Source organism: Talpa europaea, assembly GCF_964194135.1.
Source record: "Talpa europaea genome assembly, chromosome: 3".
Taxonomy (NCBI): Eukaryota; Metazoa; Chordata; class Mammalia; order Eulipotyphla; family Talpidae; genus Talpa; species Talpa europaea.
The window spans coordinates 6739523-7316238 of record NC_140069.1 but is presented as its reverse complement, the minus strand read 5'-3'; the positions used below and the strand labels follow the sequence as shown (position 1 = coordinate 7316238).

The 576716-nt window shown below is 46.0% G+C and overlaps 2 protein-coding genes across 6 annotated transcripts in view; both read right to left on the bottom strand.

The window, feature by feature from the left end:
• CYRIB (CYFIP related Rac1 interactor B) overlaps window positions 1-14710 on the bottom strand; it is a gene marked incomplete at both ends in the record, with an annotated part of 25447 nt that extends 10737 nt beyond the window's left edge. The window contains 5 exons of one of the 2 annotated variants that reach the window (XM_084229837.1): window positions 722-799; window positions 1798-1934; window positions 4171-4276; window positions 6692-6813; window positions 14638-14710. In XM_084229837.1, coding sequence (XP_084085963.1) covers window positions 722-799; window positions 1798-1934; window positions 4171-4276; window positions 6692-6813; window positions 14638-14710 — 516 coding nt within the window. Of the gene's footprint in view, window positions 1-721; window positions 800-1797; window positions 1935-4170; window positions 4277-6691; window positions 6814-13638; window positions 13712-14637 lie in introns of those variants that run through there. The other variant, XM_084229838.1, reaches the window with a different exon arrangement.
• Window positions 14711-138469: 123759 nt separating this feature from the next.
• On the bottom strand, window positions 138470-389533 carry ASAP1 (ArfGAP with SH3 domain, ankyrin repeat and PH domain 1; the record flags this gene model as incomplete). 4 transcript variants are annotated; one of them, XM_084230492.1, is made up of 29 exons in its annotated part: window positions 138470-138544; window positions 140428-140550; window positions 142179-142678; window positions 147037-147095; window positions 148349-148418; window positions 156624-156794; window positions 164180-164408; window positions 165934-166041; window positions 167320-167387; window positions 167529-167644; window positions 168702-168787; window positions 169028-169214; window positions 172636-172727; window positions 179107-179240; window positions 180715-180878; window positions 183488-183536; window positions 185587-185674; window positions 195260-195329; window positions 199819-199919; window positions 205068-205190; window positions 206764-206839; window positions 210121-210206; window positions 211409-211538; window positions 213510-213559; window positions 214786-214860; window positions 234221-234366; window positions 255551-255623; window positions 361096-361222; window positions 389475-389533. In XM_084230492.1, the coding sequence occupies 29 exons, from the start codon at window positions 389531-389533 to the stop codon at window positions 138470-138472; spliced, it is 3435 nt and encodes a 1144-aa protein (XP_084086618.1). The 4 variants fall into 4 exon arrangements, with proteins under 4 accessions (XP_084086618.1, XP_084086619.1, XP_084086620.1 ...); XM_084230493.1 differs by having other exon boundaries at window positions 205104-205190; XM_084230494.1 differs by lacking the exon at window positions 156624-156794.
• Window positions 389534-576716: the final 187183 nt, after the last annotated feature.

Genomic DNA, 576716 nt, shown 5'->3' with positions numbered 1-576716 from the left:
ATTGGTGGGTATGAAAAGATAAACTACTGCAATGACTAGGGCTGATTCTAGAAAGGTCACACCAACTCGCACAATGCAGAACCTCTCAAAATCCCCAGAGAAAATAATATTTTCTTCATATTTAAGGTTTTGCTCATGAACAGTCACCTTTGGGGTAGACAAGGGTATTTACTAAATAGCTTAAGAAGAGGGAGCCAAGAGACTAACAAACCCAAAGAGGGGAGAAGAGCTGCTATGCCAGCCCAGGTGCAGGAGTGCTCAGAGCCCACACCCACTCTCCCCTCCTGATAGTATCCCAGGTCACCTGCTCCCCAGGATTCTGCCATTCTAAGAATATGGGGGACAAAAAACTCACAAAATTTTTGCATAGTTAAAATGAGAATATCTCAGTGAGGCACACCGGACATCCGTCATAATGCACTGTTACTTGAATAAAACGTTTTTTTATGAAAACAGAGAAATTTTGTATGCATCAATTTAGACAGACAAAAATCAAATTCACTGAAGAAGCCTTGTAAATTCAAGGGAGTGGAACTAAAGGTAAACACTAGACAGTAGGCTACATTTTGCTTTCTTCCCACAGTTGTGGCTGCCATCATTCCTAACTTTTATTACTCACCTTAGTTTTACCTGAGTGAACAAATGAACACGTGAAAGAATAAACTGAGCTAGTTGAGAGCTGAGTTACTATCACCACCCCTGAATCAAAGCAGTAACTTACTGGAACATTGTTGATCCTCATACGACTCAATGTCCTTCTGTAATAGCTGAAGTCATTCTGTATGGCAGGATTTGTCATCTAAACAAGACATTAATGAAAGAAAAATGTATTGGTTACTAAATGACAAGAGTAAAAATTAAGTGAAAAATCTAAGTACAGTTTTAATCAGGTAGGTAACACTGTCTTATTTGTAATGCATTCCTAAAACTTACCACGAAGATGACCCTTTGCACTTAAATCACGTTCCACTGGGCTCATTCTCAGGGAACAAGTGAAGCGCACAGACCGGTCTCAGTCATGACCAGTATACTTTCCTGCTTTTGAATAATTTCAAGTAATATACTAAAATCTTATTTACCAAAAAAAGGGTACAATCAAGTAAACAATAAGAAAGAATGTGTAGAAATGTGTGTTATACAGTAAAAAACAGGTATATGTGGTAAACAGGATGATCCTCAAAAAAAAAAAAAAAAAATCACCGGTCCTCCAAGTCTTATAGCAGTAGCTGTCTGTGACACAATCGTAGGAGGCTGGAGCCAGGAATCCAGCTCTTCCATTTGTTAGACAAGATGCCAGAGAGGCCGGACAAGTTCAAGGACCAGCCTCAAAACAAGATACTGTGACAGAGACCAACACAGCACTCGGGGCTCCTGAGAGAAAAACGTCATGCATATTTCTTCACATTCCAAGAAAAGGAGACAGACAGACAGACAGGAAGGGAAAGAAAAAGGGCCACCAGGGTGGGGAGGAGGGAAATGTCAATACTTTTACATGAAGGAATGTTGAAATAAACTGGAGGTGAGGATAAAGGAAAAAAGTACCAAAAAAAGATCGATGATGTTATTTCAGAGATATTTTTTAAATGGAGTTAAAGAAAACTGAATATTGGGTAATTTAATTTTTATTGTCCATATGTCAAAAAGATGTGTCATAATCTTAAATCCAGTTTTCCATTTTTGCTAAGGAGCACAGACATCATTTAAAAATATTCAGGCAAGTTCTTCAGCCACTTCCTCTTAGTGGCATTGAAAGGCTCAGGGTTTTCACCATAACTGGGTGCAAGCAGAACATCCTACCTTGAGTTCATCAAACCGGAGTGTGAAATGAAGAATTTCTGCAAACTGTTTAGCAAGAGCCTGCTCTCGCTCTAGATGCTGGGTAGGAGAATATGGGGTACTTGTCAAGGCTCCCAGAAGACCTCTTAATGCTGCTTCTGAAGAAAAACAGAGTGGGCATAGTGTGTTAACATGCCTTTCAGAGGTGTGAACCCGTACCCCTAAAACAGATAGAGTGGCAGAATCCAACATTACTTCAAGAAACATAATTTTTTTTTAAAAGAGGGGAAAAATAGAAACATCTTTATCTCTCTACTATTTAATTAAAAAGTGATCAATTTATAAATGTTGTGATTTCAATTCACATGAAAATAAGTTCTTGTAGGAAAAAATCTAAATATAATCATTCAAACTGAATACTGCTTAATAGAAAAAAAAAACTTTAAAATTCAATTTTATGATTCTGTGAACCCAAATTCAAAAGATACTGAGCTTTGCCACAGGGGTTTCTGTCTCATGGGGACTACTGTTTCAGTATGGAGCCTTCCCAGTAGAGTTCGTTACTGAGGGAAGGCTGTAGGTCAGACAGTAACAAACTGCCTTCTCAGCTTCTGCCTAGGGCTTGTTATAGATGCCACCTCTGGAGGTCATAGTGAGTGAGCTAATCCAACATTTGACTCCTATTATCAAAATTTATTCAGAAATTCCCAAAATTAATTGTGCTTATGTCACTTGGCTGTCTCAGATCCACACAGTTCATATCCTTAGGGTTCTTTTCTGAGAATTCGGGATCGGGTCTTTGACAGTACATGGATCGCAGTTGACAAGAACAAGTGGCTCTTGTCACTAAAGGGGACTTTCCCCAAGAGCTTCCTGAGTTACTACTCTCTTTGCTGAAATGGAACACAGCACCCAAGACGAAACACATACCACTAGCCTGATTTAGTTCCAATAGCTAAAACAGAAGAAAACGCGTAAGCCTAAGTGGTTTAATCTGTTATTCTTTTTTTACTGGCAATGCTAAGTGACCTGAGCACCATCTAAATCAATTTAACTTCAAATGCAGCTAGAAACTGCATAAGAAAAACTCTAAATATGTAGAAGTCAAGAGAACCATGCTTAAAAGACCCAAGTTCCTGAGATTACAAAGCTAGACTGCTTAACTGAAATGTACGTAATGTCAAAGAACTGATACAGTGCTTAGGAAAATAAGTTACAGTTTTCTAATAAGACAAGGACAATTCATACAAACAGGTCCATCTCAGCTTTTCTTTGTCTTTACATTTGACAATCTGTACTGCATCTAAGGAGAAATGACAATTTACTGTTTTTAAAACACAAGCATTTTTTGTGAAAAACAGAACTTCAATTTTAAAGCAGAGGTTGTCAACATAAATGGCCAAGTAGCTCATAGAAAGGAGTAAGGAAAGCAAGGTGTAATCAAACTATGACGTGACGGGACCTACTGCAGAGCAGGCCTGACTAATGGACGGATGGCTGGTCGCTTAGCTCTAGTCAACTCAGGAGCACATCAATTGTTCAGTTGTTGCCTAAAGCAACTGTAGACTTGAAAAAACACACAAACACACACAACAAAACACAAATAGTTACCAATTTTACACAGCAACTAATTTGAATTTTTTTTAAATTATGTGATCCACACAAATCACATCTCAGGCCTAAATTTAGCTTATGAGACCCGAATTTGACCTGTATCTTACAATATGGTTTTCTGATCAAATTTTTGTACATACTAATTTAGAATATATAATCTGCTTATGATTCAAAAGCTAAAACTATTAAAAAAATGCAACAAGAACGTGTTTCAGATTTCTCACACATATCTATACTCCTCCTCCCCCGTACTCCCAATGTCACACAGTGAAGTCCTTCTGACTGACAGCTTTCAAGCTACAAAAGCAGCTGAATGGATATCTTACCTACCCTGCCTGTTCTGCTTACTCACTGTTTTGAAGGCACAATTGTGAATAATTTTCCCATGTAAGGAAAAAAGGCGGCGATTTTTAAATTCTTTTTACTATAATAACTGTAGATATCTCTGGATATATCATTAGTTTCCTATTTCTCATTTTGTACAATTTTAGACATGCAAACTGATGACAGCAAAGATTTTAATATACAAATCTAGATAACCCAGGGAAGTGATATAAGTCCCCACATATGAGAAAGAATTTATAGAGAACTAGAGAGAAATTCTACCCAGTAGCTTCCCAAGCCAGAACATTTTAGGCTGCAAAGAAATCAGAGATTTCCTTGTAGAAATTAAAATTTGTCAAGGAAATAAATTAGTAATGTGATTATGAAATACTCTACTTCGGGGTCAAAGACTCTTTTTCACTAAGGAAGTCATTAATTACAAATTTTTCAACTTACCTAACCGCTGAGAAAATTCGTAAAATTTCTTTAATTTGCCTACTAGTGGAACAACTGCACCCCATGCCTTCTCTTGCAACTTCTCATCTGTTGGATGCTGAATTGCCTTCAAAATCCAAAGAATAAAAATACTTAGATTTTTTAAAAATCACAATCAGTATTTTTTTACATTAACATAAAGATTTTAGCAAATATAGGAGACTCTAGTATAATCTACAAAATACAGAATAATGGACCTAGGCATGCTGAGAATGAGTGCCCGCAACCCCATTTTCAACCTACTATCATTGATTCTAGCTTACCTGTGCAGTGGATATGGATATAATGGAATAAAAAATGACAACCCATGTTTTTAAAGTCTTGGTACGATTTAGAACTCCCCAACCTCCGCCTCACACATACACACGAACCACTTTACAGTTTCCCTTGTCATAGACAGGCTTTCTCAGAAGTTTGTTGTCAAAGAATTATTTAGTGTGATAAAAGGAAAACAAAAAAGGTAATAAATGAAATAAGATCCCAACTTTGGAACCAAGCTAAGAAACTTTCAGCAATTCAAATGCCAGTCTCCAAACCAACTTTAAGAAACCTACCATTTAAGTCAATGTAAAAATGTGATTTAGAAATTGTCAGATATTTATTCTCTGTAACTAAAATCCAAGTTTTCCTAGGCTTTCTTGAAAAGGTAGAAAACTAGTTTTAAATCTGAAAGGGGAAAAAAATAAAACATAATCTAGAGACCCCAGTCTGAGATTGCATCTTTCTATGATCAGTCTTTCAAACTCATAGACAATTACTCCCAAAGAGGTGTGTTTTCTTGCGTCTACCTTCCTTTGGCTTACCAATGCTTTCCGTAATCCTTTATGGAGCATAATGGCTCTGCTTGTTTCCTCTAGCATCTTCAAACAAGTTAAACACACCTAGCTGCTTATAATATTCTCGGGGGGGGGGGGGGGGGGGGGGGGGAATCTGCAGGTTTAGACTGTCCCAAGGTACAAAGAAACCAGACAGATTTAGAGGAAGCTCTGAATATATGTAAGCTACAAACTAAGAGGGTTACATATTGTTTAAGCAATTGCTTAAGCAGCAATATACATCAGTTTACTGTATAAGTTTGCCGCTATGTTCAAATTTCCTTGTTATGTTTTTTTAACATAAAATGTTTCAAGTGATGCTGAAATAAAATAGAAGTCTGAAGTGAATCTCACTTATGTAATCATTGTATTATATGAATATTTCAAAAGAACTGTGATATTATTCTGATACATAAAAAAAATTATTTAAGCCTGATACTTAGTCTCAATGTTTTTTATCAAGTGGTAAGGATTCATTCATTTTATTTTTCAAGAAATAAACAAATAGATAAAATCAAGCTGGACAGAGACTATTAACCCACCAGACTGATCCTTCCCAATGTTAGTTACAGAGAAGAAAACAGAAACAAAAGGGGTTGGGGGTAGGAATAAACAAACTGTGGGCCATGCCTTCAAGAACCCTGGTAAAGTACGGAGAGAGGGAGAAAGGAGAGAGGAGAGATGGGGGGAGAGGTAAAGGGGGAGCGGGGAGGGGGAGAGAGGGAAAGTGGAAGAGGGAGCGGCCAGTCAAGGAGCCTGGAACTCCCCTGAGTAGTCCAGCACATGAGTAAGTGGCTAGGCTGAGGGGAAGACGTCAATGAATGAAAAAAGATGTTAGTCTTGGTAAGAAGCAGGCACACAGCTTCTTTCAAAAACCAAAAGAAATGGAGAAAAACAGAAACCTGGATAAACTCAGGGATTTGGGAGAAGTTGAAGGAAATCACACAGGATGTTTGCTATGTTATGACATCATCAGACAGAAGTGGGGGGTCAGACTGTAAGGATAACTTAAAGCTCTCCTAGGAAGCCTTGGAGGATTGGGAAAAGTAGACCAGCCTCACAAAAAAAGCCAGAAAGAGTTATGTTCTCAAAAAAAAAACAAAAAAAAAAAACAAAAAAAAAAACTGTAAATAGTGCCTCCCATTGTAAATTTCAGGTTACAGCCAAAGGATAATTTTTTTTTTTTTAAGATTATTTATTTATTTATACAAGCACTGGGTACAAGCAGAAGCGCGGGAGGGTGAGAGAATTCACCAGAGCCAGAGCAGGGATCAGAACAAGCAGACTGACGAAGCACACTGCTGAGGGGAGCAGCGGGCGGAAGGAGAGGTCTGCGCGCCACATGGGACCCTGCGCGCCACGTGGGACCCTGCGCGCCACGTGGGATCGAACCGGGGCTGCAGAGGCTGCGGGCAGCTTCGCAACCCAGCGCTCAATCGCTGCACCACCAGGGAGGCCCCCAAAGGATAATTTTTAAATGTATATAATTTATAATTTACAAAACACCGTTTTCCTTTTACTCCAGTATCATTGCATGTGAAATATTACCGAGATCTTCCTTTAAATATTTTATATGCAATAAAGCATTCTAAAATACAGAAAATAGATTAAAAACAGGAGGGACAGAAAATTTTATTTTATTAGAAAAATTTATAAACATGCTTTACCTCTCGTATTTCATGGCCAGCTCCTCTATATGACTGCAAGTCCTCCAAGATGCCTTCTGCATCTTTTAATACTACATTCACCTGATTATAAATTTCCTTCTCAGACTCTGTAGGCTGGGCATCTAAACAGCAGGGAAGCACAAGAAAACTTACAGTCACAAGACTTTTTTAGTGTATGTATAATTCTAAGCAGTTAATCTGAACTTCTAATAATGACTAACATTTTATTCAATGTTAACTTTGCATTTCTAAGATGGATAATTTTCCCATAATTCTAAGTTTGAATAGGTAAACTCAAGTTTGTAAATATCACAAGAAGCAACAGAAGATCAAACATTATCACTTATTTAAGTTACAAATCATGACTTGATATATTAAACAAATTTGAAAATTATAAAAAACAAAATTTGAATTTTGATAGTATTAATAGTCACTTTTTCTACTATATTCACCCTACCAGTCATGACTATAAGTGCATGGATATGATCTATTTTAATGCCAAAAAAAAAAAGAAAGGTATACTAAAGAAACAATTTTCCTATAAAGTTAATTTTATCTAAAAGATTTATTTATTTAGGCATACAAGAACTGGGGTACAGGCCAGAGGTGCAGGGGCGGGGGTGAGAAGATTCACCAGAGACAGAGTGGGGAACAGAACAGGCAGACTGACTGAAATACACTGCTGAGAGGAACAGCGGGTGAGACAGGAGAGGTCTGTTGTGCCATGTGGGTAGCTCCCTGGCCAGCCTGGGATCAAACTCTGCGACAGAGGCTGCAGATAGCTTCCCAGTGCTGTGCTTAACCCCTTGCGCCACCAGGGAGGCCCCTAAAGTTCATTTTAATGACAGAGTTGTGTTATAAAAAAATAAACTTTTTTTTTTTAAAAAGACTAGTTTTTAAATGCACTCCTTATTCTAGGGATCATTTAAATACTGGACCAATGTGATTCTCTGCTGATGCACACAAGGTCAAGACTCCTGTGCAGAGAAGATCCAATTACCAAGCTGTTCCAGCATTACAGGGCTAAAACCTCCATACCAAACACTATTGCTAAAAGCTAGAAATACTAAAGCAAAAACTGAGTTCCTTATATACTTAGGACTAAGTGAGAGAAAAATGAAGGGAGAACTGTAGCTACAAAAAGCATAATGGGAACACAAACAGATGGGCATTCCACCACCTGCGGTGTTAGCCACAAAACATATGTTAATAGATGACTAAACCTGGACTTCTCTCAGCTAGACTCAAGTTAACAGAAATCTTGTTTTTAATAACTTGGTCATGTGTTTCTCTAAAAATAAATCTCTTTATTTAATACATTAGAGGGTCGTGGTTTTTTGTTTTTGTTTTGCATTGTTTTTGGAGAAAAGGGAAATTCATGAGTTTTTCATAAATGTTTCCAGCTAAACTACAATCAGTACTATAGATTAGGCATAAAGCATGTCAAAATGATTGACATTATGATTACCATAATGTTTAAAGAGAAATTATACTAACAGAATTTCTCCATGCTGAAATTCTCTCTTATGGGAGCAGGGGAGGCAAACCAGATTTGTATGATTTAAAACATTGTTAATATATCTCCCTACCATACCTACTTCATCTCCTCACAAATACACAATGATCTATTCTTTCTCTGGGAAAATTTTCTTAGAAAATTTGAAAGAAATTAAGTTTATAAATAACACTAGGACTGGAGATGCCTAAATAACTTTATTTTGTGCTTGGGGCAAGTCAAAACTCAATTCTACCTATTACACCTGCCAACTAGTCAAAAATATACCACATTTTAAAAAAATCAACAATTATAGCACCAAATATTAAATGCAACATTAAAACAGTACTTACAACGATAATAAAATAACATTTGATGTGCAAAGTCAACTAAAGAATTTGTGCTCTCATCTGTTTTCTTGTTTTTCAAATTTCTTTTAAGAGATCATGTGATTTTTTTAAATGCAAACATTATGACAAAATAATGATACAAGAGAGGCCAACTGAAAAGTTAAAAAAATTGTCCAAAGATATAAAGGAACAAATATCAACATTATAGCTTAATGGTTTCTTAAAAGTCAGGGTTTATTATTAAGCAGTAGTATTTTTTCACATTTTGCCAGACCAAATTCTCCAAAGTAAAAGACACACACTAAAAAAAGTTTATCTCATAACTTTTATACTTACACCAGATAGAGTAGAAATAAATATTTTACATGCAAAACAGCCATTTTACACTTTTTCACATGGAATCGTGAAACTACAGACATAACATCAATAGTAGACACATATCATAGTTTGAATTCATGAAGTGGGAATTCATGACAAAGGAAAGTATTTTTTTTTTAATAAATCAAAAGGTATTTCTGAAGCTTGAAAATATTAAACTTTTATGTATTTTTCGTGTGGTGACAAGCTTGTTAACAGAAAAACGTTGACACTGAGACTATTCTACAAAAGAAATATTAAGTAGATATAAATAGACCTTGGAAGTGATTAATAATTATTAATGATTTAATAAGCACCAAGAAATTTAAAAATAAAGAAGATTCCAGTTTCCCTAAAGGTAGAAAAAAATACCCAGCACCACACTGATCAAACATTTTTTAGAATGTCACAGGAAAGTCACATTTATAATTTTGAAAGCTGCTGAAGACTGCTGTAGAAATGAAGACAAACAGAAAATAGCAGACAGGTAAGCACTACTGTACTGAGAGCAAGTCATGCAAAAGGTTGAAGTACTGGGGAGGGGGAAAGACTAAAATAAAGTACTTTATTCCCTTCAAAAAAATGTATCATAAAATGCAACCAAGACTTGTCACTTTGATTTTTCATAGCAAAAAATGAAAAATTGCATTCATTATTTGAAGAAAAATATACCACTTAGCCAGCTAATAAAAGGACACTCATTTGACTGGAAAATAATTATTAATGAGATTAGGCAGAGTGATTTCTGATGGAGGCTAGTTTTAAAAATTGTTAAAGGGAAATTAAACCGTAATTCAGTTGCTTTTATTATCTGAAGGTAAAATTAGATACTTTAATAATTTCACACCAATTTCCTATAGGAGTCACTAAAAAGAATTGTAGTTGTTAATGGTACAAACGGAGGCAAATATCACTTACAAAAGGAAATGAATAAAATGCAAGTCACAAAAAAATTATAATCGTACTAATGGTCTTTCTGTTTTAATCTTGCATACATTCATTCAGTAAATATTTACAATCTATCTTAATAAATTTCACTGAGCAGGGAGCTCAATGTATAATACATAAGCTGTATAGTATTAAACACAGCATCCCATAGATGTTCTATAATAAATGTTTATTGAGGGAATGAGAAGGTAGAGAGTTACAAAAATGCCTCCAACAGGAATTAAAGGAGGCTACTGTGCCCCTTTGTCTCCAAACAAATATAATCCTACATCATTTTAGAAAAATAAATGTAAGAAAAGACCACCAAAATAAAGACATTCCAAAGTTCAGGGCAAATGCAATTGAAAATATGCAAGAGGTAAAATGAGGTTAGACTAAAAGAGTTGGTGTCAATATTTTTAAAAGATGGGGTGGTGGGGAAAACAGGTAAACACAAAAGACACAAGAATTAGAGGAAATGTACAGCTAAATGGAAAGGCACTATTTAACAAAGGAGAGAGGAAGTAAGATTCTATTTCTCCTTGACAAATGACTATCTGTACTTACTATCCTATTTTGGTCTGCCTGGAAATGAGTCAATCACAGTTAACTAACAAATACTTAACTTCTCTCATTTACAAAGCACTGTGCTAAGGTTGGGAAGGGACATCAAAATAAAGTCCTTCTCCCAAGAACCACAATTTAATGAGCTATTATAGTAGCTGTAGTTGTTACTCAGGCTAATGGTTTGTCATTGGAATGAGTTATAAATTAACACTGTCATTATAAAATAGGAAATTATAAGAACTAGAAGACGCTATATAGGTCACAACTGTCATCTGCATATGCTATTATTAGCTTAACTGCTGCCAAATTTTATGGGGCAACCCTGGGCTTCTATCTTGACTGAGTCATTATTTTTAAAATAAAATCTTAACAAGTGGATTGAAGAAAAAGTCCCTTTTTCTTATACCTCTAGAGTAAGGAATATAGTTTCATTGAATACAGAATGTCATTTCATGCTCTCAAGGCCTTTTATACATATTGTTCTATCTATAACCCTTTACTAAATTTTTTAAGCCTCAAAAATTCTATTTCATTTCCACCACCAGAAAGTCCATGTCTAATTACTAACTGCTAAGTAAAGTTAATCCCTCTGATATACATCTTGAATGCAACATATGTAAATGAAATTACTAGTTTGCATTTCTTTCTATCCTGTAAACAGCAAGAACTCTCCAAAGGCACTGACTATCTTTGTATCCCCACCACCTATAAGTATCTTTGTATCCCCACCATCTATACAACTGGTAAGTCATGTGTGTTGAACTAAAATGAAAAACAGTAAATGCATGCACACACATGAATTAGGGGAGTAATGATTTACTTTAAAGACATAGTCTTCATTTTATAAACTGCAGGATTCCATTAAATCCTGTTTTTAAAATACTGGAATAGTTCAACTGTGTGTGTGTGTGTGTGTGTGTGTGTATATATATATATATATATATATATATATATATATATATATAGCTTGAAGCAATACACCAGTTAATCACTCTGTATGAAATTATTTCTATAGCTGTCCAATCATGGATATACACTGAGCTAGATTTAACCAGTTAGAAAAAAATGGAAGTTTTACTAAATATTCCTGTTCATACAGAAAATGAACAATGTGCTGCTAAGTTACTGAATAAAAGATTGTGGCTTTATTCTAAGTAATCATTAGGAAGTGGCAAATCAACTGTATTAGCAATTTTGATGCTGCTACAAAACAGTTTAAGAGAAGACCCATCTGAAGGGTTGCAGTCACTATGATGGGAAGTCTAATGATAACGTAAACTTTTGAACATGTCAAAAAGAAGACAAATATGCAAATCGGTAAGATAAATCTAATAAATAATAACAGGAAAACGCTGGCCTACTATAAAATATGTTTTCACTAAATTTGATTTACAGTGCACTAGTGTTAAATCAAAAGTTCTATGTTGACTGATATAGGCAACAAATACAATTTTTTAATTTATATCTGCCATTAAGAATTAGTTCTTCATTATTGGTTATTACTGTTGCTTTGTTTGCATTTTTATCCTTATCCTGCCACTAAATTAGCTATTCAAATTTTAAAGATAATGAGTCAAACCCCACATATTGGAAAACCAAGAACAAACAGAATTGTAAGTACTCCATTAAAAATGCATGCTTCTTACTTGAACTAAACATAATGCTAGACTTATAAAAAGATCAAGTGCCAAGTCTTGAACAAGATCTTGACTGTATCAAAGCCAAGATTCTGCAATGGAAGGAATTTGGGACAAAGAGTAAAAAAGAGAATAGCAGAAAAATACACAAGACCAAGTTTGAAACAGATGCAAATAAACTAAAATACAGCTCTAGTAATGTAAGTTGCCTCATCTGAAAGAATACTGTTCAAGTCAGCAATCTGCTCAACATCCCCAAGCTGATTAAAATTCATGCTAAACATGCACTTCAAATAGCACTGTTAAATTGTTGAGAAGGGTCAAGAAAATGAACATTCACTTGATAACATTTTCCCCTAAAAACCCAACAATTTAATATGGTCCTGATATTGACATTGCTACTCTTTGCTAAGATGTACACAGTACCTAAACTGTAACAGAACATCTGTAGGAATGCACAAGTAGAAAAATATCAGAGACCACAAATTACTCCACAAAATGGAGACAGGCTATAAATTGATGTGTTCATCTGAACTGTCCTGTTTTTAAGAAAAACATATATGAATTATACATAAAATAAAATGAATTCTAGAATATCACATAAACTTAAGTTGATAGAAAATTCAAAGATTCTCTCAGAATTTATTTTAAGGGATTTATTTATTTTGCTTTCAAAACCAGAAAAAAATTAAAATTTTAAATATTTAAATATCTGTTCCAATGTTTTAATCTCAGATAAAATGCAAAGGATCGAATGATTTATAATCTAAAGACTATCTCTTCACCCTTTCCTAACAATTTTCTAATGAACAGTTAAAATAGCAACATTCATACCAAAACACCAATTTAATACCATTGTTTCAATATGACAGACAAGCGAAAGCAATACTGACAGCCACGAAAGCAAAAGCTTTTCAACATGCATGGGCGTCAATGACACTTACCTGCCACTCTTAGACCATATTACAATAGGTCATGCAACATAAAACAAACAGAAGGCAAATTACTCAAAGGTCTGTGAACCCATTATTTTTCTCTTTATTTAGAATTAGAAAAAAATAATTCCTGGAATAAATACATACAATGAAGTTTTTCAACTTTTCAAATTATCTGCAAGATTAAATAATTTAGGTTCACACTTACCTTTTAATATTATGCCCAAATTACTGAGCTTTGAATGGCCTTCATGAACAGATTTGTATTTAAAATACTTTAATATTTACAGAGTAATTGAAACCTAGTGAATTTTTCTCAAGTGCATTAAATTTTCCCCAAATATGCTTCTATTAACAAATCTTGAAGTAGCATTTGTTGTTTCCACCAAAATTTTTCATAGAAATGTTTTCATTGGAGAATAGATTTCAAATTATAAAATAATGTCCAACTAGGAGATATGAATCTCTCATAAGAATTCAAATAAAAACATCTTATCACAATTCAATCTATGAAATATTATTTCCAGTTCTAGAAGGCACCAGAAATTTTACTCAAACAATTCATAGCTCAGTCATGCAAAGCAGTTAAAAAGATGGCAAAGTGGGAACATTCATTTAGAGCAAGACAAACGCAGTCTACTGCAGGCAAAGAGAAATAGATATAAAATCATCTTCTCACTTTCAAAATCAAGGAAAAAATTTGGCCCCTGCTCAAGGTCTGTGCATGTCAAAACTTTAAGAAGATTCCCCATGTTAAGGTACCTGTCAAGACAAGAATGAGAAAAGAGAAAATATCCCTTTATAAAAAAGAACATCTGAAATTTATTTTTTAAAAAATAGTAACAGGGAAAATGTTCATTAGGCCATGAATTCGTCCTTCAGGTTACCCAGACTGTGCTCTGGCAGACAGCAAACCGGGTTCTCAAGGTGTTGATATGTAGGACCTAGAGGTGAAATGTGGTTTTCCTGTACACAATGGCACAACAGTTGCTCTAATTCTTCTCAATATTCTCCCAAGACAAGTTTCATTAATGGCCTTATAATGAAAAATTCTGTAAGTATTCCAATAGTGCTAGTATTCTGAAAAAGAAATTTCTGATCAAGAATTATTCACAACTAAACTTATTTAATACAGCATTGAAACAATTTACTTTAAAGCCAAATATTAAAGCAAAATTTTGGTCACAGCTCACCTTTACATTTCATCTTAAAATGGCAGAATATTCAACTTACTTCCTGTATGCCATTAAACACAGCATTATGTTTCTAACCAAATTTGGATTATTAATTGGTGGAAGTTATTTAAATGTTGATTCTGGATACGTCGCACCATTATGATTTTTTTACAGAATTTCCATAGACTCTAAGCAGACACACCGCTGGGCTCAGCAACTAAGGCATACTGTTAGAACGTTCATCATAAGGCTGCTTGCTGCATGGACTGATGAAAGCACAGCACTGGCTACAGATGCCACATGATTTTAGCAAATGAAAAACTAAAGAATTATACATATGATGGTGATGTTTGCCTACAATTAAGAAAAAAAATCATGCAAACTTTGTTTGATCCCCGTATTTTATCAACAAATATTCTGGCTGGCCTTCACTGTGGTGTGAATATAATTGATTTTTCACCTTTACCATTATACACCAGCTGTGAAGGGCTAGAGAGACTTACTTTCAAAGTCCAAGAAAAAATGTGCTGCATTGTGGTCTATGTCCCTGGTTAGCACCTTAATGAGATTACCCATGCCAGCAAACCTAAAAATAAAAATGGCAACATCATTTAGTTCCAGTAAAAAAAATTTTAGCAGAGGCCTGGGATTCGGCAAAGGCTGGCTTGCTCATAATTACCAACAGGTGCAGTTTTATATGCTTTTGGCATTGAAAATTTGGAATAACAAAAGCACTTTTGGCTCTGAGTTTATAATTTTTGTCCTTTTCCACATAGCAAAAAAGTTACATGAAGATTAGAAAAAAGATTAGGTTTTTACATATAATTGGCAATATTTACACTTGATTAATAGCTATGCTAGTGTTACGCCTTAAAAATGTTTGAAAAATATATTCTCAATTTAACATCAAAAATAAATCTTGCAAATTTTGAGACCATTACTTTTCAATAATAGGGATATTTTCCTTCTTACAGAATCAAATCCTAATGGGAATATAAGGAAGACAGTATTGAAACCACATTTACCCATTAAAGATTAAGGGAAGTTATTAAATAATGACCATTTAAAAAATTTACCACACAAAAAAGAGTATCTGTACATGTCTATACTTCTAAGATTAATCACTTTCTTTTACTTAAATCTTTGGTTGAATATTCAACCATATCAACTACATATACAAGGAATGTAACTTACATTAACATATTAAACAAGCACAAAAGGGAGGCAGCAATTCTCACAACCTAGCAAATTTGTAGGAGCAACCAGTAAAAATCAGGCATTGGCATAAATCATGCCCAAGAATGTGCCACGACTCAGCAAGGCTGAAGGTGGAAGGTGGTGTCAGGAACATCCAGAAAACCAAAGTTAGTCCTGGAAGCTGCAGTGAGTACAAGGAAGGCAGACTACGGCAGAGATGCCCCACGCTTTCCTCTCCCCCAATCTCAATACTTGTTCTGCAAATACGGAAATGCTGGCAAATATAAATGAAACAAAACATAAAAGTAACAACATTTTTATCTTGGAAAGAAGATTCCTTATTACGCACCCCCCACTACAAGATGTTTGTAAAGAACATCTGGCCACCTGTGCTGTTCCCCTTCCTCCACCTACTTCCCTGCACAAGGGTGCGTGTTTCTAACGCAAGCTTTCCGAAGAGGAAATACATACATATGCCTCGCAGTGAATTGTTCTACAGGTCAAAACCTGATAGTGGCACAGACATTTCTTAGAAATTATTAAAAGCAATCTAATTTATTCCCAAACATGGTAAACGCTGAAGGTTCCCTCTCCTTTAAAATTATATTCCCCAATGGGAGAAGTAGGGAACTACCTTATTTTTTGATATTAAAAAATCTTTATAAAGATTTCAATGAACCGATTTTGCACAATGTTTTATGTGACTGTATTAGTGAAAACAAAATTCAAAAAATATACCCTCTTGTTTCTACATATGTAAAAATTTAATACTACCACACTTTTATTCATAAAGAAAATATAAAGATTTTCCCAAAATCACATCCAAATAATTATCTAAAAATGATTAAAGATTTTCCCAAAATCACATCTGAATAATTATCTAAAATTGATTACTAAATGAATTCAATAGATTTTTTTAAGGAACCAGCTGAAAATAAAGTATTTCAGAGCTTTAATTAAAAAAAAAAACTTTCAAATATATGTGGAATGTAATGATTCCAAACACATATAAATTCGTTAACAAGAACTGAGACCAACTATACAAAAAAATTACCTAGTGTACCAAAACTTCAACTAGAGATGGAAAATAAGCATGAGAAAGGACAGTAATTGTATTTAAGAATAAAAAGGCTGGTTTGCAAGTTTAGTCAATGAATTAAATCAGAATTCCAACTCTGGCTTACTAGCTGCCTGACCTTGCTACCTAACCTTTCTGGGACTCATTTCTTCATCAGTAAAACACACATCATAGTAATTACTGTCTTACAGGGTTATTACAAAAATTTAATGAGATTCAGCACTGACATCTTAGCACACTGTCTGGCACACAGAAGTTTTCAACAAATGTTGGCTGGTATCATCCTTTGAGCCCAAAACACACAAAATAACCTTCTAAAGGTAATAGTGGCTTCATTTCTTTTAATACAAACCAGAGTCTTCAATTCAGCAATAACTTTCAATGTTATAAATCACAGTAAACATCTTTAGTCCATTTCTGTCAAACAAACTATTGGTGAAATGCTGTCCTAAAATTAATCCTATGAGCAGAAAACCATCACTGGGTACAGGAGGGAGGGAGAGGAAGACTAGGTTTCCTTACCTTTTCACTTGTACGCCTAAGTCAATCCTCAGGGAAGACACTGAAACTGGCCAAGCTGATCTGCATCATCTTCCTACACCCCCTTCTGTAAACTTCTTCCACTATTTAGTCCTTCTTTCCAGGCACCCCACCCTAAAATGGCTCTACACCCACCTCACCCTGTATATATATTTAGCCCTGGGCTATTCACCCCGTGAGTGCCCAAGATTGACAACTTTTTACCTCTTCATCCCAAACATAAGACATTCAGTTTGCAAATGGCCCAGTTTATCTAGTGCAGGGTTTCTCAACCTCAATCTGCTGCCATTTGGGTCGAGATTTTTCTATTGTGGAGGGTGTCTTTCTCACATTATAGGACCTTTACCAGCATCCTGGACCTACATACACGAGATGCCAATAGTAACCCACCACACAAGCTGTGATAACCAGAAGTGTTTGTCAAACATCCCCTCTTCAAAATTACCCCTGGTCGAGAACCACTGATATTGCCCAATGCAGAACTCTACCATACACCGCACAGGTCAGAGAGCACCTAAACAACCACATGTGTCTTTTTTGAACAAAATCTCATGGAATTGTTCAAAGATCTAAAAACAGGCCATTATATTATTTGTTGTCATATCTTTGTGACATAAGGATATGCAGTGACAAGGATATATGAAAAACTTAAAAGCATATCCCTACCTTGCATATTTTAATGTTTTGCCCAAGACAAATACAAAACTTCTATCCCATCAGTGTAACTGATTTCAAATATATGATACAGAGCTATCAACTCTAGTAGGTACCAGTGGGTATCTGACTGCCTGGGCCTAGACCCTCAGCTCTGCCATTTCTAAGTTTTGTGACTTTAGTCAACTCTCCTAACTTCTCCATGCCTACAGCTTCTCATTCACGAAGGATGCATAATAGTAATGTCCACTGCAGAGTGTTCAGAAAGTCATTAAATGGGTCACTGAAAGCAAAATGTTTAATGCCATGCCTGCTATTACTAAGGCTGTTGTCAGAGCAACCTGACTGGCCGACATAACCTGTTCCCAGTACAGAACTCATGGAACAAGAGGCAGCCACACTATCTGTCATAAAAGCCCATCTGTCACCAAAAGAGACACAGCAAGATTTCTCTCTCTTTCTGTAGCTGCTTTTCCCTAACCTGGAAGGCTCTCTCCACAGACCTTCAAAGACAAGCACTGCACTTCATTCAGGCTGGTGCTCAAGATCTCAGAGAGGGCTTCCTGGATCAACCCATCTACACTGTCTCTTCCCCTCTTTCCTCTCTATGCCCTTCCCAAATTCCTAAATGGAATCTGACTGGTATAGAGGAAGTTCTACAGAGTAGCTTAATCCCCAACCTTACCAACACCATTGAATCTGCTATCGTCAGGAACTAGTGCAGGTACTGAACATTGGTTCTCTTTCCTGTGAAGCAGGATTCAGGAGTGACTGTTTCTATCATGGGACCAAATCTCACCATTAATCCCTGGCACATGTAAAGAGCAATATATTTTATTTAGCCTGGTAATTACATGGAATTAGGGTACTTGACTTAAATGTGTGGGGTGGAAATGGGGAGACCTGACATCTAATCTTGAATCTCATAAAATATTTGACTTAACACTAATTGGTTTTCTCATCATATTGAATCTCTCACACAGCTTCTGGCTGATTCTGCACGTTACACGGCATCTTTCCTAATGCTGACATCTAGTGGACACACTGAGATTTAGGATTTTAAAAGGAAAAAGTCTTATTTAGACTATTTTAAGTAAATAACTCTAGGATGTGTGGCCACATGCGATAAATATCATCAACTAGGAGACCAATAACATTCCTCAGGTAAAATACCTGAGGCTGTCCCAGCCCTAAAGTGTGCTCGGAGATGACCAGTACTCGTGCTGCTCCATGCCAGCCATAAAAATTTAAGCCACCAAATGCAAATGACTGCCTGAGTTGCAAATTTAGAACAAAAAAGCAAGGAAATGCTTCCTGCTACAATGTCTTTCATCAGGTTACAAAGTGTATGAAAAAAGCTAGTATAATGTTGCATAGTAAGTAATTTAGGAGTGTTTATAATGGCATATGATGGAAATAAAAACAAACCATAAAAAAACACCCAAAATCAAAGTTGCCTATAAGGTTTCTCTTGAAAAAAAAAATAATTAGACCAAAAAAAGCATTTTGATTTTCTTAAAACTTCATGCTACTTTCAAATCCATGAAAAAATGAAATACATATATGCCTATATATAAAACTGACATGTGTATATATCTAAATGGAATACTACATACAAAATTTAAGACACCAGTTACCCTGGGGAGAAAAAGAACCACAGGACCAGGAAACTTTCAAGATGTCTAAAGGAATTCTAGCGCCTCAATTACTGGCGGATCCATGGTCTTTTATTTTTAGGCTCTTAAATTTAAAAATAAGGTATATACATTCTTTTGTATGTATCAACAAGTTCTTTAAAAATCTTAGATGTAAAAGTCATTGATGCCTAGAGATCACACGTGATCCCTCAAGACGCCCAGGGACCACCACAGGAAACAGCGCTGAGGGGAGCAGCGGGGGACCCGTCCCTCCGCAGCACGCGTGAGGCTGGCAGGGCTTCACACACAGCCTCACCAGCATAGAAGGCCTGGGCAGTTCCGCATCTGGGGCTCACAGTGCCTGGCAGTGGTGGTTGTTTTAACCCCCCCAACCACCACCTTCCTTAAGCGCTGCCTCCCAGGCTGTGACAGCCACGGCAGGCTTTCACACAGAAATGTGCAAATGCCACTAGGAACACAGAAAAAGGCCATCTAACCAAAGGCTTCCCAAAGGAGCTGAATGTTTTCTAATTCTTGAAATTACAAGTGATTCAAACAAAAAAATACATCACACTCACTCTACCACCAACATTAAAGCAGTAACATTTTTGCCACATTTGCTTCAGATGTCTCCCCACTCTTGCCGTGCAGTTAACCTTCCGACATATCCAATCAACTTTTCTCTCCATCTCATAAGGAATGAAGTATCTTTAAAGTATGCTTCCTTTCCACACAGTTTAAATTTTTACTATAGATAGGTATTCATAAACAATGCCGTACAGTTCCGCTTTTCAATCTGCATAAATGATATATATATAGAGAGAGAGGGAGTGCATCAAAATTCACTTTTCTTACTCAATAGCTTTTTGAGAATTATCCACGGTTACTCAATTTTAGATGCTACAAACAATTCCCCAGTCAAAGAAGTCAATTTATTTATTCAGTCATCTACAGGAGACGTTAGTTTTCCGTTTTGCCCTCTTAACAAGTCAAGCTTTGCACATCCACGACAAAAATGCATGCCGACGTAAAATTATTCCACGGGAGAGCTAATCAGAAACTCTGTAAAAGTCTAAGCATTGACTTAGCCCAGCCGTAGCTTAACTGGACTAAGCCTAGTTTCTCTCCAAAGTATTTCTATCAACTCACTGTCCACTCCTGAAAGACTTCTTTCCCATCCTCCAGAACCTCAAACTTTAATTTTCTTTGTATGATGTTTTAACTGACATTTTCTTGATTACCAGATTTACCAGATTTTGCAGCCCATCTGTAAAACGCACATTTTATTCTTTCTCTCTCAGCTGCACACCCACCGTTCTACATACCACTCTGAACTGCTGGGGTCTAGAATCTGTAAATGACACCCTTGCGAGCTGGACTGTGCCAGTAAGTGGCCGTGGAGGGTAAGAAGATGGTTGGAGTTGAATGGAAGCTTTCTGGTTCTGGCCATAATAAACCAGAACTTTCTGTGGGCACACAGATTTGAGCGGGGGCAGCTCCAGGGTCCATCCTTAGCGGCAGCAGAAGCTCCTCTGGGTACCTCAGCCCCATCGAATCTGCCACTCTGTTCTTCCCTTTCTCCCTTTTGCTCCTACTGTCTCTTCTATTTTAACTTGCCTGTTTGAAATACCCGGGGTGATATGTTTTCCTGACTTGACTCCAACTGACTTTGGACCTTTTTTTTCCTCCCAAGGGGCTTCAAGAATTTTAAATAGGAATTCTGGGCACCAACCTTCTAATTCTTATGAACGATGACAAATACTTTCTCCTAGTCTGCAACACGTCTTAACTTATTTCTGGTGCTCTTTATCACACCACCCAATCTCTCTTTGTGGGTCTGTGCTTATTGTGTAAGTACTGACATATCTTCAGGAGTGATTTAACTATTCTCTAAACCTTTTATTCACCCATGTGATTGTCAAGTTCTACAAAAAATCCTGATGGAATTTTTACTTTATTTAGCATTAATTATCATTTTGAGGCAGAAATGGCATGTTTGTAATACCAACCATCTTTTCATTTAATCTACAAATATGGTAGGTGACATGAGTATACATTTTCTACTGCTAAATTATCTTTGCATTCCTGGGATCAACTCTTTCTGGTCATTTAAAAATACATTTATGGGGCCTCCCCGGTGGCGCAGCGGTTGAGCACTGGGTTGCGAAGCTGCCCGCGGCCTCTGCAGCCCCGGTTCGATCCCCGGCTGCTCCCCGGCCACCAGGTGAGGGTCCCACATGGCACGCAGACCTCTCCTGCTGCCCGCTGCTCCCCTCAGCAGTGTACTTCGGTCCTTCTGCCTACTCTGCTCCCCGCTCTGGCTCTGGTGAATTCTCTCACCCTCCCGCGCTTCTGACTGTACCCAGTGCATGTATAAATAAATAGATAGATAGATAGATAGATAAATAAATAAATAAGTAAATCTTTACAAAATAAATAAAAATAAAAATACATTTATGCCTATATTTGGTTTAATATTCCACTTTTGATTATTTCATAAGCAATACTAACCTACTGGCTTTCTTTGTTATTGCTTGTTTTAGCTATCAAGTCAGTTTTATATACCTGCTCTTTCTATCCTATAGAAGACAGAACATGCCAATTCCCTGAGGAGGTCTTTTCAATTATCAAGGAAGTCACATGTTCCCCCACCTCTGAAACTCAATTCTCTTGCAGACATTCTGTCATACAAAAAACATTCTGTCATATAAAAACATTTGCTGACTTAATGAATAAATTACAGTTCAAGTAAAAAAGTTTATCCCTCAAAAAAGAGAATACCTAAACTAAGGGATTCCCATGTGAGGTGAAGTTTAGGGTGAAATGAAACAAAACTAACTTTACAAAGCACAGAATACGCTTATAAAATGTCTTAACTACCAAGGGAAAATTCAAATATAAGGATCACTATATTTAAGAACCTCATTTCAAAGTTAAGGTTAACAACAAAGGTTTACTGCCAACACAACAGTTGGTCTTGACGGTAATGGTTATTTTTCCACAATAGTCTTTATCATCACTAAGCAATATTCATTGGTATTGCTCATGCTCTTGTACATTAGTGCAATGAGGGCACAAATCCTCAAAATCTTGATTCTAACACCAGCAGTCGTCCTCAGAAATAACCTTTTTCCAGTACTTTATTACACAAAAAGTAACAAGGGGACACAAAAACATTCTCATCCACTACACATAAACACTCTAACCCTTTCTCCAAGAATGCCGGCTCCTCTTTTCAGACACCAAACTACAGCAAAATGAGCAAAATACTCAGCCCCCACTCCAAGATAAGAAGGCTACCTGGTACTGAAAAGATCAAATGTGTCACTGCCACCATTCTCTCTTCCACGCACGATTTCAGAAAGGACAAGAGGAGATCTCCATTCTCAAGGAGATTAGCCATGATTTGGCATAGAGGGCTAAACACTATGTCAAGCTCCTCCAGAACGGTGAGAAATAAATTTCTATTGTTTAAGCCACTTAACTTATGGTACTTTGTTAAATCAGCCTGAACAGTAAAATAGAAGGCTATGTAAAATAGAAGGCTTAAACTTGACCACCTAACCCTAGTATGAATTTATTTTACAACATCCATACCAAGTGGTCATCCAGCTTCCACTTAAACAGTTTACTCTGCATGATTCCATCCAATGAATAAGCCATTTTATCTGCTTACTATCTGTATTTTAGACTTAGGTCAATTTTTAGAACTTTAAGAAATTTCAGTCAATGACAGGATAATGCACAATTACTCAACATAAATGTGGTGCTCAAGAATCACACAAAACTTGTATTAAGTTGAAATTCACACACTTGTTAATTTCTCCTCAATGGTCCCAGTTCTCACTGGCCTCCTCGAACCAAACCAAACCATCCCTGTGCCACTTAAAAATCCATTAGACATCTAAAGTGTCTTAAAATACATTAAAATGAAGCAAAAGTTACCCAAGAAACTATACATATATATATATACTCACATATGCAAAAAAAATTACAAACAGGTATCTCCTTTCTATCTAGTAATTATGATGATTATCTTCTAAAAGAAAATTAAGTTTAGAAGAAGTTATTTAGGAACTACTCACCATAAAGACCTTCTTAAAAGACACTATAGACTGAAAGAACTAGGGGCAACAGAATCATTTCCCCCATACTATAACTTAACTTTTATGTCCAAAATATACTGCAGAGGGTCTTGGGTGCTCTAAGTACAGAATGAAAGTAAACCTCAGTGAAAGAGATCTTTACTGTGTGCCACACACTATGCTAAGTGCTATAAATACAGTATTATAAAGCCCTCAACTATTTTATCAGATTGATTAATACTAGAATCCTCCTTTTACTTCTAAGCAACCTGTAAGTCAGAAGAATTTGCAGGTTCAAGGATTTGCAACTTCAGTTTTACTCACTCAAGGTCAACAATTAGTAAACAACAAAGTTGGAATTCTCACTCAAGCAAAACTGGTTCCCAACAGTTCTCTTACTATCATTTTGCCATATTGCTTCTTAGTCATAAATAAAGTAGACACAATTCATCCCAAAAAAATTTGAGAAAAATTTCAAGTGTTCATGAAAGAGATTAAGTCGATACGAGTACTAAAATGTCTAAACAGGAATCAAATTCTCACAGAAAAAAAAATTAAGAAAAAAATATAATGAGTAGAAAAAGGTAACAGATGGTAAGAAATATCCTTAAATATTTCTCTATCACTTGTCAGGGTCTTACTCTCTGAAGGAATTTAAATAGGATGAAATTACAAAGACACTCAAATCCCTCGTTCTTGAACATAAATCAAAATCACTCTCTTAAATATAGTTCCTCGGGCTTATCATAATCAGAGTACAAAAATAATCTATATATTTTCTTGGTAATTATGATTTTTAAGAATGTACTCAATTAATTTTTCTACATTTGTAAGCCAGTATCTTTTATAATGCTGAAAGACTTACAGAGGTCATTCATTACATTTTGATCTTACGGAGGAAGTGGCAATTATAACCACATCTATGTTTTTCATTGTTTTTTAAAAAGTTATTGTACTTCAGTTGGTGAGCAGAGACATATTTCCTAATTATAAAAGTGTATTCCACGACTACTTTCAAAATGATCTTTCCCTGAATAACAAGTAAAAGCTTGATTTACAACCCCCCCCCAAAAAAGGAGGTAATCTATTCTCAGTACAGTGGAGCATATTTTAAATGGGTTTTTGAAATTAAGTAACTCCAAATGCAGAACGTGTATATCATTTAAACATTTCTGAATTAAGTATGCTATTTAATAAAGTTTCTTATGGCATATACAAGAGCAATATTAATAAAAGCTAAAATTCAAATCACATAATTAATGTGATCTGAATATTTTCACAATATGTCTAAAGTTGCGAGGAAAGAAAAAGGTGAAGAGGAAGAAAGGAAGTAAAGGGAATGAGAAAAGACGGGCAATCTGAGCCCAGAATACAGACTTCATCAAATGACTTGAAATCACGTGGCTCAATTCTCTAATTTTAAAGAAAGGAAGTGAAGTTTAGAGAAATTTGATGATGTGGGCAAAAGCAGCAAATCAGTCTTATAAAAGTGGGGTTTAATCCATGACCAGCACAACTTCTGAGACCATCTTTAAAATATGGTGCCAGGGTCACATTGATAGAATGACGAAGTACCATAATCAAAATAACCCAAGTCAGGTATCCCACCTTATCCCCTTCAAAATAACCATGAGCTGTAAGCGCTGTTTTGCGGCCAATCAAGTTTCAATAGATCTGCCATTCCCTTTATTTGTGGTCAGCTACAAGGTGCTGCATAATCATCTAAATTCGAGACACCCTTCCAGGCTCTTCCTAGCTTAGACTGGCACATCTGTTTATTCTACTTTAGTAATTGCAAAACATCTGGTAACTTTTAAAAAATCGTGACCCCCTTTTGTGCCCCCAGAACAGGAATATAATATATATATATCCTTCCTATGGCAAGCACTTGTGGCATTTCTCCTGTAAAACTTGGCATGCCATACTGATATTTTACTTTTGCATGTTTATTTCATGTTGCATGAACTAGAATGTGAGTTCTTTAAAGGCAGGCACTCTCCAAGGGACTCTTATTTATACTCCCTTTCCCACAAAATACTCTTATTTCTGTGACTGGCAGCACACAAGCAGATTTTTCAAAGATATTTCAAGGACTTCAAGTCCACGCCATTAGGATATTTTTAAAGAAATGGATATGTAACTCTGCTTCTTTAAGGTTACACATAATATTAAAAACTATACTTCCTCAAGTAAGAGAGAAAAGTCTAACTTTTTGCTCACAAGAGTTCTTAATCTAGAGTCCACAGAGAGAATTCAGCAGTCTGTGAATCTGGATGGGAACACGTCCCCAATCTCTATGTAAAATCTTGCAATCAAGATTACAGACAACAGCAGTACTAGAAATACTTATGACTTGGTCACTAGTAGAAATTACAGGTATTTCCATATTAGAATTATTGCGAGCTTTGAAACAGAAAAAGCTCTCTTTAGGACCAGGAAGAGTACAGAAAGAGATTTTAACCTGATCATTTTCACTTAAAGAACACATGTATATTTAAAAAAAATAACGTTTTCAAATACCTATTAGTAATTAAAATGATTACAGGATTATCATTGTTTAAATACATAGGATCCTTTAACTGTATTTTCTTGATGTGTTCTTTCAAGACTTTTAAAAAAGAACCAAAACCATTAATAGGTAGAATTCATATTTAAAATAGTATGTAGGTGTTTTCCCTTCTAATTTCCAAAGAAACAGTTTCATCTACAAGAGTATGGCTTAGACCTTTCCTGATCAACTATGCTAGTGAGAGCTGAAATGGCTTTTAAAAAATTTCAAAGGAAAACACAAACCTCTCCTATTGAAAGAAAGCTGTTTTAAAAAAATTCTAATTAATTTACATTTTCCCCACTACTTCCTATGTAGGCCAGAAACTTAAAACAGGGTTTTTCCCTAAAAACATATTGAACAGTTCTATTATGTACAGCAGAAAATTTCCCTTAAATTGTGCCTAGCTAACGTGGGTTTTCATTTAAACTATAACTTTGCAGTTGTATTTGAATAATCATTTCCCCCAAAGACATATTTACCTTCAGCCAGTGCTGGTGATTCAGTCCTTGTCCCACTATCTGAAGAAAGAAAAAAGGAAAAAAGTCTGAAGCATTATCAAACTTTTAAAAGCAATTTTAATTTTATTAAAACTAATTCGGGCTATAAAGTTCTATATGCTATGCTACCACAAATCACATGCATATGCTAGATAATTCCAGGATTACCTCAACAACTACTTATAGAGGACTACTAGGAGTAAGAATTAAGTTAAAACCTGGGAAATACCACTAGGTGACAAGACCCAAGTTGTTACCCCTCAAGACATTCAAGGACTGGTAAGTGTGCCAAGAAAAGTACCCAGTTCACAATCAGAGCTTATCGAGCAGGAGGGTAAGAGAAGAAAAGTAGTAATTCCACTTTATTCTTGTAACAGGGACCTAAAATTATCAAAAGAGGCATATTGAGATCTTCTTATCACAATTTAAGTTCATTCAGTTTCAATGTATTAAATAATCAGTTTTACTACTTACATTCCATGACAGTAACTATTTTTTGTCAGAGGCACATTTGGCAAAACTCAAGGGAACCACAAAAATCCTCTCTAGGATTGGTTTTACTATTTCAAAGCCCAAAGCAATTTTAGGTTTTCAGATCTCAGTTAAATTTTCAGAATGAGTTTATTCTAGCTCTGCAACTACAATAGACTAGCCTAGTGCACTAGAGTGAGGAAACATTTGGCTAATGTAACTAATCAACTTCATGTGAAATTTCTTTAGCTGTTTAGTCTATAGCCAAGTCCTGGATCTAATAAACACGTAATTTCTCTATATAAAAGCGCCTGTGACATTTATGGGAATGAAGCACTGTCTTAGAAGACAGTAGGTGACTGGGCACACTGCCTTCCAAAAACTGCAATGAGGCACTGTATTTCAGGAACAGACTGAAATAGGAGGGGCAAACCCTAAACTCCACTGGATTAGAAACTCTGGTTATGAGAGAGGAGAGAAGGGGCTTCTGCCAGGAGACACAAGAATAATCTCTGAAGCAGTTAGTATTGCCTGGTCATTTTAGATGCCTTACTTAGGACCAACATGCTAAAGAAGGGGTTATCATGCTAGGGTTGTGGGGAACAGGTATCCTGCATACTGACCCTACCAACCTTGAGGAATCACAGCTGCTGCTCCCCAATGGGGACAGAAGGGTGTCCGCAGAGAACCTGGGACTTAAAATTGAGGCTGCTATGGTGGACTGAGTAATACCATTTTGCAGCAACTATGGTCTAACAAGGATAAAGCAACTAAGTACACTCATCCCTTTAGGAAAGTGGTCTGTGTCACCCTACTACAAAAAAAAAAAAAAAAAAAAAAAAAAAAAAACCCTCATTCTGAAAAAGTTGTTGCAGAAAATTTAGAGTAAGTGGTAGAAGATTGGAATAATAAACATACTGCAATAATCCTCCTGTTATAAAGCTAACATAGACCTTGAAAACTTTGTTAGTAGGTTGGACTAAACGGTAAGTGTTTAAAGGAAGGTACGAGAAGGTGGACTGTATAAAACCAGCTCATATTTTCACTCTAGCTGAGGCACCCTCCCTGAGTTGCATTACTGGGGCTTGCTTCCTGCTCAAGGGCTTTGCAGCAAGTCTAAAACACATAGAACCTAGAGTGAGAAAGTGTTAACACCAACACCCTTTGGGCCACCCCTGACTGATGATAGATGGGATCTGGTAGACAAATTCCCTCTTCTCACTCAGAGGCAAATTATCCACAGCTTCTCAGACACTTGCTCAGAATCAAGCCTCTGCTGCTCACAACAGTGACCAAGTCAACAATGAACCCCTGTGTTGACTTTCCTCCCTGTTTCAACTGCCCCAGTGCTCCAACTTCTCTCTCTTGTTAACATATACCCAAATACCATGTACCCAAAAACTACCGACCTCTAAAAGTCCCTGTCTCGGGCCTCCCCGGTGGCGCAGGGGTTGAGCGCTGGGCTGCAAAGCTGCCCACAGCCTCTGCAGCGCCGGTTCGATCCCCGGCCGCCAGCGAGGGTCCCACATGCGCGCAGACCTCTCCTGCCACCCACTGCTCCCCTCAGCAGTGTGCTTCAGTCCTTCTGCCTGTTCTGCTCCCCGCTCTGGCTCTGGTGAATTCTCTCACCCTCCCGCGCTTCTGACTGTACCCAGTGCTTGTATAAATAAATAAACAAATCTTTAAAAAAATAAATAAATAAAAGTCCCTGTCTCAGGCTCTGCTTTACAGACACTTGAACTTCAGGACACCCACTCCTTCCCTTTCATCTAACCTCAATGGATGCTCCTCCTTGATCTCCTTTGCTCACCCTGTCTTCTCTCAAACCCCTTGAAGCTGACATGCCCCAGGGCTCAGCCCTAGGTTGTCTGCTCCTGTGAGCTATCATTCTCTCTCATGACTTTATGCATCATCTGCAATTGGCAAATCTCTTGATTGATTCAATGTAGACATTTCTGTACAACTCCACACTAAGATAGCCACTGGGATGTTTTAACAGGTATCTCAAACTCAACAGGTCTGAAACTGAAATCATCTTCCCTCCCGAAAGCTCATCTACCTGTAGCTCCCCCCAATCTCATTTGAAAGCACCTCTATCCTTCCATTTGCTCAGGTAAAAACCGGGATTCCTCTGCAACTATTTTTCCTCTCACATCCAGTATTCCACACCCAAGCTCACTACCTGAAGTCTTCACACCTACTATTCAGTCTCCTGTTAACCCAAAGTTGAAGACGGAGCTGCATTAGAAGTATTAGATCTAACCTGTATTAAAGTGTTAAAGATCCTCTAGAAGAGGGGTGGCAAAGCTCAATGCTGGAGCCATATTTCAAGCGCTAACTGGCACAAAAACATGCATGCTTAATCTAAAGGGTGTCGCTGCTATTAACATGCCACCCTAAAGACGCAGGAGATCCCGTAGTGATGTTCATTATAATTTTCAGGTGCTATCAACTAATTTAAAATGTTTTAGAAACACCAAGTAGGCCAATAGAAACAGTTTAGGGCTAAGTTTGTTTTGGCTGATGATGAGTAGGAGCCATAACTACTACTCGAAAACTCCTCCCAGATCAGTGTTACTACCTAACAAATGAATTTCTGCTTTTCCTGCCAATGAAAAGCATCCTTCTCTAAGGTCCACTTCAGTCACCCCAGAAATAAACAAAATAAGTGGCTTCGCTGGGTGTTTTCACAAACCAAGGACAAAACTTATGCCACCTGCAAAAACTATGAAGAAAAAAATCGATTTATCCTCTCTAATGCTTAATAAGCCAAGAAACAATAAAACAATTGTAACTGTGTTTATCCTCAGAAACCAAATGTTAGATCATCAGTAGTGAATACTGAGTAATATGTAAATCAGATAATCCAAACATCTTAAAATGCACAAAGCTACAGGTTAATCAAGTAAGTGTTAAAATTTTCTTGACCTCCAGCAAAACATAAAACATAAAGAGTTGTGACTTCAGAGCATTCTATCACCCACATTTATATCTTTGCAGTATTATAAAATACTACATAAATCTAAGTGGTCACAAAACCTAGATCACATTCCTCCATTTTGGTATATGACACAATCTAATTGAATTCAATTTGTTTACGCTCCCTAGACACACAAAAATCAATCTTAAAGGTAATCTCAAAAAGACAAAAAGCACTTAAATTTAAGGGCCTATTACCATGATCCCCAATCAGACATACCAAAGTACATTATTATATAATTCCCACAAATATCCAAATAAGTTTTAAGAGCTTAAGACAGTTATTCTATAGTCATATGAGATAGAAACATCAAGTATTTAAGATTTTCTGGAAAGGAGGAGATGAGAAAGACTAATCCTACTCATTAATAATTAAAACAGTAGAACGGTATACAGTCAGGGGAAGAGAACAGAAAAATCAGAATAGATTCAATGCATATAAACGTAAAAAAAAAAAAAACCACGCAAACCATATATTTATTGGAAAGTTTATTTAATGTATACAGTACCAAAATAGATACCCTACAAGATGCTATGTGCCTCCCTCTAGAAGTATCTAGTCTTACTGCAGTGATTAAAATGTCCCAAGGTAAAAGTAAAGTATCGTGGAAATATTTACATGTAGTGCTGTGCCAACTAAGAGAAGGGTCCAGCGAGGGACAGAGCATGGAAATTAGACACTAGGAAATGTTGTATGAAGCCCTTGCAGCTGAAACAGATTATGAGAAATGATCAGGAATCAGACAAATAGGAAAAGGTAAAAGGTTCAAAGAGAATATTCCACATGAGAGATGAATAAAGTAATCACCATAGCACAATGATGAATACAAGTTTTATTTGATAAATGGTATTAAAATAATCCCATGGAAAATGGATTTACTTCTCAGTCTAACAATTCTAGATGGAAAAGACTAACTTCTCAAAACTAAAAAATGGAAAATAATACCTTACTAACAGGGATAATATGAGGCATTATAAAAATTTTAAATAGGGAAAAAACCTTGGATATTCAATAATATAAAAATTAAAAAAGAAAACCCAAAATGTTCGAATAGTTCATATAAATGTATAAAAATCAAATCAAGGGCCTCCCCGGTGGCGCAGCGGTAGAGCGCTGGGTTGCGAAGCTGCCTGCGGCCTCTGCGGCGCCGGTTCGATCCCCGGCGGCTCCCCGGCCACCGGAGGAGGGTCCCACATGGCGCGCAGACCTCTCCTGCCGCCCGCTGCTCCCCTCAGCAGTGTACTTCGGTCCTTCTGCCTGCTTTGCTCCCCGCTCTGGCTCTGGTGAATTCTCTCACCCTCCCGCGCTTCTGACTGTACCCAGTGCATGTATAAACAAAACAAACAAACAAGCAAACAAATAAATAAAGACAAACATGCCTCTATTAAAAAAAAAAAAATCTTTAAAAAAAAATCAAATCAAGGGCAGAAAGATTACCACGATAACGTATAAGAGAAAGCTAAACAGTAAATGTACATATGAAAAATATTTATATTCTCTAAAATAATAAAAAATATGAGCAAAATGACTCAGAGCACCGGTTCTGGAATTAGATCTGGGTTGAGTTTCCACTTACTTAATGGGATAAAATTATCAGTCTCTTTTCCTTGATGAATAAACAGAGGTTTCAGTAGTTTGCCAGTTTCATGAGCAGAAGGGGAGGGAGAGATGGGCAGAAGGAAGGAGGAAGGAGGGCGAGAGAATTATTTTTCAGGAAACAATCCTATTCAAGCAGTAATGATTACAGTATTCCTTTCTATAAACCATGTTCTATAACATATTTTACTTCCCCACTAACTTCCGTAAAATTAAAAATGATTCCTTAAGAAGTATCTATCCCACAACAGCAAAACTGGAAAACTTGAAGCAAAGGCAGATAAAGATGGTCCCCAAGCTGTGGGGACCTCTGCAGAAACCTCCTTTTTTCTAATTATGGTAGCCTCTGTCAACATTTTGCCCTGGTTACTGAGCTTCCTACAAAGGGACTTTTCAGATAGCACAACTCAGGTGTGTTTTGCAATATGTAGCAACAGACAGACAAGACCATGCATCTGGACAGCAGTTGCTGCAGTCACGCCAACCGAACGATTCCATGGCTTTAAGATCCAGTTTGTAAAACAAGTACATACCCCATTTGCAGTTCTATAAACTCAAATTCTGTAAAATTAAAAGCTCGTTAAAAGAAAAAATACAAGTATAGTTTGTTAGTGTTGTTCATTTAATCTACTCCGTATGTTCAAAATCCTTTATAAAATGTATACTCATGATTTAATTTTAAAGGAATGGTAAATAAGAAGAGCAGTAGTAACACAGGAAAATATAAAGCCTTATGATTCTACATATAATGAAAAAATAATTTTTCCCAGGGTCAATTTTAGGAAAGATCAAATATACCAACTAGAATTTATATACCCTGTTAAAAATACATATGCTTTAAAATTGTAAGTTACCACACTAACACTCAGATGACCATCCTTTCCAGCTTCTTGCCCTACTTCACCATCTGTCCACGCCTAGTCTACTCTTGAATTCTTTTAATGACCAAATTTAGCTTATCACAGAAATGGAAAGTTTTTTCAGAAAAATCACAAAGTTTTTCATCACATTACAGGGGAAAAACCCAAATGATCAGTTCGTGAAAACTCATAACTAAAAAGCACTTAGCAAAATAGGACTAGAAATTTTGGCTTTCTACCAAAACTATAGAATAAACATAATTCTTAGAAATCTTCCCTTTAAAATCTAAATGTGTCCATTAGCATTATTTCAGTTCAACACGGTACTGCAGCTCCTGGCCAGTGTTAAAAGTCAACAGAGAGAGTTACAGTTTAAAAAGGTTAAAAACTTTAACCTTTCAAAACAATTCATGCAAAAACTCAAAATGACTTTGGCAAGGCAGTAATATTGTTATTAATATGAAAATCTCAATTGCACTTTTATTTTCAAGTAAAAAAACCACAAAATATAATTTCTCCCACAGGCATAATATTATATAGCAATAAAAAATTACTAGGAATATATCTAACAAAAACTACAATATCAACATAGAAAACATCATAAACCCTCACAGAGAGCCAACAATATGAAGATGTCATGTTCATAAATTAAGGCGACTCACTGTTATAAATATGTCAGTTCTCTCCCAAATTCATGTAAATGTTAAATGCATTTCCAGCCAAAATTTCAAGAGAATTTTTTTTTGTGAAACTAAATAAGCTGATTTTACATCTAAACTTTTCATGAAAAGCAAAAACTTCAGAACAGTGAGAATGCTCAAGGAATCAGTGGAACAACTTCCCGATCCAATACAAAGCTACACAATAAAACTACACTGAGACAGAATGGTATTAACATAAAGACAAACGGACAAGTGAAGGACAGCATACAGTCCAGAAACAGAAGGCACAGTCCAGACACATACACGTACAGACATATAAATAGAAAGTATGTCAATGTGAAGAGCCCACATCTGCACATCACTGGGAAAAAAGAAAAGACTGCTGCATGGGGCTGGGGCAACTGGTAAATCACAGAGAAAATAAAATACCTATCCTCTATCATACATATATAAATTAATTTCCACAAGACTAAAGACTTTCATTTGAAAGGCAAAACTGCAATTTTCAGGAGAAAATAAAGGGATGACTCTTTATAATTCCAAAATAGGGAAAAGGTGCTTAATTTAAATAAAGTTCCAGAAAGTATTAACCACAAATGAAAAAATGATGAACTGAAAATTTGATGTTAATACCAAAAAGTTCTGTTTATCAAGTTTTTTTTTTAAGAAACTGAACATATAAACCATATAGAAAGACACCAGCAACACATTTACCAGCGGAAAGATTAGCACTGGCATATGAAGAATGCCAAACTCAGGAAGAACAAAAAAAACAAAATCAACAGAAAAAATAGTCATGAAAAGACATTTCAAAAAAGAGAAATACAAAAAGGCAAATAAATCCTCACCCTTGACACCAGCTACAACCACACACCCATTAGTAAAAATTAAGAAAGCTAATGATATTACGTATTGGTAAAAATGTACATCACTAGGTACCAACACGGTGGCACTACTAACTGTTACAATCACTTTAGAAAACACTGGGCACTATCTCGGCAAAGTGAACATTACATACCCTCTAATCAAACACGTCTAGACTCAGGCATATACCTAAAGAAACATGAGTACCAGGATAATGTACAAGCAAAATCAAAAAAACATTATTTGTGTCACAGAGGGAAACAAAGAAACAAATACTGGAAGCAACCTAAATGCTTATTTATAGGAGAGCGAACAATCTGTGGCTTTTTCACACAATGAAAATACAAGGGCAGGCAAATGAGCTGCAAGTCCTATAAGAACAAGAGTGAATTTTAGAAACAATGATGAATTCACCAAGTCTCAGACTACTACAAATGATATATATATATATAACTTATAAAACAGCAACACTGAAATACTTATTATTTAAGGACACAGACACGTAATTTTTTTAAGCTATAAAGTGATAAGCACAAAATATAGGAAGGTATCTTGCTCTAGAGCAAGGCAGGAAAATTATATAGGAAAGGAACAAATTAGCTTCCAAGAGTTACTGGACTTCTACTTTACGTATATTAATGCTTTATAACTTATGTATGGTTCGTACATTACCAACTACTAAAGTAATTTCAATGCCAAACCAAGCAAGCATTCAAAGGCTAACAGGAAAGCGAGGCAGTGCTTTGGTCTGGTGGGGGAGGGTGCAGTGAGCGCTGGGAACCAAGAAGGCCGGCTAGGGATGAGTTAGGGATGACAAAGGTTTAGGTATGGTTTTGTAGGGTTTGCTTTATTTTGGCTTAGTTTGCTTTGTCTTTCACTCCATGGAGATCTTTTTATTGTTGTTTCCTGAACAATTTTACATGGTAAAAAGATGAAGCACAGAAAAAGTGGTTCAGATACAATGATCCATTGAATTCCTAACTAACTGGTGATAAGAAACAACAGGTGTTCTCCTATTGCTGTTAAAAAGACTGATAAATCGAAACGCAAAGCACAGAATTTAATACTGTGACTTCCAGGGATCTGTTCCACTTATAAAACAATGCCTAAATGGGGCCTCCCCTGGTGGCGCAGCGGTTGAGCGCTGGGCTGGGAAGCTGCCCACAGTCTCTGCAGCGCTGGTTTGATCCTGCACCGCCAGCGAGGGTCCCACATAGCGCTACAGACCTCTCCTGCCGTGCCTGCTGCTCCCCTCAGTAGTGTACTTCGTCAGTCTGACTGTTCTGCTCCCTGCTCTGGCTCTGGTGAATTCTCTCACCTCCCGTGCTTCTGACTGTACCCAGTGCTTGTATAAATAAATAAATAAATCTTAAAAAAAAAAAAAAAGCCAAAATGTAGCAGCTTTTGAGGTATAAACCTTGCCTTTCCCTAAGGTGTTTAATTTCAGTAAAAGCCTTCCTTTCCATCATTATCAGGAGTAGAAGTTGTTCAATTAATCAAACTCTTAATTGAGACTACACACACACACACACATATACACACACAAACTAGTTACTAGTTGTATAAAGACCAAGGTATACTTCTTTAAATGCAGGTCATTGCTAGAATACTGAGCATTTCCTGCATAATCTACTGAGCTTCAAGCAATCTTAGTGGTGAAGGGCAATTGTTTCATTTAGAACTAACATCCACTGCAGTCCAACAGTTCTGCAAAAATAGCTAGAAAAAAAATCAGAGAACTAGAAAAATGAAGTTTAAAAAAAAAAAAAGACTTGCAAAATCCAAATTCTAATTCTTCGCAAACTGGCAACACTTTAAGAACTAGCACAGGTTTGCAAAGTGTACTAATACAAATAAATTGGGCTCTGGAGTCAGACTCTGTTCACCTATAAAGGTGACAGTAATAATCCCTACTTCATTGGGTTACTGTGAGAAGTAATTAAAAGAATAAAGTTTCCGGGCCTCCCCGGTGGCGCAGCGGTTGAGCGCTGGGTTGCGAAGCTGCCGGCGACCTCTGCGGCGCCAGTTCGATCCCCGGCTGCTCCCCGGCCGCCGGAGGAGGGTCCCGCATGGCGCGCAGACCTCTCCTGCCGCCCTCTGCTCCCCTCAGCAGTGTACTTCGGTCCTTCTGCCTGCTCTGCTCCCCGCTCTGGTGAATTCTCTCACCCTCCCGCGCTTCTGACTGTACCCAGTGCCTGTATAAACAAAAAACAAACAAACAAATAAAGAAAGAAAACATGCCTCTATAAAAAAAAAAAAAAAAAAGTTAAAAAAAAAAAAAGAATAAAGTTTCCAACACACAGTAAGTACTTTATAAATGTAAATGATATTATTTACTGTATAAATCATACCCATAGATACATTTTCTCAAAAATGTCCAGGTGTATAAAATTAAAACATAACAACAAATGAAGGATATTGAAAATACAAAAGTCTCATGATTTTCTCTGATCATTTACATTATCAGTGACTAAGCACCTCACTTCTCTCAAAGCCCATCAGTGACTGATCACTGCACGTGTTATGCAGGTCACCCACAGGCTGCAAAGCATGTAACTGTGTTTCCTCCTTTGTCTCCCAGTGACAACAGTGGATAACCAAACAAGGGAATTTGCAAAAAAGATAAACGTGCAGTAAATTAACAAACGTAGTTAACACTGGATGTCAGATTCCAATGAAACATGAGTTGTAACAGAAAAAAACAACTGTGCCAGTGCTAACACCGCTGCCGTCAGGGACTAAGAGCAGTCAGAGGAAGAGCACGTGGGTGAACGTAACTCGAAAAGGGACGTGGTTGCGATGGAAACGATGAAGACTGTCCTGGAGTGACACGAGCAGAAATGTATTAAAGGAAACTCGTGGCTATATTTCCTGACATGGACAAAGTTTTGCAGGCCGACTGAACCCCTACTTCAGCAACAACTTGGACAAGCATAAAAACGATGCTCAGCCCACATCATCAGCTATACAAAGAAAGCAGGTGATTGCTCACTTTTAATTATGGCAAATCAGAGCAAACATGTCATATACGTTTGCATAAACAGCAACAAGTCTAAACTACGTAAAACCAAAAAAAAAAAAAAGGTTTCTTTTGGAAGGAAAGAATCCACTCATATCCTTTTCTACGATTGTGGCACTTTATGGAATACCTCCAAAAACATTTGATGGTAACAGAAAACTTATTTGGAAAACACAAAATCCCAAAGCTAAGACCACATCTTAATTTGCTTTAGCCATTTTCCCTACTGATGGAAATAACATAATAGTTTTTAAATGCATAATTATATATTACACATTGTATAATCACATATAATCAGGTAATACAGACATTGTAACATATACTCTATTACAAAAAACATAACCCAGGTATGACACTGTCAAGCATTTTTGTCTGGTCTTATCTGACACAATAAGGCACAGCACCCCCCCACTGCAAAGGGCTGTTACTACCATCCTCATAGTTTTAAGGAATCAAAAGTTTAAGCAGCAGAGAGAGATGCAAAGTTTGTTTGACAATTCAAGTATTAAAAGCTTTACCATCTCTCCAGCAGCACTCAGATACAAAGTCCTAAAAGGGAGTAATGACTTCCTGTGTAAATAATACTTGCAACCATAAAAAGCCCATGACAATCTGTCCTGCTGGATTACTATAATGATAATTAAAATAGATATTCAGAGAACAGGGCAGTGGGGGAAAAAAGAACACAGTCCAAGTGTGCGTAAGTACCGCCTCATAGGGCCCGTACCACACCACAGCCCTCATTAAAGTCTTTGCTCTTCCCTGGGACTCCAAGTGGTCGTCACGGCCTGTTCACTGTCACTGTATCCCTGCACCAAGCACAAGGCCAGATACACTGCAGTGTCCAGTGAGTGTATGATGGCAGGTGAGTCAGATGAGCGAACAAGCAAAGAACAGGATAAAAGGCTAAATAAGACTGTAATAAGTACAACTCATTGGGTTAATGACCCCATAAAACAGGTAACTCTGCTAAAAGGATTTGTTTAGGAAAATCAGCAGAGAAAAACAAGGAGAGATCAATTACAGGCAGCAGATAACCAAAAACAGAAAAATCTGTAGGTTTTCCTGTTTAAAAATTAAATGAAGAGGGCCTCCCTGGTGGCACTGGGGTTAAAAGTCTCAGCAATATCAAGCTATCACTAGACACTGTAGCACGAGTTCGATGCCCGGCCAGGGAGCTGACCCACATGGCGCAGCAGACCTCTCCTGTCTTGCCCGCTGCTCCACTCAGCAGTGTATTTCAGTAGCTCTGCCTGTTCTGCTCCCCACTCTGTCTCTCTGGTGAATCCTCTCACTCCCTGCACCTCTGGCCTACATCCCAATTCTTGTATGCATAAATAAAAATAAATCTTTTAAATAAAATTAAATAAAGAGACTTCAACCCCAAGGTATCCACCCTGGTTTTACAGATAATGCCTTATCCAGATGACAAAACAGACAAAAGAGCTCCAGCTACACAAGCACAGACAACCACTTCCAAGAGAGACTCTATTCCTGATACATGATGCTCAGGCGTAGCTAACCGTCCAGTAGCAACCAAGTAACATTGTCTACACATCATCTTAAAATAACCTAAACTGCTTTCCTAATGGTAATTCAACAAGGACTGGCAGAGGACCACCAACAGGCCAGAGGGCACATGCAAGGTGGAGTACAAAGTCCGCAGTAAGGGCCTCTCCGGTGGCGCAGCGGTTGAGCGCCGGGTTGCGAAGCTGCCCGCAGCCTCTGCAGCCCCGGTTCGATCCCCAACTGCTCCCCGGCCACCAGAGGAGGGTCCTACATGGCGCGCGGACCTCTCCTGATGCCCGCTGCTCCCCTCAGCAGTGTACTTCGGTCCTTCTGCCTGCTCTGCTCCCCGCTCTGGCTCTGGTGAATTCTCTCACCCTCCCATGCTTCTGACTGTACTCAGTGCTTGTATAAATAAATAAATCTTTTTTTAAAAATGAATAAAAATAAAAAATAAAAAAAAAAAAACAAAGTCCGCAGTAAGACAAGACTTGCCCCCCAGAACCTCCCAGTCCATGACGTGATAAGTAAATGACTACATTACACTGGAAGCAAAATGTTCTACCTGAGCTCTGGTAATGAACTGCCATGGAGAAACAGATGAGGAAGTCACTGAATTATACCTCGATGACAGAATCAGAGAAAGCCAGGGAAGCAATGATGTTCGAGTTTGCCTTGTATGTTTTAAAAATGACCCAGCAACTAAGGAAGACATTTTTCACATGCTTTAAATTAAGTAAAATAACTGTTTTTTAGCATTTGTATAAGCATACCCACCATCCTGAAAAAGGAGACTATTCTCTCCTCCTGAGAAAGGCATGTTAAATGCTATCCGTATGACAAGGGGTATATGACAGATGAGCAATAAAGCCCTTAAGAAAAAGGCTCTGTTAAACTGAGCCTGATGCAACATCATGAATTCCACAGAACAACAGATAAGCTTTTTCAATCCCACCATATACAAAAACCACGCTGATTTTCCAACAATTACTGTCTTATTTGTATGCATGTTTGAACTTTAACCTGCTTGTCGCACTTACAAACCAAATGAAGGGAAAGGACTTGGGGGCGGGGGGAGGAGATATGGTATTCTAAAAATTACAATTTAATGATCAAAGAGGACATATTTATGTTTTAAAGTTTTATCTTTAAAACAACAGGTTACTATCCAGGGATGAAATCAGTTATTTTTCTGCATCTGTCTTCTTCTTTAAAAGAAAACTACATGTATTACAGGCTGTTCCCCTACGGATGAAATGTCACTGATAAGCACATGCTACCTAGTGATTCAACAGCAAAACGTGCAGTACCGGCGCACCGCATCGCACAGGTGAATATTTCAAAAGAGCCCCAAATTGTTTAATGGAACTTTGTTTTTCCTAACTTGCAAAGGTTTTGCAAAGATAACCAATATTTCCAGATTTTGGCATACGTATGTATGCTGCCTTCTACGTATCAAGAGGTTGTCGTTTCCTGAAATCCTGGCAAGGAGCATACTGTTTTATGCTACATATGCTCAAAACAAAGTACAAGTGTTTTTATCGTCAAAATATAAACAGAGAATGGAAAGAAAATCAAATTAAACCCTCTCTAAGCTATGTAGGGAAGAAACCAGTATTGTGCTATCTTTATTTGCAGACTTAAACATCTTAGTTTAAATTATTTTTAATTTATGATGTTTATCACGGCAACACTTAGCTATTATGAATACTTTCATGTCAGTAATTTTTATCTAATTTCAGAATGGAAAAAGTAACATATGATTTTAAAATAAATTCTGAAAACACTAACTGGTGCCATCCTTGATGTTCTTCCGTTTGCTGCTCTGCTCACTCACGGATACCTGAGGGAAGTCCAGGCACCTTTCGCTGCCCCCTTCTGCTTTCCACCACTTACAGGAGCACTTACATAGTCCTGCTTTCATGGGACAGCTGCTTCCATTTTACAGTCTCTAGGAATTCATTCTAACTAAAAGGACAGATTTCTTTTAAGAGAAATTTTCAGCCACTTGGGAAGTGGGCCTTGTTTCCTGGAATTAAGAGGAAAAATATTTTGAACAGTGCCAGGAAGAATAAAATAAAACCGTAGATATTGAAACTATGGGTGTGGAGAAAAATGTTCACCATCTGTGCTAAATCACAAAGAGAAAGTACTAATGGTTGATGTTAACAGATCAATATTTAATTTAGCCAGTACATCAGGACTCCTTCCGAATATACCTTCTCTCAGTCATCGTTATGACTTTGTTAAGTTCCGCTGCAGAGAGTCATCAAGCATCACCTTTAAACTCCTAATTAGCGGATGACTGTTAATGTTGACTGAATCAGTTTTTATTCAAGACTTGAACTTTGTGATAAAGAATCATTTACTTCTCTTTACTACATTAAAACCTAACACTGGAGTTTCTGTCCTATAACTTCTTGATAACGACCGATAACATTCAGTTACACATTAATAGCTATTGCTGTGTCTGCCTGCCCTTTCCTATGCTAAGACAGCAGGGGAAGATTCTGAGAGAAACAGCCATTCACATGATCTGAAAGTTTTATGTTACAGATTCTTTACTAATTAAAAGGGGAAACATGACTCTACCATAGAGATCTGGCAGACAGCACCTTAACTGAAGGATCAATCTTAATATCATCGAGAACTGTGACAGACATTATGCACGTTGTGGTCTGATACAATGGGAAATCCTGAATATTACCCAATGTAAAATACTTGTCAAATATTAACCTGAATCTATTTGCAAGGAGACAAAAATCAGACAAATCCAGATTATGGAACAATCTTTAAGACAACCTGCCTACATGGGAAGGGCCAGGTATGGGATCAGAAAGAAAGCAAAAGTACAGCTTTGGTCATGTTATACTGGTCAGGCCAAGGACCAGCAAAAGAAGATATGGAGGATCAAGAGAGTACAGTCTGGCGGGCAGGGAAGGTCAGCCCACAAATACTGCACCTCCACCCCCACAGCTGCCCATCCTGAAAGAATGGTCCAAAGACCAGCGATACTTAAGAAACCATTCAGGATGGCAGTGACGAGAGACCAACACCCCGTGTCCTAACCCAATCACTTCTGCAACAGAAGGTGGCAGAAGTTTCCTGCTGCTCACCCCCTTTTGGATACTGTTCATTTTTTGAACATCAATTCTTAATCTGTCATTAATTTGTGAGCTACTTGCTATCATTCCAATAAACTCCTTTCCCACCCAATTTACTGAACGTTCTGTAACTGCAAGGGAAACTCTTAGAAAAATACTTTGCATTCAAAGAGAAAGCTAACTATAATTTTCTTCCTAATGTAAAACAAATCCTACATGTAAGTAAAACTGAATGCTACAAATGTAACTCTGAGGTGCAGCCTATAAACCCTAAAGATACTCAGCAATTAAAACCAATGTAAATCAGCTTGTTTGAGACATTTAAGAGGTGCCTATACCATTAACATGAAAACCTGAGCTTCAAAGTACAAAATTTGAACATTAAAAAAAACCTTTCCAGAAAAAGAACAATGAAGCATCTTTTGAGACTATACGAGAACAAGAATGACACTGGCTTTATAAAGTACTCTCTCGGCAATGAGATAGATGCCTTTTTCTGTTTTATATATTCCAAATTGCTCCAAGAGCAGTAATGAAGAGATTCTCCACCTAGAGTCACCTTTACTTTAGACCTCTAATTCATGTTTCCTCACCAAAAACCAGCACATAACTTTTTCACTTGTTCTGAAATTCTTCCGTATTTCCAATCACTGAACTCCGCATTTCAAAGTGGAGTTTTTAGCTACACTACACTTACATTTCTTATATCCTTGACAGTATCCTTCTGATACAAATCCCTTAATTCAGTGAGTAATTTTAAGGATACATTTCCTTAAATTTTAAGGAATACACAATGAGACTAAAAACAATTAAAACTAAAGGAAACATTTGCCCTAAGAAGGTAAAAGGGTTATTAATATTTGTGAATACCTACACTGTACCACACATTTTACTATAACCCACAGTTTTTCCATAAAACACTGCAAAACAAGCAATGTTGCCATCTTTTTTATAAAAAGAAAATGAGGGAAATGAACCTCAAAAGTTGGTTTACTTCACATCAGCTGTTAATAAGGTAGATCTTCCTGGTCTCAAAGCGGATGCCATTTTATCTACAATGAAATAGCTCAAAGGGCACATTGGTCTTGTAAAAACTTGTTTTTGTTGATATTTTTATTTGAAAAACAACTTTAATCCTCACCCTGCACAAGCAGACCCTGTGGCATGTAATTACAGCAACTTTCTGTTTATCCCGGCCCTTTAGAGTTATTTTGTGGCAACAGCTACTGCCTCTGGGCTTTTATTTAGGAAAGCCCTTAACTTTGGTCATTTTCAAGTTACAAAAACCTGAAACTGAGTTTAGAAACTTGTTAGATCCAGTTTAAATGTGATCTTCAAATTTTTCATTCAAGGTTACAGAGTCTCCCCCCTCCCAGCTCTGCCAACAACGGACTGGCCCTAGGGAGCGCAGGAGGCCTGACTGCACCCTTCTTCCCCGACCACCCCGGGGGCCATCCCGCCCTCGCGCCAGGTTGATGTGTCACAAGCTCGTGACACATCAAAAGTGTTAACGCCACAGGCCAGGAAACGCTCTCGGGATCGGAAGCTCCCAGCCACTCCAGCCCTGGCGACCCCTGGCAGCAACCGCCCTGAGGCCAAACGCATCTCCCTGGGAATGCACTTTCATTTCTCCCCTCCGCCCTGGTCTTAGGGACTTCCCCTCACTAGTGGCTCTCACTGCGTTTATGGGAAACTCGTCCCCTTATCCCAAAGAGCTTTGGAAGGATGAGTATCCACCCGCCCGGGGAACTCTGCTTTACTGCACTGCCAGAGCAGCCGCCTCTCTCTCACCCAGGCCCGAGTGAGACAGTCGGTCATCAACACACTGTGCCCCGCAAACCGCACCTCTTAAGCGCTCCAAGTTGCCACCATAAACGTCCAGTACTTGAGGGGAAGCACTTCAAGATGGGCGTGAGAAACTCCTAGCATAACAACTTGGTTAAAAACTCTTCCAAGCTTCTAATTTCCACTTCCCAAATCTTTTTATACAGCCAGATAGGGGAGGTGTCAGAAGTTACAAAATACGTTTGCTGGCTCACTCTTTTGTAAGACCTACATGGTGTTCTTACAACTCACTTTTAAAATGTGCATCTACTGACTTAGAGCCAAACTCAGAATAAAAGAGTCCCATCTGACCATATTACTGTGTAATATATTTAACATTTTCTAAATTTTCTACAAAAAGCAAGATTAAAACCCATAATCCATGATACAGAGTTAGCCACTGCTAACACTTTACTGCTTTCCTTTCTGTAGAGTTAGTTCATCTGACATCTAAGAATGTCTTATTTCAGGTTTTAACTTTAAAATCTTACACAAAACACCATATTTATATAATTTTCATTGAGCAATTCAATTTCAAGCACCACATTCCCACTAAATGAATGTGAGGGAGGTTTGCTGAAATATCTCTCATTATGACACGCCCCAAACTCAAAATCTTTAATGCTCCTCACTGCCAGAGATTAGACTTCAATGTTTTTAATTAGGCATAATCTTCAGTGGTCCCTATTGCTGTTACCTCTCCAAAAGTGATTTTAAATGTATGCATATGTATTCATCATGTAAAGTGCGACGACACGAAAACCATCAGTGTCATGGAGTTTCTGCCAATGGAACTTGACCTATGCTCAGATACAAAGTGTTTCAGAGTTTGGTCGGAGTGCCATGACAGCTACTAAGAGTATCTTATGATACAGGTTGAATTCACAAAAAGTGCAAAAGAGCAAAGATGGCATCTATATGATAGAACCAAGCTCACAGTAGGGTCAGTTCTCAAGACTGTAACTAAAATTCTACCATACATACAAATGTTTGCTGGCTCCACTCTCATTATCACACCTGCCAGAAAGTTCATCTGATACTCAAAAGAAAATTTATGGAAACCTTAAATCTTTAAAACTGGATTTGGGGATTAATCCTGTTAAAATTTCACATGTGATCTGCCCCCCCATTCAAAGAGCGCAGCTTGTTTTAAAGTCATCTTCCTGCAGATGAAGTGAGAAACAAATTCCCTTTAACGTGCTGCCAAGAAAGCAGCATTCATAGTTTTTAATCCAAAGAATCATCAGTCTTCACATGAAAGTTTATATCAGTAAAAATTCATAGAATTATAAAAGTGCCGAAAGAAAGAAAAATAGTTTGCCCTTGAAGCTGACAATAAATGTATTCACTAAAAAGTACATAAGAACAATGAGTGTGGGCAGATACTGATGTGTTTGTATATATAACATGCATGCATATGCGGCAGTGTCTGCAGAAATGTTCACCAAAACAATCGTTACTTTTAGGTGGTAATTTCTGTCTTACTCTTTTACTTTTTATATTATTTCAACTTTTTAATAAATGAGCATATATGTTTACAAAGAAATGAAGAACACTATCTGAGTTATTAAAGTAAGGTATGTAGTAGAGCTAGAGTAATCAAGATGTGTTACTACCAGTATACACATACAGATCACTGAAACAGAAATGCTAATCTAGAAATAAGCCCATAGACATCTATGGTCAATTAATTAATTAACAAAGATGTCATGGCAATTCAATGCAGGAAAAGAAAGTCTTCAACAAAGGGTGCTCAAAAATGGAATACCTATATACAAAAAAATGAACTTAGAAACTTTCCTTACACCATATACAAAAATTAACTAAAACTGAATCAGAGACTTAGATATAAAAGCTAAAACTAAAAATCTTAGGGGGAAACATAAAAATAAATCTCATGACCTTGGATTGGGCAAAGGTTTCTTGGACATGGTACCAAAACATTGATCCTTAAAAGAAAAGGGAAAAAAAGATAAACTTGACTCCACCAAAATTCAAAAACCTTGCTCCTAAAAAGACACCATTAAGAATATAAAAGAGCAAGCCACAGACTGGGAGAAAATGTTTGCAAAGCACATATCTGACAAAGGTCTTGGATCCAGAATACGTTAAGAAGACGCGCCAATTAAAAATGGGCAAAAAGTCCAACAGACATTTCACCAAAAAATGAATACATAAAATGGCTTCAAAAGATGTTGAACATTATTAATCATTTAGGAAATGCACAATCAAATTACAATGATACACCAGTTCACACACACACACATCCTCATATACTGTTTGTGGGAAGTAAAATGATGCAGTCTGGACAAAGGTTAGCAGTTTCTTTAAATATCAAACATCAATTTACCATATGACCCGACAATTTTCATTCCAAAGCATCTAACCAAAGACATGAAAACATGGCTACACAAATATCTGCACAGCAATGTTCACAGCAATGTTCACAGCAATGTTCACAGCAATGTTCACATCAAAGCCAAAAAGTAGAGACGACTTGCAGTATGTCTATCAACAGCCCACGGATAAAGAAAATGTGGTGTGGTATAACCTTACAATAGAAAAATACTCAGCAATAACAAGGCTGAACCTCAAAAACACTGTTAAGTTGAAGAAAGCCAAACACACACAAAACTGTGTATTATTTTATATAAGAAATGTGCAGAAGAGGAAAAATCTTAGAGAATAATAACTAAGTAGCTGCCTGGGGCTGAATGTAGGAATGAAGATGAAGTATAACAGGAGACAAAATTACTGAGTTGATGGACATGTTTTTATAATGGAACAATGGTGGAGTAAATCTGCAATTTCAGTAAATTAACAATTACTGAATCATGCATTTAAAATGGGTGAATTGTATGATTGTATACTTCACTAACATTGTTTTAAGGTTAAAATAAGTTAACATATGATCATATTTATTGAAGGAGTGTTGTTTTTCTAGATACCAAGGCAAAAAATCAGTGCTAAAACTGTAATAAGATAGACAAAAATAGCATACTGAAACAGCACACACAGCACTTATCTCTATTATCAGAACTACAGGTGACTTTTACTTTCTACTTTTAATTGTGTTCTTTCAACAGTCATGGAAGCACATTTTTTTTTTTCACCATATTAGCTACTAGCCCCTCTCTTTAGTAAGGTTTAAAAAAGGTGATGAAAATAAAATTTAAAAAGTGATGACTATACTTGTTCCAAATTATGTCCCCAGCCATACAGGATTATAACAAGAATACAACAATACACAAACACACACACAAACACACACACACGCACAACTGCTTGTATTTTTTTATACCAGAAATGAAAAAAAAGAAAGCGGGACCATACAAAGCCTGCTCTACAACTCTCTTTGGACAGAAATCCCACCAGACCATTCATATCTAAACGGTAGAGGCTTGAAGGTTTAAAGGTAAATTCACATATACTTTAAGCCAAATGAATGGAACAAATTACTTCTCAGTGCTTTTTGAAAGCAACTTAGTAAATATTTTTATGAAACACATCATTTCAATATTTACACAATTCAGGAACATTTTAGTAAACTGACTGAATTGTGTAAATGTACTGAATGTACTGGACTACAGTTCACTAAATATTTAAGTATATTCCTAGCAGTGTCTCTTCCACTCTAGAGTTCCCATTTTCCAGAGGGCGAGAGAAAGGGTCTACAGCAAGTCCAGGCACTGTGCACTGACTGACAAGACTGGATGCACAGAGTAAACCTTGCTCCAAGGGGAGCCGCCTGGGATCACTGTGTCACACACCAGCCAAGCCCGAAGGTATGACCCTGTGACGGTTTCCTGTGATACCACAAACCAGCTATGCTTTAAAAGAAACTGTTCATTCATCTCTTACTAGTGAGACCCAAGTAGAAATCCTAGTGAGCAACCAGAGGCAACGAAATGACTTCACAAAAAGTTTTGCTTGCATGCCTCAACTATAAAGAATGCTGAAGAGTCTAAATATTTTTTTTAATTTAAATGCATAAGCTATCTACCCAGACAAACAGAATAGCTTGAAAGATTAAATTTCACTTTAATGGAACAATATAAATTGTTTTTAAAAGCTGCTTATGAGGAAAGAACACTGAAAAGTTGCTAAAATGAAGTTCTTCAAAGACACACATACTTTTAATGTATGCTAACAGCTACATTAAGATGGGGTCAGTGACACAAAGACAGAACACTTATTTTTACTCTGGACTGCATTTTCAAGGATGCCTGAGGAGCAGTCTTGAAAGGTCAAGACAGTGTCTCAGGCCAGTTGTCACCCTGACACACACGCTAATAGAACTCTGGCATACCCACCTCAAAGGGTTTCCAACCCCAAGCTACATATTTTGACGACTGCTTCAACATACTGTGCTATAAATAAAAACCTTTAGGTTACATATAGTTAGATTAACCACATTCACAGTTTAACACAGGAAGTCCCAATGATTTTCAAAATGTGTCCGCTTCTGAGTCTCAGGCATCAACCCACTTTTACCCACTAGCAACAAAGAACTAATGGCAGCTATCCAGAATATTTTACATGTCCCTGTCTGCAAATCCATGTAGTTTATCCTAAATGAATGGCATAAATGAAGCGCGCTTCCCTATACTTTTAAAAATGACTTGGTAACTATGTTTGTATACTACCAGAACACACAAAATATTTAAGTCAAAACAAGTTCAAAAGTAAGAATCTTCAGAAAGGTAGTTTTCAAATTAATATTTTCATTATATTTGTTTACAGAAAATAATTGGAAGAGAGGATTTACAAAATCCTAACTGACACAATGGAGTCTTGCCACCTAAAATAATGAAAAATTACAAATTCAAACCTCTCACCAACCAACTATGCTAGCCTCCTACTCCCCTAACTCTACAGTGTGTCACTGTCTTCTAAAGGAAAAGAAGCCTCACTTTAAAGTTATGTACTTAATTAACATTGCTTTGTGTTTCAGAATTTGTCAGAATTTTAAGGGCTATGGCTTGACAGAAATAAAAGTACTCTCATTCCTTGTAATGCAAGGTGGTTTTCTCCTATTTCGCTTTAATGTCCCTGAAATTCTTTAAAAACCACATACGATTTTTTTCAAATAACATGCCTGAACATGTTAGTCATTATTTTCTGAACACTTTATTAGTTATCAACTTACAATTGAAATATTTAATCTCATGTTTGTCCCCCCGGGGGGGGGGGTGGGGGGGGAAGAAAATGAACACCAACAATACATAGTGTCCTTTTAAAGCCATTATTTATTTAAGCATAATTTGCATATACTGGGTAGCAAGTCTCCAAAAGTCTGTCTTTGCTGAATGCACTGGGCTATATTTTTCAAGAGTGTGTAGCACACAGCACTGAAAGATAAAAACAGCGTCTCCCTCTGGAGCAAAAGGCAGGCTTGCTTGCTGTGCAGTGCAATAAACATAATGTATCCAGCCAGAGCAAAGGACAGACACACTTCCTGCTTGTTACAAAAGATTTGGGTATCCTCTTGGTTCAGTGCTGGTGGGAATGAAACAGTGCAGCCTCTACAGAAAGCTACAGAGCAATTCCTCAAAAAATTAAGACAGAAATACCATATAATGCGACCACCTCACTTCTCAGTATCCGGCCAAAGAATACGAAAACACATTCCAACAGATAATGCGCCCTGATGCGCTTCTCAGCATTACTCACAGTAGCAAAGACCTGGAAACTAGTGCCCATCCATGGATTAAGTGGGTCAAGAAGATGCAGTTTACACACACAAAATACTGTCAGCACACAAAGATGAAATCCTGCCATTTGCAACACGGATAGCCCTACAGGGTATTATACTTGGTGAAATTAGTCAAAGAAGGTATGTGGCAGACAAAAAAATAAATGGAACAAAGTGGATAAACAAAACAAAATGAAACAAACTTTTAGAATACAACTATAGTGGTTACCAGACGGGAAGGGGGTTTGGGTAAAAGGGGGGAGCTGCATTGGTGAGACATGGAAACTAGATTTCCACTGGGCAACATAATGTAGTATATACACACATGGGGATTTATAAGGCTGTACACCTGCAACTGACGTAATGTCATAAAGTGATCCTTAATTTTTAAAAATTGGGGTTCCCTAACCGAAGGGCTTTTCTCCAATAATGTAATGCACTGTGTGTGCAAGTACTGCCAGGCCGCCTCATATCACCTAGGGGGACTGAGGGTCAGGAAAACAGCACAAACGCTGCTACTCCAGAGATTGCCATTACTGAGAGTAATAAACCATCCTTCACCTCTGTCCTTCATGTCTTCTGCCAGCGCCCATGAAAGCATAGCAGGGTGACTTGCCTTGCAGGGAGGGTGAGAGTCCAGACTGTCATGGTTCTAGGCCATCTTGGAAACAAGGATGGGACACTGTCAGAGTGGTGACTGTCTAGAAGAGCGGATAAAGGCCCCTGAGATTGGGTCCTGGGTAATGAGAAAACACACTGGGATTCGAGAGTGATCCTAGCAGTGGGCAGAGAGAAGGGAGAACAGGGTCCCCACTCTCCTACCTGTTAATTAATGAACAGAGTTGAATTAATACTAAGAAACGGAGAAGTGAAAAGTGGGATTAAAATTAAGCCACCAAAATGGTGACCTGGTTGCTGCTCACTCTCCTCTGGGCCAGCAGAGGAAGGAATATGTCACAACAATAGGCAGCAAGCCCCAGTCTCCACGTTAAAAGCAATGTGACTGTGACTGCTGAGTGAAGGAATTCCCAAAGCTAAAAGAGATGGTGTAAATGATGACCTCGCTGCCAATATAGACCTTTAGATGGAACCAAAGCATCAAAGTTCCTGACTTTACTGGTACGGAGTTCCTCTCTGCCTCTATGCATCTTCAATCCTCCACTTCTATCCCCAAACTTTTCTGCTTTCCAGTAGAAAATGGTAAGTGATAGGGCTGAGGACTCACTGACCCCCAAGAGGCAGTGAAGGTCAAACATACCTTCCTGAGGTTGCCCAAGTAACTTTAGAGGGACTCAAAATTGAAAGGCTCTTTTGGATATTAGGCACCCAGAGCATTATCCCATCTGGTCCCATGGAGGGAAGGGACAACAGAATTAGCGAATAAGGTCTGGGCAGTGGGGAAGAGAAAGGAATGTGACTTATGGGTAGAGAGGGCTCTGTGGGCCAATTCAATGCCCTGTCATTATTGCCTCTATATCCCAATGTCGAGTAGGATTGAAGTGTTACATGGTCATATCTCCCCATCCTGCAAGTAGCAGATGGAAATTCTCCCAATCAGGAAGAGCTACATGCAGAAAAGTGCTAACATCTTGGGGTGTCACAACCCCAATGACCACCTTGAGTTATAAGCCCCTGCAACTCATGATTTTACTGATCAAAGCCTCTGACAAAGAGGAAGCCCCAACCAGGAGGTGCCCCTGGGGGCTTGGGACTCTGCCTGCCCGACACAGCTCTCAGCATAATCTTCTTGAAAAGAAGCTACATTAGCTTGCTTCTGGGCTCTGGTGCAAAGTGAAATTTCTCAATCATGGAGGCCTCTTGAGTCTCCAGTCTGACATTCCTACTTTGGGGTGGATTCACTCATATCCAATGACTAACAACATGGGGAGTCAACTGAAAATGCCCATTTGTGAATAGAAGCAACTTTCCCTTGGTCCCTACAGCATATTAACTTTCACTGAGTCCTTCTGGGGGAACTCTACTACTAGAAGCAAAGTTTCTGCCTCAGTGGAATCCAGTAAATCACCAAATCTTAAAGATTTAACATCATTCCTCCATTGTTAAAAATTGAGTACTGATCACTATCAATTCTTTCCTGTACTTTGGCAACAGCCTTTGAATTTGCCTCCCTATAGTCAAGTTTACTTCACCTTCAATTCATTTCCAAATGTCAGAATGTTTTGAAAAAAAGACAGACTTGAGAATTTCACTGTCTCCCCTTAAAATTTTGTGATGATTTCCCTATTACCTTCACTCCAAAAACTGATCTGAACTTGTTGATCTGGTCACGCAGCCAGCCTCACATTTCACTCATGAGCTGCCGCTGTCGTACATTTTCCATTCTACATCACCGTCGTACAGAGCCAGTACTGGTTTCTAAAATGTATATGAACGCTGGTTTCCAGGTTTTTGCTTCTCCCTCTTCCTGTGCCCATCGCCCATCATTCTCTGACTGACTACTGGTTCATTCTTCAAGTCTTAATTTGGATGGTATCATAACATGGGTTTTATCCTAGCTTGTGAGATAAGATTAGATACATATGGAACACACGGCACTGAATTTACACTGTTTTTCTCTATCTTCTATAAGTAGGAACATTAAGAATACAAGTCAGCAAACTACAAAACCCCACTTGAAGATCTGGTTAACTCTCAGAGTTCATTTAAATCAGTGCATTAAACTCACGATTACCCTCACTAACAACAAAGAAATAGTGTAAATAAATAATGCGAAATAATGATAGCTGGGAGCTCATCACAGTTTTTTCACAGTGTTTTCTGAAATTGCTTGACCTAAATTAGTATCTAATAATTTGAATTATGATAGAACACGCCACTTTATGATTGGAAGAAGTGTTCTGGACACAGTGAAAAGTGTCTCTATCAGTGCAGGATTTAATATATACTAGACATAATTCACCAGCCAGAATGCATCAAGTCGAGCTTATTTACAAGGCAGAAAATAAATGAACAGGGTTGAAAGCTTCAGTGTCACATACAATAGTAGCACTGAACATCATCTTTTCAAAATAAATTAAATAGCTACAAAATATATCTTTGCATTAGGTCTTCCATTTAAACAAAATCACCCAATATCTTTGAAAGCAGCCATTCTCACCCGCAGGACCACTATCATGATGTGTCACAAGAAATGCATATATTTAAAGAGTCAAAATTCTAAGAATGATTTCCTTGTTTAAAAAGTTTTACGACTGTCACGCATTTGCATTCCAGTATATGTGCATGGGTGGGAAGCGGTGAAACTACAGCCAGTAGGCAGGAAATTATCATCTTACACATGCGCACGAGAAAGTAGCCAGTAAGCGAACATTTTCCACCCTGTATAGCAAGTGAAAAAAGTTCTGAGATTCGCTGCATAAAGTATGCCTTCTAAATATAGAATATAAAATAAAGAACCTCAAATTGGTACTCTGAAGTAGAACTTAGTAAAGGCTGTAAATTTACAGAGGCCTGGATGCAAATGCCAGCCTTCCTCATCCAACGCAGGAGCACTCCTGGTCAAGTTACTCAAGCAATCTGAGGCTTATCTTTCCTCATGTTAACTGGGAATTAACCTATACCTGGTAGGGTTGTCATAAAACTAATGTATATAAAGCATTTAAGTAGTAAATATTCAGTATCACAACACAGTAATTAACAGCCAAGAACCAGCTCTTCCACTTAGCTGCTGTCACTTTAGTCACTTACCCTCGGATTCCTAGTCTGCAAGGTGAAAATACTAATACCTACCTGAGTTTTGTAAAAATTAAACATCTTCCAACATTGCTTGCAAGCAGTGAACACTATGTAAGTGTAAGCTACTATTACCATTATCATCAATACCACCACTGAAACATTAAGCAATCACTATCACTTTATTGGGTTATACTCTCTGTGGCCACTCTATGAAAAAAATCTTCCTTGAAAAATTAACCTCATGAATAAACTGATCATACTATAAAATGAACTCACACATCCAAATGTTTATGCTGACCTTTAGAAACTTTAAATGCACAAGAAATTATCTGACTTGACTACTGCTCATAAGTGCTAACAAGAAACATATCACGTACCCATTTCAAGTGAACAAATCCATTCAATGAACTAAATAAACACAAAATGATACATGTATTATATTTTCTCCTCAAAGATCTCAGAGCAGTTTAAATAATCAAGTAGAGCAATTCTCAAAATATACCAGCTACCTGAGAAAACTGTAGCATGAGAATGAAGAGCTTTTGTCAAAATTGTTGTCACAATTACAAAATATGTTATAGTTAAAACGTTCACCTTGTCATTCACTCAATTATTCAAAACATTTATTATCTACTGCCTATCACGCAGGCGCTGCGCTACATTCTGGTACAGCCAAAAAAAAAAAGAGAGAGACCAAAAATAATAGTGGGTGTGCCACTACCAATATCATTAAATATTTTCAAGTTTCATAATTTTGTTTTCCTTAAACAGTGCAAGAGAAAATTACAGGCTTTAACGACTGAGTGCATCAATACTTCATGAGTTAAGTAATCTCACATAAGCGACAGTCCAGTGTTTTCCCGAAGGAGACAGACTAAAATGAAATAATCTTCCCCCTATACTCCTCGGTCAATTACTTACTAAGTAACGATAATGGCAATTTCAAACATGAGTCAAATGATCCCAACATACATTTAACAGATAATTTTTACCCATCTGGGAGGAAAGTTCAGAGAAATTTTCATTTTGATTATGTTAAATGTCACCTATAACCTATCAAAAATAAACTACATTCCCAGTTTTACTCAGTGTCTCGATTACACTTCTGCTTGGACAACTGGAATCAACGCACTAACCATGCTTCCTTTTGATCAACGACTTTCTTAGGAGAAAAAAATTTAGCCTCTATCCAACTATCAAATAGTTAAGAGCTCCTTCAATATATCCCACAACATTTTCCAAAGCAAGGGTTTCTTTCCTCTGAGGCAGCTACTTAACTGTTAAAGTTTTAAAGAATTTCAAGAGAATGTCTAGCAAAATTGATCTGTCAAAAACAAAAAGCAGGGGTTGAGCACCGCACTAGGAACAACCCGAAGCCTCTGCAGCACGAGTTCCATCCCCCCCCCCCCCCAGCCGGGGAGCTACCCACACGGTGCAGCAGACGCTCCTGTCTCCCCGCTGCTCCCCTCAGCAGTGGATTTAAGCCAGTCTGCCTGTTGTGCTCCCCACTGTTTCTGGTGGATCCTCTCATCCCCCCCCCCCACATGTCTGGCCTGTACCCCAGCTCTTGTATGCATAAATAAATAAATCTTTTAAAAAAAAAAAAAGCAATGTTGACAGTGAGCTGAGAAGTCTTGGTGCTAGAGTGATGGTCCAAAACCTAAACAGGGACAGTCAAGTGTTGCTACACCTCAGTTCCCCCAGAAGAAGAGCGAATAAAAAATGCTGTTAAAACTGATGGCAACTCGATCCCCTGTCAGCAGCTCCCAGCAGCTCAGGCCTGAGACCCTCCCGGGGCTCTTGTCGCGGCACCGAGTGTCCCGTGGGAAGGGCGGTTCTGTCACTTCATCCCCGGGGCCGCAGGCGGCTTCGGTCACCCGCGGCCGTCCGGACACGCGGCTCCCGGTCCCGTCGGTAAAGCAACTAGAGCAAAGGACGAGCGTCTCTTCCTCGGGGTCCACCGACCCAGAGAGAAGCGCAGCGCGCCCCGAAACTCCCAAGCGCCTCGATTTCTTTTCGAGAATAAAACAGCCTCCGAACGTCTGTCCGCGGACCCGCACGACTGCGAGGCCGAACGCCCGCGGGAGACGCTTCCCCCGCGAACAGTGGGAAGACGGGGAGCCGTGGACTCCAGAAGCGAGGGGTGTCAGTGACCCCGAGAACCCGACTCGCCAGCGCGGCCCGCTGGACTCCGGAGCGGCAGGCCCTGGGGAGTCCACCAGCGCGCACCGCCCGAGGGGGGCCGGGGGAGCCCGAGCCGCCGCCCCAGGGGTGCGCAGTCACCCCGCAGACTGGGGGGGGCGGGGGTCTCCGGCCTGACCTCGAACTCGAGCGCCCGGGAAACCCTCCCGAGGGGGGAGGGAGGGAGGGGCGCGCTGAGCCCAGCGCCGCGCGCGCCCTCACACTCACACACTCACACTCTCACACACTCTCTCACTCACACTCACACACTCACTCACACACTCTCACACACTCACACTCACTCACACACTCACTCACTCTCACACACTCTCTCACTCACACTCTCTCACACTCACTCTCACACACTCACACACTCACACTCACTCTCACACACTCACTCACACTCACACACTCACACTCACACACACTCTCACTCACACTCACTCTCACACACTCACACTCACTCTCACACACACTCTCACTCACACACACACATTCACACTCACACACCCTCACACACTGGGCACACACTCACACTCACACATACTCTCATACTCACACACTCACACATCCTCTCACTCACACTCACTCACACACTCACTCACACACCCACACTCTCACACTCACACACTCTCACTCCCACACCCTCACACACACACTCACTCACACTCCCGTGCAGCCGCGCCGGGCGTGACGGCCACAGCGGGGCGGCCCCAGGGACGGGGCGCGGGGACACGCGCGCAGCCCCGGGCCGGGCAGCGGCTCCGCACGAGGCCGGGACGGGGGGCGCGCGCAGGTGGGGGCGCGGGGGGGGGGGCGCGGCGGGGCGCGAGGGGGGCGTGGACGTGGGGTGTGGGCCCGGGGTGTGGCTGTGGGGTGCGCACCTGGGGTGCGCGGCTGCGGACGGGCACCGGGGCGCAAGGGGGGCGGGGAGGTGGGCGCGGGGTGCGCGGGCGCCCCGGGTCTGGGGGCGCGGGGAGGCGCGGGGGGGCCCGGGTCTGGGGGGGCGGGGAGGTGGGCGCGGGGTGCGCGGGCGCCCCGGGTCTGGGGGCGCGCGGGGCGCGCTGGAGGCGCCGGCGGGGGGACCCGAATGAATGGGCGCGGGGCCGGGCGGGGGGGCCGCGCCGGGGGGGCCGCGCCGGGGGCGCCGGGGCGGGGGGGGGGCCCGCGGGGGGCCGGGGTCGCGGCCGGGGCGCGGGGCGCGCGGGGGACGCGGAAACGGGCGCGGACGCCACTCACCTCCGCCCGAGCCTGCGGGCTCAGCCCCGTCCTCCGCCCTCCTCGAGCGCGGCGGGGCGCCTCGGCGGCGCTGGGGGGCCCGGGCGGGCGGGCGGCGGCGGGCGGGGGCCCCTCCGCACCTGCCCTGTGGCGGGGCCGCGACGAGCCGGGCGGCAGCGGCGTCGGCGGCGGCAGCGGCGGCTCCGGGCGGGGAGGGCAAGTGACCCGGATGTACAGGGTAACGGCGCGGGGGGGGGGAGGGAATGCCAGGAAGTGAGGGCGCCGTGGACCTGTCCGGCCCTGCGCATGCGCCGCGCGCCCGCCCCGCAAGGTAAATCCTCAGCCTTCCTGCCCCGCCCCCTCCTCCCCTCCCCTCCCCCGGGGGCGGGGCGAGGCCGGAGACAGGTGGTCGGGCGGGCGCCCGGGAGAGGAAGGGGGCGTGGCCGCCTCCTCGGCGCCCCCGTCCTCCTTAAAGGGGCAGCACCTCCGCGCGAGGGGGCCGGGAGGCCGGGTGGGGCTGGCAGCCTTCTCCCCTCGAGGGCGCGGGGGGTTGCGTCGGGGGGGCCTGCACCGTGCCCTTCCCCCGAGCTGGGCGCGGAAACCCTCGCGGGACACCGACCGAGCAGATGCACCTGGCAGGTCCCGGGGGCCACAGGTGCGCCGCTATGGAGGAGACACCTGGGGAGGTGTGAAATGATCAGCCTGAGAACCGAATCAGGCGCCACTTGAGACCCGACCGCGCCGGGCTTCGCTCTTTCAAATAAATGAGAGTTTTTCTGGGATCTGATCTGGGCAAAAATGTCTGGTGGGCAGAGACCTTGGCTGTGGCAGAAGCCACAGACTCTTCATGACTGCCCTGTTCCCTTTCCATTTTTCAAATATAAATGCTCCCTATTTATAGATATAGAAACAGACTCTCTCAACTAGCTAACTCATCCCAATGCTGTTAAGAAACTCAGGTTTTTTCATTCAAGTGTACATGATTGCCATGTTACCTCTCCAGGAAGGGTATTTCGACAGCTGAGTAGAGCATCACTATGCAGATAAATGGGTCTCAACATCTGACGGGCAAGAGCCTTACTGAAAAAAATCCCAGGAAAGTAATGGTTTTCCTCTCTCGGAGAAAGGCTCGTGTGCACACAGATCTGCATATAAGTTCAGGGGATTCATGGATCTGGGGAGCCTAACTATGAAACCCTGTCCTAGTCCAATAGGTGAGATCCCAGGTACTCTCTGGGTCCCACCACATGTGGCCAAGAAATCACTCCTGTCTCAAATAAAGAAGAGCAGCCCTTACTGAGCCATTGATCTTCCTCCGGTTAGTGGAGACGCAAAGGCATTGTCACTATTTCATAGAAATGTGTTAAGAGGCATGAAGAGATGAGCTAGGTGGCTCTTTCAGGGCACACACTAAAGGCTAGAGTCCTAGGCCTAGGACTTTGACCCTAATTATAATACTTTAGGATGATCTTGGGATTCTTAACTGTAACTATTGTAATCTTCATCAATTTCAATTAAACTGATGGATCCTGACTGAACAGCCTCCCATTCCAAGAGTTGTTTGGCAACTGACACCAACTCTTGAATAGCCCTGGTCCAAAAAGACGCACTGTTCTCAATGCGAGTCACAGAAAGAGTTCCTATATCCGCGCGGTCCCTCTCTCAGACAGTATCCTCAGCACATCAGCATCCAGGTTAGTTTGAACACCTGCAATTATGGGAAGCTCCTGATTACATCTGCCGGCCTTTAACACATGAGGAACCTCTTTTTTGACACCAAGCAAAAGTCTGATGCCCAATAATTTTCATCCATTGGTGCTAATTTTATCTCGGGAGCACCATAGAGACACCATGCCAGCCTGAGGTGGCTTGCAGTTCAGCAAAGAAAGCAATCCAGGGATGAGTGAAAAATAGGATGACCATAAAATAGGAGGAGTCTTGTAAGAAGGGTGGACTATCCTTCTGGGGCCTTGAAAACACCCCAAGAACTCAGGAGTAAGCTCTACCACTGCCACACAGGGGATATTCTGAAAGAGAATTTCTGACAGAACACAAGATCCTAAGAGAACTGCCCAGTTCGTTCTTACACAATCTTTTCTTCACCATTCTGAATGTAATCACATTTCAGCTGAGGACAATGAGTTAAAAGTTTTACATTGAAAAAACAAGATTTTTTTTTTTTAATGCTTACATAAAAGCAGTAGGCTGTCCCTAGCAATTTAATCATCATGGCTAGGGCGTGGTTTTTTTGAGTCCTTACTATGTGCCCTTTACTTGCATTTTCGTTTTTGCTTTTACAGCCACCTTACTGCCAAGCCCATTTTCTAAATGAGGAAACCAAGTCTCAGTACAAGACAGATCCAGATTCAAACCCAACCGAATCCCTTTGTCTGTTTCTGCACTTACCCTACCTTGACTCTGTCTGCTTTTGTAAAATGTTAGGTCCTGTTACTTTCTTTAAATGCTGTTTTCTTTAAGATTTTTATTTATTCCTAAATCAACTTTAAACAGTACAAAGAGTCTATTGTTTCATTCTTCCATGAACTCCAACAACACATATTGTTGCCCTTTTGTAATGTCCTAGGAGCCATGCTGAGGGTGTAGGCTGAAGAGTAAAATAGGTGATACTTGCCCTGAAGAGGCTCAGAAACCAGTGAGAGGAAAAGCTGTCACCTCCTGACTCCAATACAGCTGATCTGCTGCAGTTCAGGAGGGCAGAGGAGCCAGGTCTCCTGAGGTGGCTGTGAACGCATCTGAGAAGATGGGAACTTTGAGCTTGATCTTGAAGACATGGGGGAAGGACTAAGAAGAAAAAGCACCTGGGCAGAGAAAGGGGAACTCATGACCTGCTGGGGGTGCAACTAGAGTGGTGAGATTGGAAGTGGTGAGACTCATACACTGAGCTGAGGAATTTGAACTTGCTTCTTTGAGTTAACAAGCAAGTAGAAGCTTCTAAGCAAGAGAGAGACATAATCAGATGTGTTATATAATAAGAGCACGCTGACCACAGTGTCCACTATGGATGATGTTGGGAGAAAGAATGGAGGTCAGCAGACCACTGAAGAGCTGTGGGGTCCAGGCCAGAGATAATGGGAATCTGGTCTAGGAAACTGGCCATGGAGAGGAAGACGGAGCATCAGAATAAAGATACTTACTGATAACAGAATCTGTAGGAGTTTGTCACTAGTTGAGTCTGGAGGAGAGAAGATTCACAGACTACAGCCATACAGTACAGGAGCCTCCCACACAAAGGCAGTCCCGACAGGTGACACCATACACCCTAGGTGTGTGGCACGCTAGACTAGTGTAATTACCCTCGATGGCACTGGCACAAGGAAATCGCTTTCAACACATTTCTCAAAAGTATCCCCATCATCAAGGCCTCGTGACTGTAATTGGTTGTTGACACCCTTCGATTCCAATATTTTTTCTGGTTTTCATTCCAGCTCTCTTTCAGCCTTTATCCATGTAAAAGCACATTGCTTCCACTGGTATCTTCAGTTAGATGCAACTATTAGCTAACACGTTTTCTTATTTCTACAGTCACATTTATCATTTTAATGGCTGCAGAATATTTCACCATGTTGAAATAGCTCAATTTCCTGCAGTTGTTAAGGTTTGTACCCTGCAAGCCTGGCTGACCCTAAACTCATTTGGCTCTGGGCATTTTGCAAGAGATGTGTTAAGGGAGGAAAGAGAGGATGTAGGTGAAGGGTGCTGGGAAAGTGTGGCCTGGAGGCCCGGGAAGCTGCAACTCTCCTGGGAGGGACTAAGGGAACTTTCTCGCAAGTAACAACTGCAGATCTGTAGAAAGAAACCTATCAACCACGGAATCCTGATGTCTAATCCTCTGTGAAAGCTGGTGCTCATTCATTGCCTCTAACCAAACTCGTCCTGTATTCATTTACCCACTCAGCAATACTGTAACCTCCTCAGAACCCAGGATTTAGCCAGGCCAGCGTCTGAAACCCTTTCTTACAACCCTTTCTACAAACTCTCAGAGCCTCTGATCCCCCAGAATTGTTTCTCAGGGTTAACATAGATCAAATCTGTGAAATGCCTGGGACAGAGCTAAGCATCAATTAAGTTCAACCATTGTTTTCAGCCTGAGTTTCCTCCCTGTGTTTCCTTGACTCACTATCTTCTTGAGTTGCTGTGCAAACCCTCAGAGGCATGGGCCTGACCCTGCCAGCGTGAACTGGGACCCCTTGCTTCATCTCAAACCTTCCATCTCTTGATTACAAAATGGGCTTAAGAAACCAAGTCACAGGAGTGTGGCAAAGTGCTCAAATACCATGCAGGAAAATACGCTCAAGCCCCCAAGCACTATTTACTGCTGTGACAGCCATTGTTGTCTTTGTTTCTCCATTTTTGAAAACACCCTGAGCTCTGCCTGCATTGCCTGGATGTAATTATTGGGACAAACCTTCCTGAGTCGTATTGCCCAAGAGAGGGCTGCCGACTCGAACACAGATGCCCGAAAGCACCTACAGTAACGTGCCACCTCTGGCTAGTCTCACTCCTCAATCCAGCACTCAGGGGCTTTGGCGATGGCTTCCCTCCTTTTCATAGAACAAATGAATACTGAACCCTTGAGGATAGCTTCATGGTCCCAACATTCCCAGCACAGTGAGGGTTTAGTGGCTCAGGACCAGGCTCCAGAGTCAGGCCTTATGAGGTGCGCTGGATGAATGCAGAAGAAGACAGGGAAGCCCGGGCAGGCCTGAAAGCTTGTCCAGCCTGCAAGATGGTATCTGAGCTACTCATCGAAAAGAACCAAAGTACAAAGCCAACACCTCCAGCCCAACACCACACACGTCAATTATTTAGCAAAATATTAACCTGTCTCTCAGGGGCCATAAATTGTCCTTCCCCACAGTCACAAGGTCTATCTATGAACCTCGCTCACGTTGCCAAAGGTAACATATATCTCACAGGTGGGCAGCTCCAGGTCGACTTTACCTGCCCCTGGAGGGGCCTCCAGGAAGCAAGGAGGCACTGACCACTTGCCTGTCCTTCCTTGCACCTCACAGACTGTTTCCAGCCCCTTTACCTTGGCCTTCAGGTGAAGGGGTCACCTCCTCAAAGCACACGCCCCACACATCCCACAGCCAAGCTCCCTCGGTCACTCCTACCTTATCTCTTGGTGTTTTTTCTTCACTGTATTTGCCACAACCTGCAATTATTTTTATTTGTTAGCTTAAAGATATTTTAACTAAAAATAGTATCTCACTAAAATGTCAGCTCAGTGAAGACAGAAGCCAAGGCCTCTTCCCCACCCCAATGCCTGTGACCTGGCCTGCCACCCCCAGGAGACCTTCCATGCATAGGTGGCATGATGGGGTCAAGAGTAGAAGCTTCTGGCTCCCTGTACCTTTCATAGCTCTGATTATATGAGTAGTACATGTTAGTGACAGAAGAGAGGTTGAAAATAAACAGATGAGAGAGGAAATATGAACACTCATGATTCAACCTCCCACGCCACGTGGATACACCCCCCAGGTTCTCCTACCTGGACATTTGCACAGGGGGAACCTCAATCCCTGTCAAAATGATCCTCGCACTGAACTGTCATCTGCTGTGTGGCATCTGTGTAGCATCTCACAAGGTGTACCTTTCCTCAATGCAGGTCCTTCAGCCACCTCGTTACTGAAGGCCCCAGGAGACCCCACCTTGCAGCTCTGCCACAAAGCATCCCGCAAACCTCCCTTCCGCTCCAGGGAAGGCTCCATGGTGTCATGGAAGGTAAAGTGTTTGAATACGGCACTTCCCTCTTGACAAGCTTCCCAGTTCCCCCTCTGTGTTTGTATTGCTTTAGGACAGTATTTCTGCAGCACTGTCCTCCCCACCGCCCATTCACCACCTGGAGTTATTAGAGAAGCAAAATTGTTTGCAGCCGGAAAAGCTCAAGTATGACGAAGCAGGGACGATGATGCCTGGGAGTTCAATTTGGGAATCTGCTGCTGATACAGGCGACAGAAATAAAGAGGCTGTTGGCTTGCCAAGATTGTAGTCATAAAAAGAGGAGCTTTTCTGTTAGCCTTCAGTTCCCCCCTCCCAGGCCCTGCCCAGAGGCAAAGTTTCTCCCTGAGATAGAGCAGGTCCGGGTTGACTGATGCTGTAAGCACTTTGCAGCCAGGAGCGCAGGGCCCCACTCTGCCTTGCTGGCTGCAGAAAATGCAAGAGCGCACATTCAGGGCGGCTGTCCTTTTCCACAAACAGCTCTTTCAGCCCAAAGTGTGGTTCTGTAGCACAAAGGGCCTCCTACTGGGCATTTTCAGCTCTGACAGGAGCACCCCTTCCAGGAAGGGCCTTCCACGTTCACCTGGTGAAGTGACCCCACCAGGCAGGTCCACTTAAGGTTCAAGGGTGCCCAAGCCAAGGTCATGAGAGGCACGCCTTCGTTATTCCTGTGTTTTCTTCTAGAAGTTTCAGTTCTGCGCTTGCATTTAGGCCTGTGCCTACCCATGCACCCGCTCTAGAGACCCAGGAGGGCTGGAGGCATCAATATCTGTGACTATGGGAAGGAGAGATAACCCCCTACCACCCCACTTCCCTCATCATTTCCCTCCCCTCCCTTGCGCAGGCATTGCAGGGGTCCTTTATGCAGGCATTGCAGAAGGAGGGGACAAGAAGGCATAAAATCAGAGATAACAGGGAGGGAAATGGCTGGGTGTCCTCCATTTCTGGGCCTCACCCCACTGTAACTCAGAAACCCAGACAGGTTAATCTCTGTTGTTCCACCCATCTTATATGGCACCCCATGTCATCAGAGCGAAATCTTATCTGTTAAAAAAGAGAACCCTTAATCAATCAAGGGTAACTCATTTACCCAGGCCATTTAAAAAAGACTTTGAGTTTTACAGAGATATCAGAGAGGAAAGAGGGGTTTGGCATGAAATACAAAGATGACAGAAGGAGCTGCTACCCCAGCACCTCAGATGGGTGGCCTGGTCTCTGCTGGTTTTGAACAAAATAATTTCTACCCATTTGATCATTCAATCTTTACCGCGACCATCATGAGAGAGGTTTCATAACTCCCACTTCCAGGTGAAAAAATTGAGGGATTTAAAGTGTCTTGTTGGGGGTTACAAAACCACTAAAAGACAAGCCAGAAAATCTCCCCAGGTCTTAGCAGTGCTCACTTGCACTCCCACGCATTTCTCTCTATAAGCATTCACTAAATCACCCAGTGCCTAAGCTCCACCTAAAACACCCAACTACTCATCTGTCAAATAAGCACATGGTAGGGTAAACGGTTTTCAGGCTTTTCTGCCCTCCCACGTTAGGATTGCCCTGCCTGATGGGGCACCTGCATTTGTTACAGTGTTAGAGTTGTATGATTTACTTCTGAGGGCCTCCACTGCAGTATTGAGACAGTCACCAAGAGAAGCAGAGGCAGGAGAGAGGCAGGACAGGGAAGGGGAGAAAGAGGCCAGAGAAGCCCAGAGTGAAGACTTGCCTGCCGTGTGCCTGGGTGCTGCACTACATGTAAAAGCTCAATAAAAGCCTGAGAAAGCCACCGAGGGCTCCAGGACGCTCCTTTACCCCGCCTGCACAGGATCATAGAAAACCTGCCCTGTGCCCATCCTGTCCCTACACACACAAACCACCAAACCCACTCACCGGAAAGATTTACTGAAATGACAAGTGAAACATATGAAATTGCCAATACTCGACCCCTTTTACCCTAAAAACTGCAACCACATACAGTTAAAGCTAACATGTCAATGTTCTTGGCAAACTTTTTTTTTTTTTTAGATTTATTTATTTATTCATACAAGCACTGGGTACAGTCAGAAGCGCGGTGGGAGGGTGAGAGAATTCACCAGAGCCAGAGCGGGGAGCAGAGCAGGCAGAAGGACCGAAGTACACTGCTGAGGGGAGCAGCGGGCTGCAGGAGAGGTCTGTGCACCATGTGGGACCCTCCTCCTGTGGCCGGGGATTGAACCGGCGCTGCAGAGGCTACAGGCAGCTTCACAACCCAGCGCTCAACTGCTGCGCCACCGGGGAGGCCCTCTTGGCAAACTCTTAATGTTAATAAATGTCCATTACTGATTATTTATGCTGGTTTTTGAAGTTTGCAGTTTTAGCATGCCAGCCAGGAAGGTTATAGACCACGGTCATTCTGTAGACCCAGACCTGAGTTAAAATTCCTTCATTTTCTCACCTGTAAAAAATCAGGAAGTAAGGGTATCTCTGCCAGAATTATTTTAAGTAAAGTCCCTGGCACAGTGCGGAGCAGATGGACATTCCCATAAATAGGAGTCTTTTTTTAAATTATTGCTGTTACCATTAACTTGCTACTTTCATTACAGTGGTATTTGTATGAAACTGCCCAATATAGCATTATTTATAATAAAAACTGAAAACCAAGTGATTTTTTTCCACCATGGGAGAACAACCTAGTAGGGTTTTGAAGAAACTGTCTTTAGAATTAACAAAAATCAGTTTAATTAATATTTAAGAACCTTTGCTTCCCCATGCTGGGGCTGTATGATCTGGAGCAGTTCTTTGCTTTGCATTCTTCATTTCAAAAATAAAGGATTTCTAAGCCCTCTCCAGATTTGAAATTTATAGTCCTAAATTCCTAGAGAAAGTATAATCAAGCAACATCAAAGATATTTTACAACCACTAAATACATAGGAAGAAAGTATCAGCATGAGAAAGTATTTTCTAAATAACATTCTCAACCTTCTTTAACCCTACAGTTTTCCCCCAAACAGTGAACACCTAGTAACAGAATTTGCATTATGTTTATGGTCTCTCTCCAGGAACTGGTCAGAAGCACTAAGACAGGACTATTGTCTGCTTTGTTCACAATAACTATGATCCAGCCCCTAGAACAACGCCTAGCATCTGAACCTCAGTTAGCACTTGTTGATTGAAAAACTGTGAACATTTCATTAAAAGAGCACATTATAAAAGTGAATATATAGGGCCTCCCCAGTGGCGCAGCGGTTAAGCGCTGGCTTGCAAAGCTGCCCGCAGCCTCTGCAATGCCGGTTTGATCCCCGGCCACTGGGTGAGGGTCCCACATGGCGCGCAGACCTCTCCTGCCGCCCGCTGCTCCCCTCAGCAGTGTATCGTTAGTCTGCCTGTTCTACTCTCCGCTCTGGCTCTGGGGAATTCTCTCACTCTCCCGCGCTTCTGACTGTACCCAGTGCTTATATAAATAAATAAATAAATCTTTCTTAAAAAATGAATATATAGTAGAATGCCATTAAAATGAAATATGTTCCTCACAGGCAAATGGTAGGTAGGATCAGAGAAGTTAAAATTCAATGATAACAGAATGAGTACAATTGAAATAATTTTTATTTTCTGCTCAATGCTTGGGACAAAAGGTGGCACTGGAAAAGGGAGGTATGCAGACAGGAGGAAAAGGGCAGAAGTGACCAGGAAAATGGGAGTAACCTGGAATGTCTAAAAAAGGCACAGATGGACCAAAGTAAATAAAGGCTGTTGAAATGGAAATAGAATCAGAGGAGCAGAAAGAAAACCAGGTAATATGATGCAGAAAAGAGAAGCCAATTTATGTTGAACTTTTAATTATAAGCTAATATCTATTAAACTATTCCCAAATGGATAGAATTTCTCCACTAATTGCCTCCATCAAGAAAAGCCTGTGTGGATTTGCACAGAGGGGCCCTGGGGGTTACTACCTGTTACTGCTCTCACCAATCCTGAGCCTCCTTTGGATCTGCTCCTGGGGATGCTGGAGAGACCAGCCCCACCTACTGAGGCTAACTGGTGAGCTCTTAGCCTTTTCATTAACCAGCTGAGCATCAACTCATCAGGGATCACACACTGGGGTGGGAATGGGGGCAGGAAACACTTGAGGATTGTGAAAAGCCCTTCCCTCCAGGGGGTGTAAGGTGACTTGTTACAGCACAGAGCAACATACAATTGCCAAAAGAATGGTAAGAACGGTAAGAACGCAAGGCCTGGAAAATTAAAGAATAATTCCCTTTGGCTTTTGGAGTGAGCAGGGGAGGAGGCAGGGAACATATCCAGAAAAGGCCTTGTCCTGAATTTTATCACCAGGACCCTAGTGCTGCTTATGGCCCCCCCTTGATCACCTCCCCAATGCCAGCCTGCCTTCAGGATTGCCTCTGGTTCTTAATGCCTCCAACCCCAGCTGCTCAATTAGGCTCTATCACACCCCTGTATTTGTCACTTGCACATACCAGGTCAGCTCCCTGCTGCAGGAGTTCTGGGGACCCTGTGCTTTTTGCTCACAGCACAAACATGACTATAATGCTCACAGCACAAACATGACTATAATCGTGTGGAGATCTGTGCAATTCCTTGAACACCAGGAGATCCTCAAGGGCAGAGGCCAGGCTGTTTGCAACCCACTGTGTCCCCAGGGCTCGCACAGAGCCTGGCGCCCTGCCTGGCACCAGGCAGGCACTCCAACAGTTGCAGCTGGCCAAAGAGATGGCTTCAGTCCAGCCTGCTTGTTAACCCAGGCCCTGGTCCTTCACCCTCCTGGGAACCCTCAACCTGGCAACAACCCAGGAGCCAAGCGATCAGATAAGCTGCCGGAGGAGGTAAGATTTAAACTCTACCCAGAGTAGCCAAAACGACGCTAAGGCCACTAGCTGTGTGTCCCCATAATTGAAATACAGAGCTGGAGACAGAACAATGGTCGGTAAGTCAGACATCAGCTAAGTGCACATAAAGAGTTGTAGTTCTCATAGCTTTGAGTTTTGGGGCTTCAAAAGATATTGCACAAGGCCTAAAAGAAAAAAAAGCAAACAACAACAACAAAAACTTTCCAAGAGACAACAAATATGGTCCCCAAGTTAAGAAGCAGCTAACTGGTTTGGCTGGCTTCCTCTCTCGAATCCTGGTGCTGGCTTCACGTTAGAACACTGACTCCGTGAGCAAGCTTCCCTCAAAACACAGTCTGAATGCAGAGGATGGGCCACGGGCTTAGAGAAACATCTGTGGCATCCATTACTCTATTTCTTAGCATTTTTACTGACGAGACCATGTGTACTAATGAGCGCCTGCATCAGGGTTTCTGAATGAGTCACCTAATTTTAGAAGAGGAAAGAACCCTGGAATTCACCTTCAACCCAACATTTCACACTTAAGAAAATGGTAGGCCTGGGGGAGGGGGTGGGTAGGGACATCACAGTCCCCCAGCCCGGATTCTGAGCCAGAGTGAGGACCCCAGAGGTTCCTGTTGACCTTGTCAGAGAACCACTGAGTCATATCCAAAGCTCTGGATCTTTGAGGCATCAGAGTCCTGTTAAAAAAATTTCTAGTAAGGGCCTCCCCTGGTGGCGTAGGCGGTTGAACACAGCACTGTGAAGCTGTCTGCAGCCTCTGCAGTGCCGGTTCGATCCCCGCCGGCCTTGGAACAACCCACATGGCAAGCAGACCTACCTCTCCTGTCTCGCCCACTGCTCCCCTCAGCAGTGTATTTCGTCAGTCTGCCTGTTCTGTTCCCCGCTCTGTCTCCGGTGAATCCTCTCACCCTCCTGCACATCTGGCCTGTACCCCAGTTCTTGTGTAAAAAATAATTTCTAGTAATAAATAGTATTTGGTATGGTGTCTAGTGTGATCTTCCAGGGTAAAGATGGTCATGTAAAGCATTATCCTCATCTGGCCCGTCATTACTCACACACAAATGTCCTCCAAATTAGAAAAAATTAATTTAGGAGATGTAGATGCTGAATGAGGAAGAAATAAATGGAAATGGAAGATTTCTGGGATTTCCTGATCGCCCATAAGAGTGAGGAAAGGCAGAGACATCCTGCAGGGGCGGGGGAGGGAGAGGGATGATCAGAGGGAGAGAAGGAGGAGCACAGGGGACTGAGGTGATGGTGCACAGGTGCCTTGGGGAAGGAAACTCTATGGGGACTACACCTGAGGGGGTGGGGGGAAGCAAATATTGTTTAAAAATTAACAGTGATGTAAAAAAAAATTTTAATTATTTACTAAAAAAAAAGAGTAAGGAAAAGTATCTTTCTTGATAGGAATACACAACAGCTGACAGAGTTCCCATAAACTCTATCTCCTGGTCTCGTGCCTTTGCCCATACTGTTCCCTCCACTACTAACACCCTTCCCAATGCTCTCACACTTCCCAGTCATGCACCTACCGACCCAGCAAGACTCTATCAGGTATCTCTGGACACTGGACAAGCATTTCAATGCAAAAGAGTTCCTGCTTTGCCTCGTTGTAACACACTGCCCTACTTAAGACTGACAATCCTTCTAGATGTGTCAGGAAGACTGGTAGGAGGTTTGTCTAGCATCGTGTGACCCATTGAGAAAAGCACTACAAAAACACAAGGTAATGTTTTATTAATTTATTCAACCTGATTCCTCAAAACACATAGTGATTTTGATGGATGAATCAACCAACCCAAGATTAATAGCCTGGTTTACTACACTCATTTCTCTTTCCAAGCCACAAGCCGAACTAAACTCACCCACAATTTATACCTTTGCAAAATGTGCTTTTGAATATCGACTCCTGCATCCAAAGTGCTGATTAAGAGGATGGTTGCATCCGTCAGGATGGGCTGGGTTTAGGTATAGTAACAAACAGCCCCTAAATCTCTGCCCCAATGATGACCCCAGTAGGTAAGTAAGAGCAGGGTCCATTAAGATGAGCCCAGAAACTCCACCTTTCTGAACTTTACCCCAAAACCTGTAACTGTCATCAATTTAAAAGCTATGATGCTCCTTTCCCTCTCCAGCCCCCTAGAGGGCTGTCTCATGGGGCTGCAGTGCAGAGCAGATGTTTGCTGAGCCTCCAGGACACCCCAGGACACAGCAGCAGTCCTAAAGGACAATCATGGTCAATGCCAGCGTCATTACCACTCTCCCTGCTCCTCTTCAAGTAGTCATCAAGATACTGTTATCATTTCCTCACAGACCAGTGGTTCCTGAACTTGTCTGTGCACTGGAATCACTGGGAGAGCTTCAGCGGTCCTAGCACTGCTGTTGCACCGAGCTGAGCTGGTGAATTAGCTCATCTAGTGTGGGGCCTGGGCTCTGGAATTTTAAAAGCTCCCCAGGTGATTCTAACATGCATGGCCTTGGAGGAGCAAAATTCTCATCAATACACACAAGTATCCACCTGCACCCACACACAGACACACATGTGTGCCAGCTGGCGGCTCCCAGGACCAAGTCCTGCCACAGCTGTGACAGTGTTGCCACACAGGTCAGGGGAGCCGGCCATGCTGTGGCAACAGCCTGAGTCCCTAAATATCCACCACGGTGCTCACCCTCTGGGGTCAGCACCCTGTTTCTCTGATCTTTACCTGACACGCTTACTCATGTTACCTTTGGGTTTGTTTCCTCTCCTTTGACTTTTACTTCATATCTTTTCCAGGTTCAATTTAACAAGTTTGCCGGGCCCTGCGTAAATCAGAACCAAAAATGTATACAGGTGAGGGAAGGCTGGGTCATTGTCTGGCTAGAGAAGGGCCTGCAAAGTATTAGTACTTGAGAGCATGCCCAGTTCAGCTCTCTAACCCCAGCGCCCAGAACATAATAGACAACCTGATAGAAGACTGGATAGGTCAGATAATTCTCACCAGTAAGAACCTGATAAGGAAGCAAGAAGCAGGGGGCCTCCCTGGCGGCGCAAGGGGTTATTCTCAGCACTAGGAAGCTATCAGCAGCTACTTGGCATGAGTTCGATCCCCGGCCAGGGAGCTACCCACATGGCACGGCAGACCTCTCCTGACTCACCCGCTGCTCCCCTCAGCAGTGTATTTCAGTCAATCTGCCTGTTCTGCTCCCCACTCTGTCTCTGGTGAAGCCTCTCAACCCCCCGCCACCTGCGGCCTGCACCCCAGTTCTTGTATGCATAAATAAAATAAAATAAATTTTTAAAAAAAGGAAGCAAGAAGCAGAGACAAGAATGCAAAAGGCACAGTATCTGAGCTGAAGGCCTTATGCTTCCACACGTCACGGATCACCGTGTGGATTTCCTCGCTGTGGGACACACATTTCCCATGATGAAACGACATCTGATGGGGTCTAAGTAAGTGGGTGCGCTTGCCCCTGGCTGCAGAACACACACCGTGTGCACGGGCATCTGCCGCAGCACACAAATGGTCCCCAGCAAATTCTCTCCTGCTCCATTGGGTGTTTCCTTTCTCCAGTCTGGGGAAAACCAGAAAATCCAGCTTGTTTGCCCTCATTTGGGAGTTTAATTTAGGAATGAGAATGGCTTTACATAAACTCTTTCCCAAGAAATGTATTCTGCGCAAGTGAACCCAGCCCAAGGGAACGCACCACTGTCGACATTACATAATACTTACGCTACCACTTTCAAAGCAAATGGCAGCCTCAGGCAGCAAAGTCAAAAGGCAAGAGAAAGCATTTTGTAAAATTATCTGAGTGCAACCCTCTCTTCTGATGCACTGAGAGCTGACAATGGTTGTGCCCTTCTCAAAGCTCATTCAATTATCTGTTGCTTATCTGGACTTGGGCGAGGCGTGTTCCTCCCATCCAGAGTTAGTTAAGGGGAAATGGCAGGCAAGATTCTCTAATAAAAGCTTAAAATGAAAAGCAGTAACTACTCCCAAGGCCCTGCTTATTGTAGAGGAGTCATCACAGGGTCCTTTCAAGGGTCTCTGTTAACAATCTATTTTCTTGACAAATAACATAAAAAGGAGAGAAAGGAATGTGAGATCCACAGCCAGGGGGTACCCCATTCTCCTTCCAGATGTGGGGCTGTGACAAGCAAGTGAACCCCTCTGAACGTCTCTTCTGGAAAATGGAACTAGTAACAAGTAACAAGTAACAAAGTACCTACTTGGCAAGGAATGAGACAGCACAAGAAAAGGGCCAAATGTTCAATAAACGTGCCTGTCCATCCCCGGACGAGGGCCACAGTCTCGGGAAGCTCACTAGGAGGTGATGGGAAACACCTGCCTCTATCTTTACCAGACCCTACGCGCTGCCACTTAGAGACTGGTGAGCTCCTCAGTCCACTCTGATTCTCTCCACTACGCAGCATCCTTAGTCCTTCACATCTCATCTCCAATCCAGGTGTGCCCCTCAGGGGACCCATCGTGTTATCACCTCTTCTCTGCCACCATTATCGGTTGAGAGATGGGGATGTGTCTTGAGATGATCCACCCACAGGAAGTGCAGAAGTTCTGATCAACGGCTGTGGGGAAGGTAGCTCCTTTCTCCCTAGTCTTGAACAAACAAGCTGGGGTCTGAGAGCTACCTGACGACAGGCCACCTCACTGGACTGCTCTCCTCTACAATTCTTGGAGCATAGTATTCTAGGCAGTATCTCCTGGCTTGAACAGGGCAGAACAATGCAGACCGCTAGCAGGCCTCCGAGCCGTGCAGGGAGCCAGTCTAAGGACTAAGGCAACAGGTGGAGCTACAGGACTGAGAGATTCACAGAGAATGAAGCTGGTGCCCTTGTCCAACACGTGCTGGGACCTACCCGATGCTTCCTTTTTGTTTTTGATGGGAATCACTCACCTGTAGCTATCGATGATCTAATCTGGGTTTTCTGTGCCTTGCAACTCAAAGCATCCTAACAGCGACGACCCAGTGCATGGCTGAGGAACTCACTGAGCAAAGGACTGTGCTCTTCCAGTGCCTGAACTCAGACTTCAAGTTCCTGGGAGCAAGGCCTCACTTCTCCAGGTAACCTTAGGGTCTAACAGAGTTTCCAGACATAGGTTCTCAGCAGATACTTTTTTGGGCAAATGGAATGAAACTTACCAAATCAAAGGGGTTTCAGAACCTTTTAAAGCCCTGCTCCCCAAATGTGTCCAGATCAGAAAAGCATGAAGAGAAAGCTCGTAGGATTTGAAACCATCAGACAGGCCTGAACTCGAATGACAGCTCCAATCAAGCCACAGCTTCTTCCCCTGCAAACGGAAGGTAATAACACCTGTGTCTCTGGACAACAGGAGCCAGGTGAAAGCACCTCAGTCGGCCACATGAGAGACATGGCTTTCTCTCCCTGTGGCCTATCCTGCTTCATACTACGGGTTCTGGTACGGGTTCAGAAAATAGGGTCATCCGCACCCCGATCACCCAGCAGAGTCAGCTCAGGAAGGATGAGCCCTCCGTGTGGTCTTGAGGAGAGGACATATAAAACCGGTCTCCCAGGAACCTGGCTAGAGTGCCTCCTCTTGATTTTGCTGGTTGCTTCCCGAAAGAGGGTGTGACCAGTATAACTGGCAGCAGCGCTGATCTGCACATGCCCGGGGCTGTGGATTCAACCATGTACAGAGATGTGGAGCTCAGCTAAACTGTACACCCCAAAAGGGCAGAGATTATGCCGTCTACTCCTAGCAGCCAGAAAGCACACCATGAAGCCTTTCCTGAGTACCGGAATAAAAATCATTGAGCGGGTAAACAAGTAACAAAGTCAGCATTCTCAGAATAAAACTGTAATAACACCCTCTTCAGTCGCACACAGACTGATGGTTATGCAACAGGTAAATCAGGGACCAAGGAATGAGAAAGTGCTTCTGAGGTTGACAGCTGCGGACTGAATGGTGACCCCAAAAGTCCATCCTAGGAGTGGGGATGCAACTGACCAAGCCAGTTATCAAGATTAAATAAGAAACTGAATGCATTACAAGTAGTAGGGAGAAGAGAATGAAAGAATGTATGCTAAGATTCTCATCTCTCTCTTTTTTGGGAGGGAGGGCATCTGTGGACTTTTTAATAATGAACTAATGAACATAAGTTGGTTGTCTCATAAAAATGAAATGAAAATAAGAGCAGAATGATGGCAAATGAACGTGCATAGCCCGGCACCCATGCCATAAAACAGGGACCAGCTCACGTTCCTCCCTGTGCATGCCCTTCAGACCTCGGAAACAGCTATCATATGTCTCCTATTTCTTGCTGAACAGTTCAGCTAATTCAGTGTCATCTTTACATGACTGGCTTTCAAAGCTCGCGTTTGCCCCTCCTCTCTGCAAAGGCTCCATCTGCTAAACCCCACTCGGGGGATTGTGTAACCAGCTCCCAGAATCAGCAGCACACGAGCTCCTTTGCTCATTCATCTGCTAATTCATTAGCTGAGTAAACACTGATTAAGCACCCACCATCCTGGACATCCCTGCTTTTGCCCACCCACCATTCACAAAGCGTGCCCAGGCTGTCTTGGGGCGAGGCTGCCTCCCCCAACCCTCAGCCCCTGCGCGCTGGAGCTGCAGCCCCGGCCCCAGCATCTCCAGGGGGCGGGCTTCGGGGCCGGGATGGCCAATCAGAGCCGCGTGTTTGCCTGGCCACGGGATTGGTTCAGGGAAGGGTCTGTCACCCGGAGAAGACCAATCAGAAACACCGAGGCTCATTCTGAGACTTTTGTTGAATTGTTGGGGAAAAAAGTGCCCTTTTTTCCTTCTGCTAGAAGGGCTGCCAGCCATCTTGCCACCCCGATCCAAAAAGAAATAGGCAACGCCAAGAGCTGGAGAAGAACTGTGCAATAAACCTGAGCAACGCCCTTGAAGCCTCCACGCTTTCAGTGGCATCGCTGGAGTTTTCAATTACACACATCAGCAAATCCCCCTTCTGCAGAAGCCAGTTTGACTCAGGGTTCTGTTTCGAGGTCAAAAGAATTCTGAGCAATGCAATTTCAAGTGCTACAGCAGGCTGTGGTGGGCTATGCCTGGTGATGGGGGTGACCCTGCCATCTGTGCCGGCCCCCATCCTGATGTGGACACAGCCACAGACAAAACAATGATTTAAAATCAGTAAGAGAATTGCTTTCCATACCAACACAGAGCACAGGGGCCGGGTTCAAGCCTGCCAGGAAGGGCCTCCCTGGAAATAGTATTTGAACCTGGTTTGTAGCTCCATCCAGGCCAGGAAGATAGAATTACTGCTAGAGGGAGTTAAAATAATGCTGTGGACACATATTCATCTTACAGTAAACTAAAACCACTGCATCCCACATGGCGTTGAGGGCAGTGATACTTGAGCACTTAGGCGGGCCTCCACATAAGCCCACAGATAGCATCTCAAGAGACAGCCAAGTGCCAGGGTCAAGCAGCCCTCCCTCCCTCACAGGAATTTCATCTGAATGTTACAAATGATGAGACCTTCTTAAATAACACTCAGGTCGGTTTCTGTGATTTTGATTCTAGAAACTCGAGTTTTCACTCCAGCTTTCTCAGCCATTTGGATGACTCTCGATGAAATCACATCATAACAACAGTTATTTCAAGATGAGTAACCTATTTTCGGAATTTATTACCAAATGATAAAAGGCAAAGAGATGAGAGGACGCCTCGGGTTCCATGAAATATTTCATGAAGGGTTGGAAAGGTACTGATTGCAGAAAATGACAATGACAGCAATAACATGCCCCTGGGAGTGTCTGTTGCCAAGGGCCCTCTTTTCAAGTGATCAGAGGCTAGTGTCTCATAGACTTTTGAGGATGCACACTCAACAGAAGAGTTGTGAAGATCAAATAAGTCTGAAAAGGAGACGCCGCGGGACAAGCCCACCTCGCCTTTGTTGTTTCTAAACACATCAGTGGTTCGTTTGACCCAGAAACACAGCTTCAACTTTCCAGAGCAAAGCATCCCACAGTTGGGAACATGACTCCTGGCAGAATACTGTCATGTTGTCTCAAGAGAGGAGCTGGGATCTGTGACAGGAGGAAGGCTAGAGATGCCTCCCAGATGATACGGATTTCTAAGAACCAACCGGGCCACCTCGGTTTCTAGAACACTTAGAGGATGGCTGCTGGATTCCACTGCCTCCACTTGCCGCCGCAGGGCTTGGGACCACTTGACCTCCCCTGTTCCTGAAAATGGGGTCGTCATTTAGCCCACATCACCCAGGCAGCTACCATGGCCAGGGCAAAGCCAGGGAACGGAAAGAACTACAGGGCACTGAGGACTGAGCCAGACAACACAGGGAGGGAGTGCCTGGGGCTTGGCACATGCTCAAGAAACGCCCGTTTCCGTCTGCTAGAAATGAGCAAGCCCACAGGGATAGCCCATCTCCTCTGCAAACGAGAAGGGCTCTCATGTTGAAAGCTCCCAAAGTGAAGCTTTTTGTTAATGAGTTTGTTGTTTTTAACAGAAAAAAATACTACATGCTCAGGTTGAGAAATTCAAAAATATTTAAAAGGATACAGTAAGATATCTTCCCTCCACCCTAGAGCCACATCCAAAGGGCTTTGCCCAAGAGGTAAACAGTACTCCCCCAAACCACCTTCTTTGTTGGGCTCATTCCAGCAATCGTCTACACAAAATCGTGTGTGTTTGTGTGTGTGTGTGTATAAACACTTAGTGCCCCCTCTTTTTTCCCAACACAGGGGAATATACCACATATTCTTTTCTGCGCATTGCCTTTTTTTAAAAAAAACTTAAGAATATACCCCATGGTGTCACTTATATGTGGCATCCAGACAATCCAAACAAAGGCATGGACAAAGACAAACTTAAAACCAAGCCCTGGAGGGTGACCATGGCTCTGGGGCATCCTGGGGCAGAGGGAGGGCAGAGAAAGGAAGGGGGAGCACACTGGACTGTGGGGGAGGGCTACAGGTGCTTTGGTGGTGGGAGAGCTATGGTGACCACACCTTAGGGGAAAATTCCTAGACTGTTAAAAAAATTAATAAGGATGTAAAACAATGGTACTTCATTTAAAAAAATAAAATACAATAAAAATATTTGTTATATCTAAAAAAAAAAAATGTATCCTGAAGATCGTTCCTTCTTAGTTTACATAACCTACAATGCTAAGTCACCCTGTGAACAGACCACAGTTCCTTCAATCAGTCCCCCACTGACCTACATTTCAGTTGCTTCAAGGTCTAGCTAGTACAAACAATGCCACAGCCCATCTTCACACCCATGTGTGACAATAGAAGAGATGGGCCTCCCTGGTGGTGCAGGCGGTTGAGCGCCACACTGTGAAGCTGTCTGCAGCCTCTGCAGCGTGGGTTCGATCCCTGCCAGACGGCAAGAATCCCACATGGCACAGCAGAACTCTCCTGTGGCGCCCGCTGCTCCTCTCAGCAGTGTATTTCGTCAGTCTGCCTGTTCTGTTCCCCGCTCTGTCTCTGGTGAATCCTCTCACCCTCCCACACATCTGGCCTGTACCCCAGTTCTTGTATAAATAAATAAAATGTTTAAAAAAAAACAATAGAAGAGATATTATATGATAAAATGATTGTATGATAAAATCCTTGAGCTAGAGTTGCCAAGTCAAATGGTATGTGCTCCTGCAATGTGGGTAGACAGTGCCAAACACTCTTCAAGAAACTAGTTCTCTCCCTTCTCAGCAGTAGGGTGATAAGCATTCCTATTTCTCCTCCCATATTCACAAAAAAAAAAAAAAAAGTTTTTGCTTGTTTTTTAAATGCAAAGGAAGAAAGGAGAGCAGAGCTCCACTCTTGACCCATTGTCTCTTTTCGCCCCTATGATACTATGATATCAAACATGGCGTTACTGCTTCCTGAAAACTTCAGCACAACCCAGAGACAAGAGTCTAAAACAGAATGCATGTCAGGGCGCTGGTGTGCTGAGATGGCTCATACTGGCTAAGAGAGCTGGCCATGCTCATCTTTTCCCTGTTTCATGTGCAGGGACCTCATATTGGTGGTGTGAAATGGGTCATGATGGCACTATTTATACCATAGAAATTAGCAAATGCTACAAATCAGGGCTTCTGTTTTTCCACGACAGAGACAGTTGTCAAACATACCAGCCTGCTGATCACACTACATTGGAAACCAAGGCTCTCCCACCCTCCCCCAAACTTTGAATACTCCCATATGGTGAGAAATTCTTGGAACATCAGGATTGCAGCTCTGAAAGGTTATCTGATCCTAATTTATTCTAATACCCCCTCCCCCTAGTCCCTCTGTTTGTCTAAACAGAGGACACTCTGTTTAGAGGATACCTCTGTTTAGACAAACAAGTAAATATCCTTTCATTCTCTTCTCTATGTCTCCTTACCATCCCTTGATAGTTCCATCTCTTATTCTTGATGATTTCCTACAGTGTAGGAATTGTGAACACAGAATCTAGGCTACACCAGACAGTCTGGGGTCAACTCCCAATTCCACCACTTTCCAGCTATAAGACCTTGGGCAAGTGACTCAAACTGATATTCCTTTGTTTCCTCATCTGTTAAATGTGAATAATAATACTTTCCTTATAATTTTGCTCTAAATTTTAATTGAGTTAATGCAAGTACACAGAACAGTGTCTAGCACATGACAACCACTTAACAAATGTTAACTTACTATTGTCTTCCAGCTCACTAAGTCTCTCTTGAGCTTTCTCTAATTTAGCATATACCTTTTTGTTGGATTTTCATTCCAATAACTATTCTTCATTTCAATTTGGCTGCTTATCAAATCAGCGTGTTCTTTTTTATCTTCCTTTTCATCTTTGACACTGACCTTAGTCTTCAATTATTTTAAGTATACTTTTTTATAGTCTCTTTTAGATAGCTTTATACTTCCAACTCAAAGCAGTTTATTTCCTGAGTAGTTCATAGTATTTAACTGTAGACTCCTTTTCAGAGGAGGTAGTTCTTTCTAAGAAAACCTGTTAGGGCTGGGATGTTGAAATATACCTCTGGAGTGATTTGGTGTTTTGTGCTAGGGATTTTCCATGGTACTAGGTCAGTTTTTGTGTTAATTTCTCAGCATGCAGAGTTTCACATCTCATAGACAATAAAACAAAAATTCCATGAACACATATAGAGCAGCCCCAGGTTTCTCATTTCTTGCTACTGACTTTTTTCCACACAAGGTAAGCTCCCTGTTTTTTTAGCCACTGTAGTATTCTTAGTGCCTCTTCCCAAAGAAATGTGATATTTGAGACTCCAGGGCACTCAATTCCACCCTGAGCCCAGGCTTCATTTCTAGATCCACTATGGCACTAAAACCCTAAATCCCAGGCTCTATGGCTTATACCTCATATGAAAGTCCCATGAGCAGCCCTGTCTTCAGTTCACATGACCATTTAGCTTAACTTTATCTCTTCATTTTTGACACTTATGGGCATCCTTTCCTGATGCATTCCCCTAAATGTAATTGTGATATCTCAGTCAACTCTGTGTTCAGATCATGAAGGACTCACACAAATCAGCTGAGTCTTCTCTGTCGCACAATGATCCAGATTCCCAAATCTAATATAATTATTTAACCATACTTGAGTTCTGTCAACAGTACAATTGCCTCTTCCTCAAATGCTGGCTCCTAAGTCAGCATAGAAGGTGGAAACTGAAGAAAGTCAAAAGTTTCTTGAAAAATCCCATAATAAGGCTTCACACCGGAGACAAACCATCTCCTGTTAAGTCCAGCACTGTCAATATTTCTCCAGCATTGGATTTGGTTTCTTAAGGAAAACACGAGAAGAAATAGGTAGCATGACTCAGAAGGCATGTTCTCTGATATTGAACATCTATCGAAGTGACAAACATGCTCAATGGCAAAAGTTGCTCACACTCTAAAAAGTTACAGGAACAAAGACCAACAGGAGGAAGAGCAGATCTGTATCTACCTTTCCCCTCACTCCGAGAAAGAAACCCACTGGGTGGAGTCATAGCATCAGCCATGCTATGTAAAGTGCTATTTTTTCCTCGACATTGTTGTGCTGTTGTTGAGCAAGTGCGCTTGGATCTGGACAAGTGAGGAGCACGAATCTGAATCACTTCTGTATGTCAGAATAGTGGTCAGCTCTGGGGCAATACTAACTGCAAAGGGGCACAAGGGAGCTTCCTGGAGTGCAGGAGATACTGTATACCCCAATGTGGGTGGCGGCTAGATGGGTATAACGTATTAAATATTCATCAAGCTGTACAATAACGATTTGTGCATCTCATAGTACATAAGTTATACCCCAGTTTAAATAAAAGTTAAAAGCTTGCATAGCTTCCTGCCCATTGATGGCTAAACCTCTCTAGAGGTTATCTCTCTGGAAGTTATCTCTCTAGAGGTTATCTGGTCAAGTGGAGGTGGTGAGAAGACCAGGAAGCTTAGGGAGAAGGAAGCGAAAGAAGCTATGGCAGTCAGGGGTTGAGGACACCCAGGCTCATAGAGTAGGTTTTCCATGAGGGGACTTGCAGGAGTGGCAAATTTACAGCGGTTCTGAGAGCACCAGCTCTGGGGCCAGACTGCTGGGTGTGGGTTCTGACTTCTAACCCCACAATGTACTGTTTATGCCCACCCCATCCCCTTAGAATTAATGTGTTAAAACCTAATCCCTAATGTGATGGCATGAAGGTGGGGCCTTTGGGAGGTAATTAAATCATGAGGATGGTGCCCTCAGGAATGGGATTAGTGCCCTAATTAAGGAAATGCCCAAGGAACTGCCTTGCCCCTTCTATCATCTGAGGTTATTGAAAAATGGTGACCCTCTATGAGCTAAGGACAGGCCATCACCAGATAGTGAGTCCGCCAGCGCCATGATCCTGGACTCCCAGCCTCCAGAACCAGGAGAAGTAAATTTTGGTTGTCTATATGCCACCCAATCTATGGTAAGTTATAGTGTATGGTTATAGGAAAAGACTAAGACAACCCCTCACTGGTGGATGAATTTGGACAAGTTCCTTCTCCTACCTCAGCTTTCTAGGGCTATTGTGAAACTTAAATCAGATAAATGAGCTGAAGCTGTTAGTTCTGGAACCAGATGGCCATAGTCAAATCCAGCTCTGTTACTTACCAACGTGGTAACCTTGAACGAATTATTCAAACCCCAGGTCGCAGCTTCTTCTCCTGTAAAATAGAGTTAGAGCAAGGATTAAGCAAGTTACAACACACAATAAGCTGGCCACTATTATTTTCCCCCAGATCAGACACATGGTCTAGGAGCATGTCTCCCAGACACGGGACTCCAAATCCCACTTACACAGACTATTACTTACAGAGCATATATCACCAACATTTTTTTTCATTTAATGTTCCAAATAGTCTTGTATTACAAATAAAGAAATAAAGATTCAAAAAAGAAAAAAAAAAAGAAGATTCAGCAAAGTTAAGTAACTTGCTATAGGTTGCAAAAAGATGGGAATAAAATAAAGAGGGAAGACCCAGCCCAAATCCTAAGACTTGGGGATACTTGACTGGACTATATGATGCCAGAAGCAGAGGGTGAGGCCAGGCTGTCCTTTCGGGCTCCGATGACTAAGATAAGGATACTTGGCTCTGGGCTACAGCAACAAGTCTTAGCCCCAGCAGATTCTCAGCTCAACTTGAGTTTGAACTGGTCTAGTCATTCTACCCTGAATCACTTCCTGTTTTAGGTCTCGCTACACTGCAAAGAAAGGAAAACAAACATGTACATGACACCTTCCTATCACCCTCAAAATCTCTCACAGAGATAACTTATGAATCAAAAGGCGTTTCATGAGACCAGGGTTAAATAACATCCCATCTGAACACGTTCACCGGCATCTAGCGTGAAGCTGGGAAGTGAGGTCTGCAGGCGAGACACTCGCTATTGTCAGGAAGAGAAACAGAAGGCCTTTTCTGGATTTTTTTTTTTTTTGATTAAATCTTTAGCAGCCTTAGTGCTTTCTCTTTGCTTTTCATTGGGTGCTGAACTACCGGAAGCCGCCTAACAGCCTCATTTTATTCACAAAAGGCGTGGGGGCCATGTCTAATTGTTAAGGGAGAAGGCCATCCTGATCATTTCAACCACTCCGCTGCCTTTGCCAGCTCTCCCTGTGTTGCCTAATGCAGGTTTTCTCCTCATTGTTCTTGTTGTAGCACAAATGTGGCTTAAATTTCACTTTTAAATAATAGCCATGAAACTGCTCAGTATCCAAAGAAAGATGGGATTTAATCCAAGAACCCTCTAAACATATTCACAAGTTATGTTCTCAAACATGTGCAAGATGGGTCTCCCTGGTGGCATAGGGGTTAAAGTCTCAGCACTATCAAGCTATCACCAACCACTGTAGCTGGTGATAGCCCCAGCCAGGGAGCTACCCACATGGCGCAGCAGACCTCTCCTGTCTCACCTGCTGCTCCCCTCAGCAGTGTATTTCAGTCAGTCTGCCTTTTCTGTTCCCCGCTCTGTCTCTGGTGAATCCTCTCACCCCCCCACACCTCTGGCCTAGACTCCAGTTCTTGTATGCACAAATAAATAAAAATAATAAATCTTAAAAAAAAAGTGCAAGATGCCCCATACCCTGCATAGGTGTATGTACACACTCCACAAACATATACACTCATACACACACCATACACACAACATACACACCACACAACATATACTACACACATCCCACAAATACCAAGCATACACACACCACATATATGCACACACCACAAATACACACACACTTATACACACACCACAAACATGTATACACCACACACACACCATACACACATACACACCACGCATACACACAACTGCATATACACACTACACACACAAGCACTGCACATCACACAGATCTAGACACATGATTACAGTTCTCCTGACTCCACTTGCTGCATCTTTCACTTACATAAAAGTTGTTTCTTCTTCCCACTTTTTTGACTGGCTTTACAAAATAAAAAATGGGGACAAATTGTTCACTTAGGAAAAATTTTAGGGTTATGGGCTGAAGTCCTAGAGATTAGAAAAGCATGCTAATTCACTCTCACAAAAGTCTTTTTTTGTGTTCTTTTAGAACACAGAGGGTAGTATGCTGGCGACTGCATCACTTAGAGACAAACCCAGGAGACAGAGTGTGGTCCCCAAGAAGGAAAGAAGTTGTCCCAAAGAGGGCGTGACTCTGCTTCATCTCCACTCCATGAGAGGAGAAACTCTGGACTAGAAACCACATCTGATCTTGTCTCCTCTTTCAACTCACACCACGGGTGCCAGTCCCTTTCAGCATCTCAGAGCTGTGTGACTTTGGGCAAGACACCGCACCTCTCTGAGCTCCTGCAGCCTCTGCTGGAAAGTGAGGCCACTCATTCATCAAGAACTATCACTGATTACCTCTGATCTCCATGCGCTGTGGCCATGGAGATCATTCCGTGAATTCAACGCAGCCACCCACTCAGCCATCAGTGAAGCAATTACAGGCAGAAAAGCAAGGAGCCGGAGGCATGACAGAGGCTTCCAACAGGGGTGTGTGCAGGTAATGGGTAACCACAGAGCAGGGTACGGAATGAATTCTGCAGGGAATGGAAAGTAACAGCTTTCCCCAAGGAAGTGACAGCTACTTTGAAAACTAAGAGACAAGTTGGAATTTGCCCCAAGCAGTTGGGGATGCCAGCAAAACTGACAGCACGTGCAAAGGCCCACAGGCTAACCTGACAGGTCACCGGGTCAAGCACAGGAGGCAGAAGAGACAGGCCTGAAGAAGTAGGCAGGAGAGCTTACCAGGGCAGCTGGACTGGACTCAGTGACTCCAAACCCCTCCCAGCCCAAGGGCAGGTTCTGTGGTCTGAGATCCACGTCCTCTGCGTTTCTGGACAGCCCTTTCACTAGCTTGCCCAAGCCACCCATCCACTCCAGGCCACGAGGGAGACCCTCACCTCCCCACGTGGGTCCTCCCTCTTCCTCTTTCTTTTCCCCTCAGCACTGACTGGGCAGTGACTCAAACAGGGAGCTGTCCTCTTGTCATTTGTTCCTAAAAACTCCACTGGGTCCCCGGCACAAGCAGCCTCTGACGGCTGCCTCCACTCTCAGCCCTCAGGGCAGCCTGGTGGAAGAAACGCTGGAATGATCTGTGTCCCTGCCTGCCTCCTCCAGGACACATCCTGTAAGTTGCTCATCTTGGTGTCCCCAGCCCTTGGTACCATGGCTGATGCGTGGCAGGTGCTCCAGAATGCATACAGAACCGAACTGATTTCCTCTCTCTACCCAACGCCACTCTATCCGAGGCCATGGCGGAAACCAAAGGCCCAGCGTCATGCCAACTCAACAATCCTCCCCCAGGGTCCTTTAGGTGTTCGGGGGCTCTGGAAGCCCAATCTGAAAAGGGTCAAGTGCCTCCTTAGTACACAAAGAGCCTCAGGTCCAGAAGACCGCCCTGACTTCCCACGGTCTCTCAGCAGTATGACAATTATGTCAAAGAGGCACAAAGTCCCTAAAAGGAAGGCTGTCTAGTCAGTCACCCAGACCAGAGGGGTCACTTCTCTTAGGGGTCAGTGCTTAGCACCGACAGGTTTAAGGGGTGCTTTTGTTTATCTGCCCACCAATTACACCACACTCTCAGGGCTCAGGATTTTCCAGGCCTTCTCATTGAAGCAAACCTAATTAGGACGGCCCCCGGGAATTGTTCTAGGGACCAAATCTATTTGTGTCTATGAATCATTTCTCTAAGTTAATTCTCTATGATGTGATCTAAGGCTCTAACAATTTTTAAAGAAAAGTTGACTTCCCCAAACCACTGGATTCTTTTTTGCTTTTTCAATGTTTTGTTACTAAACACCTTTTGCTATAACTTTTTTTTTTTTTTACAAATTCCTTACAAAGGCAATTTTATTTTTTTTATTTATTTATTTTTTTTTAAATAGAGGCATGTTTTATTTATTTGTTTGTTTGTTCATTTGTTTTTGTTTATACATGCACTGGGTATAGTCAGAAGCGCAGGAGGGTGAGAGAATTCACCAGAGCCAGAGCAGGGAACAGAACAGGCAGAAGGACTGAAGTACACTGCTGAGGGGAGCAGCGGGCGGCAGGAGAGGTCTGCGCGCCACGCGGGACCCTCCTCTGGTGGCCGGGGAGCAGCCGGGAATCGAACCGGCGCTGCAGAGGCTGCGGGCAGCTTCGCAACCCAGCGCTCAACCGCTGCGCCACCGGGGAGGCCCTACAAAGGCAATTTTAAAAGAAGTCATTTCAACTGCTAGCCCCTCCACCCAAAAAATTCCTCATAATTCTCTGTCCTCTTAAGTCTTTTTACTCATAGACTTGTGGCCCGTATTTCCACAAAGGAAGCACTTTTGTGTGGACATTCCTTCGCGCCTTTTTTCTTAAATAAACAGGGCACCTTTGAGACTTTGCTAAACACCGCGGAGCAAAACCCAGGTTTCACATTATCAAGTGCTTCTGGAAATTGCGGGGCCGAGACATCGAGGGCAACATTTTCTCGCCTGCCTCATTCAGTAATTATTCAGACCCTTCCCACATCCCATTTTGGTAGAAGAAACAGACAAAGGAAAATCGGTGTTTTCCTTACTCCATCTGGGGGAGCAAACCCCACGCCCCAAGTTCATCAGAGTCACTGACGGCCGAAAAGTTGAAGCCACTATTTTCCCACAAGTCAACTATTCGCTCTCAAGTTGTCCAGCATGGAGGGTCTCCTTCCTGCTTAAGCAGAGTCCATGGAAGAGGTGCGAGAAAACTTTACCACTGCTGGGCCCCAACCCTGCAGAATTGAGCAGACTCTCTCAGGATGAAACCCCAGCAGCGGTTTTGCAAGGCTCCCCAGGTGACTGCCGAGCAAGAGGGACCAGGAAGCGCCGGCAGGGTAAGTCATTAGTGGAAGGAAGCCCACGGGGAACCGTCTGTGGAAGTGAAGAACTCCCTGTAATTAAATAAAATAGCAGATGGAAAAGTACCTAGCGGTGCCTGCTACCCAGAAGACACTTAATACATGTTAATTAAACAAAAAAATATATAATTCAAATAATTACTCCTCTCCTTGGTGAATTCACCTTCTAATTGTATTGGCTTGTTTATCACTTTTTCTTTTTTCCTGGCCATGACTCATTCTATGCCTGTTCATAAAAGAATGAAGGTAGACCCACCAGCCCGGTCAATTGCTAGAGTTCTGTAGTGTGTCCAACAACGCTTAATCATTTATTTAATAAAACCTTCCCCCAGAACCGTGGCTAATACATACTAAACACTCAGTAAGTGTTAGCTATTTATAATAATTGCTACTATTATTCAGAATTCATGATACTTTTTCTAAACCAGGTTGAAACTTATTTTATACTTTTAGGATTTAGCAGTAATGTGTACAAGTAAGTATCAAGGCCCAGGCTCGTTGTAAGGCCAGATAAAAACAAGATGCAGTCTGGAAAATACTGGCATTGGGAGGAGCCCTCCTGGCTCCAGCGCCCCTCGACCTGTTTCAAGGAGTGGGTCTCCTGGCCACGGCTGCTGTGTATCCTTATTTGCCAAGTTCACAGTTAGCGCGCTGGGGGATAGGATGTCTTTTGAACCACATTCCCAGCTGCTTAATTTCCTAGTGCTCATTAGCTCTGAAAATCTTACATGACCATGGGGCCCATGATCTCAGCAGTATCACCCTGATCTGCAATTCAGGGATACATCTAATCCCTAAACTGGGGATGTAAAGAACATATGCGAAGGTTCCTCCTGCGCGCGTGCACACACGTACTCAAAATATACCTCCGCTTGCTACAATCTGATACTAGGAATATGCAGGATTCTTATGACCCTCAATGCAAACTCACCCCTGGGATGCGAATCCCATACACATTCAAATTCTTTTAAGATCGCATAACTGATTCTAGGGTCCATGCTGTTCAAAAAAATTCCCCAGTTTGGCCCGCCCCTCTCAATGTAACCAAGGTCAGTTTCAAGTGTTTTACTATAACAACACTTAAGCTTCTTTCATTCACATGCCTTCCAGGGTTGAGACCGTAGAGGGCACAGAACCAGGAGATGGCGCAGGCACCCCCACCCCACCCCCAACATCCAGGGCCAGATCTGGGAGATACTGCCAGTCTATGGGGCGTTCTCTTTCAAAGCTAACACTCAGCAATCGTCTGTTCATTATCACACCGCTTTAAATTCCTTCTCTTCTGGAACTGTGGCCCATTTTCAGGATCCGATTCTGAAGCAGGACAGAATCACACACTCTTTTCACATGTTGCTTAACCATTCTCCTCACATAGCTGATTTTGTTATAGGACAGGGAGAGGGGCAGCCCAAACCCCGCAAACCTGCCTATTCTAAATGGGTTCGGCCATCCGCCGCATCAACACAAAACACATGAGACTAATGGGAAGGATCTTTAATAAAACTAGGAAACAACACAGGTAAGGCAAAGAGTCTAGTTTCTAAATGAAGCACCCAAAGTGACCCGTCCCCTCGTGGGTAAAACTCCATCCATATGGGATCAGCCCAGAACAAGGCCCCAAGGCCTACCACAAGTCTAAAGCACCTTCCAGTGGGGACCCACAGAAAAGGGTCACAAACAACCGGACAAGCCCGGAAGGAAAAGAGCAAAATCAACATCCAGATAAAAGCTGCCATGGTCACCTCCCCACAGGTCTCACCCACATCTGTGTCACCCAGTCCACGACCAAAAGACAAGCGCAGTTTCTTCACATGTCTCTAGGCTCCATGCGCCTCCTCCAGGTCTCCTGGCTCCATCCTGCTTCCTTCCTCAGTCTCTTCTGCAGCTTCTCCTCTTCCTGCTCAGCTCCACCCTCCCTTGGGTGGGGCAGGGAACCTCCCCCTTTCCTGGGGACCACCCTGTTACAATTTCACTTAAGATACATCCAAGCCTTGCATTTCCCTTGGCCTTGGGATCTGCTCATATATAACCTGATTTAATGAAGCTGTAGCACTTGCATGCTGTGTCCCAGAGACGATTTGCCTTTGCCCTTAGGAATTCTGTCCCTGCGCTGCTCAAGATGGTGGCACCACCCACCGTGGCTACTGAGCACCAACCTCTGGTCAGTGTCACTGAATTAACTTCAATTAATTCATATTTAAATAGCCCAATGTAGCTGGTGGCTAACGTATGGGACAGCTCAGCCCTGGTTTCACAGATGTGGAACAAGGTCTGTCCCTGTGACAGGAGTGAGCTTTGGGGTCAGACCAACCTGAGGCCCGCAGCTGGAACCACAGAGTCCCATGAGAAGGTGCATGGGCGACGCGCACTGGAACTGGGAGACCTTGTGCCAGGTCACCGAAGTGTGGCCTGAGCCAGCCAGGAGGCAGGAATCCGGGTCCCTCATAGAGCAGATGGGAGGCAGCACCTTTCAAAGCCGGGGCACCCCCAGTGCCCACTGAGTGCTTCAGGCTGGCCATCCACCCAGGGGATCACCTGGGGTGGGTCCTGGGCAGCATGGGCCCGTCTGTCTGCAGAGGGCACCTTGCTTGCTCCCCGCTGTGCACGCCACATCCAAAGCAGGGAGCAGGGGAGCAGAGTGGAGCAGCTGCTCAGCCCCCTGGGACAGGTCTTCCCTGGAGCCTCTCCAGGACTTAATGAATCCACCCCACCCCCTCCGCAGGAAGGCAGGAACAGGCGGTGGGTCCCAGGAGAAGCAAGCGGCAGATCTGAATCACCAGGGGAGCTTTTTAAAAACAGTGTTCCCAGAACTGGGAACCTGGTCTCCGGTGACTGGCGCACAGCTGGGGACTGGGGAGTTTTCATCTGAAGGCTTGGGAAGGGGATTCTTGAGGAGCAGCATTATCTGGGGCTGGGGGCACCACCCTTTGTTAGCAAATCCCCCCGGCTGCAGGGCCCTGAGGCCAGCCCTGCACACTGCTGCTCCCTCCTTCCCTCCCTGCCTCCCACCCCTGAGCAGAGCCCCTTCTGCTTCACCAGAACAACCTGCCCCTGTGTCAGGTGCTGCCCACTAACCCCTGGGCACCCAAGGGCAGCTACAGCCATCCACCTCTCCTTCTGACTCTCAGGGCTGGGCCAGCACTAAGGAAGCCAGCGAGAACACTATTATTGTGGTTGTCACCTCAGTTCACTGAAAAGGAAACCAGCTCGTGGAGATGAAGTGAGTCACCAAGGCCCATGATGCCGGGGGCGGGGCTGTGACAGGAAGTCAGGGCTCCTGGGTTCCTTCTCTTCCTGACGCCCCAGGATGCTGCCCATTGCTCCCCCATCCCCCCCCAAGGCTCACACTTTTCTCTCCCTCTCACAGCTTCTCCACAGACTCTGCCGTTCAGGATGACATATCATTCTGGGCTCTCATTCCTAAGACCCCACTCTCCTCAAAGTAGTCTGTGGGGTCTTCCTAGAACACCCTTCGGGCACCACACACGGGAGTGGTTTTTCCACAGCCTCAGAGCATAACACCCAGGGGTGGCCATTTAGAAGCTGAGCAGACTTGGACATGTCCCTTAACCTCTCTGGGCTCTGCTTCCCCAGCGGTAAAATGGGGATGATGCTATTGACCAGTGAAGTTAGCGGTGAGGATTATGGGATGGCCCTGGCCAGCCAGTAGGAAGGACCAGCAGGGAGCAGCCCTGTACGCACCTCACTGGCTGTGCTCCATATTCTGGCCCCCAGAGCTTCTCCTCTGGTCTTCATCCTTCCTCTCCCCACAAGCCAGCCTGCGTCGGCTGACCTCCCCCCAATGTCCTTACACGAGGCCTCTCTTCTGGGGCCCCTGGGCCCCCCCGGAGGACCCGTGGCTAGTGAGGTGGCTGAGGCACCAACTATCACCCCCAGAAATAATAAACGAGAAGTAACTTTTTTCATTCCTCATTCCAGACTTCCTTAATTAAAATCAAGTACTTGTTTACTCTCCAAGGCCTATAAACCTGAATTGCTCACAGGGAAAAAGAAATGCTTAGGTGCAAAGAGCGTGGGTGTGGGCAGAGGTGCCCAGTGGGACCTCAGAAGAAAGGGCAATTACACTTAATAACCACACAGCTGGGGTGCACAGCTGGGGTGCACAGCTGGGGTGCACAGGCAAAGCCATGGTTTCCAGAGCTACCACCCCCTGGTCTCATCAACATCCACAGAAATCAATGGTGTATTCACTGTGACAGGCCCACTAAAGATCATTGGAGGGTGTGAGCGTGAGTAGGGGTGGGGGAGCGATAGAAGTGAGGCAGTCTCCTCCAGCCCCACCCCAAGCTTTCAAGCGAGCAGGAAGTTGTTCAGCTGCTTCAGCCGGCCTGGCTGTGCCTGCTGCAGAAACCCTGTGCTGAAGCCCTGTGCTGTGCCTGCTGCTTCCAAACAGGCTGGGGAAACGACCCCCCTCGCCCTCCCCGCCTTCTTGGGGAGGGGGCCTTCCCCTAGCACTCCCAGACTTCCTCTCTCCTTTCCCAGGACCCAGCAGGGAAAGAATTAACACCAGGTATTGTGGAGGCTTCCAGAAAGTTCTCTGATGGATGCCCAATGTTAAACATTTTGACCATCTCCCCCACCCCCAGGCCCAGGAAAGGGGCGTGGTGAATGCAAACAAAATTCTGAGGGTGTCAGAAGAGGAACAGGCCTCAGTAACAGCTTGCTGGGGTAGCAGAGGGGGAGAAGGAGGATGGAGTCACGAGGGAGCAGCACCAAGGACAGAAAGGTGGCACAAGCACTCACTGCGCCCAAGTTCAAGTCACCACGGAGGCAGAAGCCTCCCCAACCAGGTGAAGGAAGGTCTGCACTGAGCTCCCACCCTAACTGAAGCAGGCAAACGGACCCCTGGCATCACCAGGGATGGCTGACAGCTTGCCTGCACATCCTCAGGCCCTTCTGATGGCACCCAGTTCCCACAGGGCTTCCCTCCCCTCCCCTCTATGTCCTCCTGGGTCTACTATATTCCCCAGGGACGAGCAGTCAAAGCATGGACTCTTCTAGAACCAATGGGTGGGTCAAGAGCAGAACATGTGACCCTCACTAGACAACAGGAGTCCTCTACTGGTTCAAGAACAGACATGTGACCCTAACTAGCTAGTAAGTCTTTTCCTGGTTCAAAAATGAACATGTGACTCTAACTGGCCAGTAAGATGCTCCTTAGCACACTGGCTGAAGGGGTGCCTTTTCTTCCTCCTTGGGTTGTTAATAGAAGAGGGACAGAGGCCTGAATACAAGCTGTCAGCAGCCTCTTGCCATCTCAAAAGGAGACACTGCCTGGAAACCCAGGAGGCGGGAAGGGAGGGTCAAGAGAAAGGAGGGACAAAACCTGGCCACTGTGGCTTGGGCCCTGGATCAGCAGATCAGGTTGCCTGACACAACAAATCACCCTTTTTATGCCTAAGCCAGCTTGTCGTTGGTTTCCGTCACTTGCCATCCAGAGCATGGGCTGTCAGTCCTCAGCGGGCTAAAGAGTGACTGCTGGGTGCTACCGGGCCTGCTTCCTGCCCCGGCCAGCAGGCCACGAGCCCACCAATTCAAGCAAACAGAACACCCCTCTCTCACAGAGGACCCCCACACCCTACTCTCACCCTCCACCTCTCACACTGCCACTCAAGTCACCTTTTCTAATACATAACCCTCGGGGGCCGGTGCCACTGAGTGTGATGCAAGTTCCTTCAACACAGCTACGAGGCCAAGGCCACTGCCACCTGGCCCCAAGATTGGGCTCCCACACCAACCTTCTAGTTCAGTCACAAACCTCCACAGAGACTCCTCCCTGCCAGGCATATGCACACTGCACCCTGGGAGTGTTTGCATTCCTAGTTGGCACCGTAAGCTTTTTTTTCTTTATTTAAAGAACAGGTTTATTAGGGAAGGGATAAAACAGCTCAAGACACTTGCATAGACACAGGCGGGCAGGAAGAACTACCCCAGAAGGGACAGGTTTGCTAAGAGAGGCCTGCATGGTTGCAGGCAGGCAGCCTCTTGCAGTCATGGGCAGGCAGGAAGGCTGCTGCCCAGCAGAGGGAGAGAGTTGGTGAAAAGAGGCACCTGCATAGTCACAGGTGGGCAGTGGGATGGCTGCCGGCACCATAAACTTGAGGACAAGGTTGATTCCTCAGGCCATGTAACCCACATCCTATCCACTGAGGTGAAGCCCCCCACTCCTCTTCAGGATTAAGTAAAAACTGAAAGAACCTCAAGACACGCCACTACCCCTCCATGATGCTCAAGGCCCTGCCGTAAGGCTTTCAAATACCCACCTAGGAGGCTCTGGGTTAAATAAGCCTTGTTGGTCAATTAAAGCTTTTGTTTTGCCCTGTTTCCACCCCGGGGGGAAATGACCAGCTGTGTACATTTCACCCAAAGACACAGGAAATAGCCTTTATCAGAACTTCTCTGGACTCTGAATATAAACAAATAGCATTTACAATCACAATGCAGCGTTCATCTCAAAATAGATGTTAGAGCTTTGTGGGGGGCAACCCTACCATTTTACAGAAGTGGAAACTGAGGTTTCGAGAAGTGATGTGACACATCAAGGTCACACAGGCAGGAGGCGGAGGAGCCCGGGTTCTGGGGTCGCTGCGTTTTCCCTCTTAACACTGATAAATAGCTTCACTGTCTTGGAAGCACACAGACCCCTTCCCCTGAAGCTCTGGGTCTCTCCTCACGTCGTGTTTTCTTAGAACACGAGCGAATACACGCTCACTTAAAACTGCAAGCCACAGAGACATTCTGAGTGTACTTTCTGCTCTCTGTGTCCATCTCACTTGCGTGTCTAAAAAATGGGGTCTCTTCTGGCACAGCAACTGCGAGCTGCTAAGCCTCCGACTCTGTGTGGTTTCTCACCCCCCTGCTACCCGTAAACAGCACCAAACTGGCAACCCGACAGGAACAGCTGCTGGTGGCGCAATGACAGGCGGCTCTGCTTCCTGAGGTGGGTCTGGGCGGCTGCTTCTGCCCATCCCAGCCCCCCTCCACCCCGCATGAATGCTGCCCTGAGGACAGCCGGTCATCGCTCAGTGTGGGTCTGTTCTGCGGTGGCGTTGGCCTCTCATGAACCCCTAAAGGAAAAGCATCTTGCCAGTTGACCCTGATTCCAGAACCAGCCCACACTTTGAATTGCTGCTGCTTCTTTCACTCATTGTGAGGTCGTGGACAAGTCCCTTAGTGTGCAGAGCCTCAGTTTCTTCCCCAGGAAAAACCAACAGGAATGTCACCCACCGAACAGGGTCAAGTCCCTCAAGCGCGGTCTTAGGCCTCAGCTGCTGCCCCAGCCCCCATCAACTGCTTGGCCAACAGCTTCCCGTCTACACCATGCTCCAGAGCAGGGGCAAGTCCTGGGTGCTGCCTGCCCGCCTGCCGGGGACTGGCCACACTGTGGTCAGATGCCCCCCATCAGCCCCAGGGTCAGGTCGTCCAGACATGACTGTGAAGCTTGGTGTTGGAGTTTCTGCTAAAAGTCGTGAAAATCTCTAACAGTCACGGTAAAATGACTCATGTTTTTCCACATGGGATCCAATGGATTGAAAATAAGTCACTAAAACTCCTTTAGCTACAGCAGGAGAGCGGGGCAGCATTTAGAATCTTTCTTCCCCTCTTTGACCAAGTATTAGTTGTGAAAAGAGTGCAGCTCAAGTGTAGCCAGAGGAGGGGTTGCCCTTCTAGAAAAACCTGCGAGCAGCAATGGTAGCTGCTGGTTGGGCTCTAAGGAAACAGCGGAGAGATGCCTCCTGTTTGTGTGCCAGTTGGAGCAGTGTCTCCCAGAACATGGAGGCGCCAAAGTAACTCTAGACAAGATTCTCTCATTTACAAGAACGGGTGGTGACAGTCTTGGAAGCACACAGACCCCTTCCACTGAAGTTCTGAATCTCTCCTCACATAAATAATTTGCATGTCCACACAACGACATCCAGAGTCTCTGAGGTTTAGTTTCACTGTCCCGCCATAAACATTTCCAAATAAAAACATACAAATGAACAAAAAACCCAAACGAAGGCCCTGGTGGCGCACCCTGCAGGCTGCGTAAGCGGCATGTGACTTCCTTGGCCAGTCTCTGTCCAAAATGAAGCTTGTGTTCTGTTTACTGCTTCGCTATGGCGGAACAGGGGCACCCACCTGCCACCAGGCCACCTTCACATCTGGGTCTCAGCCCCTCTGCACAAGTCCCACCTTCCAGGAAGAGACCAATCTACAGGTGTCTGCTTGCCACCATGGGGCTGAGTGAAAGAAGCCAACATAAGGAAGCTCGCAGCATATGATTCTATTTATATACAATGGCCCAAAGGCAACTTTATCGAAAAATCTATATATACAAAAGACTAGCGGGTACCAGGGGCTGGGGGGTGGGTTGGGGGGTGGTGGGCAGGCCCTAACCGTATATGGACATGAGGGATCTTACTGGGAGGATGAAAAGGTTCTAAAATTATAGTGTGGTCAGGGCGGCACCACCTGGGAAAGTGACCAAGAGTCACTAAATTGTATATTTGAAAGGGGTGGATTTCACGATATGTAAAACACACCTTGCATTAGTTTCCTCTGGCTGCTGTAGCAAATTACCACACAGTCAGGGACTCAAGATGATACAAATTTATTATTTTATGATTCTGGAGATCAGGAATCCAGCATGGGCTTCAATGGGCTGACATGAAGGTCCACAGAACCTTGTTCCCTCCAGACACCCCGGGGAGAACCTGTTCCCATCCTTCTCCAGGGTCCTCTCTCCCCCTTCAAAGCTAGTGGTGTGGCGGCTCAAAACCTCTGAGTGGCCCTGTTTCCATCTCGCTCCACCTTCTCTGACTGCCGTGTCCAGGTTACAAGGATTCCTGTGCACTGGATAATCTGGGATAATAGTCTCGACACCTCCAGAGCCTTAACTTAGTCACAGCTACAAAGTCTCCTTTGTCATAAGGTTGTCACAGTTCTGGGGATTAGGATGTGGACAGCTCTGGGAGGTCATTATCCACCCACACTGCACCTCAAGAAAGCAGTGAGCCAGTGAAGTGTGGTCAGCAGAGAGGGCTCAGCAGGTGACCTGTCTAGAACTTCCCCAACGAAGAGTCAGGCCCTCGGGAGCCCTGACTGCGTGCCCCGCAGCAGAAATGGATTCAAAACATAGCGGGGAATGGGGTATGAGAAACTAGATCCTGGCAAGACACCCTGGATAACCAGTCAAGTTCTAGATGCAGAAGGGGATGTGGGGAGCGAGAGAGAAATGTCTTTAGTTCTCACCGGCTTAACCCCCAGCCCACGCCCCCCCCCCAACCCATTGTCAATTCTAAGGGAAAAGAAGTTTCCTATCTGCAAAACTGAGGTCTTTTGGAGTTGTGAAATTTCCCTCCAGCGATTATTTAAAGGAACCTACATGAAGTTAGGCCCCAGACAATGTCTGCTTTTGGCTGGTGCCTACACGCACTCATGTGGTGACACCCCCTCAGCAGGCACCAGGGCCAGCCTGTGCTCAGGGTGGAAAAACAGTGACCCCTGTACACTCTGGTGGCCACAGGTGATGCCCTCTCCCCGGCCCCAGCTGGTAATGCTGCCCCGGGACACTACCCGCCCAGACCCCCTCAGGCCTGCCCCGCACATGCACGCGGTGCTTTCTTCTCCGTCTCTTCCAAGAACTGTATTCACTCTAGGGCTAGCATGGTGCTGGCACAAAGACCGTATCCAGTAACATTTGCATCGACACGTGTTGTATATACCGCATGTTTTATATATATGTTTTTAATTGCAGCACACAGTATTTGAAAAATGCTTCTTTCCACATACATGCACACATAGATGCAAGTTCTACGTACACAGTCAACAACCCCATTTTGAACTGCAGGGGTCCACTTATATGTGCTTTTCTCCCTATCAGTGCGTTCTGTGTTCACAGACTTGACTAATCACTCATGTTGATTGGTTGCATCCATGAACGTGGAAGCTGCCGATCCAACTTTGAGTTACACCCTGATTTCCAACTGCACTGGGTTCAGCATCTGCAGGACAGGTGCCAGCCTAGTTCCACGCCCCGAGTGCTCACTGAGCACGTGATTACCAAGTGCCAGACATTGTGCCAGGCTGTGGAGGTGAAATAATGAGCAGAGAGATGTGGTCTCTGCCTCCGGGGAGTGGGGGAGACCCAATAAATAGGTGATAAACCACGCAGGTGACAAACAAATCGAGAGGAGGACCTTGAGGGGAAGGAAGTGTTGCGATGAGGGGGGAAGACCTGCAAGAAAGACCATCTGGGGAGGAGAGACTGAAACTGAGCAAGGAGGCATCTGCTTGGCTAGGACCCTGGGACACACTCCCAGGCAGAGGGAAGAGTATCTGTCAAGGGTTAAGAGCCCTGCTCTGCAGGAACAGAGAAGCAGGTGGGCCGCAGCTGATGAGGATGAGCAGAGGCAGCAGGGAGTTCAGAGGAAGGCAGGGGTTAGGCCTTCACCACCTTGGTTTTGTTTCTTCTGAACTGATAACAGAAAGCCCTTGAGGTTCTACACAAAGAGGTGTTGTTGTGATCTGATTTAATTTTAGGCAAAATGAGAAGACTGAATTGGGGGTGGGGGGTAGATAATGTCCCCCAGCACCTTGACCACCTGTCAAAAGTGAGAAAGGACTCAGCCAGCATGACTTTACTCCATTTTTCAAATATCTGATGAGCACCTAGTATGTACCAGGCAGGGTGAGATGAAGGAGACACAGGCCCTGTCCTCCTCGAGTCTAAAATCTCTACCATCCAAGGTCAGCCAGTTTGCGCAGATGAGAAGAATTTTACTCAGAACAGTACTTCTAAAAGGGTACAGAGATGCAGAGCTCTGGAGCAAAACACTGTCCTTATTGTCTCCTCTATCATTTATTAGCTTACTCTTACCCTATTTCCAAACTCTTCCTATTCCCAAAAGAGGTCTGACTGCTGTCCACAAAGAAGGATCTGAGAAGATAACAGAAAATGACAGTTTCAAAGGAAATAGACTGAACCTGAGGGCTCTGATAGCTGCTATGATTGAGCATAAATTTGGTTTTGAGCTTCCTGGCAGCCAGGGCAAAAAGGTATAAGGAATAAGGCAAAAGAGAAACCTTTCCTCTCTGGAACACAGCTCTTCCTGGCTGTCCCTAAACTCCAAAATCAAAGTTGGGGTCTAGCCTGGGAAGGGCAAAGAGTGGTGCTTTGGGTAAAGGCACCGTCTAATTCATCTTGTGCATTACAAAACTCAACATCTTCCTTATAAAATGGGTTCTTAGTTCTGCTAGTTACAAAGCTAGGAATTTCCATTTCTTGATAATTTTATCTTTCACAGTCCCCCTTCCTCATTATCAACTTTCCACACACTCAATTAGTCCCAAGGTTTATCAAGTCCACCTCCCAAAACAGCTCTCAAATCCATTCTTTCCTTTTAATGTCCAGCACCACTGCCTTTCAGCTGGGAACCTAGTCTCAGCCTCCTCCTAACAGCGCTCGTGCCTCTAGCTTGGCTCTTTCCTACAACGTGACCACAGTGATTTTCGACCTCAGCCTCTGGCGGCAGAACCCTTCTGTTTTCAGTCCTCTCATGACTGGACTCATTCCACACTCTCCTGCCAGCTGGCAGCCATGTGAGGTGGGCAGGACTGCCCATGGTTCTCTCAGGGGCAGAGTCTGGCTGATGCAAGGCCAGCAGTCCCAGAGGTTCTAATCCCTACGTCACAGTGAGTGGTTCTAGGGAGCAGGAACCCACAGCTAAGCCCATCAGCACACAGGCTTCCCCAGGTCACAAGGATTGGCTCCAGGGAATCATCAGCTAAGCTGGCCCAGGAAGAACGGGGAAAGAGAAGTAGATGTGAAGGCTGGAACTGCGGCAGCCAATTTATCACCACGAGGGAGGTAGCCTGAGGCCAACACTCACAGGGAAGGAAAAGCTGAGAGAAAAGCAGAGCCAGGAGCAAAATCAGGCCCACTCCATTTTATCAATAAAGTTTTATCAGAACGCAATCAAGTTCACTCACTTATGGATTGTGCTGCTGGGCCCACGACAGCAGCAGGGCAGAGCAAGTGGGACAGAGACCACGTGCATGGTCCAGAGCCTAAGAATTTACCGTGTGATTCTTTACAGAAAGAGGTTGCCAACCCCAAGCATACAGGTCATCTCCTGGCTTCTGCCTCCCCTTCCAGACTGCCCATCCACCACCCTCCGCCTCCCTGCCAAGCTGACACCTGTCACCTTCCTGGTGTGGTTATGCTAGAAAACCTCCTCTCTGCCCATCAGGCCTGGCTGACTCCTTGCATCCTGCTAACCCAGCTCAGGTGTCGTCTCCTCCTTGCAGGTCTCATCGGGCACCTGTGCCCGCCTCTATCCTCCCAGCATGCTGGGCACAATCACCCAATTGTGTGCGGTCTCTATCTCCGGACAGTAAGCTCCTTACCGGTGGGGCTGTGGCTTAGCTCTGTATCCGGTGCTTAGCACAGTGCCTGACACAGCATAGGCGGCCGGCGTCCACTGGCCAGAACTGCAGGAAGCCTGGGCAGGGAGGTGGGCGTGGGATCAGCCTGGATGGGGCCTCCACCAGCCAAAGGGAACACACAAAGTAAGCTCCCCTCTCCCACCGTGTCCCCAAGGTCCACAGCGGAGCCTGGGTGGAGGCCTCTGTGGAAGGTGTCCATTAGGGTTGATCAGCTGGGCTATCCTATGGGAAGAGGGCATTTCCCAGGAGACTGGGAAGCTCTCGGAAGCCACAGGCAGGCAGGAGAACCAGAAGGAGCTGGGCAGAGGTGGGAGACGGCCCCGACCCAGCCTTGGGGTATCTGCTGGGGAGACTCGACTCTGAATCACCGCTAACTGGGCCCAAGACTCTAAGCTATGTGGCCAACAGGTAGCAGCTTCAAGCCATAATTCACACGGGGGCCCAACAAGGAAGATGAGTAGGATGTTGAGCACCCCAAAATGCAGAAAGTACCCAAGATCCATGTGGTCACCAAACCATAGAATTAAGTAAATGAGGTGCAAGAGCCCATCTCGCCCTAACAGGGTCTCACAGGATCAACTCCGGAGCTCCCAGGGTAGTGAAAATGAGGGAGAGGCCTCTGCAAGTCTACACAGCCCCAGAGCCAAGTGTGAACAAAGGAAGTGTTTCTTCATCTCTCGCCACAGAGAGCAAGTGTCAAGCAGAATTTCAAGCAGCTGCAATTGCAAAACATCTGAAGTAGCAGCAAAAGGTCATTGTCAGGAACATCCCTCTCTTCCTACCTCATGAAGTCAGTGACAGCTACATTCTGATGAACTTAAATTGCCATGAGCTGAAGTTCATTCATTTGTTCATCTGTTCATCGACTCATTCCTTCTGCAAAGGGAGCCAAGGCCCAGATGTGCCAGGCCCTGTGCTGGGCACAGGGGTGACAAAGATGAATCAGTTGCCTTTCCTGACTTCCAGACATTCGGCTGGAGGAGAGGACAAAAAAAGTGCATTTGCACCAGGGATGACAACTGTAACGAGGGTTAGAATCAGGGTGTGAATATGGGCTTCAGAACTTTTTCAGCATCTGCAGGGCATCACTCGATCACACACACACAAACACACACACGTCACCAGCCCTGGGTCTGCAGTTCAGCAACAAGGCTGTGCATCCCAGCTGGCTAGTATTAGGAAGGCTGCTGGCTGCGGTTCTGCTTCCCAGGGTGGCGGGCACCAGGGCACAGGCTGACACTGGGCAGCCACGCTCCAGAGGACTAGCTCTTTGTGACATCTAGTCCTCAGGACACTGAAAGCGGAAGTCAATGTCCCCTCCACAAATCATCACACCCACACCTGCCATTCGACTTTTCTGGTTGGACACCTTTGCTCACCTTTGCTGGGCTCATTCACTGAGCACCTGCTATACATGCAGCACTTTTCTTAGAGCTAGGAATCTAAGCCCTGTCCTGTTTGGGTGTCACTTCCTCTGGGAAGCCCCCTTTGATCTCTGAGGCTGGGTTTCTTGTCAAACCTTCTGTCCACCCTCCCCTCAAGCAGTTCCCATGGGCCTGTACCATAGCTGTCTGTCTTCCCACCCTGGTTGAGATGGAAAAGGGACTCATGTGCCTCTGGCGCACAGCCAGGAAGAACGAATGCCCTCAGTAAGAACCCATGAGAACACCTGAGGGCACGGGGAAATGAAACCAAGGGAGCTGGGCAGGTAAGTCTCTAAAGTAAGAACCTGGCATAGTCATCCTTGCCTTGGGTTCTGGATCAGGAAATTTGTCTCAGAAAGCTCCAGGGAGCTGCTCAGGTCATTCTTGCTAGAAGGAGCTGTGCCTCCAGCCCCATGCTCGTGATACCCATTTCCATACCTACTCCCCACTCCAGACAGCCTTTACCCCTCCCTCTCTGCACACCTTAGAGTTCTAGCTGTCTTTCTGAGGTCAACTTAATGTCAGGACCTCCTGAGCCACCCCCTCCCCCTGGGGTATTTCTGTAAATACCCTGCAGATAGCAGACTGCGATTAAAGGAGTAGATTCCCAAGAATGGACTGTCAGGTACTCCTTTATTCCTTACGCACACAGTGAGCACCTGTGGGGGGTGCTATTCTACGGGCAGAGAAACAGTGGGGAGTACCAGCAAAAAGCACTGCCTTTTAAGGTCTGAGGGTGAAATGGTGCCAGGAAAAGGCAATGTCCCTTTGGTGAGCCAATGAACAAATGAATGAGTGAATGAATGCACTGCAAGGAATGTCAAAATGGCACTTTCGCTAACTCAGGGCACCTGGTCCATTGACGTGAGGGGGAGAACACACAATTCTTTACCCCCCAACTCACTGTTAGCTACTAGGGGACCCCTGCCTTCACTCTTTGCTGTAAATCTGATGTACAAGGAAAGCACATCAGATATCAGAGCCCTGTTTTGGCCACTGCTGGCTTCCCAGTTAATGTAAGGGTTTGGGCCTCCCTGGTGGCACAAGGGGTTAAGCACAGCACTATGAAGCAATCTGCAGCCTCTGCAGCACAAGTTCGATCCCAGGCCAGCCAGGGAGCAACTCACATGGCGCAGCAGACCTCTCCCGTCTCGCCCACTGCTCCCCTCAGCAGTGTATTTCAGTTCATCTGCCTGTTCTGCTTCCCGCTCTGTCTCTGGTGAATCCCCTCACACCCCGCACCTCTGGCCTGTACCCCAGCTCTTACATATAAGCACAGATCCAAAAAATGTGTTTATGAGAAAGCAGATGAGATGTGGGTAAGGTAAGGCCTTGCTAATAAAATCAGGGAGAATTGCTATTTCAACCACAACTGTGATTAAGCAAAACTCACAGAGAAGATGCTCCAGGGGCCCAGTCGCCTGCATGCGTACAGAGCCCGAGCTTCCGGGGTAAAATGGAGACCGTTCAGCAGAAAGAACTGTCTTGCCAAGAGATCATGCAAAGTTCTTCCTGCCCGGCTAGAGCATGGCCACACAGCTGATGTTTTCCCTTCCCCTATGGGACAAGCTATCACGTGGCTTGTCAAGACCGCATTTGAAAATCCTGGGGACTTTCAGGTTAGCTGGGGACAACCTTCAGAGGAACACTCTGCTGGGATTCAAGAGGCACCTAATGGAGCGTCCAAAGGCGAAGCCGCCTCCTTCCAGAACACACACTGTCCTCTGGACTCTTGGGGCCTCCGTCTCCTCATGTGGCCAAGGGCGAAGGTCCCTCCAATGACAGCTTCCGGCAGCCTTGTTCCTCTGCCCCAGGAGGAACCAGCATAGGGAAGAACTTCTCTTCTGAAACAGGGGTGAGAGTCTGGCCTGAACTGGAAGGTGAGTGGCAAAGATGGAGAGAAGCCCCCAGACCCTTCCCAGGAAAAGACCAAAGGGGGTGCACAGAGCTAGCCCTGAAACAGCTGATGAATAAGTTTCCACAACTAAAGACCCAGCAGGTGGGGAGCCAGAGAGCCAGGACAGCAGCCAGGGTCTTCAGGAAGCGCTGATGGAATTGCTCCCCTGGGAGGCTCACCAGCTGGGCCATGTTTCAGAGCAAATCATCTTGAATGACCTCGCCACCGAGCAGAGAGGTGGGCCTCCTGCTTCTTCCTGCTTCGGAGCAGGCAGTGGTTTCCCATGTCTGATAAGGCAACCTTGCTTTTTCCCAGGTTTCACTCTTTCTCGCCAGTGTCTGCACTCTGCAGGTGCAACTCCTTCATCAGAGTCTGCGCTGACCCACAGCTTTCTGCACTGGAAGCTGCGGTCAGTCTCCTAGGGCTGGGGCCAATGGTCCCAATGCTGAGCCTTCCGCCACCAAAAATAAAAACATAGAAACACTCTCTAGAAACCAACTTAATTTCAGAGTGAGGTCTAGGCCAAGCCAACTCCAAACCAACTCAGGCTCTCAACTATTCTGAGTACCAAGGATCAAGAGAACATGTGGAAAGGCGCCTCCAAAGGCAGCAGGCCTCTAGCTCCTAATGGCAGCCAGTCTGCCTGCTTTTGCACATGCTGTTGTTCCCTCTGCCTGAAATGCTATTCCCAGTGTTGCCTTCAAAATTCAGTTCAAACTGTCACCTTCTCTATAAAGCCTTCCCCAGTCCCTCCATGCAGAAGTTTAATTCACCTTTCTTGCGTACACGAGTCTGGTAGAGCCAGGCACTTGGCAAAATTGAAAGACGAGAAATATCCCTCATGGCTGGACACCCTCCCAGGGCAGGGTCTCCAAAGAACCTCTTACTTGCAACTCTACTTTAACTTTGTTAGTGTGCAAGACTTGAGATGCAAAAACATAAACAGTAACAAAGTCACCTCTTGCCCCCACCACCCAAGTTCAGGAATAAAATTAAGGTAATACAAAGGCAGTCCCCTGGTGCCCACAAAACTGCGTCTCTCTCAAGCCCAGAGGTGAGCTCTATCTTAAATGTGGAATTTGTCACTGTTGCACGTTTCTTCAGACTTTCACAGCCTAGAACAGCACCCCCTGAGCAACATACAATAGGTCAGTGTTCTGAAGTTTAAAATTTTCTATAACTTTAACACTTTGCCTACTAATGGGCAACGATGTGCCCACCCCTTCACATTGTCCAGACCCTCTGTCAGCAGCGCCTGCCTCCTGTTCATCCACCGAACCCACGTCCTGGTTCACAGTCATGTTTAATGCATGCCTGTTGAAAATGGAAGAGGAAGAGAAGACAGGGGTGAGGCAGAGGAAGTAGGAAGTAGAGGAGAAAGCAGAAAGGAGGAAGAAAACACGAAGAACAGGGTTTTCAACTGCTGGACCCAAGATGGGAATTGGGAGTGGGAGGCAGAAGGATCCCCAGAGTCTCTGTATAGTGCAGCATCCTGAACCACCCCCCATAGTGATTAGCATCTGAAGATGCACAAGACCCGAGTAAGAGATCACCCAGAGCTGGTGCAGGGACACAGCACACAGCAAGGACACCAGACGTGTTTGCTAAAAATGACCATTTCTACAGGTAAGAAAATGGAGAGGCTGGATTATCCCCAACAGCCAAGACATGGAATCAACATAAATGCCCACCAAGAGAGGAGAGGGTAAAGCAGTCATGGTATACATCCACGGTGGAATACTACTCAGCTATTAAAAAGGATGGTGCTATGCCTTTTGCGACAGAATGGGTGCATTGACAGCTAAGTGAAATAAGTCAGAAAGACAACTACCAGATGGTTTCACTCATCAGTGGAACATAAATAACCAAAGCAACAAATTGGCAAAACACAACAAAACAACTCTTAAACTGTGAAAAATAGGGTGTTCATCAGAGGCAAAGAGGGAGACAGTTTATGTGCAACCCCAATCAGGCTCATTTTGAGAGTACAGGGAACGCCAGTCTTCAGAATAAAGGAGGGCAGAGGCCTCGGGAAACGTCTTTCCGTCCAGCAGGTGTGTCTTTGAGTGTCCTGCTGGCCTGGGGCGCCCAGTAAAGTCCAGAAGAGCCGGGCTGGTGTGGATGCAGGGTGGTGATAGCCATCTGAAGGGGTGTATGTCTAACTCACTCACAGTGCTGCAAACCACATGACCTCAATAAAGATCATGCAATGAGAAAATTAAATTTTAAAAATTTTTTGAAAAAACACCAGCACTAAGAAAAGCGCCAACTCCGGTCCTGAGCAGCCGTGCCACCTTGGGCAAATCTCCCAGGCTCTCTGAGATTCCATTTCTACCCCCAAAATGGTGAACCCATCCTCCAGACACTCCTCCCGGAGCAAGGCCTCCTCGGAGCCTGACCTGTGCACCTAAATCCCAGGGAGCAGCAGGGGCCGAAGACCAAGACCACAGCACAGACACTCCCCAGGTCTAAGGGATCATTACGCCTTATTTCCTGTCATATAAGCTCCTTTCTGGCTGCTTCTTTTCCTTCCTTCTCCTCCTTTTTTTTTTTTTAAAGATTCAGGGCATAGCGTTTGGTCCACGCTCAGCAGACACAGCCAGGAAGCTCATCTCTCATTCTGCTCCGACCATGCTCAGCTTGCCGCTAACTTGGCAAAACACTTCCCCCCAGTGCAGCTACTCTGAGACCTCTGCTCCCTGTCAGCCCAGTGATTCGCTCCAGCAGAGGAGCTGTCCCTTGCTGTCTTCCCAAAAGGCATGGAGGAGAAGGCCAGGGCACAGAGGAAGCAGAGGGGTGGCGAGCAGGGGCTGAGCTAGAAAAGGCTCCTAGGGAGCCCAGGGGAGACACCCCGTGGGAGGGGAAGGGGACATTACCCTCAGGCCCTGGTCCCTGAGGCGGGAGCAGATGGAAAGACACACAGGGTCACAGCCTGCAGGGGCCACACCCCAGGCGATGAAAGTCAAGGAGCTGCCCCTGGCTTGAGCTTTAGGACTGAACCCTTCATCAGGCATCCCCAATGAACCCTGAACCCTGGCATCCCCAATGGGGCTGCCAGCAAAGATCTGATGAGCTGAACCCCCTTTTTTTTCCAGCTGTTGGTGAGGATGAAATGAGAGGATGACCATGGGCTGGAACCTCCCCCAGTAGCTGTGTGCGCACCGGGGGCCCTGGTCCTTCATTTTCTTCCTGTCACCCTGGAAACTTCAAGGGTGAGGAAGCAGGATGATTCAGCTTGGTCAGCCAGGACCCAGCTGCCCGGCAGCAGCTCCGTGTCTTCATTCACCCAAAGCAGCAACACTGTTTGATTTACATACCACTTCCTTGAGAAGAGGCCTGGGGAGCAGAGCACCCAGATGCCCAGCAGGAGACAAAAATGGGGGAAACAAGGGATTTTCTGGCCACTCAACAGATGCCAATTTGAGATGATAAAATGTCTTCCCCCTTGCTAGCTAATTATAGAAACACATAGAAACTTGCTCCACAATTACGAAACTTGGGGCTGGAAATGCATATTTTAAAAACACTCCAATTTCAGTGTTCCGCCCAAAGCAGAACATTAATTCATTCACACTCTTATTCATCAAACACAGACTTGGCGCCTCTGTCCTGGGCACCTCTTGATGTTCTGAGTCTTCCTTTAAAAAATGGCTGAGGAATTTAGGATTGGATGAGAGCCCCCAGGCCCCAGCCAAGACAAGCATCCGCGTGACAGACGCAGATCCAAGACGGCGCTTTAAGTGCCACAGAGACTGCCTGGAAATCTACAACCTCATGAGCAGTTACAGCTCAGTCACCACTGAGGCGGCCCTGGCTGCTCCTTACTGTTTCCCAGAAAGCAGAACATGTGCTTCTCTGTGTCCCCTGCACCCAAGGGCACAGGCAGAGGGCTCCAAAAGGCAGCCCCTCTGCTCCACAGACGTCAGTGCACGCCCGCTGTAGGTGCAGCTGGAGGACACAGGTGACCTGTCCTCCAAGGCCTGTTTGGGGGCCTCCCTGGTGGCGCAAGGGGCTAAGACGCAGCACTATGAAGTTATGGGCAGCCTCCACAGCACGAGTTCGATTCCTCACCAGGGAGCTACCCACATGGCGCAGCAGACCTCTCCTGCCTCACCCGCTGCTCCCCTCAGGGCATCCGCCTGTTCTGTTCCCCACTCTGTCTCTGGTGAATCCTCTCACCCCCCACACACCTCTGGCCTGCACCCCAGCTCTTGTATGCATAAATAAATAAATCTTTAAAAAAAAAAAACCCAGGCAGCACCCCTCTGTCAGCACCCACGCTCACTTTCGCCTCGGTGCTTACAAAGTCACCCAAACCCAAACCACCTGTTATTATTCACCAGTAGCTGTCACTAATCATACCTTTCTCTGCAAATAATTTCTGCCTTGAAGAGTCATTGAATTCAAGGTGTCTTTAAAAGCCCTTAGCCCCATCAACTGACACCCAAGAGTGTTGTGATTCTAGGGCCATCTCGTGACCTCTCTCTGACACCCAGAGGATCACACCTGCGCAACAGTCACAGTCACATCCTCCACACAGACCTAGAAGAGGCTGATTCATGGTGGCCGTTAGATTCAAGCATTGCCGGGTGGGTGATGTGGGTCCGGGGCGCACATTCTGAAGGCTAGTTTTGTTGGTAACAGAGGGTGTCTGGGTTGACTGTGCTACCTCACCCTGCATCGTCTCATCACTCGCGGGCCATGATGTTGAGCACCTGAAACGAACATGATCGCCTCTGTACACTGTTTTCTCAATAAAAAAATTCCTTCATTGCCTGCTCGCCTTCTCTCATCATCTTAGATGCCCACCGTCAGGCCTGTTAGTGTTTCAGCCTGAGGAGTGCTGGGGCCTGAGCTCAGTAATTGGATGAAATGATTTAAAGTTTAGTTTTCTTTCTTTCCTGAGAAACAGAGTTCTCCGTTTCTTAGGCAAAAAGAGCAGAGTAATGAGGAGAGAAGACCGGAGGGGAATAAACCACCACGTGACAGAAACTGGGTGCGACAGAGGAAATGAAAGGAACCCACATTCTTACAGTGTCCCCCCCATCCCGCCAGCCTCTCCCACCACTTCGGGGTGTATCTCCTCCTCTTCCTTTCCCCCATCCATGACTCCTTCTCCCGGCCTCCGGGGCCTTCCCGTGGAGTGGCCCCCGACACGTAAGATACACCCAGAGACTCTGTGATCATGGAGATCTTTGGGAAGTGCTCTCTCTGTATTTTTGATAGTTTCCTAAGGAGAGGGCCCCGGAGCAGGCCCACCGGGTCCTAGGTCACCAGTATCCTCGTGGCCCTTGGCATAACTGCTGCGGCACAACCACAGGTGTGCTGCCCAGAAGGGCCTCTGCGGGACCCGGCCGGCCGGCAGCAAGAGGATACTGGTATCTTCCTCAGAGTGATACCTGCCGCAGGCATCAGAGGGTGAGACAGGGGCACCTGCTGGCTTTTCTCTGGAGAGAGCTCTTCTGGAACATTCCGGTCTCTGCACAAAGGCATGAGCAATCTCAGGTGCTTTTCATATCTCCCTGGTGCGTGGGAGCTCCACGATGCAAATGAGGATAAGCTCCCAAGTGGAATCAAATCCTCCTCCCTCCTGCCACAACTGCTGTTGGATGTGACCCCAAGCATCGGGTTCCTGTTCTTTCATTACAGAGTCCAAGGACTGGAAACAGAGGCCAGTGTGTAAGGAGAGGCATTTCCCAGCCACACCCCCATCATGACTGTGGGGAGGAAGGTGCTGGGGGACACTGAAGAGGTCACACCTGGTTTACTCATTTCCTTCTGAGGAGGGGCAGGGTCAGGTCAGAAGTCTGCAAAGGCCTTTATCTACACTTCCTCCGCATTGCACCACTGAAACTCTGAGAAATACTGCTTGGGAAAGGCACAGTTCCACTAGGAGGAGGGCCTCAGGGGAGTGGGGCCCCCCAAAGCCTGGAGTCCCCCATGGGCCTAGGAGGCCCTTTCAGACCAACTCCAGGATGGCACCTCCAATCACAGATGTGATGACCAATGACAGCCGTCGGGTCCTCATTCCAGGAGCCGTCGTAACCAAAGAGACTTTGCTTTTATTTGAGAAAACTGACAGGCCTCCCTCAGCTAGGGGGAGGCCTCATTCCTGGGTCAGCTGGACCCCCCAATCCTCTCCAGAGGAAATCACCCTAAGCAGGAATAGATACCTTGTATCTTGGTACCTACTTCCACTGTTGTTTGTACTTCATGTCCAAGTTACAGCCTCACAGACTTGGAACTGTGTGGAAGCAAACTTCCTTCAGGGGCAATTCGGGAGGTGGTCCGGCATCCTTTGCACCATGAAATGGGCCTGCCCTGCTGCCTCCCTCTCTCTGCAAGGCTTTCCCTCCTGGGGTCTTGAGGATGTGTCCCTTGGTTGGGTACCAGACTCAGATCAGAATGGGAAATGGAAACTCTCAGCCTGGTGAACACCGGCAGGGATGAGGGAGGGGGTGGGGGTCGATGGCTATAGAACCCACACCCCCAAAGACAGACTGTCTGCTCAAAAGAACTTGTCCTCCTCGCTGGGCCACGAGCAGGCCCTGCAGCTGAGCAGGGGCTTCACCTTCCTGGCCTCATCCTTCCAGTGAGTGGCCCACATGATTTTCCACCTCCTATGTGACTCTGGGCAATTCTCATCACCTCACTGGCTGTCTGAAGATTCCCACCTCGGGCGAGAACCAGAGCCTCCCAGGTTGGATTCTAAGCCAAGGTCACACGACAGTGGATGCCAGCTCCTAGCACCCTGGGCCAGGCCGGGGCCCTGGGCAGTCCCCTCCGTACCACCTATCCCCCAACCCAGGCCTCACAAATCCCGTTTCCTGAGTGGGACATGGCCCCCAGAAAAGGCTGGGAAGGACGGGACTAGGGGACCGTCAATGTTCGTTCCTCTTACGCCCCAGCCCAGCACCCCCAGATTCAGAGATGGTCACCGGCAAATGATGACGCTATGTCGGGGTCGCCCTGACAGGGTGGCAGGGTCTGCTGCCTGGAAATCACTCGAGAGTTCTTGTTCAAAGTGTAGATTCTTGACACTCCCACCCAGGAAGCTGAAGCATACTCAAGCTATGAAAGAAACACTGACAAAAGGGAACACCTGCATAGAATATTCTGGAAAAGCCACATACTGAACTTTGATGGTGTTAAGTCATAAATCCAGAGGTAATTAAGCAGAGGTAATCCTGTGTCCGCCTCAAGTGTACAGTGACCAGTATCCAAACACTGACATTCTCCTTTCAATTCCCCCAAAGCATGAACTCACAGGACCCTTCTTTGTCCCCTTATCTTTCTCTTGGGGGGTGCAGGCCATACACGCAGGCAGAGCACTGTGGAGAATGACACCAAAACCATAGCAGGAGTCAGTTTTACTCTGAATTCACCCAAAACCTCAGCATTCAACTTAACCCAAGAGATCCTTGCAAAAGCACTTATAAATCCTGCACCTTCTGGGCAGACAAGCTCACAGTAGGAGGCTCTTGGCATTTGGCACGGGTGGGAGCCAGAGGCCTATCCTACCTAAGAAGTCCTCGCACTCCCGGGCAGCATTCGGGGCATGAGCCCTGCTAGTGCCCACTCCATGATGGACAACTCCCTTGGGAGATGTTTCGAGGTATGTTCGAGGTTCACTGGAATGAGGGACTGAAGGCAGGAGGCCATCGCGGGACCTGGCAAGGTACGTTTGAATCCCAGCTCTGCCTTTTAGGAGCCTCTGAGTTTTCTCAGTATCCTGTAACACGGGGAGAGGATTCCCTGCCTCCCAGAGGAGTTGCAAAGGGGAGAGGTGAAACAGGCCAGAAACACACGTCCATGCTCAAAAAGGGAAAGTTGCTAAAAAGGAGACCTAAAGAATAAAATAAACCCCAAATCCTAGAAACCCATAGTGGGACGCTCAGGGAACCTCATTTGTAGGGAGGCTCCTGCCAGAGCCATGAATGCCAGTGCCGGAGATGCTCCCTGCTCCCCATCTCCTGCTCCCCGCTCCCCACCTCCTCGTCCCCTTCAGTCTGTCTGCTGTGTCCAGCCCTCTCCTGTCCAGCGACTGTCCCTCCATCCTAGCTCCAACCCTGCTTGGAGCACTTTTCTAATTCCCTGAGCCACCAGGCTGGGCCTCGGGTGGTGGGCTGGGGTGAGCCCCAAGGAAACAAACCCACAAGTTGCCCCTCTCCACACTGCTCGGGCCCTTAGGGACTCACGTGGGCCGGCAGTGAGACCCACATGCCCCAGTGGGCCCGTCGTGGGGTCCGGCACACAGGAGGTACTCGCTTGATTGCTGGCATTGTGTTGCCCTGCAATGACTGGAGTTCCGGACAGAAGTGAGTGGGAAATGCACACTGCTCTCCTGCACGAGTCGTCTGACCCGCAGGGTCCGGGCTGGTCACACCCAGACTGGTCGCTGTTGCCTCGAGCTCAGCGCTGTGCACCCAAACCAGAGGTCAGGCGAGCAGAGCAGACAATTGAGGATGTCAGGGTCCGAGTTTCACTTCCCCCTTCTTTTCTATATTCTACTTCAACTCTGGTTTTGAGCAAAGCTGAGGCCGGCACCCAGGCAGGCAAGAAAGGCCTCCCCAGACCTTCAGGCTCCTCCCAGAGCCCTGCTGCTGGAGGCTGTGCGCACATGAGGCCCAAGCCAGGCACCTTCTGACATCTTCAGACAAAGAGCCATACTGAGCCACAAAACGAGGACTAGATGCTGGGGGCTGAGGCAATTCACAAAGGACTTCACAGATAAGGGGTCAGGGCCAGCCAAGATGGCGGGGATCCCAGATCCCTGGTTCTCATGCCACCAGGCCCCTCTTAAAGCAGAACCCCAGAAAATTATCTTCAAGAAATACCCTCGTATTCCAGTAAATTCCAACCCCATCTCTGCCCGGAGAGAGCCTGGCCTAAAATGGGCACTGCTCAAACTGGTTCTTCCCCACCTAGAACCATCCTTGCGAAAGGGGTTTGTACAAAGGTTTCCGTGATGGGTTAAGCTAGGAGTTTGCACACACCATGCACACACCATGCCCATTCAGTTCTCCAAACAACCTGAGAGGCAGGGGTCACGAGTCAGGCTTCACCCATGACAGTTCTGGCTCAGGAAGGTGACTTGAGGTGCCAAGGTCGCACAGCTACTGTGGTTAGGCCAGGGCTCCTGCAGTTCCCAGTGCAACAGTGTTTGCTGAGTGAGCACTGGGTTTCGATTCCAAAGAACTTCAACTAACAACACAGACAGAGCCGGTCAAGGGACATTGGTAAACACGTGAATAAAGGAGAGAGCTTTTCTTCCCTTGCTACCCCAGACTCTTGCATTCTCAACACCTCTGCACCCACTGTCCTTTCCCTGCTGAGCAGAGGCTGCGGGGGGGGGGGGGCAGACAGTCTTTGACATGTCATGAGTCCCAAGCTGTGCTTTTCCCATGTTGGACCTTCTTTCACACCATGGACTCAGGGCTAGTCAAGGGCAGACCTGCCTTTTGAGCTAGGGAAGAACAGGACCCCCCAGGACTTGCAGGGCCTCAGAACCTTGCTGCTAAGACATATCCAGAGGACGCTGTGGGGAAAGGAGGGCCTGGGAGCCAGAAGCCTGGCCTAACCCTGCCTCTTGGGCAAGATGCTTCCCCCTTGGTGTCCCAGTTCCTTCATTTGCTTCAAGTGAGGACTGGGCGTCTGGGGCCTGAAACCCTTAGTAGGAGCTTCCTGTTCAGTCCTGCCAGGCCACAGTCACGTGTCACATGCCTGCCACACGCTGCTTCCCTTTCCTCTCCCCTCCCCCTCCCGTGGCCATCCCCACTCAACAGTTCAGAGGACCAGGTCCTCCTGGGCTTTATCTCCCACAGATAAAGAGGGCTCTCTTCTCTGCCACCCCAGAGTTCTCATGCCCTTGCCACAGGCTGCTGAAGGCCTGCGTGGTTTCACTACTCATATTTTTGACATATCTGCCTCCAGGGCTAACCAAGCTCTTGGCTGCCTCAGGAGTTTGATTCCACCCTCACTGTCGGTTCAGCCGAGTGAATGAAGGGGACGGGCACCTCCAAGTGCTTCCTACTCAAAGCGTGGTCCCCAAACCAGAGCATCCCCTGGGAAAGTGTTAGAGAGGCAGAATCTCCACCCACCTCAGACCTGACTCAGAATCCCTGAGTGATTTGGGGGCACGCTCCAATTTGGGAGGATGCCTCCATCTCTGATACACCTCCACCTCACATCCTTGGCTTTGACCACCTAGGAGCCCCCCAACCAGCAGGCCTTTGCAGGACTCACCAAAGTGCACCCCACCATTAATCAAAGGAGACTGGCCTTCAGAACCTTCCAGAAGCCTGCCACTGATTCTCATAGGCAGCATCTGAAATGTGCAACCTCAGGGTGATTCCTAGTACATATCACCCACTGCCCTCTCAGAGCCAGGGCAGGTTCAAAAACATCTAGGCCTGTCCTCCGTGGCCCTGGCCACGGAGTCCTCTGTGGCTCCCCTCTTCATCCCCGCCCATCAGCCCCCAAAATGAGCAACTGCACAGCTACCAACATCCAACGGCAGAGACAGACTGGCTACCCAGCCGCCCCCTTGTGGGCCTGGAGTCCGTGCACACAAAATGCTCCTCCCTCCCTCTCTCTACTCTCGACAGTCAACTTGGAAAGACAAGGAACCCTTCCAAAACACATTTTCAGGTTTTTAATAAACCCTGCCATCCCTCTAATGGTTTCAGATTATCTTAAATATTTATAAAAATCATTCGCAGCAACACTTCTTTAAACAAATCTCCTCATGGGCTTCGATTATTTATAAATTTATGAACATGATGTCTCCTTCCCTGGGAGCAGATGGCAGCTTTGGAAAGGAGGGAAAAATCAATAGGACAGAACGTAAACTCAGTGACTCCCCAATTCACTCCGCACCGCAAGCTCTGGGACAGAGAGCGTTGCCTTCATCGGCAGCACATGCAACAGGCGGCAGTGGGCCTGGGAAGCGTGCAGGCCTGGGCGTGAGGGAGCACCCTTGGACCTGGGACGGCCTGGAGGCTCCGACCTGCACCTCAGAAGAAGCTGCCAGCGCAGGGCTCGGTGCCCAAGGGGAAATGGAGCTGTCAGTGGAGTGTCAGGGCACTCCAGGCACTGGGGTGGCGACAGAAAGGGTCCTGCAGGTAGGGGGGAAGCAACTGGACACTGGCTGAGCACCTACTGCATGTCTGTGCCACAAGAACCCTCCTGGGTAGCGATTATGATTCCGCATTCGAAAGGTGAAGGAGGCCCAGAGGACGAGGAAGCATCTTGCCCCGGGTCTCTGAGCTGATAAGCAGCAGAACCACCAGGAAAACCAGGGCCGTGGGGCCCTCAAACCTGGGCTCAAGCTCGCTCTGGAAGCAGAAATGGACTCACTCTCCACCTTCTCCATCCTTGGCAGCGAAGTTATTATCTTTCAACTTGGTGAGGCCAATCACCCTTTCGAAGTCCATTAAAGATTGACCTCCCAAAGCACCCCCAAGCCACGGGCACGCTGTTCACTCGAGAATCTGGGGAAGCGGAGTCTCAGCTGCAAGAAGAGGAGTGGATGGAAGGTTCTGAGAAGACAGGAAATGAGTGTCACGGGCACAAAAGAGCTGACTTCGTGAGAGAGAAGGAAGGTGGGCGGAAAGTGGGATCGCGAGGACGCTGCTTCCTTGGACAGGTGTCTTCTGCCCCGGAAAGGGAAGGAGAATGACAAGAAATCAGCCCGCCCTGCCCTCCCCCTATATTTACTTCCCTCAAGAAGCTTCGATTGTCAAACGAGAGAAGGTGCAGACCTTTGAGGAGCTGTCCTTGGAAGAAGACATGGGAAGAGGGCCATGACTGATGATGGCCGCCGTTTGTGGGGTCTGTGCTGAGGGCGTCACTCACTCTGTCGCACCGAGCAAGACAACGCCACAATATACTCATCCCATTTGGCAGAGGGCAGCACCGAGGCTCCACGGGGGAAGAAACTTGGTTTCCTCTCTGCCCTGAGCATGGGCAGAGAGAGGGGAAAGTGGCATGAACTTGGGAACCCCGAGAGAGGTAGGAAAGGGTGGGGGTTGGGGGTGATTTTGTCTGATTATAACTAAGGGAAAGAGGATTCCGAGTGGGTGGTCCCTTCTAAGGCCTCACGGTCAGTGTGCGGCCAAAGTCCAACAGCTTTATATCTGGTTTTGCCACTGACAAGACACTGTCTCTACAGTGCTCGCTGGGAGATGGCTTCACTCAAGACTGGCGGAGTCCGAGACGGCCGGAGCCACAAGACAGTGCTCTCCTCAGTCAAAGAGTCGGCGTGTCGGCGGCCATGCTGACGTGAGGCCACAGCCTCCTGGCACACACGTCCTCAGGAGCCCTCCTGTTGTTGACCGGCAGCCTGAGGGGAGAGCTGGCCCAGAATGGAATTCCACCGTGGGGAATCCTTGGAAGGAATCACCCATTTCAAGGTCGCCTACAGGACAGGGTGCTGACCTTGAGGTGCAGACAGGAAGCACATGCAGACACAGCAACGGGGGAACCACTCACTCTTTTGTTCCTTCTGTCAAAAAGCCTGGACCACGTATCCAGAGCTTTGCAGATGGAAAGTTGGGGTAAGGAGGCTGCATCTGACCCTTCCTGGCGGAGGGGCTGAGACCCAACGTTGTCCGCTGAGCCTCATAAAAAGAGAATCCAATCTCTACTGCACAGGCGATCGTGGCCGCTCCGCAACTTAAAAATCCTCTCCAGGGGCTCCGGCTGCAGCTGGCTGTGCAGAGAGGTGCGTGCTACCACCTCTGAAAACAACAGGAGCTCAGGCTGCCCTGTCTTCCAAATGGGAAAAAGCCCCATAGCTAAGCATCTTAAGAGAGACACCCAGGGGCCTCTGGGAGCTGAGGAAGAAGGGATGTCTGTCAGGCCAAGCAAGATTACTTGAAAATCTCCCAAGTGCAGCTGGGAGTACGGCCTTCACGTCAAGGCATTTCCAAGCACCCCAGGGGCCGGCGCCCACCCCGGCCTCCTCCAGCACACTCTCTGCCCCTGCCTGTGCCGAAAGTCGACCAAGATCTAGAAAATGCAAATTACAATGTGCCTCCCCAGGAAAAAATCCTCAGGCCAGCTGACCACAGCAGGCCCTGCCAAGGGAGAAACCCACCTCACCCAGCTCCCTCCACGGCCACAGGAACCCCCAGGCCCGGGAAGTGGGCCCAGCTGTGGGTCTGGCAGCCGCCTCCACCAGGCATCTGGCAGTGGCAATCAAAACGATGCTTCCTTTTTATTTCCACCCAGAGCAATCTTCCAAGAATGGGAGAGGCTCAAAGTCAGAGTTTAAGCTCCTTTTTTACCAGAAGTCAATATTTTCACCAGATCATCCCCCTCAGGGAGGGGGTGGCTCACTAGAATCCAGGTGGCAAAGGGAGGCTCTCTGGGGATGGTGGGACGGGTGTGCCAGGAGGACGAAGCCAAAATGTGGAACCACACCCGCTCACTTCTCAAAATCCACCTTCCACGCCACACACATCTGTGCACGGCCCTCGCGGGCCCCTGGCAGCCGTCTAGGCCCGGCTCTCGTGCAGAAATTCAAGGTGCCTGTCAATGACACTTTCCACTACTGCGCCCCCTCCAGGGCAGGAAACCCGCCTTCCCCTTCTGCAGGCCCAACACATGGCGGCCCATTTCACAGACCGGCACCAGGAGTCACACGGGGCAGAACACCTGCCCGGGACCCCACGGAATTGGCAGGCGACAGGGCCGGGAATTACAGGTAGGCGCAAAATCCACTCCAACCCCTCCCCCAGCGGCCTCTCAGGCAGCAGGGTGGGGAGCAGAGCGGCACCCCCGCCCCCCACCACCACCTTCCAGCAAGGGAAGTTCGGGGTTCCGCTTTCCTCCCAGGCCCGGGCCGGGACCCGCGGGCGTGAGCCCCCGCGAGCGCGCACAGCCCGGGCAGGCGCTGCAGGTCGGGGACCCACCCGCGGCCACCGAACTCCCATTTTTGAAGGAGACGCTGCGCGCACACGGGGTGCGGGGAGGTGCGCCTCCAGCTCGGGCGGGCGGCCGCCCCGGGGGAGTCTCCGGGCCGGGCAGCTTTGGTTCGGCCCCTCCAGGTCCTCAGGGCTCCGCGCCCCCGTGGAAGTTGGGCGAAGGGCTGCCCTGCGCCCGGGTCACCCCCGCGCCCTCACCTGGCGCCCCAGCGGCCGGCGGGCGCAGCCCCCCGAGCGCCCCCTCGCCCGGGCGCCGCCGGCCGCGCGCTCCCCGCGGCCGGGTGGATCCCGGTGGCGCCCCCCGCGACCCCCCGCGACCCCCGTCCCCCGCCCGCGGCTGAGGCTCCGGCGCCCCCGCGCCGCCCGCGGCCGCCCCGCCCGCCCGCGCGGCACCCCCTCCTCGGCGGCGGCGCCCGGCCCCGCGCGCCCCGCGCCCCGCCCGCGCGCCCCGCGCCCCCGCCGTGCCCCCGGCGCCCAGGAGCCACCCGGGCGGCGCCGGCGGAGCCCGGCCACGTACCTGGCGGCGGCGAGCGCGAGGGGGCGCGGGGTGCGGGGCGCGGAGCCTCGAGCGGGTCCGCAGTTTCCGGGGCGGCGGGCGTCACGTCACCGCCGCAGGTTCGCGGGCGGCCCCGGCGCGCGGCAGCGGGAGGCCCCGGCGGCGCCGCGAGAATCGCTATAAAAGGAAGCGGCGCCCGGAGGAAGAGGAAGCGCCGTTTACCTTCGCGAGCGGCCGCGGCCTCGCACAAAAGGAGGACGCGCGCGACGCCGCCCCCCGCGCCCCGTCCCCCCGCATCGCGGCCCGGCGTCAGCGCGCGCGGCGCCCCGGGACCGCCCCCGCCGGCCCCCACCCCCAAACCGCGCGGGGGGCCGGGCGCGGGGGGGTGTCGGGGCGCCCGCCGGCCCGCGCGCGCCCCGGCCGGGGTGACCTTGGGCGCGTCGCCGCGGCGGGCGGGCGGCCGCGTGGGGGGCGCGGGGGGCTCCGCGCGCTCCCCGGGTCGCGGCGGAGAGCGGCGGGGCCAGGGCCGGGGAGGCCGCGCTGCAGGCGGCCGGGCGGGGCTCCAGCTCCCTCCGGGCCCGGCTCTCCCTACCCTCGGGCCAGGGGCGGCCGCCGGCGCTGCCCCCTCACCTGCGCGCGGGGTGATGCCGGGCCCTGCCGGGCCCACCTCGCGGCGGGGCAGGGCGAGGATGTGCATGCCCCGCGGTCGCGGAGGCCTCAGCGGAGACCTGCGGAGGGCCTGCTAGGTGCCGGGGCTGGGCTGGGGGGGCAGGCGGTGCCGCCGGGAACCCAGACAAAATACCTGCCTGGGGCGGGGCGGACACTGTCTCTGCTGCGTCTGGTGCCCATCAGTGCTCCGAGGGGAAAGAAAGCAGAGCCAGGAGACAGGGGCACTCGGGGCGCTGAGAGGCTCTTCCAGGACTCTGGTACAGAAATTTCCAGACAACAAGCTCCTCACTTTGTAATTCCAGCTTCTGTTTTGTGGGAGACACCCCCCCCCACACCCCACCCCCCAGCCCTTGAAGATCCTCAGTGGCAAAGAATGCATTTGTCTCCATTCACTTGCCAGGACGCTGAGATACCGAGCTCTTCCCTCTCTGCCCTGCTCCTCCGATCCTCAGGCCCTCCCTGTCACTGAGATGCAGCCAAATTGTTCGGGAAGACAGACACGTTCTTTAAAGGATCTCCACTGACCTCTAGCCAGGCAGCAAGAGTCCTGTCAGACTCCTTCAGTGTCTTCCACCCTCCCTGCCGGCTCTCCCCAAGAGGGGATGGAGATGTCCCCAAATATGATGCAGTGCTGACCTCCCTGTTGATTTCTCAGGCGAAGGCAGCGGCCCCCTTTCTCTTGCCCAGGCCCTGTGCTAGGAGCTGGGGGCCCTGAGAACATAGGACCCCATGGGGCTCTGGCCTTGAGGGGGAGATGGGGGACCATGTGGGTCAGTAACCAAAGGCATGTAGCACAGATGACAATGTGCAGAGGAAACCGGAGAGGAAGGTGTGCACTCAGCGCGGAAGGGAGGGAGCCCAGGAGAGGCAGCAGGAGATCAGAAAACCCTGCATGGAAGTTTTGAGAGGCATTTTGGCAAAGCGAGAAAAAGAAGCCCCTGGCGTCTTGCCGTAGCCTTGGTGCTCTGGGGACCATGCTCTCCGGACAGTGCTCTCTCTAAAGAGGGGAGCCATGCCCACCTTGCAGTGGTGGGGTGCAGAGGGGTGAAACAGCTGGGCATTGAACAACGAACAAGAGGAGAAGCAGAGAAAATATTTGGAATCAGAGCTGAGTTTAGGTCTTTCTTGGCCACTTTCAGAGTGGGCATTAATAATTCCCAGCCTTGTTATAGAACTAACCAGGTGCCAGTTGTTGCGCCCACCCAGTGTAATTCTCACATGGCCCAGAGAGGCAGGTTCATCATGCTGAGTGTTATGCAAGCCGACGCTGAAGACAGGAGAGAAGGAATTTGCCTACGGTCATACTAATTAGACGGTGGTGGAATTGGGCGAGAACCCAGATTGTCTGACTGCGAAGCACCCGCACTTAGCCGCTCTGAGCCTCAGTAGCTCATCTTCGAAGTGAAATTGATAGGAAATTGCTTCGTTAGGTTGGAGAGCAGTAAATGAAATAGCACACTTGGATCGGGGAGACAGATCGCTGTCGTTATCGCATCATTGATAAGGGGAAGGAGCTTTCTGGCACACTTGGGGGCTGCAGTTTGCCATGAATGTAAGACAGAGTGAAATTGGAGGGTCAGGAAGCAAGGATGAGCAGAGGGCTGGATCACTCTCGCTCTGCGCCTCACAGAACTGAGAGGTGCCTGACAAGAGGGTTTCAACTCACAGGGCTGTGTCCACTCATTGGCTATCATGAGACGGAGAGATGACTCTGGCCTCTGATCTTGGCTCATTCAAACAAGTCCTGACAGATCTGATAAATTCAAGCAAATGGAAGCCTGGGGATAATGCCTGGGGAAACTTCTAGCAGTTCATTTCCGCAGGGACCTACTCTATCTCATAGGAGTTTCGACCCTGCCGTGGCAGGAAGAAGCCTAGTGTCTCCATCTGTTCAGGCTGCTATCACCGACCCCACAGCACAGGGACTTAAACAGCAAACATTCGCTTTTGATGGCCTGGAGGCGGGAAAGCCCCAGATCAAGGTGCTGGCAGATTAGGTATCTGGAGAGAGCCCGCTTCCTGGATCACAGACTGCTGTGTCCTCACACGCTGGAGGGGTCCCGGAACTCTCTGGGGTGTCTGTTAGAAGGTCACTGATCTCATTCATGAGGGCCCTGCCCACATGACCTAATGACCTCCAAAGACCCGACCTGTTGATACCATCCCATTGGGGGTTGGGTTTCACCAAAAGAATTTGGAGGCGACACAAACAATCATAACACCTGGCAACTTGTCTTGTTTCGGGAGTTGGAAGGCCTAGCTGCAGTGTCCAGTTCTGCAACCCTGTGCCAGCCCTTCAACCCCTGGCTCCTTTGGTTGCCTTATCTGTAAAATGGGGATCATAATGCTCTCTCCTGCTGTAGAGAGGGCTGTGTGAATAATGGATTTTTAGTGCTTTACCAAACTATAAGACAGCATGCTCAATTAGTTTCAGTCTTAGACTCCTGTCCTCCATGGCACACGCAATTCACACATCTTTCAAGCAAAGTAGCTACCTAGCACTTTTCATCACAGGTGCGAAAGCCCCTCCAAAATATGCACTTTCCTGCTGAGCATTTGCTTTGTTACGAGCTGAGTGCTGTCAGGTGGAGAAGGTAACAGAAGGTAGAAGTCAGGAGATGCGGGGGCTCCATTTTTCTGTCTTGCTGGTTAGAATTTGGCAGTTAAGCACACTCCACCTCCCACGGAGTTAAACGCAAACGCTGACATTCTGCTTAACTGGTAGTCGGGGTCCCCACACCTTAGGCCATTCAGCACCACAGTGTTAAGTGAGGAGACTCAAAGCCCAAGCTCGAAGCAATGGTTTCCAGGGTGGGGACAATGGGAGAAGGGGGTAACTGCTTAATGGACACAGATTTCCTTTTGGGGTGATAACAGGAACTTGTGCCAGGTGGGGCGGCACAGCGCAGTGATTGTGCTAAATCCCACTGAATTGTTCACTTGAAAATGGCGACGAGAGGTTGTGTGAATGTCACCAGAATAAGAAAAAGAAAAAGAAAGAAAAACTTGAGCGGGGTGAGGGGAGCTGATGAGCAGGAACTTGACTGTATTTTAAATGCCTCGCAATATTCCCAGTAGGGCTCACACATTCACCGGAAGGTCAGAATCATAGCAAGTGGGTGCTGAGATGCCTGGGAGCAGCCAGTTTATACAAAATATCCTTTAACAATAGAAAGTAAAAGTGAATGATGCAGTTGGGTATTATTTTTATTATCATCATAACTTTTGGTTTCTGAGAAAAAACCGTGATGGAGTAGGAAAGCTCAGGTTGAATTTGAGCTTAGTCCTTCCTCCTGGCCAGCACTTGGGAGAAAATGCTCAAGTCTCAGGTCCTGTTCTTTGGTGTTTTTTTGTTTTGTTTTGTTTTGTTTTTTTTTTTTTTTTTGTGGGACCCTCGCCGGTGGCCGGGGATCGAACTGGTGCTGCAGAGCCTGCGGGCAGCCTTGCAACCCAGCGCTCAACCGCTGGGCCACCAGGGGAGGCCCTCAGGTCCTGTTCTTTGTTACATAAATGTAAATAGTGGCTGTGGCACGTGCACCATAGGATTGGTGGGGAAAGCATGGTGGGATTTCAGCAAAAGGTGCTGAATAAGTGGCTGCTGCAGTTACTCTGTGGCATGCAGTCTGCAAAGCCCTGGTCCAGGAGGGAAGAGAGTCAGAGAAGATCTCTGGGGATCTATAGAAACCAGGTCTCAATGCTAGTGACTTGGACCTATGCAAACTAAGGAACTTCTATAGGAGGCGGTTCTCCAGGCCCTCCACATGGAGTTGGGAAGCCCACACGCAGTGCGTGGTGGGTAGGAGAGCCCCCATGTGGGATGGGACGGGTCAGGGAGCTGGATCGGATGAGGCGGAGCCAGCTCTGCTCCTGATTGCTCCTCAGGGCTTTCTGTGAACCTGAGTGAGGGGAGCAGATGCAGGGTGTAAGTCTTCGAGACATTGTTGTGAAACGGCTACGTATAGAGGGATGGCTGTGTGAGTGGGTCAACTTTTGTGTCCAGAAAACTCAGTCATATGAAGGTGCGATCTCGTGTCAACGACATGTTTACTGAGAAATCAAATGGTCCCGCCTGATATGGGGCAGAAATTTCCCCTCTGGTCAACTGAAATAAAACCACTCTCTCATTTCAATATGAGTCATTTCTCTAAGCAGAAAATGTCCCTGCAGTCCACAAGCATAGGTGTTCGTGCACACACACGTGTACGCTTCCGCCCACGTGCATCCACACAGGGAAAGGGGGGTGTTTATACCAGTTATTTTTTTTCTAATGTTTGAAGTACTGCATGTTCATCATTAGAAAAATCAAGAGAAAAAAGTTTAAGAAAGCAAAATTCACCCATAACTCCCTTTCCAGACTCAAACATATTTTCTAAGCCTTTTGATGTATTACCTCTTGGTCTTTTAAAAATGCATTTTAATACAATTGCGATCACACAATACAGACTAGCTTGACTTCATTTCTTATGCACATATTCTTCTTTACTCATTTATATGTTTAAATCCCACATATGTTTAAACACAGATTGGAACACCACCCACAACCTGAACCCCATACAAGGGGCGCAAGAAGAAGCAGGTGAGAGAGAAATTGCTGTTTCCCCCTCACTGGCATTCCTTCCAGATGGACGTTATGTCTCAGACATAATGTGTATTGTGGCCCCAGGCTTACAGTCCCCAAAACAATAGGTGCTTTAAAAAAAAAAGCATGTTGAAATGGGAAAAAAATTGATGCCCGTCATAAAAAAGAAGGGGAGGGGAATGACCCATCTGGTTTGACTGGTTCAGACAATAAGTGGATCCTCTCAGCTGACTCTCACCCTTTATGTGCAGAAATCTGCCTGACAGTGCAATAGGGAGCAGTGGGGACTGTGGCAAAGGGGTGAAGGGGTGAGTATGTGCCCCATCCTCAGGCTTTCAAGTTGGAATCTTTTTTTTTTTTCCTTGCTCATCTCCCTGCAGTTTGCAAAAGTGCAGGCATTTGGAGCAGAGTTCTCAAGTAGGGTCCCTGGGCCAACAGCAGCGTCATCTGGGAAATCTGGGAACAGATAGGACAGCAACACATCAGCACTATCCAGACCCAGAAACTGGGAGGTGGGGTCCAGCTCTCATTTTAACAAGCCCTCCAGATGATTCCAGAGCAACTAAAGTTTGCAAACCACTGACATCGAGTGTTTCTTAGCCCTGGTGCCTGTGAGAATATCCAGGGGTGGAGGCCGGGGAGGGGAGCAGAGAAGGGGCCCTACCAATATCTGAGCCGGCCAAAGTTGTGATTTAACTCATCTTAAGTACTGCTCGGACTTCTGAATGTTCTCAAAGTTGCTCGGACACTGGTGATGTGCGGCCAGGGCTGTGAGCCTGATCTAGAGGCAGAGGCTGCTTGTGGCCATTTTATTCGTCCTGGATTCCTGCACCTTCTAGCCGGTGTTGCTTCGTTGCCGCTGTGAGCTCGGTATTGCAATCCATCACGCTGACTTTTTTATTATGAAATATTTCACGCATACAAAGCAGTGTAGAGATTAGTATAACAAACACCCAGGTACTCACCACCAGCTCTGTCATTTTATTATTTGTCGATGTTAACAGCTGAATTGTGTCCCCACCAAATCCATATGTTGAAGAGGGAAACCCCAGGAACCGAGAAGGTGATGGTATTTGGAGAGAGAACCTTGAAAGAGATCATTGAGTTAAAATGAAGTCATTAGGGAGGGACCCTCATCCCCTATGACTGGCATCCTATGAGCAGAGGAAACTATGGACAGAGGGACTGTGTCACCCTCGGGGGTGATGGGACAGCCATCTACAAGTAAAAGAGAGACCTTGGAAGAATCCCACCCTGCTGCCACCTTGACCTTGGACTTCCAGCCTCTAGAGCTGTGAGAGAATAAATGTCTCTTGTTTAAACCCCCAGTGTGGTACTTTGCTATGGCCGCCGAGCAAACCAATATAGTTATTTTTGCTCAGATTCTTTTTTTAAAAAGGCAAAGCCAAAGCGTAATGGACAGAGTTTGAATGGGTTTCTGAGCCCAGTTCACCGCGAGTGTGGGTGGGTAGGCCTCCCCATGCAACACAGCTCTTGGCCAGCAGCAGGGGGCCTGTGAATTCAACTCAATTCTGACCCCTTCTACCTGGAGAGAGTGTCAGGTTCCACAGGAAAAGGGCTGGGGTCCCAAGACCACCTCCCACCCCAGATGCCAGTTGCAATCCCAGGCCGTTACCTGTGCTTCTGACTGACTGGCTGCAGGCTGGGAGCTCTCAGGACCCCTTCTCAGCTTTGATTCATTTGCTAAAGTGGCTCATAGAACACAGGTGATGGCCTTACTCACAAGATCACTGACTTACACTGAGGATATTCAAGGACATGATTCAATGGCTAAATGAAGATCCACAGGCCCTGGTCCCAAGCAAAGGAGCATCTGTCCTGGTGGAGCTTGGGGCCAGCATGGTGGCACATCAAAGTGCTCTGGTTTCCCCACTTGGAAGCTCCCCGAACTCCAAAAAACCATCCTTGGGTTTTTATGGAGACCTCATTAAGTCACAAGATTAAGTCGCTGGCATTGGTAATAGATCCACTCGTTAGTCCTCTGCCCTCCCTGAGGTTGGGGGGGCACTGGAAGTTCCAACCCTCCAATCAATGGTTGGGCCACCAGGCAACCAGCCCCCCATTCTTAGGAGCTTCCAAAAGTTACCTCCTTGGTATGACAAGAGACACATTATCACTGTCAACACTTAGGAAATGCCAGGGGTTCGGGGACCTGTGGGTCGGGGCCTGTGGGAAAGAGCAGATGTCTCTGGATCTGTGTTCTGGTCGCCTGAGTCACCAAGGGCATCTCTGCCCTGAATTTCCAGTGCTGGGCTCTCACATTCCCTACCCCTTCTCCCGCGGCCCTGGGGCCGGACACCCCCGGAGCAGGTGTCTCTGTCTCCACCCCTCACCCAGAGTCACCGGCTTCCTGGAAAGCAGATCACGGGGCATTTCTAGAAGGAAGAGTGAAGGATTCATTCTGTACCTTTTATCCTTAAAAGGAAACAAAAATGCCTTTAAAAGAGAGCGTGAGATCAAATGCTCTCACCATCGTGCCTGGATGTTTTGTCTTCTAGTTTCAAAAAGTGGCTCTTGGGACAAGGTGTCCGGCGGCTCAGAGAAGGGACGGCTCCTCCCTGCAGGCCTCATCGAGGAACTGCTGGCCGGAGCGGGGACGAGCGGCCATCATCAGCAGAGACGTCCAGCCCACCCATGTCACACCCGGGGCAGGTGGGACGGCCAGAGAGGAAGGCGATTCTGTCCAACGACTCGCCCTGGGAAAAATGACGCTGTCTGAATCTGAGTCCTCTGCTCTTCCAAATCATGAATCTGAAACAAACAAAAACCAATTTCGGACAGACGAAAGCTTGTGTCCGCCTTGCTGAGGAAGATAAGGCCTCTAAGTTGGCTCGGGATTTCCAGGGGACAGTGCGCTGCAGGTGAGCTTGCTTCAGAGTCTCCACGGCCTCTCTTATCAGATATTATTTATTTTACTTAATTGTTTTGTTTCTTCCCACAGTACGGAAGCACCAGGGGTCCTGTCCATCCCATTCCCGAGAGCCCGGGCAGCGCCGGCTCCTGCAGACTCTCCCTGAGTGGTTCTCAGAAGGACTCACGAGACAGAAGCCTCCTGGGCCCGGGCGTGTTGCAGGCAGATGTCCCGCTTAACTGAGCCCATGAACTTTTCCACCTACCACCGGCAGGAATTGCACAAAGTGGGGGTACAGGAGGCAAAAAAGGACCAACAGGCTGAGGGGAGCTGAGTGCCAGGCCGAGGGGCCTCCTGACCACAGCTTATGTCCAGGAAAGCAGAGCTCCCAGTTCCCTTTCTTCGGTGTTGTGAATGGGTTTGGCACGATGAGATGAAGAACATCGGTTTGTCCAGGAACCCGGTCCTCCCTTCTAGAACACTCTTCCTTCTTGTCACCAAGCTCGCCACGTCGTAGCCTCCCTCCGGCCACTCCAGTTCTGCCTTCTCCACACACGTAGTGGCCATGGTTGCAGCTGATGTGTCCTTCCTTCTCTCTCCCGCCCCTCTTTCTTCTTCCCTTCTGGAAGGGGCGATGCACCAGGGGAAGTGCTGCTACTCTCGGCGCCTGTGGCTTCCTCAACCTGCTCTGAGTCAGACGCTACCCAGACTTTTGAGTTAATCACCCTCTATCCATTAGCAACACGTGGAACCATGTAGATTTTTAACATTTCACATATAAATGGTTTCATTTTCTATGAATCCTTTTGTGACTTTCCTTTCTGCTCAACACTATTTATTCATGTCGCTACGTGCAAGCCTCGTCTGTTCCCCGAGTGATTCAGAGCATGAGTTAACCCCACGGGATCTAAGGAGTCTCCTGTCCACCCAGCTCTCCAGTTCCCGCCTTCCTCATTGCAAAGCACGACCCGGACCAGTTCTTAGGTCTCAGAAGAGGGTTCCCTGAAAAACCTGTTAATTTGTTCCAAGAAGTAACCAACACTGTGTGATATTCCACTGTCATTTAATGCGATTGTTTTGTTCATTCTTCTGTGGGCGACATCTGCCCCTGTGGGGAAGCTCAGTGCCCATGGGGTGAGCAATAGGTAGGGCTTGGGGTTTAGGTTACTTAAATATCATTACCTGCTCCCCCAAAGGTCCTCCAGGAAATGGCACTGCCAAGACTTGTCAGCTCCAGGTTATTATGTATTTTACATGGAACACAATTTATGATACACACGTATCTAATATTTTAGAAAAAGGTACAGCTGTGTACTTCTCACCTCAGAACCAAGGTGCTCAAATTCTTCTGAAATTTTTCCCACGCGTAGATCTTGTATGTGAGATGATCCTTGGTGCTGACACATGCAGAGCATCAATTAGCCGTTGATCCACTCTTTAGCCCTCTGCCCAACCTGAGTTCGGTCCTCTCCTTTGACAGCTGCTAGTGTCCCATTACCAGGACGGGACTGCGGATGTGACCCGTCTCAAAGCATCGCATGTTTAGTATGTCCCACGGTCCTGCTTTTTGTGACCATATATTATTTTATTGGGCAAATAATGAATGAGTCACATGTATTCTTAAAATAATCACGCAGTATATACATCTTCTATTTTTCTCCAAAAGTTGGAGTTTTGTCAGTGGATTAATATTTTTTTTGTGCCTCTTACATGTTGCCAAAAGGATCATTATAATTTAGAGGGGCCTCCCTGCTGGCGCAGGGGTTAAGTCTCGGCACTATGAAGCTATCTGCAGCCTCTGCAACACGAGTTCGATCCCTGGCCAGGGAGCTGACCCACATGGCGCAGTAGACCTCGCCTGTCTCGCCCGCTGCTCCCCTCAGCAGTGTATTTCAGTAGATCCCCCTGTTCTGCTCCCCACTCTGTCTCTGGTGAATCCTCTCACCCCCTGTACCTGTGGCCTACACCCCAGCTCTTGTATGCATTAATAAAAATAAATCTTTAAAAAAAACAAAACTTGTAATTTAGACTGCCCCCTGCCCTTGGAAAGTGCTTCATCAAGTATGTTGGGTGTTGACTTTGCTGAGTGGGCGCTGAGTGTCCTCATAGTTTCAGACGGTGTCAGTTATCCTGTGTCCCCAGGGCCTGGCCTGTCGTGCTGTGGCAGCTCACTAATGCTTGTTGAAAGACAGGAAGGAGGACTGGGCGTCAGTCTAGGAAGATGGGCCTCTGGGCATTAGGAGAAGCTGCCTCACCTGGGAGGGGTGAGGGACCAGGAGTCTTGATGAGGAAGGCTGTGCTCCCCTGGGCACCTGGGCGCTGCCTGCTCGTCTCACGTGTGTTACAGGCAGTCGGCAGCCTGAGCTGACCGTGCCCTAGCTGAGGATGTGGGGTGGGGAGGTTACTGAGGGCGGAGCCAGGAGCTGCCCTGTGGCCTGCAGCTGGTCTGACAGAGCTTCAGGTTGTGAGAACAGGCTGAACTCCCAGGTCACAAGTGGTGTGAGGAGGCAAGTCACCTGCTGTCCCCTGACCCCTACTCTCTAGCTGTGTGACATTGGGAGAGTTGTCGAAGCCTCTGTGATAGACAGAATAAAGCCCCCCACACCACACCCCAAAAAATGTGTTGCCTTGCATAGCAAAAAGGACTTTGTAGATGTGACTAAGTTAAGGATCTTGAGTTGGGAGATGATTCTGGATAATCTGGGAGGACCCAGTGTGATCACAATGTCATTATAGAGGACAGTGAAAGGGGAAAGCAAGAAAAAGGAGATGCGACCCATAACCAGAGGTTGGAGTGACACTTCGCAGATGGAGGTGGGGCCATGAGCCACGGACTGTAGGCCACCTCTAAAAACCAAAGCGTCAAGGAAATGGATTCTCCCCTAAAGCCTCCAGAAATCCATTGCATGGATTTCAGACTTCTGACTCCCAGAACAGTAAGGTATTTTTCTGTGCTCATAAACCACTAAGTTTGTAGTCATTTATTATAGGGAACTGCACTCCTTAAGACCTAGTAGCCTCATCTGTAAAATAGAAAACACACTAAGATAGTTTGCTTCGAAGGGTAAGCAGTAAGTAGTTAATAAATACTCGGGCAAGACACTGAGCAAAGGGCTTGCTAGCACAGCAGCTGATATGCCAGGACACCAGCTTTTGAGAAAAGAAAGAGGATTTATTGCACATTGATTGTCAAGGATGCAGAAATAACTCAAATCTACCTCCTTGGTTAAGAAAGGGGGTGAAGTCATGCAAGTATTGGGGACCAGATGCAGAACAAAGGGGTTAAGTTTTATTGGCTGAGCAGTTGGCTAAAGACAAAGACATGTGGATGTGGCTGAGGTTCATTGGCCAGTTACAGGGGATGCTCAGTTTTGAATATCAGTGGACTTCTCGCCCCTGGGTATCTCCCCTCCTCTGTGGTTGCTTGAAGTTCCTCAAATTTTCTTACTTTTCAGCTTAAAGTTCCTTACCTCTTCTTGCTCCGACTGGGTCATCTGCGGGTACACCATGTCTGTGAATACGAATCTCAAAAAGAAAGATAAGTTTTTTCTTTTGAGCTCTAGGATCTGAAAATAATGCAAGTTTTTAGCTCCAGTTACAACTCGACATCCCTGGGCCCAGAGACCCCCAGGACCAGAAGGCGCTCTTCCAAGGGTGCAGGTTCTCAGGAGCTCATTATGGTCACCCCAGACCAGTAAGTTCCCTCTGCTGCCCTCCTCTTCCGCGGGTACCCAAAGCCTGCACAGTCAGAGGGCTCTGAAGGGGTCAGCTTTTTGCAGCTGCAACTCAGCAGCCTGAAACGCTGACCCAGCATCCCGGGGGTACTAGAGAAGCCAACTGGGATTCTTCAGAAGTGAGACAGAGCCCCTAACCCCAAATTTCCTGCAGTGACTCATGATAGCAGCCAGGAGAGCAAGAGACCGCCTGCCTCCCAGACGGCCAGGGCGACAGGAAGATTCTGCTCACCCCACAGAACAGTGACTTGCCATGTTCGGAGCTTATGAACACAGGCATAAACACACACAGGTACACTTGCACGCACACACATGCACACATGCATAAAACACATGCATATAGCTCCCAGATACTGCATGCATGTACACACATGCACACACAGGCACTGTCTTCTTTTCTCTGGCTCTGCAACAAACTATCATAGGTTGAGTAGCTTGCACAAAACAACCATTTATTTCCTCTAGTCCTGGAGGCTGGGAAGAAGTTTGAGGCACCAGCAATTCAGAGTCTGTGGAGGACCTGACTCTGGAGAGGACCATCTGTTCTGCATCCTCACCGGGCAGAAGCTGGCAGGGAGCGTGGTCGAATCTTTCAGAAAGGCACTAATCCATTCATGAGAGCACTTGCCTCAGGACCTACCCACCTCCCAAAGGCCCTGTCTCCAAATCCCTTCACATTGGGGTTAGCACATCAACAAATGAATTTGAGGAGGGGACACAAACATTCAGTCTATAGCAAGAACACACACACACACACGTGTACACGCACACACACACACACACACACACACACGATGTGCTCTGCCGTCTGGGACACAGGCAAAGCTATGCAACCCCTATCTTCCAGCTGACAGGCTTGTCCTTGGTCCTGCAGATGGTCGAGCCAAGCAAGGACAGGACCCAGCCTCCTCCCCTGCACGCAGCAGGCCTGGGGATCCCAGAGGGAAAGTCCCAGCTCTCCCCCTGGCCCTGCTGCCCAGCGGGCTCACGCGCCTCACCCTCCCCCGCTTCTAGTCGGGGGCAGGCCCAGACAGGGCTCTATTCTTAGTGAGGTTGGAGTTGATTTCAAGAGCAGGGACTGATTGTCTTTGGCCACCCTCTTCCAGGCCAGGAGCGCCCACTTCTTGTCCTTCTTCTTCTCCCAGCATGCTTGGGTGCCACAGGGTCCCCATACTTGAAGATGTTAGTTGAGGACCCACTACGTGCTTACTAACCGCTGTAGTGGGGATGAAGAGTAGGCACAGCCCAGGTCTGTTGGGAGCTTAGTTATGGGCTTGGCGGCCTGCGGAACCACTGCAGGACACCCCAGGTGCTGCAGGGGTGAGGGGCAGTACTGGGGCTGGGGGGCCTGGCGGGGAGGCAGGACCTGTATAGCCACGGGGGCCAGGCCTGGAGGGACTGAGAGCTGGACGCCGGGCGGCACCCGGTCATGTCCATGCAAAACTTCTTTTTGCTCCATAGTCACATAATATTTGATTAAGAAAAAAACGGTGAAATATGTGAATGTGAATTTTCAAAGGACAGCCTGTGGCCAGCCACATCAGAGTCACCGGCGGATGTGCTCACAGAGTAGAACCCCAGGCCCCACCTGCTGACTCAACCTCGGAGATCAGGTTGTCGGGTTTGTGTTTCTTTCTCTTGAGCTTGAGACCCGCAGGTGAAGCCCAGGAAAACACAGAGATGTCAACCAGGGGGTTGGCAGCGGAGAAGGGGTGCACTGAGGTACCAGCTCAAGAGCCTCTGGTGCTTGGGGGGCCCCCACTGAGCTAGGTGTGTCTAAGCCCTAAATCCTGCCCCGCAGGGTGAGGCCTTATCATGATCTCAGCACTTCCTGGCCTGAATCAGGGAAGGGAGTGACTGCGTGAGGGCCCGAGGGCATGGATGAGGAACTCCTTAAAGTTTCATTTTTACTTTAAACTCAACCTTTATCAGCGCATGGTGACTTCCAAGTGGACCTGTGTGCTACAGGAAGTCGGACTGCAGAACCGCCCTGGGGGCTCCCTCAAGGCTCCAGGCCCACCTGGGCCTGGCTCCAGGCTGCCTGACACCTGAGGGGACAGGCTGGGGTCCTTGGGCTGAGCAGGCAGAGCAGAGCAGACCAGAAAGGGGCTAGGGATGGGGGTGTACAGACCACTCAGCTGGGCTCCCCCTCCTTGGGGTGGGGTGCAGAGGCTGTGGGGGATACAGAAAAACCCTCACTGAGGCCGAAAGTTCATTTCCTCTTGAAAGGAGAGCCAGATGACTCTTTTGGTTTCAAAGGTTGGTTGACTTTTTACTGCCCTGAGAAGCTCAGAAACACTCCCGTCTGATTCAGTAATAAAACACAAAGCTGTGAGGTGCAAACCTTCCTCCCTCTGCACACCAGGAAGGCAGTGCAGGTTCAGGTTTCCTCTCCTTGAAACAGTTACGAGCAACCAACAGATTCCAAGTTAGGGGGTGGAGGGCGTCATGCTTGGCTCTCAGCATAAGTAACAGGGGGAGGGCGGGGTTACCCCTCCTGGAGCCACACTTTACACCAGACCAGATGGAGGTCTCACCTTCTGTTTCTCAAAATGTTTATCAAAGTAAAATACGCGTATGGCTAAAAATTACCCAGTGGGGCCTATTTTGAAGTTGTGTGTTCTCTGAGTCTTGGGAGGGCAGCGGTACCTTCCCCATTTCACGGACAAGCAAACGCCAGGCTCAGCGAGGTCAGTGACTTACCCACATTCACTCCATACGCGGGACCACGCACATGGGCACCCACAGCTGGCAAAGCCCAAGCCACGTGTGTGCCTCGAGAGGCCACAGCCAGGCTCGGCATGGCCCAGACGACCCAGCACGTATGTAATTACTGGCCTGGTTTTTGAAGGTTGTGGTGTTTGTGATTCCTGAAAATTCCACTTTCTTGCAGACATGTTCGTGGTCATGAAAAAGTGAGAGGAGGGACGAGCTGCAGAATGGGAGAAAATTTATACAAACCAGATATCTGAAAGGCGACTCTGTCCAGAATGTATAGAGAACTCCTACAGCTGACTCATTAAAAGACAATCCCCAAATGGCAAAGCGTCTCAAGAGCCATCTTTCCGGAGGAGATACACATAAGGCCAACAAGCCAGTGAATAGATGCCCGACACCACCAGTCCTCAGGGAGAGGCAAATCGAAACCACAATGAGCTGTTGCACCGCTCTCACCTGGCTGAACTTCACCAAAAAGACACTATCGCGAGTGTTGTGAGGATTTGGAGAAACTGGAACTAAACACACAGTGAGGGAGGCAGACAGTGCAGCTTTTTTAGCTGAGTCTGGCCTCTCCTCAGGTGGCTCCACAGTTACCTGTGATGCATGCAAGAGAGGTGAACACATGTCCACGTAGCAGCAGGATGGGCACAGAGCAGGAGATTTATGATTTGAGTAGACGGGTGAAGTCCTGGAGACCTTGGTGGTTTTTTCAGGCTTTTATTGGGATTTACCAGGTACATGGCAGCAGGGATGCTGGGGGACCGGGAGGCTGGCAGGCCTCCCAGCCTCCAGCAAGTCTTCACTCTTCCTGGGCTCTCGGCATTCTCTCGTGGCCTTTGCCTCACTCTTTTGCTCTGCTCTTCCGCTGGCGTCCCCATGATGCTGCCCTTGTAAGCCCAGTCTCTCAGCCCAGGTGAATCCCATCTACCTAGGCCCACGCCCTACTCCAGGTGCCCGCCATCAGGCATGCATTCAGGACCACAGAGCCATCATCTATCCTGAAGGCAGGAGGGCAGAAGAGCCTGATACGTCACTTACCCTACATCCACACAAAAACTTCCACATAATGCTCTGGCAGGGCTATTCACAACAGTCAAAATAATGGAAACAACCCAAGCCCTGACCCAAGGAGGAACACAAGGAAACATCCTTACAGTGGAGTATTACTTGGCAATGAAAAGAAATGAAATACTCTAAGGCAACAACATGGACAAACCTCGCAAACACGTTAAGTAAAAGAAGCCAGTTGTGGAATCATGTACGATTCCTTTTATATCACATTTCCAAAGGAGAAAAATCTAGAGACAGTGGTTATCAGGGGCTGGGGGTGTGTGAGGAGAGACTGTGTGGGGTTGCATTCTGGAGTGATGAAATGCCCTCAAGTTGATTGTGGTGATGACAGCATAACTCTGTAAATCTACTAAAAACCACTGAAATGTGGGCTTTAAGTATTTAAATTATATGGTTATGATTTATATCTTGAAAAAGTTTTGTAGAAAACACTTAAAAAAGAGTGCAGGGAGATAGGAAGGTAAGTGAATGGTGTAGCTAGCAGGAGGCTGAGCAGGTACTAGGTGAGAAGGGGCTTTCCCCGCCCAGAGATTAGTCTCATCGCTGCGTTTGAACAGCTGTTCTTTATTTTTAATTAGGGTAACATTAGTTTACAACATTGTAGATTTCAGGTGGAGAGGCTCTCACCTCAGTGACTTTATATATCACCCCACACCCACTACCCAATGTCTAATCACCACCCACTACCACTGATAAGCCCCTGAGCCCATTCCACTCCCTCCGTCCCCTCTAGTAACCACCCTTCCTTCATGGTCTAAGACTTTGCTTGTTTGTTTATAATCTACACGGTGAAGTACTTGTTTTTCTCATTCTGACTTATTTCACTTAGCAGAATCCCCTCAAGGCCCATCTATACTGTCACAAGTGGCAAGATTTCATGTTTATGGCTGAATAGTATTCCACTGTGTTTACGTACAGCTTCTCTATCCACTGACGTGCACTTGGGTTGTTCCTACAGGTTGGCGACAGTGACGGTGAGCAGTGAACATACGGGAGTGAATTCCTTTTTAGAGTTTTCACGTTCTTCGGGAAAATACCCAAAAGTGGGACTACTGGGTCATAGCATAGTTCTATTTTTAATCTTATCTTTTGAGGACCCTCCATACCAGTTTTTATGGTGGCTACACCAGTTTACATTGTTAACAGATTTTCGTTGATGTGGGACCAGAGTTAAAGAGTCCGCTGGAGTAGGCTCCGTCCAACTTGCAAAAACGGACTCTGTCCCGACCTCAGCAACACACTGGTGCCTGTAATCAGCCTTGATGGAAATATTTACACCACAGGAATTGGTGTAAACACAATTGGTGTAACAGAATGTTATCAATGTTACAAATAAGGGCTTTTGACAGCTGGTTACATAATTATCAGCAAAGCTCTGAGAACACATGCACAGAACTGCACATTCCCAAAGGGAACAGCTGAATGAAGTTTCACAGACAGAGAAGACCTGCGTGACCAGCACCCAGAGAGAGGTCACACAGCATCTGCACCCCGGACCCCTCCCCCAATGCAGAGGCCCCTTCTGGTTTCCCTTTGGGAAACCACAATTCTGCCTTCTAACTAACCCCCATGGGTTGCCTTTTCTGTACATGAAGGAGACTTGAAAGGTGAATTCATTGAGCCTGGCTTCTTGCGCTCAGGCTGGAGATGTTCATCCCTGCTGCGTGTGCTTGTGCCTTCTGGCGTCTGTGTGCCTTGCGTGCCGCACCTGATGGATGAAGCCCCTCGCCTGCTGCCTCCGTCTGGGAAGTTTATGGGTCTTTTCTCCGCACAGCCCTGCCATGGACTGTCTATGTCTTCGGTCAGCTCTGCCACATCTACCTGGGGCCTGTGTGTTCAGCTTCTGCAGACAGAAGCTGCCTCTTTCCCTTCCTCTGCTACACTCCACCCCCACCTTTGCCCCTACCCCCAGCTCCCTTCACTGTCCTTTCTCTGCAAGCCCATCCCAACCTGCTCCTTTCCACTTTGGCACAGGCCAGACAAGGCCTTGGCTTTAGGTAGGAAGTGAACCCAAAGCCACCGGCATTATTGGGAGGGACAGCAGGAAAAACTGGCTGTACTTATTGCTCATCAGCTCTAGAACTTTCTTACAGTGGCAGAGCCATAGACCGAGCTTCAGAGAGAGAAGCAGTTGACTGGAATCCAGCAGGCCAGGGGAGTCCTGGTGTCTGAGTTTTCTAAGTGGTTCCAGCTGAGCAGGAACTCAGCGTGCACATTCAGACAATGTGTGTCTGTGAATCTTTGTCCTGCAGCTTGGGGCCCCATGAAGAGCCCCATTGTCCAGCGGCCTGTTTACTGGGCCGCAGTCAGCAATACAAAATGCAAGTGGGCAGAACAAGTACGGAGCAGAGGCGCCCCGGCTGGGACCCTTGTTGGGGTAGGGGTTCCCCAAGGCCTTAGAAAGCACGATGCTCCCCCTGTTAGTGTGAACCCCTTTTCAGTAGTGGATGCCCTTCTAGTTACTTTAGCCAGAGGGTTTCATGTGCTCACCCATTAAAGAAATAGCAGCTGATCCCCAAGGGCATGTCAAGCGTTGAGTACTCTGGTCTAGTTTCTCACTTGGCATTGGGAGAGGTGAGATTTAGAAAGTTCTTGTCACTTCTGAGAGTGGGGAAGGACCAGTCCCCTCCCCCGGTCCCTTGGTACATGGGAATCTGCTGGGCCTGCTGACTAAATGCGGATGACCGGGCCCCTCCTGAGACTCATCCTGACCACAAGTTCCCAACATCAGGGCCCAGATATCTGATTTGAATACTGAAGGCCCCAGGTGATGTTGGCCAAAATCCAATCACCTGGGCAGGTAGATCTTCAGGCCAGTGCGCAGATGACATCTTTGCATCTCTTAGATCTTCTTGGATCTTCAAGAGTTACCTATTACTTTTGTTGGCAGATATGTGAAGATGGACAAAGCCTCCCCCGTGGCTTTGCAGAGGCCCTGTTTATGCCCTGAGCATCTGACTAGGGTTGGCTATGTGGTAAGAGTTTTGCAAAACAGCTGTGTTTATCTGAGTTTTAATTCCTGTTTTCAGGAGCTTAAGGGTTTCACTGTTTGCACAGGGCCTGCTAAGCGCAGATACACTCAGGCACTCACTGCTTTCTTGTCAGGTACATTTGCATGCGTGGACACTGCGTGCCAGCACAACCTCTGCCTCCCAACCACAGAGCAGCTGTCCAAGATACTTGCTGTGGCCCACGCCGCCACAGCTCTGAATGGAAACTGCAATGCATGCCCTGGGCCACACCTCCCTGGTTGGCTGACCTCTCAGGAAGGTGGGGCAGGCCCACTTGGACCCAGTTTCTCTTTAGCCGGGGAGCACAGTAGCCACACAGAGGCAGCACCAGGTCCTGCCTCGGGCCCTGAACTCTGGGGCCGTCTGGCTGCTGCCCTTGAGTAACTTGTCAAGTTTCAACTTAAGTTCCCCGAGCACCAGCCTCCGAATCTATATCATGGGGAAAATAATTCTACTTTGTAGAACTGCTGAGATGAACACGACAGGGCTGATAAGGCACTGGGCCGGGTGCTTGGCCCCCATGAGGCCCTCCCTGCGCGTTGGCTGTTAGTAGTGCGGGAAGTGGCCTCCTTGAGGCTGGGGCACCGTTATCCCTGGCCCCACCTGTGTCTTCAGCCTGCATCCCTTCTCCCCACCGGCCTCTGATGTTTTAGGGGTGCCAGACATGGTCCCAGCAACCTTTGTACAGGCCGCTCCATCCCTTCCTGGGGCAGCTCTTGGGGAGGGGGTTCCCAGCAGCAAGATTTACCCTGGACCTTCCTCCCTAGCCTGCCAGCTCTTCAGGGAAAGGGTGGGACCATCTTGGCAACCCCAGGCCCAGTGTCACCTCAACACAAATGTGGAATCGCCAGTGTTGGACATTCAGGGTGAGGGGAAGGGGCTGAGCTGATTCACCTTCAACTGCGCTGCTGGCGGGGGCCAGTTGGCCCGTGGCTGTTCTCACCCGTGGGGGGACATCCTCAGCCCAGCATTCTGGTCATACAGGGAGCCCCAAGCTCCAAGTTACCTACACACTGCAAATCTGGGGAAATGAGATTTCCTCTGGGGAGGATGAGACACGTGAGGGAGGAGGGCAGTGTTAGGTGGAAATCTCCTACAATGATCATCACCCCGCGCCCCGCCCCAACGCACACATCTACACACATCCCTGGAGTGGGAGGTCCCCTAAAACGGTGGACAGGAGTCTAGGGAAGTGAATCAAGCAGTGGCAGGAGGGGAAGGCCGTGCACAGGCCACAACCATGTGCTCACACTGTTGTTGTCACTGACTACGTGACCTTGAGCAAGTCACTGCAGCTGTGAGAGGCCTTCCTCATCTCAAGATGGGCCCACGGAGGCCTTCTGCCTCAGAACCAAGATGCTGACCCAGCTCCGTGCTCCAAGGAGGTGGAGAGACCAGCGTATCTGGGGCCACTGGGCAGCCAGGGGCGCCCCGCGCATTAGAAGGGCCCCTTGCACCCGGGCAACTCCATCCATTCCAGACACATAACCCTCGCTAACATTCTGGGACTTGAAGGAAAGCTGGCTGCCCCTCTGGTGGCCAGATCCAGTTGCCTGTCTCACACAAATCCCTGGGGACAGTCGCTGGCCTCCAAGCCAGAGCCCATTCTGCGGGCAGCACCTTGCCAGGACCCGTCTCTTTAGGTGTGCAAACAGGCACGAAGATCCACCAACCCGCGTGAAAGGAAACTAGGGGCGCAGACCCAACTTGCCGTCTTCAGTGCCGCCAGCTTGGCCAGCTGTCGCTGGGATGCTCTGGCTGGAACTTTTTGTCCTGCGGGTGGTGCAGAGCCCGAGGCTGGCCGCAGAGTCGGAACCGCTCATCTGGACTCCTGATTAGCTCGTTTGCTCCAAAACATCATCCCCCTGGACATGCAGCTGCTTTCGGAGCTTCCTTTTCAAGCTCTGTAAAGGGGAGAGGTATGCGCTCGCCCCCCCTCCCACCCCCCCTACCCCCCTGGGCTGGAGGTCTACGAGCCTGGACTGCGCCTGCTCACTGCAGGGCAGGCAGCTCTGTCCTTGCTCTGCGCTGGGTGCTGCCGAGAGCCTCCCCTCCCTCTCCTGCCCTATTACCATAAATAGGAGGTATGGGTGCATGGATGGGGCAGGGGGAGGCTCCCCAGATGCTGAGGTCCAAGTTTTCTTTTTTAAAGATTTATTTATTTATGCATACAAGAGCTGGGGTGCAGGCCAGAGGTGCGGCGGGGTGTGTGTGAGAGAGGATTCACCAGAGACAGAGTGGGGAACAGAACAGGCAGGTTGACCGAAATACACTGCTGAGGGGAGCAGCGGGGGAGACAGGAGGCATCTGCTGTGCCATGTGGGTCAGCTCCCTGCTGAGGATTGAACTTGTGCTGCAGTAGTTGCAGATACCTTCATAGTCTGAGACTTAACATCTGTGCCACCAGGGAGGCCCCCCCGCCAGGTTTTCTAAGCTGAGAAAAGTGATGCACATTTCCATGCAGCTGGGCCGATGTGTCACCTACACACTGCCCCCCGCCCCCCAAAAGCACAGCCAAGTGAAGTCTTGATTTTCTCCAATGAGAAGAGTCAAGCACAACTCACAAAATGGCCTGATTTCAGATGTTTGGGATCAACTGAGAATATGTTTATTTAAAAGCAATTTTAAATATTAAAAAAAGTAGAAATGAACACACACAGTACTGAAAGACTGTCACATTAAACACATGTGAAAGGACAAGCGTATCGGTGTTTGAGTAACATCCAGATGAGAATTTGCAGTGAACTAGTGGCACTACGGGCTTCCTACACAGCACGCTCAAGTTCTAGGCGATAAAAAAATAAATAGCAATTGCTGTTCAACAGGAAAATAAGACATACGCTATTTGTAGAACATAACTTTTCCCTCTGGGGAAAAAAGAATTAGCTATTTTTTTTTTTTATAAGATTCCATACCTTCAAAATACTATATCATGTACAAAATTGCAGATAGTGGCTCACTGAGGTTAAGAACAATATCAGATTTAAACTCAACCAAGATCACCAAAGGTATTTATACCTAGTTTTCCTAAGTCCCATAGCAAGCTGGATCAGAACGAACTCAAGTTCCTGATGGGAAACAAAACCAAAGCAGGAAAAAAAAAAAAAAAATTAAAAATGCGTTTGTGTAAGTGGCTGCTAAAGGGGAAAAAGAATAGACATCGACGCCATGTAATTTTAGACATCTAATTTGTCATTTTGTTTTTCAAAGCCAGTTTATTTTGAGACTAGTTGAAAATACTGTAGGCCACACAAATGAATAGTTCTTCAATGCAACGCAAAGTGTGTGCATGGGCCCCGGGGACACGTCCTGTCCTGTCACCTGTGTGTCTCCGGCACGGCGGCCGCGGGCACAGTGGGCCCACAGAGGCGGCTGGAGCTGGGGGGACTCACGTGGGCCGTCACACCGAGGAAACAATTGCTTCAAATCACTTTCCAATAACAGCTGGTAAGATATGGTGTGGGTTTGTCATGCAAGGTGTACTTCTCAGGTGGCTAGTCCACGTTTTCATCATCACCGCTTAAGCAGAACTGAATGGGCAGTCACCGAGCGCTGCGACTGGTAGAGGGCTTTTCCTAAGGGTTTGGTGGGGAGTTGTGCTTCTGTGAAATGAACATTTCTCCCTCCTTGCCAAGATGATCTGCTTAAAAATATGAGTTTCTGTGCTGCTGCCAACAGAGCAGTTGAAGCGAATGTAAATGCCAGCACGAGGATGAGCCTCAAGTCAGAGAACAGCCCCCCCGGCTGTGGAGTGACATGCAGACCGATGTCAGAGGCCGAAGCACCCAGGATGCTCTCAGGGGTCTGACCCGCGCCGGGTGGAAGCAAAGCCCGGGGGAGAGGCTCACTGCCGGCAGGGCTCTCCCCAGCGCGGCCCCCAGACGCGCTTTAACACGCGCTCGTGAACCGGCTCGAAGGTCACGTCTCTGCTGAAAGGTGCTTCCGGCCGGACCGCTTCTCTACCACTGGGGTTAATGAAGAGCGTGGGGAAAATGAAAGGTGGGTTTCAGCACCTGGATTCTACAGTGGGGAAATGATGTGTACATTCGTCATCTTCTTGAATCATCTTTCGAAAGCGTAAATTTACCCAAGAACACACCTCTGAGGACAATTTTAAATGGACGCATTCGATGCTTTAAAACTTGTGAAGGATGCAATTCATAATATATGTAAGTTCATACTCTGGAGAAAGCCAAATGACTGACTAGAAACCAATATTGTTGCAACCTTATAATTTCTGCTTTAATGGCGATCGAGTTTAAAAAACGCACAGTTCACCTTATCCATACTATTCCTTTATAAAAGGCAGATTTCAGGTAAGCTTCTAAATGCATGCATAATGTAGCGGCTACTATTTTCTGGCAGTCCTTGGTTCCTGAAAGTTGAACTTCATCAGATGTGTTTTAAACGTTTGTCAAAATAGTCATGAAGGATATGTTACTTCTGCAGAATGAGGTAATAATATCTCAGGGGCGGGCACTAGTCATCATCAGTCTAAACCCACTTGTCTAACTTGCCGAGGCTGTGGGCATGAAAGATGCCCCCAAAGGTTCTGGGTCAATGACTATTTTGCTGAAGGAATAACACATTTAACTGAGCACTTTCCTGTAATAAATATACCAAGGTAGGTTTTTGTAGCTGTAAACCGTGTGCACAGGTCACTACAGGCTGGTCTGTCGTGGAGCTAAAGTTTCACCTGCCACACAGAACCCGCCTCTTTGCTAATGGTGCATTTCAGTAACACAATTGAGAATACTGTATTGTTAGGAACAGAGAGTCGATGTTATGCCTTTCAAGGATGCTGGAGACCATTTCTATTTGCAAAGCCAGCAGTTCCTACATTCCTGTTTGTTTGTTTGCTTGGAAAACAGCGTGGCTAGAGATGGAAGTGCTAGCCGCCAGGGATGGCTTTGGCAAACCAGCCAGGTGCGCCGGGCCCCCGGGCGGCCCTAATACTGGCGAAGGCAGAAGACCACAGGATATTTACAGCAATACTACGTCCCCTCCTGAGGTGCCCTTCCGGGAGTTTCTCCCTCCATAACAGCAGCTATATACACGGTGTGCACGGGTCACGCGGAGGCAGCAGTCTCGCACGAAGGGTGTGTGTGGACGATCGTCAGGCCCGAGCTTGCTAGTCGGACAGGATGTGGACGAAGGACACCGGGAAGACCCCTTTCCTTTCAGGGTGTCCTTCGATGTGCCCGATCTGCAGGGAGAAAGGAGAGAGGACAGGCTGGAGGGAGCCGGCCTTCAGCCCTGGGGTGAACCCAGGCTCGGCCCCCACTGTCCTCGTGTGGACTGCAGACAGCGTCGCGAAGACACGACCTGACAGAGAGCAACAAGATGGTGATGACGCCTGAACACACGAGGCGCTCAGCACTCTCCGCAAGGCAGCCCCACGAGGCAGGTAGCTTCATGTTGCTCACGAAGGGCCAGAGGCCCAGAGCTGGACAACCCTCGGTTTCCCTCAGGCTGCAGGCCCCGGAGTCCTCGCCCCTCACCAGGGTGCCTCACCGCCTTGCTGCAGGGTGCCCTCAGAACTTGTATGTAAAGAGGGGCCCGAACCCACCTTCTTCTCAGGCAGGTTGTGCGATTACGTCAACGATCACATCTATGGAAAAGGGCGCTGTGTGCCAAGTACCTGCTGTCTGGTTGCTATGGAGGACAGGACACTGGGGAAGTCTTGAGTGCGACCACGGCCTGTGGCAACTGCATTGGCTGCTGCCTCAGCCTGTACCTCAGGTAACCCGAGGAGTTTTTAATCATCTCTACTAGATCAGCATCCATTGCATTGAAGAGAATCCTACCATCAGCCTTCCAGTGACATGCACAGGAGAGCGTGGACTCTCCTGGGTGGTGGGGCCAGGGCTCACCACCTCCAGGCAGTACAGAGGTGGGCGGGGTGAGAGGCGTCCAGCCAGGCTGGTTCCTCATTTACCACGTCCAGGATCTAGGGTGGTTGCCTGGCCGCGGGCACCGGTTCCCATCTGGAGAGTGGGGTTAATGCTGACCTGACCTCTCCACCTCACGCGCGTCTTAGCTGGCATCACGTATGTGCGAGGGCTCTGAATCCTAAAGCACAGCAGGCTGTGTGGGGTAACCTCTGTGTCTGCTCTGGACACGTGTGGATAGCACATACTCCTGACATTCTGGGCCAGATAGTCCTTTGTTGTGGGGCGCCTGGTGTGTCACAGGAGGGTCAGCAGCACCCCTGCACCCACCCCTCCCAGATCCTTGGATATTGCCAAGTGTCCCTGCCGGGTAAAACTGCCCAAGTTGAGAACTGCTTCTGCAGTCCAAGCAAATCCCCACAGCTTTGATAAGAATCGGCAGTGACTGTCTACAACCAAAGGAAGACGTCACACGCACACGTCACATGCACCTGCACACGCAAGTGGACATGAGTGTGTTTCTGGGTATTAGAGGTTCTCCTGGCGCATCTATGACCATAGCTCCTTTCCCAGCAGACAGAGCAGAACAGGGTCCCTTTGGGCAGGAGGGCCTTACGTCATCTGCTGCCCCTCTGGCCTGGCAGTGCCCACTGGAGGCTCACTCCCGAGGCAGCCTGGGTAGCCGCAGATGTGCTGGGCTGTCTTACAGGCAGGGAACTGGGGCATTTCTCAGGGCTGCTGGGAGAACAGGGATGGCCTCCCTTCCAGACTCATGGGCAGCGGGTGCTCGTGTAGAAATCTTGTGAGGAAGAGAACTGCCAGCTGGATTAGGGGGTGAGCCTGAGGATGGCAAGGAACGGTGAGCAAAGCCAGGGCCAGAGGTGCTTCAGGCTCTCCCTCTGCCTGAGGAGCGCCTCAGGCCCCAGGCCGCACGCTCAGCTGCCTCGAGCTTTATTTCAGCATCTGAGAAATCAGAAAGTGCCCGACAGCTCGCAGGCTGCTGTGTGCTGACAAGGCTGCAGCACATGCAAACGCTAATTCTCCTGACCCAGTTTTGCAGCCCCACGTGCTGTGCCAGCACCTAACAGCAGGGACAGCAGTGCCCCACACGCTGGGCAATGATGTGCCGGGCAGGGACCTGGGGCTGGGCGGCTGCGGGGTCTGCAGGCCGCTGGGGCCGCCCCATCCAGGTACCTACCCACCACTCCTGGTCCTCCTCCCCCGTGACCACGATCACTTCTCCCTCGATGAAGGTCAGCTCGTCATCGTTGTCGGCCTGGCAGTCATAGATGGTCTTCACTCGCCTCACTTTATTTTTCCCCTTAAAGAAAGAAACTGGGTTTTAGCTGACAGGACATGCTGATCTGGGGCAGTGGCCGGCTGAGCCTCGATTTCCTCAGCTGTGGGGACAAGGCGTGGCCACCAGGCGCCCCTGTGCTCTGCTCTCGGGACCCCTCCCCCTTCGTGGGGAGCAAGCAGTGTGGGTAGGACTGAGATCCGGCTTCACCCAAACCCGAGAAGCGCTCTGCCCCCGCCCCCCACGCCAGCAGCTGGCAGGGATGACAGCAGAGTCTAAAAATGGTGCTGGAGACATGACGTCAAGCCAATGTGCAGGCTGTGCGAGCTGGGCACGCAGCACACACTCTCCCAGGGCCTTCGGCAAAGCACGGAGTCAGCACATGCGGGTAAAGGGGCAGGAGCAGTCAGGTCGGGCCCTTCTAGGCAGCTCCCAGGATGTTTTCATTTCTGATGAGTCGGACTTGGGCTTTCTTTGGTTGGATTTCTAGTTCTTTGCAAACGAGAAGATGCAAATAGAGAAATCCCTTTTCATGGCTGTTTCTGGCCCCAGCTCATGAGATACTGAGTAATAAAAAAGGGAGCTGTTTCTCTCAGGGTTTTGGGGGACGAGCCCTTCCTCATGTGTCCTGGCTGCTTCCTCAGTCACCACCCGGACGGCCCTGCTCCCTTCTGCGGCACCCCCGGGCTGGGAGCGGGGTGAGAAGCAGCAGGAGGCGGTGGTGGGTGAACGTGGCTCTCAGCTCTGACTGGGGCGCAGAGGCCCAGGTGTGAGGATGACAGAGGGACAATGGGTCACAAACACCGTAAAGCACTAGAGGAACTGGAACGCTGCACATGTCAACGCCAAGGCAGCGGTAGGGCTGGGGTCTCGGGAGGGAGGGAGACTGTCCTTACCAAGAGCAAAAGCAGCCACCTTCCGACTGGTGGTCACCAACCCCTGGCAGCAAGGGCTTCATGCTCCTCACCCTGTGTGCTGAAGTGACACACGTGTATTTCTGTGTGTTTCTGATAAAATGTGAGGGGGCACAGGTGTCAGGGCAGCGGGAGGCCTCTGGGCCCCCATTCACTGTGCCCTCAGCTTGGGTGCAGCACCCCTGCAGGCTCCAGCTGAGGCAGGACAAACAGCAACCACGCATCTTCCTAGAGCACTGCTTTTCCAAAGAAAGACTTTTATGAGAAAGGCATTTTTATGTTTCAATGAAATCAATAGAGAATAGAAAGCATTTTATGAAAATGATGGAACATGAGCCCTCAACCAAATTCTAGGCTGTGCCACTTTCTTTGGGCTTTGTCTGCAATTCCTCCAGGAAGATGCCGTGGGAAGCACTGGCCTAGCTCCTCAGAACCCTGAGCCGTGAGATGGGGAGGGCAGGTCCTCCCTCCAGGGTCCTGGGCAAGGGTGCCCACTTGCTGGGTGTTTTCTACCACAGCTCAGTTCCATCCTCACTGTGCAGCTATCCTATCAGCTACTCTGTGTCTGGGAGGAAGCTGAGGATAAGTAAGCGACCGAGGTCACGTAGGCCCTAAAGCCCATACTCTGGCATCCAACGTCTGCATGCCTGAGTAGGCCCCGCTCCTGCCTCTGTGTGCACGGGAGCACCCCTCCGCCAGGTGTCGGGCAGTGGAGGGGCCGAGCGGGCTGCCACCCACCGTGTTGATTTTCCTGGGCAGTGGCACGGGCGTCTCCGGCAGCGTGGGTGTGAGGTCGTTGGCATCCTCTGAGGCTTGCTTCTGGACGGCATCTCGGGACTGCACGCCTGGGGACAGGTCCGCCAGGTGTGACTTCTGAGGGACGTCTGAGGGCAGCTGAGCCTTGGGCGATACGTCGCCAGGCTGGGCCTTCGCCAGCAGGTCTCCCAGCTGCGGTTTGGGAGGCAGGTCCTTCATCTGTGGCTTGGGAGGTAAGTCTGAGAGCTGGGGTTTGGGTGGCAGGTCGCCCAGCTGTGGTTTGGGGGGCAGTTCTCCCGGCTTAGGTGGCAAATCTCCAATTTGGGGTTTGGGAGCCAGTTCTGTGGGCTTCGGGGGCAGGTCTCCAGGGGGTGGCTTTTGTGGTAACTCGGCCAACTGTGACGATTTCTGAAAGATTTCAGGTGGGACATTGGCTTTGTCTATGGAGAGATGATGGCTGGTTTCTGTTTTCCTTAGTGCCACTGTGGAAGCAATCACAAAGAGAGGGTCACCAGACAGAGGAGGCAGGGAAGAGCCCCCAGCCCCTCAGTCACAGTGAAGAGGACCCAGTCTAAGTGTGGTGGAGGAGCTCAGGGGCCACACCACGGAGGACAGCCTGTGTGGCTGTGGATAGAGGTGGAAGCCTGGAAGGCACACACATCACAATCCATGATTTATGCCCTAGTTACATAAGAACGGGCTGCCCAAACTAGTCTGGGATTTACAAAGAAATAACACACACGATTATAAACATAATACGAACTACAGAAAATTGGGAAGTAGAAAGTTAAAACTTTCCATCAGCCTGCCACCCATCTGTAGCCATTTTTAACATTGTGATAGATGTCCTTTTTGGCTTTTCTAAATATTTTCTATAGATAAGACTTTCATCTGCTTTTATATACGTTGTTTTAGCAAGAGTATTTGCCATGTTAGTAAAAGTTCTTTATTAGTGGTACATCACTTTTTTTTTTTTTTTAAAGAGGCACGTATTTTATTCATTAATTTATTTATTTGTTTGGTTGTTTTTGTTTATACAAGCACTGAGTACAGTCAGAAGCGCGGGAGGGTGAGAGAATTCACCAGAGCCAGAGCGGGGAGCAGAGCAGGCAGAAGGACCGAAGTACACTGCTGAGGGGAGCAGCGGGCGGCAGGAGAGGTCTGCGCGCCATGTGGGACCCTCCTCCCATGGCAGGGGAGCAGTCGGGGATCGAACCGGCGCCACAGAGGCTGCGGGCAGCTTCGCAACCCAGCGCTCAACCGCTGCACCACCGGGGAGGCCCAGTGGTACATCACTTTTAATGAAGATTTCCATCCCATTGTACAGCTGCATAATTCATTAACTTCCTCCACTGCTATGATGCACACACTCTGTAAGAGGCAAAGATTTGAGGTGACACACACATGTGCTTGTGACCGTGTCCTTTAAAGCTGTAAGTGGGATTACAATACGGACACTCTGCGGGTTTTGTTTCTTTCTACTTAACCTGTTTGGAAGGGTTTCTGAGTCAATGCCTCCTTCTCATTGCAGTGGAAACCTCCGAGGCACAGGATGCTACAATTTGTTCAGCCATTCCCACAGCTCTGGCAGTAGAACTTAGAGGATACTAAGGTCAAGTCCCCAAGTTCAGCTGTCCCACTTACTAGCTATGTGATCTCGAACAAATGATACAATCTCTCTGTGCTTCACTCTCCTCATCTCCAAAACATGAGTTAACAGGTATAAAGAAATTGCTCACAGGACTGTCAGGCTATAAGGATAATATAAGAGTGTTACTATTTATAACTTTTAGACAGGGTTCCTGGAGGCCAGGATTAATTTTTTTACTCTGGCTCCTAGTGCAGGGGCTAAGTTCTTACAGGTGCTTGGTGAGGAAACAGTGAGGAATAAAACAGAAGGAGACAATGAGGAATAAGGCACTGAGTCAAATGAAGGATACTATCCTAAAACAACATAATCAGAAAGAGATCCTTAAAAAAATTTTTTTTAAAGTGTTGTAAACTGTCACGAGCTGTACTGCACCATGGCCGGCCCAGCCATATCCCTCCCTAAAGAAATCAAGTTCAAGAGCACTCTGTTCACAGGTTGGTCCTTGAGCTTCAGTTGAGTGGTGTGGCTCAACAAGTTAAAGTTGGCCAATCAGATTCCTCTCCTGGAAGTTAGAAACTGGATAAGCAAAAATCTGAGGCAGTCAGTGTTGGGGAACAGCTGGGGTATTCCCTTAGGTGGTAGTGGGGTGGTGGTGGAAGGCCTTGCCTTCGGTGACACATGTAGGGGGACAGAAACTGCATGCTGGATGTCCCAACCCCTAAAACAGCTCCTATACAAAGGATCAAAGCCAGGCACTGAGCTGTCTGTGTTAGAATGTTTGGAATGGCACTACTTACAGTGAAAAACTGCCACTCAAGTGAATGTGGAAATGAGCCACTCCTCAGCCATGTGGACCAGCAACAGAGTAGAATGCAGTCAGCAAAAATCAGACTTGGTGCAATTCATGCCATGAAAAATGGTCTTGATTTATTATGTGAAAAAAATAGGCTTAAATTTAAATAAAAACTTAAAACCAAAAGAAGGCACAGAAATAGGACTGAAGGGATATAACAAATTGCTTTTCTTGGGTGGTAAGACCAGGAAACTTATATTTTCTATTTTTTGCTTATGTATAATTTTCAAACCTGCCAGGTTGAACAGACAGTACTTTAGTAAGAACAGAAAAAATAAGAGAGACAGTCTCTCTTTCAGGGGTATCTGTCCAGCCCTTGGCTATTTTATTTCCAAGCTGGTTTGTTTTTCCCCTCTCTAACTAAAAGTGCCTTCTGAGATGCACTCTGGAGCCCCAAACGGCAGACACACAAAATTCCCCTCAGATTGGAGAGCAGAGTGCACTGCTAGCGTGTCCAGAACAAAAGGATGGTGCCCTCCAAGCTCCCGACCCTGCAAAGCCCGTCTGCTTGGGTTTGTTGCGTGGCAGAGCAGCTCAGAGGCTGGCTTGGGCATGAGGTAAATGGGTCAGCCCTCTGAGGACATGGCGTAGGGTCCACTACTGGCCCCTCGCCCTCCTGTGGTCTCTTCTTCCTGAGAACTGATTCCATGGAACTGAGGAGAACGGGGGAGAGGAGGGAAGACCCTGTGAATGTCCAGGCCATGGGTCTCACAAAATGAAGGGGCTGTTGAGCACAGGGAAGCACTCTGCAGCCCCCAGGAGGAAATAGTCTTATGTCGAAAGGCTAAGAGGAATGAAATGGGCTACAGATCATGCTGAAGGAATCAGGAAGGAGAAAGTGTGTTCTTGGAAGGAATCAGGAAGGAGAATGTGTGTTCCTGGAAGGGATCAGAGCGGCGTCTCACAGTGGCAGAATTATGGGTGCCTTTGTTCACATTAAAAAAACCTCTCGAGTTCATGTGATATTGCCTTCACCAAAAAATTCATTCAGAAAGTGGCTCCACTGTAGCCATCTCTCCAGCTGAGAAGGCTTTCATTAGGTCTTTAAAAAGGTGCCCAAAGGACTTAAGAAATGGGTGCTCTTTGGGAGGGGAAAAGAGGTTAATGTGGCCAGGCCACAGGAAGGTGCCAGCTGGCAGTGGGTGCTGGAGCGGAGGGGAGGGGAGGCTCAAAAATGGACCGTGGACACCCAAGGGAAGAAGTAGCTGATGACAGTCACAGCCCATAGAGGGTTTTAGTATCTGGTGGGTGAGCCTGGCTCTCACGCTGGGCCACAGCCTCTCCCCTCAAATATCCCCTGGACTCCCCCTAAGCCTGTCTACCCCCCAGAGGTGGTCCTCACTAGACTGAGAGGCCTTTCTCTGCTGCCTGGGCACCGAGGAAAAGGGGCAGAATTGAGGTCCTCTGGCCAAACAGGCTTTTCCAGCCCCAATCAGTCTGAGGCCCATGGAGAATGGAGCAGCAGCCAATGGGAAGCCCCTCCTCTTCCCACACAGGGGCCTGGCCTGCCAGTCACCGCAACTCCCCACTGTCTCTGACTGAAGGACTTTGGAGAGTGACTGCTGCTTCCCACTGTGAATTTCTACTTTGGTTTTCACTCAGGGCAGGTAAAAGCACACTGGGCTAGGGTCCAAGGTCTTGCTGAAAACCCACTTAGAGGCCTCAGTTCCTCTGAGCCTCAGCCTCTGCCCAACTTGGGCCCTGCCACCCAAGTCTAAGTGAGGATGGGGTGACCCAATGCCAGGCTAGAGCACTGCAACAAAAGAAAGGGAGCACTGTCATTTCTGTTGTAGTGAGAAGACTAGAGTTTGGGTCTGACCCATGAAAAGCTTGGTCAGAACGAGAGATGTGTCAAAGAACCAAGTGTCTGCCAGCCGCGGCAGCAGCTCAGTCACTGCATTCTTGTACTTCCAGGAGGGGCTCTGCTCCGCCCGCAGATGCCATCCCGGGGCAGGGTTCCTTTGCCACCCTCTTGCCAGGGGCTTTCTGAAGCATGGGCACACCCCCTCGCCCTTCCCAGACCTTGCAGTAGGGACTTGTGCCCCCTCACAGGTGAGGACCCCAGGCTGAGTGAAGGCCACAGAGCCAGCAAGGGGACGGCTTCTCTGTTGACGTTTGAAAGATGAGAAGGATTCGCACCTGGGAATCCTAATCATGTAGCTTTTGGAAGAATACTGTGTTTTTTAGGGAAAGTATGGTGCTTTGCTAACCACAAAATCTTATTTTACCAATATTTTTCCTCACTGAACAAATACTACTTGGGCATCTGCTACATGCGAGGGGCTCCTCCAGGCATCAGGCAAATCAATGACCAGAAGAGACAGAGACCACCCGCCGGCCCCCCAGAGGATAAAGTGACCTGCTAACACACCTACACGGGAGAGGAGAAGTCTTACCTTTCTGAGGTAGTTTAGGAAGGACTCTCGGGCCAAGGGCAGTCTTTGCAGAACTGGTGCTAATTAATAAACAGGAGTCACTTAGGATTTAAAAGTGCTAGAATGTCAATAGCCATATATTACAGAAGGAAGCCACAGCAGTATGACACAATTATCGAAAAGCCTTTTTAAAATTTCTTTAACAACAATTACAGTCGACTTTCCATAATTCAAAGTTTGTCTGGCTGGGAGGAATGAAGAGAGGGAGAAAAAAATCAGCAACAACATCTCGATGATAAAGCCTCAACTTCGGTCTGAAGTCACTGAGGCAGGCCTGGATCTACGCTGGGCCTGAGGGGACCTAGGCCTCCTCCTAAGCAAGTGAGCACAAGGCCGCTGCGCTGGCCGTGCTGCGAGCACGAATGTGTGCGTGTGCACACGGACCCTGGATTCTACTTAAAAACACTGGGCAGGCACATTCTCCATATCAGAACTTCTGTTTTCAAGAGTCCCCAGAGCAGATGGAATCAGGCAGGAGGACGAGGGAACATGGAGTCTAGAGAAGATCCGGCTTGAGCACCAGCCATGGGCCCTGCCCACACCATCTCTCTGGGGGCCTGATTCTTCTCTAAGAGTGAGGGTAACAGTGCCTGGGTCTTTCTCAGAGTTAGAGATTAAATTAGATAGTGGCATTCAAAGAAATGGGGATTCTGTTTTGATGTCCGGACCTCTGGAAAGCGGCACCCACACACCAGCTGACTCCATTCCCCTGAGGCTTTGGGTCTGCAAGCGGCTCTTTGTGTCCTTATCTAGGATCACGCCTCCAGAGAAAACCCTCTGCATCGGATAAACGCTGCCCACGGGAGACTGTCCAAAGATCTCATTTCAGCGGGAGGTAGCTTAGCCTAAAAAAAACCTTACAAACTGGGAATTGGGAAAGTTGTATTTTTGTGTTTGACAATTTCTGGGCTATTGGTTTTCCCCGAGGAGCCTTTTTAATTCCTAAGTCTGCAAAAAAGAATCACGAGGGACAATAACAAAACTTAAAAATAAAAAGCTCATTCAGATATACTCTGTGATCACCAGGGAAGCCTCGGCCGTTCCTACCTGTAACCCGGATGATGGTTCACAGAGCCAGGCCGGGTGAGACCTGTTTCTCATGGCTCAGCAACAAAGTGAACAAGCACATCAAGAGCAATCATTTAGCTTCTAAATGTTCATCAGTGCCAATGGGCAGGACACACGTGGAATAAATCGTTGCTAAACTTCATTTCTAGAATTCTGTCCATTGCAACTAAAAGCCAGGGGGAGAGAAGGCCCTAGGAGGGCTTACCTTGATTGCTGAGACAGTCCCTCAAACTTGTTTGCCGTCTTACTTGCAGATGATGGACCCACATCGTTACCTACAGGGAAAGCGAAAGGCAAGAAATGACATCTTCAGACAGGCAAGTGGGATATGGAGACACAGGCTCTGGCAGAAAGGGATCCCTCAGGTTCTAGAAAAGCATTAAAGACTCAGGCCAGAGCAATATGCTTTCTTGACAGTAAAACAAAACAAAGCAAAATAAAATTAAGTACTATTTTGGGTGCTGATGATGCTTTCCTTGCGATGAAAGCAGTATGTCAAAAAGACAAGCAGCCTGCTCTCCGGCGAGCCTGCTCTGATCACAGGCCCATGGCGATGTCCCGCTGGCCCAGCAGCTGGTCCTGCACTTGGGGGCAGGGAAAGAGGAGGAAACTCAAATTCACCCAGAGGTTCCCAAGCCAGGAGGCTGTCCCCTGGGAATCACAAAAAGAAACACACGACCCACCGGTGGTTGTGGTCAGTGTTCAGTGGGGTGGTAGTGCCTGGCCATCTGCTGGACAAAGCCTTTGGCCACTGTTGCCACTCATGGTCCATTGAAGTGTTCACCACATTTATTAAGCACCTGCTATGTGCAAGGCATGAGTGTGGAGCAGGAGATGCAGAAACAAATAAAGCAAATAAAACTGCTCTCTTTAGGAGGTGGCCTGGGAGACGTGTGCTGCATGCAATGGCACTACTAATGCGGGCTGAAGGGGTGTGGGGGGGTTGAGGAGATGCGTGTAGGCTGCTGTGGTGGAAACGAGGAAACAGTGTCTACAGTCGAAATGCTAAGAGGGGTGGGGAACATCCCCTCTGGGGGACATGGCCTCTGAGCAGCAAAGCCCTTTCTAACAGGGGAGCAGCAATAGCAGCTGTGTGTGCTCTGTCCAGAAGGCAGAGGACTGGGCAGGATAGGATGGGAGCTTCTGTGAGCCAAACCACCTGCAGCAGCGTAGCACAGGCCGAGCCTCAGGCTGCTGGCACCTGAGGAAGCCCTGGGAACCTGCAGCTGTCACTGGGGCTCTCCCAGTCATGGCTCTGGAGACTCCAGAGTTCTCCTGCTTCAGCAGACCCCCATGTACCCCGCCTAGGAGCCCACAGCAGCTAAGCTGAGGTCATATACTGGAAGGTAGATGGAGAGGCCAAGGCTGAGGAAGGAACTGTCTATGAGATGCAGGGCACAATCACCCTCGGCTTCCTATGTGAAGACACACAGAAGTAAAGTGACTGCCCAAGGTCAAGCAGCTGGTAAGGGTCAGAGCTGGGTTACATAGCCTTTTGGCAGAGAGGGGGCTAGCAGAGGGCTAAGATGGGTCCCCCCAACAAGGTTCTGGAACTGTGACAGCGATACAAGAAGAAACCAGCTAAACTGGTGCTGCCAGGGTGAAAGGCTTCGAACATCAGGGCTGCCAAGGCCCCTGACTGCCCTCATGCAGACGGACCTGAGGCCTGGGGTGCCACTGCCCCAAGGGCCAGAGTGCCCATTGCACCCTGCTCTCTGGCCACTCGAGGCTGCTTCCACTCTCCAGACACTGTGTTTTCATGCCTGCGCAACACTGCCTCCCTGTCCCTTCTCCCTGCGACGCCTGTCCTCTTCCGCTCACGGCGCATTCCTACACAGTCCTCAAAGAACACGTCAAAGCCAATTCCTGTGCATCTTCCCAAGCTGGACTTGACCACTCCCTTGGCCCTGTTTGTACACAACCATTAACCACAGAGGAGTGGCCGGGTGTACAGAGCTCGGGGCCAGGCAAGCCTGGAGCAGCAGGGCCGTGGGTGTGGCTCAGACTGCTCTTTCTGCTCTGCCTCAGCAACCTCATCCAGGGAATGGGGACAACAGTGCTGGTCCCACTAATGGGTGAGAGGCCTCTGTGGAGTGCAGGGCACAGCACTGGACCCCAGGGAACAGGACACAAATGGACATGATTCCATTATTACTCAGAGCTCATTACTCAGTGAGTGAGCATCTCAACGACAGGACTCTGCCATGCTCGGCTTTGAAACCCCACTTTTTAGCCCAGCCTCAGGCCTGGAGTGGCTGCTGGCTGCCTGCTGAATAAAGACGGGGTCCACAGCACGGACTTGTCCACTTCCCCACCCACAGCTCACGCCTCACACCTGGGTGGGCAGGCTCCTGCACCAAGGCAGACAGGGAGCCTGTCGTTCTCACAATGGGCAAAGGGGGCCAGCTGTGCCGGGAAGTGTGGCTTAGAAACTTCTGAAAACGGGACTTCTGAAAAAAGGGTGGAGAGCAAGAGCAAAAACCCGGAAACATCTCAAGCCTTTTTCTCTCCATGTAATCTGGCAAGGGACTCTGGGGTAGCTTACGGACCTGTGGGAGAGAGCTGGGGATAGATGCCGGGCAAGCAACTGAAGAAGTCGTGGCCAAGACTCGAGGCCATGTAGCACAGCTCAGGAGCTGCAAACAGCAGTTACAAGCAGTGAGGAGGGTGCTGACCCGGCAGCAAATGGCACAGAGGCGCCAATCTTCTGGCACAGCGGGTGAACCTTGGAGTCAGAAACAGGCTTCAAGCCCAGCTCTGAAGTCTTGGGATTTGTGATCTGATGCAAATCATTTGACATCTTTGTGCTTCAATTTCCTGATCAGGAAATTGGGCCCTATCTCATAGGATGCTTGCGGTGGCTTATAAGATGCGCGACATAGTAACGTATCAATAAATGCTCAGTGCCTGCACATGAAGCAACCTGGAAGAACTGAATGCAAAATGAAGTACAGGTTCAGGGGAGTTGACATGGACATTTATTGGGAAACCTAAGAAAGCCCAGGAAATGATTCCCCAAAGGCCAATACTATTTCCAGAATGTAGATGTACACACCACAGACATTTCAAACAATAAGCCTTTTTACCTGGAAGTTCTGGCCTTGAAATGTGAGAACTGAATCAATTTGCAGAAGTTTTTCACCCATTATCTATTCTATGTTAAAGATGCTTATATGACTGAGTCCTGGTGGCCAAAGATGAGGAATGTAAGTGATTTCTAGATACCACTAAGTAGGAATGGGTAAAACCTGGATCAGAACTTGAGTTTCCAGCATATTCCATGACACTGGCTGTGGAAAACTGAATCCTTGTCAAAGGATGGAGGTCCTGGCGGAAATTGCTCTCAGGTATTAATTTCAAAAATCTGAAGTGTGAAGGTTAATCTTGTAGCCACTGTGAATTAAGTAATTAGTTGTATTTTTTTTTCTCTTTGCTCCTGCTTCTAAGAACCCCATTGTCAAATCTGCGGTCAACTCAGTCACTGTATGTGACCTTTTGTTAGGAATTCTGTGAAACGATCTCACCTCAATTTCATCTTACTTTGTTATGTTTACATCCTCATTTTAAATTGATTTAAAATAGGTGTTGGTCTATTATAATGCAGGTTAAAAAGAAATCACTGTATTTCCAAAGTGAGGTTTAATGACGTGCCACTTCGAAAATCAAAGGTCTCCACAAGCCCCGAATCTGCCCAGAAGCCCATTTGCTTGCTGATGGCAAGCCCGCCTCCGGTCTCCCGAGACAGATGGCAGCGCCCGCATTGGGGATGGGAGGCCTGGGCTATTTTGGGGGCTGTGCACACTGTGACTCTGTCAGGAAAAAGCCCAGAGCGGCCCTCCCCGCACACCAGGGCTCCGAGCTGCAGATGGACGGAGGCACAGCCTACCTGCTGGGTTATGGGCAGAGAAACAACTACAGTGGGGGCTGGGGGTGCGGTGATGGAGTCGCCGAACAGAGCACAGAGGGTGAAAAGCATAGGCCCTCCCCGCTACACAGGCTGGACGTGAATCTGGCTCCCCACTTACCAGCTGCAAGAGCCTGAGCAGGGGACCCAGACTTTCGGAGTGTGTGTCCTTTCAGTCCGGGCGCTAGCACGCCCCACTCTGAGGAACTTCAGTTAAGACTTAGGGAAGGGAAGAAGGTGATGTGTTGACGCAGTGCTGGCACGGGTGTGTGGGACTTGCCAGCACTGACCTTCTCGGTAGGTAGAAGGTAGTTTTCTACTTAAAGATTTTGAACCATGATGGATCATCACTTTCTTTTTTCTTCCCAGTCATAAACCTATGTCCAGAATTTAAGAGGCTGCAAAATACGGTCTGGGAGATGTAAAGACAAAGGCTTGGTAGTGAAGCAGCCCAGCCTCTGTGAGGCAGAAGCACTGAAGATTTGGATCTCTGCCCCACCAGTCTCAGCTCTGTTACCTCCGCTCACCTTCCTGCCCATTCCACCCATCTGCAGCTGAACCGAGCCCTTCCTCCGTGGCTTAAAATGCTTGGTTCTGCCACCCAGAAGCCGTGGGGCTCAAACAGGTTAATAAAGCAACACTAGGCCTTGGCTTGAACTGGGGATACTAATACCCACTCCTTTTGCTTTGGGGGAGACTGAATTGTTCGCATAGTTTGAAAGTTTTGTTTTTAACTAGAACCTTCTGGAAGATCTCTCTTCATCTATGAGAGTCCCCAAGGCCAGCTTGGGGGACTGGGTGGCTCTGATTATCAGCATCCAGAAAAGTGGCACCACCAGTGGAGCCTGACACTGAGGCTCACTGCTGCTGTGCACACAAGGCTGAGGTGCACCCTTCACCCCCTCAGGCCAGAGGCAGGAAGGGGAGGCAGAAACACCTGGGGTGCAGGCGGACACTCCTCCTGGCCAATGAGTGAGCCTGCGGGCCTAGGGCAGGTCATGCAGGGTGACAGTGCTGGCCAATGATGCCAGTGAGTCGGCCAGGGACAGAGGAGCCATGTGAATAGGTGGCCTACAAATGGGGGTAGGGAGGAAGACGGGAATGGCATCGGCAGAAAATTATAAATTTGATTCTTCAGGTCAAAGGTGCACCCAGATTGCTTTTCAAACATCCAAACAGGGTGAGCTGCTGATAATAACCACATCCCCAACTCTCCCTTTTCAGTCTGGAAAAGGCACCCCTAGATAGAGTTGGGGGGGAGCAGTCCAGCAGATCTGTGACAGCTGGAATCTGCTTGAGCTTAGAAAGAATGAGGGCAAAAATGGGGGGCTGAGACTTGAGGGGAACTGGGGTAAGGTGAATGGATTTTCACAGGGATGGACGTGAATTTTGGGGGCCAGTGGGTAGACTGGTAGATCTCAAAGATATCAAGCCCTAACCCGTGGAACTTGTAAATGTGACCTTATTTGGACCAAGGGTCTTAGGCAATGACCCTGGATAAGCTGCAGACAACACATGCGTCCTGAAAGTGAAGGGGGCTTCAGAGACAGAGAGGAGAGGAGGGACCTCCTAGACTGCCCGGAGCCACCAGAGCTGAGCGGCAAGGAGCAGATTCTCCCAGGCCCACTGGTGGGAGCACAGGCCTGCCGGAGCGTGCGCCAACAGCCTCCAGAAGGGAGTGAAGAAGTTTCTGCAGTCCAGGACAATAGTTCCACAGCAACGCTTTACAGCAGTGCTAGAAAGTGAATGCAGGTTTCAGTGACATCTACCCCCGAGTCACAGGAGTTGACATCTACTGAGTGCTTTCCGTGTTCTGGGCCAGAGCAGCATGTGGTTTTCCTGTGGCCACTTCACAATTAACTATGACAACAGAGGAACTAATAACCAGCTCTATTTTGCAGCAGGAGAAACTGAGGTATGGAACAATTCCGAGATGTGGCTGCGAGCCACCAAATGGTAGAGATGGACTGGAATCCAGGCAGTAAGACACTAGGTCCCCACTGGAGTACATGCCCTTGTATAGAGCTCCCAATGCACAGGGAAAGACCGAGAAGCAAACAGAACCACTGTGATGAGCCCTGGGCTGCAGGGAACAAAGCCCTGGGGTAGGTAGCAGGCATACTATGCACAAAGGATTAAATTATAGAAAAAAGAATGTAGTTGGAACCTACTGGACCTCAGTATGGCAGCACGGCCCATGCCCGTGGTGCAGAGCTAAAAGACCTGCGTATTTCCCTCTTTTCAAGATTAGAGTCTCCCCCGCCAAGCTGGATGCAGCTCCTGGGCAGTGCAAAAGGGCTTCATCTCAGGCAGCACTGAGAAATGTCGCCTGAGAGGTTCATCTCCTGTGTACGAGTCTGGACGTCCCTCTGGTTTTGGGATAAAACCAAGCAGCCACCGAGCGCCCAACATGAAGCCTCAACACTAGGACCAGAGCGACTCCCATGGCCTGTTGAGACGCCTGTCCCTGACCCTTGTCTACAGACACCTCTGAGTATTGACACAGACACCAGCACAGAAAGATGATGTCCTGTCACCACTGGGGGCTGTTTGGGGGTGACCACCACCATCTGTGATGTGAAGAACAGTCACTTTTGCTGTGGGCAGGTTGGATTTTTGTGCTGGAAGGCTGGCTGTCAGGGAGCCCTGGCTGGCGAGAGAGCCAACAGACTGCTGAGTGCCAGCATCTCCCATAGGTTCGACACTAACTCATAAAGTGGGCATGATTAACGCAGGAGGTGGTGCTTTGTCTCTTAGTGAGAAACATAAGACCACTCCCCACCCCCAGCTAGTATTCCTATTGAGTGATATGAAAGAAATCTAAGAAAACTGGTGTTTCTTAAGCCAGAAAACAGATGCTTGGTAGATTTAATTGTCGACTGAGTCTCTGAGCTGCACATGAGCACTCTATAATCAGCACAGAAATAAAACCTGACCAAACAGGATCAAAGCTGAGTGTTATCTAGAAAGGTTAGTTTGTGACTTATGGGATAAAAATTTGCACAGGACACTAGCGACTCTCAGTGGGATGTTATTTGGGAGGAAGTCCTTTTGGATGAAATCTGGGGACTCAGATGCCCTGTGACACAACCTCTGGAAACCTCCAGGATGAGCCAAAGGTGCTGGGCTCTGAGGCGTGGGCGCCAGCCTCCTCGTTCTCTCGTTCGCCTCGCCTGGGCACCAACACTCATGCATAGGTGATACTTATTATTCAGCATTTCCACACTATTTAGTTAACCTGTCACCTAACAGTAAAGAACCTTTGCTTTGATGGTTCGCCTGTCTGTCCCCTCCACTAGACCACGAGCTCCTTGACGTGAGAAAGCCTGAACAAGAGGCACACGATCTGCTGAATGAAAAGCTAAACAGACGAAGCCACACCAGCATGGCCCGAGGGCGAGGTGACACACAGGTGTGTCAGTCTGCTAATGGGTGGAGTGGTATTTTTCCGCAAAACCCCCAGAACACCCACTAGAGATTTCTTAGGAGGTGTTTAAAAGTATTCAGTTAAACCGCCTATCAGGTACCCTTAAAAAAACAGAGGACAAAAGCCAGGGTGAAACTTGTCTAAAGGAGGAGGCAGCACAGGCTCAGCGGCATAGTCACAGCAGGCTGCTCTGCCTCTGGTGCTGAGGCCAGGTACCTGCTGGGCACTGGGAGACACCTGGTCCTTCATTTAGCTAGCAGGTGAGTGAGGGGTTCTTGAGGAACCAAAAAGGTAGATAAAGATGGAAATCTGTTATTTCCAGCCAACGTCACTGAAATGGTTAAACTACTGACTCAGGGGAGGCCTATTTATTCTAAGTGATGATTCCTTTCTAGGCCCTGCAAACACAGAAGAGAACAAGACAGACCAGGTGCCTGCCCTCATGGAGCTTACATTCTAGAGGGACTCAAAACCCAAAGAGAAATGAAACACCACCCGTGCCAAGTGTCTGAAGCCTCTGAGTGGGGCGAGGGCCAAGGCAAACCTTCAAGGTGACAAGGACGAGAGTGGGGGCACAGCAGAGGTGCGGGAGCAAAGCTCTTTCCCCAGCAGAAACAGAGCTTAGTGCACTCCGAGGAAAAAGGTGGCCAGTGTGGGGGGAGCCGAGCGTTGGGACAGGGGCTAGAAGAGAAGAGCTGACACCAGGGCGCCCAAGTGCTGGGCTGAGGGAGCTGCAGTTACTGAAGCGCAGAGGAAAGAGGCTACGCCCCGAGTTAGACTTTAAGCAAACCGCCCTGCCTGTGTGAGGGGGCGGGCTGCTCTGCGTCGCCGAGCCTCTGGGCCTCATCTGTGAAGGGGGCAGACAATCCCTCTCACAGAGTTGCCACTGGGATCGGATGTGACGCTGCGGAAGGCGTAGCAGTGTCTGGTGCACAGGAAACTCTCGGATCCTTACTACTCATCATTTTTAAATGATCCTAATTCTTTTCCAAAATGTTTCTTGGCCTGGAGAGGCAGCACACTCTCACTCGCGGGTGACCCAGCCCTCCTCCAGTATGTGCTGCCTGTCTGCTCGCTGAGGCCACTGCCCACGGAACCCACGCGCTGCCTGGCCCTAGCAGCGCTGGCCCTGACTTCAGCATGACTTACCCCAAGGAACTGCGCCTTTGTTTGGGGGCCCGTGAGGTAGTGGGCTGGGAGGGTCGGACAGGGTTCTCTTGTGTCCGGGTGGTGGGGGAGGAGGCCTCTTCTTGGACAGGGTGGAGCTGCCACTAGAGGTCTGGGTGCTTAGAGGGAGTGTTGAAGGTGGGCCAGTTGGACCTAGAAAGGAATCGAATGGGGGCAGGAAGGTTAATCCCAGTCTCATGACAGAAAAGCCAGTACGAAATTACTGCCACACAGCGACATGTGGTACAATACACAGAGACAAGAGCAAAAGGCTGGAGATGGCCAAGTCCATCCATCCATTACTCACAAATAGGGTCTTTGAAAATGGCTGGTGAAAAAAAAAGATAACACAGGAGAGTGTGTCAGTCAACACGGAACGCCAATGGGTGAAGATCACGGTTTAGGTGCAGCGGGGAAAAGGACACACTTCAAATGAATAACTGGCAAGAATCACAGGAAATCTGCGGAGGGAGCGGGCACACAGCACCATCTGCGGAGACGGAGTGGAGGAGGGCAGGCTGCACCTGCAAAGTATTCAGTGTGGAATGCTCTACACGACAACTTTTTCTTCAGCGAGCAAATGTTGCCTGAATGTCTTCTGAAAATGACTTTTAGAAGTAATGAAAGATCTTATGTAAAGAGTTACTTGGAAAAAAGAAGAATCCAAACACTCTTTCCCTCTAATTCTGAATTGTTTTAAAAATAAAAAACGACCAATTAGATTGGCCGATTGGGCAAGTTATAAGATTTAGACACTGATTTGTATGTATCTGAAAAAGGACTAACTATCCAGAGGTCAAGATAGGATAGCAGTAATGGCATTATTACACACACACACGCACACACACACACACGCACACCCCATTACTGCAAAAATTGACTGTTTTGCACTAATGTTTTCAGAAAAGAATGGAGTTTGTTCTGAAGAACTATTCGGGGAATAGTAAATATGGCGTTGGTTTTGTTTGTCAAAGTGACACAGAAGTTGCTGGTCAGCCACCAGCTCTGTGCTGGGCCTCTGCCCAATCTACCCAGGACACAGTTTAACAGTGGCTTCTACGAGCAGTACAAGAAAAAAAACAAGGAAGAAACAAAAGAAAAAAAAATAAAATAAAAAGCTAAGAACACTGCCACGCCAGATGTTTAACACAGGAGAGCAGGTACCTGAGGATCCAGAAAGGCTCCAATAGAGCTTTCTACATTCTGTGTATTAAAAGAAAATCTGGATTACTGCTAGCTTCTTTCTTTGGTCACACGAGCCTTGATATTTCCCATTACCAAGGACTGGTCAGTACCCACATTGACTTAAAGCACTGTTTTTCAAAGACAGTCTCATCTTGGAAATAAATATTGTCAATCTCAATAAGCCGATAATCTGTTTTAGGATAAAAATGGCCCCAGCTAGACTTTCATACTTCTCTCTGTCCTACTGAAGTGATGGAAGCCTCACTGTTAACCCAAGCTGACACCTAACTGTGGCACGAGTCACTGCAGTTTCAGAAACCATTTTAAGTAACAAAAAGTGGTTGTTGTTACAGCCATGCATTTGTGTAATACTTTGTAGCTTCAAAAGGCAAGCGCTCACATATGCCATGCCGCTTGATTTTCACATGGCCCCACAGGAGGGACAGACCTGGGAGGCAATGCCCAGTCTTCACCCTGCCTCACAGCGTGATGGTGGGCGTTCCTGAGAGCCAGGCAGCCAGCACCTCGTGCACTTGGCACAAAACAGGAAAACAACAACAAACGCTCAGTATTAGGAAGTGTAACTTTCCTCTGGGAAATAAATGGAGAATAGATAATAGACAATGATGAGATTCTCTGCAATTTCCTATTTATCGCCATCTAGGGACTTCCTGAAATAGCGCATCTGAAAGGTCATTCAACCAGCTCCAAGTCCTGTCTGGAAACAAATACTTTTGCCAAGGAGAACACAAATGCAGCGATGTCTCTAGCAGAGATGCTTGTATATGTGATTTCAGGAGTGATCAGACCAAAGGGTCATCCTGAAGCCACAAACCAAGCAAACTTCAGCCTCCCGAATCATTTCAACAATGAAGGCATTAAGTGTTCCCCGTCATTACATACTTCAGTCTTCTGTTTCCACTGCACCAATCGTGATCTGTGACATTGCTGATTGCCTGTTTCACCCATTGGAATGCAGGTTCTGTTAGGACCAGGCTTTTCTCTGCCTGCTGTAATTTGAACTTAGTAATGGAGTGTTGAATCAATGAATGGATGAGGCATTACTTCCCTCTTTCTAAAGCCTATGATTCTTAAGCAAGACTGTACATCTGATTTAGGGTGATAATGAAGGGAAGGAGAAGAAATAGCAGGGAGGACAGTGTTAGGTTTGAAAAGGAATGTTCCGTACTATAATTTCATAGTCAGAAATACAGACCCACCTCTTGTTTTGTATTATGAGATATAGAGTGATGTCACAAAATCCTGGCCAGTACGTTACGAGTTAACGTAATGTGGAAAACACTCTGTTCAACCCCAGGAAGAGTAGACTTACACTTTTTTTTTTTTTAAGGATTGACTGATTGATTGTTTGATTTATACATACAAGCACTGGGTACAGTCAGAAGCGCCGGAGGGTGAGAGAATTCACCAGAGCCAGAGCGGGGAGCAGAGCAGGCAGAAGGACCGAAGGACACTGCTGAGGGGAGCAGCGGGCGGCAGGAGAGGTCTGCGCGCCATGTGGGACCCTCCTCCGGTGGCCGGGGAGCAGCCGGGGATCGAACCCGGTGTTGTAGGGGCTGCGGGCAGCTTTGTAACCCAGCGCTCAACTGCTGCGCCACCGGGGAGGCCCTAGACTTACACTTTTATAAGATTTAAAGAGTTCAGAAGAATCTTAAGAGATGTATAACTGATCTCTAAACTATAATAAAGTGGCTGTTAGATGCAAAATACATTTGAGGACTGACTGAAGAAAGAAGCAGTTCTGGTAGGAAAAAGAAAGATAAAAGAGAAAAATAGAAAAAGAATAAACACAACATCAAACAAACTCAAATAGGAGTGGGACAGAGATAGTAGGTGGTGGGGGAACTCAGATAATTTTTGTATTGTAAGTCTGCTGGGGCCTGTGAAGATAAGGAGGTAATGCCCCACTAACAGTATGGTGGTGACGTCAGGTTCTTCTGCCACGCGGACATCCTGCTGTGCCTTCCTCTCTGGTGGTCCCCCGTTTCCCTGAGCTGTGTTGCCACGAGCACCTCGATATCATGAGCCTGGGGAGGTCTCCACCACAGAAGCATGCCTGGAGTGCAGGAAGCACAGGAAGTGACATTGCTATGCACCTCGGAAGCACTGTGCTCACTCTGGGCTATTTGCAGACCGAACCCTTGCTCTTCAATCTTGGGCAAACTTCACACTCTCAAAAGGCTGCAGTTTTATCCCAAGTCCCTCCCAGGAACTGGTCCCTCCTCTGTTCACTAAAGCCCCCTCTAAGGGAAAACATCACACTCCTAGGCCACAGGAGTGGTCTGAATTAAACCTTCCCAGATAGGATGCCCTCAACAACAGGGGAAATGTCTGCACTGGGTCCAAAAATGTCCTTCTAAATGTCATTCACCGACACCTGATACAGGCATTTAAGAACATCCACTCCTGAATCACAAGTGGCATTCTTTTCAAATCTCCGGTTGGTTTCTTAAATTCTCTCAAGCTCTGTTTACTGAGTATCATGCGCCTTATCTGCAAAGTCCTGCATAGATTACCTGGAACTCCCTGCACACATTACCTGGAACTCACCTTGAAAGCAGCATTCATGGTTCTCATGATCTATTTCAGGGTTCAGAGACCTGAGGCTCAGAGTTTAAGAGGTGGTCCGTCACTAGGCGTACCAACTCAGCCTCACCAGCACCCTGCTCCTCTTCTGGTGGATGGCACCCCATCGTCACGGGCTGGAACATTGGGAGCACTACAGTAGACCCTCCTCACCTCTGGGGAGGGTCATCCACAAGCCTCTCTACTCCACCCCCTTGGCCTGCAGCAACAGCTTTCATCTCTGAACTTCCAGGAGGCTCCACAGCACTAAACATTCTATACCTGGCACGGGAGCTACACTTCTCTTCTTTCCCAGGCTGTCGGCTTCCTGATGGCAAGAGCCACACCGTCTACGTTTCCCAGGGCCTGGCATATTCTGGGCACTAAACACAGGTCAGTAAAAACATTTCATGGGGCATGTCAGAAGGAGTCTTTTTCAATGACTTTGTACATTTAATTGTTAGTTAAGAAAAACCCAGACATCCTTCATGGAAGGACACCGCACCCATATTTGAAATTTCAAAGATAAAACAAGGCCCAGAACAGTTTCAAAAATTATCTTGACAATTTTTGAAAACTACCTGTAGAAGTATGATTATGCATTCCAACATGCTATAAATAAGTGGCAATGGCAAGTCATGTCCACATAACTCTGGACAATGCAAATGAAAATTTTATCATCATTTTCTAATGGTTTTCATAGTACAGAGATAAAAAGAGTAGAAGTTTATCTTAATTACATTAAAACATAGATAAAGACACTACATTTACATAGAAAAGGATTGCGTGCGTGCGTGCATGTGTGTGTGTTTGCATGTGCACGTGTGTGTGTAGAAGGAAGGAACTATCATCATCTCCACGCTCCATGGGGGAAGCAAAGGCCTGGGGAAGTGGAGTAATAGGTCAGTCTGGCCCTGTGACCAGGGAATGACTGTACATGCAGTGAGCGCAGAACATGTGGCTTCGCACACACAGAACAGGGCATTAGCTACTGCAGCTCCACGATGGGTTGTAGCTTATGGGTTAGTCTTTTTACATCCTGCCAGCTTTAAAAAAAAATCCTGATTCTAAAACATGACTTTAGCTTTAAGATGAAAAACAAACCAAACTTGACAAGTTGAAGAACTTTTGTCTTAAGAAATAAACAATAAGTGTGTGTCTACGGGGGAGTTTTCATCACCAGTGAGACAGTTCTGCACTTCAATTTACAGCTTTGATTTAACCTTGCTGGACTGCACATCTGAAGAGGGGTTAGGTAGCAAAAAGTATGTCTCAGGTTTAAGGGTGGTGAGTTGGGTTCCGAGTTGCCAAGTCTTCTGACCCCCTTTAGCCCTGTTCAAGCAGCTGTGCTTGAGGGCAATTCAAGAATTCAAGCAAAACCTCCTTGCTTTTTGCTGAGGCAAAGGGAGTTTCTTGTAAATACTTCCGAGTTGTCTCCAGAATAATTCTGGTTTTCTTGTCTGTGTTCCTCTTCTCAGTGGGGCTCTTTATCATGAGTGTCTGCTTTGGCCTTTACACGAGGCCATCATTCTTCAGACCAGGGATGTGGAAAGGATTTTTGCTACAAGTGGAGGCCTCTGCTATACTTACCATGGAAAATGATGAGGTTCAACACCCTGTTTACATGCTCATCATTCCAGCTGCTCAACGGAATGAAATGAAAACTGTTCAGGGCTACAGAACAGAGAGTTCTCTCTGCCAAGACCATCGGCTGGTCTTCACCCATGTCACCGAAGAGCTCGATTCTAAACATCGTCACTTTTCCAAACGTGAGAGCTACAGGATACACTATGTTTCCAGTCCCTGGTAAAAGTCACCAGAAGGTGCTCTTGTATCCTAGCATCACAGGTTCAACTCAGAATTTGAAGGCCTGCTGTGAGCAGTCTGGAAACACACTTTGATTTTCAGAAGGGAGGGATTTCTAGTTGAATAATGGGATCTTTTTTGGGGAGGGGGAGACAGGGGAGGAGTCTATCCTTAGCTGACCACGGTTGCTATGGCCAAGTCTCTGAGCCCTTATGTCAGCAGCTGGATCCCTAAATAAATTTGGTCTTTGTCTCCTGGACCTTTGGTAGTTAGACCTGATTCAAGGCAGGAGAGAGATGCTTCGCATTGAGTCAGACAGTGTATTTATTGGGATTCTGTGTCCCCTTGAGATGAAACTATAGAAAGGGGTGGAGGGAGGTGAGGGGCCTCTCTGAGGTCATTCTCTCCTGTGGGCATTTTCAAGACTCTCAATTACCTGTGGCTCTTGGGACTGCCTAACCTGTCCAGACAGGCCATGGCTGCTGTGTCAGTAACTGCACTTTGGGGGCCTGAATCTTTCAGAGTAACTTTTTAACCATTTTATCTGTTCTGCAGGTTTCTCACAGCCTGCTTTAGGGTGCAGAAGAGGGATCTCTGTTCTTAAGAGAACTGTTCCCCTCACAGGGAACAGCATGACCCGGAGACGAGCAGCAGCGCCACTCGTCCTTGACAGCTCCGCAGCGCTAAGCGCTACAGGCTTTAAAAGGATTTGGAGCCTGACGTACGCCCATTCTCGCGTAACGCGAGGGGCTATGAGATGAGCAGCGGTGGGGCAAGCCTCTGGCTGACGTGTGCTGTTACGCTAACTTGTCATCTTTGATGAGTTCTGTTCAGTCAAAGCCTTATTTTAACATTCCCCATTATTTTATGATCCACAGGCCATTTGGGGTCGCTCTAAGAACACAGCTCCCATTTATAAGACTATTTCAATGGAGAATAAGCTCTGAAAAAACAGTGTTTTGAATAAAGCTCACATTTCCCAGAAAATAGCCCCTATGTGATTCAAATAGGCGCGGCATTGTGTAGGAGAGGCCCCCGAAGCCTGTGTCAGAGTAGCGGGGCTCGCAGGGAGGATCCTGCTTTTGGAGTTGTTGGCTGAGACTTCTCTGTTCCCCCCTGGCTGGGAAGACGTTTAATGTTGGCATTTCTGGGCCTCACTTTGTCCTTGCGCAGGTGGGAACACAGTGACTTTCTGAGCAGGGAATGCGCTGTGATTTGGGGGTAGAACAGGCACTACGCTGCTGGGCCTTCGCCACTTGACAATGCGCTGCCTGAGAACCCGCTTCTGGGTAAGACCCATGCAGCTAACGTCCTGTGGAAAAACAGTCCTCATCAAAGAGCACAGCAGTGTGGGCTCAGGCCCCACAGGGCCGGGTTGGACTCCCACACTGCTGGGAACCTGGGCATCACTCCCCATCTCAGTCCCTTGGTACCTGCCTCGGCTCGTGAGCGTGGAACGCGAGGCACTGGCTGAGGGCCCTTCCTAAAGCAAGTGCTTCGCTGCTGGTAACTACCACTAGTGCTGCCAACATCTCCAGAAGAGAGGCATTTTAGTGTAGAGGAAAGTCACTTTTCAAAGAATTAGAATTCCACCCCGTGTTACGGAGGAGAGAGTACAGGCGCTGGAGCCGAGCAGCCCTCGGGCTGAGTCTCAATGCTACCACTTACCAGCTATGTGACCTTGGGCACGTCACTCTACCTCCTTAAGCCTCAGTTTCCTCATCTGTAAAATGGTGACAAAAGCACACACCCCACAGACTTCTCTGAGGTCAGCACAGCTCATACATGAGGCACGCTCACGTCGCTCTCACTGCTGGCGCCTGGCAAATAAATGGCAAGTGCCTACTTCCAGCTGCCCCTGACTACTAGGTGATTAAAATGCACCTGACACTTTTCACCTCAAACTGGGTGGAACCACAGCTTTGAGGACAAGTCATTCTGCCCACCCCAAAAGCCCGTACCTTTCCCGGCGTTTCTGGGAGGCAGAGGAGGGGCCTCTGAGGTTGGTGATGTGGGCGAGTCTGTGCTTGTGGAGGCAAAGATCTGGTTGGTGAAGGCGCTGTAGGAGAGCCGCTGCTTGTCCCGTGAAGAGCCGAACCCCGGCAGTGACAGCTTGTCCTGGGGGGAGATGCTGGAGGAGTGGCAGAAGCTCTGTGGTCTCGGTGAGCGCTCTTTCTTGATTGGGCTTGGCTGGCAGAGGAAAGGACAGTGAAGGGAGTGAGCGGGTAACCAAGGACTCCTCTTCTGGTGCTCAGAGGATCTCAGCAGGCAGACTGGGGGGCCCGGGTTCTGGTGACTCTGCTTTATGAGGTCAGTTATGACCAGACCCCCAGAGCCGCGACACGGGGTAAGGGAAAGATCAGATACACCAATTCTGATTCTCCCGTCACCGCAGGCGGGGTCACCTTAGGGGGATACTGTCTAGGAATCAGCAGTACGCGTTAAGCACTAATTAACAAGTACCTCCCCCCTTCAGGGATCCTCAACAGTCAAAGAGTTCTCCAACCTATTTGTAACCTCTTGCTCAACCCTTTGATGTCAAAGTCCTCAACCTTCACCTCTCCTCATTTGACAACCTCCTAGAAAGTAACCTCAGCCACAGCCTGGCTTTAACTCCACATAATGCAGCTGGCTTGCAGACCTGAAGACCCAACACCAACCCCTTAGGTTTAAAACCTTTTTTAATTGCCCCAACCGGCCCTGGGCTCACATTCCTGCTGCGGCACCGGCACTCACAAAATTCTCAGCATAGAGACCTCAGTGTCATCCAGAGCTGCCAGGTTTGCTCAGCCCCCTGGCAGGGCAGTCGTCCAGCTCCCACAAAGCACTGGCCTCCGGGGAGGCCCCCACATCCCAATTTCTTCAGTTCCAGCCCTTTCTACATGAGACTAGAGCTGGCAGGACACCTGGTTTTTCTGACAATAAGCCTCTCTCAGCTTCTGACTGCTTGGATAAAAGCCTAGAGGCTAGACCTGGCCCATCCGCCCTTCCTGGCCTGGTCTGCTGCCTACAGGGCAGCCCCCTCACCATTCCCGAGTCCAGGCTCATCAGGAGCCCCTGTCTTTGTGCCTATGGTTCTTCCTGCAGGGATGTGTTCCTTCCCATCCTTAGAAGCTAGTTCTGGGGCCTCCTAGTAAGGTCTTTTCTGCTGGCCAAACATGAGGCAGCTGCTCTGTCCTTCAGCACTACTCAGCAATTTCCCCAGGCTCTTTCCATGATGGCGCTTCACTGTATTATAATCTCTCCTCCTAAAGTGGGAATGCCTTTAGAACACCTTTGCATGGCCATCTTTGACCATTCCTTACCTGCCACTGGGAGATATGGAAAATAAGTGAATGGAACTTCAGAGGCCATGGAGAACTCTCTGTGAGAGTCAGGCAGAACTGGGTTTAATTCCTGAGGGTGTCCTCAGCTGGGACTTCAAACAAGTTGTAAAATGTCCAGCCAGACTGCACTGTAGATTCTGGGTTTACCAGCACCCAGAATCATGGGCCAGTTCCTTCAAATCCCCCTCTCCATACACATACGCTTTTGATTATGTTTCTCTGAAGAATCTTAATACAGCTGTTAAATGGTACCCATGAGGAACAAAGACTCAGCAGGTAAAACAGCACTGGCATATTAGGGTTATAAGGCCAAATCAAGCCTGCAAAGAATGATCTTGTCTAGATAAAAGGAAAAATGCTAGGAATTCATGGGCATTGTTTAAACTCACTTTGTCATCCAGATCATCATCACTTTCATCCATTTCCTCCTGTCGAAGATTCCACTCGTATTCTACATGAACATGTGGATTGAACTTTCCAGATTTAGCCTGGGAAAGCTGAAAACAACAATGGAACAATGCTAAAGTTCACTTTAAAGTTGCTGAAAGCAGAAATTTAATTTAAATGCTAAACACCCAATATCATATAAACACTGAGCAAATCCCATCTTATTCTTGATTTCAAATTAATCACTAGTGGCTGTGCTGTGGGCAAAATTGACAATATAAATTACGTTACTACAAGATAGGCACTGAAGGAATTGCAGAGTTATAGCCTTTTTAATTTTGATTTCTCTCCTGAGCCTTAAAACTGTAAACTCCTTTCCTGGCTGGAAGGCGAAATCAGAATTAGTGGCACGTGAAGGGGAGGGAGGCCTTCAATACCAGGCAGTGCAATCGTGGCCACTTCTGTTTCATGAAATGAGGGCAAGGAACTCTAACTTTCTCAAAGGATTCTTTTTATTTTTTTTTTTTAAAGATTGATTTATTTATGCATACAAAGAGCTGGGGTACAGGCCACAGATGTGGGGGGGTGAGAGGACTCACCAGAGACAGTGGGGAACACAACAGGCAGACTGACTGAAGTACACTACTGAGGAGAGCAGCAGGTGAGTCAGGAGAGATCTGCTGTGCCATGTGGGTTGCTCCCTGGCTGGCTGGGGGTTGAACTCGTGCTGCTGCCGAGGCTGCAGATTGCTTCCTAGTGTAGTGCTTAACCCCTTGTACCCCCAGGGAGGCCCTCAAAGGATTCTTTAAGAATAAAAAAAGTGTAACTGCTGGGCCTGGATGTTGGCATTTGGCAGAAACTCAAGGGAACGTAACTTCTCTTTCCCATCTCATCCTTTCTCATGGTGAAGGGCGTCATGCTATGCTAAGGCCCAATGGTATAGCAAGAATAGTGGGATCAGAAAAGGTGAGTCTGTATGAGGATGGGGAGAGGTGTGAAAGCAGTGGATGTAATATGCTGAAAACCATTACATGCTGAACTTGCCCAGTTTCTAGAACTGGCTTCAAAAATACTTCTCTGCTGCTAAGTTACAAAGAGGGCCTAGTGGTCTGGCAAGTAAAAGGCAGAACCTTATTCTAGAAGTCCACCCTAGAATAGAGCTTCTGAAATGCCGTCTGGCCTCAGCATCATAACTGTACTCAAAAGACACGTGGAGGACACATTTATAGTCTGTACTTTTTTAAAATACAGCCTTAGTACTTATTTTGAATTTCTATAGTCAAATTTCAAAAAATGGATCTGCTGCTTTTACTCCATTTCCAGTGTCTAAGAATGACATTTTCAGGCAGAGGATGTCTAATCAATCTCCTGCTTCCATTTCTGCTTACCAGGTCTTCACACTGGGTAGCTTTGAGTCTCTTGGCTATGTCCAGGGCAGTCTCTCCAGCCTGGTTAACTAAAACAGGAGAAAATAAATTTGCCTTTTAGCTAGGCTGTCTCTTGAAAAGCAAGGGACATCAATCAAATTACAGTATAACACGAAAGTCTCAGTTTTAGTCAAACGCCCTTCTGACACCAGCAGAACTCACTCACTTACCCACATCCACAGTGGGCTTGCTCCTGAGAAGCAGCTTCAGACACTCAGGCTTCCCATACATACTACAGTAGTGCAAAACTGTATTCCCCAGGGCTGTCTGCTTATCCAGGTTTCCACTGAAAAGGTAAAATGTTATGAGAAAAAATGACTTACTCTATAACTTAAACTACAGATTAGTCACTTATTTCTGTGGTAACAACCATCAAGACCTACTTATTATAGACAGGGAAAATTATGATGTTTCTAACGTTACACATAAATTTATAAGCAACGCAATGACAACAACAGCGGCATGTATTGTGTCGACTGTGGGGGAGGCGCTGTCTCTGAGTCTTTACACGTGTATAAGCTCATTAATCTTCACAACCACCCTGTGGGGAAGGTACTATTACAACCTTTATTAGGAGATAAAAACGCTGAGGCATAGAGAGGAAGATCTTGCTTTCAAGACCCTGGAGTAGGGATCTGACACAGGCATCCTGTCTCCAAAGCCTAGCTCTTACCTACCATAGTTTTCCCTCAGAAGAAGAGCCCAGGCCAGCTACGCAATTTGGCATGTGGCCAGCCATCACTCCTCAAGTATGGGTTCAAATTGCCTCCCTATTTTGATCTCTTCCCTTTGGATCAGCTCCAGTTCCTCCCCTTAATTTATGGCTTATAGAACCACCCAATAAAGAAAGGAGCAAGGCTAAACCTCCCTGTGTTCAGTTCTATACTCCTCTTGGTATGTACTAAATTTGAATTAGCTTCTGCGCTAGCCACACACATGCTGTGTTATGCTGAACTTATGAACAATGAAAATGCACAGATCCTGTTGACCATTAAAGCTTCTCTTTCAACTTCTAACGCAGCAGGTTTTAGACAAAGAAACAACCCCTTTATCTACGACAGAGGCTGGTAAATGACAGCCTACAGGCTCTGTCTGGCCCTCTGCTTGTCTCTGTAGCACTTTATTGGGACATGGTTGCTTTCACTCATTTACATATTCTCCAGGACTGCTTTTAGACTACAAAGGCAGAGCTCAAGAGCTGTGACAGAGACTCATGAGCCTGGGAAGTTTAAAACAGCATCCGGCCCTTCACAGAAAAAGCTGGTCGATTCCTGACCTAGGCCACTGAGTAAGGACTGTTTTTTGTTAACTTATAAGATATTCCAAGAAGACAAAACCCGTACCAGTTTTGTACAAGGAAGTCAACCAAATGGAGAGATGTGTGGTCTGCAGTTCGGACTGCAAGATGAAGGGCTGTCTCCCCGAGCTCCTGCAAAGGAAACGGAAGGGATTAAGAGGGTGTTTGTATGCACGAGTTTGCCTAGTGCAGCTTCGTTTAAGTCAGTTACCCCAAAGTAGTGACTGAGGCACTTCTTTCACTCTCAGCTGGTCCTGATTTGGACCAGAAATTTAACATCTTAAAGTCTTACTGTGTGGTGTTTTCATAAAATGAGTCAACTTTTAAACTGTTTTTCTACTTTGCTTTTTCCTATGATTTTAGGAGCCTCACCTGTCCGGGGTCCAGCAGGGGTTCCATTAGCTCTACCCCCTCTGCATAGACTTGAATTAGTGCAAGTAAATCCCTGGATTTGATCGCCTCAAGCAATTCATTTAGTTTAGCGGATGAAGACGAACAGGTCTTTCTTGAAAACCTATGGTCTACATACTTTGCGGTGATATATTCTTTCCGTATGGTCCTAAAATAGAGCAACACAAATGAACAAAGAATTTTTACTTCCATGAGAGAAGATTTACATTTTTCTGACAAGCAGTTCTCTTTGAGAAGAGTTATTTTAACTAAGACACATTTCTCTCTGACATTCAAAGAAATCCAGTTTTAGACCATTCCTATAGGGACAGAATGAAGAAAGGGGCATTGATTGGCCTGCACAGGCTCTCTGTGGTGACGAGACTAATGGACACCCAGATCATAGCGGACTTCTTCTCTGCCTTGAGCAACTGCACGAGACTGGCTATTTACCACTACTTTGAACTTAGAGATATTAAGCAATTTAAAAAGTTGAAACAATGCAAAGAGACCTATAATAAAGAGTTTTCAGGGCTTCCTGGGAGAACTTTCTGTCATCTAACTCACTTGAGTAGGTAGAGAAACGGGCTCTGAAGGACTGCCACTAAAGCCCCTCCTCAGGCCAACCCTGGGCTCCCGGGCACAAAGGAGATGATGTTCCTGTGGCGCTTCCGGCCACCGGGATGTGTTCCCACATTGTCCTTTGTCTTCTAGATCTCCTGGCCAATGTCAAATCCTCACAGACATGCTCTGACTAAAACTAAAATGCTGTACCCCTCAAGGAGCTGTTTTTCTTCTTAATACCCTCTACTCTGTAAAATTATCTGCCTTTTTGTTCTCTGTTTTCCTCTCCCTAATCAGAATGTCAATAGGACAGGAACTCGTCTTGTGTGCTGCTGATTCTTTTTTTTTTTTTAATAATAAATTTTATTGTTATATTCCCCACACAATTGCAGCCCCCCCATTCTGACCCCAATCCCTCCCCTCCCGCCCCGCCCCCCTAAAAGTGTCTCTGGTTCATAGTTTTTTGTTGATTTTGATTTTCACTTTCTTATAGTTATTCATTTTCCTGGTCCCTTATTTAAGTTTTCTAGATTCCTGCTATGAGTGAGACCATCCGTTATTTTTCTTTTTCTTTTTGGCTTATTTCGCTGAGAATGATCCCTTCCAGCGCCATCCATGTTGCTGCAAATAGCATGTGTTTATCTTTTTTGAATGCTGAGTAATATTCCATGGTGTATATGTACCACATCTTCTTGATCCAGTCATCTATTTTTGGGCATTTGGGCTGTTTCCAAAGCTTAGCTATTGTAAACAGTGCTGCTATAAACATAGGGGTGCAGGTGCTCTTTGGAATTGATGTTTCTGTGTCCTTTGGGTAACTACCTAGGAGTGGAATTGCTGGATCACATGGAAGCTCTATGTTTAGTAGGTCCAGAAATCTCCACACAGCTCTCCATAGTGGTTGGACCAGTTTGCACTCCCACCAACAATGCAGAAGAGTTCCTTTTTCTCCACACCCTCGCCAGCATTTGTTGTTGCTAGTTTTTTTTTTTTTTTTGGTGTCTTCAGCACTAACAGCACCGGGAACACAGATGCTGCTGAGTGAAGTAGGTGAACGCGTGAACATTCCGGCAATAGGAGCCACCCTTCATCCTGGGGTTGCTGACAACACACCCGGCACTGCTCTAAGCACGGTGGTCTAAGCCGCCTGCCCATCATTCTAGGAGGCCAGGACATTTTTTAGATGAGGAAACTGAGGCACGGGCAGTTGAAAGTTACCTGCCCAAGAACACCACTTAGGAAGTGGCAGAGCCAGGATCTGAAACTGGGTGGTCTGGCTCCAGCGTCTATTTCCTTCACCCACCACATTAGGGACACTGGAGAATCATAAGCACTTTGAAAGGGGAGGTCTCACAGAGGCCACGGAGCTGAGAGGCCAGCATACTGATGCTGCCCCCACATGAGAAACAGGAAATAAAATCCACACTAATACGAAATTTATCCTACAGTCAAGTCTTTGAGGGGTGGGTCACACACCTACATACAGATGCTGGCGTGGGGAGACTGTGTGTTCCTGACTGCTTTATGAGCAAACCAACTGCTGAAAAGTCCCATGTCTGGCAGGAAGGAGTGATCATTAGTTTGAAAAAGATGTCCAGGTAGTTTCTGTGTTAGGATACTTGGACCGTTGTTAAGCAAGACAGTGGATTAGGTGAGGGTCTTCTGTCCGTCCCCAACAGGCCAACCTTTCTTCTGGGTCACCTTCCATGGCTTAGTATCTTGTCTCCCCCTAGATCCCAGGGGACCTGAAGACAGGGTCTAGATCTACTTTGTGTCTTACTGTTTCCTTGGCATCTTGCAAAGTATGAGGCAGTGAGTCGAATACAGTATGTATTTGCTGAATTCAAGAAAAAAAACCCTGCCAGATGGCCTTCTGGAAGACCCTAATTCCTGATTTTGAAGTACAAAAAACGTGCACTGAATGTGTCCCCTAATAGTTCTAGTGCTTTTGCAATTTGGTGCCTGAATAACCACGCAGGAGGGGCTGGCAAAGCATGAGTTTTAAGTTGGAATTAAATTTCTTTCCTCCTATTGATTGAATTCAATGTAAACATCTTGGAATAGGTGTAAAGATTCACAAGAATCAAAAACAGAAATAACAGGTGTTTACTTAGATGCTTCACCCCCACCTAGAGTAAACACATTAGTTTCCTTTGGATTTTTCAGTGTTTCTACATGCAAATGTGAGTTCAGAGAAATATATACGTTCATGTATCTTCACTGTCTAATCTCTTTGCTGAGTCCAGAAAATGAGTATCAAGAGTTCAAAAGTGAGAGATTCATTGCAAATTCAGCCAGAATTCATTTCCTCAGTCTGAGCAGGGACTGGTTAGCAGGGATACGTTCCCACTCCCTGGCCCCTAGCTTTGCCACAGATGCAAGGTATTTTGTGCGGCGCTCTGTATCTTGCTTTTTTAACTTAACAGTAATCCTGGTGGTCTCCCCAAACCAGGGCGTTATTCTTTTTTATATCTACATAGTTCCTGTGCGTGGCTATGCCGTGAGATATTTCATTAGCTCCCTCAGGTGGACACTCGCTTTGTTCTCAATCTTTTTCTAATACAGACTAAGAATAAATTCTCAGAAGGACTGCTGAGTCAAAGGGCAAATAAACTTATGATTGTTGAGAAACAGCTCCTCGTGGAGAGTGTACTATTTGCACGCCCACCCGCAACACATGAGAGAGAAGGGCTGGTTCCCTCGGTCCTGCTGAGTGGGCTGGTAGGTTTCTGGGTTTTTGCCAAGTTGACGAGCATCTCCCATCTTATCTCTCACAGCGTGGTGTGATTAAAGATAACTGTCCTCGGGAGGATTTATCCTCCCAGAGCAGGTGCAACCACTTAGAGCAGGGTGATGTGAAAATAATCTGTGCATCCCAGAAATACATTACAAAATGTTTTCCTTTGCTTTTTTCTCATAATGGGGGTTTCCTCTGGGGGGAAAAATAGTATGAACACAAAGTTTGTTGGGAGAGTAGAAAAACAATGAGAGAATGGTAAAGAATTCAATATACTGAAAGTACTTACATATCACTTGAAGGGGTGGGTTTTGGTGAGGGGCTGGGTAAATTTGCTTCCATAATATCATTAAAACTATTGTTTCCTACATTCTTGGCCAGCTGTAACAGAAACAAAACAATACAGCAAACTCTTTACTACTAGTTTAAAAGTTTCCTATTATTTGCTTTTGAAAATTCTATGAATTTTCCTTCATACTAACAATTCATCCATCATATCAACAAATATTTGCTGAGCACCTAGTATGTGTCAAGCACCGAACCTGAGATTGCTGAAAAAATAACAGAGCAACCCATGTTCCCTCTTGTAGGAGGCTGTAGGTATCAACGTCATAGAAAAGGCAAGCAATAGTGTGTACAGGTATGTGTGACAGACACTGGGACAATGGGCCAAGGCCCTGCATGGAGTCACGCACCCTTTGAAGTCAGGCAGGGCAGCTTCTAGTTAATGAGCAGCAGTGGCTTTTCAACCACCATCAGGTCTCACTTTTATGTGGATTCACTCTCACTGGACAGAAAAGAATATGGACTGATTCTTTTATAATTGGGGACAAATTAAGCTGCTCCAGGCAGTTGACAAAGAGGCCCAGGCAGCAATTTGCTTTTGAGTTTAAGATCCTCCCATGAAAATTTGTCATGAAGGTTAATCAAGTTAATCAGGTAATTTTGGGATGGAGGAAAGTTTAGGAAACACTCATGCAACCAAGATTCTGTGGGAAAAATCTTGGTTTATCATAGGCCAAGTTGTCAAACTGGGTTTCAGTCAAACAAGTCAAGGAGAAACAGTGATACCATTTCCACACCACAGAAGCGTGTTTCAGGTATTGGGTCTGAGCCTTTTCTCTGCAATCCTTGAGTGAATGAAGCAGGGAGCCAAGTCTCACACGGTAATTCTCTATTTCCTAAGTCAAGAGAGATCACCATTGCTAACTGGTGCTCAGACAACACAGTTGCTGGCTGGATGACCGATGGCCCTGCTTTGGGGGACTTTTCTCTAGGCAAGGCTAATGATTGACAAGACTTTCAATTTTTTTGAGCCCAGTCAGGGTCTGTCAGGGTCAGTTCAAGAGCCTTCTTTCTGAGGGGTCTGATTTTACTTAAAAAAAAAAAAAAAAAAAAAAAAAAGCCATCTGTAGTCCCTTGGCATAAAGGTCCTCTCACACTGCACCAGGGTACATGCTACCAGGTACCAGGGACTGGACTTAGGCCACAAGGCATCACAGGAGATGTGAGTAGGCCTTCTCTTCCTTTTTTGGTGCCCTGGGGACCAGTGTAACCTGGACTTGATGAGGGCTCCAAATTTGGGTGAAGGGAAGGACAGGGGCTAAAGAAAATACACATTTAAGTGTTTATAACCCTTTTCCCTATTACAAAGCTGAGCACCACAACTTTACATACTTTTTTCCTCATTACCTAAAAAGTTGTGGGGTAAGAAGTGATGGTTTTATGACAATGTAACAGGGTGGTCCCCAGGAAAGGGGGAGGTTCCCTGCCCCTCCCAAGGGAGGGTAGAGCTGAGCAGGAAGAGGAGAAGCTGCAGAGGAGACTGAGGAAAGAAGCAGGATGGAGCCAGGAGACCTGGAGGAGGCGCATGGAGCCTAGAGACATGTGAAGAAACTGCGCTTGTCTTTTGGTCGTGGACAGGGTGACACAGATGTGGGTGAGACCCGTGGGGAGGTGACAATGGCAGCTTTTATCTTGATGTTGATTTTGCTCTTTTCCTTCTGGGCTTGTCTGATTGTTTCTGACCCTTTGCTGTGGGTCCCCACTGGAAGATGCTTTAGACTTGTGGCAGGCTTTGGAGCCTTGCTCTGGGCCAATCCCATTTGGATGGACTTTTACCCACGAGGGGACGGGTAACTTTGGGTGCTTCACTTAGAAACTAGACTCTTTGCCTTACCTGTATTGTTTCCTAGTTTTATTAAAGTTACTTCCCATTAAAGTCTCCTATGTTTTGTGTTGATGCGGCGGATGGCAGAACCCATGTAGAATAGGCAGGTTTGCGGGGTTTGGGCTGCCCCTCTCCCTGTCCTATAACAGATTTGGCGTCCAACGTGATTTAGGACAGAGCCATCCGTGGTTAGTCAGCCCCATGGGGAAATTGGGCTTCCCTATGGCACTGGCTACCAGAAGCGCAAATGTGATTTTTGGTTTCTCTGGTGTGTTTGTTTCATATGTCGATTTGCTGTTGAAAAACTGGCTTGGGCTTTGTGAAGATCTGTGTGTCTGTATGTAATTTGTTTGTAGTGACTTGGCTAAGACATTTGATTTTGTGGAAGTTGTTCTGTGCCAGTTTTACTCAAAAGATTAGGCAGTACGTTGGACCATGTGGCCAGATCAAAGATGGCGTCTGAGGCCACTTGGCTGGCTCTTGTAAAATTCAGAGGTTCTTGTTGCTAGGACTTTGGAACTTTTTTTTTCTTTCTTTTTGTAATCTCTGCTGTCTCATTAGCATTTCTAAAGGCAATAATGGTTCTTCAGTGGTATGTTGCTTTGTCTTTGGCTACTTCCTGCTCTTTGCCTGATTCATTTTGCCAGCCAATTGTGGAGCAGTGGTGTTTAAATTAGCAAATGTATGCCTGGGTGTTAAGTGCAGAGTACCCTTAAGCAGTAACTGGTAATTGCTGGTAGCCTTGATGGATTCTTGGAGATAACTTGAATTTTTGCAAAGTCTGGATCAGAAAAATTAACAAGATTTTGTCTGAGTCTGAAAGGATTTGCTGCTGTGAATTTTGTCTACACAATTTGTTTTGGGCATGTTTGCCATTTTGAATCCTGGATTTGTTCAATTGCTGGTGTAAGACAAGATTCTAAGTTTCTGCTTCCTACTGAGGAAGGTCTGTTGTGGAAAGCACTCTTTAGGGTGCATCATGTAACTGTACCAGGTTTTCATACCTGTGTTGTTGTTGTCCCTCCCTAGTGTGGGGGAGGTGTAATTTGTGCTTAGATGTTTAATCTGCTCTTTCAGCTTCTGTCCCAGAGTGGCTAACAGAAGTAAGGAGATGACTCCTTTTAATTGAAAGTTGATTACTGATAATTTGATTTTGCTTTTTCAGGTTCTATTCCAGGAAACCCAAGGAGTGCCTGCTTGGTGGCTAACAAGAGATGACTCCTTTTGCTTAACAGTTAACTGTTACTTTTATTCTTTCAGTTGCTGTACAGAATACCCCAGGATTGACTTCTAACAAAAAGTCTTCAACACTGAAAACCCTAAGGTGATAAAAAAGGTCATGTAACTCTTGTGATTAATAAAACTTTTCCTTCCTATTTCCAAAGTCTTAGGTTTGTAAGATGACAACCGGAAATTTTTCTGCCAGCAACACTCCACATTTTTTTTGGACTTGGACATTTTTTTCTGAGCCTATGGAGTAAAACTGCAGTTAACATAACATATTCTATGTGGCATAACTAAAAAAAAAAAAAAACTGTCTTTGTCTATATGTTGTATGTATGTCCTTATGTCGTCTTGGCCTAGAGAGGTTGAAATATTGGTATACGTGGTGCCCATAGACGTTGAAAAAAAAGAGTCTCCAGTTATGAGAAAAACTAAAGGTTATGGTTTGATTGTCAACATTGTGCTACTGAACTAAGCCGATGCCTTCATAGAGATTAAAATATTGTTGTTTCTGTTAATTTTCTGATATTTATGGCAAAGCTTCCCAGAAATCTAAATTCAAGTACAAATTTGGTAGCCTGTCATTTGACTGATGCAAGGAAATTTTGTGGAACCTCAGTAGAGCTCCTGAGACACTCCACGAAGTTTCTCCTTTTCCTCCTGGGAAGGCATTACATGAATTTGTTCTATTTGGATTTTACCTAATGAAGTAAAACTGGAAGGGAAGCATTGTCACTTGGGAAAATGGTAAAACTTTGGTATGTACAAAATGTTAACAGTAGTTTTCTAAAATGTGTATTAAAAAACCTCTCAGTATCTGGTATGTATGTAAATTGTCAATGGTGATTGTCACCTTGTAATATTGTATAATTCAATTGTTTCACATCTACAGAAATTGTTTCTGGAAATATAGGGAGAAAAGGTCTCAACAGATTCCTATTGATGGAACTGTTGAGAGTAAAAAACTTTCCTACAAAGGACTGAATAGACCTGGAAATACACCTGACATTTACTAAGGTTTCTTTGACATAATACTAGAAATTTTTTTATGCATTCTGTCCTGAATCCACGAAGTTTTTGTTTTGTTTTGTTTTGTTTTGAGTAACCAGGATCTGCAGAAAGGTTGCAATTTTTTTTTTCCAGCAAGGCTAACTTGTCACATTTTCTCTCCCCTTGATACCAACATGGCATACAAATAGTGGTAGTAATTTTTGGCTATTTATCTTAGAGTCTGTTTTTGCATAACTTCCATAGGGATTTGGTCTGTTTTAACAAAAAAATTGGACGTGAGTTTGATTGTGTGGCTTTGTGTGGAGTTCTTCCAAAAAGTTGAAAAAGAGCTGAACCAAGAAGAGGAGAACCTGTTTGCTTTGTTCGTAGGGTTCCAGAGACCTCCAAAGAAGGTGAGGAAGCTTGCCTCCATTGGCAGGACTGGACAACCCGGCCAACGAAAATTCCCTGGTACCCTCGAGAAGAGGAAAGCCCAGGTGGAGTCTGATGAGACCAACTTTGTACCTGAAGCCTACGTCGACCGGATGCCACCGGTTCGCTCTGATCCTATATGGGGTATTTCAACAAAGCCAGCTAAAAAATTGCTGTTAGTTATTTTCTGCCCGGTGATTTTATGCAAAAATAGGAAAAATGGTTTAAAAGTAGATTTAATTTGCAAACTTTTGCTATGCTGTTAAAGTTTGGGATCAAGGTTGAGAAAATTTGTGTTTTACATAAGTTGAACCATTTTAACATTTTTTCCCTGTGATTTTGATATATTTGCTATCTTGTTTTAGCCAACGCTCCAAATTTTTTCTTTTGGCTTGGATAATGGACTATTTTTAAGTAATGAAACTCATATTGGACATTCATGGACAATGCTGCTGACTAATTGTTGCTTCTCTTACACACATTGGAACCCTGAAAAAAGACTGTCTCCTAAGATTACACCATGAGATCTGTGCCACCATAGATATGGTGGAATAAAAATTAAAAGGGGGGATTGTAACAGGGTGGTCCCCAGGAAAGGGGGAGGTTCCCTGCCCCTCCCAAGGGAGGGTGGAGCTGAGCAGGAAGAGGAGAAGCTGCAGAAGAGACTGAGGAAAGAAGCAGGATGGAGCCAGGAGACCTGGAGGAGGCGCATGGAGCCTAGAGACATGTGAAGAAACTGCGCTTGTCTTTTGGTCATGGACTGGGTGACACAGATGTGGGTGAGACCCGTGGGGAGGTGACCATGGCAGCTTTTTTTTTTTTTTTTTTATAGAGGCATGTTTTATTTATTTATTTGTTTGTTTGTTCGTTTGTTTTGTTTATACATGCACTGGGTACAGTCAGAAGCGCGGGAGGGTGAGAGAATTCACCAGAGCCAGAGCGGGGAGCAGAGCAGGCAGAAGGACCGAAGTACACTGCTGAGGGGAGCAGCGGGCGGCAGGAGAGGTCTGCGCGCCATGTGGGACCCTCCTCTGGCGGCCGGGGAGCAGCCGGGGATCGAACCAGCGCTGCAGAGGCTGCGGGCAGCTTCGCAACCCAGCGCTCAACCGCTGCGCCACCGGGGAGGCCCGACCATGGCAGCTTTTATCTTGATGTTGATTTTGCTCTTTTCCTTCTGGGCTTGTCTGATTGTTTCTGACCCTTTGCTGTGGGTCCCCACTGGAAGGTGCTTTAGACTCATGGCAGGCTTTGGGGCCTTGCTCTGGGCCGATCCTATTTGGATGGACTTTTACCCACGAGGGGACGGGTAACTTTGGGTGCTTCACTTAGAAACTAGACTCTTTGCCTTTCCTGTATTGTTTCCTAGTTTTATTAAAGTTCCTTCCCATTAAAGTCTCCTATGTTTTGTGTTGATGTGGCGGATGGCAGAACCCATTTAGAATAGGCAGGTTTGCAGGGTTTGGGCTGCCCCTCTCCCTGTCCTATAACAACAATAGCTAACAATTCATGTGTACTTTTACAGACTTAACAAATAGTAAAAAAAAAAAAATAATCGAAAAAACCCTTTCAGTCATCATTTTTAACAGTAAGACCACGATGATGAGCAGGTGCCTCCAACACCTAACTTACTCTACATTATATCAAATCACATAAAAGAGTATTTCTAAAGAAAAAAAAAAGTAGCTTTGAAGAATCCCATCTCAAAGAAAAGAACCAGTTTAGTTGAACTAAATTACAGAAATGTATGATTCAGCAAGTCTTTAAATAGGAAGCAGTAAGTCAACATATGCCACAAAAATTATATTTTAAATATCTATGCAAATTCACTAAATGCAGGAATTAGAATTCTTTGTACTCAGCAGTAACAAAAAATAACCCAGGGCAATATATTAAATGTATTCATGACAATAAACAAAGTTTTCTCCCAGTTAGGTCATTACTTACCAAGAGTTCAGAAGTTCCTAATTTGTCTAGTTCCAAAGACTGAATGCGAGAAACATGAACCCCCATTTCTCTATGGATGCCGGAACATTCTATACAGGTCAAAATACCCAAGTTGGTTGAAAGCCAGGTGGGTTCTGTAGAAAGGATTTTGAAGACAATCAAACAACAGACATCTAATTTTAGTTTGCCAACTACAGAGGAAGCTAAAACAATGTAGTAAAACCTTAAGGATTATAAGGTAAAGATGTAAATGGAAGAAATGGTGTTTGTGGTTTAGCTGAGAGGCTATTATGAAAATTAACAGCTTGTTAGCAAAAATTGTGGTAAGCCAAATGAAAAATTTCCTTTCAATACAGAACTCAAAGCAAAATTAAGCTCTTTGTTCTTGTGCAAATGTGAGAAAGACTTTCGCAAGGAGGTACTATAAAGTATCCTGAGGCCTTGTGAGAGCTACCCCCTCCATGCCAATATCAGCAAGGACAAAGATGGACTGCAGGCCTCTGCTACAACTCGCATTAACCCTTCATCTCGGTACAGCTTTTCCACCAGCACTTCTAGGTAATAAGATAATAATAAATATTGAGCACCAAGTACTTCAGAGACTGAAGGCTTTTCTATAGCCATCCGGGACCCCAGAAGAATGGAGCAAATATTAATAGAATTAACATTCTAATACGATGACATACAGGGTCCTCTCTCTTTGGTAAACTTCTTTTTGACTACTTCTCTGCCATATCCTCGCTATGGGAATTATCATACACGTACAAGAAAATAGCACAAAATGTGGAGAATGCCTCTGAGATGCATATGGCATGTTGTATAGAGAAGTTCATTTTCTTATGTAAAACAATATCATGCTTAAGAACAACAGGTCTGCATCTGTGTTCTGCCCCCTTATAGCTGAGTGACCTTGGGCAAGGCACTTTACTTCTCTGAGTCCTCCAGTTTTCACCTCCATAAAATGGGGATAATATTAGTATCTCGTTTATAGAGCTTCTCATAATATAAAGCAAAACCACCACCATCATCCTTATTAAAGTGTTGTAAGCAATGAATAAATGTTAACTAGTGTCAATAACTCTTTCTGGAAAAGAATTTCGGGGGAAGGTGACACAAACATGATATAGAGGTTGGGGACATTTAACTGACCAAAAAGGAAGGAAAGTAACATCACTTATTAGGCAATTTCACAGATATCACTTCTTTATGTCCTCGTAAGAACAAGGTTTAATATCCTATTTCAAAGGTTGGAAAACTGAAGCTCACAAGAGTTAAGGGGCTTGGCATGAGGCCATCTGGGCCAACTGGCAGACTTGTGATTCAAGACGATGGTCTCCATATCCAGAACTTTCTCCATAATGCCCATGGTGCTTATTTAACTGGAGCTTACAGGAAGGCAGCATTTTGGCAGGTGACCAATTAGGGAGAGCAGGTAGGAACTTTCCAGGGAGACCAAATAAGCCTGGATAAAAGCAGCTTTGAGGAAGGAACATTCAAGTTGGGTGTGTGTCCAAGAGAGGAGGCTTTTCAAGAATGAGCTCATATTATATTCCACAGGAAGAGAAAGCAGTCTTAACAAGCCAGCTTAGGTTTGGGGACAAATAATACCTGATGAGCCACAATCACAGCAGACGTCATTCCCAGGGAGCCGCTGGACATCCTCAATAATGGCTTTTGTCAGATCTTCCAAACTGTTCTCCCCCGTGCTCTGCTCTCCGCGGAAGGCCATGGTTAAGGCCTCTTCTTTGCTATTCGTCAGTACGGATATCCACCTGGTGCCAAATAGAAGAGACGTCAGAACATGGCCGTTCTCGCTCTATACTGGAAATAATCTATTTTCATCAACAATTTCCAAGAGATACCTCCCTATCCTCTAAATAGCATTACAGTAAGGAGAAATAAAACAATCATATCTGAAGGGAAGTGCTAAAGAAGGAAAAGCAATACTGAGGAAGAAAATGAAAGAGATGAGAAAACAGATGAAGGAGGTAAAAAACAGTGTGACAGAGGACTTGCATAAACCGACAAGGGGATGCTGGCGTGGCGAGGACTCAGCCAGGGGCCAACTTAATGCAAGATGACAAAGAACCAGCGAGAAGGAGAGGAGGCAGGCACGAGGTTAGCAGAGGCATCCTGTTCTCGGGAAATTCATAAGTAGGGAACTTGAAAGTGAAAACTCAGGGCTATTTCATCAGCAGCTATGAAAATGCTTGCTTCTGAAAAAGGTACACTAACGTGTACACTGTTTACAATACACACTGTGTTCTGCCCCCTTATAGCTGTGTGACCTTGGGCAAGGCACTTTACTTCTCTGCATCCCCTAGTTTTCACCTCCACAAAATGGGGATAATATTAGTATCTCGTTTATAGAGCTTCTGATAAAAATAAGCAAAATCACCACCATGGCCCTTATTAAAGTGTTATAAGCAATATGAAATAAATGTGAAATAAAATTATTACAATATGAAATAAAAAGTGCAGGTTATTAAATTACATAAACAGTCTGATCACAATATGTATCAAATAAAGCTCTTAGCTATCAATCTACACAGAAACAACCCAAATACTCAATAAGCGGGGGCTGATTATTAAAGTTTGAAACAACAATAAAATGGATAACCAATAAAACCAATAACCAGGTATTGAAATTTAAGTTTGACTTAATTTATAGATGACATCAAGGAAATGTTTATGATATAATGTTTTTGTGAAATAAACAGGAAAAAGCTCTTTTATGTGATATAACCCCAATTTTAAATGTATGTAGATTATGTATTTCTGTTTGGGGCAAAATAAGTGAGAAGGAAATGCTACACTGGCCGCTGATTTTCTGTAAGAAAATGGGTAGACTGCTTGACTCTGTGCCTTTCTGTCATTTTCCACAACTCTAAGAAACTTGTATAACACTCATGAACAAGAGGGGAAAAGTCCAATTTAATTTTTAAAGAAAATGAGAAACATTTCCAAACTATCCCTTGTTTCATCCACAGCACAGACTGCTCCTATCAACTTTTAACAGTGAACACAGAGCACAGAGGTGAGTCTAGTTCTAAGTATCTTGTCGCATGACTGCACAGGAGCCCAGCAGTGTCCACGCAGGCCATGAATGGGTAAGGGTGGCAGCAGAGAGCAGGGGAAGCCAGAGCAGGCCCTGCGGCGCACGGGCTGTGGTCGCGCTCCGACGCTAGGTGGCGCTGGCCCTCAGCAGGTTGTGAGATGTGCTTGCAGGGCTTAGCGGCTCTGTGATGCAGAAATACCTCACAACCAACCGTGGAGCAATGGGCGGGGAAAGCATTTAATATCTTTTAAATGAAATAGTACTTTTTGTCATTTAGTTTCAAGTTCCAAAGCAGAAATTGCTTTGTTAAGAACAATACAAGAAACGAGGTTGAAAAGAACGGATGGCTGCATTTTATCAGCAGCCCAGCTGTGACTGGAGTTTTCACTGAAAAGCATCTACCTTGCTTTCCTTGGGTAATTATGGGTATTATGGTAATTGGGTATTATGGTGATTCGGCTCCTTTTCCTTCTCTCCAACTTTCTCTTTCAACTCCTACCCCCCAACTTTTTGTCGTTTGTCCTAAGTCTACAACCTTTCTACCGGTTTCCTCTTCTCTTTCTAATCTCTCATCAGTGCTCCCTGAGATAGGGAGAGTAGAATTCCCTAAGAATGAAGAGATGGAGTGCTGGAAAAGGGGCAAGTGTAAGATGAAAAGGGCATGGACAGAATTCTGTGGCTTCCTAGAAATGATAAGAAGAAAACTAACATTTATTGAGGGCACTGCTGGGAGAGGAGCTTAAATCTGAACACTGTCCCAAGCATGGAGAATGTAAGGGTCCCACACTGCTTTCTTCAGCTCCAGCAGGTGACCAGAAGGAAGAGGGGACGAGGCAGCTCACACAATGAGATGTCATTCAGAGTGGGCACCCCTGGTCAGGGGAATGTAGGATTCCATCCCAGGGGTGCATGTGACACCTAATCCAGTGCTCCCACACCCAGGCTTCGTCCCGGAGCAGGGCCAGGTGCTCCTGCTCTTTCAGTGGCCACAGCCCCATCTCCAGAGCCTCAGACACTGAGTGGGCCCAACTAGTGCAGACAGTGTCATTAACACCGAGAGAGGCACATTCCATGCCCTCAGGAAGCTCTCGGTCTCTGGAGGCCTCAGATGCAGCAGATGCACACGGGTAGTGAGGAGGAGGAGGAAGCCCTCGGGGGATGAGGCCTGAGCAGAATCCAGAAGGAGGCACACCCGGAGGAGGGAAAGAGCATGAGGGACCACGAGGAGCGGCTGTCAGTACTGAAAGACAACTTCAAGGCATTCTGAACAGCAGAGGGGCTTCTCCAGCACAAGGCACGAGCCATGACTTCAAAACTACTTACGCTACATAATCCTGCTCATCTTCTGCCTGAAAGTGATACGTCCTATTATCTAAAAAAAGAAGGAAAAGAATAAAAGTTAAACCTCAGAAATACCTTCAGGTACAATGCAGACTTTCAAAGTTCCTGGAAAACAAAACACCGCAAAGGCAGTATTTTAATATTAATTTTGACACCATTTCTGTTTAGTGGTTATACAATTCACTTTGTTAATTTTTTTTTCTTTCTAATGGACAATAAGAATACAATAAAATAGCTGCACATGCCATACAAATTTGCGGCACTTCTCATGAAAAAAGAAAAAAAAAAAAGTGGCCAAGAGGCCACTCAAAGTGAGTTTCAGTGGCCAGTGGCGGGTGTGGACAGCCAGCGGCTAACCCATACTTGAGTTCATTTTCAATTTGCCTTTTACTGTGTGAACTTCAAAAAAGAATTTCCTTTTCAGAGATGATTCTTAGCCTGCAGGGCAGCTCTGACAAGCTCCAAACTCTGCCCCGGAGGCATCTGGGCACCTGGCTGGTTGACTCAAGCTCCCATGAAGAAGGGCTCTACCTCAGTTTGGGCCATGGCCAAGCAGCTGCCCAGGAAGGAGAGCCAGCCCAAGCTTGGGGAGTTAGGGCAAGTGTATGTGAGAGGATCTCTTCCTTAAAATTCAGGAACTGGGGCCTCCTCTGGTGACGCAGCGGTTAAGCGCTGGGTTGCGAGGCTGCCCACAGCCTCTGCAGTGCCAGTTCGATCCCCGGCCACCGGCGAGGGTCCCACCAAAAAAAAAAAAAAAAAAATTCAGTAACTGCCATAACGTGTCACCTTCGGGCCAAACCGGCTTTTACTGAGCACTTACTACATGGCTGCTCTGCGCTAGGCACTCACACGCCTCATCTCCCTGAGACATACATCATGGATGTGAAAATTTGACATGGGTAGCAGAGCCCAAGAGCTGCTTTATTCCTGCTTTACTGCTTTACTTTATTCCTGCTTTACTTCCCAAGAGCTGTTGAATTCCTGCTTTACTGCTATATGACCTGGTGGGAGTCACCAAGCTGCTCTGAGCCTGTTTTCTCTCCTGTAGCACAGGCAACGGACAGGGCCTTTGTGCCCTTTAGAATAACGTATAGAAAGTACAGGCATATGTTAGATGCTCAATTACTGGAGACTGCTACTGAAAACCTACAGGCTCTCGAGTGATAATATGCTCCCTGAAGTCATACTGTAATTCCAATTTTTCGTATTTCTTTCTCATCAATCACCAGAGAAATCTCTTGGTCACAGAGATGATGGGAAATAGAAATTTCAGTCTCCCAAGAGGTAGCCTGTGGGGCTTTCATTCACACAAGTTCAGCAGCAGGAGCTCAAGGGCTCTCCATGCCAATCATGACCTCAGGCCACAGGCCTACCAGGTGGGCTTCTCTCAGGCAGGAATGATGCTGAAGGTTAGTTGCAGGACTTCAGAATATCTGAGAGTCCCTTTACTAGAGTGGTCTTTACAAAGAGGCGTCTGTTCCCACAGCACCCTCCCTCCAAGCACGGGAGCCAGCCTGGAGGGAACCATCTTTCCCGTCCTGAAGGTTGAGAATACAGGGTAGAGCTGGGGTGAAAGGGTCATTATAACCACCCTCACAAGACAAAGGCCCAGGGTGATCTTGGAGTAAGAGAGTCACAGGATTCGTGGCACCAATTCATGAAGTCTGAAGGCATTTCTACTTGGAAGCAGGGAGAAGACTTTTCCTTTAAGAGCCCCAAACTCTGGGTAACCCCGCTGTAATCAACTGCAGAGTGGCGCAGCCGCGTTCCTGTGCCAGTGCTTCTTAACCGCTGGTGCACATTAGAATCACCTGGGGACTTCCTACAAAATACCTGTGTCTGGGCCTCATTAGGAGACAAATGGGGAGAACGCTCTCTTGGGGACAAAGCTACACATTCATGGTCAAGGGCGGCTTAGCTGAATGTACAAATCAGGTTCAGGCCTGACACTGTCCTACTTTCCCACCCACAGGTAAATGAAGAGACTGAGGCGCTCCCTAGAGCTGCACATGCAGGACCAGCCAGGACACAGGCAGGTGTCAGAATCCACAGTCACTGACTTGGAAAGAAAAAGGACTCACGTGAGATCAGGTCGAAAGACTTCTTGTCCTCAGCATTTGGTTTCACCTGGCAGGTGAGAAGGTTCAGCTTAGCGGGCTGCCTGTTGGACTGCAAGGAGAGAAAGGAGAGGTTAGGTGCAGCAGGACCCTCTCCCCACACGAGAGCCCCGGAGGGTGGGCACGTGGTTAGTGCTCAGTGACACAAGGACGTCGGCAGCAATGAAGAAAACAGTTATCTGGGCACTAGTCCATGTTTCCTGCCAGGTGATACAGATCTGCAAGCTTCTGTCCTTACATACAAGCTGGCAAATTGGGTAGAGTCTAATTCACCCCATTAGAATTTTGAATCTCATTTAAGGATGGAAAACATTTAGTAAGTCTTTCAACTGTGCATAAATATCCTGGTGGTTAATCAGAATAGTTCTGAGCTAGTCCACTTCACTGTCAATGAGTGGGCAAGGCCCTGAAAATGCATCTTTTGGGAACCTCCACCAAGTAAAAACTGATAGAACTTTTAATACTGTATCTTTTTTTTTTTTTTTAAAAGATTTATTTATTTATTTATACAAGCACTGGGTACAGTCAGAAGCGCGGGAGGGTGAGAGAATTCACCAGAGCCAGAGTGGGGAGCAGAACAGGCAGAGTGACAAAGTACACTGCTGAGGGGAGCAGCGGGCGGCAGGAGAGGTCTGTGCACCATGTGGGACCCTTGCCCGGCGGCCGGGGATCGAACCAGCACTGCAGAGGCTGCGGGCAGCCTTTCAACCCAGCGCTCAACTGCTGCGCCACCGAGGAGGCCCTAACACTGTATCTTATCTAGAAATATTCAGTGCATTTCCTTGCTCATTCCAAACCTGCTGTCCCAAGTACCCAAATTTTGGCTGCAATGCAAAGTTTACTTCTCTAAAAGGTCCAAGGATAATTACCACCTTCAAGACTTTGCTTAATGAGGACCAATATCTGTAGGGAGGGAAAATAGAAGACTGTGATGACATGTCTGAGTGGCTGGGCTGGGCTTTGCTGATGGGACCAGGCCTGCATGTCTGCCTCAATGCACAGACAAGGTTCTGAAAATCCTCACACCCAGAGGCATTCCCTCCCAGGGAATTTCTGCTCTTAGGATAAACAGAGGAGAGCGAGTAGGAAGAGGGCGCTGAGTGACTCAAGTCAATGCCCAGCGTAACAGACATGGTCAGGATGGTTTCAGACACGCTGTATCTCACAGCATCAACAATTTGTTTATCTTCCTGTGCCCACTGGACAACTTTTGAGATCTTTTTCTCTCTGTGATTTCAATGACATTAGACTCAGAAAACAATGCTCCTTCTTTTCCAGAGCAAGCAGTCCGGGGAGAAGGAAGCAAGGGTCCCCAAGGGATTTCATGGTCACTGCACGTGCATTTGACAGACATGGAAACCACAAGTCAAGTTTCGCACAGGAGAGTTTACTAGAGGAAACAGTGTTTGGAAAGGATTCCACTGCCACAGAACTGGTCCCAGATCCCAAATGAGAGGCAGGAGGTCGTGGGCCTGCACATTTTCCTTAGAAAGGACCAGGAATTGGGGTTGCTAAAGGCTTCAGACTCGAAAACCAGTGGTTACAGTCACAAACACAGGCTCCATCCCTGGAAAAGCAACCGTGAGTCTTAGAGCTCATCTTCCTGGATGGATATTGATGACACCTCTGGATTTCCCATATGAATGACAATGACACCTGACAGCCAGCACCGCTGTCAAGGGCAAGACTCTCTAGAGAAGATGTCTCCAATCTGGCATCCATGTTTAAAGAAGGATGCAGATCAAGAGATGATTAAAGCAGTGGGCACGCACTTTGAAGATCGGTTAAAGGCACTATTTAGTCCAGGGGAGAAGGGGTGGGGCGAGGCTTAATGACCATCTTCTAGTGCAGGAAGGGGTGCCACGGGGGGCCGGCAGCTGCTTTTCATTTGTGCAGAAGAAAGGCACTCAAATTGTAGGAGATCTGGGCCAGACATAAGGAAGAACTTCCCAAGCTTAAGTTGATTATGTCTAATGAGGGGTTTCCAGTTCCTAAGGAGAAAAACTGCTTTGACAAATTTATACATTTTTTTTAGACTATTCACATTTGAATGGGGTGCAGTGTTCAGCTGATGATTTCATTTTCTTCCACATCTATGTTTCGCTTGTTTTTCTCAACAATGTACTAACAGATATAACCAAGTAACAGATATAAGATGTTAAAACAAGGAAAAAATACTCCACTGAGCATTAACTGTGTCCGCATTCACATGCACTTTATCTGACAGTGACAATTTCCTCTATGGTGTCCCTCCCCCAAATGCCAGTGAGACAGCTGACAAATGACCTATCTGTGAGGAAAGCACACTTGTGTGTGGGCGCCGTGACATACCCATGACTGCGCCAGGAACCCCCGAGAGCAGAGGGGTATGTTCACCCAAAGTGTAAGGATCGAAGCACCAGCAGGCACAGGAATCGCCAGCCCGTGAGAGGAATTCTAGATTTGTAGAACTTTCCAAAATTTCAAAGGGTTTTCTTCACATTTAGGACTAATTTATAGGCATATTGATGAAAGAAAGTATAATCTTTTCTGGCATTTCAGCAGACTAAAATCAAAGACAACTAAATGGCTTGCCTTGGGCTACAACGCTGTGCTTTCATATTGTTTAAGTACAGGAAAGAGGGGAAAAAAGGAAAATAAGGAACCATGTATTTACTGAGTCCTTACTGCTTATGATACCCACCAGGCTCAGAATAAAAACCCCAGAGCTGTAACCTCCAAGGACTGCCCCCTGGCTCTAGGCCTCCACTTCAGTTTCTGCCACTTTCTCCGCTGCTCCCTCTGCTGGGCAGTGCGGGGCACTGCCTCCATCCTGGGGCTCACACACAGGCCTGCCCCCTCCTAAGGCCCCCTGCTCATCCCTCTAAGCAGGCTTTCCAGAGCAGTTTCCTGGCCTTTCCACTCTCTAGGGACTTTCCACCCCAAACACCACTGCTCTGTTTTTACGGCTTCATTTATGAAAAGGATCTGCAAATGGAATAAAAGTGACAAGCAAAGGTTTCAAACCAGCCAAGTTCTGAATGAGACCCATGAGCCAGGTCACAAACACTATAGAAGTCTTCGCATTTGGCTGAGATTTCCCTGTTGCAAAGTCACCCCTACAAGTGACAACATTGGCAAACAAAGAGGGAGGGACTCAGTGGTTCTCCACCCAGGCTGTACCTCAGAATTTACCCGGGGAAGCAATCCCAGGGTTTCACCTGCAGACTAATGAACTCAGAACCTTGGGGGGCAGGAGGAGGAGGGTGAAATCAGAGGATTCTACATGTAGCTGGGGCTGAGAATATCTGGATCCTCAGTGCTTTAGCCAAGTGCAGTGTTTTCCAATCATTTGTAATGGTTCACTCAGTGATTAGGGTTTGCATTTGAAATAAACTATTCTGATGCTGTTAATGTTACCTTGGAATTCAAACAGTGTAAATAAAAGACTTTCCAAGGATTCCAACAGTGCATAAATCCCTGTTGAATGTGTTATTTACAAGAATAAACAACCTGTAAAACGTAATCAGATTATGTCTTTAAATTCTATTTCAGGGAACTGTATTTGGGAAGCCTTTTAAGAAAGGCCACCTCTTCGGTTCTGCATTTGCAACGTGGCAGAAGCATCCCCAGGCTGCTTGGATTACGAGTCCAAGGAACATCATCTGTGCTAGAACAACGCGCTCCTCCTGCTGGTGTCCGTGACGAGCAAGAAGATTCCACCCCAGCGCCACTAGGCCTGCGACTACATTCTGGACTTAACATGAGTCAGCTCTGGTCCCTTGTTTAAGAGTGGGAGAGAGGTCCCAAGTCACAGGGACAGCAAGATGAGGAGGCAAAGGAAAATGAACCACTTGAAGCTGGAAGAGACCTGATACAGGGAATTATTCAAAAATGGGAGGGAGCAATTCAACTAACACTGGTTCAGGATGTTACAAATCTTTTAATGGCTCTTGCTTAATTGGAGCTTCGGTCCGACCAACCACAGAGTACTTTTTAAGTTAGTCCTTAAACCTTATCTTTTTTCTTGGGTTATTCAGAATATATAAATAGTAAAACCTTTGAAGAATGTTTCATTTAAACCCCCAGGTGGCTTGTCAAAGAGGGCAAGCAAAGTGTTATCATTTCTACCCCCACCGGCTCCTCCTGTGCTCCTCGCTCTACTGCGACTGTGCCGCAATGTCACCTGCTCTGGTGGGCCTTCTGGGGCCCATCCCTGTGGCTGTCCAGCTGATTCCTATCACAGAGCCCCGCTCACTTCTGGTGTGGATTTAGCCTGTGCTTACTCCAAGTTCCAGGAGGGCGGGGGTCACTCTCTTATTCCTGCTTCTCTAGTACCCAGTACAGTGCCTGCTTACAAAGACACCAACATACACTTTAATAAACAAATTATACCCATTTTACATAGGAGAAAATTGAGGTTCCAGAAATGTAAGAAACTTATCCTACAGCTTGCTCATGGGTATGCGTCCAAGTGAACCGGCTCCAAAGCCGGTTCTTTTACAAGTCACAGTGCCGCTTCTAATCTCTGGGGTGAAAGGACAACATTGTCTTCTGGCAGTGACGATGGGATGAAGACTGGAATGGGGAATGCAGGGAGTCCACAGCAGCCGCAGAACTTCCTCAAGGCCAATTACAGAAGCCGGTTATCAAACCCTGCCAGGGAAGGACTGGACTTTTGGGCAAATGAACGTTCATTATCTTCAGTGCTCAGATGCGGCTGAAAAAAATTGTTCTTGGGAAATGCCTGCAGGTCCAAAGAGCCCAGGGACAGGAAAAGATGTCCAACTCTGGACTTAAGGATAAAATGCCCCAGGGGTGCCAAAGTATGAAAGGAACGCCTGTGAGAGGACAGGTACCCAATCGAGTTTCATAAAGTACCTTGAGGAGTAAAGAAATTGCATACAAAAGAATTCAATAAATGATAATTTCAAGTGGAGGGAGTGACATTAAGGAAGAAGGTAACAATATAATAATCGCTGACATCTACTAGGCACCAATTCTGTCCCACGTGCTATTATATAATTACCTATAATCAATAGACATAATCAATAGACTTGCTTAACCTTTACACCCACCTATGAATTAAACACTAGTAATGGCTCCATTTTATTTATTTAGAACCCTCACTAGGGATTCGGTGTCATCTGGCATTCACGTGATAGTGCTGCTAACCTCCCCCTTTTATAAAGTGCAGCCCAGCAAGCATCACCTACAGAGCCTCACCTGGCCCAGTCTGGCGGGATCCCCAACCTTTTAGAATAAAATGCCAAATCTTTAGTGGGCTTGTGTGATATTTAAATTTTTAAGTGTTGGCTGATTAAGTAACCACGAACTTAATTATTTATGATGGCAAACATAAGAAAAATCACAGGTGTTTGAAAAATTTAAGATGTTAATAAGCCAGTCTTCAGATTCAAAGATAAATTCACTGACCCCTGCTATCCTGTCTTCATGTCCGGGATGCCCCCTCTCTTTCCATTGCAGAGACCCTGACAACCTGCTCCTCCTTAAGGCCCTATGGTTGATTCAATGGCAAGGCAAGGAGTTTGTTTCATTCCAGAGAAGTATTACTCATGACAATTTCAAAGACCTAACAACTTGGACCCATGGAAAGGCTTATGGTATCATGCAAAGGGCACAGGCTTAAGGGTCTGAAATAGGTTCTGCTACTCACAAAATGCAAGGTCTTGGGCAGGGGTGTAATCTCTCTTGAGCCTTAGTGCCTGCATCTATAAAATCTGTTTCATTTGAAAAGTATTCGTGAGCGCTAATGTATATGGCAGACAGTGTGCATGGACAGGAAATTGAAAGGCGAGTAAGACAGCTTCCATCTCATCACTTCCGGTGAGAAATGAAGATGGCACCTTTATTTTATGGGGCGAGTTTGAGACCGAGTGCTGGGGATGTTCTATGTTCTACGTGCCCCACAAACTGTAGCAGTTATTTTTTCAGCCCACTATTTGCACTGTACATAATATTGAGGTCAGTAAATTTAGGAGGTAAGGGTTTCTAAAGAGCAAAACTTATAGTTTTGAAATTAAAAGTATAATTTGAAATTTTGAAATTCTTTTCAGGATGATTACAATAAAGAAATATTTCAACTGTAATTCTTAAACTTTCTTTGATAATATTTTCCAGTTACCATATTTATAAATTACATTATGTTATATATTATTAATGTATCAAACATTCATATGTAAAATTATTGTTACTATATTTAGAAATAGGTATCATTATACATTAATAGTTTAGAGATTTCACATCCACTTCTTTTCCTTAAGTTGTGAGGCTGACTAAATTGTCTGCCACAGACATGTTAGAATTGGCATTTTGAAGCGAAAGCATCTCATACTGCGCTTGGAACGCCGGGCTGGTTCACGAACGGCAGCTGTCATCAATGGTACTATCGCAACAGCAGATTCTGAGAGTGTCCCTGAATCTGATTTCCACGATGCTGCATCACTTTCAATAAGAAGTCTTAACAGTGCATGTCTGGAAGAGCTGTGTGAAAAGCAGCCAACATGCAATGCAGATGCCATCCTACAGGTGTTCACAGCAGTGAGTTTCTCCTTAGATGAGCATGTTGCAAGGACGCCCTAGAACAGAACTGGAGGGGGTGGTCAAGCCAACAGACCCGATCTTATTAATCTAGATGTAGACTCCACCCTCTCCTGGTCACTCTGAAAAGAACAAAAGGGATACAGAAGGGAGAGGAATCAGAGGGAGGGAGGGAGGAGCACAGGGGACTGAGGTGATGGTGCATGCGTGCATTGGGGAAGGAAATTCCATGGGGACTACACCTGAGGGGGTGAGGGGAAGCAAATATTGTTTAAAAATGAACAACGATGTAAAAAAATAAAAAATAGAAAATAAAACAAACAGGAGAAACTACCTTGTGCTAAGGGGTCTCAAACAAAGGCCCTAAATTTTCTGGCAACAAAGTTCCTCTTACCCACTTTTCCAAGGATCAATGAATTCCATATATTCTCCCAGGAAACTGCTGGCCTTGATTTTCAACCTGATTCTAAGTAATCAAAGGTATCTGCAAAGTCAGAAGATGTCAACGAAAGCTGGCGAGAGACTTTTCTTTAGGAGCAGTAATTTGATTACAAGAGATATAACTGTCAGCAAAAAAGTCTGACCTACTGACGGTGTCTCAAAACATTAAAAATGGATTTCTATTTGACCCAGTAATTCCACTCCAAGGCATCTATCCAAAATACTCAAAAACACTAATTTCAAAGGAAACTGGCACTCCCACGTTTCCTGCAGCAGGATTTACTACAGCTGAATTATGGAAACAACCTAAGTGCTCCAGAGCAACGAGTGGATCAAGAAGATGTGCTACAGGTACACAACGGAAAACTACTCAGTGATCAGAAAACATAAACTCATGCCATTTGCAGCAACCTGGATGGAGCTGGAAGGATGATGCTAAATGAAGTTATCAGAAGGAGAAAGTAAATACCAAATAGTGTCACTAATACGTGGAATATAAAATAACTGAATAGATAAAGACAAGCTGAAAAATTAACCCTTGATACCTGACTACAGAACTGAGACACCATGGGGGGAGGGTTAAGAACAAAGTGTGAAGGAAGCACAGTGGTCTGTGTTGGTGGAATATGGGTGAGTTGGTGGTGGGTGTCCTATGGTGGTAATACCTGATGGGGTACTAAAAGAAAAAAGAGTTTGACAAATTGGGGACAGAATAACACAAATGGTGAGATGGAATCAGAAGGCAGCTGGAGGAACCCAGTCCCTCTGGGCTGCTCTAGAGGCAAGAGAGGGGGCCCCACAATTCCTAATGTTTTTGCAGGAGGGGCTGCCTATCAAAGAACTCATCACTGCCTGTGGCATTCAATGAGGCCCCATGAACAGCAGCCACGACTGACTGAGCACCCCCATGCAGCACTATAATCTTCCCAAGGTCATAAAGTAGATGGTAAATAGGGATCCAGACTCGAATCTGACAGATGCCACAGGCCATCCTTCCAGGCACTAAACAGCGCAGCTGAAGTGCTATTTGTTGTTGATTAGAGCCTTAAGGAAGCACAGACACAGTTGGCATGACTATGACGATGTGATTGATGGGAAAGCAAAAGGGAGGGTGGAAGAGAACTTAATGGTTTAATTTTAGCACATTGTCCAAGGGCATATAACCAGTAATCAGTGTTGCTGATTCACCCCATTGATTCTGTGATCTCCTTATGCTAAAAGGTTGGGGATCCAGCCAGGCTGGGCCAGGCAAGGCTCTGTAGGTGATGCTTGCTGGGCTGCTCCTTGTAAAGGGGGACTGAGAGCACAGCCGTCCTTGTTAACCTGCAGTTAAACACCCAAGCAGCTGCTTACCCTGTATGACTTTTGTTAAGATGCTTAAACGTCACTTTTCCTCTACAAAATAGGATGACATAATTATCTTTCAGGGTTGTGAGAATTAAATGGGACCATGAAGTTAAAGCCTTGTAAAGGCTGGGCCACACCCAGCATCCCGTAAATGTAGCAATTAGCATCATCGTCACAGTCGTTACTATGATGGTCTGCTGAGCAGAGGTGGGGGGCAGCACCCAGGGCCCTGGAGCAGATTGCCTGGCTCTGAAAATGACACTGAGCCCCTAGCAAGGGATCTAAAAAATCATGGGGTTATTAACTCCAGTGCCTGCCTCACAGGGGGGCGTGAAGACAAGCACGGCCTTCCACAAGGAGTCCTAGGCAAGGATATGAACACGGTAACACTGTCATGCATTTTGCCAGACGCTTCAGGACTGCGAGGGGCTCATCTGAGTGAACTCTCCAGTAGAAGGTAGAGAGAGCTGGGGCACAAAGAGCACCTCCTTATAAATTCAAATGGTCTTTGTGCCTCGGTTTCTTCATGCGTAAAATGAAAGCCATGACAGCACACGTGTTGGAGGGAGTGCTTAGTGACGCAGAGTCCATGAAGGCCCACAGAATGCTTCATAAGAGGCGCTTCCTTTTTCCCTCAACAGAGGGAAATCGAGACGGCTGTGAGTGGTGGGGGAGCTGTGCATGTGGTAAGTGTTCACCCCTCATCTGTACCCTCCTGCTGGCAAAGAGCTACTCCTCAGAGCTGCCAGACACCGTGTAGCACAGGATACGGAAGCTAGCCACACCTCTTCTCCAGGCTGAGATTTTGGGGATAACCTTGTAAAGACTATGTCCTTTCCAGTCCCTCTTCATGCTCTCCATTATAATCTCTGCCTCTTTAGGAAAAATATAACGTTTTGCTAGTTCAAAAAGGGCTAAGTAGTCATTACTTGCACACATTTTTACACAGATTACTGCACTTCCTACGTGATTTTTTCACGTAAAGAACATTTTCACAATTTGGAATACTCTGGGTTCTTCAGAAAAACCAATAATATTTGCCAAAAGGTAAGATTATGAAAAAATACCCAACTGGGTTTGAGGAGCAAAAAGACAGAAAGTTCTAGTGGGCCGACAGAACGATGCAGGGCACCCCAGGAAAAGCTATAACCGGGTTCCTTTGGAAAAGAATACCCTAAACTGGCAGACCCAACTGCATATGATAAACACATCTGTGGAGAATTTCAGGGCTGGTTATAACAGGAGTTTGCCCCCCAGACTTCAGGCCAGGAAGCACACCAGGGAGGTGCACGTGAGCAGACGCACTTACCGTGGCGTGTGAGATGGTGAGGATGCCGTTCTTGACAGCGCACTTCCTTCTCTGCCACACCTTCCGGAGCCTAAAGGAAGAGTCAAAAACAAGCCGCTGGATCACCTGGTGCACATGCAGCTGACAGTCATGCAGGGTAATAATCACTACCACAAACACACACAGATACCCCAAAACAAACAAACAAAAGATAGCCCCCTCCCAGCCAGAAAATCTGGTTGCCTGTTATCGTCCTAGGTGGAAGGAAATTCAAATGCAAGGGAGTTCATTCCAGAACTGTGTGATAGAGAAAATGGCAACAAGAGAATTCCAACAGTGGGAGAAAGAATAAACTCTACTTACATTCACAATGAGTATTATGTACAAGTTTGAAAAAATTAAGTATGGGGCCTCCCCTGGTGGCGCAGCGGTTGAGCGCTGGGTTGCGAAGCTGCCCGCAGCTTCTGCAGCACCAGTTCGATCCCCGGCCACCAGTGAGGGTCCCACCAAAAAAAAAAAAAAAAAAAAGTATGGATGAGCTGATTACTTCATATCTCTAGTATATTATTAATAATAAAAAAAAAAAGAGCAAACTGTTTTAAGGCAGTTCAGTATGAGCAAGTAATGTTGAAAACCGCTGAAGGTGTGTACAACAGCACCCCAGCTCCCACGGGTACACATGTAAACACACAAGAAAGGTTCAGGGAGGGGGCAGGCCACATGGACAGAAGGATTTCTTTCTAGGACGGGACTGGACCTGTATTAGGGGCGGTGCCAGGAGTTTTTAATCACATCTGTGAACCGTTTACAAGCTGGCTGTCATAATCTACTACTTCTGCAATTGAAATTTGATTTAAATAAGTTAAGAAGATAATTCCAGCTGTCTGCCATGCAAGGAGCGTGGGGCGGGGGCCTTAGGATATAGAGAAAGCAGCCCAGCGTCCAGGGCTCAAGGCTGTATCATCATTTTTGGTAAGTTACACACCACTCCTCAGGGATCTCTCAGAGCCAAATGAGGCTTCTGAGCTCCTGCAAGAGAATGTCTGTGATTCACTTGGGAAAGAAAACGGGCCAACCCATTCACAAGTACGTACACGCTACACTTTGAACTTCTGATCGGATGAAGCTGGCGGACAGAAAAATACAGAGCTAATTTCAACTGGAAGAGCTTTCTGGTAATGCCCCCGGCCTGTGTGGCAGACTCACTCATGTGCAGGCAGGGACAAATGTGTTAGCTGAGGCCACTTCCTCCAGGTAAAGAGAAACAGGGAAAAGCAATTCTCCGGGTTAGCAGAAGCCTTTGCAGGCTCTCTGTTGTCGTGTGAACAAATGACATTAGAGAAGACCATTGCAGCTTTTTTTGTGTTTTCTTTTCCTTCTTCCTATATTAATCCTGTAAGAAACCTGTCACAGCAGGAATCTAAAACCAACCCTAAAGGCAGACAATACTGTCTTCTCACCTAAGTAACTACTAGCGGTGTAGGCTGTCTGTAAGCAGCCTGCAGAGGGAAATGAGAACCTGACTACCCTGCAGCCAGAATGCTGGTGTCCTCAGGAGGCGACGCAGAACCACTAACTGATCAACTATCCTCAAGGGACAGCTAAGCCACTGATGAGGGAGTGTCTGATCTGAGGGAGCATCTGTCCCGTAACCACACCTGCTTCTGGGCATGTCACCCATTCTCTGCAGGTAGTTCTGCATCCCGTGTCACTCAAAAAAGCTGTCTAGACAGGTGAGGGACTCCCTGGCCACATAAACCCAGACCATGATCATCCTTCCCAGCAACACATTTTAAAATACAAATGACTGACCTAACTGTAGAAGCTTCAGGCCGCTGTCGGCTCAGCTTCCTCACTTTGGTTAGTTATGTCTTAAGTCGTTAGTTTTTCTCACACGTGCCTATCAAGGAAACACAAAACCAAAACCCATCTCCCCCCTTAGTAGTGAAGCCCAGAAGTGTTCATGTCTGCGAGGGGAGGCGGCTCACGTGGGGCCTCAGGGCAAGGGGAGCCACACTGCAGCGGGGCACCCCCTGCACAGCTGAGAGCACAACACCCTCTCCCATGAGCACCCTGACAGTTCTTGAGGCCATGACTGCTACATAATCAACTGCTGTGCTTGCCCGTCTGTACTGGAAGCTTCTGAATGCTCAGGGCTGCAAGCTCCTGAACGTACAGACAGGGACTTCACATCTGCGCAGACAGCACCCCCGGCTACACCATGCGTGAACCTCAGAAGCCCAAAAAGGATCTTCGGATGACAAGCGTGCGTGGACTCTGACGCTCCTGTCAGCAGCGCCATCCACCTGCACCGTGGCTGTCGTGGCGGTTGCGACCCTCCCTCCTTTCTCTCATGAAAGGAGCCATAGCTCCTTGGCCTCTCCACACGTGCCCCTGGTTATCAGGTTTTAAAATTAGCATTGGAAATTTTTAATTGTTTTTCAAACTATATAACAATCTTTTAAATTAGGGTCAGGACAATGAACTCAAGGGATCCTTAGGAGAAAATCATACAAGGCGCAGGCAGTGGTGACAGGTGTCTCTCCTCACCTGCGGCGTCTCAGAGGAAACAGTAACAGCAGCTCTGGGTGACTGGTATTTACCTCTGCTGCCTGTGCGTTATCAGGGGCTTGGACCCCAACTTCCAACCTCCTTTCCAACTTCAAGATAGTTCTTTCCTATCTTATCTCAACAGGCTGCAGGCTGAGGTGAGGCTGAAGGCCCCAGCTCACTGACCTTTGACCATCCAGCATGTAGTGATGGCCCTGTATGTACCCCAGAGCTCCTCACAGGTGTGTGGCGAGTGACTGGAAGGAGGAAGGACAGACAGAGGAATGGAAGAGTGGGCATGTGGGGTTTTGCCAGAAAATGCCTTTGGAACCTAAGGGCAGTACACAGCAGCGGTGCCCCCCATTAAAATATGAAGGGGAGACACCCGGCATTAAGTCAGGAGTTAAAATCCCGACTCTAAACCTTCCTGACAAGATCTTAGTCAAACGCCCGAGCTTCTCTGGATGAGCTGCCTGATAAGTAAAAGGTGTCACAAGAGGTGAAGGGAAGGCCCCTGGCAGTGTCTGACAGGCACACAGCACTAAAGTGAGTTAAAACCAAACAAAAACAATGAAAAGACTGGTAGCTTTTCTTGGGCATGGAGATTATTAACCAGTTCACTTAGAAACAGGCAACTCTAATTTCAAGAAAACCATGACTTTAGGTGAGCAGAGTTAAACATATCGTTGTTCTAGACTTCTGCTTCAAAATATGACAACACACTGTGGCCCTCCATACAGCACAACATTAACTTCCCTCGTGATGAAGAGTAACTGGCCCCCACACTTCTAGATGCTGGTGCCACAGGAGGGGAGGAGAGAGCGGGCACTGAGCCAAGCTGCTGGTATCAACTGCAGGATCAGCCGTGGGCAGACATGGCACCACCTGGCCGGGTTGCCCTCTGGTCACTGAGTTAGTTAAAAAGGGCCCAGTTGAAAGCTGTGATGTTGGTAACTGGCATTACTTGTCTTCTTTCACTTTTTGCAGGACTTAACAGTCTGCAAACATTACTGACTCTACAAAGAGCCGGGTGCTGTTCTCTGTGCTGGGGAAGCTTTTTGTCCTTTACTCCCCTGAGGCCCTCCCTTCATCATCCAGAATTTGGCCACTCATCCCCACTGCTATTCTCGTGAGCCCCATCACCTCTCACCCCGGTTTCTGAAGCAGCCTGCTGCCTGGCCTTCCTGCCTTAGCTCTACCGTCCACAGTTATTCTCAGCCTGGGAGCCAGAGAGACCTTCCAAAACATGTCAGCTCATGGCATGTCTCTGCTCTTAAGCATCTTAATGCCCCCAAGACACCACTGACACAAAGGTTCCCAAAGCCCCCAGGGTGGGCCCCAGCTGATGTCTCGCCCTTTCACTCCACTCCAGCGAGGCTGCACTCCCGTGTGTTATCATGAGGGAAGCACGCTCTTCCCAGAACTCTCTTCCCTCAGGTGTCTGGAGAGAGCACTCCTTCCCTTCTGTCAGGTCTTTGTTCAAATGTCTCCTCACTAAAGTCTTCCTTGATGATCTTGGATGACAGCAAGATTCGCCCTCCACTGCAGGCAGTCAGAAGAGATGGTGGTGGCTCACCTCACAGGGGCAGGGAAGACAGTATGTCATGTTAGAAATGGAAGAACTAGTTAGGTTGTCTGTGATGTCAGAGGAGAGAGAGGGTCAAGACTGACGCCCAGGGTTGGGGTGTGGGTGGCCAGGTGGGTATCCCCAGCAGAGAAAGGCTGAGAGGTGGGCCAGCAGGAAGTCAGCAGGCCACTGGCTCACTTCGCATGCATCTCAGGACCATCCTCATCTGGTCCTGACAGGCACAGCAGCCTCGAGGACCACAGAACTATCACTGATTCTCCTGAAAAGCAAGTTAAATCTCAAGACTTACCCCCAGAAAACCAGTGAGTGTGCTAAGGTCTGAAGCAAGTGCCTTAGAAACCTCAGCATTTCCTACGCCAGAGGCTGAGAAACATCCTGGATGTCTGGCACCCAGTAAGGTGTGCTGAGCACACAGAGCGACATGGGGGTGCCCTCCACATACCCGTCACTTTTCTTCAGCAGGTACCCCTTCTTCTCACTGCCATATTCCTTGTTCCCCTGGAGCTGATGCATGCTGTATCCTCCCTGCCGGCTCTGGGAATCCTAGAAAAGAGAAGCCAGGGACTAAACAAACACTGGAGACAATCCTCAATCCTACTGCCATGGAGCCTTTGCCCACTGCTTGGGCAAAGTCCCCCTGAGAGAACTGGGGGACTTTTAGAGCTGCCAGGTCCTTGCTTTTTAGACGCAGAAGCTGGGCATGTAAACATCTGCCAGAGTCAGAAGCAAGTCCAAGGCAGAGCTGGGGCCTGGAGCCCAGGTCTCCTGGTTCTAGTTTAACACCCAGCTCTGCCTCAGACAAACACACCACAGTGGCAGACACCCTGACTCAAACCAGTTGACACTGGCAGCAGAGGCAAGCACAGAATGGGCTGGATAACACCCCACTGGGCCACAAAACAAAGTTCATGCAAGCTGGGTGTGTTCTTCTCTTAGCTATGCCCTTTCTCCCTTCACATATTCTGCTAAAAGAGCCACAATAAAAAGTAACCTGAGTGAGGGATTGAGAATTATAAAGTTCTTGTTTTGCAACTAACTAGCGCTCTGAAGTTTGCCTATAAATATGCTTTTAACTTAGATGATTCTATGGTGGTGCACAGCCCACGGCAGGGTGAGCCCACGACAGGGTGAGAATGGTGACAAGGCCAAGTGAACAGCACAGATGAAACAGGCCTCACTCAGCATCACCACGGCACCTTCTAGAATTGGCGTGGCCAGACATAGCCGTTACGGTGAAAATGGAAGCGACAGACCAAAATAAACTGTGGAATGAGAACATGGGGCTACAGACACAGAAGTAGGACAACATATTCTCACAAAAAGTTGACTTACTCTCCTAGACTTCGATCAGGAAGGGCAAAAGCAATAGAGGAAAAAAAGGCAGAATATTTGAAAATACAGTTAATTTCATTGACAGTCGTGTTTGCTCATAATTTAAACACTTTTTATAATCCATAGAGAAAACATGAGGGAAAGATAATACCGAACATACACACATAAACACATCTCCTTCAGCATCATTAGAGACTTTATCAAATTTTACTTCAAGTCACTGGAGTGCTAAGAAGCCTGATAGGAAAACATGAGGTACAAATTTCAGCAAGATAAAATGGCTGACAAACCTCAAGGTGTGTGCACAGGGAATTAAAAGCTCAGTGATGCCCAAAGTGAACTACTTAGAAAATGTAGAAAATGAGCTGCAAACTGTAGGATGACATTTCCCCCAAAGAACTTAATAAAGAACCAGTTCACAAGCAACCTGAAATGTGTCAATGACATGTCCGGATGCTGTATCAGCCTCTGACCATTTACGATGACCGGTGGCCTCTCCCTGGCATTAGGATCCTTTCGAATCAATAAGTATGTGCTAGTATGTGCTCAGTGAATGTAAGTTAACATAAGAGCTGAAGGAAAACTCTCTAGGACAATCTGTGTTGAAAAGCATGCCCCGCATACCTCCTAAGAGCCAGGCACGGTGATAGGCATGGAGGACACTGAATGGGACACAATTCCTGTCTTTCAGGTGGGTGCTCCACTCTGACCAACTGTCTTGCATTTGTGTAGGTGACAGAGATTTGCCTGTGTACTCACCAGGCAAACTGACTCACCGCAGGACAGCTAGCCACTGTCTTAATTAAATGAGCATTTTTTTGGTCTTTAATAGGCTAAAAACATCTAATTGGGAAATTTTTAAAAAAGATTTATTTATTTATGCATACAAGAACTGAGGTACAGACCAAAGGTGTGGGAGGTGAGAGGATTCACCAGAGTCAGAGTGGGGAACAAAACAGGCGGAGTGACTGAAATACACTGCTGAGGGGAGCAGCAGGTGAATCAGGAGAGGTCTGCTGCGCCATGTGAGTAGCTTGGCCGGCAGGAGATCGAACTCGTGCTGCAGAAGCTTCGAATTGCTTCATAGTGTGGTGCTTAACCCCTTGTGCCACCAGGGAGGCCCCTAATTGGACAGTTTTAATCAGCAAGGGAGGAGGGCGTAGGCCTCTCTTAAAGAATTCCTCTACGCGTTTACTTTTGATCAGGGCTGACCACCATGAGCTCCACAGCACTTTGGCTCCCTTTGTCTGCCCTGATGGATCCCTCCACGCCTTCTGGATGGAGGTAAGACTGAGGCTGCCCTGTGTGTCAGGCAGGCAGAGAGCAGCCTCCTCTACTAGTACCAGTGCCAGCCCCTAACAACTATCGCAGTAACAGGAGGTATTTCTGAAGCTGGCAGCAATGCGTCCATATCACTAGCACGGAACAATTAGGATGGAAAATAAGTTTGGGTGGTAAGGAACTGAGGCATGAAAAAAAAAAAAAAAAAGAAAAGAAAAGAAAAGAAAACTAGGGCCTCCCCGGTGGCGCAGCGGTTGAGCGCTGGGTTGCGAAGCTGCCCGCAACCTCAGCGGCACCGGTTCAATCCCCGGCTGCTCCCTGGCCACCAGAGGAGGGTCCCGCATGGCGTGCAGACCTCTCCTGCCGCCCGCTGCTCCCCTCAGCAGTGTACTTCGGTCCTTCTGCCTGCTCTGCTCCCCGCTCTGGCTCTGGTGGATTCTCTCACCTTCCCGTGCTTCTGACTGTACCCAGTGCATGTATAAACAAAACAAAACAAACAAATAAATAAATAAATAAAAACAAGCCTCTATTAAAAAAAAAAAAAAAAGAAAGAAAACTATGCAGCTTTCTGCTTTAACCTAAGGAAATCACATGAAAATTAATTAACCACGGATCTGGAGTCAGGGAATCTGTGCCATATCTATATCTCACCAAAATATTAAAAACAAGAGCTAGAATTTCCTTGGATATCAATTCTTACTAAAAGAATAGTTTACTTCCCTGGAACTCTTTGCATGGAATTAAACTTCACATCATCTGTCCACATAACTCCTAGTCTGTGAATATTTTAAAGCTATGCATTTTGAATCTTAACCAGTTTGCTAACCTTTAAAATACATGCGTAAGTTGTAAAAAGAAAAGCACTTATTAACAAGGATTTGGATGCTGATAACTTATGAAAACCATTATATTCTATGAACTTATCAGTAAAACATTCTTTACATATATTACTAGTCTAAATAAAACTGAAATTCTGAAGACAAACAGATTGAACAGGCCTCGCCTCAGACAAATATGCTCTTAAAGGTGAATAAAGGGGCTAAGGTCTAGACGTTGGCCTCAGAAGTCTGTTCTACTGCACTGAGCGGGAAGGAGATACTATATTTTGTCTTGCATTAACTGCCAATGAGTTTTATGGCTTAAGAAAGTCACATAAACTATTATTTCTACACTTTGAGAAATGAGGACCATTCAGCTTGCTTAGCAAGAGCTCCAGCTAAACAATAGAGGCTTTTCTTTTGTGAGAAAGTAAACCTTAGGCAAATTATGAACACTAATAATCATCTAAAAAACAAAACAAATCACAATAGAAGGAATAAAATAGACCCTGAATTCTTTGATAGCATAAAAGAAATCTGTATGTATTCAGGAAACAGAAATGCAAATGAGAAACCCATTCAGGCAAAAAAATATAAAAACTCAACTTAAATAATGGGTTTTAAATAAAACCTTGGGGAAATTCCATGATGTGAGCCAAGAAATGTAAACTATAGAATGAAATAATGGTATTATTTTTAGCTCAATTTCCTACTCTCTATTATCGGTACAGATAAATTACCTTACTTTCTTATTGGAAAACCTTATTAACATAGAAAATGCATTATATTAAGGAGTAATCTTTTTTAACTGCAAGCAATTACACCCTCTCATTGATTTAATGGGGGTTAGACATGTTGCTGGCATTGAATTTAAAACCAAACCTTTCAAAGTTCTAATGTAATGTATGAATGGAGAGGACAAAGGATTCCTTCTGTTTCATCTTACTAAATATTTATTGGTAGCTCTTGCAGGCTGGGCAACGTGCCACACACGGAGATGGGAGAAATGAGCAAATTGCAGACTTGGTCCAACAACTTGCAAACCAATTCTGATAGAGGGAGACTCAAACAAAAAGGGGAAATAGTTGGTATGGATATCACCCGAGAAGAGTTATGTAGCAAATAGATCTTTTGGGAGGTTATTATAAAAGCTTAAGATAATTAATATCACAATCATATTAGTCAATAATATTATTTTAAAAGGGAAATGAGTCCGTCAACTATCTAGGAATCTTATTTATAGCTCAAAAACTTGGAGCTTTCTTCAGTGAAGTCAAGCTAGAATCTGGTGGGGTTGAGGAGGCAAAATGATTTGTTGGGTGCTTTTATTTTTTCTGGTCATTAGTTTTAAAAATTTTATTATTTTTTCAGGTCATTTTTTAGGTTACTTTATACTTTTCTCAAATAGCAGCACTAGGTAAGAACTCTCTGGTGGTTAGTCTTTCATATTTAAGTTATTAAAAATCATTACTTTCTAAATATGTTTTGCAATAAGAGATGATAAATAGCATGAAAATGGGAAAGGCATGCTGAGAGAGATCAATTTGCACTTATAAATACTCTGGATATGGTGCTAATGAAAACTCAACATTTATCAATTTGGGGTGCAGGTAAAATAAATCAAATCATGCATTTCCTCATGCACTGAAGGAGGGCTTCTTGCAACTCTGGCCTTGAGCTAGCATGAGCAGAATACACCAGTCTCTGTGTACACAGAAAGACTGCAACAGTCGCATTGTTTTCTACCATGCAAGGACCATCCATCAATACCCAAGGACTATCATGCCTGAATTTTTCTAACTGTGGGACAAAAGTTCTACAGGACTCTTAACTCAAAACATTTCCCTTTCCAGGGCCTCCCCTGGTGGCGCAGCGGTTGAGCGCTGGGCTGCGGGCAGCCTCTGCGGGGCCGGTTTGTTTCCCGGCCGCCGACGAGGGTCCCACAAAAAACAAACAAACAAACATTTCCCTTTCCTTAGCAAAACTACACAGGCCTCCTTTGGCTGCCCAGAAGACAGAGATAATCTAAAGAGGATGTGGGGTGTACACACCACTGACTCTCCCTCAACAGCATGAAGACACACTCCTGAGTTGTGAATGGTGGGTGGGGGTGAGGGACTCCCTCCCACACTGGCGGTGTGACAGGCACACACCTGCCTCTCTCTCATCTGTTTGTTCCCGCAACCTCCCTGGCAGGAAGCTGTCAAAGGGCCTCTATGGCAGACGGACACAAAAAGATTAATAGAGTAGCCACGCTTACACTCTTAGCCCTGCTGGAAACACCGAGATCACCTACTTCTTTCTGGTCAAGTTGAAGAGAGGATTTTATTAAATCTCGGAGAGCAGTAAGCTGTTTCTTTTCTTCATCCTGGGTCTGTTTTATCTATGAGGGGAAAAGAAGATTTCTATTACTTAGTATTATAAGCAGAGTTTAATTCATCAAATATAACAATCATAGAGCTGATTTCCTCGTGTATTTTACAGTCTCATTTTTATATGTGAAGGGTAATTTTCTCATCTTATGAAAGCACCGGTGAGTTTTGAAATTAACAAATAATGCAAATACTTTCTTATTACAACATCTAGGTTAGAAAATTAATGCTGAAGTGCCCTTTTTAAAACTGAAGTTAAATTGTTTCACAAGTTCAAACATTATTTATATATTTTGTATGTCATCGTTACTTATTTTGATTTATTAGACTTGAATTTTTTCTTGACATAAAAATTTGGTATTAAGGACATACATATGGTTGTTTTTTCCAGTTAAGCTTTTGTCTCTTGCAATCATATTTGTGTTTTAATAATACAGAATTTGCTCATCTTTACTGAAGAAAATCAATTAACCTTTGCTTCTGTGGTTTCTGCCTTTACCATGATTCTATCCAAAATTGTAAAGTACAAGCATATAATTCCGTAAGTATTTATCTTGAACTTTGATTGTTTTGTTATTATTGAAAGGGTTAAATATTTGAATTTATTTTTCTTTAAGACTGTGTAGATAGCCAGCTTTGTATACAGTCCCAAATAACCACCAGTGTCCAAAAGAGCAATTTTTTTTTTTTGAGCAAATGTACTCTTTGAAACACAGTTAATAAATAATAGTGAGTCATTTGCTTCTGGTTTTTCAAAGGGTGGTGATGGGAATCCACAATTTGATTAAATGGGCCAGAAGAGAATCCTCAGGATGGCCAGAATCCAATGGGCTGATGCACATATAAAGCTTTACCACCGAGTGCTAAATGAGGGCAAAGGATTGTTGCTGCTTTATAGAAAAATCACTTGGAATTAATTGTATCCTGGACCTTGTTAACTATTTTTAAAAAATTACCAAAAAAAATACTCAGTGGTATATTTTAAAGCTATTTATCAGAATATGCAGTATTATCTTTAATTCCAAAACCTCATTTGAACATACGTGGTTATACCCATAAAACATATGCTGTTAATACTATTCATGCCAAGTGGTTTACGAGGAAAAGCCTGACATTTCTACAGATGCACTGAGTTGTTTTTTTTTTCCACAAGTTTCCCTTTTGATTTTCCTATTATGAAAGCAAAACCCAAGTATTAGGGAGGGAAATATAAAATAGCAAAATAAAAATTCATAAACCTGCCTACCCAGGACAGCCAATTTTTATGCTTTTTGGATCAAACATTCTGCAATTGCTGACTGAAGGGCAATGTCAAGGGCCCTGAGTGAGACGATCTAGAATCAACGATCACTCACTCACTCACTCCCCTGTGCTCCAAATAGCTTCATCTCTGTGCTCTGGAATGGCTGCCCACTGGTGATTCCCTAAGTGAACCTGAAGGCTCGTTGCTCCCGGGTTAGACTGGACTGACACATCACTGAACCTGCCTTCTCGTCTCTAACACTCTTCAGATCCAGATGCCAAATTCACTGACTTTTATCTATAAAACCAAGTTAAAAAGCATACATTTTATAAAGAACTTACATTATATAAATCAGCAGCTAGTTTTTCAATGTACTGTTTCAGTTTATCAGCTGTTTTCAAGCCATCTTGAAAGAAACTGAAATGGAAAATATCAGATTTACCAGCAGTGTAAAAAAATGAACCATAATTACCTGCAAAATCTGAAATTTTCTCTTTTTCTCCAAACCCCTCCATATCTCAAGAATACTTAGAAAACTCATTTCAGTATTTTATAATGGTGTACCAACAAACAAATTATGGGCACCATTCCCCATGTGCTAGTAGATACCAGACACAGAGAGTCACCATCCCAACACACTGAGGTTCATAACATGTACATTGTCTATTCACAGACCAGTCCCTCCGGGTTGGGCTATCTTTGAATTCAAGAGAAAGACACATTAACCAGCGGACTACTATCATAAAGTAGCATCGAACACTCTAAGGAGAGATGTGACTGAACTAGAAACAAGGGTGAGAGGAAAGTCAGCATGCACTCAGTTCCCCAGAAGGCCCCGTGTTCCAGCACATGCTGGAGACAGGCTGTTGAATGAATGGCCTGGATGGATCCAGAAAGATAAGAGGCTGCATTATTTCATTTGGAATAATAACGAGCGCCAATATGTTGAGCATTTATCATATGTCCAGCGCTTTATATGATTTTATGCCTCACAACAACCCTAATGAGTTAATAAACACTTCGATGTCATCTCCATTTTAAAGGGTAAACTGAGGCACAAAGTATGTAAATAACTGGCTCAAACTGTTCACAAAACTAGTAGGTGGCAGAACCATGGTTCAGGCGCAGGCTCTGCTGCTATAGACATGCATGAACACAATTTTAATTAATACCTTTTTTCAGTTCTTTTGGGTCTATAACTAGAAATGGGACTGGTAGACCCACTGCTAATGCCTATAGTTTAACTCCATGTTAAACTTTCTGAGGACTTGCCAAATTGTTATCTAAAACAGTCACCTCAATTTATACTTCTAGCAGCTGTGTATTAAGGGTTCTCATTTTCCACGATATCACCAAAATTTATTTTCTGTTTTGTGGTGGTTGTTTGAACATTGTTGTTTCGATTTGCATTTCTCTAATGACGAATGATGCTGTCTTTTTCCATGAGCTTTTTGGCAATTTGTACATTGGGGTTTTTTGGAAAAACCTCTACCCATTTTTAAGTTGAGTTGTTTTATCTTTTTGTTCTTGTCAGAGTTCTTTATATATTAAGGATATTACATCTTTTTCAGAGAAATGATTTGCAAATATTTTCTCCCATTCTGTAGGTTATCTTTTCAATTTCTTAATAGTGTCCGTTCACTTACAACAGTTTTAAATTTTGAAGTCTAATTTATCTATTTTTCCTGTGGTTCCTTGTGCTTTCTTTGTTTTGACACATATTCATGAAGCATCTATGAAACGAACGAATGTGGCTCTGGGCAAGTTAAGATCTTCTCTGAGCAACCACTTCCTGGCCACTCTTGATCAATGTTAGTGTTTATTATCTCTATGATGAAGGATAATAAAGTAATATTTGTAAATGTGTTTGATTCTGCAGATCCTAATGACACCTATTGGGTGGTAAAAGGAGTGGATGAGTAGTAGGATAATATGTTTGTTTGGAAAACAGCGTGCTACTGATAATGTTCATGTTTGAAAGGGAGGAACAATGAGTGTGGGTGAGCTGAAATGGGTAACAAAAGTCAAAAGCTTTTCTCTTCTGCTTCCTCCAGCCTCTGCAGCCACCATGGTACTACAACTATGCAAGGTGCCACCAGGGCAAAACTTAAGTACCACTTGATTTGACATTGAAAATCATTTTGGGAACTGGAATAAGTACTTGCAATATGAAATTGCTCTTTTTAAAAAGTCTAAATAAACAAGGCTTTATAGGTCTGTTGTGTGTCTATCAAGGGTTTGAAGGGCTGGACTAACATAGGAAAGGTAGAAGTAGTCCTCGAGAGAAAACAGCTCTGGCTTCTTGCTGTGATAGAATCTGTGGTTCAACGTTGGGGCAATGAGGGCTGAACTCTATTATTTCCCAGTTCTGTTAGTTGATACTTTTGACTTTCTGTCCACAGGAAGTTATTACTGGGTCGGGCTCCCTTCTGCTGATCTCTCTCTGCCTTGAAGGGAGACTCCCCTACCAGATCCCAATGGTCATAGGCTGGTCATCCTCCAAGTTCAATCCCGAGTGCCACCACCTCCCTCAAGGAACCCTCCAAATCTCTCCTCGCAGTGCCTTGAGTTATCAGTCACTTCCTACATCCCTTATGACTATTGATGGACCTGATCTACATCCACTGAGAATCATCACAGCAGCAAACACGCGCAGTGGTAGCAGGCCCGGGTGGACCACACCCTCTGCGTCATCTCACTAAATTCTCGCATCTTTGAAAATTCCAAGGTGGGTTTTAGAACCTTAATCTCATGTCACAGATGAGGATACTGTGGTTCAGAGACACTCCTCATGGAGATCTCACGGGTACCCAGTGGCAGAATTTGACCTTATCTCTCTGACTTAAGTCCTGCCCCTTCTCCAGAGTCAGTGCTGACTTCCTGGATGTTTTGATGGAAGACAAAGATCTTCCAAAGATATAACAATATTAAAAGAAATAAGAGAGACTATCAAAGGAAACTATAAATTTTAACTTTTCAGAGAGTAGTATTTTATCTAGAACTAACGATCTTTATAATTTTTTAAAGTGGGTTGGATATTTTTGGTGTTTTATTAAAAATGGAAAAAGTTATTTTAGTTAGCACTGTGGTACTTCCTTCCCTCTCCCTTGCCCAGGCAGGGCCCTCAAACGTCAGGGAAAGGCAGCCCCCCTGAAAGGAGAGTGAGGGTGAAAGCAGGGGCTTCTCTGGCTACAAGACGGCGTCTGCCTATAATTATGAGCGCTGTCTGCACCATGCTGGCCTACGGACGCAACACAGACTTTAACAGTAATGGGCATTTTTTCTCCCCACAAAAATCTTCCAGAAAATTCATGAAGCTAACCCAGTAAGTAAACAAGAAATGAAAAAGCAAATGTGCTGCCACAGATTTTCAAACATAATAAAAAGGCACCTCTGCAAGGAAACAACACTAGAACTGGACAATCGCTCTCTCTCGAACCATCACCGGTGGTAAGGAAGGCTCTTCAGGCTGTCAAGGACATCAGCTTGTGCAAATAAGCAAGCAGGTTCCAGCAAGAGGTACACGAACTTGAGTTACTGATTTATAGAAACACCATGCTATTTCTCATCATTTGGCCACGGAAGGTCCTTACATCACGAGTATAGTGACCAAATGAAGACCCAAAAGAGGGAATGAGTAAGGAAACCGGAAAAGTGACAGGGCCTTACTTGCTAATATGATGGTAACGTCCACTTACTTGCACTGTGCGTGGTAATACTTGATAAGATTTTGCAGCAGATCCACACCTTTTTTGGTCTTGATTTCATTAACTTTAATGAGATACTGTGGAAATAAAACAGAATTTTGTGCGGGTCACTTCAGACAGGCCTCTTCAGTCACAGGCTGGAGTGTCAGAAAAGCAATCACGCATACTGCACCTCAGCTGTCTGAAGACAGTGGGAGTCTGACTTAGGGAACGCTGATCTGGCAGTCACAGGTGGACAAAACTGATTAGGGGGTTAGCATCTTACATACTTAAGGTTAGTTGACTAGACAAGCAGAAATCAAACCCAACAAAACATTCTGAATAATTGATTATTTCCCCCTGGTGCAGTGGATCTCAAACTTCTGGCTCACACCACCATAACCTTCCTGTTCTTTGCAGAAAACCAGTCCAGTGGCATTCTCTTCACGGGACATGCTGCATGATAGTGAGACTTTCAGACCAAGGAAGTGAATTAGAAAGAATCTTTGCTACTATGGAATTGAAGAATAAAAATGACAATGCAAGTTTGTGCAAGTGCAAGTGACTATTCATTAGTAATTCTAACTTTCATAATTGGTCAAGATCTTTTGTTTATATTGTTTACTTGATTTGTGATGTGAAAGTATTTACGAGTAACAAGTTCACGAAGGAGTTAAGTTCATGACTGGGGTGGAGGGGAAGAAACAAGGGAAAAAATTGAGGAGGGAAACTTAAAAATTGAGAAAATTCTATCCATTTTAGTATTTTACAAAAAATGCTAAAGGAACTCCAGCACTCTCATCAGCTCTAGGTAAGAGTCCAACATTCAGTGGGAACCGGTTTGAGACCCACTGCTCTAAGTTTAAGGCCACATGCTTTCCACTGCATTTTTTCCCTGTTAACTCAGATTTCTTAATGACTACTTCACTTAAGCTTTCAATCAAACTAGACACATGCTTAAAAAAAGAAACATGCTCTAACCCTGCACCAGTAAAATGTACTATTCACCAGTGTTACCCTCACCCAAATTTTTTTCCACACTCAATCACAAGCAACATTAAAGTTCTCACCAGAGAATCCCGTTTAGGCTTAAAGAGCCCCATAGGACCGAGGCTCAAAACAAGAGACAACAGTGAAATGGTGGATCCCAAAAGGCTTGGAGAAAAATGGAGATTAGAATCCTTAAGAAACTTCCCTCTGCTAATAATCACAGCCTGCATTTAAGCATAAATACTGCTAAAAGCAGGAAAGATGACAGTTAATACAATTCTGGGCAAATGGCTGAAGAGTGCGTTCTTACTTCGCACATTTGGAGCTGAAAGAGGCGTCGCTCCTTCTCCATTTCTTCTGCGATCTCCGCCCCGGTGATCTCGGTGCGAATCATCCCGTGCTGTTTTGCATGCTCTCTTTTCTCCTTCTCAATTTTTGTACTGAAATTTAAACAGATGTCATCATTTAAAAAAAAAAAAAAAAGTAATGTGCCACATTCACATTTCCCTTTAAGTTGAGTGCCTTGATTACGTCTTAATTACTAAAGTTAGGAGGCAGGAATTCTTACTAGAATTTATCAAAAGTAAAAAATCTAAGTTCAAAGAGAATAAATACTTTGTATATGGCTTTCCACCTAGGGAAACTTCTAACACATGGATTAATATAAATCCCTTCCCATTTTGGTTGGTTTGAAGAAATCCTGAGTTTACTTTTTCTTGGGTAAATCACTCTAAGATGAATAGTTGGAGATCAGAAAGTTGGAGGTCTGAGGTACAGTGTATATTGATTATCAACAGATTATGAAACTTAGAACGACTTCAAGACAAAGTCCATAATGAAGCTTTGTGGGTAGGCACAAAAATCACTCAAGGGTAATTTCCAAAACTCCTCTCAACTCGGGCTGTTTCTGTATCCCAGTAACACAGTTTATCACTCAACCACGTGGCACTGGATTGTACAAAATAAGGACTGTGAGAAATCCCAGTCTCTAATTTGGAATCCTATGAAAATGTTCCTCAGTGGGGAGGTCGCAGGGGAGCCAGGAAAAGGAGGGCCCAGGACCTGAGGCCACGCTTGGCTCTGACAGACGACACCCCGGTAAGGACATCCGTGGTCACAGGCCTCTTTCTGAAAATTCGTTTCACTTGAAACAGACTCTAATTTCGGAAACAGCCTATAATTTCCAGTTGTGAATGCAAAGACTAACTGATTTAGCCTTCAAATCTTTTAAATTGTGGTGGTGGGAAATCAAACACCAAAGAAAGCTGACATCTTTGCCCACGTACACACAGTGGAAAATTAATCCACCCTCCCAATGGGAAATCAACGACAGACCTGGTTGGGTTTCACTGTACTATCCTCACGTTGTATCTATGCAACCCCTTCCTCAGGCCACCATGGCAGTCACACAGGGTGAAGCAAGGATCGGACCAGGAGAAAATGCACCTCAACTCTCTCTCCACTGGGGAGGACAGGAAAAGCAGCAGGAAGTCAAAGTCACTTGAGAAGCAACATGAAGGGCATCGCCCAGTGGTGATGACAGACTTCTGGGTCAATCAGCCAACTCGAGCACATGTATCATTTCTTCTTCCTTCCAACCCCACTGAACTAATGGCAAGGTCATTTAAAGATAAATAAATAAAGGCATAATCTCCCAAAGACAAGAACTGGGAACCAAAAAGGAGGAGAGAGTAACAAATATTTGGAAGAATAAGTCTAAGAAGAGAAAGACTAAGAGAAAGTCTGCACCGCAAACAGTAGGGCTCCCTGACTCCCTGCCCGTGGAGCTTCCAAAATGTCGCTGTATACAATCACGGATGGGGGCTGAGGGATCTGAGTGGCCCCAGAAGACAGACTTCTAGACAGTGACATTTAGAACACAAGTGATAAAAAAGCTATCTTGACATCCTAAAACTTAAAACCCCAAAAGGCCAGCCACTGCTTTCCTGACAAGCCCTGTTGATGTACATGAGCTTCTGACCAGTCTCTGGGTGCCCTGCTCTGAAATGTGAACGGGCAGAAAAGGATGCAAGATAATGCTTGAGAAAAGGTTCCAGAATGAAAACAAGAGCTCACAGGAGCAAAAGGCAGAGGTGTGGGTGGAGGGAAGTAAACTAGAGGCAACCGGGAGCAGAACGAGTTGCAGCTCTCAGATCCATGGTTGACAGTCACTCTCAGTCACGAAGGCCACTTGACTGCGAAAGTACATGTCACTCCAGAAAACTAGCACTGGAGATGTAGCTACTTTCACCTACCTCTTAGACCTTACAAGGACGGGTAAACAATTTTTATCTAGAAGGTATTAGTTGAGGGCTGTGTTCTTCTTCCAGTTACTCTTTTGTCTTTTTTAAATGGAAACTCACAAAAATTTTAAAAAGGGCTTAAAAAAAATCAAATAAAACATCACTTACAACTTTGTCTCATAATCTTTCCAAGCTTTGTCAAATGGCTTCTTGAGATCCTTAGAAAAAACAAAATAGAAACTGAGTGTACATTTTGCTTAAAGGTGAATAAAGAATTCTGAAACATCTTTTTTTTCTTTTATATATTTTTTCACATCAGCTTTCATTTTTGCACAATGTATGCATTTTCATCTTGGTTATAGTTCCCATACAATTCCCAACCCCCCCTTGGTTTGTGTGTCTCTGATTTATAGTTGCTTGTTGATTTTGATTTTTACTTTTTTTATAATTAGGTTTTTTTCCTGGTCCCTTATTTAGGTTTTCTAAATTCCTGCTGTGAGTGAGACCATTGCTATTTTTCTTTTTCTTTCTGGCTTATTTCACTGAGCATGATCCCTTCCAGCGCCATCCATGTTACTGCAAATGGCATGAATTTATCTTTTCTGATTGCTGAGTAATATTCCATGGTGTATATGTACCACATCTTCTTGATCCAGTCATCCATTTTTGGGCATTTGGGTTATGAAACATCTTAGCAGGGATGCCTTCCTCTAGGACACATGGAGCTTCACCAAGACACTTTCACACATGGCATCCCATGGAAAGCTGGCTGCTGCAGCGGGACCCAGTGATTTAGCCAAGGTACAGTGCAACCCCCTCTCCCGGCCACTAAGGTCCTTCCAGCTTCCCAAAAGCGTCTCATCTTGCTCCTTTGCCAATGATCATTTTCCATGCCGGAAATGTTCAGAGTGCCTTTGTAAGGACAGGAATGGCACAGTGCAGGTTTTCTATATCCAGCAGACGGAGTAAAGGAGGAGTCAGAGTCCTCAGTGGCTTTTGCAGCCTTTTATTGGGGTTACCAGGTACACAGCAGGCAGGGGTGCTGGGGGTCGGGAGGCTGGCAGGCCTCCCAGCCCCCAGCAAGTCTTCATGCTGGGCTCTCCGGCCTTCTCTCACGTTCTCTCTGCTCTTCTTATGACTCTGCTTCTCTCTTGGCTTCTCTGCTCCTGTTCGTTCCTGGCTTCTGCTGGCATCCCCGCGACGCTGCCCTTAAAAGCCCAGTCTCAGCCCAGGTGAATCCCATCTACCTACGCCCACACCCTACTCCAGGTGCCGCCATCAGGCATGCATTCAGGACCACAGGGTTCTGTCATCTATCCTGATGGCGGGAGGGCAGAAAAGCCTGATACTTTTACCCTACAGCCTTTCAAACAGCATACCGCTCTGATCTTGAGAGAAAAAAAATCATTCCTTTAAAGTGAAAATCAAATTCCTGAACACTTACTCCTTTGACTCCTTTTAGGTCTCCTTTCAACAAGGAATCCAAGGTGAAGATCACATTGTGGCTCAGACCCTGGAGCTGAAAAGCAAAACACAGATGGGAGACGATTAAAAGGCAGGCGGTAACAGAACAGTAAAACCAGCCAATGTGGGCTGAGCGTTCTCCACACCAGGGCGGTGCAGGGTCCTGCTCATGGCTGTGTCCTCCGCACTTTGAACCCACTGAAGACAATATATTCCGGAAGGGCAGGCGACAGCTCAGGCACAAGTTTTTTCAGTGTTCTGAAGCAGAGGTCTGGATCACCTGGGTTTTATGATGGTTCAAGGCGTCTACCTAAGAGGGCGTTTGTATGCTCACTGCTCTATTTCCAGAAGCTAGAACACTGCCTGTCAGAGTAGCTGCTTCATGAGTATTTGTAGAAAGAAGGAAACAGAGAATCATGTGTACACAGTTCTTTCCCACGGGACTGTTTATGCCGATGAAAGGTTCAGTGCTTATCAATAGTGGACTGATGAAATAAATTCTGGAAGGTCTAAACAGCCACAAAAATGGTTAAGTTCTTTATGTCCAACTTTGGAAATGTCTCCGACACAAATGTTAGGTGAAAAAAAATATTCACAGAGTACACAGATTTGTACAAAAAGAGGACAAACTCTGTCTATGTGGAAATCCCTTCTGGAAGGACAGAGTGACCTGCTGCTGCTGCTCTCCTCAGGGAAGGACATGGGTGTGAAGGGAGAGGAGAGGATTTTACTGTTTACTTTTTGGCATTAAAAAAATTTGCTTTTTGGTAACAAGTACCTTATTGTTATTCAAAAAAAGTAAAAATTCTAAAGCAAAAAAAAGAAAAAACAGACATTAGAAACCATTTTTAACTTTTTTTTTTTAACCAATGCCTCAAATCCTTTGTGAAATAAAGCAGAAAACAAACAAATGCAGTGATCTGAAGGCTGTATTGCAAAATAAAAGAAGTAGGAAACTCTGTGGTTAGTACTGAATAGTGGGGGCTGTTTGGAAGGAAAAGTCTTCAGAAGTCACGGATTCACCACATAATAAACACAGGTCGTGACATTGCAATGCCATCGCTGTGGTCAGGCATGGGGCAGGCGGTGGTGGGCTGGAGCCGCACGGATGGAAAGCCCCAAGAATTCAGAATTTCTTTGTGGTTATCCACACACAACCTTGGAGGCTGATAAGAAACCACGGCAGCAAAAATATCGTGTATCATGATTTCAGAATCTTTCCAGTGCACAGTGAATGGAAAGGCTGTAGAAAAAAATTTAAATGGAGACTCTTCCTAATGTACTTCCCAGGAATAAATACATTAATTCATAAAAACTGGCAAAGGAGATATGTTTTAAGTATCATTGTTTAAGAAGAATAACTCCCTGTCATTATAAAGACACAGAGACACGTCAAAGAGAAAGCAGGCGCACGTCTTTTTTTAGTTTTATTTTGCCACGGAGGCTGGGGCTGAGTATGTTGTAACAGTGGTGAGCTTTGACGCAGCTCCCCAGGGGGTGAGCAGCCACCCCCACTGCGGAGGATGGAGAGACCCGGCCTTTCAGGTGTTGTGCTCAGGAGAGCCTCCGCAGGAATCCGGTGAAGGCAGGGTCTTCTCAGAGGCTGAGGCCACGCCAAGCCCTCAAGATGGTGAGCTGCCACAGGTGCCCATGTCCATCTTAAGGACACTTTTTTGGAGCTATTTATCGATGGGTAAACCAAAATTACCTCCCATGGTGACCTCCAGGAAGACAAAACCTATTTTCTCAGCTATTTTAAGGTCTTTTTTGTGACAGAGTTGGAATACACAACTTTACATAATTTTCCTAGACTTTTATTTTCTAGTTCTACCAGGAATCTTTTCATGGCCTGAGAAAGAGCTGCAAACGAATGAGCAGAAACACACATGTGGACGATCACAATCTTGCCAACATAAGACAATGATAACGGGGCCAGCGGTCTTCCTGTGGCACCTTCATTATCGTCAGTGGCTTTATAAAAAAGCCTTTCAAGTCTACTATATCATGATTTCCCTTTTATTTTACTAAGACTCTATTGATTGCTCCATTTCCACTTACTGAACTTCCGATCCATTTCCTTCCTTTGATGGTAAAGTCTGATGACCCCACGAGCTCTTTACATGATTCAAGATTACAAGGGGTTCAAGAGTATGTTTAAAACACACATCTTCTTCTATCTTATTAAGCAAGGAACACATTAAAAATGATTTCAAGAATGATTTCCCAACAAATTGCTATTTATTTCCTCCCTCACGAAAGGCCCAGTTACCTTGCTAGCATATACATTGTGTCCGACCAGAAATCTGGAATAACTCAGAAGTCTATGCTTTCATTCTGCAAAACTGACTGGTTTAAGCAAACAAACGGTAATTAATATTGGCTTTGATAAAAACAATCACTTACTCCTTTCAATTTTTTACACACTACCAGACCCTCTACAAGCAGCCCACATAACCCGAGTCATCAGGAGACCTTCATGAACTTTCTCCACATATATGAAACACCAGTCTTCTGCCCTGGTTATTTTCAGCCACTGTATAATTTTACCACAAAATGAAATAATCTTATTGACTCATTTACTAATCTATCACACGTCTTTCCTCTCTAAAAGGTGTGCTTCTGAAGGGGAGGCATCCCCATCTGTTTTGGTGATCAACCGACCTGATCCCCGAGCAGGAATCAGGAATAGCTGGATGGCCTCACAACATATGGCACTTCCGGCCTGCCTGCTTTGGGGTTGGGGGCTGGACCTAGACCATGGGGAGAGGTGGTTTCCTCCCTGGGGAGCCACACCTCTCCCAGCGGGCCACCACAGCTCCATGCACAAGCCCCTGAATCAACTAAAAGAACACTATTGGCTTGCTCTGTGGTCTCTCTGCACTGCCCTTCTACAGACAGGAACAGTTTCTCTGCAAGTAAGCTAATGCTGATCTGCTGACTTGTGCAACACATTGGAAAATCCAATTAAAATAATGAGCCAGCTCCCAGCAGTTAAGCCCACGGTTCCCTGGTATAAATTAGGTGTTCTGTCCCATGTGTTAACTCCTTCATGCCCTAGAGTTATCACCTCGGAGCTATTTAAAGTTGGGGCCTTGTGATGAGGATGGTTTCCAGGATATTATGACAGAGGAAAGAGTTCTCAGCAGGGCCCAAGAGCCCAGAGGCATGTGAACCTGGGGACTCTGGGCTAACTTTTCAACCTTACAGACTTGGCTCCTGGGTAAAAGAGACACCCTGCGGCAAGTTCTTGCAAGCACCCACACTGAAGGCATGAGAGAGAAACCAACTCAGAAACGCCCCCACTTTGCAGCAAGCCCAGGGCTGTGGCATTTACAAGCGCTACTTCACTGACTACCCCTGACGCCTTCACAAGGAACATGACTGCACGTTCAAATGCAGCCGCTAGCTAGGTGGAGGGGCAGGCCATGAACCTGGTCTAGCTCCAGATCAATGAACTGTCTGCAGCACTATCTTCTTGGAGATACCAGAAGCACTGCAATGAAAACGATACTCTAGCAAAGAAAATGCAACAGTACTGACCTATTAAACTATTTTATTTGGTTGCACATATGCATTAAGGGATAGAAAAAATAATGTGTGGAAGGCACTTACAAATCCAACACAGGTGAGAGTCACTGAGACACATTACCCTCTGCTCAAAGATTTGTGGGTGGTGATACTCAGCTAGGTATCTGCTTGGGCGATACCTTCTAGGTATCTAGGTATCTAGGTATCTAGAAGGTCGTGTGACCTTCTAGAGACTTCCACGTCTTGCTTATAAAGTAGGATGACAGGGCCGCCCTCCCATGCTCTTAAGGGGACTTGCAGGAGGTACAGACATGGCCGCCTTGCTTGCAAAAGGCTGGCACCACGCAGACCCTTACTAAAATGTAACGAGACTGATCTTCTTAGAATTCTTTAGACTTGAAGAGCTCTGCAGTAGTGAGGAAAAAATAAAATAACATTTCAGATACTGGAACAGATCTTCTGAGGCTGGGGTAGTGGGCAGTGGGAATCCCAAATGTCCTTCAAAGTGTTCCACGTTCCCCTTTTGGATAAGTTTTGCCTCTTGCTGCAAGGCAGGTTCTAGGATCTGTAAGATGATACATTCTGTTATGCCATGCCCTCTTCAAGGTAGAGCAGCCTGACTTTGATAGATTAAAATGACAGATGGCACTGCTGACCTGTTATCTAAAGTTATGGCTCATAACAGCGCCGTAAGATGGGTCTGACTCTCATCCAATCAGTAAGGAAATAGGCTCAGAGAGGTTAAGTAACTCGCCCTAGGTTAAACAGTGAGAAGGGCACATGGTCATGCTATTCACTGAAGTTGTTACTGAACATTCTCATTCCCGGCATCACGCAGTGAGAGCGATCTTTTCATCAGCTTAAAATCCATCAAGGCTGCCGAGAGAACTGGATTCAAATCCAGTCTCCCAGTTTAGACTGGCCCTGGCAATAGCCTTACGCCCCTCTCCTCATTTCTACTTCCTTTCAGTCATGCAGCCTTTTACCAGCTTCTTGACCCAGGAACATTCTCCGCCTTAGCACATGCTTACAATTGTCTGGAACTGCTCCTTTGGCTACCAGCAGAGTCCTCTCATCTCTGTGTCACCTCCTCAGAGATCCTGACTCTTCGAAACAAGCCCCTTCACCCTCTTCCATTATTCTTAAGCAGGCAGAAAAGGCTCACTCTGGGCGAGTGCTGCATCTTACCGGCGCTCACTGTCTAGGGCAGCCTCTTGAAGGCAGCAGCTCCCCTGTCCCGCCCTCCAGTGTTACATCAACCGCAGTACAGTGCAGTTGTGTCTCATAGTCTAAATAAATGCTGTGAACTGGATGAACACATGAATTTCCCTGATAACCAGGAAAGCTGTTCTGAGCTGGTTTTGTTTTCCTAGAGAGCTCAGCACCAGAGCAGAAGGTGGAGGAGCGGGGGCGGAGCAGAAGAGGGATCGGAGGGCTGGAGCTGCTCCCAGGATTGGTTTAGCGAACAGACCAAGGATAACCTCCATCCTGTAGCTGTCAGGACTTGTCTGACACTGAGGCGAAGAGTGTCCTAGACACGAACCTGCCTCAGGGTTAGGTGAGTCACGCCTCATTTCTGTCATCGATAAACTGAAAGAGCTATAAGGTGTCTAAAGAAGCTTCCAGTTATAATACCCTCCAAGCTGAAAATGAGCTACTGAGAAAAAGTTGAACATTGTAGAAAAAAATTCAGACCAACTGGGTGAAACAGCTCCAGGGTGCTGCCCCAAGGTCTCACAGCAGGAGGGTGGCCCTGGCTCTGACACCCCAGGAAACCACAGTAACTAAACAGCAAGCGGAAAAGTAAGAAAGGTCAAAATCCTTTCAAAATCCTACATTTTTATTATACTTCACAATGTCTGTTATAAAACTATGGCACAATATAAATATAACCTTCCAAAAAAGTCTGAAATACTTAGAAAACAAGCTTCATGATTGAATCAGTACAAAGACGGATAGGGTGACCAGGGCCTCAGGGTACAAGCAATTTCTCCCTGCTTGCTCATCAATTCAAACACTGTTGAAAGAAGGGGGAAAAAAATATGGCAAGGTGAATTCAATCAGTCACAAAGGCCAGCATCTAAATGACATACACTCAGCACAGGCAGAGGGTTCATAAGAGGCTCTGAATTATCATTCTAAACTGAAAAAAAGAAACCACAGAAATATTCAAAATAGGAGATTAGACTAAGAGATTACGGTGCACATGGTGAGTACTCCAGACCACTGCTAGAAACTACGTCAGAGGGACATGTGTCTGGGGCCTGCAGCCTCCTTGGGGTGAGAGGTCAGCTCTAGGTAACGAAGCAGCTCTGCCTTTGGAGGCTGTAAGCTTCCAATTAAGTGAAGGTTGCTAGGCTTCCGTGTTATATAGAACAGGAGAACGTTTTCAAAATATGTGAGTGAAAACTGGGTTATAAGATAGCACTACAATATGAACCCAATGTTGTCAAAAATTATGCATGCATGTATGTGTATAAATATAAATTATGTGTGTCCATGAAGATTACTCATAAGAAAAAAGATAAGAGGGCCTCCCTGGTGGTGCAGGTGGTTGAGCGCAGTGCTGCGAAGCTGTCCGCAGCCTCTGCAGTGTGGGTTCGATCCCGGCCGGCCAGGGAGCAAGCCACATGGCATGGCACACCTTTCCTGTCTCGCCCGCTGCTCCCCTCAGCAGTGTATTTCAGTCAGTCTGCCTGTTCTGTTCCCTGCTCTCTCTCCGGTGAATCCTCTCAAGCCTCCTGCACATCTGGCCTGTACCCTGGTTCTTGTATAAATAAATAAATAAATAAATAAATAAATAAATAAATAAATAAATAAATAAATCTTTAAAAAAAAAGAAAGAAAAAAGATAGAGAAAAGAGGTTAAAAGATATAGATGTATCTTAAGTGTTCAGTGGGTTATATGGTTCTCGGTGATTATGATTTCAGTCCTTTCCTGTCTTCCCCCCATATTTTATAAGTTTTCAACAACGAACTGGTATTGTTTTCATATTGAGAAAGTTATTAAAAAGAAATATGACACAAACACAAGAGGGCGACAGATAACCAACCAGTAGTCTATTTCTCCTTCAACTTATTTATTAATACAAGTCAGCTGACATGTATACATGTAAATATAATCAGGTAGTGAATTTGGAGGAAAAAGCTATAGTTTCTCTGGAACAGTAAGGAATTCCGTATCTCTGTCTGGATCCTTCCTAGTGATTCTCAGTGTGGACTAAAAGTGTCAGCATTACCTAGAAATTTGTCAGAAATAGAATCTAACTGATCAGATTTTCACATAAGTTAAGAATCTGTTTCACCAAATTCTCCAGGTGAGACGGGTGCAAGGTCAAGTTTGAGAACCACCGCCTTAGACTAATGCTTTCCAAAGTCCCAATGGGGGAGGGAAGCTCTAGAGTCAGAAGGTAGAAATGGCTTGCCCGAGAGCTGGGGAGGGCCCAAGGGGCAGTGGGAAACGGATGACACCGTTACGCAGACGGCAACAGGAACCAACAAGAATGAACTTATGTGGAAAGTAGTTTCACAGGGAAGACTCGTCGGTGTAGGAGTATCAGAGGTTGAGCATCCCTTAGTTTAAAATAACGCAATTATATTTTGTCAAATTCAATTTCAGGAAATGATGGGTTAGATTTAACATCATCTCTGCATCGAGCAAAAAGGAAAGCACTAGTTTCCTTTGCATTATGCACAGCACCTGACTTCATCTGAGAAGTCTAAGGAAAGGGGAGTAGCTAAGATTTTTAAGATCAAGATCAAAATGGGAAAGCAAAAGGAACAAATACCTAAATAGCTGCTAGGCCCTGGAAGACACTCTGGCCCCCACAACTTCGTTATCATGCTTGAAATGATGGATCAGTCAGTTCATGATCAACTTTTATTTCATTTCCATGCATGTCATCTATAATTTGCTGTTTCAACTAGAACAAAACCATACAGTGATATCAAATCAAATTTTCTTGTCTTTAGTGAACATCTTCATGCATATTATGTTTTATAAGGACACACTTTTACTTAGAAAGCACCTTCTTAACTCAATTTAAAAATCCAATAAAATACACTAAAACACACAGGGCTCACCATGTGCTAGGAAGACATGCAATACCCCAGTGTTATTTTTTAGTATTGATATGAGTTAGCGTGTCTAGTACCAGACATAATAGTACTGTCTTCATTTAACTGATAAGAAAGCAGAGACACCTGCTGCTCCTTTGCTGGACTTCCCTATTTTGTCTACTTGGGCCACATCGTTATGCTATAAAGACTTACTTCACTTGATCCTCATTGAAAATTTTAGAATTTGAAGAGCTTATCTGGATGGTGGCAGTGATATCTGCGTGGACACTGGTGTAGACCACCTGGGTTTGAATCCTGGCTTGGATGTCTAGTGAGTGATCTCTGACTCAATTTTCTCTGCTTTAAATAAGGGCAATTACAGTCAGTACTTGGGAGAGGTGAGGAGAAATGAGTGATTTACAGATGAAGTAGAAATAGTAGCTCTCACCAAAAAGCCCATTTGCTCCATTCTACTTCCTGCAAGGGGCCAAGAGCACAGTCACTGCATCAGGGAAAGCGGTGACAAGTCTGCACATGGCTGGTTGCTCTCTCTGTCCTCCCTGGCAGACTCTGCTGAGACCCAGACGATTCTGTGTGCCTGGGTCCCTGAATTACTGTCACTGTATGGAGCACTGCCCCTCAGTGGACGTGGACACAAGGGGGAAATACACCTTTGGTAAACTTTCCTGTATTTAAGGTAAGGTACGCCTGGATTAGTGAAGGTGAAAATCAAATCCTTTATAGGAAATCAGTTGCATCTTAGTTATACAGTGAAACATGAGGTAGCCTGTTAAAAGTGATTTTGCAGTTTTTTGGATATGGTCATGGAGAGCTGGCAAGCTTTAAAAAAAGTTTGCAAAACATGTACAATAACAAACTCATTTGGCAGTAATGTCTGACCTGACCTGAATTCACTTAGTGGTAAGTGCGGAATTGAACTAAGGCAGGACCCCAGAGTCTTTTACTTACCTCACTTCATGTAAATATCCCCGCTTCACTGCAGAGATAAATGTATGTTTAATTATGAGGACTAGTCTGAGAAGCCACTGGAGAGGGGGGAGGTGTTATATAATACACGGTTTATGCAACTTGGTACCTTTCTGAAATCTGTACAATTTTGAAACACTAATGCCAAGAGTTTTGTTCTGAATAAGAGATTGAGGACTTAGATAGAGACATATATTTGTATGTGTGTACACACACACACACACACACACACACACACTTTGCATCTAAATTATCTCTGTGATTAAATCTCTGAAACTGTTTTGAAGGACATCTTGTATCGTATTTAGTTAGAATTAGATAATGATTATTTTCTTAATTTTTTTCATACTTTGGAATTTTATGTGAACACATCTGACTTTTATAACAGAAGGGGAAAAGAAAATCTCCCTCTTACCCATCCTCCCACCCACACGGACAGCTCTCACTTCACGAGATGTCCCATAATATTAATTGGCGGGGAAGCCTATCAGGACATGAGGCAGTATCTGGCAGATTAAATGCCAAAACCTTCCTATCACGGATTATCATTTTGCATAAAGATGAGGTTTGAAAACTCTATTACATAACCCAGAGGCTACCAGTCAACTGCTAGCCATACCACTGCAGGATTTCAAAGAACTTAAGAAATAACTTGCTTCCCATAACTGAGGATCCAACCTGCACATGCCCAGCGATTCTCATTTGAGGGAGAAAGAAAAGAAGAAAAGCCAAGAAAGTACAAACAATCCCTAACCCAAACCACCATGCCCGCCGCCGCAGTTGGAGACTGCAAACAGGAAATGCGCTGCAGCTGGGGAAATCTTCCCTCTGCTCCCACAGCTCTGAAGCAACAGCCGCCTCTAACTGTAAAGGAGACGCAGGCCCTTGTGCAAGCTGCAGCCTCTCCACAGGCTCGAGGAGGAACCAGAGGCACAGAGCTCTGACGGGACAAGGATCCTCCTGGGAACCCCCTACTATTTAAAAAGAGGTCTTCACATACATTTCTTTTTTTTCTTAAAATTGCTTTGTTGAGCTTATTTATTTTCTTACATGGTTATTAATTTTTGTACCATATTTGATTTCTCCCCTCAGGGGTAGCCCCTCTAGTTCTCCCACCACCAAGCACCTGTTCTTTTCTAGAACTCCCGCTGTGCTGGGCCTTCTGGGATATGGGTGAGATGGTTTTTCTCCGTCCACTGAGAATCTATTTCAGTCCACCAGCTACTGTTTTCTGGTCCCATTTGTGGTTTGGTAATTAAATGGATGCAGTTCTCTGTTAACTCCTTAGCTTGTTCCACAGGATCACAGGCAAAGAGGGTCCGATAAGGGGCATAAGAGGGACCCCAAACTGTTTTATAAGCAGTGAGTGTCCTTGCGATGGTTAAAAAGTTGAACCTAATTTCAGCGCTGTCTATTTAATCAAACAAATGACAAGAAATACTAGAAACAGTAAAAAGTCAAGATCATCCTGCTTTCTTTTTTCCTAACAAGAAAGCTGCATTGTAAAGAAATCCTCAATCATTAATAGCTTAACTATTAGAGGTCATTCAAAGCAGAAGGGACAAAAGTGCATAAAGGCATAGAAGATTTCTATAATTCCTATAATTCAGGAAGAACAAACAATTTGCTATGTCTGGAGCTGGCTTTGATCACGAAGGCATTTTTTTAATTATATATATTTTTTACATCATTTTTGCACAATATATGCATTTTCATCTTGGTTATGGTCCCCATACAATTCCCACCCCTCTTATTTTGACCGTAATCCCTCCTACTCCTCCCCACCCCCCACCCCGTAGTGTGTCTCTGGTTTATAGTTGCTAATTGATTTTGATTTTTACTTTATTATAATTAGTCTTTTTTCTGGTCCCTTATTTAAGTTTTCTAAATTTCTGCTATGAGTGAGACCATCTGGTATTTTTCTTTTTCTTTCTGGCTTATTTCGCTGAGCATGATCCCTTCTAGCTCCATCCATGTTGCTGCAAATTGCATGAGTTTATCTTTCTTGATGGCCGAGTAATATTCCATTGTGTATATGGACCACCTCTTCTTGATCCAGTCATCTATTTTGGGGCATTTGTGTTGTTTCCATAGCCTAGCTATTGTAAATAGTGCCGCTATAAACATAGGGGTGCAGGTGCCCTTTTGAATTAATGATTCTGTGTCCTTTGGGTAAATACCTAGGAGTGGAATTGCTGGATCATATGGAAGCTCCATCTTTAGCAGGTTGGGGAATCTCCACACAGCTCTCCATAGTGGTTGGACCAGTTTGCACTCCCACCAGCAGTGCAGGAGAGTTCCTTTCTCTCCACATCCTCACCAACATTTGTTGTTGCTAGTTTTTTTAGTATGTGCCATTCTCACTGGTGTAAGATGGTACCTCATTTTTACTTTTGATTTGCATTTCCCTGATTACAAGTGATGCTGAACATTTTTTCTTATGCCTATTGGCCTTTCACATTTCCTCTTTGGAAAAGTTCCTTTTTAGACCTTCTGCCCATTTTTTGACTGGATTATTTACTTTGTTTTTGTTGAGACTCTTCACTCTTTGTAGATTTTTGTGATCAGTCCTTTATCATTAGTGTTGAGCGCAAAAATTTTCTCCCAGTCGGTGGGGCGTCTGCTTTGGTCACTATCTCTTTTGCTGTGCAGAAGCTCTTTAATTTGATACAGTCCCAGCTGTTTATCTTTGCCTTTGCTATCACTGCTTTGGGTGATGAGTTTTTAAAGATGTTTCTGAGGTTTACGTCATGCAGTGTTTTGCCTATATTTCCTTCTATATATTTTATGATTTCGGGTCTTATGTCTAGTTCTTTAATCCATTTTGAGTTAGTTTTTGTGCATGGTGTGAGGTAGTAGTCAAGCTTCATTCTTTTGCATGTAGCGACCCAGTTTTCCCAGCACCATTTATTGAACAAACTTTCTTTGCTCCATTTTATATTCTTTGCTCTCACGAAGGCATTTTTATGTAAAGGAAGGATGAATTCAGAGACTGGCAAGTCAACCAAAGAAATATTTCTAGTAATTTGAAAAAGCCATTATTTACTAAACATATACTATGAACCAAATGCTATGTTAAGCATTTCACATAAAAACCCCAAACACTTAACCACCTTGCCACAAACGTTAAAAACACCAAGAAAACAGATCATGTCCACAAGTCTCTGGCTTCTCACCACTAGGAGGCAGCATTTCCTAGACATATTCAAACCTGACAACTAGAGTCACTTCTGGGAGGAAATGCTAGCTTCCAATTAATGACTACCTTAAGGACTCTTAACTGGAGGGAGAAATTCAAGACAAACTGGTTTAAAAAAATCTGTAACAGTGAAAAGTTGGGGGCCTCCCCTGGTTGTGCAGGCGGTTGAGCCCTGTGCTGTGAAGCTGCACATCCCCTGCAGTGCTGGTTCAATGCTGGCCGGCCGGCGAGGTCCCACATGGCGAGCAGACCTCTCCTGTCTCACCCGCTGTCCCCCTCAGCAGTGTATTTCAGTCAGTCTGCCTATTCTATTCCCCGCTCTGTCTCTGGTGAATCCTCTCATTCTCCCGTGCATCTGGCCTGTACCCTGGTTCTTGTATAAATAAATAAATCTTAAAAAAAAAAAAAAAAGAGTGAAAAGTTGGTTATAGATCAATGGTCTAAAGAAATATCAGAGAAGAGTTTGATTTTGCTCTGTTTTACACTGCACTTGGCAGGTGGGGGTGCATCCACAATCTGCATCCAAAATCTTCTTAATGAGGCAGGATCAGGGTTGTGGGCTTGGGAGTGCAGGGGTGGCTTGGTATGGCTGGGCAGGGTCCTGGGCTTGGCTGGGGTGCTGTACTCCCCTGGCCTTGCAAAGACTAGAAAACAGGATGGCTGTGACCTCACAGAGTCCAGGGCCTGCTGGCTAAGGGTGAGGCTCTTGCCTGGCCTTGAGGAGATGACAGCAGCCCTGCTTGTTTTATCTCCTCCTCCCTCCATTAGGGTCCCACATCCTTGGCCACTGTGCCTCTGGCTAGGGCCTTCATCTTCCTGATGGTTTGGGAGAGGCATGGCGGTGGCAGGTGCTGAACTTAGGAACAGCCTCTTCAGCACAAGTGGGTGAAGGTGGACTTGGCTCAATCCACGCAGTTTGCACAGGAGACTTAGCTGTGTCCTGGCTGTAGGGTTCCTTGCTTTGGATCTCTAGGTCGTGGTGGTGGCGGGGGTGGTATCTATCACCGCGCTTCCTCAGCACGGATGCTGCTGGTGAAGTCCTCCTTGAGGTCTAACCCCTGAGTTGGTTTTTTGGTCTAAAGATAGATGTACAAATCAGCGGGGGAAGTTGGTGCCAGGCCTGGCCCTCGTCTCCAACTGAGGTCTCACGGCACAGTGATCTTTTGTTTGTTCATTCATTTATTCACAATTCATTCTTCAAGGGGAAAAATATGATGTACTAGTTATTTTACTGATCTCTTCATCCACATATTCAGCTTCAAAGAGAGCTGTATAAATTGTTTTCATTTACCTAACCTGACTCTCCTCCACTGGTTTATCTCCAACTCTTCAAGTTTCAGATTTGCCTGACATCCCTCCCCAGAAGGTTTCTTTTTTAGGCATATTGTCCCCACCACCTCCCTTTTACGTCCATGTCCACCAGATCCTCCCGAACTCAGAGCTTCATGGTGTTGACCGATGTCCACCAGGTTACACAAATCTCTTTATCAAATCATCTGCTATGTAAATGTCCAGAGTTTGATTTTCACTGTTCTTATTTGCTTTACATAATTCTCTCAAACTCCCTCCATTTTGGTGGACATGGCTGCATTTCATCTATGGCTGAGTAATATTCCCTAGTGTGGACAGACCACATCTTCTTGATCTGTTTACTGACGGGCATTAAGGCGGCCATCACGTCCTGGCTACGGTAAATAGCGTTGCTACAGACACTGCGGAGGATGTGGGTCTTTGTGCTGACGGTTGCATTCTTTGGACAGATGCCCAAGAGTGAGATTGCTGGGTCACACGGCATTTCCACTTTTAGTTTTTTAAGGTAAATCCAGATGGCTTTCCATAGTGGCTGCACCAGGTCACATGCCCCACCGTGACACCAATGGTATCACGGGGCTCCCCTTTTGCTGAACCCTCTTCGACACTTGCTGCTGGATGGTATCTCACTGTGATTTTAACCTGCAACTCTTACTGGAAGTAATAATGAACCTTTTTTTCCACGTGTCTGTTGGCCTTCCGGATCTCCGCTTCGGTGAACCGTCTGCTCAGAACTGCTGACCACTTATTAATCGGGTTGTTTTTTTAACTGCTGCATTGTGAGGTTTTTTTTTTTTTTAATACATCTTGGATATCAATTAACCCCTTATCAGCTATATATTGTGTGAATATTTTCTCCCATTCAAAAGAGTGTCTTTTTAATCTTTTTGTATAAAAGATTTTATACACCATCTTTTCCCACCGTATAAAAACTTTTTAACTTGACATAATTCCAATGGCTTTTGTTTCCCTTGCATAGCTATGACTAAACACTTTCCCTCCCTGACGAGAATTTGCTGACTTGCACTTTTCTTCAAACTTTTTATTTTGAAAAATTTGTCTACTCGCAAAAACAACACAGACAGGTCCCCCCTGCTCCCATCAACCAGCTTCTCCTCCCAGGGGTAACATCTGACGTGTGCTGTACAGTACGCCACCAGAACCTGGATTAACGATGGCACAAGATGACCACTGGGTACAGAGCTGACTCGAGTTTCACCAGTTGGTGGATGCAGTCTGGTGTGTCTTGTTACATTGACAGTTCCATGACAAAACACACCTTTCACCACCTGTACAGGTTCGTGGAACCTGCACCATAATCAAGATGAAGCACCAACACAAGGATTCCTTTGAGCACCCTCCTGTCACCCTGCTCACCACCACAGTTCTCCATCTCTTTAATTCTGAATGATTTAGACTTTAATCAGAAAAAAGCATAAATGGCAGGTCATCTTGTTCGAAATCAGGAACTTCCTGGAATTCACTTTCCGGTGACAAGAACACTGAGTGATAGAAAGAACATGGAACTAAAAGACAAAAGAGATTTCTACATGTACTTGGGTGGCCCCAGAGGACAGGCAAGTATCTGAGCCTGAGCACTCTGGTCCCTGGCTTCCCATCAGGGAGGTGTCCCACTGCTGACCTCACAACTGGGAGGACTGACGTGCCAGGGATGAGGAATCTTTACAGGGGGTTCTTTGGAAAGTGCCAGTCTCACAAGCTTCATAATCTGTAACTAGTCCCCGCAGGGAAAGTGTGTATGCTCTAAGGCCAGCACCAAGGAAAATCTAGTGAAATACAAATTGCTTAGAACATGGAATTTCATCTATCTGGGCGTAAAAGAAGCTGCAGAAAAGAGGACTAGAAAGATAAGCCCCAAATATCAGTGATGGTTATCTCTGGGTAGGGGGACTATAAAAGAGAAAGCACAATTTTATCCTTGTATTTTAAATTTTCCCCACTAGGCATATGTTCTTTTTATAGTAGAAAGAAACACATTAAGTCCCTTGCAGTGGCTATTAATACCATGTTGTTTGAATATTAATGCAGTCTATTAATATGTTAACAATCCACTCTGTGTGACTCAAGGACTTTGCAGTTTACCAAGTTTCTCAGGTGGGTGGTATGATTTGAAATTCATGCAAACAAAGAGGTAGGTAGTAAAGGTACCTTTCCTCACCCTCCCAGTGAGGAAACTCATGCTCAAAAGTTAGGCAACATCAACCTACTTGGGGGCAGGGTTGGAGTCACACCAAAGCCCTTGATTTCGGATGCCAGTGACTCTCAAACCATGGTCCATAGGTCCCTAGAGGTCCCCAAGGTCAAAAGTGATTTTTATAGTTTTTTATAATAACTGAGAGGATTTATGTGACTTTTCTACTTTTGACATTTGCACAGACAATGCAAAAGTAACCGAAGGGAAACTTCTGATGCCTTTATGTTACCCCGGGGAGTTGCATAAAGTACTTTCAAGGGCATCACACCAAGACACACAGATATCTTGAGGTACAAGCTGAATTAGCTGGTTTTATTTGTTAGGTTAGGTTTTTGTTTTTTTAGAGAAACACCACTGTTTTCCTTCAAAAGAATGACTGACAAACTGTGGAACGGAGACTTGAGTATTTGGCAAACATTTTCTCAAAAATGAAAGAGCCTGTCACTGCAAGATAAACAAGTGATAGTATTTGTTGCTAATGATAAAATTGGAGTTTTCAGGGAAAGTTAAAATTCTGGAAAACTTCTGTTACCATGAGCTTGACAGCTTCCGGATACTTAAAGTTCATTTGCATGGTTTGAAATTCACAATTCTAGTAACTTTTTTTTTTTTTTAGAGGCATGTTTTATTTATTTATTTTATTTGTTTGTTTTGTTTTTGTTTATACAAGCACTGGGTACAGTCAGAAGCGCGGGAGGGTGAGAGAATTCACCAGAGCCAGAGCGCAGGCAGAAGGACCGAAGCACACTGCTGAGGGGAGCAGCGGGGGGCAGGAGAGGTCTGCGCGCCATGTGGGACCCTCCTCCCGTGGCCGGGGAGCAGCCGGGGATGGAACTGGCGCCGCGGAGGCTGCGGGCAGCTTCGCAACCCAGCGCTCAACCGCTGCGCCACCGGGGAGGCCTACAATTCTAGTAACTTTTAAGAACCAACACTTGTCAGGTTTTGACAGGCTCCCGGATGAGGGCCCACTTTTGCCTTCTTCACCCAAAACCACATATTGCAACAAAATGAATGAAGGGATTTTAAAATTTCTTAGCTTTAAATGCAAAAACAGCAAAGATGGATAGAAATAGTCCCCATAAACAAAAGCTCTTTGGTGTCCTCAGTCATTTTTAAGATTGGTGTCCTAAGATCAAAAAGTTTGAGAACTACTACTGGTGAACCTCTCCCTCTTCAATCTACTAGAACTTACAATGAGGGAAACTAAGAGGGAAAAGCTGGCAAGAAAGCAGGCTGCAGCGAACACAACAGGAGTCTGACGACCACTGACAGGTTCCAGTGACACATGGGTGAGTCCCTGGCGTCCACAGAGCCCACAAAGGCAACATGGTGGCCATGTACCTGGTGGGGAGCAGCCCCACTGAAATGGTGCATGGTCCTTAGAGAACTTGAGCTCAGGCGCTAATTCCACCACTCCCCAGGCCTATTCTTTTTTTGAGGTTTGGCGCACTTATCTGTAAAATGGAACAGGACCCCCCACACCCGCCTTTACACAGCAACTGCTGTAGAGACCACACAAAAAAGATGGAAATATTCAAAGCTAGCTTTTAAGCAAGTTTCATGTGTCAGGCGCAGTGCTTGGTGATCTACTTCCATGATTTCTATGCACTCCCATCGCTTCCAAGAAACCGATACTATTATTTCTGTGCACACTGAAGGAAAACAGCATTAAAGGAGTTACGTGATGTGCCGAGCCTCAAAAGCTAGGAAGGTGGAGATGGGATTCCATGTCTGATTGAGACCAAAATGCATATTCCTCCCACCACCGACACTTCACAGCCCTTTTCACCCTGTTTTAAGAGGGAAACAACTTTTTACCTAAAATCTTGTTCTTGGATGTGGAGGGGAGGGAGAGGGAGAGTCAGTTACTTAAGTCGTGGCTTGGTACGTGGACTCTGCCAGGAGCTGGGAGTTCACCAGCGACAACGAAGTCCTCAGAGGCAGGTCAGCTTTAAGTGAGAACCTGGCTATAAATCCAGCCTCAGCCCCGCAGCCTTCATGAGCCTCAGAGAACAGCACTTTGGGGAATCTCCTGAGAAACCCTGGTTCCCAGGATCTACAAGCTGGGAGTGCTCCCCACACTCCTCATGAGGGGACTGTGGTGCTTGCAAGCTGACCCAGAAATCCCGCCCCTCCCTGAGGGCTGGGCTTCCTCTGCCCCCTCTGCTTCCCTTCCCTGGCAAAACATGAAAAGGGAGGCAGCAAGCTGCTGACTTGCTGTCAGGCTGCCTGTATGCCTGGGACGGTCTTTTTATTCCCTGAGAATAGTGTTCCTCAGAAACCAACTGTAGTACAGGCTGATTCTTTTACCTGCTCCCTTGGCAGGAATCCACACTATCTTCAAAGGAAAATGTTTGTTTTTATTTTTTCAATTAAATGAATTGGGCTGTCCAGCAACTTCTTCTAGAATTTTCTTAGACTTCTACTTCTTAAAGGGGAGTAGACATGGAAGGAGGAGGTCTGGAGTTTGGGGTGTGTTTAGGGGAAGCTAAGCAGTGCCTGAGCACAAAGATTTGTAAGGATGGCGAGTCTCCACAGAGGGAGGGGACTGGCTATGCAGGAAGTGTCGATGTGACACTAGGAAACATGGACATGATGACTCTTGACTTAAGCCAAATACATGGACACTAGAGGTTAGCAAGCTACTCCTATGAAAACGCCCACCATGGGGAAAATAGAACTTCCTCCTGGAGCGAGTCTCCACCAGCTATTACCCAAGTGAGCTGTCGGAGCCTCGTTTCACTTCCTCATTTCCCACCACACCACCCCGCCTGTGGTGCCGCCTGCGGAGGCAGGCATGACCTGGCAGGAGGAAAAGTTAGAGGGCCCCCATCTGAAAAAGATATATATAATCTTTATGGAAATATCAGGGATTTGTCAAATAAACCCTGGAGTGTGGGAACATGTGGGTGGTAAGTTCAAAATCATCCTTTCTCAAGTTTCTGAAAATAAGTCATATTTCTATTTCCAACATTTATTTTCTTTAGGATTAGTTGTCACTGTGTAAGACTAGCTCAACGGCATAAACAACCATTCAAGTTAATTAGAATTAAATTGTCAGACACATACACAAATATGTTTCTCTAGTATGAGAGAAAGAAAAGAATATTCTGACTGGCCAAATAATCAGGTCAACATACTTCATGGGGTAGGTAGTTCTCATTTTCCCAGTAGAATGTATTCCTCTGTACAGTAGCTGTTGTATCAAGTAGATTTGTGACAAGCTTCTCACACAGGCCTTTAAGTAGCTGATACCTACGTAACTGACTCAAGACATCTTGACCTTGATGCTTTAAGGAGGCAAAGGTACAACATAGACTGGGGCAGTCAGCGGGAGGGAAGGAAGCAGCAGCTCTTTTCCAGGGTAGGGCTGAGGAAAGGATAGTACACACAGCTTTCCTTGGGCAGCTTTCCACTTTCTTGTACCCCATCTCTTGGGACTTAGGAGATAAGAGAGTTATTAAACATCTACACAGTGAGGGTGGGGGAGGGTAGGGAAGCCCAGACAAGGCTGCCTGGCTCACAGATGCCCAGCCCCCATGCTGTGTCCACCTCCGAAGGTCAGTTCCCTGAGGTTCCAGGGTTTTAGAGATCCTTCTTGTCATCTACTTCTGGAACCACAGATTCCCTAAATCTCAAAATCTTTTTTTTGGCATGGGTGAAAAGGGCGTGTGGATTTGAAGGCATGAATTATGATCAAAATACACGAACGTCTTCACACAAATGAGATGTATCACTTGTAACGTGGATCTCCAATGTATATTTGACAGAAATCATCATCACGCCACACCTTAAAGAGTAAAAGTAGCTAAAAGTTATCTGAAACAAAAGCAAAACAGCAGCAGAGGAAGAGAATTTAGTTCAACAATCTCCTTGGATTCAATATATCAACCCTAATACCAGTAGAGTCAAAGGCATAAATTCTAGGGATTTCGCATTGGTATTTTCTTTAAATGTGCCTCCATACCAAGAACTGAAAAAATTTTTTTTAATTTTAATTTTTCCTTAATCCATAGGACTGAAAGGTTGAGTAAAGATTACTTTTCTCATTACAATTTTCTTATGCTTTAATTAGGCTATAATTAAAAAAAAAAAGCTTTATGAAAAATGGCTTACCAGATTTTTCAGCAGTGTGGACAGTTCCTTGGTAAGAGTAGAGAACTTCACAAAAGCGGTCCCAAGATCTGGGTTGTCTCGACTTAAAAAATTACTTCCGAATTTATCAAGCACTTGTGCATAGTTTTCTTCATTCTGCACATGATCTAAAAAAGAAAGGAGGAGGAGGAGTCTGAGTTATTATTTGCCACAATGACAAGTTATTTTGCACATTGACTGATGACTAGAAAAAGCAAAGAGAAACTATGTCAGTATATTTATTGCGCATGTCCAGGCAGGGGTCAGCAGGACACTGAATGTCCTCATTCTATTAAAGGAGCCCCCCCTTTTCTATCACAGCATGTAGCTCACTTACATTCCAGTCAATCCACAGCGGCCCCCATTCCTCTATCTGAGGAGTCAAGTGATCACACTTTTGAACAATTAAGAAAATATGATTATTGGGAAAAAAGGAAAAAATTCTCCTTAGCAAATCAATCATGTCATGCAAAAGAAAAATCCAGTAATTCAAACATTTTTTCTTCCTCTGCAACTAATCTTAATTCTCTTTCATTCTGTTTAAGCCCCAGGTGTGAGGAGCAGTGTGTAAAATGCTTTTCCATATCCAGCTGTTGGTGCAAAATGGGCAGGTGTGGATCAGAAAGATGCTGGTTTGAAGTTTGGTCCTGCCACCCACCTTAGCAGTTTTTTTTAGCTACCACAGCTTCTGTCCTAGCCAGCACGTAAGAGATACTAATAAAATGTGAGTAAACTTTCTCTTGCCAAGCTTTTATTTTCTGATCTATTTAAACAAGACTAATAGTCTATCCTACAAAAAGTGTGGTGCTGAGGAGCTGACATCTTTAGACTTCTTGTAAAGTATTCAAATCTCTCAAGAGTGAAAGTCCCCTCGTGGTAACAGCTCCCACCTCCTTGAAGTCCTCCTTTTATTTGGCTTCCAGGGTATCATCCCCTTCTGACCGTCCTCCCAGCTCACGCTGCTCTCTGCCATCGTCTTTGCTGAATCGTCATCTCCTTGACCTTATCATGTTTGGGGGCCCTGGCCTTAGTCTCTGGCCTAAACCTGGGCTCATTCTCTTTGGATCTCCATCTTAAGATTTTTAAATAATTTTCTATCAGCTGACAACTCCCAAACTGACATCCCCAGACAAGACCCTACCCTTGAAAAAAAACTTAGATCTTAGTTGCCTATTTAGTGTCAGATGTCCAATAACTACACTCCATGTTAACATATGAAATAAACCCTGATGTTCTACCTCCAGCCCTTTTCCCTCTGCAGTCCCCTATCTCAGTCAATGGCAAAACACGTTCTTGTAGTGGTTTAGGTTGAAATCCACCAAGTCATACTGGACTTTTCACTGTCTCATACCCCGGATGCAATCCAGTGGCAAAGCCTTTGGCATCTACCTTTAAAGGACATTGAAAAGCAGACCTCTCACAGCCATGAACCCCAGAGAACATCGCCTCTTGCCTAATTACTGCAAAAGGTTCTGCAACAGTCTCTCTGTTGAAGGGCCTCATCCCCTGCAGTCTGTTATCAGTATAGCACCCAGTGCAACCCTGCTAGGTTGTGTAGCAGATCTCGTGACTCTTTGGGCAGACATCACCACTCCTCACAGATGCCACGTTCCCAATCCTCAGACTGCTATGGCAAACCACCACGCCCACACTCTTGAGTAAGGCATGGAGTGTGACCTGCACAGACCAGAGAAATGTGAGTGGAGAAGGCATGTGCCACTTTCACATGGAAGCGTTTCAGATGCTTGTGCTCAACTCTCTTCCTCTTTCTTCCTCTGTCATGGAGTTCAGGAAGCAAGAACTTTTAAGCAGGCTCACAACAGATGCATGATTTTAATGAATAAAGGAACAAATATGCACATCAAATGTCCTTTAAAGTGTACCTTTAAAGGCTTCATTCAAATACCACCTCTTTTCTTCTTGTTAAGTCCTCCCTTATTAGCAAGGATCCTTCCTTGCCCTAATTCTTTGTATCTCTATTGCAATATTTTCCACCACATCACATCATATTTGTGGAAATACAGGCTTTTCCTGGCCGCCAGACCACGAGAGGCTCCTCTGGCTCACATCTGCATCCCTCCAACGAACACAGTGATGAGGGCTGAGGAAGCTGGGGCTCTGTAAGTATTTGTTGACTTGGACTAATTGGTTTCCTTTTCAGGAATTGAAGATGCACTTCCTTCTTCAATCTAGACTGGTCAAAATCTGAGATGAAATTTTAAAATATTTCACTCTCCAACACTGCATGCAGCAGCAACAGACTCAGGAAGGAGGCCTGAGTACAAGGAAGGGCATAAATGTCATCGCAGTCCAGTGAGTAAAGTGAGGGTCGAGTAGTCACTAATCATCACCCTATTAAAAATTCATAATGCCTACAGCAGATGTCAGCATTTCAGGCTGAGATATAAAAAAGATAAAATGCAGCTCTGGTTACTATCCAAGTTCACTCAGAGAAGCGGCTCAGAAAAACACAAAGGAAAGGCCACATCAGCTCAGAGGCCAGGATGCACATGTTTGCTGTCTCTCGGAGGCAGACGCCACCTCTGCACCCCTCTCTGTCTGCCCCGAGTCTCCTCTCACTGTTGAGAATCCCACCTCACCTGACATCCATTCTGCTGCTGGACGCCGGCAAAGAGAAATTCAACTGCCTGTCCATTTCAGCTGTTTTCAAGGGGCTCTCAATGGTGAAACAAAGTACATAGGCTTTTTGTTCTCTTAAAGTATAAAATAATTCAAATGAAGTATATCGGAATCATTAAATTAAAAGAATATCCATGTGCTCAAAAATTAAATTATTCCGGAGCACTTCTGCTCCTCTACCCTGTCCCTCAACCCAATCTCAATGTCCTCCCTTCCTCCCCGACACGGTCATTACTCTGGTGGGGAATGTCACGCAGAGAATGGAAACAAGTAGGCAAAGCTCTCAGCCTATCGGGGACCATGGACTCATCAAAAAGCAAGGATGGGGCCTCCCAGGTGGCGCAGAGGTTGAGCGCTGGGTTGCAAAGCTGCCCGCAGCCTCCGCAGTGCTGGTTCCATCCCTGGCCGCTGGCGAGGGTCCCTCTCCTGCCGCCCGCTGCTCCCCTCAGCAGTGTCCTTCGTCAGTCTGCCTGCTCTGCTCTCCGCTCTGGCTCTGGTGAATTCTCTCACCCTCCTGCGCTTCTGAGTGTACCCAGTGCTTGTATAGATAAATAAATCTTTAAAAACAAAACAAAACAAAAACCCCAAGGATGATGTGGCAAAGGCAGAGACAGGCCACAGGAAAGGAGCACTGGTGTCTTCTCTGACCTGAATGCTTTTATATTTAACAATAGCATATTTAACCCTTGCGAGAACTCTGCAAGGGAAGCATTATGCTTATCCAGCAGAGGAAACATAAGATGTGCTGGGAGAGGCAGAAGACAGACTTGATATGTAAGTACAGGCTGGGTAACAGGTCCTATCCACGTGTTTTGCTAATTCGATAACTGACTAATGGTGCTATCTATCCAAGTCTGTGTGTGTTTGTATGCACACATCTCTGCACTGCAGACACATATGAGAGACTTCCTAGAGTAGATACACATTTTGAAATAAAACAATTTGTGATCTGTATTTTTGGACAATAATAATAATCCTATTCAAGGTAAAAATGATGAGAATTAAATCGACGGTGCCAGAATAGTGCCAGGCATGTGCCATGTGGCTTGTGCCCAAAAAGCACCCCGAGGTACACGGTTAGTTCTAACACAGAGAGATGCATTAAACATCAAATAGCACAGGGACATGTCTCACGTTTTCAGTATTTTCTGCACACTTCATTCTAATCTAACACTGACAATTCGCTAGGAAGATTATATAAACACACATATTCCCTCGCACGAAATTAAAGGTTTTCCCAGCGGCTTTTCCACAGGTATGGAGTGAGGGTGAGGAGGCAGATTCTGGAGGAGAGAGGGACATGTCACAGAGCTCAGCAAGCCATTCCCATGGAAGGTGAACTCAGGGTTCAGGGAAGTGGCTTGGAGAGTACAGTCACAGCACAGGTGTAACAACAGAACGTGTCTTGTGGACATGTTAAAGTGGGAGGGATCGAGGCTCCAATTCCAGGTCTGGTTTCTTTGGTCAAGTAACTTCACCTTTGTAAGCTGCAGCCTCCCCAGCTGTAACACCGAGGTAAGGGTGGCACTGACCTCCCAGGGGAACGACGGAGACTAAGTGAGACACTGAGTGCCAGGCGCTCCATGATAAAAAGCTCAGTGAACAAGAAGACCAGGATGACAACAATGGAAGCACCAGGTTGCCCACCTTGAGCTGCTGCTGCAGGGCAAGCCTGACCCGGTGGCAGAGGCTCCCAGCAACACTCCAAAATCAATGGTGGCACCGAGTCTACATCCCCAGGGGCTGGCAATAACAAGCACCAGGGGAGTACAGTTAAAGTCAATACCCTTTAAAAGTACTGGTGTGGGGCCTCCCCGATGGCGCAGCGGTTGAGCGCTGGGTTACAAAGCTGCCCGCAGCCACCGCAGCGCTGGTTTGATCTCTGGCCGCTGGGCGAGGGTCGCACATGGTGCACAGACCTCTCCTGTCGCACCCGCTGCTCCCCTCAGCAGTGTATTTCATCAGTCTGCCTGTTCTGCTCCCCGCTCTGGCTCTGGTGAATTCTCTCGCCCTCCCACGCTTCTGACTGTACCCAGTGCTTGTATAAACAAATAAATAAATCTTAAAAAAAAAAAGTACTGGTGTAAGAATCTTCAGAATCATAGCAACGATTAAACAGGCCTTCTCTCAGAGTTGTGTGCCTAGTGTCACCTTGTGTCAGGTCTCATCAAACTGGGAGACTTTCACAAAACCTTGAGACTGGCTGCCAAGTCAACCTCCGGTTCTCCGCCACAGCTGTGATTATGGCCGCAGTTTACTTAGCACTGACTACAGCAGGCCCCGCCACAGTGACTACCCCACACCTCTGTCCAGGCTACTGTTTTATGCCAAAGAATGGTGAAACTTAGTTGGGAAGTCAAATTAGAACTCAGCTTCATTCAACTCCAAATCCCATCCTTTCCACTGACTGAGCCAGGAAAGGTGGTCTTGGACACCACAAAATGTACTGCTCACATCTGTTTGAAACCTACCATATGAAAGGTGCGATGATAAACATCCCTCCTCCACCCACAAAAAGAGAGTAAGACCTCCTATCCCATAGTAATTACAACAGCTATAATAATTGCAGTTAAAATTTGTTTACTTCATGCACCAGGAACTATGCTAAGTATTTCTTCTGCATTACCTCCTTCAATACAGTAACTTGCTTATTACTGACCCTTTTGCATAAACGAGAAACTGGCTCAGAGAGATTACAAGCTGCCCAAGGTCACTCAGCTAGTAAGTGGAACCGACAGGCACCACCCGCAGAGCCCTTGCTGTTAACCAGTGTACTTGGTTAAGTACAGGAACCACTAGAACTTCTCTAATTGAGCTAGATGTCAAGTGACCCTGGGTCAGGTGACTAAGGCTCTCAGGGGCCTTAATTTCCTCTAATAATACCTACCCAGTCTTCTCTTGGAGGCTGACAGCTAAGAGGTGAAGATACCATAGTTAATGTGAATGCTCTTTGGGAAAACAGCAGCAATAGCAACAACAGAGAACACTATGAAACCACAAGGGTCATTTCTATTTCCTGAGTACAAGGGCTGCGGGGCACTCATAAAAATCTATCCAAAAAAAGCATCCCCAACGTTGGCTTCACACAACCTAATGTTCACTGAGGTATCACTGGGTGGAGGACATAGGCCTGATTGTTGCAGAGACTTGGGTTTGAATCCTGTTCTGGTCCTGACAGGCATGGAAAAGGAATTTAATTTTTCTGGACCGTGATTTCCATGTGAAATGTGGTAAAGGCAAGACTCTAAAAAAACCTCTTTCGTTATTGTTTATTTCATAATAATAAATTTAACTCAGCAATTTGTCTAGATTTGGAAGTAGGTAAGGAAAACATGGAACCCAAAGAGCCATAGGGAAAGCATGAAGACTGTAAGGTATTTCAAGCAGATGGGGATAAAGGGGCGCTGTCCTGAGCTACAGAAGGAATGACCTGGTGGTTAAGACATAACACAAGTCAAATTTACTAGATGTGCCCATAGTCATCAGTGGTGATCTTCCTGCTGGCCTTCCATTCCTGGACCCAGAGTCTCCAAGGCTTCCACAATAGCCATGCCCTCCTTCATCCTGCCAAAGACCACATGCTTTCCAGCCAACTACCCAGTCTTGGCTGTGCAGATGAAGAACTGGGAACCATTGGTGTTTTGGTCCAGCATTTGCCATGGACAAGATTCAGGGACCTTTATGTTTCAGGATGAAATTCTCATCATCAGATTTCCCCCCACAATTTATTTCCCCCCCCACTTGCCCCCACCAATGCCCTCCTAGTGTGTGAAGTCACCGCCTGGGCACAGAAATCCTGGAATAATTCTGTGAAAGCAGGGAGCTTTATAACCAAGTCCTTTATCTCCAGGGTTCAGAGCAGGAAAGTTTTCTGCTGTCTTTGAACTCTACAAACAGCTTAAAGGGGATGCAGCCAAGGGCTTGCTGTTTACAGCAGCGTCGGAGAGCAGGGTTTACCGGGATGCCTGACGCGCATGTCTGGTGGTGGTGGCATCTGCAAGGGGCTAAAAAGATCTTTACCTTTACCAATCACCCTGAGACTACAGGTTGAAGTTGTCATGTTAATGGACATACAGATATAATCTAAGTAATATGGTATAGGGGAAGGAGGGTGGCTCCAGGATACAAAAGACAACCATGGACCCAACTCTAGATCTTCCAGTACAGGCTGCTGACCTAGTACAGTGTGTATGTATCATCTCTGACTCTGCTTTCTTAACTTCACTGATACCTGTTTGATAGGGTTACTAAGTAAAATGGATGACAACAGTCTATAAAGTGCTTCACCCAGTGAAATCTGAGGTACCAACCCTCACTGCAACATAGCTTCCTAAACTCCTTCCTGGGAGCCTAGCTTCTCTCCAGGGTCTTTATGCAAGTTATCTCCTGTGCCAAGACTCCAGAGCAACTTGTGGTTATCATTTTCTCTTCATGAGCTAAGAAGAACCTGCTGGCGGACAGCTTGGACACATGCATCATCATACTGTAGTCACAGAAGCTAGTCCACCACCTCAGCCCACCACTCTCCAAAACAAATTCACATCTTAGTCTGCCTCTTACAAGGTCAAAAAGAAGTGTAACCTCCCAGGCAAGTTTGTCATTTACTATCCTCTCAGCCTCTTACAAGGCCTAGGTTCCCAGTGTCACCTGAGAGGCTATTGTGTACCCACTGTTGGGTCAGGCAAAGAGTCAGTGCTCAGTAAATACTCACTGCATTTAGAGAATTCTCCTAGATTAAGTCTTTTTCTATTCCTCAAAAACCACTTAGCATGGGTCGTCACATGTAAAATACAATGAGCTACAACGACAATAATAAAACTCTGAAATCTGTGTCATAAATCATAGCTCTGGCACAGAGGGGTAAGTGATAAGTTCTTTTATAGTATCTTATACAGACTTTGTAGCACTAATCACACTTCCAAAATGTAATGCAGTTTGTTTTTACAAATATAAAAAAGAAGTCTTCTACTACTATAGCGATGTATCAACAAAAAAGTTATTTCCTCTTTTCTAATGTCATCTCCTTGAGATAAGCAATAAGTAACCAGGCTATAGCTCAGCAAAATGTTCTCCATGCTCAAAACAGACATGCATACAAATACAGGAGTTCCCCCCCCCCTTAATTACTTAAAAAAGTCAAGCAGGGTACTATATATGAGATTCTATGGTTTATTTTCTTCCCTACTGAATAAAGATCAAGACATTCAACACTAGTAAATCAACTTAATTACTTTAAAAGTGACTATATTCTATAATAAACTCTACTACAATTTATTTAACTATGTCTCTACTGAGAGACTTCCAGTTTTTTGCTTCCCCCCAAAACAATGCTACAATAAATATTCTTATACAAAAGGTCTTACAAGCTGTTACCTTATCTCTGGAAACCCAGATTCATAAAAGCAGAACTATTGTGAGGAATTTAAAATGTAAATGTAAAAGGTGTACATTTCAAATTTTAATTAATATTGCAATATTCCTTTCCAAAGAGGTTGGCTGTAGCAATTCAGATCCTGGCAGTGAGGCCTATTTCTCCACATGCCTCACCTGCGGACAGATCACTGTGGGTTTTGTTGTTGTTGTTCTTGCCTTACAGATGTGGAAAAACTTGATTACAGTAAGCCTGGGTTAGTATCTTTTTGTATTTTATTCTCCATTGCATTTTCTGCCCGTTTACTCACTTAGCCTTAGTTCTCCATTGCTTGCCTTTTTCCCTTAAGTTTGTAATAAAACTGTCTTGCATAAGGGACAGCAATCCTTTGCAATTTGTATTGCAAATATTTTCTCCCATTTGTCTTTTAACTTTGCTATGGTGTCCACTGTCACAAAGAAACTTACATTTAATGTAGTCAAATATTGCTACAATTACCCAAAAGAGTTTCCTGCTTATATTCCTAAACCTCCTAAAGTTTAGCATTTTTTTAACATTTAAATATTTAATCCAATGCAATTTATTTATATGCCATGAGAAAAGGTTTTAGTGTTATTAAAATATGTTACCAAATCTTTCCACTTAGTTTTATTCTCTTTTTAATATTTAAGTATTTAATCGATCAGCACTGGCACAAGGACGAGTTCCAACTTTATTTTCTTTCCTCTCTATGAAAATACAGTGTTTACTTAAGATGGTCTTCCTAGGCATAGTATCTAATAAATAAATTAAAACATGGACAACACTTGGATGGAGCAGTTAGGTTTTACAAGAAACAGAGAGCAGCTTGAAGAATAAATAGTTGGTTAAGTAGATTTAGGGTAAGATAAATTCCAGGTAAGAGGTAACAAACAGCATACCGAAAAGCACCACCTAGAACCCAGAAGTAAAGAAAGTGTTTGCTTGAGTTGCCAGAGTAATTGAGGCACAATATGGTGACCCCCATCTCTCTAGAGCTTCCTGGATTTAGTTTAAAACTGGAAAGATGAAAGTTTTAAAAGCACTGACTCGCTTTCCTACTCATTGTAACATCAGGGTTCAGATCTTTTCTGCCACACCAATCCATAAGACCAGCAACATCCATCCAGTGACCCTGAAAACAACCTGTTTTAATTTTTCAAAGCCAGTGCGGGGATGAGGGCTGGACTGAGTCCATGCTCTATATTTTCTTAGATGTAATGTTCACTAGTTTAGATACAACATTTACTTGATTATGAGCACATTAGTCACTTCCCAGGCCTCCGTTTCTCATCTCTTTCCACTCCACTCACTGCACAGGTCTACTGTTAAGATTAAAGCAACATCCTTGGAGGCAAAAAGCCCTGTGCACATTTTTTAAATTGCCTTTTTCCATCCCACTTTGGATGATTCATTCCTCTAAGTTTTCAAGGTCATTTTGAATTTGGATTTGTTCTCGCCAAGTTCTAGCCAGGCCTCTGCATGCATCTCCCCCAGCCCCTGGGGTGTTATCTGGAAACTCAGCATGCAGGCTCCCATTTCGACAGCACTGACAAATCCATTAACTACCAGAGCCCCGAGAAAAGATGCCTGCAGAGTTCCACAGGGCTATTACTCAGCATTTAAACAGCACTTGAACACTGCTCCATTACAGCAGAAGCAGAAATATTCTCTCTTCTGGCTCCATCCTCAGGTTTCCTAACTGCCAAATAAAATGCACATCACACTTTGGATTGCTGATGGTTCTCTAGGTAATTTTAATGCTTTGAGAGCTGGTGCTTAAGAAAAGCTAGAAAGGAGACAACCAATTTTCTCCTGCTCCAGCCTCACACAGAATGCCTACCCATCATCATGCCACGGAGGCAGGCCTTATAAACAGGTGTAATTGAAAACATGACCCCCATTTTCACTATTAGTTCACAAAGTTTCATCCAACACCCAAACTGGAAAACAAAGGTTAGTCCTTCTGAGCTTTAGCTTCTTGATTTATAAATTATGTGGAAAACAATTTGAGAATAAATAAAACCTCTCTGGGTTCTTGTCCTGGTGGATGATAAGAGGTCCCAGGAGAGGACATGGCTCGGGAAAAATTGCTTTAGACTGTTGTTTAGACTATTTTGATCATACATCCTTGTCAGCAAAACATTTTAAAGCATACATTTCCAATCAGTGCTTATTTATTTAATGATTTAATTAGCACTAATGCTACATATATAGATATCTGTGATGCATTTATTATATACTAGTACATTTTGGGTTGTAAAAGAATCTTTAACTCATCATAATCACTGCCTGTTTCATAAATAGACAGGGTAGGGATGCTTATTTGTTTCATAGACAGTACAACCGAAGTACTGAGAAATGAAGGGCCTTGCTGGGAAAAGCCCAGCTACTTCTAGACAGAGCAGCAGGCACTTGTGTCTCTTGCCTGAGATCCCCTGCCTTTCAGCAGGCATCCCCTACTCCTCACTGTGTAAACAACAAAAAGCACCCGCAAACATGACAAGTCTCTCTACCTCAGAATTTCTATATCACCCTCTGTGTGGTCAAGCAAGGGAATGAAGGCCACAGAGTTACAAATGTGATGGGGTGTCCCTAAGTGTGTGCACCTGTATTTCAGAACACACACACATACACACACAAACACACACACCAAACAAGCTCAAGAAAGAAGTATGGCCGATTAGTAGTCTTCTGGCTCATCTGAATTTTCTATAGCAAACATGTTAATAGGCAATGAGGAAAAATAGAAAATTCCATTAAAACAAAAAATAAAGCCCAACCCCAAGTGTTTCACAGTCGAAGCCCTCTGTAGCTCTCCATAAAGAAAAAATAATGCTTGACCCATCATCTGAGCTATGGCAGATCTGAGGCTATCCTTCTGTTGTCTGAGAATGTAAGAGACAGACTCACCATGCAAAGTCATCCTCCCTCAAGCCCAATCAGTTTGTCTCACAGCATCGATTGTCAATGAAAAACACTTCACAATCAATAGCTTGACTTCCACACCCAAACAGGGCATGAGAAAAATCAGTAAGTAGTTATCTTTTTGTAAAGACTCAACTAGAGAATCCTTCCAGAACTAGAAATTGACACTTTAAAACTCACATCTACATCCAAACCACAATTTCACGCATGCATGACTACTTTCCAGAGGTTATCACAGGGCATGGCTGCCTTAAGATGGTGACTTGTGTGAGAAACTGTAACAGATTTGCTTCACATGTAACACTCCATGTGGTCAGGAAAGCACAGGAGAGGGAGGATTTAAGCAAGTCCAGGGAGAATACCATACTCAGAAATAAAACCAAAGATGATGGCATTACTCCAGATTCTCTGCTACAATGTAAGCAAAAAACAATGCTAGTTTGGTGATACACAAACCAAGCAAGAGTGTAGTCAAAATGTAATTTGGACTGCAGCCCACAGAATCTTGAATTGTCAAGGAGGGTCTGTTCAAGGCAGAAGGGTGGTCTTTAAGTAAAACTACAGTGACTAGTCTGGGTCTTCATGTCAACAGTAAAAGGATTAGCTGAGAAGGATCAAAAACCACAATGGTGTCACACATCTATGCCTTAAATGATGAGATTTAATTTAAATGGGAGTGAAAGAAAGAGTGGGAAGGAGGAAGAGGAGGGAGAGAACAAGAACGACTGGGTATCCTGCACCACTCAGTGAGCTGTGGGCGGGGTTTTGGAAGAGAAGGGCCAATGTCTACTCCTCAGCTACTCACAAGGGGCTTCTCTTTGGGCTAAGGGTGAGTGGCAGAGAGATAAAGAGAGAGAGCATGCGAGAGTGAGAAACAACAGGGCTCCTAAAGGAATACCAATACTTTGTAAAAACACCAAAATGAGTTTTATTTTAAGTGTACTTTATAGGCCACCCAAAGATTTTCAAGGGTTATTTGACTCCATGTGTTACTTCTCATACATGCAAACTTTAAAATCTAACCTAAAAATTTCTCAAAAGTGTTACTGTAAATAAGGCAAATGCATTTTCTTTTACAATGTTGCTTATCTTGCTCATTCTGCTAGCTAGTCATCTTGATGGTACTTAATAGTTTTCTGTGTTCCATGAAAATTTCCCATGTCAAGTATTTGTGACCCACTAACCTGAGCTGAAGACATCCTATCAATAACAAAGGATGGACAAAATATTGAAAAATAAGGAAAAAACTTGCTTGATCCAGTAGAGAGCAAACAAAACCAAGCAGAATCAGAAGGGGAACTTATCCTTCAAGGAATGGACCCAACTGGGGAAGTCCAGGCTTACTTGGGCTTTTCTCATAAGGGCAGACCTCAGTCCATGCTAGGCAAGAATAGGACTCAAACAGAAAGTAGCACTTACTGAGCTGAGGTCAGAGTTTGCCACTGTGTTAGAAGCTGGAAATTGACGTCACTAAAAGGTGAGGCCTCAAATCTATCTCTATACCCCTTCAAATCCTTGGCTGACCGTGAACCCTGCATGTATGGATGACATTTTAAGGAGTCCAGCAGAAAACCATATCTAAAGAGCTGAAGCATTTCAGCACTTTCCCATCGCTAAGGAGAGAGTTTGGAATTCAAATCCCACAAAGTTAGCAGAGTTTGGGAAAACACTCTGGGCTGAAACTACAGACTCATGCCTTATATGTATGGGATGTATTAAAGGGCTATGGTCTATATCCTATAACTACCAGCAGAACTAACATAAACTCACCCTGAGAAAATCTTTTATATGATCAAAGAGATGGTGATCATGCCATATAATGCTTCACAGGAAGACAGCAGAATTTAGACTCCACAACATATAATGCATAATGTCTACCACGCAAACAGAAATTACTAGACACACATGGGGGGGGGGGGAAGTAAAAAAAAAAAATCAAAATAAAAAAACTCAAGAAAAACAGAATTGATGATTTAATATACAACAACTTCAAGATAAATATTTCAAGTGTATTAAAATATATACAAGATTGGGTAAAATGGATAAAAAGATGAATTGTTTTTAAAAAAAGGACCAAATGGAAATCTAAGAACTAAAACATACAGGATTTGAAATTAATTAGATGAGACTAACAACAGACTAGATACTGCAGAACAGAAAACTTGAATACAGGTAAGTAAAAACTATTCAAACTGAAGTACAAAGAGTTTTAAAGACTAAAATTCTTATGAGATGTGGGATATCAGCTAGTCTAAACACAATGTACCTGGAGATCCAGAATGAAAAGAGAATGTAAGAATAAGTATGTAAACTTAGGAATAAATAATTTGAAGAATTACTAGCCTTCCCCCCACTCCCTATATATTTTGATTACATCTCTGCAATTAATTGTCATTACAATAATCACCACTGATGACTACTCAGCCTTTAATTAGAAGCTCTGGAGTCATAAAGAACAGTTTCAAACCTTGCAGCTACTTAGTGGCAGTGTAAGCAATTTAAACCAGGTTCCTTTACCCCTAAATGCAAACAAATATATCTGTTGAGAAGATTAACTGACATCATGTATGTACATACAGAGTAGGCACTCAACAAATGTTGGCTATAGTTTACTAAAATTTCATTATTTCTACCAAAATTAGACCTTTAAAGCAAGGAAACATGTTTGTATAGTCCCTTTAACAGATTATTTTTGTATATGTTGAGGCTTAAAAAAAATACAAACTGTCCTTTCTTTCTGCTGTAGGTACGGTCACTGTGAAGAACACTAGTAAGGATGCTTCAGACTGCCCCTGCGGCCACGCTCTGGTGGTTGGAATTGATCACTACCCCAAAAAGTGACAGCTGCCACAGGCAAGAAGAAAACTGCTAAACGGTCAAACATGAATTCTTTTGTGAAGTTTATAAAACTACAATTACCTCATACCCACAAGGCTCTCTGGAGACAGGTCCTTGGCCAAAACTGTCCTCCCGCAAGGATGTCTTCAGAGGTCCTGCTCTTAAATGCAAGGCCTGGTGAGAGGCCAAAGTCAAGTTCGAGGAGAGGTACAAGACCAGCAAGAACAAATGGTTCTTCCAGATGGTGTGATTGAGCTGTTTTGTTTCAGTCATTAAAAAGACTAAATAAATAAATACATAAAAATCCCACACGACTGTGGGGAATGAGTGCTCCCATTTTATTTAAAATAAGTTGATTTCTCACTATATATGATCCCATTAGATGCATGCATGCATCATTTCAAAAACCTTCTTTCAAAATTCAGAGTACTCATCCCACAGTCAGCAAAATAAAAAGGCATAGTCTGAGGTCGTTAACACACAGTGGTTCTCTCTCTTCCTCTCACACACCCACACTAAGTCCGCTGATGATTTTAGCACACATGACAGAAAGCTTCTGACTTCAAGTCACAAAATATTTGAGTCAATGGCTTAAAGACAAAATTGGAACTCCCTAAAGAGTCTGGACTTAAAAGATTATTCTGGAAAGAGACTTCAATTTTCTAAGGATGTTCTTTTAAAGTACTATAATTTTATCCCCATGTAATCTGAGGAGTCATCCTATAGTTCCTTTTGGAAAAAGTCTCTTTCCTTGACCCCTCTGAAGAACTCATGATATCAATTTGTTTTCACCTCTTAAGAACTAACGAGGGACTCACAAGAATCCAAGATACCTCAAAGGCCCTAATTACTGTTTAGATTTTGTTCAAATCACCACCACCACCAGGCTTTCTATCTAAAATCTTCTTTTAGCAAGCTTGGAATTATTGTTTTTATAACACGTTCAATTCAGAAAGATTTTTAAAAAATCAGAATTACCACCAGCAAACTTGGAAATCAGCAAAAAGAAAATTTTCTAAACACAGACCAGAGGTTCTTTGTATACCTCTTGACATTTTCCTCTTTCATCTTCTATTAAGATCCTAATCTATGTTTTCTCTTATCTACTCCTATTAAGAAAATTTTCTTCTCCCCAAGATAGTCACAAGAATAAAAATAACCAACACACATCATATAAGGCACCAAACCTAATTACCTACTCTAGTTACAATTCACTTCACACTAGACTTCCAAATTTGAGAAAGCATGAACTAAAAAAGTAGCTAAAATGAAGTTGCTTAGATACAAAAACACTTACTTCCTATCCACTGATGAATTTACCATTTACCTTTAAAATCTTAGATTTCATCATATGCTACGGGCTATTTTGAAAACAGGCAAATTAACAAAATGAAAATTTGGGGTGAGTATTACACATAAATTCTGCATTAAAAAACACAAATGTTCTCACAAAAAAGTATTAATTACATAACTAGCAGAAAAAAAGGAGGTGGGGGGGGAATGGAGGCCATGAGCAAAAGCTAAGTGTGCTTGCTCTCTAAGTGAAAAAGCAGTGAATCTGCTTAGGACAATCTAGCTGTATTTTGGAATAAGACTTCCATATCATATGCTTGTCATCAACTTACACACCAATGTTATCTTTTTGTTCACTAAAATTAAAAGATTTACGAGTTCCAACTTCCAAATTATCAATGTTATAGATTTCTAGAGGGCACTATGTGTACCAAAAAGCTAGACTTTGTTCCAAGTATATCCTGGTATAGATTTTAAAGAAGCCACCCTATAAAAATAATAAAATACATTTTGATTTGTACAAATACATATATGTAAAATATATTCATATAAAGTCACAGAAAAAGATAAATTAGTAGGAATATTTTGGATCTTCCCTTTCAAGGCAAAGTATGTAGGGGTATTTTAGGTAACGACATTGTATCTGTTCAAAAAGATAAACAAATTAAACTCAACTACATCATTTGATACAACAAACTTGATAGACCTCTGCCTACTGTGAATCACATGACTCTTCCATTGTAGTATAGAGTGATCACTTTGTTTTTTGGCAGCAGAGTAAGCTCTTCTTCCTCAAAAGACACACCTGACTTACAAAGGGTCTACTATCTGCACCCACGTCCGCGCTTGCAAAGCTGGAGTCCTATGGTCTGCACTTCAAATGTCTGGCCCAGGGTTTCACAAGGCTGAGGCCAAGATGTCAGCCAGCGCTGCAGTCACCAGAGGTGTGATGGCCTGGCAGATTTGCTTTAGTGGTGGCTTTTGATGGGAGACCTCTCTCCACGGGGCTGGTTGAGGGTCCTCACAACATGGTGGCGGCTTCCTCCCAAACCAAGTGGAAGCTACTTCCTTTATGAACAGGCCTTGGGAATCACATGGCTTCAGTCCTATTATAATCTGTTCATGAGAAGAGAGTGACTAAACCTGGCACGCATTCAAGGAGAAGAGAATCAGGCTCTATCTTTTGAAAGAAAAAGTGTCAAAGAACTGCAACATATGTGACAACTTCCACAATGTCTAAGAACTACTAGCTATTTTAAACATATATTAGGGGAAGGGAGTGGGGGCTGAGAGCGAGGGAGAAGGGACACACATACACTGAGGCAATATATCTCACAGATTATTGTAATAGCAACTTCAAAACATATATGCAGCCTAGGGAAACTGAACGGCCTGAAATTTTCCCCTTGATGCCAGCAGTTCACAGAATTTAGTATTCTGTTTTGAAAATGTCCGCATACAAAGCAGGGACAAGTAAGAGAAAGAAAAAAATTCCCAACATAATTTTCAAACTAAAGGTCTTGCAGAGAGATAATTTGGCTTCTCAATAAAATGTTGATTACTGTGCTGTTTATGAATTAATACTGAAAAAGTTTTGGGGTAAAAATTAGACCCTTTACTGTTCTCAACCATCTTTTACGGGCATCCCTGGTGGCACAGGGGTTAAGTTTCAGCACTATCAAGCTATTGCCAGCCACTACAGCCTGAGTTCGATCAGGCTGGGCCAGGGAGCTGACCCATATGGTGCAGCAGGCCTCTCCTGTGTCACCCACTGCTCCCCTCAGCAGTGTGTATCAGCAGATCCACCTGTTCTGTTCCCCACTCTGCCTTTAGTGAACCCTCTCACCCCCTACCCCATACCTCTGGCCTATACCCCAGTTCTTGTGTGCATAAATAAATAAATAATCTTTTAAAAAATCACTTTGGGGGATGGGGAGGTTGGTTAATTTCAAACCAGAAGTATAGAAATGTGTCTTAAATTTTTAAAGAGTATCATCGGATGGGTTTCATGTCACTTAAGCACTGTGAGAAAACAAGAGAATTATGAAAAACACATTGGGAAATAGACACCAGGCTTCAGCCTCCTGTGGCTTCTTTGGATGAGGCCAGAAGCCCTTGGCTGGGAATAGTGTGGATTCCACTGAGCATGTCTCATGGAAAGACATGCCACGCCACTGGTTTACTCATCTAGGTCCTTTTTAAGAATTAAATGTTGATGCTGCCCCACAAGCTGACCAAAAACCAGGGATGCTATACTCTTTGGGGCCTATAGAGCCCCCATCAGACCCCAAAAGCCTGTGAGATTTGAGTTCATCCCCATTTCTACGCCATGAGCAAAAATATTCCTCATGTGGCCCCTCATGTGGCAAGAACCACCAAAGCCATCCCTGGGATGACATTGTTGGGAGGTTCCACTGCATCGATTCAGCCACAGACATTCACTATTATGAATATTTAGCAGCCACTTGAGAAGAGCTTCCCAGGGGTCACCCGGTGACCTGCAGCATTCATGCCACACTTGGTGAGCCCCGGCGCGTGCAGAGGCAAGTGCAGAGCGGCTGTCCAGTTCTCGCTCCATTCCCGGCTAGATGCGCAACTCGCACTGCTTAGCCTGGTTCTTCAAGCTACCACTTCATCATCTATAAAATGGAGGCAAGTCTGGGGCCTTAGCCGGGTACAGCATGAACACCGAGGACTGTCACATCCTCTGAGGGACAGACCCTGCAGCCCCCTGCTCAGTCTGGATCAGATCCCCCTTGTTACTTTCCTCTTTGCAAGTTCTCCTCTATAGCACTTGCCAGTTTTGAATTTTATTTCTGGTTTGATCATCTGATTAACATCTCTCTCCCACGGGACTGCAAAATTCATGGAGACAGATACTGTGTTTGATTTGTCCAACACAAATTAATGCCCAACAGTAGCTAATATTAGGTGCTCAAAAAGTTTTTGCTGAACTAATAAACTACGCTGACAAAGGCACCACAATGAAAAATGACTCAGTAGTCACCCTCATCAAGGAGTTTAGGCCGGGACAGCAGTTCGCCATTTCAGCGGCACATTAAGATCAGCTGGGGAGAAATTTTACTTTAATCCCAATACCTGGGCCCTACTTTGGATCACTTCCTAAAGGGTGGCACCCCTGTTTTGCGTTTTAAGATTGTTTAGGTGATTCTAACAACCAGGGTTAAGACTCACTGGTCTAATGCAAGAGACCAGTCAAAACCCATAGCACAGCAGTTCCTGGAACACTATCACTTCATTATAACCTAGATGAGAAAAAAATTATTTCAGTGTCTACGACTGTAAAGCTGAGGAGATCGTGACTAGTCCCAGGATGTGGAATCTTGTCCTCCTTCCCTCCCAATCCTCCCTGGAAGCCCCTCAATAAAATGGTTTGAGACCAGCCTCATTCTGTCCCGCTCCCAAATCTGAGCCATTGCTGAACAAAATGACATGATTCGATTTTAGTATACTTGCTGCCTGAGCGAGCACTCACTCTACAAGCACCTGGTTTCATTTTACTCCACTTCACTTAAAGTCACAAGAACCTACTGGTATGAAGTGAGAACTCCCCGTGGGGCATGTGCCTCCCTACAGCAGCAGCAGACTCCTGCAGCGGTGGGGATGCGCGTGTCTGCACTGCCCAGCACTGGAGCCACTCGTCAGAAGTCACTACTGAGCACTCAAAATATGCCTATTGTAACCGAGGGCCTGAATTTAAAATTTTGTCTTTATTAATTTAAATTTGAAGTTTATGTGCCTAGAAGCTACTCTAGCTACTCTACAAATAGCACAGATGTAGGGGGAAGTACACAGAACCCTCAATCCAGGCAAGGGGGTTCAATGCTCAGCCAGCCATGGCCTCTACACACAGACTAGTACAATCTGGTGGAGGAAATGGCAGCCCAGCTCTGCATTCCCCCTTTGAACGCCCCACTTTACAAATGCAGGGGCCACCTCTCTCTCCTGCCACATCCAGGACGGCTGTTACCAAGGAGAGCCTTCAGAGTAAGACAAGATGTGTCCCCACCAAGTAAAAGCCTGTGTGAGCGCCAAGTGATGGCGACAAAGGAAGAAATGTGTCTTGAGCAAGGAGAACACTTGGAAATACTGGGAGCTACATGGGGCCCTGCAGAGCAAGCAGGGCTTGCTAGGAGGCTCAGGGCCGGAGCCTCAGCATAAACATCATGGGGAACTGACACCTAGCCCAGCGGCAGATAACAGCTCATTAAGCTCTTTAGAAAGCCAGGCTGGTCGTGTCATTTGCAGAAGGATGAATTAGTAAGGAGAAGGCACCCATGCTGTTCAGGAGCTGCCACTGTCCCCTGTACTGTGTGCTCGGCCCTGCTGAGTGGCAGGCATTGTGTCAGGGTCTGATAAATGCCACACCTCATTTTGTCCACATGTTACTCTGTAAATCAGATATTTTCTTCTCATTTTATGGTGAAGCAATTAAAGATACATTAAAGTTAAATAATTTATCTATTTCAACAAGGAGAGACAAAGCTAGGATTCAAACATAGCTCAAAAATCCCATTTTTAAATCCCTTTTTTTATAAAGGTGATGTACTGTGTTGTCATATGGCTACATTACTGCTCAACAAATCCCCATTCCCCCCCCTTTTTTTCAAATCACAATGTTTCAATGAACCTACTTATACATAAATTTTAAATATACTTTTATTGGTATACACAACATATAAAATGCTTGGAAAAGTATACAAATCCTAAGTGTAATAGCTGATGAATTGTCAAAAATGCAGACTTAACTATGCATCACCCTCAAAATCAAGCACTAGAATAGTAACTGTTCCTCAGAAGCCTCCTCGGGTCACCTCCTATCTATTTTCCCCATTCTCCACCTCAAAGAGCTGACACCTACATGGACCTATCACAAGGTTGGAGTCTTCTTAAAATGAAGCTGAGGCACAAGTTATAAATTGGGTACACAATTCAGACCAAGACTGAGAACAACACTCGCAGTGAGTGCTACGTACCTGACAACCCTCATCTACCTTCCTTGATTAGAAGTTCGTGTTTACTGGATATGGGAGAGAGGTACCAAGGAACCAGGGTACACAATGTGTCAACAATGAAGACTATAGAGTGTCTTACGCTTGGGGGCTCTAATGAGGACCAGAAACTATTAGGTTTCCAGTTTAGCAATGAGACTAGTGATTATTCTGATAAAGGATCTGAGGGTTGAGGTTTGTCTTATTCAATGTTCCTTTCAACTCTATTATTTCAAGACAATTATCCATGTATATATAAACAGGATATAAAATTTATATGAAAAATACATTTACAGCATTTACTGAACTTCCATTAAGTGGTAGGCCCTTAAGAGTTATTAGCTCATTAAATCTCTTACTACTGTACCACGATCACCATTTTATAGGAGAAAATGGAGGCTGGTTCAAAGAGTGAGGCCACCAGTTCAATCAAACGAAAGGGCAGAGCAAGGATGCAAATAGCATCGCTCCAACCTCAAAGCCTATGCCCTTTCCATTCTATTCTGTTGCTTCCCCTCCCAGGTTTTCTCTTAGGTTATAGACAATTAGTTTTGTGGAGACATGACTCAGGCTAAGCGAGCTGACTGCAACAGTGATAACAAAAGAGGTGAGTCAGAGCCCTGGAAAGCCATCTCCAACAACTCTTCCCCCTGAGGTGCTGGAACTATAATACCATTTCTGTGGTTACCCACTGTTTATCTTAATTCAGTTTGTTTCTTCTTTTCCATGGACAACATACTTTTGTCTCCAAGATGACAAAGTCACTGGACCAAGTGTAAAACATTTAGTCGGGCAGGTTACCTGGCACCCTGCAGCCACGAGAAAAGTTGGCAGGTGTGTCAAGTCCAAGGTTAACCTTTCCCTCATGCCTATGACCAGCATGGATTTCCAGTGCGTACAGATGCACTTCAGAAGGACCAGGTCCTCATGTATTTAACTGAGGTCACAGAATTACAGATGGACCAACTACAGACGTTTTAAATCGGTTGTTTATCACCTATAACTACAGTGAACTTGTAAATGTATAATAAAACCTGCTATAACTGATGTTTTCTCCTTATTTTGGAAACAGGAACAGAAAAATGGCATTTCTTTGACATGCCTATTTTTCCATTTGCATCAAGTCTTTTATAAACTTAGCATCTTACATAAGCAGAGAAAAGCCTGCAGCCTTCATATATAACTCATGTATCTGCCTTGGCAAGCACTTACCTTGACCGGAATTATATATTGCTTTGACAGACTTCTTCACTTTTTGTAAGGCTGTTCTATCTTGGTCTAGAGCCTGAAAGAGAAAACAGGGAAACAGATGTTGGAAACTGGTAGATTTAAACAATAAGAAAAAATCACTTGCTCCTGCATTTCTTTAGCCGAGTATCACAGAAACAGCAAACTGAGGTATCAGAGAGACTGGAGGCACGCAGGGTTGAGCGGTTGTGTTTTGGGAACAGTGTGGAGTTGTGCAAAGAAGCGCAGTGCTGAGTGAAGGGTCAAAGCGGGAGTCAGCGACACGCTAACTGTGCCTGAGCACCCGGGAAACTGCCAGGTTCCTTTCCTTCTTTCCGAGTTCGCACGCTGGGAAGGGAGCACAGGACACCCACCCACCTGAGGATATCACCTGAGGATAATGTCACCTAAAAGAAAGCATTTCAGTGGAGTAATAGGAGTGACTTGAAGAGCTCTTCACAGCCCTTTTAAATTCAAGGATTCCTTTTAGCGTCAAACAGCAAGGACAACAACAAAACATCCTGACATAATGCCAGCTGTATTTTAAAATCTAAAAATGTTATTTAAAAAGCACAGTATGAAAGTGCTACCGTGATGCTGCTAATGCTTTTAAATTTTTTTTTTTTTTCCAAGTGAATCAACTCATCTACAGCAACCCACTGGTGCTGAAGTAGGGGACTCCCAGGGGCTGTCACTGTTGATTCGTACTCCAAGTTTGGATAGACAATTGTCTTGTTTGTGAAAACTCTGAAGGGTGCACTTAGAATATGCGCTCTTTCTATTTGTGTATTATGGCTCAAAAGCCAGTTTAAAATGGGGTCTGTTCAACAGAGATATGCATATGTATGTTGGCTTAATTTCTTAAAATAACTTCAAGCTCCACCTTCCCTAAGGGTAATGGGAATCCCCGATGGTGGTCAAGATTTGGAGGGTATGAGCAACAAAAGCAGTAACAATAAACTTGTATATATAAAATTTTAAAACATTAAATGTACACTCACATCCACTACATCCTCTAAACCTCAAAACTTCAGATGAGAAAACAAAAGCCCACTCAAGTCAAATACTTCCTTCCTTCCCAGAAGCTCTTGCAGGGACTTGAAGGGGGTAAATGCCATGGCAGCAAACATGTCACTCAGCTTCCCTTCAAAGGGGCTTCCCTGCAAAGGGGCTTCCCTGCAAAGGGGCTTCCCTGCAACAGGCCTTTCCTGACACTCTAAACAGGTGGTTCACTATTCTGTGGACACCAATGGCTGTCCAGGCAGGGCTGGCTAAGCTGAGCTCAGGGTTGTTTCTAGCAATTCTGGGTTTGGGAAGAGAGATCACAATATGCAGTAAATCTTTCTTGTGACTGAGCCTCGGCACAGCGAGGGGTTCTGCGGCGAGCTCTGTGGAAGACTCTGGCCAGAAATAATGTTAACAAAGCTGGAGACTAGAGCGGAGAGGGGCCTACTGGCCCCCGAGCCCTTGCTTCCGGCTAGGCATAATCCAGCACAGCCCCCCAGCTATGTTGTGGCTCACCTTCCCGGAGACTGAGCACATGAGACCGTGAATTCCTTTGGTGCCGAGCTAGTCCCAGTTGGGATTCTACCATGTGCAATCCCAAGTCCTAAATAACAGAACTAAAGTTTACTGAGCACTTACTACACCAGGCATAAGCTTGGTACAGAAGACATGCCTATGTAGATAAGATACATGCACTTCACTATCTTATCTGTTGTTATTGCAGCTTTAAAACACCCAGTGAAGCAGCTGCTTTTGTTTTTCAGATAAGGAAACAAGGTGGGTCTTCAGAAAATACTTGTAGGGAAGGAGGGTATGAATGATTAATGTGCCCAGTCATAGAGCCAGAGGCACTCACGTTACAGTTCACACTCATGTACACCACACCCCCAGTCTAACAGCACGTGGGGGTAAAAGCGGGGATTTCTCACTGCATGTTTAATGCCCTTCCAGCATTGTCCTTCCACTGAGCTCCACAGTTCTGTCCCACCTGCACTGTTTCATCAACATTTTTCTTTAAATCTAATTCATCTATTTTTTTTTATCCTGAATATACTATGAAGAGCTACTAGCAATGGAAAACTAGGGTCACTTATCATTAGTAAAAGACACCCCCCAAAATTACGACATCTCTCTAAAGAAATAAAATGCTCATGTCTGTAGTACCTCAAATCCTCTCATATCCCATCAGGGAGACCGTGAAATACAGGTATGGAAACAGAGTTTTATTACTCAGGGAAAAGATACATTTTGAGTTATTTCAAAGCTCTGAGGTTTATACTGTAGAGAAAGAAGCGGAGATGACTAACATTTTAATAACTACTTAGTATGAATCATCAAGGATGCACATCACCTCACTTAATTCTAAACAAAAGGCCTGTGAAACAAGTACTATTAAGTTCCCTTTGTAGATGAGGAGACACAGGCTTAAAAAGTTTAACGTGCTCAGGATGGCAGAGTGGGGTTTAATCCAGGTCTTAGCATAAGAACCTGCTCTTGCAGCCACGCCCCAGCTCTCCATGCAGTGGCATCTGTGATGAACTGACAGTAAACCAGAGTCTCATCTTAAGTGGGGTAGTACGCACCACATTTCAGAGATAAATTCAAGCTAAGAAATGACAATAATTTAGTTCTTGGAGTGTGCAGGGAAAGAAGAAAATGCACGGAAGTGCAAATATGCACTTTCTCAGAGACGAATACAGAGGGTTTACCCCTTGATAAACTGTCTTCGAGGTATGGAGCTTTAAAGAAAAATCCTATTTTATAATGCACCTATATCCATTTATATATGTATTATGGACATAGACCACATCTCTCTATATATTCATCTATATAATGTATATACACTGCATTTCTTTCATATCTATCTCTCCATCTTTTTTTCTGATGACAAATTCTGGACTTTAGAAGTGAAAGAGCTTGCCAAGTGCCACACATTAGGTAAGAGAAGACCAGCTCGTGCCTCTCCAAGCAGGCCCCCTATTTACTTTAGGATGCACAGCCATGTCTCCCCTGCATCTTCTTATTTCTTAATTATTTTTGAGTAAGAGAAGATCTGCTTCTGGAAGATAATAACCTATCATTTCAGTTTAGGGGAGTGACGAACACATAAGGATGGGTCTCCTCAACGAGAAATTAATGAGGGCTTTAATGTCTGTGCACATTTACAGTTAATGACTCCAAATGAGCAAAGAGAGGGGGAAGATTTCAACCATAACATTTTATGAGACCAGCTATCAGCATCCACCCCACCCCCTACATTTTTCTGGGAAAGGCCTCAGAATTTATGTCAAATTTTTACCAGCTTATCTATTAACTGATAGGGTGCAAAGTTCACAAACTTTTAAAGGTTACTAATAACATCCACATCTGACGGTACCAGTCACAGTTGAGTCTGGGTGACGCTTCTTTTTTTACACCCCAGTATTTGGCCACTGTCAGAAGTGAAGTAAAATGCATTTAAGTCGCCCATGTTTAAGGGACCCAGAGACAGGTCCTCCCAGAAATAACACGTCTTCTCATTGTGCTACAAAGTGCCATTTCCTGCACTGCCAGACACGCAACGTCTGCAGTGATATTCTTTGAAATGTCATGCATGTAAAATTAAATAAAGACAAAGAGCAAAGTGGCAGATAATATGGGTGATAAAATTCTATCTCTCATCCCATTAAAAGTATATTTAAAATGTGTGCCTGCATTTCTGAGTATGCATCTGGAGTGAACAACGCAAAAGATTGTGGGGTGGGGGGAGAGGAAGAGGGAAAGACAAGGAGGATGAATTAACAAATAAAGGATTTCAAGCGGATATGCTTATCACCAATGATAGACCAACACCTTCCCTATAAAATGCTGCACTGCAGCAACTTCACATGCTCGATACTGCTAAGGAGGGGGCGTTCATCTAGAAGAGCACATCCACCCTCGATATGGAGACGTTTAATGATCATTTCATGCGTCCTCCTGGGAGTCTGGTTCATCTGAATGCACAGAGAAGGTATGGCTGCTGCTCATTAGAGAAGCATTAGGTGAGAGAGGGTGACCAGAAAGAGCCAGAAAGTCATATGCGGCGGACATCACAACGAAAACTTCTCAGGCTGTGCAGAGTAGGGCACGGAGCCTTATGTGACCCTCCAGGCTGGGCGGCGCCCCTCAGTCACGGTGGAGGGGAACAACGGATGTTCTCAGAGACGCTCCAGTCCAGTCACGCTTGTTCTCAGCCAGGGGATGTGCACCAGCTGCTCCCTCTGCCTGGAACTCTCTTCCCTGGGCTGTGTGGCTCTCCACTTCTTTCTCCTGACACAGGCCTCACGTCCAAAGTCCCTTCCCACAAGCGGGCTACGGTCAACCTAAATGAGAGCACACCACTGCCTGCGAGTACGGGCCACAGCCCGAACGGTCCTGTTCGCGGTGTGTTCACTTGAGAGGTGCTTATCTGCCTCCACTAGAAGAAATGCAAGCTCTGCAGACAGAGACAGGGTGCCATGGTCATGGCTGAATTCCACCCCCAGCCCCAAAAGGCAGTAGATGCGCATTTATGATAAGAAATCCCAAAAGATGTCCTCAGTATCCTTGGCGCTGCCAAACAGCCAAGTATGCACATCAACCTGCCTAGAAAATGGCTGAGTCAATTTTGGTTTCACGAGGCGTGGCCCTCTGCAAAGTCACGCATGCGTCAGAGACGAGACGCTCGGTACTGAGCGGAAAGGTTTAACAGGACAAAAGAAGGTATACACTCTCAGTTTAAAAGTAGTGAGGCATCGCAGTAGTTATTTGGCAGCTTTGAAAAACATTTTATTGAAGTATACATGTTAAATTATTCACAGCAGTGCTATTGCTTTACTAAGATTTTCTGCCTCAGAACTACTTTTTAGGTATGTGGCACCTTTTCTATATAGTCAAGTGGGGGAAATTGTTCTTATTTTGGGTAGGTGTGATTTACAAAGCAAGCACAAGTTTTTGGAGTTAAATCTTATGAGGGTACTGACAGAGAAAGGAAATAGCGGGTGACAATAAAACAACAGCACAGAATTTCTTAGCGACAATGCCAAGCTGACAGACACCTGCCTCAGGGGCACTGAGCTCAGAGCGCCAGCCCTGCAGTGGCGGCACAAAGCGGGCACACGGGTGCTCCCACGATAGAAATTCCTGAAACACCAGAGACAGTGACAGCAAAACACCCCTGAAACAAGCACTCCTATGTGGAAAGTGGTTTCTTCAACGAAAAGAATTTTTACCCACTTGGAAAAAAAAAAGGGTTTCCATTTTATTACTTTACAGCTGCAATGAAAGGCAGTTTCAAAACAGCATTTTAATAGATGCTTCTGTGCCATAATCACAAGGCAAATGTTCTTTGTATGATTCTTTTTTTAAAGATTTATTTATTTATGCATACAAGAACTGGGGTACAGGCCAGAGGTGTGGAGGGTGAGAGAATTCACCAGAGACAGAGTGGGGAACAGAACAGGCAGATGTACTGAAATACACTGCTGAGGGGAGCAGTGGGTGCATCAGGAGAGGTCTGTTGTGCCATGTGGGTCTCCTCCCTGGCTAGGGATCGAACTTGTGCCGCAGTGGCTGCTGATAGCTTCATAGGTTGTGTCTTAACCCCTTGCGCCACAGGGAGGCCCCCATGCGTGATTCTTTTAATAAGGGACTCATGATAAGACTACTTTGGTCTCATGGGGTCGAGACCCCGACTGCATTAGCTTTCAGCTAGTTGAGCAATCATGTGACCTCGGGGGGCCGTGGAAGCTGCATATCCAGGGCACGGGAGAGGCTGGCACAGGGGTCAGCTTTTGCATATAGTCTCTGAGGGTTAAACAAATTCTCTTGCAGCCCCACTGCCAAATCAGTAACTTATTTATGCGCCATAAGGCCTCAGATACTAGGATGTATAATAATAATGTGATCAGGAAAGAGTCCAGAAAGTTAATCCAATGTGATAACAAAGAACACTGTGAATACAGGGGCCAGAAGAGAGAATGGCAATGGCAAATGTTCCCTACCTTAAAAGAGATGAGTCAGGCAAATTATGCAAGTGAGGTTTTTGGGGGTTTTGTGTCATTCCTTACTTATTCATCAGTCCCTCCCCCTGGTAGCACCTAAGTATGAAAATCAAACATGGCCTCTATTTCTGTTTCTCCAGTGACATGCCTCCGACTTCTACCTGTCCCAGAAACAACAGCCCTTCCCCAGAAAACACGGAAAGCCTGGTGCTGCTTTTGATAAGACCAACGAAAACCACTTATAAAATGCCCTGGGCTTTCTATGGAGATGATTCCCGTATCATCCCACTCTTTGCCCAGTCTCTGAGGTGTTTAGGACTTGTGCCTCCTCCCCGATCAATCAACAAAAAGGTCTGTAAGGATAATACCATGCTCACACTTACTTTTGTTGCTTCGCATACAAGATGCTCAGTGAGGGTTTACAGAACTGAATGAAAAATTGAAAATGCATGAGCGCGCGCGCACACACACACACACACAATACACACATGAAGGGAGGGAGGGATGAAGGATGAATGAATTCACTGTTCTGAGAATAAAAACCAGGTCCTTATCCTGCCTGAGAGGCCCTGTGTGGGCCGCCCGTGCTGCTCTGACTTCTCCAGTTCCCACACCCTCATCGCTCCTGTCTAAGCCGCACTGCTATCTTTCTGAACCCACGTTTGTCCCCACCTCAGAGCTTTAGCAATTGCTGACCTTTCTGCTGAAACCCTTCTCTCAAAACTCTTCCCCATATGGACCGAGGCCTGGTCTGCCCCTTCTGTTTTTTCCCCAGTGTTCCACTCAAATGCTGGAAACACAGTTCCAGTCTAGGTTGCTAGTCTAGGTTGCTGAGACTTATCCTGTGTGACAGCAGCATATCACAGTTTGCGAGGTGCAAACATGGGGCAGAGCTCAGAATACCTGCACGCAGAGGAAGAGGGGCGGGTGGCAGAGCTTATAGGAAAGGAGGGGGTGAAGATGTTATCATTTGGTAGTTTCAAGATTAATATGAGTTAAATGAGGCTGCTACACAAGAGGAAATGATGAACCTAAAAAAAAAATTATTTACATAATGTAGCCAAAAAATGGAAAGTGGATAGGTCATCCACTAATAGAGATTTATGCTGTTTCTCTCTTCTATTTTAGACAACAGAAAGTGTCTTTAAGGTTCAGATTCTCCTGCATTTGCACAGATCTCATCAGAAACTTTTACTGTCCTCTCACCGTACCTTCAGCTCAACGGTTGCATGGGGCGGAATCTGGCCCACAGACAACAAGATCAGCTGTTGCTAAACTATGAAGAACTCGGGCCCCACTTGACAAGTTAACTTCACCATTTAGATCTGTAGCAAAGATTCAATTACCACTCTTAGCAATACTGCCCCAAAGCTTCTGAGATCTATTCCATGGAAAAAATACCCCACCAAAGAAAAGGTAGTGCCTCTGACCATAACTCACACATGCCCACTTTCCGGTGCACCCCGACATTCCCTGTTAGGTGTGTATGCAGGGGAAGGGCAAGGATGGTGTCGGCTAGGCCTGGAGTAGGAGCTCCATCCCTCTCAGCCAAATGCATCTGTGTCTGTTCAAAAACCATCTAGAATTAAAGGTGTATAGGAGACTGCTCTTTATTTCTCCTGTGCGATTCACTTTAAAAACTTAAGTGTTTATTCCAGTCAGGTGAAGGAAGTCCCTTCTTAACCAAGGTAAACTCTGCAGCCTGTACCTTTTACCTGGGAGGTGCATGTAGAATACTCATTTCCTACATCTCCCCAGGGGGCATGCTGCCTTTCAAAAGTCAGTCTTATCAATGAGATAGCAATGATGAAATCATTTTCTTTTCCTTGTGAAGGCCTAGGACCCGGATGAAACATACCTGCTCAGCCACTGAGGTGGCAAGGGAAGCCCTCCAGATTCCATGAAGTAATGCAGCAAGGTGCATGGGGGGAAGCACTGCCCCTCTCCTTCTCTGTCCCCACCTTTACTGATGGGAAAAGCAGGCCAGAGAGGGAAACAACAGTCCTCTAAGGCAGGGAAGGCCTCTTCCATTTCCTATTCAATACTCATCTTATCATACTATTCCCGTTCTTACACCCTTGTCAGAACCCAGCAATTTGAATAGAAAAAGTAGAACAGACGCCCCACAAGACCCTCAAAGCCAGCCCTATCATCACCCAAGAGCACAGCTGCTCCATACGCTGCATGAGCATTTCTGAGGCTAAGCCGAGTCTTGCTTTTCTTTGAAAAGATCATTCACTGCACTTGATGGCCAGAGGCCTTATTGTCCCCATACCATGTGACACTAGCTCCACCGAGGGGTGCCCACAGCACCATGTGGTCACCAATATACTAGCTTTCAACTACCACTCGCTGGCAGGTCCAGTTTTTTTGATTTTTTTTTAGGATTTATTTATTCATTCATTCATTCATTCATTCATTCATTCATTCATTCATTTATACATACATACATACATACATACAAGCACTGGGTACAGTCAGAAGCGAGGGAGGGTGAGAGAATTCACCAGAGCCTGAGTGGAGAGCAGAACAGGCAGACTGACGAAGTACACTGCTGAGGGGAGCAGCGGGCGGCAGGAGAGGTCTGTGCGCCATGTGGGACCCTCCTTCGGTGGCCGGGGAGCAGCCAGGGATTGAACTGGCGCCGCAGAGGCTGCGGGCAGCTTCGCAACCCAGCGCTCAACCGCTGCGCCACCGGGGAGGCCCAGGTCCAGCTTTTGTCTTGGGTTTATCCCAGGACTTGGAAGAAGCAGGATGAGGTGGTGGAGCCAGGAGTCATGTTAAGGTGCCCGACACCAGGGCTATGAGCACAGACTGTGAGGAACCTCCTGCTTGGCTCATGTGATGCTACGTCACTCACCCTCTCTGACGCTCTTGCCTTCCACACACAACACCTGGCACAGACAGGTGCTTCCTTTCCATGTCTAACTGTCTTCAGATTCTCATATTAGCTCATTCTCACCTCCCTTCACCATAGAAATGATAAAAATACCATGAATGCATTTTTATAGATGATCTTATTTAATCCTCACAGTAACCTATAAGCTTTCTACTATCCACACTTTGGAGATAAGGAGAGTGACGTGCAGAATGTGCCCTCATCCCACAGCTAGTGAGAGACTGCGTCAAGTCCAAAAACCCAGCTTCCCGCCCCACAGTCTGAATGCACACACGGTGCTCTCCAGCCTGACTCAGCAGGGTCCAGAGATTGGAGGAACCTTTAAAAACAAAATCAGCCAAGGACTTAGTCATCAGGCCACTAGACAGATAACTTCTAAAAACCTTTTCCTTCCCATCCCAACAATTCTCTATGAAGGAATCAAGAGGAATTGAGAGTGGCACTTTGCTGGAGCCCAAAACAGCTCTGCAAGGAAGGGCGGGGGAGGGAGGGTGGCGGCGGCAGGGAGACAAGAAGCAAAGTGGGAAGACATTGACCCACAGCCCACTGGGGGGTGTGCCCCCTCCCCCAGATGCCCATCAACCACTCATGGGTCCATCCACCCTGCTCAGGCCTACTGCCACTCCTCTGTGTGAGACGGCAGCCTCAGTGCAGGCACCAATTTCACTTGGACTGACTGCAGCACGTGCACTTGCATGCAGAAAACGGGCTCATGATGAGTAGCTAATCGCAACAACGCCTGGAAACAAACAGGCTTGTGGAGGCTTCTAGGCATATTTTAAAATATCAGTGATCTACTGGAAAAATACTGCTGAGAGTGACTGGTAGAAAAATCCATGCCAAGAATTGGTTGGCTTGTCCTTGGGGTCAGCAAAGAAAACAGGAGCTCGTTTTAAAGAGGGATTACTGCCCTCTCTGGTATTTCTAACCCAGTGCTGGCCCTCGGAAAGTCGCAAAGGGTTGGTCTGTGCTGAGAAATGTGAGGGGGGTGGAGAGGGGCTCCCACAGACTCGGCTCATCCATCCACAAATACTGACTTGTCCCACATGCCAGGATCCACACTAGATCTGGGGGTACCTGGCAAGAATGGTGTTCTTCTAGGTGGGGACAGAAGACAACACTTCTGAGAAGAGAGAGGCTCGATGTTTAGAAGCATCTAGACCAGGTAGTCTGGGCAAGAGGAGACTAAAGAGATGGATGGGCCCAAAGCAGAAAGGAGGAGCCACGACTAGTAGTTTGCGTTTTATTCTGAAGGCAATGGTTAAAGATGGAGCCACTTGGGGGTATAGAAGGAGGAGGTGATTAGTCTTGACTTTCAGAAGAATGCTCTGGCTAATGCTTTGGGAATGAAATATGCAAGATCAAGACTGAAAAGGGAAGAGCCAATAAGCTGGGTATTTCACAAGCACAAGTTCCTTAAGTACTTCTGATGTGGCTCAATCCTCTTCCTCTCTGGGACCACACCCCAATCTTAAGGCTTCTTCCAAAAAAACCAGTGTCCTCCAAACCCATTTAGAGACATCAGTGGATGGCATCAAGATGCCCAGCTGGAACTCAAGGTCACATTCCTCGGCCTAACCCTCTGCACCCAGCAGGTCAAGAGCTACCAATCCTACTGCTACAACATTTCTGAAACCCATCGCAAGGGCTCCTACCTGCAGGGCTTGATCATGCCCCAGCCAAACCCTTTTGCAGCCTCCTAGCTCTTCTCCCGTCCACCCCCCACACTGGAGCCAGAGCAACCTTTTGGGTGTTCATGTCACTCTCTTGCTTCAAAACCTAGAATGAAACCTGACTGTGGCTGATGAGTCATCCGCTCACTCCCACTATGCTCACAGACTCCTCCTGGCAGCCCAGCATGCCCCCCCCCCTCTCTCTCTCTCTCTCTCTCTCTCTCTCTCTCTCTCTCTCTCTCAATCTGACTTCACTTTCTCTACCTAGCACCCAAATTAACGGCGCCCCAATATACCAAATCTTCTCCCAGCACCTAAGACTCTGAGGATGCTATGCCAGTGGCTGTGAACCTTTGCTTTCCTAGTAACACTTCTACCTTTGCCTTTTCTCCACATCTTCTTAACAGTTAAATAAACTTATTCTCAACCAATAAGACTGGATTTTTATCATCGTACTGTGAAACCCTCCCCCTCCCAGCTGAGCAAGAATCTCTCTTTACTCCGTAGTGCTTTTTTTCTTTCCAATCCTAACTCCAACAAATGGAAGTTATTAATCTTTTACAAAATTAATTTTTATTTGTTGTTTTTATCACTTTGTCTATTTTTATAAATTATAAGGATAAAAAGATACCTCAGTATCGTTTTATTTAGACTTTAAAAAATATCAGTGTAGTTGGAATTACTTGCTTATGTTCACAGTTTTGTGCGCTAATGTATTTTAAGGAAATCCACTGTTTAAAGTGCAAATTGCATTCCATGCTACAAAACTGCTCTTACATTTGACCCAAGCAATTCCGTTTCAGGGATCACCATTAAAAGTCCCAGCACTGGGCCTCCCCTGGTGGCAGAGCGGTTGAGCACTGGGCTGCGAGGTTGCCTGCAGCCTCTGCAGCGCCGGTTCATTCCCCCGCCGCCAGCGAGGGTCCCACCCAAAAAAAAAAAAAAAAAAAAAGTCCCAGCACTGAGTCAATAATAAGCAAGAAAGGGATCTATAAAACATGTTATCAGGTTTTATAATATAAAAAGCTAGAAATAGGGCCTCCCCAATGGTGCAGCGGTTGAGCACTGGGTTGCGAAGCTGCCCGCAGCCTCTGCAGCGCCGGTTCGATCCCCGGCCACTGGCGAGGGTCCCACATGGCATGCAGACCTCTCCTGCCGCGCCTGCTGCTCCCCTCAGCAGTGTACTTCGGTCCTTCTGCCTGCTCTGCTCCCCGCTCTGGCTCTGGTGAATTCTCTCACCCTCCCGCGCTTCTGACTGTACCCAGTACTTAGATAAATAAATAAATAAATCTTTAAAAAAAAAAAAAAGCTAGAAATAACCTAAAACCAACAACAAAGCAAACAAATAGGGCTTTTCACATGGTTACTGAAGCTTATGTGTGCAATGTAAGGGCGTAGTGTGCAAATATTAAGAAACACCATTATTGGGGGCTAAGAGGTGGAGAGAAAAAGAAATACCAGTATTTAGAATGTAAAATCATATTTTATTTACAAGTTGGAAGTATCTAGAAATGTAAAGTTTAAATACATACATAAAGATGTTTAAAAGCTGTTGCTAGGTGGGACTATTATGATGAGGAAATTTTTTCTTTTAAAATAATTTTCTCACACAATAGCCTAAGGTTGATGGAACACTTGATATTTTTAAGCCTGTGAAGAGTGTCCTGTAATAAAGTCAACGTCTGGCTTTCCCTCAGCAATTGCAAAAGACCCAACGAGATACTCGCTTTCATAGGAAACGAGGAAGAAATAGTGCATACGCTCAGTCATTTCCTTGCTGCTTGGCAAACTGTACATTTAAAAAATTAGAAGAATATTGTGTTTCAAGAGCTCCTGTCTGGGGCCAAAGAGAAAACTGTAATCACAGCAATTACCTTGTGAACCTCTAATTTCTGTTGTAGCTCTCGAGTTCGGAGCAGCTCACCACCCACAGCAGCATGGCTCTTTCATCTCGAAGCGATTTCAGCTCCATTCTTGGGAAAATAATAATTATAGGTACAACAAGGTACTTAAAGACCAAAAAATAGTCATGAAAACACCATTTCCGTGTTGTAACACAATGAGAGTTCCCTAAATGAATTAAAACTGAGGCCAGAAAGAAGTTTCCTGAGTCACATCTTTTCAGGATCCTACCTCAGAACAAAACTGTTTTTTTTTTTTTTTAAGCAACATAATGAGAATTAAAATTTTTTAAATTTTATTTTATATATTTTTACATTATTTTTCATTTTTGCACAATGTACGCATTTTCATCTTGGTTATAGTCCCCATACAATTCCCACCCCCCTTTGGTTTCATCCTACTCCCTTCTCGCCCACCCCCCGCACCCCACCCCCCGCCATAGTGTGTCTCTGGTTTATAGTTGCTTGTTGATTTTTACTTTATTATAATTAGTCTTTTTCCTGGTCCCTTATTTTCTAAATTCCTGCTATGAGTGAGACCATCCAGTATTTTTCTTTTTCTTTCCGGCTTATTTTGCTGAGCATGATCCCTTCTACCCCCATGCATGTTGCTGCAAATTGCATGAGTTTTTCTTTCTTGATTGCTGAGTAATATTCCATTGTGTATATGTACCACCTCTTTTTGATCCAGTCATCTATTTTGGGGCATTTGGGTTGTTTCCATAGCCTAGCTATTGTAAATAGTGCTGCTATACACAGAGGGGTGCAGCACTATTGGGTGCAGGTGCCCTTTTGAATTAATGATTCTGTGTCCTTTGGGTAAATACCTAGGAGTGGAATTGCTAGATCATATGGAAGCTCCATCTTTAGCAGGTTGAGGAATCTCCACACAGCTCTCCATAGTGGTTAGACTAGTCTGCACTCCCACCAGCAGTGCAGGAGAGTTCCTTTTTCTCCACATCCTCGCCAAAATTTGTTGCTAGTTTTTTTTAATATGAGCCATTCTCACACTGTCAGGTGGTATCTCATTGTAGTTTTGATTTGCATTTTCCTGATTACAAGTGATGCTGAACATTTTTTCATATGCTTGTTGGCCATTTGCATTTCTTCTTTAGAGAAGTTCCTTTTTAGCTCTTCTGCCCATTTTTTGACTGGATTATTTACTTTATTTTTGTTGAGTCTCATCAGCTCTTTGTAGGTTTTTGTGATCAGTCCTTTATCATTAGTGTTGTGTGCAAAAATCTTCTCCCAGTGGGTGGGGTTTCTCTTTGTTTTGGCTACTGTCTCTGTTGCTGTGCAGAAGCTCTTTAATTTGATGTAGTCCCAGCTGTTTATCTTTGCCTTCACTATCACTGCTTTGGGTGATGTGTCTTTAAAGATATCACTGAGGTGTATGTCATGTAGTGTTTTGCCTATATTTCCTTCTATATATTTTATGGTTTCAGGTCTTATGTCTAGTTCTTTAATTCATTTTGAGTTGGTTTTTGTGCATGGTGTGAGGTAGTAGTCAAGCTTCATTCTTTTGCATGTAGCGACCCAGTTTTCCCAGCACCATTTATTGAACAAACTTTCTTTGCTCCCTTGCATATTCTTTGCTCCTTTGTCAAAGATTAGTTGACTGTAAATCTGTGGGTTTATTTCTGTATTTTCTATTCAGTTCTATTGGTCCCTGTGTCTAGAACAGAACTGTTTTTGCTGGTGAAGAGATTAGCAGCCCCTGAGCTAGTGGGCCTGTTAGAGTGAAATCTCCGTAAAACAGTTCCAGGTTCCCTGTCCCATCTAAGGAAGGGTGGAGCTGAGCGAGGAGAGAAGACTGGAGAGGAAGACTAGGAGGACCCATGTGGAGCAGAGAGATGTGAAGATGCCCTGCTTGCTTCCTGGCTTTGGACTTGCACCAGGAACGTGGGGGGCATGGGAAGATGCACATAGAGCAGAGACATGGAAAGACACTTGGAAGAGACGTGGGTGAGAGATCCACGGGGAGGCTGAAAACAGCAGCTGTTACCTTAATTTGTATTTTGATTTTACTCCTTTCATTCCAAACTTGCCTGGCGCCTTCTGCTCCTTTCCTAGGGTTCCCCACCAGAAGGTGTCTCATACTTGTGGCAAATTCTTGAGTCTCAGTGGCCCCACTTTGGGCCAATCCTGTTTGTCTGGCATTTACCCACGAGGGGGATGGCCAACTGAAGGTGTTTTATTAGGAAATTATTAACCTTTCTTCTCTAAGAAGACTAATTCTATAAAAGTCTATCACACTGACAGTATATTTTGTCCTTATGTAGTGGATGGCAGAACCTACTTAAAGTATACAAGTTTAGAGCTCTGGGGTACCCCTCAGTCTGCACTCTAACAGCCCTCTTAGCTGTAAAGCTACTACACTGATAAAAGCAAATAAAAAATAGATATCCTCCAGCCCCCTTGATGTTTCCTACCAAAAGACACTCAGGACAGGAGCTTTAGCTTTACTGAAAAAAGGAGAACTTTTTTTTTTTAACATAATACCAAGCAAAATTTAAAAAATTTCATCCGTAATTCCATAATTCTAAAACAGTATTTTCTTTTTTCTTGACTTCTATCTCTGCTCACGTATACAATATCTATGTTTATGTATCAGTACTTTACACACATTCAGAATCTTTTTTCCTACTTGTTGTGATACTGCAAATACTGTATTTTCTCTGCGTGGGCATAGCCAGCCCTTCAGCTATATAGCATTTCATCACTCGGGGAGTTACCTGCTCCCGTACATTCCTGTTGCTAAAAGTTAATAGCCAGTTTTCTCACTTTCATAAATACAGTTATTTATCTAAGCGCTACTTTTCAGCTTGGTTGTCAAATAATGATATTTCTTTTAATAAGGGTAATTTTAAGTTGTATATGTTTTTAAACATGACTATGAAGTACCAGTAGGCACTAATGATATCTCTTAGTAGACTAATAATTCGCATACCCTAAGTCACAACACTGAAAAAGGTCTTAAGTTTTGAGTTATATACCAGAAATGTTACTAAGCTCTAAATAACCCTCTTGTAAATTACAGTAGAGTACAGTTTAAGATAGTGGTTAACCCAAAGGCATCTTAAAAGAGTTCAATGGCTAATGCAGAAACCCCTTCTCCCCCACACAAATACACACACAATAGTTGGGCCTTAATATGCAGCCTTTCAAATAAAGCTACCCCAGAAAGCCAACCCAGACAGGCTTCTCAGCAGGGGGCTGCTCTCAGACCCCAGGACCTAATGATTAAATGTACTTGAGGAAAACAGGAATGAGGTACCAGTCTGCTCTGAAGCACAAATAAGTATCCGTTCCACTGGGTGTTGTTTCCACAATGGTTAGTCTCCCTGTTTACAAAAGTTGAAGCATTCTATAAACCAAACCTTTGAAATTAAATATTGTTTTCTCAAAGATACACATGATCATTTCAGAGATGCTTTCCTCAACAGGCATCAGGTTTTATTATTTTAGCAGAGAGAGTCCTTTGGCAATGTAAAAGACAACTCTCATATCCAGACTGTGGGCATACAGGCTTACTTGAAAATGAGGGTGCATCCAGAGTATCTGGAGAAAAACTCTAATCTCCACTTCTGGGAATTCATTCATCTACAAATATGCCATAGAAACAATAATCACAGTGGAGGAAGAGCTGGTCCCTTACCTCAGCGGAGGCGATGGATTACCTCAATCACGTTTATTAGATATTTGGGTACAAAATGTTTTAAAACATAAAAGCTTCCCTTTAATATGACATTGGGGATAAGTTTGCTAAGGCAATAATAACTTTACGTAGAAGCTAATAAGATGTGATAAATTTTAGAAAATATTTAAGAAAATGCATATCCTTAAGGCAGAAATGATAAAGAAAATTCAAAGTCTTCTTGATAAATACATACAAACTTAAATTTTGTGGACTGGGGTGGGGGGACAAATTTCCTTTGACTGATGTTTTAATAAACCCACTGGGGGTAAAATTAAAGAGATAGTAATGTTAAAGAAGGGGTTTCCATTTCAAATACCGACATTTTAAAAATTGGGAGCTGGAGTATGAGAGGCTCTAAGAAAACACCCCAGCTCACAATTGATAATTCACGGACACTAAGCTAATTGTTTCCCAAATGTCCATGCTGATTCTTCAGTAAAGCACCTAGTGCAATGGGCCCTATAAGCCTGGGTGAGCCAGTGCAGTAACTATATAACACACACATTTCGAGGTAAGCTTTCCACCCTTCAAACACATGTTAACTGCTACAGTGCCACACAATACAACATCAAGTGACATTTTACTGAATACAGACCCCAGAGATCCTCCAACTGACTCTACTTCTCAAAAGTGGACATCAGTTCCCTCATCATCCAACGACAAGGCCCACTATGAACAGTTGAATGGTTTCAACCCAGTCCAGGTCACATCCTGGTAAACAGTTTGGCTAATGTTACACACAGCACGACGCTGGAGATTGAAGCCTGAGGAGGAGCGCCTTGCAATGAATATTTCTTTCCATCAGCTTCACTTGACAGGTAGAAGTGTCATAAAGCACAGGATTTCAGAGCTTTCACATACTTGGAATATGTTAAAATTTGAGAACTAATAACTAACATCAGTATCTCCCAAATTCCTTGCCCGACTAGTCCAATAACAATGTGGGGGTGGGGGGTAGGTGGGAAGGGATGTATAATTTAAGTCTGGGAAATGTTCTCTTCAAAGATTCAAAGGGAGTTATTATAACATTTAAAGTCCATGAGGTTCCTGTGTAGAAATTAAAAAAAAGCTTTTTAACTTTAATATTGTATTTCCTACATTTATTTGGCCTCAAAAGCACATTTCCCACCTTGATCCTGTTTTAGAAGTGCCTACCAACAACTCAAACTAGTGCTCTAAATTATACAATTTGAATCAGACAGACTTGGATCATAATATTCCAGAAAATCTGTTTTAATTTATATCAGAGAATGCAAACGGGTGGCTCACAGTCAAAATTCAACCTACATGAGTTTTTTTTTTTTAAATATGGCATGCAAAATATCTTTTGTAAGTTTTTGACTTAGCTTCCAAACACTTAAAACTTGGGAAATTTAAAGTAAAAATTCACTAACTTTCCCTATAAATTGTCTTGGTTGAGCTGATCTCACCTTTGCCCTGTAATTACAACCAAAGGATCTAGAAGGAGGTGCCATTTTTAGGTCCTCCAGTTGCCACAAGGTACCCCACTGGTTCTACCTGTGTTTTGGGCAACAGCTCCATGATGGAAGATGTTAGAGCATGTTTAGGACATTGAGGAGAAAGTCGGTGTCAATCTCATCCGCTCAGCCTGCCTCTACGATGAAGTACATGACCCAGTAGTTTGTCAAGGACAATTCCTGTCTACGCCCATTGCCCTGGCATAATGAGTAACAGAGCCACCCTTGCTCTTAACCATTCTGGATAACTTAGATGGTCACATTATCTGAGAAGCCTTCCCAGACCTCCCTATAATCACTCAAATCCTTACTCTCAAGTCCCACGGACACACATTAGCACTTGAGCATGTCCTTCTCTACTTTCTTATTGTTCCATGTGGGTGTGTTGGCACAAGTCAGAAATCAGAGTCTATGAGTCTAGGTGACCTGAGACTGAGTTTGCACTCTGCCTCTAGCTGGCATTGTGAGTTGGGGCAAGTCCCCTAATCCCTCTTGGATTTAGGACCTTTATCGCTGATCTAATGGGAAATCAGAGATGCAGCAAATGCTTGGTATACAGAGGTAGTCAACGAACAGTAGTATTTTCAGTTCTCCATGCAATTATGATTATCTCTTTCATAGTTCTAACATTCCAAATGCAAAGATTTTGCATTCTCAGGGTAGACACGCAAGATATGATTGTTGACTAACTCAATGATTTGTTTGTTCACTTGAAAAGAAAAAAAAAAATGCCTCAAGAAATGTCTCTGTCTCTTCTCATGGTTATTTTTCTCTAATTTTGGAGTAAGGAGTAAGGGAAATTATCCCCTATTTGTTCAATCAATTAAAAAAATAAATTTTAGGGCCTCCCCTGGTGGCGCAGGCAGTTAAGCGCCATGCTGTGAAGCTTTCTGCAGCCTCTGCAGCACCGGTTCAATCCCGGCCGGCCAGGGAGGATCCCACATGGTGCGGCAGACCTCTCCTACCGCGCCCACTGCTCCCCTCAGCAGTATATTTCATCAGCCTGCCTGTTCTGTTCCCTGCTGAATCCTCTCACCCTCCCGCACATCTGGCCTGTACCCCAGTTCTTGTATAAATAAATAAATCTTTTAAAAAAATTTTAATAAATAAATTTTAAAAGGGTACCTGTCCATTCACTTATGGATTTTTTTTGTTTGTTTTGAACATATGAGGTAAGAAGAAGGAAGAAATTCCCCATTTTGTGAATATGGTTCACAAAAAATCCTGACTTGTTGATGTAGAAATAACAATCTGCCTGTAATTCAGAGAAATAAAGTAATGACTCACTAAACTGGGCTGGAGTTTTTCCCTCCCTGCCATGGGATTACTAAATAGCAGAGAAATCTCCCTTGGGATTTTTTCCAAAGCCTTTATTTGTTCCCAACAAGCTTCAAACATTTTCTTATTTTCCACCCCTTTTAAATTTGTCTCCTTTCATTTTAGCTAATAACTGAAGTAAATTCTCACAAGTTACTGCGATGAAAGGAAACCTCAAAGTGGATGTTTAAATGCTTAAAATTCATCTTAAACCCTTGCCAGACCTCTTTTGTGAGACTCCACTAAGATGGCCCTGGATGCAAGGCCCCCTCTGCTGTTGGACTTTTCTCTCAAGTTAATATCCAAGGAATAGATGGGCAGAACAAAGAAAGCAGGGCTCTGATCCAGCAAGTGCCTTCTATGGGCAGGTTATGACTACACAAAAATTTCAAGCAGAATTAGCATAAATTAGAAATGCTGTTCTTAAAACCCAACCTAATGAACCGTCATTATCTTGTCACGCTCGCTCACTAATTAGCTATGCTACACTGCCATACCTTTCAGTGTCTTAAGATGGACAGGGAGGTGGAGGGGGCAGGTGGGAAGTATTTGCATTTCTACAAAGTCTTCACCTGAGTAAGAAATTACAGATCTGAGTTCAATGAACCAAGAACTTGAAGACAACCAAATTGCGTTTATTTGGCTATTTCATGTGTGAGAATTAAGAGATATTGATGCTTTCAAATGAATTGCATGTATGTAAGAGTTATTGAGTCCTGCAGATTCTGAACAACATCCTAAGTGATTCTTCAAAGCTTTTTTGGGATAATGGATAGAGGATATATTATAATTCCTTTTTTTTTCTTGTGAAAGAAGGCCAGTCAACATTGTTCAGTTATATACTGTCCAGTTAGTGTTCCTCCCAAGAATCTGGCCTTTCCTTTCTATTCAGTAGATATCCCTAATGTTTTTGGTTGTTTCTGGGACAGTAAAGGCCACTGCATGGATTTTACCAAAGCTGGGAAAATCAGGGTGTGCACGCTGCATCACAGGGCATTCTGTACTCCCCAATCTCTTTCTGCCAAGTCACTTGCCACTCTGATTGTTCTCAAGGGGTGTTGGTGAGCTTTCTGTAAATAAGAGGTGATCTTTACTTTTCTTGCCTCCATTGCAGTTCAACTAGTCTCTATGCTAACAGTATTTCAGCCATTTTCCCAATTTCTAACAGTAACTGAAAGCTTACCCCATTTCATTGAACTGTAGGGCTGGGGAGACTAAATTGCCACCTTTTATTTTTAAAACAAAAGGAAAAGAACTCTGAGAGTGTAAGTGACTTCCCTATGCTCACAAAGGACAGGTTAATATCAGGACTAAACCCATGTCTGTTTCTTGCTTCTTGGGCTTCCCTTCCACTAAGATGCAACTAGAATTCTGAACTGGCTGGCCCTAGGTGGGCAGTGACGGACAGCTCTCAAGTCCCACTGATGTGACAGAAGATGGTGGGATGACCCTAGGGGTCAAGCAGGCCTTTGAAGGGGGCCTGCTGGATCTCTCTGTGCTGATCTGCCCACTTCTCTAGCTACTCAGAGGTGGGATGTCTACTATCCACTTTGTTCTGAAAAAACTGAAGGCTGAGAAGCCCTCAAGTGGAAGTACCCCGAGACAATCAGTTACCGTAGAGTACAACTCTGACACAAAATCAGATCTCAGCAGTTCATGCAAATATACTTGTGGAGGAGGCCAGGGAAGCCCCGGAAGGAATAGGATGACAGTCAAGGGTCTCTCCCTCTTGTAGCTTTTGTTCTGTCTTAGTTCTGACTACTGATAGTTGACCCCCAACAACTATCCTGGCTCTAAAACACTTGCAGAATGAATAAATAAATACAGTCAACAGATATAACAGGAAAAACAATGAGCTTGAACAACTGCTGCAGAAACTTGAAACTGTATGCTCTAAAATTAAAAGTAACTGTGGACAACAAAGGGCTGTGCTAACTACCAAGATATGAGAATGTATTTCACAGATTGCCTGCATGTTCCCAGCGCTGCTAAAACAAAGTAAATGTGGGGTTTAGACAGGTTAGACAGGAGATTTGCTTGGGATGAAAAATAATTTTTTAAGTATGAAGAAAGTAGTCTTTGTCAGTTTGGATTCCTACTTCCTTAAATGCCTTTAACTAATACTTAGACTGTAAGAACCCCTCGCTTTCTATGACCTATGGTATGATATGGGACATGACAAAATGTTCAAAATATTTATAAAATATTTATAAAAATCCATCCCCCCCAACTACGGAAGACCAGATCTCAAATTCAAGTTTATCTTCAGATGGATTATTACATGCTTCAAATTTTTTACTTCTGGAGAAGGATAAACACAGAGGCCTGTTCCATGACCCTCCAGTCAGGATTTCCTTGAATGACACACAAGTGAAAAATGCAAACCAGTGGAAGTCTTGACTCACTGCACCAGAGTTTGCTACATTCCAACCAAAGAGCTGCCATGCATCAAGAGAGAAGAAACAGCTCCCGGACACCAAGGCCATCCTTAACCCCTTGTGTTGAAATAGTTCTGCTCTTGTGTCACACACAAACAGAAAACACGCCCCCATAATCAGAAAACACGCCCCCCATACTTGTTTACTAATATGGACATTTACCAGTTATTTGGCACAGAGTATCTAATTTTGTGTGCTAATAACTGCTTCTACCTTCAAGATGTCCCAACTCAAACACCACGTAAGAAACAGCTGTTTTGTAGCAAGGAGCATATGCTAAATGGACCAGGGAAGGTAGCTTTATCCCTAGGCGTCCCAGCAACCCATGATGTGATGGGAGAAAAGGTGAGCCGGCCCAATCCAATGCCTCTCTCTCAGGAATGTGCATCAGAGCAGGGGCAATGATGGAGCAGGCATGTAAGCTCTCGTGAATAAACACACACTGACTATGCAGTCGAGAAAAGTCCAAACAGAGGCAAGTCCGGGCCTGGTAGGAAAGTGAGGGAAATGGAAACGCACAGATGCACAAAGGAGACACTGCTGAGAGAATCAAAAGATCCAAATGCGAATTTAATAAAGTTCCAGAAGGAAAAAATAGAGGACAAGAATAGCAGGGTAAGTGAAGAAGCCTAGGAAAGTCATTCCATGAGCTTCTCAGACTATATCACTTAACCATTTCTTAAGTATCTCCTATCAGTACCCAAAATTATGGTAGCCGTTATCGGACACAAAGGACAGCCAGCCCCTTTCCTGCACACTTCAGCTGGGAAGCCTTTGTAAAGCCAGTAGAGTAGGAGAGTCTATTGTTGAAAGTTGACAGTTACACCTAATACCAGCTCCTAAGGCTACTGGAATTCAAAGACAGAACGACCTACAAGAGCTACAGTGCCTACGCAGTTCATGGACCCTGAGGAACAGGTGGTGTGCCATGATAAGACACTGATACCCTAAGGCAGTCTGCACAAGACACTGTGTGGATCACTTTGGATGATGGATCAGATTAAACCCTCCAATGATCCAGTGAGACTGGGATAGTTAGGTGATGATGATGGTGATTTTACAGATGAGGAAGGCTGGGAGCCTTGCCAGAGTCACAGAACAGTTAAGGGGATGGGGCGGGGGAGGGAGGTCAAACCCAAACAACTGAACTCTACAAGTAGGCTGTTAACCATGTGATGCAGAACAGAAGCCCCTCTCCATCCATGGAAATCTACTTAGTAACTAGTAAGTAAACTGTGTACTGGAGAACTCCTCAACCCCATCCTGACACGAGAGCGGTCCCACACTCTTCAGGTTAGGATACTTTCCCTCACAAGCAGTAAACTCAGAAGTGACCATCATATTTTCTCTTTGGGAAAGGCCCTCTTTCTACAGAGAAACAAGTAATCTATCACCTCTGAGCTGGCCAGAGCGGCTGAAAGAGTAGGCTTTCCAAAACAATGAGTCTTCTTTGGGGCCAGGAGGGCTACATGACACTTTGACAAAGCAATATAGCAGCTCCAGGTTCCAAAAGATGGAGCTCCATCCCCTTCGTTCACAAATCTAATTTCTGGAAAAGCATCCCAAGGACATCACTCACGAGGGGGAAAACGGCTAATGACACAAAGAAGTGAATTACTCATTGATAGTCTCAGCCAAATGCAGGCAATCTCTTGAGACACAATACCACAAATGGCTTAGTAAATTAAGGGACATCTACATTATAGTATTATGTGGCACTTAAAATTATGAATATGGGGCAACATTTGTGCTATTGGATTAAGTAAAAAAGCAAAGTTCAAAGTGGCAACTATTTCAAACAATATATGCAACCAACCAGGCCCAAAGAATAATAACTAAACATAGTTGGGTTAGGATGGTAGGAAGTGTGGGCCAAATATTTAAAAAATTCATTATTGTTGCATGGTATACTAAATTTAAAAAAAAAAAGGGGGGATTCAGCTTTTAGATAACTCTCAGTTCAAGGATCATGTGCAGTCTCCACAAAATTATACTACTGTTTGTTAAACTAAATTCTTTTCTGCGAAGCACTCCTCCAACAATTTTCCAGTGCTCTTACATTATGCAGGACAAGAGCAATATCAAGTTACTTAGCATGATTCAAGAAACCTGGGGGAGGAGAAGGAACAGTCAAAGGCACTTAAACCACCAACAAAAAAGTACTGTGGCTTGTACATAAAACCATTATTGGCCTCCGTGCAGTATTATCAGTCCAATAATACATTTCTGTTTTAGACTTTTAAAAAAAAGTGTATTTGAAACCAGAACAGGCCTTGAATTTCAAACACACAGAACTAAAGGAATGCCACAGAGGGAGAATTAAGGTCAAGTGAAATTGGCCTTTTGTCTGGGATGCATTCTTCAGACTTGGAAAAAGGCACAGTTTGGTTTAGCTGTGGATTAATTTGAAAGTAAAATCTGAGGTTTTCTGAATTACCCACACAGTCAGAGATAGAACTCCAATGCGGATTTCTGTGATATGGTTTCCAAATAAAATAGACATTGTGTGACCTTGAGTCTCTTTCAAGCTGCAAAAGGAATGGACAAAAATGTGTCAACAGGATGTCCTGGGAATACAGGTAGTGACCGTGCAAATGGCTGTTTACACATTTGAGGGTCAACAGCAGGAAAGGAGCAAGAATGTTAATAGGTGTGCCAACATGCTAGATGGCAACTCAGGCAACCTCACACCTCAAAGTCCCCTCTCCTGCAAGTCTCATCTACATATGGGGATCCCTGCAGCTCCAACAGACGATCATTCTGTGTGCCTGGCTCTTCCCCTGTGCACCAGGAACATGTTTCCTAAAGCTACTTCCCCACGCAGAGAACAGCGGCAGCCTCAGGTCACTATGAGTTGGGCCACTGTCTTGAGAAAGTTGAAAGGTGTATAAAAGTAAAGGCCTCTGCACTCATGCCAAGTAGTTATGCTTGAGTGCTGTGTTATCTGGTAGGTAAGCAAACCTTGTACGTGTTCCAACAACCCCCAAATCAGTATTTGGAGGCAATACTTCAAAGTCTCAGAAGCTATCAGCATCTAAGACAAAAGGCTCAGCCTCTCTCGAATTTGAACCTCAGCCTCCCCCTCCAATTAGATCACCTGTTTCTGGGGTAAGGCTCACACTAATTCGTTTCATGTCCATCAATGTGCCGCCACCTGCACTTTGACTGGAATGTTTCCGGCCCTGGCACCGTTGATGGTGCTGGATTCTACCATTCTTGCAGTACTGTCATCATCATCTCTATCACAGAAACAACTCTGTGAGTCAAAGTACAAATGCCTTACCTTGTTAAAAAAGGTTGACTGGGTAACTAGTTGCACAGAAAAGTTTCTTATATAATCAGAGTTCTTGCTTGTTGTGGATAAAAATATTCTGATATTTTGGGCCTCCCCGGTGGTGCAGCGGTTGAGTGCTGGGCTGCGAAGCTACCTGCAGCCTCTGCAGCACCTATTCAGTCCCCGGCCACAGGCAAGGGTACCACATGGTGCGTAGACCTCTCCTGCCGTGCCCGCTGCTCCCCTCAGCCGTGTATTTTGTTGGTCTGCCTGTTCTGTTCCCTGCACTGGCTCTGGTGAATTCTCTCACACTCCCGCGCTTCTGACTGTACCCAGTGCTTGTATAAATAAATAAATAAATCTTTTAAAAAAATTCTGCTATTTTGCTTGTTGTGGATAAAAATACTCTTTCAGTTCAAACATGAATAAGGACATAAAAATTGGGCAAACTGGGGCAGATTTTCATCCTGTATATTTCTTTGGGGGAAAGCAATTTGGTACTACCATACAAGTTAAAGAAACAAACAAACAACACCCCTCTAAAACAGTCATTGCAGGAAGGCAAATTTTGTCCAGTAAGGGCAAACTGCTGGGGGTAAATACAACGAATGCGTAAGCCAGGGTTACAGCTCTTACTCCAAGGTCTCTCCTACCTTTGAAAGTCATTTCCCAGCTCTGCTCAAATTAAATTTTCCTAGCAAATCACATTAATTTCCCTTGTTTGAAACAAATGCTCAAGGAGTCATTCATCTCATGTTATCAGATGAGTCGCCAGTACTAAAAACAAGGGCTCCAGGCTGCTGTTTCTTCCCTAAGCCCTAGTGGGCCTGGAGTACTGGGCTCACCCTAGCTGTGAGCAAGACTGACTTCGCTGGCCCCAGGCAAGGCCCTCGGGGCCAGGAAAGCCAGGTATTGGGAGGTGGGACATGTCTCACCTGCTCTGCCAGCTGCAAGTCCTCCTGGCCCCAACTTCTCATTCCTCCAACCAGGAATGGGGCTGCTCTTGTGGCTGTGCTACCTACCACCCAGAGCCGCAGAGTTTTTCACAGGTGAAAGGGGCCCTACAGCCATGGTAAAGGGGCAGTTTATTCCATGTGTAGCTTCAGTTGCAGTTTTTTTTTTAAATGTAAAATACTAATGACGATGATGCGTGGCGAAACACTGTGTCACTTGTATGTGACATGATTCCAAGGGTCGTTGACCAAGAAAGTACACCTTACATAAGTTTTGGGAAAACTGAAGGAGAAAGGAGAGGAAACCAAAACCAGCAGCATTTCTTCATTCCTAGTTGCTGAGCAGTGGTGCTCAAGCTATTCACCTAACTTTGATATTTAGCTTCCGACACTTACAAATCACATCTCTGTTATTTCGTGGTCTTTTCTTTGTGCTTTCTTTACAAATATGATAAAAACCTAAGATTTTTTACAATGGCACTCAATGTTAATACTAAAAACGGTAAGGCTGATCACTCATGGAGTTAAAATTTGTTTTCACTAATGGGATGTCATATCATCAAGAAATAGTCTCTGGTAAAACTAGATTATTTTCATGTGGTTATCTCCATGCTGGATTACCAATTTAGTTTCTCATTCTCCTGTCTCCAATTTACAGTTGTGTTCCTCTTTGTCTGGGATATTCTCTTTTTCATTTAAACGTACATTATGCAAGGACTTGATTTATTTCATAAAATCTACAAGAAGACAGTTCCTCCCAAAGCACAGATTCAGACCGTTGGTCACAGAATGATCATTGTCAGAAAGCTGTAGAGTTCATTCCAGATGGTGATTCATACTCAACCAAGATTTGTAAAGCTCACCCCATCTTCTTACTCTCCCCTCAAATGTATGAGCCCTCAAATGTAAGATCTCAGCACTTTACAAGAATATTCTTGATCCCTAAGTAGTTCTACCTGTGAAGTAATGCTAGATTAGTTTTTCAGTGAAGAAACAGCTAGACAGATTAAGTAACTTGCTCAAAAGTCATCTGCAAATTCAAATACCACTTTTCCATTAGTTATTAGGGCTGTTCAAGTTTCCTTCAGTCTCTGACAAAGCAAGTACAACTAAACTATGGCTTCCATTGTAAACTGCTATAACAAATCTGCTTGTTTTTCAATATTGCAGACTTTAAAATCGGTATCACAAAACCTTTATACAGTACCAGAGCAAAGTAAGACAGAACTGAAATACCAAAACTAGATCACACTTATATTTAAAGCCATGAGATTGTACATGGTGGGAGAGTTGGCAAGTGGAATCCCCCAAAGCCCATAGCTCTAAAAATTGTCTCCCTAAACTAAAACTCTCTAGGACTTCCTTAGCTTAGTATCTTTCACAGATTAATGATGTGAAGGCAAAATACAGGGAATACACAAAAGAGACCTGCAAACACTAAAGGAATCCTTGCATCTAAAGGGATAAATAAGAAGAGTGGGAAATGAGTTTTTCCTTGAAATGTGAAAATTTTAAATCAAAAGAACTCACATGAAAATGCATTTTGCAATTGTATCTTCCTGGGGGATGTTATTAGCCTATTCATTTAAATTATTTTATATGTGAAAAATGATTACACAATGTTTCATAAAAAATACAATATGAAATTCAAGAACCAGACAGAAAAAAAGTCAGCCCAATGAAGTTTAAATGTACCAAAAATGGGGCCTCCCTGGTGGCGCAAGGGGTTAAGCAATGCACTATAAAGCAATCCACAGCCTCTGCAGCACGAGTTCGATCCCCGGCCAGCCAGGGATCAAACCCACATGGCGCAGCAGACCTCTCCTGTCTTGCCCGCTGCTCCCCTCAGCAGTGTATTTCAGTCAGTCTGCCTGTTCTGTTCCCACTCTGTCTCTGGTGAATCCTCTCACCCCCCGCATCTCTGGCCTGTACCCCAGCTCTTGTATGCATAAATAAATAAATATTTTTTAAAAAGTACCAAAAATGAAAACACACAGAAGGGGGGAAATGAATGTAATTTCTCATTTCTGAGAATACTGCAAGTAACTGGTAGTTCATTTCTCTAGTATGGCTGCTTTGCTGGATCCCTGCATATGTGGTGGGGAAAAAAGGAAACACTTTTTCTGATACGTTGCGTACAGTGCTGCCACCTGCCAATATCACAATTTCCAGGGATGCTGCAAAGGGCAACTTCACAAATTGTTGTTGTTGTTTTTAAAGGATGGGCTAATGAGAAAGATACAACCCTACCACTTACTAACCAACAGGCCAATGTGGATCAATAGCTTTTCTTAAAAAAGGTTCACTTCAGTAGCATGGTCATCACTCATCACTTTCCAAATAATACGAAGAGAGCCTGTGTTCTCATCTCTTTTCATTTTGAAGGAGGAGAAAAAACATCTAAAGCAATCTATAGCATTGAAGTTCAGCGGCCTGTTTTGGGCTGGCTCTGCAGAAGGGGAAGGGGCAGAGCAGAGTGGTGGGAGGAGTCAAGCAAGGGACTGTAGGGGAGGTCAAACTATGTCCAGAACAGTAGGTGTTTGTATCAGAATTACCTGTGAACTTGCCTTAATGCGGAAGCCTGAGTCCTGACCCCTGGGGAGTATAACAGACCAACCCTTGGAATCTGCGCAACCCGCACCCTGGGAACCGTCATGGAGGTTGTCCACAGACCACATCTGGAGAAAACCTTGCGGTGCCATGCCTAAGATGACAATCAGAGCAGATGACGGACATCTCCCCTGGTCTGTGATGGGCCCAGGTGCATATTTAAAGCTCCCCACGTGATTCCAGAGTGCACTGGGTTGAGTGCACTCAGCCGGGCTGAGCACTGTCCTGTATGGGTTCAGTGGTACCCAGATGAAGCTTACTGATCTTGTTTGCTGTGATCACAAAGCACATTACACTTATCCCCCAAGAACAGCTGATACTCCTGTTTAGCCCCAGCACCCTCCAAGGGGGGAGGTATGCAGAACTTGGGCCTCAGAGTGGACAGACCTGATTTCTTATCTTGACTCACTAATTGGCCTTGAGATCTTAGCAGGCCTTTATCTATTCTATCTATTTGTAAAAAGGGAATGGTTGCAGTAAAATTCCTTCAGGGCACAGAATTCTGTCTTTCACAAAACCTTAAACATGATCATATTTTCATCCTTCTCCAACCAGTGGTGTCTTTCTGTGAGCACTGCTTTCCCTTGGGAAGAATGGCAGGTCTTGAGGTCACAGGGGATGGCAGGTCGGTGTTACTATGAGGACAGAGGGAGTGGCATGCTACTCTCCAAAGCATGGAAGAGGGGCCTTGCTATTTTCTGAGGGCTTTTCAGAGAGGCCAAGTCTTTGTATTCACTGTTCATGAGGCAAGCTGTTTTAATTCCTAGGGTTGCTGCTAGTGCATAGACGGGGAGGTTATGTCCTCTTCTTTGGCAGAGAAAGGGTAACAGCTATTTGGCAGAGAGCCAGGCTTAATAATCAGAGGCTGTGGTTTCTGGTTTGACCCTTGTACCCAGTCACTCAACCTACCTGGAACCATCAGTCACCTAAAGCATGTCACATTTCTCAAATGGAAAACAGGGGAGGGGTGCTTAGCCTCCTAGTCATGCCCAAGAATGTCAATCAGAGGCCACTTCTCTCTTCTCACTACCTCAGGGATGTACCTTGGTCATTAATAACATCTGATGCTATGCTATTTTGTTTCACCCAATTCTGATCAACATGAGCCCATTTCCTTGGAAGTATGAGGAATGATGGTGATTTAATCTCCTCTCCCACAGCAGAGTACCAGGCACAGAGCAGATGCGTGCTGGAGAGAACTGAAGGAATATATTGCTCCTTGTGAAGGCCCCTCGACGCTGTCGGTGCAGGGCATCACTAGGCCTAAGCTGTGCCTACTGGAAATCTTGTTTCCCCCATACTTACAGGAAGAAATAGGAGATGAACCTGTTTCTCTTCTCCCCCATCCCTGACCCTTATTTTGGAGCAGCGACCATTTGGGGAGGCCGAGGAGCACACATTCCTGAGATGGTACAGCATCTTATTAAAACACCGGGTGGGTGACCTTAGGCTAGTTTTTCAAGTTTCTTAGGCTCTGTCACTACAGCTACAAAGAGGAAGGGATAACTGAAACCGTCTAGAGAGTATACAAAGCTCTCGGCCCTCCGAAGATAGTCAACCAATGGCAGCTCCTTCTCTTCCAAGTGCTTTGAAACCCAGAACTGGGAGGTTTCTGCACGGGGAATGATATTCCTGCCCCCAGCAGAAGGCAGTAAATGGGTGGACAAATGGAGCCTGTACAGGGCTTCCTACAGGTCAAGAGCTCCAAAAAAGCCCACTAATTCATTTATCAAGCATTCCTGGAAGGCAGCAATAATGGCTTTGGGCTGTTACCCACTTAGGCTCATTCAGACAGGCGACCTCAGGGTCAACGCCCCTCTCGCAATTACCAGTCTCCTGAGGCAAGCCTGCTGCCTGGTGCCAAAGCTCTTCTCAAGGCCAGCACCAGAGCTAGAAAGCACTTCAGAAACAGGGGAATTCACAGAGAAGCAAAACAGTCACTGAAGAAATCCTATCGGACACTAGAAAGATCTATTATGTTTGCTTTTCTGTTTTAACTCTGTAAAGGAGAGAGCACACAGAAAGTGTTTATAGTTTTCGTGGAGACTAGAGCACCAGAACTGGGACGGGACATAGGTAATACTACCCTGTGATGTCTGCGTCCCATCTGGACCTTGCGGAGGCTCTGAGAGCAGCAATTCTAAACAGTCATCAAGGAAAGAGGGGGGTGGCTGTGGCGTCGGAGGTCTATGCTACTGACAGGCACCCTGAGAAAGAGAAAGACCTGCGTGAGTGGGTGACAGGTGCACCACAGGTCTGGGGCAGTACCCCGCCCAGTGCGTGAGTGTCTGGGGTGAGCACCCAACCTACATCTGACTGAAAAGGACTGACTGTGACTTGCAGGCACAACGTGAACTGGTAAAAATAATGACAGTGTCACTTGATTTCTGAGCCCAAACTGGAAACACACTCACATGAAAGAGTTCTGCAACGATGTGAGCGCCCCTCGCTGATAGGCAGAGGACAGGGGCAGAGTAGAGGGACAGGTAGGGCAGCAGACAGACAGCGTCAGAAGCAACAGAGGCTGAGAGAACGAATATCCCAAGGGCAAAGGATGGAAGGGCTGCTGCTCACAGAGGCCAGTCCCTGGGGTGGAAGTGAATCCTCCCACGCCCTCAGCTGCGCCTTTATCTACAGGAGGCCTCCTGGCTAAAGGCAGGTCCAGTCTTGCCTTCCTTGGCCCCTCCCCGCCCACTCCACGTCAGAACCACCTGTGTGAGTACTTGAAAACAGATACCAGGATCCCACACCACACATTCCAGATCAGATTCTCCAATGAGTATGATATATGCTCTGGCTAAGAATTGCAGATCATTGTAACTCAAGACTGAGGAGAAAGGAAGCAGTTGCCAAACAGGATGAGAGAACAAGAGAAACCAAACTGCCTCTGTCTCATGCAGCCTGGCCACTCACCTTCAAGGTGGTTCTCCATAATGGCCATTTTGTATCAAGGCCGTATTGATGGAAGGAAATCATGTCGGCACAACAAGAGAAAATGCCAGTGACACTAAGCCATGCTTGTTCTCTACCTCCAATGAGGCTAAGAAAAAGATAAAGTTGTTAAAATTGAGGTGAAAGACCCAGAAAATTCACCAAACATGGTAAAAGCAAATTCAAATTCCATCTTTTGCCACATGGAAAAATGTTCAGACAATCCCACTTAGAACAATGTAAGCAAAAACAAAAATGTTAAAAACCAAAAAGATATACACGCAAAGCAAGCGACACGACACGGAGTGTTCTCGGGCTAAAACCCCACAACTGGGGTGTAGTACTCAAAATCTGACATCACAGCACCAAAAAGCAGTCTGACGGGTGGGAATCAAGAAGTACAGATACAGAAATGGCTTCGAAATGCTGGAGGAGACACCGCTAACAGGCAGCCATTAGCTCAAGTTTGGAAATGATTTCTGTGAGACTTCTCACTGCAGTTTCCAAATCTGTCCCTAGATTACATAAATGTCTTCTGGCTCATATTGTGTCTACTGCCTGAGACTGCAGGGCATCTGTGGGCCCATCGCTCTCAACTCGGCAGGACGGTTCAGGCTGCCGATGGCCTTCACAGAGGTGTGGAGTGGCAGGACACTCCCCCCACTGCAGGCTGGGTGGAAGCTCAACTGGGGGCTTGTTCTCTTGGCAATGAAGGGAACATTCATTTCCCTGTGCCATCAGAAGAGACCGACGGAGTGTTGAATTTCCTGAGCCCGGATCTTTAGGATGGATCTAAGCAAGCACAGAGAGCTGAAAATATTCTAGACATATTTTATTATTTGAGAGGGTGTGGCAGGTAGACCCCACCATTTCTATGCTAAATGGAAAGAGAAAAAAATGCCCCTGTCCAGAAAACAGACTACATTTTTTTGCTGACATCAACAATGTCAGAGTGGAAACACAGAAACAAACCAGAGGCCCACTGGCTTCTGTTTCATTAAAAACACATGAAGACAGTATCTGCCAATAAGAAAACATTCTTCTTTCTTTGCAGAAGTCGTCGATGCAAATCAGTGTTCCTATTTTCCCTCATACATGCCATCCTGTTCCGTAGCTAAGAAGTAGATACATAAGACTGAGACAAAAGCATCATAGAGGAGACGAGAAACAAAGGACAAAAACACCCCCAAATGATTCCCGGGATATTTAATACATGTGCATTAAGAATCTTTGCTAAATATAAGCACTCGTGGTGGAATGCCAGAGAGGCAGCTTTTGCTCCTGGGCCTCCCTGTAATCCATTCACCCCAACCAATAACCACGCCAGGGGCAGAACCAGAGCTCAAATGCAGGCCTTTACCTCATCCTTTAACATCTCTTCATAAAAGTTGCAATCAGAGAGTCTTTGGCATGGTAACAAAGCCATTCTTCATCAATTGGTTGATTCAAAACAACCCTTTGAGACAAGCTAGGCAGGAACCCTCAAACCCATTTCACAGATGAGAAAGCTGAAGCGAGGGGAACTGAGATCACACAGCTGATAAGGAATGGTACAGATCCAAGTTTCTGGCTCTCCATTTGCATGTCAGGTAAAAGCAAAAGCCCCAAACTTCCAGTATGTGATTCACATGAGCTGGAGAGGAAAGAAATGAATAGAACACAATTCCTACACCTTTCTCTGAACGTTGTGGTTACGTTAGCCCAGAAGTATGTGGGGGAGGCAAAGGAAATTACTCTTTTTCTCACATCAGGTCTGAATCACACCCCCAATGTCAGGGGTTCTGGAGATGCAGCCAGCTTTTGCCACGATCTGCTTCTCTGCAAGATAGAGCAGCATCCCCCATGGGCCTGGTGCACAGCAAGCAGGGGAAGCGAGCCCCTTTTCAGACCACAGTCAACATTTATGGCAGTTGCTAGAAATCTACTGCTGCAGAGAACATTAGGCTTTCTCTTTTCACCATATTTTAAAGTGGGGGTGAGGGAGTCCCCATTCCACAGGAACAAAATTTTAAAAGCAGCATGGTGCAGTGAAAACAGACCTGCTTTTGAAATGGCACATATGGGGTTCACCAGCTTGGCTGCTTATTAGCTGTGAGCGTACCTATGCAATAAACAGACTTGACTAGATTTCTAGATAGATCTCTCTCAAATCTAAAAATATTCAATAATTTTGATAAGCGGGGGGGGGGAGAGAGAGAGAGATAGATAGAGAGAGAGAGAGAGAGAGAGAGAGAGAGAGAGAGAGAGAGAGAAGCAGTAGAAAGAGAAAGAGAAGCGAAGGCAGGAAAGAAGGGCAGATGTTGCTAAGTGGTAAGCTGGTCCACAGAGAGTTTGGGGCACCTGTCCCTCAGGGTGACCCAATTCTCTGTGGAACCTATTGCCCCCTTGACCTGATGCCCAAAATAAAATCTACAGCTTAAAAAAGGAGCTGGAACCCATCCCTAGTGAATGTCAACTGGGTACCAGATTAGAAACTTAAGTCCTTGTCTCATTCAGTAACTTTGCAGTTATAAAATATCTCAAACTGGCACTTTATGTCCATTATTTTATTTGGTCATTGAAGAGAGGCAGGCAGAGTAGATGTTCTTGCCTCCATTTTGCTGATGAAAAACCAAGGTGCAGAGGAATCAAGCAGTCATACAAAGGTGAAAATCCAGTGAGAATGTAGCTGGACTTAAAAAGAGAAATCTTGCTCGTGCTCTTTCTAGTTCCCTGTTTTCCCTTTTTTATATCTTCCCAACGCGTTGGCTATGGATATCATAAGAATCCATCAGCGTAACACTGGGAGTTGACACCTGTCCTAGAACACAAGTTATGAAAAGGAGTAGGCTATATATTCTATTTCTGAACAATCCTGGGCAGTCGTGGATACTCTGATGATGGTGATGGCATCTTCTGGCAAGCAATTCTGCACATATTGGCACTATTACCAGAAGGAGTTCTCAACATACATTTACCATGAGTGTTGGAGTCAATGGTGCCAACGTTCTCTGTGTCTATACTGAAATTATTCTTGGACTATTACTCATGTGATGGAATTATTCATTGGACGTGAACTTTTTCAGCTTTAGGCCATACAGTTATCTATCCAGCCCATAAAAGGCAATAGGAAACTAAAAAGAGGTACATAAATATTCATCAAAAATTCTATTTAAGAATGAAAATTTGTAATAAAATAATAAAATTACCCACTTACTTAAAATTCCGAACAATTATTAGGAGCTGGGGAGAATACAAAAATCCAATCACATTTCCATTTTTATTGAAATTTAAAGATAAACAAGGAAGTCCAAATTTATTAGTCTGCTATTCTTAGGCAGCAGCAGGATCATTCCACGGGAAGAAACCCAGAATACACACAGCATAACAAGACAATGGTTTGCCTAAGAAAGGGTGTGTGCATTACACAGAATTATTTTTTCCAAACATGTAACAGAGGTGTCATTTTTCCAAACAACAAATAGATTATGTGTGCATGTATATATTCACACACAGAAAATACATTATATTTGGTGGCAGCATTGGACTGAAGAGAACAGAGATTTCAGGTCAGAAAACCTGAAACTGCGTGACATTGGGTTGTTTATTTTATCTCAGCGGACACAACAACCTTCCTGGTAAAACTGAGAATGAGCTGTACCCCCCAAAGGGTTGTTGGAAGGAATAAATAAGACTACAATGCAATAAAAGGTTGCTACTCCTATTAGAGATCTGCAGATTAAAAAACAAAACAACCCAGTGTCTCCCCCTACCATTTATGGCTTTTCTTCCTGCTTTTACATTTTTATAAATCTTTTTATGGTCAACCCCATCAATGTTTCTGGATTTTTTTCATGGAAAGACTGACATATGCTTATTAACTGGATTTTTAGGTTTACTACTATGGTAGGAGAAAACTCTTGTTCTTGACCCTAAATAATGCCAGAGCTTTCTAAGAACAAGGGCCTCTATCTCTACAGTTTGGGGATAGGGAATATATAATCATGTACTGGTTCAGTTTTTCAGACTATAAAGTTCATCAAAAACTTTAAAAATAGGTTGTTTTAAAAAATGCAACTCAATTAACTCTAATCTGAGACACATTTCTAGGATATGAGGGGAACCCAAGACTCAAGAGACACAACCTTAGCACATGTCAGCTCACGTATCTCCAAGAGCAGCTGCATCTCATGTCTGTGCTACGCTTTGCAGTACTGATTAGCTATGATCACACCCACAACACAGAAGTAGTGAAGGTCCTGCATTCCAGGGATTCGATAATCTATATGGCAAATAATCATTTTCTACTCATTTTACAACAGGAAAATGTAAGAACCAAAAACAATGATACTGTAACTACATGTTTTTAGGTGTCTTAGTGAAAACTATAGTTTTCATTTGTAGTTTTACATTAATTCCTCCTTTTTGAAAAATGCCTTATTTATTACCAGTCCATTTGCAACAACAATTGAATCAAAATCTTTTAAAAATCTCATCTGAAACTGCTTGCAATCTACCAACTGCAGTAAAAGATGTCATGCCTGTACCCTCACGGACAGCCCTACAGCCCTGCCTTGAGCACGCTCTGGAACTTAGTAAGTCCCCTTTTGGCAAACTGAGACATTAAATATTTTAAGTGCCTTTTATTTTCCATAGGTGGCTGCCCCAAAGAGAAAAGTCCACTCCCAATATGATTACCCGAGAATTTAATTAAAGAGGCCAAAAAAAAACAAAAAACAAACAAACAAACAAAAAAAAACAAAACAAAGATTTACAAACAAACTGGGGGAATAATGAAACACACTCACACATACTTCCTTTATCAAACATTTCCTGAGTGCCTGTCTCATTTTAGGTGCTAAGAATAAAAAAATAAGTAAACATGGCCTGACCTCAGTCGGTTCAGAGGCAGGAAAGGAAGCGCCTAGCAGCGCTCACCTCAGGGCAGAGGGGATGCTGCAGGAGCTGGCGCAGACGGCTGGTCCGAGCCTCGGGTTTTGGAATTAGGACAAATCTGGATGCAACCCTCACCTGGGAACTTAACTGCTATGGTTCTAGCCTCAGTTTCCACATCTGTACAAGAGGATGAGTTGCTAGCTCACAGGTTTGTTGCAATGATTAAAGGAAGTACCGGACATAAAAGCACTTTGGATGAGAAAAAGGAAGCGGCCAAGATGCCATGGGTGTGCAACAGGGATGCACCTAAATGACACCAGAGAAGATCCAGGAGAAGTTCCATGCCAACACCGAGGTTTAAGACCAAAGAAGAGAGGTCTAGGTCTCTCTCCCTCCCTCTCTCTCCAGCACTCTCCCTGCCAGCTGAGGCGCATCCTCCAGAGCTCCGTGCTCTGGCCTGCCCCCAGAGATACTGAGTGAGATACACTGTGTGGAATTTGTTCAGATAGTGGCAGTGTCCAGGTGAGGCTTTCCAGGGCTACCATGTCAGAAAGGTTAAACAGAGGGGCAAAGTCCTGTCATGTGTCTCTCACCCAGGGTAGTCAAGCTAAAAGGGGTAAAGCAATGACTGATTTAGTAGCCACCCCTGGAGTACCAACACTCCTGGGGAAATTATACTCATAAAAACAAGGCTGCCCTCCATATCCTTGCAAGAATCACGTGTATAATGATTTAAAAATACAGAGGGCAGGGGTAAAGGATGATACAAAGAAGAAACCAAGGAATGTCAATGCAAATGCTCGCACTGGAGCCAGGAAGAAAGTCAATAAGAATCAAGTTTGGTCAATTTTAACAGGAAGAGGGGGCGACTGGCAAAATGAAAAACATTCACCAGTTAAGAAAAGCAGCAGCTGGATTTTGCCATTAAGCAAAGAGAGTTCAGTGTTGACAGACTGTCTTAATTTTTCAAAACAAGCCAGAAATCTAGTACTCGTGTGGCATATCCCAAAATGTTAATGGCAACAACTAGGCTGACTCGTGGAACACCAAAGTATCTGTGGGGCTGCAGTTGTGAGTTTGGCAGTAAAGACCATGAAGAGAAGAAATGACATCCACGCACCCTGGAGTTGTAGGGGCCATTTTGCAGTAGGGGATGCAGGATTTGCTTTACAAGATGCTAGAGGATCTAGCCAAGAAGAGAGGCCAAGCCAAGACCAGGAGGTATAGGAACAGTGTTTGGGAGGACAAACAGGAGACTGGCCTGAAAGAAGAGAGGTCGCTGAGAGTCAGCTGAGACAGGAAGTGTGAGGAAGAGTCAGATAGTAGGGGGCCTTAAAAGCAGGCAGAGGATTCCAGTCTAGTTTGTCAGGCAGAGGAGAATCACTTTGGGTAGCTGCCTAAACGGAAAAGTCAAGATAAACTTCCATGACTAAGGGTCTAAAGAAATGGTGCCATGTCTCAAGAGAAACCTATGTTCAAGTGGAAGGTAAAGTTCTCCTGGGCACATTAGTCTGAGCAGTTTCACTACAAGCACTCGGAGACTCATCTGACGTGGGAAATCACCAGAAGCACAGCCCCACAAGTGTCTCTTTGACAACATCAACAACCACCTCCTGGGGAGTATGATGGGGTAGCGGTTAGACTCACCACCATCACATCCTCCTCAAACTCCCTGCTCCCCGACACAGCGGGCAGAGGTCGTCATGAACAGTTCCTGGGTAGGCCAATCAAATTGCAGTGTCTCTTGAACGTTTCTGGACCCTAAAGAGTGCCTTAAAAAAAAAAAACGTCTATACATAAAACTTAGAATTTTATCGATCATGACGCAAGATCTCAAAACAATACAAGTGAAAAACGAAAACTGGGTAAAAATCCTAAAAATAGATAAACCCCCAAAACTGTATACATAATCGCTGATTATAGTGTAACCAGGATGTGAGGCTCAGCTGCAGGCCAGAAAGGCAAAAACATGAGCCAAGTTGCGTTAACTAAACTCCATGAGAGTGATGGGGAACCCAAGACAAATCGCAGGCAGGGGAGGGTGAGCTGTGTCTCATGCTTCCGGAAGGAGCGGTACGGAGGCCGGGCCCAGGACAAAGAGGAAGGGGATGAGGCAGGGGAGAGCTAGTTTTATGAAGACAAGCGTCACCACTCAACAAGACCAGGCCTTTGGTTATGTTTGGGAACCAGCGACAACTAGCCATGGTGAGCACACACAGAGATGCTGTGAGATGCAGCCAGAGGGAGGAAGGGCGTCTCTGTAAAGCAGCTGCAAATGTCTCGGCAACTGCAGCCAGAGTGAGCCAGCTTTGGAAAGAATCAAACAAGTTTCCTGATGTTCCCTCCACCTTCCAAAGAAAACATTTTTTCCTTAGGGTGAAGAAACTGATCTTTCCTTTCCTTTCCCTCTACCTACTCTTCCTAAGTGGGTGTCTACCCAGAAAGATTGGCCCTAACACCTGTGAAAGAGGAAGTGGAAAACCTCCTGATGCTGAACTCTACTCCAGACCCAAGAAAATGAAGACTGGTCTCTGCAATGATGATCTCAGGGAAAATAAATTATTCAGGCTTTTTACGTCACTAGCCTCTGTGGCTATTGCCTGCAGCCTTGGGTGTGTGGGCATGTGCATGTGTGCACACCTGAGCCTAGAGGCCAGGCATGGAAGGGCGGGTACCAAAGGACGAGCTGGTGACTACAGAAGAGGCAGGACCACAGGATGAGGGGAAAGAGAGAACGCCAGAGAGAGCCCAGGGAAAGTGTGTAAAGATTCATGGGGGCTGGGAGGCTCAGCTGCCTGCCTGCCTCCCAGCAACCCCTGTCTGGCCTTCCACCTTGTATGCCAGACTCCCTGCCTGGTTGCCCAAGAGAGCACTGAAGCCTATAAAATCCACCGAGGGCTCCTGGACTCCCTTTATCCATCTGGATAAATCGATAGTGAATCTGCCCTGTGCTTGCTGGCACTACACGATCCTAGTGGTTCCTTAACGTGTGACTCTACCTTGTCCAGCAGATGTGAAACACTCCAGAGAACACTAGACCAAAAAGACAAGGAAGGCCTGGCGAGCCACACTTGCTTTCCTACAGGAAGCACAAAGGGAAAGGATTAGCAAAATAAATACTGAGACCTACCCGTGCTGGCTCTGAACAGTTTACCTTCCTTGTAGAACTTCCAAAAACACACACCAATAAAAATGGAATATTCAAGAAGTTTTGAACCATTAAGGAAAAACAAGGGACCTGATGCCAACCTGCGGGTACCAGTGAGCGTGCACCTCATGAATGACAAGGATTTTATAAATGTCTGCCAAGACAAAATGGATCTTATCACTAGAATCATTTTTTGGTGGTCTAACTAAAAACCAAGGAAAACATAATTATAATCATATTATCTATTCAAGAGCCATCTTGTGAAAATTTAAATTACTGAAAGGAATAAAGTTGTCATATGTGTAGTGGGTACAACACCCAACCAATTGAAACCCTGACATCTTTGGAAATTTAAACAAATACAACAGGTTGGTTTTGTTTCTCTGAATACTCTGGGAAAGCATCCATGATCACTGTCAATCTGGTTTCAAATTTAGTTGTAGTAAAGCTGCTATCGGTTTTGTGTTCCATAGGCAATAGCCAGACTTTCTTTAAAAACACGGAGCGTTTGTTTACGCGCAGTGTCAAGGGAAGGTTTGCTGCCTCTGGGTTCTGCTCTAACTTCATGGTGTTTTATGTCCCTGTTGAGAAAAGTACCAGCAGTGCTGCAAATACCGATGGAAAACAAACAAAATCAGCAGCTATGGCCTTCGTGGCAGAGCTATTATAAATAATTCAGTGCCTTTTCTAAATTAAAAAATCACTGCCTGCTAACTAACACATTATCTCCCTCCATCCACACAGCAAATTTGCCAGGCAGAAGTACGATCTCTATTTTCCAGATTAGGAAAACAAGGCTCAGAGAGGCATAGTCATTTGCTCCAGGTCTCTCAATATTAAAGGGCAGAGCAAGTTTCTGAAACCAGGACCACCGAGGTCTGGCCCAGCACCTCACCCAGCACTAACAGCGCGCATGGTAAAGACGGGGCCACAATAAAAAAAGCTGGTACGAAATGCATTGACAGTTATTCTCAATTAACTAAAAAAAAAAAAAAAAAAAAAAAAAATGAAGCTGGCATTCATCTCGCTGATGTTTATCTCGTCTCCTCTATGAGATTCCAACTCTGTTCACAGCTTTAGTCCATCACTTAGTTTGATTTGTAGAAAAACACCATTCACAAAATGCCAGCATCACAGCAGGTAGAATTATTTGTTCCAGGTACTGATGGTATTGTGGTGATGGAGGGTGTCCAGAGGCCAGACTTTCTGAGGTTTTTATTCTGCTTGAGCAAGATTCTTAACATTGTGTCAGTTCCCACTGTGAGAAGAGGGGGGGCTGAAAGAGTTAAAGTACTAATGAAATGGGCCCCACAGGCTCCAGGGCAAGACTGGCTCTTTTCCACTACTGGTTAGGTGGGGGGAGCTGTTGGAAAGCGATAGCAGTTTCCTCCTGGCCCCAGAAGCTGCCTGTGGGCAGTGCAAGCAGCAGCGAGTGACCGACATTTCACCACCTGCCACCAGTGGCCCCAGTGGGGCTTCAAGCTGCAGGCAGAGGTCAGCAGTGATGGTGGGCAGCACTGGGTTTCTACCACACCACTCCAAGACAGGCAGCCCTTGGCTCAGGGAGGCAGGGAGCATGGGGCACCACTGAACCAGCTCCAGGCTGTGGTGCCCTCCAGGTGAAGGCAGCAGAAAGGTCCGTGGAGTCCCAGGCGCAAGTGGCGGGCTCCAGCACAATCTACTCGAGTGCTGCCGCAGGCTGCCTCCCTTTACACCGTTACACCCGCCCCACTGAGGGGCGACCTGGTGTGAGCCTCTGGTCCCGCTGAGCTGGCTCTGGCTGCGGCTCCTCCGAGCCACACCAGTCCCTGAGCCTGCCCTTACTCCAGGCCAGACCGGTTTTGTATGAGCACCAAGTTCTCCCTTTTGTATTTGGTGCCTGGATTGGAGAACGAACTGATGAGGCGTGAGCTAAATAAAGACTGATGGGTGCTAAACGGCCCAATCAACCACAAGATTGAAAAGGTCCGATCAAATTTGTAGATGGGGGGTTTCTGAAAGAGGATATAAGGCAGGGCAGGGCCCAGCTTGGGTGACTTGGACTCTCATTCTGTTCCTGGCCTCTGAAGAAAGCAAAAAGAATCATCCAGCAGTCAACGCGTGAAGGAAGAAGAGAAACCTCAAAAGCTTTTCAGAGACCAACATTGAAGAGCTGCTCAGGGGCAGGCCAGGTGTACCTGCAGTCTGCCTCTGACATCACCTGAGAGGAGCCCGAAGGGCCCTGGGCCTGGGGTCTCAAAGAGTTGTTTGCTTTCAGTGTGGGCCAACAACTCCCAAAGAATTTAATGCTGGTATTTCTGACACTGCCTCCTAATGACTGGTGCTGACCGGCGCTCCTGGCCAGTGCTACCTAGCACTGTTGATGGGTGACCAGCAGTCAGGGTGTGGGTCACATCTGAGAGCTGTTACCCGCTCCTGATCATACAGCACCACCTCCCAGTGCTACTGCCTCCACTGCTGTCTGGTCTAACATTTGGTGCTGTCCATCCCGACCTTCAGACTGTGGCCGCAAGCTGTGAGCTGCACCTCCAGCTACTGTGACTTGGATCCCAGCCTGCTGCTTGCTGGCATGCCCCTTGTTGGCGAGACAGCACCATCTTGGATAAGTGGTCTTTGTTTGGGACTTCTGGACACTGTGGACACTCTCTGGGGTAAGGTAGCTGGCCACTCGGGGACTTAAATAAACCCCATTGTTCCTGAACCTGAGTGGTCTTGCAATTGTGCACACCAGGTGAGAACCCACAGTCAGTGACCTGTCGTCCACTGGGCACTGTCCTTTGAGGCTAGAGACCTGCTACAGTCCTATCCTGTTTCACTAAGAGCACTGACTGAGCCACAGTGAGTACTTGGCAGGGCTAGCTGCCATCACCTTATGTCACATTTATACCAGAGCTGAGGTGGATGACCAGACTCTGAGCATTCGACATATTTACTGAGCATAGAAGTGTCTGTCAAACAATACACAGGGCAGCAAACAGCCTGACTATGGGCTCATCCTCAGGAAATGACACTGGAGGCAAGAGTGCGTGCCCCCGGGGAACATTTATTAGCAAGACAGGACAGCCAGCACTAGGGAGCAGCTTGAGAGCACACCTGGTAACCAGGTCATCTGCCCAAGAGGACAGAAGGGCGGCAGCAGGAAAAAGGAACAGTCACCACAAGAGAGAAGGTTTCACTGCAGGCCAGCCCGAGGCAGGCCCTGTTGGGAGCAGGGCAGGAACACAGTGCTGGGAATGCGCCTCCAGGAACGAAAGGAGTGAAGTGCAGGTCAGGCTGGCAATAATTCTGGTAAGCAGAATTATTTGATTCAAACCAAGCTGGCTGCAGGGCACCCAGAGGTCAGGGACCTGGCCTTGTACACCTTTGTATGTTCCCTGCCCATGGCACAGAGCCTTGACAGGAAATACTGACTAGATGGTGGAAATTAAGAGGGGATAGAAGGCTAGTTTAAAGAATAAGGATAATAAGGAGGGAATAATAGATTATTATTCCTTCTGTTATTGAAGAGGGAAGACAGGTCACTTCAGATTAGGAAGTTCTTGAACAAATGGAACATGGACCAACACAGAGGACATGTACTCAGTCACGCCCTGAGGTACATAGCTGAGCATTCTGGCTTATTTTTGAGAATCAAGGTAAACTGTGTATGCCAGGTGGGTAGAGGGTGTGAGGCCTGGTTAGGCTAATTGCTGCAGCCTAAAGGAAATACAACTGGATGCCAGGGTGGGAATATAAACTCTTGAGGGCCAGGACTGAATCCCAGTTCTGTAAGCAAATCCACCAAACCATTAGCATTTGAGTTTCTCATCAGCAAACTAGGAATAAGGCCTATCTCACAAGGTTGAATGAACTATCAGAGTTAGACCATGTCAAGGGTCGTAACTGTGACCCAGGGTACACAGCACTAATGCCTTTTTGTGTCCTTTAATAAATGAACATGGTGGGGCCTGTCTGTGTTTCATCAACATTGTACTCCTACTCCTTCGCACTTGGTCTACCATAGAGCAGGGTCGGAGGGAAGGCTTGATAAACTGACCTCATGTTTCTCCAAAATTTTAAACACATGCTCTGTGGTAACCAGGTCCCTGCAGTAATTCCCCCTTCAGCTTCCTCTCCCCAGAATTCTGTGTGCAATCAAGCACCAGCAGGAGAGGTGCCCCAAAGTGCACTTCTGAGCTCTGCTCCCATCCTCCTAATCAGCCATGGAACCCTCTCCCTTTGCTGAGCTGCAGTCACACAGACAGCTCAATCAGAGCTAAATAGCTCTCCCACTAATTAATGCAAATATGAGACGCTTACCTCTTCCGGCCCCTGAAAATTGCTTGAGACTTTACGTCTGTGGCCTTCTTCTGATAAATCTGGGAATTTATATCTCATTCTAACCTTTTTGGTTCTAGTACTTGACTTAAAGAGCACCAGCCCTCCATTGAGCTCCCTAGAAGTTATCCCTTGGAATGATTCCATTTTTTGGCAGTGGTTGCTACAGGGGAAAAAAATAAAAAAAAACCCATTTGAAACAACATAATAAAAAAAGAATAGTTTTGAGAGGACGCAGAGTCCGTGTGACCTGTGTGCATTCTTGCTAATGCTTATCAGGAACTGTGTTACATGGAGCTGCGGTGCCTGCAGGTTCAGCCAGCGCTTACACAGGCTCTAGGATCAAGGGGGAGAGGGACAATGGAAGTCTGCTCTGCATATCAATTCAGCAAATTTGCCTTTGACCACCTTCACCTAAAGATCAAGGACTCTTCTTCCTTCCCAGCCCGGGAAGCCTTCTGGAAAGAGGAGCATATCTGAGCCAGAGTTACAGGATGCCCTAGCCTAGCCCAGTCCACACAGGGCTGTGTGTCTGGCTTCATAAAGAAGCCCTGAAGTACTTCTGCTATCCCTCATTTCAATGCTGGTCATTCCACCAGTCTGTGGGCACCTTTTCTGAGGCCTTTCAAAATGCCCAGCCAGTTCCAGCAGCTGATGTTTACATGGGGATGGTGCCTACTCCCTTGCAGGCTCTCTGCACCACCATAAAATCTTGTAGTTTAACACACGGGATGCTGTTTCTTCTTCCCTTCCTTGTGTGAGGAGGGCAGGACAAATTTTTAATGCCCTATAAAATATCCTTCCCACACCTCTTGCTCTGACAGACTTTCAAGCTGCTGACATGTGACTTGGCTTAAAGGAAGTGGAATTCTAAGGGCTCTTGATGCATTCACTGCGTCATTCCAAGAGAGACCTTCACAAGCAGGAGCTACTTCTAAAACCAAAGAACGTTTTGCAGGCTAAGAAACAGAAGGATGAGTTGCCAAGTTACCATTTCAGGAATCCAGTTATCCTGACTTTTCCCCTAGGGCTTGCCTCTGCAGCAGCTAAAAATGAACCTCAGATTCCCATATATTTCACATACCCCTTCAGCCAAAAACAAGGGAAACTGGTATGTAAATGAAAACATTACAGAACACTCTTAGAATGTGAATGTCAAATTCTCCTATTGAAAAAATGCAGGGATGAGACTAGGATTGACACCCAAAGAAAAACGCTCGAGCCAGAAATAGACAACTGCTAGAATATATATTCCAAGTGGATTAATTCCAGGAAAAATAATTATATAAGACAGAGGCCAAACAGTTTCCTATTCATCTGCGCACCCCACCCACCCCGCAATTGCTGCCTCCGCACATCTCATTGAGAAAAGGTCTGTGGAAAGTCCTTCCTGCCACTTTCCCCATGGCCTCAAGACCGAAAAAATGGAAGGTGTAAAACAGGATTGGCCACACAACCAAAATACCTGTTTTCCGCCTCTCATCTCCCAGAGGGTCCCAGCGAGAACAGAGAAGAGGAAGGAGATAGCAGAATCGGGGGAAAAAGAGGCAAGGAAGTCTGACAAGTGAGTGAGAGAGTAAAGGGCTAAATGAATGGTGTGATTAGTGGAAAAACAAATGAATATGTCTCATTCATGCCTACAACTAAGTAAATGCTGTCAAAGCTCGCATTTACCTAGCAGGAGGCAAGCCTCACTCCCAATTTTATGTGCAGATGAATTCACTCCATACCAGGCCAACATAAGTTCTCCAATCTGTGGGGAAGCCTGATAACTCCTGGGCTTTCCAGAATGTCACTCACCCCACTGCACTGCTGACCAGGGGCCATGAGGAAAGAGGATGTAGAGGCACAGGCCAAATAACCTGCAGTGCTGTTCAGGCTCAGTCAGAACTTTGCTGGACCAGATGGCTCTCTTCCTTAAAATGCTTTCCCAAAATTTGTTGAAGAGGAGCCAAACTAAAAATTTGAGTTTTATCTCTCACCCTTATACTCCCTGCCCCCTCCTCCCTCCGTTATGATGTGCTATTAAAAATCCATGAAAAGCAAACAATGGGGGGAATGGGCAAAACCACAAAGTCTGGAACATGCATGCATGCTTACATTTACATGGACAGGGGGCCAAAGTAAGCCAGGCTCTGGGGTTCTTGGATCTCAGGATGATTACAGGCTGTCTGGATAGACGGATAAGACAGAGAGCCAAGATGTAGTGATCAGCTTTGCAGCAGAAGCATGAATGAAACACTAATGAAACAGCCAACTCTGTTCCCCCATCCCCACCCCAAGGATGGCAGAGCAAAAGAGCTGGAGGTGAATGGTAAGCCAAGGGGTAGGGGGCAAGTGGCTTGCTGCTCCAGACTCTCCATCAGAAACAGCCACAAATCTTCCTGAAGCTGATTCACGGAGAATTCCGTTCCTGTCTCCTCCACTCCTATGCCTCCACTCATGTCCTCCGTGTGCACAAAAGCAATGGCTTTGATGGAGAATTTGTGATACATTTCACATGGAAATGTTAAATGATTAAAAAAATAAGCAAGCTCAGAATTTGGAGTTTTACGGGCTCAGTTCATTGCTACTGATTTTACTGTGTGACACTGGGCATGTTACAAAATCTTTTTCAGTTTTATTTTTTATAAGACTTTTTTTTTAAATCGTGATGTCTTTTTTTTTAAAGATTTATGTATTTATACAAGAACTGGGGTACAGGTCAGAGGCACAGGAGGGTGAGAGAATTCACCAGACACAGAGCAGGGAGCAGAACAGGCAGAATGGACCAAAGACACTGCTGAGGGGAGCAGCGGGTGAGGCAGGAAAGGTCTGCTGCACCATGTAGGTATCTCCCTGACCAGCCAGGAATCGAACCCGCACTGCAGAGGCCGTGGACAGCTTCACAGTGCGGCACTCAACCCGCTGCACCACTGGGGAGGCCCTCAGTTTTATTTTTAAAGCAGAAACGAGACTATCTCACAAGTGTGCCGTGGGATCAGAGGAGAGGATGTATATAAAATTTAGCTCCAATGTAACATTGATTTCATCACCAATCATGCCACCTTTATGCAGTTAGCAGCTCTGTTTGGAATTCTGTTGCTCAAAATATAGTATTAAAAAATTAGAAAAATTAGACCTAATTGGTAGCCCAGCTCTAAGACAGACAGCCACTGATGCCAGGCCCATGCCCTTGTGCCGAGGCATCCCAGCTATGGAACTGCCCTTCCTCTCCCAAGTTTGCTTCACATGATACAGAAGTACCTAGGAATCTTGTTAAAATCCAGATTCTGATCCAATAGTTTTAGAGTGGAGACTCATTCAGCATTTCTAAAAGCTCCCAGCTGATGGTGCTGGTCCCCACAGACCCGTCTGTGAGCGGCAAGTAACTAAGGTGGTCATCAAGAGCTTTCAAATCAGTGAGAGGCCGCCCGTGCAGAAAGCGCACATGCAGTCGCACTGTAATTTCTGCCTCTTTCCTAACTCCTCTCTGGCGCGGTCAGCCATCATTCCTGAAACCAAATATCCTGTGACACTTGAAATCATCCTTCAGTCAGTGGTGACCAGGCGTTCTCAGACCCACCCCAGCTTAGTCGCACGTGGTCCAACCTGGACACCCCACCTCAGACATCACACCAGAGCTGGGATGGCTTTGCCGCAACCTCAAGGGCTGTCACCACCTGAGTCACTGGATTCTTGTGGTAATGGATCGGTATGTCAGGACACCATGAAAGCCTCCAGGGTGGCCTGCGCCCTCGTCCTCCCATCTGGGACAAGGAGGGGTACTCAAATACCTGTGAGTAAGCAAAGGGGGGAAACAGATCAACAGTTCACCAGCATTGTGTGAATGCGCACCACGGATGCGCCTGGCAGTGGCCCAGTGCTGAGGAAGCACAAGGAGTGAGCTACACCCTGCCCACTAACACCATGTGAGGGCTGGGCATGCTGCTGGTACTTACGTCATCACCCCCATCCTCACAACAGGTACTGATGTCCACACGCTGCAGAGGAGGAAAGGCGGCAATACAAACAATCCGCCATGTAAAGAGATGTGGGTTATCGTCATAAATTTGTACTGTTCCCCAAATGAACTGCCTCTGCCTATTATGCAGTCCTCTGCCTAGGAACTAATCCCTACCTACTCTCCAGGGTAGCACAGTGCTGACATGGAACAGTGGGGCGTGGGTCCTCAAAGAGAGTGGAGAAACAGAGCCCAGAAAGTCTGTACTGTTCCACCAATCTCATTCCCTCCACACCCCAGAAGCCTTGCCTCCAAGCCACCCCAGCCCATCACACACAAATGGGATGTGGTAAATGAGAGGAGCTGGGTTTGAATCCCAAATCCCCAGGACCAGCTGCCTGGGCCTTGGAACAGCACCAGCATCTCCATGAGCTGCAGAAAGAGGACACAAGACAATGTATTTCGAGTGTGTGCATGTGTGTAAGTGTCCGGGGCCCCAGAGGACTTCCCACAAACCTGGCTCTCCTCTCGGCGAAGCCTGTGCTGCTTCTGCAGTGGAAAGAGCACCGAGAGTCACAGGCCCTCATCTGGCTAATGAGAATAGAGCATTACTCTAACACAAGTCAAATCAGCAAAAGGCCAGCTCCAGCATACATTTCAAGTCACAGTCCAATTACTGAAGCAAATTACAAGTGACTCTGGTTTAACTTGGAAAAGAACAGAAATAATTAAAAAGACGAGCTGTCTTCTTTTTAAAATTAACATATCTGGAAGTAAAAAAATAAAGTCAATTCACAGGAATGCAGACAATACATGACGGAGAAGGGAATAAAAATGTCCTAAATTTTCTCCTAGTTGGGCTTAAAGCCCTGTAGCCAACTCATATTTTTTGCAAGGACTGAACTACTCTGATTCCCCAGGAACTACTGTGGGGAAACCAATGGGTCCTAATTCGGACAGAACTGGTTACTGTAAGTTCTGGCACAAGAGGCATGATCCTGGGCAAGTTACAAAAAGATACTCAGCCCTACCTTGCTCAGTAAACCAGGAATAACGGTACTTGCTGTAGTAACTGTGAAGTTTAAATCAGATAATGAGGCCTCCCCGGTGGCGCAGCTGTTGAGCTCTGGGTTGCGAAGCTGCCCGCAGCCTCTGCGGCACCGGTTCGATCCCCGGCTGCTCCCAGGCCACCAGAGGAGGGTCCCACATGGCGAGCAGACCTCTCCTGCTGCCCGCTGCTCCCCTCAGCAGTGTACTTCGGTCCTTCTGCCTGCTCTGCTCCCCGCTCTGGCTCTGGTGAATTCTCTCACCCTCCCTCACTTCTGACTGTACCCAGTGCTTGTATAAACAAAAACAAACAAACAAACAAACAAATAAATAAATAAAAGCATGCCTCTATAAAATAAATAAAAATTTTAAAAAAAAAAAATAAATAAATAAATCAGATAATGAACACAAAAAAGTAAGTATACAATGTATGCGGCTGTTTGTTTCATTTATCCAGGTAACACTGGTTTACAACACGTATGTGAATTAGGGGATGAACACATCTGTTCGTTACACAGGACTCTCCCTGGAAGGCCACAGAAAGGGAAGGTGGCTTTTGGAATCAGCTGCAAAGCAGGTGGCGCATGACATGGGGCAAACGTGCTGCCATTGGTTTCAGAAAGGTCCCTAAAAATATCATGAAGCTGCGACACAAGAAGATCTGTTTAATCAGTCTAACCAGGCTTCGTGGACATTTCAGGAACATTTTGGACAAGATTCTAGCTGTGGCGCTTCCAAAGTTAAATATAATGAGTTTAGGAGTTGGGTTATATTAAATAGATGGAGAAAAAAAAAAACAAACCCACATTTTCTTCCTGTCCCATCTTTGCTTCTCAAAGCCCTTCTTTTTACTTCCAAAATACCACCAAAGGGACAGCTAGCTTCTCCTCTAATGAATAAAAGGGCCAAGGACATGGCCTCTGAAGCCCCAGCCCAGAAGCTTTCTGGGAGCTGCCAGTGCATCTCTTCTCAGTCGATTCTCAGACACCTTACAACCCAGCCTTCTTTCTCTGTATGCAGTCTTGCTCCAGGCACCGAGTTCTCAAAGGACAAGATGCCCTCCCTTCTATGGACAGTGCTTCTCACTAGGCTGAAGTCCCCTGGTGGGATACCAGCTCAAGATGATGCCTGCATCTGGGCCTTCTCTGTGGGAAAGTCAGGTGCCCCTGGGCATGAGTCACCCATGGCTCTGAAATCTGCCCACCACAGGGCGTGCTCAGCCCAGGGAGAGCCTCTGGGGGCAAAGTCAGCAGGACTGCCTCCATGACTTAAATTATCTCCATCTTCGCTTTCCTCTTCTTTTCCTAAGCTCATGTTGAAGCTCAGTAAGAAGCTAGAGGCTGATCACTCTTTACATTTGCAGTTCTGACATCCAGTATCAACCACCTGCCATGCTCAGATCCTGCCTGTATCACCTAGGAGGGATTCGTGGCTCTGCGCTATAGAATTCATTTCTTCCTATTTTTCTCCTAGCCCTTTCTTAGTAATCATTCATGTCTCTCTCTTCAGAGCACAAAAGGCAACATAAAAAGTTTCAAAGAAAATTTAAAAATTCAGCAAGCTTCCAAAGGCAGGGAAAACTTGCTCCCCTGCATGTCCCATCTGCCCCTCTGCTTCCAGCTCTTGTAACTAAAGCTGAGGCCCCTTCCTCCCTGCCCTAGGGTTCCTATTTCAGGGCCTGGGTTTGGAAACCTTCCAGCATAACTGACACGGTTCAGGGAGGGTGAAAGAGGTAAGAGTTCACATGTCTCACTCTCTGAAGAGTAGAAATCCCATCAAGGAACCCAAAGGAGGGCAATAGGTAGTGGACCGGTGTGTGGTGGTTAAATTTATGGTTTGGGAAAATGGAGTAAAGTGACACCGAGGAATAATCTATCACAAACATAGTTACCATTTATTACCAACTATGTGCCAGAGACTGTACAGGATTTCTTAATATATATTATCGTTCAAAATCCACAGTCTCATTGACTAAGTCCCACAAGCCCTACATGATAAGCAACTTGCTGGCAGGGCCAGTGGCAGAACTGGCATCAAACCCAGTCTGACTCCCAAGCCTGGTTCCTACTTACCAGACTGTGATCTATGGAAGCACAGCTAACCTCCTTTCTGCACAACAAGGTCCTAAGGAAGCCCCCAGAGTTCTACTGCTCCCTGCCACCCCCTAGGACTTCAAAGGGGGGGACCAAAGATCTGAGTTCACTGCTGTCAGAGAAGAAAACAGGGAGAAAAAAATAAATGGAAAGTCAGAGGCAGCAGAGGACACACGCTGTCACCTCTGGAGAAGGCCCAGGACTTGGAGGATGGAAACACCCAAGATTATTCTTGGTTTATTTACCTGCCTGACATTTTCAGACCAGCCCACTGCAGCTGTCAAGTGTGAAAAGAGAAATTCTTGCAAATAGAGTGGCCGGAGAAGAAGCTGTTCAGCCCAAAGAGTCACCTGAGTGGGAGTGGAAATATCTGGCCTCCAGTGTCACTTCTCTGTAGGAGTCTGAGCAAGTCACTTCCCTTCTTGGGGCAACCAAGTATTCATCACTAGACAGAGGGGCGCGGATGGGGGAACTTTAAAGATCATTCTGCTCTAGTATTCTTGGACTCCAGAATTCTGACAAAAAGCTAGCTCATGAGTATGGAGGGTGCACAGCCAAGAGAATAACTTAACCCAGCAGTCTGGAAAGCTAGTGGAGGGTGGTGGACCTGTAAACGCGGCTGCGTCTGTGAAGCTGTCATTAGAGGGAAGCCAGCGTGCACCTTTTCAACATGAAGTAGAACACAGATGAAGACCCAGCATGACAGGCAGCAAGTCAAGCCCTCATTCTTGGGGGTCCAGCATCACTTCTGACACGGGTTATATATTTCAGGAGTCCCTCCCTCCCCAGCCTTCTCCACCTACTTTCCCCTCCTTAGGCCAGGCCACCTACAGTTCTCCCGGGTCAACTCCACCGTCTACACCCACTCACTGCCCCTCAGTTATACCTGCCTCTCCACAAGCTCCACAGTGGCCCTTCTCACAATCCCTACGGGCTTTCCTGTTGCTCAGCATGAGCCTGCGGCCTTCCCAGCTCCATCAGCAGCCCCTCTCCCCACCACGTTCTGGCGATCACATGTTTTACTTCCTCAAAAGTGGTAGGTTCTCTCTCGTCCATCTGTTAGGACCAAGCTGAAGTCACTTCTGGAAATCCTCCTTTGATGGACCAGGTGGATCCCCTGCCCTGAACTCCCCCCAGAACTGGAATGCCTCTTCATCACAGCACTGACCACACCTCACTGTAAATTCCTGTTTATGTCACTATCTCCCCCACCAGACCACAGGTGTTACGGGGGTAGAAACCACGTCTGTCCCACGCTCAGTCACATCTCAGCACCTAGTAGAGGGACTAGTACACCGCATAAACCTTGGAAGTAAACGAACAAGCAAAAATTTTTGTTGACAGAATGAACGGCCTCCTGAAGATGGAGAAAGAGCTAAAGGGAAGATTAAAGAGAGTGGCTGGGGTGGGGGTGGCTGGGTGCCCGAGGGGCTCTGTCTGTGCTCTGCAAGGCTGCCCAGAGGCTGGGCAAGAACATGAGCGGATGCAGTGGCAGTGACAGAGGCTGCCAAGCGTTCAAGGGCAAGCTGTGCTCCACCTACATGCAGATGTGTTGGCTCTACACTGGCACCTGGGGCACTGAAAACCGGTTACCTTTCTTCCCATCAGAGTGCTGGCAATGAGAACATTCTTTTGAGTGCTGCACGTATGCACAGGGGTCAATGATGTAAACGTAGGTCACAAATAAACACAGTCATGCTAGGAAGGAACTGGACACCACTATCTAATGGTGCCTGCCACCCTCTCTATCACATGCCATTCCCTGCTGCCTGCCCCCTCTTTATAAAGGATGTACATTCCAGACCGGCTGTCTGCTAGAAAACAATATATGGGTTTGGTGGCTATACTTAAATTTAAATAAACACTGCTGCCCCTCCCCATAAGTGTGAAGAGATAGAAAAGGCAGCCTAGTGGGACACTTCAACAGTGAGTAAAACTGAAAAATGATTTAGGATTCAAAAAGCTGGTCACCAAGAACATGGAAACTCAGCAGGAACTTTCCAGAGTTAAATTAAGTCCAAAATCAGAAGAAAATACACCAGCAACAACAAAGGCAGTTCAGAGGAGAAGAATAAATTCTATTAAGAAACATACTTTAGAGCACTGCATTTCAAGATCAGAAATAACATACTTGAGAAAAACAAAGAGCATGTATATATATATATATCTATATATATCTCGCTATATATAGATATATAGAGATATATATATATTGTGGGACCCTTGCCGGTGGCCGGGGAATGAACCGCGCTGCAGAGGCTACGGGCAGCTTCGCAGCCCAGTGCTCAACCGCTGTGCCACCAGGGGAGGCCCCATGAATATATTTTTCATACAAATCTTTGCCAGTGGAATAGAAAGCCACGGAAGGACAGGGTGGATTGTGACATGAGCCACATATGCAGGACATGGAAGTTAATCAAATGAGGAGTTGGGCAGGTCCTTGAAAAACAATTTAGCCAAAACAAAGAATGAAAGACAAACAAGCTATAACACATAGAGTTTCTTGGCCAAATAAGAAGAAATAGAAAAATTTAGACACACACACACACACACACACACACACACACACGAGAGTGCAAAATCAATACAAAGGGGTTACAAGTGCCCAGAATCCCCAAGTCATCAGGCCATGGAAACAGGCGAGCAGCAGATGTGGCTTTCAGCCTTAATTAAATGCTGGAGTTAAAATCAAGCCAAGTTAGGCCGTCTAAGCGGACCCACCCTGTCATGTGTTTCTGCTCTAAGGGGAGGATGAAATTTCAAAATTATCTCTATTTCCTAATTTTCAGAAGGTATGTAGGCCCCTTTTTCTTGTAGGTAGCTGGCATAACCACATTGCAATTCTCAGCCTGGGAAGGACACGGGGATCACCTGGGAGAGCTTTAAACACTCTGCCACCTATACCCCTCCCCTAGAATTTCTCATTTAATTGGTCCGGGGTGTGGCCGGGGATTTTTAATAGTTCCCAGCCTGATTCTGATATGCAGACAAGGTAGAGAACCAGAGTCGTGTCATTTCCTAGACTAGGATGGCAAGTTCTCAATTTCTGGAACAGGTAATGAATGAAGTTGAACTTAACTGTTCCATTAGAAAGCCTCACTATAATTTCTAAAAAGAAATCACCTTTTCCTGCTTTATTTATCCCCTTTCTAAACAACTGGATTCTTAAAATAAAAGCCCCCCACTTCCTGGCCCCTTTGGCCAAGATAAGGTGGAGGAGACACCAACCAAGTCTTTACCTCCTGTCTGGCCAGATTTCAGTGGAAGATCAGCTGTCAGAGAGTGATGATTAATCTCTGAAGGGCGGTTGCCAGCACTTAAGGACTGACAGGAGCCCTCCCTCCTGGCCATCCTGTGTCTGGAGAGCAGTATGCTATCATTAAATCAAAACCCTGCCTGACAACGCTTTAATGGGGTTTCTTAGTGGAGAAATGCATTCCCTATGATGCATTTAAGGAGATGATGCCAAAAAGTCCATTAGTTCGGACGAGTGTAAGGGGAACCAGCATAACAGAGGACATGACAAGATATAGTACCTTATATTTTATCCAGACTATCCTAATGATAAGTGCCTTGCATCACTAATTAGGCTACCTTCCTCCACTTCATAGCTGGAAGTACCTCCTTCTTTCAATGTCTACTGAACATGGCTTCCTTTATTCCCTCCACAGACAAAACAGTGTGTTCTGCAAAACAAAAGAAACTCTTAATGCATAGACATCGCTATTTCTTCCCGAGCAGCGCTTCCTTAAACAGAAATAAATACAACTTTTGTTCTAGAATGATGCTCTGAGAAGATAAGGGCCTGGTCTACTGGGTTCACAGCTGGTATCTGAGCTCCTAGGATAGTCCTGCTGAAGGAACACAAAGCATCTGCTCAACTTAACAGTCACCGCCGCTTCCAGCTCCTTCTGCACAGGAGTACCTGCACGAAGGCTTTTCTTGAGCTCTTTATTTCATGACACCTGTATTACATGTTCATCATAGGGGGGTGGGGTGGGGAATCACCCTTCAACGCCAATATCAAGATATAACTAATGCTAAACTTTTAGTTTATTTTTCTCAATTTTTTAGTTTATTTTTCAATTTTTTCTTTATTATCCTTCCTTCCTGTGTTCTTCATTACCTGCTGTTCTTCGCTTAACATTGTGGGGCTATCTTCCTCTGTTACTGGATACGCCTTTGCAGTATGGCCTTCTGTAGTATCCCATTCCACATTCACAGATTTCACTCACACTGGTCCGTGAGGGTGTGTTTTGTGATGCTAAACAAAGCCTTCACAAGGAATAAAATTCACGGAAGAAGAATGACAGGGTCAGAAATGTAATAAGATGGTAACCTCCAGGAAGGCACAGGTTTCCCAAAAACCTACAGTTCTGTTACGTCATTAAGTCCTCAAATACTTAAAACTTCTGTGCTCCCAAGCTCCAAAAGGAGAAAAAGACATGTAAATAAATAACCCGGCAGGACTGTGTTCTAACTCTGTGCATGGCATGTGCATGCAAGCCCGGGCTGCCAGACTTACTCAGTTGCACAAAAGATTTCAAAAACCACATACACCCTGGTCACCTTAACCAACAAAAAGGCATTATGCGGCCTTCTATAACAAAATTTTGTAAAGATTAAACGAACCTATGGAAAGTAGTCAGGCCTACTAAAATAATAAGTATTTCAGAGGGAGTAGGTTAGGTGTGCATGTAGGATCGTTGGGGTGCAGGGGGATGCATTTTCTCCAGACACAGAATACAAACAGCTATCTCCAAGGCTGAAAGAGATCAGAGAGAAAGCAAAAAGGCCAAACAAATAAAATTCTGGCTTTTCAACCAACACTGCCAGCTGTTCTACACAGCAACTAGGAGAACAGCTCGAGAGGGCAGGCCTCTAATGGGCACTGAAAAGAACAACCAACGTCTTTATCCAGCTCAGCTGCCATCTGCCTGGAGAAGAGATTCGTGGCTCCCAGGAAAAAGACCAGACATGGCAGCCAAGTCCTGGAGAGAGACGAAAAGAAGTTATAGCTTCTGGGACAAAAGCATTGAGGCACCAGAGAGACGGTATCACTCACTGGATCTTCCTCTTCTGCGGCAAACACATCAAAGGGGAGAAAAATAGGAAGAAATAAGGAAACAGAAGACCGCCTGATGGAAAGTTCTGAGACAGGAGCAGAGATCAAGGTCTCTCTATCTTCATGCGCCTGCAGCACTGAGGGCCCTGGTGGGTACTCAAAATTTTACTAAACTGAAGTGGTAAAATGACAGGAAGTGTTAAGTCATCAAGGGAAAATAAGGAAGAGCATTTTGGTTAAAACATAAGACCCCACACATAATGCAGCAGGGGAAGACCCAGCAGCCTCTAACACCCTGGGGGGCAAGCAGAGGACAGAAGCTCCAGATTTGAGTCACCTCCGAGCAGGACAGGGGTGGGGGCGGGGAGCATGCTGCTACCACCTCTCAGCCTGTTTCTTCAGCCCAGAGCGGCATTTACAGTACTCCCGGCTCCCAGCAGTGCTGTATGGCTGAGGTTTTCACATTGTGCTTTAGCACAGCAAAACCATACTGCACTTGGAGCAGGGGGTCTCAACCTCAGCACTTTTGAGTTGCACCACTCTTTGTTGTGGGGTGTCCTGTGTATTGCAGGGTGTTTAACAGCATCTCCAGCTTCTTCTGGTGGGGACAACCACAAACATCATCAGAGAACTAATCAAGATGTCCCTCATCAGAATAGATAAGCCAGCTGTGGCATACCGAGTGATAAAAATGAGCTATTAAACCAGAGCCACCTCACATGCTCACAGCTAACTAAAACAATAGAAAAGGTAATTCCAGTGGCATAATTTTCTGGAAAAGGCAAAGCTATGGAGAGAGTACAGAGATCTGAGGCTGCTGGAAATAAAGAGGACAGAGGGTCGGGTGAAAAGGAGCAGCAGTGGGGATTATGCAGGAGGAGACGGTTCTGTATACTACAGTTAACAGTGATACATTTGCCAAAACTCAGTATATACAACACCAAGAGTGAGTGCTACTGTGACTATGGACTTTGGCAGTAAGGTAGCAAAGTTGGTTCACTGATGGTAATAAATGTACAAAACTAATGAAAAATGTTAATAATGAGAAACTGGGAGGAGTGAGGAAATATGTGGAAACTCTGTTCTTTCAGCTCAGTGTTTCTGTAAGCCTAAAATGCTCTTTAAAAAATCTGCAATTAGAAAAAAAGTTATGGACAAAGAAAAAATATCTCCAGACATTGCTAAATATTCCCTGCCAGCAAAATCACCGCCACCACGGAAAAGCACCGATTTAGGATCTAGTCCTATTTTTTGCAACGACAAAATAAAAGCCTTAGGTCTTACGATATATCCGATTTTATATTAATCTTTTACAGTGTTCAGGAAAGAGAACCTTGCATTATTATTTATCAGTTCCGATCCTCATCAGAAACAAACATCTAATGTCCAGAGGAAAAGTCATCTTTGAAATTTGGACACACTGACCCTAACAAGAACATCATTTCCCCCCAACAATTCTTCTTTAAGTCTGCTGTTGTAATGCCAATATCTAGAAGACTCACAACAGTGTCATGTAAAGTTACAGCAGGGTCAAAGTATCCTTCACAGCCCAGGCTTCCCTGAGTCATGCTGTGCAGGTGATATTCACAATCTCAAGGTCTGTGAAGTACCTGCCCATCCCCGTGGCTCCACGCAGCAGTCTTGCATCTACCTCCACTCTGTTCAAATGTTTGCAAACATTTTCAGTTTAATGCAGGGGTAGATCCTCAGCTGGATGAGAACCACACTGAATTACTCCTAGGTCTCCTAGCCGGGCTAGCTCTTTCTATCCTGTATGCATCCCTATAGTCTATTTTCCAAAAGGCCAGAGTCACTATCCTTTTTAAACCTGTCAATCCAGGTCCTCTGTCCTACTCAAACTTCACTCAGCATAAAAGGCAAAATCCCAATAGCATCAAAGCCCAACATGATCTGGCATGTGACACCTCTCTACTGTCCTCCTCCCACTTGATCCTGGGCCTTGTGATCTCCCTAATGTTTCTAGAATAAGCCAGGCAGGGTCCTACCTGATTGCCTTTGTACTGCCCTTCCCCTACCCCATTCACAAGCTAGCTGCGTCCTAGCCTTCCAGTCACTGTCATGAAGACTACCTTCCTGCTCCTGCACCTCCATTAGTCTTTTTCCCACTTCTTTGCCTCTCAAAGCACCTATTACTACCTCATAAAAGGTATATTTAATTGCTTATTTCTTGACTATGTGTTCTGATGAGGAAACAGGCTAAGTGCGTGCACTCCTTGGCCTGGTTTTCATTGCTCTATCTACAGTGCTTAAAAACTCCTGTCACTTGCAGGCACTCAATAATGATGGGTGGAGGGCCTCCCCGGTGGCGCAGTGGGTTGAGTGCAGCGCTGTGAAGCTATCCACAGCCTCTGCAGCGCAGGTTTGATTCCCGGCTGGCTGGGGAGAAACCCACATGGTGCGGCAGACCTCTCCTGTCTCGCCCGCTGCTCCCCTCAGCAGTGTTTTTGGTCGTTCTGCCTGTTCTGCTCCCAGCTCTGTCTCTGGTGAATTCTCTCGCCCTCCTGCACCTTTGGCTTGTACCCCAGCTCTTGTATAAATAAATAAATAAATAAATAAATAAATAAATAAATAAATAAATAAATAAGTAAGTAAGTAAGTAAATAAGTAAATAATTTTTTTTTTTTTTTAGAAATGATGATGGATGGATTCTTACAATGAATCATTCTGCCTTCATGAGTGGGAAAACTTGATTTTGGTCCTTAAGGAAACTTAAAGACCAGACAGCTCACACTAACCTAGAGCTACAATTAGCAAGTGATTTGCACCTTATGCAATTGCAAAACTGCACCATTCAAATACACTTACTACCAGAGGCTTCACTGGCCCCCAGGACATCCCAAGAGAGGTAACGGACCAGCACAAAGAATTTCACACCCAGTAGTAGCCTGTCCAGTTATTCCAAAGCACTTTATTAGCTATTTGGGTTCTGCTTGCTCACATAGGTCTCCTATTCATATTTACCCCAGGACACCGTTCCTGCAATGTCCTCTGCTTACAGTCTGACATTATCTAGGGGAAGACATGACTTGTTATGATTAAGTAGGACTCTGGTCTGAGTTTCATTCGCCCCCAACTGATTTAACTACAAGATCTTTGGCAAAGAGGTTAACCTAATTAAGCTTTAGGTTTCTCACCTCGAGAACAATGATGCTATACCAACCATGAGGGGTTCTTGGAAGAACTCAGAAGATTAGGTGTAGAAAGGCCTCAGTATTTCTGGCAGTGCTAGTGCCTACTGTGTATGTGTTGGCTTTTATTATAAATATTACTTAATAAGTCATCCACTCACTCAAAGATTTGATGATCATAAATGACTCCCTTCTACCAGTCATTTGAATAATGGCTTCTTTTTAAGGCCCCTCTTACGGCACTCACAAGCTTTTAGCCTTTGATTAAGGTCTTTTTGGTAAATCACAAAAATCAATTCAGAAGCAAAAAGAACGCCTTATCCATTGTCATTAGCATAAAACCAATGAGGTTTCACAAGAGCAAAAGTCAAAGGTATGATTAGAGTAGGACAGAGGCCAATAACCTTAGGGTATGAGAAGGAACAACCCCCAGCTCCTAACTCAGTTTAAATCAGCAGATGTAAAGAAAAAAAGAATGGAGCTGGAACGGTATTTCACACATGTATTTAAGGTATGAAGCAGATTCCAACGAAACACACGAATCTGCTGCACTCACAATGCACCAACCATGTAACTTAACATTTATTTCCATTCTCCACTCCTGTTAATCTACATGGAGCATTTCTTCCTCCAATCAAACATTAAAGTCTTTCAGGACCAAAACCAGAAGCGAGTAGTTCACTGCACCCAACCGCCCTAGTTCAGAGTCTCTGTGTGGATGCTCTGGCAGGCTGGCACTCTCCAGTCTCCCACACAGCCTCTTCTCAGGCCTCAGGATGCAGCTCAGACGTCACTTCCTCTGAGTATCCCTGGGCAAGCCTGACTCTGTCCACCCAGCCCCTGCTCTAAGTCCCCCAATTTCTTTTCTTCATAGCAATCACTGTCCGAACTTATCTTTACATCTGTTTGCTTTGTCTGTTCCCCCTACAATGTACTCTCTGAGAAGACAGGGATTTGGCCTTTTTGCCACGGCCGCAGTCCTTAGCACCTAGAACAATAACTACCACAAAGTACATGCTCAATATAATAGTTCTTCAATAAGTGAACATAAGATGTGTTCAGGAAATAAAATTTAATTAACTAAATAATTTAATAACATTTAATTAACTAAATGAAAGGGAAGGAAGGAAGGAAGGAAGGAAGGAAGGAAGGAAGGAAGGAAGGGTCCAGGGTCACTGGCCTCTGGACACACCCACACGCTTGGATACAGTGCTCACAGCTGAAATGTTTCCCTTCCTCCTCACTTGCTTTGGGAGGTGGGACAGGGACATGCATCCTCAAGTTCCGATCTGCTAACGACGAAAAACCAAAAGGCTCACAGTAGTAAAAACACTAGCCCAAAGTCACAAAGTCATGAGCTGATGATACTGGAACTTGAAAGTAGGTATTCCTGGCTCCAAAACAAGTACTCCTACCACAGTAAGTTGTTTTCCAAACACATAATGGATTTTTTTAAACTTTAGTATTAAAATGCACTTGAGAGAAATAACGTTTGTACTGATTCAGTGAGCAGCTTCCTCCCTCTAAAGTTGTCTGTTTCCTGACAGAATTAATTTAGAAAATGTTCACATTTTAAATCCATAACAATTTGCTCCTTGAGATATACTCTTGAATTTAACACTATTTCAAGCTCCCTAAATTATTACTGAAATATTCCAAATACATATAACTGTCCATCTTAGTAAGTTTTATAAATCATAGCTTCTACATTCTACTCCTAACTTAAAAACAGATATCACAAGCTAACATTTACACAATTGCCTCATTCAAAATATAAGATATGGAGTGTTTTCTCCTATTGGATTATAAACAGATTTTTCAACTCCAAACTTAAACTCAAAAATAACCAATCCCCTGGTATGACCAAAATAAGAAGTCCGACTATAGGGAGGTCCAAGGGATAATGTGAACAACACAAGAAATGAAATGTAAATAAAACAGACTAAAATCAATTTCAATATTTATGTTCTCTATGTATGTCTGTAACCACAAATAATTCAACCTTTTGGAACATGCTGCAAATGTTCTTTTAAAAATTATTGTTGGATCTTAAGCAAAAATTCTTTCCTAAGTGCAAGATCTTTTGCTAAAACAATACTATGCAGTCATTTTATTTTATTATTTATTAAGATTAGCATCAGGAAAGAAAGGGAGAAAGCAAATCCCAAATGGGTTATTCACAAGGTCATTTTTGTGGTCTTTTCAGCAACAGATTTCATTCTTTCAATATGTATGGTTTTGACAGACATAAACAATTTCAATCCCCTCAGCTAACGATGAGTGAATATATAGATTGAGCTTTGCAAAGAGTCAACAAGGCATTAGATAGCTAACTGGCTATCCAAGGAAAGGGAGATAACTGGCTCTCACAATTTGTCAGATACCCCAGAACACTGGGGTATCTTACATGCAGACAATTATCAGGTGAGGACTGATAGATTTCTAGTACTTCATCCTTCAGCACACATGTTTAAGCACCTATGTGAGTTAGCATGTTAAGCACTGGGATTTTCAAATGACAGCGGGGTCATTTGGGGTAGTAAGGCCACAAACAAGCACTAGGATTTTCAAATCCTGAAGTGCCTGCTACTCAAAACATATAGGACTTGCTTTGGGATAATGTCTACTTAAAAAAATCATTCTCAAGGGCAGTGGGTGGTGGGCAAAAAGAGACAGGTAAACAAATCATGTCAGTAGAGTCAACACTGATTTTGAGGTGTACACATTGCTATAAAATGACAGGGGAAAAGTGTTAACCCAGCCCAAATTGAGAGAGAGGCAGGAAGACTTGGGGTGTCAGGACACTCAGACTGATTCCCACAGTGAGCAGCATCAATGAGGTGAAGGAGCAGATACCAGGCCCTGGGACATGGCGTGCCCTATATGTATAACACTGGGAATGAGCTGCAAGTAAGTCAGGTGCCAAGAGATAGGGTTTGAGCCAGCAGGGCCTGGGGAGCTGGGCCAAGAGCAGTGGCTCTCACCATGGGGCTCTCACCCAAGCGCTCTAGCCCAGTGGTCAGTAAGACCTCCACTGGGATGTGTGTGGAAATTCCTGATGCCTGGGGGAAGCGGGAAAATGCAATACAGAGACTGGCTCTAAAAGAGAGCAGGTAAGAACAGACTGATACATAGACTTTTAACACAAACTGTACTACCATGTGACCTGAGAGCCATGTCCACAAGGATGGACGATGTGACCAAGCCTAGGTTTAGTTGAAAACCTCTCAAAATCCAGAACTCAGCATGGGCCTTTAAACATATTTTTTGAATGTTAACACTAGGGCAATCCCCCAAAGAGCAGGCAATAATGAAACTGAAGCTGTTTTCAACATTTTAACACCCCAGCTGCCCAGTTGTTCCTACATCAACAGCCCCAGTCTAGCCACAAGGACTCAGCATACTCTCCCCATAAATTCTTTGCCTCAGTTTCCTCATCTGCAAAATGAAGATAGCATTCACAGTGGAATCTGGGGGGATGTAGAAGTGATTAAATGAGAGAATAAGTATGAAAGGACCTTAAAAACCTGATTCTCCTCCAATGAAAGAAAGAATGTATTATAGGCTCAGTTGATAGTATTTTGGAACAGAAAATTATCAGAAGGAGGAAGTAGCTTCAATGTACCGATTAAAATTAAAAGGACTGTTTTAATTAAACAAGACATATTAGACCATACAAAGCAACCACTTATTTTTAATAGCATAAAACCACCTCTCAACCTCTCCTTGACCTCAGGAGTCATCAAGCAAATACAAGGACAGACAGGGGTGAACAGTGCAAGCTTCACGGTGATGGATGTGTCACAAAGTGGATTAAACCACAAAGGCAATTAAGTCATAAAAGCAGCAGCAGTGATACAACTAGACAAAAGGTTCAGAGGCTCACCTCTGAAAGATTTCATTACCTAAACCACAAAGTCCTACTGAAAAGCACACCAGCAATCTAGTTAAAAGTGGGTCACTTTATTTATAGGTTCTACCACCAAATCACATATTACTTTAAAAAAAAAAAAAAAAGTCTGAAAATTTTCTTGAACAGACACGTGAAACGGGGCTGCTTCATGCCCATTAAAGGAAATAAGGAAATAACGTTTAAGTTTTGGCCACACGCAACAGAAAATTTTTTCTTTATGGGTTCAATGCAGATACTGTGCCAATTTCCCTATACATTGGAGCTTTCCTATAAATACTCACAGTGTGTAGTTTACATTTTACTAGAGAACACACTGTACTAACTTTGGGGCTAAAGACCAAGTGTGAGGGGGGGAGGCGTGTGTCCCTGGTGAGGTTCCTGCCTAAATCCACGGTAAGGGAGCTCATCTGTCAGGCTTAGCAGAGGCTCCCATTATGCGGAGGTCAGTGATTCTGTGAAAACACCCCTGGGCAGATGGACAGCAGCTGAGCACAGGAGTGATCACAGGTCCAGCCAGGAGTGCAGCAGCCACAAGTGCATGCGATCCCCCATGCTAGCTGCGGTGACCTGGCGGCGCAGCCACGGGTGATTTTTAAATGTTGCTCTCATTTTGAGTTTCCCCCATATTTTGTAAAATTAAGAAAATATATCCACCCAGATCAAAATTTTGGAAAGTATAGAAGACATCTGACTAAAGAAGAAGCACTGAGTCGATCGTGCAGAAACCACTTCTACTAATGCTGTGTTCTTTTTCTTCCTAGTCTTTTTTCAATGAATATGCACTTTTTTCATGTGTTAAGCCCTTATTTAAAAAGAACAAAGTAAGCAGTCTATATAATAGGTTACCTATCATTACAGAAAGAATGGTTGTTAGGTCAAAGGATCCTGAGCCAAATCAGATGATTAAAAAATCTATTAAAAAATATTCCAGTTAATATTTGCTAGATTTTTAGAAAGTAATAATTCTAATATCACCCACGAGGAGTTGCTGCTAAGGGTACTCCTTCTAAATGAGGAGATCTAAGCCTGGAACCCGAATGTGCGTGTACATTCTTGCTCATTCATCTCACTAGGTTCTTAGAGACCCTGCCCACTAAAGATGGAAGGTTCCAGAACAGGGATACAGGATCCCTACAGCTGAGCCCCTGGCAGTGGACGCTGACTGCCTTTGAAAGGGGGCTTCAACACTGCCCAGACCAGAACAAAACATCTACTAGTACGCTTAACCAGAAAATGACATCATTAAGAGGAAGAGGAAAACGGAAATAAATACTGGGAGCTGCACCGACTCCCGGGGGTCCTCCCTCTGACAGGGAACACGCTCTGTATAGGGACCTTTGCAGCCTTAAGACACTAGTTGTCTTATTGAGCACATGAACAGGTGCATTGGCCCAGCTTCTGTGTATGCAGGGGCCTAAGGGAAGATAAACAGGACCTTGAAAAAGGCTTAACACATCCACCAGTCCCTTTAAAATGTTAGTGAGTTAATGTTTCAAAGCGCACATAAAACACCTGGCACTGGTCCTGATACCTAGCAGTGCCAACAGGACAGGGAAGAAGGTATGTACCTGCACCATATCTGTATCTCAGACTACCCAAAACAGCCCTGTGGCTCGCACCTGAGGGACCTGACATCTCAAAGCATCTCCTATGATTCCCTTTTCTTAAAGTTTTTTCTTCACCATGATGCTATTCCAATTACCCTCTGGAGCCACTGGACGTCAGAATTCAGGAGCAGGACAACACAAGCAACTGATAGAATGGAATAAAAAGCACAACTGTCATAATCGACATTGGCTGTGTGATCCTTGGGCCATCTGCTCAACCTCACTAAGCCTCAGTTTCCTCATCTACAACAGCACCTATTTACTTGATTTGGAGTGAAGATTAAGTGAGAATATGCCAAAATGGCTAGGTCAGTGGCAGCACTAAGGACATGCCCACTAAAGGGTAGCTGCTACTCTCAGCAAGCCTCCTTGATGCCTTGCTCCCTGGGAACTTAAAATAAGTATACTAGAAAAATCAGATCTGTAATAGGATGGAAACCAAGTCACCTGCCAGGCTAGCCAGGGAGGCCTCTGGGGGAGACCCCACACCATATCTTTCTAAGTAAACGCTGCTGGAGCTCAGGCTTCTATCCCACTCTGGCCAGATGTCTCCCCTTCCACTGGCGGGCACCGGCCTGGTGTGACTCCCCTGGCTCTCACCTGCTGCCATACCACTCCACCCTATAGAAGGGGAAGTAAGTGACAAGGTTAGGAAACGCCGAGCATGCCTTGTGGCTGCCTCCCTCCTGGGAGTGAGCTCTCACCTTCTGTTCTGTTCCTCTGACACTGCTGAGCAGCAATCCCAGAGCTCAGCGTAGATGTCTGCTTTCCCACAGACACAGGCAAGACCACCCAGCACACGCTTCAACAGCAATAAAGATGTCTCCTTGGCTTTCAGTTGCCCACCCCTTGGTCTCATTTCACGACTTAGTCCAGAACCTAAGTAGGGGGATAGCGCTATTTATTGGGCCTCCTCCAGTCCCAACAAATGCATCATCCCTTCCTCATGGTTTGCAGATTATTTCTCACACTCTTACTGAAAAAGAAAAAAAAAAAAACACAATAAAACAAATGTTCTAGCTCACAGCCATTTTCACAGTTTTGTTTTGTGTTTTTTTTTTTTTTTTTACCTCCAAACTATCAGTTATAAGAAAGCGTAGAGCCAAAGATGAAGAATTAACCAAGGGGCAGCGTGGTATAGAAACACTTGGCTTATCAAACACCTCCACGTCAGAGAGAGACAGAAACAGCTTCAGAATGTCACCACAGAATCAGTCCAGTCTCCATACATGAGAAACGATTTGAGAGAGGCTGGAGAGGTCACAGAGCTTCGGTCAAAATAAAAAAGCTTAAACAATGAACCTAATTCAATAGTTTAATATATGAAGGGACAAAGGCCCAGCAGTGGGGATGTAGCAGCAATGCTGACATAAAAAGTACATATTCTTGTCCAGTACTCGTTTTACATCACTTGGTTTCTCTAGTTCTTTCCAGTCTTGCTTGAGAAGGGGACTTGGCCATCAATCTTGAGATGAAAGACAGGGATAAGTCGACTTCTTTTTTTGTGCTTTCAAGAACCATAAGGTTATTATTCTGTTTTTAGATTTTCTGGAATGCCAACACCACTGAAGTTCACTTGCCAAAGTGGCTTACTCCTCAAATGCATGGGTCAAGTTCAGGTGGCTTAAGAAGGCAACCACTGCTGCTAGACCACTGGGGCTCTGAGTAAATGCCAGGGTCTTTGTAGGCCCCATGGAAAGGAGGTGCCTTTTCCTTGTCAAGAATAGTCAGGTGTTAATTACCATGGACAGCTGTGGGCTAGTCCAGCGTTGCCCGCACATTCAACGTGCGGACTCGAGACACACCTTCTCCAATCAGGGCCCTGGAGAGTGATGAGATGATCTTCACATCTCCAACCTGAAATAATAATGCTCCCTCATGTGTGAGAGCAATGGCACGTATTCTAGTACAATATGACATCATACATCAAGAACTAACTCAAGCTATACATGGAAATAAGCCTCGGTCTCCTGCCTTTGTTATAGACTGAACAGTTTGAGAACCACTAGCTTATTCCATCTGTTTGAAAAAAAGATCTTTCCAGGTTTGAGTTACAAATGGATGGGCCTGGTATCGGAATAACCAACTAAACAAAGGAGAGAACTGAGGAGGCAGGAAGGACTGAGAACCAGTCCGGTGCCAAGTTGATGACTGGGCGACAACCTTCCGCTGTGCAGATTAATTCTGGTGGGTTCCAGAAAATAAAACACAGGCTTCACACCCACCCACTGCCACCCTCAACAAAAATAACCTTAGAAGAAAAAACAGAAAAGGTCCACTTTCCTATTTGGCCCTTCTTCTCAACCTCTTGTCCGAGAAAGGAAATTGCTATTTTTCTTTGCAACAGTGGGTGAGAGAAGTTAAAGATACACCTTTAGACAAATGTAAACGGGGCTATCTGCAGAGCAGCAGACAAGCTTGTGCCACTCTCAAATTACAGTTCTATTGCCCAACCCCGGAGCTGCAAACGGGAAACTAGGTTTGGTGGCGGAGCGCAAAATCTGTGTGCTCATAGAAAGCCAGAGGTTTCAGTGAAAACAACCAAAATTTACTTCACTGACTAAACTCATAAGTGCCAATATCTTTAGAATTTATGACTGTCCACGTTCTGGGTGAACTAAAAAACTCATGGTTTCATACTCTCAGTTCTGACCACTGCACAGGCTTTGCAGAGCAGGAGTCCTCCAAGGTGAAAACAGCTCCCTGTCTGTGGCCCAAGCTGCCTCACTAGCTCTACAGGCCTTGCTCTTCCTCCCCGCCCCTGCTCTGCAAAGCCCTGCAGACGGCTTTCCTCACACACTGCCGTGCAGCCCACCCACCACTAACTCAGTGTGACAGGAAGTCAATTTGAAAATAAAATACTGCATGTAGATGAGCAGTATCGATGACAGGCTAGACCGGGTTACCCTCAACAGCACCCCCAAGTTGATCAGAAAAGACCATTTTTCAGAAGTCATTCGCAAGGGTCTCACTCTGGGTCAAAAAGGCAATCTTGCTCCCCCCACTCTCATGCTGCACATTAATTCTACCAAGTGGGAAGAGTGTTCAGGTGGCGACATCCTTGAGTTTATTTCCTAACCTTCTCATTTTTATGAGGCCCTCCAACCACTGTGGAAGGATGTAGAGGAGGAGGGAGAGAAGGTGGAAGCTCTGTGAGGCACCAGCTGAACTGTGTGCTAGGCACGGTGATGAACTCAAACGAAGTACAAAATGCCTGTTTTTATAGATGAGAGAATAGGGGTTTTCAGAGCTAGCAAATGGTCCCGGAAGTAGAAGCCCAGAAATGTTAAGTGGTCTGCCCAGGGTGGCAGGGCTAATGCCAGGTGAGAACCCCACACGAGCCCTATGGCACCCTGCACTACAACATGCTGCATGCCTCCCGCCCCCTGAGGCTGGCACCGCAGAACCTGCTTCACTGGGCAGGATGCAACTGCAATACCGTCAACACACTCAAGTGTGTAAGAGGAAGGGGGCTGAGCCACAGACGATACCAAGGCTAACAATTGAAGACTGGATTAGATGTGGTCGGGATAGGCAAACAACTGTTTCAGCCACAGCAGATTAACAAGATTTTTTTCAGGCTGAGAACTCAGCGTTCACTTGCTTGCCGGGATCTCCTCGCTCAGCCAAGGGACAGACAACCTGGGTTCCAACCTCAGGTCATGTACCAGCTGCCCGCATAACCTCTGATTTCTGACCACAACAAGAGATAAGTGACATCTGCCTCCATCATATGAAGGTTTTACTAGGAGGGTCAGAGGGGAAAAGGTGTGAAGAATGTCTGTGAATCACAAGGCGCTACACAAATGAAAAGACACAAAACACCGGTAGGCACCCAAAGGGTTTCATATGGAGTCTGTGAGTTTTGAGGAGAGGGGCTCTTTGTATACCTGCTCCCAAGATCTTAGCCCCCACTTCGTGCTCAGATATCACCTATTTGTCTGCCAGTGCCTGCTGCCAACATGGGTGGCCCTGGCTGAAGAGCTGAACATGACCTAGGAAGACCTTCCCCCAAAGAATAAATGGGTCACCTAACGACACAACAGCCAGGGGGGCAGGGAATGGAAGGGAATGCTGAGGAAGCTCGGGTGAAGAAATGGTTGCTACACTATCACTTCTACAGAAATAGCTAAAATGAGGAACAGGAAGTTGTTTGCAAATGGGAGTGCAAAAGCACCCACTGATAAGAGTTTCTATGACAAGCAATAAGGGAGAACACTTAAGGGTTTGATGGAAGCCGTGGAACAGATGGTGTTTTTCTGATGAGGATGTGCTGTGATGTGGGGTTAGAGGGGCTGGGTGTGGGAGGGGTGAGGGGGAGACTTAAGGAGAACTGCCACATACCAGGCATGCACGAGGCATTTCCACGACCACCTCTTTTCATCCTCATAGCAAGCGAGGAGCCCACAGTGAAATAGCCAAACTCAGGGCTGCTAACCTAACAGTGCACTCAAGTGTCCACTGGTGACTGTGTACTTTTAATCCTGCCAACAGCCCGGGGAGGGGCACTGTCATTTTCCTTTCGCAGACATGACAAGAGATAAGAGCTGAGGCTCAGCCCGTGCTGAAGTTCTTCTAACTTCAAATAGGGCCCAATTGCTTGAAGAAACCTTTTTCCTCCACCCTGGAAATAAGACACTGAGTCACACCAATGGGAGGACAGCGGGTCTTGGAGAACAGGTAGGCAGAACAGATGTGGGGCCTGCAGGGGTCACTGGTCTCCCCTGGCAACAATGCTGGAATCAGAACTGGAAAGAGGAGAAACCAGCAGCTCTAAAGCCCAAAAAAGAATAAAATGCTGAGGCTTCTGCTACATCTGAATGGAAATTACAAGAAAAGGAACACAATTTATTAGAAGAACCGTCACTCCTACAATCAGCTCGGCTGTCAGTCTTCTGAAGTGATGTACAATCTCACTTCCTCTATAGCAGCTACCGTGGTTACTTGGAGAAGAAATTGCAGGGGAGAAGAGCACCTTGGTGAAGAACACTAAGATGGCAAGGAAGTCTGCATGACCAGAAATAGCACGGCACCTCCTCTAAGTCACTGTCGGGTTGGATCACGTAGCCAGAAGCAGCCCCCAGCTGCTGCTAATTTTAAGAGAGTCATTTCTGTCCTTTAAAAAAAGGGAAGAAAAATAAAAAAGGAAGAAAAGTATGCTGAGAAAAATCCCTGGTACTTCCTGCCCAGATTATGCTTTTGGTGAATGAGGACTACAAAGTACATGGGGAGGAAGAAGCCAAATCAAAGGGCAACGTGACCGCCCCATACTCTGAAGGGTGCTCTCCTCAGTGTAGGGTGATGGCAAGGCCACCCAAGAAAGAGCAAATATTTACACACCCTAAGGATGGGGAGGCAGAGCCTACTTTGCAGGTCATGATGGGACACATGTACCCTGATGGTGGGGGCCTTTGCTGATGCTAGCACTTGATTTCTGGGAAGCCTCTGGCAATGTGTCAAAAAAGCCTTAACCCAGCAACTGAGACCTCTAGCAAACAAAGATGAGCAGGGCAATATGTGAGCTATAACTGCAAGAATGGGAAACAAGATCAGTAACGGTGACGGGAATAGGAACAATAAAGTGGTTACAGAGCCACACAATGGAATAACATGCGGCCATTAAAATGGAGGGTAGGGCCTAGGAGTTAAGTGTCAGTGTTACCATAAAGGCCCACTTCCATGGCCTGAGTTCAATCCCCAGCCAGAGGGATGACCCACATGGCGCAGCAGACCTCTCCTGTCTCGCCTGCTGCTCCCCTCAGCAGTGTATTTCAGTAGATATGCCTGTTCTGCTCCCCACTCTGTCTCTGGTGAATCCTCTCACCCCCTGTACCTCTGGCCTGCACCCCAGTTCTTCTATGCATAAATAATAAATAAATCTTAAAAAATAAAATGGAGGGTAAAAAGTGTTAATGACACGAGGAAGAAAATCTAGTAAGTGAAAAAAACAGAACATAAAGCTATATCTACAATACGGTATACTAACTGCATTATACAGTGATTATTTACATGTCCTATATAGAATCCCAACTGTTACTACATAATACATAGAAAAGTAAGCTTCAGCATATTTCTGTCTAGTCAGTAATTAGCAATTATTAGAACTCTTAAAGTTGTGGTATGCAATTGTCTCTTTTCCATTTTTTATAATGAGAAGACATTACTTTTATAATCAGAAAAGTCAACATATTTTAATGCAAAAACCAAATTTATCCTGCTATCAGGCAGTCAATTTTCACCGCCAAAATGGACTATCAATGAACATATGTCACGTTTTAATGATTTGTGATTGTGAGAGAGTCTGACAGGGGGGAGAAGGGAGGACACCTAGATTAAAACATTGAGAAAACAGGACTTAGGATGCAGGAGAGTTAAAAAGAAAACGACAAGCAACCTAGTTCCAGCTGTCCACACTACCAGGGACAAGTAGCTTTCTGACTTCCAGTGTCAGATAACCAAACAGTGGGAGAAAATCCATAGCCTCTCACAGTTTCTAGTATGCCACTCTGAAAGTGGAACTTACCTATGGAAAGAATAAATTACCTACCCAGATCAGGTCAGCAGACATCAATACCATTGCCCTAGTTCACTGCACCAGAGAGAGTAACACACGCAGTTAAAGGCATCAGAACAAGAAAGATAAGTAAACAACTCACAGACTACTCACCTGTCTATCTTCAAACAAAAAAAAACCTAGAAATTTAAGGAAATCTTGTTGTCCTATGCCATATATACCTAAAATAAGGATGCTATGCCTAGGAGACATAAGGCCCTTTTCAACTTAGAAAGTCTGTGATGCCAAGAGACAAATTTAATCTTTAGTGTATTAAGCCATATTGTCCTAGAAGAGCAGCTAATTAAATCTTCCAAAGGGGAGATAATTTCCTACAAAAATGCATGGATTATAGTGGAATGAAGGAAAGCCTTGGAAGCTGGAGACTACAAAGAGGCAGGCCCGGCACTGACAACCCACTCCACAGTCTGGTCTGCTGTGAGACTATGTCACCTGTGAACACCGCTGATGTAGCACCATGTGACCACCCAGCTTACCCCAGGACATGATGCCGGCTCTGGCACCAAAGCTCCTGAGGGACAAGGCAGCGTAGCAGGGTCAAAAGGACAACCAGAGCATTGGGAGTTGAAACCTCACCTCAGGCAATGGGATGGGAACTCTGGGACCTTAGTTTCTCCAGCTACAGAAAGGAAGATGGGGGTCTCTCTCCAACTCTTCCACAGAGTACCCCTTAGAAGTCAAAAGCACTTATTCTAAGTACATCAACCTGTTTTGTCACCAACAAACATGCACACTTTGCATTCTTCTCTACGGATTTTACATACTTCTAAGATAGACATGATCGTTACATATAAAATGATTAGCCATTATTTTAATTGCTTAAGTACATCCATTCCTGTCCCCCCACAATTTTTGAGTAAACCTGATGCTCTAGAAGAACACAACATCTGGTGCTAGAACATCATTTGCCTTCTATCACAGAAGCCCCAGGAAAACACATTCCCTGGAACTACAACAGTGTGATCTAAAAGGGGGAGGTTCCAGGTGCCCCCACCCCCAACTAATGAAAGGTGGAGCTGAGTGTGGGGGTGGGGGGAAGCTAAAAAGGACTTGGGAGAAAAGACTTGGAGGAAATACCTAGAACGGACAGACATGTGAAAAAGAGGCCATGCTTGTTTCTTGGTCTTGGACTTGCACCAGGGACTTGAGGGATGTGGAAAAGATGTGGGTGAGAGAGACCCGTGCAGAGGCTAACACTGGCCTTGACTTGTCACCTTGACTTGTACTTCGACTTTGCTTCTTTCCTTCCAGACGTGCCTGGCCCCTTCTGCCCCTTCCTGTGGGGCCCCGCCAGAAGATGCCTCAGACTTGTGGCAAGCTTTCGGGCCTCCGTGGCCCTGCTTTGAGCCAACCTTGTTTGGCTGGACATTTATCCACGAGAATGGGTACTTTCATGTATTTCACTGGGAAACTATATCCTTTCTCTTCTCTCTTTGCTCACTGATTCTATTAAAGGTCTTTTCTACTGATGGTCTCACGCAGAAAGAGTATGCTTCCATTTCGTGCAGTGGCTGGAAGAACCCATCTGAGAGTGTGCAAGTTTGAAGGGCTTGGGGTAACCCTCCGTCTGCACACTAAAAGTATGACAAGGCAAGTTTCTTAATAATCAAACAATTTTTTCCCTGTTACAATTTTCTATGATGAAATGAGATCGTGCATGTGAAGTGCCTGGCTTATAGCAGATGGTCAAAAGACATTTGACCATTTGCTCCATTTGAATCCAACCAACCTATTTTCTTCACCAAATGAAACCTGCTTGAAAACATGCAGTAGAGAGCCCTGAACAAATCACACCATGCTGAGGGTGTCACAGCTGACAGTTCTTAACCTCTCGATTTTCTTGTTAATAAAAATGAGGTGAGAAGACCAATGACGCAGTAAATAAAATACACACAAACAAAAACTGATAGTGAAACAACCTGATAAAGAAAGGAAGCCGGACTGGGTAGGTATGTGCAGTGCTAAGCTGCATAAGGGCCGGAAAGATAAAAACTCACACTGAAGTTCAGTACCAAGTAGTCTCTCTGCAGATGAGTTTTACACCATCTGCGATAAAAAAATGAAAATGCTGTAACTAACCATGATTCCTTCTTTGTCTTAGATGCAGATAAATTATGGAGTTACTATAATCTGCTGAATTCAGGCATCTGAGTCCCTGCTGCCTCTTACAGAAGTATTATATTGATCTTATTCCAAATTGTCTCATTTTGTCTTGATTGTAATCTTTAGGCTGCCATATCCCTCAGGATGCAGATGGGACACGTATCTGAAATAGCTAACTAAATATAGAACTAGGGGATAAGGAATTGGATAGGGAAAGTGAATATTATTGACTTTGCAAAAAAACAATTCCTTGTATACTTAATAATGAGGACTCAGCTCAAAATAAATAATGCTATCTGGATTCAGTTCAAGTCAACTAATATTTATTACAAGCTTATTATGGCAAATCTTCATGCCAGGGATTGTGAAGAATGTATAGAACACACAGTTCTTGCCAAGGTGAGTTAATCGGGTAGGGGACAAAGGATGCACGTATAAACCAGCAAGGAAGGGTAGAATGTGATAGGGCAAAAAGGAAAGCTGCAATGGCCTATTGGACACAAGTGGGGAAAGAGCATTTCTAGGCCAGGGAGACTGAGAAAGGTTCAAGGAGAAGGCAGCACAGGTTCTGGGGTTTTCTGAAGACATGTCCATAGGGCCCGTTATCCCAGGCTTCATGGCACAGAATGCACTGTGGACTCAAACTGGGTGAGAGAAACTAAGACCAGAATGGGCAATGCCAAGAAAGTATCAATGCATCTTCTGCAAATGACGGCAGCACAACTTCTGCACAGAGACAGGCTGCAACTGGTGGCTCTGCCGGGTGGGGCAGCACCCACTGTTCTGGCCCAGCACTGTGTGTCCCAAGGGCTGCCTCCCAGTGCTGAAGCAAATGGGTGTGTGGGTGCCCACTTCAGATAGTCATTCAGGGACACGGGTGGTGAAAGATGGATGGGCATTCTCGGTGTTTTTAAAAACAAAAGGGAAAATATACTTGGTTCTACTTTTCTGAAAAACAAAAATAAACAAACACAAAACACAAAACCAAGTATGCCTTTAAAACCTAGAACCAACACTAATTGACAAGGAGAATGGCAGCATTCAATCATCTTAGCTCTTTCAAATGCAAGCCTTCTCAAGATATTCGATTTCTACTCACTGATCCTCTGTACTGCGGGTGAGAAAGTGACCACCATTCCAACGCCACCTGTGGCAGAGCTCAGATCTGCCTCATTTAAACAGTCAGGTTCGACTCCGCCCACTTCCCTCTACTGTCCATGTCCCCCTGTTCTCCAGCTCTAGCCAGAAGGCTTCCCTCCCTCCTCTGCGTTCCCACAGATCTTTGCAGACACCATCTATGAACTGCTTAATGCAATGTACAGCATTAGACGGACATACACACATAAAAAACCCAGCACAATAGCCAGGGACTCAGCATATATGTGATACATGGACGTTACCTCCCTCTAGTCTGTGAGGTCCTTGAGAGCGTGCATTAATTTTACATCCTATGACTTAACAGAATATCAGGCATAAAAACTATTTCTCTGGATAAATATCCAGGAAAGTACATGCAGGAGAGCCCCTCCCTTCCCACCCAGGACTCCCAGAGCTGCCAGTGATTTCCTTACCAGGCGCCTCTCGCTGCTACTCTCAATTCCTCCAGGGGCTCAAAAACATGCAAAGCTCTCCCCATCCTGCCTTGCAAGCTAGGTTAGGGCCTGGAGCATCTCATCAGGGTGAGCTAGCTGGCTGGGCAGGGAATCCCAATCCATGCAGGATCCTGACTCAACCCCACTTCTCAGGCTGAAGGTTAACCTTCTGCATTTCCACAAAAATTGAGTTCACTTCTCTTTTTTCCAGAATGGAATGAGATGGTAAGCATCAGGAATCAGCATACAGCATGTCTGGGAGAGAAGTTGAGAGCATGTAGGCTGTCTTAGAAGCAAGTGGGGAGTAAAAGATTGAATCTCCATTGAAGTGGAGAGCTGACTCTTAACGCAGAAAAGCAATTTTTAAAAAACTATAGTTAAACGACTTCACAGATGATTTAAGTCTGACTCCTTTCTTTGTTCTCTAGAAGAGGAAACTGAGGCACACAGAGATGAACTGCCTTGGGAAATTGCTCGGTTAGAACAAGGAAATCAAATAACCAGGAGTTGGCTATCCATGTACTGGATGACTCAGCTGCATTCATGGAGAATTAACTACAGCTATTTAATTCAACAACAGTTTGGGAAGCATATTTTCTAACAGAGCAGAAATTCTGTCAAAATGCAGACCTCTAGTTTTATCGCTATGTGAATAGGGCTATGAAATTTCAGTGGAACTCACAACTTCATCTGTTTCATCCAGAGGCTTAAGAATCTTGCAACAAACATCATGGAGTCCACATTTTAAGCACTCAGTCCTTAAAGCACCCCCTTTTTTTAAATTTTTTTTTAAAGATTTATTTATTTATACATGCACTGAGTACAGTCAGAAGCACGGGAGGGTGAGAGAATTCACCAGAGCCAGAGCGGGGAGCAGAGCCCGCAGAAGGACCGAAGGACACTGCTGAGGGGAGCAGCGGGCGGCAGGAGAGGTCTGCACGCCATGTGGGACCCTCCTCCAGTGGCCAGGGAGCAGCCGGGGATCGAACCGGCGCTGCAGAGGCTGCGGGCAGCTTCGCAACCCAGCGCTCAACCTCTGCACCACCGGGGGGGCCCAAAGCACCCCTTTTGAAAAAACAAAAGGTCCTTACTAGTAGCTAAGAGGAAGGCCTCTGAGTGGTAGTCGGGAATATAGCTGAGCTCCTGCTGTAACAACTTGCATTTCCATTGCCCCTGAAAAGGGCTACCACTTACTGAACACTGTTCAATCTGAATTAACAGTGTCCATCCGGAAGCCGGGAAAGGGTAGAGAAAACAAGACAATAACCGGAATGTCTACCAGCGGCGGAATGGTTACTAAATTAGCATATCTACTTAACAAATACTGTGCGGTCATTAAAAACATGGCTTGGAATGTCCAGAATAAGCTAATTCACAAAAAACAGAAATGGGGTCTGGAGAAAAATGGGGAGTGGCTGCTAATGGGTGTAGGTCTTTGGCGGGGGCGGAGGGTGATAAAAAAAATGTTCTAAAATGGATTGTACAGCTGTGAAATGTAAAAACCACTGAAATGTTTACTCCAAGTAGGTGAAGTAAGGTATGTGTATTATATCTCAATAAAGTTGTTATAGAAAAAGATACTTTAGAAGAGAAATGTCCAATACAATGGTTTTAAAACGGATTATTGCAGAGGACTCCACTTTTGCCAGTGGGAGGGGGAGAAGATACACACACACACACACATCTATCTATCTATGCAGATATAGAGAGAGATCTATCTCCACACACACAATTACATACACACACACTCAAAGGCTTCTAATCTAATTCTGCTTCTATTTCCAGCTTCACTACTGCTGCTGGGTAACAGTGACTGAGCACTTCCACTCTGGGTCAGAGACCAGCATTTTACATGCATTACTCATCTGTTGGCACACACACGCCTGAGAGTGGTACTATTATACAGGAGGAAATTATCATGATGTACAGAAATGAAAAGCACCTTGACCAAGTTCATACTAGTAAATGATAGCACAGCACAGTCAAAACTAGGGCCATCTGACCAAAGTCTATGTGCTTAACCTCTGAGCTGTATTGTACAGTGGCCACCAGAGTTCAAAGCAGTGAAAGCACAGATGACCTCCCCTTTTGCTACTTTTGTTACAATAAACCTGTGTTGATTTTTGGACTAGGGGGACATAAGTATTTGTTATTTGCCAAGGAAAAAATATCTTGCCAAATGACAGCAAGATGCTCAAGCATCTGCCTGCTCAGGGAGGTCCTGCTTGCAAACACCCTGACCACACAGCCCTGCACGAAACTGTCCCCATAAGGGAGATGGGCAGTGCTAAGACAAAAAGCTACAAAAACCCATTACTGGGTTGTCAGGAAAGTCATGCCATATTTTGAAAAACGTAGAAAAACGCGTCATGACTTTTCTGACAACCCAATATGTCACAACTCAACGTAAGTGCTGAAGAGCTGGAAGATCTCCTAGACTAGTTGAAAATCCAGGGCAATACCTTCTTTGCTCAGATTTCTGATAGTCGGAACGTGGCATCTGCTTAGCTCATTCCACTGAGGCCCCCGCTGCGGAGGCGCCCCACTTACTTCAGACCAGATGGTGGGTGGCTCTTCCTCACACCCAACTCAGTAATTAGGGCACAGAGGCTCTCCAACTGTCCAAAGGCATCACCCCTCCTGCCACCATCACTACTTCTCTGAACCAGTGCCACAAAATGTCTTCCAGCTCTGTGATCATGCTAAGCTCCATCACTCCTCTCAATCCAGTTGTGCTGCAGGGGTGCCTGTGAACCTCCTCTGTTAAGGACACCACAGACCTGACTTGGTGCCTTTTACTGAAGACAGTGAGAACCGCTCTGCTGCTACCTCGCCAAGTGTACTCCACGAACCCAGGATTCCAGACTTACCCTCTCCACTTCCCAGGGGTTGCTGGGCCAGAGGCCCTGTGGGTCAACTGGGCCAAACCTTCCAGATGTAGAAAGTCACCTGCATAGGGGCTACGACTCCCTCAAAGTTTCACAAGGGGCCGGTCTCCTAGACTCCAGAGTTTCAGGCAGCTATGTTTTCTGGCTCATATTATATGAGCAGCTAAATAAAAACTCCAGGTGTTTACAAAGGAGAGTCCTTAAGAAGGAGCGCGCTGAAACAGAGATTTGGAGGCAATAAATGTGACTAAACAGAAAGGCAGATGTCTGATTCACTCTGTCGGTAAGTACTCCTCTGCTGGGCAGCTCATGTGGCCCACCCTACGCTCTCCCTGGGGAAAACTCACATGGCTCAGGGAGGAGTTGTATTTATTAATCAATGAGAACACAGTTCTACTTTTTGGTATTATTTTCTAGTCAACATACCCAGCAACCCTAAATCACACCAATCCTCCTGTCCTGGCCCCAGAGGGAGGGATGGTTGATGTTACAACTAGTGCCCTAGCTTTCAGGGAGATGGTTGTAATCTAATTCCTCAGTTTGTCAAATAGGACATTTTCACTGCAGCTGGACCCAGCTGGAAATGAATCTCTCCCACACATCCCCAACAAAACATAAAACATAAAAGGCATTTAACAGAGAAAGACAGAGTGAGATTTATTGCTTCATCAAATCAACTGGGTAGGCATGAAATAAAGCAAATACCATTGCCATGAAAATAATCACCTCTCCTACACCCTAATGGAAGTCACCTAGCGGTCCAGCCACCTTGGACCTTTGCTCGAACGGTCTCCTCTGCCTGGAATGTTCTACTCATCTATCCTTCACGGTGCAGATCTGAAAGGGCCTTCTACAATCCTGTGGATGGCACGAGCAGTGGCCTCCCTGTGCTCTCAACTATCCCAGCACAGACCAGAGCACACTATGTCCCAGTTAACCTGGCACCCTCCCCCACTCACCCGCGAATACACAGTGGGCAGAATCAAGTCTAATTCATTCTGTCACCTACCCCTTAGCACCTTCTGCAGATCCACACATAGTAGGTATTCAAACAAGGTCAAAATGAAATACGTGAACTCAGTCTGATGTGGGGACTTTCCAAGCCTTTAAGACTGATCCTGCCCAAGCGAGTTGCCCTGTTGGGAACTTCATGAAATGAGTACAGATGTCTGTGTGGCGGCAGCTGAGAATACAGGGTCCTATCAAATCAATCCATGTTTACCTTTTTGTCATCTTCTCAGACTTCTGCCCATCTTTATATTTAATTATTTTTGAGCCTATAAAAGTGTCCCAAATTAAACAGGAAGCCCTGAATACATCAGCTCGACAGCTCTATGGGATGTTCCTGAAAGTGCAAAACGACCAACTTCCACTTTCGTGCTTAGGGCTCTTCTCAGCAGTGGCGTGGTACAGCGTGCCGAAAACCAGGCTCTGGCATCAGAAAGAGCAAGATTCAAATCTGCCCCTGCCATTTTCTAGCCGTGATGCTGGCAAGGCCAGCCGTTTCAACGCTCCTTTACCATGGTGCCAACGAGAGCAAGAGTAATTCACAGAAATGGATATAAAGAGTAGACAGAACCTAGCAGGCACGTTCAGAGGCAGCTAATCTCAAATTTAAGTGAGTGGGTTCCAGTGTTAGGGAAGAGAGGAGAGATGTTTAGTTAAGTTATGGAAGAGGGTAAGGAGGACCTTATCACCACCTGGACCACATCCTAGTTTAGTTGACCTTGCAAGGCCATCTTGTTCTCAGACCCACCCCAGTCCGAGATGGAAGCAAGGATTCCAGGGAAGCAGCCTACAGAGGAAAGAACACACGCTCTGAGCAATCCTTGCTATGTCACCCTTAGTTTATCTCACCTCCTTGGGTATCAGCTGAAGAAAAAAGGCCTAGACGATAACGAAACCAAAATCACAGTCAGTTAGCATTCTAAGCCTGACTCAAACCAGTGACTCCCAATACTCAACTTGTCAGGAACCCCTAGAACTTCAATTTACACTGAAGTTTCAGGGAGTCAGGCAAACATGGTGGTTAAGGCCACAAGCTGCAGGACCTGGCAGACATGAGCTCCACCTTGCTTCCTGTCTTTATTAGTGAAGGAAGTTACGTAATTTCTGAACCTCAGTTTCCTCATTTGTAAAAGAATAGGATGCTCACCCACATCAGGCTATAATGTCGAGGAAAGTATGAGAGAAATATGCAAATAATTTAGCACAGTAACTGTACTAGTCAAGGGGCACCAAACCCACAAGATTGTGCAGTGATCATTTTTATTAACAACACTGGTTATAAACAAGATAAACATACATACATACTAACATACAGAAGGGCTTTCACTTAGACACAAGAAACAATGCCCATCAAGAGGGGAGAACTTTCAGAATCCATAAAAGCTGGAAAGTAGAAGACAGAAGTTCAAAGCCAGAGAACTATAGAACGGGCCCCTCAAGATTTCTAGGCACCAAAGTCTTAGGGTTTGCTTTCAGAAACAACAAATCCAGAGACAGTGTGACGGGATACAGTAAAGGCTTACACAGAGAACAGAAGATACTACTATAACTGCTATTTCAAATCCAAGAGCAAAACACTCTCTTTGAGGTTTCTGTTTACTTGGTTTTGGGTCATAGGGTAAAAAATTCAAGACCAGTATGTATAGTTTTTCAATCAACTTTGATGAGACAATCGGGTTGGTCAGTTTCTTGTGAAACTTCCTGCTTCTGCTTGGCATTTAAAAAAAATGTTTTAATTGAAGTAACATTGGTTTATAACATATAGGTTTCAGGTGTACAGCCTTTTAAATCAGCATCTACACGCTCCATTTTTTAAAAAAAGATTTATTTATTTATGCATACAAGAACTGAGGTACAGGCCAAAGGTGTGGGGGATGAGAGGATTCACCAGAGACAGAGTGGGGAACAGAACAGGCAGATGGACTGAAATACACTGCTGAGGGGAGCAGCGGGTATGCATTCCATTTTTACAGCGCTTTCACTGAGGACACTGCATGTTAGGTCCATGACCACTCGCAGTGGCTATAATAGCTCCCTCTCCCCTGCTTAAAAAAAACCCTCAAGTTTACCCGTAAACCCATCCATTTCACCTGCACTTTCTGACTATTTAATACCATATCAAATTAAAGAGCCACTTTTATGGTAATTGAAATGGTAGTTTAGTTTATGACTTTTCTGTACATTGTCAAATAAAAGTAATACAAAGAACATCCGATTTTACTTCAACACTTAAAAATTTTCATGATTCCAAACGCAGAATCATCAAGAGCAATGCTTTAGGAAGTATTCCAGAATGCAAAAGAATTTTTCTTATTAAAAAAACTTTCTTCCTTCTAAAGGGCTGAGAGTAAAAGCAAAATCCTACTTCCCTACTTATTCTCACTCTTCCTTTCTGCCTCCCTATCACTTCTGTCAATTAAAAGGGTAATGTTTCTGAATCCCCCCACCACCTGGATAGAGAAACCCATTAAAACATGCCAATATTTGTTCACAACTTGAAGGCATTTGTGACAGCACGAGACACAACATGACAATTTTCATTTCATTTTTATAAAAATGCTGTAGAAAATATTTTTACATAGAAATCCTCAGTAGCGAAAGAGATCTTTTAAAGGCAAAATAATAAAGCAAAGACTTGTCTAAGGAAAATGTATTCACATTTCTTAAAGAATTAGACAGTAACATTCCCAATGATATCAGCAGAAAAAGGTTCAGTCTTTCATACCGAACTTCTGTTTGGAGGCCAAACCATGTCATGCTCTGTTTTACATAAGTGGCTCTCAAACCTCAAAGGGCAAATGACATTTCCACATCTCCTTTAGACTGTGATCCCATGTATCCCTATCTCCTAAGCACTTCCCCCATGCAAACTAGTTGGATTGTTTAAAAGGGTGTTTTAGTCTTTTTTGGAGGCGGGGGGCGGGGGGGAAACACAAATGAATAATGAAGATTTTCTGTTCTAACGGGCTTTGTGAACTGCTATATATAAATGTTCACTAGTTCGTTCAGAAGAAAATGTTACTTTAAAACTTAAATGAAAATAAGTATAGTGGAGATAAAGAGAATATTAATTTTTTTTTAAAAAATGGGTTCACAGAACACAGGGTTGGTTCTAGGACAGGATCACGGGGTCTCTCAAGCCAATGAACTGCATCACCTGTCTTTCTAGTGAAAATACAGCCCGAATGTGGCTGAACTAATAGCAAACACTTTTTTTTTAATTAAAATGTTATTTCCAAATAGTTACACACCAAAATGTTAATTTTGATCATCTTTACAGATGATTGAAACTTTCTTGTTATAGCTACAATAAACAGGCAGGCTATTGTTTTTTTAAATTACAACAAGGTATTTCCTACTTTTGAAGCAGAAAGGTTTCAATCCAATAGTCATGAGATCAAAAGGTTGGTATTTTTGCTGAGGGTGTAGATAAAACGAAACTACCACGATTAGATGCACTTATCCCTTCAGTGGTGTTCTGGAGGGTCCTCTGTGACGAGCAGGGCGCTGACCCACAGGAGCTAAGACTTCAGGGGCACATGCTGAGGCACCTGGGAGCTTGGCCAGGAGTCAGAAGAACGCACACTGGAGAGGTCTTCTTAAGGAAGGGACATCTGAGTCAGTGCACACAGAGAGTAGGACCCCTCTGGCAGAGAGGAGGGCAGGAGACGTGAGGCAGCAAGAAGCCTGCAAGCTGCTTCTGCTCCTTTGGGAAAGGAGGGTGAGGAGGCGGCAGGCCCTGCCTGGGTTTGGCTGCTAAAGAGAACGGACACCACTCCATAAGCCACGCAGGGCCCCCAGGGCTCACTCAAGAGTTACACCTTCACCTCCAGGTAACAAAAACTGGGTGTATCAAGCCCGCTTCCAGGGTACTGGAAAAAGAAAAACGCATGGTGAAATGCGGTCATAAAACTGCAGCGCGGCACTTTATTTACAGCCCAATTCTGCTACAAACCTCCGTCTCCCAAAACCTCTTCCCGCACGCTACTCAAATTCAGCTAGAGTTCAGGAGACAAAGTAGAACTGTCTGCTTTATACTTTAAAACTTGAAGACAAGTAACCAAATTTGAACAGAACTTCATAAAGCAAGTGAAGTTATCTTGATATTATTTCAGTACCACCGTGACAGCTTAAAAATTACTTCAAGCTATATAGCATGTGACCAAAACAAATGTTTATTTAACAATTCAGAGGAAACAAAACACAACATGAATGAAAGATCTATTATATTTCATGTGTGGAGTGATTTCCTGTTCCTTTCACACTGCTGGCAGCCCCGGACCGTATCAGAGTGCTTTTCATACTACAATGTCAACAAAAATCCTTTTTCAGACTCTGGAAAAATTGGACATCTTTCTCAAGCACCAACACCTCTCCAGATAATAATGAAAGAGCAATGCGATTAAGAACAATCGCCTCACTAACAAAGCACTTTTATCATAACCTTTCCCTTTAGGACCAGCCAGGTACAGACCTTCACACCTCCCTCTCAGCCTCTCTCCTCTCCTTGACTACCGCCCGGTGCTCACACTCGTTATTCCCAATGTTTCTTTGGTCACACTGCTTTGTCACCGACGAAGGAAGCATAAAGATGGCTGATTTATTCTCTCCTCCCTTCAGAGAGAACTGGGGTTCAGAGAGCTAAAGCACACTTCCTGCCATTACTTCCTCCCTTAATGTAACTGTTACCCTCCCCAAGTCTGCGTTCCCTTTCTCTCCCTTTGGGGACACTGCTCATTGTCATCACCATGACAATGACCAATAACTATCTGCACACCTACCACCCACCAGACCCTCCACCAGGCATCTGAATTCATTCATTCATTTCATCCTCACTATCACTCAACGAGGTCAGTATTTGAACCCTATTTTACAGATGGGGAACCCAAAGTGCCAAGAAACTTGATGCACAGAGAGGTTTAGTCAACAACAGTGAGCAACATGGCCAGGATCCAAGTCCAGGGCCCTCAGGTTCAAACCCTGGTCGGTCACACTTCTACTCAGAACTGGCAAAGTGAAAAAGAATCACCTGTTCACATCTACTGAAAGAGGGAAAGACACTGAGCAAGCCAGAACCAACAGTGTCTGGAGAGTGCACAACCACCTTAGTGGAAAAAGAGAAGAAAGTGCAGGGAGCGGATTCTAGCCGGAGACCTTGCTTCTCATGGGTGAGAAAGGAGAAGAGTCGCCCTGCTCCTGGGGTGTCTGCTTCATACTTCATCTGACTGTCCCACTCCATGTGACTCCGGGGGCTCTCCGGCCAGGGAGGCAGGGGTCCACCAGGGAAACGCAGCTCATGAGAAAGCCCTGGGAACAACTCGGGACGGACTACTCTGCAAGCGTGAGCCTAAATAAGTAATCAGTAAAATTGTCACGGAAACTATTTCATTTATGACACTGCTGAGTCAGTCCAGTGATTTGCAATAAGAGTTCAGGATGATTAAAACAATAACCACCACCACCACCACCCAGGGCAAACTCCAGGCATCTTAATGAAAATGAGTTATGATGACTGGGAAATGAGATTTCCAGGTGAGATATGGGAATGGAAGCCCGGGGTGGAGGCAAGCTGCATGTGACAGGGACTGCTCGCCTCCAGATGCTATCAGATGACTGTCCACCAGAGACAGACACCTGGGATTAAAATGATGCACAAAGCAGCCTCAGAAACAGCCCTCTGCAAACAACCAGGCCTTCCGCTCACACGATCCAAGATCGACGCTTACTGATGGAATGAAAGATCAATTGATCCAGGGCAAAGATTCCTAACGCACAATTAACAACGACAGCAGAGAAGGCAGCAAAGTTAAACAAGGGCTTGTGTGTGTGTGTGTGTGTGTGTGAGTGCGAGAGAGTGTGTGTGTGTGTGTGTGTGTGTGTAAGGCAGTGGATCAAAGCTTCTCATCCTTGCTATTCATTGCGCGGCCCGCACACCAGCATCAGCACTGCCTGAGAGTTTGTTAGAAATGCAGATACCGGGCCCTATCTAAAACCTGCTGTCAAAAGCAGCATTTTATAAACTCCCCAGGTGATGTGTATGTACAGTCTGTAAAACAGCAGCCTAGGTCTATGAAACCCATTCAAAGCAAGATATGTAAAGACAAGGCAAAAAACCCCAAGAAACTTAAATGCATGACGTTCACCTACAGTATTTAAGAGGAAGAGCGGTGAGGCCGGGTGAACGGGGTCAGCACCCATTCTGCCACTCCACAGAAGGACCCAGCACTCTTAATTTTTGATTCAGCGGGAACATGATGAAGCCCAAGGGGAAACACCACACTTTTGATAGTCCTCATTTCAATACTGGTTACCACATGAGGGGAAGAGAATACTCATTTGCATTTTCAGTAAAAGAAGGTCCCAGCATTTACTCACCAGGTAGCCAGAAAGGGATAATTTACTCTGCACCCAAACTGGACAGACATTAGCCCTAAAAGAATAGCTAAAATGGTATGAAACCACCAGAGAACATTTAAGAGGAATGATTTCTCCATCAAAAGGTTCCAGCTAAAGGCAAAAATCTCCTCACATCTCCCCATAAGAAAATAGCTGGAACTTCAGCAAAACACAAGCTTACCAAGGACTCTGAGAACATTCTGGGCCTGTAGGGGACAGTGCGCAGTGGTCTGGGTCCAGCAAGAGGTACAAAAGGATCTCTTCCCTGTCAAGCTGCTTCTACTGGCAAACCAGCCTTCAATAAGACATCAAAAATTAAGTAGTACTCAACTAATTTTAATAATGCAATAAATGAACTATTGGGGAGAGAGGCCCTCTTGCTATAGGGACTTCCAAGGTGTCCGGTAGGTGGCTTGAAAAACAGGGGAGAAAAGAGCACAAGGGACTACGGTGAAGGTTCACGGGTGAATTGGTGGTGGGACTTTAAGGCGAAGACAGAATGATGTAAAAGATATAAATAAAAAATATTTTTTTTTTTAAAAAGAAAAATGTTATCAATGTTTCTTTTTTTTTAACAGTCAATGTAAACATAAAACACACAGCTTGTCTGTTTATCAAAGCTCACAATTTGGCACCAGAACAGGAAAAGTTCACAATGTTTCTAACATGAAATCACTGCCTCTTAAAAACAAATAAATAAAACAATTATATTCTTCTAAGGGAGAAAAAAGAAAATCACCCACATAGAAGCAACCAGCAACTAAACATGAATGCCACTCACAAGGCCAGCTCCAGGGAAATGATTCACTGGAGCCAACAGGTACCAGCGGTGGGCGCTCCCTCAGGCTTTCAGTCCAGGGGTAACCAAGCCGAGGGGCAGGTGGGGGGAGTTCAAGTTCCAGCTCCAACTCTCACACTAAAGGTGTCTGACTGAGCAGGTTCCAGCATTTACTCGTTAGTTGGCATGGACAGTAACTACCCACGAGGCGACCAGGATGAGAAAAGAGACAAGAAGAGAGCGAGACTGATATCCCGACTAACTTGCAAAAGTGGGAATGGACGACTGAAATACAAAAATATCGTTCTTCCTTCTTTAGATATGCTGGCCCAAGCCCCTGGGGGATGAGATCTGGGACCTGCTCCTTCCTCAAGAATCATCCAGAAACAAGAGCTGCTACAGACCCTGCTCTGTTCTTTCTCTTGTATTCAGGGACAAGGTCTCCCCAAGGTGGACACAGCTCATCAAATCAATGTGCTAATAGTTAATGTGCGAATAAGAAAGTCTGGACACCAGCCAGTGCTCTCAAGCAACTCAGGTACAGAAACTCAGGTGCAGAAACAGACACCGCCATGTGTAGAGGCCCGCGTTAACTATTTGGGACTGGCCCAGAGCACGGGTATGCCAGCAGGCCCCGTGTGAGGGCACAAATGAAAATGGAGCACTTGTAAAGCAACTCCACGGAGGAAAATATAGCTGAGTATTCTCCTTGAAGGAATTCAAATGTAGCTGGGAGGAATACAGTGACCACTTCTCAGTGTACGATGGTGGCAGCTCCAAGGGGTATGTCAGATTAACAACAAACATCACTAAACTGTCTTCTCCAAGAAATGTAAGCCCAGCCACCAGCAGGGCCCTTGTTGTCTGAGGGAGATATGCACGTCTGGGGCCAGAGCAGAACTGCAAGGCACCAGAGAGGGAGATGGAGACCTGGCAGACACCTCTCAGGTCCCAGCTGCTGAATGAATACATCACTCTGGGGGGCTCCTCCAGTCTCGGGCAGACTCTCACTTGGAGGCTAGTGAATAAATGATGTGTTCCTTCAACGAATATTTAATGAGCCACACACACTCTTGAAATAGGTACTTCCTAACCCATAGAAATAGAAAACCAGCAAGACATAGCTCTGATGGAGATTTTAGTCTACTTTTAGTCTAGACATTGGCAGGCCCAAGAATCAGCAATGAAAACGGAGGATGCTGGTGTCTTGATGTGTGCCTTCAGCATAGCTACGAGCATCCTTGGTCTCACCAAACTAGATCACAGGGTGAGGGATATTAAAAAAAAAAAATCATAAGCTGCCAGAGAAAGAGTGGGAATTGTTACATCCCCTCATCAGCTGGAGGCTGACACCTAGCACTGCCCTCCTCTGTGGTCTGCATCACTGATATTTGTCAGAGAAAGAATTTCAGACCAGAAAGAAGGGGTGAAGGGGTGATCTCCCAGTAAGCCACTGAGAGGAAGCAGGAAAAAAGGCAAGAGGGATGGAAACGCAGTTGGTGCCATTAAAATTCTGCCACAGAGACTGAGACAGATCACACAAAGGGATAATTCTGAAGTTCTATGATGAAAATCACAGAAAAACTGCAAGGTCCAACATTTCATCTCACGGATGTATTGCTGAATTCTTAAGAAAATTGCTAGCTTCTCCATTCTTAATTTATTTTCATTCTGAAAACAACCCTTTGAAACAGCTGCCAGAAGGGATCCAACGCCACTATATACTCTATCTAGCCCTTTGGTTTCAGCCTCTTTATGCTTTAACAGAAATTACACATATCAAGAAGAAAAAGATGCTATGCCTTGGAGAAAACGAGCTGTAACCATTGCATCTATGAAAATAAAATGTTCCTGTGTGTAAAGGAAAGGGGTGGGCCGAGCAGTCTGCACAGGGCATGGGAGTCGTGGGAGAAACAGCCTGGTGGTCTTCTCCCCGAATGGACAGCCCCCACTGTGGCTGGTCAGTGACCCTCATGTGAGGTGGCCTGGTGTGAAAAGCAATGGTTCTCAAGCATTTTGGTGAGAACCCCTTTAAAATTTTAAAATATTAGAAGACCCCAAAGAGTTTTGTTATTGGTTGAAAGTGGCTTGTATTTGATATTGGCTGTAACAGAAATTAAAACTGAAAACTTTCCCAGAAAATGACACCATCACATATCATGAATCTCTGGAAAATCGCACTACATATTTATGAGAAAATAAGACTGAAAAAATGCAAACAGTGCCCTGGTACTATTTTGAAAATAGTTTGTAACTCAGAGCCCCTGAAAGGGTCTTTGGATACCAGAGTCCCCAAGACCATACTCTTGAGAGTCTCTACAATGACAAACAGCTAAGCAGACAGACAAGCTCACTCCAGAACTGGTAGCAAATAAGGAAAGAATTGGCCAGTCAACAACTAGGAAATAATGGGACAGGCTGTGAAAAGGGCAGGCTTGATTCAAAAATATTTTAAAAGATGTTCATGTGTTTTTGCAAGTTAAATTAGACTTTTAAGTTTGATTTGCATCCACTTATTACAACTATCATCTTAATTCCAGATGAATGGGACATGCTTCAAATAGATTACAGGACTATCGATCATTAAACATCTATTATCAACTGGCAACTGGGCTGAGCTCCTTTTCCTTCTGTACGTGCCTCTGATTCCTTACTCGTAATTAATGCACCATGTTGCTTTCTCAGAAATAAGTCTCCACATGTAACAACAACAAAAAAAGAGAGCCCCTGTAATAAATTTTAAATCCTGAAAGCTAACTAAGCATGCTAATTATCTCCAAATAATCACATCCTAACGTCTCCATGAAAGTTAAAAGAAAAAAACCAATACTATTGCAGTTAATAAAAATTAACTGCTAGAATGAAAATACCCTGCATACTGGAATGTTTGCATACTCAAGTTTTTATGAAATCCCAACCCCCAAGGAGATGGTACTAGGAAGAGGGTCTTGGGAGGTGCTTGGATCAGGAGCGTGGAGCTCCCATGAATGGGATCACTGCCCTGGAGACATTCCCTTCTGCCACGTGAGGACACAAGAAAAGAAGCCAGCAGTCCTCCACCCAGAAGAAAGCCCTCCCCAGAACCCAGCCACTGCCAGCACCCTGATCTTAGGCTTCCAGCCTCCAGAACTAGAAGAAATAGATCTCGGTTGTGTTCGCAGCCCGAACTAAGACAGAACGCTCCTACCAGGAATTAACAGTTGGGCATGAGAGGTGGTGGTGAGGAGCCTTCCTTGCATCCCATGAAAATTAAAATATTAAAGGCCGGCAGCACCTAATCCACAGCTCCTCAAAGAGCTTCTGTAACACCGGTTTCTTTTTTCTTTCTTTCTTTTTTTTTTTTTGCATTTGCATTTTTGCATTTGCTTTGGTTTTTCTAAGCTTTTTAACTTTCCTCTATCTCCAACCTGAAATGTCTGCCTTTCACCAAAACATTCTCTCTTCTGAGCTTGAATAGAAATTGGCAGGCAGCCAGTCTTACTAAGCACCGCTCCTCCAACCCCTGCCTTGATCCTATAATCAGATGTCCTGTGGGGATGACTTGAGGTTTGCAGTCACCATGTATAGTGAGCATTTGCTGTGACCCCAACAAAGAGCATGAGGGTCTAACCACCACCACTTAACTCCCTTTCACCTCAAATGTCCTTTCAAGACCTTTTATGCCCATTTTACAGATGAAAAAACTGCCTCAGAGGAGTGAATGCAGCTTGTCCTAGATCACACACAGAGGCACTGAGGATCAGATGATCTAGGGAGCTGATGACACCTCACATCCTCACATGATGACAGCCCCATGCTAAGGTACAATAAAAACAGTACAATCGAGAAGAAAGCACAGTCACAAGTGACGCCGGAAGCAGGCAACCCAGGGCACAGAGGCCTTAAGTCATTTGTCCAAAATAGTACTGTTAGCAAGTGGCAGTGGCAGGCCTTGTACAGTACCTACGTAATGTTGATTGTGGGTTTAAATGAGTGAATTCAGTTAACTTAGATGGCATCTGACTTACAGCAGGCCTTTAATAAAAATTAACTGCTAGAATGAAAACACCCTGCATGCTGGAAGTGTTCAACAAGAGCAGCCAGCAGCAGCAACAGCAGGTGAGTCAGGCAAAGGCAGAGCTACTCCCCAGTAGCTTGAGTGCCCGCGACCCCAGCACACATTCTGCAGTATCTCAGGGCTCTAGCTGGTCATGTACATCTGTGCGCAATTTTTTTCGTTTCTGCTACGAAAAGTGAGCAATGGGGCATGTGGTAGAAACTGGGCGTGCTGGGTAGCAGCGGCCCTAGCTCCATCCCCTTCTGACTGCATGGCATCTCTGAGCCTGGGCGTCCTCAGCTGAAAGCAGGACAGTCTGCTCTTCCTGCCATGCCAGAAGTCCTAGGAGACAGCAAAAAATTCTGACGTGCTGCTGCTCTGGCCAGCCTGTCCCAACAGGTCCCAGCCTTGTCTGCTGTTGCTCCCAGCTAGCGGTTGCTGGAATTTCTGTTGAGGGCTTGTCCAGAATTAGAGCTGCTGGTCTCACAATCAAAGTCACAGGATGGGGGTAGGACAAAATACAAACCCTCACGTTCTAGTAAGCTCCCTGCTTCCCCACCTTGGAGGGCCAACAGTGAGTAGGGCAGCTGAGGAGAGAGAAATGAATCCTGAAGTCCGAGGAATTCTAGGTAAACTTGGCAAATATAGAGCAACCGGCCATCGGGGCAAACTTTAAAAGGAAAACTAGGATCTCTGCAGGGAACAAGCCACAGTCAGCTGACCAGCCCAGCTGCTGTGGCGCTTGAACACGCCACATCTCCTTCGTGGAGAACAGAAGTTGTAAGAATCAACCAATTTACAAGCCAAGAATAGGAAGCGGGGAGAGGAAGGGGCAGAGGAGTCGGTGGGACAATCACAAGGTCCAAAGTAGGGCAAATGCTTCCACATGAAGGCAGTTTTGAGAACTTTCTAAACTGTTTTTCCCCCCTGACAAAATCATCTTGGAGCTCAAACACAAAACAGAAAGCAACTACTTATAAACATAAAACACAATGTGCTGATCAGTAACTGTTTAAATCAATAAAAGCACTAATTTAAAGAGATCTGTATGGTTCTGTGCCCTGCGGTAGGGAGTTGCTGCAAACTCAGGGTTGATGAGAACTCTCAATGATCTGGAAAATGAGGTGGCTGACCTCCACGGTCTCTGAGGCTCTTGCTGACTCTAAAATGCCAAGATGAAATCTGCTAAGTCCTGAGATTCCTCCCGTCTCCTGCCTTTTTGGCTCTACAGATAACACTTCTCCCAGACTCCCCTTACCTTACCCTCAGCTGCTCCATACACAGGACAGGTTCCCCTTGGCCTGATTTTTCAAGGCCCCGCTCGCTGTGTGTGTGATTTTTGTTCATTCAAATGGGGTTTGTTCTAATGGCTCCCTGGCATGAGCGACAAACAAATGAAGGAGATAAAGTGCTGTACTCCAAACAGTAAAGAGATAGACCTGGAACTAACATATCAATATAGAAAAGATTGACCTGACTAGAGAAGGGGATGACCCAAGACAATTTTCAGTTTTCTAGCATCCCAGTTGTCAAGAAAGAATGGATGTCTGCAAGGCAAAGGAGAACTTTCCAGGGAATGAAAAGCAACCCAGTCCTCCCTCAGAGGTAGAAGACAGACTAACACTGCAAAGGGTCCTATAAGAGAGTCAAGCAGTGAAACAAGTTAGGTGCTCAGGCTGCTTCACAAATGAATACAAATGCACTCACTCCAGATAATGAGTCACGCTGGGTGCAGGGCAAATCCCTCCACCTGCCTTCCAGTAAACCTTTCTAGGGGAAAGAGAATAAGCAGAAACAAAGTATCTGATTAATAAATATTGGTATTATATATATTTTTAAACTACAAATTTTAAAATTTCATTTTAACCACTTTCTCTTAATAAACTAGGATGCCTAAGGCAGTGAAATCCAACAAATCCGGCTTGAAACTTAGCTCTACTATATGCCAGTTGTGCAAGCTGATCTTTTATTATCTATTTTATCCCTATAAAAGGGAGAAACTCCTGGAAAGCTGTCTTAAGGTTTAGAAGTACTGACATACCTAAGACTTAGCACAATTCTAGGTTCCAAAGACAAGCTGACTAAGCTGTGGCTATTATGATGTTATGGTGGCTCCAGAATGCTCCTTAAAAGACTACTCATTCATTGCAATGGATGCTGAAACATTTCTGGAAGATTTCATCACACTACGTTTTGCTTTTTGGATGGGGAAGTGTATTTTGGACCTTTTTTTTCCTGTTTATTGGATTTTTCTAAGCCAACCTTTAGCGTGAGTTAGTAATGCCACATGGTTGTAGAGGGGTGTACTAGATCACACTATGTCACTGACGTGCCATGACGTGTCACATAAAGCAGGAAGCAAACCCGACACAACTCTCAACTGACAATTTCAGAATGAAGCCCACCTACCACACTCAGCATGCCTTGGTGGGTGCACCAGGAAGGTCACCCTACGGCCCCAAGTGGCTGTGTGATTCCAGGGTCGCAACGTCAAGCTCCAGGTCATTACCCATGCTCATCTCCAGCACGCCCTTCAGTACCAGCTCTCAGAAAGATGAGTTAATGTGGCTTAAGGCACCTATTCCTGCTTTGCTTCTCCTTCTCTCAGGATGTTCCCAAGGTGGCCCACCTGACTTCCAGGAGGATCCCCCTCTCTAAAACAACTTCCCTCCTGACTTTTCAGACAAGTTAGTTAAGAAACCACCCAACTAAGCTAATTCACAACCACGTGTAAATGATGTAGCAGAACTGGATCTGCCAAAGATAGCTCCTAACTCCCCGAGGAGTCTCTCAGCTGGAGCAATGTCCCGTGGAGTTCCGAAAGGGGTGGGGTGGAACTGTCTTGCAAGCAGAGAAAAGGAAGAGGAGCGAGGTGACTTCCTGGCTAGGAGTCTTCCACACAGTCCTCAGAGTGAAGGCTTTGTCTTTATTCCTGAACCCCCCAAGGCCCTGCCTTACACACTCACGGCCCTGAGAAGCGGGAATGTTGGCAGGGAGGCTGGAGGGGGCAGACAAAGACGTCACCACTGAGGGGCTGAAGGGCTGGTAAGGCAGGGCTGCCTGCTTCCCTGCGACACTGAGATGACACTAGCACTCAGTTCTCCACTCTGCTAAGCAGACAATTTGCCAACACCCACACTCATTCCTTTTCATCTTCACTACTCATAACCTTTAGCACGCCAACACATCAACAAGGGCAACAGCATACCCAAAGTACAATTTTTTCCTTGGCAGAAATGTTTAACTCAGAGTCCCTACGTGGAGAAAAGCACTTTCACCGCATATGCCCAGGGCGGTGGGTGTCACGTGGACAGGCCACCTTTCTGGGAATCTAGCAATGATAGATGTAGTCAAATAAGCACTGCTGGTGATTCACCGCTTTCAACAACAGTCCTCTGGGGCAACTGCTAAGTCAACTGTTTAAAACACACAAACTCCTCCTAAGTTGGGGGCAACTTAAGGAGTAAAATATTAATACGCTGACATGCCATTTAAAATGCTACTGGAGAGTTTTTACCAATATGGGGAAACGTTTATATTGTTAAATGAATGCTCAATATGTTAAATGAATACAAGCAGGATATAGGGTATATCTGGAAGAAAAAAAATGTGTTAACTGTGATTATTTCTCGTTGGTGGAATTATGGGTAACTTTTAAATTTCTTCTTTGATACTTTTGCTAGTTTCCACAAAGGGAATACATTTCTTTTATTCTTCGAGATAAAAAAGTTAATAGGACCAAAAGTACGTTAAGAATCAATGATTGTAGGGCCTCCCCAGGGCGCAGCGGTTAAGCGCTGGGTTGCGAAGCTGCCCGCAGCCTCCGCAGTGCTGGTTGGATCCCCGGCTGCTCCCCAGCCACTGTGGGAGGGTCCCACATGGCGCACAGACCTCTCCTGCCGCCCACTGCTCCCCTCAGCAGTGTACTTCGGTCCTTCTGCCTGCTCTGCTCCCCGCTCTGGCTCTGGTGAATTCTCTCCCCCTCCCACGCTTCTGACTGTACCCAGTGCTTGTATAAATAAATAAATCTTAAAAAAAAAAAAAAAGAAAAACAATCGATTGTAGCCCATGTTAAGGGACACCAGAGAGATGCAATTGACACCAGTCAGGCTACAGAAACACTACAGGTCAAAAAACTCATTTCTTCAACTAATAAATTACAAGGACAAAAAGGGGAGGGATATCCATAAAGAAAATTTAAATATGCGTCAGTCAATTTTAACATTCGGATCCTGATTTGAACAAATCATTAAAAAGATAAAAGATAGCTGAGAAAATGTGAACCTTTAAAAAAAATGAGAAAATACTCATTTTTAAAAAATAATTATATGATGGTTCAGTTTTTCCCCCCAGCCCTTATCTTTTAGAGATAAATCCTAAAACATTTTATTTATAGGTAAAATTAAACAATATCTGGGACTGCTTTAAAAAAAATCAGGGTTGCAGGCCTCCTCGGTGGCGCAGTGGTTGAGTGCTGGGTTGAGAAGCTGCCCGAAGCCTCTGCAGCACCGTTAGATCCCCGGGCCACCGGTGAGGGTCCCACATGGTGCGCAGACCTCTCCTGCTGTGCCCGCTGCTCCCCTCAGCAGTGTGTTTCATCAGTCTGCCTGTTCTGTTCCCCGCTCTGGCTCTGGTGAATTCTCTCACCCTCCCGCGCTTCTGACTGTACCCAGTGCTTGTATAAATAAATTAATTAAAAAAAAGGTATTTAAAAAATCAGGGTTGCAAGTATAAGGGAAAGCAAACTGGCTAAAAGCAGGTCTCTGCTGGAGCTGGTGGCAGGGACGTGGACATTCTTCCTGTGTCTCTACTTGGGTCTTTGTGTAAAAGTTAAGACAAACCAACACTGTGAAACAGAAACACGGCCAAAGAGAAAGCTACCTGAAGGACTAACTACAAAGGGGGGGGTGATGGGGGAGGGGGTGTTGGTATCTCATCAAGCGAAGTCACAAAAATACCCAAAAATAAAACCCATGTTTTTTTCCATCCCAAAGATATTCTTTAACATCTTGACAAACATCTGCGTCCTTCAGATGATGAGCTGTTGGGGGCAGGGACAGGTGAGACTGGTAAGTAATCTCAAGCCTCAGCAGATATTTTCTCTGTCTTATGACCTTTGACAAGTCATTTTAACTTTTTGAGCCTCAGTTTCCTCATCTGCCAAATGAGGAAATGGCAGCATAATTGCTCGGCAAAGTGTGTGGGTGCAAGGAGACTATATATGAAAACACTCTGTGCACTGCTCGAACTGAGTGCCAAAAAAAACAGTAAACCCCAGGCACAACTGCTCATAAAATCATGATTCACCACTTACCATTCATGATGAAAAATCAGAGGTCAGCTCATTTTGAAAATACCAATTCTCTCATTAATCCCTTTGATATCACATCATGAGCTGGTTGTTCATGTTGGGTAAGGTAAATTATCTAAATTTACAAGCCTCCCACACTCAACCTGAACAAATCAGGAAGGAAAAATGCTTTCCTTTTCCACTGGCACACTTCTGCTTTGTTTGTGTGTTTGTGTTTGCTTCCAGTAAGAAAGTAAACACTAACCCCTACCCTTCCGTTCCCGTGCACTCAGCAGCAACACCACTCAGCAGCTACACCACTCGCAGCAAACCCTGGTTTGAGTTCTGGCTTCTTCCTGTACTTGTTGGGTGACAGGAGGGTTAGTTCATTAGCCCAATTATGACAAACTATCCCCAAAACTAAGGGGAAAAATGCCACTTCAGTTAGTATCTTAATACTGTCAGAAGTTCTGAATTCGATTCTAACCTAAATATCTCATGCTTTAGCTGAACCTATCTCCTGATCTGTTTCACTAGTCCATCCACCGTATGAGGCATTTTCATCTTGAGGATGAGTCTGGGGTAGGAAGAGCGTGGGCTGGGTGGATTCCTCTCTAAGCCCAGCTTGCCATGGGTAAAACGGGGAAATAGCACCCGCCCCACAGAGCTGCTGCAAGGATTAAATTAAGTGAGATGATGCATGTAGGGCATCCAGCACTGTGCCCAGCAGAGAGTAGGTGCTTAATTGTAGCGTTCACAGATTCCAAATTTTGTTCAGACTCATACAAGCCTTGGGACGGTGACAGCGTATTTGCCTTGGCACCATTTTATTTATTGGGAGGCAGGGCACGCACTAGCCTCGCTATGAAAAATATTACTATTATTAAAGCAGCAGCAGCTGCTGGGCCAGCAGTGAATGCTTATTTTGATTTGCACTTTGTGGAAATAAGGAATATCTAATATTATGTAAGTGCTATGAATGTGAATAAACATTACAAGGAAAAGGAAATGGGCTTCATTTAAAAAAATGATTAATGAAACATAAAGGACTCCACACTTCACGATGATGAAGCTGCTCGAATTTTATTTGTGCACAACTGATCAATGAAGAAGCCAGTGAATGGAAGGAAAGACTGTTAAACAGTTTCTGACAGATATTAACCCTGGGAAAAGGCCGGTAAAACTTCCCAAACAGAGCCCATCCTGGGTGTCCAAGGGGGATTATTTTCGAGCACCATGTCACCACTTGGGATTTACATAGCAACGTGGTGTTTCCTCTGCCCTGACCACAGCAAGAAAGCTACCGCTGGGCAGTACAGACATCTGACTACAGCCCTTCCACGCGTCCCAGTGAATACAGAGCAGAAGGGGCCAAGGGGAAGGAGACCTGCAGAGAGAGGAGCAGAGAGACTAACCTCTCCCTAGGGCAGCTGGGAGCCAGGCATGTACTGCCTTCCCGTCCCTACCTGTTCTCTCCCAATAACCCTGTGCAATCCTGTTCTCTCCAGTGAGCTCTCACTTCAATGAAGATTCAGGATGATGGAGCCAGAAGACCCGGATCCTGCTCTGAGGCCTACCATCACAACCTGTCCATGCTGAAAGGAAAGGTTTAGCCCTACCCTCAGGTAACCTCGCCACACCAGCCAAAGCTGACCAGACCACTTCTTAGTGGTCTCCTGACCCAAGGCAGGCAATCCTATTCTCCCTCCCAGAGGTTCAGATCAAACATAGAGACTTGGCTGCTGCGGGCACTGGAGTGAGGAGCATGTAGAGTTGGGGCTACCATCCTCTTCCACTGGCCCAAAGAAAATATCATTCTGCCCCTCGGCTTCCATTAAATACCACCATGATCCTTCCTGTAAGTCCACACAGTGCCTGAACTAGTATTTTGTTTTACTGGGAGGAGAGGGAGTCTGTTACTTCAAATAAAGACCCTAGCACTCTTGGGTTTTCCGAGCCTCAACTTCGCCATTCATCAAAAGGAGGAGCTGGATTAGATGGCCCCTCAGGCCTTTTCCAGCTCTGTCAGGTTTATCTGGTAATAATACAGTCATGGTGCCAGGTGTGAGGCTAGGCACTGGAGACAGGGCCACCCCTGCGCTGGCCCCTGGGCACAAAGCTACAGAAAGACAAGGTATCCAGGCCGTATTAACAATAAGAGGAAGAGCTTGGTTTTTTCTCCCATCCAAAGCATACCTGGCAGGGAGAGGAATGGGCTAGCTTGACTCAGACCATTGTGCTTTCTATAAGAGCTGGTACCGAAATGCAATCAGACTGTGGGCCTTACCTCCCTGACGCATGAGGTTCTGATTTTGCTTCTCTAGCTCTGAGTGGCTAAATTGGGTGCTGTCTTATCAAAGGGACATATATTTTAGTTCTTTGGGGGAAATTATACCATAGCCTTGGCATCAAAATTCAGTTTTTATGTAAGTGACCACAACAGCACCAAGACACAGAGCTGCTCAGACTGCGCTCTGGGCCAGAAAAGCCCACCACAAATGCTTCTGTTAAGACCAAGCAGGGTCAAGTGCCTCCAGATCCTACCTAAGCCCTGCTCCACAAATAATCCTAACTCATTTTGTGGACACCAAAAAGAAAAGAAGTGAGCAGGTACTCAGAAATGCAAATGCAAGGTTAGATCCGTTCCTCTTTAAGGCTCTTGCCTCCAAACCAAAATAGAATTCCTTGTGGTCTCAATGCTCCAGGCTGTAATCAGCAGAGCACACCACCAGCTGCCACTGTGTCCAGCCAGGGCCACAGCAGAAATGCTCTCCCTGCACCTCCCCACAAATGACCAAAACCAAATACCTGCATTTATTATGTAACAGAGAAGGCAGGGCATTACCCTGAAGCCCTGGAAAAATCAAAAGGGACAGCAATGCCCCAGCTTTGATGCACCACTGGAGGGGACACAGTGGCGGCAGGATGGGCTGGGAAAAAATAGAATCAGCAGCAGCAACCCAAGGAAGCACAGGCAGGGGGCTGCATGAGCAGAGCCCATCTGGCTGCCCTGGTTCAGAGGGACAGCACTGTTCCCCTTACCCCTGGGTAGCCCCCACCCAGGACTGAGTAGACAGTAAGAGTGAGCTGGCAGCCTGTTTCAGATCAAATTGACCTTGCCCAAGACCCCCAATGGGCAAAGTGTTCAGTGCTCCCCTAGTCCCTCTTCTAGGCCCATCTGTGTTTCCAATATCCAGGTCCTTGAAGGAATACAGCTTCTGACCTCATCAGCCACTCTTCTGAAATGAGTCTACCAAGTCTCATCCTATCAGTCACAAGTAACAAACAGTGACAGCGATGAGATAAGAACATGCCAGGCACGATTCTAAGCACTCTGAGAGGAGGCACTAGCCCCATCAGGAAACGGAAGGTTCAGGAAGTTGCGCAACATACAGTGCAGAACTGGCCGCCTCTTCATCGAGGTATGCGTCTCACCTCCCCTCGTTCCCACAGGAGGAGGGCAGATAATTTGGTCAGAGCTTGACATTCACAGAGTCAAATTTTACCAGCAATGACATCACATCATCAGTGCCTCACACGCATCACTCTACTTCATACGCAAAATGCCTTTTATTTAGCAGATGAGGAAACTGAGGCTTGGAAGCCAAGTGAAGCCCAGCCCTCACTTACTCATGTTTAAATACATGTGGGAAAAGCTGCGTCCAAGACCTGGTTCGAGTCCCCAGATGACTAGATTATGTAAATGGAAACCGCCTCTAAGAGCTTGCTTGATGCACAGACATGAAGGCAAAGATCTTAGTAGTGTCTGAACGTCCAACACCACAAATGCTTCAGTGACTCTTACCCAACATCAGGGAGGGCTGCTGTGGCCTCACTCAGCACACTGTGTGAGCTGAGTACTCATACCAAGGGGCTGGTTAACTGGTCAGGTTCCTAAATTCAGGCTTACCCTCCACTCCCCTCCCATACATAACCATTGAGGGGTGTGGCACTGGAGAAGATCCCACCCCCAAAATTATTTACATTCAGCCCTAATTGAGAGTGAGTGCAAAGAGCCTGTGTTAGGAACTGGGAGACTTGACTCGAAATACCTGCATAATTTCCTTTCTGACTGTAGGCCACAGTCTCCACATTTGAAAGTGGCAGTGCTCAGCTGTGTGGGTCCCCATCACTCAGGAGCTTTTTCCCATATGGGCTACAAAACTCGATGGTTCTTCCAGCAAACCAATCACAGGAATGATATAACACTTTGCTTCCCAGTTTCAGGAGTCTAATTGGCAATCCAAGCATCTGATCAGCAGATGAGCAGAGCTACCCAGCTGAGCTGATGTATTTCCTCCCAAATCAAAGGTATTTGGCCTAAGAGTTATGCTGAACCACATCATCAGAGATGTCTACTAGTTTTCTGGAAATACTGCAAGTAGCTAACATAGACCCCCATTCACGACTGTCATCACAAGCACCAAATTTGATTTTGCTCCAAGGTTCCTTCAACTCTGAGCTCTACTGACTCCCAGCATCCAGCAAAAAGGCAGGGCTGTGGATGGCCAGGAAGCCGAGGCAGAGAGCCCTGCAGCAACCCAACGAGGAGAGGTGCTGCCTCAGTCAGGGCTACGGGCAGCTCCCCAGAAAGACAGGCCAGTCGCCATCTCCAACCAAGCGGGCCAGGGTGGAGCTGGAAGCCACAGGGCTAGTCTTGCTTCTGCTGAGCGCAAGGAGGACTCCTGGCCACAGCTGCTGACAACAACAGAGATTTCTAGAGAAGTCCAACAAGAGGACTCTGAAGAACAGAGAAAGGGAACCATCTTTCCCTTTCTCTTTACCTCTAGCTTTCTCACTGGCAGTAAAAATCAAGTAAGGATAAGAAAAAATAACCAGGTGACTTTTTTATGAGCCCCGCGAGACAAAAAACTATCAGGCAGGAAGCATATTCAACAGGAAACACAGAAGAAACAGAAGGAGTTTAAGATGGCAGAAGCTCTGCACTCAGAACCCACATCTATCCTTGCCATGCCATCCCAGACAGGTCATCTTCCCTCTCTAAGTTTTTGTTTATTTTTAGGCAAAAGAATGCTAAGGAAGCTACCAGACAGGGGTTTTATTAGATGGTAGATGTGGAAAATGTTTTTAACCCTAAAGATGGATACAAAGGTCAAATAACATTAGCATGGAAAACCCGCTAATAGATTTCAGTCTTGTCTTAGAAAGAGCATGAGTTCTGTTACATAAGTGAATCCTTCTCTCTCTGCTTCTGCAGGCAGAAGCTGACCTGTGCTGGTAATGTCCACAGAAAACTCATCCTAAGTACCTCCAGGTTGGGTCAGACGACTGGGTCACAGAGTCCAGAATTATCTGTGTGGCTGTGGCTTCAAAGGAAGGCTGGTTAACTTTATGATGTTTTATCTCCAAGGGGTCAGGTATAAACAAAGCACATTTTCTTACCTTCAGCCATGCAGGGACCAACCCTGATTTTATCTAAACCCTTTCGATGACTTGTTTGCCTTTAAGACTACAAGTCTGGCAGCTGCTCTATAAAGCAACTATACTAAACTATCAAGTTTACCAGCTTTCAAAATTAAGAGAAGTAACGCAATTGCATTCCACAAGGCTGGGAGCTGATGAGGATGATGAGACTTCAAACCCCGGCCACAGAGGCCCTATGTGTGAGAGCCATGAGCCGAAAATTAAAACGAAAGGCATTAATGAAAGATTAAAGACATCCAGTCACCAGTGTGGAAAGAAGATGCCCAAAAGAATATGGATAAAAATTAGAAGGAACGTGGAAAGGAAGAAGACACATACAGTGAAGTCTGACTGGCATGCACGGGGACCCCACAGAAATGGGACTGATTCCCAAGTCCACCACTTATTGCTCTAGTGACCTTGGACAAATACTTAGCTGCCTAAGATGGGGTCAATAATAACAGTTAGGTGAATGGAGCATTAAATAGCATGTTTAGGGCTTGTAATAGTAGGAGCACTAATAACAAGTGGCTGCTGTTACGTGAAAAAGACTCCCACAGTGAGTCTACATTCCACACCTTCCTCGGTCCAAGGTTCCTAAGCCTTCAAACCTGAACACATCATCTGAATTTGTTAAGACAAGCTAGTCTCTAATGATGCAGGCTTGTCAGCTCCCTTAAAACTTTTAGATCACCCACCACTTGAGGGCAAAGTTGACATCTTAGTATCCCCAGTTCTAAGCCCTCTGCTGGCACCAGACCATCTGTATATTGACTGGATGACTTGAGTGATGAACTTGAACTGCTAGTATGAATGTCCCATGTTATCTCCCTACCTGTCAACTGCTCCTTTCTTTTTTTTTTTTTTAAGATTTATTTATTTATTTATACAAGCACTGGGTACAGTCAGAAGCGCAGAAGGGTGAGAGAATTCACCAGAGCCAGAGGGGAGAGCAGAGCAGGCAGAGTGACGAAGTACAATGCTGAGGAGAGCAGCGGGCGACAGGAGAGGTCTGCGCGCCATGTGGGATCGAACTGGCGCTGCAGAGGCTGGGCAGCTTCGCAACCCAGCGCTCAACAGCTGCGCCACTGGGGAGGCCCATCAACTGCTCCTTTCTATAGTAAGAGTGACAACCCTATTTCTCTTTCTCAAAGGTTATCAGTTTCTCCATGATGATGCAGATAATAACCCCAACACCTCAGCAAGGCTGTACATAGTCACTGCTCCCCAAAATGTGAAGAGTAAATGTTGTTTCTGGATTATGGTCAAATAAATTCCCACTTTTAAATCTGAAAAAGCACACCTAAATCTTTGAAAGCATGGGTGGGGGGGGGGGAATAGCATATTTAAGTATTACAATCAAGAATTCCCTGGAATTCTTGAAGAACAATGAAGCCATTTAGGAACTTAGGTACCTCCGTTTCATGAAACCAAAATTAGAAGCTGCAATGAGAGTGAAGTCCCCTATGTTTTTTTCAAAGCTGCCGAAATAAGTCTTTGTAAATATTTACAATATCTATTTTACATCTTAACTGTTTAAGCTATTTCCTAAATCCATTTACTTACGAGTCATTTGTGCTTAGAGACAAATCACTTCATCTCTCTGGGTCTCAATTTCTTTTCTTTGTAAAATGGAGAAAGTAACTGACCTTCCTTCACAAAACTCCATGAGGGTCAACAGGGGTCAGGCATGTCATATGCATGTAACAGGCCTGGTCCAGAGCAACTGCTCAAGAAATGGACCAAACATGCCCCCTGCACTGTCACCAAAGACAAAGTGCTCGTTCAATGCCCAGGCACATCTTCACCCGTCATGCTGCACGCTCTCTTTCACCAAGCACTGACGTGACCCAACCTAACTGTGAAGTGGAGAGTCTCACCTCTCTCCCATAGCGGGCCTAAATGCCTGCTTGGCTCCCTCCTCGGGAAACTGTCTTCGAGTCACTTACTCATAACTTCCAAGTGGCCACGAGTAAAATGGCACATCTCTGTGCTTTGGTTGCTGAATAAGCAAAACACTGGCTTTTTGCTTGGAAAACACTCATTCACCAGGATGAAACCTTGGCACCCAATCCAGCCCTGCCTCCCAACGGCAGCCACTCCCTGTGTGCCAGCCAAACCACGACTCCAGTCATGTGAGACCCTAGACCCTGAAAGGTGAAGTCCAGAAATAAACTTTGCTTCTTTATACCACCTATTTCTGACCCAGTTCCTAGAGCGCTCATCGTGGACTTCAAAAAAACAAAAACCCAAAACCCCAATATTTACAAAGCACAACACACTCCTGGCCAAGGAGACAGAGCAAATGCAAGAATGTGGGTAAATCTGGGATTCCCAAGCTGGAGATCTAATACAGTTTTTAAGTTAAAATTTACGTATCCAAAATGAGGGATCCAGAGAATAAACACATTTGCAAATAAACAGGAAAGCATTTTATTACCAGAACCAGAAAAATATTTTTAAAAAAGATAAAAAGAGCTCCAAGCTGCCGAAGCTGATTCCTGTTCCTGAGTTTCCACACGACCAAAAAAGTACCCAAAACTTTTAATGCCTAAGAATAACCACAAGATAACACAAACAGCAACTGTAAAGCTTCCAAGTATCTCACTTGTGAAGTCTCTGCCAACATCATTTTGCGATTTGCTGAAAACTGTTTCCTATATTTTGAGGGTAATAACCTTAAAAGCCTTATTGTTTAAAAATTTGAATTGATTCACTTAAGATATTTATAATAATGTACCCCCCCCTTCCATACGTGTAGGCTGAGGAGGGGGAATAATATCCAACAATAACATCCAACTGATTATCTGTCAGGAAGAAGCTAACAGGAGTATTTCACATTTAAGCAAAAGGCAACCATTCCTGAGTCCAAACTCAAGAAATATGACTCAAGAGTTAAAATGTGCAGACGGAGGACAAAGACTTCTCGACCGGTACCGTACCCAACTTCAGAAAAAGAATTACGAGATCATTGTGGCATTCGAATAAAACACTCACTGTTGTAGTTCTGAGAACATGTGTGTTATCAATGTCCTCCAACACGTGAGCCTTTTCAACCGTCCAGCCTGGCTCCAATTCCTCCTCAAGTTCAAATGGGACCACACTTGGGTTATGATTGATTTATTTTTCTATCTAAGCTTGTAAAACACTGTTCCTCACACAAAAATCCTTTCTGTTGCATTGCTTTTAAATTTAGTTACTTCAAATTAAGATCAAGAGCAGCTGTTATCCTCTGGAGTTGCTGCAAAATATGCTCACATCGCCCTGACAGACACTATAACCAACTTACCATTATCATACCTTGCGTAAAAAGAACGGTCATATTATCTGAATGCACAGAAAGGGAAAGTTAAAGTAACTGACAGCTCTATTAGCAGGGCCTGAAGAACTTATCTAGAAGGAAAATGACCACTCAGTCTAATCAATGTCACATCCTTTAGAAGCATATACAATTAGTACAGAAAAAGGATGCAAAATGTTCCTGTCTCAGCATGTTCTAATTTATCACCATTAAGGGAAGGACAGATCCATCCTGGGGTTAGAGTCCTGGCAACACTCTCTAATCCCAGACACCAAGGGCTGGGATTGTGCAAAGGACTTACAGAGACCACCCCTCCTCCCCAACCCCAATCTGTTTACCTTTCCAAAAACCTAGTTTAGGTGGCACTACTCCAACCTTTTCAAACTTCAGTTCAATCACCCAACACTAACTTGAGAAAGAACTACAGACGTATCACCAAGTGGAATAAATTTTCAGATTAATTCACAGCACCAGACAGGGTAGGCAAAATGGGAGCCACAACAAACATCTCTCCCCTCCTTAGCACTTAGAACCCAGGGCTTTGGAATACCAGTTCAACATGTAACCGGGTCCGAAGAGTATTGAACCACAAGCCCAAACGTCTGAACATTAAGGAGAGCTGGCCCTGGTGAACTGAAATCAGAAGCTCCCCAAACCTCAAACAAACCAACCACACAATGATCCACCCAGGGAAATTGATCTTGCTTCCTAACTTCCCCCAGTGCGGTCGTTTTCAGTTGAAATAGATTTGGCTTGTTTCAAGGGGAGTGCTGCTTCATAGCCCTTAAAGATGGTGCAGAGTTCCAGGGCAAACGTCCTGTGTTTATTGAGGCACCGGGGCTTCTGCAGCTCTTGGGATTGTGGGTTTCTTTTTACCTACCCACCCCACCCTACTGGCTAGTCACTTAAAATTTTCAAGGAAAACACTTTGCCCTTGGCCTTCTGCAGCCGCCTCTCCTCCTGGTCACCCACAACACACTTCCCTGGAGGGTCTAGATAAGCAGAGCTGTTCTCTGCACCGTCTTGGTCCTCCCTTGTCCCCACTGGTAAGCTTTTCCCTGCAGCATCGGCCTCCACTCAGTCTGGGTGCCCTGTGGGCAGGCTGGCTGGTGCAGCAGCCTCCGGCTCTCATCACTCAGGCTGGGGGGCAGAGGAGGGACCTGCCTGTCCAGCTATCTTGCCGCACAGGGCTTGAGGTACCGGAGACCAGGAGGGAAGAAGCCTGAACACAGGAGTTCCCCATCATTCCTCGGAATATTTCCACCGCCGCTGGCCTGTGCAGCTAATCCGGCCTGGCAGAGCCGGCGCCGGAGCGGGGCATTCGCTGACCATCTCCGGGCCTGGCTGGTGACCTTGGCCACGCCGCGTCGCCTCCCTGTGCCCCCAGGGCCTGGCACCCCTACCTCGCAGGTTAGGAGGGGCCACAAGGGGTCGGAAGGCGCGCAGACCGCCCGGCCCCCAGCAAGGACGCGAGGCAGAGAGAGGGGCGTCCCTCCTCTTCCTCGGGGTGTCCGAGGCTCTCTCCGTCCTCCCCCGGCCCCCAGGCCTGGGGGATCGGCGCCCGGGGAAGTGGAGCAGCGGGGCTGCACCCCCCAAGCCCCCCATTCGCCGGGGAGCAGGGGAGGGGGGCGGGCCGAGGGGGTGTGGCTCCCCCGGCCCCCAACTCCCTTTCCCCCGGGCCCCGCCGCCGTCCGGACGAGCCCCCGGGCGGGAGCCGGGGCCCGGGGCGGGGGCGCGGTCGGGGCGCGGGGCGGGGGCGCGGGGCGGGGCGGGGGCGCGGGGCGGGGCGGGGGGCGCCTACCTCCTCCAGCAGCGTGACGGTGTTCCTGCAGTTGTGCAGGCGCGTGGTGAAGCTGGACGTGGTGGGCGAGTTGTAGTCCTCGGTGGTCTCGGCGATGAACTCGGACACGGAGATCTGGTCCGGCATCCTGCCGGGGGGGCGAGACACAAGCGGGGGCGGGGGGTGAGGCTCGGCGCGGGCTCCCGGGGCCGCGGGCCGCCCGGCGGCTCATGAACCCCCGCGCAGCCGACCCGGCGCCCGGCCTGGCGCGGCGCGTCCCCGCGGCGGAGAGAGCGGGCGGCGGGCGGCGGGCGGCGGGCGGCGGGCGGCGGCGGGCGCGGGCCCCTCAAACTCGGGGCGGCGCGGCGGGCCGGGGGCTCTCGGGGACCCGCCTCCCTCCGCTCATGCCGCCGGCGGCTCCTCACGCGGGGTCGGGGTCGGGCGCGGCGCGGGGGTCCGGCCGGCCGCGGGGGCGTCCGCGGGCCGGGCGGCTCGGGCGACGGGCGCTGCCTCCTCGGGCGCTGACAGGCGGCGGCGCGGACACCGACTGGCGGGCGGCGCGCGGGCGGGCGGCGGGGCGGGCGGGCGGGCGGCGCTCGGCGGCGGTCACGGGGACAAACAAGGAAGTGCTCTGCGCACGCGCCGCCGCCCCCCCCCCGCGCGGCCCCCGCCCCGCCCCCGCCCCCCGCGCGGCCCCGGCCGCCCGCGCCCCGCCCCGCCCCTGCCTTCCGCGCCGCCCGGCCTCCCGCGCCACGCCCCCGCCTTCCGCGCGCCCTGACCTCCCGCGCCCCGCCCACGCCGCCCGCGCCACGCCCACGCCACGCCCACGCCGCCCGCAGCCCGCGCGCTCCGAAAGGGGCGTCCGGGTGGGGGGGCCGCGCGGCCCGCGGGGCTCCGGAAGCTCGCGGCCCCCGTGCGGCCGCCCCCGGGGCGGTTACTTCAGCGGCTGCTTACGCGAGCTTTCTGCGGGGGGGGGGGGGGGGCCGCAACAAAAGTTGCGCGTGATCTTTTTCAGCCCCGCGTGGGGACAGGAGGCGAGGCCGGGAGAGCGCGGCCCCGGGGGGCGGGGGCGGCCTCGGGGGCCTCAGCCTGGGGCCGGCCGGCGCCCCCTCTTTCCCTGCGCGGGGCGCTCAAGCCCGTGGAAGCGCCGGGTTCGTGCAGTGTGCTGGGGCCGCGGGCTGCAGGGCCGGCGGGGGGGGGGGGGGTCACACCAGCCTCTGACCTCTCAAGCCCGGGGCTAAGACGAGGTGGGGGTACCGGGGGGTACCGGGGGGTACCGGGGGGTACGTGCTGTACCACATCAGCAGATGCCAAATTTCTGCGGAGAAACTACCCGCAGATTGCTCATTCCTCGGCCCCGGCAGAGGGCGAGTTTGCCAACGAGCTCGAGCTCCATCTACGCAGCCCGAAGAATCCGTGTAGTTTCTCTCCACTCCCGGACTGGGATGAAATTAGTTTTTAAAAGTGGGGGGCGGGGAGAAGCCATAGTCAGGCCTTTGGGAAGCGCCGCAGGGTCGGCTCCAGAGATTGCAACCGCCTCCAGCCCGTGTCCCAAATGTGCCCCCTAGGGCGAAGGCGGGCCCTGGGGCGTCCCCCACAACATGCTGCCCTCTTGCAGGGTTGTCCTTCTCCTGCTGTACCCCCAGTTTCGAGGGGATACCCCGAGGCAGGGGGCTTGGCCCAGAGGAGTAGCCCAGAGTTGTCAAAAGCAAATGCATCTCCCTGTCCACCAAGACTAAGGCCAGGCCAGGAGCCCTGGAGGCACAACCCTGCCAGCAAGATTTTTCCTTGCAGCAGAGAAACAGAACAAGGAGAACAGAGCGGAGCAAGACAGCGGTGGCGTGGCTCTGAGAGAAGGGCTGTCTAGACAGGCCCCTGACAAGGTGACACGTGAGCTGAAGAGGACAGACGCTGAGTCATGCCCACAACCTGCTGGCCACCGGACCTTGGCCTCAGCTCCTTCAGGTGAAGGGCACCAACCGCACAAGGCTGCTGCTGTGGGTAAGAAAGCGCTTTGTGGACAGGAAAGCCATGAGGGACCCAAGGTGTTTTGTCTACCTGCAGGCTGCGCTGAACCTGAGCTGTGCCCCCAGGAGGACCTTCTCACTGTCCATAGACTGGGATCTCCACTAGCTAATGGAAGTGCAGAGGCCACATGCATGCAAAAAGGCTCTTCCTTGGCAAAGTGTTGTGTTGAAAAATCACCTTTGAGGGCTAGTCTAAAAAATAAGAAAATAAAGAGGCACCCACTTTCTCCTCATTAGCACTTTGGAAATTTGGCTGAGGGCACACGGAGGTTGAGGTTCAGGGGAGATAGCCAGACGGTGACAGGCAGTTGAAGACCCGTCCCTGGAGGTCACTAGCTCGTGTGGTGGTTCAGACCATGGCATCATCTGTGTATGAGGCACTAGAAGAAAATCCTAAACCTTTTATTCTGCATACTAAAAGGCCGCCTGCACCTGGAAAGTCCTCTGACTTGGAATAAATACGGCCCCTCCTGGTTTGGGCTAATGAAGCCTGAGCCTCAATAACCCCACGCTACCCCTACCTGCATCCACTCCAGATCAATTCAGAATCGGATTCTGCATTTATTCTCTCCTTCCCCTATTCCAAGTGTCACCTCTGCTGGGCTGGCAGCACCTTCTCTGTGCATGGCATATAGTAATCACTCAATAAATATGAGCCATTATTAAAAGCCTAGAGTCAGTGAATAAATGCCTCAGTTCCACAAGCCTGGGTTCCAGAACATTCTCTCTGTTTAACTGATGCTGTCACCTTAGACCTGGGTGCCATTCACTGGTAAAAGAAAGAGTTGGGTGTGCCAAGATGACCAGCTGGCGCCGAGGCTGTGCCTAGCTCGGCTCCCCAGAAGGTTATTACAACAAGCTAATCTAACTGAGATGGTAAAGTGCAGGGATCTCTTTCCTGATTGAATTCGCTGAAGAGCCCAAACTGCTGCCATCAATTGTTGTTTGTTTCATTTGAAGATTATGTTATATATCTGCTCCGCCTCCCCATCTCCTCCAGCCAAGAAAAGAATGCGATATTGTCCCTTGGTAAGTATATACCGACTCTAAACTGGTCTGAGACTCTAATTAGAGTCTCAAAGGGTCACACCTCTTCCCACCATTTCTGGGGCTCACGGGCCATAATCCTCTGCGTATTTGAAATCAAGCCCCATGCAAGCCGTCTGTACCTCTCCTTTTTTTTTTTTTCCCCAAGATTTATTTATTTATTTATACAAGCACTGGGTACAGTCAGAAGTGTGGGAGGGTGAGAGAATTCACAAGAGCCAGAGCGGGGAACAGAACAAGCAGACCGATGAAATACACTGCTGAGGGGAGCAGTGGGAGCGACAGAAGAGGTCTGTCGTGCCATGTGGGACCCTCGCCAGCAGCCAGGGATCCAGTTGGCGCTGCAGAGGCTATGGGCAGCTTCGCAGCCCAGTGCTCAACCACTGTGCCACCAGGGGAGGCCCTGTACCTCTCCTTTTCTCAAATACCCTGACAGCCATCCCTGGATATCAGAAAGGGAAGAGTCTGACATGGGCAAAACTTAAAAGCCGGATTTCTTCATGTGCGACTGCTCAGAAATATACATCATCCTTTTCAGAGCCAGGAACATACACACCCCCTTGTTGTACTTGCGCGTGCCCAGCTTTGGAAAAAGCACACATCATCCTTGTCATTGTCCCGTCAAGGACGGCTTGGCCTGTCTTACAAGCCAAGCTCTGTCAGCCGGGTGACAGTGGACCTTCATCTCCTTGAAAAGGGGCAGTAAGATGAGTGGTGGCGTTTTTATGAATAGTGGTGGCATGACTGATGCCACTGTCCCCGGGAATTGGCTGAGTGTTATTTGTGGCTGGAGGCTTCACCCTCGCCCATGTGCCCAACAAGGTGCCTGACATGTAGGAGGGTGGGAGAGTGGGGGTGGGGAGGTGGGGTGCTCCACCCAGCAGCGCCAGCCAGCCTCCAGATCTGATGGGACGGAATGATAGTCTTCATTAAAGGTACCCAGGCCCTTCCTGGAACAGGAGCCATGGGCATGTGGGAAGAGAAGATGCTTTGTGTTACCTAGACCTGGATTTGTATCTCTCCTTATTTGTATCACTTACTAGCCTTGTCTTCTCATCTGCAAAATCAGGGCTATAATAAAACTACGCTACCACTTATTCCATGAAGTGACATGAGAAGTTCTGGATAAAGCCCTTGACGTCTAGTGAATAATTAACCTGCACAAGTTCCCTCTGACCTCCCTTTTTATATGAAGTATGATAATAAATACCCCTCTTTTCATTCCACAACTCAATTACATCTCTAAATTAGTCACCTGGAGGAGGAAAAAAGTGGGAGATGGGGAGGCAGCCCAGAAATTCCCAAAGGCTGGGATCTCGGATTTGGAGAGTCTTCCTAGATCTTATTCTCATAGTATAGTGTCCTTTTGGCTGGGCATTTACCCATAAGGGGGTCAGTAATTTTAGATGCTTGATTTGGAAACTTATCTATTTTTCCCCCTGTCTTTTGCACATTAATTGTATTGAAGCCCCTTTCCAATAATGGTCTTATGTTGTAGAGTGTTTTGTCTTGATATGGCAGATGGCAGAACCTATTTAGAGCAGGAAGGTTTAGGGGTTCTGGGGTGTCCCTCTCCTTGCCTGGTAACACTTTGTGAGGTCAGATCCACTAGGAGTTGTTTGGGATTTAGGAAGTAAATAAACACCATGTAGAGTCAAATAGATGACTACTAAGCAGGATCGGAACTGAGGGGCCTTCTTGGTGGTGCAAGGGGTTAAACACAACACTGTAAAGCTATCTGCAGCCTCTGCAGCAAGAGTTTGATCCCCATATGGCCAGGGAGGTGACCCACATGGCGTAGCAGACCTCTCCTGTCTCCCCACTGCTCCCCTCAGCAGTGTATTGCAGTCAGCCTGTTCTGCTCCCCACTCTGTCTCTGGCAAGTCCTCTCACCCCCTGCACCTCTGGCCTGTACCCCAGTTCTTGCATGCATAAATAAATCTTTTAAAAAAAAAAAAGTGAACTGAGACCACACTATCAGGCTTTTTCATGTAACACAGTTCCTGTAAAGAAGCTATCTGAAAAAAAGAACAGGACATTTATTTTGCAGGAACATGAGTTATAGGTGGATTCTCATATGAGAAGGCTCCCATCTCTACCACATAGCAGCTCTGAGACCTTGTTCAAATAACTCACATCACTGAACTCAGTTTTCACACCTGCAAAAGGGGAGCAATGATAGTAACTCTTTTTAGGGCTCTGAGGATTCAACAGTCTATGGCACAAGAAGTACTTAGCAGGGGCTGAGATTTCCTAAGTAGACAATCCTGTCAGATGTTATTATGGGAATATTGAAAATCTACCTGGAGCTATCAGTTCTCATTGTACAAAAATAAATATCCACTGAGACCTGCTATGTACCACTTTACTAAGTGTAAAATTGTGGGCACACTTCCCCTTCTTCAATCCTCAAGGCAAGTGCAATGATCCCAAACTTACCCAAGAAAAACCTGAGGCGACATGGGGTATGGAGGGCTACTTCCTCAGCTGCTGTCCTAGGCCAGGTTCTGCACTGGTTGCTGCATAGGTGATGTTGAAATTCATCTCCTAATAGTCCTGACATGGAAGTATTACAATAATGGGAACTGACACGCAGTGACATCTCACTGCAGGTTAATGTCCCAGAGCCTGATAGATGAAACCCAGTGCTTTTTCTGCTACCTGCAAAATCAGTCTACAAACTGCACCTTGTATCATGTTACTCTCGTTAGATATTTTTCCCAGCCCAGGCAAAAAGAAATATTCGTATTTATTTCATTGGCTAACTCCAGAACGCATTTTGTATCATCTTCCTAAAGAAAGAGAAGAAAGGAACATTTGGGTAAGCAAATGTTCCCTTTGGGGATATTTGGGGAAGCTCTTGCTTCCCCAAAAGCATATTGGGGAAGCAAGAGAAGGGAGGGATGTGTTTCCCTCCCAGTGTTTCGCTGCTAGGCTTAGGTTGCATATTCTACCTTAGCTAAAGATGCTTCTGCATATGCCTGATATGAGCGCTTCCCCGGTGCACTCATACAAGTTCATGTAATAATGATAATAATAATAATAAAAGCACTAGTCTCTAAACTTAATTTAAATGCTCCAACTAAAACCACTAAACTCTTCTCAGTAAAGAGGAGCACATGGCTTTTTTGGAGACAAAAAAACCCCCAACAACTCTGTTCTACCTCCCTGTTCCTTCTAATGGAGGCAGGAGGGGAAGAGGCAGCACGTGCCAGGAACCCCCAAGTCTCAGACTCGAGTACAGACATCAATTGAATGATCAGGAAGACAGTTCTGTCCGGTAAAAGAATAGCAACATCAAAACCACATAACGCAGAGACTGGTATTATCGCCATTTGATGCAGAGGGAAACCTGAAGCTTGGAGGTCACCCTGGCAAGTGGTGGAGGAAGTCTGAACAGTCTCATTTCACAGCCACGTGATGCATGCCCTGCAGTACAGTTCATCCAAACAGTGGGTCCACAGTCTCGGGGAGTTTTCTCAGTGCCAACGTGTTATCTTTGATTCCTCCCAGAATCTCATTACAAACCCAACTCAAATGCATGCTTGGCCAGCTTGGAGCGCCCTCTCTGTGACACCTTCTTCAGGTTGGGTTCATCTTCCCAGGGGTGTCTACAGTAAAGCCTCACTCACTCTGCCCTCAGCACCCGAAGGAGGACGGCTGCATGTGGAGGGCTGTAGACTCATGTCCACATGGAGCGACTGAGAACCAACTGCCAGCGGCAGGCTCTGCTGACAACTTCCATCTGAGTTTCCCCAACTACAAAATTCCCAGACTGCCAATCCCTAGGGCAACTGGAGGACTCCTTCATCTCCTTCCCTGCATCACCTGTGTCCCCAGGAGCTGAGGGAGGGGCAGGGGTTCCTGGAGCCCCAGGCTTGGCATTTTACAAGCTCCATCTCTGCTGGAGAATTCAGAGACCTCCACAATCTGTTCAAGGTCAACAGTAAGCAGAGATGAGCTATTCACAGCTGGTCTGAATCCAAACCCTCCAGGCTTTTTCTTCCCTGAAGGTTCTGTCTCGTACAGGCTCCCTGGGGGCCCCCTATAAATGTGTTTTGGGTTGAACTGGCTCTGTTTTATGAGCGACATCATTTCTGATATAAGTAAAACAACTTGCAGTGAAGAAAAATTGCGTTATATGGGATTCCTAAAAACTTGCACTTTGTAGGAGCGAGAGATTATAAATCTTAGTTTATTTCTGAAACAACCTGAAAAATGAGAAAAACTTCTAGAACCTGCCTCTTTTATGATACCCTTTTCTATGACACTATTTTCCAAAAATTTATATTTCTCCAATTAGACTGTGAGCTCCTTGAGACTAGAGGGTTTCAAGGTGCTTAAGGGATACTCAGTGATAGATGGAGGGAACAATTAATGAAAATGAAAGAAGGAACATTTACAGGGATGGGGTAGGAGAGCAGAACGAGAGAGAGGAATCCTGGGTCTTAGAGTCCCTTCCACCAGCTACATGATCATAAGCTATCAGAACTAAGAAGAATCCCAGGGATTTTGTTTTGTTTTGTTTTGTTTTTTAAATCCAACTCAATAAAAGCCTAGAGGGCCTCCCCTGGTGGCACAGCAGTTGAGCGCTGGGTTGCGAAGCTGCCTGCAGCCTCTGCAGCACCAGTTCGATCCCCGGCCGCTGGCGAGGGTCCCACATGGCACGCAGACCTCTCCTGCCACCCGCTGCTCCCCTCAGCAGTGTATTTCATCAGTCTGCCTGTTCTGTTTCTCGCTCTGGCTCTGGTGAATCCTCTCACCCTCCAGCGCTTCTGACTGTACCCAGTGCTTGTATAAATAAATAAATAAATCTTAAAAAAAAAAAGAAAAAATACATGTGTTTCCAATCCTTTTATTTTTCTGGATGAGGAAAGCCTTCCCAGGGGTCATCCAGTGACTTAGTATTCCTTGACAGATATGTGGGAAACCAGGGTCAGATCCTGGCTACCAAAGGTCTTCCCATTCCGCCACCATTGCCAGTTACATTTTAAGGATGGAATTAAAGATCTTGTCTTCAGAAGATCTGAAATTCTGTCTAAGAACAGATTATGCTCATCTTTGCATCACCTTTGTATGAGGAACGCCTACAGACTGTGCCTACTACACATTTAAAAACAGGAACTATGTAAAATTAGGCACAGGATCACGTAGTGGGTACCCCCTAACTTTGGGCAAGAAGACTGAAAACACTGAGACTGGAGTAACACACCCACCTCCCTTTTCATTCTCGTCTCCATTTTCTCCCTCCTTCCCTCCTTCAGGCACCATTTCTCTTCTCCAAAGCTGATGAAGAGGGACATTCAAGGCAACCAATGTTGGTGGGTAAGTCTCCCACCCCATCCCCGGTCTCCCCTAAGAGCGTCTTCATAAAAGCTAAGTCAGGAGAAAAAGAAGCTTTGTGACAATGCTGCTTACACTAAAGAGAGTGGAGATTTTTGGAAATGACCCCACCCCCACTCCTAACCATAGGTACCCTGACAGCACACGCAGAGAGCGGCTGAGATTCCACTTGTGGCCAAGTCCACTTACTCTCTGGATTGACAAAGTTCTTTCCCGTTAGGCATTGTGAGAGATGAGGCCACTGTCTCCTGAGTGCCTGTGGTCATTCCTCAGGAGGTGCAGCCACATTAGCGGGGGACCCATCAGCCAGTCCTGCACCACAGTAACCTAGCAGCTCCAGAGCCTGTCCAGTGGTTAAGAGGGTGCACTCCAGACTCACATAACTGGTTGACCCTATCTGCCACTTGATAGGGATCTTAACCTCACCAAGTTATTTCCTTACCATTGAAAGGAAGATAATGAAAATATCTCCCCCATACAGAGTTGTTGCAAAGTACAACTGAGAGAACCCATGCAAGATGCTTAGCACAGTGGGGCCTCCCTGGTTGTGCAAGGGGTTAACTCTCAGCACTATGAAGCTAGCAGCAGCCACTGAGGCATGAGTTCAATGCCCGGCCAGGGAGCTGACCCACATGGCGCAGCAGACCTCTCCTGTCTCCCCACTGCTCCCCTCAGCAGTGTATTTCAGGAGAGCCGCCTGTTCTGCTCCCCAATCTGTCTCTGGTGAGTCCTCTCACCCCCTCCCTCTGCACCTCTGGCCTACACCCCAGATCTTCTACGCATAAATAAATAAAATAAATCTTAGGAAAAAAAGCTTTGGCTCAGCTTTTCAGGAGCCAAAAAGATACATAAGCCATGGTCCCTGTCCTCATATGTAGCCACAGATTCAAGTTTTCAGCACAACTGCTGAAATGCTCAAAGAATCCAAATGGAAAATAAATATGTATTCAAATGTGTGACCTATGAAAAGACCCCCAAAAAGGTCTCTTCCTGTGTGGCTTTCTCTGACTTCCCCAAAGCCTAGATAGACCTATTTTTATTAGCACTTTTCCAAGCTTCTGTTCATCTGAAACACTACCCAAGAAGAAAGACGTGAGAAATGACAGCCATTAGTGACCCGAGCATTCACTTTCCTTGTAGTTAACACCAGAAGCCGGAGGTAGAAGCTGTCTGAGGTCCTGGGGCAATATCATCCTATAACTCGAATTCTTTTTTGACAGTATTACAATCAACCACAAACACCTTGCAATCCCTCCACACTGCCTCAAGGTCTACTTGCAGCCAAGGGCAGTTTGGAGCTCATCAGTCCTGGGTCTCAGGCCCTTCCTAGGGGTTCCCTATAATAGGAATCTATAACAGTATCTGGTTGTTGCTTTTCAAAAAATATGATTTCACCCACAATGTATCTGAAACCACATCACAAGGAGCTGTATTATAACAGAATTTTTCCATAATTATGTCAAATGTAGGGCATTGCTCTATTTGAAAAGGGAAAATTGCCCACCCACTGCAGTTTTCTTCTTAGCATATGCTATTTGGTTAACATTTTTCTCAAATGTGAACATTCCAAATCACACTAGGGGCTCTAAATTAAAAAAAAACACACAGAAAAAAAACCTCTACAATTGCTAACAAACCTGACAAACATCTAGCTTCTAGTCCCTGTTCTTTCTTTTCTGATTTTTTGTTTTTGAAAAATTAGTCTTTTTGCTCTGGCCTCAGATTTAGAGCTATTATACCAACTCATTTATAAAATTGCCATGTTTAAATAGACAGCAGAGAATGCACTGTTGATTGGGTCTGGAGATGATTATTTTCAATATCTTTCATTTTTCTTTAGTGAATAAACTGACTCTTCTAGTATTTCATTTTGGGAATTAACTTTCATTTACCCCCAACAAATTTCAGCATCCGGAACTCATCAGCAGTGGACAGAGACCTTGTAGGAATTGAATCTATTTTCTGTCTGCCCTACATACCCTTTCTTTTGGGGACCACCCCTCCCTGACTCTGGATGACTCTCCAGAGAGTGTCAACCATGTGTCTCCTTCCTCCCAACCTGAGGGCTGGATGCAGGCTTGCTGTCACAGTAATCCAGCCTCCTGAAGGTAGTCATGGTGGGTATTCCCAGAGGTGTTTGACCCAAGCGATGCCAATCAGGGTGCTGTATGGAGGTGGGACTGGTAGCATTGGGGTGAAAAGTGCCATGTGCCTTTTCTCTAGAAAGTCAAAGATGTCTGTAAGCCTTCAGCTGCTGGTGACCATCTTTGCCACACACGAGAGGCCTTCCCTAAGAAGGATGCTAACCAAAAGCTGGCAAGAGATGAAGGGAGGGAAGAAATGGAAAATACTGGTGACATTTGAACAAAGTCGTTTGAATCACATGCCGGATGTCAGCCCAGCCCTGGACTTCCCAGGCATGTAAGCAACTCTCCTTCTATCTCAGCTTAAGCTAGTCTAAGTTGGGTTTCTACCATTAAAACTAAAGAAGCTCGGCTAATCTTTTCCTGGGCTCAGTACCATCTTCAAAAGTTAGGACAAGTGTTAACCTTGGCCAATCTATTCACTGCCTCAGAACCCCAGTGCCCTCATCTGTAAAATGGGGATAATAATATCCACACTGAAGAAATGTCATAAAGAGTAAATTTGACAATACAAAAGAAAATATTTACAAGTCATATCTATTAAGGGTCTGGTGTCCAAAATATATAAAATCTTACAATTGATATAAAAAAACCCAAATAACTAATTTTGAAAATGGACAAAGTACTTGAAGAGCCACTTCTCCAAAGAAGATGCATAGATAGATAATAAGCACATGAAAAGATGCTCAATCTCATTAGTTATTGCGGAAATGCAACAAGTTACTGGGAAAATGTAACAAGTGTTGGGGAGGATGTGAAGAAACTGGAAATCCTCAGCCCTGCTGGAGGGAATGTAAAATGGTGCAGCTGCTTTGGAAACAACTTGGTAACTCCTCAAAGGGCTAAAAACAACATTATCATATGACCCAGAAATTCCATTTCCACACACATACCCAAGAGAAATGAAAACATACATGCACACAAAAACTTCTAGATGAATGTTCATAGCAGCATTATTCATAATAGTCAAATAGCAAAAACAACTGAAGAATCCATCAACAAATAAATGGATAAACAAGAAGCAATACACCTCTACATGGATTATATCATTCAGCCATACAAAAGGGATGAAGTCAATACATGCCACAACACAGATGAAACTTGAAAATAAATCAAGCTAAATGAAAGACAGAAAGGCTGCCTATGATTCCATTTATATGAAGCTCCCCGACGAGGCAAATCCGTAAGAGAAAGCAGTACAGGTTGTAAGGGACTGGAAAAGGGGAGGCAAGAAGAGTGAATGTCAATGTAGCTGATGTGTCTGAGTGCCGAAGTCCAGCCAGCGAGATACACACTAAAGTACTATGCAGGCCTTTTGGGGAAATGCCTTTTAAAAAAACTAACTTGGGGACCTCCTTGGTGGCACAGGGGTAAGGCTCAGCACTATGAAGCTTTCAGCAGCTACTGCAGCAGGAGTTCAATTCCCAGCCTGAGAGCTGACCAACATGGCACAGCAGACCTCTCCTGTCTCCCCGCTGCTCCCCTCAGCAGTGTATTTCAGTAGATCCCCCTGTTCTGCTCCCCACTCTGTCTCTGGTGAATCCTCTCACTCTTGCCTCTGGCCTGTATCCCAGCTCTTGTATAAATAAATAAATCTTTAAAAAAAAAAAAAAGAAGAAGAAGACATTAGGTTAGACAAATGAGGAGGAGTAATCATGTGAAATCACAGCATGAAGATTGTTGTCAAAAAGCCAAGGGGCCTCCCTTGTTGTGCAAGGGGTTAGGTCTTAGCACTGTGAAGCTGCCCACAGCCTCTGCAGCACGAGTTCGATCCCAGGCCAGGGAACTACCCACATGGCGCATCAGACCTCTCCTGCTGCTCCCCTCAGCAGTGTATTTCAGTAGATCCCCCTGTTCTGCTCCCCACTCTGTCTCTGGTGAATACTCTCACCTTCCCCACCCCCCACCCTGCACCTCTGGCCTACACCCCAGCTCTTGTATGCATAAATAAATAAATCTTTAAAAAAAAAAAAAAACACTTGGCTGGAGAAGAACCCTACTGTCTCTTTTCCCCTTTTTCCATGCTGCTGGAATGTGGATATGACGGCTGACACTCCACATTTTGGATCATGAGGAAATATGTGCAAATATGAGGAAATATGAGGAAATATAAGCAAATATGATCATGAGCAACCATTTTGGATCATGAGGAAATATGCTAAGGACGTCACGGTCAGAGAGATACAGCTTGAGACCCTGATAACCAGAAGGGCATTGTCAGGGCTTGGACTACCTCCAACTTCTTTGGTCTGAGGAAGAGGAGGAGCACCCTAATTGCTAATGTTATTCGGATTTGTGTGGATATGCCTTTGAAATCGAATTCTAACTTATACATGCTTATAAACATTCTGAACCAACTTAGAACATAGGAAAACAGCTAATGTCAGAAGCGGTCAAATTAGAAGCACTCTCCCAGAGTCGTTTTTCCCAACCAGACCTCTATGCTTTCGTCTATATTCGGAGCTGTAGAGCTTCTGTTGAATTATTCTGTAGATAGTCACCAAGGCCTATTTTGTGGAGTTACAGAATCAGTGAAAAGACTGGTCTCAATTTACCAAGTACAGGCATTACATTTTATAAGTGCTTAAATTTCATCTCAACTGTTGCTTCAAAATACAATCACAGAGGAGCCAATAGGCTCCCACAGAGTGAATTTCTGAAGTAGCAAATTTATTTACTCAACCACTGCACAATTTGGTGAAGAGAGAAGAGACAGGGCAGATCCCAAACAGGAAGGAAGATGATAAAGTTCAAAGATGTCCTTGCTTTCTACTCCATGGGCTGCCCAATCTTTCCAGTGCAATCTTTTAAAATACCAGAATTATTCCTGCAAGAAAAACAAATGGTGGTGCCTCCACGGCTGAAATAGGATCAGTTTTGTTGTTTGCTGATCTGTTTACAGAAGGTAGATGTGATATGTAAGAGTCAACCTACTATTTATGATCCAACAGCAGGCAGGTACAGTATTACTTGATCAAAAAGGGGGTCCCTTGGTTATCCTTCCTTCTCATTAGGGTTCTTAAAAGCTTAAGAACATAAATGACATAAGTGACGGGGAAATGTTTGAAGGGAAAGGTTTTTCCACGCTGATTTTTTGCTGTGGCTTAATATATCTGACTTTGCACACATTTTGGAAGGGTAGAGTCAGTACCCTAAATGTTCTTTATGAAGGTAAAATATTCTAGTGGGTTTTTTTTTTTTTTATTTTACATTACAGGTACTGTGTCCATGCATGTGTGTTAGTGAGAACAGAGAGAATTTCGATTACAAGTTATTACAATCCTTTCTCCAACACCTAGGTGGAATATTTACCCTGCTTTTTCCACTTCTAAGCATGCAAATGTATGTGTGTGGAGACACACACACACACACACACACACACACACACACACACCCTCTCACCTCTTTTAGAACACGGGAACCAGGAAGTAAACACACAGATCCCAGGGAGCCAAATTCATTTCTTTAAAGTCCACACGCCAAAACTCATGTATTTTAATCACAGGAAACACACTCACTTGATACTCAATTCTAACAAGTTTGAGGAGCTGATTTTCAGGCCTTCAGCAAAGAAAAGGCAAAGGTATGCTGGTGTATAGTGAGGAGGGCTTATGAAGGAAAAAGATGACTCCAACAAAAAAATTATAGTCTGCTAACACACACCCCACAATAAATTCTAAATCCACGTGCCTGCTCCTGAGGGTAAACCATTGCTCAACTGACGTCAAAGTCAACAGCCATTCAAAATGGCGAACCTTTGTGGTTGAGAAAAGGATGAACGCATGAGCTGTGTTCTGTGCCAGAGGCAGGTCTTCTCAAAGGGTTTCCAATCCGATCAGCAAAAACAGCATAAAGTAAGAAGCTATTTGGTGATCCAGGGCTTTGCAGAAAATGTAGATTTCTCAAGGAGAGCAGCAAGGGCCAAGCTGAGCACAGAAATCAGGAGTCCAAAGACAAGATCAAGGCCAGCAGTACCACTTACAAGTTGCAGGATATCAGGCAAAAGCCACTTGGTTCAGTGTTTCCCCATCTCTAAAATGGGGCTAAGGAGGAAACCTCAGAGGCTGCTGTGAATACTAACAAGCTATAGGAGAGTACATCTGTGTCCCAAAAATGGGCATTGAATCCAAATAAACAAAATTTTCTGTGTGTGAATCTTCACTGTTTGCTTTACAACTCTTATTATAATAATTATTTTGTTCACTAGTGTCAGTTAAAATCAAAATAATGTCAGCTGGCAATTTCACTTCTATGTAAACACCCACAGAAATGTATACATATGTTCACCAAGAGACACATGTGCTAATGCTCATAGAGATATTGCGTATACACTATACTGGCAACTTAGGAAGAAATCTGCATTTTCAAAATAAAAACTCTAAAATCCTGTGATGTGCTAGGATTGAAAGACCAGGTCTTTATATTCCAGCCTCTCTGAGATCCTTAGTTATAAGCATTGTATGCATATACTTTCACACTGGTTTGTATACTTTATAATGTCATCTGCCCCATTCTAAGGAGTAAGGTGACGTATAGACACACAAACACACAAATTGACCCAAGTCCTCTTTGACTCTAAAAAGCAGCCAACTCATTTATCCAGAAAGTGGTTCCACATTCAGGAATGCGCTGACACCCCTGTCCTTTGAGTCTTCACGTCTTTGCCCAGGTTGATTGCAACACAGGTGTGTTCCTACAGACAGGCTGATGTCAACCAGCCTTCACTAGAAAGAAATGAAACAGATGAAAGTATTTAGGAAAGAAATAGATATGTTCACACTATTAATGTAGCAGGCAAGGGACTTTCAAATATTTCTCATTTCAGCCTCAAGACGACCCTGTAAAGAGAGCAGGATTTTAGGGACACTAAGAAATCTGCCCACTGCTGGGAGCTAGTAGGTGCTTGCACCTGCACTGGAATCCAGTTCTGCTGATTCCAAGTTCATCTCTCTTTCAGCCACAGCACAGTTGAAGGCCACTAGACAGAGAGAAATATCGATTCCCCATGGGTAGGGATGGATTTGATCTGGGCAGTAGCTCACGTCCTTGCTTAAATCCCGCCCCTCCTGTGACTAACTCTGAGACTGCAGTTTTGTAATCATATACACTGCAGTGTCCTCTCCAGTAGGGCTCAAGAGACCTCAAAAATGCCTCGAAAAGGCATTCCATTAGGGTCAAGTTTATGGCTGATGATGGCCATATTATTTCAGGCATAATTGCTTTTTAAGAAGCATATAAACCTATTGATTTTAATAAATTACAGGTTTTGCCCCACTCAGCGAACTGGCTTCCTTACCACCAGGTTCCTGCAGCAGCACAGATATTAAAGTCAAGCTGACCCCAGTTCAAATCCTCACCTGCCTCGTGGGTGCCTATCTTCCTGCGGAGGGGGCTGGCCCCCCAGCCCTGTCAAAAGCCATGCATCTTTGGCTTCTTTTCCTACAAAGATATAGTAGGGCTGCACTAACTTATCCCTTAAGGATAGTGGCATAACTATTCTCTGAGTCCCCATCAGCAAATGAAGGGACTACCTTCAAGGCAAAATGTATAGCGGCTTCCACTATAAAGAATGATCTCAAGGGTCTGCCCCTGAGTGGTCAGCTTGCAGATCTCAGCCTCTCAGAACCCACCATCAGTGGTCTTATCTCTCTGACTTGTGTCTCTATTGACCCTTTCCCTAACTGCTCTATTTTGCTGCTCCTAGCAACAGCAGGTGGAAAAGATGAAGGCCAATGCCAGGGGTGGGGTATGGAAACTGGCATGTGCTTAGCCCCGGGGCTCTAACCCCTGGGATTCTATGGACCTCAGGCCATAATGTATCCTCCTGGGTTAATATCCTGTATGGGGATATCCTGTATGGGGATGGGGGTGGGAGGAGGCTGGAGAGCTGGTAGGGAAGAGAGGCCCCTGACAGCAGGAGTAGGACAGCAGAGGAGGAAGAGGAAAGCAATGCTAGCAAAAGCAGGAAAAAAAGAACCAGGGTCTCTCCCCTCCAGCTTCCCTGGAGGGGACGCAGAGGTGTAATGCCAACAGTAAGGAAATGGAACCCACCAGCAAAAAAATGGAGGGGAAGACCCTTTACTGCACCTCAATCCCATTTCTCAGAGCTCCCCCTCTAGCTTCACTAATTCTTACACAACCTCCAAGTGATGTAAGATGATCCAAATTTACAGATGAGCAAACTGAGGCACAGGGAGGTAAAATTCTTGCTCTGTGTCCTAACAAGGCAGTCTGTGTGATTTCAAAGCCAGTGCTATTTTTCAGGGACAGCTGTCAAGAGCTTTTCACCCTGTAGACAAACCTGGGGAGACAGGAATTCCTAATCCATCTGACAACCGGCCCCCAGCCCCTGCCTCGTCAGAGACACAAACACATTCACACCCCACACACCCACTGCGGGGAGAGAACTGTAATTCACTTGACATTATGGTTTTCCTTGTGAGCCCTTTAACCCAGCAAATCACATCCTACAGTCTCTCCAGCCTGTGTCCTTCAGATGACACAACTTGGAAGCTCACAGAGGACCCCTTCAGCAGGAGGCCTGGAGATGGGGCCCTGAGGCTGGGCCGTGCTCCCCCTGGAAGCCAGCACCTCTCACAGGGCCGCACGGCCCGATCATGGTGGACTCCGTGCTGGGGGCCGTTCCTCCCCTTATCTCGGGAATTCAGGCAAGGGCTGACGGAAGAGGCCCAATTATCTCAGTCTTGGTGCTGTGCACAGTGGTATGAGATCAGCGTGGCATTTACTTGCTTCTTAAATTTCAAAGAAAAGGTCCCATTTTCCACTTCTGCATTCAAGTTCTACTGGGGCAAGCGGTGGGAAGACTTTCCTAAGTGCCACTGAGAGGAATCAGACGTCTCGGGGTTGAAGGACTATGTCATCATCGTACTGTACAGGGCTTTGCAGAAAACCTCAGAAATATGTGGGCAAACTCAGACACACATGGACAAACGTGTGCACACTCAGACACGACATGACCCGACAGGTGTGAGTAGAACAGGCTGAGCTGGGCCCTGGAGAAGCCTATAGTCGGCCAGAGGGTACAGGTGCCCGTCCTGCTCTGCACCCAGCACCCTGATCTGTACAAACACCTCCCAGCGCTGCCTGGCCCTCTGGCTTCCAAGTTAGCCAGTGGATGTCTGGAAGGCAACTGGAGATAGAACACGCAGGAGGGGGGGATCCCCTCCTCTCTGCGCTCCTGCCCCCGTCCTCAGCTGCTGTCAGAGGGCCCCCTGCAAGCTGCCTCTCTGGCTCCGACTTCCGGGAGGCCTCCCCTGCCTTGGACCAGCCCTCCAGACCGTCAAAGGAGCCTGGGGTGCCCACCATCCCTTGCGGTTTCCCTACCCCTTTCGCCCACACTTCTCAAATGAGTCCTTTATTAAACTCTGCTCAAATTATCCTATTTTGAGAGTGCCATCTGCTTCCTGCTGGGACCTGGACTGATCCAGGGAGGCAGAGTAAACAGACAATGGCAGTGGAATGCAGAACAACAGAAGACATCATTGTTTCCCAGGGAAATGCAAGAGCTCTGGAGCCTGATTGCTTGGGTTGCAAGTCCTGCTCCTCCTCTCCTTACTATCTCTACTCACCCTCAGTGTCCACCTCTGAAAATGGGGTTAGCATGAGCGCCTACTCCACAGGCAGACATGAGGAGCGATGAGTTAATACAAGTGGGGAGCAGGGCTGGGCGTCTGGCACTTCATCAGTGCCGACAGATTCTCACTGGGATTCTTACAGCTAACTGGGCAGTCTTTTCAACGTACTAAGTGCCCAAAATACATCTGCTGAATGGTTGAAGTGCTAGGAGGAACAGGCACAGGGAACAAGGACAAGCAACAGGGCAACGACAAAGAGGGAATCCAGAAGGAATGCATACAGTAGGTGCTTTACACACCCATGGATGAAAGAATTCACGCCAGCTGTTCTAGACAGCATGACTTATCCCCTCACTCCAAGACACACGTCAGCACAACACGCATGGTCCAGGGAAGTCCCTGTCCCAAGGTCCTCCCTGGCTTGCTCCCACCTCTGGTCTCAGCATTATGCTCACAGTGGTGCAGTCAAAGAATGTATTTGGTCTTTGTCCCTGACTCCTGGTCTGGAGCTCCTAACACTCTTGGAATCTCCCAAGAGATAACAGTCTCTTTTGTATGTTAATGAGAAGACTCAGGGGTTGGGGGAGGGGTGCTAAAGGGCTCCAGGAGGGTCACCAGAAAGATCTCCAGAGGGGCTGGAGATGGAGTCCGGTCCCCAAGGGCTGATGATTTTATCACTCCTGCCTCTGCAATGAAAACTCTATAAAAACCCCTAAACTCTGGGAATGGGGGTCTTCCAGGACGGTGAGCACTGCAGCATGCTGGGAGGGCTGAACCAGAGAGGGCCTGGTGCTCCACCCCCATCCCCAGCCCCTGCATTTCTTCCATTTGGCTGTTCCATTGTCATAAAACTGGTATAGCCATTGTCATAAACTGGCAGCAGTAAGGAAAGCGTTTTCCCCACTTTGCTTGGCTGAGCCTTGAAGGAATCTGAGGAGGGGGTCGTGAAAATCTGCCAATGCATAGCCCCAGGATGTGCTAGTAACCCTAGAACAGGGGCAGACTTCGGGACTAGCCCTAACCCTAACCAGTGCAGTCTGTGCCAACTCTGGGTAGTATCAGTGTTAGGGGGAAAAGGATGTCCCAAAGCAAATTCCATATAGGCTTTGTGGACTCCACTCCCACCCCAGGTCAAAGCCAAAGACACTGGGAACTCCAAATCCCATCACCACCAAAGGGAAGGTGGCTGGGACCTGAGGGTGGGGTTAAGCAGCCAGGTGGATACAAAAGGCAGACACGTGGGCTTTGGGGGGCGCTCTCCATTTTGGGCTCTCGGCCAGCTTGCAGCGTCCGGTCAGCTCTGAGAGTGACTTTGGGTTTCCAGGTCGTCGGATCGGGTAGGACGCATTAAAGACTTTATTTCCCTATTTTCTCCCTGAGTTGTACCTTTTCCTTATTTTCTTTTTCTCTTGTAAATAAACCTTTTATTAACCCTTTTGTGTGTGTCTGTAGTAGAGTATTCATAAGTCTCTTTAAAGCGCGCGGGTGAGGACCCACAGCCAGGAACCCGTTTAATATCGGGGCTGCTCTATAACATCAGGACTGACTTGAGTTATTGGACACCGAGTTAGTGTCAGAGAATTGGGAATGCTGCCCTGGGTCTGTTGAAGTGGTGTTAGAAAAAAAGACATGGCACCCACAAATGCTCTTGATGGCACGAGCTGGTGACGAGCTATGTCAACCTCCACGTGCACTGCCTCCAGGTCCCCTCAGAAGCTTTGGCACTGAAGACGGGCAACCCAAATGCCATCGAAGGCTCAAGCCAGAGGCCACTGAGGTGAAATGGAAGGACACAGAGTAACCAGCAGGGAAGTCTTTCTCTAATTAAAATAAACACACAAACCACTTTCTCCTCCGTGCCTAAGATCTACTTGAAGGAAGCACAGTAACAACTCTTCAGGTAGAACATCAAAGCTGCTGGCATCGCTATGTAATTGAGGACGGAGTCTGCAGACAAACCTTCATTTGTTATAATTATTACCTCCCTCTCCTGCTATTCAGGGAACCCACTGCTGGGCAGAGGGGGAAAAGACAACAAATGGGAACACTGGGAGTCAGAAATCTTGGGCTTCAGAGAGAGCAGCACCCGTTACTACCTGGGGAACTTGGGCAAGCCATCCTCTCATAGGGTACATCCCTCAATGGCTCCCCATTGCCTGGTCATTCATTCACTCAACAAACATTAAGCTAGGCACTGTCCTAGAAGCTATGGAGTGTGGTAAGCAAGACTGAGGTGACCCCCGCCCTCCTGGAAGCTATAATCTAGTGAGAAAGACAGTCTGACGAGACTCAAAGATGCATGTATGTGTGTATATGTGCGTGCACGCATACACACACACACACACATCACGGGTTGAGGCACCAGGTCCATGCGGGTGGGGATGAGGAAGCTGAGTTGGGAGGTGGAAGGGAGGATTTTGCAGGAATGGCCCTTGGAGCGGAGATTGGCTGAGTAGGAGTTAACTGGGGAAGGGAGAAGGGAAGAGGGCAGAGAATGTGGGAAGCTGGTGTGAGTGGAGATATCAGATCTGTAAGGAACCAACAGAACTCAAATCTGAGTGGAATGTGGACAAAGAGGCAAGAGATGGAGATGCAGCCGAGCCAGGGTGTGGCCAACTGACTTCAGGGCCTCCTGGAAGCAGAACTGACGCGAGCAGTAATTCCGAAGCCACTTCTCGGGCCAGCAGGCACAGGGCAGCTTCACTGTCAATTCGGCAGACAGAGAAAGAGCGTCCCGGAGCCCTCGGTGGGCCCTCCAGGTTCTAATGCTCTCTCCGGAACTGGGTCCACAGGTACACCAGGCAGGGAGGCCGGCCTCAAGGACATGGGCACTGGCCGGGCAGAGGCGGGGCTGGGAGGCCAGGGAGGGGAACCAGCCCCCAGCCCCCCGGAATCTTCACCCTTTCCTGCTCTGGGCTCTCGCTGGGGTTCCCTCGTGGGCTCCCCTCTCCCGTAGTGACGCGCTTGTCCTCCCCATAGCCGTCCTCTGTCTCTGACGTCGCCCCTAGAGCCCTGACCTCTAGCTCAGGTGTGCACACTTACCCATGCGCACCTGCGCCCACGCGCCTCTGTGGTAACACAATCAAGGCCGCAGGTGATAGCCACAGAGGCTGGTGTCGCAAAAAGCCCGATTAATTTATCCTACACTTCTCATTCCCCATGTCTGGGGTGGGGTCGAGAGGATTATTTATTTGAGAGTTCTGTAGGGGAGCCCCCAAGTGATGGTACTTAAATTAGGTTTTATCTTGGCTGCTGGTCCTCCCTTCTCGTCTGGTTTGCAAACATCTTGAGGGAAGTAACTGTGCCTGACATCAACCCTAACCATCACAACTACTTGTGGCGTTTTCTTTGCAGACTGAAGGGGACATAATGAGGGCTAGCACGCGTTCTTTCGCTGACAATGCTGTGCACCTGAGATCTCATAATGTTCTACACCAGTGTTACTTCAATAAGAAATTAAACAATAAAAAATGAAATGAGATCCTTTCAGATACACTGCAACAAAAAAGAACATGAAGAATTGACTGAATGAAACAGACACTATCCCTATGTATGTACATTATTTTAAAGGAGGTTTTAAACACATACAGGGCACAAAATAAATATTACAAGGAATGAAAACAAGACTGCATATGCCTGGATGCCCCCCATGTCTATAACTTAGCATGTTAAAGCCCGCTGAGGTGTCTGATCCTACTCCTGGCCTGGCCTCCACCTCTGGGGGCTGGCAGGGGATACTGTGAGAACACAGTGGTTGCTTAACTTTTGCTGAGACAGATGGAGTGAAGTCCCTTTAAATAAAAGGGGAAAAGGGTATATATTTCACCTGTGTTACTTATTCTATATATTTTCCTAGGACGATCTACACATGATTCAGACCATCTGATAAAAATTAACACCAACAGTAAGTATTTAATTGCTGTGTCCCAGCAGCTGATCATGCACTTGAGCTACTGCATTATCCCACTTAATTCTCAAGCCTATGTCTGAGGAACGTCCTGTTCTTGCTCCTTTGGACAGGTGAGGCAATGGTGGCACAGAGAGATTGAGTCACTTCCTCAAAAATAAAGCTTCCTTGTTTTTATGTGACATTCATATGAACATTCTCAGAACTTAAAAAAACCTGATTGTAATCTTCTCTTTATTATCATTTTGCCCAAATTTGTCAATGCATTTCTCATTACAAGGCAGGATTTTATCTGTTTTGCAGCCATTGACCATCTTAAATGATTCTGCAAGGGCAGATCTGTACACCTGTGCCAGAGGTGTTTTCAATTTTCTCCAAAACCTTTCCTTAGGCCGGATTAGAGGACTTGTTCTGAGGGTGTGTGTCTCCCTGAGGGGTGGGGGACGTGCAGAACAAGCCCCTCCTGGAGGTGATGGATGCTTGGGATAATTTCCGACAACACGTGCCAACCACCTTCTATGGGCCAGCCTCCCGCTCAATATAGATGTGACCCCACCAGGTCCCCACGAGACCAGGGGGAGAGACCGAGAGCAGAGACCCGAGGCAGAAAAAAGCCAAGAAAAACTCAGGTTCTAGAACCAGGAGCAGCAGAGCCAGATCAGGCACCTGTGGCTCCAACCAAAGGCCAGATGCTCTGGTCACACAGATGTTCCCTGCGACCCCCTCGATGGCCGCATGAAACAAAACTAATGAGGGTGGCAGGAAAGTGCCCTGCCCATCCCCTGGGAGCATGGGAGCACCCCCCTGCCAAGACACATGTACACCATCTCACTCGCCTGGCGAAAAATCCAGACTCACTGACTCGGGGTAACACAGAGTTCCTGCCTTTAGCTGTGGAAAGACAGCAGGGAGGTGGGGTGGGCAGAGACTCTCAGGACCTGCCAGGCACTAGGTGCTGACGTAGGTGCTTTACGTCATGATGTATATTTGTCATGGGCTGAATTGTGTCCCCTGCCCCTGAAAATGTTTACGCCCTAGCCCCGGGTCCCTGTGAAGGTGATGTAGGATCTCTGTGGATGCAACTAACATGAAGGTTAGATGAGGTCATGCTGGAGTGGTGGGCTCGCATCCCCACAACTGGTATCCTCACAAGAGCAGAGGGAAATGCAGGGAAAGGCCAGTGACAACAGAGGCAGAGACTGGAGACACAGAGGCTGCCACCAACACCAGAAGCTGGGAAGAGGCAGGGAAGGAGTGTCCCCCATGGAGATGGCATCAGAGAGGGCATGGCCCTGCCCACGTTTTGATTTCAGCTTTCTAGTGTGCAGAACGGTGAGACAACACCTTCCTGTTGTTCTAAGCCACTGAGTTTGGTGTCCCTGGCTGTGGCAGCGCTCAGCAGACTCATACAACACTGTCTGCTCTTCCAGCCCTGCTTGGACAGAAGCCACCTTTTGTTCCCCTTTGTATCTCAGCAGTTGGTGTCATCCCTGGTCCGTAGGAGGCGCCAAGAAAGTATTTGTTGAGTGAACAAGTGACAAAATTAAGTATAAGCTCAGTAGGAGGAGGAACGATGTCTTTTATCTCTATTAAGAGACCAGAGCAAATTAGGGACTCCAGAGATGTTCATACAATGAATAAACTTCTTAAAATGAATGAAGAGAAACGTGGGATGGCTTTGCAGCGAGCCTTATTTATCCGTTTCCTCGGATTAAGCGTAGGGCGTGGCACACAGTAGCTGCTTAATAAATTTTTGAAGGCGGGAAGGAAACAAGACCAGGCCACGGTCTCCCAGTTCTCACTCTAGAAGGGCTTTTCCTCCTGGAGGCATCTCACTGGCTGCAGAGGGGCGGACGTCGTGAAATAACCAGTTGAATTTTCAGCTGCCTCGATGATCCTGAAAGGGTTCTCACAGTGGAACTTGAACTTTGTCTGTTGAGAATGTGTTTATTTTTCTTTTACATCCAGAAATCTTAAGGTTTCCCCACCCTGCCAACAATGTCAGAAATGCAGCTGGAGTTGAGAGGTCAGCGCGTCTGAGTCCGGCTCTCAGGACACGTTTCCTGTCCATGTGCGACCTTCATTCCTGACCCTGCCCCGCGGCCACCGAGGAGCCTCAGCGGGACCCGGAGAGCTGGCTGTGGACTGACAGCGGCGGCACGCGGCAGGAAGCGCCTTGACCTCGGCAAGGCAGAGGCACACAGTGGTTTTTTGCAGGCTTGGTTTAGGGGGAGCTCAACTTGAGGTCAGTTCATTTATGCATATGGAGAAAACCCCTGAAAATAAGGCCAACTGATGATTCCCACTGCTGCTCAGAACTCTATTCTGCTGTTCCCTGCTGTGCTGGTGGTGTCTGGGGTAGGGAAAAAAAACCCACTAATTCTTATTCCCCTGGACTTGTGCTTGAGGGATGGTGACCGCACTGCTGTTGGCTGTGATTTTACTTATTCACGTGTCATTTTGATGGCCAGACATAAGCGGTGCCTGCACTTGGGTCCTGAGAGAGGTAGTGAGTCCCTGGTCCTGTGGGCTCCCCTTCTGCTGGGCTGAGCTCCAGGCTTGGCACTTGCTGCTGTGAGTCAGGTGTGGGCCAGCATCTGTCGTGATGACAGACATGGAGAGAAAAGTGACCCCTTCTCAGTGCTGGGGACAGAGGGACCCGCTTTCTGTTTGGGGACATGGTCCTTACGTGGTCAGCTCACCCATGGAGGGCAGAGCTCCTCCCAGCAAGGAGTCCTGGAGATGTGGGTCTGGAGGGCCTGCGGGATTAGCCTCACTCAGCTCCTGTGCCCCCTGGGTGTCCTTCCCAGAGCCTGCCCAGCTGGTCATCAGTCTGTCTGGTATTTACTTCCTCCTCTTCCTCTGGATGGAAAGCACCAGGAGGACCGGGAGTGTCTGCTGCCCACACCTTTGTGTCCCAGACTCCCTATGTTTCTGGCAGGTGAGTAATACTTATTGGTTGATAACGATATGAATGAGCCAACAAACAAAAAGAAATAAAAGGTGTCAGGCCTCATGTGACAGTAAGAGAGTGTGAGCTCTGGGGTCAGGCAGGTGTAGGGGTCACCCATGCTCTACCACCCACCGGCTCACGGGATGCTTCCAGATTGTCTGTGGCATACATGGGCCATTCAGTATTCTGTGCTCAGGCACCCAGCACCCAGATCAGGAAATGGAGCGCAGAAATTCACCTTATGCTCCCTTCAGTCGCTGCCCCCGCAACCAGACTAAATAAACACCCTCCTGCCGGCTGCATGATGGCTGACAAGTTACCCACCCTCGCTGGGTCTGACCTACAAACTGAGAAGGCAATATCACGCTACAGGCACGAAAGTTTAGAAATGTATGTGCAGTGCCTGGCAAACAGGGCTGAGCAGGAACAGGAGGAGCAGGAGGAGCCCCGACACCAGTAGTAGAACAGGTCATGGCAGTCGCAGTCATTGTATGCCATGGTGATGGGAAAAACAAAGGGATTAGTGACAGCAAAAGCAGCAGCTGGGGCCTCCCTGGTGGCGCAAGGGTTAAGCACCACACTATGAAGAAATCCTCAGCTTCTACAGCATCAGTTTGATCCCTCGAAAGCCAGGGAGCAACCCACATGGTGTAGCAGACCTCTCCTGTCTCGCCCGCTGCTCCCCTTAGCAGTGTATTTCAGTCAGACTTCCTGTTCTGTTCCCCACTCTATCTCTGGTGAATCCTCTCACCCCCACCCCAAACCTCTGGCCTGTACCCCAGCTCTTATATGCATAAATAAATAAATCTTCTAAAAAAAAAAAAAAAGCAGTAGCTGGTGCAATAACCACAGCGACTGTAGTGGCAAGAGTAGAAGTGATCATGGGTTAAGAAGTAGTAGTAGCAATAGTCCTGACTAAACAAATAGTAGTAGGAATAATAGAAGCTTTGGCTCTAGGAACAAAAGAAGCAGCGGCTACAGGAATAGCAGAAGTAGCGACTGTAAGAACAGCAGAAGCAGCAGCTGTAGGGACAGCAGAAGCAGTGGCTGTAGCAGTAGCAGACGCAGCAGCAGAGGTCAGAGGAGAAGTAGTAATGATAACAGAAGTAGCCATTATAACAGCACAACTAGTAGCAATGGTAAGAGGAGGAGCAGCAGCAACAAGAAGAGCTAACACTGATATATAGCACTGATTATGTCCCAGCGATTTACCTCAATTCAGCTAATACTCAACATAATGCTCACAGGATGTTTAAAAGAGAATTTTACAGATGATGGCACCGAGGCAGAGGGCTCACTAGCTTCTCCAGGAGTCACACATCCAGCATTCAACCACCACCAGCCTGGCTACAGAGCCCAGCTCTTAACAGCAACCTTTCCATACCTATTTGCATAGCAAAGAAAGATTTGTTCTCCAGTATCTGTTCTCTTCTATAGTAATGGTTCTCAATTTTGGTAAGCGTATGTTTTGCAGAATTGATTACATTTCCCAGCCTTTCTTGTTGCTAAGTGTAAGCAGAGAAATAAATTCTGGCCAACTAAATATAAATAGTAGCAGCAGGCGCAGTACCCAATGAACATCATTAAAGGGAGGGGCCTGCCTTTCTTCTTCTCGTTTCTTCTCCTATGAGTATATGTGATGGCTGGCGCACAAGCAGCTGGGATGAACCATGAGGTAACCTTGGGAAGGAAGACCCATATGGTAGAGGGAAGAGGGAGGCTTGGTGTCACCAATGGCTGCAGCAGCCCTGCCACTACTTGTGTCTGACCATTCAGGTAAGGGAGAAATAAACTCCTATGTCCTTAAAGCCAATGTCCTTTTAGATTTTATGTCATTCAGTTTATGTCAAAACTTAATCCTAAATAATGCACTGAGATTTTGCAATTATAATTAATGTGAAAAGACATCTGCAGAACGAATGTTACCTTTGTGTTGAACTCTTGATTTAAAACACAGAACAAAATAAAAAGTGGCTTTAGCTAGTTCTCTCACAGACAAATGACAATGATGAGCACAGAAAGCCTTATTTACTCTGGAAAGTGGTGACAGTCTCATCAGTTCATGTTGGGATCACATTCAAGTCTCTCAGGTAGGACTCCCTGTCTTCAGCCTCTCACCCTCCCATCCACTTAGGACAAATGTGCTTATTAAATCATACTTAAAAGTGATTTTCATCCTATAATTTGGAATAACTACAATGCTCTATGTGTCTACTTTATATCAGACCTTTTTTTTTAAAGATTTATTCATTCATTCATTCATTCATTCATTCATTCATTTAGTTATATAAGCACTGGGTACAGTCAGAAGCGCGGGAGGGTGAGACAATTCACCAGAGCCAGAGCGGGGAGCAGAGCAGGCAGAAGGACCGAAGTACACTGCTGAGGGGAGCAGCGGGCGGCAGGAGAGGTCTGCGCGCCATGTGGGACCCTCCTCCGGTGGCTGGGGAGCAGCCGGGGATCGAACCGGCGCTGCAGAGGCTGCGGGCAGCGTCGCAACCCAGCGCTCAACCGCTGTGCCACCGGGGAGGCCCTTATATCAGACATTTTTAATCTGTATTTTTTTCCTAAACCTGCACCAAAAGTCATTACCTCTTCCACAGATAAGAAAACAGAAAAAACAGAGATGGTGGGTGACACAGCAAGTGGTGGCAGCCCTGGATGACTCCACTCCCTCCCACGCCCTGGTGCTCGCCCGCTCGCAACGCAGACTTCTGGGAAACACCTGGCACAGCAGCTCACCCTGTGTCTAGTCACCCCAGATTCCTGAGTGGGAGTTTTCTGTCCAGTTCTTGGGGTTCCTGCTGGCCAGTGAAATTTTTTCTCTGCTGTCACAAACTTCCACCCACTGAGGCAGACTCCCTAGCTTCTATCACATGCCCCCTGAACAGGCCTCAGAATTCCCAGCCCCAAATGGGACAACGTGGACCTTGGCCAACAGGCAGCATAGCAGAGAGGAGAAAGGCGGGCGACCTGGAGTCAGGAGAAGTTGACTTAAGGCCCCGCTGGCCAGTTCTTTATCCGTGAGCTGAACGTTGTAATTCCTACCCATCACTACTTTGATTCCCGACTTCGCCCCTCGTACCACTCCCCTGCCCGACCTTTGCTTCTGAATAAAGGATAGAAATAATGTGATAGAAAACTCTTATGAAATTGCTTTTTAAAAAAGTTTTTAAAAGAAAAGAAAAACACTTATGAAGTCTATAGTTCGACAAAAGCCAGAGATCCGTTCTCCACGAGGACTTGCACCAGTGTGTTTCCAGCAGGTTCAAGGGCTTCGGTTGGATTAATTTTTGCATTTCAAACACACCCCCCCCCAAAAAAAATAATCCCTCCACATTCCCACTTTGGGTTCTGTGGATGGGCTGGGCTAAGAACACTCACCGATTCCATAGTGAATCTCTCGACGAAAAACTGGAGAGCCTGGAGGCTGAAGATCTCATGTCTCAGCCGTCACATCAGAAAATTACCTGGATGGGGGGAGGGAGAAAAGGTAACAAGAGTCATCCAGGGAACCGAGCAGAAGCTACAGTCTGAGACCAACACGTGACCTCCCCTGGCGGCAGCACCCGCGTTAGGAAGGTTCTTGCACCACAGAGAGGCTGTCTGGGAGTGCGAAGGGAATCTTCTGGGAGACCATTTCTGTGCTCCACTTTGAGGCTGATCTCTCCATCGTGAAGCTGTGCAAGGGCTCAGGAATCCTCCTTGCGTTCTATTTCTAGCTCTACGTTGGAGAGCAATTTACAAGTCATTAACTTCTCTAGACCCAGGTTCTTAAACATGAAATTAAAGTGAGCTGACAGGTGCAACAGACAGACAGACAGACAGACACTTGCACAATGTGTGCCCACGGGAAAGCAGAGGTGTTCCCCAAAAGGGAACCAGCCCCAGGAAAGGGGAAGATGCATATGACTAATTTCAGGACAACCCCTCTGAACCCGAGAAGATGTTAATTAATTCATGCATACCAAAGCTTAATTAATTGCCAAGTGCACAGAACACGGGAAGTCTGGGATAAAAGGTGTCACATAAGGAAACAGCTTCAATATTTGCAGAACGGAGGGATATCGAGGTGGAGGCATGAAAACAAGATGAGCCAAGGGATCTGAATGGTTCGTCAACACTGACCCTAGCTCAGAATAGTACCTCCTTCTGCAGCAAGAAAACAGGACACTCTGACCCACCATTCTCCCTAGTCCCGTACCCTATCCATCCTGAGCTGTGTCTCCCTTATACCTGAGAGTCTACCCATCTTTCTCCCCATCTCCACTGATACGGGCCTGGTCCAAGCAGCCTCCATCGTCACCCAGACCAGGGCAGCAGGACCCTAACTAGACTCCCCTCGTCAACACCCCTCCCTCTGAACACGATTGCCTCCCACCCCCGCTGAAGCTAGAGTAATTTTTTTTCACCTTTTATCAAGGGGACTTTTATAGCCATGATAATAGAGAAAAGCATCATGAACTCCAATACCCACTGCCCAATCACCCTGAACTCAGCCAGCCCTACCCCACGCACCCTTGCCTCCCCACATTATTTCAAGCCATAAAAGGACCTTTTAGGAGCTCAGCGACAGCAGTCACATAAGCTGCTGGGCCACTGACCCAGCTCCACCCTTGTCCCACTTCCCCTCAGTGAGTCCTGGTGACAGGCAGCTGGGACAGGGTGGAAGGCCCAGTGGGCGCACAAAGGCCCCGAGTTCCCACCAGGCTTTGCTCCTATGCAGAGCCTCGCCTCGTCCTCCTCTGGGAGTCTCTTTGGCTCCCGGGGCCCTTGTTTGTGACCTGAGACCATTAATCGCAGGTCACTAGTCTGTGTGGTCAAAGAGCTGCCTGAGGTGTGACACCAGAGTCAGTTCCCACCCCACGCTCTCCACCCAGAACCCCAGGGCAAGGAAGGGTGGGGGCTCTGGTGACAGCAGACTCCCCACCCTGCTGCTGTGCCCATTTATTCTTTGCCCCTAATCTTTTATTCAAACAGAGGTTATTTCTTTCCAGTTATGAAAACCACTCCAGTCCACCGTGAAAAATATTAACGCATGAAACGAAAATCTTTTGTTATCCCAATACCTAGATATAAATATTAGATGAAGCAAAGAATGCATTTCATGATTTTCTTAGAACCAGGGAACTACCAATAAGTAGGAAAAATTCCGCTTTGTATTCATCCATTCAGCAAATATTTGTCTTATGTCGGCCATGTGGGCACAGCCAGGGGCTGTTTTGTCACCTGGAGAGAGCCAAGAATGAGCGAACACTCATGCTTTCAAGGAACTAACATTCATTCACTCTCTTTTTAGTTCAACCAATATGGAGCGTCTACTTAAAATATGCTGGGCATTCATCACTACTACTGTTACAGGGCAGGGTGAGGGGCACCCCAGAACCCCCAAACCTGCTGTTCTATATAGTTTCTTTCATCTGTCCATTAAGACAAAACAGACTCTAGTGCATAAGCACTTTGATGGAAAGGAACTACTACTAACGGCAACACCAGCACCTTTGCTGGAGCCTGTACCTTAGCAGTTTGGTTTATTATTTAAAGCTGGCCCTTTAGCAAAAAAAATCTAGATTTGAACTTAGATAATGGCTCTTCAGAATAATGTATCTCTATATATTTCAGTCTCCTCATCTTTAAGAAGGGGATTGTGACACAGTCACTGTGAGAAGATGACAATGAGCCCCACACTGAGGCCCCCATCTTGGAAAAATGAGGGCACTTAGCAGAGGTGGCGTGAGAGTATCGTCTCACTTAATCCTGACAACCATCCTATAAGCAGCCGAAGCTCAGAAGTTGAGGAACTTGTCTGAGGTCACAGGGGTTACCTCTGAAGTTCCTGGGGTTCCGTCCCACTGGGGGCTCTTAGGGAGATGTGAAGAACATGCCTCAGTCTTGTACTTGCAGGGCAAGAAGCTGGGCATTTGTGCACCAGCCATTGCCCTCGCCAGCCAAGTGCACCAGGCGATGGCCCCAGGCAGAGATGCATGAGGTCCCTTTGTTAGGGGGAAAAGGCTGTCCTAAAGCTAATTCCATACAGGCTTTGTGGACTCCACCCCCACCCCAGGTCAAAGCCAAAGACACTGGGAACTCCAAATCCCATCACCACCAAAGGGAAGGTGGCTGGGACCTGAGGGTGGGGTTAAGCAGCCAGGTGGATACAAAAGGCAGACACGTGGGCTTTGGGGATTCCCCCATTTTGGCTCTCCACCAGCTCGCAGCATCCGGCCAGCTTTGAGAGTGACTTTGGGTTTCCAGGTAGTCGGATCGGGTAGGACGCATGAAAGACTTTATTTCCCTATTTTCTCCCTGAGTTGTCCATTTTCCTTATTTCCTTTTCCTTTGTAAATAAACCTTTCATTAACCTTTTGTGTGTGCCTGTAGTGGAGTATTTATAAGTCCCTTGTATGTGCACGGGTGAGGACCCACAGCCAGGCACCCAGTTCAATATCGGGGCTGCCCTATAACACCCTGAGAGATGGGCACTGACTGCAGAGCCTTGGGGGAGAGGGAGGCTCCAAGATACAGTGTCTGAAAGTAGGTGCTCGGTATATACAGCTAAGAATCGTGAGTGAGCATGCCCTATCAAACCCCATCCTTTCTTACAGCCTCTCATTTCCCACTGCTGCCAGTAAGAGATTTAAAGCAACTAACCCCCCATAGAACCACCAGAATTCATTACCATCAAACACCACATTTTATATCCACCCACATTTCTGCTTTCCGTTGTAGTTCTACTCGGTGACTTACGGTATGTCAGTTGGAAAGGTAATTCCTGCGGGCCAGGCAGGAGTCAGGGACTAAATCATTTGGTATGCAAACCCTTCTGCACTGCCAATCCCAAATAGGTGTTGAGTTTTAGTCAACAGAAGTGACTTCGCAGAAGATGAGGCTCGTATCCTTTTATAGAGGATGTTACCAACTCTTGAGTCATCTGCAGCTGGCGAGAGCCTGGACAGTTTCTTTTTTTCCCATAACATCATGGCAAACACTTTTCCTATTTACTGATGCAATTCTTTCCTCTTCTGTGGCAGCTGTACTTAGAAATCAGGGACTGAAAAAAAAAAAATTCCGACAAGTATTTGTGCCAATCTTCCTTTCATCTACGAGAAGTCCAGCTTGCTGAGTCCCAGTCGAAATTCCCCATCTTTCAGCAAGTTTCCTCCAACTTTCCTAGCCCAGCAACCTACGCATTCCTGCTCACATAGCACTAGTAATAATAACGACAGCGATAACAGCAGCCCCTGGCTAGCACTTTCTAGGTAATAACCCCACCCCAGGGGTATTCATGACCTCATTCAGTCCTCACCGTAACCCTGCAAGGAACTGACTGACTGAATTTTACAGATCAGGCAACTGAGGTTCATGCAAGTCATCTGACATCTGCTCACATGGCTAGTTGGTAGTGACAGATTCGGGATGCAGACTTGGAATGGCCTCACCTCAAAGCTCAAGGCTTTGCTTCTGTGCTAAGCAGGGCAGCCTGGACCGTGAGGGGCTACATCCTGCTCTGTGCCACCTTCTGATTGTTTCAACAGGTAAGTCACAGTTGCTCTCCAGTGGCCACTCTTGAATGGTGAATGCAAAGGCTTCGAGTTGTTCGTGGGATTTGGGGAATAGTTATGAGGTCTCTTGGTTTCCATAGCAGGCAACATGTCCTGCATCCCCACGATTATGCACCTGGGACTGTGGGCTGTTTCTCATAATCCGTCTTCCCACTGCCCACAAGCATGTGTTTGGGATGGACCACTGCTACCAACTTTATCTGTCCAGGACACGAGGTAGGGTACAGAATGGGCAGATAGGACCCCGAAGAAGCCCAAACCAAGAAAAAAAAGCGTATGTTCTCCCAAACACCAGAAACAAGAATTGGAGAGTATGTGGCGAGAAGGGAACACTTAACACACTGTTGGTGGGAACTGGTTTATGGAAAACAGTATGGAGTTTCCTTAAAATAGTAAAAGTAGAAATTCCATATGATCCAGTTATCCCACTTCTGAATATTTCCCCATAAAATACAAAAACACTAATTTGAGGAGATATATGCCCCCATGTTTACTGTAGTACTATTTGCAATAGGTAAAAAATGGAGAGAACCTAAGTGTCCATCAACTGACAAATGGATCAAGAAGTGGAATAGTATTCAGCTATGAAAAAGATGGAGAAAGGCAAACACCGTATGGTTTCATGCACATGTGATATGTAGAGGAAACAAACAGATGAAACAAATAAAATAAAAATTAACTCAAGACTGTAAGACCAATTAGCGGTAACCAGAAGGGAAGGAGGCACAATGGCATGGGAAAGAACAGAACTGGACTTTTAGCAGTGAACTAAATGGAGTATAGACACACGTTGATTCTCAACAATGAGCACTTGAAACTTATACAATGTTAAAATATAACATTACTTTCATTTAAAAAGGAAAATGAAGAAGGTCAAGCAGGGTCAAGGTGCTCTGCTAACAGTGCCAAGGACAATGGACCTCAGCCAGAGACCAGCCTGCCTGCCCCAACCTGGTTAAAACGGTAACAGAGGGGTGGGCCTCTCCTCTGCCAAGGAAAGGTCCCCTTTTCTGTGGGTCATGAAAGACCCACAATCCAAAAGGTCAGAACCACCATCTTGTTGAGTGATCAATTCATGACGCCCGCGGACACACAGTTTACATCCCAGCGTCCTGCACGCTGGGCCAGACAGAGAGGAGGCAAAGTGACCTTACAGTCCAGTGACCTCACAGTCCAGTGACCTCACAGTCCAGTGGGGCGGAGGAGCAGGTAGAAAAATAGCAGACAGGACAAACTCTCAGAAAATGACCTACCCTGGGTGTGAACACAAGTCCCAATGCCTAGTAAGTGCCCACTGCGTGCACTTCGCATTGACTAGAGCTTCCCAAGAGGACAATCACCTGAGGGGGAAGCCCATCCGCTCATCCATTCATTTATTGAATAAATACTTGTTAAGCTAAATGTCAAGGACAGAATTAGGGTTGTGGACCTGATCTTTGCTCAGAGCCCACAGCCCATATGCAAATAATCCCATGGATAATGAGAAAAAGGCAAAATACTGGGTGCCATAGAACCTAGAAACTCCAGCATCTTAACAAGTGTATCCTGAGAATTCCATGAACCTGGAAAGAAGTGAACGCTACAGAGACAGCCTGAGGGACCAGAGGTGAGAACCACTGAGAAAACTCGAGAGCCACATGCTGGGGGGCTGGCTAGGCTCACCCGCCAGTTACCTGCTGGTCCTCACACCCGCAGAGACAGCGGCCTCCACCCCCCCCCCCCGTAGGTTCCCCTGGAGAGGACCACAAGTGTGGAATGTGAAATCCACAGGTGCCCAGGGTTTGCTGTGCTACCGACTGTGTGTATACTGCAATGGAGGCCCTTGCAGACGATCGAGTGTTTACTCCCAGCGAGCACGCCGATCTCGGAGCCATCTGTGCGGCTGCTCCCCTGGTGCTCAGGGTGTAGGAGGAGGAAGCAGCAGGCAGCCCAGCGCCGGGGAATTTCCCAAGTCACAGAAAGGGGAGGGCCTCGGAGCAGGGAGACTCTGGCTCTCCCTCCTCACTGCTGTGATCTTGGGCAATGAACTCCTTGCGTGTCTTCTGGAAATGGGGATGGGAAGACAGCGATGGTGCCCACAGATATGGCCGTGATGCTCAAAAGTCCAGAAAAGGCCAGCGTGTCCCTCGGCAAGCCAGCCCTGAGATGCTCTGCCGGAGAGTGTACTCTCAGTCCCCAAGGGGCAGGCTGGACATGCCAGGGAACCAATACTCCCAGGCCTGGTCTCACACAATGGCCGTGCGAGGTGCCAGCATGGAGCAGATGTGCAGGCAAGCAGCACGGCTGTGATAACCCACAGCCAGGAAGGACAAGGACGCCACAGCCCAGGTGAGGTCAGCACCATGGACATGGCTCCTGGAGCTGCCGATCACCCTGTGTCCACCAGCCACTGCTCCAGGGAATGTCTGGAGGGCACAGCCTGCACATGACTCTTAAAGGGCAGCACCGGGGTGTCCCAGCCTCCACCCTGTCCACAGAAAAGGGAACCAGGAGGGAAAGGACTTTTCCCAGAGAGGTGTTCACTCCTCACAGAAGCCCCAACTGCTCAGTGCCCCTGAGACCCAGCCAAGCCTGGGCGGGCAGGCAGCTTTGCATCTTTGATGGCATCTAATCTTCACCCGGCTGGAGTAGCGAGAGGCACAGCTGTTACTGAGAGCCCCTTCTTAACAGGACATCAGCTCTGACAGATTAAATAATTCATTGGCCCGGGCTTGGGGTGGGGGTAGGCTTTCTATGGTTATCAGACACTACACAAGTAATAATTTCTTTAATCATCACAACCCTAGGAGAGATATTATGATTGTTCCATTTTACAGAGAAGGAAACAGGCTAATATAGGATGAGCATCTTGCTAGAGTTTTCATACCCGCTAAGTGGAGTCTCGGGCTAGCCTGACTCTGGAAGATTCTTCTTCCCTTTCAGAGCAGGAGCGTCCTCAGAGAGAGGTTTCTGCTGTACGGGTCTCTCCCCTAGAGTGAGAACTAGAAAAACCTTCATCACAAGCAGCAACACCGGCCTTGCCTCTCCAGTTTACTCCTGACTCCCGGAGAGGATTCAATCAGTGTCAGCCATGCAGCAACCGAACGTGACAACAGCCTTTGTAAGTCACATTATTCCTTCCGTTCTGTGACAGCCATATTTTCACATTGCACCATTTCTGAAACACAATGTGTCTCACTATGAATGAAATTTAATGTGGCAGAGCTTCTGTTTTCTCCTCCAGCACTGGAATGTCAAGAATGCACATTGCAATCAAAGACATCCCACAACAAAGGAAAGAAAGTGTATCTAAAAAAATGTTCAAATTTTACCCAATGAAAAGCCCAGACCAGCTCTTAAAAGGCCATGCATTTCAGAAATGAGGAGTCTCAACTTTCCCCTTCAGGCCTCCCACAGATACCACGCAGGGCAGCTGCTTCTGCGAGAGGGGTCCTTCCCCTCACAGTCTCTCATGTACCTGTGCCTCTGAAATCCCAGGCTGGGAACCCGAGTTTATTGGCTCTTCTGAAAAGAGGAAGAGAATTCCTTACTCGTCAGTCCACAGGTGACAAGAGCTTATGTGCATCCAATATATTGCAAAACTATGAAATAAATATTGGACTCTATCCTCTGTGTTGCCAGAGTCAGTCCTGGTCCACCTTCCTTCCTCCCTAGGGGCCATCAGGTGCCAATTCACACTGCACCCCTTTCTCTGGTATAAGGCAGAAAGGTGCATCAGTAGTTGCTAACGCTGCAAAAATTGATGTTGGCACAAAGCAACAGGCGGGGGCGTCATGGGGAGGGGGCAGCAGCATGAGGTTTGGAGGGAGGAACAGGGTGGGCGTGAGGGTTGGGGACCAGACTCAAGAGATAGGAAGAGGGACTTCTGAGCCAGAGGGGCAAGTTCAAAGCCAGTCACTGGACAAATGTTTGCTGACCCCTCTGCACACCTGAGGCTCAGCGCCAACACCCATGCGGCCTGCTGAGTGGTCTCTGGCCCCCTGCGCCAGGCGCTGAGCCAGGTTTGCCGGGTCTGCCTGAGTTACGGTGACAACAGCCAGGCTGGGCTCCTGAGCCAGGGCCTCACGCCTTCCTGCCCTGGAGACTCTTTTCATTCTGGGGATCTGTCCAAGTCGTTTCACCTCCCAGCTCCCACTGCATCGCCCCTGCAAGTGGGAGAGTTGGCAGCTACCTCTTAGGGCTGTTGGGTGATTCTTGGTGCATAGAGAGTCCGAGAGCTGAGGGGCCCTGTCTAAATTGTTCACCAGTCAATTCTCAGTGCTTGAATATTATCTGCTCTAAACAGGACACACGGGTTTTAACTGTCAATAAATTACACAACATAGTGTTTACTACCATTCCGTGATGTCAAGTATAAGGGCATTTTCATCTTGCAAAACTCAAATCCTGTTCCCACTAACACTCACTCCCATGTCCTGCTCCCTTCACCCCCCAACCCCTGGCACCCCCATTTCCACATTCAGTCTCCATGACTCTGGCTACTCTGGGGGCCTCACGTAACTGGAGTCACACAGCGTGTGCCCCTATGGCTGGGGTACTTCTCTCAGCATAATGCTCTCGGGGTTCGGCCATGTTTTAGCGGGGGTCGAACTCCCTTCCTTGTCAAGGCTGGATGAGTGTGACATTGTACATGTACCCCATATTTTGTTTATCTATCCATGGGCATTTGGGATGCTATCCCCACTTGGTTATTTTCGAATAATGCTGCTATGAACATGAGGGTCAAATCTCTTTGAAATCCTACTTTAAATTCTTTTTGATGTATGTAAACCCAGAAGCAGAAAAACTGAATCACATGGTGGTTCTAATTTAACCTTATGAAGAACTGCCATATCGGTTTCCACAAAGGTTGTCCCGTTTTACAGCCCCACCAACGATGTGCAAGGGAATTATTCATGTGACCTCAACTCAGTTATCCCACAATACCAGCTCAGACTCTGGAAAATCCTAGAAGAAACTGCCTTTCAACCCCACCCCGAGGAAACCTTATGACCAGGGGACACCCCTGTCAAGCAATCCCAATGCTTACATTTCTTTTTTTTTTTAGACAAATATTTCTTTTTCTTTTAAGATTTATTTATTTATTTATTTATACAAGCACTGGGTACAGTCATAAGCACGGGAGGGTGAGAGAATTCTCCAGAGCCAGAGCGGGGAGCAGGGCAGGCAGAAGGACCGAAGTACACTGCTGAGGGGAGCAGCGGGCGGCAGGAGAGGTCTGCGCGCCATGTGGGACCCTTCTCCGGTGGCTGGGGAGCAGCCAGGGATCGAACCAGCGCTGCAGAGGCTGCTGCCGGCAGCTTCACAACCCGGCGCTCAACTGCTGCGCCACCGGGGAGGCTCCCAATGCTTACATTTCTTTCTGGAGCTCCCTCTCTGCTTCTTGAACTTGACTGCCATAAATCTAAAAGGATCAGCCAATGTCTGCAAAGCTTCTTTTCAAAGGGAAGTTTCCCCAGAGTCAAGCCGCTCTCCTTTCAATGACAATTCCAGCCTTCTCGCTGTCACCAGCTGCTTGTCTCTCTCCAGGAGGGGATGGAGACGGCTGGGAAGGATGCCAAGGGACCTTTCTATTCCCCACCCAGTGTCACCGCCACTGGGTCACTGATTTGAGGCACCATCAGACTAGAAGGAAATCATCCAGCAGGCAGGGCAGAGTGTAAGCAAGTGGCCCTACATCCCAATCCTTCTCTTCCGCGGAAGACTTCAGGGAGCAGAAGGACCCACGGCTAGCGCTATACCTGGCTCAGCAAATGTTTGTTGAGAACTGACTAGTGGATGCCTAAACAAGCACCCTCCCGCCAAGACTTTCTGGGTACACTTTCACTTTCCATCGCAGTCCAGTTGCCAACCACCCCACACTAGCTATATAATGCCATGGATGCCCCACAATGCTCTTGCTTTGCAACTGTTTCCAGTGCAGGGTTTTGTTTTTTAACACAATTTTATTGATTTACAATGCTGTATATATTTGAGGGGTACATCTTCGCTTCTGTGTGCATAAGACTCACCTCACCTACTAACAACGGTCTAGCATCCTTCCCAACATCAGGCTGATGCCCTCCACCTTCCCGCCTACCTACCCTTTCCTTGTCCCCTTCTGGTAACCACCATATTTCTCAGGGAATGTAAGTTTATTTTGTTGTGCTTTATTTGTGTGGTTGCTGTGGTTATTTATAGTCCACAATAAGAGAAACTATCTGGTAATTATCTTTTGCTTGCTGACGTATCTCAGTAAGCATTACTCCCCCCCCCAACCCTGCCAGCTCTGTCCATGTTGCTGCGAAAGGCAGGGTTTCGCCTTTTTCATAGCTGAGTAATATTCCACTGTGTATCTCTATCACATCCTGAGCATTATCTTGAAAGCCTGATGAGAACCAAATTTCTCTTGGAAATTAAGGCTTCCCATCTCTCCCAATCCTATTTTCTCTGAGCAATGAAGAACCAGGAGAAACCACATAAGAGGGATATTGAAAATCAAAGGGAGATATTAAAAGTCCACAATGCAGCAGAAGCTGTGGACTCATCTACTTGCTTTGGAGGCAAAATCAAGTCATGAAAAGTCTGTTGCTCCTCAAGCCCCAGGCGCCACAGGCTGAGACAAGAGTGCTCATGCCAGGCTTCCACCCCTTGTGCCTCCCGGGAGCTGGGGGTGAGGCAGAGACGGCTGCTCTGCGTGGGCGGCCATGCCAACGCGGTCTGGTCCCTTCCCCTCCTATACAGTCAGATGAAATCCTGGCTGAGCTAGACTCCACCCGCTTATGATACAAAGCCAAAGAGGAGAGTAAACAATGGGGGGACGGATGCCACAAATAGAGGCCACCACGCCCAGGGCCACACCCGTGGCCAGGCCAGCCCCACAAGTGCGCACAGACAGCGGAGCAGTGAGGGGGGGGTGCAGGCCCTTCCCTGGGCGGTCCCCAGATGCCCATCCAGGGGCCTTGACAAAGGACATGATGTGCTGGCTCGGATATTCCGGCGGCGCCTGTTTCCTCTGTGGAGGCAGCATTCCTGGCTCCTTCTGATCCATGATGCGGCGGGAAGCACAGGCAGTGGGCCTGCCACAGGCCATCGTCTGGCTCCCACCAACCGGAGGGCCAAGCTGCAGAAGCCACATGGACGCTTGCTTTGTGAGACTAAACACCCAACCAGTTCTGGCTTAAGGGGGCACAAAAAGCTGGGGGAAGTCGTTGGGCTGACATAACTGAGAGGCCCAGGGGCAGAGGTCACTTCGGGCCATGAGAGCTGGTCAGGGAGCTGCTCCCCTCCCTCTGTGCACAGCTGTCCTTACAGGTACAGGGGTGGGTCAGGTCTCCAGGACCTTCATAGACTTAAGTAAGGGGGCGGAGAAATCATCCACAGAAACAGGGAAACTGAGGGGGGACAGGCATTAAGGGGGAGAGAGAGAGAAGGAGTTGAACAAAGAGAGAAGGAAGAAATACAGTAAAAGTTACAGATAATTTTTGCTCCTAGGGAATGAAGGAGCAATCAACTTTAAATCAGACAAGGAGCCGGCCGCTCAGCTTTCATGTTTTCCATTGCAGCTCATTGAGGTCTGATCGTCACACCAGCTTAAAGTACACAATTCAGTGGCGGGCAGGTCACGCCCACGTGGTGATGAGGTTGTGCAAACATCGCCACAATCCTTTTCAGAACAGGACTACCCCAAGAAGAGGCCCACCCCACAGCGGTACCCCCTTCCACCTCTACCCACTCTTGGCAAACACAGACTTCATATAAAGGGGAATCCTATCCTATGGGCTTTTAAATTTCTGTCTTTTGTGGCAAAAATCTATAAAAACACCCCATTTCACAAACGCTTGGCTGAATTCGGACCTCCTGCTCGGAACAAGCCTGGCCTCACTCCCCAGATGTGGGCCAAGGAGGGATGGGGGGCCTGGAAGACCCTCTGAGGAGGCCTCGGGACACTGGCTAGAGCTGGCGCAGTGCCCCATGCAGTGCCCCAAGACTCAGCCGCCACCGCCCCGCCTCCAGGAGGCCCCGCCCCCCACCGGGCACCTCCTGTGAACTTTAGTCAAGCAGTTCTGAGGAATCCCCCAGGGAGGGGCACTGCGGGGATTTCTAGCCAACACCCTCCTCCCCACTTCCAACTTCACTGGGGATTCCCCTTCCTGTGCCTGCCAGCGGGTGTGGCCCTGCCTGGCTCAGCATCACCCCCACAGCTTGCCCGCATGCCTTTGGGGGCACTTGCCAATCTGCAGCAAAGGGAGAAAGCTGGAGTTTTCTAAGAAAGCTGTTGGCCGACCTTCTAGAGGACATGGTGTTTTCTCTCTTTCTCTGGATGTTACCATAAAGAAGTGATGCTCACTACGGGCCTCAGGGAGAAGCCACCCAAAACCTCAGGGAAATGGAGCAGGGGCTCCTGGAATAGAAGCTCTTTCTGAATCCCATGGTGCCCAGGTCCCTCGTTCTCCACTCTTCCCACCTCTCTGCCCGCCAAACTGACCGCTAGACTAATGCAAGGCTCCCTACCCTTCTGGCTGCAGGCGGGTTTCAGCCAACAGGGAGTCCAGCAGGAGATGGGGGGAAGGCGGAGTAAGGTTGCGGTATCCATCCCCTCACCCTGGTCCCTCTCTGGGGGACACTGTGAACTGGCTGTGCCCTTAACACAAGTATCAGTTTCCCAGGGGCCTTCCACGGCCCCCAGTCTCCAGGTAGTAATAATCCCTTCCCCTCCCCACCTCCCAAACTAGACAGGAGCCCCAAGGCCGTCCATCCCGGGCACTGGGGCTTCCCTGCATCTGTGAGCTCCTTGCAAACACGTAGATCCCTTTATGTGGCCAACAAGCACAGGAAAACACGCTCAAAGGCATTAGCCATTAGGGAAATGGAAAGCAAAAGCACAATGACATACCACTTTATATCCACAAGGTCGGCCACAGTCATAAAACAAACAAACAAGCATAAAATAACAAATCTTGCAAAAGATGTGGAGACACTGGAACCTTCATATAGTGCTGGTGAGAATGTAAAATGGCCATGTAGCTTTGGAAAAGTTTGGCAAGTCCTCAAGAAGTTAAACATGACTACCAGATGAGTTATTAATTCCATCATAGGTATAGATCACTGAGATTTGAAAACAGGTTTACAAACACACATTTGTACACCAATGTTCATGGGGGCACTATTCATGCTAGCCAGAAAGCGGAAACAACCCAAATGTCCATCAGCAGATGAATGGGTAAACACAATGTAGTTCCTCCATGCGGTGGAATATTATACAGCCATGGAAAGGAATGAAGCACTGACATGTTTCAAGATGGATGAACTTCAAAAGCATCATGCTCAGTGAAAGAAGCTAGACACAAAAAGTCACATATTGCATGATTCCACCCATCTGAAACATCCCAGCTGAATTCATAGAGACAGAAAGCAGACGCGGTTGCCAGAGGTCTGGAAATCGGCAAGGAGACTGGTGGAAATAACCGTTTTATTGACATAGGGTTTCTTTTGGGGGTTATAAAAATATCAATTCAACAGACACAGTGATGGCACAACTGTGGAAAACTAAACGCCACCAAAGTGTATGCTTTAAAATGATTAATAGTTAATTTTATGTCAATTTTTCCTCGATTTTTAAACATTCCATTAGGAATTACTCTTGAATTACCTGAATTCAAGGGTGCTGCACGTGTCCTGCAGGGAAGACTGACACCCACCCGCACTGGTAGACCTGCAGGTACTGGAGTTAATGCACTTCTGCGCTGCCATTTACGCCCACTTTGGTCTCTGCAGCTGCCATTCAAAAACTTCTCGGTTGTGATCTCAGGCAAGTGTCTAAATGTCTGAGTCTTACTTTCCTCCTCTGTAAAATAGGGCCAATAACACCTACTTCATTGGGTTGGTTTAAGATTATTGAAACATCAGAGCCTCCCTGGTGGCGCAAGGGGTTAAGAGGCAGCACTATGAAGCTATCTGCAGCCACTGCAGCACGAGTTCGATACCCAGTCAGGGAGCTACCCACATGGCGCAGCGGACCTCTCCTGACTTACCCGCTGCTCCCTCAGCAGTGTATTTCAATCAATTTGCCTGTTTTGTTCCCTATTCTGTCTATGGTGACTCCTCTCACCCCCCACACCTCTGGCCAGTACCCCAGTTCTTGTATGCATAAATAAATCTTTAAAAAAAATAAGATTGTTGGAATGTATAAACATGTATGGAGAACATGTGGGGGAGCCAAGGGTGCTTTCCTTCATTCCTCTTAATATTGGATGAGGGCTCTCCCTCGGTGGTACCAAATCTACCTGGTAGAATTGCTACTGGGCTTGTGAGGGACACACAGGTAGCAGCCGAGCAGGCAGGGCTGGACTAGCAGCTCCAGCCCTTAGCGTGACTGCTGATGTGACTGCTGATGGGCATGAGTGGGGTTCTTTTGGGGAATGATAAAAATGTTCTAAAACTGTAGTGGGGTTTACATGACTCGCTATTCTAAAAAACCCTTGAATTCTGCACTGTAAACGGGTAGATTGCATGCTGTGTGAACGATCCTTCAATAACACTTCGCTTCAACTCCAACTTAAAAGTTAATAAAAAAAAATAAATTCAGAAAGGTCAAAACACAAAATGAATCAACGTGAGCTGAGCTGGACAAGGGGAGAGAAGAACCCATTGGTCTCACTCATGACTATCCATTCTCTGGCCCACAGAGCAAAGTCCTGCCAACCCGAACTTCTACATCTGCTGGATCTAGTTAGTCTGGGTGTCCCTCGGCAGTCAGGTGCCACACCATGGGACGGCAACCAAGTGCCGCATGCCTCGGCTATGTAGACAGGCCCTGGAGATCACTCCACCGTCCAAGGGCCCTTCAATGCAGCTGAACTAACAGCACCCTCTCCTGTATTTGCTCTTTCCTGAACAAGGTTACCTTGTCTTCTCGAGGCTTTTTAACAACTTAATTCTCCAGGTGACTTGCTGGGGCCAGATATGACTCTGGCTGGCTGTCTCCCCCTGCTCTCTGCAGGTGATGAAAGGGACCAGGTGCTTTCATTCATTCACAAGAAGCACTTCCTGAGCGCATGCCAGGAGCAGGCACTGAGCTGGCATTGCCCTCCAGACAGTGGCCAAAATGGTCTTGGCCTCGTGGCATCACAGATCAGCAAAGGGAAGTGCCGATGACACTGACAGATCAGTGTGACAGATGTTTTAATAAGGATGGGATAGTGGGAGCACCACAGTTGGCTCCAAATCCTCTCTTAGGAGTCGGGAACAACAGGCTAGCACTCCATAACCACCACGAAGCAAGGCTGCCATTACATCAGGCCCCCGGGCAGGTGCTGGGCCTGAAGGTGGGATGAGACTGGGGAGGTTGACCTTAGTCAGCTGCAGGGATGTGGGGTTTGTGGCTCAGTGCCTTAGGAGCCCCCTCCAAGAGAGCTCAGCTACACCCCCTCATCTGTGACCTATGTGCCGGCCTCCCTGTGCGGCTTGTGGATGGGAAATTCAAGCCCAAGCAAGAAACACCAAGTTTTACGACTGGGAGAACAACACGAGACCTTCCCTGTTGTAGAGACAATGAGTTCAGGTGGAAAGAAAATTGGGCCTTTGCTGGTCCTGAAGGGGTTTCAGAGGAATTTTTTGAGGTTTTTTTTTTTTTTCCCGGAGGTAACAGTGGTTTATAACACTGCATGGATGTCCCTCCCAACAACCTCAGTTCTGCAGGCAGATTTCTAAGGCTTGGCTTTGTCTGTTCCTTTGCTTTGTTTCTTTATATTCCACATGAGTGAAATCATCCAGTTATTTGTCTCTCTTCATTTCTCTTATTTCGCTGAGCATCATCCCCTTCGGTGCCATCCATGTTGTCACAAATGGCAAGATTTCCTTTTATTTTTTCATAGCTGATTGTGTTCTACTGTGTGTGAACACTGCAACTTCCTAATCCACACATCTGTTCTTGGGCACTAGATTGTTTCTAGAACGTGGCTACTGTAAATAGCGCTGCAATGAATATCGGGGTGCAGACGGCCCTGAGAATGAGTGTTTTTGTATTCTTGGTGATACAAGGAGAGGGATTGCCGGGTCACCCTCTGATCTTGTTTTAATCTCCATTCATTAGTGCAAACAGGTTCAGAGAAAGCAAGTTGGACAAGGTCACAACGCAAGGGACAGAGCCAGGATTCCCACCCCAGGTCCAAGTGGGCTGCTTCAGCCCTTCCCAGCCCCCCACATTCAACGATTCTCCAACCCTGGCTCATGCCGCCTGTGGCTGCTGTCCCCGGGCGAGTCCCTGCCCTCACCCCAAAGTATTCCTCTTCCCTTGTCTGCCCTGTGGACACCCTTCTTGGGACGGCAGATGGAACACTCCTTTCTTCCCGAGGACCTGCCCCTCGTGCCCGCCCCTCTGCTACCCTGGGCAGCTAACTGCTCATCTGTTCCCACTTTAACATCAAGGAAGTGTTCGCCCTTAGGCAGGACCAGCTGGCAGAACTGAAAGGTACAGGCTGCTGAACTAATGCCACATGCCCTCCTACAGCCGGACTCGCGTGCCCATCACTGGGGTCAGTGTTTAGGTGAGAGGCCCAATCTTTGTATCGCTGTCTCAGTGTGCCAGGGCTGCCACGCAAGTTACCAACAGCCTGCTGGCTTTAGCAACAGCAATTTATTCGGGCACAGATCTGGAGACTGGATGTCAGTTATCAAGGTGTCCACAGGCCGTGCTCCCTCCAACGCCTCCATGATGGACACTCCTGTGTGTGCAGTGACTGCCGGCCATGCCTGGCTTGGGGGCACCTCACACCCAGCGCATGGCTGCACCCTCTCCGTCTTCATGTCCACTTTTCTCTGTGTGTCTCTGTACAGATCCTCCCTTGTCACAAGGACCCTGTCCTATTGGGGTAAGGCCCATTCTCATGACTCCCTTTTTACTTGATTACCTCCATAGAGCCTTATTCTTAAATTAGGTTACATTCAAAAGTACTGGGGGGGGGGGGCCTTCCTGGTGGCGAAGGGGTGAAGCACCACACTATGTAGCAATCCGCAGCCTCTGCAGCACGAGTTCGATCCCCGGCCAGCTAGGGTGCAACCCTCATGGCGAAGCAGACCTCTCCTGTCTCGCCTGCTGCTCCTCTCAGCAGTGTGCTTCAATCAGCCGCCTGTTCTGTTCCCCGCTCTGTCCCTGGTGATTCTCTCACACCACCACCCCCACGTCTCTGGCCTGTACCCCAGCTCTTGTATGCATAAATAAATAAATCTTTAAAAAAAAAAGTACAGGGGGTGAAGACTTCAACATGCCGCCTAACGATCATCAACAGATGGCATCTCCACTGCTAGTCCTGGTCCAGACCCTTCTCATGGTTCTCCCCCTAAGGCCACGAGCCCCACCACTCCCCTCTGAGCTACAGAGGTCTTACTGTCCACATGCCACAAGCGGCAGAACTAAGGGTAAACGCTCCCCCGACCGTCCACAGCACAGAAGTGTGGCTCCCGATGCTGGGTACCCTCGGCAGACTCTGTCAGCTCTGGCGAGCCTCCCGCCTGCAAGTGCTCAGCTCGGCTTCTTTCTTCAAACTACTTCCAAATAGCATCACTCAACTTACCCCAACCCACTCCCCACGGATGGAAAGCCCAGAATCTGCCGGGGTCTGTGATAGCTGTACGGAGGCCCGACCGTTTTTCAGGACCATCATCCTGGAAGCTGGCACCTGCCCAGGTTGGAAGTGGGGAGCTCCTGCCCGTGAACTCTCCCAAGCATCAGCGCCCCTCTTTCTGGTCTTCATAGGACAACTTGAAAAAGAGTCTCAAATTTAGCCAAAAAGACATTACCTAAGCTAAAAGAGAATGAAAGAAAAATTCATTCATCAAACTCAAGCGAAGCATCTGCTCTACTGTGGAGTGGGCAGTGAGCACTCAGAGAGATAAATTAAGACTGCAGGGGAAAAGGACACCAGCATGTACGGGGGGCGGGAGGCACTGCGAGCTGTTCCCTCCCTTAGCCTCACTCAGCACTGCAGCTCATGCCCATTTCCAGGTGGAGAAGGGCGGGCTCAGGACGCTGGGTGGCAGCAGAAGGCGCTGACCCCGGTGTGTGCGGGGCTTTCTTCCTCACCAGGCCACCCAGGAAAAAGCCACTGAAGCGTGTTAAACACAGGGTGACCCTGATGTGCAGTTTTTTTTTTTAAAGATTTATTTATGCATACAAGAGCTGGGGTACAGGCCAGAGATGCGGGGGGTGAGAGGATTCACCAGAGACAGAGTGGGGAGCAGAACAGGCAGATTGACCAAAGTACACTGCTGAGGGGAGCAGCAGGTGAGTCAGGTGAGGTCGGCTGCGCCATGTGGGTAGCTCCCCAACTGGGAATCGAACTCTTGCTGCGGTGACTACGGCGAGCTTCACAGGTTGCGCCTTAACCCTGCACCACCAGGGAGGCCCCTGGCTCACCATTTCTGTGAACATCCACCCCATATTCATAAAGGGTAATGCAATGCAACAGCTGGCACATAGTAGGCGTTTACTAAAGAGTAAGAGAGGGGGGACTTAGGGGGAGGAATGAGTAGCAAAGTTATAGGTACTCAAAGAATAAAACAATAGGAGAGATGTCAAGGTATATCTGAGTCATAGTTTACAGAATAAGTTGGATTTTAGGTAAGAAGGAAAGTAGGGAAGGGCAATGCAGTGGGGAAAACAGCAAGACTGTGAAGGGATGAAAGTGTATACAATTTGGTAGTGAATTTCCAACAGGGTGGCAGGCGAAGGCATGGGGCGGGAGGAGGAAGGTGCAGGAGACCCAGAGTCATCTGGATGTACATGACGTGGCCGTCCCATTGTGCATTAGTGAAGATGTTCCTTTGGCACCAAGAAGCAGAAAACCCAACTCAAAAGAGGCTAAATGTAGGGTGTCGTATCTTGTTCCCTCCATCTCTCTGCCCTGACCCCTCAACACATTCTCCCTAAGTGAGGCCACCTCATGGTCCCACAATGGCTGGTATTACACACTATGTGCCACAGCAGAAGGCTGTTTCTTTCTACATGTTTCTCTCTCTCTCTCTTTTTTTTTAAAGATTTATTTATGCACACAAGAACCGGGGTACAGGCCAGAGGCGTGGGGTGGGGGATGGTGAGAAGATTCACCAGAGACAGAGTGGGGAACAGAACAGGCAGATGTACCGAAATACACTGCTGAGGGGAGCAGCGGGCGAGTCAGGAGAGGTCTGCGCGCCATGTGGGCAGCTCCCTGACCGGGGATCGAACCAGCGCTGCAGTGGCTGCGGATTGTTTCATAGGTTGCATCTCAACCCCTTGCACCACCAGAGAAGCCCCATGTTTCTCTTTATAATGGAGAAAAATCTTTCCTCCTCTAGCTCCAGCAAAAGTCCCTTCATATTTCAAAGTCAAACCTGTACACACGGCCACTGCCTAGACCACTCACTGCCAAGTTCACCCCTGAGACTAGACCTGGCCTCTCTCAAAGCTCTAGAAAGTGCACATCTGCTGGCAAGGAAGCAGGGGGGCAGGTGTGGGATGAGCAACCAAGTGTCTGCTCCACCTTTTCACCCACTCGCCTCCAAGGTACACCGTTAACAGTACAATCGGCCAATACCCCACATCTCCAACCTTCTGTGGTTCTATTTTGGGTCTGAGGAAGCCGCTGTCCTAGGAGAGGAAACTTGCTGGAGGCTATTATGGGAAGGTTTATAAACAACACCGCAGTTTGCTTTTCTGGATCAGGGGTTCTGTGACAGTGGGGGCAGAGGAAATAGCAGGGGTGACTGCTCCCCCAAGAGAAACCCCAAACATTTTGTTTCAACTAAGAGTTTTACCTTTCTCCCTGGACAAATATTTTCCTTTGACCTCAAAACAAAACAAAACAAAAAAAACCCACAACCAACAACAAAGAACCAGCAAGCACGTTCCTCCCACTAAGCTTTGATCCAGCTGTTCTCAGCCTTGAAAACTCTTCCTTGCTCTCTCCACTTACAGATCCCCCCAGCCACTTCCCCACGCTCGCTCTGACCATTCCCACTGGGATGACTCTCCCTTTGCTACACACTCATAGTTATTCCACTGTAACTTACCTATAGCGTGGGCTGAGAGGGATCCAAAATTACACATCTTATCTCCAGAGTCATGCTTTGCTTCGTGATGCTCGTGTGATCCCAATTTGCATGTGTATGTGTGTGTCTCCACCACAGAGCCTAGGTGTGCCGTGAGCTATACTATCTAGGTGTGCATGATTACACTCCACATTCACACTATGAGGCTGTCTAACGATGCATTTCTCAGAACATATCCTGCCACTAAGCAACGCATGACTGCACTCAACTGTAAGATATTCCAATGCATGAACTTTGACTTTGCATTGTTGTATCCTAGCTGCCTGGCACACAGCAGGATATACAAGAAAACTGTGCAATGAAAACTTTAGATGGAAGTTATTCTTGGGGACTCCCTGGTGGCAAAAGAGGTTAAGTCTCAGCACTATGAAGCTATCTGCAGCCACGACAACATGAGTTCGATTCCCCCGCCAGGGAGCTGACCCGCATGGCGCAGCAGACCTCTCCTGTCTGGCCCGCTGCTCCCCTCAGCAGTGTATTTCAGTCAGTCTGCCTGTTCTGTTCCCTGCTCTGTCTCTGGTGAATCTTCTCACCCCCATCTCTGGCCTGTACCCCAGTTCTTGTATACATAAATAAATAAATAAACCTTTGGAAAAAAAAAAAGAAGTCATTCTTTTATGTTTCTCCTCCCTATCGGTCACGCAATTGAGAACTGCTACCCTCTTGGGAAGACACTCACTTCTGTTTAGGACCAGCTGTGTGCCGGGCACTCTGTCACTTTACGTCTACCTCATTTTATTCAAAAAACCTTTAGAAATAAATAACTTCCTCTTTATCAAAGAGGAAGTTACAGGCCAGAAAAGCTAAGAAGAGGGTATGGGCAGATTGTGCCTCTCATGAGGAATTGGGGCAAGGAATTGAAGCTCAAGTCTTTAGAGGCAATAGAGCATGGTGGTCCGTGTGGGCACTGGATCCAGATCATCTTGTTTAAGTAAGACACCTATGAGCTACATGACCTCTAGGAAGGTAGTCTTTGTGTTTCAGTTTCTTCATGTATAAAATGGGGATAAAACCGTTATCTAGTCCATATTTATTTACGAGGATTAAGTGAGGTCATACAAGAACACTGCTTAGAATAATGATTGGCATAAATTAATGTCCAATAAAAATTAGCTATATTATTGATTCCAAGTCCAGTGGTCTTCTCACTGCATCATGACAAACGCTCCTCCCCCTACCTACCACTTCACCTTGGCAAGGAGTAACCTGGCCAAAGAACAAAACTTGGGGGGATCAGATCCTGAGTCCACTGTCCCGAGAAGCAGCCTCAGGGAACAGCAGGTACACGGCAGAGGCAATGCCGTGTACAAATCCCACCCCACAGTGGGGTTCAGCTACACTGCAGCCCTCATTTGTGGGCCCCATCACATGTGACGGGGCCAATTCAGTTCCCAAATGCCCAACTACTAACCACACACCGAAGAATACCCCCTTAGTTTGAACAAACTTGGGGACCTGAAATGCTCACGGTCCTGCCCAGGAAAGCCCAGTGCTCATGGCGGTTAGGGGTGCGGTGGATGAGTCCCCGCAGCAAGTGCCACTGGAGACACAAGTCCCACCAGCCTGACCCTGGGAGGCTCCCTCCTTTCATGTTCACAATCACGCTGCACCCAGTTAAGGGGAGAGGGGAGTCCGTGCAGGAGCTTTCACCTCCCTTATGCAGGTGAGGGAGCAAGTTTCTAAGAGGACAGTGACTATAATAGAGGTGATGAGTCAATAGCTATTACTTGACTAGGACTCAGGAATGGTCTCAATGTGGTATTTTTCATGACCTCATTATGTCTTCTGCATCAATATTTGTCTTATTCAGCCATATAAATTCCCCTTTTCCTTCCTTCCTTTCTTCGTAAGCATGCACCCTTCTGCGTGCTGGGGGTGGCAGAGAGGAGCAGGGCACTTGAGGCAGAGCTCCTACTTGGCCCAGCCAGTTCTGCAGGGTGCCCAGTGCGGGGGGGGGGGGGGGGCACCCTGCAAATTCTGAGCTGAAGCCAATCTTTTTATTGCTACTGCTTTGATATGGATTTTCAAATTTATGTGGGCTTTTTCCTAGTCGGAAAAAGAAGATTGATGTATTCAACCAGCTGGTTTCTGCCCAGTCTCCCCCAGAATGACAGGAGAGCTGAGACAATTCTACAATGTCAAGACCCCAAAGGGAAAGAGGCTGAACTATTCCCCCTTTCAATCTAGGGACACGGCAAGAAAGCCTGTGCGTGCTTCAGGATCTGGGTGGACACACGCAAAAAAAAAAAAAAAAAAAAAGCCTTGAGCAAGCTTTAGTACCCTAGATGTGGAATCTGGTGTGAAAAGCCTCAAGCCCAGAAGCCTATTCAGGATGCAGGAAACCCTGGGGGTCTCAGCTGGAGCACAACCACCTCCTCTACCCAGGCAAAGGGAGACCCTCAGGGATAATGAACCACCATGTCCCCCCAAAACAGATCGCAGGAACTGGGAGCATCAGCCCCTCTAGAATGAATGGGGCAATCTAAAAGAGAAGGTCAGCATGTTTTCAACAAAGATACGAGAAAGGGAAACCCTAACGGAAGAACCAGACCCAAGGATTAAAGGCCAGGCAGATGTAAAGAGAACCAAAGGGAAGTTCTAGAAGTAACATGCACAGGCATTCAAAATGAAAACTCCACAGTGAGAAAATTCAACAAACGTGGCAACACACCTGAGCAGCTGAAGCCAGTGCCCCCAATTCAAGGGAATGAGAGATTAAAGCAGCTCCCCTGGCCCCAGCCTCAGCCTCGGCCCCAGGCCCTTCAAGATGCTCGGCAGGAAGGTGACACAACTATAGGAGTAAACACACTTCCATACAAGACAGCTGTAACAGGGTGCAGGACCTTTGTCGGGCTGTTTTCCGTGTCATCTCAGTTCAGCACAGAAAGTGCAAGAACAAAAGGAGGGGCTGGTCCTGAGCATACCGGGGTTCTCCTGGCTTCCCCTCCACCCACCCGCCCACAGAGGCAGCCTGTCTCTGTCAATGTCATGAGGAAAAGGTGGAGCATTCATACTCTTTTATTTTAATTTGCAATATTCTTTGCATTTGGAAATAATTTCGAGAATAAAACTAGTACTCAGAAAATCCACGCGCCCTTTCCTGGAGCTTACCTGTTGCTGACACTGAACTTCATGTCCTTTTTGCTTTTGTTTTTTTCTCACTCAGATGTAGTTTGATTTTATGTATATATTTTTTCTGAACCACTGAGGTCCAGTTGCAACCTAAAGTCAGTTGATTTTTTTATGGGTGCACTGCCTGTGTTTCTGTTAGAAACAGGGGAAACTCATGATGAGCCCTGCAGAAGCCTCTAGCGCAGAAATCTCCACAGGAGGCTTGATCTGACTCCCTCCTTCCTAGTCTGCCCTGGGATCTGCACAGGCCTGGCTCTGGCATGCCCCTGCACCACCCCCACCTTGGGGAAGTCTCTCTCTTTCATCACCTTCATCCCGCTACCCACACTCCAACCTGATCCCTCCACAGAAAAGACAGGCTTGCAAACTTCTCTGTTTTCCTAACTCTGTGCACTATCACATTTCCTGACTTAGAGCGGGAAGGGAAGAGGAAATGCCAAAAATATTACAAGAGGATTTCGGTGGTGGCATTTCCAAGGGATGAAGACTGGCGGGGCTGCCTGGGCCGCGGGGCCCTGTCTGTCTGCAGCTCCTGGGTGGCCCAGAGAGCTAATGCGGCTCCCCCAGAGGGCTTAGGGGCTCTCAGGCAGCCTCCTGTTTCTGGGGAGCATAGGAGACAGGAGCCCACTTTCTCCTAAAAACCCTGAGGCTGTTGGAAATCTAGTCTTTTTTTTTTTTAAGATTTATTTTATTTATACAAGAACCGGGGTACAGGCCAGATGTGCGAGGGTGAGAGGATTCACCAGAGACAGAGTGGGGAGCAGAATAAGCAGACTGACGAAATACACTTCCGAGGGGAGCAGCGGGCTAGACAAGAGAGGTCTGCTCACCACGTGGGTTGCTCCGAGGCCACTGGAGATCAAACAGGCACTGCAGAGGCTGTGGACAGCTTCACAGCACTGGGCCCCTGGAAATCTAGTCTTAATGCCCCTCTCACAGCAGTGTAGCTGACACCATGGTGTGTCCCTACTTTCTCCAACAAGCAGGGGCCACACACCCCCGCACACACCCCCTACTTGGGGGCCTCCAGGTCTCTCTTGGCCTCTCTGGTGGCCTGCTTTGGGAGCAGGGCTGGCTGAGATTGGGGACATTAACAGTGGCTTTGGGACCAAGGTTTTACCTGTACAAAAGGGGATTCACATTGTGCTGGGAATTTGCTTTAAACCCCAGCACCTAAAAAAAAGTAAAAAAATAAAAACCTCAGCACCAACTCCTCACATGTAATTTGTTACAGCAGCAAGAAGTAGCCTATATACCGTCTATCATTATACTTATCCTAATAGAATGCAATCTATTTTTTTGTCATTTTTATTTGTATGCCTATCTAGCACCCCCACCAAAGACAATAATAATAATTATGAATATTTTAAAATGTCCTGTGATGCTCCCTCCCTGGTCCAGGAGACAAGAGATCAAAGCCATCTGTATAGACTTCGCATCTGGGCAGCAAAAATCTTCTGCTTGCAGGTACACCAATCTTTTCAACTCCTGCTAATGACCAAGGAGCCAGATAAAGGAGATTTAAGGACTAAGTACCCAGACTTTGCATCTCCAGAGTGCACTACCCAGACAGAAAGAGATGAAACCCCTGCATTTGCCTTCCTCTGCACAAAGACAGCAGCAACGTAACTCTAGATTAAAATAGCTTAGCGCCAGAAGCCCCAGCAGCAGAAATAATTACATTTTTTATGTCAACAACTCACTGTTCCAATCTACATAAACTAAGCAGAAACACACGATGGTGAGAACAGGTCTCACAGAATAAATCCATTGCATCACTCCCCAGGTCTGAGTGCACACTTTGATTATCTAGTAAACCATCTGTTTAACTATCACGACTCTTATTTCCGCTAACGTAATAACAGTAACAGTTTAACAGCTAACATTTGTTGAACGCTGACCATTCGCAGGGTCAACTTTTTGACCATTTGCAGGCCAACTTTTGCATACATAAAGATAAAGACGGGGCCTCCCCGGTGGCGCAGCAGTTGAGCGCCGCACTACAAAGCTGTCCACAGCCTCTGCAGCAATGGTTCGATTCCCCGCCGACCAGGGAGAACGCCACATGGCACAGCAGACCGCCCCTGCTTTCCCCGCTGCACCGCCCCTGTCTCGCCCGCTGCTCCCCTCAGCAGTGTCTTCGCTCTGTCTGCCTGTTCTGCTCCCCACTCTGGCTCTGGTGAATCCTCTCACCCTCCCGTGCTTCTAACCTATACCCCAGTTCTTGCATAAAATAAATAAATCTATCTTTAAAAAAAAATATATAGTCCCCGACCTAAGATCGGCTTATAATTTTTCGCCTTTGAAATGGTATGAAAGTGTTGCTCGTGCTGTAGAACCATGTTTTGAATTGTGCTTTGTCCCCAGGCTTGCGAAATGCCCTGTGATTCTCTCAGGTGACTCTGGGCAGGGGCAGGGAACCCAGCTCAAGCCAGCCAGGTGACCTCGAGGGTTGACAACCATGTCCTAAGATGTCTTCCACCAACTGTTCTCAGAACTCATCAGAAGAGATACTGGGCCTCCTCCGTGGCGCATCGGTTGAGCGCTGGGTTGCGAAGCTGCCCGCGGCCTCTGCGGTGCCGGTTCGATCCCCGGCTGCTCCCCGGCCACCGCAGGAGGGTCCCGCATGGTGCGCAGACCTCTCCTGCCGCCCACTGCTCCCCTCAGCAGTGTACTTCGGTCCTTCTGCCTGCTCTGCTCCCCGCTCTGGCTCTGGTGAATTCTCTCACCCTCCCGCGCTTCTGACTGTACCCAGTGCATGTATAAACAAAACAAACAAACAAACAAATAAATAAATAAAACATGCCTCTATTAAAATAAATTAAAAAAAAAAAAAAAAAGAAGAGATACTGATGACCCTGTCACTGTAGTCCCCCCATCACCCAGTGAGCTTCTTCAGGCCCAGGGAGCTCACAGCTGCGTGGGAACAGTGGGAAGTAACGATGGGATTTCACACAGCCATTGTTTTTCACTTTCCATACTTCCAAGTTTCACATGAGCTATTCAACATTTTACATTTTAGTATAAAATAGACTTCATGGCAGATAATTTGCACAACTATAGACTAATCTAAGAGCTCTAAGTGCCTTTAAGGTAGGTCAGACTAAGTGATAATGCTTGTAGGTGTGGGTGTATTCAATGTGTTTTTGACTTTATCTTTCCCACCGATGATGGGTTTGTGAAGACGGAACTGCTATAAGTGGTTAATCAGTAGTATTAAAAGTGATTTCAACTGAACATTCTGGTAGTAAACACAAGGATCTGAGAGTGGGGAAGGGAGTCAGAGGCATCTTCAAGGAGATCAACACACAGGTATATTTTAAAAGATGAGCAGCAGTTAGCTCAGGAGATGTAACAGGATGGTCTCCGGGAAAAGGGGAGGTTCCAGGTTCCCTGCCCCACCCAAGGGAGGGTGGAGCTGAGCAGGGATGGGGAGAAGCTAGGGAGGAGACTGGGGAATATAGTTTCCAAATCAAGTGTCCAGAGTTACCCATCCCCTCATGGGTAAATGTCAAGCCCTGTAGGCCTCTGAGGCCCAAAAACCTGCCACAAGTCTAAGGCACCTCTTGGTGGGGACCTATAGAAAAGGGTCAGAAACAGCCAGACAAGTCTGGGAAAAAAGAGCAAAATCAAAATCAAAATCAACGCTGCCATTGTCAACCTCCCCGCGGGTCTCTCACCCACGTCTGTGTCACCAAGCCCAGTACCAAGAAGCAAGCACAGCTTCTTCACATGTCTCTCTGCTCTGTGTGCCCCCTCCAGGTCTCCTTCTGGCTCCATCCTGCTTCCTTCCTTCCCCAGTCTCCTCTCCTGCTTCATCTCTCCCTGCTTAGCTCCACCCTCCCTTGAGTGGGGCAGGGAACCTGGATCCTCCCCTTTTCCTGGGGACCCCAGTTACAGAGAGAGGAAGGGCACGCCGGGCAGGGGAGGCCTCGTGCCGACGATCAGACGAGGTGGCAGACGTGCTCGCAAGCACCTGGTGGCTCAGCTCCAGGCTGATGGTTTCTTCCCTTGCGCCCTGGTCCTTAAGTCTCCCCTTGGTCCAGCATCACCTGCCCACCTGCCTGAATCTCCACCTGGATGCCTCAAGCAGCTCAAAATTACAAAGGCCAATACAGAACCTATTCCTCGTCATCTCTCCTGTCCCCCCAAATGACACCACCAATCACCCAACTGTTCAAGCCATGGGTCACCCTTGAGTCCCAACCCCACTGCATCCCATTTCATCCATTATCAAATTCTATCTCAAAAGAGTAACGAGGTTACACTCAGTTCTTTCTACTTCTACGGCCACCTCCCTGGTCTAAACCACCATCATCGTCCCTGGATTCGTGCAATGGCCTCCAAGCTGGGCCCCCTGCGGTCCACTTTTCATAAAGCGATAAAGATCATCTCTTCAAAATGCCAATCAGACTCCACCCCTGCACCCAAACTTCTCTTTATACTCAGTGGGGACCACCTCTCCACCATGGTCTAGAACCCAACGGCACCTGCCTCCGTCTCAAACCTTGCCATGTGCCACTCTCCCCAGCCCTCAGTTCCATACTTGCCGCCCCGACTTCCCTCACCCCCAGGAATGTACGAAGCTTTTCTGCGCCTACAGGACTTTGCATATTCTGATCCCTCGGCCTGAAGCGCCCTGCTCCACTAACTGCCTGGCCTGTTCCATATCAAGTCTTTAGTCTCAGAGGGGCCCCTGCCCAGTTAAACTAGGATCACACCCCAGTCCTCACGTCCACTATGGTCCCCATGTTTTCCCTGGATGACAAGTACCCCACTCTGTCACTTGTTAGAAGTGACCCGCTGTAGTTTCTTCCCGGACCTCCACAGGCATGCGAGACTGTGTGGGTGGGCCCAGGCTTATCCTGTCCATCACTGTATCTCCAGGGCCTCTTGTAAGCCCTGTATACAATGGAGCAGGTGCTCAGCACATGCATGGTGAACTGAGTAATTAAAAGAGGTGTGCACCTGGGGCCTCCCTGGTGGCGCAGGAGCTTGAGCTGCAGTGCTGTGAAGCTGTCAGCAGCCTTTGCTTCACAGATTCTATCCTGGCTGGCCAGCGAGATACCCACATGGTGCGGAAGACCTCTCCTGTCTTGCCCGCTGCTCCCCTTAGCAGTGTATTTCAGTGGATCCACCTGTTCTGCCCCCACTCTGCCTCTAGTGAATCCTCTCATCCCCCCCCCACCTCTGGCTTACACTCCAGTTCTCATATGCAGAAACAAATAAAAAATAAATCTTAAAAAAAATTAAATAAATGAGGTTGGAAATGCAAAGTCTTGAACATGGGATCCTATTCATCTTTGCACACTGGCTCCTCCCACAGGGAGCCACTTAGCAGATGTGCACTAGATGAAGGAAAGAATGACTCAGTTCTAGATGAATCTGAGAAGTGCTGTCCTCTCGGGCTAAGAGTCCCAAAGGATTCCTCCTCTTCCTTGGGACTTCTTAGAAGGTTACATATCTAGGGCACACAACAAGTGCTCAATAAATGCTCACTGCCCCTTCCACTACTGCTTATGTGGAGATGATTTGTGCATCCCAGTGAGGTGACTTCTTCCCAGCCCATGCTAGACAGTGGCTGGGAGAGACAAGAAAAGAAACACAGGAGGGAGAGAAGGGAATGGTCTGCAGGACCCAGCCCCAGGCAAGTGAGAACTCGGGAAGGAAGAGACAGGGCCAGCGTGGTCCCAGGGGTTACGTGTTCCTTTCCTTCCTTTAGAGTTTAGCCACCTGAGCGCAGCAGGGAGATGCCAGCTGGGAGGTGGGTCCTCATGAGGGAGGGCCCCACTGGAACACACACATTCATTTTGGGGACCTGCAAAGCTCCCACTGATGCTGAAAATCTGGCTCACTGTGGCTGGTGAGGACTGGGGAGGTGGAGAGAATTTTAATTTCCTTCACCAAATGGCAAGCTTGCAAAAAAGTCCTCTCTCTCCAGCATGATCACATACTAAAAATGAAAAACCAGCCTTTCGGAGCTCTCACAGGGAGAAAAATGGATGGGCTGCCGAGCTTATAAGATACAGGAGGGCCGAAAATCAAGTCCAGAGAACATCAGCGGGTACATTACGTGCTGAGAAACTGCCCTTTCTGGGACTTAAGAGTTTTTATTTTTCACAAAGAATGGGGTAGAGAAAAGTAATTCCCCACATAATAAGCCACCCATTTTTTATTTCAAATCCCTTTCGGTGACTGAAAGTCCAAATCCATTTAGTGGCTGAGCAGTAGGGGCGAGGGAATTTTTCTTAACTCAGCATCTCAAAATATGTGGTTTGAGATAACTGCCTACCTCAAAATAGCAGGGACAGATAGGACAGAACCGGAGAAGGCACTAAGGCTTGAAGGTTACAATGCAAAGGGACCTATTTCCAAAGGTTCCCCAGATGGCAGCCCATGAACTAGTTAGGGGGGAGCACTGGACTAGGAGTCCACGGCTTGACTGAGTGACCTTGGGTAAGTCAGGTCACCTGTCCAGCCTCGTCTGCATAACAAAAAGAGGAGAAAGTTGTTCTGCAAGACCCTCATTTACAATCCTTCTCAAATCTAAAGTGAGATCGGAGGCCTGCAGACCTCCAATGCAAGACAGAAAAGTCTCGGGGTGAAGGTTGCAACAGAGATAAAACCTTGATAGCGAATTATGGATCACGAGCCCAAACCACGACTCAGCGACCCGCGCCCGCCTGGCCTGGCCTGGCATCCCCGAAGCAACAGTGCAAGACAACCTGACCGCGTCTGCGGGCCAGTGGGGAAAGTTCCTGCTCGCTCTGCTCAGTGCAGGTAGAGCTGGGGTCACGCTAGCCACTCTGGAGCGGGCTGTCCGTCCGCCTGCGCTAGTGGAAAAATAAATTATTAAAGGAAACCGCCGCAGGAATGCCCGAGAAGAATTCTGGGGCTGTACGAAACCGCAGCATACCAGGCGCCAGCGAGTTTCTTTTTTCTTTTAAACTTCATGTCGCTCTCGGAAAAAGCAGCAGGTCCCCAAATGGTACAGGCGGCAAAACGCAGGCCACTTCCCCGAGCTCCCCGGCGCGGACACCCCGCCCGAGCGGGAACGTGCCCCCCATTTTCGCGTTTCATCCGCTGGAAGCCAGAGCGTGGGGCCTGCCGGGCGGCGCCGCGTCCAGCCCGGCCGGGGGTCGCCGAAGGCGCCGGCTCCTCCGGGCGCCGCGGGGAACTTTCCTCCGCCGGCTGCAGACAATGCCCGGCCCGGCCCGCGCCCCCGCGCCGCCAGGGCGCCGAGCCCCGGCCCGCGCCCGGACCCTCCCCAGGGCGCGCGCCGCCCGCCGCGGCCCCACCCCGGCCCCGCGGAGAGCCGACCCCGGCGGCCGCGGCCCCCGCGCGCCCCCCGCGCTCCCCCGGGCGCCGCCGGAGACACCCCCTGGGCGGGGAGCCCGGGCCCGCCGCGCGCCCCCCGCGCCCCCCGCGCCTCCCCGCGCCGGGGGCCCGGGCCGGGGGCGCCGAGGACCCGGGCGAGCCCGTCGGGCGCCCACAACTCACCGGGACCGGGCGGGCCGCTGGGCATTATTCCATCGCGGGCGCGGCGCCGGCTCTCGGGGAGGCGCACAGCCCGCGCCCCGGCACCCCTGGGCGCAGCGATCGCGGCTCTCGCGGAGGAGGCGCCCGCGGCCGGGAGCGGGTCGGGAGGCGCGGGCCGGGTGCCCGAGCGCAGTGCCCGCCGCGGCGGCTGGGGCGCGAGCCGAGCGCGCAGGAAGGGGCGGGCGACCATGTGCCGGGGGCGGGGGCGCGGCGGCGCGGCTCGGCGGTCCCCGCGGCGGCGGCGGGCGCGGGCTCAGGAAATCCAAACACTTCGGCAGGAAATCGGAATCCTGACTAAGCATTCCCGGGCCGCGCCGCGCTGCGCCCGGGCTCCCCGGGCTTAACCCTTGGCCCGCCGGCGCGCAGGCGGGGTCCGCACAGCCCCGGCGCCCTGCAGGGCGCGCGGGGTCTCAGGAGCCACGCGGGGCGCAGGCGGGGGCCCCACCCCGAGCAGAGGGCGAGGTGGTCAGGTCGGGCCTTCGGCTCCGGCCCCACCCTCCACCCCCTGCACATCTAGCCCGGAGGTGCGCAGCCAGGTGGGGGTTGTCCGGATTAACTCTGGGCCCTGAGAGGCCCCTTTCTGAGAACCCCATCCCTGGAAGGGCAATTGGTCTTTCTCCCATCCTGCAGAGCCGCTTCCCTGATTGTCAACAACAGACCTGCCTTCCCCCGCGGCCTGGCCTTGCAATGAATGCTCCCCCTCTTTGAGGGCCTCACGTTTGCCCAGCACCAGGGGCAGGAACTTTCTGGGTCCGGATAGTGCGGTATAGACTTCGGACTCCCGGCCTGTGTCTTTTTTACTCGCTGTGTTACCTTGGGCAAGTCACTTACCCTGACCCTCCAGTGCCGCCATGGGAAATGGGGTGATAGCACCGCTCTCGGAGGCTGATTTGGAAACCCAAATATTTAGCCAGGGACTAACATTGTAAACGCTGAAATAAATCCCAGTTCTGGTTGACCTTCAGGGCCGGAAGCCACATCCAGGAAGGAGGATTTCACTCAGGGGGGTGTGCTGTGCACATGTGTGTCCACAGGCAAAGCCAGGGTCAGTGTCCTCGCCCTGGGGGCTTCGTTCCACCCACCTCAGAGCCCCTGGATGAGTCCTCTTGCAGCATTTCAGAAACTGATCCCTGCAGGAGAAAAGGTTAGCAGCTGTGGCAGACCCCCTCCTTCTGGTGACCTCTTAAACTCAGCAAACCTCATAGAACCGGGGATCTTGCTCTTAACCTGAGTGCCTGGATTTTGTGGGGTTTGCTGGGATCAGGCATTACCAAGTTTGAGAACATCAAAGTGAATCTCAGTCACACCTGGGCTGGGGGGCCAGTGGGGGTGACTCATTGTGGTTTCCCCTGGAAATGCCACATTAGGTTTTTGGGGGTTTTCAACCAGGAGGGTGCGGCTTGGCCGTCTTGCTGTCTTTCAAATTCCTTTGAAACCCAATCAAACTTTGAAGAGGGAACAATGGCTTCCCAAAAATGGAAACCCGAGCTCGAAGTGAACCTGTGAGGAACTGAAAGTGGGCATCAGCTCGTCTATTCCAAGGAAGAACCAGGCATCAGTTTTACATCCATCTCTTATCTGCAGCCGGGTTTTGGTGGTCAAAAGCAGCAGGACAAGCTCCTGGCTGGGCACCAGGAGTCCAGGGGTCTGCCCCAGGTCCTTTGCAGCTGCTGTTCTGTCTGCCTGGAAGAATCACCACTTGGCTGTTCCTTTTAGAGCCCAGAAGTTGGCTCCTGCAGAGGGCTGTCCCCAGTGACTTGCTGGGCTTATCTTTGACACCCACCCCACCTCCCCTGAGTGTCACTTGCCCCATAGTCCTTATCACTCTTTAATTTCTATCCTGTTTATTTGGTTGCTTCTTTATCATTTTGTTTGTCCCCCTGGATGGATCAACTGCACCAGGCGCAGGACTGTGCTTTTCCATCAGTTCTGTATCCCAGTGCCAAGAGCAGTGCTGGCTCATAGGAGAAGGTGTCGGAGGAACGACATGGACACATAAGACTAGAGTGACAGGTTCACGCTGTCCCTCTGCTCCCTGAGGCCCCCTCGGAGGCAGAGCCTCTCAATGGGGAGGCCCCGTGTAATGGAGGAAGGGCCACGTGGCTCCATTAATGGTTCCGCAAAGTGAAAACTATGAGTAATTAAGACTGCCGGGGCGACGTAACTGCAGTCTCGTTGGTACAGTCCCAGTTAATTGCTCCCTCCTTTGTCTCCCCAGCACTTGGGCTCACTGGAAGCACTCATTTATCACATTCTGTGCTCAGCACCAGGGGCACAGGCGAGTGGGCTCCCGAGTCAGATGGCAAACTCTTGGGGTGGAGACCAAGGCGAGGAACCCGCCTCTACGGACCCAGCTCTGACCGCGAGGCCCTGAGCAAGGGGAATTCGAATTCAGTAAGATGTTAGTTAAGTGCCTATAAGGTGTTCAAAAGTCATTGGGGCGCTAGATCTGCAGAGATGAACTGTTCCTTACTCTCCAAGAAAGATGGATAAGAAAGTTCCTTTTAGAAAGCAGAGAGCTAATGACTCTTGGAAAGGTGGGTCCAGGGTGTAGAAGGGTTTCTAGGTCAGCTTGGGGCTTGGGGGCATGTCTTCGTTCCAGCCACGCAAGTTTATTCTCACCATCCTGGAGGCCGGGGAGGCCTGGATGAGGGCGCTGGCAGACTGTGTCCCTCAAAGGCACCTCCTGGTTCCTGGACAGCTGTGTTCTGGCGGTGTCCTCGCCTGGTGGAAGGATGGAAGAGTCTCTCGAGCCCCTTTTATAAGGGCACTACCATCATTCATGAGGGCTCTACCCCATGACCTAATCAGGTCCCAGATGCCCCACTGCCTAAATACCATCACCTCCGTGGGCGGGGGTGGGGGGGGTACCACAACCTGGGAATTTGGAGGGAAAGGGACAAAAATACGACCTGCAATAGGAGCCAAGAAGTGGGTGCTCTTGAACTAAGTTTCAAGAGAGAGATGGCACTTTTGAAGGTGAATGAGGGGGCACAGGCCTGCCAGAGCAAAAAGCACATGCTGGAGAAGCTTGGGTTTGTGTCCCTGGGGCCCACATCTGAGCTCAGCTGCAGCTGCAAATTGGATGCTATGATGCAGAGAACTGTCCCCCTAAAACACCCACCTCGCCTCCTTTCTGCCTGGGGCCTGTCCATGGCTGTGGAAATGCCTGTCAACCTTGGGGCAACCCCCAAACAATCAGTAGATAAATGTCCCAGCCTCCCATCCCTAAGAGGGAACAATCCCAAATCATTCTTCAGAGGTTCTGCAGTGGAACTGAGTCTCATCCCCCCCCCCCCCCCCCCCGTAGGCCTTTTTTTCTCTTTCCTGCCTCACATTCTCACTCTCTTATCTATTCTTCCGGGGACCACCTCCCAAGTACACTAGCTGCACCCAGTTCCTTGTCTCAAGGTTTGTTTCTGGGGAAGCCTATCCCTGCAGCATTCATTCATTCACTCAGGGATCGTGACCAGGCACCCCTGCGTGCCCAGTGAGCCAAGACTGCTCTGCTTGGGTAACTAAGAGGTTCAACAAGGTCTGAGGAATTGGTGTGAGTTTAGAAATGGAAAGCAGTGAAATTGAAAGGTTTTGCACCCTTTAGCAGTTGAGGAAACTGAGGGACAGGAATGTTGAATAACTTGCCCAAGGTCAAACTCTTAGTGCATAAAGGGGCCTAGGAGTCTAAGCTCTTAACCCCATATTCCCATTCCTGGTGGTTACAGATGTGTGTGCTGACGAGCTCACCTTCAGGAGTGTGTGGAGAGAGAAGATGCTGGATGAGCCTGGACCTTGAGGGCTCCATGGGCATTGAGGACACAACACACAGCAAGAGACTGAGAGGGAGTGGTGGGGAAGGGAAATGGACGGAAAGCCAGAGGTCAAGGGAAGAAGTTGCCTCCAAAAGGAAGGCGTGGCCAACACTCTCACATGCCTGGAAGGTTCTATCAAGAAAGGATTGGAGGGCCTCCCCGGTGGCGCAGCGGTTGAGCGCTGGGTTGCGAAGCTGCCCGCGGCCTCTGCAGCGCTGGTTCGATCCCCGGCTGCTCCCCGGCCACCGGAGGAGGGTCCCACATGGCGCGCAGACCTCTCCTGCCGCCCGCTGCTCCCCTCAGCAGTGTACTTCGGTCCTTCTGCCTGCTCTGCTCCCCGCTCTGGCTCTGGTGAATTCTCTCACCCTCCCGTGCTTCTGACTGTACCCAATGCATGTATAAACAAACAAACAAACAAATAAATAAATAAAACATGCCTCTATTTAAAAAAAAAAAATCTTTAAAAAAAAAATAAAAAAATAAAAAAAAAAGAAAGGATTGGAAAGCAAGGTGTCCATCTCATTCGACAGTAGACCACAGGAGACGGATCACTTCGCCAGAGCTGTCCCCGTGGAGTGGAGGGATTGGAAGCCAGATTGGAGTGGGTGCGGGAGTGAGTGGGAGACAAGTGTAGACAACTCTTCAGGCCGTGGAGCTAGTGGGAGGTGGGCTGGTGGCTCTTTTCAGAAGGTGGAGAGGGAGCATCTGTGGCTGGTGGGAGCGCTGGAGGAGAGGGAGAGGTTGAAGAAGAAGGGCTGGGGGTCACCGATGGACCAGGTCCTGCGCCCCTGCAGCAGAGGGCAATGGGACCTCCAGAGGGGTGGGAGCCCCAGCCCAGAGGAGGGGCCACCTTGTCCACCACAGTAGAGGGCTGGCGAGCAAGATGCAGATGCTCAGGCTCCTGGGTTCTCGGGCAGGAGCCTAGAGCCAGGTGGGTTCTTTAAGTTCCCTGATTTACTTCCTCACGAATTCATGCTTTGGGTGAGCAAATGTGGATGAATAACAAGTGACTTCAGCTTTTAGCTGAAAAAGAGATTTGGGCCCCAGTGGGTTAGCAAAGTAGGAAAGGAAACTCGGAGGAGCCTGGGAGATGCAGCCTGGGCCTGCGGGAGGGGAGGGGGCGGGGAGGCACCGGCAAGGTGGGGACAATGGTGCTCACCTGTGAGGCGGAGGGGGGATATTTTTAACTGTGATAAAGCGCAGGGGAGGGGAAGGCTTTGAGGGGGAAGATAATGAGTTCCTGTTTGTGCTTTGTGCTGGGAAGGCAAGTGGGTGTAGGGTGAGCGATTTCAGCTCCCGGGCTGGGGGTGGGGGGTGGGCTGGTGGGAAGGAGGAGCAGGGAGGGACCTGCACAGTTGGTGCCTGGGGGAGTAAGGACCTAAAAAGCTCGCACCCTTTCCTTGCTTCACACCCATGTCTCTCATGCGGGATTTCTCCTTTTTTTCATGCTAATTTCTTTCTTTCTTTTTTTTTTTAAGTTGTATGAGTGTTTTCTGAGCTCACATTAGTTGACACCACTGCATGTTTTAAGGTTATAGGTTCATGCTTCTTCAGATGTATGTTACCACATCAGGCGCGCCACCAAACCACCTGCTCTCCTCCACCATAGACCACTGTACCTCCTCCTCCGGCAGGCTCAGCTTTGCAGTCAGATTTCTAGAGTTTGCTTTGCTTTGCTTTTGTCTATTCCTTTGCTTTGTTTCTTTATAATCCACCTGTGAGTGAAATCATAGGTATTTATCTTTCTCCATCTGACTTATTTTGTTTAGCAGAATCCCCTCCCATTCCATCCATGTGATCGCCAATGGCAAGATTTCTTCTTTTTGTTTTTTAAAGATTTATTTATGTATACAAAAGCTGAGGTACAGGCCAGAGGTTTGAAGGGTGGAAAGAATTCACCAGAGACAGAATGGGGAGCAGAACAGGCAGACTGACTGAAATACACTGCTGAGGGGAGCAGCAGGCCAGAAAGGAGAGGTCTGCTGCGCCATGTGGGCAGCTCCCTGGCCAGCCAGGGATCGAACTCATGCTGCAGAGGCTGTGGACAGCTTCATAGTGTTGTGCTTAACCCCTTGAGCCACCAGGGAGGCCCAAGAGTTCTTCTTTTGGTATGTAGACAGCTGAGTAATATTTTGTTGTGTATACAGATGGCATCTTCTTAACGCACTACTCACTCACTGGGCATATAGGTTGTTTCCATAACTTAGTTATTGTGAACAGTGTTGCAGTGAACATAGGCGTGCAGACTTCTTCTTGAATTCCTGGTTTTGCATCCTTTGGGTAGAGTCTGAAGAGTAGACTTGCTGGATCCTATGGTTGACCTATTTTTAATATTTTGAGAAAGTATTCCTTGGCACTCCCGACATATTGGACCTGATAATTCTTTCTTGTGGAAGGTTCTTTTTTTTTAAAAAAAAAAAGATTTATTTTATTTATTTATGCATACAAGAACTGGGGTCTAGGCCACAGGTGGGGGGGGTGAGAGGATTCACCAAAGACAGAGTGGGGAGCAGAACAGGGATCTACTAAAATACACTGCTGGGGGGAGCAGCAGGCAAGATAGAAGAGGTCTGCTGCGCCATGTGGGTTAGCTCCCTGGCCAGGGATCGAATTCCTGCTGCAGTGGCTGGTGATAGCTTGATAGCACTGACCCCTGTACCACCAGGGAAGCCTACTCTTGTGGGAGGTTCTTGTGCTTTGTAGAATGTCTAGCAGCATCTCTGGATGCCTACCCACTGGAACTGGTAATAACCTCTCCGACCCCCATTTTGACAACAAAGAATATCTCCAGACATGGCAAAATGACCCCTGAGGAGCAAAATCACCCCAGCTGAGAACCTCTGCTCTACCATCTCCTCCTCACTCTCTGACATTGCTGCTTAAAACATGCAGCTTTGGGCCTCCCCGGTGGCGCAGCGGTTGAGTGCTGGGTTGAGAAGCTGCCCGCAGCCTCTGCAGCATCGGTTCCATCCCTGGCCACCGGGCAAAGGTCCCACATGGCGCGCAGACCTCTCCTGCCGCCCACTGCTCCCCTCAGCAGTGTACTTCGGTCCTTCTGCCTGCTCTGCTCCCCGCTCTGGCTCTGGTGAATTCTCTCACCCTCCTGTGCTTCTGACTGTACCCAGTGCTTGTATAAATAAATAAATAAATAAATAAATAAATAAATAAATAAATAAATCTTAAAAAATAAAATAAAACGTGCAGCTTTGGATCATCTTTAGTGTCAGACCACCCAGGCTCAAAGCTGGGGTCCACTGCTTCCTTGGTTTGGGACCACAGGTAATTTTCTTCCTTTTTCATGGCTTCAATTTTGTTGGTTTTGTTTCATTTTGTTTTGTGCTAAGTAGGGTTTTTGAGACGATGAAAGGGAATCATCTGTGTAAAGTGCTCAGCGCAGTATGGCGCACCTGGTTAGCATTCACAGAACAGGGCAGTAGCTTGCTATTGTCAGCGCTATTCCGAGGGAGACTTAGCGAGGGATCGCTCATGGATCTTGTAGTGAGAGGCGCTGAGATACCTAACAATCATTTGGAAATTTGGGGCTGGAGCTAAGGATGCCACAGGTGTATCCAGACCAGAGGGCACACTTGAGAGTGTGGACATTAAGGACATGGTCTGGAGTGGGGGAGTGGAGGGGAACCACCTACATTTACCCAGCAACTGCAGGAAAAACATCTGTAATTGAGACTTGGAGGTCAGAAAGGCAGAATGAGAGTTAGGTGGGTGATTTTTATGCTGCCAATATTCAGCAGCAGCTCTGATCTTGGGTGGTGGGAGGCCTGGCAGCAGATTGTCCTTGTGGGTGGTGGTGGTGGTAGTGGTGGTCCATCACCAGGCACTCACCAAGGATCATCAGATACTAATGCTCACAACAAGGCTGGGGCTTGTCTTCTATTTACTGTAGAGATGAACGCATCTGTGTGGACACGTAGATAAAAGGAGGGTGAGTCCATCAGCATGGTAGGGTGGAAGGGCCTTTCATGCATACACAGTGCTAAGCACCCTTGTACATCCATGTTAGTGGAACAGGAGGGTGAGGCAGGTGCCAAGGGTGGAAGACAAAATGCAGAGGAGTCCCCCCCAGGGGGCCTTTCCAGCCCCATGGGAGCCCTAAGGAAAATTCTGTCCTGCTCATCCCATCTTTATTTAAAATTTTGATATCTGTTCTTTCTGTAAATTTTTACACTAATTTTTCTTTTTAAAAAAATATTGCATGAAGGGCCTCCCTGGTGGTGCAGGCGGTTGAGCGCAGCGCTGTGAAGCTGTCTGCAGCCTCTGCAGCACAGGTTCTATCCCTGCGGGCCAGGGAGATGCTCACATGGTGCCGCAGACCTCTCCTGTCTCGCCTGCTGCTCCCCTCAGCAGTGTATTTCAGTCAGTCTGGCTGTCCTGCTCTCCACTCTGTCTCTGGGTAAGAGGGGTAAGAATCCCCTTACCCTCCCACACATCTGGCCTGTACCCCCATTCTTGTATGCATAAATAAAATAAATAAATCTTAAAAAATATATATTGCATGAAAACTTTTTTTTCTGGATTATTGAATTTGTTGGCACTGGCACAGATGGATTGAACGGAGTGCTGGATTCTTCCGGCCACCTTGATCTTGCTGTTTACCATTCAGTTCCAGCTTGGGTCACTGCCTTGTCCCTCAGGCAGAAGGCCAGGAGCCTGATTTCAGCCCCACAGCACAAGAGTCAAGGGGGGGAGGTAATTCTACAGGAAGTGGATATTGGGCACACAAGCCTAGCAGCTGTCCACTGAAGAGATCCCACTTTAGGTCATCTGGAAATCCTTGGTGCAGAGAAGAAACATGCTGGGGTGAGATGGGGGGCAGAGGTGGAGAAAGAATGGTGAGGGGGGAGCAGCACGCAGATACCCCAGTGCCAGGTGGTGAAGAACCTGCTGCAATCCATAGCCTGGGCTGGAATGCAGGTTGACCTAGCAGCAGGGAGATGTTTGCCTAGTAATGTAAAGCTTTAAACCTCAGTTTTCTGGCTGTAAAACAATGATAATAAAAATAACCAGATCAAGACCTCCCTGGTGGTACAAGGGATAAAGTCTCAGCCCTGTGAAGCTATCTGCAGCCACTGCAGCGTGAGTTCCATCCCCCGGCCAGGGAGCTACCCACATGGCGCAGCAGACCTCTCCGGACTCACCCGCTGCTCCCCTCAGCAGTGTATTTCAGTCAGTCTGCCTGTTCTGCTCCCCACTCTGTCTCTGGTGAATCCTCTCACCCCCTACACCTCTGTCCTGTACCCCAGTTCTTGTGTGCATAAATACATAAATCTTTAAAAACCAAAACCAAAATCTTTCCCCAAAAATACCCATACATAAAGTTTATGACAATTCACCAAATTAAGCCGTGTAAAGGAGTTAGCATGTGACTAAGGAGTACTCAGGGCCCCAAAAAACATGGTGCATGCTCTAAAATAGGGTCCTGCCGTGCGCATCATAAGGACAGAGGAAGCACACGCTTAGTGTGAAAGATCTTTCATAGAATTAGTGTGAATAGGGGGCCTCGCCTGATGGCGCAGCGGTTGAGCGCTGGGTTGCAAAGCTGCCCGCAGCCTCTGCAGCACTGGTTCAATCCCCGGCCGCCAGGGAGGGTCCCACATGGTGTGCAGGCCTCTCCTGCCACCCGCTGCTCCCCTCAGCAGTGTTCTTGGGTCCTTCTGCCTATTCTGCTCCCCGCTCTGGCTCTGGTGAATTCTCTCGCCCTCCTGCGCTTCTGACTGTACCCAGTGCTTGTATAAATAAATAAAAAAACTTTATTAAAAAAAAAAAAGAATTAGTGTGAATAGGGAGGGAAGAGAAGAGAGGATTTCCTAATATTAGTTCCCCAATAAAAAACCCCAAATTCCCCACCCCCTTATGGGTAAATGCCCAGTCAGGCAGGGTTGGCCTGAAGCAGGGCCTCTGAGACCCAAAAGCTTGCCACAAGTCTAGGGCACCTTTTGGTGCAGAAACACAAGAAAGGCATGAAAGGGGCCAGGCAAGTCTGGGACAAAAGGGACAAAATCGAAGTACAAGTCACAGTAACTGCCACTGTCGGCCTCCCCATGAGTCCCCTCCAAGCATCTATATGTCTCCTCCGTGTGTCTCCTTCAAGTCCCCAAGTCCTTGAGTGCAAGTCAAAGCTGGAAAAGCAAGAGCTCCCCTTTGGACACCCCCCCCACCCCACCCCCCGCCTTCTCTGTTCTAGAGCTCACCTGGCCAGTCAGCTGGTCCAGCAGCTACATGGCAGTGGGGCGAGGCCCATGGTGCCTCCCTTAATATTTGAACATGATAAATATTTTTTGTTTTGTTTTTGGTGGCATCCGTCATATAATTTTTTTTTTCTCCAAGCTATGAGTAACAAGGGGAGAGATGGAAGAGTAACTTGAGTCTTAGAAAGGCTCTGGGGAAGGCTTTGTTTGTTTCCAATCTGGAGAGCCAGAGGAGTTAGTGCAGGCAGATCAAGGCTTCCCGCCTGAGTGGGGAATACCCGTATGTGTTCTCAAGTTGAATTCACCGGTTCTCAGAAAAGTTAACCAGTGGAGCAGGATCACACATGTCTGGTCAGCGCCATTAGGGACAGAAAACAGATTTCCTAATGCCTGGAAGTATTTGTCTCTGAAAACCTGACCACGTGCTCGAGCCCAGGTCACAGCAAGTGTGATGTGATGAGGTCTTTCCCGTCATGCTGTTAACGAAACCCCTGCTTTGCCAAAGTTGACCCTGAAAGGGTCTTGTAAGATGAACACCCGATGGCATTTCCTCTGGGGCTGCTGAGATTTCGGGGAAAATGCTTCCTGTCCTTAGGTTATTAATTTTAAAAGCTTCACTTCCAGCTATAATGGAGCTTTGTGGGGAAAAGGGTCAGACAAATGGGTCATTGCAACAATCTCTTAAGGAAGTGAGGTTCTCTTCTGTTATATGTGAATTTAATAAGTGCTTCACCTTCGTTTCCACCCGGGAACCCCAGGCAGCCTGAACAAGCTTTCTTGATATTTTGGGGTGGGGTTGGCTCCTCATCTGCATCCCCATAGTACCAGGGGGTCTGTACTGGTGGAGATGACCTGGAGTATCCTGTACCTCTGCCCGACACCCCAGCACCATCAGCACCCATCATGCTGGGTCTCATGAGTGAATGATTGCACTTATGAAACGTCACATATATTTTATACCAAATATAGCTCACTAAGGGGCCGCAATCTGTTGACTACACTTGCGAGGAGGGACCTTGCTAAAGATGAACACACAGGCCCCTGGAAACACGAGAAGCTGGCTAGCAATTTACACAGCCCCAGAGGCAGGGTCATCGTGCCTCTCCCTCCTGATCTCTCTTTATGGAGCATTTTAGGTGGTCTGCTTAGGGCCTGTAATTTTCCATTCTTCTGTAACTTTGTCACTTACCCTGCAAACCTCACCAGAATCTGTCTCAATAGCAACGATGATGATGCTAGTCAATAGTAGTTAAAATAGTGCTCTGTGCTTGGCACTGTTTTAATGAACATTTTCTGATGATAATCTCATTTACTCTCCAAATAAATGCATGAGGTAAGAAAGGTTATTAATACGTACATTTTACAGATGATGAAACTGAGCCTCAGTTCGACAGAGGGAATGTGTCTTTGGAGCAATCCGTTGCTAGTCTTGTCTTCTCTTGCACGCTGAGCTCCAGGGACCAAAATAGGGCATGGAATCTGCAGAATCCAAACCTAAGGGGTGTTTGGTGTATCTGAGCCTTAGATTTATACTGTAAGATAACAGATCTTTCTAGTCTGGGCCCACTGTTTCAGAAAGAGCTGAAAATCCTCCCCCAGTGGCTTTGTAAATAGTCCTTAATTGAACTCAGCACTGGTGTCATTACTAAGTTCTGCAATTAACCAGCCTGGAGATTACTTGCTAGGCTGCAGTTACAGAGATATTTACATATCCACGTTCTAACTGTAGGCAAGAGTTTCAGCCTGAAAATTGCTTATCCAGCTGCAATCATAGCTGCTAGGAAACTGCCGGGGGCCATTTCAGGCAACTGAGAAAGCGAGAAGAGGATTCCCCCAAAGCCAGCTGTTGCTACCCCACAATACTAACATTAACAATCAAGAACTAACATTTGTACAGTCCTTTAAAAATTATAAAACACATTCTCATACAGTGGCTTGCCTAGGTTTTCATTCCCAGGATGGAGAGAGGAGAGGTCTGGTGTGAGGATTATTATTTTAAAAAAGATCTCCCAAAGCTTATTTCCTCCAGGTCAGTAAGATAGCCTTTCATTCAACAAACAATTGTTGAGCAGCTACTTTGTGCCAGGAACTGCACTAGGTACTACAATGTAATGATGAACCAAACAGATGCTGTCCCTGGACTCATGAAGCTTAGTGTATAGAGAAAGACCATAATCAAATAAGATATCAATGTAAAATTACAATGGTATCAGAGAGGTAAAAAGGGCACTGCCAACTTACAATGGAAGGATTCAATCAAGGTCAGGGAAAACTAAACTGTGATCACTAAGAGTCAGTTAAGTAAAGAAAGAGGGAAACGTGTTTTAAGCAAAGGGAACAGCATGTGTAAAGGTCTTAGGGCCAAAGGGAGTGTATCCATTAGTTTTTGCTGCATAACAAAGTGCCCTGCTACCTAGCACCATTTGGCCCTTAATTGTGCAGATTGGTGATTTTAGGTGGGATCAGCTGGACAGTTTTCCTTTGATCACAGCTGGGTTCATTCAGATACTGGTGGTCAATTCCTTGGTCAGTCCAAATAGCCCATCTCTGTTTTATGTGGTTGTATTACAGGACCCTGACCTGGGCCTAGCCAGCTGAGCAGTGGGTCATGCTGGCTGTATTGCACTGTGCTGTGGACCAGCTGGCACAGGCCACTCTGAAAACAGCAGGAGCAATGGGAGATCCCCCCCATGCCACCTTGACCTTGGCCTGCCCCCTCCAGGGTGTCCACTCCCCAGACCCAGTGCTTGCAGGCTGCATACCAGAGCCAGCCATTGTGAAAACAGCAGTGAGGCAGGTATTTCCACCCATTGTCCCCAGTGTCAGCAACCCTCGAGGGGAGCGGGGGTGCAGTGTGCCTCCAACCCCACTGAGGCCAGCTCCAGCCTATGAGCCTTCCTGACCTCAATGCAGGTGTGTCTAGACAGGGGCGGGGCTGTTCCCTTTTGTATCTGGAGCCAGCATCACACATGGACCAATCAGGTTCGAGCTCTCCAGCTGTCAGTCAAATCTTGAGCTCCTTATATTGGTTGAAAATGGAGTGAGAGGTGCTTAAAAGCACCAATCAAATGCTTAGGATTGAGAAACAACCCAGGGGATGGTGGGGAGGATTATGGCTGCTGCGGTGGTGGGTGTGGCATGGTGACTTACCTCTGAAGAGGTAGGTGTGAAATGATGAAAGATGCTTGGGGTTTTTTTCCCATTCTGTATTCTTCTCCCTTCCCCCCCTACAGTGAGGCCAGAGAAGTTTATCTATAATGTAAAACCTGACTTATAACCTTTAATATTTTCCCAACACCTGCCAAGACTATTGATGCATCAAAATCATCAGGAGGGGCAGTTTAACCTACAAATTCCTGCCCTCCACGTTGGTTTCACTGAATCAAAATTTCTGGGCTTGGAAACTGGCATCAATATATTTTGAATTAAATTATTTTTATTGAGGTAAGGTTGGTTTACCACACTGTCTATAATTTAGGGGTGTAAGTTCATACCTCTTCAGATGAATTTTACCACACTGTATCCACCACCAAAGCACCCACAGTCCTCCACCATAATCCACTGGGCCCCCTTCCCAGTTTGCTCCCCATCTCGTACTACTCCCCTTCTAGTAGCCTCAGCTCTGCAGATTTCTAGGATTTATTTTGGCTTATTTGTCTGCTTGTTCATGTTCTACATAATGTGTGAAATCCTAAGTACTTGTCTTTCTCCTTCTGACTTATTTTCTTTAGCAGAATCCCCTCCAGCCCCTCACACTGTCACAACTGGCAAGAGTTCATTTTTTATAGATACATAGCCAAGTAGTATTCCACTGTGTACACTTACTTCATTCTCTGTCTTTGCAGTGAACATAGAAATGCAGATAGGGAATCGATTTTTTTAAAGTTATCTCAAGGGGTTAGCTACAACTGATCCAGCTATTTGGAAGTCACTGGCTACAGGGTAATCCAGACCCAGGATTTTCAAAACAGGTTCTCTAGCATTATCGGTGTCATCAGCTCAGACACTGAGATGATGGCTCCCTTCATTGTGTACCCACTGTACCCTGCAAGGCTTTTATCATATTATTATTTAAAAGATATTATTAAAATCAGCTCCCATATCTCTTCTGTTCTCACAGCCCCTCCCAGCCCTTTCCCCACTCCCCAGGAAACCATGAGCTCCCTGAGATTGGTCATCAAGTTAACCTCAGTGTCTATCAGAGGATCTGCTACAAAATGTGTCCATGAACCCAGTGTCCATTGGCGGATGAATGGATCAACAAAATGAGACATGTATTTATATTATTCGATCATAAAAAGGAAGAAAATTGGGGTGGGCCGTTGGGGAGTTAAGGGGCAAGGCACCCCAGTGGTCTGTGGGGAGGATCATGGCTGCTTTGGTGGTGGGTGTGGCGTGGTGACTTACCTCTGGAAAGGCAGGTGTGAACCGATACTGCTGAACCATATACAGTGTTGTAACCCCCTGTTACTTCAATAAGAAATACAACAATTTAAAACAAAGGAAAATCTGATACTAACTACAGTACGGATGAACCTTGAAGGCCTTATGTTCGGTGAAATAAGCCCATCACAGAAAGACAAGCCCTGTATGATTCCATGTAGCTGCTATGTGTGCCTCATCCATAGCGGGGGCCTAGAACAGCCAGATTCATAGGGTCACAGAGTAGAATGGTGGGTGCAGGGGCTGTGGGAGGAAGTGGGGTGTTAGGGTTTGGTGGAGACACTTCCAGTTGTGCAAGAAGAAGGGTTCTGGATGTGGAGAGTGGTGAGGGCTTATAACTCTGAAATGTACAGTAAAAATAGTACAGTATCAGAAAATTTAAGATGACCAATTTTATGTGATGTGTATTTTACTATAATTATAAATTTACGAAACGATGGAACCAATGAAAGCGTGGATGACTACCAGGCATCTTTGAGCGCCGCCAGGATCCAAGCATTTCCTGACATGATGACTTTGCCAGAGAACAGCTCGTGGGCTCTATTATAACTTGGATTCTTTAAGATAATGGCTCTCACATATTCCACAGAGCCCCTGATGCGGGGCGGCCAGCTGAGGCTGGGCCAAAGCAACTCGCTCCCCATCTATCTCCCCCTGGCTCCTGAGGCCTGGCCCCTCTCCCGCTTTCTTCTCCGTTCCTGCCTGCCTTCTCTGTGCTGTTCATCCTCACCCACTTGGCGCGCTCTGCTGCAGGGCTGTCTCTGTCCCAAACTCCCCCAGCTAGTGGCCCCTGCCTGGGACTGACCCAGAAGACTCGGCTCTCAGCTTAGCCCCTTTGCAGGAAGGAATCCCACAGAAAGTGCCAAGGTCTCTGTCCTTAAAACTTTCCTTTCTCTGGGTCAACCTATTGGAACAGTACAGAGCAAATCTAAGAACTTCTAGATCTTTCCCTCCAGCCAGTTGCCCTTATCTGACCCCATACAGTTTATTCATGTCCTCTTAAACTATGACTCTGAGCAGTAAATAAATTCTCCAGATGGCACGTGAGCAGCGCAAAGAGCAGGGTTATTGGTTCCATGACGAGGATGCAAATTTGCTGAATCCTGAAATGAGTGCAAATAGCCCGATGTTTTAAACTTAGCTGTAACCTCCCCAGTTGACTTGTTTAACCACAGGCTTCCTCTGTCAGCCCCAAGTGAACTCAAACAAATGTACTTAAAACTTTAGATGGTCTGAAATCTCTAGGCTCACTGCACTTGGAGCGACCATTGAGCTATTTGCAATAGTGTTAGGGTCTATAATTAATTTGTTTTAAAAGTTAATTAATCTGCATTCGCGGAACTTCTCTTGTCCTCACCCCATTTACAGTCACACCTCACATTTCACAGGCTGGTTGGCTGGTTGTTCTTACTTGCCCAGGCAGACCTCACCTCCTGGCCCTCAGATGCCACCCAGTTATTTCTGGGATCCCCATGGGGTTCTCGCTCATGTGGGCTCCAAACAGGCCCCTCAGGTTCATGGACTTAGATGCTTCATGGCCATCCAAGTTCTGCTCTTGAACCACCCTCCCACAACTGCCATCACTGCCACTATCCCCAGTGCCTGTCCCTGCCCAGATGGGGGCCTCCCAGGGCCCTGGAAGCCACTATCGAGAGTGGCAGTTCTGTCCCCAGCCCTCTGTCACCATCCCCTCTGCAGGGAAGACCACAAGCGATATTTTTGTGGGGCTCATATCCTCTCACTCTTTATCAGTCACCCCGCATCCAAACAAGAGGGACAGACTATGTTGCCTTGTTGGATCTCCCACACACAAGCCAAAGCAGTATGACTGGCGTGCAAACACAGCCCGGACCCGAGGGAGCTTCGCCACACTTCCCCACTCCACCCCATTCTGCTCAGATACAAAAGTAAACCCAACTGGGAAAGCTATGGAAACAGAGAGCGAGCGTGAAATGTTTGGTAAGGGGTAAATCCTGGCCTCCTGAAACCCCCAGGAAATCATACCAAAAAAAAAAATATTTTAAACATAGGCCTCTTCACGATATTTATCTGGAAAGTACAAGATGTTTTAAAAAGTCACAAAGAGATTAGGTTTTGTGTTAAACCCCCAACATTTCATTCAATGCATCCCTCTCCCTTCGCGCCAATCTTTGTTCTTTTCTGTTAGATACCTAGTAGGTTTCAGCAAGGAGATTTATAAAATTCAGCAGGAATGTTGCTAGAAAACATGAAGTCTTTTTTAAAAAAACAGGCATGAACAAGTTTTTCCTTGAGGGCAAATGCTAAAAAAAAAAAAAGATAAGGAGGTGAATCTTGTATTTTTCTGAGCTTGGACGTCCATGTTCCTTCCCTGGTGGGCCTGCTATTTCGGGTCATTCCTCTCTGTTCCACCCCTATCTGGAGGGGCTGAAGAGAGTTAGTTAGTCTTTTTGGCCAGTGGTATAAAGTCACGACCTGCCACCAGATTCATCAGTCACAAAGATGATGTCCTGATTTCTGCTTCTCTGTCTAGTACGTCTCAGCCGGCCCTGCAGCGAGGATGGTTTGAAAGGGGTATTGCAGACTGGGCCCCCGAGTACTCAGAGCGGGCTTGGTCACCGATGTCTTGTCCCTCGCCCCCAGCACTGCCCACTTCCCTTTTGTTTCTCATGTGCTTCGTCCAGCGTGTGCTAACCAAACCCGAGTCCACCTCTGCTGTCTGTTGCTCAAGAAGGAATAGAAGAGAAAGAATGTTTCTCCACTAGCCGAAGACAGGCCAGGGGCAGGGCACTTGCAGGGTGTCCTTTCTTAAGTACATTTTATCACCTCCAGGTGAAGAATTCACGTGCAGAGGTGAAGATTGCTCAAGTTCATAACTCTGATTCTGAAAAAGAAGCCCAATGCCACTGGAAATGCCTTTTCAAAAGGTGTTGGAGGGGGCCTCCCTGGTGGTGCAGGGGTTAAAGACAGCCCTATCAAGCCAGTGCCAGCCACGACAAGCGACAGCACTAGTTCCATCCCTGGCCAGCCAGGGAGCAACCCACATAGCGCAGCAGACCTCTCCCGCCTCCCCACTGCTCCCCTCAGCAGTGTATTTCAGTAGATCCGCCTGTTCTGCTCCCCGCTCTGTCTCTGGTGAATCACCCCTCCAACTCTGACTACACCCCAGTTCTTGTATGCATAAATAAATCTTTAAAAAACAAACAAACAAACAGAAGGTATTCGAGGACTCTGAAAAGGTGACTTAAGAACCGCAGCGGAAAAGGTAAGAAGTAGGGGGGAGGCTGACTTTTCAGGGTTCCGAGCCCCACTTCCCCTTCAGTCTAAGCACAGTCCATTATATGTGTTTTCTATAACATAGTGTCTCAATTCTAGAAAATGAATGTATCTCCTCATTTGATAGTTCCTGTGTCATCACAAGCAGCTCATCATTTCATGCAGTGTTCCCAACCGTGCAGAATTCATCCATGACACGTTTTACTATCAATGGCTTCTAGGATCAAGTAATAGGCTATTAGCATCACATATAAAAACTCACTTGCAATTTACCCAAGTGACACAGAAACATCAATTCCAAAGGGCACCTGCACCCCTATGTTTATAGCAGCACTGTTTACAATAGCTAAGCTTTGGAAACAACCCAAATGCCCAAAAATAGATGACTGGATCAAGAAGATGTGGTACATAGACACCATGGAATATTACTCAGCCTTCAAAAAAGATAAACACATGCAATTTGCAGCAACATGGATGGCACTGGAAGGGATCATGCTCAGCGAAATAAGCCAGAAAGAAAAAGAAAAATACCAGATGGTCTCACTCATAGCACGAATCTAGAAAACTCAAATAAGGGACCAGGAAAATGAATAACTATAAGAAAGTGAAAATCAAAATCAACAAGCAACTATAAACCAGAGACACACGATGGGGCGGGGGGTGGCGGGAAGGGGTGGGGAGAGGTAGGATTAGGGTCAAATAAGGAAGGGTGCAATTGTATGGGGAATATAACCAAAATGAAAATGCATACATTGTGCAAAAAAGAAAAATGATGTAAGAATTTTATAAAATAAAATATTAAAAAAAAAGAAAAAGGATTTTTTTTTGAAAAAAAATGATAAAAAAAACTCACTTGCAAAAGGTTTTTTAGGTTTAAACAAAACAAACCAAAGAGGTGTGAATGGCCCCCTGTACGATACCACTGCCCTCACCCCCCCAAACCCCACCCCTGCCTGCCTCCATGCTTTGCTCTTTCTTATTCTTGCCTCTCCCCACTGAGTCTCCCTAGCTTGGGACTCAGCTCCTCTGAACCCTGAGCATGTGCAGGTCCTCTGGTCCTGATGCGCCTTCCTTTGTGGCCTCACTGAGAGTCACATCATAGATTCACGGCTCCTACGGCATTTGTTCAAGTTTCTCCTTTACTGATAGGGAAACTGAGGTAGAAAATGGCTTCATTCTAACTGTCCGAGACAGGGAGGTGAGAGAGGGGCAGGGAAAAAGTGGGGCAGGACATTTAGTGGAGGGGGGGCATCCATGGGGGAGGCTGCCCCCACCCGTCCTGGATCTGCTTGTAGGGGCGAGGGGCTTTCTCCTGCAGATGGGATGGGGATTTAGGCCTGTTTCCGCTCATCTCAAAACACAGACAATCTCAACTGACCATTGAGTGTTTGTCATTTATGGCTTGCATTCAATTTTGCCTGATTCTTTAAAATGTGATGTGATAAATACTATCTGTAATTATTTACATTTCCAGCTTTCTTTTAAAAATTTAGCATTACCCTTTGAAATGTAAACAGTCATGAAAGACTTTGAAAATGAGGAAGGAGCACATAGCAGGGAAGGATGGGTGTGTTGTCATCCGTGTAATATCTCCCACCATGACTGAAGGTCTGTCTATTTCACTTTTGACTCTGTCAGTTTTTGCTTTATAAGTATCTATTGAAGGCAACAGCATTAGGTGCTTATAAATTTAAAATTGCTGTATATTCCTAGTGGGTTTAACTTTTTTCATTATGAAACTGCCTTTTTACCACTTGTAAATGCTTCTTGACTTGAAATCTGTGTCTTCTGATGCTAGTAGATCTGTGACAGCTTCCTTTAGGCTGGTGTTCGCATCATATGTCTTTTTCTATCTTGTTATTTTTCCATTTTTCCCTATTTTAAAGTGTTTCTCTAAAAAGTAGTTGCTTTAAAAAAAATCCAGCCTGACAATCTCTATATATCTTTTAATTGGATTATTTAGTTCAGTTACATGTAATGTAATTATTGATATACTTAGTGTGTATGTGTGATTTGTAATTTATCAAGCTATGGGACTGGCCCCTTATTTTTTATTATATTACTTTTTATTGAGGTTACTTTGGTTAACTACACTGTCTATGATTTAGGGGTATAGGTTGCTCATGATGTGTTGAAACCCAATCTTGACTATTTCTCACTGATATAAGACAAAGTTGATAAAGCCATAGGCAATACAAATTTGGAGAAACATAAATGCATAAAGGAACCTGCCCAGAGACCATCTGCATTTTCAAGCTGCTAGTGATGACAGTAACCTGCAGAGAGAGGAATGGCGGGAACTTCAGCCTCTCTTATATGAGAGAGACTTCTGCCTGGGCTGCCGCAGGAAGCGTGTAGCTGAGCCAGTGATGAGGAGGGTGACTGTGGGCCCTGGTGGTGCAATAGAAAATACAAGAACATGTCTGCAATGTTTCTCTCGTTCTGTGTAGAGTGGCTACTGGTGAGAGAAATATTCTGTCTTAAAGCTAAAAGGGCAGACTCAAAGCTCCTTTTGAGTAGAGTTCTGTTTATTTCAAAGAGAAAATCTCTATTTTCCTTTAGCTAATTGTTAGCCTCTCAAACACTTCCCAATGTCACATTAAAAAAAAAGTTCCATTTTTAACAAAGATAGAATAGGTTTCAGGGCCAGAATCTTGTCCAAAGTAATTAAGGTTTATCACCATTGTTCCAGCTTTAGTTTGCTTTTTTTTTTTTTTTAAAGATTTATTTATTTATACAAGAACCAGGGGACAGGCCAGATGCGCGGGAGGGTGAGAGGATTCACCAGAGACAGAGCAGGGAACAGAACAGGCAGACTGACAAAACACACTGCTGAGGGGAGCAGTGGGCACGACAGGAGAGGTCTGCCGCGCCATGTGGGACCCTCCCTGGCTGGCTGGGATCCAACTGGAGCTGCAGGCTGCAGACAGCTTCACAGCGTGGCTCAATGCCTGCACCACCAGGGGAGGCCCTAGTTTGCTCATTTTGTATACAATCACCTTTAATTTATGCTAAGTGATGTTGGTTTATATGGAAATACATCTACTTAACTTTAAAAAGTGGTCAAAGGAAAATAAAGAATATATGATAATTCTTGTGAAATGGGACTAGATCAAAAATCCTGGAAGTCCTTTGTGTTGGTGAACATTTGCCAAATGTTTAGCTGCTGAGTATCTGAATCCTGCCTTGTTTGGAAGGAATCTCTCATGATGTGAGTGAGTCTTGGTGGAAGGCAGCACCCCCTCATTCTAGAGAAGACTTCCTGTATCTAGGGGGCAGGAAAGGTGGGCTGGATGAACTCCCCCAAGATCTGACAATCACAGGGTGGGCTGCAGGGAGAGGCGCTAACAGCCACACAAGCCCTTCAATGAGTGCCCGCTGCAGTGAAACCTGTGCTACTTCATGACCCAGTGGTTGCACTGGAATTGCTGTTCTGGAGAAAGAGTTGTGCAGATGTCCACCGAAGACAGGTGCAGACTGCCACAGCAGCAGCATCCATCAGAGCCCACGAGGAAAAAGAACCCAAATGTGCATAAAATGTAGAATGGATGAAACATTTTGGTAAAAATCAAACAACCTGGTATTTATGCTGCCGTAAAAAAAACAAAACAAAAAAGAACTATGAACTGTTACTGCAAGCAATCACAGGACTAAATCTCAAATACATATATATGCATACATATAACATATATGACATATATTACATATGGGATATATATAATAAATACTCAAGGGAAGGAGGGAGGGAGGAGAGAGCAGGAGCTGTGTTATGACTCCACCTATATGAAGTTCAAAACCAGGCAACACTAATCTATAGTAACTGAGGTTAAAAAAATAATTCCCTTCTAGAGGAGATGATGACTGGCTGGGAGTGGGCGTGAAAAAGCCTTTTGAAATGTTAGGGACAGTCTATGTTTGAATAGGGTGATGGTGGTGTAGACGTATTTGAAATAGACTCATAGAAATTATAAACTTAGCTTGAGTTGTACCTCAATTAATAAGAGCAGCAAACATGATCGAGGATTTGGGATTCTTGTCTTGGTCTTGATTGCAGTCCAAAGATTGATGAATTTGACTCTGGGGAGGAAATAAAAAATTTTTTTCACAAGGATTGATGTTCTGCGAAATCTATTTCACCTAGGCTGTATCTCACTGGTCCCTGGTCCTCCATGAGAATGAGAAAAGAGAAGTATTAGCAGGATCCTTTTGCTACTTGATAATTCTGATTATAGCATCCTAAATATATAACCTTATTGCTTTTAGGTATCTGTTGGAGATGCTATATTGTTCTGTCCTCAAGTAGATTTTGCCATTTAAAATGAACAAATGAGAGTTTTTGTCATTATTGAGAAAAGTGAATTTCTCATGTAAATTGAATTCATTAACATATTTCTAGGCTTTTAATTGTATTAGATAATGTAAGATATTAAAGGATTTTTCTAGGCAAGAAACTCAGTTTTTTTTTTTTTTTTTGGAGCTATAAAAATATCTTTTGTTTAAACAGCAGTTTATGTTTTTCTTATATCACACTGATTGTTTACCAGTAGGTTAAACATATTCCTATAGGTAGAAGGTGCATGTTCACTATGCAGTCAAACTTTGGTAAATGTTTTTCTGATGAAATTTCACATCCTGGCCAATTATGATATGGGGAGGGGCAACTTATTTATACATACTACTAAGGATTACAAGGATGGAGAAGTTAAGTAATTGCAAATTTTTTAATCGTACTACTCTAATGGTTCTATTTAATCAGAGATGTTAACTATCTTGCTTTTTTTTTTTTTAAAGATTTATTTATTCATTTACACAAGAACCAGGGTACAGGCCAGATGTGTGGGAGGGTGAGAGGATTCACCAGAGACAGACTGGGGAACAGAACAGGCAGACTGATGAAATATACTGCTGAGGGGAGCAGCAGGCGCGACAGGAGAGGTCTGCTGTGCCATGTGGGACCCTCACCGGCCAGAATCAAACCGGCGCGGCAGAGGCTGTGGACAGCTTCACAGAGTGGCGCTCCACCACCTGCGCCACCAGGGAGGCCCCTATCTTGCATTTTTAAATCATAAAAATTCACACTTCTATTTTGCCAGTTATTTCCAAAATGTATTGTTCACATGTCACTTATAAATTAACATTCATTGTAGAATAATCTCCTTGTTCCTCTCAAACAAAATTTTCATAAAAATGCACATGAAAACATTTTTAAAGGATACAGTTCTTTAATTAAATTACAGAGGAAAAAGAAAAGAAAAACCAAGACCAGTAGCTCAAGTTAGTCCAGAGTTGGCAGTGCTGCTCTATCTAATTATACCACTGCTGAGCCTGCTCTTGGCTATATCCTCAGCTGCCAACCTCCCTTGGTCATTGTGGCCCAAGCCAGGCAACCTAGCCTGTTGATCCTTGGGCAGTTTGCTATCTTCCCTGTTGATCCTTGAGCAGCTTGCTATCTTCCCAGCAAATTCTTTACACAGGTCGACAAAGTTCAATCAAATAACACAAAAAATGTCATTGTATGTTCTCAAGGGTAAAGAACCAAGTTACATGAAATGCATTATTATTAGTTTAAAAAAGAAAAAGGAAATTAGTGCATGAAATGCTCAGTTAGTTTGAAACATTAAAATCATTTAAATCCATGCTTTACAAGGCTGCCTAATTGCAAAAGCTTTAAACTCTCTTGGGAAAACAACCATTAAAAAAAGCATGACATTTCAAAATGTGATGCAAGTCAGGACCAACTAGCTCATGATGGTTATTGTAGCAGAATTGTTATTTTGGTTTAATGGGACACTTTAAAAATACAATTAGATCTTTAGACTCTGGTAGAATAAAAGCACATAATGAAATGAAGGTATATTGAAGATAATGTTACATAAGGAAATTATTTTAATGAACTTTATTTGAATCAGGATGATTCATAATTATATAATTAGATACTTCAATTTAAACATGAAATGCAGCAAATTATGCAAGTAGCAAACAAAACGTCTCTCCCTGGTATTTCTCAATGAAATATATTAATGAGACATTGACATTGGAGTCTCTTCCAGACAACAAGTTGTGATTAGTGACACCCTGGTGTTTGCAAACATTTCCTTTCAGTTTGGAAGGTACCAATTCTCTCATTTGCTCTCTCTTCCTGAGGTCCAGGTCCTTCTGGGTAACTCATGTGCCTGTGGCCTCAGCACCTGCAGGGCAGAGTGCCACCTCATCAGTGCATTGTGGGAGCTGCTCATAGAAATGCAGGGACAGTGGGGAAGGGCCTTGGTCAGGAAGGCCTGCTGGCCTCCATGTCAGAATCTCAAGCTGATGCTGTTTCTGGAATGGACAGCTTTCCTGTCCTTCCTCCCGCCTTTGCCCAGCAGCTCTTGCCAGAATCTATCTTGGATAGAGGACACAGGTCACAATAAAGTTGGCTCACTGATTCATTGGAGGTTAGATGTTTGCACGTACTTCTATGCACAACGTGTGCTACCCTAGGGTATGATGTTGTTTTCATTCCGTTTTTGCCAATGAGAAAACCACAGAGGGATGGCCACTTCCCAAGACTTAGTGGCTAGTGAGTAGGACAAGAAGGATTGGGTTCAAGTCCAGGATCTGCTGGATAACTTGTGGGGCTCAGTACAAAGTGAAGATGCAGGTCCTGGTTGGAAATGATCAAGAATTTCAAGATAGCGGCAGCAGAGCAGTGAACCAAGTCTGCAGAGGTCCAAGATGCTGGTCCATGATGCTGGTCCTACTCAGGTTGATTTAATTACCAACTTCAATACTTTCGAGAATGGAATTGGCAAGGGAGGGGGAATCTCCCTTCCTTGCCTGAGTTCTAAACCAATTGAGAGAACCCACTTGTCACTTGTCAGGCCGGTGGTGATAAAAACACCAATTTTTTTTTCCAAAAAAATAAAAGATTGGAGATTATGGCATAGGTGTGTAGACTGAGTGGGGTACCTAATCTTGAACCTAGAGAGATGTCTCCCATGGTTCTAAAAAAGGAATAACCTCTTAGAAGGGACAGTCACTAGTGCTCAGCTCCTGGCCTGGTCAGCAGCAAAGCACAGCTGGTTCTCCGCAGACAGGTGGGTCCCGAGGAGGAAGAGAGAAAGAAGGCCGCCCTGTGATTCTACTGCTTGTTCTCATACTCATTAGTTGGCCATGTCGCTTGGACCCTTTTGGAAGTCGTCGCCAAGGAGGTAGTGAGCCCCGGTGTCTCCTGCTCAGGTTACCCCAGAGTGTGGCAGGCTGCACTCAACTGGCCTCCTGGTACTCACACCCTTGTTTCATCCCCTGGTCTTGAATGTGGACTGGTTTCTAAGGAACAGAGACGTCACTCCCATGGTTAGGGTACCAAAGATTATTCCCTCCTTCCTTGTCTTTCTCTGATAAAGCCAGTTGCCATGTTCTGAGCTCATACATGGAGAGGCCCCCATAGCAAAGAACCAGCCAATGACCAACAAGGAGCTAAAGCTCTCATCCCAATAGCCTCCAGGGAATTGAATCCTGCCAATAGCCACAGGAGTGAGCTTGGAAGCAGCTCTGCCCCAGGGGAGCCTTGACAGGACAGGCTGATCGCCCCTTTAGCAGAGGTTTTCCACTTTCTTCACTGTCTCTTGACCCCCTCCCCACACTGCTTTATTTATGATCTCATCACGTTTCAGGTAGATCAGTGATTTGCAATTTTCATTTTAAACTTAGATGTACTATTTTCAAATAAAGTAACTCCTGGAAGCAGCTGTGCTCTGAGCTCCCTGTCATGCACAGGAGGCCCCCCTGACTTCAGGGGGGCACAGGCCTCTGTAGCTCTCCGCCTGAGAACCAGTAATGAGGCCAAATCATCTGTCTCGTTACCTCTTGGTCTGATTCGACTGTCATCCCCAGTTCCTTCTTCCCTCTTCCCGCCTGCTACATTCCAGAAGAAAACACTTCAGCCCTGCTTAAAAACTATCAAGATGCTGCTGGTATTGTAAGATAAAAACCAAAAGTCTTTGCTCTCACAGCCAAAGTGTTTCACACCTGTCTAGCCAGGTCCAAACTGACCTGGCTACCCTGCCCTGGGGAAAATGATGGCAGGGGAGACAAGCGAGAGGCTCTTGCAAGGATCATGGACTGAGCACAATGCTGTCTTGGGGGGTGGCACTGGTCCAGAGGTTCTTGCTCGGTTCTTTTCCTCTCATTAATTCTGCAAACATTTATCAGTCAGGCAGTTTTCTAGACGCTGAGGAAAACAACAGTGAGCAAAACAAACAATTTATGCTCTCTGAGCCTACATTTCGCTGGGAAGAAGCAGGCAATAAACAAACAAAAAAGCAAAACATGTATTACCATGGTGGCAAATAAACGCTAAGAAGACACATAAATCAAGGAAGTGGAGACGGCATGTTGCGATGCACTGCGATTTGAAACAGCATGGTTGGGAAGGCCTCAGTGCAAAAGCGACTTTGGGGCAAAGGCCAGATCTTGCTGGGTTTTGGAGCTATTGTTAGACCCTGGGTTCCAGAAAGTGAAGTGATGCTGGTGGGGACACGTTTCTTCTAATCTGGCAAAACAGTAAGCTTTGGTAGGTGACTCTGTCCCTGGAAGCCCCAGTTTCCTCAACTGACTAAATAATGATCGGGGGGCCTGCACTGGTGTCTCCCCTTCCTCCCTAAACTTATGTCAGAGTCCTGAACCTTAGAATGTGTCATATTTGAAGATAGGGTCTTGAAAGAGGTACATTAGTTAAAATGAGCTCATCTGTGTAGACCTTCATCCAATCTGACACGTGACCTTAGGAGAGTAGGGGATCAGGACTCATATACATGCAGAGGGATGGCCATATGCAGACATGGGAGGAAACTTCTGGAAACCGAGGAGACCTCAGATGAAACCAACCCTACTGACACCTTGATCTTAGGTTCCAGCTTCCAGAATTGTGAGGAAATAATTTTCTATTGTGAGTTACGGTGGCCCTAGCAGGCTGATTAATACATTGGTGTCGACCCTGGAGAGTTGTTGTGCGCTTTATAAAAAAGATGAGATGTGTAGAGGAACATTCACTCATCTAGTCTGGCCACAAAAACATTATCCAGTGCTACTATATGCTTATGATCATATCTAACACATAGAAACACAAACACATGTTGAATATGATACATATTTAAAAAAGACAGGTGCATTTTGTTACACTCTTGGCAAAATGGCAGCTTCGGCATCTTGCCTTTGCCCTGGCTCATCAGGGAGCAGGGGAATGATCCCGTTCCACACATAGTCATAGATCTCTTTTCCCTCCTTACCGCAGAGCCTTCCTTCCCACTCTAGACACCATAAATCTCACTCAGCATGAGGTCATCTGGCTGGAGAGAAGTCCCCAAAGATCTTACGGAAAACCTGGTGCTAAAGAATCAATGACACAATTGCTAACAAGGGCTCAATTGTATATGATCTTATTCCTTTCCCCTTCTAGCGTAAGTCACCCATTGGTTTCTCTTGGAGCAGGGACTAGACAGGGAGCTCCAAGGCTCCAGGAAGGCACCATACATCAGAAAGAGAGAGGACACTTCACTGTAGTACAATCCCAGGGTCAGAAGCTTCTCTGGAAATCCGTACTTGCTTGGGTTGTCTCACTCCGAGATAGAAGCATGGATGAAACGTGACCATCTACTCTGATTAGTTAAAAAAAAAAAAAAAAAGCAAAATCCTAGATCCTAGGACTGATGCATCTCTACAGATGAGTCATCTGAATTCAGGCTCCAGTTCAACCACACTGAATTCAGTGCCTATTAGGAGCTGGCCACAGTGCTGGCCGCTGGAGTCGAAAAGTGAGTCTGACAGCCTTTGCCCCTGAGGAGCGTGCTGTCTAGGGGGTGAGGCCTGATGGGGCTGCACAGGAGGCAGACGTGAAGTGCTGTGAGAAAACAGCCAAGACAAAACAGCTCCGTCTGGGTGTGTGCTGTGGTGCGATCTGTGAGTTAAGCCTGCAGATGTTTCCAGCAGTAGTGACTGTAGGCTGCTCTTTCACAGAGTAACAGCTTTTGGGTAAACAGAAGTGCTGCCACATTAAGTGGTCACATCAATTATAAGACATGTGACAGAAATTTTACCCTTGGAAGACAATACAGTTGAATGCCCGTTTTGCTAAACCTAGGGCCCCCGATACCTGGGTGGGGACTTCAAAAGTCAGTTCTCAGCCTAGGTGAGCGGAACTAGCTCAGGACCCAGTGTAGGGTTTGGAGACATGTGAAAGCAGGACGGGTCCACCAGCCAGACACTAAAACATCTTGACTGAAAATAGTCTCAACTAGAAACAAGTGTTTATTTGCTATCAAAGTGAGGATTTGAACCTGGGAAGCATCCAACAGATTTTACTCTATAGAGCTGTTCCAGTAAACACAAGATTGACTTTCTTCTAGGTAGAAAAGAGTGAGTCATTGGCATTAAGAATGTAACTATTCTTATTACTCAGCATTCAAAAAAGAAAAACACATGCCATTTGCAGCAACATGGATGGCGCTGGAAGGGATCATGCTCAGCGAAATAAGCCACAAATAAAAAGAAAAATACCGGGTGGTCTCACTCATAGCAGGAATCTAGAAAACTTAAATAAGGGACCAGGAAAATGAATATAAGAAAGTGAAAATCAAAATCAACAAAAAACTATGAACCAGAGACACTTTTTGGGGGGTGGGGGGCGGGATGGGAAGGATTGGGGTCAGAATGGGGCGTTTGCAATTGTATGGGGAATATAAAAATAAAATTTATTATTAAAAAAAAAAAAAGAATGTAACTATTCTTGATGGGGAGGCAGGGGGCTTCTGGTTCCAAAAACTGATGCCAGAGGAAGAGAACACACAAGCTAATCTCTTCTATTCTAGCAAATGCACTGCAGAGGTGAAAGGCCGGGTGCCCATTGTTAAATCTTTTATTTTTTTACTTGAAAAGACTGATTTTACACAGAGAGTAGCCTATTCTTCCACACAAGATGGAGCCTGTGGAATAGCTTTGCTTCCTTGCCAGCCAGACCAGAGGCTGGGCCCCTAGAAAATTTATGTTTTCAAACATGACTGGTCAGTGCCAGAGCTGAATGAAGATGGAGGGAATCAATATTCAGGTGCTCCTTCCAAGAATACAGGACCAAGTTATAAAAAATATTTCGACAAGGTACCTCTATGGGAGGTATTCCAAAGCTGCTCATACTAACTGCCCTCAAGGAGGCTGTGACTGGGGCTCTCATGCTGTGAAGGAGGCAAGACAGCAGAGCTAAATGCTGTAATCATGGAGGACAGGCTGGAGGACCACCCAAGTCTCGATTGCTGGTGCTAAATAATCAATGACACCTGTCCCAACCCTTTCCTCAAAAAAAAACAAAAAACAAAAAACAAACAAACAAAAAAAAAACGCTATGTAAGTATTTATAGAATATCTATGTCAAGGGGCATAGGATGATTTCTGTCCAGCTGTGGCTGAAAGTCATCAATGGAAGCAGGTCAGGTGGCTGAAGAGTCAACCCAGAAGCCGGGCTAGAGGTGAGACCTGGGAGAGGCTGGGAAACAGAGCAGGGTGGTCTGTTCAGAATGGAGGGGGAAGCAGCCAGAGAGTTGCTCTCCTGGCTCTGGAACCTCCCGGGGGGCTTACCAGGGCCACCTCACTGGGGTGGGAAGGAGCTGTTCAGAGTGCTGAGACCGCTTAGACCACATCAATTTCTGTTTTGTGAGGTTTGTGGCTTCCTAATCAGCTACCTCTTTAGTTACCACCTTTACCAAGTGCACGTGTATGTGTGTATGTGGTGTGCATGTTTGAGGGTGGATGAATGGAGGGGCTAAGGGATGGAGGAGGGAGCAAAATATGGATCAGAAGCATCACCTGGCTGATGGCATCCTGGAACCTACCCTGGGTGGCACTGGGGATCTTGGATGAGGCAAAATAATTGATTGTTGTGGCCAAGAATCCAGTAATTTGAGTCCCACAGGCCTGTTTGAATCTTTATTCTGACACTGCCCCTCAGTGACCTTGAGCACATTATTCAAGCTCTTTCAGTCTCCTAGTCTGTGGACTCCATCTTGTAGGGCCTTTGAAAATCGTGAGCTGTAGATAGTATAGTTTGTGTCTTGCAGAGCAAGTGCGGAGTGGTAGTAGCTATTGTTGATACAATAATTATGTGAATATGTTCATATTTTGACTCATTTTTTGGCCTTTGGATCAACACAAATCTAAGATAACTGCAGTGAGCAGTTAATGGGCCAAAGACTGCATCGTGGATTTCTAAGCAAGAGGATCTCTGTAGCAAAGGTCCAGTGCAATGACGGAGGATTCCTTACTTTCCTGCTGAAAGATTTTGAGTAACTCACCTGACTTCTCTGAGTTCACTTTCCTACCTAACAAATAGAGGAGGCTCCTAGAACTGGGATTTTTCTCTGAAACAGAATAATCTACACTTTGGAGGGGGAAAAACAATACAGTGTGACCCTCTTTCCAGGAACAGGGAAAGACTGAGGAGTGTAAGTTACTGGATGGGATTTCACTTTCCCCATCTTAGGACCTGAGCAGGCTGACCCAGCTGTTCTCTAGCTGAGTGTTGCGTGGAGAAATGAGCAGATTAGCCCCAAAGAATGTGATTCTTTTTTCATTTTGTTGGTGGCTGGACTGTGGTTCTTTCCATTCAACTGGACCAGAAACAAGCTACTTGTTTCCACGGGGCCTCAAAATTAATAAACCTTGCACAGATAATGAATGAGGATTTACTAGTCTTATGCAAATAATGGGGGTTCATCATGTGGCAGGAACAGGGTGAGGAATCAGGGCTGCAGAAAAAAAATCATAAACCAGTCATGCCCTTGAGAAGCTCACAAACTAGAGGATTTTACACCACACACACACACACACACACACACACACACACACACACTGAACTTCAAATGTTATTGTGGAAAATGCTATGGAGGAAGTCAAGGAAGGCTTCACAGAAGAGGTCCCATAGGAGCTGGGCTCTGAAGAGAAAGTGTCCCACTGGTGGAACAGGTCCAAGTTCTTGTGGAATCTAAGAGGAAATATAAATATGTATATTTGCATACAAATGTTAATATTCACTTATATTGTAGAAGATGCGCTAACGTGCATGTGAGTAAGATGCACTGGGAACACAGAGGAACTCAACCTGTGCAGAGAGCCAGAGAGAATTCCCAGAGATGATCCTTCCCCTGGGTTTTTAAAAAAAATACTTTTTTGAAGAAACCCAGAACAAAAAAAAAAGCAAAAACCATGTGGGAATTGTGTGTATTGGTCAGGAACACTGGCTATGGACAACGAATCCCATCTGTGCTGATTGCTGTGTGACCGTGTGTGAGATACTGAGCTTTTCTGGTCCTCAGTGCTGCAACTGCAATGGGGATCACCAAAGCATCCACCTTTGGCCTTGGTGCCAGTACTCATGAAATAGCAGGGAAGAAAAAGCCTGGGTGGGGGCAGCAGAGGTCGGGCTCCCATGTTGAACTTACTTTCCAGTGATTAGCTTTCCCTGTGCCAGCACCTGGCAGGCCATCCTGACAACAGTGATTTAATTATTTTTTTTTTAAAGATTTATTTATTTATTTATATAAGAGGCATGTTTTTATTTATTTATTTGTTTGTTTGTTTTTTGTTTATACATGCACTGGGTACAGTCAGAAGCGCGGGAGGGTGAGAGAATTCACCAGAGCCAGAGCGGGGAGCAGAGCAGGCAGAAGGACCGAAGTACACTGCTGAGGGGAGCAGCGGGCGGCAGGAGAAGTCTGCGCGCCATGTGGGACCCTCCTCTGGTGGCCGGGGAGCAGCTGGGGATCGAACCGGCGCTGCAGAGGCTGCGGGCAGCTTCACAACCCAGCGCTCAACCGCTGCGCCACCGGGGAGGCCCAACAGTGATTTAATTATAATGTGGCAGGGGAAGAGTTTGGTGGCCTGCAGTTACTGTTACACTGGCATTTTGGAGACAAGGGCAAAAAGTATAGGAAGAACGCTGTTTAAACTCTTTCTTAACCTTAATCCAAGTCACTTTCCAGTTGGATTTGCTTTCTGCCAAGATTTAAAACAACAACAACAACAACAACAAGAGAAGAGACTGACAAGATCTCCCAAAAAGAAACAAATTATCCTGCTTGCAAGCCACACAGGGGTGTGCTGAGGTCTTGGACAGGTGACAGGGATCCTGTTGGCTTTGGCAGAGAAGACCCTGAGTGGGACAGGTGAGGTGCAATTGCTAAGCCTCTGACTCTGCAATTCAACTCAGCCAGCATTTATCTGGCATCTCCTCGAGCCATTCTGGGGAATCCAGGCTGATGGAGACTTGGTCCCTGTGCCCAGGTTGCTCACTCAAGCAGGGGAGAGGCACAGACTCCAGTCAAAGCCCTGAGAACAGAGTACGTGCAGGACATTAGGGCAGCGATGCCTTGAGTGACCAGTGAGTCTGCAGAGGCAGGGTCACGTCTTCTCAGAGGGAAAGGACATCCCACCCCATCGGGAAGACACCCCAGTCTTCCAGAGTTCCAGAGAGCTCCCAGGGGGGCCCCATTAAGGGAGGCATTTCTTATTTTTGGAACATGCAGATGTCATCCCACTCTGAGAAATGCCAGCTAGGCCGTGGCACGCTGACTTACAGTTTGGGTTGTTAAAGAGAGACTCACTCATTCAGTGACCATTTATCAGGCCCTTGGGCGGGCAGGCGCATGGCAGGTGGACAGAGAATGGACAAGGTTCCAGAGGGTGGCGAGATGCTGGAGGAGGTACTGTGTGAATCCGAGGGGGCGCTGTGAGGTAGGAGCTGCTGATGGGGATGCGGGAGGTATTCAAAGAGGCCGAATCAACAGCACTAGATACCTGACTGCTGCGCACAGAGGGGCGGAGTGAGTGTCTGTGGTTGATATTTGATGCCATTTAGCTCATGACAGTGAGATCCTAGGAGAGTGATATCAAGAGATACCACTCGCACTTTTAGGGTGGTTGATTTTAGGTGCTGCACTAAAATGGAATTAAAACACCTGAACAAATCCAGTGAGAAAGACAGCTCCTTCTTGTGAGAACAGGGTCGAGTTTCCAGTCGGTGTCAGTCAGTGTGACGCCATCCTGACTCTTCCTCTGGAACAGAGAGGATGGGCCTTTACTCCTGGAAGGACCCGCTGAGGAGGGGCGGCTAGAGCTGACCTGAAGCATGAAGTCACCTGGTGGGGGGATGTGGGGAGAGCTGGTGTGTGGGGACCACCAGGTGGAAGGGCCCCCAGTGCAGACAGCTGCCGGGCAGGATGGCATGCTGAGGAAGCTGGAACATGCATGACGGGAGCATGCATGTGGGGTCAGGGGTGGGAGCGTGAAGTATCAGAGAAAAGGGGGGGTCTCAAGGGGAGTAGCATTTGCAGCACCTGGTGAAACAAAAATATTCCCAAATCCATCCATCGCTAGATAATGACTGGCAAGACCTCCATACACGAAGAGAGCAGAGTGGACCAGCTAATGCAGCCTGAGGGCCAGACAGAAACAGGCCAAGTTACTGTCCCCAAGACCCCTTAAACTCAAGTTCTAACCAGCACAGGAAAAGTTCCCGTCTGCACTGCTTCTCCCAGAAACCCATGATATTTGTCATTTCCCAGTCCCCCTGATAAGATGGTTGCATTTAATTTTCACCTTCTCTGCATTTAATCACCCTCCTTTGAAGAGTTATTGCAAAGCAACCCAGATGCAGGCATCCAATTATGCCGAAAGTGGGGAGGAAATTATCATCACAACAACCTGCCTGCAAAAGACCTGTGTTTACTCAATTCTATCGCCCCGGCAATATTCCCCTTTGGAAATCATATTCCCATAAATTCATAGTCATTTTGAAGAGGGTGACGACCTGGTGCTTGGTATGCAGAGACACGGAATTCCAAATTATTCTTAGGTGTCCGTGACAGCAGTCAACACCACTCACTCAACGCTGCCGGAGCACCACGGCCTACAGGCACTTAGCGAAGGGCTGGGAGGAGGTGGGAGGCTGGGAGATGAATTAGGCAGGAGCTAGATGCAGGAGTCTAAGGTAGAGCAGAGAGAGGGTGACTATAAATAACCACGGCTGAGGGCTGTAAGGGAGGCAGAGCACTGTGTGCCCTTCAGAGGAAAGGGCTCTTCCCAGCTCAGGGAGTCTGCCCAGGCTTTGGGGATGGTCGACAGTCTGCCCAGGCTTTGTGGGTGGTTGACCTGAACCTGGCTTCGAGGTCACTTACTCAGCAAATGTATACTTGGCTTTGGGGACATGAATCCTCTCAGGCGCTAGAGAGACAAAGGTCATGCTGAATAGGACAACAAAGGCTGCTTTCATGGAGTTTATGTTCTAGGAATGGGAAGTGGAAGAGATTAAAATACAAATGTACCAGTGACAAATGAAAAATTTGGATAAAATCAGGGCCTTAGAGAAAACAGAACAGATCGATACAATCGAGCATGCCTGGGGCAGATGGAGCTAGTTTATGCTGCGTGATCAGGACAGCTTGGAAGGCTAAGAGGAAGTCCACCGGGAACAGAGTGTGAGACAGAGGGAAGGTTGAGCGCAGAGGCCCCGAGGTGGGATGAGTGTCTGGTGTGTGGGGCTGGAGTATCGAGAAGGCGGAGTGGAGGGAGATGAGGCGGGAAGAGGTGGACCCCAGGAAGGAGTCTAGACTGAGCGGGTTGGCTGTGTGGAGATGAGAGAGGGCTGGCAATAGGCAGAGGGACGAGCATGGCCACACCTGGAGACCTATGAAGAGGCCATGCCAGAGAAGCCCACGGGGAGCCATCCCGGAGCCAGAACAAGGAGACCTGGAGAGGACCACAGCTTGACCTTTGACCCCGAGCAACATACCATTGGAGGAATCCATCCTTTCGATTCTGGAATGCCTGTCTGTGATGCACCGCTTGCCTCTCTGAAAGCTCTACAGAAATGCTCCGCACCCCCAGAGCTGCTAGCCCCACCCAAACCCAAGACATCACTGTGACTTGTTCAAAAAACAAATTTATGAGGCTGAACTTGAACAAGGGCGAAGTGCAGGAAGCCGAGCGAGCTCTCTCAGGACACACACCACAGTCTATGCTTTCAAACCACTGAGGTTAAACAGATGCAACTTAGAGCTGTGCTCTGAGGGGCTGCGGTGTGGCTGACACCAAACACCATCACAGCTGGACAGGGCTCTGCCAGGCATTTTAGTGTCACCCAACTCGAGAATTCAGGTGGTGTCTGCTCATGGCTGGGCCTCCAGCACCTGGGAGAGGGCGTGGCACCGAGCGCATGCCAGGAGGCGCTCTGGAACATGTCAAATGCTATGATGCAGCTCCTTTTTCAATTCCCATTTTATAGATGCAAACACAGACTCAAATAATAAATACATGACTTGCCTATCATCACCCAGATAGTGACCCACCATCACTTGAGCCAAGGATTCCAGTGCTTGTGCCTTTCCCTAGGGTGACACAGTGGTTTGGGGGGTGGGGGTGGGGGTATGGGGCACCAAGGGAGGCCCTGCAGTGCAGAGAGAAGCAGGAAGTGTCCACCAGGCTGGCTTTGCCGATGTGGGTATGCTCGGGAGAGGGGCGCTACTCCTGATCCAGGCTGGAGCGTGGAAACACATCCCAGGGGGAGCCCTGGCCTGCTCAGGTGGGAGTGCAGTTCTGTCTGGGCTCTGTCCAGAGATGAAACGATCCATTCCGTGTCTTCCTTGTGAGCATTCAGCCTCTGGTGCTGGAGGCTGGGCTCCCAGAGCAGCGATTGTGAAAATTCCTCCTGTCTCTGGAGGACAAGCAAGTACCTGCAGGAGAGGCTCGGGCTGCAGACAGCCAGACAGAAGCCGCTGTGGGTGGGGTGGGCCACACTTGGGCTGGACTGGCTCCCCAGGGCGTCTCCTCAAAGGGGCCGCTGGCCGGGTTTCCTTCCCCCAGAATGGCCCAGAGGCCTCTGGGATGGGAAATTCCTTTGGTTCTGGTGGATCCAGGGAACTGCGTCACCAGAGTGTGGGCTCCCTGGGGAAGGGAGAGGCCTTTTCCTGAAGGAAGGGCTTTTCAATACCCTCCTGCTCTGTCCTGTCTCCATGGAGAGAGCAGAGAGGCCCAAACAAGAAGTCAGCTTCCTTGGGGAGGCAGGGCTGGCCCAGGGCAGCGAGCTTGCCACCATTAGTCTCGGTTGTGTGTGAGGCATCACCCCAGGTGATGGGATCCCACGTGGGGGAGGGTAGTGACCAGCAGAGTGAGCTGTGACCCCTCTGAGCCTGCCAACAGGGATGGTTTCAGCAAGACTCAGAATAATCTTCTGAGGTCTCTGGGACTCAGGAGGAACGTGACTTGCCCAAGGCCCTGGGGTAGGTCCTGCAGAGTGAACCAAATCCCATCTGGTGTGTCTTCTTATTCTGGAAGGAGCCTCTTGCTTTGCAGTGACCATGCCCTTGAACCTCATCTGTGCTGTGTTCACCATGTGCTGGACACAGGGCTGTGTCCATGGACATATCATCTCGGTGACTTCTTTCAACAGCCCTGAAAGTTATGTATGATGGCCCCCAGGTTGCAGACCAAGGGAGGTGAGTGTGCTGGTGAGATCACGTGATCACCAGGGAGTCGAGCTGGCCTGTGACTGTGGAACACCTAATGGTAGAGCCTGGACCCACCCATAACTGCTATTCTTTACTATCATCGTTCTGGGTCTTCTCTTTCCTGCTGCCTCCACACCCCTGGCTGTCCCTCTGGGCCTGGGGTGGCTCCTCTTCTTCATGCCAAGTGTCTGTCAGTGTCCGATGTTAAACACACATGGGGTTGAGGACACAGCAAGGCAGGAGCCACAGGTCTGTTTTGAAATAGCTGCCGTGATGAATAAAATGATTCTCTTCTTACTACCAGAGTAATAGCAATACTCTTTGCAAAACACCAAGAGAAGCTATGAATAAGTAAAAAGAAGGTGCAAAGGAAAAACACAACTTGTCTGTTTCTTTGGGACCTTTTCATGTCCTTGTGCATTGAGCCACTGATGGTCTCGATGGTTCCCTTATCCATTTCTCACCATTCACACTCAGAGCTGTGGCAGACCTCTTCCCCTCCCCATCTAGATGGTGGCTAGTGCAGTTTGAAAAATGTTTCTGCAAGTTGGAAGAGGCTGCCGAGGTTTTCTCAACTGGCCCTGTGCCCTGCAGGCACCCGTCTGAGGGGCAGGGCTGCCTGACAAGCCATGGGCAGCAGACAGGCCTGGACAGTGGCGGCAGCAAAGTTTGCTCAGGGCTGTCAAGGACTTGACCTGGAAAAATAGCAGCCCTGCCCTCGAATGCCCCAGCACGCCAGTCAGAAATGCCATGACCATTTATTTTCCTTTCCTGGGAAGCACAGGGCTTAGCTTTGGAACTCGAGAGGCAGAATGACAAACCTGAGGTTCCTCCAGAGCCCCTGAGCCTGCTGTGTGGATGCAGTGGAGAGGAAAAGGGTGCAGTGTCTCTCTCCAGACACAGACTCCACTTGGGGTGCACTGGCCAGAGAGCTGACGTCACCATCATACGTGCTGTCTGCTTTGCTGGAGAGCAGCCAGTGGCCTCACTCCCTGGGGGATGGCCACTCCCTGGGGTCACGTTGCTGCTTGCAAAATGTGCTCTTCATGCCCACCCAGGAGGGAAACTTTTCTATCCCTTACAGAGGACTTGCTTTCACCTGTCAGGTTTGGCAACTGGATTTACATTATGGATTGAACGTTTAACCAGCATGTGCAAGGTGAAGAATTATTAATAGTGGCCTTTAAACACATGAAAGTCGCTCACTCTCTCTACTGGAGAAGGGAAAAAAGCAAACTCAAACTGTGAGGACCCTATTCACCTGTTAAATCATGCAGATGAGGTACTTGCTGACACGTGGTTGAGGTTGGACCCGCCTACCTCCATCATTGTGGGGGAGCACCCACTGCTCAGACTTCTTTGCAGGGCCATTTAGTGTGGTCCCTCAAAATGAAAATTGCTGGTGACACAAGGGGTTAAGATGCAACCTATGAAGCAAGCTGTCCGCAGCCTCTGCAGCACGAGTTCGATCCCCGGCCGGCTAGGGAGATACCCACATGGCACAGCAGACCTCTCCTGACTCTCCTGCTACTCCCCTCAGCAGTGTACTTTGGTTGATCTGCTTCTGTTCCCTACTCTGTCTCTGGTGAATCCTCTCACCCCCACACCTCTGGCCTGTACCCCAGCTCTGTACGCATAAATAAATAATCTTAAAAAAAAAAAAAAGAAAATTGCTCTTAGCCCCTGACCTAGCAGTATCACTTCTGAGACTTTATCCTCCACCTATATTCACACATTTCTGAGGATATCGCTGGTAGGAAAAGGTGGGAAATAGCTTACATTTTCTGTCAACAGAGGGCAGCGAGATGAGGTAGCCTGAATTACAGAGAGAGAGGAAGGAGCCTTTATCTTTACCTGGATGGATAAAGAAGGACTTCGGAGAGCTGAGCAGAGCTGGGCTGGAGCAGGCCCAGTTGGTTGCCGGTCCAGAGCGAGTCCAGGGATCATGCTCAGCGAAATAAGCCAGAAAGAAAAAGAAAAATACCGGAGGGTCTCACTCATAGCAGGAATTTAGAAAACCTAAATAAGGGACCAGGAAAAAGACTAATTATAATAAAGTAAAAATCAAAATCAACAAGCAACTATAAACCAGAGACACACTGGGGGGGAGGGGAGGAGGGATTAGGGTCAAAATAAGAGGGGAGGGAATTGTATGGGAAATATAAGCAAGACGAAAATACATACATAGTGCAAAAAATGAAAAATGATGTAAATTAAATTTAAAAAAACCCGGAAAGCTCCTTCCAGGGGGATCCGGGCCTCTGAGTCCCTCTTCTGCATCACAGAGAACAGGGAAGTCACTGCCAAGCTGCGCTGGGGCACCCGGGTCTCACAGGAACCCCCTGGGAATCTTGCGAGAACGCAGGTTCTCCTCTGTAGCTCTGGGCCATGGACTGAGACTTTGCTCCCAGGGAAACTTCTGGTTCAGGGTCCACTTAGCCTATCAAGGCTTAGACGGTGCAGCCCATATACGCTGGTGCTGTGATTAGAACCCACATCTGCTGGGATATGTTCATTCTCTCATTTACCCACTCCGTTGTTCATTCAACAAGTTTCTGTTTGCTTTTATTGTTTGTTCACATAAATGCAACAAACTTTTTTTTTAAAGCAAACACACATAAAGTGCTTACTATGTCCCAGTTGTGGCTCTAAATGCTTTCCTAATACTAACTCGGTCACTCCTCACTACCACCCCACACGGCATTACATTATTACCCCATTACACAGATAGGGAAACTGAGGCACAGCGATGTTCCCATTGCCAGGTGAGCTGCAGCACCGGAGCCCGTTCTGCAGCACCACTTGGGATGTGGGGTCTTGGGTCACCAGCCCAGGAGGTAATCATAGAGCTGGGAGGGGCCAGAAGGTGGTGAACCTGGAATCTCCTTCCTCCTGGGTTGGAGTGACCCGGCCGCCCATTCACCTGTTTGACAGGAGGAGTGGGCAGCATGGGGCAGCTTTTGTGGCATCAGGAATGCATGAATTTCTCATCAGCCAAGTGGACAATGGGAAGGTAGCCGAGCTCAGTGATCTTGCAAGTACTGGGGAATCCCAGAAATCAGAGGTGGTGGGGGAGAGAATGTGGAGCCAGGGTTGCCAGAGGTCAAGTGAATCAGTCCTCCTCAAGCAGGGGAGTACGCTCAGGACAGGAACTCTAGGGGTGAGCCTGGCTTGTCATGGGGGACATGCAGGCGACTAGGCAGGAGGTGAGGCCAGAGGAGGGATTGGCCCCACCAAGGAGAGCATGTGGGGAGGGGACAAGGGGTGAGGTCGGGACCCCCTGGGACACTGCCATTCGAGAGCAGGCAGACAAAGGGGTTCACAGAGAAGACTGAGAAGGATGGTCAGAGAAAAAGACAGAGAATGGGAGAGTGTGTGATGACTCTTCCATGATGGCTGCAAACAGAATCCTCCTGACAGGTGCTTCGTTTATTTTCCAGGGCTCATGGGAGGAAGAATTACTGTAACAACGACCAGCTTCTAGTTGGCTCGTGCCTTGTTTTATCTTCTTATGCATAGTACACAGTCTCCCATATGCTGTTTTGGCAGGGATCGCTGCATAAATACGTTTACACATGTATACACTCACACATATATTTGTAGGCACACACATATTTAAATCAATTAAGCTAATATTTATTGAGTCTTGGTTATGTGCAAAGCACAGCACATCCGGAATGTGACTGCCACACGCTAAATACAGAGATCCAGCCTTGAAACGGACGGTCCCCATTTGGGTGTCTTCCTTCCATGTAGGACTTTCTGGCAGCTTTTACCAAAACTCTGCTTCAGAGCTGGAAGGTGATCTACTTGGACCCAATCGTGGAGCAGAGAAACACACCTTCTCTGAAAACCTCTTACCAAGGGAGAAATGAACTCTCATCTTATTTAAGCCACTGATATTTTGTCCCTGTGACAATTCGTCAGTATCCTAATTAGCACTTGCAGGCATATGGTCCGGGGACCAGCGCCAGGAAGCTCGCTGGCTGTGGAGGATGCCCTCCTTCAGTCGCACGGGACGCCGTCTCAGCCGTGACTCTCTGTTGATGGAATTTGCTTAAACTCATCTTTGTGCTGTTTGTGGTCCCTTCACTCTTGTGCTTTCTCTCAGCCTGATGGTAAGACACCCCGGTCACACAGGCAAGAGGCAGGAGAGGAGAGACTTCCCAGAAAAGAAAAAGTTGTGCGGCCCCTGGAAATCCAGAGCTGGAGGTGGGGGAGTTGGAGGACTGCTGAAGTTGAAGGTCAAGATGTTTTTTGACTGAGTTAGAAATAATCCTGGGGGAAGGTCTACGTTGGGAAAGCTTGGGGAATGATTTTCCATTGGAGAATCGTGGTCAAAATAAGAAAGTGTCTTTCGTGTAGCTTTGCTTTGCCTTCACAGGAGTGAAAAGCAGCTGGCGGGTTGGAGAAGAGCCGTCTGTCAAATGCTGTCCTGTTGCTGTCAGAGTAGGACAAGGGGCACTGTAACAGCTGCCACTGGGGACCCACGTGGCCTGGCAAGATTATGCCTTTTACATCTTTTATTTGGCAGCAGGTTACTTTTGCTTCATTAACTTTCAATTTTATGATTATGGGGAAGTTCCAACATATGCAAAAGAAGACAGAAGTTCTCCTGAACCTGCATGAACCTCTTTTCCTAGGCCCCTGACCATGAACATATGACCAATGGTGTCTAATTCCCATCACCACCCACTTCCCCCTCCCCCTTATTATTTTAAAGCAAATACCAGGCACCATACAGTATCACCACAAATATTTCAGCCACAAATATGCTTCCCTTTAAAATAAGACCTTGTAATGAACACAACCACCAGGTCATTATTGAACTAAGAAGGGATTCAGAGTTCCTTAATATCATCAATTATACAGGTGGTATTCAAATTTGTAACTGTATATGCTGATTGTGACTCGTTTAAAATGTCTTTTTATTTATATGCTTTTGTTTGAATCTGATCTAAATATGACCCACCCATTGTGATTGGATATTTTAAATATCCTGTAATCTATAGCTTCCCCCTCTGCTTTTCTCTTTTTTAACACTTGCAATTAGTTTGTGGAAGAAACCGGCAATGACACACATAAAATCATACATGACCATACACGAACACACATCATCACACAGGCATGCACACACATTCATGCAAGGCACACAAGCATCATTACATGCATAGACACACATGCACACCCCCCCACACACAGGTACATTGAAACATGCCCATGTGTATACACATGCATGCATGGACAGGTATGCACACACAGACACACATACATAGCACCCACAAGAGATTTCAACTGTGGCTGTAGGATTTCAGCTCCCAGACTCCGCCTCAGAGACTGCAGATTTTGGCATTTCAGGCTCTCAAGTCTTTTTCCCCAAGTCTGTGGGAGGAGCCGGCTGTCATGGGCACAGAAGGAGGGGGGCGAAGCTGTGGGTGGGGACCAGCCACTCGATTAGCATCCTCTGCTCTGCACTGGGTACCTCCTCCAAAGTTCCTTTGCACCATTCCCAGGAGGCAGGAGAACCATTTGCAGCCAAGACTAGGTACTTCACCATGGCACAGAACCAAGCCAGGGTGCGGGTGAGGAAGCCTGTGTGGAGAGAGAGCTTCACCTGTGGGACGGGCACCCGTGTCCTGGGGAAGACAGAAGAATCAGGGAAGATGGGCCTTTAGGAAAAGGAAAGGCAAAAAAGAGGACAGAAAAGAAAGAAGAAATGTAAAGCCAATCTCTTTAAAACATGGCCTCGCTCCCAGGCCTCAGAATTTAGAGGACTTTCTTGTGTTTGAGGTGCTAGGAGAGCACATGCACTGCTTTATTATTACTTTAAAATCTTGCTTATCTCAGTTCATAGCAACACCAACCTCCAGCTGCTCATACTGCAGTCTGCTGTCATCCTTGACTTCATACTGTCTCTCTTCCCACGTCTAATCCGCCAGGAATCCTTTTGGTTCAACCTTCAAATTAGGTCAGAAGCTGGCCAGACTCTTCTCCCCCACCCTGTGGCATTGCTTCTCTCCTGGGTTGTGAAAGGGACCTGCAGGGTACTTCCTTCTACCCTTGTCCTTCTTGTGACCCATTAAAGGAACAGCCAGAGAGGTGAATTCACGCTGGAGCTACCGGGCTGAAGCAACGGGGTCCCGCCTGGCAGAGCTGCTTCCAAAATCCCAGGGTCACAACTTGAAGGAACTCTTATTTTATTTTTTTTAAGATTTATTTATGTATTTATACAAGCACTGGGTACAGTCAGAAGCGCGGGAGGGTAAGAGGATTCACCAAAGTCAGAGCTGGGAACAGAACAGGCAGACTGATGAAATACACTGCTGAGGGGAGCAGCGGGCAAAACAGGAGAGGTCTGCTTGCCATGTGGGACACTCGCCCAGTGGTCCGGGGATCGAACTAGCTCAGAGGCTGCGCCACCAGGGGAGGCCCTTGAAGGAACTCTTAAAGGAGCCGCCTTTGTTTTCATGCACGTAATATTGGTTTATAACTTCATGTCGTTTCTGGCACACAGCCTCGGAGTTGAACATTGTCTGACTACCTATGCTCACCCCTTGCACCACTACACAGCTGACCCCCTTTACCTGATTTATGGCCTACCACTCTACTTCCCTCCTGGAAATCACTATTTTGTTCTTATTGTCTAAAAGTTTGTTTCATGTACTTCATTTGTCTGTTTTGTTTCTTCACGTACCACATATATGCTTTTAAAACTATACGACCTTCACCTTTTTCCACCTGGCTTATTTCACTGAGGGTAGTTCCCTTCAGGTCCATCCGTGTTGTTGCAAATGGCAGGATTTCTCCTTGTTCATAGCTGAGTAGTATTCCATTATGTAGAGATCACATCTTCTTTACCCATTGGTCTGCTGATGGGCCCCTAGGAAGGCTCCTCTTCCTTAATGAGGAAGTTTGGGGTGGGCTGTCTCTTGCCCACATTCCACATGGAAGGGGGACTGTAGCTGAGTGGGACAGTGTGGTGGAGGTGCAGCAGAGAAGTAAAACCACTGCAGGAGGAATCTGAGAACGGGCGCACCCCGGGGCTTGTTTTTATGGTGATTGTTTATCTGATCACTTACTGAGTAATTTCCAAGTGCCTGAAGGGCTGGGGGTGTCTCCTGGCCCCACCAGGAGATCATGTTCTTTCTTGTTCTGGTGAGCTTAAGATCTATTAATCTAGCAGCTTCCATGTTCCCAGCACAGGTTTGGGAGCTGGAGATGCCAAGGGGAGCTGGAGATGTCAAGGGGAGCCTGTGCTCAGGCCCAAGCTGGGCAGTCTGATGGAGGAGGTACACACGAGCTCATTCATCACACGTGTTGGGGTGGGACTGGGCTGTCAGCGTGGGGGGAGATGTGGAGGATTCAGGGCTATTCAAGAAGGCTGCAGGGAGGCAGTGATGTCCGGGCTGAGCGCCGAGAGATTGATGAGGTAAAGAGCATTTAAGCAGAGGAACTGCTTGTACAAAGCCCGGCGATGGGAGAGTACATTCCGGGCCAAATCGTGTTTCCCTGGACTCGTAGGGTGAAGCCCTAACCCCAGCATCACTGTCCTTGGAGACAGGACCTTTAAACGTTTAATCAAGGTTAAATGAGTCTTGAAAGTGGAATCTTCATCTGATAGGGTACATGGAAGAGAGAATAGGGGAGAACACCGAGAAGGGAACCCCTGCAGCCATGGAGAGGGGTCTCTGGAGAAAACAAACTGCCAACACCTTGATCTTGGGCTCAGCCTCCAGAAGTATGAGCAAAAAAAAGTCTGTGGCTTCAGCCCCTCTGTCTGGCATCTTGTTGTGGCCTCCTTAGCAGATGAACACAGTGGAAAAGGCCTAGATGGCCCCCCCGAGGGGACACACAGGATGTGTGTGGTGGGAGGGATGTGGGGTTTTCTTCTAGGAGCCGCTGACATATTCTTGGAGGAGTAGCAGGTGTACAGAAACAACAGGTAGGTAAAGATAGATAATATTTCAAGAAATTATGGGACTTTGAATCTGCCATTGTTGTATTTAATTTGTTTATTGCATCTCCCTCATATGGGATTGTTAAGTCCCATCAAAACAGCCCTATCTGGGGCTGAATCTCCATTGTCTAGACAGTGCCTGACCCTCACCTGGTGCCGGTGACTATTCCTTGAGAGATGACATCACCGGTGACAGACCCATATTCTACAGTGGCCAGTCGGTTAGACCATGTTCCTGGGTATGTCGTGGGCTCTGCCACCTGGGTTTGTGTGACTGTGTTCTCTGAAATTCACACAACACCACAAAATCGCCTAGCAGTTCCTTTCTCAGAGAAGACCCATGACTGAATGAAGAGATGTATAGAGCAAGAGGGTATTGTGAGGGTCCGCATGGAGGAGAGATTGCTATCTGGTTGGCTGGAAAAGGTTGGCATCAGGACCAGAGAAATAATTTGTGGGGCTCTGTGCAAAATGAAAGCTCAAAACTGCTCATTCAAAAATGATGAAAAATTTCAAGATGGCGACAGCAGGGCTTTGACCTAAACATGGGTCCTCTGGGCTCCAGGGTCTGAGTGACTGCATGGGTCACAGCTCCATAGAGTCAGCCCTGGTTGGAGTGGATCCTGGAAAACCTGGAGAAGGAGGCATTTGCAATGGAATAAACTTGGGCCCAGGAAGGGGGGGTGGAACATTCTGAGAGAGAGAGGAACAGAATATCTCAGGCAAGGAAGTGGATGAGCTTACCTGGGAGCAGCAACTCCCTATTAGAACCCAGGGGAAGTGGGAAAATACTTGAAATGTTGGGGAAAAAAAAAAAACAAACCAGACTGGCTAAGTCTCATTCCTCTGAGCTCCATCCTGGGATGGGTTTCATGAATGACAGATGAACTCTGGCTCTGGGCATATCACAGGGAATTTTTCATTTTCATTAGCCCTGATGAGAGCTGAGTACCCTGCAGAAGCTCGTCCCTAATTGGAGTGGGTGCTTTTCCATTTCTCTCCTTTGCAACTAAACGAGGGCCACCAGCAGCAAGGCCTGGCTCAAATACCACCCCTGGCACAGAGCCTGCCGCCATCAGCCGCTGTGCCGCCTGGCATCTGCTGCTGACGTCCCATGCAGACTGCTGCCTGATTTGCCACACAAGGGATGGTGTGACAGACCTAGGATCAAGTGGAAGAAAAATATGTCTGGGTATGCTGGTGGCAGTGTGTGGTCTGGGGCTCGTATGGGGATGTGGGTGAGGAGATGGTCTCAAGAGTAGACAGTGTGGGTGCCACTGTGGGGGCTGCAGGGGGCTTAATGGGTAGGAATTCCCTTGCACTTTGTACCAGTTTCCTAGGGCTGCCACAGAAAACCACACACTTGATGGCTTAAGACAAGAGACCTGATTCTCTTACAGGCTTGAAAGCTAAGAGTCTGAACTCAAGGGCTGTGCTCTGGCTGAAGACTTTGGGGGAGAAGCCCTCCCAGTGTCTCAGAGCCTCTGATGGCTGTTGGCTGCCCACGCTGGGTGTCCTCTGACTTACAGCTGCATGCTCCTTCTCTGCCTCTGTTGTCACATGACCTTGTCTCCACCTGTGTCCAAATTGCCCTCTTCTTATAAGGACTCTGGCTTTGCATCACGAGCCTCCTGATCCATCCTGACCGCATCTTACACTTGACGCAGCCACAAAGCCTCTCTTTCCAAATAAGGTCACACTCACAGGGTCAGGGATTAGGACTCGAGCATATCTTTTGGGAGGACAGAACTCAACCCACAACACAAGTCTTTTGCTTCTAAGGTATTCGGAATCCTGAGTTACACGGGCCAAAGTCATTGCATTTTTTTTTAAAAAAGATTTATTTATTTATTTATACAAGCGCTGGGTACAGTCAGAAACGCAGGAGGGTGAGAGAATTCACCAGAGCCTGAGCTGGGAGCAGAGCAGGCAGGACCGAAGTACACTGCTGAGGGGAGCAGCGGGCGGCAGGAGAGGTCTGCGCGCCATGTGAGACCCTCCTCCGGGTGGCCGGGGAGCAGCCGGGGATCGAACCGGCGCTACAGAGGCTGCAGGCAGCTTCGCAACCCAGCGCTCAACCGCTGCACCACCAGGGAGGCCCAGTCATTGCATTTTTGCAAAATGATTCCTTGTCTCCTCTGCTCAGTACGTCTGTCAGGTAGATTGGGAGGAGCCTTTATTCCCATTTTACAGATGCGAAAATCGAGGTGCAAAATATTTCACCTGGTCGCAAAGAGTGCAAATGAAGCTGTTGAGAACAGGAAAAGACAGGACTTGGGTGGTGGAGGACAGAAAGGAGATTAATTGGGTGATAGAACTGGCAAAAGAAATGAGAGTGGGGGCTCCCTAGTGGCGCAAGGGGTTAAGTACAGCACTGTGAATGTGTCCGCAGACTCTGCAGCAGGAGTTTGATCCCTGGCCGGCCAGGGAGCAACTCACATGGCGCACCAGACCTCTCCTGTCTCGCCCGCTGCTCCCCTCAGCAGTGTGTCAGTCAGTCTGCCTGTTCTGCTCCCCACTCTGTCTCTGGTGAACTTCTCATCCCCCGCACCTCTGGCCTGTACCCCAGTTCTTGTATGCATAAATAAATCTTTAAAAAAAAGAAATGAGTGACGAACACCCAGAGGGATCTTCCTGAAACAGGCCTGAGGTACATTCATTTGATTCCCTCTAGTTTCCAAGGGCTCCATTTGTCCATTACTTTAGAAAAGAAAGATGGACTCTCCTCCTTCCGAGTCGAGATGAAGAGATGAAGAGCTCTGTCAAGGGGCCAAAGGGGACGTCGTCCACGTATTCATGGTCAAGTGAAAAGCAGGGGACATGGAGCTCACCAATTCTTTGGGTTTTGACAGCAGGCTGATTTCTCTCTCAGCACTTTTTGCTGAATCACTGCCAGAAATAATGTTTCTGCCCCGAGTGCAAAATGGCCTCTGATGGTGCAGGGCTCAGAGGCCACTGGATTGGTCTCCCCAAGCGTCATTTACCTGTTTCTCTCAGCCCCTCCCCAGACCGGGGCTACAACTGACCTGAGTTCTTGACTGCAGCATCCCGGGAAGAAAGTGTCAGCTTTCAGGTCAATATCCTGCTGTTTGGGGAGTTTCTCTGGGGCCCCAAGGAACTTCCTGCTGGGAGGCAGGATCGCCTCTGCTGGAAGCATTTGATGATCTGCTCATCAAGCTTGATGGGCAGAAGGTGGGCTCTGAGTGGGCCGTGTCCCAGGAGCTGGCCAGACCAGGTGGTGGCTGGGCTGTTCTAGGTTGTTATCTGCTTAGCCCATCAGCAGCAACTTAACCCCAACTGGAGGTTTGCTGTGGGATGGGCTCTGTGCTGAGTCCTTTTATCTAATCCTCACATCAGCTGTGCTGTGGGTACATTACTACCTGCACAGATGCGGGTGAGAGACCCATGCAGAGGTGACAATGGCAGTTTTTGTCTTGATTTTGATTTTGCTCTTTTCCCTCCAGACTTGTCTGGTTGTTTCTGATGTTTTTCTGTGGGTCCCCTCTGGGAGATGCTTCAGACTTGCGGCAGGCTTTGGGGGTCTTGCTCTGGGTCAAACCTGCTTGGGTGGACTTTTACTCACGAAGGGATGGGTAACTTTGGGTGCTTGATTTAGAAACTATAATCTTTGCCTTTCCTGCATTGTTTCCTAGTTGTATTAAAGTTCCTTCCCATTAAAGTCTCATATGTTTTGTGTTGACGCTGCGGATGGCAGAACCCATTTAGAGCAGGCAGGTTTGCAGGGTCTGGGGTGCCCCTCTCCCTGCCCTGTAACAGATTTGGCGCCCAATGTGATTTAGGACAGAGCCATCCGTGGTTCGTCAGCCCCATGGGGAAATTGGGCTTCCCTATGGCACTGGCTACCATAAGCGCGAATGTGATTTTTGTTTTCTCTAGTGTGTTTGTTTCATATGTAGATTTGCTGTTGAAAAACTGGCTTGGGCTTTGTGAAGATTCTGTGTGTCTGTGTGTAATTTGTAGTGACTTGCTAAGACATTTGATTTTGTGCAAATTGTTCTGTGCAACAGTTTTACTCAAAAGATTAGGTAGTATGTTGGACCAAGTGGCCAGATCAAAGATGGCGTCTGAGGCCACTTGGCAGGCTCTTGTAAAACTCAGAGGTTCTTGTTGCTAGGACTTTGGACTTTTTTCTTTTTGTGAGCTCTACAGTCTCATTAGCACTTCTAAAGGCAATAATGATTCTTCAGTGATATGTTGCTTTGTCTTGACTATTTCCTGACCTCTGCTTGGTTTTGCAAGCCAACTTGTGACAGGCTTTGGGGCCTTGCTCTGGGCCAATCCTGCTTGGGTGGACTTTTACCCACGAGGGGACCAGTAACTTTGGGTGCTTGATTTAGAAACTATATTCTTTGCCTTTTCTGTATTGCTTCCTTATTGTATTAAAGTTCCTTCCCATTAAAGTCTCACATGTTTTGTGTTGATGCGGCAGATGGCAGAACCCATTTAGAGTAGGCAGGTTTGTGGGGTCTGGGCTGCCCCTCTCCCTGCCCTGTAACGAGACCGTCCTCTCATTTCTCAGATCCCTTTATGGATCCCTCACTGTCTTTTCCGCAATGGTTCTTGGGATCTGAGGCCCTGTCATCGGCCTTGGGGAACAGGAGGATGAGAAAAGCTAGCTCCTGCCTCCCTTGCCTGCATTAGCATTAATTAGCTGTGTGCCCTTGGGCAAGTAGCTGACCCTCTCTGAGGCTTGGTTTCCTCTGGTGTGAAAAGATGGACAGCAGCCCTTTGTGGTGGGGTTGCTGGGAGGATTCAGATGGATGCTGATTACAGGCCCCTTGCTGAGTCTGCCTTCCAGCCTGGGGCTGATGCAGTGCTGCACCCACCTCCTCCAGGCTCAGGCATCGCTTTCTTTGAAGGTCACTGAGAATCCAGCCCTCAAGGGAAAAATCCTTTGCCACCAAATCTTGCCTTTAAATCTCCCCCTCCCTCTTGGCTTCCAGCCACCTGGGAAGGTTAACTTTGTAAATTTTCTTTGAGATGTAGAAGCTTTTTTTGCCTCCCCCAGTCCCAACACCATCCCTTCCTGGGGCAGACAGGACAAACTCATCAGACATCAGAGGTGGAACCTGCACATTTTTAACAATTGAGATGCAAAGAAAGGAGGAAAAAAGAGAAATTAAATCCAGCAATTAAGTTCTAATTGCGCAATTACTTCATTTGATGGCTTGGCGCCAGGGCTGGGAGTCTCGCTCCCACAAATGGTGTTTTTGTGCAAATTTGGGCAGGGGTTGGTGAGAGGGAGGGGGCTCAGGAGGTGATATCTGGGGACAGGGGAACAAAGGCATTTATAAATTAAGGCATCTTGCCAATGACCTGATGCCAAGGTTCTGGCTGGCAGGGCTGCCAGGAGGGCTGGGGAACAGCCCTTTCGGGAGGAGATCAGCAACTGCGCTGAGCTCTGCTTTCTTGAAGGTTGTGGGAAGACAGACTTTAAGCAAGTCCCTCTTCTAGTGAGCCCTGCTTTGCAGGCATGGGCTGACGCCACTCTGGACACCTGGCGGGGTCCTTCTGTTAAGACTTGGGATGGGGTCCCGAGAAGCCCAGGGTGGGGACAATGCAGACCGTTTCAGGGCCCTGTGGCTGAAAGTGGGGCAAGGAGACTGGCAGTGTGCAGGCCAGGCTCATTGTGAGGCTTCTAAAGGCCTGGGAGGGGCTTGGAGGGGTTGGCCCACAGGACTAGGGTGGGGCGGGATGGAGAGGGGATCCCTGGTTGTGCTCTGGAAGATCAGGAGGAAAGGAGCAGCTGCTTCAATCCATGGATTCCATGGGCTGCCTCTCCACCTCTCATTCATTCACTCATTCATTCATTCACTCATTCATTTACTCTTGCACATTTCCCTCATTCTCTAATTCTTCAACCATTTATGGGGTAGCTAAGTCACACAAGGTACTCTGCTTGGTATTATGTGGGTCTTGCCCTCAGGGAGAATGGAACTAAGACAGGTGTAAGGGGACCTGGCATTTTCCAGCATCTTAGTGAACCTGGCCTATGACACAGCTTGGGAGTCATATCAAGAAACATCTTTTTCCTCGCTCTTCTGGAACTGGATCAGAGTGTCTCCTGGTGAGACACTCTTCCTGGTGCACATGGCTTCCTCTTGCAGTGTCCTTGCTGGCCAGAGAGAGAGACAGAGAGAGAAGGCTCTGGAGGCTCTTCTCAAAGGACACAGAACCCTACATGAGGACTCTACCCTGAAGACCTCTTTTGGCTGGTGATTACCTGCCAAAGATCCCATCTCCAAATACAGGCACCTCAGGGGTTAGGGCTCCAACATATGAATTTGGGGGACACACAACTTATCACCTATAATGTGCCAAGTGCTTCACACAGGTTGTGGGCAAAGCGCCAAACATCTCTGAGGTTCCTAGTTCCTGTTGCAGGTGAGGAAACTGTACTTAGGAGCCGGCCCATCCCCCCTCCCCAAGGTCATACAGTAGCCAATTCAGGAGACCAATTTGGCTCTGGGCCCCAAATGAGCTTTGATTCAGGAGTCTGCCCTTTTCATGACCTTGAGGTAGGAAGCGACTTGTATTTTGCAGGGGCGGCACCGGGAGTCACAAGCCACAAACATCAGAGCAGCATCCCAGAGCTCCTACCTCCCAGCGGAGGAGACCTGAAGGGAACCTGGGTGAGGACAAGGAGCGCATCTGCTGCTGCTCTAGGGAGGGTGGCCAGCTGGGCAGCTCTGGCGGAGCTGGCACCTTGGCTGAGCAGCTGGCCCAGCAGCAGGGGGTACCCCTGGCTGGGCCCCGCTGAGCCTCTGCCACGTCCCACACGTGAGCCAAACTCATGCTCCAGTGGGCTGCCAAGGATGAAGAATTGCTCGGGAGGGAAATTCCATATTACATGTTGCAGCCAACACAAAAGCTCCGGAACTCCAGCTTACAAAATAAATCAAACACAGGCGTAAAAACCTACCCGCACCATTCAGAGGAACCTTCCAGACCAGAGCCACGGGAGGGGATGGAGGGGGGCGGATGAGAGCCTCTGTCTTCCATGTGAGCATCTGGCCTCCCCGCCCCCCGCCCCGTGTCCCAGCCTTTCTGCTGCTCCTGCTTGTCCAGATGCAGCTGGTGTTCAGCCGCCCAGAGCTCCCCCCACCCCACCCCACCCGCCCGACCCTCTTGCGGTTTGTCCACCCAGCAAGCTGCTTCAAGGGTCTGCTCAAGAATCACCTCCCTTGCAGAATCTTCCTTGACCACATCCTTCCCCAAGACAATTTATGGCTGCTTTTCCTAGGACCAGCCCTTGGACCTAGTGAAGGTGGGGTGTGCCGGACCTGGTGTGAAGACCAGCTCTGCCTGCATCTTTCTTGGTGAGCTGGGACCCCAGATTCCTCTCCTCTGACCCACCATCTTCTTGTCTGCATTGGGAGAGAGTGTGGAGACCTGTCTCACAGCGCTGCTTCTCAGTGAACATTGCCTGAGTGCCCACTATGTGCCAGGCTCCTGCCAAGTGCTGAGGACATGGTGGCAAACAAGACAGGCAGTTTCCTGAGGCTTTGATGTGCTAATTTTTTAAAAAAGATTTATTGAAATACCCTGCTGAGGGGAGACAGGAAAGGTCTGCTGTGCCTTTTGGGTCAGCTCCCTGGCCTGGGATCGAGCTCATGCTGCAGTGGCTGCAGACAGCTTCGTAGTGCTGAGACTTAACCCCTTGCACCAACCGGGGGGCCCTGATATGCTAATTTATGTGAAAGACTTATCACTGTTCCTCAAAGCTAGTATGAGCTCAAGAAGGTTCTGAGGGTTGCCCAGCAGGATCTTGTCCTGCCTGCCCTGAGCCATCCATGGCAGGATTCAGAACTCTGTGCAATGCGGGTTCTCCCACACAGGCTGTGAGTGCCTGAGGTGGGCACTGAGGCGCCCTTGGCCCTGTTGCACAGGGAACGCTCAGATTCCCACTTTACAGTCACACTTTGTGGCCAGAAGGCCTGACTGGAGAGATGGTGACCCAGCAGCTATCAGCAGTTCCGCCCCAGAGGTGGTCCACCAATGACGCCTGCAGGTGGCAGGTGGGAAGAAATCACCAGGAGAGGCCATAAGAGGGTTGCAAAAGTCCCCAGGGCTTTGGCCTGGTGCCCAAAAGGAATATTTGAGACCAATTGGAGCTGACATGAACCTCCTGTCCTGGTTCTCTCCTGCTTCAGCCTCCTGAGATGCTGTTGTGTGAGTCAAACCAGAGCAGGGATTTTCAGGCCCTGCTGGAAGCAAAGGAAAAAGATGGAGAGGGAGGGAGAGGAAAAGGGCGAGCTGGAGGGAGGAGAATGGAAGGGGGGCTGTGTGAAGGGGGGCCGGGGATGCTGGCAAGGAAAGGGAAGCACTGGAATGGAACAGGGAGTAGGGAACAGCCCTTGCGTGTCGCGCTGCTCACGTGGAGCATCACTCACTGGCCTTTAGCTGGAATCGCGGGACTGCAGCGAAGTCCGGTCTCCTTCTCAGGGTAATGAGACACACGCTTAGGGGCGAGTCACAAGTGCCCCGGCTGTTTCCATGCTCAGCTGCCCCGTCTGTATTGACCCCCACTCCTGCTCAGAGCCATCCTGACTCCCACTGAATCCAGGATGATCTAGGATGGAGTCTTCCTCTGTGTCCTCCTGGCTTCCCTGAGCATCGCCCCGGGCCAGGCGCTGCAGCGGAGCCGGGAACTCGTGCCTCCGTGAGCTCCCAGGACACAAGGGCGCCTGGTTCCCACGAGCCTGTCAAGTCTCGCCTCACACCAGGTGACGTGGCAGCTGTGGGAAGTGCCTGGCCAAGTGCTCAGTCGACACTGTTGACAGGCATCAGCAGGCGGCCAGCACAGGCCCCAGCCTCTTCTCCCAGGCCTGCAGCTCACGCTCTTCCTCCAGGCCCGCATCTCTGAGTTCCCCTTCTCCACAGCTCTTCGCCTGGGCTGTTTGGCCTACCGCGTGCTCCACTCCCCCGGCACCAGCGAAACGTGCAAGTTGAACCCCCCATAATGTAATTTCTAATTCTCCCAGGATCTCCTCCGTTAAGCCCCTTAGCGTTCTGGTCAATCTCTCCTGGGACTCAGAGCTTCCTACTTTGAATTATGTGAGCTCTTGCTTTATTTGCTCTTTTCATCTGTAATCTGGGGGAAGCAGGGACTGTTCCTTGCCTGCACTTGTCACTCCTGCAAATGGCACTGAGTCTCACATGTGCCTCGAGGAAAGCGCTTCCCTGGGGTGTCTCAGGAACACAGCATGGTCTCGATCACAAGCCCAGACTTTGGAGGCAGGCTGTGCCCCATTTTGTTTTCTGTATCCTTCTGTTTCATATCTTTATTCACTTTCCTCAATAGGAGAATAATTTTAATACTTGCTTTCTGGGAAGATTCTAGTGTGTTGAACTGTGTTCCTTAAAAAGATTTGTTGAGGGCCTCCCTGGTGGCACAAGGGTTAAGATGCAACCTGTGAAGTAATCCGCAGGCTCTGCAGCACAAGTTTGATCTCTGGTCGGCCAGGGAGCAATCCACAAGGCGCAGCAGACCTCTCCTGTCTTTCGCCCGCTGCTCTCCTCAGCAGTGTATTTCAGTCAATCTGCCTGTTCTGTTCCCCACTCTGTCTCTGGTGAATCCTCTCACCCCTGCACCTCTGGCCTGTACCCCAGCTCTTGTATGCACAGATAAAAATAAATCTTAAAAAAAAAAAAGATTTGTTGAAATCCTAACTTCTAGTGCCAGGGAATATGCCCTGATTTGGAAATAAGGTCTTTGCACATGCAGTCACATTAAGGTGAGGTTGTGCTGGATTAGGGTGTGCCCTCAGCCCAGAGAGTGGTGTCTGTATAAGGAAAAGGTGCGGGAGCTTTTTGGGATAGAAGGAATAAGACCTCGTAGTGATGGAGGCAGAGATGGTATGATGCAGCCACAAGTGAAAGAACCCCAGAGATTGCTGACAACCCCCAAAAGCTGCACAAGGAAGACTTCTCCCTCGAGCCTTTGGAGGGAGCCCAGCCCTGCAGACATCTTGAGCTCAAACTTGTGGCCTCCTGAACAGTGAGTCCATTTCTTTTGCCTTAAGACACCAGGTTTGGGTTTGTTGGTTCAGCAGCCCTAAGAAATGAACACAGGACTGAATATATTAATATTGGTGAGGAACTTAGAAACAGTGCCTGGCCATGGGAAGTGTTATATGTGTGTGTTAAATGAATTCTTTTCTAAAAACCTCACAACGCCCTTAGGTTGGTGTTACTTTTATCGCCACCATATAGAAGAAGAAACTGAAACTTAGGTTGAGCACATACATATTTGATGAATGAAATAGCCTCCCTTTTCTACATCTCATTTCCCCAATTATTTGCATGATATAATAAAAATTATATTTATTTACCAATAATTTCTAATACTAAATAAAATTTCAAGGGCACAACTTCACACCTTGATGTATGTACCTACCTCACCATACCCTAGTGTCCTCCATTCCCTCTCTCAAGTTGACCCCTGCTTTCCTTTCCATCCACCGCTCCTATGGTAACCACCATATCTTTCAGAGTTTGAGTCACTTTTGTTGTAATTTGTTAGTTTGGTTGCTTAGGTTACTTATTTTCCACATATAAGAAAAAGTATTCAGGATTTGTCTTCACTTTCTGACATTCAGTGTCATCCCCTTAAGCTCCATTTATGTTGTCACAAAAGGCAAGATTTCATCCTTTTTTATAGTTGAGTAGTATTCCACGGTGTATGTATATCATGACCTCTTCATCCACTCATGTATCCATGGGCACTTAGCTCACTTCCATATCTTGGTTATTGTGGAGAGTGCTTCAGTTAATGTAGGGGTGCATATATCTTTTCAAGTCAGTATTTTCATATTCTTTAGATACTTAGGAGTGGTATGACTAGACCACATGGCATTTCTATTTTTATTTTTCTAGAAATCTCCATACAATTTTCCACCGAGGCTGTGCCAACTTACATTCCTGCCAAGCGTGTACAAGGTTTTTATTCTTCACACCCTTGCAAACACATGTTGTTTCCAGTCTTTTTGAGATGGGCTGTTTTCCCAGGTAGTCCCTGTTCTATATCTCTTTTCCCCACTTACCTGGATTATCTGATTTTTTAAATGTTTCATTCAACTAAAACTTCTTGCATATTTTGCTTTGTGACACCCTGTAAATATGGACTGGGAAGTAACAGGAAGCCTCTGTTTTGCTCAGGACAGGCCAGCCTTATGCTGCAGAAGCCAGTCTACCCAGAAACTCATTGTTTGATGCATGTAATGTCTGGTGACTCTCCAGGGCTGCTGAAGATTCTGTGAGCCAGGCTGCCCCGTTTATAATGCCACATTTCAAGCCATGGCTTCCAAAGTGACCATGATACTTTCAATGCCTGTTGTTTTTGCTCAGAGCACACTGACCTCAACTGTCATGTGGCATCAGTTTTATTGCAAAGGTTGCTGGGAAATATAGTCTTTCTGTGTGCTTAGGAAGTGGAAAATGAAATAGGATTTGGGGAATATTTGGCTTTGGCTCAGCCTCCATGTGTTAAATCAGATTTCCTCAACAAGCCTCCATTGTGAAATTGTTGGGTTTGTCTTTAGTTGCATCTCCTCCTCTTTCCCTCTCTTACTGCCTCTATCCTTTGCTGTTTGAGAGTCAGAATCATTCCTTTACCCTTCAGTTTCATCTCTGCTGTGAGAACACAGGGACACCTGGAATGAAAGGCATTGCCTCGCGCAAAGCCAAGGGAATGACTTCTGTGTAATTACAGCTAGAAAGTCAGTCTTTCCAGAAATGACTATTGTAAACAGGAGTAGAAGCTGTGGATAGTTAAGTTCTCTGGTTGGAGGAAGACATGGCATTGCCTCAGTTAAAGAGATTAATGAACATGCGAGGGAGGCTTGTCAATATTAGTCACAAATGATCCGTGTCATGCCTAGAAGCAAGGGCTGCAATGTTGGGGCTTCAGAGAACCCAGCCGTGGAGGCATTTCCTCAGAGGATAATCCTTGTGGGTGCTAGGATGGAAGTAGACGGGGGGGTTTTCAGTAGTCCTGGATCCTTTCCATGGAAACTTGAGAATGTTCATAATCATTTATCAGACACACCAAGAAATAGAGCAGGTGCTACTGAGGAGAGAAGAACATGGACCGAGAGCCTTTAAGCGCTGTGCACAAGCACCCCAGTGGCTGTGCCCCCCCCCCCCTTGAGAGCCATCAGCTGAAGGAACAGATTAAGTGTCTTTCTGGGGAGACTCATCTTCAAGTTCCCCATCATTTATCCTCTTAGGGCTTGTGGACAGAGGTGCCAGAAAGACGTATGGCCATGACACGCGGAGAAGGTTGAAATGTCTATTTATTATGAGAAGAGCAATTTCTGGTCAGAAAAACTAGTGAAACCTGAGGTCATGAATTCTGAATTGGTACTCAAATAGAAAATCATGAAAATAACTATTTACCAAATATTTGTATTTGGTAATATTCTGAGCTTATAGCAATTATTCTATGTGTTTTTTGAAGACAGTTGTTTTCAATTCATTTCCCTCCTCAACAAGTAATATTGAACATCTGCTATGTTCTGGGTGCCATTCTAGGTTGGCTGCCCCTGGGGCATCCATCATGTCCCGTTGGTCCACCTCTGATTTGGCTGCAGAGGTTGCAGGCTGTCTCTCGTAAGCTCAACCTTGCCTCAGATGCTCAGTGTCATTCCAGGATTCAAACTGTGACGTTTTTCCATCTCTTTCCCCATCCAACCCCCTTACTCTCCCCTCCCACCCCCACCATGGAGTGGGAAACTTGTTCTGTGAACAAGGCAAGCTCAGAAGTGTGGACAAGTTAACATCCCTGCAGCAGCCCTCCACATGAGGAGCCGGAGGATAAAGCCTGCAGCTTCCTGCCTCTCAGGAGATACTTCTGGAAGGCATTTCCTGTAAATTTTCAGTAAGATCCCCTGGAGTGGACTCACTGCTATCAACAACGACCCTGAAATGAGCACGTCCATTGACTTTCTTCTTTCTCACTGTTCACAGTTCCTGGCTTCTAATTCCTGGTATGACATTCCGGAATAAATTATAGCTCCCAAGTCTGGTCTCTGCTGTTAGGGGCACTAAGCCCTGAAGGAGCCCTGTGCTGCTCCTGGGCGTCTAGTGCAGCGATGTCCAAAGGAAATACGATGTGGACCACATAGCCGATTAACCCATGAATGCAGTAAAGAAAACCAGGTGAGATTAGGGGCCTCCCCTGGTGGCGCAGCGGTTGAGCGCTGGGCTGCGAAGCTGCCCGCAGCCTCTGCAGTGCTGGTTGGATCCCGGTGAGTGTCCTACTTGGGCACGACAGACCTCTCCTGCCGCGGCCCGCTGCTCCCCTCAGCAGTGTGTTTCGTCAGTCTGCCTGCTCTGCTCCCCTCTAAGGCTCTGGTGAATTCTCTCACCCTCCTGCGCTTCTGACTGTACACAGTGCTTGTATAAATAAATAAATAAATCTTTAAAAAAAAAGAAAAAAAAACAGGTAAGATTAATCTTCATCATATGTTCCATTTAATCCAGTATACTCTCGAGCTTATCATTTCCACAGGTAATCAATATCAATGCTATTGATGTTATTAATGAGATATTTCACCTTTTTTTTTCCTGCCCTAAGTCTGCAAAATTCAGTGTGCAATTCACACTTAGGGCACATTGCGATTCAAACGTTATATTTCCACTGGACACATATCTGTGTTTCGATTTCATAAAATTTATAGCTGGAAAAATATTTGTCTTATCTAAGTTGTTCTTAGGACAAAGCTTTTTCAGTAACTAAGTTGAGTATTCATTTTAAAATTTAATTAACTGCAATAAAAGATCCAGTTTCTCAGTAGTATTAGCCCCATTCCATAGCCAGCTGTGGCTGGTGGCTACTGTGTGGGATAACACACTTCTGTGAGTGTAGACGGACAATAAACTGTGGAAAGAAGTCACGCATGAGATATGCTAGGTGGTGGGGAATGCTAAGGAGAAGGGGGCTTACCTGTGTGAGGGTGGTGGCTGCAATTTCAGTTAGGGTTGCTAGATTGAGCAAATATAAATACCACACACCTGGTAAGAATTGCATTCCAGATAAACAACAGATAATTTGGAAGAGTAAGTTTGTCCTATGCAAAAAAGTCCTCAATATTGCAAGACATGTACTTAGACTGAGATTACTCCTTGTTTATCTGAGAGGCACATTTAACTGGCTGTCCTGTAGTTAGCTGGCAAGCAAAGGATGCCTTGATGCTGAGGGTTTTGATTTTTTTATTGCAAGTGGAGCAGCCTAGTGAGGAGTTGGATGGAAGGTTCTAACTTTGGATAGAATTTCATTCTGCACAGATTGGATCTGCCTGTTTGCTTAAAGCCTCTTCCTTGCAATGAGTAGGATTAACTAAGCACCCTGGCCTTCTGACCCCCACTCCTTCAGAGGGTGAGGAGTCTCCGCAGTCTGGCCGCCTCTACCCTCCGCTGGCTTCTCAGTCTCCTTCCAGGCTCAGGAGGGGCCTGGTGTCTGGAGCCGCCCTGAGTCATCTCTCTGGTGACCTCACCTCAGGACAATGGTGAACACTTGGTGTTTTTTCACTTTGCAGGGCGCTTCCTGCCATGAAAGTAAAGGACGTGGGTACATTTCTGTTTCCTTTGGATCTCCAGATTCTTTACCCAGATATTACTTGAAAAAATAAATTTTATGGTTGCTATTATGATTAGGCAATGACAGCAGTCTCATTATGGAGCTCTGAAAAAACCCCAAAGAATGCAAATATTACTCTGAATGCCATCATGGTTCCTCTGGGGAGTTTCATCACTATGGGATCATTTTGTCATTTTATGTCAAGGCACATATATGCCTAGATCCATTTTTGGCATTTTTTCTAATAAATACACATATATTAATTATTATTATTAATTCCAACTTCTGGTATCTATAGAGTCATTTCCACTGGTGAACCCTCAACATAGCATTATAAGTTTGGCAGAACAATATAAAAAATTCATTGTTATTTTTGTTTTATCAGGATGCAAAATTAAAACCGACGTCCAGGGCCGCTCTGGAGGTACAGGGGTTAAAGACACTGACGTCGGGCTATTGCTAGCCACTGCATCACCAGTTCGATTCCTGGCCGGCCAGGGAGCTGATCCACATAGCACAGCAGGCCTCTCCTGCCTCGTGCACTGCTCTCCTCAGCAGTGTTTTTCAGTGGATCTGCCTGTTCTGCTCCCCACTCTCTCTGGTGAATCCTCTCCCCCCCAACCCCTCACCTCTGGCCTGCACCCCAGTTCTTGTATGCATGAAATAAATAAATCTTTTTAAAAAAACAAGCAAAACGTAGTCCAATGATGCAATGGGAGCTTGAGCCTGCAGTAATAACAGCTAACATTGTAAAGTGCTTCTGGGTACCTCATGGACGTGGAATCGTACAGTATTTGTCTTTTTGTGACTGGCTTCTTTCACTTAACATGACGTCTCCCAGCCTCATACATGTTATAGCAGGTGACAGAATTCCCTTTCTTTTAAATTCTGAATGCTATTCCACTGTGAGTGACTACATACATAGATATTTAATAGAGCACAGACACTCATGTATAATACATAGAATATACATATTGGGTTGTTGGAAAAGTCATGATGCATTTTTCCGATATGCATGTGTATCTAACACAATCGAATACATGGCACTGTATGTGGATGTATAGATCTAGGCTATGTACACGTGGATGTTATCTCTGTATGCACACACACATGTGTATGTATGTGTACACCTATATGTTTTTATCCTTTGGATGGATGACTCTTGGGTTGCCTCCACCTTTTGGCTCACGAGTCTGGTGCTGCTGTGAACATGGGTGCAGAATTGTCTCTTTGAGAAATCCTATCTTGGGGAATGTGGTTTCCCCTGTTCCTAGTTTCTTTTGCCACCTCCTTTTTGATCCTTGTGCTTTGTCTTAGGTTCTCTGTTCTGTCTCACCATCTTCGGTCACCATCTTTATACCTATATGGCCAAATTATAGTTATTATTATAGCTAATGATGGAGTATTTTACCCTGAGCCAGGACTGTTTTGCATGCTTCACCTCATTGCAATTTCATCACAACAGCTTGGTACTGTTATTATACGCTTTTACGCATGATGAAATGAGGCATAGCAGGATTAAGTAACTCACCCAGTCACACAGCTTGAAAGTGAGACTGGGATTTAAATCTGGGTAGTCTGTGTGTAGATTTTCTGGTCTTTCTTTCAAAATCTGCATCCACGGTCCAGTTCTCTTTCTGAATTGCAGAGCCCATAGAAATCTCTAGCTGTGTCCTGTGGACAGAGGCGAGAGCTTGGCGTTAAAACAGGCCAGACACTGGCTGGAAAAATCCCTTTATGAGGGGACCTGCCATGGGCACCCAGCTGGCTGGCTGTCCCCCCAAGCACAAAAGAATAAAATCTGTGCTCCTGAAGGAGGGCTTCTCGGTGACATCTTGGTGAAATCATGAAATTGCATTGGTGGAATCTTGTAGAAGATACGTTGAAATCATAACTCCCAGCATCTCAGAATGTGTGCTTATTTAGAAAGTCTTTGCAGATGGAATTTATTGAAATGAGGTCACACTGGAGCTGGGGGCCTCCTACTCCAGTCTGACCGGGGTCATAGTCAGGAGGTGGCCCCTTAAAGACAGACACGGAGAGAACGCTGGTGACAAAGGAGGCTGAGACTGGACATTGGATCTACAAGCCAAGAAACTCCAAGGACTACTGGCTGCCCCTGGAAGCTGGGAGACACCTGGGACAGGTCCTGCCTCAGAGCCTCCGTCTGGACTTCAGAACTGTAAAGGGATACATTTCCTTTGTTATAAGCCGCCCTGTCGATGTCACTTTACTGTGGCAGCCCTGGAGACATGAATATGTTGTATGTTGTTCATAAAAGCAATTTCTTTTATAAGCAGAACAGATTCATATGGAGTCCAGCGAGGGCTTAGGGTTATTTGTGCAAAGGGAAACTTGTGGGACACTGATTTGGGTAAACAGAGTGTGCCTAATGCACTAGAGAATAATAAACTCATCATCCCTCTCACCAGACGCCATCTGTAGTGCAACCAACCCATTCCGGGCAGGTTTATGAACGGTTCTAGCAGCCACATGCTCTTCGCTGTTTGTAGTCGCCGTATTCCTCCGTACACTCCATTGCTCTCCTCCACTCTCGACATCACACCACCACCACACCGCACTCTGCTGCGCCACCCTTATAAGTCAGTCTCTTAGCTCAGGTGTACCCACCTACACATGCCCACACCCTACTCCAGGTGCCCGCCATCAGGCATGCATTCAGGACCGCAGGGTTCCGTCATCTATCCTAATGGCAGGAGGGCAGAAAAGCCTGCTACTTTTACCTGCCTTACACCATCTAAGCAAACATACCTGCCAAGCACCCTAAGGTTAATTCCTTCAGAGCAGGTACAGCCCTGTGATGCTGCCATCATGGTCCTTTGGGCTGAAATGTGTCCCCTTCACCCCCATTCACATATAGAAGTGCCAGCCCACACTGCCAGGTATTCGGAGCTGGCATCTTTAAGAGGTAATTAAGGTTAAATGAGGTCTTAAAGGTGGGACCCTAATCTGATAGAGCTGCTGCCCTTCTAGAAAGAGGAAGAAGCTCCAGAGTTTGCTCTTTCTTCCCCCATAAGGACATCATGTGAAGGCGTCTATCTACAAGCCAGAAAAAATGCTCAGATCTTGGTCTTGGACTTTCCAGTCATGGGAATTGTGAAAAGATAAATTTTGCTATTTAAACCATCCAACCAGGCCTCCCTGGTGGCGCAAGGGGTTAAACACCACACTATGAAGCAATCCACAGCCTCTGCAGAATGAGTTCTATCCCTGGCTGGCCAGGGAGCAACCCATATGGCACAGCAGACCTCTCCTGTCTTGCCCGCTCTCCCCTCAGCAGTGTACTTCAATCTGCCTGTTCTGTTCCCCACTCTGTCTCTGGTGAATCCTCTCACCCCCCACATCTCTGACCTGCACCCCAGCTCTTGTATGCATAAACAAAACCTAAAAAAAAAAAAAAACCATCCAACCTGTGGTGCTTTGCTATGGTGGCCTGACCTGGTAATGCTCAGGGTGGGTGCAGGAGGCTTGTCCATGGCTGGACTGTGTGCTGAGGAGTTGAGCCTGAATTCTGATGCCATGATGGGTTCCATGCTCTTCTGGTCATAAAATATCTTGAGTATCTGCACTCATGTTGTTATCTGTTCACTCAGCTGCCCCACCCTGGAGATGGTGATCTGTTTGAGGGCAAGGACTATGTCTTATTCATCTGTTTCTCAAGGTCCCAATAAATGCTTACTGAGTGACTGAATCCATCTTATTCTTTCTTCACAAACAAACGAGATCATGGTCTTTAAGGACATAAAGCTCTGAGTATGCCCATGTGACTTACTAACCTGGTCTTCATCCTCACCTTGGTTTTCGTGGTGTGTTTCTTGCTGTGACCTTCTGTGGGGCTAGCCCTGGACAGGGAAGGTCCTGCCTCACATTGAAAGTGTGGTCAGAGGAGCTGGAAAGCCATAGGCTCTGGGAGAAGTAGACTCAATGGTCATCACGTGTGCCTGCGCCTGTGTTAGCCGACTCCCTGCCAATCAGCAAATATTATTCCCAGTGCCCCACATCTCACCATTTCCTTTTCAGCCCATCTTGGGTTAATGGGACCAGGAAGCTTGTCTCTCTCTTGGAGTCACTCACTGCTCTCCCTCCCCAACCAGAGGACCATAGTACAAAGAATAATGTCTACCCCACAGGGTTGTGTATGGATTACAGAGATGAAAGAGAAAAGCCTTTCCAGATGTTAATTATTACTGCAGTCTCTAATTTTGATTTTGGGCAACTCCATCAAAGATAAGTTAGTATTTATTTTAATATGCAAAAGGGTTTGCTTAGCAAATGAGGGGACTGCAGGGGAACTTGGAGAATGAGCTTTTCAAAAACAATTAGCAGCTGCCATTTGTGAATTAATGTGCCACCCAATAGGGCCATTCCCCAAGGCTTAGTCCTTCCCTCCTGCTCATCTACCTCCATTGTCATCGACAAACTCATTTATCTTTCATGGGCTTCCTCACTTCTTGTTGGGAAAATTCCCATTCTGTCTGCCATGTTACCTGGCTACCTCCTGGACAGTTCACTCAAATATCCTGCCTTCACAGCAAATTCAGAAGGGTCCTAATCTAGCCCATCTGAGGATATAAGAAATTGGAGTGCTTGTTTATTTTTTTAAAGACTTATTTATTTATGCATACAAGAACTGGGGTACAGGCCAGAGGTGTGGGGGGTGAGAAGATTCACCAGTGACACAATGGGGAAAAGAACAGGTGGATCTACTGAAATACACTGTTGGGGGGAACAGCAGGTGAGACAGGAGAGGTCTGCTGTGCCATGTGGGTCAGGTCCCTGGCCGGGGATCAAACTCCTGCTGCTCCTGTTAAGGTGGCTGCAGATCGCTTCATAGTGCTGAGACTTCACCCCTTGCACCACCAGGGGTACCCCCAGGAGTGCTTGTTTATTGGTGGGAATGTAAAACAGTGCAGCTGCTAGGGAAAACAGTATGGAGTTTCCTAAAAAAATTAAGAATAGAACTACCATGTGATCCAGCAATTCTACTGGGCAGATGTGCAAAAGAAGTGAAAAAGGGTCTTGAAGAGATATTTGTACATCCTTACTCAGCAGCATTATTCACAATAGCCAAAAGGCAGAAGCAGCCTAAGAGTCCTTTGGCTGATGATTGGATATACAAACTATGGTATATGTGTAAAATGGAATATTATTCAGTCAAAAAAAGGAAGGAAATTCTGACCATTCTACAACATGGATGGACTTGGAAGACATCGTACTAAGTGAAAAAAGCAGATGCATAAGGATAAATAATCTGTGATGCCACTTCAGGGAGCTACCCAGAGTAGTTAAACTCATAGACACAGAAAGAGTGAACTTCCTGGGGTGCTAGGGGTGGGGGACATTTGGGAATAAGAGATTTGCCTTTCTGATTCCAGCATTTTGTGATTCTGGTGGATGAGATTCTAGATGTGATTTTTTATCAAAGAAGAAAAATTGCTTAGTTTACCTTTTCTTCCCAAATGCATGAACTTCCCCTTGGAGCTGAGGTGGGCTGGTTACACTGGCTCCATAAAACTCTTGCTCAGAAAATTTGCCGGCCATCTTATTTATTATCAGGTGATTGTTGGATAGATTGTTGCTTGTGTGACAAGAAAGAAGTTCAACTTCCTGTTAAAAGAAAATTACTTCCTGTAAAGGTTCATACTTAGGGTGCTGGCTGCTTCCTGTTGAACACTTCCCTTTTCGAGCCCCACCCTTGGGGCCTGGAGGCCTTTCACTGGCAGGCTGGAGACCTTGAGAACCATCTAGTCAAAACTTTACCGTTCTGTGCCTCAATTTCCTTATCTGAGAATGGACAGTGGTTCCTCACTACAGTAAATTTGTCATGATATGGCAGCACCTATAGCACAGTTTCTACGCAACAGATGCACCTGCTAGGTAGCCCATTGCTAGGTAAATGTGGGGTCCTTTTGAGGATTTAATGGGATCATTAATAGACTATAGAGCTTAGCACAGTGCTTGATGTGCAGAAAGTGCCCACTCTAAGGTTACCATTTTTTTTAAGATTTATTCATTTATGCATACAAGAACTGGGGTACAGGACAGAGATGTGGGGGGTGAGAGGATTCACCAGAGAGAGTGGGGAGCAGAAGCAGTTGACTGAAGTACACTGCTGAGGGGAGCAGTGGGTAAGCCAGGAGAGGCCTGCTGCGCCATGTGGGTACCTCCCTGGCTGGGGATTGAACTTATGCTGCAGTGGCAGTGGATTGCTTCATAAGTTGGGTCTCAACCCCTTGCACCACCAGGGAGGCCCTAATGTTACCATTTTGAAGAAAAGCCAAAGTGGGGGTCTGTGGGACCAGGTTGAAGGTTCCTATGGGATGGAGAGGACGAAACTGGCCTTGGTCACTGTAGCGGAAGGAGTGGGCACAGTGCAGGTTCGCCACAATTCTCTGCAGACGGGGTAAAGGAGGAGTCCTGGAGCCCTCGGTGGCCTCCCAGGCCTTCATTAGGATTTACCAGATACACAGCAGGCAGGGGTGCCAAGGGACCGGGAGGCTGGCAGGCCTCCCAGCCCCCAGCAAGTCCCCACTCTATCTGGGCTCTCCAGCCTTCTCTGGTGGTCTCTGCTTCTCTCGTGGTTCTGCTCTGCTCTTTGCTTCTCTTCTTCTGGTGGTACTTCTGGCATCCCCGTGACGCTGCCCTTATGAGCCTAGTCTCTCAGCACAGCTGTATCCACCCACGCATGCCCACACCCCACTCCAGGTGCCCGCCATCAGTCATGCGTTCAGGGCCGCAGGGATCCATCATCAACCCGAATGGTGGGAGGGCAGAAAAGCCTGAAAATCTTTTTTACCTTACCCTACAGTCACTTAAACTTCTGTGCCTGGCCCCTGGGGAGAATCCCGCCTTCCCAACTGCGGGAGAACTGGCTAGTCACTTGTTATCTTTGCATTAAAGAATCACTGAGTTTTGGGGCTGAGCCTGCAGGCGTGGCTGGGTCACTATTGACTGGAGGACATAAAATCTCCAGAAATCACAGACCCATCGCCAACTTCCCTCGTCCAGCAACATCCAGCTGTCAGCGTGCTCGGGGCTCCTCTGCAGCGTAGCTCCATGCCAGCGGGGCTTGGGATAAAAACTGTGGTTCCTTGTGGGTAGAGAAAGGGACCAGGATAAGGGTGGTGGTCAAGGGACTGATTTCCTCAACTGTAATTAGAGTTCATGAGGAGAATGTGCTATGTACTAATTTGTATAATTCAAGTGTCCTAATAAAAATAGTTACATAGTATTTGAAATGCAAAAAAGGAAAACAAAAACAAAAACAAAAGCAAGGACTGCCTGGGTGCCTCTGAGTCCAGCTCCCTTTAAAATCATTTGAAGTCAATGGGGGGTTTCCAGCCAACCTGCAGCTGAGTCTGGAACCCACGACCTGGATCCCTCTAGCCAAGACCAAGCTAAACTAAAAGATAGACGCTCTTGGTCTCCTCAGGAAACAGCATCCATGTGAGGGAAAGGTCTGTGTGTTTTGGGGGAGGGGGGACCCTGCTGCCCGCCCCCCAATCTCACCATCTTCCTGCCCTGTGAGCATCAGGAATGAGGGGTTTATCATTTTGGGCAAAGGCAGGCTAATTGCCTTCCACTGTTTTTTTCTCAGTTTCTTTTGCTTCTGAAATCAAAGCCAACTTGCCACCAGGCGCAGGGCTCAGGTGGAACCGTTTTCAGAAGGGGGGATGAAAGGGCCACTGTAGCCACAGAGCCCATTGCTTTCAGGCAGCTCCAGGCTCATCTGTCCCCAGGTAGGGTCCTAACCTCTCCCTGCATGCTATCAAGAGCTGGCTCCCCAGAGGGTGAGAGAGGGTGTGCTGGAGAGAGAGGCAGCAAGGAGAAGGGAAAAGTGAAAAATAGTCAGGTGCCTGGGTGACGTCTCCCATAACCTTCCCCACACCTCTGAGAATCCAGCAGTTTCCCTCACTGTTCGCACAAAGTCCCCCACTAGGAAAGGGTGGAGCCCCCAACCTGTTCTGCGCCTTTCCAAAGTCCAGGATGAACTCCAGCCTGGATCATACCCCATGGGAATGGGTCCTGGGCTCAAAGAATTTTGGAAACCCTGGAATATTACATGGCCCCGCTGCAGAGTCAGGGTTTGCATTAGGAAATTTGAGACCTGGGAGCCTTACAGTAAGGAAATGTAATAGACTTGGTTTAATCTAACAATTCCCAAGCTACCTCATCTCCTGCTTTTTTTTTTTTTTTTGCAAGTAGATGTCTATTTATAAGTACTTAGTACACTTACACCTTTAAGTATATTTAGTTATGTATATTTATTTTAATTTGTATTTCCCCAACTTTTCGTATGTTAAGGGCCCTATTTCTTTGTGGGTTGTTTATTCAAACATATATTTTTCCTGTGTAAATATAAATTTTGCAAAAAATGGAACTTTCTGTATTTGTAGATATCGCCTTTGTCTCTCCCTCTGTCTCTGTCTATCTCTGTCAACTCCCCTCTCTCCCTGTCTATTAAAATGACAAATTTCTTCTTCTGCCTCCAATTCAATTCAAAAAATTTTCTTCATCTCTTCCTCAATCCACATTTGAATGTCTCTTCCCTGACAGTGAGCAATTATTTCATTTATTTCATTCTAGAATGTACATTATGTTATTTTAGAATTGTGTACTTGCTCCACTATGAAAAACAAACCTACTCCTTGCAGTTTGTTTTTGGTCTTTAGCCTGAGGGTATTTAGTCAAAACACTGTTCAAGATTTCCAGGGCTTCTTTTTATCCCCTTTCTGAGGTTTGGGTATGTTATTCATTCCGAATGCAGTTAGGTTCATTTCTTTCTATTTGTATACTGGTTTGTTTTTTCTTGCTGATTTTTTTCTGCGAGTATTTGAAACACAGTACGATTCTGAAAGTCAAAGCAGTTAGCAATTATAGATGCGGCTGCAAAGAATAACCTTCAACATATGTATTCTTTTTTTAAAATTTTCTTACAGGTCAGAGGCACGGGAGGGTAAGAGAATTCACCAGAGAGAGCGGGGAGCAGAACAGGCAGACGGACCGAAGACACTGTTGAGGGGAGCAGGGGGTAAGGCAGGAGAGGTCTCCCACACCATGTGGGTTACTCCCTGGCCGGCCGGGAATCGAACCCGCACTGCAGAGGCTGTGGACAGGTCTGCTGCACCATGTGGATTGCTCCCTGAATGGCCAGGAATCAAACTCATGCTGCAGTGGCTGGCGATAGCTTGATAGCTCTGTCTTTAACCCCTGTGGCACGCAGGATGCCTGAACATGTGCATTTTTGTAGCATTGGCTAAACTCTCAAGGTAAATTCCTAGACCTGGGGTTGCTGGGTCAAAAGGTAAATGCATCTGTAGCCCTTTGGTTAAATGTTGCCCCCATACTACCCAACTGTGCTGTGATAATCTCTTCTCACCAGGTACATAATGGAGTGGGGGTTTCCCACAGTCTCCCCAAAAGCCTGTGTTGTCATTCTTATTAATTTTTCCCTTCCAGTAGGAGGGGCATGAGCATCTCACTGTGGCTTTAATTTGCATTTTTCCAATCATCACACATATTTTCATATGTTTAAGGACCAACATATATTTTTTTGTAAATTGTCTATTCAAGTTTGCCCACTTACCTATTGGGATTTGATCTCTCCTGCATCCCGTTAATAGTTCATCTTAGGGAAATTAGCCCTTTATCTTCCATAAATGTTGTAAAAAACTTTCCTCACTTTGTCAGTTGCATTTTGATTCTGGTCCTGGTGCACTGGTCATGCTAAGTTTACAGTATTTTCTGGCCAAATGGATCCTCCTTTTATTGTATCTGGTTTTGAGTCATACATAAATAGAAAACCTTTACCTTCTTCCAGGTTAGAAAGGAACTCATCCATCTTTTTTCCTTCTAGTACTTATGCGGCTTCATTTTAAAAATATTTACATCTCTGATCCATTTGGAGTTAATTTTTGTATATGGTGTGAGGGATGGATCTAATTCTGTCTTTTTCCAGATGACTCTCCAGTTGTGTCAGCACCATTTATTAAAATGTCAAACTTACCTTTGAGAGTGTTTTTTAAACATATTTTCAGAACAATCAGTTTGGCTGGATAAAATACTTTTATTTTATCTGGCCAAAGTTTCTGGCTAGAATCTCCCCACCAGATTATTTCCATTCTGGCTGAAGCGACTGACCGCTGGCTGGCTGGCTTAGCACCTGGCATTCATGCTAAGCTGGCTCTGTGATGACAAGTCTGTACCGGGACAAGGCCCTGCAGCCAAGTTCAGCCTCAAAATCCTCCCCCTGGCCTTGAGGTCTTGCAGACTAGATCCCTGGCCACTGGTTAGTTCCACATGTTGAAATTTCACCAGCTTCTCTTAGCCCTTGCTAGCTGTGGTCTCTTTCCACCTTTGGTCTCCAAAAATGCTGGGCATCCTTGTAAAGATTTTGTTTTTAAATTTATTTATGCATACAAGAACTGGGGTGCAGACCAGAGGTATGGGGGGGTGAGAGGATTCACCAGAGACAGAGTGGGGAACAGAACAGGCTGATAGACTGAAACACACTGCTGAGGGGAGCTGGGGGTGAGACAGGAGAGGTCTTCTGCACCATGTGGGTTATCTCCCTGGACGGGAATCGGACTCAGGCTCCAGTGGCTGTGGATAGCTTCATAGTGCTGCAATTTAATCCCTTGTGCCACCAGGGAGGCCCCCTAGGTAGTTAAAAACTTTTAACATCTGACTGCAAGACTGAGCTCAACAGAGGGGGAGGGTAGCAGGGTGGTGGTGGTGGGGGCAAGAGGCCCGATGGAGCATGGTGGAGAATTGTTGGGGCCACTGGAGGTGGGCAGGAAGCAAAAGTACACATAGCTCCAGAGCAGATATAAAGATGTAAATGTGCTTTACCTCAATAAACATAATTGGGAAAAATAAAGTCTTTTAATTAAAATATAAAGCTCATTAGCTTTCAAAAGAATAAAAAAGACAGTTTCAAAGTTTGTTCTGCATGATTCCTGTTCTAAACTCACACGACCTAATGATGTGGAGAGATGAAGTCACCGAGAGAGACTATGTCTTCCTCAACTTTCTCTTGGAGTTCTCACCTGTCTGCACGGATGTTGGATTCGAAAAGGGGAGACATGTTCATTTCTGTCCATAAGCACTTGTTGACCATCTGCTTTTTGCTGGGCCCTGAGCCAGCCCTGAAGACAATGGCAAATTGATAACAGGTAAATTAGGTGAAATGTTGGTCAAGTGCTGTGACTGGTGGTGCATCTAAAGGGGTGTTTCTTCAGCAGGGATTGTTTCCAAGTCTCTGTGTGGTCTCTGATGGGGGCTTCCATAAGATCATCTGCCTTTGTTTGATGCAGGAGACGGGGAGTGGCCTCAGCCCCAGTCCTTTCTCAGAGGTGGACATGTCTGCCCACGCCTGATTCTCAGCAGGTCCCAGTTGTTCTGCTAGCCTGATTCAAATAACCCTTCTGTATTTATTTCTTGTTATAAATCAGCCAGGATCTTGATCCGACTCTTCTAGCTTCCAGAACCATGAACAAATAAATGTCTACCTTTTAAACCAAAAATAAAACCCTTTTCCATAATAACAAAAGCAGACACTGTTCCCTGGTCAGAAAGCCTTTTCCCCTGGAGTAGCTTATTGGACCCTCTCGGGACCACTGTCTCGTAGCTATTTGTGTGACCCCCCTTTTGCAGAAGAGGAAACTGAGGCCTGAGGATGCGCTCAGCTGTGAGGGACCCACGTGTCACAGGCGTTGTGAGCTTTGGATCCCAGTATCTGTTTTCTGGGTGCATTTTATTTTTATTTATTTATTTATTTATTTATTTATTTATTTATTTATTTATTTATTTGTTTGTTTGTTTGTTTATTTTTTGCTTATTTTCCCTGGGACTGCAGAGAGGATGTTGGCATCCACAATCTGAATTCCCTCAAGGTGTGGTTTTCTTTTCCCGATCCACTTCTGAATATGTAGAAACAAGTTAGAAATTCGCTTCCAGGCCCTTCCTTCAGCCCCCTCGCCTGCGCTTGTCTCTCTTCTCAGTTTCTCCTTCATCGATAAAAGTAACAGTAATAAAATCTCCTTCAGAAGGCTGATGGGGAGCTGAGGGAGAAAATGCATGTGCCATAAATTGGGAATTATAAAATATACCTCAACGTGGATGATGACTGTAATTTTCTCCACTGCACCCACTTCCAAAGAACGAACGAACAAACTACCCACTCAACGCCACTCTGCTTGTATAGGTGACATGGATGCTACTGTGTCAAGCACGTTATGTGAAGTATCTAATTTAGTCCTTGTAACAACCCAGCAGGGAGGAGTCCTCATCCTCATTTTATACCTAAGGACATCTCAACCTGGGCAGGTGAAGTCATCCAGCCAGAATTTGAATTCAACGTCATTTTAAAATCTGCTCTCCGGAAATCTGGATTAATAGGGAGAAAAGACTTCTGATTCCTCCCAGCTCCCTGCCCCCACCCCCATGTCTCCTGTCCCCCATCAGCCTCACCTCCTACCTACCAGCCTTTCTGTGACTATACCAGTCAGTTCTATAAACCCAGCCCCCTGCTTTGTCCTCTGCTGCCAGCAGGAACACAAACCAGCCCTTGAGGTCAAAATGAGAGAATTTGATCCTCCCAGACCTCAGGGACTCACCCAGCTGCTATCCCTTTTGGGGTGTGCACTTGCCCCCTAAACTGTAGAGTGAGTGCTGCCACCTTTGAGAGTCCAGTCTCGGGAAGGTAGAGGACAGAGTGGGCACCAACAGTAACCTCCTGGGTGAGCAGCTAGGCATGGTGGGGCTGGGTCGCCTCAGCCTTCGGAGCCCTGAATTTCTGTTACAACCTGGTGCTAGGTCGTGACCATCCTGGGCTGTGTCTGGAGGCCCCAGGGGTATCCCCAGGAACATTTGGGTGCTCTTTGTTATTTTTGTCTTTTCCTGGAATGCTTGGGCTGCCTGATTCTCAGGGGCACACTGATTCTCAGGGGCTAAGGGTGGTGTAGTATAAGTTGGGCAAATCATCTATCAGCATTTTTGTAATTCAAGAATCCTCACAACTAGAAGTAACGCCCAGCAAGATCCAGCTGGCTCATTCTCGACCTGCACGGAATCAGCTTCTCTGGCCAATCCCGGCATACTGAGCCTTTTCTTTCTCTCTTCCTCATATCTTCTCAGTTCCTAGGTCTGTCTAGCCTTTTTCTAATTCAGGTGTCTCAGCTCCCAGTGCCATTACCCTAGTTCAAATTAACAAGTTTTCCTGTCTGGTTTACAGCAATGGTCATCTGGTCTACCTGCCTCGGCTCTCTTCCCCTTGGTCTTTTCCACTTGCGTGAGGAGAGGTCTAAGACGAAACTATGGTCACGTCAGTGCTCCTGACCTAATGCCTTTGATGCCTCCCTGTTGCTCATGGGGTGGAGCTCAAAATCCTTAATCAGTTCCTGCACCATCCAGCCGCTTCTCCATTCATTTCCACCACTGCCTGTAACACCTCTCTTCTTTCCAAGGTGCCCTTTACTTTTTTTTGGCCTTCCCAGGCTTTCCTCTAGCTTGAGAATATTCTTCCCAGACATTTGTTTGTCTTTTTACATCCAGGGTTAGGTCATTGGTTAGGGGTTGTTCATTCTGGACAGTCCTTCCTTCCAGGTCTCTGTCCAGGGAGGTTCCTTCCCGGGCTGTGACAGGGGTATCTCCACATGCTTCCTTTCTCTCATCAATGTTTATCCTATACTCTAACTTTTTTATTCAATTGTATCTATTTCCTCTTCTAAAGTGCACTTTTTTTGCAAAGGTGTAAAGTTTGTGTTACTCCTTGAGGTATCCACAAATGTTGCCGGGCTCAGGTTTGATCATTTGCTACTTTTAGATCAAGCATGGACACAAGGGCTGGAGTTAGGACAGCAAAAGTTTGAGAGTTGACATCCTGCAATGACTAGACCAGCATCTTGAAGTTCTATCTTGGATTTCTCTAGTTGACTGGAGGGTTTTTAAAGGATCAGAGGCTGCGTGGGGCTGTGGGTCACCATGTTCTATTTTGATGTTATCTTGACTCATGGCCATCAGGTCGATGGGTTGGCATCTTTTTTCAAGGACAGGGGTTATGGCGCTTGAAACTCGGGTCACAAATCCTGTTCCCCTTAAGTAAATGCAGGTCTGGTGAGTCACGACAAAAATTTTTCATCTTGGTTTTAGCTGGTCTTGCCTGGTTTTCTGGTTTTGTCTGCAAACAAATAAACAGGGCAGCCACAAAGAATTTCTGCAAGAAAACATGAACAGGGGCAGAGCGAGCAAGGAACTTATGGTTACTAGACCTGTGACACAAATGCCAATGCTCACTCAATACTGGGATGGATGAATGGACTGCGTGTTCAGCACAATGTCATTCTGACTGCAGATGTAATTCAAGTTCCAATAGTACTAGGTGTCAATATTACTGAACGTAGAATTTATCACCGTGGTTTAGTCTTCCTTATCCCCAGACTTTATTGGGGATCCCGTTGAAGATGTAATTTATGAGTATTAAACATGACAACATATTATTATGATTGCTTTTAGAAAGATGTTGCTATCAGAAGAAAAGTGATCTTTGGAGTGAGACAGAACTTGTTTGCAGTCCTGGCTACCCCCACCCCCCTTTTCACTTGCAGTGATAGTCCTCTGTGAGCCTCAACTCTTGGGTGGGAAATCAGCATTAATATTGCCTGCCTTGAAGGTTTGATACGAGAATTGAATGAAACAATGCATTAAAAGAACTTAGTACAGGGCACCAAATAAGCATGTAAAAATATGAGCCATTATTAGTATTACAAAAGGATAATGAAAACTACCTTGCCTGGCAATCAGATGCTTGACAGATGGAAGCTGTGGTGTTATTACTGTGATTATAAAGGAATGCTGGAGGTTTTGTTGTGATGGCTCTGAGATGCGCTGGCAGGAATCTGCTCTCTGGTGAAGTGGGGGAACAGGAGCCATTGCGGAAGGCTGTTCCTCAGGTTTTCTACAGGGAGGTGGTGATTGGCTAGCCTTGGCCAAGGAGAGCATCAGTCCTTCAGAGGTCAGGACCTTCTCCTGGCAACTGACTTCTTTAGATAGAGTGTAGCACAGCACTTCAACGAGTGCTGTGACCTAGGAGCTTGGGACCTTTTCTCCTGCCAGTGTAAGGAGTGAGAAGCACCCAGGGCAGCCTTTTGAATTACAGGATTATGCTTGGAAGAGGCCTTGTCTGTGAAGACCTTGCACACACACCTTGGTCACAGATTAGTTGGTGACAGGTAACCACCAGGAGGCTTAGTTGTGACTTTTGGGGACTTCTTTACCTCAACTTGCTCCTTGGGCTGACCACTCCATATTTCTCCTTCCAAAGCTAGCCTTAAGGGTGTTGTGAGTGCTGCTGTTTCCCTTCTAGCTTAAGAGCTTGGAGGTGAACTGGGTTGTAGAAGCACAGGGACTCGGGCACTCAGAAGGCAAGCCTGGTGGCAACCTGGTTTCTGGCTTCTGTGTCTTGACTGAGAACAGGGCACCTTCCAGGCACAGGCTGACACACGACTGCTTGTGTTATGGCTTCTGGCAGGTTTTTGGTACTGCCTGTCGCTACCAAACACCAATAAGCAGAGATAGGAATTGAATCTATAAGCCTTTTATTTTTCAGATCACTGGTCATTGATCTGAGAGAACAGTGGGCATAGCACCCTGGAGAAACTATTGTATCATCTCATCTTGACCTGATCTTTCTATACATATTATTGGGCCAAGGTTGACTGCAGGTTACTGAACCTCAGAAGGTGGGACCACTGCAAGTCACCAGGATGTCATATGGAGCATGGTGTGTGTAGTTAAGAATACTGTGCTGAATATTTGAAAGTTGCTAAAATGACAGATCTTAAAAGTTCTCATCACTAGAAAACATATTTGTAACTCTATCTGGTGATGGCTTCCAACTTGATTGGGGTGATTATTTCATAATTCATACAAATACAGATTTATTATGTTGTACTCCTGAAGCCAATATAATGTTATATGTCAATTAGACCTCACTTTAAGAGAGGATAAGTAAAATAATTAGGTCATGAGTCTCCAAGGCTCTGGGCTCACTGACTGTTCTCTTGAAGTTATGGAAGAAATGATATTAACATTCATATATTCATTGGAATCTCGGCAGTCTGCTCCATGCCACATCTGTTAGGAGATGATGTCAAATTGTAGTAACAAAGACAAAAACAGGCTGAAGTGGTCTGAGGCCCTTTCAGTTGTTGTGATGAATATGAGGGCTGCCCTTCAAAGGAAGGTGGGCTGCAGACCAGATGACATCAACAGGGCAGCCTGTGATGGCTCTAGGCCCTGGAGGACATATTTCTTCGTTGTCCAAGACACATTTCTATTCTAATTCCCTTCCATCCTAAGTGAGGAGATGAGGACAACCCCAGACTCCATGCCAACCAAGGCATTCCAGCCTGGAGACTGTCTGCAGGAAGGAATTTAATAGACAACTACCTCCCCTGTGGATAGTTCTCTCCCCTGAAACTCTGTTTATCAGTCTTACAAACTGGCTGTGTGTTACAGTCTCAGAGTCTAGGAAACAAGCCACAACAATCCCTAAACCCTCATGAGACAAGGTGAACCCAACTCTTCAACAAACAACTGGAATTGCAACTTAATGACGCCAAAGTTTTTACCAACCTAGTTAGCTTTAAAATAGAGGAGTTTACCTTGTGACATCGCTAGCTAATGGTGAATTTCATGACAAAGTCTTGAAGAACTTCCTCAAAATACAGCATCAATAACTTCTCAGGGCTGTTGGTATGAACTGGAAAGTCTCTGAGCTAATATTAATGGAATTCACAATCCGTAACTAATACTAATGAATAGTCTTTACTAATGTGTGGATTAGATATCCATGGAGAGGGAACAATGAAACTCTACAGTCAAGAGAACTTTGTGTTACATATTTTATGTGAAAAGCTCAGCAGACAGAAATCTCATATTTAAATGCCCTCAATATCATACCCCTCTGCTCTTCTGAGGGAATGCCAGGGCTCTATTGAATTTTGATCTAAATTTCCTTGTAGATATAAATTTCACCTTGCCTATTAGTGCTCCTTCCTCCGTCATTTCTAAAATCTACAGATGAATCACCTTTCACATGTATATTGTCAACCTCTTGATAATGTCAAGATGTCAAATCGATGGCCGATCCCACCTGGAAAGGCTGTGGTGATTCTACTCATGTATAAATGGGAGTCTATAAAACGGATGCAGAAAGAACTGAGGCAAAATGTTCCCTGACTTTTTTCTGGTTCTTAATCCCTCTTTTAAGTAATCGATGAAAACAGCAATTCGAACTTTTTTAAAGTTTGTGTTCTTACACTGGAAGGAACTGCATTTCACTTTTAGATAATGGTTCACATCACTGGCCGGGGGCCGGTAGGGCGGTGGCTTGACATTTGAGAGACCCTTGGTCTTCCATTCTGTGGCTCTACCATCTTCAAATTGAAGATTCCTTCCTGCTTGTGATCAAGGTGGTGGCTGCAGCTCTTGCTGTCCTACATGCATCTGAGTTGGGGAAAGAGAGAGATAGAAAGAAGACATGTTCCTTCCCTTTAAAAGTGGGAGCACAGTTCAATGTCTAACTTATTCCTACTATTTGCTGGTCTGTATTTACATGACTTTATCTTCCCAGACAACTCTGGCCAAGGAAGATGAAGCTGCAAATAAATTTATTAGAAAAATAGACTGTTCACATTCTCATTAGAGGGAGAGCCCCTTGTCAGGGCAGTAGAGTGCTCAATTAGGCTCATCAAAGGACTTGAAGGCTGCTTGGTTTCCGCTTCCTTGTGTTGTCCACCAGTCCTAACTATGTCACAACTTTGACCAACCCCAGTCAAGTCTCCCTACATCCATGAAAGACCTACCATAAGCCAGATGCTCAGATCTCATTAACATGTCATCTTAAAAGACTTTGTTAACCTATTGGTCTCACTTACTGTGGTGAGCCATAAACTCAATTTTGCTGTATTGACAGCATATTTTATGTGACTGCTTTAGGGTGCTGCATTTACCATAACTTAGAACTTGCACACATGAACTCCAATTGGCCAGAACTTGATTATATGATGACATTTAACTTCTAGGGAGGTTGGGAAATGTAGTCTGTATTGTGGGTAGTTATATGCTTAGGTAAGACATCTATTACCATAGAAAAATGGGAAACAGATGAAGTGGACAATAGTATAGGTGTGTTAGATAACCTATACTAATACTAATAGCAAGACCAATACTAACAGCTAACATTTACATTTCCTATGTGTCATGCACTTGAAAAGCAGGTTTCTAAATATTATTTCTTTCAGTTCTCAGAACACCATGAAGTAAGCACTTTTATCATCCCAGTTTTACTGAAAAAGTTTGATACACAGAGAGGCTGGCCAATTTAGCCAAAGTCCAAAATCTCGTCAGTGGACAAGATGAAGTTAGACGCAGGGGCTTGGCTATGGAGTGTCGCAATCAAGATGGGGGAGGGGAAATTATGGATTTGGCTAAGCTGTTTTGGAAGGAATGCTAGGTATGTTAGTTTTCTGTTGTTACATAATATGTAACAACTTAAAATTTAGCAACTTAAAATGATATGAATTTATTATCTCACATTTTCTGTGAGCTAGGAGTCTGGGCAAGTCTCATGTATAACTGGGAACCCAGGGATCCTCTCCTCAGTCTCACAAGGCAGCACCATAGGTGTTAGATGGGCTGTGTTTTCATGTGGAGGCTCGAATGGGGAAGAATCTGCTTCTAAATTCATTCAAGTTAATGGCAGAATTCAATTGAGGCCCCCAACATTTTGTTGGCAGAATGCAACTGAGGTCTCCACTTTTTGTTAGCCATCGCCTGAAGACCATCCTCAAGTTCTAGAGGCTGACCACTGTTCCCCACCATGTGGACCACTAGAAAGCTTCTCATATGTAACACGGCTTTCTTGAAGCCCAGTGGGAATGGCTTTCTTCAGTTACAGTCTTGTGTAGCCAAATGTAATCACATGAGTGACATCCAGTCATCTTTGCCATAATAAGGAAGTGACCTCCCATCACCTTTGTCATATTCTAAACAAACCACATGTTCTACTAGAACTCAGGAAGAAGGTGGTTGTGCAAGGGCATGACTCCCTAAGGAGTCACCTCAGCATGTGTTGGTTACACTGGATTATGTGACAGACAACCAGAATTTTACCCTGACTCTGCCATTTGCTTGATGTGTAGCTTCATTTCTAAGTTGAAGCTAATAATTTTGCTGCCTGCTCACGTGTCAGTTTCTGGAAAGATTAAATGAGATAATGCATGTGCAGAAGCTATAAAATTATGAGATTATAATGTACTAATGAGCATAAACTGATGACCTAGATGAGACTTTATTAGAACTAGTTATCTTTCTTGAAATTGAATAATTGTTGGATTGCTTAAATTTCTGATCTATCTGTTGTCAGGAGCTTAAATGCACTTAGATAACAAAAGATCGTGTTTAATCTTATAGAGATAGTTATTGCTTAATCAATTATGCTAATGGAAAATGTAGATGCAAAAATCTTGACAAGTAAGAGACTCTTGATAAAGAGGGTACTTTTCCATAATTATTTAAAACATCATTAATGTAGATATATGACGTTTGCATAATATCCTGTAACCATAGAGGTCTGCCAAATAAATGCAGGGCTGGGCCTATATCATGAATTATGAGTCAAAAGAGCAAACTACCAGAACCACAGAATGACTTTGACCTTGGGAGCATGAATCTACTATGCTGAGCCATAGTCATCTCATTTGTAAACATAAGAAGAGTGAGTTTCAAAATCTTTACACTGCCTTCCAGGTCAAAGATTCTGAGAACCAAGGTGACAGTGCCATTTTCTGATTCAACATATTTGTGATTTTTTTTTAAAAGATTTATTTATTTATTTATACAAGCACTGGGTACAGTCAGAAGCGTGGGAGGGTGAGAGAATTCACCAGAGTCAGAGCGGAGAGCAGAACAGGCAGACTGACGAAGTACACTGCTGAGGGGAGCAGTGGGCGGCAGGAGAGGTCTGCATGCCATGTGGGACCCTCGCTGGCGGCCGGGGATTGAACTGGCGCTGAGAGGCTGGGGGCAGCTTTGCAACGCAGTGTGCAACCACTAGGCCACCGGGAGGCCCAACATATTTATGATTTTTTCTTATAGTAAGCAGATCTAACTATCACGAACCTATGAGGACCTTAACTATCTGCTAAGCTGTAAGAGTCTATTTACATAGCAACTTGAATTGGCAGTTCAGTGAATATGGTGAGGACCCTGGGGAGTTGTCCCATCTTGCTTCAGCATGCACTCATTCTTCCAGTTGCTTCTAATGCTGTCTGCTGATGGTCCCCAGTTGAGTTCCTCCCCATGAGTCATTCAGCTGGAGTGAGACATGGTTCAAGACAATGTCCCCTTCTTGGGAGAAACTCAGACCCAATGGCTGGTCAATGTAAAAGTCAAAAAGTAGAAGTTTAGAGGTCTGGCTCCCTGCCTTTATTCGAAGTGAAACTTGAATGGTCTATGCCAGTACCAGGTTTCCCTTTCTGGTTAACTGAGGACACTTTTGAAAAAACATTTGCTCTTAACTCTTTCTCCTGCCCAGACCTATTGTCACTCTCTCACAAGTGCTGATCCTGAGGGTTTTTCCTAATCAGTCACCATCTTGGAGTTTCCTTCTCAGAAGTCATCTTCAAGACTCACTTAGCAGCAATTTCAAGTAACAGAAAAGCAAGTAAAATGTAGGTTGGACAATAGAGCTACAAATTTAGTTAACTCACTGACTTAAGAACATCATCAGAGATTCAAGAGCTTCCAACTTTTCATGGTGCTACCACCAGGAAAGAAAAAAGGGTTGGTTAAGCTGTTTTTCAGTATATACAGACCAACAGGGCCATTGACAGTTTTAAAGCCCGTTTTTCTCCCTTTGTCACCAAGTTTATTTTTATATTAAAAAACCCTAAAGTTGTCCAGATAATTGCTAATTATGTTCACTAAATAAATGCCAATACAACCGTTTATTGAAAGTCTATTAGAAATCATAACACATTCTTACTTTTAAAACACATTTAACCTTTACAATCATCCTGTGAAGTGGGTGTTATTATCCTCACTTTATAAATGAGGAGACAAGCTCAGAATCATGAGTAATACATCTAAGGTCATTTGCTGCTAAATGGTTCTTGAGTTCTAAACAAGTGTTGAGTTCTTTCCATTATAGCAGCTTAGCTTCAGAAAATATCACCCCAGGCAACATCAAGCAATAGAATCTGACTGTGGTAAGCAAAAGAAAAAGTGGTATTTATTGGAGGTGCATCAATCAGATTTTGGTGCAGAAAAAAAAAACTACTATTCTTGTTTTAATCAGTAATGCAACATACAGGATTAGGTGCTAACAAATTGTTAGAAGGATTTCAAGAGAAGATTCTTGGCTGAACTTCCAGGAATAACTGTAGAATATTACAGATTAATTTCCTTTGAGGGAGCTAAGCTGGAATTAACAGCCCATTGTGGCCTCAGTTGCTGAATATGCAGAATGCTGCAGAGTATATACTGGGGTGATTCTTCAGAAAAATCTCACATCTCTACACTCTTGCTTGCCAGAAGAAATCACCCAAAGAGAAAAGAATGATTTGCTTTCCACAGCTCACTAGAGTACATGTAATTGGGGGAGATAATTTGCAAGAAGTGCAAGGGAGTCCAGGATAGATAGTTTCCATTTTCCAACCTCTCCAAACACAAGGAAAGTGATGGAGGCAAATGCAATATTTAAATCACAAAATTAGATTTGAGAATCAGTCTTGGAAAGAAAAGGAAGTTGAAAAGTTCCAGAGATTTGTTTGAGAATTTTGTCCATTTACTTTTAGCCAGAGTTTGGGTATCAAGTCAAACCAAAACCGAGAGGTATTTGGAGCATCTGCAGTGCGTGCAGCATAATGGAAAGCACAGAAGGGGAAGGTGACATCAATGAAACAGTGGTCTAAGGTACCAGTTCTATCATCAAGAACCTAGCAATAGTGTCAGATTGTATCATTTAAAACTAACTGAAAGCAAATGTCATAGAATATCTTTGGTAAATGGCACAGGTTTTTTTTTTTTTATGAACAATTGCAAGAATTTGGGATGATTGGCCTCCTTATAGGTGTTTGTTTATATATAGGCTGTTTATCTTATTATGTTTCTTTATCCCAAGATTCTTCCAGCTATTAAAAAGCTGACTTCCTCAGCACTGTCTTGGGTCAGTCTGCCTGTTCTGCTCCCCACTCTGTCTCTGGTGAATCCTCTCACCCTCCCGCGCCTCTGACCTGTACCCCAGCTCTTGTATAAATAAATAATAAATCTTAAAAAAAAAAAAAGCTTGACTCATCTTTATACCACCTACCCCCCCGGGGCCAGCCGGAGGGCCACGTTATGACCTCCAGAGGCATAAAGTTAGACTCTCAATCGTGTTATGATCTCTTTTCCCTCATTACATCAGCAACAAGACTTGAGAACAGGAATTTCAGGAAAGCAACAACTCATGATACTTCTGTTAATAAAAAAAAAAAAATAACTAGGGCAAAGGAATTTAGTGTTTGTGGTAATCAAATCTTGCCTGGAAGAAACTCCTTAAACAATGGTGATGGATGACTGATTTCCCTCAGATTTATGAAATGCAAATATGTAAATGTTAAGACTTAGGGAGAAGACAGATTTCTTTACAATAAAGATAAGGAAAGAGATTTTATCCCATCTGCTCAATTAAATAACATGGACATCCCACCCAGCTTCAGCTCAAATTCACCCTCTTTCCTCCATTCCACCGTAACCCAAGCCACAGCCCCTCTCATTTAGTCCACCCGGCAGTTTTGCACACATGGTTTCCCTTTTCTGCTCTACTCCTACTCCAACCCACCTTCCAAAATCTATTCTCTGCACAGCAAGAAAATATGTTAAGATAGATTAGCTTATAGTTTCTTAAATGTTATGTAAATGAGATGATACAATATATACATTTAGGGGGGGCAGGAAAGACCCATTTCTCTCACTGAGCATATGTATTTTAAAATCTCTCCTTTATGTTGTGACTCAATAGTCCATTCTGTTTCATGGCTGCATACTATTCCTTTGTAGGGATGTACGGTAGCCGTGTGGTCAATGGATGGGTAGCCTGGGAGATGAGTGGCCTCAGTCCCCAGCTCTGCGTGGTGCAGGCTTAGGCCCTGTGATTTCTAAGCCTTAGTTTTCTCTTATGCAAAATGGCACAGTACCACCTGGTGGTCAGGCCTGCTTTGGAGGTGAGGGAGTTATTTTTGCTCCCTAACATGGTCAGCACGTAGCTGCTCAATAAGCCACAGATGTCAGAGCTGTTCCTCAGTCTCCTTCTGGAGACGAGGAGGGGAGTCCATGACAACAAGAGGGGGTTCTGGGTCCCTGGCCCCTTCCCCAGCCAGACTCTGCAGGCCTGCAAGGACCCGTGTGGAAGCGCCATGGCTCTCTAGTCTCCTGGACTTCATGCTTGCAGGCGGGAGAGCAGGGAGCAGGCGGGAGAGCAGGGAGGGTTCTTTCGGGTGGAATATCCTGACTCATGCATTCACAAATGCTCCAGGCAGCTGGGCAGCTGGGAGGGTGAAGTCCACACTGGCCAGAATTAGAGAGAAGCTTCCTGGCAGAAACTGGACTTAAATGGAAGCAAAAGAATTTCAATCCAGCGATCTGGCAGAGAAGGTGCTCAGGGTAAAGGAAATAAGCCCTTACGAGCCCACCTGTGTTTTACTTTTCAATAAATTAAAGAAGCGTTCTGTCATGGTGAGTCTATAATAGATTAGGGAGGCTCTAATTCCAATTTGGGTGAGACTTGGGGTCCCCCACAGCCATGTTATCAACCATCTGGAATTTGTAGGAGGAATTTGGCACCTTCTCAAGATGGATCAAGAATGGCCTGGTGTCTCAGGGGATTGAGATGCAGCCTTGGATTTGTCTGTAGCCTCTGCTGTACGAGTTCGGTCTGCGATCCCTGGCCGGTCAAGGAGCAGCCCACATGGCTCAACAGAGCTCTCCTGTCTCCCCATTGCTCCCCTCAGCAGTGTATTTCAGTAGATCTGCCTGTTCCGCTCCCCACTCTGTCTCTGGTGAATCCCCTCACCCCCCACACCTCTGGCCTGTATCCCAGCTCTTGTATGCATAAATAAATAAATCTTTAAAAACCAACCAACCAACCAACCAACCAACCAACCAACCAACAAAAAAAGATGGGTCAAGAGCACAAGTACTCCAGCCAGCTCTTGCAAAGTAAAGAATGAGGAGCAGCCCAGAGTTACTGTGGTCAGACCTGGGGTTTAGTTGCCTCTCTGGAGGCTACAAATGGCTCAGGCTCTTGCAGGGAGTTTAGGAATTTGCAGCAACCATTCATACATCCCTGAATTTCCAGACATTTCCCCTTGCCTTTGTGACTCTTCAGTTATACTTAACATTGCTGGGAAGACCTGCAGGGACAGCTCATCACCAGCAGGAAAAACCATTTAAGCAGTAACCCTCGAGAAGCAAGCGTGGAGTCCAGGAGACTAGACAGCCATGGCGCTTCCACACGGGTCCTTGCAGGCCTGCAGAGTCTGGCTGGGGAAGGGGCCAGGGACCCAGAACCTCCTCTTGTTGTCATGGCCTCCACTCCTCGTCTCCATTTTCCTCCTCCTCTCTCTTCACCCCGCCTCTCTTCCTTCTTTGAGGAGGATTTTGGATCTTTCAGATTTTTTTAGATTGGAGGATTTGCTGGAGCAGTAAACTGTTCTCCCTCTGTCTCAGCAGCACGGGAAGTACAGTATGTCAATCAAATGCCCCGTCCTCACAGTGAGTGTAAAGAGCCCTGGGATGTGAGGAGGGGTAGGGAAGATGGAAATGCAGGAAAAAAGACGCCCTCATCCTGCTTCACAGGCAGTTGAGAGACATATTTGCTTTTCTTTGGGTGTTTGACAAAATTAAAATCATGCTTTGTATATGATATACTTTTTTCACAATGTAATATGTCACACACATTTTCTCATGCCATGCCCACAATATGTTCTTTTTCAGGACTTTACTGAAATATTAATTCATAAGCAGTAAAATGCACATGTTTTTGGCCTGTGCTCAGGGACTTTGGACGTGTGTATATATTCATGTGTCCACAAGTGCTATCAAGTCAGAACATTTCTATCACCCCAGCAAATTTCCTCATGCCCTTTTCTGGCTAATGCACTCCCTGCTCCCCGTCCCGCCCCTCAGCTAACATTTTGGTTTCTATCACTATAGATTAATTTTGGCTGTTTTTCCACTTCATTTAAATGGAAACATGTGGTAGGTGGTCTTCTGGGGCTCCCTTCTTTTGCTCAATCTGTTTTTGAGATTCATCTTGTTGCCTGTAACTGGTGTCCATTTTTCAGAAAAATGCACGTGTTGTAGGACTGTTCTGCAGATTGATTATTGGTTCTTTCAGTGATGGATATTTGAGTTGATTTTAGTTTTTTGAAGTCACGGTTGCAGTCTGTTCAAGCTGCTCTAGCAGAAATACTGGGTGGCTTATAAACAACAGAAAAATTTTCCCTCACATTTCCAGAGGCTGAAAGCCTGTGATCGGGGTATCAGCAGGGTCAAGTTCAGGGAGGACCCTCTTCCTGTGCCTTCTGATTGTTTCCTTATGTGAAGAGAGCAGAGACGGAGCCCTTCTCTTGTGACTTGTGTGACAAATGAGTCCTGTTCATGAGAGCTCTACCTCTTTAAGGGATTCCAAAGAACTTCCAAAGTTTCCACCTCCTAAACCATTATATTGGAGGGTGGGGATTCAAGATAAAAATTTTGGGGGGACATTAACCTTCAGTCTATAACATGGGCCATGTTTCTTGCATAGATCTTCTCATACACATATGCATTTGCTTATCCTCTTGGGTGGCTGGGTCATAGGGTGGGTATATAACTGTTTAAAAATTGCCAAACTTGTATCCTAAGTGGTCTTGCCAATTCAGTCCCATCAGTATGAGGACTTCCCCATGCCTCCGCATTCTCACCAACATGGTGTTCACCATTTCAATCTTACGTATTTGACATTTGATGACCATTATTTGTTTTGGTTTTCAATTTTCATTTCTCTAGCAGCCAATGGAATTGAGCATCTTTTGCCTGTTTAAAAACTGGTACATTTGCCTTTTAGTCTCATAATTTGTGGCAATTTTTTATATATTCTAGATTTAAGCTCTTTATTAGATACATGTATTATTTTTTTTCAAGTTTGTGGCTTGCATTTTTACTTTCTTAACAATGTCTTTGTATGAACAGAAGTTCCAATTTTGATAAATTCCTATTTATCAAGTTTTTATTTATGAATATTTCCTTTTATAGCTTAAGATATCTTCGCCTTCCAAAAGCTTAAAAAGATATTTCTTATGTTTTTGTCAAGAAGCTTTATAATTTAGTTTTCATATATAGGTCTATGATTCATCTTGAATTCATGTTTGTCCATGGTAGGAGATAGAAATTAAGGTTTATTTTTTGCATGTGTATATTCAGTTGTTCTTGCATCATTAATTGAAAAGTCTTTCCCTTTTGATTTGTACTGGTATCTGTGTCAAAATGCAAGTCATCAAGAGCGAGTTGACTTGGGCCTCCTCTGTGGCGCAGTGGTTGAGCGCTGGGTTGCGAAGCTGCCTACAGCCTCTGCAGTGCCAGTTGGATCCCCGGCTGCTCCCCGGCCACCGGAGGAGGGTCCCACATGGCGCACAGACCTCTCCTGCCTCCCGCTGCTCCCCTCAGCAGTGTACTTCAGTCCTTCTGCCTGCTCTGCTTCCCGCTCTGGCTCTGGTGAATTCTCTCACCCTCCCATCCTCCCGCACTTCTGACTGTACCCAGTGCTTGTATAAATAAATTAAAAAATAAATAAATCTTTTTTAAAAAAAGAATATACTTAAAAAAAAAAGAAGAGCGAGTTGACTTGCTTCTGTATTGCTTCTTTCCATTGATTTGTCTACTTGTGATTAAACATGATCTTAATTACTGCAGCTTTATGGTAAATCTTGGAATATGTTAATGTTAGTCTTCTACCTTTATTCTAAAATTATCTATTTCAGCTTGTTTCCATTCTCATATATATTTTAGAATCAGCTTATTAAAGTTTACCAGAAAAAGTCTTTTGCAATTTTGACTGGAAGGTCATTAAATCCATACATGAATTTGGGGACAATTTATATCTTAAAAAAATTAAGTATTTGGGGTACATCAATAAAATATGACTTTCTTTTTTATCTTCTTTAATTTACCTCAGCAATGTTCTGTAGTTTTCAGTATAGAGGATTTCACATCTGTTGTTAATTTATTCCTAGCTATTTGTGATGCTTTAAAATATATCAGTGCTTTCTTATTGTTAGAGATACTGTGTGCGATGGTCTTTCATTAACTTCTCCATCCTACACATAAATAGAACCCAACAACAATATGGTCTTTATACCCACATTACAATTCAGTTTAGGTGAATTTTATAATTTACTTAAAGAATCCTTTACTGTTGGAGATTAAGGTTATTTAGATTCTATTCACTTATAAGTAAAACTGGGCTAGGACTTCAATGAACTACATTGAACCAGACATTGTTCTTAGCACCTTGTGTGTATTAGCTTATTTAATCCACAGGAAAGTCATCTTGTTAATCTTTGATTCTTTGATTCTTTCCCTAGGATAAATCCCTAGATGTGGAGTTAGAGAAAAGGGCATATATGGTTGCAAAACCTTGGTAGAGCAGAAGGAGCTTCATGCCAGGCCATTTCAGTACGGCCAGGCTAACAGGGTTATAGTCTTTACCTTGACATTCAGAATTTAAACTTAAAATCCTAGCCCAAAGGAAGCATTCGATAAATCCGTATTTAATAGGTAAAAGGATGAAGGAAAGTCAGATAAGCCATAGAAGTGAGAAGCTGAGTCAATTGGCATGGACTTTCCAGGACTGGAGCCAGCTCTGTGTTTGTCCATCTGTATTCAGACTCTTCAACTGAAGAGTAAAACCATCAAGAGAATCCACGTTGGTTGGTTAACTGCTCATCTTTACAGTTTATTCACTTTTATCATTAAAGACTCAGTAACTTTCATCATTAGAGAAATGGGTGAGGAAATCATTGTACAGTTGATGCCAGTGGCTCCTCTAATCCATCTGACATTCCATCCTCATATTTATACTGGATCGTGTTTCATCTGTCCTTGAGAAGTCAGGCACATTGCCTAATGTCCATGGTGCCAGCATGCAGCCAAGTACAATAGCTTCTGAAAAATCCCCTGGCTTCTGACTTCATAATGTTACTGGGATGAGTCCAGGAAGGCAGTGCCCAGAATAGCTGGACAAATCACAAGGGTTGGGGGTCAAGGTGTTTGAAGTCAGTATTCCATGATTCATACAAGTTTCTGCACATCTTGTGAGCAGAAGCACTGAGCTTTTGTTGCCAGCTATCTTTTAGAGGATTTTTGCATAACAAATAACTCTGAAACATGGAGACAGTGTCTCTCTCTGGGCCACAGTGATTTGTATGCTGACCAGGCAAGTTTCTCTCCAGGGCAAAGATTGGGTAGTTGTGCTTAAAGCCTTTTAGAAGATTGGAGTTTCATAAGCTTGTGATCCGTGTCCCCTCATACAACCCACTATTTACCTGGTCCTCACTGTATTGTCCTCTTGGGAACTGGGGTTCAGGTAATGGAAAAAAAATCATACAGCAGAAAAGGGGACTTCCGTGTGAGGCTAGTGTGGCTTTAAGAAGCAAACCCCATGATTATATTCTGGGTACTGTTGTTTCTACTGTGAGTAATAAGCTTTCCTTTGCCTCTGACCCAGGAGTTTCATATCTTCTGCCAGCATCCATGAGATGTGGTGTGTTAACTGATTAGATTTCAATTAGGGTAAAATCTCAGACCCTTCACCATTCTCCACGCAAAGTGGGAATCCAGAACTTAGAACCGTAGTGTATACAGAATTGCTAGTGAAAGTCAAAACTACGAAGCAACACAGAGGGATGGGTAACTTCATGCTACTTTCCTCACCAAAGGAGGTATCGGGATAAGTCTCAGTGTCAAGCTGGGGGCCACTGCTGAGTCCTCCTATTGGGGGCTGAGGAAGGCAAAGGAAGAATAAAGTGGAGGTAGAGGCTGTCAGACAGAAGGTTCAGTCAATTCAGGCTCCTGATCAACAGTCTTCATTAACGTCAACACAGTGTGGTGAGGGAAAAGAGGTTGTCAGAGGCACACTCTGTGAGCTCTCTTTCATTTGCCCAAGACTTCACTGCATCCTCATTATACAAAGGTCAATGAAAACCAGCAAGGGCCTGCTGTACTTCCTCCCCCAGGCTCGGGGTGAGGCTCAGATGAGTTGGCATGTGAGACAGCCGTAAAGCAATAGGTAGGAAAGCAAGGATGTTATTCTTGCATGCCACCTGGTGCTTTATTAAGTGAAATAATTAAATCTAGGGCTGGACTTAAAGTAATAATAGCTACCATTTGTGGGACACTTATTATTCTAAACAATTTACATTTATGAAATAATTTAATGAACACAAAAAGCCCAAGAGGAAGGTAATGTTATTATCTTCATGTTAGAAATGAGGAGAATGAGCTTGTGGGCTTAGACCACAAAGAGGAGACAGAGTAGGTAGGAAGTGGCGAGAGAGGCACAGACGGACTGCGAAGTGCCTTCCCTACTGCCTCCTTGCTTTGGGGGGTTGCCTTCTCATCTCCCCTTGACTCTTTCCAGGACGCAGCTATAGGAGACAAGGCAGCCACTTGACCAGACGCTCTTGGAAGAGCTTTTGCTGCCTCTTTGCTGGATGCTTCCACACTTCAGAAGCCATGATCGGGAACTCTGAGTCTTCCTGAACATCAAGAGGCCAGGGACTGCATCTCCATACATGAGTGTTTAAGGAAAGTGGCAAGCGTTCCAGGGCAAGACTGGGAGGTGAAGGAAGAGCTGTGAAGCCAGGACAGGAGCTTGATTCCAAAGCGGGAAAGAAATCATGTAGTGGAAAAGGAGCTTCAGTGTGAGGCCAGGGAGGTTTTCAGAAGCAACCGCCTGCATCAAAACTCCTCCCACCCCACCCCCCAGCAGAGTAAGAGGAAGCAGGAGTCCGGGAGCAGGCCCTCCCTCTTTCTATGACTTCCTGGAAGAGACAATCTGGGGGTCACCAGAAGGTGTAGTCCTGCTGTGAAGAAAGCCAATGGGGGGCATGGCTTTCTGACACAGGTATGGAGATAAACTGGAGCAAGATCAGAGTCTCCCCATGATGTCCTTTGAGGAACTGCTGAAATATCTGAAGAGAGGAGTCAGGATACGATTGTAAGAAGACCTACCTCGAGGAAGGATGAGGAAATTAGTTTTGTGTAATTACAAGGGGGAGAAGCTACAGAAAAGGAAACAAGCCAATATGCAGACTCCTTTTCCTCAAAGCACTTCAGAGGAATCATCTTCAGGATCGAGTTCCATCCCTGATGGTATTCAAGGCACACGGGATGATCAGCATCAGCTGGAGAGACTGCTTGCCATGGACTTTGGATCCAGATACATGCAAGTTCAAATCCAGGCCCCAATACTTTCTTTCTTTTTAAATTTATTTTATTTTATATAATTCTTACATCTTTTTTCATCTTTGCACAATGTATGCATTTTGGTTATATTCCCCATACAATTGCAACCCCCCCCCCCTTATTTTGACTCTAGTCCTTCCTTTCCCTGCCACTCCCTCCCCACACCCCACCCTGTAGTGTGTCTCTGGTTTATAGTTGCTTGTTGATTTTGATTTTTACTTTGTATTTATTAGTCTTTTTCCTGGTCCCTTATTTAGGGTTTCAAGATTCCTGCTATGAGTGAGACCATCCGGTATTTTTCTCTTTCTTTCTGACTTATTTCGCTGAGCATGATCCCTTCCAGCCCCATCCATGTTGCTGCCAATGGCATGTGTTTATCTTTTTTGATTGCTGAGTAATATTCCATGGTGTATATGTGCCACATCTTCTTGATCCAGTCATCTATTTTTGGGCATTTGGGTTGTTTCCAAAGCTTAGCTATTGTAAACAGTGCTGCTATAAACATAGGGGTGCAGGTGCTCTTTGGAATTGATGTTTCTGTGTCCTTTGGGTAAATACCTAGGAGTGGAATTGCTGGGTCATATGGAAGCTCTATGTTTAGTAGGTCCAGAAATCTCCACACAGCTCTCCATAGTGGTTGGACCAGTTTGCACTCCCACCAGCAGTGCAGGAGAGTTCCTTTTTCTCCACATCCTCGCCAACATTTGTTGTTGCTAGTTTTTTTTAATATGTCAGGCCCCAATACTTTCAAACTGTGATCTTAGACTGATAGCTTGGTTCCCCAACTCTCTATTTCCTTGTGTTTGAAAGCAAATAACAAATTGTCTTGCAAAGTTTTTTTTTTTTTAAAGGATTAGAGATTGTGTAAGAAAACTCTGGTTCCCAGATGGTCTCTATAAATGAGGGCTATCATTAACCCTTATGATGCAAAAGGGATGTTACCATCACGTGGGGGAGAGTGGGAAGGTGGGGACCAGATCCTCTTTAGTGTCTTGTCCAATATTCTCAGGAAATGATTGGAACTGCTAATGTGATCCTGGCCAACTTGCACTGCTATTCCACACCTCATCATTGTCATCAAACTCATGATTATTTTCTATCTATTTATGTCTCTTATCATTCCACAAAGACTGGTTGACTAAGAAAGGAAAAAGACAGGCATGCCAAAGGGAGGAGGAGATATAAATAAATGGTTATGACCATGAAGTGATGGATCTCAGGATGACAGGTGCTGCGAAAACACTGATCCAAATAGGCGTTGTGGACCAGGCCTGGCGTCCAGTTGGCAGGCGCTGTCTCCTCCTCCACGTCAGCGCCTGGTGCCAGTTGGCTGCTGGGTTGGTGATAGAGAAGGCTCTGCTTGGCTCCCTTTCAGATGAGTTGAATGAACACCATTAGAGAAAAGTACAAGGGAGATGGACGACTTGGATGAAGTCACAGACAGAGTGCTGATCAAATTTGCACTCCAAGTTGGGAGGGGGAGCTGAAATGCTAGGTGACATCACCAAGAGTCTAAGAGATCTCAGCAGGCTGCAGCAATGACTTGACATTAACTGGGTCAAATTTAATAGAGAAAAATCAAGGTTCTGCATCTAGATGATAAAAGGAATCAAGATTTGCTAACATAAAGACAAGGACAAAAATCTAAAATGGGGAAGATTGATGAATTGGCTTTAAAAAGCATAAGCTTATGCATGTCAAAAACACTATAAACAAGATGAAAAGACAAATAGTAAACTGGGAAAAATAATGGCAACATGTGATGGTGAGAGAGAGTTGACATATTTAAGAGTTCTATCAAATCAAGAAGGAAAAGAAAAAGCTCCATTAGGAGAATGAAGAATGAATGTGAACAAGCAGTTCATAAAACAAGAAGTCAAAATGGTCAAACGGCATATGAAAAATGCTTACCCAGAGTATTCTAGAAATGCAAGGAAGAACAAAAGTAGAATGCTCCCTTCCCCCCTCAGATTAACAATGACTTAAAGGAGTAGATAATCAAAGAGTCAGTACTCAGGCTGGTACGCAGGTTCAGTCCTGCAGGGAAGCATAAGTTGGCTCAGCTGCAAGGAGACAGTTTGGTGGCATGAATCAAAAGCCTTCAAAATACCCAGCACTTTGTCTTAGAATTCCACTTTTAAGAATTTGTCCAAAGGCGGGGGATTCAGGCAAGAATACAAAGACAGAACATACCAGGGTATTGAAAACAGCATGATTTCCAGACAAAAGTTCATAGCAACTTAGTGTGCAATTTTGGGGTGCTCATCAAGTAGGGTAACCAGAACCACGAAGTTCCGTGCAACCATCAGGAATCACTGATACCAGGCAGAGAGCACTGTTTGCTGCTGTGGCGAAGGTGGAGATGTGTGATCCAAGTCCAAGGAAGGGCTGTTTACATGTCCTCTGGGGTCTTTAGGGCTTGTGTTCACTGTGGGGAGCAGACTTGGCCAAGGGCATATCCTTCTTGACAGTCCACATTCAGACTGTGAGAAGCAAGGGTAGAAAGCCCAGCCATTTCCACAAGCGCAGAACATTCTAGTCCACCATTTATGCACCAGAGCTGTCCCTGAGGTTGGTCTAGGATGCTTCCGGGATGTAATTCTCCATGAATATTTTCTTATTTTCTGTGTGGTCTGCAGGTTTTGAGCAGAGAACACCGGAAAACCTGATTCAAAGATGACTGAATTGCTTACATGCCTTGTGGTTTGAGATAATGTATTGTTTCCAAAATGATTTGGAGACTTAGCTTCCTTTAAGCCAGGTGCTCACATTCTAGGGTAAAAAGCCTGGAGAGGCTTCTTGTCTCCTGCAGAAACATGGATTTATATTCCAGAGCAAAGATTTCTCTTTCTCTGGAGGAGGGGATGACAGATGGGCCAGCCACCTATATAAATGGTGAGTTTCATAATGTTGGGGTTTGACGAAAGCACAGGAGAGCATCTGGCCCTCATTGCACTGTCCTGTGGGGTAGGGGCTGGGGTGTGGGGAGCCGGCACCAATCAGCCTGTGAGTAAAAATAGTCTGTTTCCTGAAGTGGAGAGTTTATGGTTCCTGTTAGAATCTTTATGTCTCTATCTACCATCTGTCTGTCTATCTATCTATCTATCTATCTATCTATCTATCTATCTATCTATCTATCATCTATCTGCCTGCCTATCATCTCTTTACTCTCTCTCTCTCTCCATATATATATATATATATATATATATATATATATATTTATGTGTGTATATATTTTCACATATAAACTTAACATCTGCATTCAAATTTGACTTTTTCACCCAATCCTATTCCCCCACACTCCAGGTGTTGACCCCTGATTAATCATCTTGCTCACCTCCCAAACTGTCTCAGTGTTTGCTTCTGGAGAACCCAATCTGCAACAGTTGCCAGGTTAAGAGGAAAAACAATGTGTGGGACCATCTCCATACATGATAAATCTTTGTACTTTCTAGGAGGCTGGATTGAGACAGAAGTGCAAAATCACGGTGTCTTGGTGATGGTTTGTCTTTGGGTGGTGTGAATATGAATAACTGTTCTTTTTCCTTTGTGCCTTCCTGTGCTTTCCAAGTTTCCTGCTTGAAGCATTTATTGCTTTTAATTACAGGGGCTGCCAGAGTGCTCTTTCCAGAAGCTGCACTTAGAAGGCAGTGAAGGTGGGGACAGGGATAGAGAAGCCAACACTTGCAGGCTGGGATGATGCGGTTACTGCTGTGCTGAGCACACCACATTTAGTTTCTCCTGTCCGCTGTGCGCTATTACAGGGGCAGTCTGATTATCTCTCCCTCTTCAAGGAAGGAATCTGAGACTCAGAAAGACAAACACCTTGCCCCAGGAGGACAAGCCAGAGCTGGTTCTGGCTGCCTGTCGTGAGTCTAAGCTTGCACCCTCTTGGTGTGTAAGGTGCCTGCGTCCTCAGGCCCACAGTTGGGGTGGGGGAACCCCCTCCTTGTAAATCAGTGTGGCATGACTCCTTGTTGTCAAACTTGAAGTTGTCTACCTGACTTCTAGCCACACGCCCCAACATTTCTCCCATTCCCTGTGGTCCTGTCACTTGGCCCCTGGTACCACTTTTCTACCCTCGGAGTCGCTGCACCATTTTTTCCCATCTCCAAGGATGCTCCTCTTGGCTCAGCGTGTCTGTCTGCCTCCACCCTTCCTGTCCCAGTTTCCTCTCCCCTCTTAGTGATGCCTCCCGACCACTCTGCTCTCCCACCACATCATTCTATAACTCCCAGCTTTGTTTGGCTCTTGGCATTTGGTAAAGACTCCACGCTGTTGGCTGGTCTAGGATGTGCAATGGCATCCACGTGCTTGCAAATCCAGCTCTTCTTCCTGAAGGATGCATAGTGGGTCCAAAAGGAAAGACTCAGCTTCTCACCTCCTGTATCTTTCTTCCCTGTGTGTCTCCTTCCCCACCACACAGAACACCATTTCAGACACTTCCCCTTCCAGACATGGAAGGTTTTCCCCACACCAAGAATTCTCTGCAATGCCTGCTGGGTGCCCTGCAACTCAACACAATGTTGACACCTTCTACCTGGAGATCGGAGCAGTCAAGGACTCAGTCCTATGGGGCTGCCCTCCTGACCCCCTTCAGACACGTGTCACAAACTCAAGTTTTCACCTGTGCTTCTGATCAGCCAGCTACTGATCAAAGTTTCCAACAACCCCCTTTTTGGGTCTGAGTTCATTTGCTAGAGCTGCTCACAGAAACTCTCCTTTATAACCACCCGTTTACTTAAGGATCTGATAAAGGATACAGATGAGTAGCTGGGCTGTGAGGCAGGAACCCCTGTCGCAGTGGAGCTGGGGTACATCACCCTCCAGTGTAGGTATGCTTGCCAACCCAGGAGGTCGCTGAGCCCCACAACTTGGGACTCTGGATGTGGGCATAATCAAATGTTATCTCCATTTCCAGACCCCCCGCCTCTTTCTTATAGCCACTCCCCATCCTGGAGCCCACCCAGGTTTCCCTCAATAGAACAGAACCTTTTTCTAGTGTGCTGATGGGCTAGAGGCTTACAAGGGTTTCAGGAGCTCTGCATTAGCGATGGCATCAGAGACCAGCTACTTGAGCAAGGAAGGCCCCAATGCTCTTAACACTTAGGAAATTGCAAGGATTTCAGGATAGCTGCGCAGGAACTGACGCAGGACCAATAAGTGTTTTCGATCATTGCAGAGCTAGTTAGCAATTTCTCTGGGCTTCAGTTTCCACATCTGGTAAAGGTTTACTGAGAACACTGCCTGGCATAACTGAGAGCCCCTTCTGTCTATGAAGTCCCCAGCAGCAGGGACCAGCTCTCACCAAGCTCCTAACACACACCCTACACTCACAGGCGCTCGATCAACATTTGTCGAGTGAGGAAGGAATGCAGAGATTCAACTTTCAAACATGCTTACTGAGGCCTAACTCCACACTTTGAGCTGTCTGGCCGTGACCGTCCTAAGCCCTCCGCCCATCTGAAGCTTTGGGTCCTGCCAGAGGGGAGAGCTGATGCAATGAACTGGGCATGACTTTCCCTTCAGGAGCCCCGAGGGCCTCAGCATGGTCTTCACAGAGCATGCATCTCACGCTTGAACTTGAGCTCTGGCGCCCAGCCCTCCAAGTGCATTTTTCTCCCTATTAGACTTAAACCTTTGAAGTGAGATGGATTTGAAAGAGCCTTGCACAGGGCTCGGGGCTGGATCATTCAAGTGAGACCACCCATTCTCCAACCTCTTGCCAGAGGTAATACGTAATGCCAAGAGTTTTGGGAACTTTGGTTTTATTTCCTGTCTTCATTTGTCATGGGTGACACAATCATTGAGTTGAGAATACCTCTCGCTGTGTAATGACTTCTTAGTTCACCTCTGTGTTTTAACTGTGATCTGCTTGAATTCAGAAATGCCCCCTTATTTATTATTCCTGGTACAAAGTGGGCACTCAGTTCAGTCTTAAATGCTTGATGATAACTGGATGAGTGAATGACTCAAGTTCACCAAAGATAGGACCATATTTTCGTCGTTGTTGAATCCTCAGAAGTGCTAGCACAACACAGGCTGTCGAAGAAACACCAAGAACGTGTGCAGTCAGCTGTTTGTCCATCATTCCTGGCTGCAGAGTGGTTCCCAGGTAAATGAAAACAGCAAAACAAGAAGGGAAGAATCAAGAAGAACCAGAAAAATAGAGTCACCTGTTCAGCAGGGGCAGATCTCAAGGGCGGGAGTTGCCGGGTGAGTCCAGGACAGAGTCTGGTTGGCACAGCAGGTGGTTTTGGACATGCTGTCCAGCGGTGGTTGCCATCAGCAAGACCATGTCCCTTTGAAAGCAGCCATGTCCCCATTTGGTGTGACACGTCCTTCTCCTAAGTCAACATAGTCTCACCAGGAGTCCCGGGTGTTCAGATCATGAGTGCAAGAAGTTCTTTCCTTGGTTACTGGCTCAGGTGAAGGGCAAGGGACCAGCTGAGTCCTCCTCCAGGCTGAGAAACACCTCACCTCTCCCGGAACCTGGCTGAACACTCGCAATGGAATGCACCGGAATGACCTTGCCGGGGGGTGAAATATAGAAGTCTGTACTATCTGATCAAGGTCTGCTCCCTTCCTCACGATGCCCTTCCTGTGACTGTCGCCTCCCGGCCCCAGCCACCCAGTCATCCAGCCCTTTGCTGGGATCCTTAGGGATGGTGCTGGCCATAGCATTCAGCACTTTCCTCAGGAACCTCTTACACTGCTTCTTTGGTTGATGGCTGCTCAACACACACCACTTGTAAAATGTTTTAAATATTCCTCACTTTCATGACATTGATTGCTTTATTGAGTAGGTCATTGTTTGTTTCTGTGTCTCTTTCACCCCAAATCCTTTGACCAAACCACAACCAAGGAATCTTTCTAAAATGTAAATCCTATTCCTAGGCTTAAAATACTTCCAAGGCTCTGTGCTGACCTCATGAAGACAACTCAGCCTGTCCTGCAGGCTCTCCATGACCAGCCCGGCCCCTCCAGTCTCGCCCGTGACCACTGCCCCTCCCACCTGCTTCTCCAGATCACAGAACTTCCTCCAGTTTTTCAAAGGCACAGTGGTCTCTCCCCTCCAGACCATCCGGGAACTCTGCTACCATCGGGAAACCTAAACATTACTAAAGCGCCGCTAGTCCCCAGGCCTAGGATTCCCCCTACCAGAGTGCTGGCCACATTTCATTTTAATGCGTGTAAGGACAGCGTGATGCTCTCAGGTCCACCTCTGCATTCCCACCATGTTGCATGCTTCCAAAACACAGAAGGGTAAAATGAGTATTTGCCCAATAAATGTTTCTCCCACTAAGATAGAAGCCCCTTTGGATCCTGTGTCTTCTCGGGATTCCCAGCCCCTCTCCCATTGCACACGGCTTCATTAAATGTTCAGAGACTATTTATTGCATCATTGATCAAAAATAGAACTTGGTGCAAGAGAATAAGGCCCTGCCCGCCCTTTATCGCCACGATTTTGAACAAGTCTCCTTATGCCTCAGAGTACGACATGCTCCCTGCAAACTAGGATGGTCACAACTTCGCCGAGTGAGTCAAATGAGAATTAACTTCTGTGACTCTTCTTGTGCCAAAGCGTCCGGACTGCTGCTTGCCTGTGATCTGACTAAAAACAATTTGTCTGAGCTAGGTGTTGTTTTCCTGCTTCTGTAGAGATTGTGAAAGGAAGAACAAGTTGTTTAAGATCACACAGAGAAAACACTGAGCTAAGATTTTGCTCTCTCTCCATGTGACTCCAAAACCTCTTTTCACATTCTGGTTCTGCGTCTTGGGAGGGTTAAGCCCAGTGCGTGGGAGATTTGTGGTCATTGATCACTGGAGATGGTTTAGGTCTTGTCTTGTCTGGATGCAGATTCTGAACAAGGTAATCCCTCTGGCTCCCTTCTCGTCCTAAGATCCCAGCATGCGGAAACAATAAGATCCCAGCATGTGGAAACAAGAGGTGGCGGTCAGGGTCGAGCGAGCTTCCTCTCATGTAGTGATGGTGTCCCGTGCTGCCGGCTGCGTGTCCTGTAAGCCCGCGGTGCCCCGCTCCCAACAGGGCGATCACGCCAGTCAGCAACCCCCCCAGGAGGGTTGATGCACCTTCCCTTACATTAACCTTGATGCTCACTGAGTCAGCATCACAGAGGGCGAGACGCCTTTTCACTACTCACTCATTTCCACAGCTAGAGTCACAGCCACCATCTACTGAGAGTTGATCAGGCACCAAGAGCTGGCCTAAAACTGTGCTCACATCCCTCTAATAAACTGCAGCTACAGCTAGAGAGAGAGCTAGAGAGTTCCCTGGCTGCTGAGGGGGAGACCCAACACACAGAACTCAAATAATTTGCTCCAAGCCACCCCTTAACTCTAAGGCGTGAGGCTCAGATAAGGACAGTTCTGCGTGCTCAGAGGCCTTTCCACTTTGTCGCTGGAGCAGCATCAATGATGGCTCGATCCCTCCTTCCCCAGGAGACACTGGGGCACCGGGTTGCCAAAAAGCAGTACGTGTCCTTGAAGGACTCTCAAAGGTTAGGGCATAACAGGGAGATGGATTAATTTTGACAAAATGGCAAAAAGCAGATGGATGAGTTTGAAGACCCCCAAGGTGCAGGTTAGTCCTTGGATGCCCTTGTCATCACCCCCCACAGTCACCCTGAAGAGTTGTGATCCGGATTCTGACACGTAGGGTTCGATTCTCAGCCCTGCCTTTTCTGGCTGAGTGAGTCTGGGTGGGGCATGTCTCTCTGAGCCTCGTTCCCCGCCCCCCGCCCAGGTGACGGATGGGAGTGAGATGAGCACGAGCTGAGATGGGGGTGAGCTGGGAGGCGCTTGGCCCTCTGGGGGTGCTCACTAGGTGACAGAAGTCAGGTCAACCTTTCTAGCCTTGGGCTTTTGGCACCAGCCACCAAATGGACTTGGGTTTTCTCCTGCATCCAGCTTCCTTCTTTTCTGCCCTAAAAGAAAACCACAAGCAAATCCCAGGAGGCCAGCAGCAAAGCAGACATCAGCTCTCCCGACAGGGATGCCTTGGGAGGGTGAGGAGCTCAGCCATTTTCCATCAACAAAAATAAACCCTCAGGAAACCTCTGAGCCATACTGTCCTGGCACCCACTCCGGGCGGCATTTCATTTTCAAACCCAGAGTCATTTTGGACCTGCTGGGATGCCCTTGAGAAAACAGAGAGATTCCAGAGTGTGTGAAGTCCCCCTTTAGCCTCGCTTTTTTCAGCTGGAAAAGCTCTGAGGACTTGCCACCAAACAACGTTTGTGTGGAGAAACGACTGGCGGGAAAGGCTCTCCGGGCCGCAGAGCCCTGACAGGCCTCAGGCCTGAGCGCCCACAGCACCTGACAGAGGAGGTGCCATATGGACGGCAGCACCTCCATGTTTCTAGCTCGGAAGGCTTGGGGTGAGGATGGCAAGGGCGATTTCTAACAGGGGACTCAGGTAATGCCAGGGTCCCCTGGGGCCTGATGTCCTCCAGAGATGTCCCCAGCACCTGGGAGACCAGAGGGGTGGGGAGGGTGCTGTGGTTGCCCATCCACCTCATGCCTCACCCCTCCAGGGACTTAGCGGGAGGCTTTAGGATTTGGAAAATGGACTGTCAGAAAGGAAGGGAGATCATCTCAGAGGTGCTTCCGTGTATGAGTCAGGACACGGAGACCCAGAGAGGAGAAGTCATTTGCCCAAGACCATGAGGCTGAGGCTCCAGACCCCTTCTTGCAGCCCTTAAGTTCACTATCTCAGAGCTCCAGACGAGAAGGGGAGAGACATCAAGGAATGGCTACTGGGTTTGTGCACCAGAAGCTCAACTCCAGCGCTGGAGAAGCTTTACCCCTGTTTCTGTTTGACCAGACACAGTATCCCATTAAGCTGATGGGTGAACAGAGGAGAACCCCAGCAGGCGCAGGGCATGTGTGCTCGCGGGCCCCCTGGAGTCCTCTGAGGGCACGTCCTGCTCTTCCCCTGAGAGGGAGCCGCCTGCTCAGAGCTGTAGAGGCGGGATGGGTGTGGTTCAAGAGGAGGCCGGGCAGAGGCAGACGCTGGGGCTTAGGGATCGATTAGAGGAAAATATTCTGTTTTGGCTTTACTGTGAAAGGACTGGTTTTATTTTTCCTCTGGAGAGCTGCATGAAGCCTGTCAGACCCCATCCTTCCAAATGTGCAGGACGCCGGCACCAGCCAACAGCTGAAAGGCAGTTTCAGCTTTGCTGTTTTCTGCCTCGGGTCCTTCCATCCTCAAAGTCATCTTCCTGTCTCTCTCTGCCAATTTCCTACCTGCTGCCAGGTAAATCTCCATAAAGCACACTTCCCATCCTGCCACCCTGTGCCCCGGTTCCAGATAGCCCAGGGAACACAGTCTGGGGGAAAATGTCTTTCTGTGGCTCCTGGCCCCGCTCCTAGCTCCCAATCTCCTGGCAGGAGTGGAGTAACTGTTAGGACCCCCACTGATGGTTGCCTGTGCAAATGGGCGTACAGAGGGTGAGTGCAGTTCTCCCAGCCCCACCCAGCTAGCTATGCCTCATGATTCCCAGACCCCCACTCATTGTCCCCATCCCAACCTCTCCCAAGGGACGGCCTTCGTGATACATGTACACCATGGAATATTACTCAGCAATCAAAAAAGATAAACACATGCCATTTGCAGCAACATGGATGGTGCTGGAAGGGATCATGCTCAGTGAAATAAGCCAGAAAGACAAAGAAAAATACCGGATGGTCTCACTCATAGCAGGAATCTAGAAAACTTAAATAAGGGACCAGGAAAACGAATAACTATAAGAAAGCGAAAATCAAAATCAACAAAAAACTATGAACCAGAGACACTTTTGTGGGGGTGGGGGGCGGGAGGGGAGGGATTGGGGTCAAAATAAGGGGGTTGCCATTGTATGGGGAATATAAAAATAAAATTTATTTTAAAAAAATAAATAAATCTAGATAATGTTTTAAAAGAATAATAAATTAGCATTATGAGAGAAAAAAAAAAACAACAACAACAAAGTCAAGCTTGTCCATGCTACCGGCACCAGCTCCTCTCCCACTTTCTCTAAGGCCACCCTGAGAAATAAACGCCAGTCATACATGACCTGAACCCCTCCATTCCCACCTGATTCCATGCTTCCCCTCCCCATTCTCAGAGATTCTCCAGAGTCGAAGGTTATGACATGTGAATCTAGTCAATTATCCATATTGAAGCAACCCAGCAATGGCATTGCTAGTTATCCAACCTGAAATTGAGCTGAAAATGCAATCCCAGGTGACAGGAAGGAAGCAGCAGTTAGAGGGATGGTGGTGGACAGAGTCCAGGGAAGGTGGGCCTGAATTGCCCTTCCAGTAAGAAGGTGATGGACACCTAGCCCTTGTTGTCCACTCTTGTTGGAAGGAGATGATAGGTGATGTGGAAGAGCAAGAAACTGAGAGCTGATTGACTTGGTTCTGCGACTTACTGAACTGTGACCTTGGACAAGTTACTCATCTCCTCGCTGCTTTTGATCCCCCCAAATTTAAAGGCGACACGGCCAAGATGCTCCCTAGAGTTCCATCTGGGTGTGACTTTCTGCCTCTGGGTGAGTCAGACTCATCGGATCAACACCATCTGTGAGCTGAGGCTCTCCACCCAGTGGGGGTTCTCACTGGTTCCTGTTGTATAACTCGTCAGGGTCAGCAACTGTCCTGTCTCCCAGGGCAGAGCTCAGCCATCACCCCTCCCTCCAGGCAGCCTCATCTGGGGTTAATTTCCCTCCAGAGACAAGAGCCAAAAATAAATCGTACCTTGCTTCCCGATCAGTCTATACCTCCTAATCCTCATAAATGACAGCAAGATAAGTGAACACAGGGCTGTTAAGGCTCCTGTCCTGATGCTGGGGCAGGGACTGATGCTGGCACATGCCAGCCAAATAGCTGCCCTCACTGTGGTTTTCAAAGTTGAAATAGAACCTGCTTCAGGCTGGAGCATGGTAGGTGGTCTTGGTTCTTGGATCATAAATTCTGAGAGGTAACTGTTTTTCCTGCCCCTTCTATGATCCAGTATAATATTATTGTGATTGGAAGGGTTCTGGGGAAGCATTTTCCCTTCCCCAATGCCCAGGAATCCTGAGCTGTTTGACCAAGTCTACTAATATTGGTGACTTGCAATTTGTCTCCAATTGTCATTCCACCTTCATCTCCAACTGTCGCTCCACCCACTTCTCTCCTCCCACCCGAATCTCTTTAATGTAGCTTGTCCTTTTCTGCACTTAAGTTCTGCCACAGGCAGTTGTGACAGCTTAGAATTCCATTTCTAAATCTTCTCAACTGGTGAAATCTTTTCATCCTTCAAATCCAGTTCCATGCCACTACCTCCGGGAAGTCCTCCTAATCTCTCTCTGGCTGAGGATGCAGGACTCTGTCCCATGGCACCCCTAGAACAGCAGGTGAGCACTTCCCCTATGGCATCTGTGTCAAATTCCTGCCACACATTGAACCCTATTAGGTGCTGACTTGCGCCCCTCACCCACCATGTATGTGCATTGAAGTTTTAACTCTTAGGACCTTAGAATGTAGCCATACTTGGAAGTCAGTCTTTAAAGAGGTCAGTTTTCAATGAGAATGGTCACTGAAACCATCTTGGACATGGACCTGTACAGAGGGGAGGTGACGTGAAGACACTCCAGGAGGAGGCAGCCAGCCGTGCGTGAGCCGAGGAGAGGCCTGGAACAGAGCCCTCCTTCACAACCCTGCCATTTATATGTGTGCACGTAAACCTCTGGCATTTTCTAGTCCCAACTCAGTCCCCACCTTCTGCTCCCCGCTCCCTTCTTCAGTTCTGAGTTCTCGGCAGTACTGTGCCCTCCTCCATATAAAACCAGAGCTAGAGACCCTGGCTCTTCTGAGCTGCCTCTGGCCTCGCTCTGCCTTCCTCCTTGAACACAGAGCTTTTCTTTCAACCCTGAACAGAAACTTGAATATTCCCCGGCAGTCAAGGGTCAGAATACCCCGTGGGGATGTTGGGTTTGTTGACTTTATTCCTTTCCAGAAGCAGCCCTGCCTGATTGAATTTAAAATTGATAGAACCTTTGAAACTTTCATATGTAAGCCATGCCAGCCACTTCTGTCCCAGGAGGCACGCAGACAATGAGATGAACAATCATTCCTCTCAGTTCCTGTCCCAACATCCCAGCTTCCTCTGTGGGGCCAGCACAGACTTATCTGTGTCTTTCACACATTAGTCATTGATCTTTTTATGACTGTCCTCTGGATTTCTTTTGAGAACACAACAATTACCAAGTCTGAGGTCATGGCTGTGTCCTTGGGGTGTTCACCAGGCCATCTGGTTTCCTGAGATGTTCCCAAGTCATCTTTGTACACAGCAGGCCTCTGTGAGCACCCCGTGAGTCCACCTGAGCATCCCATAGGCCACCTGCTCATTGTCCTCCATTGTGTCTTTGGCATTTTCTCTCTCATGATCTCCTGGCTTTGGCTGTCCTGCTTGATGGTGTTGAGGTCATAGCATTAGGCAACATCCCAGAAACTATGGTCATGGTGATATTTTTAGCGGAGTCAGTGTAAGGTTGTGGAAACTGCATGCTGCTTAATAGCACAAGCCTGGGATCCAAATGCTGCCACTTTGCCACGGGGCCAGTGACCTAACCCTACAATGCCTCAGTTTCCCCATCAGCCCTATGACCATAATTATACTAGCATTATGATGATTAAATGAAATAACCTATGCAGTGTGCTTGGAGTTATTCATGGCATAAGATCCCTCAAAAATAGTCAAATTATGTTCCACTTCCCTTGAATTTTTATTGTAACATCTTGTTTGAAGAGAATTAAAATGCAGCTGAGGTTGAGCAAAGGGGCAATATTTCTTCAGGAGTCTCAACCTGGGAAGAAAGATGTTAAATACATGTCAGATGACACAGCCTCTGGGGTCATTTACCCCTCCTGCATCCATGGTCTGGATGGGGGTCTAGAGACACAGTCTCGGTCAGCCTCTACATGGTTTTCCACTTCTGTGTGGCTATCTCAACAGTTGGGATCATCTGACTCTTTTTCAGTGCCTTTCAGACAGTTCCCAGTACTGTCCATGAGGAGAGAGGGCAGCTCCAGCCATGCAGTGCTTATTGGGAAAACAACATGACATCACTCAGGCTGTTGCTGGAGCACCCTTGATGCCTCGGACTAGGTGTGCAGTGCGGGCAGGACACCCACCCCTCTGAGCCTCTGTTTCCTCACTGACAAACACAGCATGTTAATATCTATTGTTTTCAATATAACTTAGGTGACAAGAAAGGGAAAAATCTGACTCCAAATGCCTTAATAGTGGTGGTATCCATATGACTATATACTTACACTTTCAATACCAGTTTCTTCTCCACATAACTCTGACCCTTCTGCGCTTCAGAGTTCCCCATTATTACCCACCCACCTGCCTCAACACTATTAGTAATGTCTTTTGTCAGATGAATAATGACCCCCTAAAATGTTCCTGTTTTTAACCCCAGAACCTGGGGCTGTTACAGGTTATACAGTGAAGGGTCTTTACAGATATGACTAGGTTAAAGATTTTGAAATGGAGGGCCTCCTCGGTGGCGCAGCGGTTGAGCGCTGGGTTGCGAAGCTGCCTACAGCCTCTGCAGCGCCTGTTCGATCCCCGGTCACCGGAGGAGGGTCCCACATGGCGCCCAGACCTCTCCTGCCACGCCCGCTGCTCCCCTCAGCAGTGTGCTTCGGTCCTTCTGCCTGCTCTGCTCCCCGCTCTGGCTCTGGTGAATTCTCTCACCCTCCCGCGCTTCTGACTGTACCCAGTGCTTGTATAAATAAATAAAAATAAATCTTTAAAAAAAAAAAAAAAAAAAAAAAAAAAGATTTTGAAATGGAGAGATTATTCTAGAAGGTCTTATCGAGAAGAAAAGATGTCTCTTTTGTCTTAAAGCTATTGAAGTGGTGTTAAATGATGGTGTTGAGGAGAGTGGAGAAGTCCATCCCTAGATGTCGGGGTTGGGGTGAAGTTAGCTAGACCTGTCCATCCTAGCAGGTAGGAATCCACAGACTGGCAGGCTGGGTGCCAGAACAAGCTAGAGGGAAGGGAGCTGGAGCTCCAGCAGCCTTGGGTGCTTGCTGAGGGGAACAGCCCTGTTTATATTTTGTTGTAAAAACTATGGATTCCTTTTTGCAGACAGAACAGACAGATGCTGGGTGTGGAACTGCTTAATGAGTTCGAATTTTGAATTTCATCCAAGGCTTTGACACTGAACTACCCAAAGCAGAAAACTCTTTGAATTAATTATGTGTTGGTTTAACGCCAATATTTTCTCCATCAAAGACAATCTATACATATTTTCCTACAACGAATGTAGACTGGTCCAGCCCCCATGGAAAGCAGTGTGGAGATTTTGCAGAAGATTGAAAATAGATCTTCTATAGGATCCAGCAATTCCACTCCTAGGTACATACCAGAAGAATACAAAGATACTCATTCCAAAGGAACTATGCACGCTTATGTTTATGGAAATGTATGTTTATATGGAAATTCTTATGTTTATATGGAAACCAGAGTGCCTCCCAAACAGATGGATAGATCAAGATGTGATATATATGTGATGGAATACTACTCAGCTATCAAAAAAGATAAACTCTTGCCATTTTCAACAAGATGGCTAGAACTGGAAAGAATTATGCTAAGCAAATTAAGTCAGAAGGAGAAAGGCAAATGCCAGATGATGTCACATATATGTGAAGTATGAGCAACAAAACAAAGGGTCAGATAAAGCCATACCAATAGCAAACTCTGGAAATCTGATGGTGGAACTGAGGTTGCCAGTGGAGGAGGGAGAAGGGTAGGGGTGAAGAGAAAGTGATGGGGGGGAGCATGATGGACTCTGGTGATGGATAATGGGTGCTATGGAGCTAGGTGCAGTGTGGTAACATCTGGAGGGGTCGGCCCTATAAACACAAACAATGTTGTAAATCAAAGTCACCTCCATGAAAATTTTTTTTCCTCACAGTCAACTTCAAAAAAATCTTCCAGTACAATGTACCTACTAAATTACCCTTTTCTTGCTATGAAATAAGTAGCTTGCTAAATAGAGCAGATATAAATTCCAGGCAAAAGCAACCAAAAAAAGCCATTTTAATCAGAAGGCAGTATATCCTTGCCAATCTTTTTTTGAAATGTTAAAAGTAGCTGAAGTAGCTTTTACTTCCTTCGTGGTTCCTAAATTGGGACGCACTAATAGAGCAAAGAGAGAAAAGCAGACAGTTTAAATAATGCTTATCTATTGACACAGAAGGACATATTCATTATATGGATAAAAAGAAATAAAAACATTGGTGATGATTTTTCCATGTGTCCCCTTGTCTAGGCAATAGCACCCAGTTATGTAATCAAACTAAATCTAGGTGTTGCTATAAAGTCATTTTGTGGATGACGTGGTTGATGCTTCCTATTAGTTGACTTTATGCACCCTTGATATGTGGGTGGGCCTCGTTGCATCAGTTGAAGGTCCTAAGAACAAAAACTGAGGCTTCCCTGAGAACAAGTCTGCCTCAAGACCGCTGCATCAATTCCAGCCCTATGGACTCACCAGCCTACACAGCTGCACGAGACAAATCCTCTGAATAGATTCTGACACCCCCTCTCTGTCCACCCTCTGCTTGCATTGTGAGTTCTGTCTCTGTGGAGCGTGCTGACTGATACAGCGGTTACAGAAAATAAACAAAGGCTCCTTTAGAACCACAGTATGTACTCATGCTCATCAGTATGCTTATATTTGAACATCTAAGATCCATCTTACATTGTGTAAAAGACACAGGCTCCTGGCAGGGAGTGGGGAAGGAGGGGTAAACCACTGGATTATTGCAAGGTAGTTGTTGCAGGTCTGTTTGTGCAACCAGCCTCATCATTAGGTTGAATAAGTGAAAACATCACGTGTACGTGATTTGTGAAAAAGCCAGGTGTTTGTTGAGTGCCTACTCTGAGGTTCACATAAGTGCCTTTTAAATGAACATAGATACAACTGCATGCAATCAAACAGAAAATCATCCAAAAACATCTCTGAACTCACAGCCCTTATCTCTTTGAATTATCTGTAGATTTAAAAGTACAGTTGTTGGGCCTCCCCGGTGGCGCAGCGGTTGAGTGCTGGGTTGCGAAGCTGCCCGCAGCCTCTGCAGCGCCGGTTCGATCCCCAGCTGCTCCCCGGCCACCGGAGGAGGGTCCCACATGGCGCGCAGACCTCTCCTGCCGCCCGCTGCTCCCCTCAGCAGTGTACTTCCGTCCTTCTGCCTGCTCTGCTCCCCGTTCTGGCTCTGGTGAATTCTCTCACCCTCCCGCGCTTCTGACTGTACCCAGTGCTTGTATAAATAAATAAAAATAAATCTTTAAAAAAAAAAAAAAAGTACAGTTGTTCCCATGTGGTGGGCGTCTGTGAAAATTTTTGATATTAAAAGGCTTCCTTGTGTTAGGAAAAGCTGGGACTCAACAATTGATGGTAATCGGCTTATACATATGTGAACTATGACATGGTTGCAAAATATTTCACTTGAACCCCAATGGGACCTCATCCCATCTACACTGACTTCCCATATAATTGAGACATGTACACTAGAGTCATTATCAAAATAAATTAACTTTAATCCTGGAAAAGCTGGATGAGGATGGGGGCTTGGTCCCACGGCTCAACCGTCCTGCAGTTCTTTCACCTTGAATTGAACTTGCCACTAGGCCGTAGATGGAGCAGATGGACAACTCAGACCTCTCTTCCCATGTCAGCGCCTGAGGGGAAATGGTCCTGTCCAGCTTCCCTGAAGGCGAAGGGAACCGAGAGAATGCTGAACGAATGGGTGGCAAAAGGACAGAGTGAGCAACAAGAAGACTGGTTTGCTTCCTGCTCATAAATGCGCCAGTTCCCTCTTGTCCCGGGAAAGCACTGGGAAGGGGGTGTAGTGTGGGCCCTGCCCACAGGGCGCCGCCCCGTGAAACCAGGGCTGGGGTCTGGTGTGTGACTCAAAGGACAGTCACACACTACATTTTTTTTGGTCTGATCTCTCTACCTTCCAATTTTTGGTAATGATGACTTGAAAGGATGCCCTCCCAGGTAAGCTCTTGGAAGAGTAGGAAGGACTTGAGTGTAAGACAGGATTTTTGCAAAACGGAGCTTTGCCACTTACTACGGGAGTGACTTCGTGACTGTTGAAGCTCGCTGCATCTCGGTTTCTGCCGCTGTAATTCGGGAAATAGAACAATGCCGACCTCCCCGGCTGCTGTGTGAATTAAATGAATTAGCACGTTCAAGGTACTGAGAACAGCATCCGGCCTATAGAATTCAGGGAGTAGATGTTAGCTATTATTAAATTGAAATAACCTTATTGAGGTACCAAGGCCTTGTCTGTGAATGTAAAAATGATTATGAAGGCTTATCCTTCAACATCTCTCCATTCATTTAACGCTTGTATTGAGAGCCGACATCAGGCCAGCACGGTGCAAGGGATGCAGAGCTACAGAGAATGAGCAGACCAACTTCAAGACATTCAGATTCCGGGGCAAGAAAAAGACCAGGAGGCAGCGAAGAAGCGAGATGATAAAAACAATGAAAGTGGATTCAAAGTAGAGTGCCTTATCCTGACTGGGCAAGAGAATTACAGACCTTTTCCTGGAAGGCAGAAATGCCAGGTCCGTGCCATGCCACTGAAGCCAAAGAGGGAGGATTTCAGAGACATGGAAGAAATTGCAGAGCAGGCAAGTGAGATGAGTAAGGAAAGGTGTCAGCTGCGTAGTGACCAAAAGATTGTCAGTGAAAACAATGTCTGTGGTGTGGTGAGATCAGCAGTCATATTGCAGGGGAGGGGGTGAGGTGTTGGGTGAGGCTGAAGAAGGGGTGCATGTAGGAGGTGTGACAACCCATTCCTGTGCACTCAGCTCAGCTGGGAAAGAGATGGGAAGATGCTACTGTGCTTGGAAAGGAGCGGTGAGGTCAATGGCAGCCTCTGCTGGGATTGGTGGGGTCAGATGTGTTTAACTGTCGAAGGAGGGGGAGGAAAGCAGAGAGAGCTATCAGCACCCTAATACTGGAACACTGTCAATATTGGCCTGTTAATGGTATGAATCCAAAGCGTCTGTGATATTGGGAGGTTGGATCTTTATTAGGGTTCACAGGAGGGCGGCCAGCATGGGGTAGGTAGGTAGATGGTTGTGCAGGATAGTACTGGGGTGTTGAGATGTTGGGGAATTCCCACTTAATGCCATCTACCTTCCTTGTGTGATGGATACCCCAATATCCTGAGAGCGTGTTCTTCTCTCCTAATCTCTCACCATTTAAACTTGAGCAAATTGAAGACAGAGCGGCTGACGGGATTGCAGGGAGACTCCCAGGGAGCTCACAGCAGGGTATAGCAGAACCCACTCATCAGTTCCCAGACTCCTAGTCTTCCTCCCTGGCTGCACAGCAATATCCTGCTTTGCCTCCTGATAGAGTTGTTGGTGTTTAATGCTAACATGGCTGACAGCTACACGTTCATTAAATGCAGAAGACTTTTCCTTTTCTCCAGTTTGCTCCATCTCATAGACAGAATGAAGGACAATCTGGGGGGCTCCCTGGTGGCACAAGGGGTTAGGACACAGCCTGTGAAGCTGTCCACAGCCTCTGCAGCACAAGTTCAATTCCCGGCCAGCCAGGGAGAGACCCACATGGCGCAGCAGACCTCTCCTGCCTCACGGTCTACTCCCCTCAGCAGTATACTTTGGTCAATCTGCCTGTTCTGTTCCCCACTGTGTCTCTGGTGAATCCTCTCACCCCCCCCACACCTCTGGCCTGTACCCCAGCTCTTGTATGCATAAAATAAAAAAAAATGAAGGATGCTTTGGGAGCCTATACCCCATGTATCACCATGTTATGACCGTGATGGAAGCTACGCAGCTCTTGTCCCATCACTCCATGAGATGCGGGGCCTTTGTTCTCTTGTTCTGCTTTGCAAACAAACATTCTGTCCTATCCACACACTGCCAAGACTGTCGGCAGTCACCTAAAGACAAGATCGACTGCCAAGGAGACTTCCAGAAATGCTGATTGCGGAAACCGAATATGGGCTGTTTTTAAAAATAATAATAAATCAGTGGTTGATTGAAAATGTAACATTCAGGATAATAGAATAGCTAGAAATTTGACCAAGCATGAACAAGCCAAAGACTCCTAATGGACTGTGAATTAATCATCAATCCATATATTGGTAAGACAACTTCAACACATACATCAAAGGAAGGGCAGAACAGTCTCAAAAAGGCTTAGCTAATCAGGAGAAGTAAATCCATTTCAAGGTGACATTCACTTTATGGGGGGAAAATAGTGAAATCCTCCTAGGTGCCTGGGAGCCCAGGGTATTTTCAGCTCAACATCTACACAAAAGAGAAATGCAAGCACATTATTTGCTAAATGGATTCAGAAATCTGGTTATGCTGCCTTATGCTGCTGTGAAACTATACTTCTTAGCTTCTGACTATTTTCCAGATGGAACAAATCATCCTTTAACGGAATCCTAGCTGGGCGTGGTATAGACAAGTTCACGACAGAGATATTCCGTACTCCTGAGAGTATGAGCAGTGTGTTGGATGTGACCTCCACCGTCTTTTATCTATTGAGTCTTTCTGGGGTGCCTACATGGGTAAGCACCATTGTGGTAAATGCTGTGATTACAAAGAATTTTGGAGGGGAGAACCTGGAGGGAGGAGAAAGCACGAGGAGGGAGCACCGAGGAGGGAGGACCTGAGCAGGCGGGGACTCTGTTCTGCTGGAAGGAAGTTCATGAAAAGGCCATTTGGAAACCCTAATTGTTAATCCTTTAACCCTGCCTGTTAAAGGAGCTTGGAATAATTGTTATCACCTTCTGCCCATCTCACCTATCAAATGGTGAGGAGGAGAGAGCAAGGGTGGAGAGGAAAGTCAGGCATCGTGTGTGCTGAAGTTTATCTGAAATTTATTTTTCCCCAAAAGAAATCCCTCTTAATGATGAGGATCTGGCCACATCTAACATCGGGTGAGAGTTCTCCGCTCAGGACCCGCCATCTTCTGTCTCTCCCATGCTTCCTCTTTCAGCTCTGTTCTTTTCTGTGCAACTCCTCATTCTACCTCCAAAGCCAGAAGTCCTCCAGGCAGCTGGGGAACATGGCTGGCAGCAGTTCTGGTGTGGCCTATTGCCACTCTAGTAACTTCAGTTGAATGCGGAAATGTCACTCTTCCAGAGTTCATTAAAAATCCCAGGGAAGGAATCTGACCCTGCTGAGTCATGTGACCTTCTCCTGGACCATTCACCATTGCCAAGTGTGTGAAACAAGATTGGCCACGGCCAAAGCAGAAGACCCTTCAGTGGCCCAACGAGGTCATGCTGTCCTTCCATGTTCCTCTAGACCTCAGGGACCTCCAAGGAGAAAATGGTGTCATGATCAGAAAGCCAGAGAAAGTTATTGGAAGCTAAACGACAACAGCAGTAGCAGCATTAAAATCAAAGAAAAATGAACCAAAAATCAGATATCTCCCTCATAAGAGAAGCAGATTATTGAGATGTGGCAATACTCCGCTGCTTGAACTTTCATTTCTCTTAGACAAGTCCTTTAAACCAAGGCTTCCTAACACCTTTCCAGTCTCATGGACTCATAGTCCAGGGGCAGACTGACTAAGCCATTCTCAGAAGGGAACCAGAGATCAATATCTTAACCTTTCTTTATTGCATTCGTCAGGAGGCCTCCTGTAGGCTATTTTCCCTATGACACTATGGAATACATAAAGTCAATAATGTCCACTTTTGTGTCAACATCATGGTGCAGAGATTGTTAGAGAACATTGAAGAACAGGGAGAAGAGGATAATACTTTCTCTGTCTAGGGGCAGAGGCTTCCTGTTGGATCAGGTCAAAAAGCAGGAGTGTTGCTTTTCCTACGGTGGTGGTATTTGGAAATATGATGCCGAGTTTCAGGGCAAAGACTCTGGGCACAGACAGAGGAACATGTTCCAAACAGGTTTCAGGAGGTTGTGACCTAGGCACCTTGAAATACCAGTAGGTTCCAGAGACCAAAAGACAGGAGTCCTATTGTTACTGGAAACAGAAACTTCTGTCTGAGGCTGGATGTTTATATGTGTTTAGAAATATGTCACAGGGGTGAGCTGAATGTGTAGGAAGGGCTGGGAATCAATGGATATAGAGCAGATTTTTGTTAAAAAGAAATGAAGCCATTTATTTATTTTTTAAAAGATTTATTCTATTTATTTATACAAGCACTGGGTACAGTCAGAAGTGCCGGAGGGTGAGAGAATCCTCCAGAGTCAGAGCGGAGAGAAGAGCAGGCAGACTGACGAAATACACTGCTGAGGGGAGCAGCGGGCAGCAGGAGAAGTCTGTGCGCCACGTGGGACCCTCACCTGGTGGCCAGGGATAGAACCGGCGCTGCAGAGGCTGCAGGCAGCCTCGCAACCCAGCGCTCAACCACTGCGCCACTGGGGAGGCCCAGAAATGAAGCCTTTTAAACAATTTATTTCCTGTATAAACTTGTCCACTTTTCTCCTTCTTTCTCCTTCCTGCTTCTTTCTCCTTCTTTCTCTCTCCCTCTCTCTCACTCACACACACATCACATAAAGTTAATGCTATTAATGTATGTTATCTTTCCACCCCTACAGTGGAAATTCAGAAGGAACTGGCAAAGACTCACTTAAAAAAAAAAAAAAAGAAATCCAAGTCTAGAGAGAGAACATACAGAGCTAGATAGAATCTTAGTGATTGCCTTTATTAATCCTCCTAATCACAGAGGAAGAAACTAAGGTCCAGTAAGGAAGGTTACCTGGTTATTTACCTGACCTCAGAGTCAGAGCTAAGCTAACTGGATCCCCAGGGCCAATGTCTCAGGGTTGGAATTATTTCTGTGTCTAGAAAGTGCAGGATGGACGTGAACCAGACCTGTCCAATGTTGAGGAAGACATGTAGAGGCTCAGATTCCAACCATGTACTAGCTGTGTGGACCTTGAGCAATTTATTTTACTTCTCTGAGATCAGTTTCCAATCTGTAATTATTGTGAGGATAAAGTTAATTCAGGTAAAGGCCAACATTAATAGAATGGTCGTATACAAAAATGAAATCACGACTATGAATACAGAGGCAAGAAGTTTAAATAAATTGTTAGGGAATAGAATCTAACACATATCAAAAGACGAGTACATCATGATTAAGCAGGGTGTATTGTGGGAATGCAAGGTTGGTTTAATATTAGGAAATAGCAAGTAACCCATTAAATAAAAAATTAGAGAACAAAATTGATCCTATCAGGTGGTGTTGAAGGTGGCATTTTACAGATGAGACAATTTGTTAACATTCCTAACTTAGTAGCTGCTTGAATGCTGGCAGTGATTATTAGGCACCACTGAACCATGATTAGTGGGCACTAGCTGGATTTTATAAAGACACCAACTTTCATGAAGATGGAAAATTTTTTGGAGTATTTCCTGAGCTAGATTTCAAATATAAGCCAATTTACCTAACCACACTGAGAAAATAAGCATGCTGATTTTATTGGGTTCTCCTGATCCTTACTTCTCTTGCTCTTCAAGCTGAATGCTATTTTTAACCATCTAGCACAATGGCTGCTCTCTCTGTAAAGTGAAAGCGATAATGTATTTCCATCATTTATGGAATGGTTTATGAGAATCAAATAGACAATCAGGGAGCTTGAGTAGGCAGAGGGCTGCCACAGACACTCATTTCAATGTTTTCATGTCCTCTGGGAGAGGACTAAGTCTCAACCTAATTTTTCTAAATAGCATTGAGAATGCCTGGATGATGGGCCTCTGGTTCAGGTGAAATGAAAAGCTTCCTTGGTGAGAGGTGTTGTGGCATATACCAATAATCAGAGGACCAGCTCTGCTGAGGCTATCAGGCAGATCAAACCTAAGGTTAAAGTCTTTTGTGGGCACTTTGCAAGTGACTATCTAAGGCAGAGGAAATACTAAAAGGACAATATATTGAAAGAGAATTTCAGAGAAGCAGCAAGATTTTGGCTGGGACTAATATAGTAGGAAGACAAAGTCATGTCTCCTCTGAAGGCGAAGTCAAGTCAGACTGCAATATTTTCTCAAGGGAATCATAATATAATCATAATAAATTATTTATTTATGATTCCATTTTAAAATTTGAAATAATTTCAAAGATCCAGACAACTAGCAAGGACAGTATAAAAAAATCTCACATTGTCGCCTCCTAAGTATCACCCACATTTGGCCAAATGTCCCAATACTGCAAAAGGTCAGTAGCAAAAGAATCCAGCTCAGAATCCAGGTGTCTTTCATAGTTATGGCTCTTCAGTGTCTGTCAAGGTGGAATGGTTCCTCAGGTTGGCGTTGACATTCAGGACCTTGACATTTGTTTTTTCCTGTGAATGTGACATTCTATTTTGATTATCTCAGCAATTATCTCAGTAGTAGTAAGACTTATTAGCTGGCCGAGTTCAAGGTCCATTGTAAAGATGTGACAGTGGAAAATGCACTTGCAATATTTCATGTTTTCTTATGATTCCTGGACCCGTGTTTGCATGGGGACATTAAAAAAACACCTTTTGAACATTTCTTTTATAGAATGTCCTTCAATCTGAGTTTGTCTGATGTGTCCTGATGATTAGATTCAAATAATGCCTTTTGGACAAGAATTTCACACAAGTGACACCGTGATCTTCTCGCTGCATCTCATCAAGCGATGCACGATGCTGCTTTTAACCATGGCTGGTGTTCGTGTTGAACACTCCATCAAGGTGCCAGATTTCTCCAGTAGTTACCACTCCCCATTGTGATTAATAGCTATTTTTATAGGACAATACGCTGAGACTGTGTAAATATTCTCTTCTCGTTCAATTTCACCTTCTCTTTTATTAATACCCATCAAGAATCCTTGCCTGAATCCATTTTTTTCTATAACAGCTGCCAAATGGTGATTTTCTAATAACATCATTTCTTTCATGATCACAAGTTGCATTTTATGGAAAAGAAAAAGTGTCTATTTTCCCCATTTATTTATTCAATTATGTATTTTTACCAACATAGGGGTATGGAGTCTTAACATTTTCCACCTGGCCCATTATTATCTTAGCTTACTGTGATAGACAAATTGTTCCAGATGTGGCTGATGGGACCCCCTTAGGGCTGGATCCCATGTCCTTTGAATGTGTCCCAATTATTATTCAAACTTTGGAACATTTTCTTGTATAAGCTATTCCAAGCTTTTCTTGTTACTTCTCCTTTCTCATACTGGAATTGACCGCTTCTCTGAGGGTCCGTGGTTCCACTTAATGGAGACTGTTAGTGAAAAACCAAGAACTGGAGGCTAGGTGTGTGCTAATTGTTACTTGGGTGTTATTGCCTCCAGACCCTCCCAGCCTCTAATTCAACACCACATGGTTCATTCCAGCTTTCTTTTTTTTTTTTTCTTTCTATTTTTGTGACTCCCTTCTATAATAGTGAGAAGACTGGATCTCATTATCCTTAAATATCTACTTATTTGTTCCCTCCTTCCATATCTAATTGATCTTGCAATCTTACTAGGTTGATATCCCACTTGGCTGTTTTTCTCATGTGGGTTCTAAAACCTCTGGGCCCCTCGTCCTCATTCAGGTCTGTCAAATAGCTTTTGGAATGAATGATTCAGGAAAGAAGGAAAAAGGGAAGCCAACGAAATATACATCTATACTTAAAAATAATATTGTTTAGTCCAGCATATGGAGAGATGGGCAAGTTCAGATAGCCAGTGGTATATGCATTTAGCAATGTTTGTCTTAAATTTGATGCTTGATTCTGTATATGCAACAAGATGCCACACACCTAAGCAACCACACCACCACACTCTTTGACATAGAAATTTAACTTCGAAGACATTACTTTAAGTAAATAGATAATTGTGCAAACATAATAATTAAAGTACATAAATATATGTTGCAATATCACATATAACAGGAAAAAAGGAAATATAAATGTCCAATAAATTACTGGTCATTGATATAATAATGCACCAGATAAAGGTTGTGTAGATTCATGCTTTCTTGTCAAAAAAATGTCAATAATATAGTGCAAATGAAAAGCTGAGTTGCAAATGAATAAATATCATGCATTCCCTTTAAATACACATTGCTCATATTTATAACTACTTTCGGGGAAGAATCTCAAAGGCTATTCATCAAATACTCGGTTATCTTTAGTTATGGTCCTTCAGATTGTTGGGCTATTTCATTTTCCTTTTGCTAACTATACATTCCACAATGAATGTGTATAACTTCATAAAAAAGACCAAGACCAATCATGAGACCTAACTCAATATCTTGTCTGAAAACCTGGCTTTAATCCTATAAACTTGTATCAAATCCATACCACCACCATCTTTCCACCCACCCTGGGGAATGATTCTTAAACAATCTCTGCTGAGCTTACTGCACAGGATTGAGGCATGAATCAGAGCAATGTAGAAAAGACAACCATTGCAATCTGTAAGGGGCTGCTGCTATTATTATTGTTATCATTGATATCCATGTTGGTTCTTTTTCTTTTCCTTATTTTCTAAATTCAGAGGAGAAAATTCTAGACCTCTATTCAGCAATTGGAAGGCAGACAAGCAGCACTTGGAAAGGCACCTTCTCTGAAGCAGCTTAAATCTGGCTGAGAAGTAATATCCCACCACCTCCACATCACTCAACAGGTAAGACCGAGTGACAGACCGACCAGGTGGAGACACGAGACTGAGTTCGCTTCTGCCAGCAACCCAGGACCAATGTGCCCGGGGGCTGGGGCCTGTTCCTGGGGGCTACCCCTTGTTAGACTCTGCTTGGATAATGTTAACTCCTTTTCAAATGCTGTGGCTGGATTCATTCACACTTCATGATGAGTATGAAGTGTGAGTTTAGAAACCAATAAGAAGAATAAAAATGATGCTGAGAATAAAATCCACTTTGCTCATATTTTTAGAGATCCTGCAGAGTTTAACAGCCTCGAACACTCATTTCATCCAAGACAATAATATCTCAAAGACAAATATATGAAAGGGTGGCTGTAGCTGTGTGTCATCCACTCTGGCTCTCATCCTGGATTCAGGAAGGAAAAAATATCGACTTCATGAATACAAACGCAAATCAAAGGCAGGGATTTAATCTGTCTTGCTCCCTGATGTATTTCAAGTACCCAGAACAGTGCCAGCCACTAACAGTAGGGGCTTGATAAATACGTTTAAGTAAATGAATGTACCCTCATGTTATTTTTAACATGCAAAGTTGTAAGGTTTCTTTTCCAAAGTTTGTGCCTTGATCATAGGAATGAATGGGCATTAGTAACCAGTAGTGTGTTTGACCTGTACACTCTGTGTGAGGAGTCATAGGACTGACATTCAGCCTTGAGCCAGACTCCATCCAGGCTTGTCCAAGAAGCCACCTGTTATCAAAAGGTAAGTCCTCAGAGAAGCATTTGGCATTTAACCTCTGTTTTTCAGGAATCAGATCGCCTAATTCCTTAATTTCCTGATGATTCTTCCTCTGCCTCTCCCTCAGGGGAACTAATAGGCACACAAGCATTGCTTCTTAATCCTTCCCAGAAAAATGCCCCTAAGGGTCAATGTCAGTTACAGCACATTACATGACACATTTTTAAAATCTGTTTTTATCTTTAAAAAGATCAAGTCATTTTTTTCCTTACATATAAAGATAAGGAGGCATCCTCCCAAAATATTCATCTAAAATTAACCCTTCAACAGCCAGTTATTACTGTCAGCATAATATCTACGTCCTACCCAGCCTCTGCCTACTTCTCGTGTGACCACCTGTCACCTGCCACCTCCTTCTCCCACGGGCATTCTTTTCTCCAGCCATGGGTGCCTCCTATAGCTCCTCAAACTATCCTGCCATACTCTCATGGTCTCGGTCTCTTAACACGCAACCTTTGATTTGCTGTTCCCTCTGCCGGAAACACGGGTCCCACTTGTCTCCCTTGGCCAACTCTCACTCATGTCAAGATGTTTCCCCTTGTCTCTTCCATGTGGAAGAGGACAAAATACCCCTGCCATGTTTTCCCAATATCTTCTGTTTCGTGCAAACACAGTACACTAAGTTCTATAGGGTAGGGTTTATGCTGTTTTCTGACTCCCTTGGTGCTGGACACAGGGGATTATGTTGTTCCATATTTATTCTGTGCTCCTAATCTTTCCCCCTCCACCTCTATACAAGGCCTGTACACTTGGGAATTCTAGAACACTTAGTTATAGAAAAGAATTTGCCCCCTATTTAGTTGGGGTGAAATCATATTTGGATGGAGATCCACATCAGGAATAACTTCATCAAAGACAATGTACCTGATTTTACTTCTAGATGAACAATATTTCTGGAGGTTAGTTACCTTAGCTCCAAAATAGCTTAATGGTAGACAGTGAAGTTGCCAAAATAGAAAAATAGATCAATGCTGAAAAATTCACTGAGAAGTGTGATCAGTGTGTTGCCCCCTGCATGCTGCCCCCACAATCATGTATCTCCATCCTCGTGGATAGCTTGCCTGCTCCCATCAGTGGCTGGCATGTACTCACCACTCATCACACATGCCATGCACTGTGGAAAATCGTTCCCCAGTGATACTGGTAGCATGATTTTTTAAAATGGATGATTAAAAAAATTCTATAATGACTCATTATATCATTTGGATTCTTTTGGAAAGTGGACTCCCTGCTAAACAATCTTCTGTTGCTGTAGACATTGGATTGCATTGGGTCTGCTTATAACTCCTACAAGGATGACCATTTTTTAGCCCAGGCTGAGAATGCTTGGTACAATACTAGAATGCCCAGTCAGTATTGATGAGGTAAGAAACATGGTTCCCGGAGTTTCAACCAGTTATCAAATGCCTCTAAGCTGACAGTAATGTGATCAACACTGGAAGGCTCAGTTGAAACAAAAATAGATAAATACCTGTGTAGCAGAAGATGTCCATGATACATTGAAGACAGAGATCATCTCAGCCAGCTCCTGAGTCTCTTTGTCAGCAGTAGCTTCAAGCTGCAGGAAACTGCCTTGTCTTGTCCTGCAAAGACCAGAAGACACTTGGAATTTATGTCACCTGAGATGCGGCTTCTGATCACTGCCGCAGGATGCAGGAAGGATAAATATTTTAGCTCCCTTGTCCTCTGACTGGGACTATACTCAAGTGTGCCTTACACTGTCTTCCAAGTCCCATGTGGAATTGACCCAAGATCCTCTCTGTGAACTTGGCTTGATGTTGCATCTTGGCTTAACTACTTTCTCTTTCCTGACCCTGCTCTAACTCCTGTTGTGTTTTTCCATAAACACTTTTTTTTATAAACCACCACGATATGAATCTTTGTGTCAGGGTCTATTATGGGAAATCCAACCTCTGCTAGTACAATGGAACTAGAAACAAAGTCCTCAAAAATTGTTAGTTCCCCATCATGGGCATTAATCCAAGTAGTCATCAGTAGGAACTTGTAAGATTTGTACAGTTGACCCAACACATCTCTGGATGCTGCAAAAGCTATATGCTACCCAGCATGTTCTTTCTCCTTTTCATATTCAACTATCACCTCCTCAGATTCATCTTCTCTCCCACTGTGTCTAAGCTGGATCCCATTTGCTTCATTTGCTCCATGCTGGCACCTTGATGGTTTCCTCAGTTTCCCCAATCTGTAAGGACTGCAGGTATTTGTGTCTTCCTTTGATTTTTCTTATCTCCATCCCAAGACTGTGAGCCCCACTCAGATCAGGCCCTCATCTGTCTTGTTTCCTGCTTTATGCTCTTTGCTCAGGGATGAATTATTGGATGACTAGAAATCACATGTGACTGCCCGCAAGTTGTGTCCACTAAGACTGACCTTCACTGAGGTAACCAGTCTGGTTTTGTGTTCTCAGAACCTATGAGAATTAGCAGAGGTCTGCTCTATAGGAGAATTTGGAAAGCCCATCTGACCCAACAAAGGAAAACAGATGAAGCACATGTATTTATAGGGATTGTTTAGCCTGGGACATTCTAGGCGGTAAACAGATTGTGCCTGACAAGCTTTCATGAAACGTGTGGAAGTTCCGAAGTCAAAGTGTTGCTGGTGTTGATTTGGTTCTTGGAAAACATAAATCCTCTTTTCCCCTGAGCACTTCTGCCTGCTGTTCCTGGTGTTTCTGAATCTGATTCTCCCAAGGCAGCAGGTAGGCCAGGAGGAGAATTTTTTAAAGCAACCTACATACAGCCCTTTGGGCAGTTAGAACCTCTCCACAGTAATGAGATGAGTTCTGAAACCTTCCTCCCGTTTAGAGGAATTAGAGCAGAACTTTTCAAAGTGGATCTTACAGAACACAACTGCTGCGGTAGGGAGATAGGCTTCCACAGAATTGTAAGCATGTGTGGGTAGCAAAATATATTTGGAAAGGGGTTTTTACATGTTAGTATCATTTGTGACCATAGAAATTATGTCACTGTAGAATATTTCCTTCGTGAACTATCTTATGGATGACGCTGTACTAGAGGTCGTCTGGATGTGCCAGTTCACCCCGGGTCTTCACAGTGTCACAACTGGAACTGTCTTCTCTTCTTCAGGGGCTGGTGTGGGTGGGTCTCTCCTTTGGGGGCTGGCATCCTCTTCTCTTCTCTTCTTCAGGGGCTGGCGTGGTCTCTCCAGCTCCCCTGACCTTGGCTTATATCCTCTATCAGGGTGCCTCATCCACAAGTGTGATTGGACCATTTTTTCAATCCTGAGGCTGACTGGACCATTTACCAATAAGCCCTTAGCACCTGATTGGTCCATTCCACAATCCAGGAAGCGAGCTTTACATAAAAGGACTCTGAGGAGTAAATGCCGTAACTGACTATGGTGAGAAGCTGGGTTCTGGTAAGAGTAGTTGTGCATCTCCATGCTTCTGATTATAGAAAGTCCTCATCTTCTTCTACGTGGAATACCTCCAGAGCTTCTTCCACCAGGGCCTGCTTGGTGCCTTAGATTCTTTCTAAAATCAGAGTTTCTTCCAGTCCAGAAATAATCTATCAGCTCTACACCTGTCCTGGTTGTACTGCTATATAACAAACCATTGCAAAACCTGATGACTTTACACAGCAGCGATCATTCATTTAACTCATGAATCTGTAATTTTGTGGAGATATCAGCAGGAAAGACTGATGTCTGTTCCATGATGCCTCTACTGGGGGGTTCTGCTGGAGGACCCACTTGTAAATGGTTCACTCACATGGTGGGTATTTGGTGCCAACTGACAAGATATCAGCTGGGGCTGTCAGTTGGAATTCTCACACATGGTCTTTCCCTGTGGCTGCGGGGTTTCTTCACAGCATTCCAAGTGGGTTCCAATAACACAAGAAGTGGAAGACTGGACTTCCTAAGGCCCAGACTTGGAAACAGCTCAGTATCTTGTCCACAGTTGTTCAAGAAGTCTAAGAACTCAGACTCCAGGACAGACAACCTAGACTCTTCTTGATAGAAGGTGTGACAGAGAATTTGGGACTGTGTTTTGAGATGGCTATAGCAGCTTTGCAAATTTGCTCTTAAAATTCCTCCTGCCTATAATGTTCTTTTACTCCCACTCCTACTTCACCACCTGGAAAACCGCTCCAAGGCCCAGCTCCAGTTCCACTTCCTCTGTAGAAAGTTTCTTGTCTCTGCATGTTGTTTTAATTGTGGGTCTCCTATTTAGCACATCATATCAATGTTGCTGTCTTATGTATCTCTCAGGTTTGGGGGTCATAGAATTTTCAAAAGGTTGAAATTTAGCGAGACCCTCAACTCCTTTCAAGTAGATGATAATCCAGGATTGTCTCTTTGGTAAGTGGGTCAGGAAAAACAGAAATTTAAAACGTCAGGAAAAACAGAAATGCCTCTTCCTTCCTCTTTCTTTGCCCCTCCTTTTCCCCTTTCCAACCAGGAGACTACGCATCTGATGTTGTGCTGGTCTTTGGTTGGCAAATCTACCTACAGAAGAAAGGAAGCCTTGATTTGTAGCATTTGCTTATTTCTGTGACGTAAATATTCCCACCAGAGCCCATTTCAAGCTACCCACAGACGTCACTGCTTGCAGAGTTGGGCCAGTCTGAGCAGGCGCAGCCATAACTTTGGGGCTAAGGGCTGTGCGCCTAGGCTTTGAAGACACACAAATCTTATCTAATATTTGCTAGCTGTCTGATCTTGGGCAAATTGCTTACTCTTCATGCATCATACTTTCCTTATCTGTGTAATGGGAGTGATATAATCAGGCAGGCCCTGGAGCTATTATGAAAAGCAATCTGTCAAATGTGTAAGAAAGACTCAAAGACTTGTCTGGCACTTCTCAGCCCTCCATACAAGGTAACTGATATTAGCCATTATTATAACACTGAAATCACATAATATTACACCCCCCAGCCTCCATCAAATATTGCAATAGATTGGCGGTTAAAATAAAAACTTTCCAGTCCTGTGAGATGTCTGGGTCATTTCTGTGAGACAGTCACAGGATGGGGATGCAGCCAAATGCTGATACAGCAGGGAGGCCCAGGATTTGGGGAGCATTGACTGGAAAGAAACAATTATGACAAAGATGAAATGGCCTTTTCCTTGTCACTCAAACTAGAGTTTTGGCTAGTAGGCATTCTTCAGTGATCCCTTAACAACCTTGCTGAAAATAGGTAATTTAGGCCACAAAGCAGATGGCATTCTGATGCATGATGTGACTTTCCAAGGACAAGATGACATCACATCCCTACCAAGCAGGAAAGGAGAGAGAAAGTGTCCTGAACTGGGCGTTGTAGTATCACCAAGGTTAAAGGGCTAAATTGCTTTCAGACCCTAAAAAGCACAGAGGAGAAAAAAAACCCTCTAACTTTTCCTCCAAGGTTTGTATTTACAGATGAGTAATAGCAACAAGTTTGAGCTGAACTACAAGACTGGCTGGAATCTGAAAAGACAGAGAAAGAAGGGGGCCCTGAGGTAGGTCACCTGGAAAAAAACTGAGTCCTAGTCCTGGCCTCCTGCTAGATACAAGTCTCTTCTAAATGGTTTGGATGGGGAGAAGCCTTTTTCAGCCCAGGGTTACTGTTACTATTCACTGCTTACTCCTTTGGGTCTTTGGCCCTTGTCGTCTGAAGACTGGAGAATTACTTGAAAGGTTGGAGACATTAAAACTTCTAAATAATTATAATTCAAGGATATAAACAATTGGGATTACACCCCTTGACCACCAATTATATCTCAAGCTAGCTAGAGAAAGCTTCTGCTCCTCTGTGGACTCCCAAATCTCTGTTCTTACTCAGTAGGAGGTAGTTCCAGAGACAGACCTTCGCCCACTTCCCCTCAAGAATGAGGAGAGGATCCAAGATCCAGGCAGAGGAGGGAATTGTCACTGGCCTGGTAACCATAGTTCCCTGTCCCTGTTTGTTCTTCTTCTGGTCCTGTTTGTCTTTTCTTGCAGATAAAACTAGAAAACCAGGCAAAATTGACTGAAACTAAGATGGAAGTAGAAATAAGAGCCTGGTTAGGCCACAGCCTCATTATCTTAGTAAAAAGCACACCCACCAACAGCATTACAGATCTGGTCAGGACCAAACTTGGAAGAAAAACAGGCATGAATGCAGTGTAGGAAGACCTTGCTTATTTCTGTGAGATGCTCTGAGATGAGCAGAATCTTTCCTTAACTAATTTAAGATCCTGAAGCCTTTCCACTACCTTAACACTCCTCCATAGAAGTCCCTGCCTCCCCCAGTTTGGGGATGTGTCTTCTGAGAGAGCAGTCTGACATGCCCTCAGGTTTGCTGGCTCCTGATTAAAATTGATTTCCTTCTACCAACTTTTGTCTCTTGAGTTTTGGCTTATGAGCAGCAAGTAGCCAGAGCCCCCTCCCTCCAAAGCCCTCCATAACTCAAACCCTATAATAGTAGGTGATGGAATGTCCCATCTAGTGATCTATGTGTCATTGACTCATGGTAGGAACTAGAGAAATACATGCAAAGTCAACACAAGTATACCTTGAACACCTACTTTGTGCCTGGCACTGCACTTAGCACAGAGGAAACACATAACTGTCCCTTCAGAACTCATGGCTAGTGGCAAAGGAAGACATGCAAATGAACAACTGTCACTTTGTCACAGTGGTAAGAAAACCATGTCCTGGGATCATAGCTGAGGTAGCCATGAGACCTGCCTGGGAGTATTATGGAAAGATTTACACAGGAGGTGGCACATGAATTTGGTCATGAACCATGAAGGATTTCACTGGTAAAAAAATTCAGTAGAAGCCAAGACTAGCAGAAGCAGCAGCATTTATATAGTTGTTATAGATACACCCTTGTGAAGGGTAGGTACGACTGTCCTTGCTCCAAGGAGCAGCCATTTTGGATTACAAGCCCTAATACACTATGAACTGGACTTTCTGAGTGGGGGAGCTACTGGAATCTAGGGGCAGAGCCAAGTGGCCCATAAATAACATGGAAGGCGGGCAGACCTGTGTTGACCGGCATCCTGGTACCACTGGGAAGGAGACCTGGAGAGGTATGAGGGTGGGAGCCATGTGGGGAAGCTATCTTTGGCAGAGACAACAGCAGCTGTTATCCTGATGTGGTATCTCCTTCTGTCCTGGCTTTTTGGGACCTTCTTAATTAACCCTTTCTTGTGATTTCCCACTAGAAGCTACCTTAGACTTGTAGTGAGTTTTTGGGCCTCAGTGGCCCTACTTTAGGCCAACCCCATTTGGCCACAAGGGGATGGGTCATTTTGGGAGTCTTATTGGGAAGCTATTGTCAGGAATATCTTCTCTTCACTTTTCTCTCTATGGACACCAATTCTATTAAAGTTCTCCACATGAAGAGTCTGCTTCCTTTGCTTTCATGTGGCAGATGGCTGGACCCATTTTAGAGTGTGTACCCCTTAACAATTTTGGGGTCCCTGGGTGCCCCTTGGTCATATGCTAACATAGTGGGTAATATTTCAGGGTTAAGTGATAGGTTGTTCTCCACCCCAAAGCTTAGCTTTCCAGCATACCCCAGATCTATCCACTTGTACCCAGAGGGGAAACCAGGTCAATGATGTACTTATTGGTGGAAGGTGACAGACTAGGAGAGACAATAAAGGTGTATTATTAGTAAATGATGCAAAAGAATTTAATCGACTGAATTAAGACTTTCATTTGCTCTGCTTTCTGTTATCTTGTAGCCATCATTCCAAACAATGTCAGTGATAAAACATGTGCACACCTCTGCCTCTTCCCTTCCCTGCCAGGCCAGACAACCTCCCTCCACCACCTTGAACATCTTAAAATGCTGCTTACCCAGATCCTTACATGTAGGGGCAGAGCCAAGGAGGGGAGAATGGGGCTTATGGGAGGGGAGGGAGTACTTAAAAAGGTGCCAACTTGAATTATCCTCTCTGTGTCTCACCACTCATGTCTCAATTTGTGAACTTCATACTAGTTCCTCTAATGCTTTGGTTTTCATCCTGATCTTAATGACCATCCTCTAATCAGTAGGACGAGGCTAGGTTATGCTGCAGAAAGATCCTCCAGGTCTTAGTGGTTTGTAATTGCCAAGGCTTATTGCTTGTTTGTGCTGCATGTCCATGGTGGGCTTGGGGCTGCTCCTTCTTGTTTGCCTGGGATTCGGGAGGATGAGTTTCCTCTGCAGTGTCAACTACCTTGATTACCACTCCCGGGGAGGGAGCTCAGCTCTGCCCAGCACTGGCCATGAACCCTCCCACCCAGAATGACACCACTCTGCTCACATCAGGTGGCCAAAGCAAGTCACGTGTCTGAGTCTGAAATAGAGAGGAAATGTGCAAGTTTGCATGTGCTTGGAAAGTAGCAGAAAAGCTGTGAACATTTATAATGACTCTCACAGTAACCAAAATATGTGAATTTATAAATAGCAGAGAAGGTGCCCTTTCTGGAGAAATGTACCTGGTGGGTGGGGGAAGAGGAATAAAATTTCCTGAGCTTTCCCCATTTTCGGGCCAGGGAGCTACTTAAACCTCTGTGACTGCTTCTCCCCCACGCCACGATTCCTGCCACCACGAACTAGATGTTATCGACCAACTATGGATCTAGAACCAAAGGCAAACCCAGATTTTGCTCTGAAAAGTCATAGGACTAAATGAAAGAAAAAGATGTGGATATTGAAAAAAACGAGGTTCCTGTTGCAGGAGCTTAGATATAAGGACACTAGGGCTTGGTGGCGAGGACACTGGCAGACTGGAAGTTCCAGACCTGGTGACATACACGCGATACACTTACTTCTCTCCCAGGGAACTCTGCAGACGTAGCAAGTCCAGGTGACAGAGCAGCTTTGTCATCCTCAGAACAACTTCCATCTCCAGTTCCAATACCACCCTCTAGCTGCTACCATTTCCAGCCAGCAGGAGTGGAGGAAAGGACTCGAGGCCCCCACACCTGTTCTTCAAAAGGACACTTACCCTGCGAGCTGGTCTCACGCGCCAGGCACTAGTCAGATGGTGTCACTTCGTTTCAAGGGAGCCGGAAAAAGGTGACACGTTGGGGCAGCAAAGGGCTCAGCTGAAGCACCGCCACTGTGGGGGAAGAGAGAGGGATGTTGAGTGTAGCCCGCAGCTGTCCATCGAGAAAGGCAAGAGAACACAAACTTGAGAAGTCACAAGTTTTATCCAGGCAAGGCAGTGGGGGTCTGTAGGGCTGGGCGGGTGGTCCTGTCCCCCGAGCCCCCCCCAACAGGCAATGGTCATCCCATTGCCAGAGGGCAGCAGACTCTTCCTGGACTCTGCTCAGCCTCTTCCAGCAGCTCAGCCCCCAGTCCAAGCCCTTCCTCAGCGCCCCCCAACATCCACAGACACACATAAACTCTTCCCCTTGCACCCCAGCAACAAGTAGGTGTTCTCTTGAGCAGACAGGCTGATGGGAGGGCAGCTGGTCAGGGTGCACTTGACCAAGGTAAGCAGAAGACGGACCCCGCGGCAGGACGTCATGCCCAGCTCACTCCCGACAGCAGACGACACAGAATGAGTCAGAAGCCGTGTTTGGGTGAATTCCAGTGGTTCCTTGTGGTCGAGGCCCAGCAGGAATGTGGGTGGGGAGAGGCGTAATTGCAGAAAAGAGCAGAGTGTGGCTGAACCCACGGCTGTGCATGCCTTGCGGAATGAAGAGTGAGGATTTCATATTAGAGGGTCCGCCCCGTCTGTCAAACAGGCTGAAGCTGGGTTGGACCATGGTCAGACCATGTTGGAGAAAGATGGTTCTGCATGCCTCGTGCACAGGCTTTGCAAGTGGAGAAAGTGAGGAGTCGGGCAGGGGTGGGGTGCGGTGGGGGGGGGGTAGTGTCTAGCAGGAGTCTGTGCAGAAATCCTGAGCCGTGACCAGGGTGGCGGCGGCATGTGCCCTGGAGAGGATGCGCTTCCGAGTTACCTCCCAGTGAGAACGGTCTGAGCCTGATGCTAAAGGAAACCGGGGGTGGAGGGTGAGGGTGGGCTTCCAAGAGAAGGAACTAGGGAAATGGTGCCCTTCACAAAATCCCATATAGGGGGGCTGGGGGTGGGAAATGGATGGTTGACCCAGCTCCCTTCTCTCGGGAGGGAAGTCATCTTGACTCAAAACTCCAGCATGAAAGGCCGGCTCACGTGTACATAGATGAAAGTGAAGGAAACGACTTAGTTGTTTTCCAGAAGACAGGTGAGTCCAGCTACTTGGTTCATGTCCTAATTGTCTCTGTTCGGTCCGAGGGGGCTGCTGTGTCAGGGCGGCGGGCCGGCTGGTCTCTGCTGTAACTTCTCCCCATCAGGTCATGTTGGTCACTGACCCTGCGCTACGCTGTAGGGCGGCTCCCCTGGGCAGGGTCTCACCTGAGGGCTGCGCCGGTGAGAGGGCCAGACCCTGTGAGGGTGAGTGAGTGGGAACCCGGCCAGGGGGTGCCTCCCACTGCCCAAACACCCGGCGCCTCCCCTGATGGGAGCTGGCCTGCAACACAGGTTAGTTGAATTTAATTAAAACGCAATGCACTGCCTTGAAACCAGCCCCCAGTGTCAGCAGAGGGAAGGATCTCATTGTCTGGCCCTAGCATTGGCCTGCAGGTAGCAAATCTAGCACAGAAAGGGGGAAATAACAAGAAGGAAAGCGAATGCCTGCTCCCCTTCCGGAGAGGGGAGGGGTCTCCTCTGGCTGGGGGGCTGGTTCCTGGGAAGTGGGTGGGCCTGGAGGGTGGAGGTTGCTGCCAGGGCCCTAAGCACCAGCTGCCCCGGACACCTACTTCCCCACCTTGTCTGACCCTGCGCTGACCGTCAGCTCTGGATACTCTGAAGATAAACATCTGCTCGGGAGGGAGCTGGAGGGAGAGCGTCTGCAGGAACTATTTCTGTCTGTGCTTTTGTGCAACTGCCATATGAAAGCACAAGTCCATTAAAAAATTCTTGGAGGCGTTCAGGCTCAGGTTAGAATTCTTCCTGTTAGCCTTGTGATTCCTGGAGTGTGACTGCTCTGGCAGGGAGAGCGGCAAAGAGGAGCCAGGGACAGGGCTGGGGGAGGAGGCCCAAGGCGCCAGGTCGCTGTCAGGTGAGGGAGGTGGGCGCCGCAGGGGCGGCCTGAGAACTGGGTTCCAGGTGCCAGGGCTCTGCTGCCTTCCAGGTACCACATGGGCCACCGTTGCCCTATCGCCCTGGGTGGGGGGGGCTGGAGTGCCTCCAAAGTGGATCCTCTCCTTGGAACCTGCAGACTGTCGGGGCGTCACTGCCAGTGGGGTGTGAGCATCTCCCGGGGGAGGGGAGCACATTTCCCTAAAACATGCTACCCTGAGAAATGACAGAATCTCTGGCTCACACCCTCGTTTGACCCTTACCTGTGCTGGGCCAGTGTGTCAGGAGCGCTCCGTCTGCGCTGAGTGCTGGGAAAACAGACCTCGGGCTGGCTGCACCGTGAAGGGGGTCACTGCAAACAGAGGCTGCTGGGACAATTATAAGCTCTCACTTCCTAATGACCTCATTGGAGCGCAGGATGATGTGCTCAGCAGTTTGCTTTTAACCTAAAAGGACCGGGGCGGAGGGAGCTGTGGTTCCCATTTTACAGATGAAGAAACTGAGCTTCTGGTCAAGCAGCTTGCTGGAGCCACACCCTGGGCTAGTATCCAGAACCTCGACCTTATCTCTGAATTAGGGGTAACAATGCCTCCTGGGTGGGGCCTGAGGATGCATTCATTCCTAGATCACCTAGAAGACCTGAGACACCTGGGGTGTGTTCAGCCTGGGCCGGCAGACGGCAGGACCCGTGAAACACGTTCTCATTAAGAGTTACTGGAGGAGACTCTCCAGCTGGGGGCTCAGCTCCTTCAGCCCCTGCCCCATCTACTGGGGAGCTGGCTCACCTCGCACCTCCCAACTGACTTTTTGTGATTCCAAGTTGAGAGAAAATGTGAACCAGGCCAGGCCCCAGGGCTCTGGCCTCTGGGCTATGTCTTTGATGACTCTGTCCTTCATCGGGGCTCAAGGGCATCTGTTCCGTACAAGCGGCTGCAGGACTGATGGGTGCATGTGTGCAGCCCTCACCAAGGGCTCCCCCCACCCCAGGCTGCCTTGGCTGTGGGCGCATTCCCACAGGGCGCCATCTTGCTCTACGTGGCGCATGTTCTCACTCCCAATTTTTACATCTGCATGAACAGGGGGTCAGGGAGGAGATTCCAGCACGAGAACGAGGCACTGGCAGCAGCACAGCGCACCAGCCGCAAGTGCTTTTTCATCCTGTGTGTGGCAGGAGGTGTTGGGCTGGGGAGGGATCCTGCCTCGGAGCCCACCCCGGGCTTTGCCGCTTTACCCACTTCTGTGGTCTCCAGGCTAAATTGCTGCAATATGTGCTCCTTGGCACCAGCTCTGAAGACCACCCAAGCGCTGAGGCAAATGCAAATTGCAGCCCCCGACCTCAGCCTGTAGTGGTGCCTCCTGGAGCCAAGCACGCTCTGTGGTCTCCGCGGGGCCAGCTTCCCACCCAGGTGAGTGGCAGCAAGGAGAACCAAGAGCCCAGTCACACGCCAGGGGAGGAGTTGCAAGACTAGGGGGACCCAGATGGCAGACCCTTGAGGCTGAGGACTTTGGCGCTGGTTCAGGTGTCAGGGTTCCCAAGAACACATCCCAGTGAGTGGCATTTCATGCAACCAGGGTCTTCCTGCAGAACTGGGTGAGAAGGTGGATTTTTGCACACAGCAGAAGAAATTTTAAATTATTAGGAGAGTTTACGCTTCCTAAGGTATCATCCTTCAATCCTATTGTAAAGAAAGTTCTAGCCTTAACATGCCTCTTTATAAATCCTAATGTGTGAATTTTAGATTTGTTTTGTGTCTGATTTCCTTGCCAGGCTCCCCACGAGTCCCACAAATTGAGAGGCAGAAGATCTCTGCTAAAACTCATTGACTATTTGTCCTTGACCTTGGAAGAGCCACCTAACCTCTTAGACTTACTTTTTTTTTTTTTTAAAAGATTTATTTATTCATTCATACAAGAACCAGGGTACAGGCCAGATGCGCAGGAGAGTGAGAGGATTCACCAGAGACAGAGCAGGGAACAGAACAGGCAGACTGACGAAATACACTTCTGAGGGGAGCAGCGGGCGAGACAGGAGAGGTCTGTGCGCCATGTGGGACCCTCGCCAGCCGGGATCGAACCTGTGCTGCAGAGGCTGTGGGCAGCTTCACAGCGCTGCGCTCACCTGCCTGTGCCACCAGGTGAGGCCCCTCTTAGACTTACTCTTACATGGTACGAGACATTGACGGTGAAAGACACTGCTGAATAGGGGTGAGGCATTCAATAATGGTTGTTTTGGGGGAGAGGATTGACATAATTTTCTTCCCAGCAACATGGAAATATTACTGACCTTCTCCTGGGGTTGAGAGTCACTGCACATCAGTGGGCAGATTAAGATACTAGTCATTCATTCAACACAGTCTATAATATAAATAGGAATTTAGAGTCTGTTTGGAAACAGATGATCATGGCATAGTTGGGTCAGAGTTTTCATGGAGGCAGACGAGGGGCTTGGACCTGCACTGCACTTACTCTCCCTGGGAAGCTGAAGCGTCCTTGAGGAGCAGATACAGGCAATGGTGAGTGCTGACTGAATTCTGGCCACAGGCCCAATGTGCACATTTTGCAGGCAAATAAGCAAGAGGGGAGAGTGTCTGAAGAAGGAGCAGACTAGGAAAAGATACAGAAGTGTTACGGGGCCAGGGAGGAGTTTGTGGCTGGTGTGAGATGGTTAATAGCAGAACGTTCCAGCAGGGTTTTGGGGATGACCTTCACACAGATGGGCCCAGTTTTGCTTGTAGCCTAGGGGCCCTCAGGCAGGTGGCAGCACCTCCCAGGGCACATTTGAAAATGTAGGGGAGTCTCTATCATGGTCATTGTGATGGGGTGCCGTCCAACATGCGTCTAACACCCAGAGGCGGGGATGTCAACACTGCAATACCCAGTCCCACAGCAGAGATGGGTGCTGCCCGCGGAGCCAGGCTCTGTCCTTGGGCCACTCGGTGGGACTCTCCTCGGTCCTCAGCCCAGCTCTGTTCCTGGGCGTATTAGCGCCACCAAAGTGGGCGGAATTGAACGAGCAATTGTTGGAAATCCAAAGACTCTTACCATTCGAATCAACTAAGCTGTTTTAAAAAATTGGCTCGTCTTGCAGCCTGAATTATATTTGGCTTCAGAATGTAATCTTTTCCTTTTGTTGATTTAGGATGGCAGAGTTGGCGAAAAAAGAACCTCATCACGTTTCAGGGCTCAAACCTGGATGGAGCCTCTTCATTCTCTGGGTGCCAAGGGGTGTCTTGCTGCGCGTCTCCAGCGTGCCCTCTGCCACTGCCCTGCTGGAGGCCTTTCAAAGCCACTCCATTCACTCCTCCTCTCTGTTGCCAGAAAAATCTTTCTCTAGTGTAGACGTGATTTCTCCTCTTCTGCTGAAAATTCTCATGTGTAAGAAAAACTCGGGTTGGAGACACTGAGGAAGCCCACAGAGCTGGCACAGGTGCTTCCTGATCATACCCTAGAGAGAGGCAGATGGGTCTGCCACAAGTTAAAAGTTCACATAAGCACCCCCTTGTCCCCACTGTGGGTTTGAAACTGTCAGTTGGGTCAAACATCTACGTGGTGGGCCAAGCCTGTGTGTCTCAGGTCAGCTCCATTGGAGCCTGTGGCCTTCAGTGTTGCTCTTGTCCAAGGGCATCGAACTCATTCACCTTGTGGTGCACCTGGGTACCTGTGCCTCCTCCCCAGGCACCTGGCTTCCTCGTGACCTTGTGAATGTGACCTGGAACTTCCCCGTCCTGCTCCCTGGGCAGGTCTCTTGGGCCAGGCTTGCCAAGGACAGTCGCCCTCGGTCAAAGAGCACGCAGCACACCTGCCTGCACCTATGTGCTACCTGTGGCTTCTTCATGGCGGTGTGAATGTTCTGAGGGTGAGAGATGCCCCCCTCTTGTTTATCTCTTCAGAGACTCTGGGAGAGTGCTGGGTGAGGGCTCATGAATAAGTGGGGGGCATGCACAAATGGAATGATTTAGATAACAAGACTTCTAAGGTTCTTTCCAGTGCAAAGATGATGCTAGGGCTGGAGTTCCTGATGTTTTGAGAGGCGGAGGCCTGGCTCGCGGGCCAGCTGGCAGCATGGTCTTGGTCACTTGGGTTTGATGAGAATAAAATGTGACCGTGAAGGACTGATACAGCTTTCAGATTCCCATGGCGGGTCCTCCATGAGCCTCCACGAGCCACCTCTCTCCCTCTGAGAGGAGATTTGATTTTTAAACACATAAATCATCCAGAAAGGCATTTCGTGAATAAGATGGGGTAATAGCTCAGAACCACTATTTTTGGCGTCCCCAAATAAAATGGAGGCCCGTCTGTGAGGTAATAAAGCTGATTTTCTCATTTGGCTTGTAAGCCAGCTGTCAAGGTAATTTCCAAAGAAACATTCCAAACATGTCTTGAAGAAAAACAGCATCATTACAATAAGCCTGTGGCTTGGTGGGAGGAGAGGCAAAGAGTCATCTGGCACGACTGGCTCTCATTTGGAGGGTAGGATCTGGCATGTTTAAAAGATCAGCCTCATTATATTATAAAACAAACCAAGCATCTGCAGAAGACTTATATTTTCAAAGGCCTTTTGCATCTGTTCTCTTTTTAGTTTACAATAATTCTTAAGATATGAGGGCAAGTATTTTCAGCCTCTGCAGAAGCAGATAGCCAGGGAGGCTGATGATTTGCTAAAGGTCATGGAGCTCGGAGGAGGCAGAGCCACCCACACATGTCCCCTGCACTTGAATGTCATCAAGGACACTTACAAACATGCAAGGCGCACATGTGAGATTCCAAGCAATTCTTCCAGAGCCTGTAGTTGTCCTCATTGGGGGGGAGGGGGGAGGCATGTGCTTCCCACGACATATGTTGTGCTGAGCTGGTTCAAGAGACGTGATAGTGCAGCGGGCCCAAGACCAGTTGGGCAGCTGGAACAGAAACTATGGGCCACTGGAGTTAAACAACACATGCTGACTCATAGTCGGGAGGCTGGGAGATCTGTGGTCAAGGAGCTGAAGTTATGGCATCTGGTGAGAGCCTGCTTCCTGGTTCACATGGAAGAAGGGGGGATGGGGCTCTTGGGGGCATCTTTTATAACAGCACTTTCCTGCCCTTGAGGAGTGACCACCTAATCACCTCCCCAATAGCCTACCTGCCAATCCTATCAGTTTGGGGACTACGTTTCAACACTAAATTTGAATTCCACACGAATTCTGAGGAGACACATTTGATCTACAGCAAGCGGTGGTGAGTACCATGTGAGTGGAGACATCAGGTGGCCAGGAAGCACGTAGGGAGATGCTCGCCAACACTGGTCAGCAGGGAAATGCAAACCCCGTCACGAGGAGATCACCTCACACCTGTCAAGGAGGCTGTTATCAAAAAGTCAAGAAGTGACAGTGTCGGAGAGTGTGTGGAGGAAATCCAATCTTGTGCACCACTGGTGGGATGTAAATTGGCACAGTTACTATGGAAATCAGTGTGGAGGGACCTCAAAAAATTAAAATTAGAACTCCCTAGTGACCCTGCAACTCCACTTCCAAGTACTTGAAGAAAATGAAAACACAAACTTGAAAAGATCTCTGCACCCCCATGTTCTCTGAAGTGTTAGTTACAACAGCTAAGACATGGGAGCAAACTGCATGTCCACTGATAGATAAATGGTGAAAGAAAAGGTGTTGTAAAAATGCAACGGAGTATTATTCAGTCACAAACCACCCGAATCTTACATCTGACACAACATGGGTGCACCTTGAGGATGTTATGCTAAGTGAGATGAGTCAGAGAAAAGACAAAGACATATAATCTCACTTCTATGTGGACTCAAAAACAAAAACCACACCAGGCTCATGGACAGAGAGCAGATGGTGTTGCCGCAGGTGGGGGTGGGAGGCCCATAAAGAAGGTAAAGAAGGTGAAAAGGTACAAGTTTTTGGTTCTCAGAGAAATCAGTCCTGGGTATGTCACATGTTGTGTGGTGACACGGTTAATACTACTATGCTGCCTATTGAAAATGACTAAGTGAGGGCCTCCCCTGGTGGCGCAGGCGGTTAAGCGCTGCTCTGTGAAGCTGTCCGCAGCCTCTGCAGCACAGTTCGGTCCCGGCTAGCTGGGGAGGGTCCCACATGACGAGCAGACCTCTCCTGTCTCGCCCGCTGCTCCCCTCAGCAGTGTATTTCCATCCGTCTGCCTGTTCTGTTCTCTGCTCTGTCTCTGGTGAATCCTCTCACCCTCCCGTACATCTGGCCTGTACCCCGGTTCTTGTATAAATAAATAAATAAGTCTAAAAAAAAGAAAGAAAGAAAGAAAGTGGCTAAGTGAGTTCTCATCACAAGAAAAATTTTGTGATGTTTGGTGAGAGATATTAACTAGACTTGTCGGGGTGATCACTTTGCAATATATACAAATATTAAATCATCATTTGCATACCTGAAATGAACATAATGGTACATGTGTATTAAATCTCAATAAAATGCTTTTTTGGGGCACTGCACAAAAACAACAAAAGAATGTAGACATGAAGCCAGATGGCCTGGGCTTGCAAACCCAGCTCTGCCACCTGGTAACTGTGTGACCTGGGAAAGTCACTTACCTTCTTTATGCTTTAGTTTCCTCCTTTGGACAACCACGCACACACTCACATGTTAACATATGTAAAGTAGATGAACAGTGGCTGGTCCCTTATAAGATGATTTAGTTGATTATGATTATTTCATTGGAACTTCTCAACAACCCTTGCTGTCTGTGACATACTCCTCCATAGGTAGGATGGGGAAACTGAGTCTAAGCAATTTGTCTAAAGTCCTAAGACTGGAAGTTCCATCTTGGTCAAGGGAATGAAGCTGGAAACAAGTTTCAGTTGCCATTTTCAAGCTGATGTTTGGGGGCAAATTTCTATGTGCACTCTAGAATTTTCTCTTACCAGCACGAGAAGAACATGTACCCTGTGGTCCTTATTCCATCAGTCTGGGTCCTGCCATGAGGATGGATGAAGAAGACCTGAGCATCACCGGAAGCCTGTGGTCCAGTGGCCCAGTGAGTGTGATAGAAACACATATTGTGGAAAGTCACTGAAATTCGAGGATCATTTGATAAGCATTTGCATGACAATAATAACAATAACAAAGCCTGACTAGTGTACTCAAGCTAGCCTAAGAGAAAAAAAATGTACTGGGGCATGTAACACGTCTACTTTAGACCAGACTCAAATTACGCTGCCCTTCCCCATCTGTCCACACGTTTCTCCATCTATCCACACATCCATCCACTCAATCATCCAGCCAGCCACCCACCCATTTATGCAACCACCTGCCCCCACTCACTCGCCTTTGCACCCTTGTTCTTTTTCTCCATTCTCCACAATCCCTCAGGCCTTTAAACCCCCACCCTCCACCCTTTACCAAATCCCTCTCTCGCGCAGTGTCTGGAGTGGGTTGTTGGTCATCCTCAGGGGTTCTGTTCAGTTGCTGGATGGGGTAGAGGAGGGAGGAAAGTTTGCTTTGAATCCTGTATTAGTCGGGATGCAGAAACAATATCCTGACTCAAACTTGATTAAACAATAGGGAATTTGTTATCTCACATATCCGGAATTCCAGGGGCTGGGGGCAGAAGGGGGCGTCCAAAGCCTGTTGATCAGCTAGTCAACAATGGCCTCGGGGCGCCGTCCTCAGTTGGTGTCCTCCTCAGACTGCTGACGTTGATGGCAGCAATTCTTTTTTTTTTTTTTTCAAATTGCTTTTTAATGTTTTTGTATTTTATCCTGCTTTTTCACATAGCAACATATTACAAGTATTTCCCCATACCAGTAAATATAATTGACCTAAGGTCTAATATTATTTAAAGTGAATCCTGACACAGAATAACAATTTTTTTGCATTAAAAAGCACGTTAATGTAGCAATGGGGGCCTTTGAGAGACTAACTGCTCAGCTCTTGGAAACTTCTGGTGTTTGGAAGCTGACCCAGGTGTTGAAATGAGACGTTGAAACTGCCCAGATCAGAACTTCCCCGAGGCTTTTGCACTGTCGTCAATTGAGTGGATGGCAGCAATTCTGAGCATCACAGACAGGACAGAATCTCAAGAAAGAAGGGCTCCATCCGAGCAATGTGACTGCAGGACTGAGTGAGCCAGAGGTGAGAGAGGGTGGGCAGGAATGCGAGAGAGGGCCATGGGACTGCGGTGGAGGTCTATGGGTGACTTGGCGGTCGATGTGGGTGGTATAGACATGTGAAGAGGTGTAAACCTGTACCTATGAGTCATAGATGATGTTATAAACCATCATTACCTCAATAAAAAACAAAACAATTTTAAAAAGAGAGAAGGTGTCCATTTCTTTCTGTGGTTTTTCCCAGCAGCAAAGTCATTTCCCCCAGAAGACATCAAGGCACCACTTACCCTGGAAAGATCTTTGTGCTTCCTTGACTGGAATTGGGGATGACTAAACCCATTCCTGAACCTGTCACAGCCACAGACAACTAGGTTATCCTTAGGTCAGTGGAGCTTCTCTCTGGGAGTAAGTTCAGCTGTACTTCGTCTGATGTGGGAGGAATAGAATAAAATCTGACTTGAGTTAGGAAGGAGGAAGTAAAGAGTAGAATGTCAGGTGTACAAACTATCGTAAGGAAGAGGCCCTCGGGATAATCTGGCCTCAATTAAACTTTCTAGCTGCAAATATTAACCTATTGCTAACATTTCTTTTGTACCATATTGTACTCAAAGGATGTCAGTCTCCTTCCTTGTCCTGAAGGAGTTACATGACTAAGGACTTTGTCTTACTGAAGCATCTGTCCATGCCAGACTCCAGGAAAAAGGTAGGAGAAAACTCAGTCTGCCCTATTTTAATAAATCTAAGATCCATATGTTTTGTGCTTTCTTAATAGTCTTACCCATTCACCTTCTAAGTGAAATAGCCAATCAAAGGGAGTGTGCCCCACATTTGAGCACCACTTTGTGTGGAGGTGGGGCCACTGTGATCCTTACTCCAACAGCTGCACAATATGATGGTTGTACAGTGCTCATACCTTCAGCCTGGTAGAGAGGCTGGTGAGAGTTGGTGTTAGAAGAACAATAAGGAATAAACTCTGAGCTCATGGATGGCATCCGCAATGAACTCCTGCACTCCTGACTTTTTACAGATTCCACCCCCAGATTCCATCTCTATGCTGAAGGGATCTCGGGAGCTGAGGAGTACAACTCCAGCATTCATTGAACCTGACTTCCTGAATGGGGGTGAGGGGGGGTCACTGGGAACTGGGGGTGCAGTTAACTAGCCAAGCTTGGCTTGTAATTGAACATTGTGGGCTTTCACTCTCTTGCTTTGACTTGCACCTGGGTACTGCTGGAAGGAGACTCACGGAGAGAGTGAGAGAGACATTGGAGGAGAGACAGGTAGAGACATTAGGAGAGATACTTGGAAGAGACGTAGGTGAGAGATATGCAGAGAGGCTGCTCCTGGTCCTTGGCAGGGACAATGCCAACTGTTATCTTGACCTCATGGTGGATTATGTGGTGACTTTTAAATTTTGCGCTTCTCCTTCTGTCCCAGATGTCCGGATCCTGCCTAAACCCTTTCTTGCGGTTGCCCAGAAGGTAACTTAGACTTGTGACAAGCTTTCGGGCTGCAGCATACCCACACTGGGCTGAGCCTGTTTGTCTGGGTTTTTGCCCATGAGGGGATGGGTAATTTTTTGAGTTTAATTAGGAATATCCTTCCTCTCTGTCATTCTCGCCACACTAATTCTATTAAAGATCTTTCCTGTTAAGAGTCAGCTGTCTTTGCCTTTGTGTACATGGATGGCCAGATCTCTTTATAGAACCCACACCCCTTAACAGTTTGAGGTCCCCGGCATCCCTAAATCACATGCTAATATTGGAAACTGTTCTCTACCCCTTCTGGATACGGAATCTTGAAAAAATAGTTTAACTTTCCTCTTCTTCAGTGTGTATCTCTGTAACAGCGATAATAATAATAATTTCCACCTCGTACAATCATCATGAAGATGAAAAAAGGGCGCGCATGCATATGCCGCAGCACAGGGCACGCCCAGGGAGTGTAGCTAGCAGTGATTGAATGTTATCTTTATGATTATAGGAAAAGAGCTGTTATTATGACATCATCTAGAATAATCCCAAAGTAGCCAATAGGGCCAGCCAGATGCTTCCAGTCCCACAGAAAGCAGGCGTCTCTTTGCTGGTGGTGACCTCTTGGCACACCCCCTCCTGAGTGACACAGCCCCACCTCACAGGGCAGGGGAAGTGAAGCCAAGGACTAGACTGGCACTTGATTCAGCAAAGTGACTGGGGCTGCCAAGTAGGCTTTTGGGAAAATTCTTGCTCCCCACTCGTGCAGCATATTTTGGACGCCTACTTGTCATATTGCAAAGTGTATGTGACAAAACACTCTGGGATCTCACTGACAATTATTCCCTTCATGCTGCAGCTTGGAATCTCTTGGGCTCAGGATATGATGCTGGTCTGGGAGTCTCTGGTGCAAAGACCACCAGAGGAGGGAGTCCCATCCATCAGGAGCAGCCCGAGACCAGGTGGGAGGTGGACTTTCTCCTGGGTGTCCCTAGCCCAGGCACCTCACAGAAGCTAGTCCCTCTCAGACTTCCCAGCCCTGTGGGCAGAGGAAAGCACTGGGTCACAGTGATGGTGAATACGCTGGGAGCCTCTAGCTGCTGGCGGCTCCTGATCTGGGCTGCATAACCTCACTCCCTGACCTTCTCCTCTGTATGTTCTCCCTTCTCTTCGCTTGAGGATCTGTCATTGGATTGAGGGCCCAATCTACTCCAGGATGATCTCATCTTGAGATCCTTAATTACATCCTGAGATCCTTAGTTACATCGACAAAGAGTTTTTCTGCCAAATAATCCAGTGTCATACATGCTGGATGCGCATATCTTTGTGGGACCGTCATTCAACCCACAGTGAACTCCTTCCTGGGTCAGGTGCTAGACCAAGTGTCCATGACCTGATCTCATCCACACATTGAGAGGGGACAAGGCCAAGTCCTTCATACATTGCCCAGAGCCTACACTTGGACAGGACAATGGCTGAAGTGAACAGGAGGGAGGAGCTTGGGTCAGAGGTCCAGGCGTGGGTGACATGCTTAGTCACTTGTTCACTTGGCCTCTCCTCATGGACATTGGGCTTTGCAGCCATTGAGCACTTCCACTAACATCCTGTCATCCCCCCATCAGTTCTGGGGGCAGTAAATAGACCCCAACTGCAGGTTATTGGGGAACATTCAAATAAATAAGTGATTGAGTGAGGTAACCCTAATACTAGTTGTCACAGTATTCTGAGGGCTTTTCCTAGTTTGTCAGTTAGAAAATGCTTTTATCATTCTTCCCATTTCACAGATGAGGAAAGTGAGACCTGGGAAAGTTACGGAATTTGGCCAAGATCACACAGCTTAGAAAGGGCACAGTCAGGCTTCAAAGACAGCCTGAGAGGCACCAGAGTCTGTGCTCTTGACTTCTGTGCTATGACCTTGACTTCATTGCTCCAGGGCTGGTTGTGCACATGGGTCTTGACAGGCATTTCATCATTTCATTTGTTTTTTTTTTTATTTTGTTTTGGGTTTTGATCAGATATTTACAGCAGAGCCCAAGGACAGTGCTTCATCATCAGAGTAAATTACCAGCTTGCACAAAGATGGCCTTATCTCCTTGTCTGGGGCAGCCAGCCTGAAAACCTGGCCTCCACTCTGTGATCTCAACCACAGTCATAAACAAAGTATGTGTTCCTCAAACCCTACCATTAAGTATGTTCTAACATTTGCAGCAGAAATAACAGATAATTAGTTTATCCCTAAACTGTGTGACACGATTAGTGTTTTCTATGTGATGTTGAATAGAGAGGCTCCAAACTCGTAGGGCAGAACTGCAGGTATAAGCTAAATTTAAACTTCCTTTTGGGGAGAAGTCAAACCTGGTAATTACTATTTTAAATTCCCTGCTGAAAGTGAGTCAACACATCACCTCGGTCATTAGCTGTAACCAAGGCAGGATCATCTGCCAGTCTGCCTGGATAGTAAAAACAGCCCTGGCTTGGGAGCCTAGAGATGAAGGATTGAGGAATGTTCTCCTACTTGGGAGCCAGAAGGATCTAGAAAAGGCCCAGGGTCTCCCCTGGGGAGCACTGTGCATTCACCTGGTGTCTGGATAGAAGCAACCTGCCAGGACCATGAAGCACAAGACTGACCAGCAGAGGGAGAGAGAAGAGAAAGTCGGGCAGGTGCCAGGTTCTTGATGATGCTGAGAAATGGAATCAAGCAATTAGGGAACTCCCAGGAGTTTTGGTATATGAGAAAATTAGTCCCTGTATGGTTTGCATCATTTTGAACCAGGGTTTCTATTACTTGAATTTATAAGAGTGCTGACTGATGTGATGGACAATTATGAGGAGCACATGACACAGTGCTCGTAACATTTTTATTGTCCAAGATAAAGTGATATTAACGGAGTGTTTTGAAAGTCAGCATCTTTGTGTTTTGCTGTGATCTTTTCTTTATTTGGCTTAGAATGGCGAAATTTTAGATTGCGGGGAAGAGGGTAGGAAAATAGGATGCGGAACAATCAAAGATGTTAACAGTCACATGGGAATGGGAAGCATGCAGGCCAGGGCTGCTCTTGACCCCTGGGATCCCAGACGGACATCACTAATCAAGTGCAGAATCCTCTCCAGGGCTTGCAGACCCTCTCAAGACAGTCCCTGGGGCAGGTACAGGGCTCGCCTCATCTCCTCATGTCTCTCCATCCTACATTGCCTGATGTCCAGAATAGTTTGTCCATGCAAAAGTCATTATTACTAACATATACAATTATTATGTTTTATAATTATGTGATATACTAAATGTTATATAACATTTATATAACCACACACATGTGTTATATACAGGAGCATGTAATTATAGTTATAATTAAAATAAATAAATGATAATTGAAGTCCCAGCAGTTTATATTTTAAAAAGATTTCTCACTATGACAGGGATGGTTGGTTTCCCATTGAACAAATAGACATTTTGTATAGATGCGTAATCACATAATGTGCTACATAATTACAGCAGGTGCTGGAGTGATGTGCTTCATTCAATGTGGTTTCATTACAATGTTGATGAGCAGAAAGCAATCCTGGATGACGTGGAACAAAATCACGGTATTGGAGACCTGTTCTGGTTATCTGTCATTTTGTTTAAAAGCGCATTTTCTAAGACTCTTCATCGATGTTAAGTAAGGACCTGCTTCCTAATGATTAATGTCCTAGGGGTTTGCACTTTTACAAGTTCTCACTGTGGGCCTCCCTGGTGGTGTAGGGGTTAAGTCTCAAGTTTGACATCCCCCTCCCTTATCTCCCCAAACACCCCCCCCCCCAGCTGACCCACATGGTGCAGCAGACCTCTCCTGTCTCGACAGCTGCTCTCCTCAGCAGCAGTGTAATTCAGTAGACCCACCTGTTCTGCTCCCCACTCTATCTCTGGTGAATCCTCTCACCCCTGTATCTCTGGCCTACACCCCAGTTCTTACATGCATAAATAAATAAATCTTCAGAAAAAAGTTCTCACTGTGAAAGGAATGACTTGGTGTTCCACTATTGGATTTCAAACCGTTGGGATTTGTAGGGTGGGATACTGGACTTCTCTTCCCATCCCTCCTGGAATCACATCTCATAGATCTCAACTTATGATGCACACAGCTGAGTGGGCACTGGATTCTGTGAGCTCTCCATGCAAATCCAGTCAAAAACTGCTTTTAAGAGGGTACTTTTTACCCAGTTTGCAAATAAGTGAGGAAGGGTGGCTGCTGAAAGAAAGTCATAAACTTGCATTCTGCCAAGTTTTACAAGTTTTGAACAAGCTTGAGAAGTTTCTAGAAAGGTTATAACAGACATTTATTTAGGAATTCGTCCTCTGGATCCATTGCCCCCTCCCCCCTTGTCTCAGTATCATCTCTTATAATGAGGTTGTAATGAAACAGGCAATCTCATGTGGCTGGGAAGGTGAAAAGACATGCTCATTTTTATTCATTAAATAAACATGTATTAAAATATACCCTCGGGCCTCCCTTGTGGAGCAAGCGATTAAGACGCAGCACTATGAAGCTATTGGCAACTATTGCAGCACAAGTTTGATCTCCAGCCAGGGAGGTGATCCACATGGTGCAGCATACCTCTCCTGTCTAGCCTGCTGCTGCCTGCAGCAGTGTATTTCAGTCAATCTGCCTGTTCTGCTCCCCACTCTGTCTCTGGTGAATCCTCTCACCACCCTGCACCTCTGGCCTACACCCCAGTTCTTGTATGCATAAATAAATAAATCTTTAAAAAAAATAAAATATATCCACCTGTCAGGCACTGTAACAGGGGTCAGGATAGTAGGAGGAATATATCCACCTCTGTCTTTAAGCAATTCCCAGTTTATAAAAAGCAACAGATAAAACTTAACTGTGAAACCAGCTCTTCTAGAAAAAGGAAATATTGGAAAGCAATTTGGCAGCACATATCAAAGACTACACTTCTTTTACTCTTTGTTACAATGCTTTCTCTTCTGGAAATATCCTGAATGAGTGATACAAAGTGAGAAAAAGTCCTAATCACATAAATATAAGTCAATTATACTTATTACCAACAGTGAATTAGTTAAAATATACCCATGAATTAGAATACTATACAACCATGAAAATTATGTTTGAGTCTGTTATAGCAAAATAGTTGAGACCCGGGCTAAATAAAATATAGAATGAAAAATTACACTTGCAATAGTATTACACCTCAATAACAAAATAAAGATGAGAATAATATACTCTGAATGTTTAGAGTGGTTTGAATAGAGTGGGAAAGAAGAAAGAATGTATTATGCATTAAGTACAGATATGTGTCTTAGCTGCATTAATATCTTTAATGTGACAATGACTCTTCTTAACTCCATCCCAGATAAGGAAACTTTGAGGTTGAGAGAAGTTCAGCAAATTTTCTGGGCTTCTGGGGTTAGTAGCTGGTATAAATTAATTTGAACAGAGGAATATTTCTTTTCCCTCAGGGATTAAAGATGGTCTCTATTTTCCTTGTATCCCTTTACTGGAACTTCCTCATTCTTTTTCACAAATTTGGTAACTTTAACATTTAAATATAATACAAGAAATAACCATGATTCACATGGCTGCCCCTCTGACTCAGTGGGACAGTTTATGTGGGCACTTCCAGGCACTTTGGTGTTGAGGGGGTGTGCACCCCTATCTCCGGAAATATCTCCTGTCCTAGCTAAGAATGCCTGAGAGTCTTTTAACAGGGAATAGACTTCCATTTCACAATTAGAGAAAGAATCTTGGCATTCTTCAAGCCCAACCCTGTTCTCAGTGTCCCAGAACCCTGTCACAGCTTCCTTCACACTTGCATTCAGGCTGCTTTTGGAAATTCTCATGAAGGACAATTCTCTCTGTTGCAAGAGGCAGCCCTCTTCCTGGCTAGCTGTACTCTAAAAAATGGAGATGTCCTTGGCTTAAAGTGAAATCTGTCTCCTAATGGTGATCTCCCATAAAATGTGTTCATTCTCTCCATCCTCATCTCTCTCCCTCAGTTTTTGGTTTTGGTTTCTTCTACTACTGACTAGAATGGAGACATGACGGCTGGAACTCTAGCAGCCGTTTTGGAGTATGAGATGACCTTGAGTATAAAAGCCAATCCTGAAGTTGGCAGAGCAGAAAGATATAAGGAGCCTGGCTGGGCCCCTAAAATTTATGGGGTTACTCCTTACTTTCAGGTTTCTTTGAGATTTAAAATGCAAAGCAGAATTCAAAAAAATCAGATTAGCTCCATTTTGTATAAGCAGGCAAATGGAATTTCTAATTGATCCTCAACTTCTCTGCCTCAGGCTCAACAGTCCTCTTAAAGGTCCTCCTTGAGAGTGCTCAAGTTCTCATACTCCTGGACATTCTACCTGGAGCTGTTCCAATCTTCTAGATCTCTCCAAAATAATCTCTAAACTGAACACATAAGAGTTGAAGTGCAAATAACTCAGGTTGCAGAACACAGGCAAGACTGGTCTCTCTGTCCTCTGTGACATCCTTGCTTATCCTTTCTCTCAGCACGTATTTTCATAGTGACAGTAACTGCTATTGATCGAGAGTTTTCTATGTGCCACACAAGCATCTTATGTACATTATTTCATTTAACTTGAATTGGAAACTGAAGTTGTGCCTGCTTCCCTGGTCTGTGAGCCCTCAGGGAACAGCAACCGGGTGTGGTTCATCCCTAGTCCCAGTGCGTGCCACAGTAGGCCTGTGTTCAGAGCTTGTTGAATAGAAATAAACTGACCTGAAGGTGAACCTGGCATTGGGCAGCCCTGACTGCAAGTTCAGTGCTATCACCCACAGGCTTGACCCTTTAGACACTCAACCTCTCTGAGCTGCATATCAAGAGGAGACCTTGAAATCTAACCTGCAGAATTGTTATGCTGATTAGAGGAATGTATGCATAAGGTGGGGATCACAACTCCTGGGGAAAGCAGATTTTTGGTGTGGAGTAGAAATGAAGACATAAGGGTGTTTGTGCCATAAAGTTGAAGGTGGCAGACAAAGGGATACTGCAGAAATGTCGGGGCAAGGGAGGGAGGTGGCAGCAACTGTGCCAGCAGGTTTCAATCTTGCTGAATAATCCCAGACAATCAGTGTCTTCTTATCCAGCTGCTGTCACACACAGGAACCCACATTCTTGAAGATTGTGGAGTTAATGGGTGAGAGTCAGACTTTGGGGGAGATGATGTGAGTACGTGAAAGGCTGATTTCTCTCCTGTAACTTGACAGTCCCTGGTGAGTCTTCCCTTCCACCCTGTGAGCAGCTCAAGGGCAAAGACTGTGTATTGGTTTCTCAGTTATATATTGGGCAGTCAGCACTGTGCCTGGCACATAGTAGGTGATCAGTAACTACATGTTGAGTGCTTGACTGTATAATCAAAATCAATTCATTGTGATGAATGGTGTGAACTCAACTCCACAATTGTATTGAATGGTTAATATAATCCTGAGTAAAATATTCTTTCTACTGAAATTTGACTACATACGAGGCAGTTTGCTAGGTTTTTAAAAAAAATTTATTTTATTTATTTATGCATAGAAGAACTGGGGTGTAGGCCAGAGGTGTAGGGAGTGAGAGGAGAGACAGAGTGGGGAGCAGAATAGGTGGATCTACCGAAAAACATCACTGAGGGGAGCAGCGGGTGAGACAGGAGAGGTCTGCTGCCCCATACGGTCAGCTCCATGGCCAGCGATCAAACTCATGCTGCAGCGGCTAGTGATAGCTTGCTAGTGCTGAGACTTAACCCTTGCGCCACCAGGGAGGCCCTCGCTAGGTGTTTTTATGGATTATTTCCCTTACAGACCAAAATCATCGGGTCAGTACATTATCTTACTTTTAAAGAGAAGGAAACTGATGCTTTGAAAGAAGAAATAATTAGTCCAAGTTCACATAGTTGACTGGCTTTCATATCCTCACCCATGTAGGAGGTGCAGGCCTCTGCTCTCTGAGGTTGCTCACCTTCTCCCTTTGCTCTCAGCTGCACTGTCCTCTTTAACTCAACTAGGAGAGTCCAGCACACCTTTCACCTGAGCTTGCTTGAGTGTTAACACAAACAAAAACTCACAGAGCCTGTTGATTTATTTCAGTTTTGTAAATAGCTGTGTAATAATGATAGTATTCATGAACTGATTTCCTGCTTTATGCAAAGAGCCTTGGTAGGAGGGTATGACTTTTACTGTTTAACAGATGAGGAAATTGAAGCTCAGTGAGGTTAGGTGACTTGCCCAAGATCCCACAGCTTCCACCTAGAGCAAATCCCAATGCCAGAGCCTTTCCTGCCACTCTGCTGGGACAAAAAGATGTTAGCCTGTGTCCCCGTGGGTCTCATTCTCACTTGGGACACAGCCAAAGCCCCGGATTTCTGGCATTGACTCTTGTCTCTTCTTCCAGTAGTGACTCCAGCATGGTTGGGGAGCGACTTACCTCTGATCCCCAAAACTTCCATCCTCTAGGTGCCCGATCCCTTACGTCCTGGTCCTGATGCCTATTTACCACATGGCCATGGATACGTCACTTCTCCTTTTGTCAGACTGATTCTCTTCATCCATAACTGGGGGCTTTGACGTTTACCTGGCAGGCGTAGGGGGTGTGCAGGTTGTGTTGTCAAAGATGGCGGCACCACAACTATACCATCCCACCTTCTTCCTACTATGTGGATTTGACTTCCCTCCTCTGAGAGGTGGGGGTCTATGTTCCTCCTCTTGAGCTTGGCAGGAGCTTCAGGACTGCTTTGATTAACAGATTGTGACAGAATCAAGTCCACATTGTTTCTAAGGCTGAGTCAAATAAGGCCATACAGCTTCCACCTGGTGCCCACTACTGAACCACATGCCTTGGGAGGCCCCTTGGATGACGTGTGTCAAGGCCTGGTGTCCTGCTAGAGAGCAGGAGGTGAAACCATGAAAAAAAGGGAGAGGGATGTGCAAGAGCCCCAGCTAGTCCACTCCCAGCTGTTCAGGGTCAGCCTGGGCCAGGAGACAAGACAGTGAAGGAACTTCCAGATGCTTCCAGGTCCCAGCCTTCAAGCTGATGCCCAGTGAGTAGAAGGGGAATGTTTCTATCAAACCTTGCTCTGCCCTACAAATTCTGCAGCAAATGAGTGTTCTCCATTGAGACCACTGAGTTTTGGGCTGGCGTGTAAGCAGCCTTGGTACCTCACATGTGAAGTCTCCAGAAGCGAGGTTTACCTGAGGTCACTGTGGTGAGGATGGAACTGGATTGGGGCCAGCAGACTTGGGCTTCTGGTTTTCAGAAATCAGCATCAGAAATCACTCAACTGCTCTGGAGGTAGGTCTAAGCTGATTTCAAGAGCTACAAGCCCACAGGAATGTAGAACTCACTTCAAAACACACTATAAACTGACTCATTTTCATGAGGCTATTAAAAAAAGTCGAGCAGATGCTTAATTTTCTGAGGGCTTCCAAAAACAATAGGAAAGTCTTTCAAATGGAGCCATGTGTGTGCACAAGTTCTGTCTGGAATCCAAATTCTTCTCTAACTTAGCCTAAGGAACATTCTTTTGTTTCATTGAACCTCGAGGCAAAGAAAATTGCTGGGCTAGAGAAACAGCCTCCGGTCACACGGTTGGAAAAGTAATATCAGGCAGACATTATTGAGTAAACAAGGGCCGTGGATTTTTCCCTCAATAACTTTGTCTTCCCTTCCAGGACTTGATCGTGTAAAATGAACACATGACCTCAGTGGCGATGATTCCTTAGTGGCGTGGAGGGAAGAAGCTTAGCATTTGCTTGTGCTCAGATTTCAAAGATATTGTCACAACAGTGAGAAGAATTGGGAGGCATCTTCTCGCCCTTTGTTTCTACAGGAGAGAGACTGGGAGTCTGGCGAAGGAGTGTGATGTTGGCTCATTGTAGAGCTGGGATGGGCACTGAGGAAGCGGACCTCTTCGGAGACCCCTGACAGCCTGCCAGTTGCTGTTGCTCTTTAAAACTTGTCTATGAGAGAGTAAATTTCAGTTTAAGCCACCAGGCTTGTTACAGCAGCTGCAGGAAATGAATACACCAGTGTCAAGCAGCTCACAGCACACAGCATCTCAATTAAACATGAGAACAATACTTGTGTGTGTGTGTGTGATGCTATACTGTGGCTGTGTGTGCTTCCAGACCCTTCAATTAATATTTACTGAGTGTCTGTTAAATATTCAGCCTTGTTGAGGTGTTTGAGATATACAGATGAATGAAGCAGACATTGTATTTTCTGTAGACAGAACGATAAATTACACTGACAAACTATATGAAATATTTTTACGTATTTCAGTATGATGAAGAGTAAAGAAAACACCGTAAGAGAAAATGGAGTCATAAAGAGTAAGTATATCCTAGATCAGGTGAGCAAGCATGACAGACCTTAAAGGAAGAGTTTTTGGGGCCAGAGGAACAGTCAGGAAGGAGGCTTTGAGTCGGGAACAAGTTCAACATTTGGGAGCAGCAAGAACGCAGGTGTAGGGGTGTGGTGTAGACCCCAGAAGGAATTTGGAACTTCCTGTGAGTCTAGTGAGTAGCCCTTAGAGGCCTTTGTGCAGGGGAGTTGAAAGAGGGACGCCTCTTTAGGGCAAGAACTGGGTCTGACTCCATTCTCCCACAGCCCAGGCTGCAGACTATCGCAAAAAGCCAGACGCAGCAGCCCTGAAATCTGCCTGAAGATGCTCCTCAGAAGAAAGCGGAAGGACAATGGGGCAGGAGCTGCTCTGTGGCCCCGCTGCAGCTTTTCAAGTTCCTGACCTCATTCCCTCCGTACTTCACGCCTGTGACTAAGCAGTGAAGAAACAATCACCTCTATTTTAAGACCGAAACTGAAACTAGGAGAGGTCGACTTGCTGGCCCAAGGTCAGGGAGCAGATTCCAGGGTCCTCTCCAGGGAGCCCGACTTCCTAACCTCTAGCTTGGGGCTCCTCTGAACCCCCAGCAACCTCCAGGGCGAGCTGCCCCATCCGTCCTTACCCTGAACTAGGCCTTCAGGGCTCAGCAGGCATCCGCCTTCATGTCCCCCCAGGAGGGGACCTGGCAAACTAGTGTTACCCCCCGCATCAGCCACACTGAGGCGGCTGCTTTCACAGGGTAGCTAAGAAGGGGTCTTGCATGGGCTGTGCAGCGTCGGCTGCAAGGGAGCGCCAAAACTCAGGTGCCCTCTCGACCCCCAAGCCCGTGCCCTTCAGGGCAGGGATGCATCCAGTTTTTAGAGCTCAGAAAGGTAATTTTTGTCATTTGCGCCTCTGTTAGGTTAGGAGGAGGAAGTGCCCTTCAATCCCAGGGGCCGGAGGGGGGGGTGTGGGCAATTTTCCCCGGTGATGCTGCTGAGCCTGGGTGTGTTGCTGACCTCTGATGAAGGGCATGGAGGGGCACCCGACTGGCCGTCCTCAGCACTGCACGTGACCATCGCATCTGGATTGTGGCCAAGGGTCTGTTGCTCGTTCCTCTCATCCCTGACCTCCCTGGCTTTCTGCAAAGGGAGAACATTCTGCTGTATTCTACAACGTGCGGTCCCACTCAACCATAAAGGAAATACCATTTTGGGGGTCATTCTGCTGTCCTCAGACACATTGAGGCTTGGGGGACTCTGTGGGGCAGCCTCCCCCATGGACTTTTCTAGATCTTCCTGAAGACATTTCTTCTGCTCTCAAGTCATCCCAGTCTGGGCTTGGGGACTGTCTGGCCATCCCCAGGATCCTCCTGCCCTTGGGTTGTCAAAGCTCTCAGGGGGTTCAGCCACATCACACTCCTCTCTGATCTTGGAAGGGGTAGTGGCAGGACCCAGTCCCTCTACCCCACCTCTTTGCTCAACCCAACCCCGGTGGGTGTCATGTGGTCTCAGAAGACTGAGTATGATCAGCCCCACCATGCATTCTTCTAGCTCTTTCCTGTGTGTTGCAGGACTTAGGCTTGGTTTTTAAATTTATTCTATGAAAATAATATTTTTTTATTTACCTACACCCATTTTAAGTTTAGGTTTTCAAAGCCAGACACCTCCAAATTGCATCCTTTGTTCTGTCTGCCTGCTTCTGGGTCATCTCTCTCCCGAGTCATTTAACACTGAATTTCTGTGCTGCTCAAATGCAGGAACAGGATCAGAGGGTCCAAGAAAAATGGACACCATGAAACCAAACCAAAACAAGCCTTGATATTTCAGAATATTCACCCTTGTACTCCCTCATATGCCTGATGTGGAAAGGTCTGCTTTTAAGTCCTCTGACCTGGTTAGAATCCTAAGCTCAAAGTGCTTGATTTATCATTCAGGACACATATATGAATTCCAGGCTCTCATCTATAAATTGGAGGGAGTTCATCCTATTTGATGGATCATTTTGTGAATTATTATAGATAATGTCTCTGAAGCTTCTAGCCAAGCCAGGCCATGCTCATGATTATCATCATCCTGGCAAGGTTTCCCGATGGTGTTGTGTCTTCCCACCTGTGCAGTTCAGGAGACCCCAAGACCACCCTTGGGTCCAGTGATTTGCTGGAGGAACTCCCAAAACTCAGAAAAACCAATATTCTCACAGTTATGGTTTATTACAGGGAGAGAAAACCAGTCAGAATCAGCAAGCAGAAGAGGCACACAGGGCTGGGTTGGAGAGTCTCATGCGTGGGCTTTCTGTTCTGTTCTGTTTCTCCCAATGGGCTCAAGCGACAGTACTTACTTTTCTGTGGAGTTTTGTGAACCAGGGAAGTTCATCTGAGCCTCGCTGTCAGAGTTCTATTGGGGGTTGATCTCCTAGACATGGTGGAGACAGCCCATGTGGCTGACATCAGTGCCCATCCCCTCCAGAGTTCAAGTTGATACATAGGATCCCAGGATCCCCTACTGACCTTTTACTGTTGGCATAGATTATCAGGTGCGGACCAAGGCTCCTAGGTAAATAAAGACTCTTTAGGCAGGAGATGTCAAAGGCTTAAGAGTTTCCCTCCCAGGAGCTGGGGCAAGGGACAAACCGTTAGGCAGGGTAAATCCTTTCCTGCACAACTTCTGTCTTTAACCTGGTCAAATTCACAATGTCTCCCTCCTCCCCAACCCCCAACTTGGTAAAGTTTGGGCTTGTTTCTGTGTTCATAATAACCTGGATTTGCCTTCTCTCCATTCCCTCTGTACTCAGCTAGAAAACTGACTTGCTCTGGAATCTTCTCTCTTTTGCATGCTACTGACCTGACTATCTCTTGAATCTGCACCTCTCTTCATCCCACAATGTCCAGGTGCTTATGGGCCACTTGGGCTAGGACACCTGTTAACTGCTCTGGTCGATCTCCCTACTGCACTCACAGGAGCACTCCAGACAGCACCACCAGGTCTTACCCTTCACTTAAAAGTATGAAGGGCCTCCCTGGTGGTGCAGCGGGTTGAGCACAGGGCTATGAAGCTGCCCACAGCCTCTGCAGTGTGGATTCAATCCTGGCCAGGTAGGGAGATACCCACATGGCACGGCAGACATCTCCTGTCTCGCCCGCTGCTCCCCTCAGCAGTGTATTTCGTCAGTCTGCCTGTTCTGCTCCCCACTCTGTCTCTAGTGAACCCTCTCACCCTCTAGCACATCTGGCCTGTACCCCGGTTCTTGTATAAATAAATAAATCTTTAAAAAAAATAAAGGTCTGGAGATTTCTGTTACCCCAATGTTCATGCTCCCTTGGTAAACACTTCTCTGCTGGGTTTCCTGTCCCACTTCCATCACTACTCCCTTATCTTCCAAATAGGATATCATTATTAAAATATGATTCATAGTCCTAGGAATTTGCTTTATGCATCTGAAACATGCTCCTCCCTCTCTCAGCATCTCCCCAAGCCCCTTCCTGTGCCCTCCCCCCTCCTCTCACTAGGCCAGGCAACTCTCTCTGGACTCAGCTAAGATGCCACTTCCCTGGGAACACATTTATGATCCTCCCTGGACATTTCCATAGCACCATGGACAACCTACAGGCCTTTTTACCTTGTACCATGACGCTGACAACCCTGCCCTGTTGTACGGAGACACGGGTCAATACAGGTAAACTTAATTTTTGGTGACGGGTGACACCGCCTGCAGACTATATGCCTCTGTTTATTAAAGGTGTATTTTAATCTCCTGGACCTTAACTACAGATTGTCCTAAACACGACACGATTAGGGTTCTCACTCTCATTTTATCCCTTTTTATCGACCATGGTTTTCAATGAAACATCTTTTATTTTAATTTTTTTTTCGTTTTTTTTTGTGGGACTCTCACCAGTGGCCGGGGATTGAACTGGCGTTGCAGAGGCTGCAGGCAGCCTCGCAACCCAGCGCTCAACCACTGCGCCACCAGGGGAGGCCCTTTTATTTTATTTTTTAAAGCACTAACAGTTTCTTCTTTGCTTCGGCCATTGCTTTTTTGTTTTCTACATAAATCATTTCTTCCCTCCTCAAACTGCTCAGTTCTGGAATTAGAAAGCAGCTCAGTTGCTGTAAAGCAAATCTGATATTCCTGGAAGGTTCTTCTGTATAAGAAAATATTTACAATGTTTGAAGCTTGGAAACTGGTTACCATTTACTAGCTGTGTTTTAATATTCTGCTGTTTTTCCGAGATTGCTTTTGCTGAGGGAAGGTCCAGCCGTCTCTGATACTGGCACCTTGTGGTGAAGAGGAATAATGACAGGCACCTTAGGCAAAGGCTATTTAGGAGAGCCAGAGGGACCTTTCTCTCTACGCTCCCTTCCCCCCAATTATGCACACAAGAAAGGTCATAGGAGAGGAGGGCACAGAAGAAAGACTTTGTGAGGGAACAGCGAGAAGGTGGCTGCCTGCAAGCCCAGAAGAGAACTCTCCCCAGAAACCAACCGCGTTGGCACTGTGACTTTGGACTTTCTGGCTTCCAGAACTGTTAGAAATAAGTTTCTGTTGTTTAAGTCCCCCCGCCTGTGTTATAGCAGCTAGAGAAGACTAAATCTGGTGTATTTTGAGCCCCAGCCTATCCTGCGACATACAAATATTCAGTAATTTAAATACCATTTGTTCTTGGTGTTAATATTAAACTTACTTAATTTTAAAATTTATTTAGACATCAATAATATTTAGTATGATTTAAACAAACACATAACTCAGATGAAGTATTTTATGGAAAATGAGTGACATGGGTCAAAACGGTGATAGCAAATGCAGGCATAGGCACTGGCTGGAGGGGCTCAGAAGAGAAAGTTCCAGAATGGCCCAGAGGCCTTTTTGTATTTTCAGGCAAATGGCGTTGGCAGACCATGCTTGTTGGCTGGACTTTCTGCAGCAGCAGCTGTCAGATGGGATGTGGCAGGCACTGCTGCCTCCTTACCCTCAGCCATTGACTCCTCTATGCTGCTTTTATTTGGGTACTGACTGGAGGAGGAAGGCCCAGTACTCAGCCCAGGAAAGGAGTCATGATTCATTTCAATCGACCAAGTTCACACCATTCCCTCTGTGAATGACTGGTTAAGATGACTGTGTGTCTGATTTTAGTCAAGGGATGGTAAGGGAAGTTTGCTGGAAGAAAGAGACCAGGGAGACGTGCACTGGTGGGTTCACCTCAAGTGGCCTCGGAGACAGGACCTTGGAGACCTAAGAAGGAGGGGCTGGAGGGAGCCAAGGAAGTGGGCATATCTCCTGGCAGGGGAGAGGGCTATTCCAGGGTTCATGTTGAGGTCCCCTTTTCACTGCTGGGTGTCCCAATGTTAAAAATCAGCACAGTGTGTCTAGGAAACTGTGTAGATGCCTATGTTTAGGTAATGAAGACTTTAATGAAAATGGTATAATTTTGCATAATCATAGTCATCCCATGGATTTTTGGTATCATTACATCATTTTGTAGCTCACTGAAATTCTTTTTCTCTGAACTCTATGGTAGACGAAAGCCAGTTGCCTCTCCAGCAGCTATTCCCAGCTTTCCCACTATACCACAAATTTCCCAGCTAAGGGGTTTGGGTATGATGTGGGGAAAGTTTTGTAGCAATTACATGTGTGGGCTCCCAAGTCAGAGAACCTGGGGTAGAGTCTCAGCCCTGTCACTTAGCATTTGTGCTACTGTGAGCTCCTTAGTTAGCCCTCTCTCTGTTATAAAAAGGAGATGATGATGAAGACTGGCTTATAGGCTTGCTGCCAGGATCAGGTGTGTGGAAGCTTGTCAGTCTACTGACATATGCTAAGCGTTTCAACAGAAGCCCATTTTTATCATTGCCCAGGGCCATCTTTGGGAGAGAGCTGTGATGACATAAGCCCCCCCCACCCCCAACCACCATCCATACCCTTGGCAGCTGTGAGCAAGAATGGGCACATGTCAATAAGGCTCTTTTCTTTGAATAGCAGCAGCAGACTCTCCTCTCCCAAGCCAAAGAAGGAAGCACCCAGATCTAGCAGTTGTTGGCAGATACCTTGGACCTCACGGGGTGAAGGTGAAGGCTCCGTACAAACAGCAGAGATGAAAAAAGAGAGAAGCCACCCATTACCACTAAGCCCTCCTTGTCCTCTATGAGAAAATATTCAGAGTTCAAGTCAATCAGGTCTGGTTCTTGATATATTAACTGGCACTTAAGGAATACATATACATACCTTATATCTTTATAAAATGTGACTTTCAAAATATTGTCTTGAAAATTCTATTTTAATAGTCAAAAGCTGACTACCAAATGTGCTTTCTTACTCTCTGCATTTCTGCTTTAGGAGTCCTAGTCACACACATCCCTTTACTTCCCAGCCAAGGCAGATGGCTGTCTTTGGTTGATGAGAGAGAAGGTTTTGTGTATATATATAAATATAATATTTATAGGCTTCCCTGGTGGCGCAAGGGGTTAGGGCACAGCCTATGAGGCTATCCACAGCCACTGCAGCATGAGTTCGATCCCCGGGCAGTGAGCTACCCACATGGCACAGCAGACCTCTCCTGACTCGCCCACTGCTCCCCTCAGCAGTGTATTTCAATCTGCTTGTTCTGTTCCCCACTCTGTCTCTGGTGAATCCTCTCACTCCCTGCACCTCTGGCCTGTACCCCAGTTCTTGTATGCATAAATACATAAATCTTAAAAAAATAAATATAATATTTATAATTTAAATGAAAATTAAAAATTTAGAATTTATAAATATATATATACACATACACATATATGTATGTATATACACCATGGAAATGCAAATATATGGGCACATTACATTTAAAAACACCTCTGCAATCACTGTAATGTCTTTAAGGAAAGGGTCATATTCTCTGTACTTTCTTCCTGAAGGTGCGTAGCTTATAGCAGGTGCACAAGAGCTACCAGCTTGGCCCAGGTAGCGGAGACTTTTATTTTTAGCACTGAAAATCCCACGTCTGGGGAACTTCTCAGTCCTTGGCAAACGGGGGCACTAGGTCACCCCTATGTCCACAACCCATATTTATTATTGAAGTTAAGATGGTGATTTCCTGGGTGTGAAATGATTCTGACCATAGTAATCACTAGTCTTTGGACTCAATGATAATGTGTTTGTATTTCCACATGTTTCAACCGTAAACTCTGAATTCTGTAACAGTGGTTTAACTCAGCCAACATATAATTGACTCATACGGTCTCACTTCGACTAGCACATGATTATCCCTCATAAAAGATTCATGCGTTTTTTAATTGTTTGTTCTGGCCCTTTGGTCTTTGGCCATAGCAACTGCGAGATTTCAAAGGGCTATCGAAATGGTTGGCTGCAGTATAAAGGTAGGAGAGCGAAGGAGCCAGTCTTTAATAAAACCCATGAACGTCTTGCATGGATGGTTTTAAACTCTAAGCCACTGCATCTTGTGAGAAAGAGCAGGGCAAAGAAATGAGGGCTTCTTAAAAATAATTTGCAATAGAGGAAACTCCTCGCCATAGTTCTTGACGCAGACTGTGAAGGCAAGGGGCTAGGATTCAAGAGACAAGAGGTCTTGTCCGGATTGTGCCTCTGACTGGGAGGCCATGACTGGAATCTGTCATCTGCTAAAGGACAAAGGAAGACATAATATTTAGACTAACGCTAATGCGTACAATGTACCATGGTCAAAATCCATGATGCTCGATTGTAACTAAATAAAGTCCTTTTATGAAACTGCCCATGAAGTAACTTCTCCAATCTGTTGCTATGCCCAGGCAGGCTTTGCTGTTCCCAGTCCCACCCGACTGCCTTCCTCTGGAACCCCCTACTCTTAGCCAGATCGTGTCTTTTGCTTTTGGCTTCTTTTGGCACAGATTCTACAGTCTCCAGTCACCTGGCGCTTCTCCAAGTTGTCCTCCTGGACTTGGTTTGGAAGATCAATGAGCTTTTATAAACTCTGTGGATATTAAGCAGATGAAAAACTGGTGATTCTTTATCTTATTCATCCCTTCTCGACCCCTTTCTCTCAAAGGCATGGGTGGGAGGCGGAATTTGAACTTTACTGAATACTGGCATGTGGCTCCAGCCTAATAAATACTGTCTTAAACTCAATGTCCCTGACCCACATTCTGTCTAACTTTTTAAATTCATGTTTTTATTGTAGTAAAATATTTACATAAAATACGAAAAATTTAATTGAAACCATTTAAGTGTACATTCAACGGCATGAGTTAAATTACACTCACAATCTTACTCAGTCAGCCCCACTCTCTGTTTCTAAACTTTTCTATTTTTCCAAACAGAAACATTATAGCCATTAAGCAATAACCCCATTTTTGGTTCCTTGAGTCCCTCAGATATGCCTTGAGTGTATTTTCTGTCTCTGAATTCCATAGCCACTCCCTGATAGCCATACTATGGAAGAAATCAGCTGCTTTTGTGATATCTACATGTCTTACTCGTATCTGCAAAATTGGTGATGAGTAATGAACTCAGATGAGATCATTATATGAGTATCAGGGATCTACTATCCAGAACTATGTTAGGTGATGCTGGAAATGTAGATGTGTAAGACCTGGTT